A 576,716-nucleotide genomic window follows, 5' to 3' on the forward strand; every position below is an offset into this window, starting at 1 on the left:
CTGTGGATGCCTACACAGGTGGAGCATAGGTCCTCTGTAACCACACAGGCCTCACTTTCTTCAGCACTCTCCTCCTTTGGGGCAGGGCATGTACTCAAGGACAACAGAAGCTGATCAAACCAACCCTCAAGGCTTCTACTTCAACTGGGGAGCACACCCTGCCCCTGACAGGGCCATGACATGGAGCAGAGAGGGACCCCCACCTCACATCCAGCACAGGCTCTAGATACTACACTGCCATCCACACCCTGCTATCAAGGGGATAATGGCCAGCACACATTGAGAAAAGGTATGGCTGGCATTCATCCTGAAACTAGCCCTCACATCAAAAATAGACTCATGGAAGCTACACAGGGACACTCCCAAATAAACACAGCCATTCAAGATCACAGTAGATAACTGTTTCTCCTAAAATCATAGAGACAGAGAAATTTAAGTAAAATGAAAAGGAAGAGGATCTACTCCCAATTAAAAGAACAAGAGAATTGTCCTGAAAGAACAAATAATGAAACAGACCTCGCCAGTCTACTAGACCTGGAGTTCAAAAAGGAGGTAATAAATTCAAGATAAGAAAAGCTATTTATGACGAACCCACAGCCAATATAATAGTCAATGGTGAAAAGCTGAAAGCCTTCCCACTAAAATCTGGAACAAGACAAGGATGCCCACTAACCTCTTCTATTCAACATAGTATTAGAAGCCCTAGCCACAGCAATCAGACAAGAAAAAGAAATAAAAGGTATTCAAATTGGAAGGGAAGATGTAAAATTGTCATTATATGCAGATGATATGATACTATATATAGAAAACCCTAAAGACTCCACACAAAAACTACTAGAACTGATAAACATATTCATCAAGTTAGCAGGATACAAGATTAACATACAGAAATTGGTTGCATTTCTTTATACCAACAATGAAATATCAGAAAGGGAATACATAGAAAACTATACCTTTTAAAATCACAACACAAAAAACAAACTACTTAGGAATAAACCTCACCAAGGAGGTGAAAGACTTCTACTCTGAGAACTATAAAACATTAATAAAGTAAATTGAAGATGATTCAAAGAAATGGAAAGATATCCCATGCTCTCTGATTGGAAGAACTAATATTGTTAAAATGGCCATACTACCCAAGCAATCTACAGATTTAATGTGATCCCTATCAAATTACCCATGACATTTTTCACATAATTAGGACAAATAATCCTAATATTTACATGGGACCACAAAAGACCCAGAATTGCGAAAGCAACTCTGAGGAAAAAGAACAAAGCTAGAAGCATAACCCTCCCAGACTTCAGACAATACTACTAACTGACAGTAATCAAAACTGCATGGTATTGGCACAAAAACAGACACATGGATCAATGGAACAAAATAGAGAGCCCAGAAATAAACCCACACAACCATGGTCAATTAATCTTTGACAAAGGAGGCAGGGATATACAATGGGAAGAAGACAGTCTCTTCAGCAAGCTGTGCTGGGAAAGTTGGACAGCTGCATGTAAATCAATGAAGTTAGAACACACAAAAATAAACTCAAAATGCCTTAAAGACTTAAACATAACACCATAACACTCCTAGAATAGAACATAGGAAAAACATTCTGTGATATAAATCGTACCAATGTTTTCTTACGTCAGTCTCCCAATAGAACTAAAAACAAAAATAAACAAATGGGACCTAATCAAACTTACAAGCTTTTGCACAGTAAAGGAAACCATATACGAAATGAAAGGACAACCTACAGAATGGGAGAAAATATTTACAAACAATGCAACTGACATGGGCTTAATTTCCAAAATATACAAAGAGCTCCTATAATTCAATAATGAAAAAACAAATAACCCAATCAAAAAATGGGCATAAGACCTTAATAGACATTTCCCCTAAGAAGACATACAGATGGCCAATAAGCACATGAAAAAATACTCAAAATTGTTGATTAGAGAAATGCAAATCAAAACTACAATGTGGTACCACCTCACACCAATCAGAATGGCCATCATTAAAAAGTCTACCAATAACAAATGCTGGAGAGGGTGTGGAGAAAAGGAAACCCTCTTACACTGTTGGTGGAAATGTAAGTTGGTGCAGCCACTATGGAGAACAGTATGTAGGTTCCTTAGAAAACTAAAAATAGGATTACCATATGATCCAGCAATTCCACTCCTGGACATATATCTGGACAAAACTACAACTCAAAAAGATACAGGCACCCCTATGTTCATAGCAGCACTATTCTCAATAGCCAAGATATGGAAACAACCTAAATGTCCATTGACAGATGAATGGATAAAGATGTGATGTGTACACACACACACACACACACACACACACATACACACACACTGGAATACTACTCAGTCATAAAAAAGAACAAAATAATGTCATTTGCAGCAACATGGATGCAACTAGAGATGATCATACTAAGTGAAGTAAGTCAGGAAGAGAAAGACAAATACCATATGATACCACTTATATGTGGAATCTAAAATATGACACAAATGAACCTATCTATGGAACAGACTCACAGACATAGAGAACAGACTGGTGGTTGCCAAGGGGGAAGGGGTTGGTGGAGGTATGGAGTGGAAGGTTGAGGTTAGAGATGTAAGCTTTTACATGTAGAATGGATAAACAACAAAGTCCTACTGTATAGCCCAGAGAACTATATTCAATATCCTATTATAAACCATAATGGAAAAGAATATATAAAAAAGAATGTATATCTATGTTTAAAAATCACTTTGCTGAAGTGGGGGAGTGGCAGGGACATATATACACTATCAAATGTAAATTAGATAGCTGGTGGGAAGCTGCTGCATAGCACAGGGAGATCACCTCTGTGCTGTGTGACCGCCTGGGGGGGTGGGATAGGGAGGGTGGGAGAGAGGGTGATGCAAGAGGGAGGAGATGTGGGAGCATGTGTGTATGTATAACTGATTTAGTTTGTTGTAGAGGGAAAACTAACACACTATTGTAAAACAATTATACTCCAATAAAGATGTTAAAAAAATAAAAAAATAAAAAAAATAAAAAATAAATAAAATGCACTACAAAAATTTAAAAGAAATGACTTCTCTACAGCAAAAAGGTGAATGTTCACTGGTTTACAGACTGCGTTCTATTTTTGTTCTTCATCTTTCTGGGTAGAAATTTAGCTGGATTCAGGTGTCAATAAGAACCAAACACATAAAGCCACAAGTTTCATATAAGCTGATGAAAACACAAAGGTCAACAATTAGTGCCACACTCAATAAACTTGTTTAGATTAAGGTGTTCTCTTACATGGATCAGATGCCACTTAGAAGAACAAAAGAGAGATTTTCTTCAAGAATGAATTATTTTTTATACCACACAGCAGGGCCATTTATTACTTCTGAAAAAGGTGTTGCTTTACTGTTGTCCCCACCCTGTACCCCACTCTTGATCATTTTCCTGTACAAGCCATATAACCTCATCTCCTCCTTCCTAATGGAAAGAAGGATGATCTCAGATGGGAATCACTGGACCTTTGAGTAATCCTATTTTCTTAGAGATTTAGGATGGAAGGAAGTGGATAAGACTTTTATTCTTTTTTGTTGTTCTCCCCAAATTTCTTTGAATATTAGTATTTACCTCAACTTCCCCTTTTGAACAGTGAACCTTTATTCTTTGTTTATTTTAATGAACAAGAAAAATAGCACTGATGATGGAAACTTCATCATTAGGTGAACCTGGAATCTTAAGCATGAGCAGAGAAGAACTGGGGAAACAGAGGGTCATGGAATTTTTAAATTATGGAAATATTAGGAGTTTGAAAAATAAAGAAATAAAGGCCTATTTTGATTAATGGTCACACCTCCTCTACCAGACCACTATGTAGAGACAGAAATTCATGATGTGGGGAGGACAGGAATGTGGAACAGTTTTCAGGCCACCCTGTGCATCCCTGAAGACTTAAAGGCTCATTTAAAATTTTTCCTCAAACAAGCATGTTGTATGATCACAGACACTGAAGATGGAAAGCACTTAAAAACATCTTTCATGGCTATGCACACCGGCTCACTGGAAATTACACACAATTTTGCCTGGACCCACTTAGGTAGAGTGCAATGATCTCAGTAAACATTCTATCACCTACATCCCTTTTCTCAAATATAGCATCCGGGGATCTTTAATGGTCTTGTGTTTGAAGATATGAGCCGAAGCATGAGGTTTTAACTACTGAGAGAAAATTTCTCCTTGTTCTATAACATGATAGGCCAAAATTCCAGAACGCAAGGTTCTGGAATTAATATTAGTATGAAGGGCTTCTAATTTGTACTAAAGATGTGAAGCACTTATCTGAATTATAAATCTGCCTTATTGACTAAAACTGTACTTTTTTAAAGGAATATTTTGCCTGTGATATCCTCCATAATATTTTTGGTGTAAATTTATAAAATAATATTTAAGTAGATTCATTAAAACCATATCTAACATCAAAATAAAAAAAAAAATCACTTTGCTGTACAGCAGTAATTAACACAACATTGTAAATCAACTATACTTCAATAAAAAAGGAGGCAATAAAAATGCTAACTGAATTTTTAAAAATTATCACCAGAAATGCAGGTCACTGTAACAAGGACCTAGAAATTATAAAGATAAACCAATCAGAAACAGACAATTCAATTGCCGAGACAAAAATCCAATCTAGGAGCAATGAATAGCAGACTAAATGACACAGAAGAATGAATAAGTGATCTGGAAGATAGAGTAATGGAAATCAACCAATCAGAAGAGGAGACAGAGAGACAAAAAAAAAAAAAAGTGAAGGCAACATACAAGATCTATGGGACAATAGGAAACGTGCCAACCTTCACATAATAGGGATACCAGAAGGAGAAGAAAGAGAAAAGGGGATTGAAAATGTATCTGAAGAAATTATGGCTTAAAATTTTCCAAACCTAAGAAGGAAACAGAAATCCAGATACAGAAACACTGAGGATCCCAAACAAGATGAACCCAAACAGATTCACATCAAGACATATCATACTTAAAATGGCAAAAGTTAAAGAGAGGATTCTAAATGCAGCACAAGAGTAAAACAAAGAGTCAGTTACAAGGGAACCTCCATAAGGCTGTCAGATGATTTCTCTATAGAAACTTTGCAGGCCAGCATAATATATTCAAAGTCCAGAAAGGGAAAAACCTTCAACCTAGGATACTATACCCAGCAAAATTATCATTTAGTATAGACAGAGAGATAAAGAGTTTCTCAAGCAAGTAAAAACTAAAAGAATTCAGCAATATTGAACCTACCCCAAAAGGAATACTGAAGGGTCTTCTCTAAATAGAAAAGAAGTAAGAATCTATAGAAAAGGAAAATCACAATAGGAAAGGTATATATAAAAGGACTGAAGATCACTTAAATAAGCCAGTAGAGATTTAAATTTTTTTTAATTGTAAAAACAATTATAAATACAAATCACAGTAAGGAGATAAGCACAAAGATGTAAAATAGGACATCAAAGTCACAAAATATTGGGGAGGGGATTATAAAAATGTAGATCTTTTAGAATGTATTTGAACTAGTATGATTTCCAATTTAAAGCAAGTAGATATAGTTATGGGTCAACATACTTGAAAACCAGGGTAACCAACCACAAATAAAAAATATACAATAGATTCACAAAAATTAGTAAGAAAGGAACTCAAGCATACTATAAAAGAAAATCATCAAACCACAAAGGAAAAACCAAAAGAAGACTTTAATAAAGAACTACAAAACAAAGGAAAAACATGGATTATAATGGCAATAAGTACATAACTATTAATAATAACTGTCAATGGACTAAAAGCTCCAATGAAAAGACAGAGTGGCAGATTGGATATTTAAAAAAAAGAACTACAATATGCTGCCTATGAAAGACACTTGAGGGTGAAAGACACATAGACTAAAAGTAAGGGAATGGAAAAACATATTTCCATGCAAATAGAAACAACAAGAAAGTGGGGGTAGCAAAACTCACATGAGACACAATAAACTTTAAAACAACGTCCATAAAATATGACAAAGAAGGATACTATATGATGATAATGGGATCAATACTAGAAGATATTTCACTCGTTAACATATATGCACCCAATATAGGAGCACCTAAATACATAAATCAAATACTAACAGACATAAAGGGAGAAATTGACAGGAATACAATAACAGTAGAAACTTTTTACACTCCATTGACATCAATGGACAGATCTTCCAGACAAAATCAATCAGGCAACAGAGGTACTAAATGACACAATAGACAAGTTGGACTTAACTGATATCTACAGGACACTACATCCCAAAACCCCAGAATACACATTCTTTTCAATTGTGTGAGGAAGTTCTCTGGGATAGATCACATACTAGGTCACAAAACAAGTCTCAACAAATTTAAGAGGATAGAAATTATTTCAAGCATCTTTTCCGACCACAAGGGTATGAAACTAGAAATCAATCACAGAAAGAAAAATGAGAAAACGATAAACACATGGAGACTAAACAACACGCCACTAAAAACCCAATGGGTGAATGATGAAATCAAAAGAAGAAATCAAAAAATATCTTGAAACAAATGAAAATGAAAACAAAACCTTTCAAAAATCCACGGGATGCAGCAAAAGCAGTTCTAAGAGGGAAATTCATAATGATACAGGCCTCACTCAAGAAACATAAAAAATTATCAAACAACCTAACCTAAACTCCTAAAAGAATTAGAACAAGAAGAACAAAAAAAACCCAAAGTCAGCAGAAGGAAGGAAATAATAAAGGTCAGAGAGGAAATAGAGATTAAAAAGAAAATGAATAAAACCAAGAGCTGGTTCTTTGAAAAGATAAACAAAATCAACAAATCTCTAGTCAGGCTCACCAAGAAGAAAAGAGAAAGGACTTAAAAAATAAGAAATGAAAGAGGAGAAATAATAACTGATAACACATAAAAACAAAAAATCATAAGAGAATACTATGAACAGTTGTATGCTAAAACCTAAAAGAAATGGACAAGATTCTAGAAGTTCATGGCCTGCCAAAACTGAGTCAAGAACAAACATAATTTGAAGAGACAAATCACTAGAAGTGAAATGGAATCTGTAATTTTAAAAAATTCCCTGCAAACAGAAGTCCAAGACTGAACAGCTTTACTGGGAATTCTTCCAAACATACAAAGAAAAACTTATAACTATCCTTCTGAAATTATTCCAAAAGATTGAAGACGAGGGAACACTCCCAAATTCATTCTACAAAGGCACTATCACCCTGATACCAAAACCAGATAAAGACACTACAAAAAATAAAATTACTCAGAATTCCCTGGTTGTCCAGTGGTTAGAACTCCACGTTTTCATTGTCAATGGCATGAGTTCAATCCCTGGTTGGGGAACTAATATCCCAAAAGTCATGCAGCATGGCAAAAAGAAAAAAAAAAGATGAATATAGATGCAAAAATCCTCAACAAAATATAGCAAACTGAATCCAACAACACATGAAAAGGATCATACACCACAATCAATATGGATTCATTCCAGGGTTGCAAGGATGGATCAGCATATGCAAATCAATGTGACACACCACATAAACAAAACAGACAAAAACTCATAATCATCTCAATAGATTCAGAAAAATCATTTGACAAAATTCAGCATCCATTCATGAAAAAAACTCACCAAAGTGGGTATAGAGGGAGCATACCTCAACATAATAAAAAACCAGTTATGTCAAACTCATGGCCAGCATAACACCAAATGGGGAAAAACTGAAAGCCTTCCCACTAAATTCAGGAACAAGACAAAGAGGCCCACTCTCACCACTTCTATTCAACATAGTATTGGAAGTCCTAGCAACAGCAATCAGACAAGAAAAAGAAGTAAAATATATCCAAATTGGAAGGGAAGAGATAAAACTGTCAGTATTTGTAGATGTCTATATAGAGATCCCCAAAGACTCCACAAACTATAAGAACTGATAAATGAATTCAGCAAGGCGACAGGATACAGGATTAATATACAGAAATTTGTTGCATTTCTTTATACTAACAATGAAATATCAGAAAGAGAAATTTAAAAAAACAAACTCTTTTAAAATCCTGTCCAAATAAGAAAGAAAACCTAGGAATAAACTTAACCAAGGTGGTGAAAGACCTATACACTGAAAACTGTAAACACTGATTAAGGAAACTGAATATGATTCAAAGAAAAGGAGAGCTATCCCATGATCTTGTATTAGAAGAATTAATATCATCAAAATCACCATGCTACCCAAAGCAATTCTACAGATTTAATGCAATCCCTATCAAAATACCCATGACATTTTTAACAGAACTAGAACAAATAATCCTAAAATTTATGTGGAACCACAAAAGGCCCAGAATTGCCAAAACAATCCTGAAGAAAAAGAACAGAAGTGGCATAAACCTCCCAGAATTCAGACAATACTACAAAGCTACAGTAATCAAAACAGCATGATATTAGCACAAAAACAAACATAGAGATCAATGGAACAGAGTAGAGAACCGAGAAATAAACCCACACACCTACAGTCAATTAATCTTCAACAAAGGAGGCAAGAATATACAATGGAGAAAAGACAGTCTCTTCAACAAGGTTTGGGAAAGCTGGACAGCCTCATGTAAATCTGTGAAGTTAGAATGTTCCCTCACACTGTATACAAAAACAAACTCAAAATGGATTAAAGACCTAAATATAAGCCATGATATCATAAAACTCCTAGAAGAAACCATAGACAAAACATTCTCAGACATCTATAGTAGCAATATTTTTTTAGATCAGTCTCCCAAGGCAAAAGAAATAAAAGCAAAAATAAACCAATGAGACCTAGTTAAACTTAAATGCTTTTGCACAGCAAAGGAAACCATCAACAAAATGAAAGACAACTTATAGAATGGGAGAAAATATTTGCAAACAACGTGACTGACAAGGAGTTAATATCCAAAATATACAAACAGCTCATACAACTCAATATTGAAGGTCCCAATCAAAAAAATGGACAGGAGACTTAAATGGACATTTGTCTAAAGAAGAAATACAGATGGCCAATAAGCACATGAAAAGATGCTCAGCATTGCTAATTATTAGAGAAATGCAAATCAAAGCGCAAGAGGGAAGAGATATGGGAACATAGGTATATGTATAACTGATTCACTTTGTTGTAAAGCAGAAACTAACACACCATTGTAAAGCAATTATACTCCAATAAAGATGTTAAAAACTACAATGAGGTACCACCTCACACCAATAAGAATGACTATCATCAAAAAGTCTACAAATAATAAATATTGGAGTGGGTGTAGAGAAAGGGAACCCTCATAAACTGTTAGAGGGAATGTAAAATGATGCAGCCACTATGGAAAACAGTCTGGAGGTTCCTAAAAAAATAAAAATAGAGCTACCATATGATCCAGCAATCCCAATCCTGGGCATACATCTGGAGAAAAACATACTTTGAAAAGAAACATGTATTCCAATGTTCATTGCAACACCCTTTACAATAACCAAGACATGGAAACAACCCAAGTGCCCATCAACAAACGATTAGCTTAAGAAGATGCAGTATATATATATATACAGTGGAATACTATTCATCAATAAAAATAATGAAATATTGCCATTTGCAGGAATAAGGATGGACCTAGAGAATATTATACTTAGTGAAATAGGTCAAAGACATATTATATGATATCACTTATATGTGGAATCTAACAAATTATACAAATGAATCTATTTACAAAACAGAAACTGACTCACAGACATAGAAAAGAAACTTATGGTTACATAAAAGAAAAGGGAAGAGGGGAGATAAATAAGGAGTATAAGATTAATAGATATGGGCTTCCCTGGTGGTGCAGTGGTTGAGAGTCCGCCTGCCAATGCAGGGGACACGGGTTCGTGCCCCGGTCCGGGAAAATCCCACATGCCACAAAGTGGCTGGGCCCGTGAGCCATGGCCACTGAGCCTGCGCGTCCGGAGCCTGTGCTCCACAACACGAGAGGCCACAACAGTGAGATGCCCGCGTAACGCAAAAAAAAAAAAAAAAAAAGATTAACAGATACAAACTACTATACATAAAATAGATAAGCAAGAAGGATTTACACTACAGCACAGGTAAGTATATTAAATATAGTGTAATAATCTATAATGGAAAATAATCTGAAAAAAAATCTATATATAGCTGAATCACTTTGTTGTAAAACTAACAATATTGTAAATCAACTATACTTTTTTTCAAAAAAAAGCACTGCTGGGAGGAAAAAATGATATAACATACATAAAGAGACTGTCAGGATATCTAACATCCTGCAGCTATTAATATTAATATATATCTCTTGCCTTCTACTACAGGGGAACCGTGAAAAGAGTTACAGCATTGGAAATGGGCTCAGTGGGAAAATATAGGTGACATTTTGAGATCCAAGGCCAACCTAACATACATGTAGTCAGTCTCTGGGTTCCAACTCCACATGATGAAAGAAAGAAAGTGACAAGGGAAAACAAGTGCCAATCATGCACCTATTATGACTCAAGCACTCACTTGGACTCTAGGGAGTCAAGGATAGTGAATAATATCAATACATGGTCTTTGCATCCCTAGTTGCAAATAGCAAAGTATCTTGTAGCATACTAAATACCCAAGGTCTGGAAAATTTTATAAAACATTATTTAAAGACAGAATATTAGCTGGAGTAAATAATTACAAGCTAGTCAGCTTAGTACCATTTGTGGGAAAATAATAGGAACAACTTTGTCAAGGGAACAACTTGACAATTATCAGGTAATTGGATTAGGAACAGGCAATATGCTTCTAATGAGAATGATATTATAACAATTCACTGGTTGACTTTCTTTGAAGTCACTTACTACCATGGTGTCTGACTTCAGACCAATATTCTTCCTATAACTATAAAGGATTTGGAGCACTAATCATATGATAGCTAGTAGCTTAAGATTTTTTTTAAAGGTGGAAATAGAACAAAGAATTTTAAAATAGAATAAAAAAAGAAGCTCATGGTCTAATGCTTGAAGTCTAAGTTTAAAAGAATGTTTTTCCCTCTTTGTCATTTTGTAAGAACCACCAGTGTAAAGATATAAAAGAAGTGGCTTTTAAATTTAAGATGCCTTAGAATCAGCTGTGGAAATTGTAGAAACTACATCCTGGGCTCCAATCCCTAGAGACTAAATTGATGTGGGGCCCTAGATCTGCATGTTTCATATAAGCACCCCCAAGTAGTTCTGATGCAGGTGGGCTGCATACCATAGTTTAAAACATATAATTCTGTAACATTGAAACAAAACTATAAATAAATTTGTTTTCCTTTAATTAAGAAACTTTAACTGAAAAGTGTATAAGTCTCACTATAAATGTTGGCATAAAGATCTTAAAACATTCCTTGGGAAAAGTTTTCAGTTATGTTCTTTTGCCTTCCAGAATTAAAATAAAGCTATAACTCCACAATTATATCCTAGAGGGAGTAATAAATTAAAACAACAACATGAACAAAAACTCAACCACGATCCTCACAACCACCACCTCCAACAACAATAACCAAAAATCCATCAACAGACTCAGGCCTGAGGTAGAGACATGCCCCACCTTCATAGTAGATGAAGTGACCTTGACTTCTGATTTTAGACTCAGTTGTTTAAGTATTTTCCATGAGTGCTTTTAGCTAGCAGTACAGAGGAACTCAATGGCAGAATCAGCAGAATGGATGAACAGTTAGACAATCTATGAAGTGTTACTTAAAGACAAAGTAGTCAAATTTGAGGACCTCTTGCCCTGTGGTTATTCAAGCATCCCAGCAATTCTTCCTAAATCTCTGTGCTGCCAGGGCTGGAAGGCATTGATGGTATAATCAATAATCAATAGAAAACTCAAATATTGCTTCTAAGAACTTCATCTTATAGACACAATATTTATGAAAGCAACAACATATAAATCATATATATCTCAGATCTGGTCAGGATCCGGTCACAAATTATTTTGGGGGGAAAGTCTTAAAAGCTATTCTTGCATTTCACCCTTTGAAAAGTAATACTTCACCCTAATTTTTTAAAAGTTGCTAAAAATATATCTTTTAAATGGAGGATTCTCCAATATTTAACTTTTCATAAATTATATTCTTTCCTTCTATGTGTCAGAGAAAGAGCCCATTCTTAAAAACAAAATAAATCAACCTGAGTGACCACCAATGTCTTCAAATCTGCCATAATTCAAATAAGAACCATACTGGGTCCTGTGCAGGAAATAGGGTGAGAGTCCCCTAGAAAAAAAATGGAAAGGAAAGAAAGTGGCAGTTACCTAATATAATGCTTCAAACATGTGCAAATATCTCTTGACCTGTCAGCCTAAGAGAGACAAACAATCTGAAGAATTTATACAGGGTTTATTACTGCTAAAGTGAATGAACGAGACACTTGAATTGGTTTTCTATTGCTGCTGTAACAAGTGACCATAAGTTTAGTGGCTTAAAAGAATATACATTTATTATATTTCAGTGCTATAGTTTAAGAATCCAACAAAGATCTCACTGGACAAAAATCAAGTGATCAACAAGGCTTCCTTACCTTCTGGAGGCTCTAGGGAATAATGTTTCCTTGACTTTTCTAAAAAATTTTTTAGAGGCGACCCACATTCCTTGGCTTGTGGCCCCTTCCTCCATCTTCAAAACTAGCAACAGCAGTTTTTAGAATTCTTCTCATGACACATCATTCTAACTTTCTTTTCTACCTCCATCCTTTTAGGCCCCATGTAATTACATGGGGCCCACCTGAACAGTCCAGGAAAACTTCATCATCTCAAGGTCTTTATCCTAATCACATCTGCAAAGTTTCCTTTACTATGTGATGTAATATACACGAATTGCGTCAGGGACATCCTGGGGGGTCATTATTCTGCTGGTTACAATACTGTTAACTTAGGTGCCAACTATTATTGGAATGAAAAACAAAACAACAACAAAAAGCACCTTTTCTAATGTCAACAAAGTTTAGTAAAATTAAGACACTACAAAAAGGCACAATCTAGAACAGCAAATCAAGACAAAGCCAAATTAGAACCCTGGAAGTGTTCCCATGATGTCCATAAAATTGCACAGGTACTAGTCTTTTTAGATTAGGTTGTTTTCTTTCTTGTTTTTCAGTTGTGGCTTTTCCCCCCCTCCAAAGCCTGACTGTGTTGGCGGAAATCTCATCCAAGACAAAGAGCATGTGGTGGTGGATGTGAAGTTTGCGGTGGAGTCGGTGAACCTGGGACCCCACTAACTTCTGACTATGAACTTTCATTTGGTCTGAATGTGATAGATGGGAGGGTTTCTCAGACCTATCCTAGCATGAACAAAGTGATCCTTGTGTGGCTTCCCCAGGAGACCACAAGGGGGTAACTGTGGTTCTTCCCTTGGAACTTGCCTTGTAAAGAAGCAGGCACCAAGATATTGTGTCTGGGATCCTGTGGACCAGATGTTAGCCATCCATGTCCAGAAATTCCTGACTTATTTAAGTGCATTAAAGGGCCTCCTGTTTCTGTAGACCAAAGGAAGTGAGTTTCTCTCTCTTATTTGGTAGGTAGGGTCATCATTTGGTTCACTTGAGGAACCTGTCGCCTTTGCAAGTCATTAGATGCGCTAAATGCAGTAAATGTTCTCTCACTACATGACACTAAACCCCACCTATGCATTGTATTCCCTAAAACCTCACTTACTAAGTGGAATTTTAATTTTTTAGAGTCATTGCCCAACCACACGATTCATTTTTTTCAAGTCTATCCCTCTGCCTTTTCTCTTGAATTTGCTAAAATCTAAATAGAATCTATGAAATGAAACACAAGGCGGAAGCCCATACTAAGAATTCCTGACAGTCACAGATGACAGTTTGCAGCCGGGACACTTTCTGCAGGAGCCTCTCTAGATGCTTTTGACCTGACTCTTCAGGAGGCAGAAAGCCAGGCGCTGTCATTGCTCCTGCTCGTATCTTCCCTTTGACCAGGATGAGCCTATTGGTGTCTGTTACCGATGCTCTCACTACAGATATCCTGGCTGAGCTGGGAACCGTCACTTTAAACTCTTTTCAGTAAAGCTTTATACACCCGCCTTCTGTATCCCCCAGTGGAATTAGCAATGATTTACCCACAAGGGCTCAGTAAACATTTTCATGGAGCTCAACTAATTTAGAATCCAAGTTATCTAGATGAGCAGAAATGTTATATTTTATAGAACTTGATAGGACAAGTAGAGGAGGGAATTAGGAAGTGTTAGGTTATTCTTTTCAAGAGAACAAAAGTCACTGGGTTTTTCAAGCACTTGAATATCAAAAACCAGGATTTTAGTCCCAGACCATCCTACAGTCTCACTGCAAACTTGGAATTTGCTTTACTCCTTTTTTACTTTAGTTATTTGATCTAAAAATTGGGGTTAAAACACCATGTTCTTCAATTCTAGGAATATAGTCGATATTCAAATTATTTTTGATTTTGAGAGAATCTTGAAGTCTGGGAAGTGTCTAAATTCTCAGAGAGAAAACCATTAACCACGAATCATTATGACAAAGATGGTACTGTAGGACATATCAAACTTGCCTCGTTATCTCTCCAGCTGGCCAGGACATAGTCAGTAACTACTGATATTAGCACTTTTCTCTGGAGACCTTGGCAGTGTTGACTGCTTTGAGGCAACATGGAGCCCAGGTGTTAGTTGGATCCTGAGAGGCTCAAAGCTAACTGAGAGCCAGGGTTCTTGGACCAGAAGAGACCATGCAGCTGTTGGAAAAAAAACAGAAGGAAGACCAGGACCATCCAAGAGATCACGCCTAGCCAGCACTGACCACTTTGTCTGATGAACCCACCACCACTACACCTCTCATGATTTTGTTGTTACTAGATGGAGTACTCCATGAAATTTGGGATAATATTTTTTTCACCTCTGTGTGCATGACTCCTGGCGCTGAGTCAAGCACTGAGGAGGCTCTCGGCAACATTTGTTCACTGACTGAATAAACATGGCTGCAAATCTCCACTCATCTCAACTACATTCCTGCCCAACTGTCCTGTCAAGGATGCTCTGCTTTCTCCCGGGATGTAGCAAACCTCCTCCTTAAAGAGGAGCCTTCCCTACACTGTCCTTGTCCTAGGACACTCACCTGTGGTGACTCTGATGAAGACACAACTGTCCTCAGGGATTCCTCTCAATGCTTCACTCTGTCATTAGGAAGAGATGTCCTTGGCCTCCCCTCCCATCCTCTGGGCTGCCTCAACACCCCAACTGAGGAGGGCCACCACATTTTGTTGGCACTATTCACTTGTATTCTTTCTCTCACTGCTTTAATTTCCTCATGGAAATATTACTGATATCTGAACTCCAAGTTGTTAATACAGCACAAGGCAAATTAAGCATTCAACATACAGTTAAGAGATGTTGTGTATAAAGCTTTCCAAACTGTAAATGCAGAAGATTATTATTACTATCTCTGCTTTAGAAAGAAAGGTCCCCTTAGCCTAGTCCCTGGTAAGAATGAATAATTCTTCTCCAAACATTATTTATCCATCTTAGTGCACACTTACTTAGAGGGCATCCACTGTGTGGGCAGTTCCAAGTTTGAGGTTGGGGGGTCTAGGGCAGAGCATCAAGGTCCCATCCTCCTCCTCCTGGAATTGGTGCTCCCAGAAGTATAAACCAGCCCTGATCCATCCTGTGGATCTCCTTGGCAGGTGCACACGTTCACTGTGCAGTAAGTTACTCTCCCCGTCCTCCCTGCTCAGCTCAGCCTGCTCCTTGAGGACCTGGATGATGCTGTGTGCATTCCTCATTTTCTCTTGACTTTTCTGAACTCAACTGGTCCTTATTCTCACCTTCCTCGGCAACCACCTCCTCCATCATTACCTTGCTATTCTTTGGGTTTTTCTCATCCTCCAAACCTGATGATTTTCTTCCTTCCATCTCCTGCCTCAGTTCTGTGTTTTCAGTGTGTGGGCTCAGTTCAGGTCCCTGTAGGAGACACACAAACAAGGAACTGCCTGCAGTTCCCAGGGCACATGTAACACACATCTCAGTCCCTCATCCACTCAGAAAAAAACTGAACAGGAAGGGACTTTGGAAAATTTGAAAAACAACCTTATCTTACTGATGAGGAAAATAACACCCCGAGAGATACGGAGATTTTCCCAAGTTCCCACACCACTTGGTGGCAGCAGAGCCACCACACAAGTGAGTCTTGGCCACAATGTTTTCTATCCGTAAGCACCAGGAAGCAACGATGGCTGAGTTTCAGGGGACATTGGATCAAAATATGTATTTCCACCATTAAAACAAAAATATCTAAGGATCATTCCTAAAAATAATTTTTTTATCACTTTTCAGTAGTCCTATATTTATACTCAGTTTTCAATGCTGCTGACCCAATGGAACCAAGGAACACATGAATATTAAATACATCACAGTATATATATATATGTGATTCTCTGTAACACATCTGGCTCCTGTGCTAGAGGTCATCTTCATGAGAGCAGGTACTCTGTGTGCCGTGTTCATGCCTCCTCCCCACTGCCTCCTCAAGAGCCTGCCAGATAGAATATTCAGTAAGTATTTGTCAAGCACATAAATACCAGGTACCAAGAGTAACTAACTTTTACCAATGTCTTCTAGTCCCAACCATATTTCCATTCAGATTTAATCCTAGGTCAATGCTAAAGCAATACAAGCACAGTCCTAGGAAAAGCAGTCCAAGATGCAAATACCACATCCACCAAGTACTAAGTATGCTTCATATGATGATTTCATTACTCTTTTTGAACATAGTGATCTCATGTGTAATAGAGAAGAATATATAATGTAAAACAGAGAAGGCAGTATTACCCTTAGATGAGTAACTGTGATATCATACAGCAGACAGGGTTCCAATCCCTGGGCACTAGCTGCACAGTATAGAATGCCTACATTAGTCACTACAGGGCCTGTTAAAAACTTCTGGGGATAAGGCCCAAAAAATTGCATCTCAGACTAAAATTCCAGGGAGATTCTCATGTAAGGAAAAAGCCCAACCATTAAACAAAGTCTAGAATGTAGATCCCAAAAGCCTAGTGGAAACAGGAATGACTCAGCTAGATCAAAACAAGCCCCTTGTCATGGTGGCCTCTCAAGAGGAAATGTACCCTTTCCCAAGAAGGGTCCCCACCTGAGATGAAAAACAAAGAGGACCCTGCTTTCCCAGTCTGGGCTTTTAGTGCCTCCACTGTCTTTTAGGTTTTCTCCTCTGCTGTAATCGTTGGAGCATCTCAGCCCTCATATGGATCATTTCTTTATGAAGGCCTCTGTTTCTCTACTTCCTGAAGAAACAGATGACAGAGATCAGTTCTGGGGCTCCACAATTCTAGGCTTTCTCCTGAGCCACTTTCTTTCATGTGAGCTGAAATAAATCGTGGGGGATAGAATTCAGGCCAATAAAGAGGATCTCAGAGGAGCTTGAGACCATGAGGGCAGCCCCTCATGGGAGATGGTCAGAACCACAATGTGGTCAATATCAACCCTATTCGGGGTGGGGAGGATATACTGGCCAATTCTGTGAGCAGAGAACACAGCCACGTCATCCCAGACTTTTGATATATAGAAGATTGATAACAAATGTGTGTTGCTTTAAACCACTCTTTGTAATCTGTTAATATGCAGTGATAAGGAACAAATTTAGATGCTAATCTGTACTCTCCTGATTTTTAAATTTTTATAAATATGTATGCAAATCCCTGTAAAGAAAAACAAGGCAAAACAAAACCAAAAACAAACAAAAAAATCAAAGAATCACAGTAAAAAGCTTGTGCTCACCTTCATGTGACTATTTTCAAGACCTAGTAACATGTAGCACACTATGAAGAAAACTTCAGGTGCTGAAATAATGTCCCTTTATTGTTAACAACCAAACCTCTCAAAGACTACAGAGGTACAACACTTAACTTCATGTAACATTATCTGTGAATCCATCATCTATCTCTATTTCCTATGGCAGGTTTTTTTTTCCTTAGCTCTCTGTTCTCCTGAGTTCACCAGACAAGATTTTATAGCAAGTACCAGTTAGCAGCATAGAGATCCAACTCAAAGAGAACAATAGATCAGCCACTGTTATTAACTTCCCACGAAGTTCTTTGAATGCAATCTCACCTCTTATTTTGGCCATAAAAAAGAAAATATCTATTTCTTAAAAGCCTTATCCTAAGGAGAATTTAAACTTAAATATCTCTGTTTTCCGTTTTTATTCTACTCATGCCCAATCATGGAGACCTCATTCCTCAGAGTGAGTGAGCTCCCAATTTGATGTGGCCTGGGCTTTCTGTCAAAGGAAGTCAAGTCAACCCAACTATAAATCTCTCTGGTGAATCCATCCCTCACCCTCAAAATTCAGAATAAAGTGTGAATGCAGCAGGCAGCACCACCCAGAAACACTGATAGGTTTGTACTGCACTTGGCTCACATTATCTGAGAGACTGGTGCAGCATAAAATAGAAGAGAACAGAGAAAGATTATATTCATTTCAGCTTTTCCAGGATGCCACTTAAGGTAAACCAAAGAATGTAAACACATTTGAGGAAATCTCTCAATAAGAAGTTAATTGTTGGCCAAAATAAATTGTAGGTAAAAGCCATCGTGTTACCAAGAGGGGAGAAAAAGGATATTCTCATACATGGTTGGGAATATGACTAGGTAAACTTCTTTGTAAGGCAATAGGGCAGGAATTAGCAAAATTAGATATGTACTCACTGATACATTTCTAAATCAAACAATTTTCTTTAAAGGAACATATACTACAGAAATACACAGAAATGATGGACATAGATGGACCTCCGTATCTGTGGGTTCTGTATCCACAGATTCAACAAATCACCCATCTGAAATATTTTTTAAAGGATGGAATAAACAGCAGCCTAGGTGATACTGAAGAAGGCATAAGTGATCTGCAAGATAGAATAATGGAAGTCACTCAATCAAAACAGCATAAAGAAAAACAAATTTAAAAAATGAAAACAGCTTAAGAGATTTCTGGGATAATATTAAGTAAATGAATATTTACATTATAAGGTTCCCAGAAGGAGAAGAAAGAGAGAAGGGGAATGAAAATGTATTTGAGGAAATTATGGCTGAAAACTTCCCAAAGATGAAGGTGGAAACAGATATCCAGGAACAGAAAGCACAGAGGGTTTCCAAACTAAATGAATCCAAACAGACCCACACCAAAACATATCATAATTAAAATGGCAAAAGTTAAAGATAAAGAGTGAATTCTAAAGGCAACAAGAGAAAAACAAAGACTCATATATAAGGGAATCACCATAAGACTAACAGTTGATTTTTCTGAGGTCCAGAACTAACTGGCATGATACATTCCCTTTCCTTTTTGCTGAAAGGGAAAAACCTGCAACCTAGAATACTCTACCCAGAAATATTATCATTTAGAATAGAAGAGATAAAAACTTATCAGAGAAGCAAAGACTTAAAAAGTTCATCAATACTAAACCTACACTAAAAGAAATGTTGAAGAGATTTCTCTAAGTGGAAAAGGAATAAGACTCTATATAAAAGGGAAAATCCCACTAGGTAAGGGAAATATATAGTAAGGACTGAGGATCAACCACTTAAGTGAGTATGAATATTAAAAGAGAAAAGGTCTACTTTCATACCACCCTGAACATGCCCTATTTTGTCTGATTTGGAAGCTAAGCAGCGTCGGCCTCATTGGTACTTGGATGGGAGACCACCTGGGAATACTGGGTGCTGTAGGCTTAAAAGAAAAAAAAGAGAAGAATCGTAAAAGCAACTAAAACTACAATAAATGGGATAAACATGAATATGTAAAATACAACATCAAAAAATGAAATGCGGGGGAGAGGAGAAGAAAACATAGATCTTTTAGAGTGTGTTTAAACTTAAATGACTAGTAGTTTAAAACAAGTAGATATAGGTCAACATTTATGAACCCCATGGTAACCACAAATCAAAAGCCTACAATAGATATATGAAAACTAAAATGAAAGGGACAAAAGCACACTGCTAAAGAAAATCTTCAAAACACAAGTAAAGAAACAAAGAGAAGAGGAAATGAACACAGAAGGACTACAAAAACAAATGGAAAACAATAAAATGGCAATAAGTACATACCTGTCAATAATTACCTTAAATGTCAACAGACTAAGTGACCCATTCAAAAGACATAGTGCTAAGAGACACTCATTTCAGAGCTAAAGACACATAGAGACTGAAAGTGCATGGATAGAAAAAGATATTTCATGCAAACAGATACAAGAAGGAAGTGGGGGTAGCAATACTCACATCAGACAAAATAGACTTTGAACCAAGACTATAATAAAATAAAAAGAAGGGTATTATATAATGATAAAGGGGTTAATACAAGAAGAGGATATTATGCTCCTTAACATATGCACACCCAATACAGAAGCCACTAAATATAAAAGCAAATATTGATACTAACCAACATAAAGGGAGACATTTACAATAATACTAAGGGAATTTGACCCCCCACTTACATCAATGGACAGACCATCCAGACAGAAAATTAATAACTCAACGGTGCTTTTAAATGATACAACAGAGCAGCTGGACTTAACAGACAGTAGGACATTACATCCCAAAACAGCAGAATACACATTCTTGCCAAGTGAACATAGGACATTCTCCAGGATAGATTTCATGTTGACCACAAAACAAATCTCAACAAATTTAAGAGGACAGAAAGTAAATCAAGCAGTTTTTCCAACCATAACTGTAGGGAACTAGAAACCAGTTGCTGAAAGGAAAATAAGAAAAGAACAAACACATGGAGACTAAACAACATGCTACTAAAAAGCCAATGGCTCAGTGATGAAGTCAAAGAGGAAATCAGAAAACACCTTGGGACAAATGAAAACGGAAAAAACACACCAAAACCTATGGTATGCAGCAAAAGTAGTTCTAAGATGAAAATTTATACCATTACAGGCCTTCCTCAAGAAACAAGAAAAATCTCAAATAAACATACTAACCTATCACCTAAAGGAATTAGAAAAAAACAAACCAAGCCCAAAGTAGCAGGAGGAAAACAATAACAAAAATCTGAAAGATAATAGAGAGACTGGTTCAAGAGGGTGGAGTAGAAGGACATGCTCTCAATCCCTCTTGCAAGAGCACTGGAATCACAACTAACTGCTGAACAATCATCAACAGGAAGAAACTGGAACTCACCAAAAAAGATGTCCCACATCCAAAGACAAAGGAAAAGCCACAGTGAGATGGTAGGAGGGGTGCAATCACAATAAAATCAAATCCCATAACTGCTGGGTGGGTAACTCACAAAATGGAGGACACTTATACCACAGAAGTCCACCAACTGGAGTGAAGGTTCTGAGCCCCACGTCAGGCTTACCAACCTGGGGGTCTGGCAATGGGAGGAGGAATTCCTAAAGAATCAGACTGTGAAGGCTAGCGGGATTGGATTACAGGATCTTGACAGGACTGGGGGAAACAGAGACTCCACTCTTGGAGGACACACACAAAGTAGTGCATTGGGACCCAGGGGATGGAGCAGTGAGTGACCCCATAGGAGACTGAACCAGACATACCTGCTAGTGTTGGAGGGTCTCCTGCAGAGGTGGGGGGTGGCTGTGTCTCACTGCGAAGACAAGGACACTGGCAGTGGAAGTTCTGGGAAGTACTCCTTGGCATGAGCCCTCCCAGAGTCCATCATTAGCCCCACCAAAGAGCCCTGGTAGGCTCCAGTGTTGAGTTGCCTTAGGCCAAACAACCAACAGGAAGGGAACCCAGCCCCACTCATCAGCAGACAAGTGTATTAAAGTTCTACTGAGCTCTGCCCAACAGAGCAACAGCCAGCTCTACCCACCACCCATCCCCACCCCCAATCAGGAAACTTGTACAAGCCTCGTAGATAGCTTAATCCACCAGAGGGCAGACAGCAGAAGCAAGAAGAACTACAGTCCTGCAGCCTGTGGAACAAAAACCACATTCACAGAAAGATAGACAAGATGAAAGGGCAGAGGGCTTTGTTCCACAAGAAGGAACAAGATAAAACACCAGAAAAACAACTAAATGAAGTGGAGATAGGCAACCTTGCAGAAAAAGAATTCTGAATAATGATAGTGAAGATGATCCAGGACCATGGAAAAAGAATGGAGGCAAAGAATGAGAAGATTCAAGAAATGTTTAACAAAGACCTAGAAGAATTAAAGAACAAATAAACAGAGATGAACAATACAATAACTAAAATGAAAAATACACTAAAAGGAATCAATATCAGAATAACTGAGGCAGAAGGAATAAGTGACCTGGAAGACAGAATGGTGGAATTCACTGCTGCAGAACAGAATAAAGAAAAAAGAATGAAAAGAAATGAAGACAGCCTAGGAGAGCTCTGGGAAAACATTAAATGCAACAACATTCGCATTATAGGGGTCCCAGAAGGAGAAAGGAGAGAGAGAAATGACCCAAGAAAATATTTCAAGAGATTATAGTTGAAAGTGTCCCTAACATGGGAAAGGAAATAGCCACCCAAGTCCAGGAAGGAAAGACAGTCCCAGACAGGAAAAACCCAAGGAGAAACACGCCAAGACACACAGTAATCAAATTGACAAAAAATAAAGACAAAGAAAAATTATTGAAAGCAACAAGGGAAAAACAACAAATAACACACAAGGGAACTCCCATAAGGTTAGCAGCTGACTTCTCAGCAGAAACTCTACAAGCCAAAAGGAAGTGGCATGACATATTTAAAGTGATGAAAGGGAAGAACCTACAACCAAGATTACTCTACTCGGCAAGGATCTCATTCAGATTCAACAGAGAAATCAAAAGTTTTACAGACAAGCCAAAGCTAAGAGAATTCAGCACCACCAAACCAGCTCTACAACAAATGCTAAAGGAACTTTTCTAAGTGGGAACAACAAGAGAAGAAAAGGACCTATAAAAACAAACCCAAAACAGTTAAGAAAATGGTAATAGTAACATACATATCAATAATTACCTTAAACGTGAATGGATTAAATGCTCCAACCAAAAGACACAGGCTTCCTGAATGGATACAAAAACAAGACCCATATATATGCTATCTACAAGAGACCCACTTCAGACCTAGGGACACATAAAGAATGAAAGTGAGGGGATGGAAAAAGATATTCCATGCAAATGGAAATCAAAAGAAAGCTGGAGTAGAAATACGCATATCAGATAAAATAGACTTTAAAATAATGTTACAAGAGACAAGGAAGGACACAACATAATGATCAAGGGATCAAACCAAGAAAAAGATATAACAATTATAAATATATATGCACCCAACATAGGAGCACCTCAATACATAAGGCAACTGCTAACAGCTCTAAAGGAGGAAATTGACAGTAACACAATAATAGTGGGGGACTTTAACACCTCACTTACACCAAAGGACAGATCATCCAAACAGAAAATTAATAAGGAAACAGAAGCTTTAAATGACACAATAGACCAGATAGATTTAACTGATATTTATAGGACATTCCATCCAAAAACAGCAGATTACACTTTCTTCCCAAGTGCGCACAGAACATTCTCCAGGACTGACCATATCTTGGGCCACAAATCAAGCCTCAGTAAATTTAAGAAAATTGAAATCATATCAAGCATCTTTTATGACCACACTGCTATGAGATTAGAAATCAATTACAGGGAAAAAACAGTAAAAAACACAAACATATGGAGGGTAAACAAAATGTTACTAAATAACCAAGAGATCACTGAAGAAATCAAAGAGGAAATCAAAAAATACCTAGAAACAAATGACAATGAAAACACTATGATCCAAAACCTATGGGATGCAGCAAAAGCAGTTCTAAGAGGGAAGTTTATAGCAATACAATCCTACCTCAAGAAACAACAAACATCTCAAGTAAACAATTTAACCTTATACCTAAAAGAACTAGAGAAAGAAGAACAAACAAAACCCAAAGTTAGTAGAAGGAAGGAAATCATAAAGATCAGAGCAGAAATAAATGAAAAAAAAAAAGAAGGAAACGATAGAAAAGATCAATGAAACTAAAAGCTGGTTCTTTGGGAAGATAAACAAAATTGATAAACCATTAGCCAAACTCATCAAGAAAAAGAGGGAGAGGACTCAAATAATTAATATTAGAAATGAAAAAGGAGAAGTTACAACAGACACCATAGAAATACAAAGCATCCTAAGAGACTACTATAAGCAACTATGCCAATAAAATGGAACACCTGGAAGAAATGGACAAATTCTTAGGAAAGCACGAACTTCTGAGACTGAACAAGGAAGAAATAGAAGATATGAAGAGACCAATCACAAATGATGAAATTGAAACTGTGATTAAAAATCTTCCAACAAACAAAAGTCCAGGACCAGATGGCTTCACAGGTGAATTCTATCAAGCATTTAGAGAAGAGCTAACAGCCATCCTTCTCAAACTCTTCCAAAAAATTGCTGAGGAAGGAACACTCCCAAACTCATTCTATGAGGCCACCATCACCCTGATACCGAAACCAGACAAAGATACTACAAGAAAAGAAAATTACAGAGCAATATCACTGATGAATATAGATGCAAAAATCCTCAACAAAATACTAGCAAACAGAATCCAGCAACACATTAAAAGGATCATACACCATGATCAAGTGGGATTTACCTGAGGGATGCAAGAATTCTTCAATATATGCAAATCAATCAATGTGATACACCATATTAACAAATTGAAGAATAAAAACCATATGATCATCTCAATAGATGCAGAAAAAGCTTTTGACAAAAGTCAACACCGATTTATGATAAAAAAAAAAAACTCTTCAGAAAGTGGGCATAGAGAGAACCTACGTCAACAAAATAAAGGCCATATATGACAAACCCACAGCAAACATTATTCTCAATGGTGAAAAACTGAAAGCATTTCTTCTATAATCAAGAAAAAGACAAGTATGTCCACCCTCACCACTATTATTCAACATAGTTTTGAAAGTCCTAGCCACACCAATCAGAGAAGAAAAAGAAATAAAAAGAATACAAATTTGAAAAGAAGAAGTAAAACTGTCACTGCTTGTGGATGACATGATACTATACATAGAGAATCCTAAAGATGCCACCAGAAAACTAGTAGAGCTAGTCAATGAATCTGGTAAAGTTGCAGGATACAAAATTAATGCACAGAAATCTCTGGCATTCCTATACACTAATGATGAAAAATCTGAAAGAGAAATTAAGGAAACACTCCCATTTACCACTGCAACAAAAAGAATAAAATACCTAGGAATAAACCTACCTAGGGAGACAAAAGACCTGTATGCAGAAAACTATAAGACACTGATGAAAGAAATTAAAGATGATACAAACAGATGGAGAGATATACCATGTTCTTGGATTGGAAGAATCAATATTGTGAAAATGACTATACTACTCAAAGCAATCTACTGATTCAATGCAATCCCTATCAAATTACCAATGGCATTTCTTCCAGAACTAGAACAAAAAATCTTAAAATTTGTATGGAGACACAAAAGACCCTGAATAGCCAAAGCAATCTTCAGGGAAAAAAAACGGAGCTGGAGGAATCAGGCTCCCAGACTTTGGACTACACTACAAAGCTACAGTAATGAAGACAATATGGTAGTGGCACAAAAACAGAAATATAGATCAATGGAACAAGATTGAAAGCCCAGAGATAAACCCATGCACCTATGGTCAACTAACCTATGACAAAGGAGGCAAGGATATACAATGGAGAAAAGACAGTCCTCAATAAATGATGCTGGGAGGATTGGACAGCTACATGTAAAAGTATGAAATTAGAACACTCCCTTACCCCATACACAAAAATAAACTCAAAATGGATTAGAGACCTAGACATAAGACTGGACACTATAAAACTCTTAGTGCAAAACATAGGAAGAACACTCTTTGACATAAATCACGGCAAGATCTTTTTTGATTCACCTCCTAGAGTAATGGAAATAAAAACAAAAATAAACAAATGGGATCTAATGAAATTTAAAAGTTTTTTGCAAAGCAAAGGAAAGTACAAACAAGACGAAAAGACAACCCTCAGAGTGGGAGAAAATATTTGCAAATTAATCAACAAAGGATTAATCTCCAAAATATATAAACAGCTCATGCAGCTCAATATTAAAATAAACAACCCAATCCAAAAATGGACAGAAGACCTAAATAGACATTTCTCCAGAGAAGACATACAGATGGCCAAGAAGCACATGAAAAGCTGCTCAACATCACTAATTATTAGAGAAATGCAAATCAAAATTACAATGAGGTATCACCTCACACGAGTTAGAAGAGGCATCATCAGAAACTCTACAAACAATAAATGCCGGAGAGGGTGTGGAGAAAAGGGAACCCTACAAACAATAAATGCTGGAGAGGGTGTGGAGAAAAGGGAACCCTCTTGTACTGCTGGTGGGAATGTACATTGATACAGCCACTATGGAGAACAGTATGGAGGTTTTTATTAAACTAAAAATAGAATTACCATATGACCCAGCAATTCCACTACTGGGCATATACCCAGAGAAAACCATAATTCAAAAAGACACGTGTACCACAGTGTTCACTGCAGCACTCTTTACAATAGCCAGGACATGGAAGCAACCTAGATGCCCAGCGACAGATGAATGGATAAAGAAGATGTGATACATACATACAATGGAACATTACTCAGCCATAAAAAAGAACAAAATTGGGTCATTTGTAGAGACGTGGATGAACCTAGAGCCTGTCATACAGAGTGAAGTAAGTGAGAAAGAGAGAAACAAATACTTTATATTACACATACATGTGGAACCTAGGAAAATGGTACAGATGAACCAGTTTTCAGGGCAGAAACTGAGACACAGGTGCAGAGAACAAACGTATGGACACCAAGGGGGAAAAGTGCCAGGGGGTGGTGGTGTGATGAATTGGGAGATTGGGATTGACATATATATGTATATATAAAGCATTAACCTTAGCACTAATATGCATAAAATGGATAACTAATAAAAACCTTCTGTATAAAAATAAATTAATTAATTAAACAAATTTTTAAAGGGATCCTACATGCCCCATGGTGGGGCAAAAAAAAAAAGATAATAAATAAAATAGCAATTAAAAAATAGAAAAGTTAATGAAACCAAGAGCTGGTTTTTTGAAAAGAAAAACAAAATTGATAAACTTTTATCCAGGCTCACTAAGAAGAAAAGAAGACACAAACAACAGAATAATAAATGAAAGAGGAGAAATAACCACCAATACCACAAAGATACAAAAAATCATGAGATTAATATGAACAATTACATGCCAACAAATTGGACAATCTAGAAGGAATAGACAAATTTCTAGAAACACACAACCTGTCAAGACTGAATAAAGAATATCTAGACAATTTGAACAGACTGATCACTAATTTTGAAATTGAATTTATAATAAATAAATTCCCAGCAATCAAAAGTCCAGGACTGGACATCTTCACAGGGGAATTCTACCAAATATATAAAAATGAGGCAATACCCCTCCTTCTCAAACTATTCCAAATAACTGAAGAGGATGGAACACTCCCAAATTCATTGTACAAGGCCACCACTACCCTGATACCAAAACCAAAGACACTACAAAAAAGAAAATTACAGGCCAATATTTTTATTAATACAGATGAAAAAGCCTTAATAAAATATTAGCAAACAGAACCCAACAATACCTTAAAAGGATCATTTACCACAATCAAGTTGGATTTATTCCAGAAATGCAAGGATGGTTCAACATAGGCAAAAGTTGATCAATGTGATACATTACATTAACAAAAGAGAGGGAAAAAAACACGTGATCATCTCAAGAGATGCAGAAAAAGCATTGGACAAAATTTAACAATCATTTATGTTAAAAACTCTCATCAAAGTGGGTACAGGGCTTTCCTGGTGGCACAGTGGTTGGGAGTCTGCCTGCCAATGTGGGGGACAGGGGCTCATGCCCCAGTCCGGAAGGGACCCACGTTCTGTGGAGCGGCTGGGCCCGTGAGCCATGGCCACTGAGCCTGCATGTCCGGAGCCTGTGCTCCACAGTGGGAGAGGCCACAGCAGTGAGAGGCCTGCATACCACAAAAAAAAAAAAAAAAAAAGTGGGTACAGAGGGAACATATCTCAACATAATAAAGGCTATGACAAACTCACAGCTAACATCATACTCAGCAGTGAAAAGCTGAAAGCCTTTCTAAATTCTGGAATAAGTCAAGCATACCCACTCTAACCACTTCTATTTAACATAGTACTGGAAGTCCTAGCCATAGTAATTAAACAAGAAAAATAAATAAAAGGCATCCAGATTGGAAGGGAAGAAGTAAAATTGTCTCATTTGCAGATGACATATTTTATGTAGAAAACCCTAACATATCCACCAAAAAACTCTTAGAATAAATGAAATTAGTAAAGTTGAAGGATATAAGATTAATATATAGAAATTTGTTGCTTTTCTATACATCAATAATGACCTATCAGAAAGAGAAATTTAAAAACAATCCTATTTAAAATCACATCAAAAAGAATAAAAAACTTAGGAATAAACTTAACAAGGAGGTGAAAGATCTATGAGGTGAAAGATCTATATGCTGAAAACTATTAATGAAGGAAGTTGAAGATGACACAAGGAAATGGAAAGATATACCATGCTCTTGGATTGAAAGAATTAATGTTAATGGCCATACTACTCAAAGTAATCTAGAGATATAATGTAATCCCCATCAAAATACCTAGGACATTTTTCACATAACTAGAACAAATAATCCTAAAATGGTTATGGAACCACAAAAGACCTAAAATTGCCAATCAATCCTGAGAGTAAAAGAATAAAGGTGGAGATATAACACTCCCAGACTTCACTATACAGTAATCACAACAGCATGATGCTGGCCCAAAAACAGACACATAGATTAATGGAACAGAATGGAAAGCCCAGAAAAAAATCCACATGCCTATGATCAATTAATCTACAACATAAAAGGCAAGAATGGAGGAAACACAGTCTTTAATAAAGGGTGCTGGGGGGACTTCCCTGGTAGTGCAGTGGTTAAGAATCTGCCTGCCAGTGCAGGGGACACAGCTTCAAGCCCTGGTCCAGGAAGATCCCACATGCCATGGAGCAACAAAGACCATGCACCACAACTACTGAGCCAACGTGCCACAACCACTGAAGCCCGTGTGCTTAGAGCCTGTGCTCCACAACAAGAGAAGTCACTGCAATGAAAAGCCTGCACACTGCCATGAAGAGTAACCCCCACCTGCCACAACTAGAGAAAGCCTGCACGCATCAATGAAGACCCAACATATCCATTAATTAATTAATTAATTAATTGATTGATTTTAAAAATTTAAAAAAATTAAAGGGTGCTAGGAAAAGTTGACAACTACATGTAAACAATGAGATTAGAACATTTCCTCACACCATATACAAAATAAACCAAAAATTGATTAAAGACCTAAATGTAAGACTTGAAACCATAAAACTCTTAGAAGAGAACATACTCTTTGACATAAATCACAGCAATATTTCTTTGTAACTGTCTACTAATGCAAAAGAAATAAAAGCAAAAATTAAAAAGTTGGACATAATTAAACTTAAAATTTTTGCACATTGCTGTAGGAAACCATCTACAAAATGAAAACAAAACCTATGGAATGGGAAGAAACTTGCAAATATGACTAACAAGGTGTTAATATCCAAAATATACAAATAGCTCATATAACTCACTATCGAAAGAAACAACCCAATCTAATAATAGGCAGAAGACCTAAATAGATATTTTTCTAAAGACTACATATAGATTTTCAACAGGCAAATGAAAAGATGTTCAACATCACTAATAACAACTCTAAGATATGCAAATCAAAACCACAATGAGATATCATCTCATACATGTCAGAATGGTTATCATCAAAATGTCTACAAATAACAAAAGTTGGTGAAGATATGGAGAAAAAGGAAGCTCAGTACAATGCCAGTGGGAATGTAAATTCATGTAGCCACTATGGAAAACAGTATGGAGGTCCCCAAAAATCTAAAAATACAACTATCATATTATCTAGCATTTTCACTCTTGGGTGCATATTAAAAAATCACCAAAACACTAATTCAAAGAGATACATGCACCTCAATGTTCATAGCAGCACTATTTACAATAGCAAAAATATGGAAGCCACCCAAGTGTCTGTCAACAAAGCAATAAAGAAAATGTAGTGTGTGTGTGTATATATATATATATATATATATATATATATACACACAATGGAATATTAGTCAGCCATAAAAAGGATGAAATTCTGCCATTTGCAGTAATGTGGATGTACCTAGAGAATATTATGCTTAGTGAAATAAATCAGACAAAGAAAGACAAATACTGTGTGATATCACTTATGTGTGGAATCTAAGAAATAAAACGAATGTATATAGCAAAATAGAAATATAGTCACAGATACAGAAAACAAAATAGTGGGTTTTTTTTCTTCTGTTTATAATTATGATATAGTTGATTTACAATATTATATAAGTTTCTGGTGTACAACATAGTGATTCACAATTTTATACTCCATTTATAGTTATTATAAAATATTGGCTATATTCCCTGTGCTGTACAATATGTCCTTGTAGTTTATTTTGTACATAGTATTCTGTATCTCTTAATCCCCTACACCTGTCTTGTCCCTATCCCCTCCCCTCTCCCCACTGGTAACCCCTGTTTTGTTTTCCATATCATAATTTTATTATACACTCCTCACAAATCTGTGTATTAACCTGTAATCATATAGTATATATTCTCTTACACCTGGCTTTTTGGTTAAATATTATGGATTTAATAGTCATTAGTGATTCCTCCCTTTTCATTGCTCCTCCTTTTCATTGAAATATACCAGAATTTAGTTATTAAGTTATCCATCCCATTAATGATATACATTTGAGTTCTTTCCAATTTGGAGCTCTTTTACAGAGGAAGCTATGGTTCTACATGTGCAAGTGTCCTAGACACAGTGTATTACAAAACATGGAGAGGAATTCTGGGATGCTGTGTTATGCCTATCCAAGCTTTTATAGGGTTAAAAAAAACCCTATAAAGAGAAGTGTGCAGTTTATACCATTCATATGAACAACAAAACACACATTTTTTTAATTTTGAAAATTTATTTTATTGAAGTATAGTTGACTTACAATGTTGGGTTAATTTCTACTGTACAGCAAAGAGATTCAGATACATATATATATTCTTTTCCACTTGTGGTTGCCAAAAAACAAAATTGAATGTATGTGATGTGTTTGATATATAGATTCAAGGTTACATATTAAAGCTCTAGTCAATGTGTTTACTGTGTACATACTTCCCACTCCACTGAAGTTTGACATCTTCAGAAATCCACCTGAATGACCTGGGACTGCTTGTGTCAATTCAGCAGGGAGACGCTATGAGTCCATGAGGAGACCTGTCTGCACTTCCTTTTCTCTTGGGAGATATTTATGCTTTGGACTCTTCAGAACCATAAGACAAGGGTAGCAATGAAGGCCTGTGCAGGTGAGGGATTAGAGGGGACAAGTCTGCTATGGATGAGGGACTTGGGCCTGAGCTTGGGGAGATCTAGTGAAAAAGAAAAGAATCCCTCGAAGCAGGATATGGGAGGAAGGATGAGAGGCTGTTTATATGGGAAGAAAGGAGGCCAGAGGATGAGGGACCAGGACAGGATGTGTTTGTGCAGCATCAGGTAAGGCGGAGTTGCAGAGATGGGCTGCCATTCTGGGGCCAGGGAATAGAACCACCTTGGTATTCAGCTCTCCCTCCTCCTCTGCTCCTCTTACTCCTCCCAAATCATGCCTCTCCATCCACCTTCCCTTCCTCCTCCATCTCATGATGGCACACAGGGGGCCAGGAGGCACAGGAGAAGGTCTTAATTCATTTTAAGATAAGAAATTTTCTTTTAGGTCAACAAAATGTTTTAACATAATAATAATACTTTTTTTTTGAGTGTGGCAAAATGTACTTTAAAAATATTTTATGAATGAAGGGGCCCACAAAGTCAAAAGTGGCCAGGGCCCATGAAAGTCATTGTGTGAATTGTATACTGTAACTGTGTGCATTTGGAGAAGCAAGAAGAACTACAATCCTGCAACCTGCAGAACAAAATCCACAATCACAGAAAGTTAGATGAAATGAAAAGGCAAAGGATTATGTCCCAGATGAAGCAACAAGATTAAAACCCAGAAAAACAACTAAATGAAGAGGAGATAGGCAACATTCCAGAAAAAGAATTCAGAATAATGATAGTGAAGATGATCCAGGATCTCAGAAAAAGAATGGAGGCAAAGATTGAGAAGATACTTAAGAAATGCTTAAAAGAAATGCTTAACAAAGACCCAGAAGAACTAAAGAACAAACAAACAGAGATGAACAATACAGTAACTGAAATGAAAAAATACTCTAGAAGGAATCAATAGCAGAAAACTGAGGCAGAAAAAACGGTAAAGTGACCTGGAAGACAGACGGTGGAAATCACTGCCATAGAACAGAATAAAGAAAAAAGAATGAAAAGAAATAAAGACAGCCTAAGAGACCTCTGGAACATTAAATGCACCAATATTCTCATTATAGGGGGTACCAGAAGGAGAAGAGAGAGAGAAAGGACCTGAGAAAATATTTGAAGAGATAATAGCTAAAAACTTCCCTAACACGGGAAAGGAAACAGTCAACCAAGTCCAGGAAGCACAGAGAGTCCCAGGCAGGATAAACCCAAGGAGGAACATGCCAAGACACATGATAATCAAACTGACAAAAATTAAAGACAATGAAAAAATATTAAAAGCAACAAGGGAAAAATGACAAAGGATACCAAAACAAGACCCGTGTATATGCTGTCTGCAAGAGATCCACCTCAAACCTAGGGACCCATACAGACTGAAAGTGAGGGGATGGAAGAAGGTATTCCATGAAAACTGAAATCAAAGGAAAGCTGGAGGAGCAATACTCGTATCAGAAAAAGTAGACTTTAAAATAAAGCCTGTTATAAGAGACAAAGAAGTACACTACATAATGATCAAGGGAACAATTGAAGAAGATAAACACTAGTAAATATATATGTACCCAACATAGGAGCACCTCAATATATAAGGCAAGTACTAACAGCCATAAAGGAAGTAATCAACAGTAACACAATAATAGTGGGGGAGTTTAACATCCCACTTTCATTAATGGACAGATCATCAGACAGAAAATCAATAAGGAAACACAGACCTTAAATAACACATTAGACCAGTTGGACTTAATTGATATTTATAAAGCATTCCATCCAAAAGCAGCAGAATACATTCTTCCCAAGTGCACACAGAACATTCTCCAGGATTGACCACTTGCTGGTTCACAAGGTGAGCCTCAGTAAATTTAAGAAAATTGAAATCATATCAAGCATCTTTTCCAATCACAAAGCTATGAGATTAGAAATAAACTACAAGAAAAAAACTACAAAAAATACAAACATGTGGAAGCTAACCAATATGCTACTAAACAACCAGTGAATCACTGAAGAAATTAAAGAGGAAATCAAAAATACCTAGAGATGAATGAAAATGAAAGCACAATGATACAAAACCTATGGGATGCAACCAAAGCAGTTCTAAGAGGGAAGTATATAGCAATACAATCTTACCTCATGACACAAGAAAAATCTCAAATAAACAACCTAAACTTACACCTTTAGCAACTAGAGAAAGAAGAACAAACTAAACCTAAAGTTAGTAGAGAAAAGAAATCATAAATATGTGCAATTGTAGTGAATTTTATCTGAAAGTAAAGACCTATACATGACTCCAAACAAGGGAGGACTCAGCTGTTGTAGTAGCTTTGTCCCTGATGGCATTTCACAAGAAGCTCCCCCCCTTCAGGGAAGCAGAACTTACATCGAGGGCCCAGAGTAGATTCTTTAATCTGAGACTTTAGCTCTTTTAGTCCAGCTTCAGCTTATCTCTTCCCCTCCTACTGCTGGAGGTTGTCAGTATTCGGGGGAAGAATGTTTTCTTGAAAACCATGGTTACTGACTCTTCTATTGGGAGAGATGGGGAAGAGATACATTAGGCATCTTATCAGTGACCCAATTTTCTCCAAGCCCATGTGGATGAACTGAAATGAAATAATGGTTTAAAGAGGTCAGGTGAGGAGGAGTTCAAGATGGTGGAGTAGAACAACGTGGAGCTCACTTCCCCCCACAAACACATCAAAAATACATCTACATGTGGAACAATTCTCACATAATATCCACTGAAACCTGGCAGAAGATCTCTTATACAACCAAAGCTGCAATAAAGATCCCATGTAACTGGGTAGGAAAAAAGGAGGAAAAAAGAAAAAAAATGAATGGGGATGGGACTTGCACTCCTGGGAGGGAGCTGTGAAAGAGGAACAGTTCTCTAGCCTTGGGAACATTCTTTCCTGGTTGGAAAGTCCACTTCAACTGATAGGAAGCTGGCATGGTCTGGAATTTTCTTGAGAGAAGTGTGTGGGTGCTTGCTTGCTGCCAGGCAGAGTAGAGAGGGACTGGCACTGACAGCTGCCATGTTGCTGCACTTCCCAAACCAAGACACATGCCTGCTAGTGCATGGAGTGGCTGGGTGCTGAAACTCAAGCTTCAGCAGACAGACCTGGGAAGACGACTTGGTTTAGCTGCACAGAGACAGCCCAAAAGGCCTGGAGTGTGGTCCAGGTCACCATTAAATGTGTGCACAGAACAGAGCACAGGTCTGCCATAGGAGCTCCACTGTCAGTGTGCCCAAGGTTGGGGCATAACTCCAGCCCTAGTGGGCTTTGATAGCACAAACGTGGACCTGACATTTGAGCTGACTATTGGAGTTCCTGCATTGAGGGTGGGTCTAGGGGAGGCGTCAGCAGTAGCAGACTTTGAGGGTGCACACACTGGGTGGTGGGCAGCATCAGAGTCCAACTTCCTGGCAGACAGCCCCTGGGGAAGAATACACAGCAGCTCCTTTCCCATCAGGAGCACTCTGGTCCCACTTACCTCATACCACAGCTGAGAACTTGATCTGGAGACTTCTACTCCAACAACCAGAGAGAAGCCCCTGCCTCTGACAGGTCTGTGACAGCCACAGAGCAAAGAGGAGGCCTGCCCAACATCCAGTGCAGGCTCTGGTCACCACAGCATCAAACACACCCCCATCAAGGGGATAATGGCCAGCACACTCTGAGGAAAGACATGACTGGCATCCACACCAAAACAGCCTGTGCACCAAATATGCTGGACTCATCCAGTCTACACAGGAATACTCCCACGCAAAAATAGCCTTTCAAGACCACAGTAGATAACTGTTTCTCCTAAATTCATACAGTCAGAGAAATTTAACTAAAATGAAAAAGCAGAGGAACTACTCCCAATTAAAAGAACAAGAGAAATTCTCTGAAAGAACAAACAATGAAACAGACAGCTCCAGTCTACCAGACCCTGAGTTCAAAAAGTATGTCATAAAAATACTGAGTTAAGAAAGGCTATCTGTAGAAATGCAGATCTCTGCAACAAGGAACTAGAAACTCTAAAGAGGAACCAATCAAAATTAGACAACTCAATTGCTGAGATAAAAACTGAACTAAAGGCAATAAATAGCAGACTAAATAATGCAGAAGAACAAATAAGTGATCTGGAAGACAGAATAATGGAAATCACCAAAGCAGATCAGCAGACAAATGAAACAGCAAGGTTCCACTGTATAACACAGGGAACTATATTCAATATCCTGTAATAAACCATAATCTTATGTATTATATATAATATATACTATACTCTTTGCTGTACACCAGAAACTAACACAACATTGTAAATCAACTATACTTCAGTAAAAAAAAGACAAATAAAAAAATGAAAACTACATACAAGATCTATGGGATAATATAAAGCATGGCAACCTATATGTAATAGGGATTCCAGAAGGAGAAGAAAGAGAAAGAGGGATTAAAAGTGTACTTGAAAAAATTATGGCTCAAACAGACCCAACCAAGACATATCATAATTAAAATGGCAAAAGTTAAACATACAAAGAGGATTCTAAAGGTAACAAGAGAAAAACAAACAGTCAGTTACAAGGGAACACCATAAGGCTATTATCTGATTTCTCTACAGAAATGTGGCAGGCCAGAAGTGAGTGGTATGATATATTCAAAGTCCTGAAAGGGAAAAACCTGCAACCTAGAAGAGTCTAGTCAGCAAGATTATCATTTAGAATAGAGGGAGAAACTAAGAATATCTTAGAAAAGCAAAAACTAAGAGAACACAGTAATACTAAACCTAACTTAAAAGAAGTATTGAAAGGTCTTCTCTAAATAAAAAAGAAGCATTATTCTACAGAAAATGGAAAACACAATTGGAAAGGAAAATACATAAAAGGATTGAAGATTACTTAAATAAGCCAGTACATAGATTAAAAGTTTTTTTAATTTGTGAAAGTGATTATAACTACAATGAACAGCCGAAGGATAAATATGAGATGTAAATTATGACTGCAAAATCACAAAATGTGAGAAAGGGGAGTAAGAAAATGTAGATTTATTAGAAAGTGTTTGGACTTATATGATCATCAATCTAAAGCAAGTAGATATAATTATGTGTTAACATATTTGAAAATCAGAGTAACCACAAATCAAAAACATACAACAGAATTACAAAAAACAAAAAGAAAGGAACTAAAGCATAATGCAAAAGAAAACCATCAAACCACAAAAGGAAAAACAAAAAGAAGAAAGGCACTAAGAAGAACTACAAAATCAGCTGGAAAACAAGGTTTAAAGTGTCAATAAATACAAGTGAATCAATAATCACTTTAAAGGTCAATGGACTAAATGTTCCAATCAAAAGACACAGAGTGGCAGATTGGGTTTTAAAAAAAAGAACCTAAGGGGTGGTGGTGGTGTGGAGGTGGGATGAACTGGGAGATTGGGATTGACATATATACACCAATATGTATAAAATTGATAACTAATAAGAACCTGCTGTATAAAAAAATAAAATAAAATAAAATTCAAATTTAAAAAAAGAACCTACAACATGCTTCCTACAAGAGACCCACTTTAGGGCAAAAGACACACATAGATTGAAAGTGAGGGGATGGAAAAAGAGATTTCATAGAAATGGAAACAATAAGAAAGTGGGAGGGATCATTAAACATCTCACTCAAGACTTCCTGGACAAGATGGCAGAGGAGAAGGACCTTGAGCTCACCTCGTCTCATGAGCATCCCAAAAAACTAACTACTGAACAGCCATCAATAAAAAAGACTGGAACCTACCAAAAAAGATAGTCTATTTTCAAAGACATAAAGAAGAAACCACACAAGATGGTAGGAGGGGCACACTCATGATATAATTAAATCCTATACCTGGCAGGTGGGTGACCCACAAACTGGAGAAAAATTATATGGATGCAGTTCTCGCACAGGAGAATTCTGGGCCCCATATCAGGCTCTCCACTTGGGGGTCTGGCATCAGGAGGAGGAGACACCAGAGCATGTGGCTTTGAAGGCCATCAGGACTTGACTGCAGGACTGGAAGAAACAGACACTCTACTCTTGGAGGGTGCATACAAGTTCTTGTGCACACCAGGACCCAGGGCAAAAGCAGGGACTTCATAGAAGCCTGGGCCAGATCTACCTGTTGGTCTTGAAGGGTCTACTGAGGAGGCAGGGCATGGCTGTGGCTCACCTTGGGGACAAGGACACTGCTGGTGGAAGTACTGGGGGATATGCAGCAGTGTGAGCTCTCCTGGAGGCCAACATTTTTGCACCAAGACCCAGCCCCACCCAAGAGCCTATAGGCTCCACTGCTGGGACACCTCAGGCCAAATAATCAACAGGGTGGGGACACCACCACATCCATCAGCAGACAGGCTGACTAAAGGCTTCCTGAGCCCACAGCCACCTCTAGGCACATCTTTTGACATGGCCCTGCCCACCAGATGGTCAAGACCCAGCTTCATTCCTCATTGGGCAGGCACTGGCCTCTCCCATCAGGAAGCCTGCACATGCCTTTAGACCATCCTCACCCACCAGGAGGTAGACACCAGAAGCAAGAAAACTACAGGCCCACAGTCTGCAGAACTGAGTCTGCAAACACATGCCAGAGACTATCCTGGGACCAGCTGGCCCCTGGCCCTTGGGTGATGGGAAGGGAGTGTACTGCTCGGATACATAGGACATTCCCTACAGAGGGTCACTTCTCCAAGGCCAGAAACATAACTAACCTTCCACATACATAAAAGTACAAATAGAAATTTAGACAAAATGAGATGGCAGAGGAATATGTTCCAGATGAAAGAACATGATAAAACCCCAGAAGAACAACTAAGTGAAGTGGAGATAGACAATCAACCTGAGAAAGAGTTCAGAGTAATGATCTTAAAGATAACCCAAGAACTTATTAAAGAATGGATGCACAGAGTGAGAAGTTACAAGAATTTTGTAATGAAGAGTTAGAAAATATAAAGAACTAAACACAGTTGAAGAACAGAATAGCTGAAATGAAAAATACACTAGAAGGAATCAATAGCAGAATAAATGAGGCAGAAGAACCAATAAGCTGAAGGACAATACGGTGGAAATCACTGCCAAGGAACAGAATAAAGAACAAAGACTGAAATGAAATGAGGAGAGTTTAAGAGACTGCTGGGACAAAATCAAATGAACCAACATTTGCATTATAGGGGTCCCAGAAGGAGAAGAGAGAGAGAAAACGCCTCAGTAAATATTTGAAGAAGTGATAGCTTAAAACTTCCCTAACATGGGAAAGGAAAGAGTCACCCAAGTCCAGGAAGTGTGCACAGTCCCATACACGATTAACCCAAGGAGGAAAATGCTGAGACACATAGTAATCAAATTGAAAAAATTAAACATAATGAGAAAATATTAAAAGCAACAAGGGAAAAGAAACAAATAACATACAGGGGAATCCCCATAAGGTTACCCCCATAAGGTTAACAATGGATTTTTCAGCAGAAACTCTACAGGCCAGAAGGGAGTGCCATGATATATTTAAAGTGGTGAAAGGGAAAAAACTTACGACCAAGAATACTCTACCCAACAAGGCTCTCATTCAAATTTAATGAAGAAATCAAAAGCTTTACAGACGAGCAAAAGTTAAGAGAATTCAGGACCACCAAAACAGCTTTACAACAAATGATAAAGGAGGTTTTCAAGCAGAAAAGAAAAGGCCACAGCTAGAAATAAAAAAATTACAAAATGAGAAAGCTCACCGGTAAATGCAAACAACAACAACAAAAAACAGTAAAGGTAGGAAATCAACCACACACAAATATGACATCAAAACCAGTAATCATGAGAGGAGGGGAGTACAAATGCTAGATATTTGAAATGCATTTGAAAGTAAGAGATCAGCAACTTAAAACAATGTTGTATATATATATAGACTACTATATCAAAACCTCATGGTGGGGAGTTCCCTGATGGCATAGTGGTTAGGATTCTGGGCTTTCACTGCCTAGGCCCAGGATCAATCTCTGGTCAGGGAACAGATCCCACAGCCTGCATGCCATGGCAAAACAAACAAAAAGAACAAAAACAAACAAACAAACAACCTCTTTGTACCAAAACCCATAAATCTATAATAGATATACAGGCAGAAAAGAAAAAGGAATCCAAACAACACTAGAGATAGTATTCAAATCACAAGAGAGGAGAACAAAAGTGGAAAGGAAGAAAAAAGACCTACAAAAACAAATCCAAAACACTTAATAAAATGGCAAGAACATACATATTGATAATTACCTTAAATGTAAACAGATTAAATGCTCCAACCAAAACATATAGACTGGCTGAATGAATAAAAATGCAAGACCCATGTATAAACTGTCTACAAGAGACCCACATCAGTTCTAGAGAAACATACAGACTGAAGGTGATGGGATGGAAAATGGTATTCTATGCAAATGGAAATCAAAAGAAAGCTGGAGTAGCAATACTCATATAAGACAAAACAGACTTTAAAATAAAGACTATTACAGGAGACAAAGAAAAATACTACATAATGATCAAGGGATCAATCCAAGAAGACATAAAAATTGTAAATATATATTTACCCAACATAGAAGAACCTCAATATATAAGGCAAATGTTAATAGACATAAAAGGAGAAAATGACAGTAACACAATAGTGGGGGATTTTAATACCACTTACATCAATGGACAGTCATTCAGACAGACTATCAATAGGGAAACACAAGCCTCAAATGACAGATTAGAGCAGAGGGACTTAACTGGTATTTTTAGACCATTCTATCCAAAAGCAGAATACACATTCTTTTCAAGTGCACATGGAACATTCTCCAGGATAGATCACATGATGGGCCACAAAAGAAGCCTAGGTATATTTAAGAAAATTGGGGCTTCCCTGGTGGCACAGTGGTTGAGAGTCTGCCTGCTGATGCAGGGGACGCGGGTTTGTGCCCTGGTCTGGGAAGATCCCACATGCCGCAGAGTGGCTGGGCCCGTGGGCCATGGCCGCTGGGCCTGCGCATCTGGAGCCTGTGCTCTGCAATGGGAGAGGCCACAACAGTGAGAGACCTGTGTACTGCAAAGAACAAACAAACAAAAAAACTTTACAGACAAGCAAAAGCAGAGAGAGTTCAGCACCACCCTACCAGCTTTACAACAAATGCTAAAGGAACTTCTCTAGGCAAGAAACACAAGAGAAGGAAAAGACCTACAAGAACAAACTCAAAACAATTAAGTAAATGGTAATAGGAACATACATATCGATAATTACCTTAAATGTAAATGGATTAAATGCTCCCACCAAAAGACACAGACTGGCTGAATGGATACAAAACCAAGACTCATATATATGCTGTCTACAAGAGACCCACTTCAGACCTAGGGACACTTACAGGCTGAAAGTGAGGGGATGGAAAAAGATATTCCATGCAAATGGAAATCAAAATAAAGCTGGAGTAGCAATTCTCATATCAGACAAAATAGACTTTAAAATAAAGACTATTACAAGAAACAAAGAAGGACACTACATAATGATCAAGGAATCAATCCATGAAGAAGATATAACAATTGTAAATATTTATGCACCCAACACAGGAGCACCTCAATACATAAGGCAAATACTAACAGCCATAAAAGGGGAAATCAACAGTAACACAATCATAGTAGGGGACTTTAACACCCCACTGTCACCAATGGACAGATCTTCCAAAATGAAAATAAATAAGGAAACACAAGCTTTAAATGATACATTATACAAGATGGATTTACTTGATATTTATAGGACATTCCATCCAAAAACAACAGAATACACATTTTTCTCAAGTGCCCATGGAACATTCTCCAGGATAGATCATATACTGGGTCACAAATCTAGCCTTGGTAAATTTAAGAAAATTGAAATCATATCAAGTATCTTTTCTGACCACAACGCTATGAGACTAGATATCAATTACAGGAAAAGATCGTGAAAAATACAAACACATGGAGGCTAAACAATACACTACTTAATAACGAAGTGATCACTGAAGAAATCAAAGAGGAAATCAAAAAATATTTAGAAACAAATGACAATGGAGACACGATGACCCAAAACCTATGGGATGCAGCAAAAGCAGTTCTAAGAGGGCAGTTTATAGCAATACAATCCTACCATAAGAAACAGGAAACATCTCGAAGAAACAACCTAACCTTGTACCTAAAGCAATTAGAGAAAGAGGAACAAAACCCCCCCCAAATTTAGCAGAAGGAAAGAAATCGTAAAGATCAGATCAGAAATAAATGAAAAAGAAATGAAGGAAATGATAGCAAAGATCAATAAAAGTAAAAGCTGGTTCTTTGAGAAGATAAACAAAATTGATAAACCATTAGACAGACTCATCAAGAATAAAAGGGAGAAGACTCAAATCAGTAGAATTAGAAATGAAAAAGGAGAAGTAACAATGGACACTGCAGAAATACAAAAGATTATTAGACATTACTACAAGCAACTGTGTGCCAATAAAATGGAAGAAATGAACAAATTCTTAGAAATACACAACTTGCCGAGACTGAACCAGGAAGAAATAGAAAATATGAACAGACCAATCACAAGCACTGAAATTGAAACTGTGATTAAAAATCTTCCAAAAACAAAAGGACCAGGACCAGATGGCTTCACAGGCGAATTTTATCAAACATTTAGAGAAGAGCTAACACCTATCCTTCTCAAACTCTTCCAAAAGATAGCAGAGGGAGGAACACGCCCAAACTCATTCTATGAGGCCACCATCACCCCGATACCAAAACCAGACAAAGACGGTACAAAGAAAGAAAACTACAGGCCAATATCACTGATAAACATAGATGCAAAAATCCTCAACAAAATACTAGCAAACAGAATCCAACAGCACATTAAAAGGATCATAAATCATGATCAAGTGGGGTTTATCCCAGGAATGCAAGGATTCTTCAATATACGCAAATCAAGCAACGTGATACACCATATCAACAAACTGAAGGAGGAAAACCATATGATCATCTCAATACATGCAGAGAAAGCTTTTGACAAAATTCAACACCCATTTATGATAAAAGCCCTGCAGAAAGTAGGCATAGAGGGAACATTCCTCAACATACTAAAGGCCATATATGACAAACCCACAGCCAACATCATCCTCAATGGTGAAAAACTGAAAGCATTTCCACTAAGATCAGGAACAAGACAAAGTTGCCCACTCTCACCACTCTTATTCAACATAGTTTTGGAAGTTCTAGCCAGAGAAGAAATAAAAGGAATCCAAATCGGAAAAGAAGAAGTAAAGCTGTCACTGTTTGCAGATGACATGATACTATACATAGAGAATCCTAAAGATGCTACCAGAAAACTACTAGAGGTAATCAATGAATTTGGTAAAGTAGCAGGATATAAAATTAATGCACAGAAATCTCTGGAATTTTTATACACTGATGAGGAAAATCTGAGAGTGAAATTAAGAAAACACTCTCATTTACCATTGCAACAAAAAGAATAAAATATCTAGGAATAAATCTACCTAAGGAGACAAAAGACCTGTATGCGGGAAATTATAAGACACTGATGAAAGAAATTAAAGCTGATACAAACAGGTGGAGAAATATACCATGTTCTTGGATTGGAAGAATCAACATTGTGAAAATGATTCTATTACCCAAAGCAATCTACAGATTCAATGCAATCCCTATCAAATTACCACTGGCATTTTTTACAGAACTAGAACAAAAAATTTCACAATTTGTATGGAAACACAAAAGACCCCGAATAGCCAAAGCAATCTTGAGAACGAAAAATGGAGCTGGAGGAATCAGGCTCCCTGACTTCAGACTATACTACAAAGCCACAGTAATCACGACAGTATGGTACTGCCGCAAAAACAGAAATATAGATCAATGGAACAGGATAGAAAGCCCAGACATAAACCCACACACATATGGTCACCTTATCTTTGATAAACGAGGCAAGAATATATAGCGGAGAAAAGACAGCCTCTTCAATAAGTGGTGCTGGGAAAACTGGACAGGTGCATGTAAAAGTATGAAATTAGAACACTCCCTAACACCACACACAAAAATAAACTCAAAATGGGTTAAAGACCTACATGTAAGGCCAGACACTATCAAACTCTTAGAGGAAAACATAGGCAGAACACTCTATGATATAAATCACAGCAAGATCCTTTTTGACCCACCTCCTAGAGAAATGGAAATAAAAACAAAAATAAATAAATGGGACCTAATGAAACTTAAAAGCTTTTGCACCCCAAAGGATACCATAAACAAGACCAAAATACAACCCTCAGAATGGGAGAAAACAGTTGCAAATGAAGCAACTGACAAAGGATTAATCTCCAAAATTGATAAGCAACTCCTGCAACTCAATAACAAAAAAACACAAACAACCCAATCCAAAAATGGGCAGAAGACCTAAATAGACATTTCTCCAAAGAAGATATACAGATTGCCAACAAACACATTAAAGAATTCTGAACATCATTAATCATTAGAGAAATGCAAATCAAAACTGCAATGAGGGCTTCCCTGGTGGCGCAGTGGTTGAGAATCTGCCTGCTCATGTAGGGAACATGGTTTCGTGCCCTGGTCCAGGAAGATCCCACATGCCAGGGAGCGGCTGGGCCCATGAGCCATGGCTGCTGAGCCTGCGTGTCTGGAGCCTGTGCTCTGCAACGGGAGAGGCCGCAACAGTGAGAGGCCCGCGTACCGCAAAAAAAAAAAAAAAACAAACAAAACAAAAAAAACTACAATGAGATACCATCTCACACTGGTCAGAACGGCCATCATCAAAAAATCTAGAAACAATAAATGCTGGAGAGGGTGTGGAGAAAAGGGAACACTCTTGCACTGCTGGTGGGAATGTAATTGATACAGCCACTATGGAGAACAGTATGGAGGTTCCTTAAAAAACTACAAATAGAACTACCATATGACCCCACAATCCCACTACTAGGCATATATCCTGAGAAAACCATAATTCAAAAAGAGTCATGTACCAAAATGTTCATTGCAGCTCTATTTACGATAGCCAGGACATGGAAGCAACCTAAGTGTCCATCAACAGATGAATGTATAAAGAAGATGTGGCACATATATACAATGGAATATTACTCAGCCATAAGAAGAAATGAAACTGAGTTATTTGTAATGAGGCGGATAAACCTAGAGTCTGTCATACAGAGTGAAGTAAGTCAGAAGGAGAAAAACAAATACCGTATGCTAACACATATATATGGAATCTAAGAAAAAAATGTCATGAAGAGACTAGGGGTAGGACGGGAATAAAACACAGACTTACTAGAGCATGGACTTGCAGATATGGGGAGGGAGAAGGGTTAGCTGTGACGAGGTGAGAGAGTGGCATGGACATACATACACTACCAAACATAGGGTGGATAGCTATTGGGAAGCAGCTGCATGGCACAGGGAGATCAGCTAGGTGGTTTGTGACCACCTAGAGGGGTGGGATAGGGAGGGTGGGAGGGAGGGAGACAGAAGAGGGAAGAGATATGGGAATATATGTATATGTATAACTGATTCACTTTGTTGTAAAGCAGAAACTAACACACCATTGTAAAGCAATTATACTCCAATAAAGATGTTAAAAACATTATGAACAGTTTTAAGAAAAAAAAAGGCCATATATGACTAATCCATAGCTAACATCATACTCAATGTTGAAAAGCTGAAAGGATTTCCTCTAAAATCAGAAACAAGACAAAATGCCCACTCTCACCACTTTTATTTGACATAGCATTGGAATTCCTAGCCACAGCAATCAGAGAAGAAAAAGAAATTTTAAAATTCCAAATTGGAAAGAAGAAATAAAACTATTACTGTTTGTATATGACATGGTAATATACATAGAAAATCCTAAGGACACTACTAGAAAACTACTAGAGTTCATCAATGAATTTGGTAAAGTTTCAGGATACAAAATTAATACACAGGAATCTCTTGCATTTCTATTCATTAACAATGAAAAATCAGAAAGAGAAATTAAGAAACAATCCCATTTACCATCACACAAAAAAAGAATAAAATACCTAAGAATAAACCTACTTAAGGAGGCAAAAGACTTGTACTCCAAAAACTATAAGACGATGATGGAAGAAATCAAAGATGACACTGTTGGAAGGATATACCATGTTCTTGGATTGGCAGAGTCAATACTGTCAAAATTACTATACTACCCAAGACAATCTGCAGAGCAAATGCAATCCAATCAAATTACCAATGGCATTTCTCACAAAACTAGAACAAAAAATTTTTTAATTTGTATGGAAACACAAAAGACCCCAAATAGCCAAAGCAATCTTAAGAAAGAAAAATGGAGCTGGAGGATTCAGACTCTTTGACTTTAGACTATACTACAAAGCTACAGTAATCAAAACAGTTTGGTATTTGCAAAAAAAAAGAAATATAAATCAATGGAACAGGATAGAAACCACAGAAATAAATCCATACACCTATGGTCAATTAATCTATGACAAAGGAGGCAAGAATATGCATTGGAGAAAATACAGTCTCTTCAATAAGCAATGCTGGGAAAACTGGACAACTACATGTAAAAGAAAGACATTAAAACATTCTCTAACACCATACACACAAATAAACTCAAAATGGATTAAGGAACTAAATATAAGACTGGATACTATTAAACTTCTAGAGGAAAACACAGGCAGAACACTGTTTGACATAAATCACAACAGTTATATTTTGGATCAGTCTCCTAGAGTACTAGAAATAAAAATAAAAATAAACAAATGGGACCTTATTAAACTTAAAAGCTTTTGCACAGCAAAGTAAACCATAAACAAAACAAAAATAAGACCTACAGAATGGGAGAAAATATTTGCAAATGATGTGACTGATAAGGGATTGATTTCCAAAACATACAAACAGCTCATACAGCTCAAAAACAAAAACAAAAAAACAAACAATGGAAACATACCATTCAATCAAACAATGGGTAGAAGAAATAAATAGACATTTTTCCAAAGAAAATATACATATTTCCAACAGGCACATGAAAAGATGCTCAACATCGCTAATTAGTAGAGAAAGGCAAATCAAAACTACAATAAGGTACCATCTCACACCAGTCAGAATGGCCATCATGAAAAATTCTACAAATAATAAATGCTGGAGAAGGTATGGAGAAAAATGAGCCCTCCCACACTGTTGGTGGGAATGTAAATTGATACAGCCCCTATGGAGAACAGTATGGACGTTCCTTTAAAAACTAAAAATAGAAGGAGAGTCCAAAAAGCGGTGGAGTAGGAGGACGTGGAGTTCACCTCTCCCCACAAATGCATCAAGAATTCATCTACAAATGGAAAAATTGTCACAGAGCACCTGCTGAACACTAGCAGAGGACCTTGGACACATAAAAGGACAAAAAAAGGGGCTTCCCTGGTGGTGCAGTTGTTGAGAATCCGCCTGCCGATGCAGGGGACACGGGTTCGTGCCCCGGTCCGGGAAGATCCCACATGCCGTGGAGCGGCTGGGCCCGTGAGCCATGGCCACTGAGCCTGCACGTCCGGAGCCTGTGCTCCACAATGGGAGAGGCCACAACAGTGAGAGGCCTGCGTACCACACAAAAAAAAAAAAGGACAAGAAAGATCTCCGCATAACTGGGTAGGATGAAAGAATGAAGAAGGAAAAAAAGAAGAGGAGAGGAAGTGGGATGGGACCTGCAACCCTGGGTGGGGAGCTGAAGGAGAGGAGAGGATCCTGCATCTGGGGAAGACCCTTCACTGGTGGTGAGATCATTTGGGACAGGAGAGCTTCATGGGCTCAGAGGAGAGCACAGCAAATGATCTGCAGCAGGCATGAAAGAATGAGACCTACACAGATGGTCTGTGCCATAGCCCAGCATGCCCCGGCCTGAGATGTGTATCCACTGGTGTGGACGGGGGCCTGGTGCCAGAACGTGGGGTTTGGAGAGCAGACCCGGTGAGAGGACTGCTGTTTGCTATGAGGAGACAGCCTGAAGGGAGAGGACTCAGGATCTCTGCAACCAGGAATGCTTGTGGAGAAAGCCTGGACCACCACAGAAGTGAAGCATCATTGTTGAGTGACATGCAAAGGGCAGGGCTGCCACTGTAGGCTCTCTTCCCACGTGCCAGCCCCTGCCTCTCCAGTACTAAGAAGGGCTCTCACCAGGTTGGGCACTCGCACCCCAGGCTGCTGCCTCTTCTTCACCCCCTCCCCGCAGGAGCAAGCTCTTGTGCCCCCAGCTGCCACCTCCTCCATGCCCCCTCCCCACTGGGGTGGGCTTGTGTGCTCCAGGGCAGCCTCAGGAGCAGACGTCTGTGGGTGACCCACATGCAGAGGTGGGGCTGAAACCACAGCTGAGCCCCAGGGTCCATGCAACTAAGGAAAAAGTGCTGAAATCTCTCCTTACAGCTGCACAAACTGTGGATTTACACCCTTGCAACTGCCTTTGCAAACTCAGCATCTGCAGAACATCTGAACAGATGAGTGCTCCTGCAGCCAAGACAGGTCTAGCTTTAGCAGCTGTGGACATTGTGGGCACATACACATGAGAGTTGGGCCAGGCCAGAGTCTGAGCTGCCCCCATAGCACCCACAGTGGGTCCAGATCCATGATTACTACAATCCTGGGACCTGACTTCAGTAGATCTATGCTGGTGGCCTGATGAAAACAATGCCTGAGAAACACCACGGCCAATTCCCTGCATAACCACAGATAAGGTGGGTCTGAGACCAGTGCCAACAGTAGTGTCATCCAAGAGCTCACACAATGGATGAAAGGTGACACAATAGAGCACACCCATGGGTGAGCAGCTCCAGAGGAGGAACACTCAGTGGCTTCTCTCCCAGTGGGCGTGCTCCAATCTCACCTACTTCACACCACAGATCAAAAATACAGCTAAGAAACAGCTGGCCTCTACTCCAACAAATAGGGAGCAGACTCCACCCCTGACAAGGCAGTGACAACCACAGAGCAAAGGGGAGGCTCTGCTCAAGTCCAGTGTGGGCTCTGGTTACCACAGCATCAGTCACACCTCCTATCAAGGGGATAATGGCCAGCATAACTCAGGAAAGAGGTAGCAGATATCTCTACTAAAAACAACCCTTGCACCAAAAAATGTTAAACCCACACAGGCTACACAGGGAAGTTCCCACATAAAAGTAGCCCTCTCCAAGACAGTCTGAGTGTCTGGCATCATGAGGAAGAACCACCAGAACATTTAGCCTTGAAGGCCAGCAGGGCTTGGGTGTAAGAGCTCCACAGGGCTGGGGAAAACAGAGACTCCACTCTTGGAGGGCACACACAAGGTCTCATGTGCACTGGGACCCAGCACAAAGCAGTACCTCCATAGGAACCTGGGCTTGACCTACCTAGAGGTCTTAAAGGATCTCATGGGGAGGCAAAAGTGGGCTATAGCTCACTGTAGGGGCAAGGACACTGGTAGCAGAGGCCACAGGGAATACTGATCAGTGTGAGCTCTCCCAGAGGTCTGCCTTTTGGCACCAAGACCTGGCCCCACCCAACAATTGCAGGCTCCAGTGCTGGAAAGCCTCAGGCCAAACAACCAACAAGTTAGGAACACAGGCCCACCCATCAAAAGACAGGCTGTCTAAAGTCATACTGAACTCACAGCCTCCTCAAGACACACCCCTTGACACGGCCCTGCCTACCAGAGGGATAAGACTCAACTCCACCCACTAGAAGGCAGGCACCAGTCCCTCCCAACAGGACGCCTACACAAGCCCCTGGACCAACCTCACCCACGGGGCGCAGACACCAGAAGCAAGAGGAACTATGATCCTGCAACCTTTGGAAAAGAGACCACAAACACAGAAAGTCAGACAAAATGAGATGACAGAGAAATATGTTGCAGACAAAGGAGCAAGATAAAAACGCACAAGAACAACTAAATGTAGAGGAGATAGGCAATCTACTTGAAAAAGAATTCAGAGTAATGGTAGTAAATATGATTTAAAATCTCAGAAAATGAATGGAGGCACAGACTGGAAAGATAAAAGAAATGTTTAACAAAGAGACAGAAGATTTAAAGAACAAACAAACAGAGACAAACAACACAGTAACTGAAATGAAAAATACACTGGAAGGAATCAATAGCCAAATAACTGAGGCAGAAGAACAAATAAGTGAGCTGGCAGAGTGGTGGAAATCACTGCCACAGAACAGAATAAAGTAAAAAGAATGAAAAGGAATGAGGACAGCCTAAGAGACTTTGGGGACAACAGTAAATGCACCAACATTCACAATATAGGGGTCCAAGAAGAAGAAATGAAAGGGAAAGGACCTGAGAATATACTTGAAAAAATTATAGCCAAAAACTTCCCTAACATGGGAAAGGAAAAAGTCACTCAAGTCCAGGAAGTGCAGAAAGTCCCCTACAGGATAAACCCAAGGAGGAACATGCCAAGACACATATTAATCAAACTGACAAAAAATAAATACAAAGAAATATATAAAATGCAACAAGGGAAAAGCAAGAAATAACATACAACAGAATCCCCATAAAGTTATCAGCTGATTTATCAGCAGAAACTCTGCAAGCCAGAAAAGAGTGGCATGATATATTTAAATTGATGAAAGGGAAAAACTTACAACCAAGAATACTCTACACAGCAAGGCTCTTGTTCAGATTTGACAGTGAAATCAAAAGCTCTACAGACAAGCAAAAGCTAAGAGAATTCAGTACCACAAAACCAGGCTTACAACAAATGCTAAAGGAACTTCTCTAGGAGGGGAAAAAAAGAGGGCACAACTAGAAACAAGAAAATCACAAATGGGAAAGCTCACTAGTGGAGGCAAACATAAAGTAATAATAGAAAATCATCCAGGCTCAAAATGATATCAAAACCAGCAACCATGAGAAGAGGAGAGTACAAATGCAGGAAATGGGAATTGCATTTGGAATTAAGATACCAGCAACTTGAAACAACTTTGTACATATGTAGACTGCTATATCAAAACCTCATGGGAACTGCAAACCAAAAATCTACAATAGATACACACACAAAAAAGATAAAGCAACCCAAACACAACACTGAAGATAGTCCTCAAACCACAAGAGAAGAGAACAAAAGAAGAAGAGAAGAAAGAACACTGATAAAAACAAATCCAAAACAATTAAGAAAATGGCAATAGGAACATACATATCAACAATTACCTTAAATGTAAATGGATTAAATGCTCCAAAAGACATAGACTGGCTGAATGGATACAAAAACAAGACTGGTATGTATGCTGTCTAAAAGAGACTCACTTCAGACCTAGGGACACATGCAGACTGAAAGTGAGGGGATGGAAAAAGATATCCCATGGAAACGGAAATCAAAAGAAAGCCGGAGTACCAATACTCATATCAGACAAAATAGACTTTAATATAGGGAGGGTGGAAGGGAGACGCAAGAGGGAGGGGATATGGGGATATATGTATACATATAGCTGATTCACTTTGCTATACAGCAGAAACTAGAACACCATTGTAAAGCAATTATACTCCAATAAAGATGTTAAAAATAAAATAAAAGTGTGCAGAGGACTTGAATAGACATTTTTCAAAAGAAGACATCCAAATGGCCAATGGGTCCATGAAAAGATGTTCAACATTACTAATTATCAGGGAAATGCAAATCAAAACCACAATGAGGGCTTCCCTGGTGGTGCAGTGGTTGAGAATCTGCCTGCCAATGTAGAGGACACGGGTTTGAGCCCTGGTCGGGGAAGGTCCCACATGCCACGGAGCAACTAGGCCCGTGAGCCACACTACTGAGCCTGCGTGTCTGGAGCTTGTGCTCTGCAACAAGAGAGGATGCGACAGTGAGAGGACCGCGCACTGCGATGAAGAGTGGCCCCCGCTCACCGCAACTAGAGAAAGCCCTCACACAGAAATGAAGACCCAACACAGCCAAAAATAAATAAATAATTTTTTTTAAAAAAAAGAAAAAGAAAATAAACTTGTTAAAAAAAAACACAATGGGATATTCCCTCATAACTGTCAGAATGGCTATCATCAAAAAGATGACAAATAATAGATGTTGGAGAAAAGGGAACAATTGTGCACTGTTGGTGGGAATGTAAACTGATTCAGCCATTATGGAAAACAGTGTGGAGGTACCTCAAAAAATTAAAAACAACTATCATATGACCCAGCAATTCCACTTCTGGGTATGTAGCCCAAAGAAATGAAAACAAGGTATCAAAGAAATATATGCACTCTCATGTTAATTGCAGCATTATTCACAATAGCCAAGATATGGAAGTAATCTAAACCTAAACTTCCAGCTACACAATGAAAACGTTCTGGGAATCTAACGTATAGCATAGTGACTGTAGTCACTAATACTGTATTGTACATTGAAAGCTGCTAAGACAGTAAATCTTAAATATTCTCACCATAAGACCAATCAAAAAATTGTGATTATGAGAGGTGAAGGATGCATCAACATTATGTGCTAAAAATATCACAATATGTACATGTATCAAATCATCACATTATATACCTTAAACTTACACAATATTATATGTCAATTATATCTCAATAAAGCTGGGGGAGCAGAAAATTTTTTTAAATAAATAAAAAATAAAGACTCTTACAAGAGACAAGGAAGGGGGCTTCCCTGGTGGCACAGTGGTTGAGAATCCGTCTGCGATGCAGGGGACATGGGTTCGTGCCCCGGTCCGGGAAGATCCCACATGCCACGGAGCGGCTGGGCCCGTGAGCCATGGCCGCTGAGCCAGCGCGTCCAGAGCCTGTGCTCCGCAATGGGAGAGACCACAGCAGTGAGAGGCCCGCGTACCGCAAAAAAAAAAAAAAAAAAAAAAAAAAAAAAGAGACAAGGAAGGACACTACATAATGATCAAGGGTTCAGTCCAAGAAGACATAATAATTGTTGATATATATGCACCCAACATAGGAGCACCTCAATACATAAGGCAAGCGCTAATGCCATAAAAGGGGTAATCAACAGTAACACAATAATAGTGGGGGACTTTAACACCCAACTTACACCAGTGGACAGAGCATCTGGACAGAAAATTGAAAAGGAAAGAGACTAAAATGACAAGTTAGACCAAATGGAATTAATCGATATTTTAAGATCATTCCATACTAAAGTAAAGCATCAGAACACACTTTTTTTCTCAAGGGCACAAGTAACATTCTTCAGGATAGATTATATCTTGGGCCACAAATCAACCCTCGGTAAACTTAAGAAAACTGAAGTCATATCTTTTTCAACCACAACTCTATGAGATTAGAGGTAAATTACAGGAAAAAAAACTGTAAAAAACAAACACATGGAGGCTAAACAATATGTTACTAAACAACCAATGGATCACTGAAGAAATTAAAGAGTAAATTTAAAAATACCTAGAGAAAAATGACATGAAAACAGAATGATCTAAAACCTATGGGATGCAGCAAAAGCAGTTCTAAGAAGGAAGTTTACAGCAATACAATCTTACCTCAGGAAACAAGAAAAATCTCAGATAAACAATCTAGACTTACACCTAAAACAACTAGAGAAAGAAGAACAAACAAAACCCAAAGTTAAAAGAAAGAAAGAAATCATAAAGATCAAAGCAGAAATAAATGAAATAGAGACAAAGAAAACAATAGAAAAGATCAATGAAATGAAAGTCTGGTTCTTTGAAAAGATAAACAAAATTGATAAACCTTTAGCTAGACTTATCAAGAGAAAAAAAAGGAGAGGACTCAAATCAATAAAATTAGAAATGAAAAATATATAACAACTGACAGCATAGAAATACAAAGAATCACAAGAGAGTTCTACAAACAACTACATGCCAATAAAATGCACACCTAGAAGAAATGAACAAATTCTTAGAAAGGTACAATCTTCCAAGACTGAACCAGGAAGAAATAGAAAATATGAACAGACCAATAACAAGTACTGAAATGGAAACTGACTTAAAAACTTTCAACAAACAAAAGTCCTGGACCAGATGGCTTCACAGGAGAATTCTGTCAAATATTTAGAGAAGTGTTAACACCTATCCTTCTGAAACTATTCCAAAAAATTGCAGAAGAAGGAACACACCCAAGCTCAACTATGAGGCCATCATCACCCTGATACCAAAACCAGACAGAATACCACAAAAAAGATAATTACAGGCCAACATCACTGGTGAATATAGACCCCAAAACACTCAACAAAATACTAGCAAGCCAAATCCAACAACACATTTAAAGGATCAAACACCATGATCAAGCGGGATTTCTCCCAAGGATGCAAGGATTCTTCACTATATGCAAATCAATCAATGTGACACACCACATTAACAAACTGAAGAATAAAAACAATATGATCATCTCAATAGATGCAGAAAAAGCTTTGGACAAAATTCAATACCCATTTATACTAAAAACTCTCCAGAAAGTAGGCATAGAGGGAACCTACCTCAACATAACAAAGGGCATATATGACAAACCCGCAGCTATATTCATTCTCAATGGTGAAAAACAAATCATTTCCTCTTAGATCAGGAACAAGACAAGGATGTCCACTCTCACCACTATTATTCAACATAGTTTTGGAAGTCCTAGCCACAGCAATCAGAGAAGAAGAAATAAAAGGAATCCAAATTGGAAAAGAGGAAGTAAAAGTGTCATTGTTTGCAGACAACATGATACCATACATAGAAAATCCTAAAGATGCTACCAGAAAACTACTAGAGCTCATCAATGAATTCAGTAATTTTGTATTTCAGGATACAAAATTAATACACAGGAATCTCTTGCATTTCTATACACTAACAATGAAAGATCACAAAGAGAAATTTCCTTTTACCATCACATCAACAAGAATAAAATACCTAGGAATAAACTTACCTAAGGAGGCAAAAGACCTGTATTCTGAAATCTATAACACTGATGAAAGAAATCTAAGATGACACAAACAGATCGAAAGATATACCATGTTCTTGGACTGGAAGAATCAATATTGTCAAAATTACTATACTACCCAAAGCAATCTGTAGATTCAATGCAATTGCTATCAAATTAACAATGCCATTTTTCACAGAATTAGAACAAAAATTTTTGTAATTTGTATGGAAGCACAAAAGACCCCAAATAGCCAAAGCAATCTTGAAAAAGAAAAATGAAGCTGGAGGAATCAGGCTCCCCATCTTGAGATTATAATAATCAGTAATATTATTGATTAATATTATTGTAATAAGCTACAGCAATCAAAACAGTTTGGTACTGGCACAAAAACAGAAATATACATCAATGGAACAAGACAGAAAGTCCAGAGATACGGGCTTCCCTGGTGGCGCAGTGGTTGAGAATCCGCCTGCCAATGCAGGGGATACGGGTTCGTGCCCCGGTCCGGGAAGATCCCACATGCCGCAGAGCGGCTGGGCCCGTGAGCCATGGCCGCTGGGCCTGCGCATCCGGAGCCTGTGCCCCGCAACGGGAGAGGCCACAACAGTGAGAGGCCCGCATACCACAAAAAAAAAAAAAAAAAAAAAGTCCAGAGATAAACCCAAGCACCTATGGTCAACTAATTTATGATAAAGGAGGCAAGGATATACAATGGAGAAAAGACTGTCTCTTCATTAAGTGGTGCTGGGAAAACTGGACAGCTACATGTAGAAGGGTGATATTAAAACACTCTCTAACACCATTCACAAGAATAAACCCTAAATGGATTAACGATCTAAATGTAAGGCCAAATACTATAAAACTCTTAGAGGAAAACATAGGAAGAACACTCTTTGACATAAATTGCAGCAATATCTTTTGGATCCACCTCCTAGAGTAGTGAAAATAAAGACAAAAATTTAAAAATGGGACCTAATGAAACTTAAAAGCTTTTGCACAGCAAAGGAAATCATAAACAAAATGAAAAGACAACCTACGGACTGGGAGAAAATATTTGCAAACAATGTGACCGACAAGGGATTAATCTCCAAAATATACAAACAGCTCATGCATCTCAATATCAAAAAAACTAACAACCCAATGGAAAAATGGGCAGAACATCTAAATAGACATTTCTCCAAAGAAGACATACAGATAGCCAAAACGCACATGAAAAGATGTTCAACACTGCTAACTATTAGAGAAATGCAAATCAAAACTACAATGATGTATCACCTCACACTGGTCAGAATGGCCATCACCAAAAAGTCTACAAATATTAAATGCTAGAGAGGGTGTGAAGAAAAGGGACCCCTACACTGTTGGTGGGAATGAAAATTGGTGCAGCCACTATGAAAAACAATATGGGTTCCTTAAAAAAGTAAAATAGAGTTACCATATGATCCAGCAACCCCACTCCTTGGTGTATGTTCAGAAATGACAAAAACCCTATTTGAAAAGATACCTGCATCCTAATGTTCATGGAAGCACTGTTTACAATAGACAAGACACGGAAACAACCTAAGTGTCCATCGACAAATGAATGGATAAAGAAGATGTGGTACATATAATATATACACAATGGAAATTAGTCATAAAAAAGAATGAGGGGCTTCCCTGGTGGCGCAGTGGTTGGGAGTCCACCTGCCGATGCAGGGGACACGGGTTCGTGCCCCGGTCCGGGAAGATCCCACATGCCGCGGAGCGGCTGGGCCAGCGAGCCATGGCCGCTGAGCCTGTGTGTCTGGAGCCTGTGCTCCGCAGCCGGAGAGGCCACAGCAGTAAGAGGCCCGTGTACCACAAAAAAGAAAGAAAGAAAGAAAGAAAGAAATATTGCCATTTGCAGCAACAGATAAACCTAGAGATTATCATACTAAGTGAAGTCAGAGAAAGACAATTATATGATATCACTTATATGTGGAATCTAAAAAAAATACAAATGGATTTATTCACAAAACAGAAATAGACTCACATAGGAACAAACTTATGGTTACCAAAGGGGAAATAAGAGATAAATTTACCAAAGGGATAAATTAGGAGCTTGGGATTAACAGATATACACTACTATATATAAAATAAATGACAAGGTTTTACTGTATAGCACAGGGAACTATATTCAATAACTTGTAATAACCTATAATGGAAAAGAATGTAAAAATATATATGTATAACTGAATAACTTTGCTGTACACCTGAAACACAATATTATTTAAAAATATATACTAACATTTAAAATATATATAAAGAAGTCAGGTGACAAAGAGGTCATATCTGAACATGGCAGCACAAGCAGCTCCTAAGTGAAGAGTCAGCCCTAGAGAATGGTATACAGATAACTGCTTCCTCAGCCATGTGAGCTCTGGAGTCATTTGTGGGTGGGAGGACAAAGAGAGGTACAGCCATGAGGTGGAAGTGAAGGATCCAAAAGTGTGTGAGAAGAGAAAAAAGCAACAGTGAATAACTCTAATGAAAACAAAGGTGTTTTTGAATTATGCTGGAAATGAGAAGGCTGTGATTCTTCTGGTTTAAATGCAGCCCCCTGAGATACACCTTGTAAGTCAGGAAGCTTTAGCAAACCCCACATCACCTTAGAATGCTGGCCACAGAGAACAGGGCTCAATAAGTCAGAGTAAAGTCTCTTTAGCTCCTCTCTGAAGGTCTCCAATGAAGGAGACCATCCTTCCCTACAGCCCCTTGCAATTTCTGGCTTCCTGCAATTTCTGATCCTTGCAAACACTCTAAAATCTGAGAATTTCTCCTTGTTCAGTCTTGTATGTACAGAGAAAACCAACAAGGCAGCAATATTTCCCAGTAGCTTTCATTTATTGAGGGCTATATTCAGGTCATTCATCAGTCTGTTTCTATTTGAATTGTCCTTGGTGCTTTTCCTCAAAGAAAAATGTAAAATTTTACACATTCTTCTTTTAGTCTGTACCAATCTTTCATATACTTCTGAGCATGGAGACAATTTGAGAATAATACTCTACTTTGCTTAAGCTTATGACTAGTTAATTTAGCAAAGGTATATTTCTCCCAACTTTATTATTCTTGATATATCCCATTATGATGTTGATCCAAATTCCCTCCATGGCAGCATATTGGGTTTTATATAACTTGAAGTCAGTTTTGGCATGCCTATCCCCCTACTTCCTCTTCCGTTGACTGTAGGTTTCTTTTTTTAAAGTTTCTATGAGAATTAAACTCTATGTGTAACTTATGAATTTCATTACAATTCCATAGTATCTCTTTCCTACTTGTCAAAGGCATTTAAAAATTTCACATGTCTCCTTGAATACATGTAGTAAATCTGATGTTACTTTTATCTGCCTTTGGACAACTGGTATATTCAACAGGAGAAGATGCAAGGGCAGTTTCTATGCAACAGGTGCTGGATCTACCTGGATTGGCACATGCCAAGAACCTGTGGTTGTGTTTCAGATGTACATGGGGAAATATAAGCCATGATCAGGGGTGGAAAGGATATATTCCACAGTTACAATAATGTTTAGAGGCACAGCAGCTGGGGTCAGGAAGAGAGATGGGGGCAAGACAGAGAGTCATCTTCTAACGTACATCATCCCATGGTGTGTGAGCCTGACATGTGAGAAGTTCCCCTGATATGTGTGCACTATAACTCTGCTGGGATTGGCTAGGCTGGTGGTTTCACAAGGGTGACAACGTCCACAATTTCCAAGTGTTCCACTAAGCATTCATGACTAAGTGAAGGAAGGAGTGAGCAGATTGCTTTTCAAAGTTGGAGCCCCACCTCCATCACAACTCCCATATAAACTGAGGGATGACACTGCTGTGTGGGGAAACTCAAGTGTATCTGTAGCAGAAAAAAATAGTTAACCAAATTCTTCCTAAACTGAGATAATTGAAACCTAAGAAAAGTTAAGTGACTTGCCCAAAGTCCCATTGCACTGATCTATTTGAAGTGTTATTAAAAATAACCTTAATACCATATATTAAGCAATTATTACCAAGCTTATTAAAAACCTCTGAAATGTTGGCCAGAACTTGCTCAGTGGGGAAAAGCTAGTTGAGAGTGATGATTTATTTTGTACTACTTGTACAATGGGAACCATTTTCTCAATAAGACTCAACTAAGGTAGTATATGTTCTTTATAAAAATGTTACCATGAATAGAAAAATCATCATTGTCTAGAAAAAAAAAATCTGAGGTGACTTATTGAGAACAAAGGAGTTCTGCTTAACTCCACTGGTCCACAGAGAAACAGCAGTCTTTTCAGGTAAGCAAACTGTACATATATTTCTGTCTCTAAGATTATGTAATGATATAGAGACCTTCAATTTACAGGTTAAATTGACAGAAGATGATGACAAGGACCACAAGGCAACAGGGAACTATGGCTTTGGGCCTTTGGAGTTACAAATGACCAAATGCATAAGAATATATTATTTTGGAAGAAACCTTAGCAACATATTTGGCCATAAAAGCTACTGAACACTTAATCCATGACTTCACTCCTTACTCCTATTTCTTAGGTGGAGCTACCTGTTTACTCTGCTTCCCATATTGATAATCTCTGGAAGAAAGTAGTCTTCTGAATGTGAATATCCTAAACTATGGCCCTATTCACCTCTTTCCCTCTCTCCACCAAGCTGGGCTTCTTTTTACACAGAAGCAGAGATAATGGGAAGGCCCATGATTTCACAGGCTCTATGAAAGCATCAGCCTATGAAATGAAAGGTCCTCCCTCCCCCATGGAAGAGTGTTCATGACTCTTTAGACATGAATGATGACATATTTCAGTTCCTGGAATCATGTTAGGTAAGAATGAAATCACCTCTTGCCTTACCTAGAACCCCCCCAGCCTCAGCAAAGAAGTTCCCCACTCTGGAGTAACTGGGGCCACCACGTCTAACTGGATTTATACCCCCTTTCTCTTCTGACAACCCCAGAGGAAAACCGAAAAGCTGGCAGTTTAGCTTCTGGGTACAGCAAGTACTCATACGGACACAAATATTCCCGTTCACAGCTGTGCTCAATGCTATGGCCCATCACACTCTTAACCTCTGATTTTCCCAGTGAGTTCTACTTCTGGAACTTCCCTGGATTCTGTCATGAGGAATTATCACAGGAGCCAGGATTAGGGCCACTGGACTTCCCTTTTGTGTACACTGGTGACTTTCTGATACGTTATTCATCCCCTACCTCTTGGTGTCTCATGCTAGCAAATACAAGGGGTGAAAAGTTATAGTCTCTAGGATGGGAATCCTCATCTAATTGGTATTTCACAGCAGACTGGGACCTCTGATAGCCCACGTGTCCCCTTTAGTGTCTGTTCTTAGCAATCACGTGCTTCCTTGCTGATCCTTCTGTTCTGTTACAGCTTCTCATTCATGTTTCTTTCTGCCCAGGTGTCAGCAATGTTCATCCTGCTTCCCCAACCACATTGCCAACCAACCATTTAGAAGCCAGCTCTTCCCACTACCTCAACCCTACCCAGCCCCTCTCTCCTCTGAGGGCCACCATAGAACTGGGCAGAATCCTTGAGCCTGGGTACTGGGGCAGCAGAGGCCAGTGGGACATGATGAGGCCTCAGAAAGGAAGCATATCTGGGGACCTATCTTCAGGCTCCTCCACGTACCAGCTTTACTCCAAACCCACAGGTAAAGCACAAAGCCGAGCACGTCAGCCAGTGAAATGAAATCTCGGTTAGGATCCATGCCTTTCTTATCTGGGTAGTGTTTTCAATTTCTCCTCTAGTCTCTGGCTCACAGAGTGGGGATAAAAGGAAAGGGCCCTAGCAGTGGTCAGTCCTTCCTAAGTGCATCTGTTATCCTCTCTGCCCAGGGCCTTGGTGCTGAGCAAGGGTATGAGAAAGTCAGTGGCTACCTCTGTGCTGTCACATTCATTCTTCTCTGTCTCTGCATCCTGGTCCCCTCGCAGCCCACTCTCAGACCCTTCCAAAATGTCAGGCATGAACCATCACAGAACATTCTTCCATCAGTCAGGAATTCTTATAGAAAGGGGGGGGGTGGTGCTATTTCTACACAGATCCCTACCCCTTACATAAATCGGGTGTACAAAACCCAATCCAAACTCCCCCTCTCCCTCTAAACTCTCCTGGTCAGGTCTGAGAGACATCTTACCAGCTGGAAAGGTATAGCTGTACAGGTGAATGCTGGGATGCAGCCCAGTTCCAACAGCAAGAGAATTGTGATTTTCAGAAAAAGGCTGTGTCCAGAGCAAAATGAGGCAGTTGATGTAGTTGGTCATTAGCACCCCACCCACTGCTCTTTTCCGCATTTTTTTGTTTTCTTGAGGGTGTTTTCTCCAACTCTCTCATCAGCCTTCAGATCCCTGGATTAGCGCAGACTGTTTCTTTTTTCCAGATTAAAAGTAATTTGAGGGAAGCATTGGATACTAGTCATTAATCACATAGGATGAGTTGACATGAGGTACTAACTTTTACATTAGGCCTTCTCTCTAAGGGTGGAGGAAGGGCTTATGTCCCTTGCTAATGAATGTTCAGTCAAGGGTCAGTAAGAGGAAAGGTATTAGGGTAGAGTGAGGCCTTCCCTATTATACTCTAAGTCAACTCAGGAAATGGCCACACCTGTCTAGGTCCTAAACTGAGATCCAGTCTTCAGTGATTTTTCTAAACCATGTGAAACCCCTTACACTGACCAGTTACCCTGGTAGCTGTACATGTACACTTGCAACTCCCTTACACGTACCCCTGTATTGGAGGAGGCCCATGGGGCTTGGTTAGCACCAGCTGTCCTGTTTTTGAAGCCAATTTACTCTTTAAACAGTCACCTGAGCTCCTGGATGCCCGTGAGAGAGACCGGTAATGTTTAGGGATCTTGCTGAGAGGCCACTGGCCAAACCCCACACCTCCCATATGGGCCCCACTAGTGACCAGGATTCTCCATCTCCCACCTCCTCCTGTCCTGCTGGGTGACTGCAGGGACTGACCTGCTAGAGGAGCACCTCGGTGAAATCCGGAACCTGCGCCAGCGCCTGGAGGAGTCCATCTGCATTAACGAGCGCCTGCGGGAGCAGCTGGAACACAGGCTCAGCTCCACGGCCCCGCGGAAGCGGTAGGAGAGGCCCAGGGCTTCCAGTTTCTGGTTGTCATTAGGGAGCTGCTGAAGGTCAACCCCTAGGCAGAGCTTCGCAGATTTCAAAGCACCGAGGTCTGCTTTGCTGTATTTGCTCCTTACATCAGCGAGGCAGGGGGCAAGTACTAGGCTCCCGTTGCAGCTGTATCTGAGCTCAGAGAGTAACTTTCCTCACGGCAGATCTAACCAGGTCTGGTCCCCAGAATCCTCTGACTTCTCATCCATCCTAATCTGCTCGTATCTGCCTGCTGACTTCTGTGCCCTGGTCCTGAGATTGGCAAGTGGGAGAGCCAGGTCTGCAGGGCCTCCTCCAGCCACTTAACGAGGTGGCCTTCCTCCCCACCCTCTCCCCAGGCTGCTGACACTTGGAGGCCATCCCTTCCACACGCCCTTGTCCTGCCCACACCGCAGCAGCAGCTATTTAGGGGAAAGGGCCTCCTGAACAGCTACAGCCAGGGCACGTGGTAATGCACGCAAAGAACCCACTCAGAGGAGCCTCAGGAAAGCCAGGCATTCAGCCCATCAGGCTTTAGGCCCAGGATGCGAGTTCTCTGGGTTTTCTGCTGCGTTGGGATAGTATCTTTGGAGATACAGAATGAACAACACAGAGAGAGTCTGTTACCCAAATGTGTAACTTGCCTGCTTGCACTTCCTGGGACAGGACTCACCTCTAACTTCTACAGTCCGGGCCTGGAGTCCACACCTCAGCTCTGCAATGAGAACAGAGGCCTTAGGGAAGAAAACCAGAGGCTTCAGGCTCAGCTCAGTCATGCTTCCAGAGGTGGGTGGTCACTCCCAGGCCCCTTTCCTCCCTGGCCACACCAGTCACCAATGAGAGAAGCCAAGAGAGAAGGTGGAGAGAACAGAGCTACCCAGACCCAGCAATCCCAAACTCGCATAGCTATTCTCAGTCTAGAAAGGGCTACTTCCTGACAATTCCCAACCACCGGCCCTCAGACTCCTAGGCTCCAGAGACAAGGGCTCTAGGAAATCCACCACCTCTGTGCAACCTGCCGGCAGATACTGTCATTAGTTATCAAACTAGATTCCAGTTAGTGCCTGTTCTACCTGCCCACAGCTCACAGCTAGTTTGGACCTAGGAAAGGAAGGAACGTGAGGCTTACACCCTCTCTCGCGTTCCTCCAGACTTGGCTGCAGCCGTTCTGTGTGTCCCTCACAGTTGCTGATCTGCTGTCCCCCTATCTCCTCACCACCTCCTACTCATACGCTCAGGGCTCCTCTTTGGTTACTGATTCTCACGATTATTGTTGGGCTGCACCGTGCAGGTCTGCAAGCCTTGTAATTCCCCAGCTGCAACACCAAAGAAACAGCCCAAAGACAGTGACAGAAACAACAACGTTCAACGGATACAGGATCTTACAAGTCCTAAACAAAGGGTCCTGGAGCGACGCTCCACAGTGTTCGGTAAACGGCAGGCAGAACAAGGCAGCAATCTTCACTACTCGGGGGTGAGGGAGGCGATCATTTATAGGGAGAATTGATGTCAATTTGGCTCACCAGTCACCAGGGAAACCAGAGCCTGGGGGTGGGGGCAAGCATGTAGGTGGTTACTGATTAAGCTCTATAATTAAGCAGATTGGATAGTCATGTAGGTGAAGGAGGGGCTGGTCAGCAGAGAATGAACAGAGAGCAAGAGAACAGCCATCTTGAATGGTCTGACCATACAGTTGTGTCTGGAGGTGTCAGCAAAACATCCTCCAGAGCTTTCCCAACACTATTCAGTGGGCATCCACAGGTGGGCATCGTTTCCTCTTTGGGCTGAGGGGGGAATGGGGAGCTGACCTAAGTCTGACATTTAATCAAATCAATATATCATAATTAACAAATTATTTTTATTTATAAATATTTATTGAACAGTCATAAAAGACTAAGAGTATTGTCCAAAGGATTAAGCCCAGAATGAAAGAATGCTTGTGGAAAAGGAAAGAGACATCACGAGTTATTTCTAAATTAGCCTCCTCAGAGCAAGAGATGTGAGAGGAAAGGTCACTGCTTGGGAAGATAACAAAAGCCATAGATAAGGGAGAAGGCAGAACTTCTAAACTACCATTGCATGCCTGGAAAGATCAGAACAGACCTCACAGGTGAGAAGATAGTAAGATTTTAATGAGCTCAATCTGCCAGGCCCAGGTGATTCCACCCCAGACGACTGACAGCACCGGAGCCTTATTCTCAGAATCCCTGTCAATAGTCTTTGAGAAACCATGAAGACCAGCGAGATGCTGTAAGACCAGGAAAGAACAGTTGGCTCTATTTGCAATATGATGAAAACAATATATACTAAAAACTGTAGACAAGAAATTTTGATGTGGATCCTCGGCAAAATTCAGGAATGGATTACTGCTCAGAAAGTATGTGAGGATTTAGGAAAAGTGAGTGTCAGGAAGCAGTGTTTACCCTAAAACCAAGGTGGGACGTATTAAATCAGAGGATCAAGGGCATTGCACAGATAGAGGTTCCCATTCCCCAGAGCGTGTGCATGTGGTGAGCAGATACTCGCTTTTCCTCCCCTGGTAGCATAAGCTGGGCTTTCTTTTGCCTTGGTTCTTTGGTCAGGATGGATGCAGACCTTTCCTCCGCAGTGGCTGCTTTCAGTGCAGCTCTGACTCCATCACCTCTCCCCCCAGCCCTGACCCCCAGGATAAGTACTCAAAGAGCAGAAGGAAAGGACATGGAGGAGGCAGAGACACGAGAGCCCTGGTAACCCCTAAATGTGCCATTTCTTTAACTTTCTGAAGTCTGGCTGCGCTGAAGTTCAGGGCCGTGTTAAAACATCAACATCTCCTTTCCCATCCTAGCCCACCCCCACCTCCAGCTCCACATAGTCAGGCAGGATCACAGAATGTCACCAGGAGTCACCCAGCCTCTTGTAGCCACCTCCTGGAATCCCAGAAAATCACTTACATCTGCATCTCAGGGTCAGGCCTGGGGAGAATCAGCCTCCCCCAGGAGCTCTCAGATCTCAGACTGCTTTTTGGTTGTTGACCTTGGATAGGCAGGTTTCAGGATCCCTCCCAGGGGTTCCAACTCCAGACTAAGATCACTGACACTTTAGGGGCCCCAATTATGTTAATTCCAAGGAGGGAGCATTTTGCCATCTTGTGGTTGGCAGATATATTTACAAACTTACTGTCTCAGGCCAGCCCCATCTCCCCAGGCGTGATATCCAGGCATAAAATGCCTAACGACCAAGTCTTACTTGTGATGTCCAAGTGATATAACTATGTCAGCATGAAATCTGAGCTCTTGTTCACAGCTGGGAGTTTCAGTGTGGCCTGGAGTCAGGTTCTCTGCAGCAACAGGAGTGTAGCCTGTGCTAATCTGCACGGGGGCTTCCAGGTCCTCGGTGTTGCCACCTCATGGCCCATCCTGAGCCATCACCTGCTGGAGGGATTGAGAGGCTTTAATGAGGGAAATCGGCTCCAAAAATACTTGCGAAGATTGTAGAATCCTCTTTGGAGTTGGAAAGAGCCACAAAACACAGGGTGCTTTAGGCCTTCTGACCATTGACAGAGAGCCTGTTTTTCTTCCCAGGGAGAGTGCATGAAAAGGGAGCTTCTGGAACTGAGAACCAAACTGTCCAAACAGGAGAGTCTCCTTCGGAGCACAGCTGAGCATCTGAAGGCCGCCAACCAGCAGAAGGAGAGCATGGAACAGTTTATCTTCAGCCAGTGTGGGTGCCCCCAGCCCGGGAATGGGACAGAAAATGGGGATCCTTCTGGGTAGCCACCTGTGCTGTGAGTGCACAGACACCAGAGAGGTTAGGGGACGGGGAAGACTGATGTGACATCTCTAAACCTCCTGTGCCATCAGTAATCGTGGAGGCAGAGGAGGGGACACGGGGTCGGGGGGCAGCAGGAGACCCCGAGCTGAGTGTCCAGAAAGACAAGCTTTAGAACACAAACCCAATGCAAGCGTGGGCCCACTGGTAATTTCTGCCTTGGGGGCTGCTTTCTTGTTTCAGTGAGCAGGACACACGATGTTTTGAAGAAGGCAAGGACGAATTTGGAGGTAAGGAAACTACTGCACCACTCGGAGCCATAGAGCCCGCCCCAGACTTTTCACCATCTGTCGTCAGAGTGTGCAGGTGATCCTTGACCTGCTCTGACCTTCCAGGAGATGTCTGGTCCATCTGTGGGAGCTCAGGTCCTCAGGAACATCCCTCTAGATTCCATCCTCATCAGCCCTCCACCCCAATCAGCAACCTCCCCTGACCTCTCGGTCGACCCTTACTTTGTCATCATCTTCTCTCCTTACTCCAATTCTGTCTCCTCTATGCCAGGTCAGGAGTGGGGAGAAATGCAGTTCAGTTGATTCTCGAGGTCAGAGGACATATGGGGTCTGCCTCTGAAGGAGCTTTCAGTAAAGGGATCCTGAGGCCATTCAGGTGTTCTGGGGTTTCCTATACCACCTTTTGAAAAAAATAACAGCAAGATATAACTTTTTAAATGGATTTCACTGCATACTGCATCATGGTGAAGAAAGCAATTTGGTTTGGACATATCTTTTTCTGTTAGCAATAACACAAAAGAAAATTGTTGAGTCTTACTGATCTAAAAGAGAATATGGTAATAATAAAAACTAAAACTTAAAGGGAAAGATTTTATATATATGGCAGACATTCTCAATGTTTATTTAAAACAGTAACATATTTTCTAGCAAGCTCTTTGAAGAAAACTTGAGGTGTTAAAAATGGCTTAAAAATCAGAAGCTAGTGGGGCCGGGTCAAGATGGCAGAATAAAAGGGTGTGGAGCTCACGTCCAGCAGATACATCAAAAATACATCTACATGTGGAACAGTTCTCACAGAAAGCTTGCTGAATGCTGGTAGGAGATCTCATAAAACCAAAATCGCAAGAAAGATCACCACATAACTGGGTAGGACAAAAGGAATAAAAAAAAGGAATCGGGACAGGACTTGCGTCCCTGGGAAGGAGCTGTGAAAGAGGAAAGTTTCCCTCACCCTAGGAAGCCCCTTCATCGGCAGGGAGGTCACCCAGGACAGAAAGGAAGATTCGGAGGCTCAGAGAAGAGTGCAGCAGCCAGTTTGCAGCAGGCAAAACAGAGACAGACCAGCACAGAGGGGCCGTGCCACCTCCCTGCACTCCCCAGCCCAAGACACGCACTGGCTGGTATACGCAGGGGCAGAGGGCTGAAACTCGGGCTTCAGGGGACAGACCTAGAGAGAGGACTGGGGTTGGCTGTGTACAGACAGTCTGAAGGGGCTGGCGTGTGGTCCAAGCCACAACCAGCAGTATGGGCAGGAAGAAGCCCAGGGTCCGGCATTGCAGCCCCACTGTTAACACGCTCCCTAAGGGAGAGGCGGGGCCTTCCATGGCAGTCTCATTCTGGTGTGCTCACAGTGGGTGCAACTCCACCTCTAAGAGTTCTAGGAGCACACGAACACTGGTAGGGTGGCCCACACATGGAGTCAGGGCTGAAATCCAAGCTGATCCAAGTGGGAATTCTGAAGTAGGGCTGAAATCTGAGTCTTCTCCCTGTGGCTGTGCAATTCACAGATTGACCTGCTGCAGGTGGCTTTATAAACTCAGTGCCTGCAGGACATCTGAGCAGTTTACTGGTTATCCCATGGCTAGGGTGGGTGTTGTGATATGGGCTGGCTGCAGGCTCTTCTGGCACATATATGTGGAGATGGAGCCAGGATCTGGGCTGACTCAGTAGCTCCCACAGTGGGTCCAGGAACACAACTATGGTAGTCCTGGTGCCTGACTTCAGCGGTTCTGTGCCAAGGGATCTGTGCTAGTGGCTTTGTGAGCACAATGACTGACAGGCACCTGGGCCAATTGCCTGAATTCCCATGGTTGAGGCAAGGCCGAGGGCAGTGTCAAAAACAGTGTACTTTGTGATCCCACACAAGAGGTGACAGGCAATACCACAGAGTGCATCTTCCAGTGGAAAGCCTCTAAAGACGAATACTCAGTGGCTCCTCTCCCAGCAGGAGTACTCCAGTCCCACGTACCTCACACCACAGTTCAGAAATGGATCTTGGGATGTCTACTTCAACAACTGGGGAGGAGATCCTGTGTTGAACAGGGCTGCGACAACCACAGAGCAAAGAGGAGGCCTCACTAAACATCCAGTGCAAGCTCTGGTCACCACAACAATTACATTCCCTATCAAGGGGATAATGGCTAGCACACACTGAGGAAAGACAAGGCAGGAATCCATACTAAAAGTGGCCCTTGCAGCAAAAATATTAGACTCACAGAGGCTACACAGGGATGCTCCCACATAAAAACAGCCCTTCAAGACCACAGTAGATAGAACTGCCAGATGACCCAGCAATCCCACTATTGGGCATATACCCTGAGAAAACCATAATTCAAAAAGAGTCATGTACCACAATGTTCATTGCAGCACTATTTACAATAACCAGGACATGGAAGCAACCTAAGTGTCCATTGATAGGTGAATGGATAATGAAGATGTGGCACATATGTATAATGGAATGTTACTCAGCCATAAAAAGAAACAAAACTGAGTTATTTGTAGTGAGATGGATGGTCCTAGAGTCTGTCATACAGAGTGAAGTAAGTCAGAAAGAGAAATACAAATACCATATGCTAACACATATATATGGAATCTAGTTTTTAAAAAAAGTTTCTGACAAACCTACGGGCAGGACAGGAATAAAGACTCAGATGTAGAGAATGGACTTGAGGACCCAGGGAGGGGGAAGGGTAAGCTGAGATGAAGTGAGAGAGTGGCATGGACATATATACACTACCAAATATAAAATAGATAGCTAGTGGGAAGCAGCCATATTGTGCTTTGTGACCAGCTAGAGGGGTGGGATAGGGAGGGTGGGAGGGAGATGCAAGAGGGAGGGGATATGGGGATATACGTATACGTATAGCTGTTTCACTTTCTTATACAGAAGCAACTAACAAAACAATGTAAAGTAATTATACTCCAATAAAGTTGTTAAAAAAAAAAGACCACAGTAGATATCTGTTTCTCCTAAACTCATAGAGTCAGAGAAATATAAATTAAATGAAGAAACAGAGGATCCACTCCCAATTAAAAGATCAAGAGAATTGTCCTGAAAGAACAATGAAAGTGACCTCTCCAGTCTACTAGACCCCAAGTTCAAAAAGGAGGTAATGAAAATGCTGAAGGAATTAAGAAAGACTATTGACAAAAATGCAGATTACTGTAAGAAGGAACTAGAAACTATAAAGAGGAGCCAATTAAAATTAGAAAACTCATTTGCTGAGACAAAAGCTGAGCTAAAGGCAATAAATAGCAAGCTGGGTAAGAAGAACAAATAAGTGATCTGGAAGATAGAATAATGAAAATCAACCAATCAGAAAAGCAGACAGAAAGACAAATTTTAAAAAATGAAATCAGGGCTTCCCTGGTGGCGCAGTGGTTGAGAGTCCGTCTACCGATGCAGGGGACATGGGTTCGTGCCCTGGTCGGGGAAGATCCCACATGCCACGGAGTGCCTGGGCCCGTGAGCCATGGCCGCTGAGCCTGCGTGTCTGGAGCCTGTGCTCCGCAATGGGAGAGAGAGGCCTCAACAGTGAGAGGCCCGTGCACTGCAAAAAAAAAAAAAAGAAAGAAAAAGAAATCAATACACTAGACTGGTGGGATAATATAAAGTGTGCCAAGCTATGCGTAATTGTCATCCCAGAAGGAAAAGAAAGAGAAAAGGGGATCAAAAATGTAAGAAATTATGGCTGAAAATTTCCCAAACCTAAAGAAGGAAACAGATATCCAGTTACAGGAAGAACGGAGGGTCCCAAAGAGATGAACCCAAACAGACCTATGCCAAGGCATATTATAATTAAAATGGCAAAAGTTAAAGAGAGGATTCTAATCATAGCAAAGAAAAACAAAGAGTTAATTAAAAGGGAACCCCCATATAGAGCTACCATCTGATTTCTCTACAGAAATGTAGCAGGACAGAAGGGAGTGCAAGATATACTCAAAGTCCTGAAAGGGAAACCTGCAACTAGGATACTCTACACAGCAAGATTATCATTTAGAATAGAAGAAGAGATAACGAATTTCTCAGACAAGCAATAACTAAAAGAATTCAGCAATACTAAGCTTACTTCCCCCCAAAATATTAAAAGACCTTCTCTAAATAGAAAAAAAGCAGAAATCTATAGGAAAGAAAATCACAAATGGAAAGTAAATCACTTAAACAAGCTAGTACACAGATTTTTCAAAAATTTTTGTGAAAGTGATGGTAACTACAATGAACAGCAAAAGGGATAAACATGAAACTGTAAAAGAGGACATCAAAATCACAAAATATGGGGGAGGAGAGTAAGAAAATATAGATCTTTTTTTAGAATGAGTTCGAGCCTATATGACTACAGGTCTAAAGCAAGTAGATATAGTAATGGATTAATATACTTGAAAAACAGGGTAACCACAAATCAAAAACATACAATAGATTCACAAAAATCAAAGAGAAGACAAGCATAATACATAAGACAATCATCAGACAACAAACGGAAAAACAACAAAGAAGAAATACAAAATCAAATGGAAAACAAGGTTTAAAGTAGCAATAAATACCTATCTATCAATAATCACCTTAAATGTCAATGGACTAAATGCTCCAATCAAAAGACATAGAGTGGCACATTTGATAAAAAAAAACAATATGCTGCATACAATAGACCCACTTTAGGGTGAAGAACACACATAGATTGAATGTAAGGGGATGGAAAAAAATATTTCATGCAAATGGAAATGACAAGAAAGTGAGGATAAGAATACTATATCAAACAAAATAGACTTTAAAACAAAAGCCATAAAGAAAGATAAAGAAGGACACTGTATAATGATAAAAGGATCAATACAAAAAGAGGATATTACACTTGTTAACATATATGAACCTAATATGGGAGCACCTAAATACATTTAAAAATACTAACAAATATAAAGGGAGAAAATGATGGGAAGATGGCAGAGTAGAAGGACGTGTGCTCACTCCCTCTTGCAAGAGCACCAGAATCACAACTGCTGAACAATCATCAACAGGGGAACACTGGAACTCACCAAAAAAGAAACCCCACATCCAAGTACAGGAGAGAAGCCACAGTGAAATGGTAGGGGGGGTGCAATCACAATAAAATCAAATTCCATGGCTGCTGGGTGGTTGACTCTCAAACTGGAGAACTTATACCACAGATGTCCACTCACTGGAGTGAAGGTTCTGAGCCCCATGTCAGGCTTCCCAACCAGGGGGTCCAGCAACGGGAGGAGGAATTCCTAGAGAATCAGACTTTGAAGGCTGGTGGGATTTGATTGTGGGATTTCGACAGGACTGGGGGAAGAAGAGACTCCACTCTTGGAAGACATGTACAAAGTAGTGTGTGCATCAGGACCCAGAGAGGGAGTGGTAACCCCATGGGAGACTGAACTGGACCTACCAGCTGCTGTTGGAGGGTCTCCTGCAGAGGTGGGGGCTGGCGGTGGCTCACAGCAAGTACCAGGACACTGGCAGCAGAACTTCTGGGAAGTATTCGTTGGTGTGAGCCCTCCCGGAGTCTGCCATTAGCCCCACCAAAGAGCCTGTATCCTCCAGGGCTGGGTCACCTTAGGCCGAACAACCAACATGGAGGGAACCCAGCCCCACCCATCAGCAGACAAGCAGATTAAAGTTTTATTGAGCTCTGCCCACCAGAGCAACACCCAGCTCTACCCACCACCCATTCCCCCCCCCAACAGGAAGCTTGCACAAGCCTCTTAGATAGCCTCATCCACCAGAGGGCAGACAGCAGAAGCAAGAAGAACTACAGTCCTGCAGCCTGTGGAACAAAAACCACATTCAACGAAAGACAGATAAAATGAAAAGGCAAAAGACTATGTACCATATGAAGGGACAAGACAAAACACCAGAAAAACAACTAAATGAAGTTGTGGCCCCTCCCCCTCCTCATCAAGTAAACAGAACATAAACTTTAATAGGAGGACGTCCCTGCAAAATGTTCTCTCCTTCCTACAACAGGCTGCTTCTATATATGCCTGTTTCATACTAAGCACTTCTTTTCCTGGGAAATCACAAAAGCCATCCTTTTGCTCCACAGTGAATTGGAGAGTGAACTGGCCCCTGAAGAGGGAGTGGTAGGATCCAGCCACCTGGTGTGCAGTGGCTTTGAGCAGAGATATGACCACGGGAGGTGGTGGGAAGCTTTTCCTTGAACCTGGTGGCCCCAGTTGCTCCTCCAGACCTCAGCGCATCCCCTCAGCTCATCCTCGTGACAGGCTCTCAGCGTGCTCCTGGCTTCTGTCACCACTCAGCACTCTCTCCAGCCTCAGTTAGCCACCAGCAGGGCCTGATAATGGACTCTTACTTTGTTTGTGCTACTTTGGTCTCCAGGTGAAACCTCTAAGAGCTCTGCCATGCACTCCAGTCCTGTGACCCTTGCCTTCCAGGATCCATGCAAGAAGCGAAGCCACCAGAGGTCCTTAAAACTGCAGGGAGGATGGGCCTGCCCCCCTTCTTCATAGCTCCCTGTCTGCTGAGGAGGATCAGGGCCCCACTCCTCCACACCTGTTGGAGGGTCTGGGAGGAGTCAGAGATGTGGCCTGGTGGGGCAGGGCGAAAGGCAGAGGGCGTCTCCTGCAGTTGAGGAATAACCAGCCAAGGTCCACCGGGCCCAGCACTAAGCAAAACAGGCATAGTTGGTAGAGGACCTTGTGGCACTGCTTCTGAACGCCCCAGGGGCTTGGGAACCAACAACAGCACATTTCTCACCTCATCCTCCGAGGGTCAACTCAGGGGAAATAGGACCTGCTTCCTAGCAATGGAGCATGTGGTCCCCACGCTGGAGCTCCACGGCAGATCGAAAAGCTCAGGACTGAGCAGCGGTGCCCTGCAGGACAGTGTTGGCAGGGGCCCAACGACCTGACCTGGGGCCAGTGCAGTGGGTCACAGTCAGGCTGGGCGTTGGTCTACACTGCAACACCTGAGTTCTTTGAATCCACGTGGTGAGAGCAGTGATTCCCAGATGCCATCTTGTGTTTAACCTAGACCTCCTATTTCTATTCTTTTATGATCTCCAAACTGTGTGCTGACGTCTCTCTAAGTATGCTGTCTTGTTTTGTCATCCTAACTTCACTCTGTGATTTGGGGACTAATGGCCACACCAAGCTCATTGGAAGTCTTGTCTAAAGCAAACCAGTGATCATTTTTAAGTGACATGTGTGAGGTTCCCAGTTGTGCTAAAGCCTAATCTGTGTCTTCACAGTGCTTAGAATGTGCTTATGTGTGTATAAATGTATAATATATATTTATATGTGTTGCAATAGTGATATGTTAAAGGCCAACATAACTGACGGACAGGGTCAGTGTGAGGAAATGAAAGTCTTTCTGGTGGCTATTAAAGGGAAATGTGTATAAAGAAATAGAAAGTTTTCACTGCCTGTTTTGTTTCCCATTTCTGCACCAGTCCTTAAACTGAGCGGGTGAGAATAGGAAAGACAAATTGGCACTAAGAGCTCACCTCACTGTCTAGTGCTTGAAGTCTAAGTTTAAAAGAATGATTGGGGGCTTCCCTGGTGGCGCAGTGGTTGAGAATCCGCCTGCCGATGCAGGAGACACGGGTTCGTGCCCTGGTCCGGGAAGATCCCACATGCCGCGGAGCGACTAAGCCCGTGAGCCATGGCCGCTAGGCCTGTGCGTCCGGAGCCTGTGCCCCGCAACGGGAGAGGCCACAACAGTGAGAGGCCCGCATACCGCAAAAAAAAAAAAAAAAAAAAAAAAGAATGATTGGGCTTCCCTGGTGGCGCTGTGGTTGAGAATCTGCCTGCCGATGCAGGGGACACGGGTTCGTGCCCCGGTCCGGGAGGATCCCACATGCCGCGGAGCTGCTGGGCCCGTGAGCCATGGCCGCTGAGCCTGTGTGTCCGGACCCTGTGCTCCGCAGCAGCAGAGGCCACAACAGTGAGAGGCCCGCGTACCACAAAAAAAAAAAAAAAAAAAAGAATGATTTACTCTCTTGTCATTTTGTAAAAATCTCCAGTCTAAAAATATAAAAGGGTAGGGCATCCCTGGTGGCGCAGTGGTTGAGAGTCCGCCTGCCGATGCAGGGGATGAGGGTTCGTGCCCCGGTCCAGGAAGATCCCACGTGCCGCAGATCGGCTGGGCCCGTGAGCCACGACCGCTGAGCCTGCGCCTCTGGAGGGAAAGGCCACAGCAGTGAGAGGCCCGCGTACCGCAAAAAAAAAAAAAAAAAAAAAAAAAAAAAAAAAAAATATATATATATATAAAAGGGTAGTTCTTACATTTAGAGTGCCTTAGAATCAACTGTGGAGATTATAGAAGTTACTTCTTGGGCTCTAATCCCAAGAGATTTCATTAGGGTGGGGCCCTAGAGTCTACATATTGATAATTACCTTAAATGTCAATGGATTAAATGCTCCAACTAAAAGACACAGGCTTGCTGAATGGATATTAAAAACAGACCCGGGCTTCCTTGGTGGCACAGTGGTTGAGAATCCTCCTGCCGATGCAGGGGACACGGGTTTGTGCCCCGGTCCGGGAAGATCCCACATGCCGCGGAGCGGCTGGGCCCCGTGAGCCATGGCCGCTGAGCCTGCGCGTCCGGAGCCTGTGCTCCGCAACGGGAGAGGCCACAACAGTGAGAGGCCCACATACCACAAAAAAAACCAAACAAAAACAAACAAACAAACAAAAAAACAGACCCATGTATATGCTATCTACAAGAGACCCATTTCAGACCTAGGGACACGTACAGAATGAAAGTGAGGGGATGGAAAAAGATATTCCATGCAAATGGAAATCAGAAGAAAGCTGGAGTAGCAATACTCATATCAGGTAAAATAGACTTTGAAATAAAGAATGTTACAAGAGACAAGGAAGGACACTACATAATGATCAAGGAATCAATCCAAGAAGAAGATATAAGAATTATAAATATATATGCATGCAACATAGGAGCACCTCAATACATAAGGTAAATGTTAACAGCTATAAAAGAGGAAATTGACTGTAACATGATAGTAGTGGGGGACTTTAACACCTAACTTACACCAATGGACAGATCATCCAAACAGAAAATTAATAAGGAAACACAAGCTTAAAATGACAATAGAGCAGATAGATTTAATTGATATTTATAGAACATTCCATCCAAAAGCAGCAGATTACACTTTCTTCTCAAATGCACATGGAACATTCTCCAGAATAGATCACATCATGGGTCACAAATCAAGCCTCAGTAAATTTAAGAAAACTGAAATCATATCAAGAATCTTTTCTGACCACAATGTTATGAAATTAGAAGTCAATATGGGGGAGGGGAACGTAAAAAACACAAACACAAGAAGACTAAACAATAAGTTACTAAATGACCAAGAGAGCATTGAAGAAATCAAAGAAGGGGCCTCCCTGGTGGCACAGAGGTTAAGAATCCACCTGCCAATGCAGGGGACACAGGTTCGAGCCCTGGTCCAGGGAGATCCCACATGTCATGAAGCAACTAAGCAAATAAGATATCTAACCTTACACCTAAAGGAAGTAGAGAAAGAAGAACAAAGAAAACCCAAACCTAGTAGAAGGAAAGAAATCATAAAGATCAGAGTAGAAATAAATGAAATAGAAACAAAGACAACAATAGCAAAGATCAATAAAACTAAAAACTGGTTCTTTGAGAAGATAAGCAAAATTAATAAACCTTTAGCAGGACTCATCAAGAAAAAGAGGGAGAGGAATCAAATCAACAAAATTAGAAACAAAACGGAGAAGTTACAATGGACACCGCAGATAAACAAAGCATCCTAAGAGACAAGCAACTCTATGCCAATAAAATGGACAACATGGAAGAAATAGACAAATTCTTAGAAAGGTATAACCTTCCAAGACTGAACCAGGGAGAAATAGAAAATATGAACAGGGCTTCCCTGGTGGTGCAGTGGTTGAGAATCTGCCTGCCAATGCCGGGGACATGGGTTTGAGCCCTGGTCTGGGAAGATCCCACATGCCGTGAAGCAACTGGGCCCATGAGCCACAACTACTGACTTGCATGTCTGGAGCCTGTGCTCCACAAGAAGAGAGGACAAGACAGTGAGTAGGCCAGCACACCGCGATGAAGACTGGCCCCCGCTTGCTGCAACTAGAGGAAGCCCTTGCACAGAAACGAAGACCCATCACAGCCAAAAATAAATAAATTAATTAATTAATTAAAAATTTAAAAAAGAAAACATGAACAGACCAATCATAAGTAATGAAATTGAAACTGTGATTAAAAATCTTCCAACAAACTAAAGTCCAGGACCACATAGCTTCACAGGAGAATTCTATCAAACATTTAGAGAAGAGCTAACACCATCCTTCTCAAACTCTTCCAAAAAATTGCAGAGTAAGGAACACTCCCAAACTCATTCTAGGAGGTCACCATCACCCTGATACCAAAACCAGACAGAGATACTACAACAAAAGAAAATTACAGACCAATATCACTGATGAATATAGATGCAAAAATCTTCAACAAAATACTATCAAAAAGAATCCAATAATACATTAAAAGGGTCATACACCACTATCAAGTGGAATTTATCCCAGGGATGCAAGGATTCCTCAGTATATGCAAATCAAACAATGTGATACACCATATTAACAAATTGGAGAATAAAAACTATATGATCATCTCAATAGATGCAGAAAAAGCTTTTGACAAAATTCAACACCCATTTATGATAAAAACTCTCCAGAAAGTGGATATAGAGGGAATATACCTCAACATCATAAAGGCCATATATGACAAACCAACAGCCAACATCGTTCTCAATGGTGAAAATCTGAAAGCATTTCCTCTAAGATCAGGAACGAGACAAGGATGTCCACTCTTGCCACTGTTATTCAACATAGTTTTGGAAGTCCTTGCCATGGCAATCAGAGAAGAAAAAGCAATAAAATGAATCCAAATTGGAAAAGAAGTAAAACTGTCACTGTTTGCAGATGACATGATTCTACACATAGAAAATCCTAAAAATGCTGACAGAAAACTCCTAGAGCTCATCAATGAATTTGGTAAATCTTCAGGATATAAAATTAACACACAGAAATCTCTTGCATTTCTATATACTCACAACAAAAGATCAGAAAGAGAAATTAAGGAAGCAATCCCATCTACCATCACATCAAAAAGAATAAAATACCTAGTTATAAACCTACCTAAGGAGGCAAAAGACCTGTACTCTGAAATCTATGACTCTGATGAAAGAAATCAAAGATGACACAAACAGATCAAAAGATATTCCATGTTCTTGGACTGGAAGAATCAATATTGTCAAAATTACTATACTACCCAAAGCAATCTGCAGACTTAATGCAATTGCTATCAAATTACCAATGCCATTTTTCACAGAATTAGAACAAAAATTTTTGTAATTTGTATGGAAACACAAAAGACCCCAGATAGCCAGAGCAATCTTGAGAAAGAAAAACGAAGCTGGAGGAATCAGGCTCCCCATCTTGAAACTATAATACAAAGCTACAGTAATCAAAGCAGTATTGTACTGGCACAAAAACAGACTTATAGATCAATGGAACAGGGTAGAAATCCCACATGTAAACCTATGCACCTGTGGCCAATTAATCAACAACAAAGGAGGCAAGCCTATACAATGGATAAAATGTAGTTACTTCAATAAATGGTGCTAGGAAAACTGGACAGCTACATGTAAAAGAATGAAATTAGAACACTCCCTTACACCATACACAAAAATAAACTCAAGATAGATTAAAGACCTAAATGTAATACCAGACACTATAAAACCCTTAGAGGAAAACATAGGAAGAACACTCTTTGACATAAATCACAGCAAGATCTTTTTTGACCTGCCTCCTAGAGTAATGAAAATAAAAACAAAAAGAAACACATGTGACCTAATGAAACTTAAAAGTTTTGCACAGCAAAGGAAACCATAAACAAAAAGAAAAGACAACCTTCAGAATGGGAGAAAATATTTGCAAATGAAGAAATGGACAAGGGATTAATCTCCAAAATATAAAAATGCTCATGCAGCTCAATATCAAAAAAACAAACAACCCAATCAATCAAAAAATGGACAGAAGACCTAAATAGACATTTCTCTGAAGAAGACATACAGATGGCCAAAAAACACATGAAAGGCTGCTCAACATCACTAATTATTAGAGAAATGCAAATCAACACTACAATGAGGTATCACCTCACTCCCGTTAGAATGGGCATCATCAGAAAATCTACAAACAATTAATGCTGGAGGGGGTGTGGAGAAAAGGGAACCCTCTTGCACTGTTGGTGGGACTGTAAATTGATACATCCACTTCGGAAAAAGGTATGGAGGTTCCTTAAAAAACTAAAAACAAAATTACTGTGTGACCCAGCAATCCCATTACTGGGTATATACACAGAGAAAACCATAATTCAAAAAGACACATGCACCCCAATATTCACTGCAGCACTATTTACAATAGCCAGGTCAGGGAAGCAACCTAAATGCCCATCGACAGACGAATGGATTAAGAAGATATGGTACATATATACAATGGAGTATTACTCAGCCATAAAAAGGAACGAAATTAGGTCATTCGTAGACATGTGGATAGACCTAGAGATGTCATACAGAGTGAAGTAAGTCAGAAAGAGAAAAACAAATATTGTATATTAATGCATATATGTGGAATCCAGAAAAATGGTACAGATGAACAGGTTTGCAGGGCAGAAATAGAGACACAGATGTAGAGAACAAACGTATGGACACCAAGGCGGGAAAGTGGCAGGGTGCGTTGATGGTGGTGGGATGCATTGGGAGATCGGGACTGACATATATACACTAATATGTATAAAATAGATAACTAATAAGAACCTGCTGTATAAAAATAAATAAATAAAAGGAAAAGAAAAAGAAAAGATAATGATGGGAATACAATAAGAGACATTAACACCCTGCTGACATCAATGGACAGATCTTCCACACAGAAAAATCAATAAGGCAACAGAGATCCTAAATGACACAACAGAATACTTAGACTTAATTGATATTTTCAGAACATTACATTAAAAAAAATCCCAGAATACACATTCTTTTCAAGTGCATATGGGACATTCTCTATGATTGACCACATACTAGGATACAAAACAATCCTCAACAAATTTATTAGGATAGAAATTATTTCAAGCATATTTTCTGACCACAATGGGATGAAACTACAAATCAACCACAGAAAGAGAAATGAGAAAACGATTACATGGAGACTAAATAACATGGTGCTAAAAAAACCAATGGGTCAACGATGAAAGCAAAGAGGAAATTTTAAAAATACCTTGAGACAATTGACAATGAAAACACAACCATACAAAATCTATGGGATGCAGAAAAAGCAGTTCTTAGAGGAAAGTTCATAGCAATACAGGCCTTCCTCAAAAACAAGAAAAATCTGACATAAACAACCTAACCTACCATTTAAAGAATTAGAAAGAGAAGAACAAACAAAACCTAAAGTCAGCAGAAGGAAGGAAATAATAAAGATCAGAGAGGAAATAAATAAAATAGAGATTAAAAAGTAGAAAAAAAACAATAAAACCTAAACCTACTTCTTTGAAACCATAAACCAAATCAAGCTTCTGGCCAGGCTTACCAAGAAGAAAAAAGAGAAGACCAAAATAAACAAATAAGAAAATAAGAGAAGAAAAACAACTGATACTGTGAAATATTGTAAAAGAGTACTGTGAACAATGATATGCCAATAAATTGGACAACCTAGAAGAAATGGAAAAGTTTCCAAAAAACAGACAGCCCAGCAAAACCAAATCAGGAAGAACAGATGATCTGAACAGACCGATTACTAGAAGTGAAATAGAATCTGTAATAATAATAATAAACTCCCTGCCAACAAAAGTCCAGGACCAGATGGCTTCATTAAGGAATTCTTCCAAACATACAAAGAACTTATACTGATCCTTCTCAAACTCTTCAAAAAGACTGAAGAGGAGGGAACACTCCCAAAATCATTCCATGAAGCCACCATTATCCTGACCCCAAAACCAGACAAAGATAATACCAAAAAAGAAAGTTACAGGTCAATATCTTTGATGAATATAGATGAAAAAATTCTCAATAAAATATTAGCAAACAAAATCCAACAACACATGAAAAAGATCATACACCATGATCAAGTTGGATTTATCCCAGGGTCACAAGGATGGTTCAACATGTGCAATTCAATCAATGTGATACACCACATCAACAAAAGAAATGAAAAAAAACACATGATCATCTCAAAAGATTCAGAAAAAGCATTTGACAAAATTCAACATTCATTCATGATAAAAACTCACCAAAGTGGGTACAGAGAGAACATATCTCAACATAATAAAAGCCATTTATGAGAAACCCACAGCCAACATAATATTCAATGGTAAAAACCTGAAAGCCTTCCCACTAAATTCCAGAATAAGACAAGGATGGTCACTCTCACCATTTCTATTCAATATAGTATTGGAATCCTAGCCACAGCAATCAGACAAGAAAAAGAAATAAAGGATATCCAAATTGGAAGAGAAAGGTGAAATTATCATTATATGCAGATGACATAATACTGTATATAGAAAACCCTGAAGACTCCACAGAAAAACTACTAGAACTGATAAATGAATTCAGCAAGGTAGCAAGATACAAGATTAACATACAGATCTGTTGCATTTCTTTACACTAACAATGAAATATTGGAAAAGGAAAGTAAAAAAAAATCCCTTTTAAAATCACATTTTAAAAAACCTTAGGAATAAACCTGACCAAGGAAGTGAAAGACTCATATGCTGAGAACTATAGAACATTGATATAGGAAACTGAAGATAATTCAAAGAAATGGAAAGATATCCCATGCCCTGGGATTGGAATAATTAATATTGTTAAAATGGCCATACTACCCAAAGCAAACTACACATTTAATGCTTATTACCGCTAAAGTGAATATGCTAGACACTTGCTGAACTGGTTTTCTATTTTTGCTGTAACAAGTGACCATAACTTTAGCGTTTTAAAAGAACACACTTTTATTATATTACACTTCTGTAGGATAGGAGTCCAACAAAGATCTCACTGTACTAAAATCAAGGGGTCAAGAGAACTTCCTTACCTTCTGGAGGCTGTAAGGGATAATCGCTTTCCTTGCTTTCCTAAACAGTTTTTAGAGGCCTCCCACATTCCTTGGCTTTTGACCCCTTCCTACAACTTCAAAACCAGAACAGCAGGTAGAGTCCTTCTAATTTCACACCATTTTGACCTTTTCTGCCTCTCAATTCTAAGGCCCCATTTAATTTCATGGGGCCCACCTGAATGGTCCAAGATAATCTCATCACAAGGTCTTTACCCTAATCACATCTGCAAAGTTGCCTTTCCCATGTAGTATAATATATGAACAGGTGGGGGAATTACAGCAGGCACATCCTGGGGGAGACAGTATTATTCTGCTGGTCACAAAACTATTAACTCAGATGCCAACTAATATTGGAACTATGAAAAAAAGAACTTCTCTAATTTCAACAAAGTTTAGTTAAAATAAGACACACTTGAAGACACAATCTAGACCAGTGAATCAAGATAAAGTCAGCTTAGAACCCTAGAATTGCTTCACTGCTGTCCATAAAATTGCACAAGTACTAGTCTCTTTAGATCTTTTTTTTTCCCCAAATGCGCCCTTTCCCCCCCTCCAAGGCTGACTCTGATGGTAGAAATTTCATCCGAGACAAAGAGTGCGTGGTGGAGGAGGTGAAGGCCATGGTGGAGTCGGTGCACCTGGGACCCCCACTAAGTTCTAACTATGAACTTTCAGCTGGTCTCCGTGGAACAGACGGGAGGGTTTTCTCAGACCTACCCTTGTGTAAACAGAGGGTTTTCTCAGACCTACCCTTGTGTAAACAGAGGGATCCTTGTGCGCGTTCGCCAGGCGGCCAGGAAGGGGAGCCACAGTCCTTCCCTTGGAACTTGCCTTGTAAAGAAGGCAGGCACCAAGATATTAACTTGTCTGGAATCTTGTGGACCAGATGTCGGCAATCCAGGTCCAGAGCTTCCTGACTTTTGGTCACACATCCCTGGGGTCAGCCTAAGGCCCGCGCTGCCTGCGTTGGCCGTGGAGGATGAGCTCCTCAGGCAGAGCCATCTTGCTCTGTCTCCTCCAAACCAGGTTCTGACCAGAGAGAAATGTATTCAAGTTTTTCAGGCTGGTGGAGAATACTCCCTCATCGTCTTCTCAGACTGGGGCAGCCCCTTCCCATGTTGACTGTGGGGGGAAGGGATGGGGAGGCTGGAAGCAAGAGGAGCAGGGACGAGGAGGAGGAGTGGGAACAAAATAAGCCTGGGGAGAAGATAGGGGAGGATGGGAGGAAGGAGAAGGTGGAAGCTGAGGAAGAATAAGGAGGAAGATGACCAGAGCGTGAGTGCCATGCAGGTTCTAGCCTCTGGTCCCAGAATGGCAGCTGCCCTCTCTTGAGCTTCCCCTGACCTCATGCTGGACACACACACACCCCAGCCTCCTCTCTCATCCTCCAGACTCCTTTATTCCCATAAGAGCAGCCTCCCATGCCCTGATTCTGGGGATTCTTTCCTATTTCCCTAGGTTTCCCCAGAGCTAGGCACAGATTCCTCACCAGCAGCCAAACCTTGGTCTGTGATTCTGGAGAGTCCAAAGCATGGAAATCTCCCATGAGAAAAGGAAATGCAGGCCACATGGGGTCATGGGGGCACTCTGAATAATCTCAGTCCAGCTGTCCAAGTCATGCTAGGTTGAAATTTGGGAAGATGTCAAACTTATTCAAAAGAAACTCTAAGGAGAGCCTTGGTGCAGGTCATTGCTACATGTAGCAAATTATGCTATTGAAATCCTAAACCAGGTGATCAATCCTCATTCCAAAGTCATGGATCAGCCTTAAGAAGGGCAAAGCAGGTGGTGAGTGCTAATTACAGGAAATGAACAAAACTGGGGCAGATCCCAGAAATGACCACATAGGAGAAGCTGCTTAGGCCAATGGCTAAGTAACCATCTGTATTAGTAAGCTTGGGTTTCCAGAAAAAAAATACTATAGACCGGGTGGCTTAACCAGAAATCTGTTTTCACACATTCTGGAGGCTGGAAGTCCAAGATCAAGATTGGAAGTTCCTGCCAATTTAGTTTCCGATGCGAGCTGTCTTCATGGCATGCAGATAGCAGATGCCTCGCTGTGTCCTCACATGGCCTTTTCTCCTTGCTTGAGCTGGGATAGGGCAGGAGCCCAAGCTCTCTTCATTTAGGGACATTAATCCTGTCAGATCAGGGCTACAAGCTTATGACCTCATTTAATCTTAATTACTTCCTTAAAGGCCCCTTCTCCAAATACAGTCCCACAGGGATTAGGGTTCAAGATATGAATTTGGGGGGCAGGTGGTGGAACACATACATTCAGTTCCTAACACCCTCTCCAGCCTCTTCCTCCCATGAAGGCATTTGCAGTTCTCAGCTCTGGTCCCTGGGAACTTCCCAGGCACTGGGTCCTAAGATTCCTCTCCCCACAGACTTTCTCTTTCTCTCTCTCTGACTCAAATGCCTAACACGGGGCACAGCTGTTGACTGGCTGACACTCAAAGGCAGTGGACTGAGTTGCTTTCACCTGGCTGACTTTCAGAAGAGAGGGGCCACCACTGACTGATAGGTTTGCAGAAATGTGTTCACTGAGGAGACTGGCTGTGGTGGCAGAATAATGCTTCCCCAAAGATGTCCACATCCTGGTCCCTGGAATTTGTGAACATGTTACTTGACATGGCAAAAGAGACTTTGCAGGTGTGATTAAATTAAGGACCTTGAGATGGGGAGATTATCCTGGAGGGTCCAATGGAATCACAAGGGTCCATATAAGTGAAAGAGGGAGGAAGATTTGGTGTCAGAATAATGTGTTGTGAGAATAACCTGATCAGCCATGACTGGCTATGAAGATGGAAGAGGGCTATGAGAGTAGAATGTGGGCATTTTCAAGAGGCTGGAAAAGGCAAAGAAAGATTCTCCCCTAGAGCCTCCAGAAAGAACCTCACCTCCACTGTCAGATTGATTTTAGCCCAGTGAGTTGCATCTTGGACTTCTGATCTCCAGAACCATAAGATAATAAATGTGTGTAGTTTTAAGCCACTAAGTGTGTGGTAATGTGTTACAATAGCAACAGGAAACTCCTACAGTGGACACTGGTAGATAGAGAGGATTTAAAAACCAGTTCCAGTTGCTATTTGTTACCATGGCTTTAAAACAATTACTCTATCCCCAGAAACGTGAACTTTCAAACTTTTCAATTCTCCGTGTAGATAATGTAAATAATGCTGAGTGATATACCAACCATCACCATATAAGGAGTCAAAACCCTCACCCTGTGCTCAGGGTAAACATCTACCACCATCCAAAATTGGGTGTGCACAGGTGTATGTTTGGGACAGGGTAGCAGGGGCTTCAGAATTGGATTTATAATGCTCCCCACAGGGCTGGCTGCAGGGTGCTGGGTACGGGGGGGGGGTCTTTTGTCATATCGAGGCCATCTAGTATCTGAGCCCCCTTTGTTTGTATGAGAAATTTCCCACATTCTGAAACTTTTAAGGATCACGCACTTGCTGTCTTAGTTTTCCTAGGGGCTAAGATGTGGGTCTATTACCAAGAGCTGGCAAACCCCATCAGCAACAACTACTCCAGCACTTGACAGGAGTTGAGAGACACAAGGAGTAGGCCCCGGGAAAATTTTTTCTGTCCCCTGCAACAGAAGAATCTCCCCACATCAAGATCCTTAGTTTAGGGCTTCCCCGGTGGCGCAGTGGTTGCGAGTCCGCCTGCCAATGCAGGGGACACGGGTTCGTGCCCCGGTCTGGGAAGATCCCACATGCCGCGGAGCGGCTGGGCCCGTGAGCCATGGCTGCTGAGCCTGCACGTCCTGAGCCTGCGCCCCGCAACGGGAGAGGCCACAACAGTGAGAGGCCCGCGTAACGCAAAGAAAAAAAAAGAAGACCCTTATGGAGCCATTGGCAGTGTCTAGTGTCCAGGGCCAGTAGTGTCACCTGTGCAAAGCTACAGGGTCTGTGACTCAGCAGGAGGCACTAGTGTCCTTTCCATTTGGTCTGTGTGCTCCCTTCCATTGGCCTTCTTTATTCCTCCCTGTTTGTATAGCCTGGTTCTCCAGTTTGCTGGAGATTCTCAGCTATTACTATCCCTGGAATAAAGTATCTTTCAGATGAAACGAACCAGAGTTTATTTCTGATGGCTGCAGAGAGAGAAAGGAGGGAAAAGGGGGAAAGCAGGTGGGAAGAAAGGAAGCTTCTTCCTGGAAGTTGGCTGGGTGCTTAGTTCCTTTGCTGTCAGCTCCAGGATTCTCCAGAAGAGTCAGCTTCCGCCTTAAGCTAAAGGCACCCTCAAGGATCAAGTTACACCATTCCTTGCTCTCTGGTCTGAAAACACAAGTTGGCTGCTTTCGGCAGTCTCCCAGCTCCCCGCCCTCAGATCTAACCCAGTGTTACCCAGTAAGAGAAAACAAACAAACAAACCTCATCCTTCAAGCAAACACGTCATCTTTCTATCCCTTATCTTGGTCATCAGCTTCTTTTTCAGAATCGTCATTTCTTGTATTCTGTATGGTGGGGAAAGGAAAAACATGGTCCCTGGGATACCACGAGTTTGAAGTAGGAAGCACGTGCACAGAAAATACACCGAGTAGCACTCTGAGATGTAACCCTGAATGTATATGTCTACACACAAGACACATACATAAATATATACTTGTATCCATTGTCTTACAACTTCTTTATTTCTTACAAACATTTTGGATCAGCATAACACACGATCCCAGAATTCCTTTCCCCGGCGTGTAACGCAGGACGAACGGTAAGAATTCGAGGGTTGGCAAAATCCGCCGTTATCTCAGATAAAGGGTAAGAAGCGTGTTATCTCGGCTTGGTGGGCTCCCGAAGTGGGCTGATACGATGACGTTACTTCCCCCTTCAGCAGCCAGCCCGCCCATTGGTCATCTCGGCAGGGCGGGGACCGGGCAGGGGTTGGAGGAGAGGAGCCGCCTTAGAGGTCAGGAATGGGGCTTGGCTTATGTAAATCTTGCAGCGTCTGGGTACAATTGCCGGCGAACCCCTTCCCGGCCTGTGGAAGTTTTCCAGAGAAGTTGCTTGGATTTTATGAGCAGAGTCGTTTGGAGGGGCTGAGAGGCGTGGAAGAGGAGGGGGTGCGGAGGGTGGGTGGGGAGCGTGTGTGTACAGTGTAGGAGTCTAAGACTGTACGGGGGGGCGGGGAAAGCAGCTCATACTTACCTGGCAGGGGAGATACCATGATCATGAAGGTGGTTTTCCCAGGGCGAGGCTCACTCATTGCACTGCGAGTGTGCTGACCCTTGCGATTTCTTCAAATCGAAGAAACTCGACTGCATAATTTGTGGTAGTGGGGGACTGCGTGCGCGCTTTCCCCCGGCAATAGGTGTTTAATAATAGACATGTTCAGTAGTGTTTGGGGAAAAGTACCGGAAAACCTGCAGTTAAGTTTCCTGTAGTACGGCAGTTATAAGCAGCTTATTGGTTGATGAAAGAAACGCGGATTTGAACTGTGTGAGGATATTACATACTTGAAAAAGAACTGCGCCCACTACCTGTACGTACTGAGTTTGCGCATCTGCAGCATGTATTCTCTAATAAAAAACGCTACATACACACAGAAACGGAAACCCAACACAGTCAAAGTAAATTCCAAGAAGATTAAATTAAGCAACTTTACGATTAACTATTACAAAAGCAGCAGTCGCCTTGTTTTTAGTCTCTGCCTTGGAGTAGTGGTTTTCGCGGTTTTTGTTTTCCATACAGTTTTTAGTTCCCCAGTACGCGCCCCCGCTTCTTCTGTATGGTGGACTCCGGCGGTCTGAGCAAGAGCATTTCTTCGACCCTGGGTACGTCTTTTTCCTGCATGAAATTTGTTTTCAGTGCGTTTCTGATCCACGATCATAGCGGTGATGCTACCATGTAAGCATAGCTTCCTCGGTTCCGAGCCGATTGTCAACAGGAAAAGAATACTTTGTGCCCAAGCAAAGCCGGCAGCGGCCCGCGATCGGAAGGAAAGAACGTCCCACTAAGTCCGGAAGGCTGAGGATGCGCCGCGCTCCCAGGACAGCGGGAGGAGGGCAACTGCGAAAAAGAAGGAAAAAAGTTGTTTTCCCTGGCGCGGATTTTACCTCAGGAGAAAAAATTAGGATCGTTCAGAGCGCAGGTCGACTGTGGAGAAGCCCTAGAAACACTTCCTTATCGCTCGTCTAGAATGGATTTCGTGTCTTTCCACCAGGTAGAAACCTGAAGAGACGGCCGACGGCAGGAGAGTCAAGCGCCTCCTGGCGTCGCGGAGGAAGCGGGCTCGGGGCGGGGTAACGAGAGCGCCCGGCGGGAGGCCTCTCCTGGGCCCGCGGGGCTGTGCGCGGCCTGGCTTCGCGGTGGGAGCAGCGGAACGGCCTGCAGAAGGTTCCATGGTGTAATGGTGAGGACTCTGAATCCAGCGATCTGAGTTTAAATCTCGGTGGGATCTTTCTCTTAAGTTAGAAGAAGGAGATTTTTTACTCCTCAGATGGGACGTGCTTTCCCGCTCCAGCGTCCTGGAGAGGCGCGGTTCGCGCGCTCTACGCGAACTTGGCGGGCAGGTGGGGGGACGAGGCCGCGGCGTCCCCGCTGGACCCTGGCGACTCTGCCCGTCGCTGGCCATCGGCTGCCCCGGCCCCGCCGCCCAGGGGCGCAGCGACCGAGCCGGTGGCACCCCCTCGTCGGGTCACCCTGGGTCTCGGGGGCAAAAGGCAGAGGCTGCGCCCACTGAGTCCTGCCCCGCGAGGGGGCTTCGCACCGCACGTCTTGTAACTAACTGCGCGGTTGTCCCTGTGAGTAAAGGGTCGCGGTGCGGGGCTGTGACGTCGCTGAGCATCCAGGGTGACAGCGTCTTAGCTTTCGGGTCGAGGGTTCCAGACCTGGATGGGAAGTACTGTATCGTATTCAGGTGCTCTACTTTATTCCGAATTTTAATTGATTCTATTCCACTTAGTTCCAATTTTTTTTCAGAATTTCTCACTCCGAAGTCTAAATTGGATAAGAAAAGCCGCTGTTAGGCTAAGATTTGAACCTTGACTCCAGGAAATCTCGTCTTTTCATTCCAAGCTCAGCCAGAAGGAGGAGGAAGGCCAAGGATTCCGGCGTCTGGGGAGACCAGGGATCCCTGACCCACATCCACCCAGGCCTTTGAGACACGTGCAGATCTTAAGTCAAAGCTAGACTGTAGTGAATATGCCTTGTTTGGTTAGATTTGAGTTGGAAACCACATTCATTTTTTTTATCATTATCAAATTAAATTAATCTTTTAAAATGTCACCTCTAGACATTGAAAACACAATGTAACAAATGAACCTGTGTATGTCTTTTGTGGAACAACCATATTGGATAAGAACTCTCCAAAGAGACCATAAAACACAATATATATACCCCAGGACTATGACAAAATTTAAAAAACTGCTTTCCTCAATTGTGTTATTATTGGCATTGTTGGTATTTCTTTATTCTTTTGTCTGTATAATGCGGGAGAAAGCAAAGGAGACTGTAAAAGATATTGTATTTCTATTACGCCCAGTGTCCTTAAAAACAAAAATACTGGTATTAGAGAAAAGAGTTTCAGATGAAAGATAGACGTTCAATAAAAAGCCTGTAGTTCTGAATTTGAATTATGAATGTGAATATATGTGAATACATAAATACATACAAATATGAGTATGTATTTCCTAGCTCTGTCCACTGGAAAGGTCTAGAAAGAAACCATTTCCAATGAGAATCTTTAGGTTACACAATTTGATTTGGGAATAACGTTTTGCATAAAAAGAAACCAGAGATTCTTAGAGAAATGACTGAGTCCAGGTCAGGGGCAGAAAATATTCAGGATGAGACAGAAGCACCTTGTCATACTGATATCAAGAAAGGTCTCAAAGACTATTAGAATCTTATCAAAAGGATGAAGGAGCTAGCCTAAAGTCACTTTCACTGCCGAAAGAGAGGATAATTGGAGTATCAGTAAAGACTATATTGCAATGAATTGAAATACTTCAATGTGTTTGAAACTTTGAATTCATATTAGCACAGGGGGGAAAAAAAGAGAAATAAAAGAAACTAACTGGTGACCACAGAGGATGCTTGGGGAATTGCTCATTAAGCTGCAGTTTTCTTTACAGAGAGTACCACTAAGTAACTAAGCAGTATTTAGTATTTAAGGGAAGTTTCTTTTTATACAAGTGTTCCACTTAAATAATACATGACTATGGAATATCACCATTTTACTCCACATAATCAGTTAATGGATCTAGGCCTTGAACTCCGAGGGCTGCTAATATTAGAAGAGACACACAGAACTTGATGTGCCTCCTGATCAGAGAGCACACACCATTTCTGAGGTAGTCTTGCCAAGATAGCAAATGTGAATCTCATCAGTCTCTATATCAGCCAGGTCCAAAATAGGGGTCACTGGACACATATGGCTATTGAATACTTAGAATGTAGCTAGTAGGACTGAGGAAGTGGATTTTAATTATATTTAATTTATAATTCATGTGAATGTAAACTTAAAAGCTGAAGACATGCACTATATTTTTCTATTAAACACAACTTTAAAACTTTGGTAGAATTATATTTCTTTAATGTGTAGCATTAATTAGCTATGTAGAAGATTATATTTGTATTATTGTGTGCTTATACAATTTACTTTTCACTGTGGCTGCTAGAAAAATTTTAATTACATATGTGGCTTGCATTTTCATTACATTACAGCACTACTGTAGATTCTACCACCAAAAAGAAAGTATGGAGGACAGAAGAAATTATTAAAGTACACCCAGTTATACAATTTAGATTGTGGGAATGCTACAGAACAAACAACTCAGTTTCTTCAACAAATGAATGATTTAAAAAAAGAAAAAGAGGACCGCAAAAGACCAAGTAGCTACACAATGAACACAATGAAGTAGCTACACAATGGACACTGCCATACTGGTTACTGATATCCTACCAGATCCATAGTCCTTCTAATCCCTAGATGCATATTAGCAGAGCTTTTAAAAATACTGATACCCAAACCTCACTGCAGAAGTTTAAAATCAGAATTTCAATGGATTAGGTTAAGGCATTCATGTTAGATAAAAACTCACCCAGTTTTTATTTTATAATAGCATGATTTAGAACTACTCACTAGAGCTACACTATTTCACACCATTCTTTTTCTTCTCTCCATCTAGTCCAGCACAGACTTCTTTCCCACCGGCCCTAAGGATTTTTTGGTCTTTCTCTGACACTCTCATATAAATAACTTGCCTTCTCAATTACATTTGTCTGAAGCAATGATTATATTGGATTTTTGTGTATCTCCCTGGGTCTTCATAAATCTGGCCCAAAGTTAATTCACTACAATGCTCTCCTACATTCCTTGGCCTCAGATTCCAACTGAGTTCATTTTTCAGGATTATTACTGAACATGTAGAAGGAGTAATTTTAAGAAAGGGGAGAGGTCTGAATGCCTATGAGCTTCATGCTTTTATGCATTTTGAAAACCTGGCCTCTGGATCTCCTTTTGGCCAACGTCCCTTTAGGGTGCCATCTACTGTCCTCTACCTACTGCCAGCTTGTCAGTCCCTGGAAGCCCCATGCACATTAGCACAGAACTGCCCACCTGGGGCGGAGGGGAACCTGACTCCAGGCCAGTCCAGCACTCCCACCTATGACCAGGTTCTTACTTAGTTTTTGTAATCAGGGCTCTTTTTCCTGTTTCATTTCTTCTTATTCATGTGCAGAAGTTGAGGGTTAAGGGTTTTCCTAGATAAGGTTCTCCAAAAGCCAACCCACATGCACGTGATTCATTAACACATGATCCTGGTAGAAATAGGCAGTGGAGTTTGGGAGCGGGAAAGGGAGATTAAGGCAAAGAAACCAAGAAAGTGTGTGCTATCTGGCGAAGTACCATGTGTTCAGTGGCCTAAATGATGCTCTTCTGATGAGGAGGACCATGGATCTGGGCTTCCCTGTGGCTAAAAGGAAAGGTCAGAGTGAATATCAGGACAGCAGCTATAGGAACTCAACAGAGTTCAGAGTGCAAACAAGAGATAGAGATGGAAGGGCCTGGCAGGGTGGCAGCCTGCATGGAAAACAGAGGAAAGACCAGACGAGGTAGCATCAGCTATTGAGTGAACAAACGAGGAGTAGAAAAAACAGTGGGAGACTGAGCTATAATCTTAGGTAAAGAGAATAAGGAAGAAGTGCATGTAAGAGCCTCAGATGTGATTACCTCTGTACCCTAAGCCTGAAGGCCAGGAAATCGGCATGCTAGTCTCCTCTTGCTGAACAGCAGTTTTCTTCGGATAATCTTCTGTTTCAGGACACTTAGGCATTAATCTTGCTATACACCAGACACTCATGCTTGCTGGCAGCTAAGACCTCACCTTCCAGCTTGGGAGGGTTCTTCATTCCAATGGAAGCATCCAAACCGAGCTCTGAAGATAAAAACACAGCCAACAGGATCCATTGTTATTCATGATCTTACTATGACTTACTCCCTCACCCAAGAGGGACATCAAGTAAGGAAAGTGTCCAGAAACAAGAAAGGCCATCTGGAAGTCTATGGTAAGTTGAACCCAATGGAGACATTTTTATATTTGCTTTTTGTTGATCTTCCTAACACTACCCAGTATCGGGAAGACTGCCACAGGCAAACATGTCCCCAAATGCCAAAAAAAAAGAAAAGTCAAGAAAAATAAAACTGATTAAAAAAAAGAGTTCCTAGTTAGAAAAGACAAAGGCAAGAAAATCATGCCAGACATAGGTTGTACTGCTGGGAGGGAAGAGATTGTAGAGATCAAGCAAAGTCAAAATTGAAGGAAAACCTCATGATAGAAAAGAACTGGGGAAGTCTGAAACTGGAAAAATTTTCAAATGTGCATCAATATATATTTCACATATATATGTATCCATACTATGTGTAATAAGTATACATACTCAATCTAAATAAGGCATGGAAGATATGATAAAAATGCAACAACACAAGTGTGTGTGTGTGTGTGTGTGTGTGTGTGTGTAATGGAATAAATGCATGAGCGTGTTGAGATACTGAGTGGACCATTCTGATATCCTTCTGATGAGGTAAATTTGGAAAAGGAAAAAGAAAAACAAGAAGAATGAGAGAGAAGCTCTGGTGGGTGACAGGAGCTATTAGATATGGGGGGCAGGAATCACTGGGTGGAGGAGTGTGAAAATAAAGGGCATTAAAATTATCCTTTGCTGCAAAATCTGCTGTGAAGCCTGGATTCATCTCAGGCCTCCGTGGAAAGTGAGCGGGAGACAGAGTGACTGAGCCAGTGGGGTTAGGCCTTGGCTGGTAAGGCGGGAAGCCAAGGACAAGAAGAGGAGAGACTAGAGGGAAGAGAAGACAACTAAATACAAGACCTAATGGCTCTTGTCAGGGCTATGCAGCCCCTACATTCCGTGAGCACTTTCTATGAGACTCTCCATGGTGCCACAGGAGTGCTCCTTCTTATCTCACCTCCACCTGAGGACGTGGGTCTCTCCTCATTTCTCAGATGAGGTCATCGCCTGAGGGGTGAGCACCAGGCAGCCCCAGGCTCCAGTGCAGATGTGGAGAGAGGTGGAGGGTAAGGATGAACATGTCCCAGAAGAAAGGGATGTGAAGGTTTGAAAGCTCTTTTAAGAAAGTCTGAGCAGAGGTGGATCCCAAGGAGAAGAAAACTGAGGACATGGCCATGGAGGTGAGTGAAGATGATGAATTAAATGGAGTGGCACAAAATAGACAGATCAGTACACCTCATGGGTGAGGGTGGCCCTTTATTTTAAAAAGGGAAAAAAAGGAAAATAACCTGGATATGAAAACTAAACTCGATGCTGAGTTGTGTGGCCAGGGTCTACATTGCTGCAGAATGTTACTAATACACTGTTACTGAGAGCACCTAGCAGGGGAAAATGGACTTGAGGGTGGATGGTGAAAGGAGAGGAAAATACTGGCCAACCTGCCTTTCTGAGGAAGTAAGGGAAGATGGGTCCCAGAGAAAGTGGGGATCAAAAAAGTGCTCTACCTCAGAGGAAACAACGCATGTGCAATCATTTTGTAAGTGTTAAAGCACCAGAAAGACTCAATGGTTAGATGTTATATATTCACAGTTGTTATCGAACCATTTTTACTGATCAGGCATTCTGGACATCATGTTGCTTAATATTCCCAACAACCATGGAATGGGGATATAATTTTTCAAGAGTTCAGATGAGGGACGTGAGATGTGAATACCTAAGGAGATAAATAACTTGGCCCAGTTAAACAATCAGGAGTTTGCAAACCCGGGGCCTGAGGCAGAGCTGGTCCTAAATCCAGGCTCTTGCTCACCTCACTCTGTTAGAGCGTCACAGATTTCAACCGGACCTACAGCAGCCGTGGGAGAGGCCCCATTGCCCCCTCCACCCTCAACCCTGAGACAACTAGAGCTTCCTAATCCCCTTTTATCTTTTACCTACGAAGAGTGGTCCTTGGCTTCCAGAATCAGAGTTGGCAGTAAAGCCCCAGATGGTGGAGGAAAGACCAAGTGTGGCTTTGCTGTCCCACAATCGAAATGCTGGTCCAGCTGCAGTTGCAGATAATTGGTCATGTGGGTGCTTTTCTGCAGCTGTGCTTGTGAAGTGTGTACCCCTGGGCCTTGGAAACTCAAAGGCCTTTGGTGACAGTCCTCCCAGGTGTCACCTGAAAGGAAAGGAGGGTTCAGTAGGACCAATCCAAGTTTTCCTGTGCTAATCCCTCCCAGAACACCCATTTCTGATGTCCATGCCTATGAGTGAAACCACCCAATAACCCAGACAATAAAGGCAGACATCACGCATATGAAGGAGATGTCATTTTTATGGCTGTGCCTGGGCATGCTGAGATGGCAGGTGCTAGGCTGCAACATCCTTGAAATGAAAAATCACCCATTGAATCTAGAGGGCTTTGGATGGCATATGAGGTCATGCCTATTATCAGCTATTAGCCTTAGTCCTGTAGCCTAGACAGAAGGCTCTAAACAGTCCTCAAGGCATGGGGGAGAAAGAGTTGTTGATATCTACCCACAAGAATAAACGACCAGGGGAAGAAGTATGGCCTAAAGGCTTCAGGTACCACTAGAAAAAGGAATTGAGAATCTGCAGTATATGGACCAAGTTAACAGAATGTTTCACAGTTCTGGAACCTTTCAAACTTCCTTACGTTTAATTTTTGTCTACCTTTCAACTCACCCATACATGTGTATATTCTATTGTCACATGGGGCAGCGTGGGGATGGACGGTATTAGCAGATAGAAGTAGTGTAGTAGAGGCCTGAATCCCTCCTTGGAAGCTTAGGTACAGAAGTGCTACAGAATCAGAATTTGTGTCTCTTTAGATTGATGAAACAATGCACACTCCTTACATTACACACCCCGCCGGTGGGGTCTGGAAAGTGCTCCTAATCAAATATTTTGATATTTCTCCTATGAAATGAATACATATTCTCAGAATGTGGGCTAACCAAAGGTATCAAGTACCCTCATCCAGTCCAGGTCAGGCTCAGGTGGGGTCGTGGCCCACAGGACCTGCTCCACGTTGCTGTGGGCCCCCCCCCACACCTCCCCCCATACATCCTCATCCTCAGCGAGGTTTGTTTAACTGTTTCTTTAAAATGTCTCTCATATATCTGTTACCAATTTAGTCTTCCAGAGAGCATCCATGTCTGACTCTCATCAATGATTCATCCAATCTCCTTCTAACTGCTTTCTCTGATTCTGTCCTCTCCACACTACCAAAGGTCACCTGTCTTATTACCCCCAAATCCTGTTGCACCACATGCTCCTCGGCTTGTGGAAATTCATCCTCCCTCCTCTACTACACAGACTCTAAACTCCTCATCTGCCTTTGTAGTCCTCCTGACTTCTGGCCCCTTTTTCTTCTGCAACATCACTTCCCACAGCTCCCTTCTACAAATCCTCCTGGACTCGGCTGGCCCCTTCCTGACCCCAGCCCTGCACCAGGAGCCTCTTTGAGCTTCCAGGCCTTTTTCCACAAGCACTTCTCTCAGTCCAGCGCACCCTTCCTATTTCTTCCAGGCAGAGTTCATTAATCATTAATCATCAATTTTAGGACACTTAATCAGATTTTATGATAATTCACATTGGGCTGAAGGGTAAAACCTCTTAAATTAACAAATCTGGTGGGTGAAAGAACTGTCAAAACCTGGTATCCCCATTCTCCAATGTGATTTTGAATCAATGTCTAGGATTGTTTTTAATTATCACTGCGTAATTTCATCATGTAATTTTATTTGTCGACCTCTGCTTTGAACATTCTTTGCATTTGCATGGGAAAAGGACAAAACATTTTATCAAACATCGACAGTACTGACCAATATTATTACTGTGTGCGGAAGCCTCCAATACAAGGTCAAGTTGTAATTTAAAAATCAAGCATTTGTATGGTTTCTACAGGGTTTCTCCTTGTACAGAGAGGATGGGGCAGACCCGACAACCTGTGCCCATGCGGCTGCATCACAGCTAGCCACCCTGTCCTCAGGTTATCATCAGAACCCAGACACAGGTGGATCTGTGTAGTATTTACATGTCCCATTCATTCCTCTCAGCCCATCTGTGTGGGGGAATTTGGCCTTTCCTGGCCCATTCTGAATGATGGCCTGGCAGGGCTGTGCCATATCACACACATCTCACTTCTAAGATGTGTGTCTGAGAATTTCTTCTCCTCCTCATGGAAACTCAGACCTGGCTGTTGGTGTTTCTGAGATAGAGCTCTGCAGCTTTTGAAGGGCACCAGCACAGCCAAATTCAAGGCCTCCCTGGACCCTGAGTGAGAGCAGATAATTCTGGGTGCAGGAGGCGCCGAGAGACATGGACCTCTCACCCCTGGCTGATTTTCCACGGAGAGCCTCGTGGAGCTGTGGCTTCGCCTGGAGGGGCTGGATGAGCAGCCGGCTCTGCTCACAGGACAAAGTGCACTGATGGATTAGGAGCCGGCAGATCTGAGCGAGGGACCACAGGAGTTCTCTGCGCCAGTCTGGCCACTTTGTGTTTAAGATTCAGATAGTTTCAAATCATTTGGTTCAGGGCAAAAAGGAAAAGGTGAGAAACATCCTTTCTTAGTCGCTGATGGGTCCGACTGCTGAGAGGAGTGGACAGAGCCTGAGCCAGGGAATCAGGCCAAGGAGAGGCCAGTGTCCCACAGCCCAGTGGCCAGGAGTCTTGGACAAGTGAAGGGACCTTGCTGAGTCTCAGTGCCCTCAGTTCTACCATGAGATAACACACCTACCTGAGAGTGTCCCACGAGGACTGAATGGGTTATGGCTCACATGGAGCTTGCTTAGTAAGGTTCATGGTTATACAACACGTGCACAATAACCATGTGTTCCATTTCTGTTTTGTGAACTACTATAATCCTGAGAAAGCCATTGCTTCTTTGCACCTCAGGAGGAACGGGAAACAGGAAAGAGGATGGTCCCAATGTGAAAAGGTACACACTGAACAAAAACGATTTTTCATGGCCAATTTAATTATAAAAGAAGACGGATATAGTCCAATCCAAATGCTTCTCAAAGAAGAAAAGTCAAAAAAATAGCCCAAGAAGTAACGCAAACCAGGTTTTAATCTACACGCCCTATGAACTGCTGCCCAAGGGGATCTTACTCATAAATTAGGCTAATACCCTATCAGGTATACAGGTTGCAGATAGTTTCCGTGAGATTATACCACTGAGGCTACACACACGATTGAAACTATAACCCACACATGGAAGGCTCATTGTTGCTACACAAAGGAGAAGAACCATGGCTATTTCTGAAGGATGGGACACCAGAGACAGATCTTTGGCTTCCTGGAAATCACAGGGCATGGACAGAATTTTATATTCAGGATCTGGTATGTAAATGCTTCAGAGGGAGGTAGGCAGCCCAGGGAAAAAGCCTGGAGCTGGTGAACAATAACAGACACTGCAAATATGGAGCAGACTGCAAACCTGTGGAAAGCCAGAGACTTTGTAAGAAACTTCAAGAAATAAAATTAGCAACATAATTTCATGAGTATGAGGATCCTTATCTTGAAAAAAACAGGTCTGTTACACAAATTCCTGCAGGTGAAACTGTGGCAGCCGAGATCCTGCCCTTACCCCTCCAGTTCCCCTCTCTAGACTGACTGGATCCCGAATGCCTGCACTGGTGAGGGAGGTCCAGGTGACAGAGGGCGGCCTGAGACAAGAAGAATGAAAAGGCACATGATTGGTGCCTTTTAAAAATTAAATCCAAGAAAGTAATTCAAATCAACATGAGTCTGAGGGCCTGTTTACAGGGATGCCGCTTATAGCCTGTACTGGTTGTTGGATACAAAGAATACAGATGCTACCTCGTGACCTACTAGGATCTTAATGCTCTTTATAATGGGAGTACTCACCATTTACGTCTAGAATTGAGACCTCCCTTTTATCCGATTGGAATGAGGCACTTCTGTAAGGCATACAGGAGTCTGACAGATGATGACCAATAGAACCAGCCAAATCACATTCATCCAGTGAGTCCTGCTGGACTTCATTTTCTTCTACCACCAGAAGCTCCATACTGAGCTTTGTGGGGTCGGGAGGACTGATGATTAAACAGCAAATATTCGTGAACACGGTGTCCTGGCGGGTTTTGATGGGAGGGTTAAAGGACCGGTCATGTTATGGGTTTGGTGTGCATTGTGTTCAAGAGTTTCAACCAAGGAGGTCAATAGACGAATCTGAACCAGCCATCTCGGTCCTTGTCATAATAAGCTAAGAATTGCAGACTAACACTTTGGGTATAAGTTCAAAGCAAAGTTTACTTAAAGCATAGACACACTCTCGGAGAGAGAGCGGACTGTCTTCTATGAAGTGAAACCAGCCCAGCTATATGGGCGCGGGGTGTTAATAAGCGCTTTGAACCTAAGGGTAGGAGTTGGGTTAAGATCCAGTGACAAGGTCTCGTCACGTGAGTGACGAGTTATACTGCGCATGCTTTTACCCGTAATTCCATGTTTTTACCCAAAATTCGCTAAGAAAAGTCCTTGGAGGGGAGGAGGAGGTGAAGCCACATGTAAATTCTATTATAATGATGACATAATGAGGTTGGGGTTATCTCCGGTTATCGCTTGGCTCAAACTGCGCCTGCGTGCCTCGGGGAATTCCCCTTCGGCCACGTGCTTCCTGATGCTTCAGGATGTGCTGACCACAACCTGTCCCTCAGCCCCTCTTTGTTTGGCTCACATATCCTGAGTCTCCACCTCCGCCTTCCCCTGCTGCTCATCTGTAGCTAGCTGCCTAACTGTCACAGAAAACAAATGGGAAGTCCCCATAAAGGGAGGTATAACAATCCTTTCCTATCTGGGGCCGTCGGGTGCTTGCAAAGGAAAGGGAGACAGAGGGAGGGGGAGAAACTGAGCATGAGGTGCTCTGAGCACTGATCAGAAACGAGCCCAGGAGGAAGGAGACTGAACTACCCCAGTACACAGCAGTCACATCACACACGCCCTCAGAAACCATAAAGGCGGCTTCAACTATAGCATAAGTTTTTGGTGAAATTTACACGTAGCAGCTAACTGAACAGGCTCTGGCAGCATAATGGAAGTCCTAATAGAAGTCCTGTGTCTTCAAGGCCAATTTCCCTAATACTGAGATGTGACACAAATTTTTTTTTCTTGTTCCTTTCCTTGTCATCAAATACCTGCCAGTGTGGTAAGGCCAAACAGGCAGAGGCAGATATGCATCTCATGCTGTTTTTAATACAAAGGAGAGAACAGGAGACTGCAAGAAATCGGGTGGCTGATTAGTACCCCTGCATCAACTGGCTGTAGGTTACTATAATTGAGAGGGATTCATAAAGGGGCCTATACAAGTACCACAGTGAAAACAGACAACATTATTAAAAGGGATGCTTTGTGGTTGCCAGAATGGAAGAAGTAGGCATATTCAGCACTTTCTGATTTCCCTGCATCTGAGATGACCAGATGTCACCACTGAATTAAGACCCATGTTTCTTCATAGTCACCTAGAACAGATAAGGTCTTGGTTTTCCTCTTCCTCAAAAACAGTATGATTTCCTATGGATAAATTCAGACAGGGCCAGAAACACTAAGCAGATGATCCTGTGTATGATAATAATCCAGTATCCAATACTACCATGGGGACAAAAACATCACCAGTGGGACGATAGGATATTTTAAGAATATTCCAGGGGGCCTCAGGTTGTGTCCTATGTACCTGCCTTGGTTTGCTTTCCTGAGCCATCAGCCAAGATCTCCCTGACCTGGTAGGTCCTCACCACAGTATCCTCTTCCAAGTCTGAGTAAAAAGTTAAACACATCTTTTCCCCACAGATTCTGGGGAATAGCTCACCTGCATTCTAACAGAATACTGTAATATTCAGGCTTTTCTCATCATACGCTGGCTGGTTTAGCAGAATGATGGATGGAATCTACAAAACCTTGAATCAAAATGAATGTTTGGGGGCTTCCCTGGTGGCGCAGTGGTTGAGAATCCGCCTGCCGATGCAGGGGACACGGGTTCGTGCCCCGGTCCGGGAAGATCCCACATGCCGCGGAGCGGCTGGGCCCGTGAGCCATGGCCGCTGAGCCTGTGCGTCCGGAGCCTGTGCTCCGCAACGGGAGAGGCCACAACAGTGAGGCCCGCATACCACAAAAAAAAAAAAAAAAAGAATGTTTGTTGCTACACTGAATCTTTGGCCATTCATGGGGTAGGGAAATGCCAGGGCTCTGCCTTGGTTCATGGAAACATACAAACAAGGTGATGGTAGAGGTCTTCATGTCCTGGTGTTCAGATGACTGCTTCACTAAGGCAGCCAACTTAGAGGAGACAGACACTGGGGATGACAGCAGTGACACCAGGGAAACAACAAATGCAAAGATGGAGTTAAGGCTGTCAACATCTCTGGAAAGGCACAGAAATTCAAGGGACATTTTTTGGGCATGAAAATGGGAGGCTTGTATGTAAGAAGAGACATTTCATGGGAATCAGGAAAAAAGAGAGTCATCCCTGTGCACTTGCACACCTGCAAGTGAGTTTGTCACACCTGCCTTGGATCCATTATCTAACTTGGGGCCTGACCCATAGGCTTGGCCTGGATGAAGAAGAGAGCACAGCTCCCTGACCCACCTGATGTCTGTGCTTAAAACTCTATCATAGAACCTGATTCAAATCACTATGTCTACAGAGCTTGTACACAGGGATGACAAATCTCAGCACTGCCTGAGGGGTGGGATACAAAGAATACAGAGTCTACCTGGAAGTCCAGTTGGAGTTTTATCACATTGATAAAGAATACTCAATGGTTACATCCCGAGCATAAGAGACAACCACTTCCTCAAATGAGAACAAGGCAGCACTTATATAAGGCCAGAAAGAGTCTTACAGACCAGGAAGAACTGAGTAAATCAAATAGTATTCATCCAGTGAATCCCATGGGACACCATTCTCTACCATCTGTGGAAGCTCCCTGCTGAGCCTGGTGGGGAGGCAGGACTGAAGATTAACCCAAGAGGGACCAGCAATCTTAGAGTCCTATCTGGTTCTGATGGCATGTTTAAGGGAGTGGTGAAGCAAGCCAAGGGCCTGATCCTTTAAAGAGGGAAAAACTCCCTTTTGTGTGTGGGACAGAGCGTGCTTTTTCACAGGGGCAGGAGATAGAAAGGACACTAGGTGCTCAGTGCTCAGGCCAAATAACAAGCTGATAAAGAGACTGAATTATCTCTGGATGGTACAGTCATGACTCACAACATATAGAGTCACCTACCAGTGGCTTTCACCCTTTCGTTTACATTGCACTGAGTGTCACATGGAACGGGCAAGTTGCATACAGCTTTTGGGGTATTCTGGTGTCCCAGTAATCTCATGCCATCGAGGCCTCTCTAAATACTGTGGCATGGTATAATAATATTATGGTCTATTTACATTTCTTGCTATGACATACATGCTAACGCCAAACAGGCAGAAAACAGATATGCATCTCACTCTATAAACCACACTGGAGATAACAAGTGAGTGCAAAAAAATCACTCTGACTTAGTTCACCTGGGTCAACTGGCTTGGGTTACAAACTTGAGAAGTTAATAAGAAATGGGAAACAATATAAGTACCACAATGAAAGCAGAAAACATTACAAAAATGATAATTCGTGGTTGGGAAAATTGATGATACACTATATTCAGCACTTTCTGCTTTTCCCTGGGCCAGAGACCTGCAGATGTCATCACTGTATTAACGGCCCACAGATATTCAAAATTACCTGTAGCAATAGCCACTGGTCCTTTCAGGTCACTGTGATCAGTTTGGTTCTCTACAAATAAATTAACAGGACAGTTACATCAGGCAAATCCCCTTCACAAATGCCCAATCCTGTGCCAATCTTCACAGTGTGATAACAGGCTATTGGGAGAGAAATAGTCCAGGAGGCCCCAGACAGAGCCTCATAAGAAGGCACTGGATTTCCTTCTTGATCCACTGGACAAATTTCCTTGATATGATATGTCATCCTCAAAGTATCCTATGTCCCGAGTCTGTGCAAACAGCTAAACAAATCCTTTTCCCCACAGATCCTGGGGAAATACCCAACTACCATCCTAGAGCATTGCTGTAATAGTCAGGCTTTTCTATCTGAAATGCTGTTTGTTAATGGGTTAGATGAATTATACATTGAGATTAGATGGGAGTGGAATCTACACACCATCGAGTCAAAAGAATCTTCAGGGACTTCCCTGGTGGCACAGTGGTTAAGAATCCGCCTGCCAACGCAGGGGACATGGGTTCGAGCCCTGGTCTGGGAAGATCCCACATGCCACGGAGCAACTAAGCCTGTGCGCCGCACCTACTCAGCCTGAGCTCTAGAGCCCGCAAGCCACAACTACTGAAGCCTGTGCACCTAGAGCCTGTGCTCGTCAGCAACAGAAGCCACAGCAGTGAGAAGCCTGCGCACCACAACGAAGAGTAGACTAGAGAAAGCCCACGTGCAGCAACAAAGACCCAACGCAGCCAAAAAATAAATAAATTTATAAAAGCAAAAAAAAAAAAAAAGGACAAAACAAAAGAATCTTCAATGCTACAAAGAAACAATGGCCGTTCATCAGGTTGGGAAGTTTCGGTACCCTGCCTTTCTTCAGAGAAATGTACCAAGGATGACCGTGGGGCTTATGTTCTGGTTTCAGAAGACTCTGGACAAGATAACACCAATGAAAGGAAATAGACTGTGGGTTGACAGAAGTGAATCAATGTAGTGACATCTCCAAAGATAGAAACAAGACTGCCATCAGACTCGGACATGTAAGGGGACTCAGGGACGTTGCTCAGGAATGAAAATTAGAGCATTTCATTTAAGAAAAGACAAACATTCAAAATTAGGAGGCCTGAAAGTTACTTCCTGTGCCACAGTGTAGAGATACATGTGAGTCTGGCAGGTCCACATTGGGTCCAGTGATTTGCCACAGGGACAAACAAGACTAGGAACTGAGAAAAGTTCACTAACTTGTAGAATGTCTTAATTAATTAATTAATTAATTTTTTTGCGGTACGCGGGCCTCTCACTGCTGTGGCCTCTCCCGTTGCGGAGCATAGGCTCCGGACGCACAGGCTCAGCGGCCATGGCTCACGGGCCCAGCCGCTCCGCGGCATGTGGGATCTTCCCGGACCGGGGCACGAACCCACGTCCGCTGCATCGGCAGGCGGACTCTCAACCACTGTGCCACCACGGAAGCCCGAATGTCTTATTTTAAATGCAATTGTAGAGTCTGCTTCAAACCAGGCTTCAATATGTAAGCATACAGTCTATCTAAGTGGATTAATTCTCTCAGAGTAGACTAACAAAGATAATGCAGATTACCTGGAAGACCAGTTGAAATTTCATCCTCTTTAGCATGGGAGCAACCACAGGCTCCATCCAGAGCAGACCCCACTTTCTCTTCATCAAATGCAAATTTTTCATCACTGTAAGGGTGGTAGCAGTTAGAACCTTCCTGGGGAGTTGAAGGATCCAGAACACATTCATCTTGGGATTCCTGGAGCACTTCCTTCTTTTCAACATCCTGTAGGTTCACGCTGTGTCAGGTGGCAAAGGGATGACAGAAGATTAAACTAAGAGGAGCAGACACCATGCTGTCCTAGCTGGTGTTGATGGGAGGCATAAGGAGTGGACACAGAAAGCAAAGGGGAAGTCCTCTTAAAGAAGGAAATAATTATCCTCCTGTATGTGAAGTGGAGTGTGGCTTCCATGGGTTGGGAGAGGGAGAGACCAGCAGATGCTCTGGCCACACAACCAGCTGTTGAAGGAGGAGACTGAACTCTCCCTGCATGCTATAGTCATGAGCCCCAGCACACACACAGGACTAACATAGTGGTTCCAACATTTCTGCATACATTGTGTTGATCTGTATATGCAGTGCCCAAGTGAATACAGCTTTTGAGGAACTACAGACTCTAGATATTCTGCCTTCAGGAACTATTTTCTCAATAGTTTGTTATAATATGAATTTCTTCTAGTTTCTTCACTTGCAATCAAATATCTACCAACATGCTGATGCCAAACAGGCACAGGCGATATGAATCTCACCCTGCTGTTAACCACACAGGAGAGAACACTTGATTACAGGAACTCCCAAGTTTGGCTATTTCACCTGGGTCAACTCACTGTATGTTACTATACTTGAAGGATTAATAAATTGAAACCCACACAACTACCACAATGAAAATAGACAACATTGTTAAAAGGGATATTTGGCTGTTGACTGAATGGATGAAAGAGTTATATTTAGTAATTCTGTTTTTCCCTGGATTTGAGGTCTCCTGCTGTCACCATTGACATTCACAGCCCACAAATCTTCAGAATTACCTGGGGGACATTGGCTCTTGTCCATCCACTTGCTTATGATCATTTTGATTGTCTATAAAGAAATTCAGAGACAGTGGGTCACAATAAGCAAATCATGCCTCACGTATACCTACTCAGTGACACACCACAAGGACATTAACATTCTCAGTGCAAGAACATAATACATTAGCAGAGACATTCCAGGACACTTAAGTCTTAGAATTAGACTGGACCCCAGACCCATCAGGGAAATTCTCTTATTGATCTGGTAGAGCACTCTCCCAACATCCTTTGTTCTGAGCCTGTATAAATAGTTAATAATATATTTTCCCCAGTGATCCTAGAAAACGAGCTGAGTTATTTTCTAGAATCATTTCTACAATATTGGTTAGTCTCATCAGATTATGTGGTTGCTTATGGTTTAGAGGAATTTATACTTGAGACTAGAGTGATGGATGAATTGTATAAACCCTCAAACCAAAAAGAATCTTTGGTGTGACACAGAAACCATGCCCATTCAAGGCTGAAGGGACTGCCAGGGCCCAGTCTTGCTTCATGGAGACAACCAAACAAGGCAGTGGTACAGCTGTGTCTGTCCTGGTTTTCGGATGACTGCTTAGCTAACAGAAGCCAACATAGAGAAGATGGAGACTGGCACTGAGAGCAGGGAAACAACCTCTCCTAATATATATGCAAGTCTGCCATTATGTCTGGATAGGGATAGAAAGGGCAGGGACATTGTACAAAAGCCCCAAAACTTAGATCACTGCAGGTGACGAGACACATTTGATCCAAACTAGGTCTGACAAACACCTCCTGTGGATTTCCACCCAAGGTGGATGAGAGTTTGTCACACCTGATTTGGGTCCAAATGCCTGACACTGGTGCCAGGGTGACAAAGGCATGACTGGGGCCTAGAAAGGGATAAAGGCTCCCTGAGCCACCTGATGTCTGTGTTTCATAATAGATCCTTTTCCCTGATTTAAGCAAGATGTGTCTATAGGGACTATCTTCAGAGATGACCTTCCTCAGTCTACACAGGTGTGGGGAACAAATATGGAGGCTACCTGGGAGATCGGTCGGAATTTCATCCTCTTTAGCATGGGAGCAACCACAGGCTCCATCCGGAGCAGGGCCCACTTCTGGTTCATCAAATGCAAATTTGCCATCACTGTAAGGCTGGTTGCAGTCAGAACTTCCTTGGAGAATTGTAGGAGTCAAAACACATTCATCCTGGGATTCCTGAGGCACTTCCTTCTTTTCAACCTCCTGCAGCTCCACGCTGTGCCAGGTGGGAGAGGGATGACAGAAAATTGAACGAAGAGGATCCGACCCCAAGCTGCCCTGGCTGGTTTTGATGGGAGGCATCAGGAGTGTCAGAGAAACCAAAAGGGCAGTCCCCTTAAAGAGAGAAGGAACTATCCTCCCGTACGTGAAGTAGAGTGTGGCTGCCATGGGGCAGGAGAGGGAGACCAGCAGGTGCTCCGTGCACTGGCCACACAACGTCTGATGAGGAGTGAGACTCAACCATCCCAGTATGGTACCTTCAGGAACATGAAACACAAATGAACTTCCATACCAGATGCTACCCACGTGGTCCTAAGTCATGTTCAATTTAAGATAAAGTAGTCAAGTGAATAGACTCCCAGAGATATTATGCCTTCTTTTTAGGAATAGAAAGGCCTCCAAGGCCTCTTTCTCTTACTACTGTCACATGACAACCAATTTTTTTTCTACATAGTTGTCCTGATGCTTAATTTTTCTGGTTACTTCTCTACTAATTCCTTTGCTAGGTACCTTCCTCCCAAGGACCTAAAACAACTGTGTAGGAGTAGATATTTATCTCACCTTGGAGTTCCTTTAGGAGAGAATAGATATTCTCTGTGTGCAGGAAATCCTAAGGGTGGTGCATTCACCTTGGGTCGTACATACAAGTAGCACAGAGACAACAGACAACCAAGTTAACAGGGCCATTTCCATGTGGGTTGAGTGAAGTAAATCAATACAATCAGCAATTTTGCTTATCCTTGCATCTGGCATCTGTGACTCTCTTGACCTCACTTACTGTTCTTTCTGTGACCCTGTCCAAAATTTACCTACCCATTACCATCTCCTGATACTTCACTGTTACCTGGGCGTGAGTGTCTCTTGTGCTCATTCCTCCTCCTCATCTTCATGAATTTCTGCAGACATATTCAGAAATATCCAGTCAGCTTCTTGCCACTTCACTCACTACAAACACAGCAACTCACATGGTCATAGATTCATAAATACCTACGTATGAATTAGTACTGTACGGAAGTTCTAATGCATTGTCTTTAAACAATTGCCCTAGCATGGATTTCTGATCCATCAGGCAGTCTGACTAAACCAGAGGATCACCATCATGACACCTTCTGCCTGAAACTGGACAAACATTTAAAGTGTCCTTTCTCCCTTATATCACTGCATACTTGTCCACCTTCCATCTTGACTTCTACATCTGGATCATCCATCCTGCCACAAATTCTGCCAAAGACACAGGCTCTATAAATCTTCACAGCTCTCACAAGATTCCCTCCTTTCTCTAAGGAGAAGAACCATGTCCCACATCCCTCCACCTGGGAACATCCTGGGCTCTTCAAGGTGGCTTCTGTTGGTTATCAAGGGAAAGTCTCTCTATGGAAAGTGGTCCAGTCTAAGCAACTTTCCCAACACCGAGCCTGACTACATCAAGTACCTTATCTGGCACCACACAGTGAAGGGCTTTCTTTTTCCTGCAGTGCATTTGTACATATTTCTGCATTTCAGCACTACAGCTACCATCAACAGATTATTTGTTCCATTTTACAGAAGAGGAAACAGATACTGGGATAGGAAAAAATCAATCATTCACTCACTGCTACTAAAGACGGCCCTCAGGCTGGACCCTGGGAACTTTCATGCTTATGCTTAGTCCAGGGCTCTTTTCACGCTAACAAGCTGCCTCCTGTCACATCATCCTTTCTGTGCTTTAACACTGGGCGGATGCTGCCTCATGCCCCAAAGGCCATGGTTCATCAGGGAGGAATCAGACAGTTGGAATACTATGCCCTCCACCCTGTGCATTTCTCCTCTGTTCTCCCACTCAGCCAGTCCTGCTCCTATCATAGCCCCAAACAGGACATGAAACAGGAAAGCTGATAAAAAAACATTCCTAGTGCAGGTGTGGAGTCTCTTGTGAGCAGGGGACCTTGGAGCAGCTCAGTGTTATCAGGTACTGTGGCCCCCTCACCTGGGCTGAGCTTGTGGGCAAGGTGCTCTGCCAGCCTGTGTCTCTCAGACAGCAGCTCTTGGAAGCCCTGCCCCTGGTGGTTGTCAAGGTCGTTGTGGGTGAGCAGGTCCTTGAGGTGCTGCCGGAGTAGGACAGAGTCATCTTTCACTTCCCGTAGTGTCCGCCGTAACTGGGTCAGCTCTCGTGCCTGACTTCGAGTTAGGATGTCACATGTCCTAAGGTGGGACAGAAGACACAATTTTAAAATGCAAAGATGACACACTATTAGGGATTTCTGTGAGAACATCCCCAAGGAGTGTGGACAGATACAGCTGGTGTGAATTGGAAAAAACCATGAGAATGACAGGGTCAAGAATGGATGACAAGGTGTCGTCAGTCAGGAGGGGGTTGTGATTTAAAGGTAAATGAGGAATTGATTGCACAACGCTGTGAGGGTACCAAATGCCACTGAGTTGTTCACTTGAATTTGGTGAATTTCATGATATGTGATTTTAAGTCAATAGCGTTTTTAAAAGCAGAGTAAATGAGGCTCTGAATAACAATTGGAGTCCGTAACTCACCAATTGGTGTTCTCCTGCTGGTTTATAAATATTGTGCCATGTGCCTGCCATGAACATCTCTGCCCTCCTTACCTCACCTCTCAGCTTGCGTGGGCTTCTCTGCCAGCTTCTCTGCTAGCCTCAGCGCCTCAGACAGCAGCTTCTCCCCCAGCACAGATTCAATGATGTCCTTAAATGCTTCATACTCTGAGGAAAGAGAGATGCTGCCTCGGGGGAAAGCTGGACAGGCTGCTGTGGTAACTGCCTTCAAGGGAAGAGGCAGGGTCCATCCCAAGGACAGATGTCACCTCGGTACCAGGCTCTACGCAGGGATTTCCACATCTGATTCCTCAGCCTCCCACCTGCATGGCATTTGGTTACTCCCTGTTTTAGAGCTGAGGAAACAGAAGCTCCAGGGCACAGAAGGTAACTAGACAAGATGCACTGGTGTTTGGCAAACTGACACTGAATCCTGGGCCACTAATCAATACTTGCAGCCTCTTAGGTGAAACACTGAGCAGGGGCATTCCTGGTGATTCCTGTGTAGTTGGAAAGACCCCTAGGACTATAGGACTGATGGTTCCCTTGTGCTGGGATTTCAGTAATGAACAAGTATCTCAAAGGTAAAAAACTCACCTGGATACACTTGTGTGAAAGAGAATACATGAAACCATAAGGACCTGGAAAAAAATGTGCCCAAATATTATGAAAGTTTGTGTTATTAGACATAGTAGAACTTGAACTTACTGTGTTACACTGTGCCAGGGACTACTGTCAGAGCTCTGTCAGAATTTACTCATTACTACTCAAACAGGTAGCCCATGGTTTCAGTGGGCAGCAGACTCATCCTTAAGCTCCTTTTAAGCAGGTGCTATCCCCTGCTTCCCCCAGTGTGTAACCACCCTGTCACCCCAGTGTAACTAGCACAGGGCTTTGCCAATGGGACCTCAGGGAAACTTGAACTGATGGAGTTCATCAGTCCCAGTCATTTAGCCAACAGTGATGCAGGATCAGATACAGAACAGAAAAGGTTCCAGTTGACACAGTTTAGCTTGTTCCTGAGAGAAATAGGCAGTTCAGTGCCTGAACCAAGAATCAATATCTGGGATTTTAACTCTAATCTTACCCTACAACTCACCGCAAACCTGGAAAAGTGGCTCAACTCTTTGTGCCTGAGTTTTCCCATTATCAGGGAACTGAGGGTAAAATAGCCACTTCTACCTTTCCTGGATTGTGGTCAGAATGAAATTCAAAATGACAAAGGGAATAGGAGTCAAAGTCTGGAGAGTTTTTGTTTCTCAGAGGGGAGACAATGATCATTCATCACTTTGGTGATCATGTCCCCTAGGACTTAACAGTATTTCTGCAGCTGGTTGTCCAGGGAGTAGGCAGTAGCTTGGGATACAAGGAATTTCTCTGGGAGGTCTTGGAAGTCCTGCTTGTTCTTTGCCAGCTACAACTGAAGCTCCTGGTTGATTTCCGTGAGTGTAAGTTCTACCCTCGGATCAGATCAAGGGCCAAGAGATACTGCCATGGTGACATGTGGCAGAAAAGGTAGAGCCAGGGACTGGGGAGAAGAAACCCAAACATATGATGGATTAAAACCATGTGAAATCACATAAGTTTAACCAGGACTGAGGGATGACAGAAACTGGAATTCTTAACTTACTGTTGGGAGAAACTTGAGGGTCTGCAACCGCAAAAACAAGGTTCATTATGACAGTGCTCAGAGCCAAAGGCACCATCTGTAGCTCACACTCAGACAGGAGTGACAGACGGGGACCCAGCATGCTAGGTTACCGTCTGGAGTTGCAATAACAGAACTGGTAGGTGGGGGGGCAGTAATGGAATCTTGGGGGCACCTGCCTGCCAGTTGCCTAGGCCATGCTAATACACAAGGCTGCCTGGGGTCTTGTGAAGGTCACTACTGATAGCAACCAACCCCTTAGCAGTCACTCTTAAGTTGTCTACACATGTCCTAACACCACTTACCTATCTCATTCCAAAAAATATCTAAGCGGAGTTCTCATTGTTCCTTCTTTTGTGTATAAAAAAATTCACAGGAGAAATAGTTTGCCAACAGGTCTTAATTTCTGTAGGGCTGTCCTGAAGTGACCCCACCTTCTCTTTAAACAGATCTTAAGGCTTTCCCACAAGTGAGAGACCTGAAACTTTTACACTGTCATGAAGTTCTTCGACCCTGCTGGAAGGTCTGGGAGGAGTCAGAGATGTGGCCTGGTGGGGCAGGGCGAAAGGCAGAGGGCGTCTCCTGCAGTTGAGGAATAACCAGCCAAGGTCCACCGGGCCCAGCACTAAGCAAAACGGGCGTAGTTGGTAGAGGACCTTGTGGCACTGCTTCTGAACGCCCCAGGGGCTTGGGAACCAGCAACAGCACATTTCTCGCCTCATCCTCCGAGGGTCAACTCAGGGGAAATAGGACCTGCTTCCTAGCAATGGAGCATGTGGTCCCCACGCTGGAGCTCCACGGCAGATCGAAAAGCTCAGGACTGAGCAGCGGTGCCCTGCAGGACAGTGTTGGCAGGGGCCCGATGACCTGACCCGGGGCCAGCGCAGCTGGGGTCACAGTCAGGCTGGGCGTCGGTCTACACTGCGACACCTGACTTCTTTGAATCCACGTGGTGAGAGCGGTGACTCCCAGATGCCGTCTCGTGCTTAGCCTAGACCTCCTATTTCTATTCTTTTATGATCTCCAAGCAGTGTACTGACCTCACTCTAAATATACTGCCCGATTTTGTCATCCTAACTTCTCTCTGGGACTTGGGGGCTACTGGCCACACCAAGCCTGTTGAAAGTCTTGTGTAAATGAACCAGTGATCATTTTTAAGTGACATGTGAGCGGCCCCCAGTTGTGCTAAAGCCTAGTCTGTGTCTTCACAGTGCTCTCGAAGGTGTGTACGTGTGAATAAATGTATGATATGTATTTATACATGCTGCTATAGCGATACGTTAAAGGCCAACATAACTGGTGGACAGGGTCAGTGAGAGGAAATGAAGCAATCTTTTCGGTGGCTGGTAAAGCAAAATGTGTGTTAAGAAATAAGTTTTTCTCCCCCTACTTGGTTTCTAATTTCTGCACTAGGCTGAGTGGGGACGAATTGGAAAGACAAACTGTCAGGAAGAGCTCACCTCACTGTCTAATGCTTGAAGTCTAAGTTTAAAAGAATGATTTGCCCTCTTGTCATTTTGTAACAATCCCCTTATCTAAAAATACTAAAGGGCAGTTTTTACATTTAGAGTGCCTCAGAATCAGCTGTGGAGATTACGGAAGCTCCTTCCTGGGCTCCAATCCCCAGAGGTTTCGTTGGTGTGAGGCCCTAGAGTCTGCGTTTTTCACGGAAACACAAACAACGTGTTTCTGATGCGGGTGGGCTGCGGATCCCAGTTGAAAACCTATTGTTCTATAACACTGATTCAAACGTATAAATAAGCTTGTTTTCCTTTAATTAAGAATCCTTCATTGACAAGTGGGTAAGTCACACCACAAATTGACATAAAGATCTCAAAGCATTCCTTGGGAAAAGTCGTTAGTTACCGTTCTTTTGCTTTCCAGAATTAAAACCAAGCACTTGCTCCACAATTATTTCCTAGTAACAGTTGAAAAATTAAAACAAACAGCAACATGAACAAAAAACTCACGGAGTTCCCTGGCGGTCCAGTGTTTAGACTGTGAGCTTCCACTGCAGGGGGCACGGGTTCGATCCGTGGTCGGGGAACTAAGATCCCGCAGGCCCCGCCGGCGTGGCCAAATAAATAAATAAATAAAATAAAGATTAAAAATAAAATAAAAAATAAAACAACTCAAACATTGTCACCACCACCGCCACCAATTACCAAAAGACCCATCAAAAGACTCAGGCCTGAGGTAGACACATGCCCCACTTCCGTAGTAGATGAAGTAACCTCGACTTCTGCTTTTACACTTGGTTGTTTTAAGTATTTTCCGTAAGTGGCTTTGGCTGTCACTACAGAGGAACTCACTGGCAGAATCAGCAGAATGGATGAAAAGTCAGCCGAACTATGAAGTATTACTTAAAGATAAAGCAGTAAAATTTGAGGACCTCTTGCCCTGTGGTGATGCAAGCATCCCAGCAATTCTTCCTTCCTCCCTGTGCTGCCAGGGCTGGAAGGTATTGATGATATAATCAGTAATCAATGGAGAACTCAAATAATGCTTTTAAGAACTTCATTTTATGGACGTTAACATTTATGAAAACAACAGCATATGCATCGTGTAAATCTCAGACCTGGTCAGGATTGAAACCGTGTATGAGGCCCCGTGTCCTTGTCTTTTGAAGGAAAGTGCTGACTCAACAGTTAATGATTAGGGAATGTGAAGGTGTAGAAACAAAGAACAGCTGTTGGGCTGGGGAACGGGCAACAATTTAGACTATAAATCTGCCACATGGCAGAATCACCGAGCTCCCAGTTCACTGAAGCTACAGATAAAGGCCTGACACACACTCCTAAGTGGTTTTACAGGGAGCAGACCCCCTCCAGATGGAAAGTGCTGCCCACAAGCACATAGACCCTGGACTGGTTGAAACCAGAAGGTTGTTGACGCTTGAAACTTCGACCTTGATGCCAGCCAATCCGAGAACTGTCCGCGAGCTGATCACGCCCTGCTCCTCGAACACTGTAAGACTCCTCACTATGGCCTCCAGGGTGGGTCACACAGTCTTGAAGGCATTAGCCCGCTGTGGCCCCCTCTGCCTGGCAAAGCAATAAAAGCTACTCCTTTCTACTTCACCCAAAACTCTGTCTCCGCATTTCTCTTCGGCACCGGTGAACAGAGGCCAAGTTTTGGCAACAGGATCCAGTCACAAATTACTTCGGGGGAAAATTCCTAAAAGCCATTCTTGTGTTTCACCCTTTGAAAAGTAGTTCTTCACCCTAAAAAAAAAAAAAAAAAAAAAGTTGCCAAAAATGTATCTTTGGAATGGAAGATTCTATGGTATTTAACTTTCCATGAATTATATTCTTTCCCTCTACGTGTTAGAACCCATTCTTAAAAAGCAAATGAAATCAACCTGTGTCACCACCACTGTCTTCCAATTTGCTGTAATTCCAGTGAGAACCATGTTGGGTACACCTGTGCAGGAAATAGGGCGAGAGTCCTTTAGGGAAAAAAACGGAAAAGGGAAAAAGATACCTAATGTAATGCTTTAAACATGTACCAATATCTCTTGACCTGTCAACCTAGGACAGACAGACAACCTGCAGATTTGTATAGGGGTCATTATGTCCCCCATCTTACTACTGCTAAGGTGAATGTGCTAGACACTTATTGAATTGGTGTTCTATGTCTGCTGTAATAAGTGACCATGAGTTTAGTGGCTTAAAAGAACACACATTTATTATATTACAGTTCTGTATGTTAGGAGTCCAACAAAGGTCTCACTGGACTAAAATCAAGAGGTCAATAGGGCTGCCTTACCTTCTGGAGGCTCTAGGGGATAATCTGTTTCCTTGCCTTTTCTAGAGATCTTTTTCAGAGATTCTCTGAGATATTACTATCCCTGGAATAAAGCATATTTCAGATGAAATGAGCTAGAGTTTATTTCTGATGGCTGCAGAGAGAGAAAGGAGGGGAACGGGGGAAAGCAGGGGGAGGAAAGGAAGCTTCTTCCTGGAAGTTAGCTGGGTGCTGAGTTCCTTTGTTGTCGGCTCCAAGACTCTCCGGAGGAGTCAGCTTCCCCCTTAAGCCAAAGGCACCCTCAAGGATCAAGTTACTCCGCTCCTTGCTCTCTGGTCTGAAAACACAAGTTGGCTGCCTTCTTCAGCCTCCCCTCGCCCCGCCCTCAGGTCTAACCCAGTCTCACCCAGGAGGAGAAAACAAACGAACAAACCAACCTCGCTCTTCAAGCAAACAGGTCATCTTCCTATCCCTTTTTCTGGTCATCAGCTTCTTTTTCAGAATCGTCATTTCTTGTATTCTGTATGGTGGGGAAAGGAAAAACATGGTCCCTGGGATACCACGAGATTGAAGTAGGAAGGACGTGCACAGAAAATACACCGAGTAGCACTCTGAGATGTAACCCTGAATGTATATGTCTACACACAAGACACATACATAAATATATACTTGTATCCATTGTCTTACAACTTCTTTATTTCTTGCAAACATTTTGGATCAGCATAACACACGATCCCAGAATTCCTTTCCCCGGCGTGTAACGCAGGACGAACGGTAAGAATTCGAGGAGGCTGGCAAAATCCGCCGTTATCTCAGATAAAGGGTAAGAAGCGTGTTATCTCGGCTTGGTGGGCTCCCGAAGTGGGCGGACACGATGACGTCACTTCCCCCTTCAGCGGCCAGCCCGCCCATTGGTCATCTCGGCAGGGCGGGGACAGGGCAGGGGTTGGAGGAGAGGAGCCGCCTTAGAGGTCAGGAATGGGGCTTGGCTTATGTAAATCTTGCAGCGTCTGGGTACAATTGCCGGCGAACCCCTTCCCGGCCTGTGGAAGTTTTCCAGAGAAGTTGCTTGGATTTTATGAGCAGAGTCGTTTGGAGGGGCTGCGAGGCGTGGAAGAGGAGGGGGTGCGGAGGGTGGGTGGGGAGCGTGTGTGTACAGTGTAGGAGTCTGAGGCTGTACGGGGGGGCGGGGAAAGCGGCTCATACTTACCTGGCAGGGGAGATACCATGATCATGAAGGTGGTTTTCCCAGGGTGAGGCTTACTCATTGCACTTCGAGTGTGCTGACCTCTGCGATTTCTCCAAATCGGAGAAACTCGACTGCGTAATTTGTGGTAGTGGGGGACTGCGTGCGCGCTCTCCCCTGACAAAAAGCGTGCAAAGAACAGAGCAAAGGGTATCGATCGGGCGCCCCGCATCTACGGAGAAAGTTAGCTCAACACGATGGTCAGTTTTCTAGTTTCTGCGTTGGCTTGGTATTCTGTTGCTTTTCCGGCCGCGGGGGTATCGTCGCGTCACCGCGGCGTTGCGTGTAACGGTGCGCGTTAGCGAAGCTTCTATGTTGTTGGGTGTTTTTTTTTTTTTTTTTTTTTTTTTTTTTCTCGGAGCGCTCAGTAGTACCAACCAACACTCTGCGCGAGCGTCGACGGTGTGCGTTGCAACGCACGTACGCATTCGACTGTAGCTGGTAGGTACGTTGCAAGGTTCTTTCAAAGATCGCCGTAGATTGCTTTCTAGTTTTCAACTTTCGAGCTGGGGTGTCACCCCGCACCCGAGCGCGGGCACTTCGTTTGTTCTCCTACCTGAAACAACAGTGACAGTACCAGGCGAGGGACGTGTAAGAAAGCTTTCCCCGGCGCCTGGCCGTCGGGACCTCCCCGGTAATGCAATGGGTAAGAAATCCGCCTGCCAATGCAAGGAACACGGGTTCGAGCTCCGGTCGGCGAACCATCCCACACGCTACAGGGCAAGTGAGCCCTCGTGCGGCAGCCCCTGCCGCCTCAGCGTCTGGAGCTGGCGCTCCGCAACGAGCCGCGTCACTGCTCCCGCTTTCCGCAACCAAGAAGAAGCCCGGGCGCAGCAACGGCGCCACAATGCACCCAAACATGAATAGATTCAATTTACTTTAAAAAAAAAAAAAAAAAAATAGGGCGGAGACGAGCCCTCGGATGAAGGAAGGCAGTGAGGGGTGGTCCCTGAAGGAGAGGAAGCAATGGCTCCCATTTATACTGCCTGCCTGGAGAGTTTTCCAAGCAAAGCACACGAGGGCAAACGGAGTGGACCTTGTTGAGCTGAGAGTCGAAGGAGGACGAACGAGCTACTTTCCGCAGGACAGACTCCCCGGGAGGAGACAGCTACTGAAAGTAAATCAGCGAGGAATGCAGCAGCGCCCCCCTCCACCGTGCAGCACAGTCCTGACCCGTGCAGCTCTGGGAGGAAACTCCCCGAGGGCGGGGAAAATTTTTGACAGAATCAGTGACTCGCACAGAGTGCTCCTCCCAAGCGGACGGACTATATATAGAAGGAAAAAGAAAACAACCGCAACATCGTAATTCAGGAGGGCATGGGGTAGAGTACTCAAGAATGTCTTGCCTCAGTAGCGGAAGCCAGTTAGCCCAGACTGAGCGCTGCTCGGAACCACTCCGCAAATCATAAAAGCAAGACCGGAAACGATCAAACTGCAAGTAATTTCAGTGCGTCCATGAACAAAGTTCAGCATTTACAGGAACACACAACTCTCCAGGAAGACACCATTCACAATGCCTGGCGTTCCATCAGAGATTCTGAGGTATCCAAAGAGCCAGGGGAAATGACCCCCTCCATAAGGCAGAGAGAGACACATCATCGGCCATTTGCAAATGACCCCGAGCTGACACAGATGTTAGAATCACCAGAGAAGGACATTAAAACATTTATTCCAACTTGTACTCCGTAACGTCAAAGTTAAATGTACACACGGGGAACATTTTAAAAAGACCCACTCTAATAACGTAAAGAGGTGAAAACTACAATGTCTGAAAGGAAATGTACTGCAAGGGATTAACAGCGAGCAATTCGAAAACGCAGAAGAAAGAATTTTGAATAGGAATTGCATTGACTCGGCAGATCACTTTGAGTAGAAAGCGACAGTCCCAAATGAAAGGGCAGAGGCGTCCTGAGATGGGGCGGTGAATACTCCGCGCAGGTGGTGCCATGGAGCTTGATTTCTGACGTCGCAGCTGGAGTAAGGGATTGCCGCCACCTGTGTGCGTGTGCCTTCATCCTCTGGCAGTTGTCCTGGAACGTACAAGGCAGATGACTTAGTGAGAGCAGCCCTCCAGGTGGTGCAGAGAGACCGGGGCACCAGGTAAAAACCGGGAGCAGGCCGAGATCAGCTGGGTGGAGATTCCGGGGGAGGGGCGCTGGGGAGGAACTGAAAGGGCAGACGCATAAAAGCGACAGCTGAGGCCTCGCTCATCAGATTCTAGGCCGAAAGTTCGTCCCTGGGTGGGCTCGAACCACCAACCTTTCGGTTAACAGCCGAACGCGCTAACCGATTGCGCCACAGAGACGAGCCGTTGCGAAGCTTTCTTGTAACATCCTGGAATCAGGATGTATTCGCCGTCCCTTCCAACCCCAGCGGAAAAGAGACTCAGATGTCTCTATCCCGTGCAACCTCGCCGGCGCCAGAGACACTGAGTCTCGTGGACCGTGGACACCGAGCCCCAGTGAGCTGGGGGCTCCGACGAAACGAGGCCAGGCCCACGACCGTCCTCGCCTGCTCCTGGCCGCCTCGAAAGCGGCCCCTCTACACGAGATGACTGCCGCCTCTCTCGGGCTCAAGTCCTCCAGTTCCCACTCGTGATCGCCCTCACCCGTCGCGTTCACCGCAAGTCCCCCTCCAGGCCCGGGTGGTCGTACGAGGGGAGGAGAGCAACCGACTGTGTCCCCGCCGTTCTGCCCCCTCTGGTCGCCTCCAGAGAAGGGCTCCACGAGGCACGACCGGGAGTTTGCTCACCAGGCAGCCCCTCGCCCGGAGCAGGGCCTGGCATCCAGCAGGCGATCAATAAATGCCTCGCGGAGGATGCATTCCGCCGCCGGGGCCCGGGGTGGTGGGTAGACCGAGAATTCTTATGCCACCTGTAAGGTTTTAGTCCTCGAGGAACCTAGATTTTTCAGATCAGCTGTTCTTCAAAACCTTTCTTCTAGCAGCTGATTTAGAACCAGATAAAAGTCCTAGAAACACCAGGAGGGCACCACCCCGACCGGCTCTGAACTCCCCACCCAAGGCGGTGCTGCCGCCTCGGCCTGCGGGCACAGATGTCGGGTCTGAGAGGCGTGAAGGAGGAAAGCTGCAAAGGACAAAGACGGCTGGGCTAACGTGGATCCGACCACAGCTCCGTAGCTCCCCGGTGGAGAACAGCGGTCGTGGTGTGATTGGTGCGGTGATGGGAGCCTGCCTGCTTGGGTCTGAATTCGAATCCTAACAGAAAACGGGCTTCCCGTGCTTGATCACCCCCGCTAACACCGTATGGTTCTACCTTTTGGACGTGGTGCCTTGCCCCCTACTGGCCACAGAGCAGGCGGCCGAGGTGGCGAGGCGCACACCTCACCGGAGGACTCCACGTTCTGAGGACGGCCCGAGACCGCAAAGGCCTGGAGTCAGCATTCCCTCCAGCTGCGCCCTCGCTGACGCTCCCGGTGCCGCCCGCCCTGAGGAGAGCGCCTGCGGCTCCAAGAACAACCTTCTCTTCTGTCTGGGAGCATTTGGCTGGGTTGATCGGAATCTGCCCCTTTCGGGCCTCACACGTCCCGGAAAACACTAGGGCCTAGCGCAGGCCCTGCATGGGCCTGGAGGGGTCACTGTGTTCCTGCCGGTTGGAGCTTGGCTTGCAAAGACGCTCCCGCCGATTTCGATTTCCCTGGCCTAGGCTATGCATTCTGATCCAAGACTCGGGGGCTGCAGCGACCCAAAACAGGGAACCTCTCCTGTCGTTGTCTTTGCGAATGGCGTGCTCTTATACAAAGAAAAATCCTCAATAACCCACACAAAACTACCAGAGTCAACAAACGAATTCTGTATAATGGCAGGGTACAACATAGACAAAAATCAGTTGTGTTTCTAGACACTAGCAGCGAACAATCTGAAAAATAAATTAAGAAAACAATTCAATTTACGATAGCACCCAAAACGAATAAAATATCTACGAATTAACTTATCCAAGGAGGTGAAAGACTTCTAGACTGAAAACTACAAAACATAGCTGCAGGTGATTAAAGAATACCTAAGGCAATGGAAAGACAGCCTCTACGGATCTCTTTCTCTTTATCCCTCATATTCCCAGATTGCCTAGCTCAGCCGTCTTTGTCCTTTGCAGCTTTCCTCCTTCACGCCTCTCAGACCCGACACCTGTGCCCGCAGGCCGAGGCGGCAGCACCGCCTTGGGTGGGGAGTTCAGAGCCGGTCGGGGTGGTGCCCTCCTGGTGTTTCTAGGACTTTTATCTGGTTCTAAATCAGCTGCTAGAAGAAAGGTTTTGAAGAACAGCTGATCTGAAAAATCTAGGTTCCTCGAGGACTAAAACCTTACAGGTGGCATAAGAATTCTCGGTCTACCCACCACCCCGGGCCCCGGCGGCGGAATGCATCCTCCGCGAGGCATTTATTGGTCGCCTGCTGGATGCCAGGCCCTGCTCCGGGCGAGGGGCTGCCTGGTGAGCAAACTCCCGGTCGTGCCTCGTGGAGCCCTTCTCTGGAGGCGCCCAGAGCGGGCAGAACGGCGGGGACACAGTCGGTTGCTCTCCTCCCCCCGTACGACCACCCGGGCCTGGAGGGGGACTTGCGGTGAACGCGACGGGTGAGGCCGATCACGAGTGGGAACTGGAGGACTTGAGCCCGAGAGAGGCGGCAGTCATCTCGTGTAGAGGGGCCGCTTTCGAGGCGGCCAGGAGCAGGCGAGGACGGTCGTGGGCCTGGCCTCGTTTCGTCGGAGCCCCCAGCTCACTGGGGCTCGGTGTCCACGGTCCACGAGACTCAGTGTCTCTGGCGCCGGCGAGGTTGCACGGGATAGAGACATCTGAGTCTCTTTTCCGCTGGGGTTGGAAGGGACGGCGAATACATCCTGATTCCAGGATGTTACAAGAAAGCTTCGCAACGGCTCGTCTCTGTGGCGCAATCGGTTAGCGCGTTCGGCTGTTAACCGAAAGGTTGGTGGTTCGAGCCCACCCAGGGACGAACTTTCGGCCTAGAATCTGATGAGCGAGGCCTCAGCTGTCGCTTTTATGCGTCTGCCCTTTCAGTTCCTCCCCAGCGCCCCTCCCCCGGAATCTCCACCCAGCTGATCTCGGCCTGCTCCCGGTTTTTACCTGGTGCCCCGGTCTCTCTGCACCACCTGGAGGGCTGCTCTCACTAAGTCATCTGCCTTGTACGTTCCAGGACAACTGCCAGAGGATGAAGGCACACGCACACAGGTGGCGGCAATCCCTTACTCCAGCTGCGACGTCAGAAATCAAGCTCCATGGCACCACCTGCGCGGAGTATTCACCGCCCCATCTCAGGACGCCTCTGCCCTTTCATTTGGGACTGTCGCTTTCTACTCAAAGTGATCTGCCGAGTCAATGCAATTCCTATTCAAAATTCTTTCTTCTGCGTTTTCGAATTGCTCGCTGTTAATCCCTTGCAGTACATTTCCTTTCAGACATTGTAGTTTTCACCTCTTTACGTTATTAGAGTGGGTCTTTTTAAAATGTTCCCCGTGTGTACATTTAACTTTGACGTTACGGAGTACAAGTTGGAATAAATGTTTTAATGTCCTTCTCTGGTGATTCTAACATCTGTGTCAGCTCGGGGTCATTTGCAAATGGCCGATGATGTGTCTCTCTCTGCCTTATGGAGGGGGTCATTTCCCCTGGCTCTTTGGATACCTCAGAATCTCTGATGGAACGCCAGGCATTGTGAATGGTGTCTTCCTGGAGAGTTGTGTGTTCCTGTAAATGCTGAACTTTGTTCATGGACGCACTGAAATTACTTGCAGTTTGATCGTTTCCGGTCTTGCTTTTATGATTTGCGGAGTGGTTCCGAGCAGCGCTCAGTCTGGGCTAACTGGCTTCCGCTACTGAGGCAAGACATTCTTGAGTACTCTACCCCATGCCCTCCTGAATTACGATGTTGCGGTTGTTTTCTTTTTCCTTCTATATATAGTCCGTCCGCTTGGGAGGAGCACTCTGTGCGAGTCACTGATTCTGTCAAAAATTTTCCCCGCCCTCGGGGAGTTTCCTCCCAGAGCTGCACGGGTCAGGACTGTGCTGCACGGTGGAGGGGGGCGCTGCTGCATTCCTCGCTGATTTACTTTCAGTAGCTGTCTCCTCCCGGGGAGTCTGTCCTGCGGAAAGTAGCTCGTTCGTCCTCCTTCGACTCTCAGCTCAACAAGGTCCACTCCGTTTGCCCTCGTGTGCTTTGCTTGGAAAACTCTCCAGGCAGGCAGTATAAATGGGAGCCATTGCTTCCTCTCCTTCAGGGACCACCCCTCACTGCCTTCCTTCATCCGAGGGCTCGTCTCCGCCCTATTTTTTTTTTTTTTTTTTTAAAGTAAATTGAATCTATTCATGTTTGGGTGCATTGTGGCGCCGTTGCTGCGCCCGGGCTTCTTCTTGGTTGCGGAAAGCGGGAGCAGTGACGCGGCTCGTTGCGGAGCGCCAGCTCCAGACGCTGAGGCGGCAGGGGCTGCCGCACGAGGGCTCACTTGCCCTGTAGCGTGTGGGATGGTTCGCCGACCGGAGCTCGAACCCGTGTTCCTTGCATTGGCAGGCGGATTTCTTACCCATTGCATTACCGGGGAGGTCCCGACGGCCAGGCGCCGGGGAAAGCTTTCTTACACGTCCCTCGCCTGGTACTGTCACTGTTGTTTCAGGTAGGAGAACAAACGAAGTGCCCGCGCTCGGGTGCGGGGTGACACCCCAGCTCGAAAGTTGAAAACTAGAAAGCAATCTACGGCGATCTTTGAAAGAACCTTGCAACGTACCTACCAGCTACAGTCGAATGCGTACGTGCGTTGCAACGCACACCGTCGACGCTCGCGCAGAGTGTTGGTTGGTACTACTGAGCGCTCCGAGAAAAAAAAAAAAAAAAAAAAAAAAAAAAACACCCAACAACATAGAAGCTTCGCTAACGCGCACCGTTACACGCAACGCCGCGGTGACGCGACGATACCCCCGCGGCCGGAAAAGCAACAGAATACCAAGCCAACGCAGAAACTAGAAAACTGACCATCGTGTTGAGCTAACTTTCTCCGTAGATGCGGGGCGCCCGATCGATACCCTTTGCTCTGTTCTTTGCACGCTTTTTGTCAGGGGAGAGCGCGCACGCAGTCCCCCACTACCACAAATTACGCAGTCGAGTTTCTCCGATTTGGAGAAATCGCAGAGGTCAGCACACTCGAAGTGCAATGAGTAAGCCTCACCCTGGGAAAACCACCTTCATGATCATGGTATCTCCCCTGCCAGGTAAGTATGAGCCGCTTTCCCCGCCCCCCCGTACAGCCTCAGACTCCTACACTGTACACACACGCTCCCCACCCACCCTCCGCACCCCCTCCTCTTCCACGCCTCGCAGCCCCTCCAAACGACTCTGCTCATAAAATCCAAGCAACTTCTCTGGAAAACTTCCACAGGCCGGGAAGGGGTTCGCCGGCAATTGTACCCAGACGCTGCAAGATTTACATAAGCCAAGCCCCATTCCTGACCTCTAAGGCGGCTCCTCTCCTCCAACCCCTGCCCTGTCCCCGCCCTGCCGAGATGACCAATGGGCGGGCTGGCCGCTGAAGGGGGAAGTGACGTCATCGTGTCCGCCCACTTCGGGAGCCCACCAAGCCGAGATAACACGCTTCTTACCCTTTATCTGAGATAACGGCGGATTTTGCCAGCCTCCTCGAATTCTTACCGTTCGTCCTGCGTTACACGCCGGGGAAAGGAATTCTGGGATCGTGTGTTATGCTGATCCAAAATGTTTGCAAGAAATAAAGAAGTTGTAAGACAATGGATACAAGTATATATTTATGTATGTGTCTTGTGTGTAGACATATACATTCAGGGTTACATCTCAGAGTGCTACTCGGTGTATTTTCTGTGCACGTCCTTCCTACTTCAATCTCGTGGTATCCCAGGGACCATGTTTTTCCTTTCCCCACCATACAGAATACAAGAAATGACGATTCTGAAAAAGAAGCTGATGACCAGAAAAAGGGATAGGAAGATGACCTGTTTGCTTGAAGAGCGAGGTTGGTTTGTTCGTTTGTTTTCTCCTCCTGGGTGAGACTGGGTTAGACCTGAGGGCGGGGCGAGGGGAGGCTGAAGAAGGCAGCCAACTTGTGTTTTCAGACCAGAGAGCAAGGAGCGGAGTAACTTGATCCTTGAGGGTGCCTTTGGCTTAAGGGGGAAGCTGACTCCTCCGGAGAGTCTTGGAGCCGACAACAAAGGAACTCAGCACCCAGCTAACTTCCAGGAAGAAGCTTCCTTTCCTCCCCCTGCTTTCCCCCGTTCCCCTCCTTTCTCTCTCTGCAGCCATCAGAAATAAACTCTAGCTCATTTCATCTGAAATATGCTTTATTCCAGGGATAGTAATATCTCAGAGAATCTCTGAAAAAGATCTCTAGAAAAGGCAAGGAAACAGATTATCCCCTAGAGCCTCCAGAAGGTAAGGCAGCCCTATTGACCTCTTGATTTTAGTCCAGTGAGACCTTTGTTGGACTCCTAACATACAGAACTGTAATATAATAAATGTGTGTTCTTTTAAGCCACTAAACTCATGGTCACTTATTACAGCAGACATAGAACACCAATTCAATAAGTGTCTAGCACATTCACCTTAGCAGTAGTAAGATGGGGGACATAATGACCCCTATACAAATCTGCAGGTTGTCTGTCTGTCCTAGGTTGACAGGTCAAGAGATATTGGTACATGTTTAAAGCATTACATTAGGTATCTTTTTCCCTTTTCCGTTTTTTTCCCTAAAGGACTCTCGCCCTATTTCCTGCACAGGTGTACCCAACATGGTTCTCACTGGAATTACAGCAAATTGGAAGACAGTGGTGGTGACACAGGTTGATTTCATTTGCTTTTTAAGAATGGGTTCTAACACGTAGAGGGAAAGAATATAATTCATGGAAAGTTAAATACCATAGAATCTTCCATTCCAAAGATACATTTTTGGCAACTTTTTTTTTTTTTTTTTTTTTAGGGTGAAGAACTACTTTTCAAAGGGTGAAACACAAGAATGGCTTTTAGGAATTTTCCCCCGAAGTAATTTGTGACTGGATCCTGTTGCCAAAACTTGGCCTCTGTTCACCGGTGCCGAAGAGAAATGCGGAGACAGAGTTTTGGGTGAAGTAGAAAGGAGTAGCTTTTATTGCTTTGCCAGGCAGAGGGGGCCACAGCGGGCTAATGCCTTCAAGACTGTGTGACCCACCCTGGAGGCCATAGTGAGGAGTCTTACAGTGTTCGAGGAGCAGGGCGTGATCAGCTCGCGGACAGTTCTCGGATTGGCTGGCATCAAGGTCGAAGTTTCAAGCGTCAACAACCTTCTGGTTTCAACCAGTCCAGGGTCTATGTGCTTGTGGGCAGCACTTTCCATCTGGAGGGGGTCTGCTCCCTGTAAAACCACTTAGGAGTGTGTGTCAGGCCTTTATCTGTAGCTTCAGTGAACTGGGAGCTCGGTGATTCTGCCATGTGGCAGATTTATAGTCTAAATTGTTGCCCGTTCCCCAGCCCAACAGCTGTTCTTTGTTTCTACACCTTCACATTCCCTAATCATTAACTGTTGAGTCAGCACTTTCCTTCAAAAGACAAGGACACGGGGCCTCATACACGGTTTCAATCCTGACCAGGTCTGAGATTTACACGATGCATATGCTGTTGTTTTCATAAATGTTAACGTCCATAAAATGAAGTTCTTAAAAGCATTATTTGAGTTCTCCATTGATTACTGATTATATCATCAATACCTTCCAGCCCTGGCAGCACAGGGAGGAAGGAAGAATTGCTGGGATGCTTGCATCACCACAGGGCAAGAGGTCCTCAAATTTTACTGCTTTATCTTTAAGTAATACTTCATAGTTCGGCTGACTTTTCATCCATTCTGCTGATTCTGCCAGTGAGTTCCTCTGTAGTGACAGCCAAAGCCACTTACGGAAAATACTTAAAACAACCAAGTGTAAAAGCAGAAGTCGAGGTTACTTCATCTACTACGGAAGTGGGGCATGTGTCTACCTCAGGCCTGAGTCTTTTGATGGGTCTTTTGGTAATTGGTGGCGGTGGTGGTGACAATGTTTGAGTTGTTTTATTTTTTATTTTATTTTTAATCTTTATTTTATTTATTTATTTATTTGGCCACGCCGGCGGGGCCTGCGGGATCTTAGTTCCCCGACCACGGATCGAACCCGTGCCCCCTGCAGTGGAAGCTCACAGTCTAAACACTGGACCGCCAGGGAACTCCGTGAGTTTTTTGTTCATGTTGCTGTTTGTTTTAATTTTTCAACTGTTACTAGGAAATAATTGTGGAGCAAGTGCTTGGTTTTAATTCTGGAAAGCAAAAGAACGGTAACTAACGACTTTTCCCAAGGAATGCTTTGAGATCTTTATGTCAATTTGTGGTGTGACTTACCCACTTGTCAATGAAGGATTCTTAATTAAAGGAAAACAAGCTTATTTATACGTTTGAATCAGTGTTATAGAACAATAGGTTTTCAACTGGGATCCGCAGCCCACCCGCATCAGAAACACGTTGTTTGTGTTTCCGTGAAAAACGCAGACTCTAGGGCCTCACACCAACGAAACCTCTGGGGATTGGAGCCCAGGAAGGAGCTTCCGTAATCTCCACAGCTGATTCTGAGGCACTCTAAATGTAAAAACTGCCCTTTAGTATTTTTAGATAAGGGGATTGTTACAAAATGACAAGAGGGCAAATCATTCTTTTAAACTTAGACTTCAAGCATTAGACAGTGAGGTGAGCTCTTCCTGACAGTTTGTCTTTCCAATTCGTCCCCACTCAGCCTAGTGCAGAAATTAGAAACCAAGTAGGGGGAGAAAAACTTATTTCTTAACACACATTTTGCTTTACCAGCCACCGAAAAGATTGCTTCATTTCCTCTCACTGACCCTGTCCACCAGTTATGTTGGCCTTTAACGTATCGCTATAGCAGCATGTATAAATACATATCATACATTTATTCACACGTACACACCTTCGAGAGCACTGTGAAGACACAGACTAGGCTTTAGCACAACTGGGGGCCGCTCACATGTCACTTAAAAATGATCACTGGTTCATTTACACAAGACTTTCAACAGGCTTGGTGTGGCCAGTAGCCCCCAAGTCCCAGAGAGAAGTTAGGATGACAAAATCGGGCAGTATATTTAGAGTGAGGTCAGTACACTGCTTGGAGATCATAAAAGAATAGAAATAGGAGGTCTAGGCTAAGCACGAGACGGCATCTGGGAGTCACCGCTCTCACCACGTGGATTCAAAGAAGTCAGGTGTCGCAGTGTAGACCGACGCCCAGCCTGACTGTGACCCCAGCTGCGCTGGCCCCGGGTCAGGTCATCGGGCCCCTGCCAACACTGTCCTGCAGGGCACCGCTGCTCAGTCCTGAGCTTTTCGATCTGCCGTGGAGCTCCAGCGTGGGGACCACATGCTCCATTGCTAGGAAGCAGGTCCTATTTCCCCTGAGTTGACCCTCGGAGGATGAGGCGAGAAATGTGCTGTTGCTGGTTCCCAAGCCCCTGGGGCGTTCAGAAGCAGTGCCACAAGGTCCTCTACCAACTACGCCCGTTTTGCTTAGTGCTGGGCCCGGTGGACCTTGGCTGGTTATTCCTCAACTGCAGGAGACGCCCTCTGCCTTTCGCCCTGCCCCACCAGGCCACATCTCTGACTCCTCCCAGACCCTCCAACAGGTGTGGAGGAGTGGGGCCCTGATCCTCCTCAGCAGACAGGGAGCAATGAAGAAGGGGGGCAGGCCCATCCTCCCTGTAGTTTTAAGGACCTCTGGTGGCTTCGCTTCTTGCATGGCTCCTGGAAGGCAAGGGTCACAGGACTGGAGTGCATGGCAGAGCCCTTAGGGATTTCACCTGCAGATGAAAATAACACAAACAAAGTAAGAGTCCATTATCAGGCCCTGCTGGTGGCTAACTGAGGCTGGAGAGAGTGCTGAGTGGTGACAGAAGCCAGGAGCACGCTGAGAGCCTGTCAGGAGGATGAGCTGAAGGGATGCGCTGAGGTCTGGAGGAGCAACTGGGGCCACCAGGTTCGAGGAAAAGCTTCCCACCACCTCCCGTGGTCATATCTGCTCAAAGCCACTGCACACCAGGTGGCAGGATCCTACCACTCCCTCTTCAGGGGCCAGTTCACTCTCCAATTCACTGTGGAGCAAAAGGATGGCTTTTGTGATTTCCCAGGAAAAGAAGTGCTTAGTATGAAACGTGCATACAGACATTGTCTTTTGTAGGAAGGAAAGGACGTTTTCTAGAGTGAGAATAGCTATGGGAGTTTGGGGTTGCTGGGTCTGGGTAGCTCTGTTCTCTCCACCTTCTCTCTTTGCTTCTCCAATTGGTGACTGTTGTGGCCTGGGAGGAAAGGGGCCTGGGAGTGACCACCCACCTCTGGAAACATGACTGAGCTGAGCCTGAAGCCTCTGGCTTTTGTGACTTCCCAGGAAAAGAAGTGCTTAGTATGAAACATGCACACACAGACATGGTCTTTTGCAGGAAGGAGAGAACATTTTCTATAGTGAGAATAGTAATTGGAGTTTTGGGTTTATTTTGCTCAAGAGTTCATTTAGAGTCTTCATTCTGTGTGTTTAAACTTTTCCAAAAAGTTAGAAACTGTTGAGCCTTTATTTCTTCAAATATTTTTCTACCCCAGTCTCTCATCTCTTTTTGAGACAACAATTTTGGATATACTGTATTACTTAACATCGTCCCACAAGTCACTTAAACTTTTTTTAAGTCTTTTTTTCCTCTTTGATTCATTTTGGATAAATTCTTTTTCTATGTCTTCAAGTTTAATGAAAATTTCTTCTGCAGTCTCTAATCTGCTATTAATCATATCCAGTAATATTTCTATTTCTGATATTTTGTCATCTCGAGGAGTTCCATTTATATCTTCCATTTCTCTCCTTATGCTCATATTTCTTTTCATTTTTGAACATGTAAGCATAATTATAGTATATGTTTTAATATTTTTGCCTAACTCCATCATCTCTTTCATTTCTGAGTTTGTTTCTGTTGTCTGATTTTTCTCCTGGTTATAGGTCATATTTTCCTGTCCTATGTATAATACTTTTTATTAGAAGCTGGACATTGTGAATTATACATTGTTGGTTACTTAATTTTGTTTTTAAAGATTGTTGAACTTTATTTTCCCCAGAAGTTAAGTTACTTGTGTTCAGTATGATTCTTTTGAGGCTTGTTTTAAAATTCATTCAGGGCAAGTCTCTAGTAGTCTTTGCTTGAGGGCTGACTTGGACCCACTTCTAAGGCATGGCCTTTTTGATGTCTCTATTGGATACTCAGTGAGATTTCTCCATTTTTCCACTCTGGCTGTAATGATCTCCAGCACAGTATGATCTCTAGGAATTATTTGTCTTCTTCCTAGTCACTGTTCTTTGCCTGGAATCTGTTCTTTCCCAGCCTCATGGAGGTTTACCCTACCATACACAGATTTATATTCAGATATTGATTCATGGGGCACATTATGTATATTTCAGTAACTCTTCTCTGTGTGTCTCCCTCCTCAGTTACTCTGTGCAAAAATTCAAGAGTTCTTGAACTGTGTTTATTTTCTTTAACTCAGTAATTTTCCCACACTTTGTTGTTGTTGTTCCTACCCTGCGCCATATTCCAGAAACTGTCTGCAAGAAGAAAGCTTAGGTGTGGTAGGATTCACCTTGTTTGTTTTCTTTCAGGGGTCACAGTTCAGAGCTTCCTATTGTCCAATGTCTGAAAACTTTTTTCTATATTTTGTCCAGTTTTTTTTTTAAAGAGTCACAGATTTATTTATTTATTTATTTATGGCTGCGTTGGGTCTTTGTTGTTACGCGCGGGCTTCTTCGTTGAGGTGCGTGGGCTTCTCATTGCGGTGGCTTCTCTTTGTTGTAGAGCGTGGCCTCTAGGTGCGTGGGCTTCAGTAGTTGTGTCACACAGGCTCAGTAGTTGTGGCGCACGGGCTCTAGAGCACAGGCTCAGTAGTTGTGGCGCACAGGCTTATCTGCTCCGTGGCATGTGGGATCTTCCTGGACTAGGGCTCGGGACCTTGTCCCTTGCATTGGCAGGCGGATTTTTAACCACTGTGCCACCAGGGAAGCCCCTCTCTTGTCTCCTTAAACTAGCTTGTGTTTGTCTGCCTTAGGTGATGGAGGATTCACAAGTAGTAGAAAGCATGAGCCTCTGTTCCTGTGGCTCAGTGAGGCAGGGTGTTGTCTGGTTCCAGTGGAGTTACCATGAAGAAGCCTCTCTATCCTCCTTTCCATAAGCTTTCCCAGTCTTGGGTGTGGAAAGAACTCAGTTGCTCCAGTTCAGCAACCCCTCAGCTCATTCTGCTTCACTCGTTGAAGCAGCTTTTAAAAATTTTACAGCTGCATATTACTCCATTGTGTGGTTGTGCCATAATTTTCCAGCCCACATCCTAGGTATGAATATTTAGGTAGGTTCAGTATTTTGCAATTAAAAATAATGCTCAAATAGGTTATGTGTATTTATCTTTTCTTAGTAGACATAGATCTTCAGGGTAAATTTATATAAGTGGGATTAATGGGTCAAAGAGTAAATGAATATGTAGTTTTGTTAGCTATTCCCCTATAGGGGAATTTGTATTCCCACTAGCAATATAATAATAGTGCCTATTTAATTACATCTCTCTAAAAAAGCTTGTTGTCAAACATTTGAATTTTTGCCAATCTCATAAGTGAGAAATGACTTATAAGCGGAGTTTTGAGTTTCACTAATCATAAGTGAAGTATAATAAAATTCTGGTTAATTGTCTGCTCATATCTTTTGTCCATTTTTTGTCATATCTACCCTGAGTTTTTAAAATTTATTTATTTAACTTATTTATTTTTGACTGCACTGGGTCTTTGTTGCTGCACGCAGGCTTTCTCTAGTTGCAGTAAGTGAGGGCTACTCTTCTTTGCGGTGTGCGGGCTTCTCATTGCAGTGGCTTCTCTTGTTGCGGAGCATGGGCTCTAGGCACACATGCTTCAGTAGTTGTGGCATGTGAGCTCAGTAGTTGTGGCTCACAGGCTCTAGAGCGCAGGCTCAGTAGCTGTGGTGCACGAGCTTATTTGCTCTGCAGGATGTGGGATCTTCTCGGACCAGGGATTGAACCTGTGTCCCCTGCATTGGCAGGTAGATTCTTGACCACTGCACCACCAGGGAAGTCCCCAGGGGTATTTTAAAGTCTTCCTTGTATAGGTTTTACTCATTTCGTGTTGACTTTATTCTTGAATATTTTATTTTTATTGTTGCAATTTTATTTTATTTTTTATTAAAGTATAGTTGATTACAATATTATGTTAGTTTCAGGTGTAGAGCAAAGTGATTCAGTTATATATATATATATTTTTTTTCAGATAATTTTCCATCATAGGTTATTACAGCATATTGGATATAGTTCCCTGTGCTATACAATAAATCCTTGTTGCTTATCTACTTTATGTATAGTAGTTTTTATATGTTAATCCCATACTCCTAATTTATCTCTCCCCTCTCCCTTTCCCCTTTAGTAACCATAAGTTTGTTTTCTGTCTGTAACTCCACTTCTCTTTTTATTATTATTATTTTTGGTGGTACTCGGGCCTCTCACTGTTGTGGCCTCTCCCTTTGCAGAGCACAGGCTCTGGACATGCGGGCTCAGCGGCCATGGCTCACGGGCCCAGCTGCTCTGCGGCATGTGGGATCTTCCCAGACCAGGGCACAAACCCATGTCCCCTGCATCCGCAGGCGGATTCTCAACCACTGCGCCACCAGGGAAGCCCCTCCACTTCTCTTTTGTATATAGATTCATTTGTATTAGTTTTTACGTATAAATATTTTTCCACATATAAGTGACATCATAAAATATTTGTCTTTCTGTGTCTGACTTACTTCATTTAGTAGGATAGTCTCTAGGTCCATCTCTATTCCTGCAAATGGTAATATTTCATTCTTTTTTATGGCTGAGTAATATTATATTGTGTGATATATATATTATATCTTCCTGAACCACTCATCTGTTGATGGGCACTTGGGTTTTTTTCCATGTATTGGCTATTGTAAATAGTGCCTCAGTGAACAGTGGGGTGTGTGTATCTTTTCAAATTAGAATTTTCATCTTTTCTGGATCTATGCCCAGGAGTGGGATTGCTGGATCATATGGTAACTCTATTTTTAGTTTGTAAGGAATCTCCATGCTGTTTTCCATAGTGTCTGCATCAAGTTACATTCCCACCAGCACTGTAGGGGGGTTCTCTTTTCTCCACATCCTCTCCAGCATTTATTATTTGTAAACTTTTTGATGATGGCTATTCTGACTGGTGTGAGGAGATAATTCATTGTGGTTTTGATTTGCATTTCTCTAATTTAGTGATGTCGAGCATCTTTTCATGTTCCTGTTGGCCATCTGTTGTCTTCTTTGGAGAAATGTCTATTTAGGTCTTCTGCTCATTTTTTGATTGAATTGTTTGTTTTTGATATTGAGTTGTATGAGCTGTTTGTATACTTTGGAAATTAAACTCTTGTCAGTCACATCGTTTGCAAATATTTTCTCCCAGTCCATAGGTTATCCTTTTGTTTTGTTTATGGTTTCCTTTGCTGTGCAAAAGTTTTTAAGTTTGATTAGGTCCCACTTCTTTTTTTTTTTTTTTTTTTTTTGCGGTACACAGGCCTCTCACTGTTGTGGCCTCTCCCGTTGCGGAGCACAGGCTCCGGACATGCAGGCTCAGCGGCCATGGCTCACGGGCCCAGCTGCTCCGCGGCATGTGGGATCTTCCTGGACTGGGGCACGAACCTGTGTCCCCTGCATCGGCAGGCGGACTCTCAACCACTGTGCCACCAGGGAAGCCCCGGTCCCACTTCTTTATATTTGCTTTTATTTCTATTGCCTTGGTAGACTGACCTAAGAAAACTTTGGTACAATTTATGCCCTAGAGTGTTTTGCATGTGTTCTTTTCTAAGAGTGTTATGGTGTCATGTCTTATGTATAAGTCCTTAAGCCATTTTGAGTTTATTTTTGTGTGTTGCATGAGGGTGTATTCTAACTTCATTGATTTACATGAGGCTATCCAGCTTTCCCAACATCACATGCTGAAGAGATTGTCATTTCCCCATTGTATATTCTTGCCTCCTTTGTCAAAGATTAATTGACCGTAGGTGTGTGGGTTTATTTCTGGGCTGTCTGTTCTGTCCCATTGATTTATATGTCTGTTTTTGTGCCAAAACCATGCTCTTTTGATTACTGTAGCTTTGTGGTATGTCTGAAGTCTGCGTGGGTTATGCCTCTAGCTTTGTTCTTTTTCCTCAGGATTGCTTTGGCAATTTTGGGTCTTTTATGATTCCATATAAATTTTAGAATTATTTGTTCTAATTCTGCAAAAAATGTCATGGGTATTTTGATAGGGATTGCATTAAATCTGTAGATTGCTTTGGGTAGTATGGCCATTTTACAGTATTAGTTCTTCTAATCCAAGAGCATGGGATATGTTTCCATTTCTTTAAGTCATATTCAATTTCCTTTATCAATGTTTTGTAGTTTCCAGTGTATAGGGTTTTTTTTGTTGGAATTTTAAATGTGTTCTTCTTCCTTGATGTTTTCTAATCATATATCATTTGTATATATGAAGACTGTTGAATTTGTATGTTAAAATTTTATATATTGCTACTTTACTGAGGGTTTTTATTTTTTTAACTGCCTGAGTTTATAATTGATTAGTTAAACTCTCATATCACCTTTTAACATAGATAGTCTTACATCATCTTTCCAATTCTTGTGTCTCTGTTTTCTCTTTCTAGTTACATTGGCTAAAACCTCCAGGACAATGTTAAATAGTAGAGGAGATAATAGGTATCTTTCTTGGTTCTTGACCTTATGAGAAATGGCTTTAGTGTTTTCCCATTTAGTAAAATATTGGCTGTAGGAATAAGGTGTATATATTTTATCATGTTTAGGCTGTATCCATCAATTCCTAATTTGAGTATTTTAAAAAATCAGAATGATTAGTGAAGTTTGTTAAAGACTTTTGTGGCATCTATGGTGATAATCTCATCCTTTTTTTCCCCCCTTCAATATGTTAATACAGAGAAAATTACCTCAATTTATGCTATATTTATAATTTGGTATAGTTAATCTTATTTCATGTTACTTAAGTTTCTCTTTTCTTTTTTTAAATTTTGGCTTTATTGAAGTATAATTGACACATAAATCTGTGATATATATCTAGATAGATAGATATAGCAAGAGAAACCATTTAAAACTATAGTTGTAAGTACAAAACAGTTAATGACAGTTATATTTGTCTTATACCTTTTATCAATGTGATGTAATTTTCTTTGATGCTTTCTCTTGAATTTTATTTTGTTTAAAATTAACATTTGCCAATTCTGATTATTGCTCTTAGTATTTCCTTGGCAAATAATATTTCCATAGCAGATTTCTATATATTATTATTTTATTATAAAACGGAAGTAGTTTGCCATTTAATACAGTGTTGTTTGGCACCTGTGCAGTTCTTGCTGGGTGACAACCCAAATGTTAGTTGACTTATTTCCAAGTATGTGCAAACCATGTTATGATTCTGGGATCAAGTTTATGAGAGAGCTAGATATTTCATTTTCATCATACCTACTATATCAATTGTTAAAATGAAATGGCTGTTTTCTCATTGTTTGTATTAGTTAATTTTTGATATACAACAAACAACCACACACTCTAAGTGTTCTACAGCAATAAGCATTTATTTCACTCATGGATCTGCAAGTCCTGTGCTTTAGCTGAGGGAGCCCTGCTTCTCACTAAGTTCTGCAGGTCAGCCAGGGATAGCTTTGCTTCACATGTGTTCCACTAAGGTACAGGCTAACAGGATTACAGCTACTCATTGGAAAATCACATGGTGATAGCACAGGGCAAGTGGGCAACTATAAACAATTGAGGCCTCAAGACTGAGGCTCAGAATGGCAGACTATCACTTCTACCCACATTCCTTTGATTCAAGCATGTGATATAGCCACCCAAAGTCCAGGTGTGAGGATGTGGATACTGTAAAGGGTAAGTGTTAACACCAGTTATTTAGCCTACTACATTTACCATCTACCTTTGGTTCTATTTTTTGTCAGTGATTTTTTTTTCTTTGTTACATTTACTTATCTCTATATAGGACTACAAAAATAATTGTATATTCTATTTAACTCCCCATCACCCATCTATTGAGACAGCTAATATATTTAAGCTTATTCTAGGTGACTAACATTTATTCTTTTTTCTTTTAAATTTTGGCTTTATTGATGTATCATTAATATGTAAAACTGTATGATATTTTAAGTGTATATTGTGGTGATTTGATACATGCATACATTATGAAATGATTCCTTCCAAATTAACACAACCAATACCTCACATATTTATCTTTTTTTCTTCCTTTTAGTGAGAACATTTAAGTTCTACTCTCTTAGCAAATTTCAATTATATAATACAGCGTTATCAACTATAGTCACCATGTTTACATTAGATCTTCAGACCTTATTCATCTTGTAGCTGAAAGTTTGTACCCATTTACCAACCTCTCTCTATTTCTCCCAGCCTCCATCCCTGGCATCCATTTTTCTACTCTCTGAGTTTGACTTTTTTTTTTTTCTTTTAAGATTCCACATATAAGTGATACATGCAGTATTAGTTTTTCTCTGTCATGCTTATTTCACTTACCATAATGCCCTCACAGTCCATCCATGTGTTGCAAATGTCAAGATTCCCTTTTTTTCCTCTTTGATTTTTTTTTTTTTTTTTTTTTGTGGTACGCGGGCCTCTCACTGTTGTGGCCTCTCCCATTGCAGAGCGCAGGCTCCGGACGCACAGGCTCAGCGGCCATGGCTCACGGGCCCAGCCGCTCCGCGGCATGTGGGATCTTCTCGGACGGGGGCACGAACCCATGTCCCCTGCATCGGCAGGTGGATTCTCAACCACTGCACCACCAGGGAAGCCCCCTCTTTGATATTTTGTATTTGGAAATATAACCAGAAATGGATCACTGGGCCAAATGGTAATTTTATTTTTAATTTTTTGAGGAACCTCCATATTGTTTTCCACAGTGGCGGTACCAATTTACAGTCCCACTAGCAGTGTACAAGGGTTCCCTGTTCTCCACACTCTCCAACACTTGTTATCTCTTGTCTTCTTGATGGTAGCCATTCTAACAGATGTGAGGTGATATCTCATTGTGGTTTTGATTTGCATTTCCCTGATGATTAGTGACGTTGATCACTTTTGCATCAACCACTTAGCCATTTGTATGTCTTCTTTAGAAAACTGTCTATTCAGTTTCTCAGCCTGCTCTTTAATTGTAGTGTTTGTCATTCTTTGCTATTGAGTTGTATGAGTTTTTAAAATATTTTTTGGATATAAATCCCTCATCAGATATATGACTTGCAAAAACTTTCCCCTACTCTATAGGTTCCTTTTCATTTTGTTGATGATTTCCTGTACAGAGCTTTTTAATTTCATGTAGTCACACTTATTTATTTTTGCTTTTGTTGCCTTTGTTTTTTGTGCCAAATCAAAAAAAAAAAAAAAAAATCATTGCCGAGACTGATGTCAATGACCTTACCACCTATGTTTTCTTCTAGGAGATTTATGATTTTAGGTCTTATTCAAGTTGTTAATCGATTTTGAATCAATTTTAGTATATGGTGTAAGATAGGGGTCCAGTTTCATTCTTTTGCATGTGACTGCCCGGTTTTCTCAGCACCATTTACTGAAGAGATTCTCTCTTCCCTTTGTATATTTTGGGCTCCTTTGTTGTAAATTAATTGGCCATATATGTATTTCTGAGCTCTCTATTCTGTTCCATTGTCCTGTGCATCTGTTTTTATGTTAGTCCCATACTCTTTTGATTACTATAGATTTATAATATAGTTTGAAATCAGGAAGTGTGATGCTTCTAGCTTTGTTCTTATGATTGCTTTAGTTATTCAGTTATTTAGTTATTCGTGGTTCCATGCAAATTTAAGGATTATTTTTCTATTTCTGTGAAAAATGTCATTGGAATTTTCACACAGATTGCATTGAATCTGTAAATTGCTTTGGGTAATATAGTCATGGTAATAATATTAAATTTTCCAACCCATGAGCAGAGAATATCTTCCCATTTATTTGTGTCTTCCTCAATTTCTTTCATCAGTGTCTTATAGTTTTCACTCTACAGGTCTTTCACCTCCTTTCACCTTGGTTAAATTTATTCCCAGGTATCTTATTCTTTCTGATGCAATTGTAAATGGGTGTGTTTTATTTATTTCTCTTTTTTGAGAGTTATCAGTGTATAGAAATGCAATAGATTTTTGTATATTAATTTTTGTATCCTGCAACTTAATTTATTAGTTTTAACTGTGTTTTGGTGGAGTCGTTAGGGTTTTCTGTATATAAGATCATGTCATCTGCAAATAGACAGTTTTATTTTTTCTCTTCCAGTTTGGATGCCTTTTATTTCTTTTTCTTGCTTACACAGTCTGGCAAAGACTTCCGATATTATGCTGAATAAAAGTGGCAAATTGGGCATCCTTGTCTAGCTCCTTACCTTAGTGGAAAAGCTTTCAGCCTTTAAACACTGAAATTGATGTTAGCTGTGGACTTATCATATGTGGCTTTTTTATGTTGAGGTGTGTTCCCCCATGCCCACTTTGTTGAGAGTTCTTATCATGAATAGATTTGAATTTTGTCACATGAATTTTCTGCGTCTATTGAGATGATCGTATGGTTTTTACCCTTTATTTTGTTAATATGGTGTATCACATTGATTCAACATCTACAATTCAATTGTTCTTGCATTCCCTGGGATAAATCCCACTTGATCATTGTGTAAGATTCTTTTAATGTATTATTGAATTTGTTTTGCTAATATTTCATTGAGGATTTTTACTTCTATGTTAATCAGGGATATTGGCCTATAATTTTCTTTCTTTGTGGTGTCCTTGTCTGGTTTTGGTGTCAGGATACTGCTAGCCTCATAAAATGAGTTTGAAAGTGTTCCCTTGTCTTCTATTTTTGGAAGAGTTTGAGAAGGATTGATGTTAATTCTTCTTTAACTGTTTAGTAGAATTTGCCAATGAAGCTATCAGGTACTGGACTTTTGTTTGTTAGGAGGTTTTTAATTACTGATTCAATCCCCTTACCAGCAATTGGTCTTATTTCCTCATATTTCAGTCTCGGTAGGTTATATACATTTCTTAGGAATTTATCCATTTCTTCTAAGTTGTCCAATTTATTGACACATAATTTCTCATAGTATTCTCTTATGATCCTTTGTATTTATGTGATTATCATTTGTAATATATCCTTGTTCTTTGTAATTGCACTTGAGTTCTCTTTTTTTGGTGAGTCTAAGTTTTTCTCTTTTGTTTATTTTTTTTTTAAAGGCTCTTACTTTCATTCATCTTTTTAACTTTCTTTTTAGTCTCTCTTTATTTCCACTCCAGTCTTTAGTTCCTTCTTTCTACTAATGTGTTTAATTAGAAGATTGCCCCTAAGGCCACAGCTGTGAAGATAAGCTAACTGGCCCCTTTCACAGGAAGACTGTGGGTTCATCTTAGTGGCAGCTAGTTAAGAACTCTTTCTCCATTTGTTACAGTCCTATGGGACCCCTGAATGTAAGACCCACTGCCACAAGAGCCAGGTGATTGAGAGGTGTCCCCTCTGCCTGATAAATCAGCCCCAATCAGGGCCTTCTGGTGGGGGTCGCACTGGGAAAGTTTCTCTTCCTGCTTCCCTTGTGACCACACTCATACACAGTTGACTCAAACACGAGTTTCAACTATGTGGGTCCACTTACTTATATTACTTTTTTAATAGTAAATACAACAGTACTATATGATCCGAGGTCTGTTGAATCCATGGATGTGTAATTGTAGATACAGAGGAACCACGAGTGTATGGAGGGCTGACTATAAGTTCTACGCAGGTTTTCAACTGCACAGAGGGTGGGTGCCCCTAACCCCCACGTTGTTCAAAGGCCAATTGTATTTTTTTTCCTTTTTCTCCAGTGGTGTATTGTATTCTCCCTTCAGGGGGACTGGACTCTGCAAGTTCTCTCTTGTGGGTGAGTATCTGGCCACTTCAGCACTCACCTAATTCTTGATCAACAGTAGCAAGAGGCGTCCAGGAAGTCTCACTGGCTCTGCTGGTTCCACAGTTTGTATGGAGGTATGTCTGTCTGCTACTGGCTGAACTGGTGGGTGAGATTCCCCTTGGATCCCCTGGGGAAAGGTACAAGATCTGGAAACCCTCACTGAGGCGCCCTTGTTCGTTATGGATGTCCAATTTGTTGATTAAAGAGGGGGATTAAAAAGGAGGAATGTCTTATGCTGCCACATGCTGATGTCACTTCCCAACTTATATTTTAAGTAAGTAGAGAATTCCTCTTTACTAACTAGCGTGGAAGTTTTTCAATGTTAACAAGTAGTGCTCTTGTACAGTGAGTATTAGCTGAGAATCAGCACCTTTGTTCCCACCTGTTATATGCCAGAAGTGTCAGATAAACTGATAAAATGTGTAGAAAAAGTTGATGTTTTCGGAAGATTTACTAAAGATGAGTCACCAAAAAATTGATGTCAAATTACATTTGGACAAGATAATTGTAAAAAGTTGAAAAAATCATTTTAAAATATGTAGGACAATGCACTCAGTTGACAGATAAGTCTTAAGTTCTTTTACTTGCTAAGTTATGAGAATAGATTTTTAATACTAATCTGTTAGATACAAAGTCAGCTTAACTGAATTAGTCCATATACATTGCCAGATTTGATTTGTTTTTATGTTATTTAGAATTTTTATACTTATGTTCATGAGTAAGAATAGCCTACCATTTTCCTTGCTTGTATTGGCTTTGTTTTATTAAGGTTATACATGAAATGAATCAGAGACACCACCTCTTTATCTATCCTCTGGAAGAATGTATATATACGGAAAGGGAATGACCTTCTGGGTTATTTGGTAGAAATTTTTTGTAAAGTGTTGTGGGCCTGGTGTTTCGGTATTCATTTGCCTGAGAATGTCTATTTTGTTCTAATTTTTAAGTGATATTTTAACCAAGTAGACAATTCTAGGTTATTTTCTTTCAGCAATTTGAAGATATTATTCTACTTTTTTTGTGTGTGTGTGTGGTACACAGGCCTCTCACTGTTGTGGCCTCTCCCATTGTGGAGCACAGGCAGCAGATGTGCAGGCTCAGCAGCCATGGCTCACGGGCCTAGCCGCTCCGCAGCATGTGGGATCTTCCTGGACCAGGGCACGAACCCGTGTCCCCTGCATTGGCAGGCGGACTCTCAACTGCTGCGCCAACGGGGAAGCCCTGTTCTACTATTTTTACCCTTCCATTTGCTATTGAGAAATTTGTTCTCAGTATACATTTTATTCCTTGAAGTTTATCTGGTTCATTGGTTTTGTTTATTTTTGGTTTTTTGGTTTTTTATTTATATGTTTTTTCTGTATGTCTATTTTAAGATCTTCTCTTAGTCTTTGGTGCCCTGAAGTTTTACTATGATATGTTTAATGGGTATTTCTTTTCATTTATTTATTCCCTGTTTGGGAATCATTGCTTCCTGAAACTTACGTTTTAATATATTTCATAAATTTTAGAAAATTGCAGCCATTGAATTTCCAGCGAATTGACTATTACATCTCACCGATTGTCCCTATTCTCTTCTTTCATACAGTAAGTCCCCTACATACAAAGCTTCAAGTTGTGAACTTTCAAAGATGCGAATATGCCCTTGTATGCCAGCTATTATACTGTACTACTGTACTTTTCAAAGTAGTGTACTGTAAGATTAAAAATGTTTTCTCTATTTTTTGTGTTTGTTTTTTATGTATTATTTGTGTGAAAAGTATTGTAAACCTATTACAGTACAGTACTATATAACAGATTGTGTTAGTTGGGTACCTAGACTAACTTTGTTGGACTGATGAACAAATTGGACTTACAAATACACTCTCAGAATGGAACTTGTTCATATGTAGGGGACTTACTGTATTTTCCATCTTTGTCCTTCTTTACTGCATTCTTTAGATCTATGTTCCATTCCACTAATTCTCTTTTCATTGTGTCTAATCTGATTAATCCATTGTAGTAGTTTACTATTGCAGCAGTAACAAATTGCCACAAATTTAAACAATGTTTAAAACAATAGAAATTTATGACCTTACAGTTCTCTTGTTCAGAATTTCTAAATGGGTCTCCAGGTTAAAGTCAAAGGTTGTATTCCTTTCTGGAGGCTCTAGAGAAGAATCTGCTTCTTTGCCCTTTCCAGCTTCTAGAAATTGTTCACATTTGTTGGGTGATGGTTTGCTTCCTCCAGTTTGAAAATCACATCCATCATTCTGACACTGACTGTTTTGCCTCTGTCTTCAATTTTTAAGTACCCAAGTGATTGTATTGGGCCCACCCAGATAATCCAGTATTAGTCTTTTTATATTAAGGACATCTGATTAGCAAATTTAATTCCATCTGCAGCCTTAATTCCTGCTGTCATGTAAAATAACATATTCATAGGTTCCAGGGATTAGGACATGGACATCTTTGGGAGACCATTATCCTGCCTACCCTCCACTGAGTTAATTTCAATGATTTTATATCTCATTTCCAAAAGTTTATTTGGCTGTTTTTCTAGTCTGCCTGGTCATTTATTATAATCTCTCATTTCTTGTTCATATTTTTTTAAGACAAAGAAACTATAAATTGGACTTTATTATAATAAAAAAGTTCTGTTCATCAAAAGACACTTAAGGGGCTTCCCTGGTGGCGCAGTGGTTGAGAGTCCGCCTGCCGATGCGGGGGACGCGGGTTCGTGCCCCGGTCCGGGAAGATCCCACGTGCCGCGGAGCGGCTGGGCCCGTGAGCCATGGCCGCTGGGCCTGCGCGTCCGGAGCCTGTGCTCCGCGGCGGGAGAGGCCACAACAGTGAGAGGCCCGCATACCACAAAAAAAAAAAAAAAAAAAAAAAAAAAAAGATACTTAAGAAAACAGGTACACAACAGGCTAGAAGAAAATATTCATAATAAATACATTTGACAAAGGGCTTATAATACATATAGAATATGCATAGAGTTCCTAGAGCTCACTAATAATAAGTCATATAATTGTCTGCAAAATATTTAAGCAAACACATCACAAAAATGACATGAATTAGTAATAAGCATATTAAAAAGTGTTCAACATCACTGATTCTCAAGGAAATGCAAATTAAAACACAGATTGATAAAAAATTGACAATACCAAATGCTTTGGAGGATGTAGAGCATCTGGAAATCTCATACATAGCTGTAAAAATATAAAATAGTACAAACACTTTGGAAAATACCAAAAGCTAAACATACATATGTGCATCCATGACTCAGCAGTTACACTCCTAGGTATTTATCTAAGAGAACTAGAAACATCTATCCACAAAAGCCTTGTTCTAGAATGTTTAGAACTACTTTATTTGTAGTAGCCCCAAACTGGAAAAAAACCCAGGTGTCCATCAGCAGGAGAACAATGGTTAAATAATCTATGATATATTTATACAGTTGAACAACAATAAAAAGTGAGCTACTGATACACATAACAACATGGATAAACCTCAAAAACGTTGAGTAAAAGAAGCCAAAAACAAAACAGTATATAATTTATAATTCCTATAATTCCACTTATAAGAAGTTTAGAATAAGCAAAAGTAACCTATGGTAATAGAAATCAGATGAGCAGTTGCTTCTGGGGAACAAAGAAGAGGGATTGCTAGAAAGAGGTGATGATAGAGAAGATGAATAATTAAAGTAACTTGTATTTTTAATGGTGCCAAATGGGGACATGAATGAGATGAATGAAAAGATTCACTGGTTTTGAAATAGCTTGACGTTCTGGAATGAACAGACTAGATGATGCTTGATGTCTGTGGAATGGCTAAGCTAGAGCTATATTTCAGCAACTGGCTTGAACCTGGACTTCTGGTTAGGGAACAAAATGTGCCACACCCTGGGCCATTCACTGGGATATGAACATAAATAAAACAGTTCTGTACTTAAAGAATTCCCTTGGGCCTTCCCTGGTGGCACAGTGGTTGAGAGTCCGCCTGCCAATGCAGGGGACATGGGTTTGTGCCCCGGTTCAGGAAGATCCCACATGCCGCGGAGCGGCTAGGCCCATGAGCCATGGCCGCTGAGCCCACGCATCCGGAGCCTGCGCTCTGCAACAGGAGAGGCCACAACAGTGAGAGGCCCGCATACCGCAAAAAAAAAAAAAAAAAAAAAAAAAAAAAGAATTCCCTTGTTATTATAACAAAATTAATGTGGAATATTTATAGCCTGAATTAAGGTAACAAGCAGTGATGGACAAAATCTGGAAGGTATTTTCAAAATTTTTTCTCAAGTACTGTTTTATACTCAATGTAATGCACAGATCTTAAGTGGATAGGCTGTTCAGTTTGACAAATGAGTACACTTATGTAATCCACATCCTTATTGTCAAAATATTCCCATCACCTCAGAAAATTCCCTCCCACCTCTTGTTCATATTTTTACTTCACTCTTATTTCTACAAATTTTATAAATATACTTTTAATATTTTATGTCTGATAATTCCAATATAAAGCTTGTTGAGTCTAATTCTTCTGTTTGTTACTCCTGATCTTTTAAGGTAAGAAAAATGATGAGGGAATATACAAGGTGCCTTAAAAAACATAAAAGAAGGGGCTTCCCTGGTGGTGCAGTGTTTTAAGATTCTGCCTGCCAATGCAGGGGACATGGGTTCGAGCCCTGCACCTGGAAAATCCCACATGCCACGGAGCAGCTTGAGTCTGCGTGCTGCAACCAATGAAGCCCACGCGCCAAGAGCCTGTGCTCCGGAACAAGAGAGGCCACTGCAATGAGAAGCCCGTGTGCAGCAACGAAGACCCAACACAGCCAAAAATAATAAATAAATAATTTTTTTTTTTAAAAGCCATAAAATAAGGATATTTGGAATATTCTTGAAGGTTAGGGGCCAATTCCCAGAAGCAATGATAACTAAATTAAGTCCTTTTGGATGAATTAATACTCTTAAGAAGGGGTTAGGTGTGTCAAGAGAAAATCATATAAACAAAGATACAGAATCCTGAAACAAATGGTGAATGCAGTGAACTAGGAGTGTTCGATGTTACTGGAACAGATGAAAAAAAGGTAGCTGAAAGAAAATAAGGCTAGAGAGGTTGGTTGACTGACTCTAAGTCAGAGTGAATCAAGGTGATGCTGTGAACCCTATCAGTGATGAGAGTTACTGAAAATTTTAAGCAGGGAATGATACAGTAAGATTTGGTGTCTTGAATATGTAGCTCTACATGTTTTTTGTTTGTTTTGCTTTATGCAATCTGATAAACTTAGGCTTTTAACTGGCAATTTAGTCCATTTATACTTACTGATTAATTACATCCTGATTTGCTTCTACTGTTTTATTTTTTTGTATCAATCTTTGTCAGTTTTCTTCCTCCTTACCTGATTTCTTTGTTTGGGGTTGTTAAATTGGTATTTATATGTTCCCTCTGAAAACAGGAGACGACTTCTTGGTTTTATCCCTGCCATACCCTCTGCTTCTGAACTGCAACAGCGTATGCAAGAAGACAATGTGGTTCTATTTTTAAATACTGAAGGAAAGACCTTTGAAACAGTTCGTATTTAGCTAAAAGTCATTCAAATGTATATGAATAATAAAAGATTCTCAGACATACTAAGTTCCTCAAGCAGGATGAGGGAGTAAGACAAGTTAGCAAGGTAGTATGTTGTCCAGGGAGCATCTGCTGGCTTTATTCCTCTTATTTGAATAATTCCTCCCAACGTTTATTTATTTATTTATTTATTTATTTATTTATTTATTTATTTATTTATTTATAAAATTTATTTATTTATCCTTTGGCTGTGTTGGTATTTGTTGCTGCACGTGGGCTTTCTCTGGTTGTGGTGAGCAGGGGCTACTCTTCGTTGCAGTGCGGCAGGCTTCTCATTGCGGTGGCTTCTCTTGTTGTGAAGCAAGGGCTCTAGGTATGCGGGCTTCCATAGTTGTGGCATGCGGGCTTAGCTGCTCCATGGCATGTGGGATCTTCCCCGACCAGGGAACGAACCTGTGTCCCCTGCATTGGCAGGCAGATTCTTAACCACTGCACCACCGGGGAAGTCCCCCAAAGTATGTTTAAAATGGCTCTTTTTGTGGCAAAACTTCTGAGACTTTTAGAGATTATACCATAATGTGTCTAGGTGTACAGTTTCTTCTCTTTTAAGGTATGGGTTTTTCTTATTCCTTCTATTTAGTACTCTATGAACACTATTGATCTCAAGTTGTTAATCTTTTTATTACTTTTTAAAAATTAAAATGTAATTTTAATTTTTTAAAATTATTTTTATTTTTTTCTTTTCCATTATTATTTTTTTTACAGGATATTGAATATAGTTCCCTGTGCTACACAATAGGACCTTGTTGTTTATCCATTCTATATATAACATTTTGCATCTACTAGTCCCAAACACCCAATCCATCCCTCCCCATCCTGCCTCCCCCTTGGCAACCACATGTCTGTTTTCTATGTCTGTGAGTGTGTTTCTGTTTCATAAATAAGTTCATTTGTGTCATGTTTTAGATTCCACATATAGGTGATATCATATGGTATTGAGTTTCTCTTTCTGACTTTGCTTAGTATAATAATCTCTAGGTCCATCCATGTACAAATGGCATTATTTCATTTTTTATGGATGAGTAATATTCCACTGTATATATATATATATATATATATATATACCACATTTCTATCCATTTATCTGTTGATGGACATTTAGGTTGTTTCCATGTCCTGGCTATTGTAAATAGTGCTGTAATGAACACTGGGGTGCATGTATCTTTTTGAATTATGGTTTTGTCCAGATCTGTGCCAAGGAGTGAGATTGCTGGATCATATGGCAACTCTATTTTTAGTTTTTTGAGGAACCTCCATACTGTTCTCCATAGTGACTGCACCAATTTTCATTACCACCAACAGTATAGGAGGGTTCCCTTTTCTCCACACCCTCTCCAGCATTTATTATTTGTAGAATTTTTAATGATGGCCATTCTGACTGGTGTGAGGTGGTACCTCATGATAGTTTTTATTTGCATTTCTCTAATAATTAACGATGTTGAGCATCTTTTCATGTGCCTGTTGGCCATCTGTATGTCTTCTTTGGAGAAATGTCTATTTAGGTCATCTGCCCATTTTTTGATTGAGTTGTTTGGTTTTTTGTTATTGAGTTTTCTGATCTGTTTGTATATTTTGGAAATTAAACCCTTTTCAGTTGCATCATTTGCAAATATTTTCTCCCAGTCCATAGGTTGTCTTTTCATTTTGTTTATGGTTTCCTTTGCTGTGCAAAAGCTTATGTTTGATTAGATCCCATTTATTCATATTTGCTTTTATTTCTATTGCCTCGGTAGACTGACCTAAGAAAATATTGGTACAATTTATGTCCTAGGAGTTTTATGGTGCCATGTCTTATATTTAAGTTTTTAAGCTATTTTGAGTTTATTTTTGTGTATGGCGTGAGGGTATGTTCTAACTTCATTGATTTACATGTAGCTGTCCAGCTTTCCCAACACCACTTGCTGAAGAGATTTTCATTTCCCCATTGTATATTCTTGTCTCCTTTGTCAAAGATTAATTGACCGTAGGTGTGTGGGTTTATTTCTGGGCTCTCTATTCTGTCCCATTGATCCATATGTCTGTTTTTGTGCCAAAAATACTACGCTGTTTTGATTACTGTAGCTTTGTGGTATGTCTGAAATCTGGGAGGGTTATACCTTCTGCTTTGTTCTTTTTCTTCAGGATTGCTTTGGCAATTCTGGGTCTTTTATGGTTTCGTATAAATTTTAGGATTATTCTAGTTCTGTGAAAAATTTCATGGTATTTTGATAGGGGTCACATTAAATCTGTAGATTGCTTTGGGTAGTATGGCCATTTTAACAATATTAATTCTTCCAACCAAGAGCCTAGGATATCTTTCCATTTCTTTGAATCATATTAAATTTCCTTTACCAGTGTTTTATAGTTCTGAGCATATAAGACTTTCACCTCCTTGGTCAGGCTTATTCCTAAGTATTTTTTAATGTGATTTTATTTATTTATTTTTGGCTTTGTTAGGTCTTTGTTGCTGTGCATGGGCTTTCTCCAGTTACAGCGAGTGGGGGCTACTCTTTGTTGTGGTGCATGGGCTTCTCATTGTGGTGGCTTCTCTGGTTGCAGAGCATGGGCTCTAGGCGTGTGAGCTTCAGTAGTTGTGGTGCGTGGGCTTAGTAGTTGTGGCGCATGGGCTTAGTTGCTCCACGGCATGTGGGATCTTCCTGGACCAGGTATTGAATCCATGTCCCCTGCATTGGCAAGTGGATTCTTAACCACTGAGCCACCAGAGAAGTCCCTGATGTGATTTTAAAGGGGATTGTTTTTTTACTTTCTCTTTCTGATATTTCATTGTTAGTGTAAAGCAATGCAACAGATTTCTGTAGTTAATCTTGTATCCTGCTATCTTGTTGAATTCGTTCATCAGTTCTAGTAGTTTTTGTGTGGAGTCTTCAGGGTTTTCTATATATAGTATCATGTCATCTGCATATAATGACAAATTTTACCTCTTCCCTTCCATTTTGGATAACTTTTATTTCTTTTTCTTGTCTAATTGCTGTGGCTAGGACTTTCAGTCCTCTGTTGAATAGAAGTGGTAAAAATGGAAATCCTTCTCTCATTCCAGATTTTAGCAGGAAGGTTTTCAGTTTTTCACCAGTGCGTATTATGTTGGCTGTGAGTTTGTCATAAATATCTTTTATTATGTTGAGATATATCCCCTCTATACCTACCTTGGTAAGAGTTTTTATCTGGAATGGATGTTGAATTTTGTCAAATATTTTTTCTGCGTCTAGAGATGATCATGTGGTTTTTATCTTTTGTTTTGTTGATGTGGTGTATCACACTGATTGATTTGCATATGTTGAAACATCCTTGTGACCCTCTGATTCATCCAGCTTGGTCATGGTATATAATCTATTTTATGTGTTGTTTCATTTGTTTGCTAACGTTTTGTTGAGAATTTTTGCATCTATATTTATCAAAGATATTGGCCTGTAATTTTCTTCTTTGGTATTATTTTGTGTAGTTTTGGTATCAGGGTGATGGTAGCTTCATAGGATGACTTTGGGAGTGTTCCCTCCTCTTCAGTCTTTTGGAAGAGTTTGAGAAAGATTGCCTAAGTTCTTCCTTGTATGTTTGGTATAATTACCTAGTGAAGCCATCTCGTCCTGGACTTTTGTTTGCAGGGAGTTTTTTTTGTTTTTGTTTTTATTACAGGTTCCATTTCACTTCTATTGATCGGTCTGTTTAAATTGTCTATTTCTTCTTGATTCAGTTTTGGTGGGCTGCATGTTTCTAGAATCTTGTCCATTTCTTCTAGGTTGTCAAATTTGTTGGCATATAATTGTTCAGAGTTTTTTTTTTTTTTTTTTTGTATTTCTGTGGTATCAGTTGTTATTTCTCCTCTTTCTAAAGGTTTTTTAAAAAATATTTATTCATTTACTTATTTGGCTGCTCCAGGTCTTAGTTGTGGCACAAAGGATCTTTGTTGCCACATGCAAGATCTTCATTGTAGCATGTCGATCTTTAGTTGCGGCATGCGGGATCCTTTAGTTGTGTCATGCAAACACTTAGTTGCTGCGTTTGGGATCTAGTTCCCTGACCAGGGATCAAACCTGGGCTGCCTGCATTGGGAGTGCAGAGTTTTAGCCACTGGACTAGCAGGGAAGTACCAGTATTTCTCATCTTTAATTTCTCATTTTGTTTATTTGAGTTGTCTCTCTTTTCTTCTTGGTGAGCCTGGCCAGAAGTTTGTCAATTTTGTTTACCCTTTCAAAGAACCAACTCTTGGTTTTATTGATTATTTTTCTACTATTTTAAAAATCTCTATTTTATTTATTTCCTCTCTGATCTTCATTATTTCCTTCCTTCTGCTGACTTTAGTTTTTGTTTGTTCTTCTAATTCTTTTAGGTGGTAGCAAAGTATAACCCCAAGTCCTGTTTCATTCACTGCTCAGGTTATATAAGCGTGGCATTCATATTAATTCTTTGATTACACCACAGAGATGGTACACCCTCTGCCAACGGCAACCTGATAAGATCAATGGTATCCAAATCATGTCAGTGATGGGCTTTGGCATATGCCAACCCTACCAAAACATGCATGATCGAGCATAGGTTAGTGAACAAGTTCTGTTTGCTGTCTGTTATGTCTCTGCTCTGTTGGGTCACAGCAGGACACTAGCTGGCAGCATCTAGTGAGTCAGATATGGAGCTTAAGTAAAAGTTGTGACCATGGGTGAAAATTTGTACAGACTTCTTCTTGAGTACATGGACTTAGACCTTTGGGCTTATGTTAGGATTACGTCAGTGTCCTAGGATAGAAAATCACTGCACTAGGATGAAAGAGGCTACAATCTTAAGAACCCCCTTCTGCTGTGGTTGACAAGAGCCCAAAGCCAACTCATGCCCTAACCCCACAAAGCTGGGTCTTAGGTTTGAAAAATGAGCACACCTGTTGTAGACATGTATTCCTGAGACACTGTTATAACACTGATGCAAGGGAGTTCTCCCAACTCCATCCCTTCAAACTACTCAAAATTGGCATGCACAATAAATATTCATAATCAAAGAGTTTTAAGAATAAGAGAGTGCTTCTGGAAGGCCTATGATACACAGTAATTTATCACGAGGATAAAATAGCTACCCTATAATGGTGTTGTTAAAATTAAATGAAATAATTTTTTACAAGGAACTAAACACAAATTTGAATGTCCAGGATATTGTGAAGGAACAAAAAAGTTAAGTTGGGAATAAGCCTGGTGATCACCTAAGTATCTACATCTTACCAGTGGAGACACAAGAAATCAGGATTTATCTCTCATTGTTGAGGTCCCATTGTTACCTCATTTGCTCGGGGAATCCACAGGCAAATGTTCCATAGTGTTTTTCTCATATGTGTGGCCCACGGATATGGATTCTGAAGGTAAATAGAAAACACACACTCACACACAGAGTATGGGATGTCTACTCAATGGTGGGCTCATGGGGTCATGGATAGCCAGCTTTGATAGATTGTATTACTGTTCCCAGCTATTCACTTTCTCCCCTATAAGATGATTGTACATCCAGCCCTTAGCTAATAGACTTCAATGCTTCCTAATAGGCAGGGTCTGTATGGTTTGCTTTGGTCAATGGAATGCAAGTGGATGTGATGTACTCTATATGAGCTAAAGCTTTAAATGTGCTTGCTTAGATTGTTCCTACCCTTTGCCAAGAGAGTTATAGAAACCAAACAGGGGCTGTGCTGGTTAAACTCTTTCCTAATCTTTCCATGTCAGTACAATAAATTCATCTTATTCAAAATAAATTTTTAAAAATATACTTAACAAAATATGTATATATTAGTCCACGTGTCCCCAATCCTCTGGCCGCTGACTGGTAGTGGTCCATGACCTGTTAGGAACTGGGCTGCACAGGAGGAGATGAGCAGCAGGTGAACAAGTGAAGCTTCATCTGCTGCTTCTGATCACTCCCCATTGCTCCCCATCGCTCACATTATAGCCTGACCCATTCCCCCCATCTGTGGAAAAATTGTCTTCCACAAAACCGGTCCCTGGTGCCAAAAAGGTTGGGGACCACTGTATTAGTCTATAGTATGGTGTCCCATGATAGAGTCCTTGACCATCTTGATGAACATTTATGAAGTTATTTCAAAATTTTCAATATTAATGCCACCTGATACTTGAACTCGATGTGCCAGGCCATGTGCTGAGCACTTTACATGTATATTACTTTCTCTGTTCCTCACAACAATGTACAGGGTAGGTAATATTCTATTCCTCCTTTTACAGATGAGAAAACTGAGCCACAAAAATATTAAGTTGCCTGAGGTCAGAAAAGTAGTTAGTGGTAGAGTCCACATAGTCTGGCTCCAGCACCTAAACTATACCCCAAACAATGCTACAATAAACATCTTTGTTTATACACATGTGTAACTATTTCTGCAGGAAATCCTGGAAGGGAATTGGTGGTAAAAGGAACTCACAGTTTTGATAAACTTGTTCCACATGAAGGCTTAATCAATTTATCTTCCACCCACAGTAGATGAGCATGCGCACTTCACCACTTCTCCAGTTCTGAATATGACCAGTCTTTTTGTTTTGTTTTCCAATCTGATGAGGAAAACAGATATCACATTACCTAAAATTTCTTTGGTTACATGTCTGATTGAAAATCATTTTATAAACTAATTGGCTGTTTTTAGTTCCTTCTATTTGAATGGTCTGTTCATATCATTTGCTTATTTTTCTGTTGTCTTACTTGTCTTTTTTTAATACTTGTGTGAAGCTCTTCACACATTTTGAATTTTAATCTTATGTTGAATTCCTTATTTAGTATTATTTATATACAGAAGTTTTGAATTTGCATGTGTAAGACTTTTCCTTCACTGTTCTCGGATTTTTGTCTCTTACTTATAAATGCCTTCCTTTTCGCCCAGATTATACAAATATTCTCTTATATTTTCTCCTAGTAGTTCTCTAGTTTTGTTTTTTATATCTATCTCTGGAATTTGATACAATGCAGAGTCAGGACCTAACTTTAACCTTTTTCCCCAAATAGATAACAAACATTATTTATTGATAATTCATCCTTTCTTACAATGATGAAAAGTAACATCTTTTTACACAACTATACCTCACTGTTTCAATCACTATACTGCTAGTTTGTTTTGAAATATTTCTTTTCAATTTTTGTCTTTTAATTTTTTTCACACATTTTCTTTTCCAGTATTCAATATAAGTTTGAGAATCAACTCATCAAAGTCCATAAAAATTCAACTGAAATTTTGATTGGATTGCCTTGACATTACCAATTAATGTTGGGAGACTGGCAAACTTAATAATTTGTACAATACTAAGATTTCCTACCTGGGAACAAGATATTTATTCAAGTCATATTTTATGTCTTTTAGTCAGGTTTTATTGTTTTCTTCAAATAGGTCTTGCTTATTACTTTTTTGTTTACTCTTAGGAAATGTTTAGTTTTTCCTGCTATTGTTTTTTTATAATTTTTATTTGAGCTGCTACTTTTCCCATTGCACCTGCAAAGATAGGGACTCTTTTTTTTTTTTGGCTGCACTGCACAGCTTGTGGGATTTTAGTTCCCTAACCAGGGATCGAACCCAGGCCCTCAGCAGTGAGAGTGTGGAGTCCTAACCACCAGATCGTCAGGGAATTCCAGGGACTCTTTTTCATTTGTTTATTTATTTTTGGCTGCATTTGGTCTTCATTGCTGTGTGTCGGCTTTCTCTAGTTGCAGTGAGCGGGGGACTACTCTTTGTTGAGCTGCGCAGGCTCCTCATTGCAGTGGCTTCTCTTGTTGTGGAGCACGGGCTCTAGGCGCATGGGCTTCAGTACTTGCAGCTCGCTGGCTCAGTAGTTGTGGCTCGAGGTCTCTAGAGTGCAGACTCAGTAGTTGTGGCACATGGGCTTAGTTGCTCTGCAGCATATGGGGTCTTCCCAGACCAGGGATTGAACCTTGTCCCCTGCACTGGCAGGCGGATTCTTAACCACTGCACCACAGGGGAAGCCCCCTTTCCTGCTACTGTTAATGGTCTCTTTTATTCTCTTACTTTTTTAACTGGTATATAGGAAAAAACATTAATTTGTGTATGTTGATCTTATATTCTGCCCCTTTATTGAACTGTCATTTTAGTATAAATAGTTATTCAGTTGATTCTTCTAGATTTTTAAAAATTTCCACTTATAAAAAATGTTATTGCATGTTACTGTGACCTTTAGTAAATGGCTTAAAAGGTAAAATAAATGTGTTTTCAGAGTAAGAATGAGTCAGTAATGCCTAACAGAATGACAGATAACCATTAAAATATACTGGCATATATGGGGCCAGAGAGGATAAACAGCAACTATCTTATTTTGTTGCACTACCAGCCATAAAATTGTAGGCTATGTGGACTTTCAGTTTGACCCAAGATGATGAGTCTAAACTCTCATGTTACCGAACCCACGTCCAACTGCTTGCCGCTTGAAAGCCAATTCTTGAGAGACAAGTGTTGGTAGGAAAGGAAAGTTTGCTTTATTTCAGAGCCCGGCAACCAGGGGAGAGGGTGGGCTCCTGTTGGAGAACCAACTCCCAACTGCTGCTCAGGGGAAGGGGCTTTTAAAGGGGAGTTTCAGGGCTGTATAGGCAGAGGGAAGAAGCAGAACAGCACAGTCAGCTCTGACAGTCATCTTGAAACCGGTAATGTGGTGGTCTGATCAGTGTCACCTTGGTTGTTTTAAGTACAGTTAATCTTTAGTTCCAGAGTTTGTTCCCATTTCTTTGAGGCCAGTTCTTGGAACTGTGGCAGCTTATGTCATGGCTTCAATTTGGTCATAATGTAGTCATCCTCCTCCACCTGGTGGGGGCTTCAGTATCTGCAAAACAGCTCACAGGACATGGCTCGGAATATTGTCTATAGCCCTTAAGGAGGAACTAAAGGTCCTTGACTGCTTAATGATTAAACTATTATTATTTGGTCTCCTTTGACTGTTTTCCTTGGTTTCTGTATTTCCTCGCTTCTCTGATCAAACCTATCCTTTGGCTAAAGATTTTCCACAGACAAAAGGCAGGCTGAGGACAGGGGGTGGGGCAAGGACTATAGGGTCCTGCTCTGTTTCACTAAATATCTCAACTTATTTATCTATTAATTATTTTAAACTTTACACACAGCAAATTCACTCTTTTTTTTTGGTTTACTGCTTTATGAGTTTTAATAATGCAGATATCCTTATAACCACCACCACAAGCAAGAAAAAGAACAATTCTAACACTCCTTAATCAGTCTCTCAACCCACCCCTAATCCCCAGAAACCATTGATCTGTTTGCCATTACTACAGTTTTATCTTTTCCTGAATGTCATATAAATGTAAATATACATTATGTTACATTTTGAGACTGGCTTCTTTCACTTAGCATAATGCATTTCAGGTTCATCCATGTCCTTTGTGTATTAATAGCTTATTCCTTTTAACTGATGAGTAGCACTCCATTGTATGAATACACCACAGTTATTTATCTATTTGTCTGTTGAAGGCCATTTTGGGTTGTTTTCAGTTTTTGACAGTTATGAATAGTACTGCTATGAACCTTTATGTACAGGTTTTTGTGTGGACATGTGTTTTCATTTCTCTAGACTAAATACATAGAAGTAGGATTGCTGGGTCACATAGGTATTTGTTTAACTTTATTAGAAACTATCAACATGTTTTCCAAGATGATTATTCCATTTTGCATTCTTACAAGCAATGTAGGAGAGTTCCAGTTGCTATAGATCCTTACCAGCAGTGGGTATTGTCATTATTTTTTAATTTAGCCATTCTAATAGGTGTGCAAGAGTTTCCCATTTGGTTTTCATTTTCATTTCGTAATGACTAATGGGTTCATCATGTGTTTTTTGCCATCCTTCTATCTCCTCTGGTGAAGTGTCTGTTCAAATCTTTTGCCCCCTTTTTTTAAATTGTATTTTTTTTTCAAGTTTTAAGAGTTCTTTCTATATTCTAGGTAAACGTTCTTTGTCAAATGTATGATTAGTAAACTTTTCTCCCAGCCCATGACTTGTCTTTTCATTCTCTTAATGTCTTTTGAGGAGAAGAAGTTTTAAGCTTCAACAAAGTCTAATTTATAAATTTATTCTTCTATGGATTATGCTTTCGGTTTTGAATTAAGAAATTTTTGCCCCACCCAAAGTCATGAAAATTTTCTCCTCTAATTTATTCCAAGAGTTTTATAGTTTTACATCTTACACTTAGGTCTACTGTCCATTTAAAATTCATTTTCTATGTGGTGTGAGATATAGTTCAAGGTTCACTTCTTTTTGCATATGGATGTCTAATTTTCCAGGATCATTTGTGCAAAAGACTGTCCATTCTCCATTGAATTGCCTCTGTATCTTCATTAAAAATCAATAGACTGAATTTATGAAGGTTTATTTCTGGAGTCTGTTCTGTTCTACTGATCTACGTGTCTATCCTTTTACCAATACCACCATCTTCTTTACTGTAGCTTTATGATATATCTTAATGTGTAATGTGTCTTCCAACTGTGTTCTTGTTTTTCAAAATTGTTTTAGATACTTCAGTTTCTTCACATTTCCATATGAACTTTAGAATTATCCTTTCTATATTTGCAAAGAATTCTGCTGGGATTTTAATAGGGATTACATTAAATCTTTATATCATCTTAGGGAGAATTGACATCTTAACTATATTGAATCTTTCAATCAATGAAAAGGGTATGTCACACCATTCATTTAGGTCTTCTCTGTTTTATTTCATCAACATTTTTTGATTTTCAAAATAAAGATCCTGCATGTCCTATTATAATTATACCTAGTGCTTCAATTATGAAGAGCTCTTGGTACCGTTTTTAACTTTTAGATTCCAATTGTTTATTACAAATATATAGAAATGCAAGTTGATTTTTATATGTTGACCTTTTTTATACTGTGACCTTGCTAATCACTTGTAAGTTCTAGTAGCTTTTTGTGTAGATTCCTTGGAATCCTCTACAGGGACAAATGTGTTCTCTGCAAGTAGGGACATTTCTTCCTTTCCAGATTAAATACCTCTCATTTCTTTTCCTTTTTAAAAAATATTTATTTATTTATCTATCTATCTATTTCTTTATTTGGCTGTTCCAGGTCTCAGCCATGGCACACAGGATCCTTCTTGCCGCATGAGGGATCTTCAGTTGTGGCATGGGGGATCTTCATTGCCATGTGTGGGATCTTTAGTTGAGGCATGCGGGATCCAATACCCTGACCAGGGATTGAACCCAGGCCCCCTGCATTGGGAGTGCAGAACCACAAGCACTGGACCACCAGGGAGGTCCCAGTTCTTTTTCTTACTACACCCTCTAGGATTTTTAGTACATTTATGTGTATAAATTAGAATTCATATTTTGTAGAATATTAAGTAAGAATCAAGCTTTGTGGGGTTTTTTCCGCCTAACACCATTTATTGATAACCTATTTTTCCAAGTGCTTTGCAGTGACAACTTCATCATAAATGTCTTTGTGTGCATGAACCAGTTTCTGGATTCTCTGTGGTGCCCTACTCACCTACTTGACTATTCCTACACCAACACAACACAGTTGTAGCTTAGTACAGCAGGTCTTCCACCTTGTTTTTTTTAACAAAGAGAATTATTGAAAAAAAATTTTTGATTCCATTTTTTTAGACTTTTTAAATTTTAGAGCAGTTTTAGCTTCAAAGTTAAATTGATAGGAGGGTACAGAGACTTCCCATGTACTTCCAGCGCCACACAGGCATAGCCTACCACATCATTAGCATCCCCCACCAGAGTGTTACATTTGTTACAATCAAAGAACCTACACTGACACATCATTATCACCCAAAGTCCATAGTTTACATTAGGGCTCACCCTTGGTGTTGTATATTCTATGGGCTTGAACAATATAATATAATAACATAAATCCACCATTATATTGTCATACAGAGTATCTTCACTGCCCTAAAAATCCTCTGTGCTTCACCAATTCATCCCTCCCTCCCCTCAAACCCCTGGCAACCAGTGATCATTTTACTGTCTTCATAATTTTGCCCTTCCCAGAATGTTATATAGTCAGAATCATGTACTTTATAGCTGTATTAGTCAGGGTTCTCCAGAGAAACAGAACTAATAGGATATATATACACATAGATAGATAGATAGATAGATAGACAGACAGACAGATAGATAGATAGATAGATAGATAGATAGATAGATAGATAGATAGATATAGATAGATAGATAGTAAGAGACTTATTATGAGGGATTTGTTCACTAATTATGGAATCTGAGAAATCTCCTGATCTGCCATATGCAAGCTGGAGCACAGGAAAGCCAGTGGTGTAGTTCCAATCCCAATTTGAAAGCCTCAGAACCAGGGAAGCCAATGGTTTAAGTCATAGTCCAGTCCAAAAGCCCAAGAACCAGGAGCGACCATGTGTGAGGGCAAGAGAAGATGGATGTCCTAGCTCAAGTAGAGGGCAAATTTGTCCTTTCCTCACCTTTTGGTTTTATTCATGATGTTAATGGATTGGGTAATGCCCACCCACATGGGTAAAGACTGATCTTCTTTACTCAGTCTGCCAATTCAAATGCTAATCTCGTCTAGAAACACCCACACAGACACACTCAGAAATAATATTTTACCAGCTATCTGGGCATACCTTAGCCCAGTCAAGTTGACACTTAAAATTAACCATCACTGGGCTTCCCTGGTGGCGCAGTGGTTGAGAATCCGCCTGCCGATGCAGGAGACACGGGTTCGTGCCCTGGTCCGGGAAGATCCCACATGCCGCGGAGCAACTAAGCCCGTGAGCCATGGCCGCTAGGCCTGCGCGTCCGGAGCCTGTGCTCCGCAACGGGAGAGGCCACAACAGTGAGAGGCCCGCGTACCGCAAAAAAAAAAAAAAAAAATTAACCATCACAGTAGCCTTACCATTTTAGTTTCTTTCACTTAGTAACATGCATTTAAGTTTCCTCCATGTCTTTTTATGGTTTGGTAGTTCATTTCTTGTTAACACTGAATGATATTCTGCTGTCCAGATGTACCACAGTTTATTTATCCATTTGCCTACTGAAAGACATCCAAGTTGCTTCCAAGTTTTGGAAATTACAAATAAAGCTGCTATAGGGACTTCCCTAGTGGTCCAGTGATTAAGACTCTATGCTCCCAATGCAGGCGGCCTGGGTTCAATCCCTGGTCAGGGAACTAAGATCCACATACTGCAACTAAGCCCATGTACCACAACTACTGAGCCTGCGCACTCTGGAGCCTGTGCGCCGCAACTAGAGAAGCCCACATGCCACAACAAACAGCCCACGTGCTGCAACAAAGACTCAGTGCAGCCAAAATAAATAAATAATTTAAAAATGAAAAACAAACAAACAAATAAAGCTGGTATAAACATTCTGTATCGACAAAAGACTCCAAATAGCCAAAACTACCTTGAGAAAAAAGAACAAAGCTGGAGGCATTACACGTCCTGATTTTGAACTACATTAAAAACCTATAGTAATCAAAACAGTATGATACAAGCATAAAAAACAGACACATAGACCAATGGAAGAGAGTGGACAGCCCAGAAATAAATGCATACATATACAGTTAACATGTTCTTTGACATGTGTGCCAAGAATATAAAATGGGAAAAGGATTGTATCTTCAATAAATGGTGTTGGGAAAACTAGATATCCACATTGCAAAAGAATGAAATTAGACCCCTATCTTATACCACTCACAAAACTAACTTGAAATGGATTCAAGACTGAAATGTAAGAACAGAAACGATAAAACTCTTTGAAAAGGACGTACGGAAAAGCTCCTTGACATTGGTGGTGGCAATGATTTTTTTAGATCATCCAAAATCGCAAGCAACAAAAGCAAAAATAAACAACTTGGACTACATCCAACCAAAAAGCTTCTGTACAGCAGAGGAAACAAGGAAATGAGAAGAAAACCTACAGAATGGGAGAAAATATTTGCAAATCATATATCTGATTAGGGGTTGATATCTAAAATATATAAGAAACTCATGTAACTCAATAGGAAGAAAACAAATAATCCAATTAAAAAGTGGGCAAAGGAGGTGAATAGATATCTTTCCAAAGCAAATCTACAGATAAAAAGGTACTCAATGTCAATAATTATCAGGGAAATGCAAATCAAAACTATGATGAGATATCACCTCATCCCTGTTAGAATGGCTATTATCAAAAGCAATATATGTAAGAAATAACAAATGTTGGCAAGAATGTGGCAAAAAGGGAACTCTTGTACATTGTTGGTGGGAATGTAATTTTGCACCGCTATTATGGAAAACAGATTGGAGGTTCCTCAAGAAATTAAATATAGAACTACGATAAGATCCAGAAATCCCACTTCTGGGTATGTATCTGAAGGAAGCAAAAATCAGTATCTGGAAGAGTTATGTGCACCTCCATATTCATTACAGCATTATTCATGATAGTCAAAATTTGAAAACAGCCTAAATGTCCACCAAAAGATGAATGGATAATAAAACTATGTTATATACACATACAATAGAATATTATTTAGCCATAAAAAGGCAATCCTGTCATTTGTGACAACATAGATGAACCTAGAAGGCATTATGCTAGGTGAAGTAAACCAGAAGGGAAAGAGAAGTACTGTATGCTATCACAAATAGTAGGATGTGGAATTATTATATGTGAAATCTGAAAAAAGAAAAAAGCTGAACTCATGAAAGAGTAGATCGGTGGTTACCAAGGGCTAGAAGGTAGGGAAAATGAGGAGATGTTGGTCAAACAGTATAAAATTTCAGTTATAAGATGAATAAGTTCTGAGAATCTAATGTACAGCATGGTGACTATAGTTAATAATGCTGTATTGGATACTTGAAATTTACTAACTAAGTAAATGTTAAGCTTTCTCACCACACACACACAAAAGGTAACTATGTTAGGTGATGGGTGTGTTAATTAACTTGATTGTGGTAATCATTTCACAATGTAAAAATGTAGCAAATCATTGTGGTATACACTTTAAATATATATAATTTTATTTATCAATTATACCTCAGTTAAGCTGGGTGGTGGGGCATGGAAATCTGAGTGCAGGTTTATGTATGCACATAAGTTTTCAACTCCTTTGAGTAAATACCAAGACTCACGATTGCTGGATGGCTGGATGTATGGTAAGAGTATGTATAGTTCGTAAGAAACCTCCAAAGTGGCTATACCATTTTGCATTCCCACCAGCAATGAAAGAGTATCTGTTGCACCATAGCCTTGCCAGCATTTGATGTCATCAGTGTTCTTGGTTTGGGGCCATTCTTATAGGTGTATAGTGATATCTCATTGTCACTTTAATTTGCATTTGCCTGATGACATATGATGTGGAACATCTTTTCATATGCTTCTTTGCCATCTGTATATCTTCTTTGGTGAGCCTTGTTCTTCTTCAGGTGACTTGGCTAAGATTTTAAAATCAGCTACACACATATACATGTTCACACATGTCTACACATTGAGATTTTGATTTGCATTGCATTGAATCTGAACAGTAAACTTCAGTGACCTGACATCCTTGCAATATTGACTCATAATGCATAAACATGGTATCTCACTCCATTAATTTAGGTCTCTAATTTCTTCCATTATTTTTTCCCACTATCTGCATAGAGGACTTGTATATCTTTTGTTAGGTTTATTCCCAAGAATTTGATATCTTGATATGATATCAATGGTAAAATATTAAAATTTTCACTTCATACTCTTTTAAAAAGACTATTTGCTGTTTAAAACAATAATACTGTCAATGTAATATGGGTTTCATAACATTTGAAGTAACATATATGACAATGATAACACAAAATTCAGGAAAGATAAATAAAATTATAATTATACTGTTGTAAGGCTCTTACATTGTATGTGAAGCAATTAAGTACTAATTCAAGATAGATAGTAATAAATTAAAGATGTATATTGTAATCATTAGAGTAACTACTAAATATATAAGAAATATATGATAAAAGACAATAAAAGGAAAAATGGAGAACTAAAACATACTTGACTAACCTGAAAGAAACCTGGAAAGGAGGAACAAAGAAAGAAGTAACATATGGAACAAATTAAAAAACAAATATGGTATATAAAGCTAACTATATCAGTAATCACAAAAAATTAAATGGACTAATCACTCTTTTTTTTTTTTTTTTTTTTTTTTTTGCGGTACACGGGCCTCTCACTGTTGTGGCCTCTCCCATCGCGGAGCACAGGCTCTGGATGCGCAGGCTCAGCGACCATGGCTCACGGGCCCAGCGGCTCCGTGGCATGTGGGATCTTCCCGGACCGGGACACGAACCCGTGTCCTCTGCATCGGCAGGCGGACTCTCAACCACTGCGCCACCAGGGAAGCCCAACTAATCACTCTTTAAAAGAAAAAGATTGTCAGATTATTTTTTTAAAAAGAACCAACACTATCCTTCCTACAAGAGATACACTTAAACATAATTGATTTAAATATAAGTAACTGGAAATAAAACATGGGAAAAGATAGTCCATGAAAACAGCAACCATATGAAAAATGATATGGCTATATTATTAATGATCAAAGGAGGTGTTAAGGAAGAAGTAACAGAGAATAAAAGGAAATTCATAATAATTAGAAGATCAATTCCATAGGAGAAATACATCATCCTAAATGTATATGCACCTAATAATATAACTTCAAAATTTATGAAGCAAAAAACTGACAGAACTGTATGGGGAAAGACAAATATAGAATTAGAGTTAGAGATTTTAACATATCTCCTCAGTAATCAATAGACAAGCAGGCAAAATATTAGTAAGGATATAGAACATTTGACAAGCAGGCAAAATATTAGTAAGGATATAGAACATTTGAGCAACAGTACTAAGCAACTTAACTGACACTTGTAGAAAATTATACTCAACAGCTGTAGGTTGCTCCATCTTTTCAAGTGCTTATGGAACAATGAACAAAATATATCATATGTTGAACCATAAAACTAGTAATCAATTTCAAAGGATTAAAATTATACAAAATATGTTCTTTAACCAAAGAAAAATTAAACCAGAAATCAATAACAATAAGATACCTGTTACCAAACCAAAACGTGGGTCCACTCGCCTGTTGGGTTGTGGTGAGGGAAAGTGCAGCATTTATTGTAAGGCACCACATAAGGAACCCGGGACAACTAGTGCTCAAAAAGCCTGACCTCCCCAATGGGTTTCAGCAAGGCATTTTTAAAGGTAAGGTAAGGGAGGGGCATCCCAGTGTATGTGATGAGCTCCTGCCTAATTCTCTGACTGGTTGATGGTGAGGTAGCAGCGCAGTGTCACAGGGATTAACATTATCAATCCTCAGGCTCCAGTAGGTCTGCGGGCTAGTGCTCACAGTCATCAAGTAGTTAATTTCATCCATTTGGTGGGGGTTTTAGCATTTGTAAAACAACTCAGGAACTGTGTGTCAGATACAATCATCTAAGTAAAATACTTCAGAGGAGCTAAAGCAGAGGATATAGAGAAGAGGTCTGTTAGGGGAAGGACCCATAGGATCCTGTTTGATTACATACCTAGAAAATCCCAAATCATCTGGAAATTAAGTAGCTTACTTCTAAGTAACTGATTAATCAAGGATGAAATTAAAATAGAAATTAGAAAATATTTTGAAAGTAACAGTAATGAAAATACAGCATATCAAAATTTGTGAGATGCAGCTATAGCAGCTCTTAGATGGAAATTCAATTAATTATCTATCTCAACAAGGTACAAAAAAGAGAAGGTAGAAAGAAAGAAAGAAAATCAGAGATTAATGAAATAGAAAAGAGATATAAAACAAAGAAAGTCAGGGACTTCCCTGGTGGTGCAGTGGTTAAGAATCTGCCTGCCAGTGCCGGGGATACAGGTTGGATCCCTGGTCCGGGAAGATCCCACATGCTGTGGCGCAACTAAGCCAGTGTTCCACAACTATTGAACCTGCGCTCTAGAGCCCGCGAGCCACAACTACTGAAGCCCTCATGCCTAGAGCCCGTGCTCTGCAACACGAGAAGCCACCACAATGAGAAGCAAGTGCACCGCAATGAAGAGTAGCCCCCATTCTCCACAACTAGAGAAAGCCCGCACACAGCAAGAAAGACCCAATGCAGCCAAAAATAAATAATTTTTTTAAAAAAACAGAAAGTCAATGAAGCCAAAAGATGGTTCTTTGAAAAGATTAATAAAATTGACAGAATTGATCAAGGAAAAGAGTAAGAGAGAAAACAGATATACCTAATATCAAGGATGACAGAGGCAACATCCCTATAGATGCCACATACATTAAAAAAATGTAAGGATTCATGAACAACTTTATGTCAATAAAGTTGACAGCCTAGATGAAATGGGCAACTTTTTAGGAAAACACAACTTACAGAAATTTTGAATAATCCTGTATCTTTAATGAAATTAAATCCATAATTTATAACATTTCAACAACAAAAACACCAGATCCAGCTGGCTACCCTGGTAAATGCTACCAAACTTTTAAGGAAAAAGATGAACAATTCTACACAAAATCTTTCAGAGAGGCCAGCATAACCTTGATACCAAAATCTATCACGGACATTACAAGAAAAAAAAAATTACAGAGTAATATCCCTTAAGAATACAGGTGGGAAAAAAATCCAAATGAAATACCAACAAATCAGATACAGTATTATGTAAGAACCATATGCATCATGGTCTTGTGAGTTTATTCCAGAAAGACATAGCTGATTAACACTTAAAAAGTGATTCAATATAATTTTAACAATGTGATCATTTTAAAAGATACAGAAAAAGCATTTTATAAAATTAAAAACCCATTCATAATAAAAACTATTAGTTGACTAAGAATAGAGAGAAACTTCCTCAATTTGATAAGATTATTTACCTAAAGCATACAAATAATATCACACTTAATGGTGACATAGTGTATGCTTTGCCCTAACAAGACAAGGATATCTATTATAACCACTTCTATTCAACATTGTATTGGAGTTCCTGACAGTGCAATAAGGAGAGAAAAAAAAATTTTTTAATTGGAAAGGAAGTAGTAAAACTGTCTTTATTCATAAATGACAAGATTGTGTACATAGAATATCCAAGGAATGTACAAACTACTAGAAGTAATAAGTGAATTAAGCAAGGCCATGTGATACAAAGTCAATATACAAGTATCAGCTGTATTTCTTTATACTTGCAGCAAACAATTGAAATATGAAAATATAAAAATAATACCATTTACAATAGGCTTTAAAAAATAATAAGGTACACAGGACTAAATAAAATGCATAAGATTCTACAGTGAAAATCATAAAACAAGGAGAAATCAAAGAAGACCTAATGAAAGAAGAAAGAGCCTATTTCACAAAGGAAGATTTAATTGTTATGATGTCACTTCTCCCCAATTGGTCTATACTTCAATGCAATCCTAATCAAAATCCCAGCAAGCTATTTCAGTAGAAATTGATAGGCTAATTTTAAAATTTAAATGCAATTGCAAAAAAACCTAGAATCGTCAAAATCATCTTTAAAATAAGCATAAAGATGGAAGATTTATGCTACTAATTTTCAAAGTGATTTTACTATCAATATAAGTAATTAATACACTATGGTATACGCATAAGGATAAACAAATAGACCAATGGAACAGAATAGAGTCCAGATATAGGCTCACACATATGCTGTTACTTGACCAATGAAAAAGACAGCAATGCAATTCTAGGGGAAAGAAAGACCTTAGAATAAATGGTGTTGGAAGATCACAGCATCCAGATAGAAAAAAAATAAACCTTGACTCTTACACTCATACCACTCACAAAAATTAATTTCAAATGGATTGCAGGGGACTTCCCTGGTGGTCCAGTGGTAAAGAGTCTACCTTCCAATGCAGGGGATGCAGGTTTGATTCCTGGTCAGGGAACTAAGATCCCACATGCCGTGAAGCAACTACGCTCGAATGCCACAACTACTGCGCTCTCAGGCCTCAATGAGAGAGCCTGCGTGCCACAGACTACAGAGCCCACACACCCTGGAGCCCTAGCGCCACAACTAGAGAGAGAAAACCCACATGCCACAACTAAAGAGAAGCCCGCATGCCACAACAAACAGCCCGTGCCGCAAGGAAAAGATTCCACATGCATCGATTAAGAACCTGCATGCCACAACTAAGATCTGACACAGCCAAAAAATAAAGAAAATACATTTTGAAAAAATGGATTGCAGATCTAAATGTGAAATCTAAGTTATAAATCTTCTAGCTGGAAACACAGGAGACTATATGAGCTTGGAGTAGGCAAAGATTTCTTATAAAAGAGCAAAAAGTACTAACTATAAAAGTAGAAAAGATAAAATAGATTTCATCCAAATTTAAAACTTCTGCTCATCAAAAAACACAATTAAGAAAGTGAGGGACTTCCATGGTTGTGCAGTGGTTAAGAATCCGCCTGCCAATGCAGAGGACACAGGTTCCTGCCCTGGTCTGGGAAGATCCCACATGCTACAGAGCAACTAAGCCCATGCGCCACAACTACTGAGCCTGTGTTCTAGAGGCTGCAAGCCACAACCACTGAGCCCATGTGCCACAACTACGGAGGCTACATGCCAAGAGCCCATGCTCCTCAACAAGAGAAGCCACCGCAATAAGCCCACACAATGAAGAGTAGCCCCTGCTCGCCGCAACTAGAGAAAGCCCGCACACAGCAATGAAGATCCAACACAGCCAAAAATAAATAAATATTTTGAAATACATACATCTGCAAAGGATTTGTAACCAGATAGTACAAAGAACTCTTAAAACTCAATAATAAGACCACTCAGCTTTCAAAAACGGGCAAAACGTTTTCACAGACGCTTTGCAAAGAAGATATACAAATGGCCAAGAAATTAAATGGAAAGACGTTCAACATCATTAGTCATCAGGGCAATTCAAATCAAAAACACCATGAGATAATACCACACACCCACAAGAATGACTAACAGTACCAAGTGTTGAGAGGCTATGAAGCTACTGGAACTTTTATATATTGCAGGTGACTGTATAAAATGGCACCTCTTGAAAACTTTTTGGCAGTTTCAACTAAAGTTAAACATAAACCTACCCTATGACCCAGCAATTGCACTCTTAGGCACACAAGAAAAATGAGAGCAGATGTCCACAAAAAAGACTTGCTCAAGAAAAAAACACCTTCATTACACCAAAAAGTGGAAATAATCCAAATATTCAACAATAGGAGAATGGATAAACAAATTATATATTCATACAAATAAAAAGAGCAACCCACGGATACATGCAACTACCTGGATAAATCTTAAAATCACTACATTGTGTAATGATTCCAAGCACAGAGAGTGAGTACATATTATATAATTCTATTTATATGAAGTCTGAGAACTAATAAAAGCATCAGATGTTAACTTCACTTATTTTGTTTATCATTTCACAATATACAAATAGCATATGCAGATGTAAAAGTATTGTACACCTGAAACTAATATGTTACATGTCATTTATACCTCAGTAATAAAAAACAAACAAAAACAAAAGGAAACAATGCTTACCTCTGGAGGTGGATATTGGCTGGGAAAGTGCACAAGAAAACCCTCTACAGGACACCTCTGCTCCACATCCATCATTACAGTCATTCTACCTCTGAACCATACCTAGAATCATCTTCTCATGATCTCCACTGTCCCCACCCTAGGACAAGTCTCAACTGTCTTTGATGTGCAGGCCACAAGAAGGACCCTGTGCCTGAGGAGTGAATGGGAGGACAAGAGCCCCCAGAGACTCATCAGATATGAGTGTTGCTCTTCTTGATGTGAATGAGCCATTACCACAAAGCTTCCATTCCTACAGAATTTTAACTAATTTTCTTTTGAGCTTCAGTTGGTTTTTACAATATTTCCAGTGCCTTAACCATGGAAAATGACATTGTTTCTATGGGAAAATGTGTTCTGATTTTCAACAGTTGATTAAAATTGTTAAAATTGATTAACTTTTTAGAACCCAGTCATGTCTTCATTGGAGATTTTCCTTTTGTTTTTATGGTATTTTTAAGTATCTCTAAATCTTTTTAATGGGTTTATATTCTGTATTTCCAATCATCTCTGAAAATCACAAAGGGCAGGCTCTTCCATTACTTGTGTTTGTGTGTTAGAGCATGGCATGCAGCACTGGATGCACAGGAAGCACAGCTGAAATGGAGCAGGACCCTATGGTCCTCCCCCGACCCACCATGTCCTCTGCCTGCCTTTTGTCTGTAGAAAAACTTTAGTCAAAGTTGAGCCCGTATATACGCACTTGCAAATTTGCAGTTAGCCTAAACAGAGAGAAAATTTGACTCAAGGTTTAAAACATTTTACAAGTAATTCTAAAACAACATAAAAACATATTTGCCAAGTTTAAAAGTAATTAATTACAAAACACAATTAAAGTAGTGGAGCAGGGCTTCCCTGGTGGCACAGTGGATGAGAATCCACCTGCCAATGCAGTGGACACAGGTTCGATCCCTGGTCTCGGAAGATCCCACAGGCCATGGAGCAACTAAGCCCTGTGTGCAACAACTACTGATCCTGTGCTCTAGAGCCCGCAAGCCACAACTACTGAGCCAGCATGCTGCAACTACTGAAGCCCGCGTACCTAGAGCCAGTGCTCCACTACAAGGGAAGCCACTGTAGTGAGAACCCTGCGCACCGCAACTAAGCGTAGCCCCAACTCACGGCAACTAGAGAAAGCCCACGCGCAGCAACAAAGACCCAACACAACCAAAAATAAATAAATAAAATAAATAAGTTTATTTTTTTAAAAAGTAGTAGAGCATTAAAATTACATTTTAAAATACTAAGTTTTAAAAGTAATTCTTGTATTGTTCTGAAATTCTAAAACCGATTCAGTAGGGAGACATTAATATTCAGTTTATAAAAGTATTCATCAGTTTTCCTATACCTAGGCATCTCTAGTACATTCAGAATTATCCAATTTACAAGTAATTCATTTATAAGTTAAACCTCCAATATGTAAAATGGTTGCATTAAAACACTCTTTTCAGAATTTTATTTTTAAAAGTACTATTATAGTATAAGTTCACATTTATAACTGAAAACTTTTATGAAAGTTATCAGTCTAAAAAGTTACAGGTCCAAAGAATATTGATACTAATATTAATTAGGGTTGTCTAAACTGCTGAAAAAGCAAAATTAAAAATTTGATAGCATAAACAAAATAACAATTTACTTATCTCTCATGTAGGAGTCCAAGATTAATAGATCCAGATTAGAAGATCCAGTCATTTAGGGCCCCAGTCTGATGGTGGACCTATTTCAATACATAGTTCCCAAAGGTCTCTCTGCTTATCATTATTCTACACTACAGGAAAAAAAAGTGAGCAGCAGTCCAGGGCAAACCATTGCCTTTTAAATGGGTTAGACAGAACTCAGTGAGAACTTAGTCATATGGCCACGTGCAGCTGCAAGGGAAACTGGGAAATACTGTTGCTCTTTGGGCAGCCCCATCCCAGCTATAGTCTTATAATGCTGTAACAGGAGGAAAACAGATTTTAATGAAGAGTCAGCAGTGTCTGACACGCCTCTAGCCACTAGAATTCTGTGTTCATCCTTCTCCTGATATGCTCATCCCCACCCCAAAGGAGACAACTCCAAATTCCATCCAGGTGCTGCATCCAGCTCAAATTCTGGGATCTCTGGGTGACTTGCAATCATCTCCCTCAGACTCAGATTGGCTTTTTGTGGTCCAGCAACTCATTAATTCAAAGGAAGTCACTTACTTCTCCAACACCCAATAAACCATGGTCTAACAGAAACAGGATGATTATATGAGAACTTCTTGTTCTTTAGTATTCAGTGGTCCTTCTGCTGCCATAAATCTTGGGGAGGGATAAGACAAGAGGTTAATATTTTTGAAATCTCGAGATGCGTTTAGGCAACTGGAAAAAAAACACCCTGCTTTTACTTTCTGAGAGAAAGTAGCATTAGACAGAAGAAAAGATATTTGGTGACAAAAGACATTCTATTTCATGGTATTTGACAGTGAGGACACTAGTTAAATAAGGGATTTCTGGAGCAAAGTGAGAAGAGAATCCGGAACAAAAGTAAATAGTAGCTTTTTTTTAAAAGAAAAATAACTTTTTGATTAGCTTGTCTTAAGCTATTGAGAGATTAATGACATTTTGATAATAAGAACCCTATCAAAAAGACAGAACCACATCAAAACACAAAAACACTTTAATTACTGAGAAATATATATAACTCCATCCTTAAGCTTCTTTCCCTTTATTCTCCCATTAGGCTATGTTGATATCATGTGTTCCCCACTGTGTGTGTGTTTACGTGTGTGTGTGTGTGTGTGTGTGTGTGTGTGTGTGTGTGTGTGTGTATAATTCAGACCATATTTTGACCAGGAGACTTCCTGATGGAGCCAAATGATTTCTAAAACCAAAGATCTATTTTTAAACATATTTTAAAGTAGTTGAAATAAGGCAACAGCTAAAAGCAGTTCAACTGAAGTGTAAACTGTAAAGGCAGGAGTTAGGCAAAGAAAGGAAATGCAATAGAGAGCTGAGAAATGGACAAAGGACTTGTGGCTAAAAAAGACATAAAAATATCCTCATAAAGGAGCAGTATATATAGTGATTGAAGCCAGACTGCCAGGTGTACCTCCCTGCCTTTCCACTTACTTGCAAAAGAAGTAGTTGATAGTACGTTCTTGTGGTGGCTGAGAGAATTACATGTGTCCATTCCCATTGTATCTTTTGTACCATATAAGGTAAACGTTTGAGAAATAACGATTGGTCTGGGAAGGATAATTTTGGGGTGATGTTAGTAAGTCAAAACCCTGGGCTGGAATTATTGGCATCAAATCATCTTCAGCAAGGTTGACTCAGGGAGTACTATAAGGTGCACGAAGATGCATGGCATCAGTCACAACCCAGCTCTCCCAGAACCGCTTACACCTGTCAAAATAAACTCCTGGGTTGAATGAGCCCTGATCTGACCCAGCGTATGAAATCCTTTATCGATTACATTGGTCTTTTCCGAATAATTTGAAAAATTTGTTACATTTTAAAAGTGGATATTTTGTGTTTGTAATCACACAGCTGTGTGAGGAAAGCGCTTTTTTACAGTATTTTTATTTTTTGGAAATTATCTGTTTGTGTATCAGACTTCTCTACTAAACTATAAGCTCCTCTAAGTAGGAAACTTAATCCCCTCACTCCCCACTGTACCCCAGCACCCAGCTCAGTGCATGGGTATTTTAAAGTAAATTTCTTCCCGTGGCACAGAACCAAAGATCCGATTTGTGGGGTTGGGGGTTGGCTTGGAGAGGTGGATGAGGGGCCGGGATGTGTTCTGACAGATCTCCTGAAAGATAGGTGTTCTCCGCTTAAGCTTTTGGAGCAAGACTTGCTTCGGGGTTGTTGGTGACAGTTTCCCTTCACCAGCAGGAGTTTGTCACTGTAAGACAACACCAGGAAGTTAAAAGTGAATGGGAAGGGCGGGTGATGGAGATTCCGGCCACTTGAATCTCCCCTGATAGTAGCTGAGACTGCGGGCAACTGCAGGTGAAAAACAGAGAGGTCATAGGGTTACTTTTTTCTGCCCAGAGCAGGTTTGGCCCACGTTTTATCCCCTCTGTGGGGGTAATGGGTGCTGCTGAGTGGGCGGTGTGTTGGCTGAAAGGAGGTGGAGCTGAACAGCCCCTCCACATTGGCTATTGCTGCTGTTTGTACTTTGTTGCTTTACATTTCTTTGCAAAGAGCTGAAAGTGCAGTGCCCTGCAGATCGCAGCTGAAGGATCTGCCAGTGTTGCGGCAAAGGCAGCGAGGTCGGGTACCGCAGCAGAGCTCTCAGCTCTGGGTCTCAGCTCTGGGTCTTCCAGGCACAGGGCTCACCCATCCAAGGTGTAGTAGTTCCCGGTGGTCCACAAGGACACTGGAATCTGGGTTCCCCAAAGGCACCAGTTGTTGCAACATTTATCTAAATGCCACATTCAAGCTCTTCTTTGAAAGGTGTTAACTGATGTGTGCTTTCTGTCTTTTGTCATCCTTTCTTTAGGACAGGTTACTCTAACCCAGCCCAGTGAAGATCTCTGGAGACCATGACCAAGAAAAGAATTGCTGTGATTGGGGGAGGAGCGAGTGGGCTCACGTCTATCAAGTGCTGCCTGGAAGAAGGCTTGGAGCCCGTGTGCTTTGAAGGGACTGATGACATCGGAGGGCTGTGGAGGTTTCAGGTAAATCTCCTGGTTCCTTAATACTTGAAACTCTCGCCGTAACTAGGTGCATAAGATATTTTTCCTCATGTCAGGAAGTATGATGGGCTTCACAGTGTTTAAACCTGCCAGACTTCAACCTTGCGGACCTCTTCTCAGCAGTCATCACCTCAGGTTCTATGCAGGTTCCTCTTTCCCTATGTTGGCAGCAAAATGGGATGCAGGTATCACTCGTTTTTTTCCTTTACTGATGTCTGTGAAAATGGCACAGAGATCATTTTCATTTACAGATCTTCCTTGATTTACAATGAGGTTACATCTTGATAAGCCCATTGTAAATTGAAAATATCCTGTTACAAATGTATTTACTACACCTAATCTACCTAACACCATAGCTGAGCCTAGCCTACCTTAAACGTGCTCAAAACACTTACGTTAGCCTACAGTCAGGCAAAATCATCTCACACAAAGCCTATTTTATAATAAAGTGTCGAATAGCTCATGTAATTTATTGAATGCTGTATTGAACATGAAAAACAGAACGGTTGTTTGGGTACAGAATGGTTGTAAGTCTATCAGTTGTTTACCCTCGTGATCCTTCCAGCTGACTGGAAGCTGCCACTGCCCAGCATCACCAGAGTATGTTACAAAATATCGCTAACCTGGGAAAAGATCAAAATTCAAAATTCGAAGTGTGGTTTCTGTTGAATGTGTATTGCTTTTGAACCATTGTAAAGTCAAAAAAATCACAAGTTGGGCACTGTTTGTAATGAGTTTTGCTGCTATCCAGAAAAGAGTAACAATCTTGGTGGGGGGGTGTAACAAAATGACAGACATGTCAAGTGGTTGCTCTTGGTCTGCGTTCATCGGTAAGTGATCTAGAATACTGCCTAAAACTCCTTCCAGGAATCCCCCTTTTCAATCTCTTCTAACCTTACTGGTTTTTTTTCTTACCTTCCTTCCTTCGTTGCTTCCTTCCTTCTTTACTTTAAACAATTCTCTAATGATTCTAGTGCTTGAATAGGATGTAAAATCTGGCTGCCTTCTTTGCTTTGCACTTTTCCTTCACTTGAGAAATCAAAGCAGGAGTCCTGTCTTTAGGGAAAGGCAGAGGGCACCTGCAACTGGGTTTTCTTGTCCTTGCACAGACTCAGTTTTAAAGTTGAGTTGCTTTAATATGCACACCCAGCCCTGCAACTTGTTACTAACAGTTAAGGTATCTTCTTACTTAAATGATAGTTAAGCTTATTATATGTCAAAGAATATCACCATCCTTAACTGATCTCCAAAGCAACATCCATGGGGTTTGCTTTTCAACTCACTTTTTAAGCCAGTAAATGGTATTAAGGTGTCCAGATTTGTTTCATATTTCACAAAATGAACACGGTGTTGGCCAGCTACTTAAAAGTGGTTCATTCATTCATAGCATTCCTTAGTAGAACAGCAGTACAGTTGTTTTGCATCTTGGCTCAGTCTTGGGGACTAACTCTATTTGACAATCGTCATCCTCATTCAGATCTAGGGTGGATACTCCTTAGCACGCCACCCATGCCTAGGTCATAATCAGTCTTGGGCATGGGCTGAAAAGACTGTTAATTAATATTTTGTAATCAATAGGAAATTTTACTTTTGAAATCCAGCCACAACGTGGTGTAGAGGTTAAGAGCACGTCTGTGTTCAAATCCTACTGTGACCTTGGGGAAAACCATTAAACCTCTCTGTACCTCTGTGTTGTCATCTTTAAGAAGGAGATGATACTGGCATCCACTTCATAGAGCTATTGTGGGGATTAAGTGAATGAATAATTATGTCATCACTAATAACAGTGGCACAATAATTGCTAAACATCAGTTATTATTCAGTAGGCCTAGAGTGTGGCCCACACATTTGGTGACTGGTAAGCCTCCTAGCCAGGTTTGGCAACTACTGACCAGGCATGAAATTAGTGAAGGGTCCACTATCCTACCTGATTATCAGGTTTTATTTCCAAAGTGGCTTAAACTTCCTCTCTGTTAATGACCCAATTTGGAGGGTTTTTTTCTGATTATACTCTTGGCAAAATTTCAGCACTTTATAAACTGCTTTCTTGAAAATAAATAAGCTATATTTCATCATAATGCTCTGACTGCTGTTAAGACAGACCACATCTGTGTCTGTTATATTATATATAACATTTTACATATATTATAAATGCACACACTAACACCACTATATTTCTAGAGCCACGAGGGACGCCTGGCATATATTAGGCACCAAATATATTTACATTTTATAAATGAATCCTGGAGATGCAAAATATCTTGGGTGACTGCTTAGAATGCTTGTGGAAATAGAGACCTTCATTCTCACATATTCCACAGTTACACAGTTGTGGAGCCTGAGGTATTATAAACGTCCATTAATTGCAGATTAAACATGTTTTACATGCTGATGCTGCTTTCCTCAAGAATTGCCTCTGAGATCAGCTTTTCTATGACCCCCTTGCATGTTATTTGGAGTCTTCCTCTCCCCCATCCTACGCCCCCTAGATTTTCTGTAATTCATTGGGGGTTTCATATATAGGATCATCCCAAGCACTTTGCAATTCCACCATTGCTACTCGGTGTCCAGTAAGCCACTGGCAACTCAGGGCTTCCATTTTCTCTTTCTTGTGACAGGTCTCAGGGACTCAGTATAAATTTCTTTCTTCTTGATCTCCTTATTAATGTAAGACCAGACTGATGGTGAAAAGTCAGTAGTAATGTGAGACATATCACTTTAATTTTCATACTACAATATTACTTTATGAATGAAATAGCTTAAAATAATAAATCCCTTATGAAATGCTGAGGTTTTAATAAGCAAGTATTGCTGGAAAAGAATTTTTAATATTCTTTAGTCAATCTGAATTTTAAAAATCCTTAAAGCATACCAAAGCAGTGCTTCTCCAACTTTAATGTGCACATGAATCACTGGAGCTTTTGCTGAAGTGTACATTCCGATTCATTAATCTGGGGTGGTGCCAAGATTCTATATTTCAGGTAAAGCCCCAGGTGATGTGCATGCTGCTGATCTGATAACTACAGTTCACGTAGTGAGATTCTAAAGTGTATATGTGATACAAAGGCACCATATGGAAATAATATAATATAAAATGAGGCATATTTAATACATTTTAATTTAAAATATGAAATTAAGTAATAAACACCCTTAGATGAATAGGTATTTTTAATTCTTAAATATTAACCCCCCCCCCCAAAAAAAAGACAACTGAATGGATACAAAAATACTTAAAAGAAGGTAACTGTAGAGCAGTGGCTGTCAGCTTTGGCTGCAACACTGAACAATCACCTGGGGAACTTTAACAAACTTTAACAAATACTGATATCAGTCCATCCAGATTCTGGTTTTATTGGCCTGGGGTGTCAATAAAGCTCTCCGCTAGTTATTTCTGATGCGCAGCCAACATGGAAACCTTTGCCCTTCAGCTTTTACCCCAGCTTTCCCAGGTGATAAATGAGGATGACATTGCGTGTTGAAAACAAAATCAATAACAGTTCATTGAACAAACATTTCTGAAGCTCAGACTTTGTTAGATGGTGTGGAGATACAGAGTTATATAACCTCCTGCCTCTGCCCTCAGGCACTCTGCAGTTTAGCTAAGGATGTATGGAGAAAGGACTTCTGAGGTGGATGGGATAAAACTCTGGTGCCTGGAGCTTTCCGGGGCCAGCACACAACTTCTTACCAGCAGATCTCAACCTTGTCTACACATTAGAGAAGGAGCAATTAAAACAGGGTCTCTGGGAGTAAGGACCAGGCATTAGTATTTTAGAGTTCCCCCAGATGAGTCCAGTGTGAGGACAACACTGAGAACAGCAGTCCTAAAACAGCTCTGTCCCTCAGGATTCTGAGAATCTGTCAAAGGAACAGAAGATCCACACTGTTCCCACTCCTCCCACTGAAGGGGAGTCATTTTTCTCCTTTCTTCTGCCCTTACTATTGCCTCCAATCCCTTCAGTTCCAATTACACTACCCTATGTCCCCGGTTCTCTCTTTTCTCATATGAACTTCCTACTCAATGAGAGTCATGTGCTTAGGCAGGAAATACAATCAGGGTACATCTCTAGAGGGCAGGTTATTCGCCGATGGTAGGAAATACTAAAGTGCAGGAGCAGAAGCTTCTTTTTCCACTCACTGACCCAGTACTGCTCTGCCCTCACTCTCTTTTGTAAAGCAGTGAGTTGACATTGATGAACCCTACGTAGGGTCCAATCAGGTGTTTAGAAGGGCTTGAAGGTTTTTGTTGACACACAATAACACTTTGTTGTCTTAGTTACTTGAAAAAGAATACAAATATATGATTATTGTCATAGAGGTAGATCTGTGCTTCATTTAGCTCAGTGACCCCAACAGACCTGCTGTGGAAAGCATGGCTCCACTCCTTGTACTAAACTTTGAACCCTTGGAAAACAGGGATAGACTTGTATTTTTTAGCATTAATATAGTGTTTTTATTACAGAGGGACTTCAGAAATATCTACTGAATGAATGAATGAAGTCAAATTTGATAGTTAGGAATGTGTCTAGCCCTGCCCCCTCAAACATCTTGGTTCCAAAAGGACCCTACCACTCATTAATTTAATTTTTTTTTAAAAAAACATGCTATGTACAAACAACATATTTAAATAAATTTGAATTTTAGAACTGTGTTAGATTTACAGAATTATTAGGAAGATAGTACAGAGTTACCATATACCCCATGCCCAGATATTATTAACATCTTACATTAGTATGATACATTTGTCCTAATTAATGAACCAGTATTGATACATTATTATTAATTGAAGTCCATGCTTTATTCAGATTTACTTAGGATTCTTCCTAACGGCCTTTTCCTGTTCCAGGTGTTCCCATCCAGAACACCACATTGCATGTAGTTGTTATGTCTCCTTAGACTCCTCTTGGCTGTGACAATTTCTCAGACTTTCGTTGTTTTTGATGACCCTGACAGTTTTGAGGATTACTGGTTAGGTATTTTATAGAATGTCCCTCAACTGGGATTTGTCTGATGTTTTCATCATGGTTAGACTGGGGTTATGAATTTTGGGGAGGAAGGCCTTAGAGGTAGGTTGCTGTTCTCATCACATCGTATCAGTGGTGCACACTATCAAACTTATCACACCGATTGATGTTAACCTTGACGACCTGGCTCGAGATGGTGTTTATCAAGGTTTGCCACTGTAACGTTGCTCTTTTTTTTCTCCCTTGTTATACTATACTCTTTGCAAGAAAGTCACTAGGCACAATCCACACTTAAGGACAAAGTTGGCGGGCTTCCCTGGTGGCGCAGTGGTTGAGAGTCCACCTGCCAATGCAGGGGACATGGGTTCATGCCCTGGTCTGGGAAGATCCCACATGCTGCGGAGTGGCTAGGCCCGTGAGCCATGGCCACTGAGCCTGCGTGTCCAGAGCCTGTGCTCCCCAACGGGAGAGGCCACAGCAGTGAGAGGCCTGTGTACCACAAAAAAAAAAAAAAAAAAAAAAAGGCAACGTTGGCTATTCTAGGCCTTTTTTCTTTCCACATAAATCTTAGAATCAGTTTGTCAATATCTACAAAATAGCTAGCTGGGATGTTGATTGGAATTTTGTTGAATCTACAGATCAAGTTGGGAAAACTGACATCTTAACAATACTGAGTCTTCCAATCTATGAGCACAGCATATCTTTCCATCTATTTATATCTTTGATTTTCTTCTTCTCTGTTTTATGGTATCTGCATATAAGTCTCATACATATTTTGTTAGATTTTTACCTAAGCACTTAATTTTGGGGGAGTATTATTATAAATGGTACTTTTTTAAAATTTCAAAGTCCAATTTTTCATTTCTGGTATATAGGAAAGTAACTGCCTTTTGTGTATTAACCTTGTATCTTGCAACCCTGCTATAATTACTTGTTAGTTCCAGGAATTTTTTTTTTTAAATCTTTGAGATTTTCTACCTAGACAGTCATATCATCTGTGAATAAAAATCATTTTATTTATTCCTTCCCAATCTGTATACTTTTATTCCCATTTCTTTCTTTTTTTTTTTTTTTTTTTTTTTTTGCGGTACGCGGGCCTCTCACTGTTGTGGCCTCTCCCGTTGCGGAGCACAGGCTCTGGACGCGCAGGCTCAATGACCATGGCTCACGGGCCCAGCCGCTCCGCGGCATGTGGGATCTTCCCGGACCGGGGCACGAACCCGCGTCCCCTGCATCGGCAGGCGGACTCTCAACCACTGCGCCACCAGGGGGAAGCCCTATTCCCATTTCTTATCTTATTACATTAGTTAGGATTTCTAGTGCAGTGTTGAATAGAAGTTGTAAGAGAGGATATCTTTGCCTTGTTCTCAATTTTATGGGGGGAAATTGTCCATTTTCTCACTATTAAGTATGCTGTTAGCTGCAGGTATTTTGTAGATGTTCTTTATTAAATTGAAGATGTTTCCCTCTATTCCTAGTTTGTTGAAGGTTTTTAACATGAAGGTGTAGTATAAACAACATTTCTACAAAAATAAAAGAAAAAATCCTACCTCCTTAATAAATCAATTTGTTTTTCCTACTTTGAAGTTTTATTGATTTAAAATAAATAAAATATACTCATATAACAGAGGAGAGATTATATAATGTATAATTATATAAACATGGGTAGACATAGGTATACAATTGCCCTAGGCATACATAATATTATATATTTGGTGATTAGAATGTGACCTTAATTTTGTAATGTTACTTTCTGCACTTAAAGTTATATCATAGGCCATTTTCAGTGTTCCTATGCAGATTTCAAAATCATAGTTTTAAGTATCTCCAAATTCAACCTCTATTATTCACTCATTAATTCATTTCAAAACATTTATTAAGCATTCACTATATATGAGGTACTGTTCTGATGACAGAGATGCAAAAAATAAGACACAAATCCTACTTTCGGGTACCTCACAGTCATAGAAACAAATGCAGAATATTGTGTGTTCTAATTTGCCTTGATGGCAATCTGAGCAGAGAGTTTTGGCAGCTTAGAGGTTGAATGGGGCATTTAACTCTGTGGAGAGAACAAGAAATACTTCACCAAAGAACTGACATTTGATGTGACTCTTGAATTATAGATAGGAATTTTCCAAATGAAGAAGCAGTACTATACTGTTACAAAAGTTTAAGTTGTGAAAGAGTCTGGAATGTTTCAACAATTTAATGACTCAGAAGCTTGAAATTAACTGAGGAGAGCACTAAATGAAGAAAAAAAGATTGGGATAGATTGTGAAATATGCTGAGTTTCAAAATAAGAAATTTGGTTTTCCAAATGGAATCAGTTGAAGCCATTAAGCAGTGGGGTGACAAGATCTGCTTTGAGTTTAGCAGGATACTTAAGGAGTGGTGTAAAATGTAAATTCTGCATTATATTGAGATACCATAATTTACTAAACCCTTTTCCTATTGGGGGATGGAGGAATTTTAAGTGGTTTCTAATTAATAGCTATTTTAAATACTATAAAATGAATATATCTGTGCATTTGATTTTATATTATTTTGCAATTTTCCTTACAGCAAATTTTTGTGAATGAGATAAAAATATCTTATTCAACTGTTTTTGCAATGAATTTTGATGTATTTCATTAGTCTGTTATGCATTTTGTGAAATTTATTTCCTTTTTGTATATGTACCTTTCTCAGTATAATTCAATGTACATCTATTAAATATCTACTAAGTGCTATTTATAATTTTATATGCTGTGGGAAAGATCATGAATACAAGTCAAGGGGCTTACAATCTAGTTGGGGAGATAAAGAATAGAATCCAAGACATTATGGAGGTCTTTGAATCCTAAGCTTAAAAATATAAACTAGAGAAAATGGGGCAGCATCCAGAATTTTAATTAGGGCAGAGATACAAACATACCCTAGAAAGAACACTTTGGTTGAAATAGGTGGGATAGATTAGAAGAGACTTGTGGAAACATTATTAGCAGCCAAAGGGAATGAGATCTTGAAGTATGGGGCAGAGAAATGGGAATGATCTATTCAGGATTCTGAAACTGAAAAATTCTTCTCTAAAAATGGGAGGAAAATCATCTCTAATGTGGGCAAAACCAATGAACACTCTCCTGTGTGGCCATTTAATGTTCAGTAACATCCAAATATCTTTTTCTGGAATAAAAAGAGAAGAGGGGGTCCAAATTGGTTAAGGTAATTTTCCATAATCAAAACAATTTTTAAAAATTCTAGTAGAGTTGAAAAGTCATCATTTGTGATATCTCAGTGAGAAGGTAATATAACAATCTGGGTAGCTATGGCTTTATTTTATGTGATCACTACAACACTTTCATGAGGTAGTTATTAGAAGTTTTGAGGAAGCAAAGAAGATAACCTTGATGGGGAAAGAACAGTGAACTGGGGTTTAATGTCAGCTAGAGCAATGCTTCTCTGCTTTCAGAGGCATTTGAAACTCTTGAGGATTTTGTTAAAAGACAGGTTCCTCAGTAGGTCTGGGGTGGGGGCTGAGATTCTGCATTTCTACAAATCTCCCAACTGATGCCCCTGCTGCTAGTCCACAGATCCCACTTTAGATAGCAAGGATCTGGAGCAGTGGTTCTCAAAATTGCAGTGAATTTTGTTGGGCATTAAATGGTTCTGAGGCCAATTCCAGTGTGTATGTGGGTGGTAGATGGTCCCCAGACACCAGCAAACAATTCTCAAACGCTAGCAGGATGTCCAAGAATTCAACTCAATTCTGATCCCTATCTACCCAGAGACAGTGTCAGATTCCACAGATTGAGGGCTCAGTCCTACAAGACTGCACCCTCGACCCCACTTCAGACACCAGTCATAAGCCCTGGTTATTACCTGGGCTTCTGAACAACCAGCTACAGATTGGAGGTTCCAACGACCCCTCCTTGGATTTGGACTTCAGTTGCCATTCTCAAGTCCAGATTGTTACCTATACTTCTGACCAACTGACTATAAAACAGAAATTCCCACGAACCCCTCCCCCATTGGGTTTGATTAATTTGCTAGAGCAGCTCCAGAATACAGGAAACCCATTTACTCACTAGGTAACTGGTTTGTTATAAAAGAATATAATTTAGGAACAGGCAAATGAAAGAGATACATAGGGAAAAGGACACTGAGCCTCCATGCCCTCTCCAGGCACACCGTTCTCCCCTAGTATCTTCGGTTCACCATCCTGGGAGTTCCCTGAACCCCACTTTTTTGGGTTTTTATGGAGGCTTTATGAAATAGGCATGATTGATTAAATCACTGGGCATTGGCTATTGATTCAACGTCCAGCCCCTGCTGCCTCCCCAGAGGTCAGGGGATAGGCAACTGAAAGTTATAACCCTCTACTCACAGGGTTTGCTCCATTGGTAACCAGCCCACATCCTTAGTTGCTTTCTAAAGGTCACCATATTAACATAACAAAAGACACTTTGTAAAACTCTCAACAGTTAGGAAATTAGGAGAGTATTGGGAGCTCCAAGCCAGGAACTGTGGAGAAAGACCATATATGAGAAATATTTTTTGACCATCTGGATAACCAAATATATATTTCTTATAAATCACAATATTTCAGGCATTTAGCTTATTTCCTTTTTATGTTATAAATAATGCTATCATTAACATCCTTTAACATAAATCTTTGTCTACAATGATGAATCTTTATTTAAAAGGCTAAGTTGCAAGGGTTTCATATTCTTGCCACATTGCTGTCCAGAAAACATTGTACTAAGATCTCATTTCACCTCATTTTTGCTAACGCTGAGTAATTGTCTTTGTAGTTAGTAAAAACTAGGTAAAATGGGAACACATAGTGGACAGAAGTTAGTACAGAAGTTAGTACAGTGTTTCCTGGAGAACAATGTGGCAAGTGTATGAAACTCTTGAAACTTCCCTAGGCTTTGAAATATATATACTATTTAAAAGACTATTACTCAGATGGGCAGTTCTCACTTGGAGTCTTATGTTATGGCAATCAGGTGACAGCTGGGACTGGACGTGTGCTATGACCTCTCTGCTCACATATTTAGAACATCAGCTGGGATAACTAGAACTTCTGGGGGCTGGCTGCACATCTCTCTACCCCAAACATGCTCTTCATGTGGCTAGCTCAGGCTTCCTCACAGGATGGCAGTCTCAGGGTAGCAGGACTTTTTACGTAGCTGCTGACTTCCACCAGAGCAAGCTTTCTAAGAGACTCAAGTAGAAACTGTAAGACTACTTATCACTTAGTCTTGGAAGCCATTCAGTATCATCCCAACTGCATGCTGTTGGTCAAATGCAAGTCATAAAGACAGCTTAGATTCAGGGGGAAGAGAACGCACGAGGGCACAAATACTGGGAGATGTGAAGGGTTGTGGGGAGGGGACTTTTTTTAATTGGCATTTCTTTCAGAAAACATTTTCAAATGTTTGTTGGCTGTTTATAAACCATGACCTTAATTCTCAAGTTGCTATGAATGCTTTTTATTTACTGCAGGAAGAACCTGAAGAAGGAAGGGCCAGTATTTACAAGTCAGTTATCATCAACACTTCTAAGGAGATGATGTGCTTCAGTGACTATCCCATCCCAGATCACTATCCTAACTTCATGCACAACTCCCAGGTCCTGGAGTATTTCAGGATGTATGCCAATGAATTTGACCTTCTAAAGTACATTCGATTTAAGGTAGGGAATTTCATGGGTATCTCTGTGTTCTGAGTTGTTTGTCAAGTAAATGAATAACTGGTCTTATTTACCAGTGCTTAGATTGGTTTGTTATGCTCATGTATGTATCCTATCCAGACTCCACTCTGTGTCTTCTCTGTGTCTCAAAATATTCATGGAAAGGTCCCTCTTCTATGTATTTGACTGCAGATCCAGGAAGCCACCTTCATTTCATTGCCTTCATTCTATATCATTTGATTACAATAAACAATGAGGGGAACTGACAGGTATGGGAACTTTAAAACCTTCTGTTTCCACAACTTGCTGCTTAGCCCTTTTATACTTTTGAAGTACTTTCCAGTGCATTATTTATGTGATCACAGCAACCCAGTGAAGTAGGTATTGAAAAGTTATGAGGAAGCAAATAAGTTAACTCTGCCGTAGAGGGAGGAACACTGAATTGGGAAGCAAAAACTTGAGTTTTAGTCTTTGCTCTACCACTAATCAACTTGTGACTTCAGACAAGTCCGTTCCTCAACACCGATGTGTCTTAAGTTTATTTGTAAAACAAGATGATTGTACTAGATCACTTCATTGGTTCCTTCCTGCTGTAAAGTCTTCTGTGATATTCCTATCATTCTAAACCATGACCATAAAAGAAACAATACTTCTGACAGCTGGCAAAAAGCCCAAATATTCTACCTTCTGATCATTCTACTAAATCATGCCTTTTTCTGTTTAATGACAAAATTAAAATGGCAATATCCAGTGACGACTTCCAAAGTCAGTCATTTACAGCCTAGTGGTGCTTCTCTTCACTTCTTTAAACACTTATTGAACAGGTTTGTCACCATACTAAGCACTGAAGACACAAAAACAAAAAAGTGATTTCACAGTCTAGTTAAGGAGATAGAAAAATGAAATTTAATTGTAAACATAATTATTAAAAATAAAGAGTTACAGAGTGATAAATGCCACTGAAATCTATTCACTGCAGCTCAGAGGAGGGACACTTAACCCATCAGGGCATGAGGCATCAGGCACCAGGGAAATTTTCTTAGAGGAGATAATACCAAGCTAAATGTTGAAGGGTGAGTATCTCCAAATGAAGAAAGAATAAAAGGATTATTCAGGCAGAAGCACTAGCCTGTGTAAAAGTAAGAACATGATAGAGAAGAACAATAAATAGTATAGGATGGCTCAGGTATACAAGAGACGTATCTCTATTAGTCAACCAAGACATTATGGTGATAAACCCAGAAGCACATAGGAACACATTCTTAATGTTTCCTTAACCTAGGTAGAGTAACCCATATTTATTATTATTTTTAAAGCTAAAAATTGTGCCACTGACTATCCCACCTCACACATCCTTTCTTTATAGTTACTTGTAAAATGGGCATTTATGGGAGTCAAAAAGAGGTTCATTTACGTAAAAGATGAGCCACTGAGATGTTTTTCTACTCTATTAGGAAAGGGAGCCCTCTAGCTCAGTCACAAGTTTAAGGCCAGACAATGAGAACAGGACTTGAGGTAAGAAGGCATCAGAGGGTCTCAGAATATGAGACCTGGGGGCATGTCTGGGGGTATGGGGAGGAATAGGCATTTAGTGCATGGAGTGTCTCAGAAGCACAAGAGAAGCCCAAAGTTGATTCAAGTATCACATTGCCTTAGGGTATGGTCCAAGAGAACTAGTAATTTGCACTTTTCTAGAAGCAGAGTAGAGTGCAACATTAGTCTGCCAACTCTGTTTTATTTAGCTTGCCTCGTGGAAGTTTTCTCACTCTGACCACAGCCCCAAACAAACAAGTTCTGATTTGTGGAGTATGAAAATCAAATATCCCTGCATGAGGCCTGTTATGTGGTATCAGCCGTTTGTGTAACCCTCTGCAAGGAGAGTCCTGTCAGGGAAAATGTCCACTATATTGGCTGTGTTTATAGTCCCCTGTGGCTATCCCTTTTCTTTTTAGACCACGGTGTGCAGTGTGAAGAAGCAGCCTGATTTCTCCACTTCAGGCCAATGGGAGGTACTCACGGAATCTGAAGGGAAAAAGGAGGTGAATGTCTTTGATGGAGTTATGGTTTGCAGTGGCCATCACACCAATGCTCACTTACCCTTGGAAAGCTTCCCTGGTAAGTAGCCTACCAGGAAGGAAGACACTTGAACTATGCCTGTGACCTGATCCCTAAAGAATGGGAGGATTGTGTTCTGAGTGATTCCTACCTTGGGATGAAATAAGGCTTATCATAATTCTGCATATTCTCCTGAAAGGTGATGGAGTAACTTGTATTAATGCTATTTAGGAGGTAGAGATAACAGTAATTTGGGGGACTAGAGGAAAATTAGAAGGCTCTATATTTAGTTTCACAATAATTTTAGTTTTTTTAATATATAAAAGTTGATCTGCATTAGATTGAATGAGGGATTTTTTCTTTTTTAATTTTTATTGGATCATAGTTGATTTATAATGTGTTAGTTTCTGCTGTACAGCAAAGTGAATCAGTTATTCATATAAATATATCCACTCTTTTTTAGATTCTCTTTTCATATAGGTCATTGTAGAGTACTGAGAAGAGTTCTCTGTGCTATATAGTAGGTACTTATCAGTTACCTATTTTATATATAGTAGTGTGTATATGTCAATCCCAGTCTACCAGTTAATCCCTCCCCCACACCTTTCCCCCCTGGTAACCATAAGTTTGTTTTCTACATCTGTGAGTCTATTTCTGTTTTTCAATTAAGTTCATTTGGGGCTTCCCTGGTGGCGCAGTGGTTGAGAATCTGCCTGCAGATGCAGGGGACGCGGGTTCGTGCCCCAGTCCGGGAAGATCCCACATCCCGCAGAGTGGCTGGGCCCATGAGCCATGGTCGCTGAGCCTGCACGTCTGGAGCCTGTGCTCCGCAACGTGAGAGGCCACAACAGTGGGAGGCCCGCATACCACAAAAGAAATAAATAAATAAGTTCATTTGTACAATGTTTTTATAGATTCCACATATAAGCGATAACATATGATATTTGTCTTTCTCTGACTTACTTCACTCAGTATGACAATCTCTAGGTCCATCCATGTCGCTGCAAATGACATTATTACATTCATTTTTATGGCTGAGTAATATTCCATTGTATATATTTACCACATCTTCTTTAACCTGAATGAGGACTTTTTTAGCAATAGAGGAAATAAACAGAAATATTGAGTTTCTAAGGAAGAAAATAAAGCTTAAAGAAAGAGTTTAATTACAGTCTTTGGCCTGGATTTTCATTCTGAGAGGAAAAAAGCACTCTATGTATAGTTTAGAGTATATAAGAACATATATATTCCAATTGGAATGGAAGTAGGTATTTACAGATGATGAAAAGAGGGGGTGGGGGATGGGCAAAATAGGTGAAGGGGATTAAGAGATACAAGCTACCAGTTATAAAATAAATCAGTCAGTGTTGTAATATACAGCACAAGGAATATAATTAAAAGACTGTAATATTGTAATAACTTTGTATCTTGCATAATCTATATAAATATTAAGTTACTATGTTGTACATCAGAAACTGATATAATATTATGTCAACCACACTTCAATTAAAAAAAGAAATAAAGAGGATGAAAAGACAAAAGAGAATGGAGGTTTTTGGAAGCAGTTTGGATTTGTGAGTCCACAGGTCTAAAATACTAACAGATCCTGAGTTAAGCACACTACTTATAATAAGGAAATCACAAGGTTCCACTCTGAGTCTATGGGAAGAAAAACAGGCAAAAGTATTCAGAAAGGCAAGAATGCACCTGAGTAAAAGGAGAACATACAGAAAATATATGCATAAATTCTACACACTGCAAAAAAAATGATTTAACAAATGATATCAGATAAACCATCACCCAGTAATTATTTTCCCTTCTCTTGCAGGAATTGAGAAGTTCAAAGGACAGTACATCCATAGTCGAGATTATAAGAATCCAGAGAATTTCACTGGAAAGAGAGTCATTATAATCGGCATTGGGAATTCTGGAAGCGATCTGGCTGTGGAAATTAGCCACACAGCCAAGCAGGTTTGAATTAGTAAATTATTTACTTTGCTTCACCAAGGAAGCTGCAGGTGGACCCAACAGAGTGTATGGATACCTGCACACAGCCCATCAGTGCGAATGGCAAATGTGGGGCTTGGTTTCACTGCCTCAGTTGGCAACATTTTGATTGATGATGTGATGGAGCCAAGGTTACAAGTTAGATTCCCATCATTCATTTGGCCTCACACTAAGGTATTTGGTCATGACCACAAACTGTGCTCATAATCTCACTCAGCTGTCTCTTCAGAGTGTCCCTCTGGCTTTTAAGACCAGGTGATTGCTGGGAGAGCTTGTTAGCATGCAGCATTCAGAGTATGGATCACCTGTCGGCCAGCAGAAGTGCTATGCTCTTATCTGAAGGAAAGTGTACTCAGTCATTGAAAGCTTTTCACTCATAGGATGTTGGGGGAATTTTCCTCTTCACTCTTCTTCATTCCCCAAATGGAAAACAGAAGCAGTCTAATCCTTCTGAAGACAACATGGATATCAGTATGAAAATCATCCACATTGTAGCACATGCAGGCAGCTCTCCCCAGCCTTTGCATACAATTAGGTAACACAGAATAACATTTACTCTAAAACAATTTCTATGTCCTTGACTTTTATGGTTTGCTTCTTTTGTTTTTTGTATCATAGCTTTTTTAAAAAATAAATTTATTTATTTTAGTATTTATTTATTTTGGCTGCGTTGGGTCTTTGTTGCTGCACATGGGCTTTCTCTATAGTTGCGGTGAGCGGGGGCTACTCTTCGTTGCAGTGCAACGAAGGCTCCTCATTTCGGTGTCTTCTCTTGTTGCAGAGCACAGGCTCTAGGCGCCTGGGCTTCAGTACTTGTGGCACGTGGGCTCAGTAGTTGTGGCCCACGAGCTTAGTTGGTCCGTGACATGTGGGATCTTCCCAGACCAGGGCTTTAACCCGTGTCCCCTGCATTGGCAGGCAGATTCTTAAACACTGGGCCACCAAGGAAGCCCTGTATCATAGCTTTTGAACTGGGAAAAAAGTATCTTCATTATAAATTCCTAGAAAAAGACATCATTAATATATTTTGTTATTCATGTCTTTATTGAATCATAATTTTGTTGGCAATAGGTAAATGCCTGGTTGTTCTTCAGTAACTTTAATTAAGCTGTGCTTCTCCACAAATTGTTTTTAAATTATTTTTTAAAATAGAAGTTTAGGGCTTCCCTGGTGGTGCAGTGGTTGAGAGTCCGCCTGCCGATGCAGGGGACACGGGTTCGTGCCCTGGTCCAGGAAGTTCCCACATGCCGCGGAACGGCTGAGCCTGTGAGCCATGGCCGCTGAGCCTGCGAGTCCGGAGCCTGTGCTCCGCAACGGGAGAGGCCACAGCAGTGAGAGGCCCACGTACCGCAAAATAAATAAATAAATAAAAATAGAAGTTTAATGCCACAACTTTGTTAAATGAACTTTACCCACAAACTCCATTCAATAACACTTCTCAGGTCTATCCCCATCTATCCCCACAAAACTGATTTCATATATTACTCTGTGAATTAATTCAACAAGCATTTATTAGGAAATAGGTATATAAACAATAAAGGGTATGGGTGCTATGATAAAAGAATGTACAAGGTATGTGGTGGGGACCAAAGGCATGAGCTTTCTTTAATGCCATTGGCTTGTTAAATGGTCAGTTATAAAGGAGCTGGGCCTTACAAGCACTGAGAAATTGTAAATTGCCAAAGTACAATGCAGCAAGAGCGGATGGAGGTAAGGTGGTTGTGTCTGAGAAAGCTTTGTGACATATGTATTTTTGTCACTATTTTATACATAGAGAACTTTTTAACTGAAACTCTGGGCATTTACATTACTCATAACCTATATTTTAAAAGTTATATAGACTGCACACAAAACCATTTGATTTCTAACACCATGCAGGCTCTTTCAATTGTGATACGTAAAAGTGCTTACTTATGATAGCGGTTATGGTCACCATCGGTGAGAATATATGTATGAAGTACATGATTATCCCTCTATAGACAGGTCACCTTTTAACATGAAGTGTTAGACAAAACACCATAAAACAATGTACTTATATAGCTTACAACCAGGGAAACTATCTCCAGAGAGTTTTATAATATAGAGAAAGTGATGCTTTCGCCAGGTAGTTGAATACCAAACTTTTATCAGCTCTGAATGTGGACTTTAGCCAGCAGATAACAGAAAGATGGACCAGCTCCCTGTTGTGCTACTTGCAGTCTTCAGTTTTTCCCTTAAGTAATCGATGAAACATGACTTAAGCACAGGCTTTGGAGTCAGTCAGACTTAGGTCGGAAATTCAGCTCTACCACTTAATAGCTATGCGACCTCAGGCAAGTTATTCATCCTCTCCGTGCTTCTCATCCATAAAAAGGACATAACAATACCTACCTCAAGAGGTTGTTGTACTGATTAAATAAAAATATAGATAAAGGACCTAGTACGTGACTGACAGGTTACAATTCTCAATAAAAGGAAGTGATGCTGATGATAGGTTGGGGACTAAAGGATGTATATGCTCTACCTCCCACCTTGGAGAAAACACATTTGGAAAGATAAAAAATAAGAATATATAATGTTAAATATCAATATAAATAAGTTTTTTGTAATAATGTAAACAATGTCAAAGGCAAAATAAAGACTGAAGGTTTTGGATTAAATGATGTCCAGTTGCTTTCAGCTCTACTGTACCACGATTTTAAATGAGTTGGACAGGTGACAAGTGCTAGAGAAGTTCAGAAGATGGAGAGAAAATTATCAGCTAGAAAAGTCAGTGGTATCTTCATGGAGGAGGGAGGCTTGATCTGGGTCTTAAAAATGAATAGGCTTGGGCTTCCCTGGTGGCGCAGTGGTTGAGAATCCGCCTGCCGATGCAGGGGACACGGGTTCGTGCCCCGGTCCGGGAAGATCCCACATGCCGCGGAGCGGCTGGGCCCGTGAGCCATGGCCCCTGAGCCTGCGCATCCGGAGCCTGTGCTCCGCAACGGGAGAGGCCACAACAGTGAGGCCCACATACCACAAAAAAAAAAAAAAAAAAAAAAAAAAAGAATAGGCTTTGGAGAATTAAGCTTTTCAGGGAGGCATAATGACATTAAACAGAAATGCAGTGGTAGTTCAGAGCAAGACATAACCTTGGTCAGTGACTACACCAATTTCATTGTAAGCTTAGTGTTTGAGAAGAAAATGGCAGGAAATTTAAAAATATATATATTGCCAGGGAATAAAGAGCCAGACTAGTGAGTCTGAACTTCATCTTGAAGAAACTGGGTTCCCATTCCTTCAGAGAAATGAGTCAGAGAATGGCAAAAACAAACATTTTTTTCCCCATGCCTCAGGTTTTCCTCAGCACCAGAAGAGGGGCTTGGATCTTCAATCGTGTCGGAGACTATGGATATCCTTTTGATGTGTTGTTGACTTCTCGATTTCAATATTTTATGAAGAAGATTTGTGGTCAATCATTAGCAAATATATATTTGGAAAAAAAGATGAACCAAAGGTTTGATCATGAAATGTTTGGCCTGAAGCCTAAACACAGGTATGTTCCCAGGCTGGGAGGTGGGCGGTAACAGCCAAGGCAAAGAATAAGGACTGTTCACATAGGCTAATAATAGGGTTACCTCTATGTTTACGTTAAGCAGGTCCACAGAATCTGAGATTAGATTTCTACCTTTCCCCCACAGAAGTCCAAGATCTAGTGGTCTATAATTTTCAGGCTATAATTCTCCTTGGCATTAACCACTTTATCATTCCCCGAGGTATCAGTTCTTTTTACATGATGCCCAATAGCAACAACAAAATAGTAGTAGCAGGCAATGCATCATTCATTCATTCATCCAACAAACAACTGAGCATCTGTTAGGTGCCAAGCATTATACTGGCATGAGAATACTGAGACCAAAGACCTAATAGTAATACTAATAGTAATAATAACACCCTACCTTTTTGAGGACTTAATATAAGACAAGCACGGTGCTAAATGTTACATGTGTTATCTCATTTAATCCTCACAACAGCCCTACAGGTTGGTACTATTTTGATCTGCATTTTGCAAATATAAAAATGGACACTTAGGGCTTCCCTGGTGGCGCAGTGGTTGAGAGTCCGCCTGCCGATGCAGGGGACGCGGGTTCGTGCCCCAGTCCGGGAGGATCCCACATGCAGCAGAGCGGCTGGGCCCGTGGGCCATGGCCGCTGAGCCTGCGCATCCGGAGCCTGTGCTCCGCGACGGGAGAGGCCACAGCAGTGAGAGGCCCGCGTACCGCAAAAAAAAAAAAAAAAAAAAAAAAAAAAGAACACTTAGAGAACCTAATTTGCCCAAGATCACACAAGTAATAAATGACAGACTGGTGAAATGGATATTTCCTTTAATACTCTAACAAGAAGACAGACAGTAGAATATGATAAAGAAATGCATGGAGTCCTATGAGAGTATGAAGGATAGGAGTCCTCACACAGCCTACAAGGTAGACTGTGATAGCATTTCCAAAAGCTTATTTTAAATGCTGTTTTCCCTTCCGACTTTTATTTTATTTTATTTTTCATAAATTTATTTATTTATTTTTGGCTGCATTGGGTCTTTGTTGCTACACGTGGGCTTTCTCTACCTGTGGTGAACAGGTGCTACTCTTTGTTATGGTACTTGGGCTTAATGCGGTGGCTTCTCTTGTTGCGGATCATGGGTTCTAGGTGCTCAGGCTTCAGTAGTTGTGGAATGCAGGCCCAGCAGTTGTGGCTCACGGGCTCCAGAGCGCCGGCTCAGTAGTTGTGGTGCACGTGCTTAGTTGCTTTGCAGCATATGGGATCTTCCCAGACCTGGACTCGAACCCATGTCCCCTGTATTGGCAGGTGGATTCTTAACCACTGCGCCAACAGGGAGTCCAATGTTTAGGTTTAATTGCTATAAAATAGTAAGTACAATAAGCACCCATATACCCTTCACTTAGATTCACCTATTATTTACAGTTTACTATATTTGCTTTCTCTCTCTCCCTCTCTCTGGAGATAGATCCGTACACATATGGCATCCCTATATACATACATGTATTCATACATTTTATTTTCTGAACCATTTGAGAGTAAGCTGCAGTCAGTAAGACATTTTACCCTACATTCTTTAGCATATATTGCCTAAGAAAAAGGGCATTCTTCTACATAAACATAATTATCACACTTAGTAAATTTAACATTGATAAAAATACATTAATGTATGTAAAAACAGTTTATAACTGTAAGTCACTATACACATGTATTTTATTATACCTTTTGGAAAATGATGGTCCAAGTCTAGCTCTTGGGCCTTTGAAGCAGAAAAGAGACTCAACAGAATGCTGATAGTCCACTTCTGCAGATTTCTTGACATATGGGTAGACGCTACTAGACTGTGGCCTTATCATATCGCTGAGAGCATTATTAGTCCTTGAGAAACCATGCATGTACTCTTAAATAAAACAATCCTCCCCTCACTTCTCCAACAGCTTCTCTTTCAATGCCATCTAGGGTCCAACTTTACTCTGAGATCCTTACCTTTATCAAGCTGGTATATATTAGACCTTTCCCAAATTTCATGAATAAAGGGAGACTATTGGCATATTGATTAACCACCTCAATCAAAGTAGAATTTTACTTACATGGTAATGATCTCTCTCTCTTATGATCTCTCTCATTTTTCCTTCTTTATCATCTTTCACAGAGCTCTGAGTCAGCAACCAACCATAAATGATGATCTGCCAAACTGTATAATTTCTGGCTTGGTGAAGGTGAAAACAAATGTGAAGGAATTCACAGAGGCAGCAGTCATATTTGAGGATGGCTCCAGAGAGGATGACATTGATGCTGTTATCTTTGCTACAGGCTATAGCTTTGCCTTTCCTTTTGTTGAAGATTCTGTCAAAGTAGTAAAAAACAAGATATCTCTGTATAAAAAGGTCTTCCCTCCTAACCTAGAAAAGCCAACTCTTGCAATCATAGGCTTGATCCAGCCCTTGGGTGCCATTATGCCCATTTCAGAGCTCCAAGGACGCTGGGTCACTCAAGTATTTAAAGGTATGTGACCATGCAAGATGACTACCTAATTACTTAGTGGTTTGTTTAATTATGTTTATGTTCTTGCTTATAAATAGCTGAGACAGTATGTATGATTGTAACAGTGCCTGGCACAAAATTAGTGCTCAAAAATTAATTTTTTTTTTTTTTTTTTGGTATGCGGGCCTCTCACTGTTGTGGCCTCTCCAGTTGCGGAGTGCAGGCTCAGCGGCCATGGCTCACGGGCCCAGCCGCTCCGCAGCATGTGGGATCCTCCTGGACCGGGGCATGAACCCGTGTCCCCTGCATCGGCAGGCGGACTCTCAACCACTGTGCTACCAGGGAAGCCCCTCAAAAATTAATTTTTGAGGGAATATAAAATAGTAACTTATAATCATGGACATATAGCAGAATCTCCTAGGAAGTTTCCCCCAAACAGACATGCTTTTCCTGATGGTGTTTATTTAATTAGTCTGGTGTGGGACTGACATAAGATTGCTGAGAAAATAATGTTCCTCAGGTGATTCCAACGTGCACTCCAGATTAAAATCCACTCATCTAGATTGCAGACAACTGATACATATTTGTGAAGCAAAAGAATTTAATCTTCTTTCATTATAGTTAGAGAAAGTCAAATATAGAAGTGCAGTGATTTCATTTCAGACAAAAATTAAGAGCTGGTTAAAGACTAGTCCAGAATGAAGAAGATTCAGTCACTCAAAGTCTTACTTTCCCCCCTTTACATTCCCTCTTTCACAAAGTTTTGGCTAGGAAAACATGAGAAAAAACTTTGGGGTTTGGGATATTGGGCTCAGTATGAATCAGCAGAATGATGTGGCTTCCAAAAGACTTAACTATATCTGGCATCATTAAAAAACTATAATGTCCTGGAATTTACAACTGTTCTTCCCTGAACTGGTGAGACCATACCCACAGACATTTAAAAAATGAATCTGGAGTACCTTAAAAGGAAAGAGACAAGAGTGGTTAAGGGGTTTGAAAATGTGCCATTTGAAGTACAACTAAGGGAGCTGGAGAGGTTTGGCCTGGAGAGGATAAGATTTAGGGGAGATATGGAAATTCCCTTCAGATACCTGAAGAAATGCCCCATGGTAGAAGGTTTTATATATTGCTAAGTATCACTTCAAAGGGTTGAACCAGAACCAAGGAGTGAAATTTTGAGGGTTTGCACAATATCAGCTTAACATTAAAAATAAACTTTGGCCAGGCCAGTATGGAGTAGATTCAAGCCTCAGAATAGGGAGAAATCAAATGACTTTTAAGGTTCCTTCTAACAAAGAAGTTCTTTGATTCTATGGTTATTATAATAAAATTTGCTACCATTACTAATGTTTAATTAAAACTATTTAAAGTTCTTGTTGAGGGACTTCCCTGGTGGTCCAGTGGCTAAGACTCCACATCCTCAATGCTGGGGGCCGGGGTTTGATCCCTGGTCAGGGACTAGATCCCACATGCCTCAACTAAAGATCCAGCATGCTGCAAAGAGGATCCTGTGTGCCACAACTAAGACCCAGCACAGCCAAGTAAATAAATAAATGTTTTTAAAGAGTTCTTATTGAAATTACAGATTCTTCTTACCTATTGAAGATCCTCATGGTAGCAGAGAAAAAAGAAGGAATGATGTTAGAGTTGATAGATAAAAAACGTTTCCAAATTTCCCCAAAGTTCTTACATTTCTTTTTTTTTTTATTTAATGTTTTGGCTGTGCCATGGGGCATGTGGGAATCATAGGTCCCCAACCAGGGATCGAACCCACGCTCCCTGCAGTGGAAGCATGGAGTCTTAACCACTGGACTGCCAGGGAAGTCCCAAAGTTCTTTCATTTCTTAATTCCTTTTAATTCTATCCAGTAGATCATGTACTCCTTGAGCACTGGACCAGCAATCCAATGCAAGTAAACCATTAAGTTGGCTTAATTCCAGTCATATAAAGTGGATCTTTTAATTGGGTCAATTAAGTAAGAGGAAAACGTTGCATTAAAATAGGCCACAGCATCTTGTACACTTTGAACAACTGAGACTCTTTTCTAGGACCAAGTGAACCATTGAGAGGATTAGGGGAAATGAGTATTTGGAAGATTCCGCATCATGGCTATGGGATTAGGGGATTTTAGGGGAAATGCACAAAAAGCCCAGTTTCCTCTGCTAGCAAATCTTAGTGCTAATCCCTCTAGCTTTCTTCTAACACTTGAAAGGAAGGAATCATCAGAGAATCCCTATAACTTTATCAAGTTTCCAAAAGGAACCCTGAGTTTTTTGTTCTACTGTCTGCCTACCAAATCCTTGCTTTCTCACCTGTGAATTCTGCTTTCACTGTGCCAATTTTAAGACCTTAGAATCAGCTAGTTTCTCCCATTCTTTCACACCTGCCCAACTCAGCCTGTCCTCTTCCCTGGCCTGTCCCTTCCCTACCAAGCCCCATTTCCCTTCTTCCTTTGTTCTCTAGAATTACTATTCTTTTGTCAAGAAAATATTCCACCTTTTTCTAGAACACTGAACCCACTTGCTTGCCTTGACAGAAATCTAGTTTTCTTTTGTCTCATATGTAGTCCTCTCAAGAGCCCTTGCAAGTGTTCCACTTTCATTTAGTAACTTTCTTCCCTTGAAAACCATATGAAATGATACTAATTCTCTGGATCACAAGGAGGCATTATGTTATAGGATGGCATTCAAGTTCCTCCACAAATTGGATACAGGCTGCTTTCTCAGGCCCATCTTTCACTAGTCTTTACCATCCATCCTACAATCTTCTAGATGCACTGTATGACTTACCCACTATGCAGCAAACACAGCAGGTACTCTTGTACCTTATGCCTTTGCTTCTGTTGTTCTCTCTGCCTGATGTGCCTTCCCTTTACTCGTTATTTGTGTGGAAAAAGCCTGTTTATTTCCTTCCTTTCTTTGTAGTATATTGAAAGCTCTTTAAATAAAATAATCATGTTTATTTGCCTTTCTCTTCCAAGACTAGACCAGTGCCTAGCACATGGGAGGTAGCTAATACATCTCTATTCAGTGAATGCAAGATTAGTTTTGGAGGTTTTCTAAACTCTATAGTACAAAGTTTTTATCTGAGGATCTCATCTTATGAACTACCTTCTCAACTTCCAGTCATGGTAAAAGGCTGGTCTGGACTGAAGGAGCAAAATGGCAGCCACACCTCCTTTCTCTTGTAACATTATCTTTACATTGAACGTGCAGGGACTAGTCAGGATTGCATAAATACAATCTGCCATAGGCCTGAGAGATGACTGAAAGACTTAGTTCCACAGAGTTATAATTCAGGCTCACCCCATCTGAACCTTGTCTTGCAACCCTTAGGAAATCTCTGAACTTCAGTTCCATACTGTTCTTCAACAACATTCTTCAGTTAACATTTACTGGCCTCTTAGTATATGCCAGACCCTCTGCTAGGTGCTGGAGATGCAAATATGACCAAACAGAAAATTCCTATCTTTATGGAACTCAGAGTCAAGCAAGGGAGACAAGTAAACAGACATTTAATGTGTTCATTCATTCAGCAGGTATTTACTATATCCTAAACAAGTGTCCAATAACAATGTAGAGGAGCTGGCTATGGGAGCAGGAAGCAATAAGTACCCAATTCTCCCTACAACTGCAAATACACTGTAAAAAATAAGAGTTTAATAAAAGGACAAGGGCATCTTGACCATAACAGAGAAGAGAACAATTAGTAATATTTATGCAAAGTTAGAGAAAATGACAAACCATGTCCTGAGAACTACAAGGAGTTCAGAATTCTGGAGAATAAAGTGTTACAGGAATTAAAGAAAATGAAGCTGGAGATATTTATAGAGGCAAAACCAAGAAAAATCCTTTGGTGCCATGCAAGAAGTTCATGTTCAATGTAGGCAATAGAGAACAATTGAAGGATTAACTGGGAGAGGGAGAGTCAAATCAGATTTGTAATTCAGAAGATGTGTTAGAGGGAAATGAAATTGGAAATAGGTCAGTTGCGAGCCTGTGACAAAAGTCCAAGAAAGACGTAATGAGGGCTTTAAACTAAGGTAAAGGAATACAAGGAGACAAATTTGAATGAAATTTCATTGGTGAATTTGAAAAGATTTGGATGGAATGTATGTTGGAGATTAAAGCGAGAAAAAGAATCTGCTCAGGTGCTATGGTCATTGATGTAAACTGGTAATACAAGAGGAGGAGCAAGATAGGAAGGAGGGCGATACATATGGTAAACATGACATGTGCCTGAACGAGGAAACACTGCAACAACAGTATCAGTGAATTAAGAACTGCACCACCGGATACAGTACACATCTTTATATATTCCTATCTATCTACCTATCTAATTTATAGTGATTTTTTGTTTGGTTGGGTTTTTGTTTTGTTTTGTGTTTTGGATGAATTGGCTGTGTCACAGGTAAGAAATGAGCTCCTCCTCCATAATGTTTCTACTTAAGAGAAGTAAAAATTACGGTTGTTCTATGAGAAATAATTTGGAAATCAACTCTCAAACTGCGTTTCATAGCATCTTAAGACCTGTGATTAACTTCAAATGAAGCATTTCAGTGATTCCTCATTGAGTTATGAACATACATAATAATTCCCAAGGCTAAAATGAAAAGAACACATGGCAAAACACAAAAGGCTATTTCCTGAGTGTTGAATTTGGGTCTCATGTTTTAAGAGGGACACACCAGGATAGTTACTAGAGTGTGCACAGAGAAGGGTAACCAATGTGGCAGAGAATGTGAAACCTGTTATATGGGAAACTGTTAAGGCTTTAAGGCTGATAATGGAAAGACTTAAAGAAGTTATGACAGTTGTTCTCAAATGGTTCAAAGGCTGTCATTTGTTAATAGTAGACTCCTTGGCCCCAGAAGGCAGAACTAAGTCCACTGGTGCCAGTTGCATGGAGCCAGGTTTTGGGGTCAATGAAAAGAATAATGTTCCAGCAAGTAGAGCAGCCAAACAATTAAATCATCTCCTCAGGTGATGAGATCCCCATCACCAGAGATATTTAAGGAGGAATGAGATAACCACTTGAGAGTATTTGTAGAGAGAAAGATTGTATTAGGTAAGATACATTCCCATTCTAAAATTACACGTTCCAGAATTTTGTGGAGTAACACTTTAGAGTTGGGTGCGCCTAAAGTTTTCTACATGGCATAGTGGCTGTAAATCTGGGCATAAAGCTAATCATTTAAATTGACAGTTGTCTATGTCGACTTAAATACTTAATACTTCTACCTTTGTCTATGTCCTTGGTGTTAAATTCCTGCTACTGGAACTGTTCATTGGTGCTTAAATTTATGTGTTAAGACTGGGTATTATGAGTTGCCCTTGATCTTACCCCTCACTCTCAGTAAATAAAAAAATTTAGAAGGTAAGGCTTATCTTCCATGGAACTTTAGGCATAAAACAGGACTGAGAGTTTACTTTTACTTCCTTCTCCCTGTGGTATAAAGCCTCTTTGTTATTAAGAGTACAAGTACAGGTGTGTTTCCCATATTCCCCCGGCCCTTTTACTTTGTACCTCATTTTCCATATACTTTTAAGGCCATTTATCATTTCCTCATGTCCAGATTTCATTTCCCAATTGAAAGACTATGTTAGGGAGGAGGCAGGTATTGGTTGGAAAGCAGATTAAGAGAAATATCTTCCAAAGACAAAGCAGAAAAGAGTAAGCTACTGAGGTTAATATGATTATATTCTGGTGGTGGTAGGCTAAGGTGATCAAGTGAAGGTGTAACCTCCTTGCTACAGACAAGTAGCCTGTATTCCTTTGAATTTTCCATAGCATGGTAATTGTTAATAGGATTAGTGTTCATATAGAGGTAATTTTACACTTAAAATTTTGATTTTTCTCTTTAGGGTTAAAGACATTGCCTTCACAAAATGAAATGATAAAAGAAATAACTAAGGTTCAAGAGGATATGGCCAAAAGGTAAGAGTTCTCCCAAGAAGACAGGTGGTTAATTTTTCCCACTTAGTTCTTTTGGGGGCGGGGAGCTGCATTGGGTCTTTGTTGCTAGGCGTGGGCTTTCTCTAGTTGCAGAGAGCAGGGGGCTACTCGTCTTTGCAGTGCATGGGCTTCTCATTGCGGTGGCTTCTCTTGTTGCGGAGCATAGGCTCTAGGCACGTGGGCTTCAGTAGTTGCAGCAAGTGGGCCTTATAGCTCACGGGCTTGTAGTAGTGGTGCATGGGCTCAGTAGTTGTGGTGCGTGGGCTCTAGGGCACGCGGGCGTTAGTAGTTGTGGCACACAGGCTCAGTAGTTGTGGTGCACAGGCTTAGTTGCTCGGCAGCATGTGGGATCTTCCTGGACCAGGGATCAAACCCATGACCCCTGCATTGGCAGGCAGATTCTTAACCACTGCACCACCAGGGAAGTCCCCCCACTTAGTTCTTAATAAGAGCAATGTTGTACTGTATTTATTGTCCTCGTGTTCGTTTAAGGATTTAGATTATATTTTGAAGGAAAAGGAAATAATAGTTTGTGACAATAGAATAGAGAACTACCACCAAGTGGTTTGAATATGGATGGGAAAGGAGAGAAAAGCTTAAGCAAATTCTATGGTTAGGGCCTAAAAGAAAAGTCAAGTAGGAAAAAGCACATGGAGAGAAAACCAGGCATGTTATTTTGGCAAGGATTACTTGAAGGGCTGTTAGAGCTGCCAGAAGAAGGAAGGGCAGCAATGAATTAATGAGAGGTAGATATGGTTAAATTACAAATCTGTAGGTAGATTTACAAACCTGCAGAGGCCACTTTGCTGGCTGTCATGTGACAGCCTACTTGGGTCACCATGGCTCTCGGTATGAGTAATCTATAGGATCTGGGAAGGCGGTACCATCAGCCAGTATTTTAGTGCTTGGGTGGACACATTTCACAATCTGAATTTCAGAACTTGTGCTTATTCACTTGGTGATCTTTATTTGAACAAAGTTGATGTTGATGAAGTTCCTAAATATTTGTGGAGAAGTCAGAGGCACAATCATCCCATGCCCAAAGACGTGGTTTTCTTCAACTGATTATACCAGTATAACTCTCCCTTCTGCAAGGAGAAAGACATTTTTTATTTAACCCTGATACCCTTTCTAGGTGCTCTCCTATTTTCCTCCTTCCTTTCACTGCCAAACTTCTACAATATATAATCTACATTATATATATTGACTTGTAATACTTTCCTCTTTGTTCTCAGCTTATTTCTTCCACATCCTTCAAGGACTTATCATAGCTCGATTTTAACTACCCTCTTCTACATTTTTATTCAGGAGTCTAATACCACATGATTTACCAAAAGTCTTACATTCTTCTCTGTTTCATGTGTATCTATCTTATCTAGTCCAGTGGACTATAAGGCCCTTAAGGATAGAGACAGTGTCTTTCTTCTCTATTTTCTACAGCTCCTAGCCCAGTATTGAGCCAAGAACAGATAGAAAGCATTGATTAATTGATGGATTGACTGAATTGTTAATAGGTATGGCTTCTGTCTTCTCTGCTTCAGGTATGTGGACAGCCAACGCCATACCATTCAGGGAGACTATATAGATACCATGGATGAGCTTGCTGATCTGGTGGGCGTCAGGCCCAACCTGCTGTCCCTGGCCTTCACTGACCCCAAATTGGCATTACAGTTATTTTGGGGACCCTGTACTCCAATCCAGTATCGGCTACAGGGCCCTGGAAAGTGGGATGGAGCTCGAAAAGCTATCCTCACCACAGAAGATCGTATCAGGAAGCCGCTAATGACAAGAGTAATTGAAAGCAATAATTCTACAACTTCAGCAATAACAATGGCCAGGTTTATGCTGGCTGTGGCTTTCTTTGCTATAATTATTACCTATTTTTAGCTGTTCCATTGTCATTGTCCCAATTTTCTTTGAAAGCTGGATCTGGACATGCCTTTAGAACCTGACAAGATTGAACAACTCTCAGCTTCACATTGCCCAGAAGTCTACTTTTATTTCTCTTTCCAAAGCATCAATCCTTTTTCCTCTTTTCCCTACAGTGAAATCTCAGCTTTTCATTTGTACTGACTTACCACCCTTACTCTTATGACCCATCACTTTTTCCTTCCAGTAATTCCTGGACTGTGAGCTCAGGTACTCTTTTAGTCATCTTTGTTTTGCCCTTAGCAGAGTTCCTGGCATGTGGTAGGTGCTTTCTTTTCTTTTTTTTTTTACATGTTTATTGGAATATAAATGCTTTACAATATTGTGTTAGTTTCTGCTGTAAAACAAAGTGAGTCAGCTATATGTATACATATATCCCCATATCCCCTCCCTCTTTAGCTTCCCTCCCACCCTCCCTATCCCACCCCTCTAGGTCATCACAAAGCATCGAGCTGATCTCCCTGTGCTATGCAGCAGCTTTCCACTAGCCATCCATTTTACATTTGGTAGTGTATATACGTCAATGCTGTTCTTTCACTTCATCCCAGCTTCCCCTTCCCCCCCATGTCCTCAAGTCCATTCTCTAAGTCTGTATCTTTATTCCTGCCCTGCCCCTAGGTTCATCTGTACTGCTTTTTTAAATCGCATATATATGCATTAGCATACGGTATTTGTTTTTCTCTTTCTGACTTACTTCACCCTGTATGACAGATTCTAGGTCCATGCACCTCAGCACAAATAACTCAATTTCGTTCCTTTTATGGCTGAGTAATATTCCAATATATATATGTGCCATATCTTCTTTATCCATTCATCTGTTAATGGACACTTAGGTTGGTTCCATGTCCTGGCTATTGTAAATAGTGCTGCAATGAACATTGTGGTACATGACTCTTTTTTTTTTTTTTTTTTTTTGGTGGTACGTGGGCCTCTCACTGCTGTGGCCTCTCCCCTTGCGGAGCACAGGCTCCGGACACGCAGGCTCAGCGGCCATGGTTCATGGGCCCAGCCGCTCCACGGCATGTGGGATCTTCCCGGACCTGGGCACGAACCCGTGTCCCCTGCATCCGCAGGCAGATTCTCAACCACTGCGCCACCAGGGAAGCCCTCATGACTCTTTTTGAATTACGGTTTTCTCAGGATATATGCCCAGTAGTGGGATTGTTGGGTCGTATGGTAGTTCTATTTTTAGTTTTTTAAGGAACCTCCATACTGTTCTCCATAGTGGCTGTATCAATTTACATTCCCACCAACAGTGCAAGAGGGTTCCCTTTTCTCCACACGCTCTCCAGCATTTATTGTTAATAGATTTTTTTGCTGATGGCCATTCTGACCAGTGTGAGGTGATACCTCATTTTGGTTTTGATTTGCATTTCTCTAATGATTAGTAACATTGAGCATATTTTCATGTATTTGTTAGCTATCTGTATGTCTTCTTTGGAGAAATGTCTATTTAGGTCTTCTGCCCATCTTTGGATCGGGTTGTTTGTTTTTATGATATTGAGCTGCATGAGCTGATTGTACATTTTGGAGATTAATCCTTTGTCAGTTGCTTCGTTTGCAAATATTTTCTCCCATTCTGAGGGTTGTCTTTTCATCTTGTTTACAGTTTCCTTTGCTGTGCAAAAACTTTTAAGTTTCATTAGGTCCCATTTGTTTACTTTTGTTTTTATTTCCCTTATTCTAGGAGGTGGGTCAAAAAGGATCTTGCTGTGATTTATGTCATAGAGTGTTCTCCCTATGTTTTCCTCTAAGCATTTTATAGTGTCTGGACTTACATTTAGGTCTTTAATTCATTTTGAGTTTATTTTTGTATCTGGAGTTAAGGTGTGTTCTAATTTCATTCTTTTACATGTAGCTGTCCAGTTTTCCCAGCACCATTTATTGAAGAGGCTGTGTTTTCTCCATTGTATATTATTTTCTCCTTTATCAAAGACAAGGTGACCCTATGTGTGTGGGTTTATCTCTGGGCTTTCTATTCTGTTCTATTGATCTATATTTCTGTTTTTGTGCCAGTACCATACTATCTTAATTACTATAGCTTTGTAGTATAGTCTGAAGTCAGGGAGCCTGATTCCTCCAGTTCCATTTTTCTTTCTCAAGATTGCTTTGGCTATTTGGGGTCTTTTGTGTTTCTATACAAAATTGTGAAATTTTTTGTTCTAGTTCTGTGAAAAATGCCACTGGTAATTTGATAAGGATTGCATTGAATCTGTAGATTGCTTTGGGTAGTATAGTCATTTTCACAATGTTGATTCTTCCAATCCAGGAGCATGATATACCTCTCCATCTGTTTATGTTATCTTTGATTTCTTTCATCAGTGTTTTATAATTTTCTGAGTACAGGTCTTTTGCCTCCTGAGGTAGGTTTATTCCTAGGTATTTTGTTGTTGTTGTTGTGATGATAAACCGGATTGTTTCCTCAATTTCTCTTTCTGATCTTTTGTTGTTAGTGTATAGGAGTGTAAGAGATTTCTGTGCATTAATTTTGTATCCTGCAACCTTACCAATTTCATTGATTAGCTCTAGTAATTTTCTGGTGACATCTTTAGGATTTTCTATGTATAGTATCATGTGATCGGCAAACAGTCACAGTTTTACTTCTTTTCCAATTTGTATGCCTTTTATTTCTTTTTCTTCTCTGATTGCTGAGGCTAGGACTTCCAATACTATGTTGAATAATAGTGGCAAGAGTGGACATCCTTGTCTTGTTCCTGATCTTAGAGGAAATGCTTTCTGTTTTTCACCATTGAGAATGATGTTTGCTGTGGGTTTGTCATATATGGCCATTATTATGTTGAGGTAGGTTCCCTCTACCTGGAGGTTAGAGGAGTTTTTTTCTGGAGTTTTTATCATAAATGGGTGTTGAATTTTTCCAGAAGCTTTTTCTGCATTTATTGAGATAATCATATGGTTTTTATTCCTTAATTTGTTAATATGGTGTATCACATTGATTGTTTTGCATATATTGAAGAATCCTTGGATCCCTGGGATAAATCCCACTTGATCATGGTGTATGATACTTTTAATGTGTTGTTGGATTCTATTTGCTAGTATTTTGTTGAGGGTTTTTGCGTCATGTTCATCAGTGGTATTGGTCTCTAATTTTCTTTTTTTGTGATATGTTTGTTTGGTTTTGGTGTCAGGGTGATGGCGGCCCTCATACAATAATTTGGGAGTGTTCCTTCCTCCACAATTTTTTGGAAGAGTTTGAGAAGGATAGGTGTTAACTCTTCTCTAAGTGTTTGATAGAATTCACCTGTGAAGCCATCTGGTCCTAGACTTTTGTTTGATGGAAGATTTTAAATTACAGTTTCCATTTCATAACCTTTGATTGGTCTGTTTATGTTTTCTAATTCTTCCTGGTTCAATCTTGGAAAGTTGTTCTTTTCCAGGAATTTGTCCATTTCTTCCAGGTTGTCCATTTTATTGGCATAGAGTTGCTTGTAGTAGTCTCTTATAATCTTTTGTATTTCTGTGGTGTCAGTTGTAATCTCTCCTTTTTCATTTCTAATTTTATTGATTTGAGTCCTCTCCTTTTTTTTCTTGATAAGTCTGGGTAAAGGTTTATCAATTTTGTTTATCTTCTCAAAGAACCAGTTTTTAGTTTTATTGATCTTTGCTATTGTTTTCTTTGTTTCTATTTCATTTATTTTTGCTCTGATCTTATGATTTCTTTCCTTTTGCTAATTTTGGGTTTTCTTTGTTCTTTTTCTAGTTGCTTTAGTTGTAATGTTAGATTGTTTGAGATTTTTCTTGTTTCTTGAGGTGAGCTTGAATTGCTATGAACTTCCCTCTTACAACTGCTTAAGCTGTGTTCCATAAGTTTTGGATCATTGTGTTTTCTTTGTCATTTGTTTCTAGGTATTTTTTGATTTCTTCTTTGATTTCTTCATTGATCTCTTGGTTATTTAGCAGCACACTGTTTAGCCTCCATGTATTTGTGTTTAACTGTTCTTTTTCCTGTAATTGGTTTCTAATTTCGTAGCACTGTGGTTGGAAAACATGCTTGATACGATTTCAATTTTCTTAAATTTTCCAAGGCTTGATTTGTGATCTATTCTGGAGAGCATTCTATGTGGACCTCAGAAGAAAGTGTATTTTTCCACTTTCAGGTGGAATGTCCTAAAAATATCAATTAGGTCTCTTTGGTCTATTGTGTCTTTTAAAACTTGTGTTTCCTTATTTATTTTCTCTCTGGATGATCTGCCTATTGGTGTAAGTGGGTTGTTAAAGTCCCCCACTACTATTGTGTTACTGTTGATTTCCCCTTTTATGGCTGTTAATATTTGCCTTATGTATTGAGGTACTCCTATGTTGGGTGCATAAATATTTATAGTTGTTACGTTTTCTTCTTGGATTGATCCCTTGATCATTATGTAGTGTCCTTCCTTATCTCTTGTAACAGTCTTTATTTTAAAACTATTTTATCTTATATCAGTATTGCTAATCCAGCTTTCTTTTGATTTCCATTAGTGTGGAATATCTTTTTCCAACCCCTCACTTTCAGTCTATATGTGTCCCTAGATCTGAAGTGGGTTTCTTGTAGACAGCATATATAAGGGTCTTGTTTTTGTATCCATTCAGCCAGTCTGTGTCTTTTGGTTGGAGCATTTAATCCATTTACATTCAAGGTTATTATCAATATGTATGTTCCTATTACCATTTTCTTAATTGATTTGGGTTTGTTTTTGTGGGTCTTTTTCTTCTCTAGTGTTTCCCGCTTAGAGAAGTTCCTTTAGCATTTTGTTGTAAAGCTGGTTTGCTGGTGCTGAATTCCCCTAGCTTTTGTTTGTCTGTAAGGCTTTTGATTTCTCTGTCAAATCTGAATGAGATCCTTGCCAGGTAGACTAATCTTGGTTGTCAGTTTTTCTTTTTCATCACTTTAAATATGTCCTGCCACTCCCTTCTGGCTTGCAGATTTTCTGCTGTAAGAACAGTTTTTAATCTTATGGGGATTCCTTTGTATGTTATTTGTTGATTTTCCCATGTTGCTTCCAATAGTTTTTCTTTGTATTTAATTTTTAATAGTTTGATTAATATGTGTGTCAGCATGTTTCTCTTTGGGTTCATCCTGTATGGGACTCTCTGCACTTCCTGGAGTTGATTGACTATTTCCTTTCCCGTGTTATGGAAGTTTTTTACTATAATCTATTCAAATATTTTCTCAGACACTTTCTTTTTCTCTTCTTCTTCTGGGACCTCTCTAATTCAAATGTTGTTGTGTTTAATGTTGTCCCAGAGGTCTCTGAGACTGTCCTCAATTCTTTTCATTCTTTTTTCTGCTCCCTGCAGTTATTTCCACCACTTTATCTTCCAGCTCCCTTATACATTCTTCTGCCTCAGTTATTCTGCTATTGATTCCTTCTAGAGTATTTTTAATTTCAGTTATTGTATTGTTCATCACTGTTTGTTTGCTCTTTAGTTCTTCTAGATCCTTGTTAAATGTTTCTTGTATTTTCTCCATTCTGTTTCTGATATTTTGGATCATCTTTACTATCATTGCTCTGAATTCTTTTTCAGGTAGGTTACCTATTTCATCTTCATTTATTTGGTCTTGTAGGTTTTTACCTTGCTACTTTGTCTGCAACATATCTTTTGTCATATATTTTTTTATGGGTGGGGCTGTATTCCAGTCTCACTGGTTGTTTGGCCTGAGGCATCCAGCCCTGGAGTTTGCAGGCAGTTGGATAGAGCCAGGTCTTGGTGCCAAGATGAGGACCTTTGGGAGGCCTCACTCCAATTAATATTCCCTGGAGTCTGAGGATCCTTGTTAGTCCAGCAGTTTGGATTCAGAGCTCCCACAACAGGAGCTCAGGCCCAATCTCCGGGCTGGGAACCAAGATCCCGCAAGCCATGTGGCATGGTTTAAAAAAAAAAAAAAAAAAAAAAGAGAAAAGAAGGAACAGTACAATAACAATGAATAAAAAACAAAATAAAATTAGAAAGATAAAAAATGTATTAGGAAAAATAAAAATATAACTGAAACAACTGCAACAAGGTAAAACAAAACCACAACAGAAAAAAAAAGGGGGGGGGGGGAACAAGCCAAAAGGAGCAGAACAATAACAAAGTATAAAGAATAAAATAAAATAAGAAAAATAAAAGATTTATTTGAAAATATAAATGAATCAACAACAAGGTATAACAGAACCCCAATCTAAAAGAGGAAAAAGAAAAAAAAAAAAGCCTTGGCTAAGGGGGGCAGAGTTTAGGCAGAGGTGGAACTTAGGCAGTGGTGGGGGTGACTTTTGAGCATGGGGCAGGGCCTAGTCAGGGTGACGTTCAAGCGTGGGGCGGAGCCCTGCTTAGGGCCTGTCCGTGAAAGGGGAGAGGTAGCACCTCCAAAAGAGGGCCCTCGGAATGTGGAGTTCCGGAGTTTGGAGGTAAGGCCCTGGGTGAGGGCATGTGGATGGGGTTTAGGCCCAGTGTGGTTGGAGGGGCTCTCAGAGGGGCTCTCTGAGTTTAGAGGTAGGGCCCTGGGTGGGGTGTAGAGGCAGGGCTTGGGCTCTGTGCGGCAGGAGGGAGGCTCCAAGGGAAGAGGATTAGGCCGGGGAGCTCCCCGGTGCCCAAGCGCACAGGGAAAACACTGGCTGGGTTCCCTTCCATTTCTCCATGCCCCCTCTCCCCGGGTCTCCCCCAGGTTCTCCCCCATCCCCGCTGGACCCCTAACCATAGGTGGGTCCCACTGGGTGTAGGACTCCTCCCCTCCCCCAGCTGTCCCTCAGGAGTGCCAGTCCTGTCCCGCCTCCACTTCTCCTCCCCCCTCACACGCTGCATGCCCCACATCCTACCCAGTGGCTGGGGCTTCCTCCCATCCCCTTAGGTGTCCATGGTCCCCCACCAGTACCTGGTAGGTGCCTTAGTTGTGCAGAGACGCAAATTCTGCGTCCTCCTAGTCCGTCATCTTGACTCCACCCTTAGGTGTTTAATAAATGTTTGCTGTCATTTATCAAATATTATGGTGGGGAGCATTAGCCAATATCTACATAAGAAATGGGTGACTCCATGTAACTGTGCTTCTGACAGTATTTGGTTTTCTACTGGAAGTTTAATCTTTTATTTGTTTTTAATATTGTAACTAAATGTATTTTTCCTGAGAGATAAAGGAAATAATGGATTTATAACAGTTGTATATATCTAAGATAAGATATACTTTGTTTCACTAGCTGTTCACTAGGGTGTCTGATACCTTGTCATTTTCACTCTTTTCCTCTAAGCAAAACAGCTCTATTTTCTCAATGAAGAAACTACCTTCAACTTTCTAGGCTCATGGATCATTCTAACAATCTAGCAGCTGCCAACATGTTCAACTTAGCTGGAAAACTTGGGATTTAAAATGAGCTGTCCAGTCTTTTTTGATCTCTTAGTTCCTGTAGTAGGATACAAGACTTTATCTTAGGAACTATGATAAGTAGTCATCAACTGTTGTGGTGTGGCCTACAAATGTGATTGGATTTTCTCCTCCCAACTCCTACTTTCTCCCCTCCTCACCCTCCCACACAGAGAATCTAAGTAATAAGTATTCAAAGAGGTCAGTTATGTAATAAATTAGGATTGATAACAACTAAATATAGGGGTATTCTGCTTATAATAGTTCTTCTTATGTCACACACTATAGTTATGAAAAACAAAGCAAATGAAATGAAACCAAGGACTCCAGTTTATGTCCAAGTGCTGCTGTTGATTCTGTTTTCTCATCCCTAGAAGCTTTGCTCTGTTCTTGTCTGTCAGAGTAGTCAACTAAATGTTAGATGTCTGGCACACCTAATTTCATGAAGAAAGGAACTGGATGTACCAGCCAAGTGTGTTCATAAATAAGCTGTGGTGTAATACATTTGGGATTGCTACCTATTGCTTAACCAAAAAATAAATTTGAACAACTGGAAGAACGACATTAGAAATCATTATCTTTCCCAATGTACAATAAATAAGAGAACCAGAAATGTGAGAACTACAACTTCCTCCTAATTATGTAACTGTTTGTACAATTCCCTGCTATTTCACCTAATTTCACCTGTGGAAATGCTTTTTGAGAATTAGAAGGCCTTTTTTCTTCCATAATTCTTGTGATACTGGGGATTTATCCTCTATTGAAATGGGCCTAGTATCTTTTTTTTTTTTTTTTTTTTCCGGTACGCGGGCCTTTCACTGTTGTGGCCTCTCCCGTTGTGGAGCACAGGCTCCGGACGCTCAGGCTCAGCGGCCATGGCTCACGGGCCCAGCTGCTCCACGGCATGTGGGATCTTCCCGGACCGGGGCACGAACCCGTGTCCCCTGCATCGGCAGGTGGAATCTCAACCACTGCACCATCAGGGAAGCCCCTGGACCAGTATCTTTTAATCTGCAGACTCTTCTAATTCAAAAGTAAATTGAAAGATGCTTCTTTTTCATTTCCTTCTTTTAACAAATAAATTTGCCTCTTTCAGCATGTCTGTTGAATTAAAGTCCTTTGATAATGTAATTCCTAGTTATCAGCAATAAGTACCCCAGTTTCCTCTTTAAATAAAAAGCATGTAATTCTAACTTCATTGATTCTCTCATTTTACTTATAATGTTAAAGGTTACCAAAAAAAAAAAAAAGATCATTGGTTAAATTCTAATCCAAGCTAAAAGTAGGATGTGAATAGGAAAGTGAACTCAAAACAACTCAAGATACAAAGCCCTAGCTACTGGTGAATGTGTATTAATATTCATCAATTTACCACATCTTGCTTTTGTAATTATATTAAAAAGTTGTATCATTTTCCCAATTATATTATACAGAAAAATGCTTTCTTGTAGGGCCAGAAAGTAAGGAAGTCGTCAAAAAGCAAACTGATGGGGGGTATGTCACAGGGACACAGGAACCAACTGAAAGTGGTCCCAATGGCCAAAGCTGGAACAATTTGAACAACAATGTAAATAGCCAAGCATTGGATTATAATATAAAGTATAAAAAATACACATCAGTCCATAATGGTATAAATAAGTGATTGAATAATAAGTGGGGTAGAATAGAGAAAACTCCCATATGGAAGAATTTCAAACAATTTACCTAAATACTCTGCCCTCCAGGAGTTGGAGCATAACTCCCCATTCCTTAAGTGTAAGCTGCATAGAGTGACTTCCTTCCAAAGAGCAGTAAAGGGAGAAAAATAACTTTACAGTGGAGAAATCTGACAAACACTACCTCAGCTGGGTGATCAAGATTAACATCAATAGTAAAGTCATGTGGATAGTATGTACTCTTGATATGATGTGATGAGAAGGGTACTTTGCCTCTGTGGTCTTCCTCCCTAAAATCATAACCCAGTCTAACCATGAGGAAAACATCAGACAAACCCAGGTTCAGGATTATCTTACAAGATACCTGACCATCTCAAAACTGTGAAGCTCATCAAAAAAAAAAGGAAGGTCTGAGAAATTGTGATAGTATAGAGGAGCCTAAGGAGACCTGATGTGTAAATGTAATGTATCTTGGATGGGATCTTGGAACATAGAAAGACATTAAGTAAAAATTGAAGAAATATTAATAAAGTATGGATCTGGTTAATAACAATGTACTGATTGGATTATTGGTTGTGACAAATGTAGCACTGTAATGTAAGAGGTGAACAATAAAATAAATTGGGTGTGGGATATACAGGAACTCTGTACTATCTTCCCAATTTTTCTTAAATCTAAAACTATTCTAAAATTTTAAAATTATTTTTTTTAAAAAGTATTCTTTTGGTTCAGGATTTGACCCAGAGGCATAGTCTAGTGGAATTCTCTCAGAGAAGGAAGAATATTGGATAGTACCATTCATTTAAATTACTATCTTTTCCCTTGATTACTCTACAAATTAAGCTCTTGTAATAAAGCATACTATTACTTACTATAGCAATTTTGTTCCTGTGTTGAATAAGTATAGACTACAGTTGTAGAGAGGAGAAAATGGTAATATGAGGTCAAAAGCCACATTTTCTTAAAATACTTAGGTAAGTTCTTTCTTATAGCTGAGCACATTAAGCCAATAGTCTCCACTAGCAAAATGTTTGGTATATGAATAACAAGTACATTCATAAATGAGATAATTTTACTCAATACTGGATCTGTGCATGGTTACTTTTGTCAGTAGTAATATAATGTATAATACTATACAAACATCCTCCAGGCTGCCCACTTGGAATTTCCCAAAGTGCTGTGTTTTTCCATGCTTCTACACACATTCTCATGCTGTACCCTCCTCTTGTTATATTTTCCACTTGCCCAACTTATTTCACCTTCAAGATTCATGTAATATGTTACCTATTCCAGAAATCTCCAGGATGAAATAGGTGACCTATCTTTATGCTTCACACTGAACCTGGTATATTGCTCAATTATATTTGGTGACTATCATTGTCACACTATAGAATATCAATTGTTTCTCTCACTTAGTTCCTCCTTGAAACAGTAAATTCCTTTGAGGAAGATACTTTCTCATTAATCTGTATGTTCCTAGTGCCTAATATAGTACCTGAAACACAGTAAGACCTCAGTAAATCAATGATTAATTACATGAATATGTTAAACATGGCAGATAAAAATATGGATGAGTTTTAAAGGAGTAAATAAAATAGTGAATAATACTTCACTATTTTATTAAAAAGTGATTGAGATTATGGGGTGCTTAACATTTTGAAATGTCTGTGGGGCAAGCATGTTCTTCCAGAAAATATTCTGGGATAGATCATTGATCTGAGTCAGTATGTCACCTCTAATATTCTGTTTGGTTTGAAACACAAGTGACATGTCCTATCCATAACTTATTTCCTCAATTAAACACAGGATTTTAAAAGGCAATATCTTAGTGCAGGAACGAAGGTGGGGTGCGTGTCTTCCTTGATCCCCTTGCTGCCTTGGTCCTCACTGCTGTTTCTCCCTGATTTCTCAAATTCCCCAGCTTCTTTAAAGCACCCACTACCTCTCCTGTTTGAAATTATTTACGGACCTCCCGTTTACTCCTCTTCATTCAGTAAAGATTTTAGCACCAAGCTTTCCCCCTCTCTATATATATAACTACTCTTGTAGTTAATTTTTTCAGCAGTTCTTTTAACCTCAATTTTTTTATTGATATATAATTGACATATAACATTATATTAGTTTAAGGTGTAAAATATAATGATTTCTATATATATTATGAAATGATCACCACAGTAACTCTAGTTTACATCTATCGCCACAAATAGTTAACAAATTTTTTTCTTGTGATGAGAACTTTAAAGATCTACTCTCTTAGCAACTTTCAAATATACCGTACAGTATTGTTAACTGTAGTCACCATGCTGTACATCATATCCCCAGGACTTGTTTATCTTATAACTGGAAGTACTTACCTTTTGACCCCCTTCACCCATTTTGCCCACCCCCCTCCTCTGCCAACCACCAATCTGTTCTGTACATCTATGAGTTCAGGTGCTTTGTTCTGTTTTTTAGATTCCACATAGAAGTGAGATCATACAATATTTCTCTTTCTCTGTCTTACTTGTTTCACTTAGCATAATGCCTTCAAGGTCCATCCATGTTGTTGCAAACGCAGGACTTCCTTCATTTCTTTGCTGAATAATATACCATTGTATATATACACCACAGTTTTCTTTCTCTATTTCTCCACTGATGGACACTTAGGTTGTTTCCATGTTTTGGCTATTGTGAATAATGCTGCCATGAACATGGATGTGCAGCATTATTCTGTAGTTCACATCTGTGTAGGAAATACTTTCACGAATCCAATGTATTAGTTAGGATTAGATTCCACTGCATATAATAGAAAAACCCAAAGTAACAATGGATTAAACAAGGTTTAAGTTTATTTCCCTCTCATATGAAAAACTCTAGAGGAAGATAGTCCTGAAATGGCATAACAGCTCCACAGCATCTCTTTCTGCTCCACTAACAGCATATGGCTTCTACCTTATGGTCCAAGATGGCTCCTGGAGCTCCAGCCATTATATGGACATTCTACACAGAAGGAAAGAGAAATATAGAAGGCCACGCCCCTTTTCTTTGAAGGAAAATTACTAGAAGTTCCATATAACATTTCCACTTAGATCTCATTGGAAGTATTTAGTCACATATATCTAGCATATATCCAGGGAGGCTAGGAAATGTGTCTTTATACAGAGAGGCAATGTGTCCAGGTAAAATCAAGGTTCTGTTACTAAGGAGGACGGGAGAATGAGTATGAGTCTTGAGGTAGACCTTTACCACCTGGCCTCTCACTTCAGTAACCTTCTCATTCCAATGATTTTATAATCTGCCTATGTCATTACCACCAAAATCTCGATTTCAAGCAACCCACTCTCCAAAATCATCTCTTATCTTTTCAGCACATTCACTCCATTACTCTAACTCCACAGTTTTTTGACTCCACTTTATGCCCTCCATCAACCTGCTCTATCTTCACTTCCTAGCCCACCTGGTCTATAAGCCATGGTCCAACATTATAATCATACCCTACCATGCACTCTCAATTCCTTTGCCCTTTCCTCCATACTTGCTTGGCTAAACATTACCTTTGATTATGTGCCTACACTAAAACACTTAAATATGGCAAGAGAAAAATATCACTATGCTCACTTGATGTCTTAAATTCATGACCACTAAACCTTGTTTCTTTTTTCTCTAAGAAAGTAGAAGCAGTCAGAAGACTTTCACATCTTTCCACTCTGTGCCCAAGGTCTGTAATGAGAGCTAGTCACATAGGCACCCTCTGTCAGCACATATCAAAATTCCAGACTCCCAGAAGGAGAGCAGGTGTTCAGTATAAATCACACGGTTACACAGTGTAGGTACAGCGAGCCACTCTTATCAGTTAGGGTGGTAAAAACCCTCCCAAAATCCAAATTCCCAGACACCAGCCATCAGCCAAAGATGCAAGGTAGCCTTCCGAAGGATAAGCAATCTCAGGCCTGAAATTATGCTCCACCTCCTTGAGAAGGCAATATATACATAAATGTGGAATTTTTCTGTGTAGGAGATTTGTTCCCCATATTCTGGTTGGTGTTAATTCTTTATTTTTGGAGATATGTGAAGCACTATTATGGGTCCAAGAGTCAGCTAACTCTTTCCTCACACTGCCTTTTATTAGGGATCTCCAATACTGGTCTCCAGACTGTTGCCTGCCCCAGTGTTTCTCAGAATTTGGTTCTTGATCCAGAAATATCAGCATCATCTGGAACTTGATAGAAATTCTCAGACCCCATCCCAGACTTACTGAATCAGAAGTTCCGGTCACCAGTCATCTGTGTTTTAGTAAGCCCTCCAAGTAATTCTGATGCATGGTAAAGTTTGAGAAACATTGATTTAGCCAAAAGGTGAGGAAGACCCGTACCTGCTCTTTCTGTCAGCCCTCAAACTGATCCTGAGGTCTCCACTATCTGCCGGAACCAACGGATGTTGACTTACGAAAACTGAGTTGGGATGAGACTGGTGTGGAACTGGGGTGTATTCAAACTAGCATCTTCCCTTCCTTGAGATTTTTATTTTTATTTTAAAAAAATATTTCTTTATTTGGTTGCACTGGGTCTTAGTTGCGGCAGGCAGTCTCCTTATTTGCAGCCTGCAAACTCTTAGTTGTGGCATGCATGTGGGATCCAGCTGCCTGACCAGGGATTGAACCTGGGCCCCCTGCATTGGGAGCGCAGAGTCTTAACCACTGCACCACCAGGGAAGTCCCGAGGATTTTAAATAAATTTATTTTAAACTCTCTTTAGAGCATTCTTTTTCTCTATTTCTTTGGGTGAAAATTCTCTCATTTGAAGAGTCTTCTGACTAAAGATCATGGCATTGGACTTCCTCATGTGTTTTACTATTTGTTACTAGCCCTTACTGGCAAAGGTAAGGGCATAATTTCAGAGATTGTAAACTTGACCCATGCACCAAAATTTGCCCATAGATCTTTTGTTGACAGGACTGTGTTTGTTTTCCTTCTTAATTAAATGTTTTTTGACTGTCATGCCTTACCATCAAATTAGTCACATATAATTTCACTCTTTCTGTTCTCCACCCAGTAGTATAGTGTTTATGCAATCCACCTAGCTAATCTCCAAAGCCTTTTGAGTTTTCCAACTCTGGAATTTAACCTTCGTGACATATTTCCACAGAAGTAACAGGACATCTCAATAATAAAATCATGAAGCCAAATGTTTCTCATGACTCAGCCTATATTGAGATAAATTTAGACAATGTGAACTTGTTACCAGAGGCTACAATCCCAAGAACCCCCTTCTGCTGTGGTTGACAAGAGCCCAAAGCCATCTCATACCCTAACCCCACAAAGCTGGGTCTTAGGTTTGAAAAATGAGCACACCTGTTACAGATATGTATTCCTGAGACATCGTTATAACATTGATACAAGGGAATTCTCCCAACTCCATCCTCCCAAACTAATCAAAATTGGCATGCACAATTAATACTCATAATCAAAGAGTTTTAACAATAAGAGAGTGCTTCTGGAAGGCCTATGAAACACAATAATTTATAATAAGGATAAAATAGCTATACTATAATGGTGTTGTTAAAATTAAATGAAATAATTTTTTACAAGGAACTAAACACAAATTTGAATGTCCAGGATATTGTGAAGGAACAAAAAAGTTAAGTTGGGAATGAGCCTGGTGATCACCTAAGTATCTACATCTTACCAGTGGAGACACAAGAAATCAGGAATTATCTCTCACTGTTGAGGTCCCATTGTAACCTCATTTGCTCGGGGAATCCACAGGCAAATGTTCCATAGTGTTTTTCTCATATGTGTGGCCCATAGATATGGATTCTGAAGCAAAATAGAAAACATACACTCACACGTAGAGTGTGGCATCGATGTCTACTCAATGGTGGGGTCATGGCGTCATGGATAGCCAGTTTTGGTAGATGGTATTACTGTTCCCAACTATACACTTTCTCCCCTGTAAGATGATTGTACATCCATGCCCTTAACTAATATGACTTCAGTGCCTTCCAGTAGGCTGGGTCCATATGATTTGCTTTGGTCAGTGGAATGCAAGTGGATATGATGTACTCTATGTGAGCTAAAGCTTTAAACGTGCTTGCTTAGATTGTTCCTACCCTTTGCCATGAGAGCTATAGAAACCAAACAGGGCTGTGCTGGTTAAAATCTTTGCTAATCTTTCCATGTCAGTACAATAAATTCACCTCATTCAAAATAAATTTTAAAAATATATATATATAGGTCTATAGTATGGTGTCCCATAATAGAGTCCTTGCCCATCTTGATGAACATTTATGAAGTTATTTCAAATTTTTCACTATTAATGCCACCTGATAACTTGAACTCGTTGTGCCAGGCCATGTGCTGAGCACTTTACATGTATATTATTTTTTTCTGTTCCTCACAACAATGACACAGGGTAGGTAATATTCTATTCCTCATTTTACAGATGAGAAAACGGAGCCACAAAAACATTAAGTTGCCTGAGGTCAGAAAAGTAGTTAGTGGTAGAGTCCACATAGTCCGGCTCCAGCACCTAAGCTATACCCCAAACAATGCTACAATAAACATCTTTGTTTATATACATGTGTAACTATTACTGTAGGAAATCCTGAAAGGGAATTGGTGGTAAAAGGAACTCACAGTTTTTTGGGTTTTTTTTTGCGGTATGCGGGCCTCTCACTATTGTGGCCTCTCCCGTTGCGGAGCACAGGCTCAGTTGCCATGGCTCACGGGCCCAGCCGCTGCACGGCATGTGGGATCTTCCCGGACCGGGGCACGAACTCGTGTCCCCTGCATTGGCAGATGGATTCTCAACCACTGCGCCACCAGGGAAGCCCGGAACTCACCGTTTTGATAAACTTGTTCTACATGAAGTCTTAATCAATTTATCTTCCACCCACAGTAGATGAACATGCCCACTTCTACCACTTCTCTAGTTCTGAATATGACCAGTCTTTTTGTTTTGTTTTCCAATCTGATGAGAAAAACAGATATCACATTATCTAAAATTTATTTGGTTTATATGTCTGATTGAAGATCATTTTATAAACTAATTGGCCATTTTTAGGTCCTTCTTTTTTGAATGGCTTGTTCATATCTTTTGCTTATTTTTCTATTGTCTTGTATTTTTAAAATAGTTGTGTGAAGCTCTTCACACATTTTGAATGTTAATCTTTTGTTGAATTCCTTATTTAGTATTATTTATATACAAAAGTTTTGAATTTGCAGGTGTAAAACTTTTCCTTCACTGTTCTTGTATTTGTCTCTTACTTATAAACGCCTTCCTTTTCTCACAGATTATACAAATATTTTCTTATATTTTCTCCTAGTAGTTCTCTAGTTTTGTTTTTTATATCTATCTCTGGAATTTGATGCAGTACAAAGGCAGGACGTAACTTTAACTTTTTCCCCCCAAATAGATAATAGACATCATTTATTGATAATTCATCCTTTCTTACAATGATTTGAAATAGCATCTTTACAGCAAACTGAATTCTTTTATATAAATGAGGCTATCTTTTTACACAACAATACCACACTGTTTCAATCAATATAATGTTTGTTTTTAAATTTTTCTTTTCAACTTTTGTCTTCCTTTTAATTTTTTGACACATTTTCTTTTCCAGTATTCAATATAAATTTGAGAATCAACTTATCAAGGTCCATAAAAAATTCAACTGAAATTTTGATTGGATTGCCAATTAATGTTGGGAGGCTGGCAAACAATAATTTGTACAATACTAAGATTCCCTATCTGGGAACAAGATATTTATTCAAGTCATATTTTATGTCTTTTAGTCAGGTTTTATTGTTTTCTTCAAATAGGTCTTGCATATTACTTTTTTGTTTATTCTTAGGAACTGTTTAGCCTTTCCTGATATTGTTAATGGGATCTTTTATTCTATTACTTAAAAAAATTGGTATATGGGAAAAACATCAATTTTCATATGTTGATCTTATATTCTGCCCCTTCTTTGAACTCTGTTTTTAGTACAAATAGTTATTCTGTTGATTCTTCTAGATTTTTTAAATTTCCAACTGTAAAAATGTTACTGCATGTTACTGTGACCTTGTGACCTTTAGTATATAGTTTAAAAGGTAAAAAAAATGTGTTTTCAGAGTGAGAATGAGTCGGTTATGCATAACAGAAATATAGAAAACCATTAAAATTTACTGGCATATATGGGGTCAGAGAGGATAAATACCAACCACTTTATTTTTGCACTACCAGCCATAAAATTGTAGGCTATGTGGACTTTCAGTTTGCTCCAAAACAATGAGTTCAACTTCTAATATATCTCAACTTATTTATCTATTAATTATTTTAAAGTTTACATACAGCAAATTCACTCTGTTTTTGGTTTACTGTTTTATGAGTTTTAAGAATGCCTAGATTCCTATAACTACCACCACAGCAGGGTAAAGAACAATTTTAATACTCCTTAATCAGTCTCTCAACCCACCCCTAACTCCTAGAAACCATTGATCTCTTCACCATCACTTTAGTTTTATATTTTCCAGAATGTCACATAAATGGAAATATATGGTATGTAGCTTTTTGAGACTGGCTCCTTTCACTTAGCATAATGCATTTCAGATTCATCTATGTTGTTTGTGTATTAATAGTTTATTCCTTTTTACTGAGGAGTAGCACTCCATTGTGTGAATACACCACAGTTGTTTATCCATCTGTTTAAGGACCATTTTGGGTTGTCCTCAGTTTTTGACATTTTTGAATAGTACTGCTATGAACATTTATGTACAAGTTTTTGTGTGGACATATATTTTAATTTCTCTAGGCTAAATACATAGAAAGTAGAATTGCTGGGTCACATTGTAGGTATGCATTTAACTTTATTAGAAACTATCAAAATATTTTCCTGAATAATCATTCCATTTGCATTCTCACAAGCTATGTAGGAGAGTTCCAGTTGCTTTAGATCCTTACCAGCACTGGGTATTGTCATTATTTTTAATTTTAACCACTATAATAGGTGTCCAGGAGTTTCCTATTTGGTTTTCATTTTCATTTCCATAATGACTAATGGGTTTGTCATGTGTGTTGGCCATCCATATATCTCCTTTGGTGAAGTGTCTGTTCAAATCTTTTGCCCCCTTTTTTAAATTGTATTTTTTTTTCAAGTTTTAAGAGTTCTTTATATGTTCTAGGTAAACATGATGTATGTCATGTATGATTAGTAAACTTTGTCAGATGTATGATTAGTAAACTTTTCTCCCAGTCTATGGCTTGTCTTTTCATTCTCTTAATGTCTTTTGAGGACAAAAGTTTGAAGTTTTAACAAAGTCTAATTTATCAATTTGTTTTTCTATGGATTATGCTTTTGGTTTTGTATCCAAGAAATCTTTGCCCTACCCAAGGTCATGAAGATTTTCTCCTATATTTCCTTCTAAGAGTTTTATAGTTTTACATCTCACACTTAGGTTTATTATCCATTTTGAATTCATTTTCTATACAGTGTGAGATGTAGGTCAAGGTTCACTTTTTTTTTTTCATATGGATGTCTAATTTTTCCAGGATTATTTGTGCAAAAGACTGTCCTTTCTCCATTGAACTGCTTCTGTACCTTCATTAAAAATCAATAGACTGAATTTATGAAGGTCTATTTCTGGAGTCTATTCTGTTCCACTGATTTATGTGTCTATCCTTTCACCAATACCACCATCTTTACTGTAGCTTTATGATATATCTTAATGTGTAATGTGAGTCTTCGAACTGGTTCTTGCCCTTCAAAATTGTTTTGTTTACTTTAGCTTCTTCACATTTCCATATGAATTTTAGAATCATCTTTTCCATATTTGCAAAGAATTCTGCTGGGATTGTAATTGGGATTGCATTAAATCTTTATATCAACTTAGGGAGAATTGACATCTTAACTATAATGAATTTTTCCATCAATGAAAAGGATATGTCTCACCATTCATTTAGGTCTTCTCTGATTTCTTTCATCAACATTTTTTGATTTTCAAAATGAAGATCCTACATATCCTATTATAATTATACCTAGTGTTTCATTTATGACGAGCTATTGGTACTGCTTTTAACTTTTGGATTCCAACTGTTTATTACAAGTATACAAAAATGGAAGTTGATTTTTGTATGTTGACCTTTTTTATACTGTGACCTTGCTAATCACTTGTAAGTTCTAGTAGCTTTTGTGTAGATTCCAGTTTCTAGATTCTCTATGGTGTCCTATTAATTGATTTGACTATTCTTTTTTCTTTTATTACTTAAAAAAATTTATTTATTTACTTGGCTGCACAGGGTCTTAGTTGCAGCACACAGAATCTTCATTGAGGCATGTGGGATCTAGTTCCCTGACAAGGAATCGAACGCAGGCCCCCTGCATTGGGAGCACGGAGTCTTAATTGCTGGACCACCAGGAAAGTCCCCATTTGATTATTCTTATACCAGCACAACACAATTGTAGCTTAATACAGCTAGTCTTCCATCTTGTTTTTTTAATGAAGAGAATTTTGAAAAAAATGTTTTTTAAGATTCCATTTTTTTAGACTTTATTTTTTTAGAGCAGTTTTAGCTTCACAGCTAAATTGAGAGGTACAGAGATTTCTCATGTACTACCAGCCCCTACACATGCATAGCCTACCAAATCATCAACATCCCCCACCAGAGTGGTACATTTGTTACAATCAAAGAACCTACATTGAAACATCATTATCACCCAAAGTCCATAGTTTACATTAGGGCTCATTCTTGGTGTTGTATATTCTATGGGCTTGAACAAATATATAATGACATGAATCCACAATTATAGTATAATACAGAGTATTTTCACTGCCCTAAATATCCTCTGTGTTTCACCTATTCATCCCTCCCTCCCCTCAAACCCCTGGCAACCACTGATCATTTTACTATCTTCATAGTTTTGCATTTCCCAGAACGTTATATAGCTGGAATCATATAGTATGTAGCTGTATTAGTCAGGGTTCTCCAGAGAAATAGAACTAATAGGATATATAGATATATTAAGAGACTTATTATGAGGGATTGGTTCACTGATTATGGAATCTGAGAAATCCCATGATCTGCCATCTGCAAGCTGGAGCACAGGAAGGCCAGTGGCATAGTTCCAATGCAAAATTTGAAAGCCTGAGAACCAGGGAAGCCAATGGTTTAAGTCATAGTCCAGTCCAAAAGCCCAAGAACCAGGAGCAACCATGTGTGAGGGCAAGAGAAGATGGATGTCCCAGCTCAAGTAGAGACCAAATTTTCCCTTCCTTCACCTTTTTATTCTATTCAGGACCACAATGGATTGGATAATGCCCACCCACATTGGTGAAGGTGATCTTCTTTACTCAGTCTGCCAATTCAAATGCTAAATCTCATCTAGCAACACCCTCACAGACACACTCAGCTATCTGGGCATACCTTAATCCAGTCAAGTTGACACATAAAATTAACCATCACAGTAGCCTTTCCATTTTAGTTTCTATCACTTAGTAAGATGCATTTGAGTTTCCTCCATATCTTTTCATGGCTTGGTAGCTGATTTCTTCTTAACACTGAATAATACTTTGCTGTCCAGATGTACCATTCGCCTACTGAAAGACATCCAAGTAGCTTCCAAGTTCTGGCAAATACAAATAAAACTGCTATAAATGTCTGTGTCCACAAAAGACTGCAAAAACCCGAAACAACTTTGAGAAAAAAGAACAGAGCTGGAGGCATTACACATTCTGATTTCAAACTACATTAAAAACCTATAGTAATCAAAGCAGTATGATGTTAGCATAAAAACAGACACATAGACCAAAGGAAGAGGGTCGAGAGCCAGAAATAAACCCATACATATACAGTTAACTAATCTTTGACATGAGTGCCAAGAACATAACATGGGAAAAGGATAGAATCTTCAATAAATGGTGTTGGGAAAGTGAGATATCCACATTGCAAAAGAATGAAATTGGACCCCTATCTTATACCACTCACAAAACGAACTTGAAATGGATTCAAGACTGAAATGTAAGATCTGAAACCATAAAACTCTTAGAAGAGAAAACATAGGGAAAACTCCCTGACATTGGTATTGGCAATGATGTTTTTTAGATGATCCAAAAGCACAAGCAACAATAGCAAAAATAAACAAGAGGGACTACATCCAACCAAACAGCTTCTGTATAGAAAAGGAAACAATCAAGAAAATTAAAAGACAACCTACAGAATGGGAGAAAATATTTGCAAACCATATATCTGATAAGGGGTTAATATCTAAAATATATGAGAAACTCAGGCAGCTCAATAGCAAGACAACAAATAATCTGAGTTTTAAAATGGGCAAAGGACCCGAATAGACATCTTTCCAAATAAAATATACAAATGGCCAACAGGTACATAAAAAGGTGCTCAACATCAATAATCATCAGAGAAATGCAAATCAAAACCACAATGAGATATCACCTCACACCTGTTAGAATGGCTATTATCAAAAGAAATATATGTAAGAAATAACAAATGTTGGCAACGATATTGAAAAGGGGAACTCTTGTACATTGTTGGTGGGAATGTAAATTTGTACTGCTATTGTGGAAAACAGTATGAAGGTTCCTCAAGAAATTAAAAATAGAACTGTGATAAGATCCAGAAATCCCACTTCTGAGTATATATATGAAGGAAGCAAAATCAGTATCTGGAAGAGATATGTGCACTTTGATATTCATTACAGCATTATTCACAATAGTCAAGATATGAAAATAGCCTAAATGTCTGCCAACAGATGCATGGATAAAGAAACTGCGTTATACATACATACAATAGAATATTACTCAACCATAAAAAGGAAATCCTGTCATTTGTGACAACATAGATGAACCTAGAAGCCATTATGCAAGGTGAAATAAATCAGACGGGAAAGCCAAATACTGTATGCTATCACATATAGTATGATGTGGAATTATTTTATGTGGAATCTGGGAAAAAAAAGTTGAGCTCATATAAACAGAGTAGAAGGGTGGTTACCAGGGGCTAGAAGGTAGGGAAAATGAAAAGATGTTAGTCAAAGGGTATAAACTTTCAGTTATAAGATGAATAAGTTCTGAGGATCTAATGTACAACATGGTGACTATAGTTAATAACGCTGTATTGAATACCTGAAATTTGCTAAGGAAGTAAATGTTAAGCATTCTCACCACACACACACAAAAGGTAACTGTTAGGTGATGGATCTGTTAATTAACTTGATTGTGATAATCATTTCACAATGTATAAATGCAGCAAATCATCGTGGTATACACTTTAGATATATATAATTTTATTTGTCAATTATACCTCAATTAAGCTGTGGTGGGGGTATGGAAATCTGAGTGCAGGTTTATGTATGCACATAAGTTTTCAACTCCTTTGTGTAAATACCAAGACTCACGATTGCTGGAGGGTTGGATGCATGGTAAGAGTATGTATAGTTTGTAAGAAACCTCCAAAGTGGCTGTACCATTTTGCATTCCCACCAGCAATGAAAGAGTGGCTGTACCATTTTGCATTCCCACCAGCAATGAAAGAGTATCTGTTGCGCCATAGCCTTAACAGCATTTGGTGTCATCAGTGTTCTCGGTTTTTGACCATTCTCATAGGTGTGTAGTGTTACCTCATTGTCACTTTAATTTGCATTTATTTGCCTGATGACATATGATGTGGAACATCTTTTAATATGCTTATTTGCCATCTGTATATCTTCTTTGGTGAGCCTTATTCTTTTTCAGGTGTCTTGGTTAAGATTTTAAAATCAGCTATACACATACAGACACACACAAACACAGACACACCCACACAGTTCTACACATTGAGGTTTTTGATTGGCATTGCATTGAATCTGAAGACTAAATTGCAGTGACCTGACATCCTTGTAATATTGATTCATAACTCATAAACATGGTATCTTACTCCATTAATTTAGGTCTCTTTAATTTCTTCCAATATTTTTTCCCACTTTCTGCATAGAGGACTTGTATATTTTTGTTAGGTTTATTCCCAGGAGTTTAATATTTTGATATGGTGTAAATGGTATTTTTAAAATTTTCACTTCATATTCTGTTAAAAACACTATTTGCTCTCTAAAACAATAATGCTGTCAATGTATTATGGGGTTCATAACATGTTAAAGTAACATATATGACAATGATAACACAAAATTCAGAAAAGATAAATTAAATTATAATACTGTTGTAAGGCTCTTACGTTGTTTGTAGAGCTATTGAGTGCTAATTCAAGACAGATAGTAATAAATTAAAGATGTATATTGTAATCATTAGAGTAACTAGTAAATATAAGAAATATATGTAAAAAGACAATAAAAGAGGAAAAATGGAGAACTAAAACATGCTTGAATAAGCTAAAGAAAGCTGGAAAGGAGGAACAAAGAAACAAGTAACAGATGGTAAAAATTAAAAAACAAATATGGTATACTTAAAGCTAACCATATCAGTAATCACAATAAATTTAAAAAGACTAATCACTCTTTAAAAGAAAAAGATTGTCAGACTATTTTTTTTAAAAAAGACCAAACAGGGCTTCCCTGGTGGCTCAGTAGTTAAGAATCCGCCTGCCAATGCAGGGGACACGGGTTTGAGCCCTTGTCCAGGAAGATCCCACATGCCGTTGAGCAATGAAGCCCATGCTCCACAACTACTGAGCCTGTGCTCTAGAGCCCTCGAGCCACAACTACTGAAGCCCGCCTGCCTACAGCTCATGCTCCGCAACAAGAGAAGCCACCACAATGAGAAGCCCACACACCGCAACAAAGAATAGCCCCCGCTCACCGCAACTAGAGAAAGCCCGCGTACAGCAACGAAGACCCAACGCAGTAAAAAATTAATTAATTAATTTTTTAAAAAAGACCCAACAATATCTTGCCTACAAAAGACACACTTTAAATATAATTGACTTAAATATAAGTAATTGGAAATAAAACTTGGGAAAAGATAGTCCGTGAAAACAGTAACCATATGAAAACTAATGTGGCTATATTATTAATGGTCAAAGTAGATGTTAAGGAAGAAGTAACAGAGAAAAAAAGGAAATTAATAATAATTAGAAGATTAATTCCATAGAAGAAATACATAATCCTAAATGTGTATGCACCTAATACAAATACTAAATGTGTATGTACCTAATAATATAATAACGTCAAAATTTATGAAGTAAACAATTGACAGAACTGTATGGGAAAGACCAATCTAGAATCAGAGATTTTAACATACCTCCTCAGTAATCAATAGAACAGGCAGACAAAATATTAGTAAGGATATAGAACATTTGAGCAACAATACCAAGCAACTTAATTCATACTTGTAGAAAACTGAATTGGTCATTTTGTGTCAGAATATGCATGGACACAGCGGCTGCCATGACTGGACTGCTTTCTGGTTTCACTACTTGGGTCAAAGAGGTTGCTTCTGAATGTGAGTCTACGCACTGTGTCACCCATAGAGAAATGCTGACTAGCTGAAAAATGTCACCTGAATTTAATGTTTTGCAGGATATGATTAAAATTATCAACCACATTGAGTACATGCCCTTAACTCACGTCTGCTGGTGCAGCTCTGTGAGGAGATGGACGCAGAGCACACACGTCTTCTCTGATACACAGAGTGAGATGGCTTTCTAAAGGTAGATCACTGGCCAGGGTTTCTGAGTTAAAAGAGTCGCTCCAGAGATTTCTTTTAAAAAACAGTCACCACTGGAAGCACATTTCAGTGACACAGAATGGGTTGCAAAACTTGCTTCCTTGTGTGACATATTCAACCTGTTCAACGAACTCAATCTCAATCTGTCACTTCAGGGGAGAATGACAACTATGTTCAAGTTGGCAGATAAAGTGGCTGCATTCAAAGCCAAACTGGAATTATGGGGGTTGATGAGTGTACATAGGGATTTTTGACATGTTTCAAACATTAGCAGAGATTTTGAAAGACACTGAGCCAGGGCCTTCTTTCTCCCAGCTGGTACATGATCACCTATCTCAGCTTTCAAAAGAGTTTAAGCATTACTTCCCAACCACAAAAGACCCCTGAACTGGGAAGGAATGGACACGACCCATTTGTGAATAAGCCAGGTGAATCAACTTTGTCCGTGCTAGAAGAGGATCAACTGCTTGAGATAGCAAATGACGGTGGCCTTAAAAATATGTTAGAGACAACTTCAAATCTCCGTATGTTCTGGATTAAAGTCAAGGCTGAATGTCCTGAGATTGCCACAAAAGCACTGAAAAGCCTGCTTCCATTTCCAACATCCTATCTTTGTGAAGCAGGGTTTTCTGCAGTGACAGCGACCAAAACGAGATTACAGAGTAGACTGGACATAAGCAACACACTTCGGGTGTCACTGTCTCCCATCACCCCCAGATGCGACCATCTAGTTGCAGGAAAACAAGCTCAGGGCTCCCACTGATTCTGCTTTAGGGTGAGTTGTATAATTATTTCATTATATATTACAATGTAATAATAATAGAAATAAAGTGCACAATAAATATAATGCGCTCAAATCATCCCGAAAATCATCCCCCTGCCAACCACCCCCACCCTAGTCCGTGGAAAGACTGTCTTCCAGGAAACCAGTCCCTGGTGCCAAAAAGGTTGGGGACCGCTGCCTTAGAGCAAGGCATGCAGCACTGAATGCACAGGAGGCACAAATGAAATGGGATCAGGACCCTATGGTCCTCCCCCAAGCACCATGTCCTCTGACTGCCTTTTGTTTGTAGAAAAAATTAGTCAAAGTTGAGCCTGTCTATACTCACTTGCAAATTTGCAGTTAGAGAAAATTTGAGTAAATGTTTAAAACTCAAGTAATTTAACAACAACACAAAATATTTTGCCAAGTTTAAAAGTAATTAATTACAAAACATAAAGTAGTAGAGCATTAAAATAAAATTACATTTTAAAAAATTAAGTTTTAAAAGCAATTCTTGTATTGTTCTGAAATTGTAAAACTGATTCAGTAGAGAGAGATTAATATTCAGTTTATAAAAGTACTCATCAGTTTTCCTATAACTAGGTATCTCTAGTACATTCAAAATTATCCAATTTACAAATTAATTTATAAGTTAAACTTCCAATAGGTAAAATGGTTGCATTAAAACACTCTTTTCAGAATTTTATTTTTAAAAATACTATTATAGTATAAGTTCACATTTATAACTGAAAACTTTTATGAAGATATCAGTCTTTAAAAAGTTACAGGCCCAAAGAATATTGATACTAATATTAATTAGGGTTGTCTAAACAGCAAAATTAAAAATTCAACAACACAAACAAAATAACAATTTACTTATCTCTCATGTAAGAGTCCAAGATTAATAGATCCAGATTAGAAGATCCAGTCATTTAGGGCCCCAGTCTGATGGTGGACCTACTTCAATACATAGTTCCCAAAGGTCTCTTTGCTTATCATTATTGTACGCTACAGGAAAGAAGAGTGAGCAGAAGTCCAGGGCAAACCATTGCCTTTTAAATGGGTTAGACAGAACTCAGTGAGAACTTAGTCATATGGCCACGTGCAGCTGCAAGGGAAACTGGGAAATACTGTTGTTCTTTGGGCAGCCCCATCCCAGCTACAGTCCTATAATGCTGTAATAGGAGGAAAACAGATTTTAATGGAGTCAGCAGTGTCTGACACGCCTCTAGCCACTAGAATTCTGTGTTCATCCTTCTCCTGATATGCTCATCCCCACCCCAAAGGAGACAACTCCAAATTCCATCCAGGTGCTGCATCCAGCTCAAATTCTGGGATCTCTGGGTGACTTGCAATCATCTCCCTCAGACTCAGATTGGCTTTTTGTGGTCCAGCAACTCATTAACTCAAAGGAAGTCACTTACTTCTCCAACACCCAATAAACCATGGTCTAACAGAAACAGGATGATTATATGAGAACTTCTTGTTCTTTAGTATTCAGTGGCCCTTCTGCTGCCATAAATCTTGGGGAGGGATAAGACAAGAGGTTAATATTTTTGAAATCTCAAGGGAGATGCATTTAGGCAACTGGAAAAAAACAGCCTGCTTTTTCTTTCTGAGAGAAAATAGCATTAGACAGAAGAAAAGATATTTGGTGACAAAAGACATTCTATTTCATGGTATTTGACAGTGAGGACACTAGTTAAATAAGGGATTTCTGGAGCAAAGTGAGAAGAGAATCCAGAACAAAAGTAAATAGTAGCTTTTTTTTAAAAGAAAAATATGAACTTTTTGATTAGCTTGTCTTAAGCTGACTATTGAGAGATTAATGACATTTTGATAATAAGAATCATATCAAAAAGACAGAACCACATCAAAAAACAAAAACACTTTAATTACTGAGAAATATATATAACTCCATCCTTAAGCTTCTTTCCCTTTATTCTCCCATTAAGGTATGTTGATGTCCTGTGTTCCCCACTGTGTGTGTGCATGTGTGTGTGTGTTCATATAATTCATATTTTGAGCAGGAGTCTTCCTGATGGAGCCAAATGATTTCCAAAACCAAAGATCTATTTTTAAACATATTTTAAAGTAGCTGAAATAAGGAAAGCTATGCTCAGCTAAAAGCAGTTCAGCTACAGTGTAAACTGTAAAGGCAGGAGTTAAGCAAAGGATAAGGATGCAATAGAGAGATGAGAAATGGACAAAGGACTTGTGGCTAAATAAGACATAAAAATATCCTCATAAAGGAGCAGTATATATAGTGTTTGAAGCCAAGGCCTGAAGCCAGACTGCCAGGTGTACCTCCCTGCCTTTTCACTTACTTGCAGAAGTGCTTGATAGTACTTTCTTCATGGGGTTGCTGAGAGGAATTCCTGTGTCCCTTCCTATTCTGCCTTTTGCACCATTACAAGGTAAACCCTTGAGAAATAACCATTGGTCTGGGAAGGATACTTCTGGGGTGAAGTCAGTAAGTCAAACCCAGGGCTGGGGACTTCCCTGGTGGCACAGTGGTTAAGAATCTGCCTGCCAATGCAGGGGACACGGGCTCAAGCCCTGGTTCAGGAAGATCCCACATGCCACAGAGCAACTAAGCCCATGCACCACAACTACTGAGCCTGTGCTCTAGAAACCGTGAGCCACAACTACTGAGCCCACGTGCCCCAACTACTGAAGCCTGTGTGCCTAGAGTCCATGCTCTGCCACAAAGAGATGCCACCACAATGAGAAGCCCACACCACAACGAAGAGTAGCCCCTGCTCGCCACAACTAGAGAAAGCGCTCACGCAGCAACAAAGACCAAATGCAGCCAAAAATAAATAAATAATTTAAAAAACCCAGGGCTGGCATTATTGGCAACAAATCACCTTCAGCAAAGTTGACTTATGCATTAGTAAAAGTGAAACCAATAGGTGGCATTTTGGGGGGCTCCAAGGAGCTCCAGTTCTTTATGTCTCAACACAGAAAGAATTCAGTGAGAGGCAAAGTGATCGATAAGAAGTGATTTATTAGAATAGGATGTTTGTAAAGCTTATAAGCAGGCAGGCCAGAGGGTGCCATGCCCTGAGAATTTAGTAGGCTACAGTTTTATAATCAAAGGAAAAGTAGGGAGGGGGAAAAGACCATCTTGTTCCTCATTCTTTAGTAGACGTCACACTTACATCATCAACTCCTCCTCCAGGCTGGGCGGGGGAGTTTTCTTGTTACAAGGTCAAGCTACGACTGTCATGGCACTATGGAAAAATTATTTCAGGTCTCAGTACAATGAGAGTCTTTTACTTTGAAATGCCACCTTTCCATAAATTATTGGTTTTTAAGTGTACAGAGAGCATGTCCTAGGGGTCATTAACTTACTGAGCTCACTGGGCAGGATGTGGGTCTCATACCACCATTGTTTTATTGTTTTGGGACATGTTTTGTCTTATGCTTCTGCTGCATGGGTTTTGTTGCTAAACAGGCCTGCTTGGTTTTGTGGTTAAGCAAACCTGCTTTCTTGAATGATCATTAACTTACAGGGGTCACCCATACTTTTTTCTTTACTTACAATCCCCTAGTGGGGTTAACTATTTAATTACCTAATTTTTCCCTTTACTCTGTTCCTAACATAAGGGGCACAAAGATGCATAGAATCAGACACAAGGTACCTCTTCCAGAACTCCTTACACCTGTCAAAACAGACTACTGGGTTGAATGAGCCCCGATTCTGACCCAATGTGTGAAATCTTATAACCATTACATTGGTCTTTTGTGCATGATTTTGTATTTGAAGAATTTGTTACATTTTAAAAGTGGATATTTTGTGTTTGTAATCACACAGGTAGGTGTGTGAGGAAAGCGCTTTTTTACAGTATTTTTATTATTTTGAAATTATCTGTTTGTGTATCAGACTTCTCTACTAAACTATAAGCTCCTCTAAGTAGGAAACTTAATTCCCTCACTCCCCACTGTACCCCAGCACCCAGCTCAGTGCATGGGTATTTTATTTATTTATTTATTTATTTATTTTTTTTTTTGCGGTATGCGGGCCTCTCACTGTTGTGGCCTCTCCCGTTGCGCGGAGCACAGGCTCCGGACGCGCAGGCCTAGCAGCCATGGCTCACGGGCTTAGTTGCTCCGCGGCATGTGGGATCTTCCCGGACCAGGGCACGAACCCGTGTCTCCTACATCGGCAGGCGGATTCTCAACCACTGCGCCACCAGGGAAGCCCTGCATGGGTATTTTAAAGTAAATTTCTTCCCGTGGCACAGAACCAAAGATCCGATTTGTGGGGTTGGGGGTTGGCTTGGAGAGGTGGACAAGGGGCCGGGATGTGTTCTGACAGATCTCCTGAAAGATAGATGTTCTCCACTTAAGCTTTTGGAGCAAGACTTGCTTCGGGGTTGTTGGTGACAGTTTCCCTTCACCAGTAGGAGTTTGTCACTATAAGACAACACCAGGAAGTTAAAAGTGAATGGGAAGGGCGGGTGATAGAGATTCCGGCCACTTGAATCACCCCTGAGAGTAGCTGAGAGTGCGGGCAACTACAGGTGAAAAACAGAGAGATCATAGGGTTAATTTTTTCTTCCCAGAGCAGGTTTGGCCCACGTTTTATCCCCTCTGTCGGGGTAATGGGTGCTGCTGAGTGGGCGGTGTGTTGGCTGAAAGGAGGTGGAGCTGAACAGCCCCTCCACACTGGCTATTGCTGCTGTTTGTACTTTGTTGCTTTATATTTCTTTGAAAAGAATGGAGGGACTTCCCTGGTGGTACACTGGTAAAGAATCCGTCTGCTAGTGCAGGGGACACAGGTTCGAGCCCGAGAAGATCCCACATGCTGAAAAGCAACTGAGCCCGTGCGCCACAAGTATTGAGACTGTGCTCTAGAGCCCAAGAGCAACAACTACTGAAGCCAATGCGGCTAGAGGCTTTAGTTTACTTTCACGTAGTAAAGTTCTAAGGTGTATATGTGATATAATGTAAAATGAGGCACATTTAATACATTTTTATATAAAATATAAAATTAAGTAATAAACACCCTTAGATGAATAGGTGTTTTTAATTCTTAAATATATCAACCCTCCCTACCACTATCAAAAACACAACTGAATGGACACAAAAATATTTAAAAGAGGGTAACTGTAGAGCAGTGGCTGTCAGCTTTCCTGCAAAACTGAACAATCACCTGGGGAACTTTAACAAACTTCAACAAATAATGATATCAGTCCATCCAGATTCTGGTTTTATTGGCCTGGGTGCCAATAAAGCTCTCCACTAGTTATTTCTAATGCGTAGCCAACATGGAAACCTTTGCCCTTCACCTTTTACCCCAGCTTTCCCAGGTGATAAATGAGGATGACATTGCGTGTTGAAAACAAAATCGATAACAGTTCATTGAACAAACATTTCTGAAGCTCAGACTTTGTTAGATGGTGTGGAGATACAGAGTTATATAACCTCCTGCCACTGCCCTCAGGCACTCTGCAGTTTAGCTAAGGATGTATGGAGAAAAGACTTCTGAGGTGGATGGGATAAACTCTGGTGCCCGGAGCTTTCCGGGGCCAGCACACAACTTCTTACCAGCAGATCTCAACCTTGTCTACGCAATAGAGTAGGAGCAATTAAAACAGGGTCTCTGGGAGTAAGGACAAGGCATTAGTATTTTAGAGTTCCGCAGATGAGTCCAGTGTGAGGACAACACTGAGAACAGCAGTCCTAAAACAGCTCTGTCCCTCAGGATTCTGAGAATCTGTCAAAGGAACAGAAGATCCACACTGTTCCCACTCCTCCCACTGAAGGGGAGTCATTCTTCTCCTTTCTTCTGCCCTTACTATTGCCTCCAATCCCTTCAGTTCCAATTACACTACCCTACGTCCCCGGTTCTCTCTTTTCTCACATGAACTTCCTACTCAATGAGAGTCATGTGCTTAGGCAGGAAATACAATCAGGGTACATCTCTAGAGGGCAGGTTATTCGCCGATGGTAGGAAATACTAAAGTGCAGGAGCAGAAGCTTCTTTTTCCACTCACTGACCCAGTACTGCTCTGCCCTCACTCTCATTTGTAAAGCAGTGAGTTGACATTGATGAACCCTACGTAGGGTCCAATCAGGTGTTTAGAAGGGCTTGAAGGTTTTTGTTGACACACAATAACACTTTGTTGTCTTAGTTACTTGAAAAAGAATACAAATATATGATTTTTGTCACAGGGGTAAGATCTGTGAGTCATTTAGCTCAGTGACCTCAACAGACCTGCTGTGGAAAGCATGGCTCCACTCCTTGTACTAAACTTTGAACCCTTGGAAAACAGGGACAGACCTGTATTTTTTAGCATTAATATAGTGTTTTTATTTCAGAGGGACTTTAGAAATATCTACTGAATGAATGAATGAAGTCAAATTTGATAGTTAGGAATGTGTCTAGCCCTGCCCCCTCAAACATCTTGGTTTCAAAAGGACCCTACCACTCATTAATGTAATTTTAAAAAAACCTGCAAGGTACAAACAATATGTTTAAATAAATTTGAATTTTAGAACTGTGTTAGATTTACAGAACTACTAGGAAGATAGTACAGAGTTACCATATACCCCATGCCCAGATTTTTTTTGAATTTTATTTTATTTATTTTTTTATACAACAGTTTCTTATTAGTTATCCATTTTATACATATTAGTGTATATATGTGAGTCCCAATCTCTCAGTTCATCACACCAGCACCACCACCACCCCTGGCCACTTTCCCGCCTTGGTGTCCATACGTTTATTCTCTACATCTGTGTCTCTATTTCTGCCCTGCAAACCGGTTCATGTGTACCATTTTTCTAGGTTCCACATATATGCATTAACATATGATATTTGTTTTTCTCTTTCTGACTTACTTCACTCTGTATGACAGTCTCTAGATCCATCAACGTCTCGACAAATGACCCAATTGTTTCCTTTTTATGGCTAATATTCCATTGTATATATGTACCACATCGTCTTTATCCATTCGTCTGTTGATGGGCATTTAGGTTGCTTCCATGACCTGGCTATTGTAAATAGTGCTGCAATAAACATTGGGGTGCATGTGTCTTTTTGAATTATGTTTTTTTTCTGGGTATATGCCCAGTAGTGGAGTTGCTGGGTCATATGGTAATTCTATTTTTAGTTTTTAGGGAACCTCCATACTGTTCTCCATAGTGGCTGTATCAATATACATTCCCACCAGCAGTGCAAGAGGGTTCCCTTTTCTCTACACCCTCTCCAGCATTTATTGTTTGTAGATTTTCTGATGATGCCCATCTAATGGGTGTGAGGTGATACCTCATTGTAGTTTTGATTTGCACTTCCCTAATAATTCATGATGTTGAGCATCTTTTCATGGGCCTCTTGGCCATCTGTATGTCTTCTCTGGAGAAATGTCTATCTAGGACTTCTGCCCATTTTTGGATTGGGTTCCTTGCTTTTTTAATATTGAGCTGCATGAGCTGTTTATATATTTTGGAGATTAATCCTTTGTTCGCAGATTTGTTTGCAAATATTTTCTCCCATTCTGAGGGTTGTCTTTTTGTCTTGTCTGTAGTTTCCTTTGCTTTGCAAAAGCTTTTAAGTTTCATTAGGTCCCATTTGTTCATTTTTGGTTTTACTTCCATTACTCTAGGAGGTGGATCAAAAAAGATCTTACTGTAATTTATTTCAAAGAGTGTTCTTCCTATGTTTTCCTCTAAGAGTTCTATAGTGTCCAGTCTTACATTTAGGTCTCCAGTACATTTTGAGTTTATTTTTGTGTATGGTGTTAGGGAGTGTTCTAATTTCATTCTTTTACATGTAGCAGTTGAGTTTTCCCAGCACTGCTTATTGAAGAGACTGTCTTTTCTCCATTGTATATCCTTGCCTCCTTTGTCATAGATTAGTTGACCATAGGTGCATGGGTTTATCTCTGGGCTTTCTATCCTGTTCCATTGATCTATATATCTGCTTTTGTGCCAGTACCATATCAATTAGATTACTTTAGCTTTATCATATAGTCTGAAGTCAGGGAGTCTGATTCCTCCAGCTCCATTTTTTTCCCCTCAAGACTGCTTTGGCTATTTGGGGTCTTTTGAGTCTCCATACAAATTTTAAGATTTTTTTGTTCTAGTTCTTTAAAAAATGCCATTGGTAATTTGACACGGATTGCACTGAATCTGTAGATTGCTTTGGGTAGTATAGTCATTTTCACAATATTGATTCTTCCAATCCAAGAACACAGTATATCTCTCCATCTGCTTGTACCATCTTTAATTTCTTTCATCAGTGTCTAATAGTTTTCTGCATACAGGTCTTTTGTCTCCCGAGATAGGTTTATTATTATTATTCTGTAGATTGCTTTGGGTAGTATAGTCATTTTCACAATATTGATTCTTCCAATCCAAGAACACAGTATATCTCTCCATCTGCTTGTACCATCTTTAATTTCTTTCATCAGTGTCTAATAGTTTTCTGCATACAGGTCTTTTGTCTCCCGAGATAGGTTTATTCCTAGGTATTATATTCTTTTTGTTGCAGTGGTAAATGGGAGTGTTTCCTTAATTTCTCTTTCAGATTTTTCATCATTAGTGTACAGGAATGAAGAGATTTCTGTGCATCAATTTTGTATCCTGCTACTTTACCAATTCATTGATTAGCTCTAGTAGGTTTCTGGTGGCATCTTTAGGATTCTCTATGTATAGTATCCTGTCATCTGCAAACAGTGACAGTTTTACTTCTTCTTTTCCAATTTGTATTCTTTTTTTTTTTAATGGTACGCGGGCCTCTCACTGTTGTGGCCTCTCCCGCTGCGGAGCACAGGCTCCGGACGCGCAGGCTCAGCAGCCATGGCTCACGGGCCCAGCCGCTCCGCGGCATGTGGGATCTTCCCGGATCAGGGCACAAACCCGTGTCCCCTGCATTGGCAGGTGGACTCTCAACCACTGCGCCACCAGGGAAGCCTCCAATTTATATTCTTTTTATTTCTTTTTCTTCTCTGATTATAGTGGCTAAGACTTCCAAAACTATGTTGAATAATAGTGGCAAGAGTGGACATCCTTGTCTTTTTCCTGATATTAGAGGAAATGCTTTCAGTTTTTCACCATTAAGAATGATGTTTGCTGTGGGTTTGTTGCATATGGCCTTTATTATGTTGAGATAGGTTCCTTCTATGCCCACTTTCTGGAGAATTTTTATCATAAATGCATTTTGAATTTTGTCAAAAGCTTTTTCTGCATCTATTGAGATGATCATATGGTTTTTATTCTCCAATTTGTTAATATGGCATATCCCATCAATTTGCATATATTGAAGAATCCTTGGATCCCTGGGATAAATCCCACTTGATCATCATATATGATCCTTTTAATGTGTTGTTGGATTCTGTTTGCTAGTATTTTGTTGAGGATTTTTGCATCTATATTCATCAGTGATATTGGCCTGTAATTTTCTTTTTTTGTAGTATCTTTGTCTGGTTTTTGTGTCAGGGTGATGGTGGCCTCATAGAATGAATTTGGGAGTGTGCCTTGCCGTGCAATTTTTTGCAAGAGTTTGAGAAGGTTGGGTGTTAGCTCTTCTCTAAGTGTTTGATAGAATTGACCTGTGAAGCCATCTGGTCCTGGACTTCTGTTTGTTGGAAGATTTTAAATCACAGTTTCAATTTCATTACTTGTGATTGGTCTGTTCATATTTTCTATTTCTCCCTGGTTCAGTCTTGGAAGGTTATACCTTTCTAAGAATTCATCCATTTCTTCCAGGTTGTCCATTTTATTATCATAGAGTTGCCTGTAGTAGTCTCTTAGGATGCTTTGTATTTCTGCGGTGTCTGTCGTAACTTCTTTTTCGTTTCTAATTTTTATGATTTCATTCCTTCTACTAACTTTGGGTTTTGTTTGTTCTTCTTTCTCTAATTCCTTTAGGTGTAAGGTTAGATTGTGTATTTGAGATTTTCCTTGTTTCTTCAGGTAGGCTTGTATTGCTATAACTTCCCTCTTAGAACTGCTTTTGCTGAATCCCATAGGTTTTGGATTGTCGTGTTTTCATTGTAATTTGTCTCTAGGTATTTTTTGACATTCTCTTTGATTTCTTCAGTGATCTCTTGGTTATTTAGTATCGTTTTGTTTACCCTCCATGTGTTTGTGTTTTTTACGTTTTTTTTCCCTGTAATTGATTTCTAATCTCATAATGTTGTGGTGAGAAAAGATGCTTGATATGATTTCAATTTTCTTAAATTTACTGAGGTTTGATTTGTGACCCAAGATGTGATCTACCCTGGAGAATGTTGCATGTGCACCTGAGAAGAAAGTGTAATCTGCTGCTTTTGGATGGAATGTCCTATAAATATCAATTAAATCTAGCTGGTCTATTGTGTCATTTAAACCGTGTATTTCCTCATTAATTTTCTGTTTGGATGATCTGTCCATTGGTGTAGGTGAGGTGTTAAAGTCCCACTGTTATTGTGTTACTGTCAATTTCCTCTTTTATAACTGTTAGCAGTTGCCTTATGTATTGAGGTGCTCCTATGTTGGGTGAATATATATTTATAATTGTTATAATTTCTTCTTGGATTGATCCCTTGATCATTATGTAGTGTCCTTCCTTGTCTCTTGTAACATTCTTTATTTTAAAGTCTATTTTATCTGATATGAATATTGCTACTCCAGCTTTCTTTTGATCTCCATTTACATGGAATATCTCTTTCCATCCCTTCACTTTCAGTATGCATGTGTCCTTAGGTCTGAAGTGGGTCTTTTGTAGACAGCATATATATGGGTCTTGTTTTTTGTATCCATTCACTGAGCCTGTGTCTTTTGATTAGAGCATTTAATCCACTCACGTTTAAGGTAATTATCAATATGTATGTTCCTATTACCATGTTCTTAATTGTTATGGGTTTGTTTTTGTAGGTCCTTTTCTTCTCTTGTTTTACGCACTTGGAAAAGTTCCTTTAGCATTTGTTGTAGAGCTGCTTTGGTGGTGCTGAATTCTCTTAGCTTTTGCTTGTCTGTAAAGCTTTTGCTATCTCTGTGGAATCTGAATGAGATCCTTGCCGGGTAGAGTAATCTTAGTTGTAGGTTCTTCCCTTTCATCACTTTAAATATATCATGCCACTCCCTTCTGGCTTGTAGAGTTTCTGCTGAGAAATCAGCTGTTAACTTTATGGGAGTTCCCTTGTATGTTATTTGTCATTTTTCCCTTGTTGTTTTCAATAATTTTTCTTTGTCTAATTTTTGTCAATTTGATTACTATGTGTCTTGGCATGTTTCTCCTTGGGGTTTTCCTGTCTGGGACTTTCTGTCCTTCCTGGAATTGGGTGGCTATTTCCCTTCCCGTGTTAGGGAAGTTTTCAACTATAATCTCTTCAAACATTTTCTCGGGTCCTTTCTCTCTCTTCTCCTTCTGGAGCACCTATAATGAGAATGTTCTTGTATTTAATGTTTTCCCAGAGGTCTCTTAGGCTGTCTTCATTTCTTTTCATTCTTTTTTCTTTACTCTGTTCCATGGCAGTGAATTCATCATTCTATCTTCCTGGTCACTTATCAGTTCCTCTGCCTCAGTTTTTCTGCTATTGATTCCTTTTAGTGTATTTTTCATTTCAGTTATTGTATTGTTTATCTCTGTTTGTTTGTTCTTTAATTCTTCTAGGTGTTTGTTAAACATTTCTTGCATCTTCCCGATCTTTGCCTCCATTCTTTTTCTGAGGTCCTGGATCATCTTCACTATCATTATTCTGAATTCTTTTTCTGGAAGTTTGCCTATCTCCACTTCATTTAGTTGTTTTTCTGGGGTTTTATCTTGTCCCTTCATCTGGTACGTAGACCTCTGCATTTTTATCTTGTCTATCTTTCTGTGAATGTGGTTTTTGTTCCACAGGCTGCAGGACTGTAGTTCTTCTTGCTTCTGCTGTCTGCCCTCTGGTGGATGAGGCTATCTAAGAGGCTTGTGCAAGTTTCCTGATGGGAGGGAATGGTGGTGGATAGAGCTGGGTGTTGCTCTGGTGGGGAGAGATCAGTAAAACTTTAATCTGCTTGTCTGCTGATGGGTGGGGCTGGGTTCCCTCCCTGTTTGTTGTTTGGCCTGTGGCGACCCAACACTGGAGCCTACCCAGCTCTTTGGTGGGGCTGATGGCGGACTCTGGGAGGGCTCACTCCAAGGAATACTTCCCAGAACTTTTGCTGCCAGTGTCCTTGTCCACATGGTGAGCCACAGCCACCCCCGGCCTCTGCAGGAGACCCTCCACACTAGCAGGTAGGCCTGGTTCAGTCTCCTACGGGGTCACTGCTTCTTCCCCCGGATCCTATTGCACACACTACTTTGTGTGTGCAATGGGATCTTTCCTGTTCCAGGTGTCCCCATCCAGGACAACACATTACATGTAGTTGTCATGTCTCCTTAGGCTCCTCTTGGATATGACAATTTCTCAGACTTTCCTTGTTTTTGATGACCTTGACAGTTTTGAGGATTACTGGTTAGGTACTTTATAGAATGCCCCTTAACTGTGATTTTTCTGACGTTTTCATTATGGTTAGACTGGGGTTATGAATTCTGGGGAGGAACACCCTAGAGGCAAAGTGCTATTCTCATCACATCATATCAATGGTACATGCTATCAAACTGATCACATTGATTGACGTTAACCTTGAGGACCTGGCAAACAGGGTTTACCACTGTAAAGTTGCTTTTCTTTTTCTCCCATATCATTCTATACTCTTTGGAAGAAAGTTACTATGCACAGTCCACACTTAAGGACAAAGTTGGCTATTCTAGGCCTTTTTTCTTTCCACATAAATTTTAGAACCAGTTTGTCAATATCTACAAAATAGCTAGCTGCGATGTTGATTGGGATTGCGATGAATCTACAGATCAAGCTGGGAAAACTGACATCTTAACAATACTGAGTCTTCCAATCTATGAGCACAGCATATCTTTCTATTTATTTATGTCTTTGATGTTCTTCTTCTCTGTTTTATGGTATCTGCATATAAGTCTCATACATATTTTGTTAGATTTTTCCTAAGCACTTAATATGGGGGGCGTTATTATAAATGATACTGTATTTCAAAGTCCAATTTTTCATTTCTGGTATATAGGAAAGTAAGTGACTTTTGTATATTAACCTTGTATCCTGCAACACTGCTATAATTACTTATTAGTTTCAGGAATTTTTTTTTAATTCTTTGGGATTTTCTACCTAGACAGTCATATCATCTGTGAATAAAAATCATTTTATTTATTCCTTCTCAGGCTGTACAGTTTTATTTCCATTTCTTATCTTATTACATTAGTTAGGATTTCTAGTATAGTGTTGAATAGAAGTGGTAAGAGAGGCTGTCCTTAACTTGTTCTCAATTTTATGGGGAAATTGTCCATTTTCTCACTATTAAGTACGCTGTTAGCTGCAGGTATTTTGTAGATGTTCTTTATCAAATTGAAGATATTTCCCTCTATTCCTAGTTTGCTGAAGTTTTTTATCATGAAGGTGTTATATAAGCAACATTTCTGCAAAAATAAAGAAAAAATCCTACCTCCTTAATAAATTAATTTGTTTTTCCTATTTTCAAGTTTTATTGATTGAAAATAAATAAAATATACTCGTATAACAAGGGAGATATTATACAGTGTGTAATTATATAAACATGGGTAGACATAGGTATACAATTGCCCCAGACACACATAATATTATATATTTGGTGATTAGAATGTGACCTTAACTTTGTAATATTACTTTTTCCACTTAAAGTTATATCATAGGCCATTTTCAATATTTCTACACAGATTTCAAAATCATAGTTTTAGGTGTCTCCAAATTCAATCTCTTTAATTCACTCATTAATTCATTTCAAAGCATTTATTAACCATTCACTATACATCAGGTACTATGTTGATGATAGAGATACAAAAAATAAAACCCATTACTACTTTCGGGTACCTCACAGTCATAGAAACAAATTCAGAATATAGTGTGTTCTAAGTTGCCTTGATGGCAATATGAGCAGAAAGTTTTGGCAGCTTGGAGGTTGAATGGGGCATTTAACTCTGTGGAGAGAACAAGAAATACTTCACCAAAACAACAGAATACACATTTTTCTCAAGTGCTCATGGAACATTCTCCAGGATAGATCTTATCTTGGGTCACAAATCTAGCCTTGGCAAATTTAAGAAAATTCAAATCGTATCAAGTATCTTTTCTGACCACAATGTTATGAGACTAGATATCAATTACAGGAAAAGATCTGTAAAAAATACAAACACATGGAGGCTAAATACACTACTTAATAATGAAGTGATCACTGAAGAAATCAAAGAGGAAATCAAAAAGTACTTAGAAACAAATGACAATGGAGACACGACGACCCAAAACCTATGGGATACAGTAAAAGCAGTTCTAAGAGGGAAGTTTATAGCAATACAATCATACCTTAAGAAACAGGAAACATCTCGAATAAACAACCTAACTTTGCACCTAAAGCAATTAGAGAAGGAAGAACAAAAAAACCCCAAATTTAGCAGAAGGAAAGAAATCATAAAGATCAGATCAGAAATAAATGAAAAAGAAATGAAGGGAACAATAGCAAAGATCAATAAAAGTAAAAGCTGGTTCTTTGAGAAGATAAATAAAATTGATAAACCATTAGCCAGACTCATCAAGAAAAAAAGGGAGAAGACTCAAATCAATAGAATTAGAAATGAAAAAGGAGATGTAACAACTGACACTGCAGAAATACAAAAGATTATTAGAGATTACTACAAGCAACTCTACGCCAATAAAATGGACAACCTGCAAGAAATGGACAAATTCTTAGAAATGCACAAGCTGCCGAGACTGAACCAGGAAGAAAGAGAAAATATGAACAGACCAATCACAAGCACTGAAATTGAAACTGTGATTTAAAATCTTCCAACAAACAAAAGCCCAGGACCAGATGGCTTCACAGGTGAATTCTATCAAACATTTAGAGAAGAGCTAACACCTATCCTTCTCAAACTCTTCCAAAAGATAGCAGAGGGAGGAACACTCCCAAACTCATTCTATGAGGCCACCATCACCCTGATACCAAAACCAGACAAAGACATCACAAAGAAAGAAAACTACAGGCCAATATCACTGATGAACATAGATGCAAAAATCCTCAACAAAATACTAGCAAACAGAATCCAACAGCACATTAAAAGGATCATACACCATGATCAAGTGGGGTTTATCCCAGGAATGCAAGGATTCTTCAATATATGCAAATCAATCAACGTGATACACCATATCAACAAACTGAAGGAGAAAAACCATATGATCATCTCAATAGATGCAGAGAAAGCTTTTGACAAAATTCAACACCCATTTATGATAAAAACCCTGCAGAAAGTAGGCATAGAGGGAACTTTCCTCAACATAATAAAGGCCATATATGACAAACCCACAGCCAGCATTGTTCTCAATGGTGAAAAACTGAAACCATTTCCACTAAGATCAGGAACAAGACAAGGTTGCACACTCTCACCACTCTTATTCAACCTAGTTTTGGAAGTTCTAGCCACAGCAATCAGAGAAAATAAAGAAATAAAAGGAATCCAAATAGGAAAAGAAGATGTAAAGCTGTCACTTTTTGCAGATGACATGATACTATACATACAGAATACTAAGGATGCTACCAGAAAACTACTAGAACTAATCAATGAATTTGGTAAAGTAGCAGGATACAAAATTAATGCACAGAAATCTCTGGCATTCTTATACACTAATGATGAAAAATCTGAGAATGAAATTAAGAAAACACTCCCATTTACCATTGCAACAAAAAGAATAAAATACCTAAGAATAAACCTACCTAGGGAGACAAAAGACCTGTATGCAGAAAACTATAAGACACTGAGGAAAGAAATTAAAGATGATACCAACAGATGGAGAGATATACCATGTTCTTGGATTGGAAGAATCAATATTGTGAAAATGACTATACTACCCAAAGCAATATACAGATTCAGTGCAATCCGTATCAAATTACCAATGGCATTTTTTAAAGAACTAGAACAAAAAATTTCACAATTTGTATGGAAACACAAAAGACCCCGAATAGCCAAAGGAATATTGAGAACGAAAAATGGAGCTGGAGGAATCAGGCTCCCTGACTTCAGACTATACTACAAGGCCACAGTAATCAAGACAGTATGGTACTGGCATAAAAACAGAAATATAGATCAATGGAACAGGATAGAAAGCCCAGAGATAAACCCACACACATATGGTCACCTTATCTTTGATAAAGGAGGGAAGGATATACAGTGGAGAAAAGACAGCCTCTTCAATAAGTGGTGCTGGCAAAACTGGACAGCTACCTGTAGAAGTATGAAATTAGAACACTCCCTAACACCACACACAAAAATAAACTCAAAATGGATTAAAGACCTAAATGTAAGTCCAGACACTATCAAACTCTTAGAGGAAAACATAGGTAGAACACTCTATGACATAAATCACAGCAAGATCCTTTCTGACCCATCTCCTAGAGAAATGGAAATAAAAACAAAAATAAACAAATGGGATCTAATGAAACTTAAAAGCTTTTGCACAGCAAAGGATACCATAAACAAGACCAAAAGACAACCCTCAGAATGGGAGAAAATATTTGCAAATGAAGCAACTGACAAAGGATTAATATCCAAAATTTATAAGCAACTCAGGCAGCTCAATAACAGAAAAACAAACAACCCAATCCAAAAATGGGCAGAAGAACTAAATAGACATTTCTCCAAAGAAGATATACAGATTGCCAACAAACACACGAAAGAATGCTCAACATCATTAATCATTAGAGAGTTGCAAATCAAAACTACAATGAGATATCATCTCACACCAGTCAGAATGGCCATCATCAAAAACTCTAGAAACAATAAATGCTGGAGAGGGTGTGGAGAAAAGGGAACACTCTTGCACTGCTGGTGGGAATGTAAATTGATACAGCCACTATGGAGAACAGTATGGAAGTTCCTTTAAAAACTACAAATAGAACGACCATTTGACCCCACAATCCCTCTACTAGGCATATACCCTGAGAAAACCATAATTAAAAAAGAGTCAGGTACCAAAATGTTTATTACAGCTCTATTTACGATAGCCAGGACATGGAAGCAACCTAAGTGTCCATCAACAGATGAATGGATAAAGAAGATGTGGCACATATATACAATGGAATATTACTCAGCCATAAGAAGAAATGAAACTGAGTTATTTGTAATGAAGTGGATAGACCTGGAGTCTGTCATACAGAGTGAAGTAAGTCAGAAGGAGAAAAACAAATACCGTATGCTAACACATATATATGGAATCTAAGAAAAAAAATGTCATGAAGAGATTGGTGGTAGGACGGGAATAAAACACAGACCTACTAGAGCATGGACTTGAGGATATAGGGAGGGGGAAGAGTAAGCGGTGACGAAGTGAGAGAGTGGCAGGGACGTATACACACACTACCAAATGTAAATTAGATAGCTAGTGGGAAGCTGCCAAATAACACAGGGAGTTCATCTCTGTGCTTTGTGACCACATAGAGGGGAGGAATAGGGAGGGTGGGAGGGAGGGTGATGCAAGAGGGAAGAGATATGGGAACATATGTATATGTATAACTGATTCACTTTGTTGTAAAGGAGAAACTAACACACTATTGTAAAACAGTTATACTCAAATAAAGATGTTAAAAAATTTTTTTAAATAAATAAAACCTTGAAATATTTATAAAGAAAAAAAAAAAAGAAATACTTCACCAAAGAAGTGACATTTGATGTGACTCTTGAATGATAGATAGGAATTTTCCAAATGAAGATGCAGTGCTGTAGTGTTACAAAAGTTTAAAGTTGTGAAACAGTCTGGAAAGTTTCAACAACAATTTAATGACTCAGAAGCTTGAAATTAATTGAGGAGAGCACTAAGTGAAGATACAAAGGTGGATTGGGATAGATTGTGAAATATGGTGAAATTCAAAATAAGAAATTTGGTTTTCCAAATGGAATCAGTCGAAGCCATTAAGTAGTGGGGTGAAAGGATCAGCTTTGAATTTAGCAGGATACTTAAGGAGTGTCATGGAAGACAAATTCCACATCATATTGAGATACCATAACTTGGCTGTTGGGGGGAGGCATTTTACAATAAATGGTTTCTAACTCATTGCTATTTTAAATAATACAAAATGTATATATTTATGCATTTGTTTTTATATTATTTTTCAGTTTTCCTACAACAAATTCTTGTGAATAAGATTAAAAAAATCTCATTTGTTTTTGAAATGAATTTTTATGTATTTCATTAGTTTGTTATGCATTTTGTGAAATTTACTTCCTTTTTCTATACGTATCTTTCTCAATATAATTCAACATACATCTATTAAGTATCTACTAAGTGCTATTTATAATTTTATATGCTGTGGGGAAGATCGTGAATACAAGTCAAGGGGCTTACAATCTAGTTGGGGAGATAAAGAATAGACTCTAAGACATTATGGAGGTCTTTGAATCCTAAGCTGAAAAATATAAACTAAAGAAAATGGGTCAGCATCCAAAATTTTAATTAGGGCAGAGGTACAACCATACCCTAGAAAGAATACTTTGGTTGAAATAGATAGGTAGATTAGAAAAGACTTGTGAAAACATTATTAGTAGCCAAAGGGAACGAGATCTTGAAGTGAGGGGCAGAGAAATTGGAATGATCTAGTCAGGATTCTGAAATTGAAAAATTCTCTAAAAATGGAATGAAAATCATCTATAATGTGGGCAAAACCAATAAACACTCTCCTTTGTGGCCATTTAATGTTCAGTAACATCCAAATATCTTTTTCTGGAATAAAAAGAGAAGAGGGGGTCCAAATTGGTTAAGGTTATTTTCCATAATCAAATAATTTTTTAAAGCTTTTAATAGAGTTGACAAGTCATTGTTTATGATATCTCAGTGACAGACTAATATAACAATCTGAGTAGATATGGAGCCATTTTATGTGATCACTACAACACCCCCATGAGGTAGTTATAAGAAGTTTTTGAGGAAGCAAAGAAGATAACCTTGATGGGGAAAGAATAGTGAACTGGGGTTTAATGTCAGCTAGAGCGATGCTTCTCAGCTTTCTGATTCATCTGAATCACTTGAGGATTTTGGTAAAAGGCAGGCTCCGATTCAGTAGGTCTGGGATTGGGCCTGAGATTCTCCATTTCTAACAATCTCCCAAGTGATGCCCCTGATGCTAGTCCACAGATCATACTTTATGTAGCAAGGACCTGGAGCAGTGGTTCTCAAATTACAGTGTATTTTGTTGGGCATTAAATGGTTCTGAGACCAATGCCAATGTGTGTGTATGTGCGTGGGCAGGGGGTGGTCCCCAGATACCAGCAAACAATTCTCAAACACTAGCAGGATGTTCAAGAATTCAACTCAGTTCTGATGCTTACCTACCCAGATATAACATCAGATTCCACAAATTGAGGGCTCAGTCCTACAAGACTGCACCCTCGAACCCACTTCAGACATCAGTCATAAGCCCAGGGTATTACCTGGGCTTCTGAACAACCAGCTACAGAGTGGAGGTTCCAACGACCCCCTCCTTTGATTTGGACTTCAGATGCCATTCTCAAGGCCAGGTTGTTACCTATGCTTCTAACCAAATGATTTTAAAACAGAAATTACCACAACCCCTTCCTTGGGTTTGATTAATTTGCTAAAGCAGCTCACAGAACACAGGAAATCCATCTACTCACTAGATTACCGGTTTGTTATAAAAGAATATAACTCAGGAACAACCAAATGGAAGAGATGCACAGGGGAAAGCACACGGAGCTTCCATGCCCTGTCAGGCACACCGCTCTCCCCTAATCTCTTCAGTTCACCATTCCGGGAGCTCCCTGACCCCACACTTTTGGGTTTTTATGGAGGCTTTATGAAATAGGCATGATTGATTAAATCACTGGGCATTGGCTATTGATTCAACTTCCAGCCCCTGTCGCCTCCCCAGAGGTCAGGGGATAGGCAACTGAAAGTTACAACCCTCTAATCACAGGGTTTGCTTCATTGGTAACCAGCCCCCATCCTTAGTTGTTTTCTACAAGTCAGCATATTAACCTAACAAAGGGCACTTTTTATCACTCTAAACAATTAAGAAATTAGGAGAGTATTGGGAGCTCTAAGCCAGTAACTGTGGAGAAAGACCAAATATATATGAGAAATATATTTCGACCATCTGGATAACCAAATATATATTTCTTATAAATCACAATATTGCAGGCATTTAACTTATTTCCTTTTTATGTTATAAATAATGCTATCATTAACATCCTTTAACATAAATCTTTGTCTACAATGCCGAATCTTTCTTTAAAAGGGTAGGTTGCAAGGGTTTCATATTCTTGTCACATTGCTGTCCAGAAAACATTATACTGAGATCTCATTTCACCTCATTTTTGCTAACACTGAGTAATTGTCTTTTAAATTAGTAAAAACGAGGTAAAATGAGAGCACATAGTGGACAGAATGTAAGTTAGTTCAGTGTTTCCTGGAGAACAACGTGGCAAGTGTATGAAACCCTTGAAACTTCCCAAGGCTTTGAAATATATATACTATTTAAAAGACTATTACTCAAATGGGCAGTTCTCACTTGGAGTCTTATGTCATGGCAATCAGGTGACAGCTGAGACGACGTGTGCTATGAACTCTCTGCTCACATATTTAGAACGTCAGCTGGGATAACTAGAACTTCTGGGGGCTGGCTGCACATCTCTCTATCCCAAACATGCTCTTCATGTGGCTAGCTCAGGCTTCCTCACAGGATGATGATCTCGTACGTGGCTACTGACTTGCACCAGAGCAAGCTTTCTAAGAGACCCAGACAGAAGCTGCAAGACTACCTATCACTTAGTCTTGGAAGCCATTCAGTATCATTCCAACTGCATGCTGTTGGTCAAAAGCAAGCCATGAAGACAGCTTAGATTCAGGGGGAAGAGAACGCACGGGGGCACAAATACTGGGAGATGTGAAGGGTTGTGGGGAGGGGACTTTTTTAAATTGGAATTTGTGTCAGAAAACATTTTCAAATGTTTGTTGGCTGTTTATAAACCATGACCTTAATTCTCAAGTTGCTATGAATGCTTTTTATTTACTGCAGGAAGAACCTGAAGAAGGAAGGGTATTTACAAGTCAGTCAGTGATCATCAACAAGTATTGATTTACAAGTCAGTTATCATCTACACTTCTAAGCAGATGATGTGCTTCAGTGACTATCCCATCCCAGATCACTATCCTACTTCATGGACAACTCCCATGTCCTGGAGTATTTTAGGATGTATGCCAATGAATTTGACCTTCTAAACTACATTCGATTTAAGGTAGGGAATTTCATGGGTATCTCTGTGTTCTGAGTTGTTTGTCAAGTAAATGAATAACTGGTCTTATTTACCAGTGCTTAGATTGGTTTGATATGCTCATGTATCTATCCTATCCAGACTCCACTCTGTGGCTTCTCTGTTTCTCAAAATATTCATGGAAAGGTCCCTCTTCTATGTATTTGACTGCAGATGCAGGAAGCCACCTTCATTTCATTGCCTTCATTCTATATCATTTGATTACAATAAAACAATGAGGGGAACTTACAGGTTTGGGAACTTTAAAACCTTCTGTTTCCACAACTTGCTGCTTAGCCCTTTTATACTTTTGAAGTACTTTCCAGTGCATTATTTATGTGATCACAGCAACCCAGTGAAGTAGGTATTGAAAAGTTATGAAGAATCAAATAAGTTAACTCTGGTATAGAGGGAGGAACACTGAATTGGGAAGCAAAAACTTGAGTTTTTGCAAATTACTCTTTGCTCTACCACTAATCAACTTGTGACTTCAGACAACTAAGTTCCTCAACGCCAATGTATCTTAAGTTTATTTGTAAAACAAGATGATTGTACTAGATCACTCCATTGTTTCCTTCCTGCTGTAAAGTCTTCTGTGATATTCCTATCATTCTAAACCATGACCATAAAAGAATCAATACTTCTGACAGCTGGCAAAAAGCCCAAATATTCTACCTTCTGATCATTCTACTAAATCATGCCTTTTTCTGTTTAATGACAAAATTAAAATGGCAGTATCCAATGACAACTTCCAAAGTCAGTCATTTACAGCCTAGTGGTGCTTCTCTTCACTTCTTTAAACACTTATTGAACAGGTTTGTTACCATACTAAGCACTAAAGACACAAAACCAAAAATTTAGATTTCACAGTCTAGTTAATGAGATAGAAAAATGAAATTTAATTGTAAACATAATTATTAAAAATAAAGAGTTACAGAGTGATAAATGCCACTGAAATCTATTCATTGCAGCTCAGAGGAGGGACACTCAGAGGATGGGGACACCCATCAGGACATGAGGCATCAGGCACCAGGGAAGTTTTCTTAGAGGAGATAATACCAAGCTAAATGTTGAAGGGTGAGTATCTCCAAATGGAGAAAGAATAAAAGGATTATCCAGGCAGAATCACCAGCCTGTGTAAAAGTGAGAACATGATAGAGAAGAACAATAAATAGTATAGGATGGCTCGTTTATACAAGAGGGGTATCTCTATTAGTCAACCAAGACATTATGGTCATAAACCCTAGAAGCACACAGGAACACATTCTTAATGTTTCCTTAACCTGGGTAGAGTAACCCATATTTATTCTTATTATTTGCGGTATGCGGGCCTCTCACTGTTGTGGCCTCTCCCATTGCGGAGCACAGGCTCCAGATGCGCAGGCTCAGTGGCCATGGCTCACGGGCCCAGCCGCTCCGCGGCACGTGGGATCTTCCTGGACCGGGGCACGAACCCGTGTCCTCTGCATCGGAAGGCGGACTCTCAACCACTGCGCCACCAGGGAAGCCCTAATATTATGTTTTAAAGGTAAAAATTGTGCCAATGACTATCCCATCTCACACCTTCTTTCTTTATAGTTACTTGTAAAATGGGCATTTATGGGAGTCAAAAAGAGGTTCATTTACATAAAATATGAGCTACTGAGATGTTTTTCTACGCTATTAGGAAAGAGATCCCTCTAGCTCAGTCACAAGTTTAAGGTCAGACAGTGAGAACAGGACTTGGGGTAAGAAGGCATCAGAGGGTCTCAGGATATGAGACCTGGGGGCATGTCTGGGGGTATGGGGAGGAATAGGCATTTAGTGCATGGAGTGTCTCAGAGCACAAGAGAAGCCCAAAGTTGATTCAAGTATCACATTGCCTTAGGGTATGGTCCAAGAGAACTAGTAATTTGCACTTTTCTAGAAGCAGAGTAGAGTGCAACATTAGTCTGCCAACTCTGTTTTATTTAGCTTGCCTCGTGGAAGTTTTCTCACTCTGACCACAGCCCCAAACAAAAAAGTTCTGATTTGTGGAGTATGAAAATCAAATATCCCTGCATGAGGCCTGTTATGTGGTATCAGCCGTTTGTGTAACCCTCTGCAAGGAGAGTCCTGTCAGGGAAAATGTCCACTATATTGGCTGTGTTTATAGTCCCCTGTGGCTATCCCTTTTCTTTTTAGACCACGGTGTGCAGTGTGAAGAAGCAGCCTGATTTCTCCACTTCAGGCCAATGGGAGGTATTCACGGAATCTGAAGGGAAAAAGGAAGTGAATGTCTTCGATGGAGTTATGGTTTGCACTGGCCATCACACCAATGCTCACTTACCCTTGGAAAGCTTCCCTGGTAAGTAGCCTACAAGGAAGGAAGACACTTGAACTATGCCTGTGACCTGATCCCTAAAGAATGGGAGGATTGTGGTCTGAGTGATTCCTACCTCGGGATGAAATAAGGCTTTTCCTAATTCTGCATATTCTTCTGAAGGATGAAGGGGTAACTTGTATTAATGCTATTTAGGAGGTAGAGATAACAGTAATTTGGGGGACTAGAGGAAAATTAGAAGTCTCTATATTTAGTTTCACAATGATTTTAGTTTTCCTAAGGATAATAAGAGTTGATCTGCATTAGGTTGAATGAAGGTTTTTTAGCAATTGAAGTAACAAACAGAAATATTGAGTTTCTAAGGAAGAAAATAAATACAGCTTAAAGAAAGAGTTTAATTACAGACTTTGGCCTGGATTTTCATTTTGAGGGGAGAAAACCACTCTATGCATACTCTAGAGTATATAAAAACATATATACTCTCATTGGAATGGAAGTAGGTATTTAGAGAAGATGAAAAGAGGGAGTGGGGGATGGGCAAAATAGGTGAAGGGGATTAAGAGATACAAACTACCAGTTATAAAATAACAGTCACAGGGTTGTAATATATAGCACAAGGAATATAGTCAAAAGACTGTAATATTGTAATAACTTTGTATGTTGCATAATCTACAAAAATATCAAGTTCCTATGTTGTACATCTGAAACTGCTATAGTAAAGTCAACTACACTTCAATTAAAAAAATAGAGAGGATGAAAAGGCAAAAGAGAATGGAGATTTTCTGAAGCAGTTTGGATATGTGAGTCCACAGGTCCAAAATACTAACAGATCCTGAATTAAGCAGACTACTTATGGTAAGGAAATCACAAGGTTCCACTCTGAGTCTATAGGAAAAGAAAACAAGCAAAAATATACAGAAAGGCAAGAGTGCACCTGAGTTAAAGGAGAACATACAGAGAATATATGCATAAACTCTACACACTGCAAAAAAAGATGAATGATTTAACAAATGATATCAGATAAACCATCACCCAGTAATTATTTTCCCTTCTCTTGCAGGAATTGAGAAGTTCAAAAGACAATACTTTCATAGTTGAGATTATAAGAATCCAGAGAGTTTCACTGGAAAGAGAGTCATTATAATTGGCATTGGGAATTCTGGAGGCGATCTGGCTGTGGAAATTAGCCACACATCCAAGAAGGTTTGAATTAGTAAATTATTTACTTTGCTTCACCAAGGAAGCTGCAGGTGGACCCAACAGAGTGTATGGATACCTGCACACAGCCCATCAGTGCCAATAGCAAATGCGGGGCTTAGTTTCACTGCCTCAGTTGGCAACATTATGACTGATGATGTGATGGAGCCAAGGTTACAAGTTAGATTCCCATCATTCATTTGGCCTCACACTAAGGAATTTGGTCATGACCACAAACTGTGCTCACAATCTCACTCAGCTGTCTCTTCAGAGTGTGCCTCTGGCTTTTAAGAAGACCAAGTGATTGCTGGGAGAGCTTGTTAGCATGCAGCATTCAGAGTGTGGATCACCTGTTGGCCAGCAGAAGTGATATGCTCTTATCTGAAGGAAAGTGTACTCAGTCACTGAAAGCTTTTCACTCATAGGATGTTGGGGGAATTCTCTTCTTCACTCTTCTTTACTCCCCACATGGAAAAAAGAAGCAACCTAATCCTTCTAAAGACAACAATCCCACTACAGGGCATATACCCTGAGAAAACCATAGTTCAAAAAGAGTCATGTACCACAGTGTTCACTGCAGCACTATTTACAATAGCCAGGACATGGAAGCAACCTAGGTATCTATCGATAGATGAATGGATAAAGAAGATGTGGCACATATATACAATGGAATATTACTCACCATAAAGAAAAATGAAATTGAGTCATTTGTAGTGAGGTGGATGGACTTAGAGTCTGTCATACAGAGTGAAGTAAGTCAGAAAGAGAAAAACAAATACCATATGCTAACTCATATATATGGAATCTAAAAAAAAATGGTACTGATGAACCTAGTTTCAAGGCAGGAATAAAGATGTAGACATAGAGGATGTTGAGGACACAGGGTGGGAGGGGGAAACTGGGGCAAAGTGAGAGTAGCATCGACATATATACACTACTGAATGTAAAATAGTTAGCTAGTGGGGAGCTGCAGCATAGCACAGGGAGATCTGCTCAGTGCTTTGTGATGACCTAGAGGGGTGGGATAGGGAGGATGGGAGGGAGGCTCAAGAGGGAGGAGATATGGGGACATATGTATGCATATGGCTGATTCACTATGGTGTACAACAGAAACTAACACAGTATTGTGAAGCAATTATACTCCAATAAAGATCTATTTAAAAAAAAGAGAAGACATACCTGCTGCTGCTGTATGTCTTCACCACCAGTAATGTCTCCCACCACAGAATGGACACGTCCTCCTGTAGAAATAAATGCACAATCCAGTGAGCTACAGAGGTACACTTGGTTGAATGCAACCTTGAAAGAACTGACTAGTTTAGTAAAAGAAATCTACCCAGGAGCTAGAAAGGGTACATACATCAATTCTGTGATTGTTTTATGGCACTTAAAATATTCAGCTATCAAATAAGAAGACTGGCAGTACCATGTCTAGGAGAAAGAAGACTGATGATTCTGTAACCCTGCAGTCTCACGAGTTCCCTGTAGGAGATCACTTTGACATAATAATCACCCCTCTAAATGGGGCACTGCCTCCTTCTGGCTACATGAGACCCTATTAAATTTTATTTACAGTTTCTTGGGAAAAAAAGAAGCAATGTTTAATCTTTAGTTTATATTTTTATGGATATATGTTATTAATATGTTTCCAAAATTGTATGAAGTTCCTAGAAATTTGTCAATGTCTTTGGTGTCCATGATATGTCTTGTTATAATGTAATTAGTCATAATTCCAGTTATTATCTTAAAATGTTATGTCACTGAAACAATCAAATTTCCTAGTCAGTTGCATTAAAGTGAACTCTCATCAGGTCTTTAATCCTTAAAAAAAAAAAAAAAAAAAAAAAAAGACAACATGGATATCAGTATGAAAAGCAACCACCACATTGTAGCACATAAAAGCATCTCTCCCCAGCCTTTGCATACAATTAGGTAACACAGAATAACATTGACTCTAAAGCAGTTTCTATGTCCTTGCGGTTTTTGGTTTGTTGTTTTATTTTTTGTACGATAGATTTTGAACTGGGAAGAAAGTATCTTCATTATAAATTCCTAGAAAAAGACATTATTGATATATTTTGTTATTCATGTATTTATTGAATCACAACTTTATTGGCAATACGTAAATGCCTGGTTATTCTTCAGTAACTTTAATTAAGCTGTGCTTTTCCACAAATTGTTTTAAAATTATTTTTTAAAATAGAAGTTTAATGCCACATCTTTGTTAAATGAACTTTACCCACAAACTCCATTCAGTAACACTTCCTCTCCATCTATCCCCATTGATCACCACAAAACTGATTTCATATATTACTCTGTGAATTAATTCAACAAGCATTTATTAGGAAATAGGTATATAAACAATAAAGGGTATGGGTGCTATGACAAAAGAATGTACCAGGTATGTGGTGGGGACCAAAGGCATGAGCTTTCCTTAATACCATTGGCTTGTTAAATGGTCAGTTATAGAGGAGCTGGGCCTTACAAGCACTGAGCTATTGTAAATTGCCAAAGAACAAGGCAGCAAGAGTGGGTGGAGGTAAGGTGGTTGTGTCTGAAAAAGCTTTGTGATATATGTATTACTGTCACTGTTTTATACACAGAGAACTTTTTAATTAAAGCTCTGAGCATTTACATTACTCATAACTTATATTTTAAAAGTAATAGAGAGTGCACAAAAAGCCATTGATTCCTAAGACCACGCAGGCCCTTTCAATGGTGACATGTAAAAGTGCTTAATTATGGTAAACTTTAAGGTCACCATCGGTGAGAATGTACGTATAAAGTACATGATTATCCCTCTATAGACAGGTCACCTTTTAACATGAAGTGTTAGACAAAACACCATAAAACAATGTACTTATATAGCTTACAACCAGGGAAACTATCTCCAGAGAGTTTTATAATATAGAGAAAGTGATGCTTTCGCCAGGTAGTTGAATACCAAACTTTTATCAGCTCTGAATGTGGACTTTAGCCAGCAGATAACAGAAAGACGGACCAACTCCCTGTTGTGCTACTTGCAATCTTCAGTTTTTCCCTTAAGTAATCGATGAAACATGACTTAAGCACAGGCTTTGGAGTCAGTCAGATTTAGGTCGGAAATTCAGCTCTACCACTTAATAGCTATGCGACCTCAGGCAAGTTATTCATCCTCTCCATGCTTCTCATCCATAAAAAGGACATAACCTACCTCAGGAGGTTGTTGTACTGATTAAATAAAAATATAGATAAAGGACCTAGTACAGTGACTGACAGGTTACAATTCTCAATAAAAGGAAGTGATGCTGATGATAGGTTGGGGACTAAAGGATGTATATGCTCTACCTCCCACCTTGGAGAAAACACATTTGGAAAGATAAAAAATAAGAATATATAATGTTAAATATCAATATAAATAAGTTTTTTGTAATAATGTAAACAATGTCAAAGGCAAAATAAAGACTGAAGGTTTTGGATTAAATGATGTCCAGTTGCTTTCAGCTCTACTGTACCACGATTTTAAATGAGTTGGACAGGTGACAAGTGCTAGAGAAGTTCAGAAGATGGAGAGAAAATTATCAGCTAGAAAAGTCAGTGGTATCTTCATGGAGGAGGGAGACTTGATCTGGATCTTAAAAATGAATAGGCTTTGGAGAATTAAGCTTTTCAGGGAGGCATAATGACATTAAACAGAAATGCAGTGGTAGTTCAGAGCAAGACATAACCTTGGTCAGTGACTACACCAATTTCATTGTAAGCTTAGTGTTTGAGAAGAAAATGGCAGGAAATTTAAAAATATATATATTGCCAGGGAATAAAGAGCCAGACTAGTGAGTCTGAACTTCATCTTGAAGAAACTGGGTTCCCATTCCTTCAGAGAAATGAGTCAGAGAATGGCAAAAACAAACATTTGTTTTCCCATGCCTCAGGTTTTCCTCAGCACCAGAAGAGGGGCTTGGATCTTCATTCGTGTCAGAGATTATGGATATCCTTTTGATGTGTTGTTGACTTCTCGATTTCAATATTTTATGAAGAAGATTTGTGGTCAATCATTAGCAAATATATTTTTGGAAAAAAAGATGAACCAAAGGTTTGATCATGAAATGTTTGGCCTGAAGCCTAAACACAGGTATGTTCCCAGGCTGGGAGGTGGGTGGTAACAGCCAAGGCAAAGAATAAGGACTGTTCACATAGGCTAATAATAGGGTTACCTCTATGTTTACATTAAGCAGGTCCACAGAATCTGAGATTAGATTTCTACCTTTCCCCCACAGAAGTCCAAGATCTAGTGGTCTATAATTTTCAGGCTATAATTCTCCTTGGCCTTAATCATTTTATCATTCCCCGAGGTATCAGTTCTTTTTACATGATGCCCAATAGCAACAACAAAATGGTAGTAGCAGGCAATGCATCATTCATTCATCCAACAAACAACTGAGCATCTGTTAGGAGTCAAGCATTATACTGGCATGAGAATACTGTAAAGACCTAATAGTAATACTAATAGTAAAAATAACACCCTACCTTTTTGTGGACTTAATATAAGACAAGCACGGTGCTAAATGTTACATGTGTTATCTCATTTAATCCTCATAACAGCCCTACAGGTTGGTACTATTTTGATCTCCATTTTGCAAATATAAAAATGGACACTTAGAACCTAATTTGCCCAAGATCACACAAGTAATAAATGACAGACTGGAGAAATGGATATTTCCTTTAATACTCTAACAAGAAGACAGACAGTAGAATATGATAAAGAAATGCATGGAGTCCTATGAGAGTATGAAGGATAGGAGTCCTCACACAGCCTACAAGGTAGACTGTGATAGCATTTCCAGAGGCTGATTTTAAATGCTGTTTTCCCTTTCAACTTTTATTTTATATTATTTTTATTAAATTATGTATTTATTTATTTATTTTTGACTGTGTTGAGTCTTCGTTACTGCACATGGGCTTTCTCTAGCTGCGGCGAGCGGGAGCTACTTTTCGTTTCAGTGCGCGGGCTTCTCACTGCAGTGGCTTCTCGTTGTGGAGCACAGGTGTAGGCGCGCAGGCTTTGGTAGTTGCAGCACTTGGGCTCAGTAGTTGTGGCTGGAGGGCTCCAGAGTGCAGGCTCAGTAGCTGTGGTACACGGGCTTTGTTGCTCTGCGGCATGTGGGATCTTCCCAGGCTCGAACCCTGCGCCACCAGGGATGTCCAATGTTTAGATTTACTTCCTATAAAATAGTGAGTGCAATAAGCACCCATATAACCTTCATTTAGATTCACCTATTATTAACAGTTTACTATATTTGCTTTCTCTCTCTCCCTCTCTCTGGAGATAGATAGATCCATACATATATAGCATCCATATATATATATACATGTATTCATACATTTTGTTTAATGAACCAGTCGAGAGTAAGTTGCAGCCAATAAGACACTATACCCTACATTCTTTAGCATATATTGCCTAAGAAAAAGGACATTCTTTACATAAATATAATTATCACACTTAGTAAATTTAACATTGATAAAAATACCATTATCTAATATACTGCATATTCAAATTTCCCAAATTGTTTCAATAATATTTGTAGCTTTTCTTTATTTTTGGCCATGCCGTGTGGCTTAAAGTGTGGAGTCCTAACCACTGGACTGCCACAGAATTCCCTGTAGCTTTTTTATTTTTAAATCCAGGATTCTGTCAGGTATTACACCATTGCATTTAGTTGTTGTACCTCTTTAACCTCTCAGTCTGAAATGATTCTCTATTTTTTTGACACGGATTTTTGTTTATTTAAGAATTGAAGCCATTTATTTTGCAAAAAGTCTCTAAATTTGGACTTTCATAGCTGTTCTTCCTCTATTATATTTAGGTTAAACAGTTTTGGTGCAAATACTCATATGTTATGTTGGGCCTTCTTGGTGGATCACATCAGGAGCCATATGATAGCAGTTTATTGCATATTAATGATGTAAAATTTGATCGCTTGGATTAGGTGGTATCTACTAGGTTTCTTTATTGTAAAGATATTTTTTCCTTTGAAATTAATCAGTGGGGTGATATTTTGAGACTGTGTCTGCCAACAACCTTTCAGGCATTTATTTCACCCAATTATGGAAACTGTAGCATCCATAACTTTGGTGATCACAAAATATATTGAGGTTATATGGAATAATAGAAGAGAGTCAAACAAGTAGGGTAATGAAGTAGCATTCTAATTATAAATACAAGGTCTTGGAATAGCAAAAAATACATTATGCTCTGAGACCTGCACATAGTTTGGTTTGGCTGGACTATAGGCAAAGATGGAAGAGTGACTGAGTACAGCTCCTGGTTCACTGGGCAGATATATGAAAATGTTTGTATGCTCTGCTAAATAAAAAGTTTAGAATGAAGACAGCATAGAGCCACTGAAAGATTTTAAGCAAGTGAGTGACATAATAATAAATATATTTTGGAACAATCACTCCAAAAATGACGTAGAAGATAGATTGAAAGGGGATGGAGCAGGAGGCTCTAAAAGACAGCTGTAATGGCCCAGGTGAAACAGCATAAGTAAAACTATTCTGGGGCTGTTAAGAGGAGAAAGGGTGGCCTTGGTGACCAGATGTAAGACTCACAGTTTTGTGGCTTGGGCAACAATGTGGATGGTGGTACTGTTAGTGAACAGGAGTAAGTTTGGAGAGAAAGATGAAATGATGAGGTTGGAATGAGAACAGAATCTGTACCTAAAGGTTTGTGTCAAAGAATTACTAAATGCAGCAAACCAGTAATACTGTTTACACATATCTTGTTCCTAAGAAGAGGCCAGCTCTGTCTGAACATGATGGGCTGAGGATTCTCAGAGTCTGTTAACACAGGATCCAAGGATTCACACTGCTTTTAGAAAGGTCCAAGATTCTGCACCTTATCCTATGCTATTTCGAGGAAACACTACTTACCATGCCTAGAGTATCTCAAGGTAGTTCATAAAAAACCATTTGATATAAATCCCAAATAAATAAATCCTAGGCTGTGTGACCTTGGGCAAGCCACTTAACTTCTTTAGGCCTCAGTTTCCTCATCTGTAAAACCTGGATAATGACAACTGTCCTGTTTTCTTCGTTGGGTTTGCATGAGACTCAAATATGTTAATGTATGTAAAATCAATTTATAACTGTAAGTCAATATACACATTAATTTATTATACCACTTGGAAAATGATGGTCCAAGCCTAGCTCTTGGGCCTTTGAAGCAGAAAAGAGACTCAACAGAATGCTGATAGTCCACTTCTGCAGATGTCTTGATATATGGATAGAAGCTACTAGACTGGCCTTATCATATCACTGACAGCATTATTAGTCCTTGAGAAACCATGCATGTACTCTTAAATAAAACAATCCTCCCCTCACTTCTCCAACAGCTTCTCTTTCAATGCTATCCAGGATCCAACTTTTACTCTGAGATCCTTACCTTTATCAAGCTGGTATACATTAGACCTTTCCCAAATTTCATGAATAAAGGGAGACTATTGGCATATTCATTAACCACCTCAATCAAAGTAGAATTTTACTTACATGGTAATGATCTTTCCCTCTCATGATCTCTCTCATTTTTCCTTCTTTATCATCTTTCACAGAGCTCTGAGTCAGCAACCAACCATAAATGATGATCTGCCAAACTGTATAATTTCTGGCTTGGTGAAGGTGAAAACAAATGTGAAGGAATTCACAGAGAAAGTGGCCATATTTGAGGATGGCTCCAGAGAGGATGACATTGATGCTGTTATCTTTGCTACAGGCTATAGCTTTGCCTTTCCGTTTGTTTTTTTGTTTGTTTGTTTGATTTTTGTTTTGGTTGCATTGGGTTTCTGTTGCTGTGCAAGGGCTTTCTCTAGTTGCAACGAGTGGCGGCTACTCTTTGTAGCTGTACGCGGGCTTCTCATTGTAGTGGCTCCTCTAGTTGTGGAGCACGGGCTCTAGGCATGTGGGCTTCAGTAGCTGTGGCTCTTGGGCTCTAGATCACAGGCTCAGTAGTTGTGGTACACGGGGATAGTGTCTCTGCAGCATGTGGGATCTTCCCAGACCAGGGATTGAACCCGTGTGCTCTGCACTGCCAGGCAGATTCTTAACTGCTGTGCCACCAGGGAAGTCCTGCCTTTCCTATTCCTGAAGATTCTGTCAAAGTAGTCAAAAACAAGATATTCCTGTATATAAAGGTCTTCCCTCCTAACCTAGAAAAGCCAACTCTTGCAATCATAGGCTTGATCCAGCCCTTGGGTGCCATTATGCCCGTTTCAGAGCTCCACGGACACTGGGTCACTCAAGTATTTAAAGGTAAGTGACCATACAAGATGACTACCTAATTTCTTAGTGGTGTGTTTAATTATGTTTATGTTCTTGCTTATAAATAGCTGAGACAGTATGTATGATTGTAACAGTGCCTGGCACAAAATTAGTGCTCAATAATTAATTTTTGAGGGAATATAAAGTAGTAATTTATAACCATGGACATATAGCAGAATCTACTAGGATGTTTTCCCCAAATGGGCATGCTTTGCCTGATGCTGTTTATTTAATAAGTCTTGGGTGGAGCAGACATAAGAGCCCCACATTTGAGAAAATGTTCGCCAGGTGATTCCAATGTGCACTCCAGTTTAAAATCCACGCATCTAGTTTTGAGACAACTAATATATATTTGTGAAGCAAAAGAAATTAGTCTTCTTTCATTATAGCTAGAGAAAGTCAAATATAGAAGTGTGATTTGATTTAAGCCAAAAATTAAGACCTGGTTAAAGACTAGTCCAGAATGTAGAAAATTCAGCCATTCGAATTCTCATTTTCCTTCCTTTATATTCCCTCTTTCAGAAAGTTTTGGCTAGGAGAATGTGAGAAAAAATTTTGAGGTCTGAGATAGTAGGCTCAATATGAATCAAAAGAATGATGTGGCTTCCAAAAGACTTAACTATATTTGGCTTTTTTTTTTTTTTTTTTTTTTTTTGCGGTACAATGGCCTCCCACCCCTGTGGCCTCTCGCGTCCGGAGCACAGGCTCCGGATGCGCAGGCTCAGCGGCCATAGCTCACGGGCCCAACCGCTCTGCGGCATGTGGGATCTTCCTGGACTGGCGCACGAACCCGTGTCCCCTGCATCGGCAGGTGGACTCTCAAACACTGCGCCACCAGGGAAGCCCTGGCATTATTAAAAAACCATAATGTCCTGGAATTTACAACTGTTCTTCCTTGAACTGGTCAGACCACACCCAAAGATATTTTAAAAGTGAAACTGGAGTACATTAAAAGGAGAGAGACAAGAATGGTAAAGGGATTTGAAAATGTGCCCTTTGAATTACAACTAAAGGAGCTGGGAGGTGTGGCTGGAGAGGATAAGATTTAGGGGAGATATGAAAGTTCCCTTCAGATATCTGAAGAGATGCCCCAAGGCAGAAGGTTTTATTTCCTCAGTATCTTTTCAAAGGGTTGAACTAGAAACGAGGAGTGAAACTTTGAGGGTTTGCACAATATCAGCTTAACATTAAAAATAAACTTTTGCTAGGCCAATATGGAGTAGATTCAAGCCTCAGAATAGGGAGAAATCAGATGATTTTTAAGGTCCCTTCTAACAAAGAAGTTCTTTGATTCTATGATTGTTATAATAAAATTTGCTACCATTACTAATGTGTAATTAAAACCATTCAAAGTGCTTGTTGAAATTACAGCATCTTCTTCCCTAGTAAAGAACTTCATGGTAGCAGAGAAAAAATAAGCAATGGTGTTAGAGCTGATAGATAAAAAACTTTTCCAAATTTCTTCAAAGTTCTTAATTCCTTTTAATTCTATCCAATAGATCATGTATTCCTTGAGCACTGGACCAGCAATCCAATGCAAGTAAACCATTAAGTTGGCTTAATTCCAGTCATACAAATTGGATCTTTTAATTTGGTCAATTAAATAAGAGGAAAAAGTTGCATTAAAATAGCCCACAGCATCTTAGTACACTTTGAACAACTGAGACTCTTTTCCAGGACCAAGTGAACCATTGAGAGGATTAAGAAAAATGAGTATTGGGAAGATTCTGCATCATGGCCACAGGATTAGGGGATCTTAGGGGAAATACACAAAAAGCCCAGTTTCCTCGGCTGGCAAAGCTTAGTGCTAATTCCTCTAGCTTTATTCTAACACTTGGAAGGAAGGAATCATCAGAGAATCTGTATAACTTTATCAAACTTCCAACAGGAACCCTGAGTTTTCTGTTCTACCCATAGCCCTACTGTCTGCCTACCAAATCCTTGCCTTTCTCATCTCTGAATTCTACCTTCACTGTGCCAATTTTAAGACCTTACTTAGAATCAGCTAGTTTATCCCATTCTTTCACACCTGCCCAACTCAGCCTGTCCTCTTCCCTGGCCTGTCCCTTCCCTACCAAGCCCCATTTCCATTCTTCCTTTGTTCTCTAGAATTATTATTATCTTGTCAAGAAAATATTCCACCCTTTTCTAGAACACTGAACCCACTTGCTTGCCTTGACAGAAATCTCATTCTATGAGGCCACCATCACCCTGATACCAAAACCAGACAAAGACGTCACAAAGAAAGAAAACTACAGGCCAATATCACTGATGAACATAGATGCAAAAATCCTCAACAAAATACTAGCAAACAGAATCCAACAGCACATTAAAAGGATCATACACCATGATCAAGTGGGGTTTATTCCAGGAATGCAAGGATTCTTCAATATACGCAAATCAATCAACGTGATACACCATATCAACAAACCGAAGGAGAAAAACCATATGATCATCTCAATAGATGCAGAGAAAGCTTTTGACAAAATTCAACACCCATTTATGATAAAAACCCTGCAGAAAGTAGGCACAGAGGGAGCTTTCCTCAACATAATAAAGCCCACATATGACAAACCCACAGCCAACATCGTTCTCAATGGTGAAAAACTGAAACCATTTCCACTAAGATTAGGAACGAGACAAGGTTGCCCACTCTCACCACTCTTATTCAACCTAGTTTCGGAAGTTCTAGCCACAGCAATCAGAGAAAAAAAAGAAATAAAAGGAATCCAAATCGGAAAAGAAGAAGTAAAGCTGTCACTGTTTGCAGATGACATGATACTATACATACAGAATACTAAGGATGCTACCAGAAAACTACTAGAGCTAATCAATGAATTTGGTAAAGTAGCAGGATACAAAATTAATCCACAGAAATCTCTGGCATTCTTATACACTAATGATGAAAAATCTGAGAATGAAATTAAGAAAACACTCCCATTTACCATTGCAAGAAAAAGAATAAAATACCTAGGAATAAACCTACCTAGAGAGACAAAAGACCTGTATGCAGAAAACTATAAGACACTGATGAAAGAAATTAAAGATGATACCAACAGATGGTGAAATATACCATGTTCTTGGATTGGAAGAATCAACATTGTGAAAATGACTCTACTACCCAAAGCAATCTACAGATTCAATGCAATCCCTGTCAAACTACCACTGGCATTTTTTACAGAACTAGAACAAATGGGACCTAATGAAACTTAAAAGTTTTTGCACAGCAAAGGAAACTGTAAACAAGATGAAAAGACAACCCTCAGAATGGGAGAAAATATTTGCAAATGAAGCTACTGACAAAGGATTAATATCCAAAATTTATAAGCAACTCATGCAGCTCAATAACAAAAAACAAACAACCCAATCCAAAAATGGGCAGAAGAACTAAACAGACATTTCTCCAAAGAAGATATACAGATTACCAACAAACACATGAAAGAATGCTCAACATCATTAATCATTAGAGAAATGCAAATCAAAACTACAATGAGATATCATCTCACACCGGTCAGAATGGCCATCATCAAAAACTCTAGAAACAATAAATGCTGGAGAGGGTGTGGAGAAAAGGGAACACTCTTGCACTGTTGGTGGGAATGTAAAATGATACAGCCACTATGGAGAACAGTATGGAGGTTCCTTAAAAAACTACAAATAGAACTACCATATGACCCCGCAATCCCACTACTGTGCATATACCCTGAGAAAACCATAATTCAAAAAGAGTCATGTACCAAAATGTTTATTGCAGCTCTATTTACAATAGCCAGGACATGGAAGCAACCTAAGTGTCCATCAACAGATGAATGGATAAAGAAGATGTGGCACATATATACAATGGAATATTACTCAGCCATAAAAAGAAATGAAATTGAGTTATTTGCAGTGAGGTGAATGGACATGGAGTCTGTCATACAGAGTGAAGTAAGTCAGAAGGAGAAAAACAAATACCGTATGCTAACACATATATATGGAATCTAAGGGAAAAAAAAAGTCATGAAGAGCCTAGGGGTAGGACGGGAATAAAACACAGACCTACTAGAGCATGGACTTGAGGATATGTGGAGGGGAAGGGTAAGATGTGACAAAGTGAGAGAGTGGCATGGACATATATACACTACCAAACGTAGGGTGGATATCTAATGCAAAGCAGGTGCATGGCACAGGGAGATCAGCTAGGTGGTTTGTGACCACCTAGAGGGGTGGGATAGGGAGGGTGGGAGGGAGGGATATGCAAGAAGGAAGAGATATGGGAACATATGTATATGTATAACTGATTCACTTTGTTGTAAAGCAGAAACTAACACACCATTGTAAAGCAATTATACTCCAATAAAGATGTTAAAAAAAAAAAGAAAGAAAGGTTACCAAAAAAAATCATTGGTTAAATTCTAAACCAAGGTAAAAGTAGAATGTGAATAGGAAAGTGAACTCAAAACAACTCAAGATACAAAGCCCTAGTTACAAATGAATGTGTATTAATATTCACCAATTTACAACATCTTGCTTTTGTAATTATATTGAGAGGTTATATCATTTTCCCAGTTATATTATAGAAGGAAAAAAAATGCTTTCTTGTAGTGCCAGAAAGTAAGGAAGTGCTCAAAAAGCGAAATGATGAGGGTATGTCGCAGGGACACAGGAACCAACTGAAAGTGGTTCCAATGGCCAAAGCTGGAACAATTTGAACAACAATATAAATAACCTAGTATTGGACTATAATATAAACTATAAAAAATACCCATGAGTCCCTACTGATATAAATAAGTGATAGAATAATAAGAGGGGTAGAATAGACAAAACTCCCATAGGGAAGAATTTCAAACAATTTACATAAATAGTCTGCCCTTCAGGAGTTGGAGCATAACTTCCCATTCCTTAAGTGTAGGCTGCATAGAGTGACTTCCTTCCAAGATGTATGTGTGAAATATCGGCTTCTGTACCCCAGTGCTGAATAGAAATATGGAGACAGAATTTCAGAGGAAAGAGAAACAGTAGTTTTATTTCTTTGCCAGGCAAAGAGGGAACACAACAGGCTAGCACCTCAAAAACTGTGCCCCACCCACCCCACTCCCACCTCCGGAGAGGATGGTGAGAAGTTTTATAGCAATTGTTCAAAGAGGGAGTGATCAGCTTGGGGACATTCTTCTGATGGGTTGGTGGTGAGATAAGTAGGAGTCAGCATCATCAACCTTCAGGTTCCAACTAGTGTGAGGTCTCCGTGCTTGTGGGCAGCATACCATCATTAATCCTTAACTTCTCCCACATGGAGGGGGTTTCAAGTATCTGCAAAACAGCTCAATGATATCTTTGTGTGTATCTGTTGGATGGAAAACCAGGACCTTGCCCCAAGGCTTCACTATTGTTTCTGTTGACTGTTTCTCCCTGGTCTCACATAACCTCCCTTCCCTAATTATCAACTGCTTGAATCTGCCCGTTGGAAGTCCAGGAAGATAATAGAGCCTGAATGAAGGCTATTTCCTGTAATCAAAGAAATGGGGGACACAGATAGGATTTGTGCCCAGGAGTCCCACAGGGCCCTGTTCAGTATCAAACCCAGCAGGCAACAGCAGCCACCAAGCAACAGTGATATATTTGCACTGCCCTTGGCTCAGATTACCTGAGAATATAGAGTAGTCAGAAAATAGAAGAGAACAGAGAAAAATCATATGATTTAAGCGTTTCCAGGATGTCACTTAAGTCAGAGTGTGAACTCACTTGACGAAATCTCTCAGTAAGGGGTTGATTGTTGGCAAAAATAAATGGTAGGTACAGAAGCTGTTCCATGTGGCAAGAGTATGGAGAAAAAGAGTATTCTCATAAATGATTGGAAATATGAATTGGTAAAGCATATTTTTCAAGGAAATAGAGCAGGCATTAGCAAAATTAGATATGTAGGTACAAGTATATTTCTAAACGGAGCAACTGCCTTTACAGGAATAACTATTAGAGAAATACACAAGCAGTGATGGAAAATAGTTGGCCCTCAGTATCCATGGGTTGGGCATCCAGAAATTCAACAAACCATGGATTAAAATATTCAGAAAAAATTTTCCAGAAAGTTCCAAAAGCAAAACTTAAATTTGTTGGGCGTATTTGCTTTACCAAGTCCAAGCTCACTCTGCTCGCCTCATAACAGGCCAATAAATCAGAGACAAGGTGTTGAGGCAAGGAATATGACTTTATTTGGAAAGCGGCCGAATGAGAAAATGGCAGACTAGTGTCTCAAAATAACTATCTTATCGGGGTCTGGATGCCCATTTCTTTTATAGAATCAGAGAGGGAGAAGCAGTGAGGAAGTAAAAAGACCATCAGTCTTGCAAAACATCTCCTGGACTGGCCAGCCTTAGGGAGGGGATGTGTTAATTTCTTCTTTCTTTCAACCATTCACAGGTGGGTAGAGTTCCCTGAGTCAGGCTATTATGTATGGTTATAATAACAAAAGCAACAAAAAGCAAAGGCTAAAGTCAAAGAAACAGATCCAACATCGAGTCAAAATTGGCTCTTACCTGTTACATTTGCCTAGAATTTACATAGTATTAGGTGTTTAACTTAAGTAATTTAGAGATGATTTAAAGTATACAGAAAGATGTACATAGGTATATGCAAACACACCACTTTATATAACGAACTTGAGCATCTGTAGTATGAACAGGGGTCCTGGAACCAATCCCTGGAGTATACCAAGATATTACTGGATTAGATGTAGACATGTAGATGTCCCCTGCAGTTATTATGTGTATAAATAAACACTGGAGTCAATTTCATGTCCATCAACTGGAGAACATTTATTTATAATAGTCCATTCATATCCTGAAAGGGTCTGCAGTTATTTAAAAGAATAAGGCAGATGATAAAAATGCTGAGAGTGATGGACTGATAAAAGCTAACATGTATTGAGTATTTACTATGTGCCAGGCACTGGGCTTAATGCTTTACCTGCACTTCTCATTTAAAACCTAGGACAACCCATGTAGGAAGAACTCCTATTTGTCCCATTTTTAAGTGAGAAATTGAGCTACAGAAAATTCCAGAAACTTTGTTAAAGTCACTCTGATACCCAGTCAGGTTTGCACCTACAGCTTAAAAGACCAGAGTGCTCTCTTTTCTTGTTCTCTGTTATAGGGATTTCATAGCCTGACTGATTTGTTCTCATGTTGGAAATAAACAATCTCAGATACAGAATATCAACTTCAGACAGGCTACCTCAGAATTTTGTCCAGTCACAGAGAAAAACAAGGTCACTGTGCAACCTACAAAATTTTAAACATCTTCCTCTTTTCATAAGGAAATGACTGTTACTTTCTTATTCCAATCATAGAATTGCCCATGCTAACAGTATTCAATATGGAGCAAACCCTGCTTCCTCCCATCTTCCCACAAATCACCCAACTAAAGCCCAAATCCTATAATAGGATTACACCTGACCACACCTTGAAACCACATCTCTTAACAACAAGTTCCTCTGAGGAGTTTATTTTTAACCTCTCTATCAAAAATATTATTCCTTTTCTTGTCTAACACCTTTGTTCCTCTCAAGACTGAGGCGTATCAAAGAAAACGGGGCACTGAAATGGAGCAGGACCCTGTGGGGCTCTCCCATGTACAAAAGCCTTTCCATGTCTCCCATTTCTTGTTTGTAGGAAAAAGGTTTCAGCCTCCTCACTGAGTTCCCAAGGGCAGATTCAAATAGTTACTAATGAGAGGACGGAGGAAATGCAGAAACAAAGGAAAGGCAGTCAAGAAACAATAATGCAGCCATAGGGCAGGGTGCAGTTTCCTCCTCAAGGAATATACATAACTATCTGATACAGGTATCTTGAGGTCTTCTACAGGAACTAGGGACCCACCCAGGTCGGGAGGATGGTAAATTCACAGTGGGCACAAGAAGCTGGACCCCAGATTGGTTGGAACCAGAAGGTTGATTGAGATTCCTAGAACACCACCCTGTCACCTCACCACCAACCAGTCAGAGGAAGGTCACACACTCTGTAGCCACGCCCCCACCCCAAATTTTGCCTATAAAAACTCTTCCCTGAAACTGATCTCTGAGAGGCAGCAGTGAGTGGGGGGCGTGAAGCAAGATCTTAATTCCCTGCCTAGGAATTGAACCTGGGTAGCCTGGATGAAAACTAGGAATCTTAGCCACCACGCCCCCTGGCTCTTGCCCCCAGTGAAAAATGAATTTCTCATGGAGGTAAAACTGTAAAAACAGGTACAAAGTTTATTATTAGAGACATAGCACAACAGCAAGTGGAAGAGCACACAGATAAACTGTTTAGTGAAGATAGAAGCAAGGCAGAGATGCCCACCCGGAGAGGAAGGGTGTGGGCGTGGGCGTCCTCCCTAATGAGGAGGAGGGCAGTAAAGAGGCCGTTAAATCACGGCAGTTCTTCCGGGTCTTTGTTTACCTTTGGCCAATTATCTGGTTTCTTTTTCCACACCTGACCTGCCCTAGGATGCTCCCCAACACACGTGAGCAACTTTTTTTCCAAGATGGATTACAGCCCAGAGGCCTTAGCATCACATGGCTTTAGCATCACATATTATGGAGTGGTGCCCCCTCCCTTTTTAAGCCCCCAAGGTGCAATGTTTCCCTTGCCCCAAGGATGGGAAATGGATGACCACTTGATCTTTTAACAGGGTTTAGTCCCACTCTGCCCCTGCCATAAAAATGTCCCATGTCTGGTTATTTACCCCATTTCTGTTGCTGGTTTTTATACTGAGGTGCAGATCTCAAAATATAGACAGGAGTCCGGTCATAAATATGTAGTCCTAGAGCCCGTTTGTCTCTTGCTTCAGGAAATGTAAACAGGGGACTGTTAATGAATGTCGGGCCTGGAGCCCATCTTCTTCTCACCCCAGTTAAGTGTGAACAGCAGACCACTTTTAAACGTGTAGCCTGGAGCCCATCTATCTCCTGCCTCACAACCTATCAGGAAGTTTGGGTCTTTTGAGCAAGAGTCTCCTTTCTCCGTGTGTGGCCCTGCAATAAACCTTTCTCTGCTTCAAATTCCAGCAATTCCTTTTGTTTGGCCTCACCGCGCCTTCAGCAGAGGGCCTTGTGTTACATAACCTGACGGGCCATGAGCCGCCCTGGGTGCTTGCAGTGCGGCGTGTGCGGCCGGATCCGCCAGCAAAGCCCCCAGCACCCAGCGATTCTACCCTTGGACCTGGGGTCCCAGGGAGGGGACATCCCACGAAGTCCCAAGGGCTGTTCTAAGGGTCTTCAGAACTCCCAGGGCAGCGGGAAGAGGACATTTGGAAAGAAGAGGAGAGGAACCTTTTTTTTTCCTCGCGGGAATTTTACCTCAGGGTAGAGAACTCTAGAAATGCTGGCAGAGCAGGTGGCTTCGGGAGAGCCCTTCCCTGTCGCTCAACCCGAATGGATTTCATCTCATTCCACGACAGACAAACCTGAAGAGACGGCCGAGGGCAGGCGAGTCAGGCGCCTCCTGGCGTCGCGGAGGAAGCGGGCTCCCGGTGGGGAGAAGAGAGCGCCCGGCGGGAGGCCGCTCCTGGGCCCGCGGGGCTGTGCGCGGCCTGGCTCAGCGGCGGGAGCAGCACAGCGGCCGATAGAGGGTTCCATGGTGTAATGGTGAGCACTCTAGACTCTGAATTGAGCAAGCCGAGTTCGAATCTCGGTGGGACCTTTCCCTTGAGGCAGCGCCCAGCCGTCTTTTACTCGGTTTCCTCCCGAAAGCGAACTCGCGCCTCAGAGGCGAGGTGCGTGGGTGCGCTTTCCCGCCCCCACGTCCTCCTCAGTCCTGCTCTCGGACCCGACAGTCTGGGTCCCGAGAAGGAGGCTCTCCGGTCCCGCGAGCCTCCTGCTGCCGCCCACGCCTCGCAGCCGCGTCCCCGCGCTCTGCCGCCTATTCCTGAAGAAAACCTGCTGCCTCAAGCGGCGCGCTCCACGCGAACTTGGCGGGCAGGTGGGGGGAGGAGGCCACGGCGTCCCCGCTGGACCCTGGCGACTCTGCCCGTCGCTGGCCATCGGAGGCCCCGGCCCCGCCGCCCAGGGACGCAGCGACCGAGCGGGTGGCACCCCCTCGTCGGGTCACCCTGGGTCTCGGGGGCAAAAGGCAGGGGCTGCGCCCACTGAGTCCTGCCCCGCGAGGGGGCTTCGCACCGCACGTCTTGTAACTAACTGCGCAGCTGTCCCTGTGAGTAAAGGGTCGCGGTGCGGGGTTGTGACGTCGCTGAGCAGCCAGGGTGACAGCGTCTCAGCTTTCGGGTCGAGGGTTCCAGACCTGGATGGGAAGTACTGTATTGTATTCAGGTGCCCTATTATTCCGAATATTAATGGATCCTATCCCATTTTATTCAGAATTTCTTGCTTCTAAGTCTCCATTGGACACGGAAAGCCGCTGTTAGGCTAAGATTTGAACCTTCACTCCAGGAAACCTCGTCCTTTCGTCCCAAGCTCAGCCAAAAGGAGGACGAAGGCCAAGGATTCCGGCGTGTGAGGAGACCCCAAGTCCCTGACCCACATCCACCCAGGCCTTTGAGACAAGTGCAGATCTTATAGTCAAGGCTAGACCATAGTGAATATGCCTTGTGTGGTTTTATTTGAGTTGGGAACCACATTCATTTTTTTATCATTATAAAATTAATTTTTAAAATGTCACCTCTAGACATTGAAAATACAATTAACAAATGAACCTGTGTATGCCTTTTGTGGAACAATCATATGGATAAGAACTCTCCCAAGAGTCTATAAAACACAATAATTTATATGTACCCCAGGACAGTGACAGAATAAAAAACTGCTTTCCTCAATTGTGTTGTTATTGGCATTGTTAGTATTACTTTATTCTTTTGTCCATAAAATGTGGGAAAAAGCAAAGGAGACTGTATGAAATATCATATTTCTATTAGTCCCAGTGTCCTTAAAAACAAAAATACTGGTATTAGAGAAAAGAGATCCAGATGTACGATAGACAGTCAATAAAAAGCCTGTAGTTCTGAATTTGAATTGTGAATGTGGATATATGTGAATACATGAATACATACAAATAAGAGTATGTATTTCCTAGCTATGTCCACTGGAAAGACCTAGAAATAAACCAATTCCAATGAGTATCTTTAGGTTACACAATTTGACTTGAGAATAATGTTTTGCACAAAAAGAAGCCAGAGATTCTTAGAGAAAAGACTGAGTCCAAGTCACGGGCAGAAAATATTGAAGATGAGACAGAAGCACCTTGTCATACTGATATCAGGAAAGTTCTCAAAGACTATTAGGATCTTATCAAAAGGATGAAGGAGCCAGCTTAAAGTCACTTTCACTGCTGAAAGAGGATAATTGGAGTATCAGTAAAGACTATATTGCCATGAATTGAAATACTTCAATGTGTTTGAAACTTTGAATTCAAATTAGCACAGGGGGAAAAAAAAAAGAAATAAAAGAAACTAACTGGTGACCACAGAGGATGCTTGGGGAATTGCTCATTAAGCTGCAGTTTTCTTTACAGAGGGTACCACTAAATAAATAAACAGTATTTAGTATTTAGGGGAAGTTTCTTTTTATACAGGTGTTCCAGTTAAATAATAAATGATGATGGAACATCACCCTTTTGCTCCACATAATCAGTTAATGGATCTAGGCCTTGAACTCCAAGAGCTGCTAATATTATTTGAAGAAACACACAGGACTTGATGTTCCTCCTGATCAGAGAGCACACACCACTTCTTAGGTACTCTTGCCAATATATCAGACATGAATCTCATCAGTCTCTGTATCTGCCAGGTCCAAAATAGGGGCCACTAGACATATATGGCTGTTGAACACTTAGAATGTAGCTAGTAAGACTGAGGAACTGGATTTTAATTATATTTAATTTATAATTCATGTGAATGTAAACTTAAAAACTGAAGACATGCACAATATTTTTCTGTTCAACACAACTTTAAAACTTTGGTAGAATTATATTTCCTTTACTGTGTAGCATTAACTAGGAAGGAGGGAAGGAAGGAAGGAAGGAACTGAGGGTAAACATATATGTAAAGACTTAAACACATATCCTACTGATTACAATTTGTGGATTTTATTTGGCTCCCAAGAAAGGATACTAACTTAAAAACAATAACTGGGAATTTGAACACTATTTTATGATATTAAAGATTTTAAATTGATTTATGAATAATTGTAGTACTATGATAATACTTTCAGAAAGAGTCGTCATTAGGGAAACATACTGGCATAATTACAAATGAAATATGATGTCTGAGATTTGCTTTAAATAATATAGGAAAAGATAAGTGGGTGGAATTGTAGTAAAACAATTTCAGCCATAAGTTGATAAATGTTGAACGTGGCTGACAAAGGTGGGGATATTCTATTGTATTATTCTGTCAATTTTGTGTACTATTGAAATTCTACATTTGAAAAAGAATGATAGGAGACCACAGATCCACCTAGGATAATGGCAGCTGAATTGATCAACACATATTTCAGAGGGCTAGAGACTAACATAGACAGTCAAAGACACCACTCATAACCCTGCCCTAAACAACCAGAGGCCAGAGAACACTGTGGATTCCAACTGGTTTGTTTTTACCCAGGTCTTGGAGCCACACAGCAGTAGAGGGATCAGCAAAGACTCTGCATGTAAAGGAGAGGAGAGCAAGGAGGACATACTCAGGAGGGAACCCAGGTAAAATTACTCACAGAAAGAGCATGTGGATAAACTCAGAGGATGCCTGAGACCTGGTCGTATATAGCTCTGGTGTCTGGGGAATTGACAGGAAGGGGTTTGACAGTGCAGGACCAGAGGGTGACAATTTTGAGGAGGCACAATTACTGGGATCAAGTGTGAGACCTAGATGAAGGTAGTATCCTTTGGAAGCTTGTGGTGAAGAGAAAGAATGAAGTAACTGGTAGAAATTAAAGGTCCTACTGGAGGAAACAGAATCCCAGAATCAGGAGACACACCATGCCTTTCCCCAAAACCTTACATCTGCTAGAATAATTGCACAAGACAGATCTAGAACTAAGAAATCGACTAAGCCACTCAAAGCACTAATCTGTTCCTACCTAGAACTGCTGTTTCTCGTTCAAGTAAACCCAGTCATGTTAAAATGAAAATCATACAATAGACATTTATTCTAAGATGACAGGAAACAAAACATAAGTAGTCAAAAATTTCAGGTCAGGAAAAAATTCCCTTCAAAATCAATCACAAAATATAGGAAAAGTGTAAAACGGCATCTGTATCTCAATTAAGTGTTTGTGAACAAAGCATTTGTAGATACACACACACACACACACACACACATACACACACACACACGGGGAAAAGCCCCAAAACTTCACATAACAAATACACAACGCAAAATAGAAGTAGACAAGAAAGAAGAAATGAGAAATTAGAATTGACAGAGATTAGAAAAAACTGAAGGAAAAGAAAATTCTCTGAAAAAGAGGCTAAATGACAAGGTACATAAGGGATCATATTTGTCTGAAATTATAAGGGACATTGAACTAAAAAATGAAAGCATCAAACAGAATAGTAATGAATAAAAGATAATGAGAGGGCTTCCCTGGTGGCACAGTGGTTTAAGAGTCCGCCTGCCGATGCAGGGGACATGGGTTCGTGCCCCGGTCCGGGAAGATCCCACATGCCGCGGAGCGGCTGGGCCCGTGAGCCATGGCCACTGAGCCTGCGCATCCAGAGCCTGTGCTCCGCAACGGGAGAGGCCACAACAGTGAGAGGCCCGCGTACTGCAAAAAAAAAAAAAAGATAATGAGAAAGGATCAGAGAGAAAGTCATAGAGACCTGGGAGAAATAGAACTGGAATGGTCAACTCTAAGACCTATCCTATTAGAGCTGAAAGATTTTATTTTATTTTATTTATTTATTTATTTTTAAGATTAAAAAAAAAAATTTCCTATGAAGCTCCAGGCCTTCCTTTGCCCTCAACGGAGAGAAAGTTACATTCTACATGTCAATAGAACATACAAAGCAAGAAGATGGGGTTTTTTGGGGGGTTTTTTTTGTTTTAATTTTATTTTTTTTCTTTTTTTAACATCTTTGAGTATAACTGTTTTACAGTAGTGTGTTAGTTTCTCCTTTACAACAAAATGAATCAGTTATACATATACATATGTTCCCATATCTCTTCCCTCTTGCATCACCCTCCCTCCCACCCTCACTATCCCACCCCTCTAGGTGGTCACAAAGCACAGAGGTGAACTCCCTGTGCTATTCGGCAGCTTCCTGCTAGCTATCTAATTTACATTTGGTAGTGTGTGTATATGTCCCTGCCACTCTCTCACTTCATCACCGCTTACCCTTCCCCCTCCCCATATCCTCAAGTCCATGCTCTAGTAGGTCTGTGTTTTATTCCCGTCCTACCACTAATCTCTTCATGACATTTTTTTTCTTAGATTCCATATATATGTGTTAGCATACAGTGTTTGTTTTTCTCCTTCTGACTTACTTCACTCTGTATGACAGACTCCTGGTCTATCCACCTCATTACAAATAATTCAGTTTCATTTCTTTTTATGGCTGAGTAATATTCCATTGTATACATGTGCCACATCTTCCTTATCCATTCATCTGTTGATGGACACTTAGGTTGCTTCCATGTCCTGGCTATTGTAAATAGAGCTGCAATAAACATTTTGGTACATGACTCTTTTTGAATTATGGTTTTCTCAGAGTATATGCCCAGTAGTGGGATTGCGGGGTCGTATGGTAGTTCTATTTGTAGTTTTTAAAGGAACCTCCATACTGTTCTCCATAGTGGCTGTGTCAATTTACATTCCCACCAGCAGTGCAAGAGTCTTCCATTTTCTCCACACCCTCTCCAGCATTTATTGTTTCTAGATTTTTGATGATGGCCATTCTGACTAGTCTGAGATGATATCTCATTGTAGTTTTGATTTGCATTTCTCTAATGCTTAATGATGTTGAGCATTCTTTCATGTGTTTGTTGGCAATCTGTGTATCTTCTTTGGAGAAATGTCTATTTAGTTCTTCTGCCCATTTTTGGATTGGGTTGTTTGTTTTTCTGTTATTGAGCTGCCTGAGTTGCTTATAAATTTTGGATATTAATCCTTTGTCAGTTGCTTCATTTGCAAATATTTTCTCCCATTTTGAGGGTTGTCTTTTGGTCTTGTTTATGGTATCCTTTGCTGTGCAAAAGCTTTTAAGTTTCATTAGATCCCATTTGTTTATTTTTGTTTTTATTTCCATTTCTCTAGGAGATGGGTCAAAAAGGATCTTGCTGTGATTGATGTCATAGAGTGTTCTACCTATGTTTTCCTCTAAGAGTTTGATAGTGTCTGGACTTACATTTAGGTCTTTAACCCATTTTGAGTTTATTTTTGTATCTGGAGTTAAGGTGTGTTCTAATTTCATTCTTTTACATGTCACTGTCCAGTTTTCCCAGCACCACTTATTGAAGAGGCTGTCTTTTCTCCACTGTATATCCTTGTCTCCTTTATCAAAGATAAGGTGACCATATGTGTGTGGGTTTATCTCTGGGCTTTCTATCCTGTTCCATTGATCTATATTTCTGTTTTTGTGCCAGTACCATACTGTCTTGATTACTGTGGCTTTGTAGTATAGTCTGAAGTCAGAGAGCCTGATTCCTCCAGCTCCATTTTTCGTTCTCAAGATTGCTTTCGCTATTCGGGGTCTTTTGTGTTTCCATACAAATTGTGAAATTCTTTTTTCTAGTTCTGTAACAAATGCCATTGGTAATTTGATACGGATTGCACTGAATCTGTATATTGCTTTGGGTAATAGAGTCATTTTCACAATGTTGATTCTTCCAATCCAAGAACATGGTATATCTCTCCACCTATTTGTATCATCTTTAATTTCCTTCATCAGTGTTTTATAGTTTTCTGCATAGAAGTCTTTTGTCTCCTTAGGTAGGTTTATTCCTAGATAATTTATTCTTTTTGTTGCAGTGGTAAATGGGAGTGTTTTCTTAATTTCACTCTCAGATTTTTCATCATTAGTGTATAAGAATGCCAGAGATTTCTGTGCATTAATTTTGTATCCTGCTACTTTACCAAATTCATTGATTAGCTCTAGTAGTTTTCTGGTAGCATCCTTAGGATTCTCTATGTATAGTATCATGTCATCTGCAAACAGTGACAGCTTTACTTCTTCTTTTCCTATTTGGATTCCTTTTATTTCTTTTTTTTCTCTGATTGCTGTGGCTAGAACTTCCAAAACTACATCTCAATAGAACATACAAAGCAAGAAGATGTTTTTTAAAAAATTAATAAATTCATTATGGTCAAGTTATTTATATTCAGTCAAGCTGTCCATGTATCAAAGCAATAGAAAACAAGTATCAAATATGCCAAACTTAGAGAGTCCTTAATACATCATAAGGAATCTTTAAGGATGAACTCTACTCATCAAGAGCTGACTGAAGAAACTTTTGAGTTTTGTACAGCTGGTCATCATTGAATATATGTAATTGTAGATTTAAGCCAGTGTGTCATGGGCCCTGCTCTGGGGACAGCCTGGGCATACCCTCGGGCCTCTGCAGGGAGGCTGCTGGCACTCCCAGGGTGGGGCAGCCATCCTGTGCCACTAGGGGGTATAAAGGGCCCGGTGGGCCCCTCCAGCTCCTACCCCTACCTTGCTGGTTCCCGCATTAGAAAAAAAAAAAAAAAAGAGGTGGGGACAAGGTGGGAAAAATAGAATGTAAAGGGTATACATTTGATTGGGTTGAAATAATACTGTAAGAAGTGGTAGGTAAAGACAAGAAAAGAGAAAAGTAGAATATTGTCCTTGATCATCATAGTGGTAAAAGTTGAAGTTGAGAGATGTCATTTAAAACTTATACTCCAAATATTAGAAATGTGACAACATACTAAGGGACTATGGGGTCAAAACTTTTAGTGCACTAGCTAAAATTAGTGCGTTTAGCCAGTCCTTCCTAAATACCAAACACACACACACACACACACACACACACACACACACACACACAAACAAATATGCACACACAAATAAAATAAAATAACACAGAAAAGAAACACAGTAAATACAATTGACTACAAATGGTAAATATAGCTTTAAAAATGTGGCAGAGTTTAAGATATAAAGATGAATAGGAGAAACAAGAATTTATATTAATTTATATCTATACCCACTAAAATCAATCATGATAATAATGGATTGTAACACTGAATTTTAAAAACACATGAGTCCACAGTGAAACTCAAAAAATCTTTTAATAATATGTAAGGGGTATGGATTGTCTTTCCCACAGCACAAGGCCAGGAATACAAGTTTACAGAATGATTGAATTAGAAAATGTCCAGGGTACAAACACAAGTATGATAATTGACATACATGAGGGAAAAATAAGGGATGGTAAAGTAGTTAGAGAAACAGCATCACAGAACAAGATATTCATAAACTCTCAAAGTACCACTAATCAAGTTACTGATTATAGACAGAAAACATGTCTTTCTAGTGAACAGATCTCATGGCCCCTGCATAACAAAGTGTCCAATGCTAAAATGACAATAGTGGTGACAGGCAAAGTGGACACTCTTAGTCTCCAAAGGGACTGTGCTTGGAAGCACACAGCATGCAGTAGGTGGTGTTCTTCGCAAGAAGGGTTCAACTGAACCCTTGAAATGATCAGACAACTGCAAAATGTAGACCTTTGAGCCAGACAACTGACTTGTCCTCTGCAAGCAAGTCAATGTCACCACCATTGAAGACAACCACAAAAAACTGAGGAGAGGTTTTGGGTTCCAAGGACTAAAGAAATATACTGACACAATCTTTTTACTCCTTGGGAATCCAAAACACCTATTCTCCTTTTTGTTGTCTTATTTGTGGAGACGTTGACTGTTTGAAGAAAGACAGGCCACTTGTCTTGCTCAATGGCCTAAATTCTGCACTCATCTGATAACTACCTCATGATGAAACTCAGGCTAAACAGTTTCAGCAAGAACACTGCATAGTTAATGCTGTTAGATCCTAGTACAGTCCATCTAGTGGCAAAGAATGACCGGGTTGACACATTGCCTTCTTCCAGTTGCTCCTGATGCCGGTGTGTGGAGGATGAACATTGAGATGAGCAAGAGTTAAGGTCTCTCCAAACTGTGTCCATCAAAGCATTGGTCTCCTTATCGATTGATCACACTTGGAGGCTGATAACTGGGATTTCTTCCATCAGATCTATGTCTTGGAGTGTGGAGAGTAGTTGTTGGTTGTAAGGTTGATTCTCAGGAAAGGATCCCTCCAATGTTCTGTTTGGGCTTTAACTTGACTTGCTGCAGTAGATTTTTTTTTCATCAAATGGAAAAGGTACATTTTATAATGTGGTTTCTTCCAAATTGGCGATATCTTTTCTTAGTTCCTAAAGTAATTGGTATCTGTGTAAGACAGAGAGGGAGAGAGAGAGGGAGAGAGGGAGATGAAATGTGAGTTTTGTTAGGTACTGCTGTTAGCTGAGTCTGGAGGGACGGCTACATGGTGACAGAGGCCAGGGGCAGGCTGAGCTCCTGTTGGCAGGAGGAGCTGAAGGGGGAGCTACAGGCTGGCTGAAGTGGAGAGTGAGGTACATGAGTTAGAAGAAATACCTCCCTAAACTTTCATCCAGCCTGTGGTGCAGAACCTAGGGACCCCTGTCCTCACCCCACCAGTGCTTGGTGATATCCCAGCTCAAAGCTGCTGCAGAGCCTTAACCAAATCCCCACCACCCAATCCTCAGCAGCCACATACGTCCCTCTTGAATCCCCTTCATCTGGACCGAATGATGTCTTTCTCACATGTATTAGGGATGGATGTGCTTAGCATCCCTTGTACACTTTCAGAAACAGACTGCTATGGGAGCAGAGGATCCTTGGTAGAGAAACACACCCTCTTCTATCTCTACGTCCCTGCCTTCTGAGGAGGAGGGGCAGGCTACAGGGAACGCCCTGGAATGTGAGAGCCAACAGGAACCTCAGAATGTATCCAAGTCCAGTTCCACAATTTACAGATGAGGAGCTGCTGTGCCAAGGGGCTAAGGATTAACTAAAACCACATGGCCTGTTACTGACAACCCTGGCTCTAGAACCCAGGCCACAGGCCCTTTCCATACATTTGGGGGAAGGGAGAGGAAAGGCTCCAATCTGGAGGTGTCAACAGTTAATAGAGGCTGTTTGGTCATCCTCCTGGACAGGAATAAGGCTTTACAGAGAAATCCTACTCCAAAGGGGCTGAGGAACAAATAGAAAAAGGGGTAATTCAAAATGAAATTAGCAAAAAGAGAGCAGGGAGTGTAACTGTGGCCCAACCCATTTGCATCCCATGGACACCAACATTCTAGAAAGGTAATTTCATGCTGGATCCACCTTAGGGCATTTCTAGGAATATTCTCAACATACAGACAAACAAAACTCTGAAGTAAAGGTGAAAAAGCATTAGTTTTAGTTATACTAGATCCTTATCACTTTCTTCTCAAACTTTTCCCAAAGAAAGAGTCTCTCCTACTATTTTATGCTAGTGCATAGAAGGGCATGAAAAAGGATAAACATAAGAGAATAAGGCCTAAGATTCATTATGGGGTTTTTGCATAAGGAAAAAATTAAATGAAAAAAAAATTTGTTGAATCTGCAGTGCTGAACCTGTTAGGGAAATCCATTTAGTGAATAGGGAACTGCAAGTTGCATTAGAACAGTAGAAAAGGAAACACTAAATTTCATTATCGTGGGAAGGCAAGGTACTATTTTATACTCTGCGTTTTTATGTAATTCTTTTAACTCTATCTTGCACAATAAAAAATTTAAGAAATTTGGATCCAAACAAAGATATCATATATCTAACTTATCTATCTTTTTTCTCTTTTCTCTGAGTTGTACAAATAGTTCTGTTGAGAGAAAAATGCAAATTCCCTTAATGGCTGATATTCAGCTTTTCTATGAAGTAGCCACACAATGGACATTGCCATACTGTTTACTGATATCCTACCAGATCCACAGTCCTTCTAATCCCTAGATGCAAATTAACAGAGTTTTAAAAAATACTGATACCCAAACCACACTGCAGAACTTTTTTTTTTTAACATCTTTATTTGAGTATAACTGTTTTACAATAGTGTGTTGGTTTCTCCTTTACAACAAAGTGAATCAGTTATACATATACATATGTTCCCATAACTCTTCCCTCTTTTGTCACCCTCCCTCCCACCCTCCCTATCCCACCCCTCCAGGTGGTCACAAAGCACAGAGGTGAACTCCCTGTGTTATGCTGTAGCTTCCCACCAGCTATCTAATTTACATTTGGTAGTGTGTATATGTCCCTGCCACTCTCTCACATCGTCACAGCTTACCCTTCCCCCTCCCCATATCCTCAAGTCCATGCTCTAGTAGGTCTGTGTTTTATTCCCATCCTACCACTAATCTCTTCATGACATTTTTTTTAGATTCCATATATATGTGTTAGCATACGGTATTTGTTTTTATCCTTCTGACTTACTTCACTCTGTATGACAGATTCCAAGTCTATCCACCTCATTACAAATAACTCAGTTTCATTTCTTTTTATGGCTGAGTAATATTCCATTGTATATATGTGCCACATCTTCCTTATCCATTCATCTGTTGATGGACACTTAGGTTGCTTCCATGTTCTGGCTATCGTAAATAGAGCTGCAATAAACATTTTGGTACATGACTCTTTTTGAATTATGGTTTTCTCAGGGTATATGCCCAGTAGTGGGATTGCGGGGTCATATGGTAGTTCTATTTGTAGTTTTTTAAGGAACCTCCATACTGTTCTCCATAGTGGCTGTATCATTTTACATTCCCACCAACAGTGCAAGAGTGTTCCCTTTTCTCCACACCCTCTCCAGCATTTATTGTTTCTAGATTTTTTGATGATGGCCATTCTGACCGGTGTGAGATGATATCTCATTGTAGTTTTGATTTGCATTTCTCTAATGATTAATGATGTTGAGCATTCTTTCATGTGTTTGTTGGCGATCTGTATATCTTCTTTGGAGAAATGTCTATTTAGTTCTTCTGCCCATTTTTGGATTGGGTTGTTGTTTTTTTGTTATTGAGCTGCATGAGTTGCTTATAAATTTTGGATATTAATCCTTTGTCAGTTGCTTCATTTGCAAATATTTTCTCCCATTTTGAGGGTTGTCTTTTGGTCTTGTTTATGGTATCCTTTGCTGTGCAAAAGCTTTTAAGTTTCATTAGATCCCATTTGTTTATTTTTGTTTTTATTTCCATTTCTCTAGGAGATGGGTCAAAAAGGATCTTGCTGTGATTTATGTCATAGAGTGTTCTACCTATGTTTTCCTCTAAGAGTTTGATAGTGTCTGGACTTACATTTAGGTCTTTAACCCATTTTGAGTTTATTTTTGTGTGTGGTGTTAGGGAGTGTTCTAATTTCATACTTCTACAGGTAGCTGTCCAGTTTTCCCAGCACCACTTATTGAAGAGGCTGTCTTTTCTCCACTGTATATCCTTGTCTCCTTTATCAAAGATAAGGTGACCATATGTGTGTGGGTTTATCTCTGGGCTTTCTATCCTGTTCCATTGATCTATATTTCTGTTTTTGTGCTAGTACCATACTGTCTTGATTACTGTGGCTTTGTAGTATAGTCTGAAGTCAGAGAGCCTGATTCCTCCAGCTCCATTTTTCGTTCTCAAGATTGCTTTCGCTATTCGGGGTCTTTTGTGTTTCCATACAAATTGTGAAATTCTTTTTTCTAGTTCTGTAAAAAATGCCAGTGGTAATTTGATAGGGATTGCATTGAATCTGTAGATTGCTTTGGGTAATAGAGTCATTTTCACTATGTTGATTCTTCCAATCCAAGAACATGATATATTTCTCCACCTATTTGTATCATCTTTAATTTCTTTCATCAGTGTCTTATAGTTTTCTGCATACAAGTCTTTTGTCTCCTTAGGTAGGTTTATTCCTAGATATTTTATTCTTTTTGTTGCAATGGTAAATGGGAGTGTTTTCTTAATTTCATTCTCAGATTTTTCATCATTAGTGTATAAGAATGCCAGAGATTTCTGTGCATTAACTTTGTATCCTGCTACTTTACCAAATTCATTGATTAGTTCTAGTAGTTTTCTGGTAGCATCCTTAGGATTCTCTATGTATAGTATCATGTCATCTGCAAACAGTGACAGCTTTACTTCTTCTTTTCCTATTTGGATTCCTTTTATTTCTTTATTTTCTCTAATTGCTGTGGCTAGAACTTCCAAAACTAGGTTGAATAAGAGTGGTGAGAGTGTGCAACCTTGTCTTGTTCCTGATCTTAGTGGAAATGGTTTCAGTTTTTCACCATTGAGAACAATGCTGGCTGTGGGTTTGTCATATATTGCCTTTATTATATTGAGGAAAGTTCCCTCTATGCCTACTTTCTGCAGGGTTTTTATCATAAATGGGTGTTGAATTTTGTCAAAAGCTTTCTCTGCATCTATTGAGATGATCATATGGTTTTTCTCCTTCGGTTTGTTGATATGGTGTATCACGTTGCTTGATTTGCGTATATTGAAGAATCCTTGCATTCCTGGGATAAAACCCACTTGATCATGATTTATGATCCTTTTAATGTGCTGTTGGATTCTGTCTGCTAGTATTTTGTTGAGGATTTTTGCATCTATGTTCATCAGTGATATTGGCCTATAGTTTTCTTTCTTTGTGACGTCTTTGTCTGGTGTCAGGGTGATGGTGGCCTTGTAGAATGAGTTTGGGAGTGTTCCTACCTCTGCTATCTTTTGGAAGAGTTTGAGAAGGATAGGTGTTAGCTCTTCTCTAAATGTTTGGTAGAATTCGCCTGTGAAGCCATCTGGTCCTGGGCTTTTGTTTGTTGGAAGATTTTAAATCACAGTTTCAATTTCAGTGCTTGTGATTGGTCTGTTCATATTTTCTATTTCTTCCTGGTTCAGTCTTGGCAGCTTGTGCATTTCTATGAATTTATCCATTTCTTCCAGGGTGTCCATTTTATTGGCATAGAGTTGCTTGTAGTAATCTCTAATAATCTTTTGTATTTCTGCAGTCAGTTGTTACATCTCCTTTTTCATTTCTAATTCTATTGATTTGAGTCTTCTCCCTTTTTTTCTTGATGAGTCTGGCTAATGGTTTATCAATTTTATTTATCTTCTCAAAGAACCAGATTTTACTTTTATTGATCTTTGCTATTGTTTCCTTCATTTCTTTTTCATTTATTTCTGATCTAATCTTTATGATTTCTTTCCTTCTGCTAAATTTGGGGTTTTTTTGTTCTTCCTTCTCTAATTGCTTTAGGTGCAAAGTTAAGTTGTTTATTCGAGATGCTTCCTGTTTCTTAAGGTATGATTGTATTGCTATAAACTTCCCTCTTAGAACTGCTTTTGCTGTATCCCATAGGTTTTGGGTCATCGTGTCTCCATTGTCATTTGTTTCTAAGTACTTTTTGATTTCCTCTTTGATTTCTTCAGTGATCACTTCGTTATTAAGTAGTGTATTGTTTAGCCTCCATGTGTTTGTATTTTTTACAGATCTTTTCCTGTAATTGATATCTAGTCTCATAGCATTGTGGTCAGAAGAGATACTTGATACCATTTCAATTTTCTTAAATTTGCCATGGCTAGATTTGTGACCCAAGATATGATCCTGTAGAATGTTCCATGGGCACTTGAGAAAAATGTGTATTCTGTTGTTTTTGGATGGAATGTCCTATAAATATCAAGTAAATCCATCTTGTATAATGTATCATTTAAAGCTTGTGTTTCCTTATTTATTTTCATTTTGGATGATCTGTCCATTGGTGAAAGCGGGGTGTTAAAGTCCCCTACTATGATTGTGTTACTGTCGATTTCCCCTTTTATGGCTGTTAGTATTTGCCTTATGTATTGAGATGTGCCTATGTTGGGTGCATAAATATTTACAATTGTTATATCTTCTTCATGGATCAATCCCTTGATCATTATATAGTGTCCTTCTTTGTCTCTTGTAATAGTTTTTATTTTAAAGTCTATTTTGTCTGATATGAGAATTGCTACTCCAGCTTTCTTCTGATTTCCATTTGCATGGAATATCTTTTTCCATCCCCTCACTTTCAGCCTGTAAGTGTCCCTAGGTCTGAAGTGGGTCTCTTGTAGATAGCATGTCTATGGGTCTTGTTTTTGTATCCATTCAGCCAGTCTGTGTCTTTTGGTGGAAGCATTTAATCCATTTACATTTAAGGTAATTATTGATATGTGCATTCCTATTACCATTTACTTAATTGTTTTGGGTTGTTCTTGTAGGTCTTTTCCTTCTCTTATTTTTCTTACTTAGAGAAGTTCCTTTAGCATTTGTTGTAAAGCTGGTTTGGTGGTGCTGAACTCTCTCAGCTTTTGCTTGTCTGTAAAGGTTTTAATTTCTCCATCAAATCTGAATGAGATCCTTGCTGGGTAGAGTAATCTTGGTTGTAGGTTTTTTTCCTTCATCACTTTAAATATGTCCTGCCACTCCCTTCTGGCTTGTAGAGTTTCTGCTGAAAGATCAGATGTTAGCCTTATGGGGATTCCCTTGTGTGTTATTTGTTGTTTTTCCCTTGCTGCTTTTAATATGTTTTCTTTGTATTTAATTTTTGACAGTTTGATTATTATGTGTCTTGGCGTGTTTATCCTTGGGTTTATCCTATATGGGACTCTCTGTGCTTCCTGGACTTGGTTGACTATTTCCTTTCCTATATTAGGGAAGTTTTCAACTATAATCTCTTCAAATATTTTCTCAGTCCCTTTCTTTTTCTCTTCTTCTTCTGGGACCCCTATGATTCGAATGTTGGTGCGTTTAATGTTGTCCCAGAGATCTCTGAGACTGTCCTCAGTTCTTTTCATTCTTTTTTCTTTCTTCTGCTCTGCAGTAGTTATTTCCACTATTTTATCTTCCAGGTCACTTATCCGTCCTTCTGCCTCAGTTATTCTGCTACTGATCCCGTCTAGAGTATTTTTCATTTCATTTATTGTGTTGCTCATCGTTACTTGCTTCCTCTTTATTTCTTCTAGGTCCTTATTAACTGTTTCTTGCAATTTGTCTATTCTATTTCCAAGATTTTGCATCATCTTCACCATCATTATTCTAAATTCTCTTTCAGGTAGATTGGTTATTACCTCTTCATCTGTTAGGTCTGGTGTGTTTTTATCTTGTTCCTTCATCTGCTGTGTGTTTTTCTGTCTTCTCATTTTGCTTATCTTACTGTGTTTGGGGTCTCCCTTTTGCAGGCTGCAGGTTCGTATTTCTATCTATTTTTGGTGGCTGTCCCCAGTGGCTGAGGTTGGTTCAGTGGGTTGAGCAGGTTTCCTGGTTGGGGGGACCTGTTCCCCTGTTCTGGTGGATGAGGCTGGATCCCGTCTCCCTGGTGGGCAGGTCCACGTCTGGGGACGTGTATGGGGATGTCGGTAGCCTTACTGTGATTCTAGGCAGCCTCTCTGCTAATGGATGGGGCTGTAGACCTGTCTCGCTCTTTGTTGGGTATAGGGTGTCCAGTACTGTTCGTTGCTGGTCCTTGAGTGAATCTGGGTCTTGGTGTTGAGATGGAGATCTCTGGGAGATTTTCGCCGTTTGATATTACGTGGAGCTGAGAGGTCTCTTGTGGACCAGTGTCCTGAGGTTAGTTCTCCCACCTCAGAGACACAGCCTTGACACCTGGCTGGAGTGCCAAAAGCCTTTAATCCACACGGCTCAAAACAAAAGGGAGAAAAAAACCAGAAAGTCAAGAAAGGAAGGAAGAAAGGAGGAAGGGAGGGAAGGAAGGAAGAAAGGGAGGGAGGAAGAAAGGAAGGGAGGGAGGAAGAAAGGAAGGGAGGAAGGAAGGAGGGAATAAGGAAAGGAAGGGAGGGAGGAAGAAAGGAAGGGAGGAAGGAAGGAGGGAATAAAGAAAGGAAGGGAGGGAGGAAGAAAGGAAGGGAGGAAGGAAGGAGGGAATAAAGGAAGGAAGGGAGGAAGGAAGGAAGGAGGGAAATAGGAAAGAAAGGAGGGAAGAAAGGAAGAAAGAAAGGGGAGAAGACAAAATAAAGTAGGGTAAAATACAGTTATTAAAATAACAAAATAATTATTAAGAAGAAAAATTTCTATTAAAGAAAAAGAAAAAAAAATGGTCGGTCTAACCCCAGGACAAATGGTGAAAACAAAGCTACACAGACAAAATCTCACACAGCAGCACCCACATACACACTCACAAAAAGAAAAAAGGGGAAAATAATAGTATATCTTGCTCCCAAAGTCCACTTCCTCAACCTGGGATGTTTCGCTGTCTATTCAGGTTTTCCACAGATGCAGGGCACTTCAAGCTGACTGTGGAGCTTTAACCCGCTGCTTCTGAGGCTGCTGGGAGGGACTTCCCCCTCTCTTTGTTCGCACAGCTCCTGGGGCTCAGCCCTGGACCTGGCCCCGCCTCTGTGCGTAGGTCGTCCGAGGGCGTCTGCCCTTCGCTCAGAGAGGGCGGGGTCAAAGGAGCAGCGTTAACGGAGCAACTGATTCGTGGTCTCTGGCTCACTCAGGCGGGGGGGGGGGGGGGGGCACGGATGTGGGGCGAGACCGCGGCGGTAGAGGCCGGCGTGACGCTGCACCGGCCCGAGGCGCGCCGCGCGTTTTCCCGGGGAAGCAGTCCCAGGATCCCGGTACCCCGGGACCCCAGCGCTGGCGGGCTGCACAGGCTCCCGGGAGGGGCGCTGTGGAGAGTGACCTGTGCTCGCACACAGGCCTCTTGGTGGCGGCAGTAGCAACCCTAGCGTCCCACACCCGTCTCTGTTGTCCGTGCCGACAGCCGCAGCTCGCGCCCGTTTCTAGAGCTCCTTTATGTGGTGCCCTTAATTCCCTTTCCTCGCGCCCCAGGAAGCGAAGAGGCAAGAAAAAGTCTCTTGTCTCTTCAGCAGCTCCGCGCCCGTTTCTGGAGCTCCTTTAAGCGGCGCGCTTAAACCCCTCTCCTCGCACAGCAGGAGGTAAAGAGGGAAGAAAAGGTCTCTTGCCTCTTGGGCAGCTCCAGACTTCTCCCGAACTCCCTCCCGGCCAGCCGTTGTGCGCTAACCCCTTCAGGCTGTTATCACTCTGCCAACTCCAGACCTTTCCCGGGGATCCGCGCGAGGCTCAGTTCCCAGCCCCGCCCGCCGCGGCGGGTGAGCAGACAAGCCTCTCGGGCTGGTGAGTGCTGATCAGCACCGATCCTCCTTGCGGGAATCGGGAATCTCTCCGCTTTGCCCTCCGCACCCTGTTGCTGCGCTCTCCTCCGCGGCTCTGAAGCTTCCCCCTCCGCCACCCGCAGTCTCCGCCTGCGAAGGGGCTTCTAGTGTCTGGGAACCTTTCCTCCTTTACGGCTCCCTCCCACTGGTGCAGGTCCCGTCCCTATTCTTTTGTCTCTGTTTATTCTTTTTTCTTTTGCCCTACCCAGGTACGTGGGGAGTTTCTTGCCTTTTGGGAGGTCTGAGGTCTTCTGCCAGCGTTCGGTGGGTGTTCTATAGGAGAAGTTCCACGTGTAGATGTATTTCTGATGTATCTGTGAGGAGGAAGAGTGATCCCCGCGTCTTACTCTTCCGCCATCTTCTCCAGAGACTGCAGAACTTTAGAATCAGAATTTCAATGGATTGGGTTAAGGCATTCATGTTAGATCAAAACTCACCCAGTTTTTATTTTATAATAGCATGATTTAGAACTACTCATTAGACCTACACTATTCCACACCATTCTTTTTCTTCTCTCCATCTAGTCCAGCACAGACTTCTTTCCCACTGGCCCTAAGGAATTTTTGGTCTTTCTCTGACACTCTCATATAAATAACTTGCCTTCTCGATTAGATTTGTCTGAAGCAATGATCATCTTGTATTCTTGTGTATCTCCCTGGGTCTTCATAAATCTGGCCCAAAGTTAATTCACTACAATGCTCTCCTACACTCCCTGGCCTCAGATTCCAACTCAGTTCATTTCTTCTGGACTTTTACTGAACATGTAGAAGGAGTAATTTTAAGAAAGGGGAGAGGTCTGAATGCCTATGCACTTCATGCTCTTATGCATTTTGAAAACCTGGCCTCTGGATCTCCTTTTGGCCAACGTCCCTTTAGGGTGCCATCTACTGTCCTCCACCTACTGCCAACTCGTCAGTCCCTGGAAGCCCCATGCACATTAGCACAGAACTGCCCACCTGGGGCTGAGGGGAACCTGACTCCAGGCCAGTCCAGCACTCCCACCTATGACCAGGTTCTTACTTAGTTTTTGTAATCAGGGCTCTTTTTCCTGTTTCATTTCTTCTTATTCATGTGCAGAAGTTGAGGGTTAAGGGTTTTCCTAGATAAGGTTCTCCAAAAGCCAACCCACATGCAAGTGATTCATTAACACATGATCCTGGTAGAAATAGGCAGTGGAGTTTGGGAGTGGGGAAGGAAGATTAAGGCAAAGAAACCAAGAAAGTGTGTGCTATCTGGCGAAGTCCCATGTGTTCAGTGGCCTAAATGATGCTCTTCTGATGAGGAGGACCATGGATCTGGGCTTCCCTGTGGCTAAAAGGAAAGGTCAGAGTGAATATCAGGACAGCAGCTATAGGAACTCAACAGAGTTCAGAGTGCAAACAAGAGATAGAGATGGAAGGGCCTGGCAGGGTGGCAGCCCGCATGGAAAAGAGAGGAAAGACCAGACGAGGTAGCATCAGCTATTGAGTGAACAAACGAGGAGTAGAAAAAACAGTGGGAGACTGAGCTATAATCTTAGGTAAAGAGAATAAGGAAGAAGTGCATGTAAGAGCCTCAGATGTGATTACCTCTGTACCCTAAGCCTGAAGGCCAGGAAATCGGCATGCTAGTCTCCTCTTGCTGAACAGCAGTTTTCTTCAGATAATCTTCTGTTTCAGGACACTTAGGCATTAATCTTGCTATACACCAGACACTCATGCTTGCTGGCAGCTAAGACCTCACCTTCCAGCTTGGGAGGGTTCTTCATTCCAATGGAAGCATCCAAACCGAGCTCTGAAGATAAAAACACAGCCAACAGGATCCATTGTTATTCATGATCTTACTATGACTTACTCCCTCACCCAAGAGGGACATCAAGTAAGGAAAGTGTCCAGAAACAAGAAAGGCCATCTGGAAGTCTATGGTGAGTTGAACCCAATGGAGACATTTTTATATTTGCTTTTTGTTGATCTTCCTAACACTACCCAGTATCGGGAAGACTGCCACAGGGCAAACATGTCCCCAAATGCCAAAAAAAAAGAAAAGTCAAGAAAAATAAAACTGATTAAAAAAAAGAGTTCCTAGGTAGAAAAGACAAAGGCAAGAAAATCATGCCGGACATAGGTTGTACTGCTGGGAGGGAAGAGATTGTAGAGATCAAGCAAAGTCAAAATTGAAGGAAAACCTCATGATAGAAAAGAACTGGGGAAGTCTGAAACTGGAAAAACTTTCAAATGTGCATCAATATATATTTCACATATATATGTATCCATACTATGTATAATATGTATACATACTCAATCTAAACAAGGCATGGAAGATATGATAAAAATGCAACGTGTGTGTGTGTGTGTGTGTGTGTGTGTGTGTATGTGTAATGGAATAAATGCATGAGCGTGTTGAGATACTGAATGGACCATTCTTATATCCTTCTGATGAGTTGAATTTGGAAAAGGAAAAAGAAAAACAAGAAGAATGAGAGAGAAGCTCTGGTGGGTGACAGGAGCTATTAGATGTGCGGGGCAGGAATCACTGGGTGGAGGAGTGTGAAAATAAAGGGCATTAAAATTATCCTTTGCTGAAAAATCTGCTATGAAGCCTGGATTCATCTCAGGCTTCCGTGGAAAGTGAGCGGGAGACAGAGTGACTGAGCCAGTGGGCTTAGGTCTTGGCTGGTAATGCGGGAAGCCAAGGACAAGAAGAGGAGAGACTAGAGGGAAGAGAAGACAACTAAATACCACAAGACTTAATGGCTCTTGTCAGGGCTACGCAGCCCCTACATTCCGTGAGCACTTTCTATGAGACTCTCCATGGTGCCACAGGAGTGCTCCTTCTTATCTCACCTCCACCTGAGGACGTGGGTCTCTCATTTCTCAGATGAGGTCATCGCCTGAGGGATGAGCACCAGGCAGCCCCAGGCTCCAGTGCAGATGTGGAGAGAGGTGGAGGGTAAGGATGAACATGTCCCAGAAGAAATGGATGTGAAGGTTTGAAAGCTCTTTTAAGAAAATCTGAGCAGAGGTGGATCCCAAGGAGAAGAAAACTGAGGACATGGCCATGGAGGTGAGTGAAGATGATGAATTAAATGGAGTGGCACAAAATAGACAGATCAGTACACCTCATGGGTGAGGGTGGCCCTTTATTTTAAAAAGAGGGGAAAAAAGGAAAATAACCTGGATATGAAAACTAAACTGGAGGCTGAGTTGTATGGCCAGGGTTTACATTGCTGCAGAATGTTACTAATAACACTGTTACTGAGAGCACCTAGCAGGGGAAAATTGACTTGAGGGTGGATGGTGAAAGGAGAGGAAAATACTGGCCAACCTGCCTTTCTGAGGAAGTAAGGGAAGATGGGTCCCAGAGAAAGTGGGGATCAAAAAAGTGCTCTACCTCAGAGGAAACAACGCATGTGCAATCATTTTGTAAGTGTTAAAGCACCAGAAGGACTCAATGGTTAGATGTTATATATTCATAGTTGTTATCAAACCATTTTTACTGATCAGGCATTCTGGACATCATGTTGCTTAATATTCCCAACAACCATGGAATGGGGATATAATTTCTCAAGAGTTCAGATGAGGGACGTGAGATGTGAATACCTAAGGAGATAAATAACTTGGCCCAGTTAAACAATCAGGAGTTTGCAAACCCGGGGCCTGAGGCAGAGCTGGTCCTAAATCCAGGCTCTTGCTCGCCTCACTCTGTTAGAGCGTCACAGATTTCAACCGGACCTACAGCAGCCGTGGGAGAGGCCCCATTGCCCCCTCCACCCTCAACCCTGAGACAACTAGAGCTTCCTAATCCCCTTTTATCTTTTACCTACGAAGAGTGGTCCTTGGCTTCCAGAATCAGAGTTGGCAGTAAAGCCCCAGATGGTGGAGGAAAGACCAAGTGTGGCTTTGCTGTCCCACAATCGAAATGCTGGTCCAGCTGCAGTTGCAGATAATTGGTCATGTGGGTGCTTTTCTGCAGCTGTGCTTGTGAAGTGTGTACCCCTGGGCCTTGGAAACTCAAAGGCCTTTGGTGACGGTCCTCCCAGGTGTCACCTGAAAGGAAAAGAGGGTTCAGTAGGACCAATCCAAGTTTTCCTGTGCTAATCCCTCCCAGAACACCCATTTCTTATGTCCATGCCTATGAGTGAAACCACCCAATAACCCAGACAATAAAGGCACACATCATGCATATGAAGGAGATGTCATTTTTATGGCTGTGCCTGGGCATGCTGAGATGGCAGGTGCTAGGCTGCAACATCCTTGAAATGAAAAATCACCCATTGAATCTAGAGGGCTTTGGATGGCATATGAGGTCACGCCTATTATTCAGCTATTAGCCTTAGTCCTGTAGCCTAGACAGAAGGCTCTAAACAGGCCTCAAGGCATGGGGGAGAAAGAGTTGTTGATATCTACCCATAAGAATAAAAGAAAAGGGCTTCCCTGGTGGCGCAGTGGTTGAGAGTCCGCGTGCCAATGCACAGGACACAGGTTCGTGCCCCGATCCGGGAGGATCCCACATGCCGTGGAGCGACTAGGCCCGTGAGCCATGGCTGCTAAGCCTGCGTGTCCGGAGCCTGTGCTCTGCAACGGGAGAGGCCGCAACAGTGAGAGGTTCGCGTACCGCAAAAAATAAAATAAAATAAAATAAAAGAACAGGGGAAGAAGTATGGCCTAAAACCTTCAGGTACCAATAGAAAAAGGAATTGAGAATCTACAGTATATGGACCAAGTTAACAGAATGTTTCACAGTTCTGGAACCTTTCGAACTTCCTTACATTTAATTTTTGTCTACCTTTCAACTCACCCATACATGTGTATATTCTATTGTCACATGGGGCAGAGTGGGGATGGACGGTATTAGCAGATAGAAGTAGTGTAGTAGAGGCCTGAATCCCTCCTTGGAAGCTTAGGTACAGAAGTGCTACAGAGGGCTTCCCTGGTGGCGCAATGGTTGAGAATCCGCCTGCCGATGCAGGAGACACGGGTTCGTGCCCTGGTCCGGGAGGATCCCACATGCCGCGGAGCGGCTGGGCCCGTGAGCCATGGCCGCTGGGCCTGCGCGTCCGGAGCCTGTGCTCCGCAGCGGGAGAGGCCACAGCAGTGAGAGGCCCGCATACCACAAAAAAAAAAAAAAAAAAAAAAAAAAAAAAAAAAAAAAAAAAAAAAAGAAGTGCTACAGAATCAGAATTTGTGTCTCTTTAGACTGATGAAACAATTCACACTCCTTACATTACACACCCTGCCGGTGGGGTCTGGAAAGTACTCCTAATCAAATATTTTGATATTTCTCCTATGAAATGAATACATATTCTCAGAACGTGGGCTAACCAAAGGTATCAAGTACCCTTATCCAGTCCAGGTCAGGCTCAGGTGGGGTCGTGGCCCACAGGACCTGCTCCACGTTGCTGTGGGCCCCCTCTCACACCTCCTCCCATACATCCTCATCCTCAGCGAGGTTTGTTTAACTGTTTCTTTAAAGTGTCTCTCATATATCTGTTACCAACTTAGTCTTCCAGAGAGCATCCATGTCTGACTCTCATTAATGATTCATCCAATCTCCTTCTAACTGCTTTCTCTGATTCTGTCCTCTCCACGCTACCAAAGGTCACCTATCTTATTACCCCCAAATCCTATTGCACCACATGCTCCTCGGCTTGTGGAAATTCATCCTCCCTCCTCTACTACACAGACTCTAAACTCCTCATCTGCCTTTGTAGTCCTCCTGACTTCTGGCCCCTCTTTCTTCTGCAACATCACTTCCCACAGCTCCCTTCTACAAATCCTCCTGGACTCGGCTGGCCCCTTCCTGACCCCAGCCCTGCACCAGGAGCCTCTTTGAGCTTCCAGGGCTTTTTCCACAAGCACTTCTCTCAGTCCAGCACACCCTGCCTATTTCTTCCAGGCAGAGTTCATTAATCATTAATCATCAATTTTAGGACACTTAATCAGATTTTATGATAATTCACATTGGGCTGAAGAGTAAAACTTCTTAAATTAACAAATCTGGTGGGTGAAAGAACTGTCAAAACCTGGTATCCCCATTCTCCAATGTGATTTTGAATCAATGTCTAGGATTGTTTTTAATTATCACTGCGTAATTTCATCATGTAATTTTATTTGTCGACCTATGCTTTGAACATTCTTTGCATTTGCATGGGAAAAGGACAAAACATTTTATCAAACATCGACAGTACTGACCAATATTGTTACTGTGTGCGGAAGCCTCCAATACAAGGTCAAGTTGTAATTTAAAAATCAAGCGTTTGTATGGTTTCTACAGGGTTTCTCCTTGTACAGAGAGGATGGGGCAGACCCGACAACCTGTGCCCATGCTGCTGCATCACAGCTAGCCACCCTGTCCTCAGGTTATCATCAGAACCCAGACACAGGTGGATCTGTGTAGTATTTACATGTCCCATTCATTCCTCTCAGCCCATCTGTGTGGGGGAATTTGGCCTTTCCTGGCCCATTCTGAATGATGGCCTGGCAGGGCTGTGCCATATCACACACATCTCACTTCTAAGATGTGTGTCTGAGAATTTCTTCTCCTCCTCATGGAAACTCAGACCTGGCTGTTGGTGTTTCTGAGATAGAGCTCTGCAGCTTTTTAAGGGCACCAGCACAGCCAAATTCAAGGCCTCCCTGGACCCTGAGTGAGAGCAGATAATTCTGGGTGCAGGAGGCGCCGAGAGACATGGACCTCTCACCCCTGGCTGATTTTCCACGGAGAGCCTCGTGGAGCTGTGGCTTCGCCTGGAGGGGCTGGATGCTCACAGGACAAAGTGCACTGATGGATTAGGAGCTGGCAGATCTGAGCGAGGGACCACAGGAGTTCTCTGCGCCAGTCTGGCCACTTTGTGTTTAAGATTCAGATAGTTTCAAATCATTTGGTTCAGGGCAAAAAGGAAAAGGTGAGCAACATCCTATCTTAGTTTCTGACGGGTCCGACTGCTGAGAGGAGTGGACAGAGCCTGAGCCAGGGAGTCAGGCCAAGGAGAGGCCAGTGTCCCACAGCCCAGTGGCCAGGAGTCTTGGCCAAGTGAAGGGACCTTGCTGAGTCTCAGTGCCCTCGGCTCTACCATGAGATAACACACCTACCTGAGAGTGTCCCACGAGGACTGAATGGGTTATGGCTCACATGGAGCTTGCTTAGTAAGGTGCATGGTTATACAACACGTGCACAATAACCATGTGTTCCATTTCTGTTTTGTGAACTACTATAATCCTGAGAAAGCCATTGCTTCTTTGCACCTCAGGAGGAATGGGAAACAGGAAAGAGGATGGTCCCAATGTGAAAAGCACACACTGAACAAAAATGATTTTTCATGGCCAATTTAATTATAAAAGAAGACAGATATAGTCCGATACACAATGGGGTTTCTTCTACTTTTTCAAGATGATTTTATGAGTAAAGTTTCTAACAATCCAAATGCTTCTCATAGAAGAAAAGTCAAAAAAATAGCCTGAGAAGTAACGCAAATCAGGTTTTAATCTACACGCCCTATGAACTGCTGCCCAAGGGGATCTTGCTCATAAATTAGGCCAATAACCCCATCAGGTGTAGAGGTTGTGGATAGTTTCCATGAGATTATACCACTGAGACTACACACATGATTGAAACTATAATCCACACATGGAAGGTTCATTGTTGCTACACAAAGGAGGAACCATGGCTATTTCTGAAGGATGGGACACCAGAGACAGATCTTTGGCTTCCTGGAAATCACAGGGCATGGACAGGATTTTATATTCAGGATCTGGTATGTAAATGCTTCAGAGGGAGGTAGGCAGCCCAGGGAAAAAGCCTGGAGCTGGCGAACAGTATAACAGACACTGCAAATATGGAGCAGACTGCAAACGTGTGGAAAGCCAGAGACCTTGTAAGAAACTTCAAGAAATAAAATTAGCAACATAATTTCATGAGTATGAGGATCCTTATCTTGAAAAAAACAGGTCTGTTACAAATTCCTGCAGGTGAGACCGTGGCAGCCGAGATCCTGCCCTTACCCCTCCAGTTCCCCTCTCTAGACTGACTGGATCCCGAATGCCTGCACTGGTGAGGGGGGTCCAGGTGACAGAGGGCAGCCTGAGATAAGAAGAATGAAAGGCACATGATAGATGCCTTTAAAAAATTAAATCCAAGAAAGTAATTCAAATCAACATGAGTCTGAGGGCCTGTTTACAGGGATGCCGCTTATAGCCTGTACTGGTTGTTGGATACAAAGAATACATATACTACCTCATGACCTACTAGGATCTTAATGCTGTTTATAATGGGAGTACTCACCATTTACATCTAGAGCCGAGGAGACCTCTCGTTTATCTGACTGGAATGAGGCACTTCTGTAAGGCGTACAGGAGTCTGACAGATGATGACCAATAGAACCAGCCAAATCACATTCATCCAGTGAGTCCTGCTGGACTTCATTCTCTTCTACCACCAGAAGCTCCATACTGAGCTTTGTGGGGTCGGGAGGACTGATGATTAAACAGCAAATATTCGTGAACACGGTGTCCTGGCGGGTTTTGATGGGAGGGTTAAGGGACCGGTCATGTTATGGGTTTGGTGTGCGTTGTGTTGGAGAGTTTCAACCGAGGAGGTCAATAGACGAATCTGGACCAGCCATCTCGGTCCTTGTCATAATAAGCTAAGAATTGCAGACTAACACTTTGGGTATAAGTTCAAAGCAAAGTTTACTTAAAGCATAGACACACTCTCGGAGAGAGAGCGGACTGTCTTCTATGAAGTGAAACCAAACCAGCCCAGCTATATGGGCGCGGGGTGTTAATAAGCGCTTTGAACCTAAGGGTAGGAGTTGGGTTAAGATCCAGTGACAAGGTCTCGTCACGTGAGTGACGAGTTATACTGCGCATGCTTTTACCCATAATTCCATGTTTTTACCCAAAATTCGCTAAGAAAAGTCCTTGGAGGGGAGGAGGAGGTGAAGCCACATGTAAATTCTATTATAATGATGACATAATGAGGTTGGGGTTATCTCTGGTTATCGCTTGGCTCAAACTGCGCCTGCGTGCCTCGGGGAATTCCCCTTAGGCCACGTGCTTCCTGATGCTTCAGGATGTGCTGACCGCAACCTGTCCCTCAGCCCCTCTTTGTTTGGCTCACATATCCTGAGTCTCCACCTCCGCCTTCCCCTGCTGCTCATCTGTAGCTAGCTGCCTAACTGTCACAGAAAACAAATTCCTATCTGGGGCCGGCGGGTGCTTGCAAAGGAAAGGGAGACAGAGGGAGGGGGAGAAACTGAGCATGAGGTGCTCTGAGCACTGATCAGAAACGAGCCCAGGAGGAAGGAGACTGAACTACCCCAGTACACAGCAGTCACATCACACACGCCCTCAGAAACCATAAAGGCGGCTTCAACTATAGCATAAGTTTTTGGTGAAATTTACATGTAGCAGCTAACTGATCAGGCTCTGGCAGCATAATGGAAGTCCTAATAGAAGTCCTGTGTCTTCAAGGGCAATTTCCCTAATACACAAATTTGTGACACAAATTTTTTTTCTCGTTCCTTTCCTTGCCATCAAATACCTGCCAGTGTGGTAAGGCCAAACAGGCAGAGGCAGATATGCATCTCATGCTGGTTTTAATAAAAAGGAGAGAACAGGAGACTGCAAGAAATCGGGTGGCTGATTAGTACCCCTGCATCAACTGGCTGTAGGTTACTATAATTGAGAGGGATTCATAAAGGGGCCTATACAAGTACCACAGTGAAAACAGACAACATTATTAAAAGGGATGCTTTGTGGTTGCCAGAATGGAAGAAGTAGGCATATTCAGCACTTTCTGATTTCCCTGCATCTGAGATGACCAGATGTCACCACTGAATTAAGACCCATGTTTCTTCATAGTCACCTAGAACAGGTAAGGTCTTGGTCTTCCTCAAGAACAGTACGATTTCCTACAGATAAATTCAGACAGAGCCAGAAACACTAAGCAGATGATCCTGTGTATGATAATAATCCAGTATCCAATACTACCATGGGGACAAAAACATCACCAGTGGGACGATAGGATATTTTAAGAATATTCCAGGGGGCCTCAGGTTGTGTCCTATGTACCTGCCTTGGTTTGCTTTCCTGAGCCATCAGCCAAGATCTCCCTGACCTGGTAGGTCCTCACCACAGTATCCTCTTCCAAGTCTGAGTAAAAAGGTAAACACATCTTTTCCCCACAGATTCTGGGGAATAGCTCACCTGCATTCTAACAGAATACTGTAATATTCAGGCTTTTCTCATCATACGCTGGCTGGTTTAGCAGAATAATGGATGGAATCTACAAAACCTTGAATCAAAATGAATGTTTGTTGCTACACTGAATCTCTGGCCATTCATGGGGTAGGGAAATGCCAGGGCTCTGCCTTGGTTCATGGAAACATACAAACAAGGTGATGGTAGAGGTCTTCATGTCCTGGTGTTCAGATGACTGCTTCACTAAGGCAGCCAACTTAGAGGAGACAGACACTGGAGATGACAGCAGTGACACCAGGGAAACAACAAATGCAAAGATGGAGTTAAGGCTGTCAACATCTCTGGAAAGGCACAGAAATTCAAGGGACATTTTTGGGGCATGAAAATGGGAGGCTTGTATGTAAGAAGATACATTTCATGGGAATCAGGAAAAAAGACAGTCATCTCTGTGCACTTGTACAGCTGCAAGTGAGTGAGTTTGTCACACCTGCCTTGGATCCATTATCTAACTTGGGACCTGACCCATAGGCTTGGCCTGGATGAAGAAGAGAGCACAGCTCCCTGACCCACCCGATGTCTGTGCTTAAAATTCTATCATAGAGCCCAATTTAAATCACTATGTCTACAGAGCTTCTACAGAGGAATGATAAATCTCAGCACTACCTGAGGGGTGGGATACAAAGAATACAGAGTCTACCTGGGAGTCCAGTTGGAGTTTTATCACATTGATAAAGAATACTCACTGGTTACATCCCGAGCATAAGAGACATCCACTTCCTCAAATGAGAACAAGGCAGCACTTGTATAAGGCCAGAAAGAGTCTTACAGACCAGGAAGAACTGAGTAAATCAAATAGTATTCATCCAGTGAGTCCCGTGGGACACCATTCTCTATGATCTGTGGCAGCTCCCTGCTGAGCCTGGTGGGGAGGCAGGACTGAAGATTAACCCAAGAGGGACCAGCAATCTTAGAGTCCTATCTGGTTCTGATGGCATGTTTAAGGGAGTGGTGAAGCAAGCCAAGGGCCTGATCCTTTAAAGAGGGAAAAACTCCCTTTTGTGTGTGGGACAGAGTGTGCTTTTTCACAGGGGCAGGAGATAGAAAGGACACTAGGTGCTCAGTGCTCTGGCCAAATAACAAGCTGATGAGGAAAGAGACTGAATTATCTCTGGATGGTACAGTCATGACTCACACATATAGAGTCACGTGCCAGTGGCTTTCACCTTTTCGTTTACATTGCATTGAGTGTCACATGGAACGGGCAAGTGCATACAGCTTTTGGGGTATTCTGGTGTCCCAGAAATGTCATGCCATCGAGGCATCTCTAAATACTGTTGCATGGTATAATAATATTATGGTCTATTTACATTTCTTGCTATGACATACATGCCAACATGCTAACGCCAAACAGGCAGAAAACAGATATGCATCTCACTCTATAAACCACACTGGAGATAACAAGTGAGTGCAAAAAAATCACTCTGACTTAGTTCACCTGGGTCAACTGGCTTGGGTTATAAACTTGAGAAGTTAATAAGAAATGGGAAACAATATAAGTACCACAATGAAAGCAGAAAACATTACAAAAAACGATAATTCGTGGTTGGGAAAATTGATGATACACTATATTCAACACTTTCTACTTTTCCCTGGACCAGAGATCTACAGATGTCATCACTGTATTAATGGCCCACAAATATTAAAATTACCTTGTGGCAATAGCCTCTGGTCCTTTCAGGTCACTGTGATCAGTTTGGTTCTCTACAAATAAATTAACAGGACAGTTACATCAGGCAAATCCCCTTCACAAATGCCCAATCCTGTGCCAATCTTCACAGTGTGATAACAGGCTATTGTGAGAGAAATAGTCCAGGAGGCCCCAGAGAGAGCCTCATAAGAAGGCACTGGGTTTCCTTCTTGAGCCATTGGACAAATTTCCTTGATATGACAGATCATCCTCAGAGTATCCTATGTCCTGAGTCTGTGCAAACAGCTAAACAAATCATTTTTCCCACAGATCCTGGGGAAATACCCAGCTACCATCCTAGAGAGTTGCTATAATAGTCAGCCTTTTCCATCTGAAATGCTGTTTATTAATGGGTTAGATGAATTATACACTGAGATTAGATGGGAGTGGAATCTACACACCATCAAGTCAAAAGAATCTTCAGGGACTTTCCTCTTGGCACAGTGGTTAAGAATACGTCTACAACCAAGATAACTCTACCCAGCAAGGATCTCATTCAGATTCGACGGAGACAGCAAAAGCTTTACAGACAAGCAAAAGCTAAGAGAATTCAGCACCACCAAAGCAGGTCTACAACAAATGCTAAAGGAACTTTTCTAAGTGGGAAACACAAGAGAAGAAAAGGAAAGGAATTCTGGAGAAAGTGACTGGCAAGGAGGTGGGAAAAGAAAGAAAGAATTCCTGACATATCTATCTGTAGTAAATCTGATGTAACGAATCATGGTGTATTTGGTGTATAAAAGAGAGATAAAGACAAAGGCGCGCGGACACACACACACACACACACACACACACACACACACAGAGAATTCTATAAAATAATACTTCCTGGAAGGAAGTAAGGTCAAAAGCTGAAGTGAAAATTCTCAAGTTTTAACACCAGCGTACCTCACTACTAACTCGCCCAGGAAATTAATTTCATGTTGAGTTGTTCTATTAAAAAACCCTGATGGAAGTGTCTGTCACTGCCTTTCCCTCCACCAACACATACACACATATTTAGTAAATATATTAGGCTTTGCGGCCCATGTATTGTCTGTTGCATCCACTCATCTCAGCCCATGTAGCATGAAAGCAGCCATAGATCATACGCAAACAAATGGGCACAACTGTGTTCCAATAAAACATGGTAAGTTTTGTAATGACATAGATCACATAGCACGATGCATGTATGGAAGTGTCTCCACAAGGTAAACAAGAGAAGAAAAGGACCTACAAAAACAAACCCATAACAATTAAGAACATGGTAATAGGACAGTCTCACTGCAAACTTGGAATTTGCTTTACTCCTTTTTTACATTAGTTATTTGCTCTAAAATTAGGGATAAAGCACTAAGTTCTACAATTCTAGCAATATGATCGATAATCAAATTATTTTTTATATAGAGAGAGAATCTTGAAGTCTGGAAAGTAACTTATAAGAGAGAAAACCATTAATCACGAATCATTATGACAAGGATGAAACTATAGGACATATCAAACTTACCTCTTTATCTCTCCAGCTGGCCAGGACATAGTCAGTAGCTACTCATATTAGCAGTTTTCTCTGGAGACCATATTAGCAGTGTTGACTGCTTTGAGCCAAAATGGAGCGCAGGTGTTAGTTGTATCCTGAGAGGCTGAAATCTGGCTGAGAACCAGGGTTCTTGGGCCAGGAAAGACCTGGCAGCTATTGGAAAAAAAAAGGGGGACCAGGACCACCCATGAGGTCATGCCTATCCAGCACTGACCACTTCATCCAATGAACCCACCACCACTCCACTACACATCTCATGATTTTGTTGTTACTAGATGGAGAACTCCATGAAATTTGGGATAATATTTTAATTAATTAATTTATTTATTTTTAATACCTTTATTGGAGTATAATTGCTTTACAATGGTGTGTTAGTTTCTGCTTTATAACAAAGTGAATCAGCTATACATATACATATATCCCCATATCTCTTCCCTCTCTGTCTCCCTCCTTCCCACCCTCCCTAGCCCACCCTCTAGGTGGTCACAAAGCACCGAGCTGATCTCCCTGTGCTATGCAGCTGCTTCCCACTAGCTATCTATCTTACATTTGGTAGTATATATAAGTCCACGCCACTCTCTCAATTTGTCCCAGCTTACCCCTCCCACTCCCTGAGTCCTCAAGTCCATTCTCTAGTAGGTCGGCGTCTTTATTCCTGTCCTGCCCCTAGGTTCTTCATAACCATTTTTAAAAAATTTTAGATTCCATATATGTGTGTTAGCCTATGGTATTTATTTTTCTCTTTCTGACTTACTTCACTCTGTATGACAGACTCTAGGATGTCCATCCACCTCACTACAAATAACTCAATTTCATTTCTTATGGATGAGTAATATTCCATTGTATATATGTGCCACATCTTCTTTGAGATAATATTTTTTTCATCTCTGTGTGCATGACTCCTGGTGCTGAGTCAAGCACTGAGGAGGCTCTCGGCAACATTTGTTCACTGACTGAATAAACATGGCTGCAAATCTCCACTCATCTCAACTACATTCCTGCCCAACTGTCCTGTCAAGGATGCTCTGCTTTCTCTCAGGATGTAGCAAACCTCCTCCTTAGAGAGGAGCCTTCCCTACACTATCCTTGTCCTAGGACACTCATCTGTGGTGACTCTGATGAAGACACGACTGTCCTCAGTGATTCCTCTCAATGGTTCACTCTGTCATTAGGAAGAGATGTCCTTGGCCTCCCCTCCCATCCTCTGGGCTGTCACAAAACCCCAACTGAAGAGGGCCACCACATTTTGTTGACACTACGCACTTGTATTCTTCCTCTCACTGCTTTAATTTCCCCATGGAAATATTACTGATATCTGAACTCCAAGTTGTTAACACAGCACAAGGCAAATTAAGCATTCAACATACAGTTAAGAGATGTTGTGTGTAAAGCCTTCCAAACTGTAAATGCAGAAGAATATTATTATTATCTCTGCTTTAGAAACAAGGGTCCCCTTAGCCTGGTCCCTGGTAAGAATGAATATCTCTAATTCTTCTCCAAACATTATTTATCCATCTTAATGCACACTTACTTGGAGGGCATCCACTGTGTGGGCAGTTCCAAGTTTGAGGTTGGGGGGTCTAGGGCAGAGCATCAAGGTCCCATCCTCCTCCTCCTGGATTGGTGCTCCCAGTCATATAAACCATCCCTGATCCATCCTGTGGATCTCCTTGGCAGGTGCACAAGTTCACTGTGCAGTAAATTACTCTCTCAGTCCTCCCTGCTCAGCTCAGGCTGCTCCTTGAGGACCTAGATGATGCTGTGTGCATTCCTCACTTTCTCTTGACTTTTCTGAACTCAACTTATTCTCACCTTCCTTGGCAACCACCTCTTCCACTATTGCCTTGCTTTTCTTTGGGTTTTTCTTTTTTAAAATAAATTTATTTGTTTATTTAGTTTTGGCTGTGTTGGGTCTTCGTTGCAGCGTGCGGGCCCTCTCCAGTTGCAGCGAGCAGGGCCCGCTCTCCATTGTGGTGCGCGGGTCCCTCACCGCGGTGGCCCCTCCTGTAGAGCATGGGCTCCAGGCACGCGGGCCTCAGCAGCTGCGGCTCGTGGGTTCAGTAGCTGTGGCTCGTGGGTTCAGTAGTTGTGGCCCACGGGCTCCAGAGCGCAGGCTCAGCAGTTGCAGCGCACGGACCTCGCTGCTCCGTGGCATGTGGGATCCTCCCGAGCCAGGGCTCGAACCCGTGTCCCCTGCACTGCAGGCAGACCCCCAACCACCGCACCACCAGGGAAGACCCTCTTTGGGTTTTTCTCATCCTCCAAACCTGTTGATTTTCTTTCTTCCATCTCCTCTCTCAGTTCTGTGTTTTCGGTGTGTGGGCTCAGTTCAGGTCCCTGTAGGAGACACACAGAGAAGAGACCAAGATCAGGTCTTGGCTGCAGGTACCAGCACACATTTAACATGCATCTCAGTCTCATGCACTCAGAAAAAAAACTCAGCAGGAAGGGAATTTGGAGAATTTAAATAACCTAATCTTACTGATAAGGCCCAGAGAGATATGGAGATTTTCCCTAAATTCCCACACACTTGGTGGCAGCAGAGCCACCACACAAACCTTGGCCACAAGCCTTTCTGTCCAAAAGCACTAGGAACCCATGGCTGAATATCATAGGATATTAGATCAAACATACCTATTTCCACTCTTAAAACAAAAATACCTGAAGGACATTTCCCCCCCAAATTTTTTATCACTGTTCAGTAGTCCTATGTTTATACTCAGTTATCAATCCTGGCTGATACAATGGGACCAAGGAACAAAAGAGTATTAAACACAGTCGTTATTAACATATATATATGTGATTCTCTAAAACATCTGGCTCCTGTGCTAGAGGTCATCCTCCTGAGAGCAGGCACTCTGTGTGCCTTGCTCACCCCTCCTTCCCAGTGCCTCCTCGAGAGCCTGCCAGACAGAACATTCAGTAAATACTTGTCAAGCAGATAAATATTAGTTACCAGGAATCACTAACTTTTACTGATGTTGTCTACTCCCTACACTATTTCCAATCAGATTCTAGCCTAGGTCTGTGTGAAAACAATGAAAGCATAGTCCTAGGTAAAGCAGTTCAAGATGCAAATACCAACTCCACCATGTACCAAATTTGCTTTACACGATGATTTCATTACCCTCTTTGAGTGTACTGATCTCATGTGTAATACAGAAGAATGTTTAATGTAAAACAGAGAAAGCAGTGTTAACCTTTGATGAGTAACTGGGATATCATGCAGCAGACAGGCTCCAATCCCTGGGCACTAGCTGCACAACTAAAGAATGCCTACATCACAGTCACTACAGGCCTGTTAAAGACTTCTGGGGATACGGCCCAAGAAACTGCATTTTGGACAACATTTCGAAGGAGATTCTCATGCAAGGAAAGGCCCAACCATTAAAGAAACAGCCTAGAAATCCCCAGTGACAACCAGGATGACTCAGCTTAAGTAAAGCAGGCCCCTTGTCAAGGTGGCCTCTCAAGGGGAAATGTCTCCTTTTCCAGGATGAGTGACCAACCCGGCCCAGCCCCACTCTCCTCCAGAGGGCAGCACAGACCTGGGCAGCAGAGTCCAGTGGGACATGATAAGGCCTCAGAAAGGGAGCATATCTGGGGACCTATCTTCAGGCTCCTCCATGTACCAGCTTAACTCCAAACCCACAGGTAAAGCACAAAGCTGAGCAGGTCAATTATTTTTCTAAACCGTGTGAAACCCCTTACACTTACCAGTTACCCTGGTAGCTGTACATGTACATTTGCAACTCCCTTACACATACCCCTGTGTTAGAGGAGGCCCATGGGGCTTGGTTAGCACCAGCTGTCCTGTGTTTGAAGCCAATTTACTCTTTAAACAAAGTCATCTGAGCTCCTGGATGCCCGTGAGAGAGACTGGTGATGTTTAGGGATCTTGCTGAGAGGCCACTGGCCAAACTCCACACCTCCCATATGGGCCCCACTAGTGACCAGGATTCTCCATCTCCCACCTCCTCCTGTCCTACTGGGTGACTGCAGGTTCTGACCTGCTGGAGGAGCACCTCGGTGAAATCCAGAACCTGCGCCAGCGCCTGGAGGAGTCCATCTGCATTAACGAGCGCCTGCGGGAGCAGCTGGAACACAGGCTCAGCTCCACGGCCCGCAGAAGCAGTAGGAGAGGCCCAGGGCTTCCTCTTTCTGGTTGTCATTAGGGAGCTGCTGAAGGTCAACCCCTATGCAGAGCTTCGCAGATTTCAAAGCACCGAGGTCTGCTTTTCTGTATTTGCTCCTTACATCAGCGAGGCAGGGGGCAAGTACTAGGCTCCCGTTGCAGCTGTATCTGAGCTCAGAGAGTAACTTTCCTCATGGCAGATCTAACCAGGTCTGGTCCCCAGAATCCTCTGACTTCTCATCCATCCTAATCTGCTCATATCTGCCTGCTGACTTCTGTGCCCCGGTCCTGAGATTGGCAAGTGGGAGAGCCAGGTCTGCAGGGCCTCCTCCAGCCACTTAACGAGGTGGCCTTCCTCCCCACCCTCTCCCCAGGCTGCTGACACTTGGAGGCCATCCCTTCCAAACGCCCTTGTCCTGCCCACACCACAGCAGCAGCTATTTAGGGGAAAGGGCCTCCTGAACAGCTACAGCCAGGGCACGTGGTAATGCACGCAAAGAACCCACTCAGAGGAGCCACAGGAAAGCCAGGCATTCAGCCCATCAGGCTTTAGGCCCAGGATGCGAGTTCTCTGGGTTTTCTGCTGCACTGGGACAGTATCCTTGGAGATACAGAATGAACAACACAGAGAGCATCTGTTACCCAAATGTATAACTTGCCTGCTTGCACTTCCCAGGGCAGGACCCACCTCTAACTTCTACAGTCCAGGCCTGGGGTCCACACCTCAGCTCTGCAATGAGAACAGAGTCCTTAGGGAAGAAAACCAGAGGTTTCAGGCTCAGCTCAGTCATGTTTTCAGAGGTGGGTGGTCACTCCCAGGCCCCTTTCCTTCCTGGCCACACCAGTCACCAATGAGAGAAGCCAAGAGAGAAGGTAGAGAGAACAGAGCTACCCAGACCCAGCAACCCCAAACTCCCATAGCTATTCTCACTCTAGAAAACATCCTCTCCTTCCTACAAAAGACCATGTCTGTATGCACATTACATACTAAGCACTTCTTTTCCTGGGAAATCACAAAAGCCATCCTTTTGCTCCACAGTGAATTGGAGAGTGAACTGGCCCCTGAAGAGGGAGTGGTAGGATCCGGCCACCTGGTGTGCAGTGGCTTTGAGCAGAGATATGACCATGGAAGGTGGTGGGAAGCTTTTCCTCTAACCTGGTGGCCCCAGTTGCTGCTCCAGACCTCAGCTCATCCCCTCAGCTCATCCTCATGACAGGCTCTCAGCGTGCTCCTGGCTTGTGTCACCACTCAGCACTCTCTCCAGCCTCAGTTAGCCACCAGCAGGGCCTGATAATGGACTCTTACTTTGTTTGTGTTATTTTCATCTGCAGGTGAAATCCCTAAGGGCTCTGCCATGCACTCCAGTCCTGTGACCCTTGCCTTCCAGGAGCCATGCAAGAAGCGAAGCCACCAGAAGTCCTTAAAACTGCAGGGAGGATGGGCCTGTCCCCCTTCTTCATAGGTCCCTGTCTGCTGAGGAGGATCAGGGCCCCACTCCTCCACACCTGTTGGAGGGTCTGGGAGGAGTCAGAGATGTGGCCTGGTGGGGCAGGGCGAAAGGCAGAGGGCGTCTCCTGCAGTTGAGGAATAACCAGCCAAGGTCCACCGGGCCCAGCACTAAGCAAAACGGGCGTAGTTGGTAGAGGACCTTGTGGCACTGTTTCTGAATGCCCCAGGGGCTTGGGAACCAGCAACAGCACATTTCTCGCCTCATCCTCCGAGGGTCAACTCAGGGGAAATAGGACCTGCTTCCTAGCAATGGAGCATGTGGTCCCCATGCTGGAGTTCCATGGCAGATCTAAAAGCTCAGGACTGAGCAGCGGTGCCCTGCAGGACAGTGTTGGCAGGGGTCCGATGACCTGACCCGGGGCCAGCGCAGCTGGGTCACAGTCAGGCTGGGCATCGGTCTACACTGCAGCACCTGACTTCTTTGAATCCACGTGATAAGAGTGGTGACTCCCAGATGCCATCTTGTGCTTAGCCTAGACCTTCTATTTCTATTCTTTTATGACCCTCAAAAAGTGTACAGACTTCCTTCTAAATATGCTGTCCTGTTTTGTCATCCCAACTTCTCTCTGGGACGTGGGGACTAATGGCCATACCAAGCCCATTGAAAGTCTTCTGTAAACGAACCAGTGATCATTTTTAAGTGACATGGGAGCAGACCCCAGTTGTGCTAAAGCCTAGTCTGTGTCTTCACAGTGCTTTAGAATATGCATATGTGTGAAAAAATGTGTGATATATATTTATATGTTGCTATAATGATATGCTGAAGGGTTCCATAAATGGTGGACAGGGTCAGTGAGAGTAAATGAAACAACCTTTTTGGTGGCTATGAAAACAAAATGTGGAGATAGCCTAATCCACCAGAAGGCAGACAGCAGAAGCAAGAAGAACTACAATCCTGCAGCCTGTGGAACAAAAAACACATTCACAGAAAGATAAACAAGATGAAAAGGCAGAGGTCTATGTACCAGATGAAGGAACAAGATAAAACCCCAGAAAAACAACTAAATGAAGTGGAGAGAGGCAAGCTTCCAGAAAAAGAATTCAGAATAATGAGAGTGAAGATGATCCAGAACGTCGGAAAAAGAATGGAGGCAAAGATCAAGAAGATGCAAGAAATGTTTAACAAAGACCTAGAAGAATTAAAGAACAAACAGAGATGAACAATACAATAACTGAAATGAAAAATACACTAAAAGGAACCAATAGCAGAATAACTGAGGCAGAAGAACAGATAAGTGACCTGGAAGACAGATTGGTGGAATTCACTGCTGCGGAAAAAACTGAAGAAAAAGGAATGAAAAGAAATGAACCAGCCTAGGAGACCTCTTGGACAATATTAAATGCAACAACATTTGCATTATAGGGGTCCCAGAAGGAGAAGAGAGAGAGAAAAGGACCCGAGAAACTATTTGAAGAGATTATAGTTGAAAACTTCCCAAACATGGGAAGGGAAATAGCCACCCATGTTCAGGAAGGACAGAGAGTCCCTGGCAGTATAAACCCAAGGAGAAGCACACCGAGACACATAGTAATCAAACTGACAAAAATTAAAGACAAAGAAAAATTATTGAAAGCAACAAGGGAAAAATGACAAATAACATACAAGGGAACTCCCATAAGGTTAACAGCTGATTTCTCAGCAGAAACTCTACAAGCCAGAAGGGAGTGGCATGATATATTTAAAGTGATGAAAGGGAAGAACCTACAACCAAGATTACTCTACCCAGCAAGTATCACATTCAGATTTGATGGAGAAATCAAAAGCTTTACAGACAAGCAAAAGCTAAAAGAATTCAGCACCACCAAACCAGCTCTACAACAAATGCTAAAGGAACTTCTCTAAGTGGGAAACACAAGAGAAGAAAAGGACCTGCAAAAACAAACCCATAACAATTAAGAACATGGTAATAGAAACATACATATCGATAATTACCTTAAACGTGAATGGACTAAATGCTCCAGCCAAAAGACACAGGCTTGCTGAATGGATACAAAAACAAGACCCATATATATGCTGTCTACATGAGACCCACTTCAGACCTAGGGACACATACACACTGAAAGTGAGGGGATGGAAAAAGTTATTCCATGCAAATGGAAATCAAAAGAAAGCTGGAGTAGCAATACTCATATCAGATAAAATAGACTTTAAAATAAAGAATGTTATAAGAGACGAGGAAGGACACTACAGAATGATAAAGGGATCAATACAAGAAGAAGATATAACAATTGTAAATATATACGCACCCAACATAGGAGCACCTCAATACATAAGGCAACTGCTAACAGCTATGAAAGAGGAAATAGACAGTAACACAATAACAGTGGGGGACTTTAACACCTTGCTTACACCAATGGACAGATCATCCAAACAGAAAATTAAGAAGGAAACACAAGCTTTAAATGACACAATAGACCAGATAGATTTAATTGATATTTATAGGACATTCCATTCAAAAACAGCAGATTACACTTCCTTCTCAAGTGCACACGGAACATTCTCCAGGATAGATCACATTTTGGGTCACAAATCAAGCCTCAGTAAATTTAAGAAAATTGAAATAATATCAAGCATCTTTTCTGACTACAACACTATGAGATTAGAAATCAATTACATGGAAAAAAACGTAAAAAACACAAACACATGGAGGTGAAACAATACGTTACTAAATAACCAAGAGATCACTGAAGAAATCAAAGAGGAAATTAAAAAATAGCTAGAGACAAATGACAACGAAAACACGACAATCCAAAACCTATGGGATGCAGCGAAAGCAGTTCTACGAGAGAAGTATATAGCAATACAAGCCTACCTCAAGAAACAAGAAAAATCTCAAATAAGCAATCTAACCTTACACGTAAAGGAACCAGAGAAAGAAGAACAAACAAAACCCAAAGTAAGCAGAAGGAAAGAAATCATAAAGATCAGAGCAGAAATAAATGAAATTGAAACAAAGAAAACAATAGCAAAGATCAATAAAACTAAAAGCTGGTTCTTTGAGAAGATAAACAAAATTGATAAACCATTAGCCAGACTCATCAAGAAAAAGAGGGAGAGGACTCAAATCAATAAAATTAGAAACAAAAAAGGAGAAGTTACAGCAGATACCGCAGAAATATAAAGCATCCTAAGAGACAACTACAGGCAACTCTATGCCAATAAAATGGGCAACCTAAAAGAAAGAATTTGTTCTTAGAAAGATACAAGCTTCCAAGACTGAAGCAGGAAGAAATAGAAAATATGAACAGACCAATCACAAGTAATGAAATTGAAACAGTGATTAAAAATCTTCCAACAAACAAAAGTCCAGGACCAGATGGCTTCACGGGTGAATTCTATCAAACGTTTAGAGAAGAGCTAACACCCACCTTTCTCAAAATCTTCCAAAAAATTGCAGAGGAAGGAACACTCCCAAACTCATTGTATGAGGCCACCATCACCCTGATACCAAAACCAAACAAAGATACTATAAATAAAGAAAATTACAGACCAATACCACTGATGAGCATAGATGCAAAAATCCTCAACAAAATACTAGCAAACAGAATCCAACAACACATTAAAAGGATCATACACCATGATAAAGTGGGATTTATCCCAGTGATGAAAGGATTCTTCAACATACGCAAATCAATCAACGTGATACACCATATTAACAAATTGAAGAAGAAAAAGCATATGATCATCTCAATAGATGGAGAAAAAGCTTTTTCGAAAATTCAACACCAATTTATGATGAAAACTCTCCATAAAGTGGGCATAGAGGGAACCTACCTCAACATAATAATGGCCATATATGACAAACCTACAGCAAACATCATTCTCAATGGTGAAAAATAGAAAGCATTTCCTCTAAGATCAGGAACAAGACAAGGATGTCCACTCTCACTACAATTATTCAACATAGTTTTGGAAGTCCTAGCCATAGCAATCAGAGAAGAAAAAGAAATAAAAGGAATATAAATTGGAAAAGAAGTAAAACTGTCACTATTTGCAGATAACATGATACTATACATAGAGAATCCTAAAGATGCCACCAGAAAACTACTAGAGCTCATCAATGAATTTGGTAAAGTTGCAGGATACAAAATTAATGCACAGAAATCTCTTGCATTCCTATACACTAATGATGAAAAATCTGAAAGAGAAATTAAGGAAACACTCCCATTTACCACTGCAACAAAAAGAATAAAATACCTAGGAATAAACCTACCTAGGGAGACAAAAGACCTGTATGCAGAAAACTATAAGACACTGAGGAAAGAAATTAAAGATGATACCAACAGATGGTGAAATATACCATATTCTTGGATTGGAAGAATCAATATTGTGAAAATGACTATACTACCTAAAGCAATCTAAAGATTCAATGCAATCCCTATCAAGTCACCAATGGCATTTTTTACAGAACTAGAACAAAAAATCTTAAAATATGTATGGAGACACAGAAGACGCCAAATAGCCAAAGCAGTCTTGAGGGAAAAAAACGGAGCTGGAGGAATCAGACTCCCTGACTTCAGAATATACTGCAGAGCTACAGTAATCTAGACAGTATGGTACTGGCACAAAAACAGAAATATAGATCAATGAAACAGGATAGAAAGCCCAGAGATAAACCCACGCACCTATGGTCAACTAATCTACGACAAAGGAGGCAAGGATATACAATGGAGAAAGGACAGTCTCTTCAATAAGTGGTGCTGGGAAAACTGGACAGCTACATGTAAAAGAATGAAATTAGAACACTCCCTAACACCATACACAAAAATAAATTCAAAACGGATTAGAGACCTAAATGTAAGACTAGACACTATAAAACTCTTAGAAGAAAACATAGGAAGAACACTCTTTGACACAAATCACAGCAAAATCTTTTTAGATCCACCTCCTAGAGTAATGGAAATAAAAACAAAAATAAACAAATGGGACCTAATGAAACTTAAAAGCTTTTGCAAAGCAAAGGAAACCATAAACAAGACGAAAAGACAGCCCTCAGAATGGGAGAAAATATTTGCAAATGAATCAATGGACAAAAGATTAATCTCCAAAATATATAAACAGCTCATGTGGCTCAATATTAAAATAACAAACAACCCAATGCAAAAATGGGCAGAAGACCTAAATAGACATTTCTCCAAACAAGTCATGCAGATGGCCAAGATGCACATGAAAAGCTGCTCAACATCACTAATTATTAGAGAAATGCAAATCAAAACTACAATGAGGTATCACCTCTCACCAGTTAGAATGGGCAGCATCAGAATAACTACAAATAACAAATGCTGGAGAGGGTGTGGAGAAAAGGGAACCCTCTTGCACTGTTGATGGGAATGTAAATTGATACAGCCACTATGGAGAACAGTATGGAGGTTCCTTAGAAAACTAAAAATAGAATTACTGTATGACCCAGCAATCCCACTACCGGGCATATACCCTGAGAAAACCATAATTCAAAAAAACACATGAACCCCAATGTTCATTGCTGCACTAATTACAATAGCCAGGTCATGGAAGCAACCTAAATGCCCATCAACAGATGAATGGATTAAGAAGATGTGGTACATATATACAATGGAATATTGCTCAGCCATAAAAAGGAACGAAATTGGGTCATTTGTAGAGACGTGGATGAATCTAGAGACTGTTATACAGAGTGAAGTAAGTCAGAAAGAGAAAAACAAATATCTTATATTAACGCATATATGTGGAACCTAGAAAAATGGTACAGATGAACCGGCTTGCAGGGCAGAAATTGAGATGCAGATGTCGAGAACAAACGTATGGACACCAAGCGGGGAAGTGGCAGGGGGTGGGGGTGTGGGTGTGGTGAATTGGGCGATTGGGATTGACATGTATACACTGATGTGTGTAAAATGGATAACTAATAAGAACCTGCTGTATAAAAAATAAATTAAATAAAATTCAAAAAAAATGTGTACAAAGAAATAATTTTTCTTCCCCTACTTTGTTTCTAATTTCTGCACGAGTCCCTAGGCTGAGTGGGGAAGAATAGAAAAGACAAACTGTCATGAAGAGCTCACCTCACTGTCTAATGCTTGAAGTCTAAGTTTAAAAGAATGATTTACCCTCTTGTCATTTTGTAACAATCCCCTATCTAAAAATACTAAAGGGCAGTTTTTACATTTAGAGTGCCTCAGAATCAGCTGTGGAGATTATGGAAGCTCCTTCCTGGGCTCCAATCCCCAGAGGTTTCGTTGGTGTGAGGCCCTAGAGTCTGCGTTTTTCACATAAACACAAACGACATGTTTCTGATGCGGGTGGGCTGCGGATCCCAGTTGAAAACCTATTGTTCTATAACACTGATTCAAACCTATAAATATGCTTGTTTTCCTTTAAAAATCTTTAACTGAAAAGTGGATAAGTCATACCACAAATTGACATAAAGATCTCAAAGCATTCCTTGGGAAAAGTCCTTAGTTATGTTCTTTTGCCTGCCAGAATTAAAATCAAGCACTCACTCCACAATTATTTCCTAGTAATGGTTGAAAAATTAAGCAACAACATGAACAAAAATCTCAACCATTGTCACCATCACCACCACCATCAATCACAAAAAGATCCACCAAAAGACTCAGGCCCGAGCTAGACACATGCCCTCCTTTCGTAGTACATGAAGTGACCTCAACTTCTGCTTTTACACTTGGTTATTTAAGTATTTTCCATGAGTGCCTTTAGCTGTCACTACAGAGGAATTCACTGGCAGAATTAGCAGAATGGGTGAAAAGTCAGCCAAACTATGAAGTGCTACTTAAAGATAAAGTAGTAAAATTTGAGGACCTCTTGCCCTGTGGTTATTCAAGCATCCCAGCAATTCTTCCTTGATCCCTGTGCTGCCAGGGCTGGAAGGCATTGATGATGTAATCAGTAGTCTATTTAGAACTCAAATATTACTTCTAAGAACTTCATTTTATGGATGTAACATTTATGAAAACAATAGCATATGAATCCAGTAAATCTCAGACCTGGTCAGGATCAATTACTTTCAGGGAAAATTCCTAAAAGGCATTCTTATGTTTCACCTTTGAAAAGTAGTTCTTCACCCTAATAAAAAAAAAGTTTCAAAACATGTGTCTTTGGAATGGAGGATTCTACAGTATTTAACTTTCCATAAATTATATTGTTTCCCTCTACATGTTAGAACCCATTCTTAAAAGCAAATGTGTCACCACCGATGTTTTCAATTTGCTGTAATTCCAATGAGAACCATCTTGGGTACACCTGTGCAGGAAACAGTGGGAGAGTTCTTTAGGGGAAAAAATGGAAAGGAAAAAACATACCTAATGTAATGCTTCAAACATGTACCAATATCTCTTGACCTGTCAGCCAAAGACAGACAGACAACCTGCAGATGTATACAGGGTTCATTATGTCCCCCATCTTATTATTGCTAAGGTGAATGTGCTAGACACTTATGGAATTGGTGTTCTATGTCTGCTGTAATAAGTGACTATGAGTTTAGTGGCTTAAAAGAACACACATTTACTATATTACAGTTCTGTAGGTTAGGAGTCTAACAAAGGTCTCACTGGACTAAAATCAGGGGTCAATAGGGCTGCCTTACCTTCTTGAGGCTCTAGGGGATAATTTGTTTCCTTGTCTTTTCTGAAAAGGTTTTAGAGGCCACCCACATTCCTTGGCTTGTGCCCTCTTTATCCATATTCACAACCAGCAACAGCAGGTAGATTCTTTCTCACTTTGCATCATCCTGACCTTCTTTTCTGCTTCCCAATTTTAAGGTCCTGGGTAATTACAGGGGGCCCATCTGAATAGTCCAGGATAATCGCCTCATCTCAAGGTCTTTATCCTAATCACAGCTGCGAAGTTTCCTTTTCTATGTGATGTAATATATTCACAGGTTTGGGGAATTACAACAGGGACAATCTAGAAGGGGCATTATTCTGCTGCTGAGAACACTACTAACTAAGGTGCCAACTAATATTGGAATAAGAAAAAAAACCTCTACTTTCAACAAAGGTTAGTAAAATTAAGACAGTATATGAAAGTGCAATGTAGAACAGCAAAGCAAGACAAAGTCAAATCAGAACCCTAGAAATGCTCCATTGAGGACCATACTATTGCACAAGAACTAGTCAGTTTAGATAGCTTTCTTTTCCCAGATGTTGCTTCCCCACCCTCCCCCCACCCCCAGGTTGACTTTGATGGTGGAAATGTCATCTGAGACTAAGAGCCTGTGGTAGAGGAGTGAAGGTGGTGGTGGAGTTGGTGCATCTGGGACCCCACTAACTTCTGACTATGAACTTTCAGCTGGTCTCCGTGGAACAGATGGGTTTTCTCAGACCTACACTTGTGTAAACACCAGGCGGACTGGGGAGAGGCCATGCCGCTTTCCTTGGAACTTGGCCTTGTAAAGAAGCAGGCATCAAAAGGTTAACCTGTCTGGGACCTCCTGAACCAGATGTTCCGGGTCCCAGTAGAGAGCTTCCTGACTTTTGGTCACACATCCCCGGGGTTGGCCTAAGGCCCGCGCTGCCTGCGTTGGCCGTGGAGGATGAGCTCCTCAGGCAGAGCCAGCTTGCTCTGTCTCCTCCAAACCAGGTTCTGACCAGAGAGAAATGTATTCAAGTTTTTCAGGCTGGTGGAGAATACTCCCTCATCGTCCTCTCAGATGGGCAGCCCCTTCCCATGTTGACTGCTTTGTGGGGGGAAGGGATGGGGAGGCTGGAAGCAAGAGGAGCAGGGACGAGGAGGAGGAGTGGGAACAAAATAAGCCTGGGGAGAAGATAGGGGAAGATGGGAGGAAGGAGAAGGTGGAAGCTGAGGAAGAATAAAGAGGACGATGACTAGAGCGTGAGTGCCATGCAGGTTCTAGCCTCTGGTCCCAGAATGGCAGCTGCCCTCTCTTGAGCTTCCCCTGACCTCATGCTGGACACACACAGACCCCAGCCTCCTCTCTCATCCTCCAGACTCCTTTATTCCCACAAGAGCAGCCTCCCATGCCCTGATTCTGGGGATTCTTTCCTTTTTCCCTAAGTTTCCCCAGAGCTAGGCACAGATTCCTCACCAGCAGCCAAACCCTGCTCTGTGATTCTGGAGAGTCCAAAGCACGGAAATCTCCCATGAGAAAAGGAAATGCAGGCCACATGGGGTCATGGGGGCACTCTGAATAATCTCAGTCCAGCTGTCCAAGTCATGCTAGGTTGATATTTGGGAAGATGTCAAACTTGTTTAAGAAAAAAAAACTCTAAGAAGATCCTTGGTGCAGATCATTGTTACATGGAGTAAATTACACTATGAAATCCTAAACCAGGTGATCAATCTTCATTCTAAAGTCACTGATCAGCCCTAACAAGGACAAAACAGGTTGTGAGTACTAAGTACAGGGAATGAACAAAACTGGGGCAGATCCCACAAAGGCCCAGGTAGGAGAAGCTGCTTGGGCCAATGGCTAAGTAACCTCCTGTATTAGTCAGCTTGGGCTGCCATAAAAAATTACCATAGACTGGGTGGCTTAACCAGAAATCTGTTTTCACACATTCTGGAGGCTGGAAGTCCAAAATCAAGATTGGAAGTTCCTGCCAATTCAGTTTCCGATGCGAGCTGTCTTCATGGCATGCAGATAGCAGATGCCTCGCTGGGTCCTCACATGGCATTTTCTCCTTGCTTGAGCTGGGATAGGGCAGGAGCCCAAGCTCTCTTCATTTAAGGACATTAATCCTGTCAGATCAGGGCTACAAGCTTATGACCTCATTTAATCTTAATTACTTCCTTAAAGGCCCCTTCTCCAAATACAGTCCCACAGGGATTAGGGTTCAAGATATGAATTTGGGGGGCAGGTGGTGGAACACATACATTCAGTTCCTAACACCCTCTCCAGCCTCTTCCTCCCATGAAGGCATTTGCAGTTCTCAGCTCTGGTCCCTGGGAACTTCCCAGGCACTGGGTCCTAAGATTCCTCTCCCCACAGACTTTCTCTTTCTCTCTCTCTGACTCAAATGCCTAACACGGGGCACAGCTGTTGACTGGCTGACACTCAAAGGCAGTGGACTGAGTTGCTTTCACCTGGCTGACTTTCAGAAGAGAGGGGCCACCACTGACTGATAGGTTTGCAGAAATGTGTTCACTGAGGAGACTGGCTGTGGTGGCAGAATAATGCTTCCCCAAAGATGTCCACATCCTGGTCCCTGGAATTTGTGAACATGTTACTTGACATGGCAAAAGAGACTTTGCAGGTGTGATTAAATTAAGGACCTTGACATCGGGGTCAGGGCGTGATTACCCTGGTGGGTCCAATGGAATCACAAGGGTCCATATAAGTGAAAGAGGGAGGAAGGAGAGTTGCTGTCAGAATAACGTGCTGTGAGAACAACTTGATCAGCTGTGACTGGCTTTGAAGATGGAAGGGGGCTGTGAGAGTAGAATGTGAGCATCTTCTAGAGGCTGGAAAAGGCAAAGAAAGAGATCCTCCCTTAGAGCCTCCAGAAAGAACCTTAACTCCACTGTCACAATTTTAGCCCAGTGAGGTGCATCTTGGACTTCTGACCTCCAGAACCATAAGATAATAAATGCGTGTTTTTGCAAGCCACTAACTATGTGGTAATGTGTTATAGTAGCAACAGGAAACTCCTACATTGGATATTGGTGGATAGAGAGGATTTAGAACAAGTTTTGGTGGCTATTTCTTACCATGGCTTTAGACCAATTACCCCCAGAAATATGAACTTTCAAACTTTTCAACTCTCAGTTGAAATAATGTAAATAATACTGGATGATGTACCCACCAGCCCTGTATAAGAGGCTGAAACCCTCACCCTGTGCTCAGGGATAAACATCTAGTATGCTCCGAGGTGGCGTTGTGCACGCGTGTATATTTGAGGCAGGGTTGCAGTGGCTTGGGCACTGGATTTATAATGCTCCCCACAGGGCTGGCTGCAGGGTGTTGGGCACAGGAGGGTCTTTTGTCATATCTAGGCCATCTAGTATCTGAGCCCCCTTTGTTTGTATGAGAAACTTCCCACATTCTGAAACTTTTAAGGATCACGCACTTGCTGTCTTAGTTTTCCTAGGGGCTAAGATGTGGGTCTATTACCAAGAGCTGGCAAACCCCATCGGCAACAACTACTCAAGCATTTGACAGGAGTTGAGAGACACAAGGAGTAGGCCCCGGGAAAATTTTTTCTGTCCCCTGCAACAGAAGAATCTCCCCACCTCAAGATCCTTAGTTTAACACTTACCAGGTGCAGCAGAAGTCATGGAACCATTGGAGGTGTCTAGTGTCCAGGGCCAGTAGTGTTACCTGTGCAAAGCTACAGGGACTATCACTCAGCAGGGGGCACTAGTGTCCTTCCCATTTGGTCTGTGTGCTCCCTTCCATTGGCCTTTCTTATTCCTCCCTGTTTGTACAGTCTGGTTCTCCAGTTTGCTGGAGATTCTCTGAGCTATTACTATCCCTGGAATAAAGCATATTTCAGATGAAATGAGCTAGAGTTTATTTCTGATGGCTGCAGAGAGAGAAAGGAGGGGAAAGGGGGAAAGCAGGGGAGGAAAGGAAGTTTCTTCCTGGAAGTTAGCTGGGTGCTGAGTTCCTTTATTGTCGGCTCCAAGATTCTCCGGAAGAGTAAACTTCCCCCTTAAGCCAAAGGCACCCTCAAGGATCAAGTTACTCCACTCCTTGCTGTCTGGTCTGAAAACACAAGTTGGCTGCTTTCTGCAGTCTCCCCCCTCCCTGCCCTCAGGTCTAACCCAGTCTTACCCAGTAAGAGAAAACCAACCAACCAACCAACCTCACTCTTCAAGCAAACACGTCATCTTTCTATCCCTTTTTCTGGTCATCAGCTTCTTTTTCAGAATCGTCATTTCTTGTATTCTGTATGGTGGGGAAAGGAAAAACATGGTCCCTGGGATACCACGAGATTGAAGTAGGAAGGACGTGCACAGAAAATACACCGAGTAGCACTCTGAGATGTAACCCTGAATGTATATGTCTACACACAAGACACATACATAAATATATACTTGTATCCATTGTCTTACAACTTCTTTATTTCTTACAAACATTTTGGATCAGCATAACACACGATCCCAGAATTCCTTTCCCCGGCGTGTAACGCAGGACGAACGGTAAGAATTCGAGGAGGCTGGCAAAATCCGCCGTTATCTCAGATAAAGGGTAAGAAGCGTGTTATCTCGGCTTGGTGGGCTCCCGAAGTGGGCGGACACGATGACGTCACTTCCCCCTTCAGCGGCCAGCCCGCCCATTGGTCATCTCGGCAGGGCGGGGACAGGGCAGGGGTTGGAGGAGAGGAGCCGCCTTAGAGGTCAGGAATGGGGCTTGGCTTATGTAAATCTTGCAGCGTCTGGGTACAATTGCCGGCGAACCCCTTCCCGGCCTGTGGAAGTTTTCCAGAGAAGTTGCTTGGATTTTATGAGCAGAGTCGTTTGGAGGGGCTGCGAGGCGTGGAAGAGGAGGGGGTGCGGAGGGTGGGTGGGGAGCGTGTGTGTACAGTGTAGGAGTCTGAGGCTGTACGGGGGGGCGGGGAAAGCAGCTCATACTTACCTGGCAGGGGAGATACCATGATCATGAAGGTGGTTTTCCCAGGGTGAGGCTCACTCATTGCACTTCGAGTGTGCTGACCTCTGCGATTTCTCCAAATCGGAGAAACTCGACTGCGTAATTTGTGGTAGTGGGGGATTGCGTGCGCGCTCTTCCCCCATCGCTGTTCGTGTTTTTAAAGTGAGAAGTAACTTTGCGGGTTGTGCTATATTAGAAGCATTCGTTTCATATTTTAGTGTTTCTTGTTAAGCTTTTCAGGTTGTATCAGAAGTGCTTGTGCTATACAGGTTGTATGAAAAAAAGATACAGCTCTTATATACAGTTAGGGTAATTCTTTATAAATAAGAGCCTTGATAATGAAAGACTGCAGCAGTACTTACAGAATGCTGTTTTGGTTTATAGCTGGTACCCTACAAGAATTACTTTATTTCCACAGTTCTTTGTTTCAATGAGAAATTAAGGGTTTTTTGACCAGTAGAGTTACGCGGGTATTTCTGCCAGTGCAGTAGTTAAGAATTCGCTTCCGCGGAACACGGGTGCGAACCTACCAGCAGCAGATTGCAGTTTTTGCAATCTGCCAGCGTCAAAGCCCTGCTCTGCATAAATAACGCGATGACTAATAGTCACCTCTACCACTTGTCGCAGTAAGAGAAAATCCCGCGCGCGGCAACGTAGACCGTAAAGAGACTGGGCGTCTGATACAGGGTAATGAGTAATCCCTGAGGGATGGGGAACTATGGGTCTAATTAACTGCTTGGAGAGTTCACAAGCAACGCACACAAGGGCAAACTAAAAACGGAGCACAGTGGACTTTGTAGAGTTGAGAGCACAGAACCTACAGTACAGGAAGACTGAAAGAGCTAACCTCCACAGGACAGACTCACAGGGAGGAGAGAAATGCTAAAAGTAAATCAGAACTGCAAAGAAGATGTGTTCATCGTGCAGCACAGCACTGAGTACACAGTGCGGATTTAGGAGGAAACTAGCCGAAGTCGGGAGAAATCTTTGACAAGATTAGATTTTCCCAAGCAGGTAAAAGGGGAAAAAAACAAAAACAAAAAAAATCGTTAATTCATGAGGGCATGGGTTGGAGTACGCGGGAACATCTTACCTGAGTAGTGGAAGCTAGTTAGCCCCAGACTGAAGGCTGCTTGGAACCACTTCGCAAATCATAAAAGCAATACCCGAAACGATCAAACTGTTTACAAGTAACTTAACTGCCTCCCTGAACAAAGTTCAGCGTTTACTGGAACACACAACTGTCCAGCCTCCAACAAGGCCCCATTCACCATGCCTGGCGTTCCATCAGAGATGCTGAGGTATCCAAAGAAGGAGGAGGAATAACCCATAATGCAGAAACACATCGGTCCTTTGCAAATGACTGAGCTGTTACAGATTTTAGAATCACCGGAGAAGGACATTAAAACATTTATTCCACCTGTATTCCGTAACTTCAAACAGTTAAATGTACATACGGACATTTTTTTAAAAACACCCACTCTAACGTAAAGAGGTGAAAACTACAATGTCTGAAAGGAAATGTACTGCAAGGGATTAACAGCGAGCAATTCGAAAACGCAGAAGAAAGAATTTTGAATAGGAATTGCATTGACTCGGCAGATCACTTTGAGTAGAAAGCGACAGTCCCAAATGAAAGGGCAGAGGCGTCCTGAGATGGGGTGGTGAATACTCCGCGCAGGTGGTGCCATGGAGCTTGATTTCTGACGTCGCAGCTGGAGTAAGGGATTGCCGCCACCCGTGTGCGTGTGCCTTCATCCTCTGGCAGTTGTCCTGGAACGTACAAGGCAGATGACTTAGTGAGGGCAGCCCTCCAGGTGGTGCAGAGAGACCGGGGCACCAGGTAAAAACCGGGAGCAGGCCGAGATCAGCTGGGTGGAGATTCCGGGAGAGGGGCGCTGGGGAGGAACGGAAAGGGCGGACGCATAAAAGCGACAGCTGAAGCCTCGCTCATCAGATTCTAGGCCGAAAGTTCGTCCCTGGGTGGGCTCGAACCACCAACCTTTCGGTTAACAGCCGAACGCGCTAACCGATTGCGCCACAGAGACGAGCCGTTGCGAAGCTTTCTTGTAACATCCTGGAATCAGGATGTATTCGCCGTCCCTTCCAACTCCAGCGGAAAAGAGACTCAGATGTCTCTATCCCGTGCAACCTCGCCGGCGCCAGAGACACTGAGTCTCGTGGACCGTGGACACCGAGCCCCAGTGAGCTGGGGGCTCCGACGAAACGAGGCCAGGCCCACGACCGTCCTCGCCTGCTCCTGGCCGCCTCGAAAGCGGCCCCTCTACACGAGATGACTGCCGCCTCTCTCGGGCTCAAGTCCTCCAGTTCCCACTCGTGATCGGCCTCACCCGTCGCGTTCACCGCAAGTCCCCCTCCAGGCCCGGGTGGTCGTACGGGGGGAGGAGAGCAACCGACTGTGTCCCCGCCGTTCTGCCCGCTCTGGGCGCCTCCAGAGAAGGGCTCCACGAGGCACGACCGGGAGTTTGCTCACCAGGCAGCCCCTCGCCCGGAGCAGGGCCTGGCATCCAGCAGGCGACCAATAAATGCCTCGCGGAGGATGCATTCCGCCGCCGGGGCCCGGGGTGGTGGGTAGACCGAGAATTCTTATGCCACCTGTAAGGTTTTAGTCCTCGAGGAACCTAGATTTTTCAGATCAGCTGTTCTTCAAAACCTTTCTTCTAGCAGCTGATTTAGAACCAGATAAAAGTCCTAGAAACACCAGGAGGGCACCACCCCGACCGGCTCTGAACTCCCCACCCAAGGCGGTGCTGCCGCCTCGGCCTGCGGGCGCAGGTGTCGGGTCTGAGAGGCGTGAAGGAGGAAAGCTGCAAAGGAGAAAGACGGCTGGGCTAACGTGGATCCGACCACAGCTCCGTAGGTCCCCGGTGGAGCACAGCGGTCGTGGTGTGATTGGTGCGGTGATGGGAGCCTGCCTGCTTGGGTCTGAATTCGAATCCTAACAGAAAATGGGCTTCCCGTGCCTGATCACCCCCGGTAACACCGTATGGTTCTACCTTTTGGACGTGGTGCCTTGCCCCTACTGGCCACAGAGCAGGCGGCCGAGGTGGCGAGGCGCACACTTCACCGGAGGACTCCACGTTCTGAGGGAGGCCCGAGACCGCAAAGGCCTGGAGTCAGCATTCCCTCCAGCTGCGCCCTCGCTGACGCTCCCGGTGCCGCCCGCCCTGAGGAGAGCGTCTGCGGCTCCAAGAACAACCTTCTCCTCTGTTTGACTGAAGGCATTTGGCTGGTTCATTTGTTACATTGTGTTTTCAATGTCTAGAGGCGACATTTTAAAAATTAATTTTATAATGATTTTTAAAAATGAATGTGGTTCCCAACTGTAATCAAACCACACAAGGCATATTCACTATGGTCTAGCCTTGACTATAAGATCTGCACGTGTCTCAAAGGCCTGGGTGGAGGTGGGTCAGGGATCCCTGGTCTCCCCAGACGCTGGAATCCGCAGCCCGGACTCCCCTTTCTGGCTGAGCTTGGGATGAAAGGATGAGATTTCCTGGAGTCCAGGTTCAAATCTTAGCCTAATAGCGCCTTTTCCTGTCCAATGGAGACTTAAAAATTCTGAATAAAATGGGAATAAACTGGCTGAATAAAATAGGGCAACTGAATACAATACAGTACTTCCCATCCAGGTCTGGAACCTTCGACCCGAAAGCTAAGACGCTGTCACCCTGGATGCTCAGCGACGTCACAGCCCCGCACCACGACCCTTTACTCACAGGGACAACCGTGCAGTTAGTTACAAGACGTGCGGTGCGAAGCCCCCTCGCGGGGCAGGACTCAGTGGGCGCAGCCTCTGCCTTTTGCCCCCGAGACCCAGGGAGACCCGACGAGGGGTTGCCACCCGCTCGGTCGCTGCGCCCCTGGGCGGTGGGGCCGGGGCCTCCGATGGCCAGCGTCGCCAGGGTCCAGCGGGGACGCCGCGGCCTCGTCCCCCCACCTGCCTGCCACGTCCGCGTGGAGTGCGCGGACCGCGCCTTTCCGGGACGCGGGAGCGGGAAAGCACGTCCCATGTGAGGAGTAAAATATCCACTTCTTTCAACTAAATACTAAGGTCCCACCGAGATTTGAACTCGGATCGCTGGATTCAGAGTCCAGAGTGCTTACCATTACACCATGGAACCCTTTGCTAGCCGCTGTGCTGCTCCCGTCGCTAAGCCAGACCGCGCACAGCCCCGCGGGCCCAGGAGCAGCCTCCCGCCGGGCGCTCTCTTCTCCCCGCCGTGAGCCCGCTTCCTCCGCGACGCCAGGAGGCGCCTGACTCGCCTGCCCTCGGCCGTCTCTTCAGGTTTGTCTGTCGTGGAATGAGATGAAATCCATTCGGGGTGAGCGACAGGGATGGGCTTTTAGGGCTCCCCCAAATCCACCTGCTCTGCCGGCATTTCTAGAGTTTTCTACCCTGAGGTAAAATTCCCGAGAGGAAAAAAAAAAAGTTCCTTTCCTCTTCTTTCCAAGTGTCCTCTTCCCGCTGCCTTGGGAGCTCTGAAGACAGAACAGCCCTTGGGACTTCTTGGGATTGCCACATCCTCCTCCTCCACCTCAGATTCTACTCTCGAGAGCCCTCTCTCCTCCCTATGTTCCTTGCTGTCTTCCACCTCATCTTTCCCGCTTCCTGCATCTGCTTCGCTATCACTCGTCCTCACTTTCCCTGCGCCCGCCCCAGTACACAGCTTAGGCTATCAGAACATGGGGAAGAGCAGCCACAGTCTGACAGGAAGGTGAGGAACATTTTCCATCAACGCGAGAAGCCCGACTGCTTCTCGGGTCAGGACCCTTTAGAGGACTTTGCTTGAGGGAGTGGCTGAGCGTCCATAGCCAGTGCTCGAGGCCTGGGCAGCGCGGGCCTTTTGCCCTTCCGGGACCACCCTGGAGCCGGGGTGACGCCAAGATGAAGAACTTTGGGTTCGGCGCAGCTCCTGGGTGATTGGTCAAATGCCACGAAAGTGAACGGTCAGCACTCTTCTTTAGACCTTCAATTAGGAAAAACCAGTGGCTCATATTGCCCCCTCGTGGCTACATCCGGTACCGCGCACAATGATGGGGTGCGGTAGATACCAGAAAATTCAAAGAACGCGATACTCAGGACCTTGAAATTAAAAGTCCGACAGACTACCGACTAAAATAGATTCATGGAGGGAAAAAAAGCATGCTCCTCCCTTTTGGCTACAAGCGGGGCTTGAAAAAGCAACTTTCTAATGTTTTAGGATTCAGCCAGAAGAAAGATGAATGGGTCATAGAACCTCCCACCTTCCGCAGCCAGCCTTCTCGTTTTAAAATTTCCAGTGGCCCACAGACTCTGCCGCAGGTCACCCACCACCATCTGTGCACAACCCAACATCTGAGCGTCTGGACATTCATAACTCTTGAGTAGAGAGTGGGATCTTACACTCATTTCGTGGGAAGGGAGAGAAGAAGAGAAAAGGTTTTGCCCCTTAGACTGAAGTAAATTAGTCACATTCAGTGGGGAATTATAAATGAGCCGGAGCTGTGGTTTATGTCCTGTTAACAGCGGTTACTCTTAGGGAAGTTAGTGTGGAGGAGAAGAATTGAAATTTTTCCTTGTACATTCTTTTATCATGTAACTTACAAAGAATATATACAGGTGTAGCTTGGGTCTAAAAAAGAAAGGAAAAGGAAAAAAATGAAAGAAAGATGCTTCAGATGCCAGTGCAAAGGCAATTTAATTGGGAAGGGGCAAGGAGAGCCTCTTTGGGGAGAGAACTCTGAGAGGGTGCCAGAATTCTGAGAAGATCCCTGGGGATAAAGCTGGAGCTGCACTAGGACCAATTGGGGCAGACGAAGGAGGTTTGGCTGCTGGGCTGAGCAGCATTCTTCTACAGCTGGGTTCTTCTGGGATCTATCTCTGCCCTCATACTCTCCTCTAAATCAGATGGCTCTCAAAACCACACTCCCCCTACTAACGCTGTCTGTGCTTGTGAAATGAGTGTGATCACAAAGGTTGATGATTTCATAATGATTGGACCCCATTTCCCATATTTAAGAATGACCAGTTAATACATAACATACCTAGAGTACTTTGCAGCCATAAATGTGAGGAATATCTCTATGAATCAATATGGAGTTATTTCCAGAATGTGTTTTTATGTGGAAAAAAAAAGGCAAGGTACAAAAGAGCAGGTACACAGTGTTACCAATCCCGGTCTTTGGACTTTTCAATCAGCAGAAATTGATGAGGCCAGATGAGAATTTCAGGCAAAGCTTTACTGGGGCTTGTGCTGCAGCACAAGGGAGTGAAACCCAGAAACAGGTGCCCTTGCTTGCTCCCAGAGAGAAGCTGCTTGGGTCGTTAAAAGAAGTAACAACAGGGGCAGTCCATAGGTTGTTCAGGGGACCTAGTTTAGGTGGTCTGCCCAACCCCTTGGTGGTGTTGTGTGCAGGGATCAGGTGCAGTACCCTGCTTTTGCTCCAGGCACCTCAGAAATGGCAGTTGGTTTGTGGCCTTTTTGTAGCGTATTGTACATAATTGTCCCAACAGTGAAGGTGCGCAGTTGTTTTTAGTCTGTTATAGTTTCTTTGTATTCTGTTGCTCTAGGAGATGTTTGTCCAGGTGCAAGCACTCCAGTAAAGGGTCCTAGGTCCCAGCCTATCTCAACAGGATGCTATCTTTTATGTAAGGAAAGGGGGAAATAGATATACTTAGCTTGCAGGAAGGATAGGCCAGAAACTAATGAAAATGTTTTTATCTAGGGTTGCACAGGAATGGAGTCTAAGATATGGAGATGGGAGGGGATTTTTTCTAAGTGTATCTTACAGTTTTCATTTTTAAAATGATGTCTCTGTTTTACATATTCCAAAAGAAGATGAAAAAGCTAATCTTAAAATTTAAAAATAAAAGCAGAACCAAAGAATTTAATTATATATCAAATGATAATATAACCACATAGAATATAATTAATTCAAGTATATTTTGAAAGCAGTGCTTGTCTGTACACCCATAATGGGATATATCCTAAGGATATCTTGAACTTTACTTAATAGGTTTAAGGTTGGTCATAGAATTGGTATAATAATTCTGAAGCTGTCTTGTATGTATAGTAGGATAGAGCAAATAAGTAAAAATGTTGATATTGTCAGGAATCAAGGTTATCAACTTGGGAGATGGAGGACAAAATTATGAAATGGGAAGAGCTGAGGAAGAACCTTATAGTGTTGGATTGGAATTGGAGATAGCCATATCAACTAATTGTTACCGAGTCCAAGCTCTCCTACCATGTGCTGCACAACAGGCCAATAAATTGAGAGATGAGTTGTTAGGACAAGAAAAAGTGACTTGATTCAGAAAGCCAGCAGACAGAGAAGATGGCGGACTAATGTCCCAAAGAACCATCTTATGGAGTTAGAATTCAGGCTTCTTTTATACTGAAAGGGGAGGGAAAGTGATTGGTTATTGAAATTTTCTTGGTGCCAGAATCCTTTGTTCTTGCAGCTGTCTGAGTAGGTCTGATCACAGTGTTCCTATAAACCTCCAACAAGATATTATGCCTTTTAAAGGTCAGAGCCTTGAGAATGGGCTGTCTTGTATATTTCAGGCCATAGGTAACATTCTTTTAGTTATTAACTTGTAGCAAAAGCAATAGAATACAAAGCTTAAAGTAAAAGAACCAGATCCAATCTAGAGTCAAATTTGTTCTTCCCTATTACATAATGATACCCACTGATAAGGTCTAGAAGCAGTGATACCTCACAGCAATGAGCTCATCTAGTGGTCAGTTCTAAATACCATTTGTCTGGGATCCATTGTACAAATGCCTGATTTTGTGTTGAGGGAGAAAAGTATAAGTGAGCCTGCAACATTTTGTTGTGTCCAAAGACTAGTAGAGACATGTCAAAAGATTACAGAAGCCAGCCTAAAAAGTTCCCCTGTTTAAATTGGAGACCAAAGGAGCATCAAAAAGAATAATGATTATATTATTACATACTGAATGAGAGAGGAATCCATATAATATATATGTAGTATACACATAGTATAACCCATGTGCTATATTTAAAGAAAAGATGGAGGAGGGAAAGCTGTATTTTATAGAAGAATAGCAGTTAATAAGTGTGGAAGGAAAAATAAGGTTGTTTGTTAGAGTCCATGTTTACAAGAAATGATTAAGTTTTCATTTTTGGGGGGGGGACCAAAGCTAAACTGGGTGACCACAGGTTTTTTGTTTATCTCAGGTTTTAGATGTGTTTATTTTCTTGACTGCAGATGGTGTACGTGTTTATTCATAATGGTGAAAGGGCAAAATGTCAGTTTTACTACCCTCGTTCCTCTCTGTAGTCAAATTTCTACCTGTAAGGCATGGTTCCATTCACCTAAGTGTTGGCAATTTTCTGATTCAATACAATTATTTTGAATTTTTATTTTATTTGACAAGTTTTATTTGCATAGCTATAAAAAGAAATGTTGATTAATGCCCATAAACATCCTTGTTAACATATAGTTAATATAATTAGATACTAAGGCTATGAGTTAACTTCTTTCTGGAAGCCTTGTAAAGCCTCTGGGGTTGTAATTTATTTTGGAGGGAATGCAAGAAGTATTTTATTCTCTTACCAGCTTTACTGAGATCAAGAACTAATAATTATCCAGACTACCTCTACCAGGATTTATCTGCTGCACCTAAAACTGTATGGGTCCTCTTTCCCTAATATCCCCATACTTGTCAATGTTGTGGCCTATAGAAAGGGGCATCTTTTAGTATCTGTAAGCCTGGGATTCCATAAGCCGTATACCAGGTAATAGACCATTTTTCTGAAAGGACTTTGTAGGTATCATTTCTATAAGTGAAGTATGGCTCTTATGCCTTAAAGTGAGTTTGCACACCAAATTTAACAAGATCTGTTGCATGGTCATATATTACGATGTAATTACAATATAATATATTATTATGTTCTGGTAGGAAGAATAATGATTCTTACTGAATATTTGTAAGTAACTACAAGATTATGAAAAAATAAAGGAATTTAATAAAAGCATTTTCCATTATGTTTAACCATTGTTACATTATGCTGAATAGTTTTGTAAGCCAATCAACACATATGTTTTTTTTTTCTTGGCCATGCCATGTGGCATGTGGGATCCTAGTTCCCAGACCAGGGATCGAACCCGTGCCCCCTGCAGTGGAAGCATGGAGTCGCAACCACTGGACCACCAGGGAATTTCCCATATTATTTTCTATAGAGTCATTATTCTTAAAATTTCTTGATGTTTAATTGGCTTACAGTCTATAGTAAGACTTCTCCCCAGGATGTCTTTTCAGTATTCCAAAGACTCAGATATCATAAAATACCATTTAAACAATGTTTCATTTCAGTTTGTACAAATAGACCCTGTTAAATTGAGGAATCAAGGTATATTAAAAAGAAAAGGGGTTTTCTCATATGCACACTAAAGAGAGAATATTAACCACAATTTGATTAGTTCTTTTGGTACATTTAGACCCAGTAATTAATTCATGTTTTGTTGATCTTGGGTAAATAATCTACTTCCTTACAAAGTCATCTGCTTCTGGGTAAAAGAGTCCTGGAAATCCTTGCAGGAATCCTTGTACAAGTTGGAGTCACTTGCACAGTCTGACAAATGTCCGTCTGAGGTGATGATGTTAGCTTACACTGGAAGCTGTACCCATGAGTCTATTTCCTGTACAATTAACAGTTAAGAAGACTAGATACAGTCTTTTACTGATGCTCTTTTGATGTTTCTTTCAGAATCCTCAATTTCTAATCTGTAGTTTGTAGGAGGGACATTGCATAAGGGAAAAGCAAAAATCACTGTGTATGAAAAGACTGAATGGCTCTGGATAATTCTATATTATAACCAACAATCTCAGTATGGCTAAGAGTGCAGTTGTCTATAGAAATATACACAAAACAAATTAATTAGAATTTAATCAGTGATTACCCTGAGACTTGTACCAATTAAGCCATTAAGTTATATCTTCCTTGCTAACATAGGGAGTTTGAGAGCATTCATGATTGGAGGTATGCAGGTAAAATGGTGTTCAATCTCTCTCTCTCCCTCTTCCTCTCCCTCCCCCTCCCCCCTCTCCACCCACATACAACTGCCTTATTTGCACAGATTTACTATAAATAACTTTATGCATTTACTAAGTTACAGGCCAATAAATTCAACTGAGCCGTTGTGAAATCTAACATGCCAGAGCTTGACTTAACCTTAGACAGTAATTCACAATATTTCTGACATGTCTTCAGCTGGTGTAAGAGAATATTTGGTTTCCTTCTTATTTTCAACCTGTTATTTGACTGTCTTCCCAATGAACATATTTCATGTTCTTCTTTTCCATGCTTGTTTTTGCTTTTGGATCAGAAGCAATATGACTTGCATACACTTAAGCCCAAATAAAGCTCTTGTATTTCTGTTGAACAGTTTCAATGCCTGTCAACATATTTTGCTGAAAAGTCAAGATTTTCAAGTCTACCTTGGTTATATTTAACTTCAGCTTCCTGCTGACAGCATCCCTAGATCTGACAGGGTGTGTTGTGTGGATTTGTCACCATAAGCTCCTCTAAACTAAAGGCTTCTTTGCATAATTGTGTTCATTGATGTATAGTTCTACAAGTTTATGCTATGCTTCTTGGTCCCCAACCCAGATTCTTCTAAATATTCATTCATGTTAATTCTGAACAGCTTCCACATTTCCCCAGGGGCTTTTTGAATTTCAATTTTATGTTTTCTTATAAAAGTATCAGCTGGATCTTCTTGTAAAATTGGGTCACATAGCTATATAACATCATATCTTTCCATGGCATCAGATTTCACTTGACTCTGTGACTGCCAGGAAACTTCAACTCCTGAAGGCAAAACAATGCCAAGGCATACTGACCATAGCCTAGGGCTGCAATCATTACCTATTTACATATTATCCAACTACCATCTCCAACCATAGAAGCATATTCACTAATTAACTCTTAAACTTCTACCATTGGACCACTATTTCAGGAACTTTGTTCTTTCCTTTATCTCATTTTATTTCACATCTTCTTCCTGAAGCTCAAATCTTCTAAAAGATAAGACCTTTGTCATCTTTCCAGGATCTAGAGGCAGCTGTGCACCTTCCCTGGAGAATTTTAAAAATTATAACCTTGTGATCATTTTGTTTCTCATGTCATCATTCTTTTTTTTTGAATTTTATTTTTTTATACAACAGGTTCTTATTAGTTATCCATTTTATACATATTAGTGTATACATGTCAATCGCAATCTCCCAATTCATCACACCACCACCACCACCGCCACCCCCCCTGCCACTTTCCCGCGTTGGTGTCCATAGGTTTGTTCTCTACATCTGTGTTTCTATTTCTGCCCTGCAAACCGGTTCATCTGTACCATTTTTCTAGCTTCCACATATATGTGTTAATATACGATATTTTTTTTCTTTCTGACTTACTTCACTCTGTATGACAGTCTCTAGATCCATCCACGTCTCTACAAATGACCCAATTTCCTTCCTTTTTATGGCAGAGTAATATTCCATTGTATATATGTACCACATCTTTATCTATTTGTCTGTCGATGGGCATTTAGGTTGCTTCCATGACCTGGCTATTGTAAATAGTGCTGCAATGAACATTGGGGTTCATGTGTCTTTCTTTTTTTTTTTTTTTTGCAGTACACGGGCCTCTCACTGTTGTGGCCTCTCCCGTTGAAGAGCACAGGCTCCAGACGCACAGGCTCAGCGGCCATGGCTCATGGGCCTAGCTGCTCCGCGGCATGTGGGAATCTTCCTGGACCGGGGCACAAACCCACGTCCCCTGCATCGGCAGGCGGACTCTCAACCACTGTGCCACCAGGGAAGCCCCATGTGTCTTTTTCAGTTATGGTTTTCTCTGGGTATATGCCCAGTAATGGGATTGCTGGGTCATATGGTAATTCTATTTTTATTTTTTTTAAGGAACCTCCATGCTGTTATCCATAGTGGCTGTATCAATTTACATTCCCACCAACAGTGCAAGAGGGTTCCCTTTTCTCCACACCCTCTCCAACATTTGTTGTTTGTAGATATTCTGATGCTGCCCATTCTAACTGGTGAGAGGTGATACCTCATTGTAGTTTTGATTTGCATTTCTCTAATAATTAGTGATGTTGAACAGCTTTTCATGTGCTTCTTGACCATCTGTATGTCTTCTTTGGAGAAATCTCTATTTAGGTCTTCTGCCCATTTTTGGATTGGGTTCTTTGTTTTTTGAATATTGAGCTGCATGAGCTATTTATATATTTTGGATATTAATCCTTTGTCCGTTGATTCATTTGCAAATATTTTCTCCCATTCTGAGGGTTGTCTTTTCATCTTGTTTACAGTTTCCTTTGCTGTGCAAAAGCTTTTAGGTTTCATTAGGTCCCATTTGTTTATTTTTGTTTTTATTTCCATTACTCTAGGAGGTGGATCAAAAAAATCCTTGCTGTGATTTGTGTCAAAGAGTGTTGTTCTTCCTATGTTTTCTTCTAAGAGTTTTATAGTGTCTAGTCTTACATTTAGGTCTCTAATCCATTTTGAGTTTATTTTTGAGTATGGTGTTAGGGAGTGTTCTAATTTCATTCTTTTATATGTAGCTGTCCAATTTTCCCAGCACCACTTATTGAAGAGACTGTCCTTTCTCCATTGTATATCCTTGCCTCCTTTGTCATAGATTAGTTGACCATAGGTGCATGGGTTTCTATCTGAGCTTTCTATCTTGTTCCATTGATCTCTATTTCTGTTTTTGTGCCAGTACCATATTGATTAGATTACTGTAGCTTTGTAGTATAGTCTGAAATCAGGGAGTCTGATTCCTCCAGCTCCATTTTTTTCCCTCAAGACTGCTTTGGCTATTTGGGGTCTTTTGTGTCTCCATACAAATTTTAAGATTTTTTTTTGTTCTAGTTCTTTAAAAAATGCCATTGGTAATTTGATACGGATTGCACTGTATCTGTATATTGCTTTGGGTAGTATAGTCATTTTCACAATATTGATTCTTCCAATCCAAGAACATGGTATATCTCTCCATCTGTTGGTATCATCTTTAATTTCTTTCCTCAGTGTCTTATAGTTTTCTGCATACAGGTCTTTTGTCTCCCTAGGTAGGTTTATTCTTAGGTATTTTATTCTTTTTGTTGCAGTGGTAAATGGGAGTGTTTCCTTAATTTCTCTTTCAGATTTTTCATCATTAGCATATAGGAATGCAAGAGATTTCTGTGCATTAATTTTGTATCCTGCAACTTTACCAGATTCATTGATTAGCTCTAGTAGTTTTCTGATGGCATCTTTAGGATTCTCTATGTATAGTATCATGTTATCTGCAAATAGTGACAGTTTTACTTCTTTTCCAATTTGTACTGCTCTTATTTCTTTTTCTTCTTTAATTGCCATGGCTAGGACTTTCAAAACTATGTTGAATAATAGTAGCGAGAGTGGACATCCTTATATTTTTCCTGATCTTAGAGGAAATGCTTTCAGTTTTTCACCATTGAGAATGATGTTTGCTGTGGGTTTGTCTTATATGGCCTTTATTATGTTGAGGTAGGTTCCCTCTATGCCCCCTTTCTGGAGAGTTTTTATCATAAATGGGTATTGAATTTTGTCAGTTTGCTCTTCTTTCTCCAGTTCCTTTAGGTGTAAGTTTAGGTTGTTTATTTGAGATTTTTCTTGTTTCTTGAGGTAGGCTTGTATTGCTATAAGCTTCCCTCTTAGAACTGCTTTTTCTGCATCCCATAGGTTTTGGATTGTCATGTTTTCGTTGTAATTTGTCTCTTGGTATTTTTTGATTTCCTCTTTGATTTTTTCAATGATCTCTTTGTTATTTAGTAAGGTATTGTTTAGCCTCCATGTGTTTATGTTTTTTACATTTTTTCCCCTGTAATTGATTTCTAATCTCATAGAGCTGTGGTCAGAAAAGATGCTTGATATGATTTCAGTTTTCTTAAATTTATTGAGGTTTGATCTGTGACCCAAGATGTGATCTATCCTGGGGAATGTTCTGTGTGCACTTGAGAAGAAAGTGCAATCTGCTGTTTTTGGATGGAATATCCTATAAATATCAATTAAATCTAGCTGGTCTGCTGTGTCATTTAAAACTTGTGTTTCCTTATTAATTTTCTGTTTGGATGATCTGTCCATTGGTGTAAGTGAGGTGTTAAAGTCCTCCAGTATTATTGTGTTACTGTCTATTTCCTCTTTTATAGCTGTTAGCAGTTGCCATATGTATTGAGGTGCTCCTATGTTGGGTGCATATATATTTACAATTGTTATATCTTCTTCTTGTATTGATCCCTTGATCATTCTGTAGTGTCCTTCCTTGTCTCTTGTAACATTCTTTATTTTAAAGTCTATTTTATCTGATATGAGTATTGCTACTCCAGCTTTCTTTTGATTTCCATTTGCATGGAATATCATTTTTCATCCTCTCACTTTCAGTGTGTATGTGTCCCTAGGTCTGAAGTGGGTCTCATGTAGACAGCATATATATGGGTCTTGTTTTTGTATCCATTCATCGAGCCTGTGTCTTTGGTTGGAGCATTTAATCCGTTCACGTTTAAGGTAATTATGGATATGTGTGTTCCTACTACCATTTTCTTGATTGTTATGGATTTATTTTTTAGGTCCTTTTCTTCTCTTGTGTTTCCCACTTAGAGAAGTTCCGTTAGCATTTGTTGTAGAGCTGGTTTGGTGGTGCTGAATTCTTTTAGCTTTTGCTTGTCTGTAAAGCTTTTGATTTCTCCATCAAATCTGAATGTGATACTTGCTGGGTAGAGTAATCTTGGTTGTAGCTTCTTCCCTTTCATCACTTTAAATATATCATGCCACTCCCTTCTGGCTTGTAGAGTTTCTGCTGAGAAATCAGCTGTTAACCTTATGGGAGTTCCCTTGTATGTTATTTGTCATTTTTCCCTTGTTGCTTTCAATAATTTTTCTTTGTCTTTAATTTTTGTCAATTTGATTACTGTGTGTCTTGGCATGTTTCTCCTTGGGTTTATCCTGCCGGGGACTCTCTGTCCTTCCTGAACTTGGGTGGCTATTTCCCTTCCCATGTTAGGGAAGTTTTCAACTGTAATCTCTTCAAATATTTTCTTGGGTCCTTTCTCTCTCTCTTCTCCTTCTGGGACCCCTATAATGTGAATGTTGTTGTGTTTAATGTTGTCCCAGAGGTCTCTTAGGCTGTCTTCATTTCTTTTCATTCTTCTTTCTTTATTCTGTTCCATGGCAGTGAATGCCACCATTCTGTCTTCCTGGTCACTTACCCATTCTTCTGCCTCAGTTATTCTGCTATTGATTCCTTTTAGTGTATTTTTCATTTCAGTTATTGTATTGTTCATCTCTGTTTGTTTGTTCTTTAATTCTTCTAGGTCTTTGTTAAACATTTCTTGCATATTCTTGATCTTTGCCTCCATTCTTTTTCTGAGGTCCTGGATCATCTTCACTATCATTATTCTGAATTCTTTTTCTGGAAAGTTGCCTATCTCCACTTCATTTAGTTGTTTTTCTGGGTTTTTATCTTTTTCCTTCATCTGGTACATAGCCCTTTGCCTTTTCATCTTGTTTATCTTTCTGTGAATGTGGTTTTTGTTCCACAGGCTGCAGGACTGTAGTTCTTCTTGCTTCTGCTGTCTGCCCTCTGGTGGATGAGGCTATCTAAGAGGCTTGTGCAAGTTTCCTGATGGGAGGGACTGGTGCTGGATACAGCTGGGTATTGCTCTGGTGGGCAGAGCTCAGTAAAACTTTAATCTGCTTGTCTGCTGATGGGTGGGGCTGGGTTCCCTCCCTCTTGGTTGTTTGGCCTGAGACGACCCAATACTGGAGCCTACCCGGCTCTTTGGTGGGGCTAATGGTGGGAGGGTTCACGTCAAGGAGTACTTCCCAGAACTTCTGATGCCAGTGTCCTTGTCCTCATGGTGAGACACAACCAACCCCTGCCTCTGCAGGAGACCCTCTAACACTAGCAGGTAGGTCTGGTTCAGTCTCCCCTGGGGTCACTGCTCCTTCCCCTGGGTCCCGATGTGCCCACTACTTTGTGTGTGCCCTCCAAGAGTGGAGTCTCTGTTTCCCCCAGTCCTGTCGAAGTCCTGCAATCAAATCCCACTAGCCTTCAAAGTCTAATTCTCTAGGAATTCCTCCTCTTGTTGACGGACCACCAGGTTAGAAAGCCTGAGGTGGGGCTCAGCACCTTCCTCCAGTGGGTGGACTTCAGTGATGTAAGTGTTCTCTAGTTTGTGAGTCACCCACCCAGCAGTTATGGAATGTGATTTTATTGTGATTTTGCCCCTTGTACTGTCTCACTGTGGCTTCTCCTTTGTCTTTGGATGTGGGTATCTTTTTTGGTGAGTTCCAGTGTCTTCCTGTCAATGCTTGTTCAGGAGTTAGTTGTGCTTCCGGTGCTCTCGCAGGAGGGAGTGAGCGCACATCCTTCTACTCCACCCTATTGAACCAATCTCCCATGTCATCTTTCTTTTTTTTTTTTTTTATAATAAGAAGGATGGGGAAAACTCATTTTTTTTTTTTAGATATTGGGGTAGGAGTTTATTAGTTAATGTATTTATTTTTGCTGTGTTGGGTCTTCGTTTCTGTGCGAGTGCTTTCTCTAGTTGTGGCAAGCGGGGGCCACCCTTCATCACAGTGTGCAGGCCTTTCACTATCGCAGCCTCTCTTGTTGTGGAGCACAGGTTCCAGATGTGCAGGCTCAGTAGTTGTGGCTCATGGGCCTAGTTGCTCTGTGGCATGTGGGATCCTCCCAGACCAGGGCTCGAACCCCTGTCCCCTGCATTAGCAGGCAGATTCTCAACCACTGTGCCACCAGGGAAGCCCACGTGTCATCATTCCTAATGCCAGTCCTTTTATCCTGAATCATCACAAAATAGCTTGCCTGGCTTAAGTTCTAAACAAACTTAGGTGTGTGATATTTTGGACAAGTAAAATGCAGCTTTGTTCCCACATTCAAACTACAATTGAACCATAGGAAGATATTATGATGGATTATTTTCTTTATTTCCCAGAGTTACTGACCTAAAACACCAATTTGTTTAATTTTTCCCACAGTCTTGAGGATCTCTGATAATACAAAATATAGAATCTCCCTAATGCACAGCCTTACCTGTCAAGGAGTTATCATTGAGCTTTGCTTTTTATAGTCTATGTCTTGAAAATAGTGGGCTTTTTTCGAATATCTTTTCTCAAACAATACATGTGCCTCTTTCTCTCCCTCCTTCACCCTGATATTGTTTCAACACCTGTCATTTCTTCCTTCTTATTGAGAAACTCTGTCCTAGTTATTCTGTTCCCCATTCCCATGTTTCAAAGCATTTTTCCTTGATGTCACACCAGTCACTAAGCTCCCTGTTCTGAGACTGTAGAATCCTGAGAAACTTAATTTAGGGGCTGAGCTAATCACTAGGTAATCACTAGGTAATAAGAATTACCTAGAAAATTTGTGGAAGAAAGAAGGGTCCTGTGCCCTATCCCTATGCCCAGAGATTATTAACAAGTTCCTCATGTTATTTTGGTGTAAATGATCCCTAGGTCTGTGGCCAGTGCACCAAGGATTGGAGAATAAGGAATTCATATTAATTGAGTGACTTCTCAGACACTGAACTTAGTAGTTTGTCTGTTTGTCTGTCTAGCCACACACACACACACACACACACACACACACACACACATACATACACAAACACACACATTTAAAATCATCCAAAAGATCTATACATAATGTTATATTCTCTATTTTGTAAAATGGGATAATGAGGCTCAAAGAGATTAAAGAAATTGTCTACTGTTGCATATTTAGTTAGTGGTAGATCTGGTATTCAAATCCAATAATATCTTTTCCAAATCCATGGTTTTATTTCTTCATTCCAGCCCCAGTAAAGGATTTTGTGAGGAATACACTTGGAACTAAGGAATATTGGTAAAAATTAGCTGTTAATAAAAGTTTATAACGACTTTTATTCATTCATTCAACAAATATTTATTGACTATTCTATGTGGCAGGGACTTGTATAGTAAGGACACGGGGAGAACAAGACAGGTCCTACACACACAAAGATTGTCTTCTAACAGCCAAACATTATATAGATAATTACTAAATATATTGTAATTGTGATGAGTGTTAATTTTATTTACGTGTTCCTTCATCTAGTTTCATCAGCTAGGGATTGAAAGCTGACTGAGCATAAAAAATAGACCCATGGAATCCATGAGAATATATTTTTCCTGGGCAGGAATCTTCTGATTTTTTCATCTTAAAAGTGAGAAAATCACTGTTTATTCCACTCTGACATTCTAATATGAAGCTGTATGGCACAGTGCAAAGAGCACTAACCTGGAAGTCTTGAGGTTCCCAGATTTATAACGGTACCTCTGCCACCAACAAGCTGTGGGAGCTCTAGCAAGTTTCTTAATCTTTGTAAGTCTCAGTTTCTTCATCTATAAAATTAGGTTATTGTCCTTCATTTTTCCAGTTTTGCAAGTTTCCTATAGAGGAACAGTCCCGCCATGGTGCCCTGGAAACCTTCTTTGTATTCACATAGTTCACACAGGCTTAAATTGCAGCTAATCTGAGTTTTGGCAGAATGCGTTTTTATCCTCTGGAATGCAAGAGGATGGGAGGCTTGTGAGAAGTTGCCTTGAAGATCCCACTAGTCTCCATGTTTCCCCTGCTAGTCTCTCATGAGATAGGTTATCAACACCTACCAGACTGCGATAAGATATGATGCTTTCTGCCTGCTTTTCTCAAGGTACAACTGAGACTACAAAACCAATTCGTTCCAGTCTAGAATTGGCTCCTCAGCAGTGGGTGTCCTACAACTCACATTGCAGTCATCAGCCCCTTTTGTTTTGGTGTTGTAATTTTTGGTATGTAAGACAACGGCCCAGGGAGCTGGTATGTTTGACTACTCTTTTTTCACTGTCTATGTAAGTAATAAACTGCATCTAAAAGTGGCTCATTGTATTTTTGCCAGCTGAGTCATTCAGGCCTTGGTCTTATCTTGTGTTCTTGATAGTTTCTTCCTGCTCCAGTGTTCTCTTTGAGCTGTGATGAACACAGTGTGTATTAAACAGTCATTAGGAACTGCAACCAAGACCAGGCCATAGTCCTTGGTGTATGTATTTGCTGAATAAACATTATGCTTAGCCTATGCCCTGAGAACATATAACTGAGGAACTAGCTGGAAGAGTGTCTACATGTTTAGAGAATTATAAAAGCATGTTGAAGGATGAGCTGATGGTAGTCTCTTGGTAGCCAAAGGGGATGAGAATAAGGACAGTATTCAGGCTAGGTTAGGAAAGCTTGAGGGGAAAATAAGAAATGCCTACAACAATATCCAACTCCTTAAGGAGCAGCCCGAGCTGAGCAGTGTGGTCTGAGAGAGTAGCTTACCCTACAGTGAATTGTGCACCTAGCCAAGGAGGTCCACATAATGGACCCAGGGCTCATCTATACTGCTGGGGATCATCACCTCCAGGGGGAGGAGAATGTAATCTTGAGGCTCTGCTGCATACCTCAGAATTCAACCTTGGGGCTGTCTTTACAGTAGATGCCTACCAAATAACTTTTGGATTAGCAGAAATGAAAGATGCTTGAAGATGTATAATGACTTTTACCTTAATGGATCTTCTTCATAGGATCAGAAGGGGCTAAGGAAAAAGGATCATTGCATGTAAAGAAATATAGTAATAATCATTTTCTTCTGTACTTTCAGTTTACAAAGGTTTTTATATATATTGTTTCATGAATATTTATTGAGTAATTAATTTCCTGACTCCATGCTAGGCACTGGAGTCACAGAGTCACTCAAGTTCTCCTTGAGAACCTCAAATTTGTAGGAAATAAGTGCTAAAAAACAGATACTTTTATCAGAATGTGGCAACTGTCCTAACCTTTGGATATTATAGCAGCATAGAGGAGGGGCATGTAGTACAAGACAAGAACATGTCTTGCTAATGGGAAGGTGAAACAGTGAGAATTTTCAAGGACGATCCTATTCTCATCATAGTTCACCACAGGAGAATGTCCTCAAGAATGGATGGTATAAGGCAGGGTATTTCTAAGGAAGGGTCTTTGCTGCATCTTTGGAGAGTGCAGAGAATCCCTCAGAGGATTCTTGGGATAAAAATGCAGGGAGCTAAAAGCCATCTAAATTTTAAAAGGAGAAGTAAATTATCTCTGTTCACAGATGACATGATCTCATATGTAAGAAATGCTAAAGATTCCACACCAAAAAAAAGTTAGAAAAAATAAATGAATTCAGCAAAATAGCGGGATACAAAGTCAACACACAAAAATCAGTTGTGTTTCTATACCCTAACAATGAACTACTAAAAAAAGAAATTAATAAAACAATTCCATTTGCCTCAAAAAGAATTAAATACTTGGAAATTAACCAAGGAGATGAAAGACTTGTACAATGAAATTACAAAACATTGCTGAGAGAAATTTTAAAAGACAAAAATAAATGGAAAGTTGGCCAACGTTCATGGATTGGAAGACTTAATATTGCAAAGATGTCCATACTGCCCCAAATGATCTGCAGATCCAATGCATTCCCTATCAAAATCCCAACTTTTTTCACAAAAATAGAAAAATCCACCTTAAAATTCATATGGAATTTCAAGAGATCCTGAATATCCAAAACAATTTTGAAAATGAAGAACAAAGTTGGAAAACTCACATTTCCTGATTTCAAAACCTACTACAAAGTGACAGTAATCAAAAAGTGTGGTATTGGCATAAAGACAGACATATAGACCAATGGAATAGAATAGAGACCAGAAATAAACTCTTACATATATGGTCAAATGATTTTTGACAAGGGTGCCAAGACCTTTCAATGGATGAAAGGACAGTCTTTTCAACAAAGAGTTCTGGGGGAAATGGATATCTACCAGCACTAGAATAAAGCTGAACTCTTATTTAACACCATATCCAAAAATTAATTCAAAATTGATCAAAGACCTAAATGTAAGAGCTAAAACCGTAAAATTCTTAGAACAAAACAGGGGGAAAGCTTCATGACATTGGATTTGGCAATGATTTCTTGGCTATAACATCAAAGGCACAGGCAACAAAACAAAAAAATAGATAAATTGGACTTTATCAAAATGAAAAATTTTTGTGCATCAAAGGACTTCTATCATCAGAGTAAAAAGGCAACCCACAGAAAAGGAGAAAATATTTGCAAATCATATACCTGATATGGGATTAATATCCAGGAAATACAGAGAACTCTTAAAACTCAACAACAAAAAACATACAACCCAATTTAAAAATTGGCAAAGGACTTGAATGGACATTTCTTCAAAGAAGATACACAAATGGCCAATAAGCACTGAAAAGTTGTCAACATGACTGATCATTCGGGCAATGCAAATTAAAACCACAATGAGGTTTCACTTCACACTCATTAGGATGGCTATTATAACAATTTTAAAGATCTCTAAACAAGAAAACAAAACAAAACAATTTCTACTACAGAGGTTGAGAATGTTTCCAGGAAAATTATGTACTCTATACTACCCCCTCTGTCTCTTCCTGAGCACATATGTGAAGTTACTTTCTTACAAAGTAGGTTTAAAATTAAACAAAATTCTTTATGTTCTCAAGGACAGTGTTTTCTCTTACCTAGTCTGGCAATCTTAATCTTTTAGTTCACTGAAATTTAATATAATTACTGTTATAGCTGGGTATATGTCTACCACTTTATTACTTGGTTTCTATATTTACCATATGTTTTATGTTCCACTTTCCCCTCCTTCTTTGCTTTCTTTTTGATTAGACAAATATTTTGTTATTACATTTTCTCCTATTAACTTACTTTACCATTCTTTAAGAGTTTACTTTAGAAATATCAACATGCAACATTTTTCATTTAGTATATTTTTATACAAATGATTACTTTCACAATACTGCTAGAATTCCAACTAGGATTATTTTCATTCTTTCATAAAAAGTAGTTTTAGTATGTTTGTAATATCCTTTGCTGGTGAGTCTCCTCATTTTTTGTTTGTCTAAAAACATAGTTATTTCACCATCATTTAAAAATTCTTAACATTTTTTGATTTGAGGTATAATTAATATATAATTAACTACACATATTTAAAGTGCACACTTGATCTGTGAGGCATCACCACACTCATGATAATGAACATAACCATCATCCCCCAGTTTCCTCCTGCTCTTTCGTAATCTCTCCCTCTTTCCTATCCCTACCATTGATACCTCCATCCCTAGATAATCACTGATCTGATTTCTGGATCATATGATATATGCTCTTTTCTGTTGGCTTCTTTTGCTCAGCCTAATGTTTTTGAGATTTAACCATGTAATTATGTTGTGATGGTTTATTTTATGTGTCAACTTGACTTGCCCAAATAGGATGCTCAGATAAGTGGCAAAACATTATTTCTGTGTGTCTGTGAGGGTGTTTCTGGAAGAGATAGCATTTGGTCTATTAAGCTCTATCTCTCTGCAGCTTTCTCCTCCTTGGTACTCTACCCTGTGCATTCTGCATTGTTGGTCTTTGCAGACTTACCAGGCTGGAAATTCTCAAGGTATTCAGCCTGGGCAATTAAAGGGCTCACTTCATTTGTTTCCTGTATTTCAGGGATTACTGTCCTTCATTGCTTGTTTTTGAATGTCTAAAAACCATTATTTAATATATTTTGTCGGGATCTTTGGTTGTTTTAGACATGAGGATAAATCTAGTCCCTGTTATTCTATTTTGACCAGAAATAGAAGTCTCCTGGTAATTTTTGATTGGATGTCAAATATTGTGACTGTTTACATTGTTGAGTGCTGGATATTTTTGTACTCCTATAGGTATTCTTGAGTTTTGTCTTGGCATGCAATTATTTGGGAACCATTTGACCTTTCAAGAATTTTTAGTATAGTTCTTTTGTGTCCCATCCCACATTAGTCCAATACTTGACAAATGTCTTGGGACCATGTGCTTCAATCAAGCCCCTTTTCTCTAGTTAGTCTTTATTACCTCAGAACCAGGAGACTTTGGGAGATTTCACTCTGCTTTTTATAAGCTCTCATGCTAGCTCTTAAGCCTTCCATGCAGTACAGACTTCAGTAAGTGTCTTTTAGGGAAAACTAGCTGTGCATCTGATGCCCTTCAAGTTTTCAACTCATCCCTCTATCACCACATACCACTAAGAGCTTTGTTGGTTTCACTTTACTCCCATCAGATACCCTCTGCCTGGGCAAAGCTCAGTCCTCAGCCCATGCCCAGAATCAGCAAACAGCTACAGGGAATAAGATGGCTAGTGATCTCAGTCTGCCTTGGACAGTTCTGCTTTCCCTCATGAACGTTAGATCATTTAGTCCTGGCTGCAGCCACAGTTCTTTGTTACATCTAAAAATAAGATGCCACTCTCAGAATCCATTCTGTGCTCAGACTGGCTCTTGATCAGGTAGATCCCTGGGTTGTCAAATTCCTTTACTCTCCTCAGATATCCTAACTCTAGGTCACTCTCCCAGACAACCTACAGGAACCAGCTCTGCTAATTGGGGGAGAAAAAGAAACACCATCTTCAGGTTGCCACAAATGTTTCCATTTGTGGATACAACAAAAGACCCCGAACATTCAAAATATCTCCAGTCTGTCCCCTGACCCTCAGAAATATTTTCTGAGATCCTGTTGAATGTAACACCCATTCCACCACCCAATCCCAAAATATAACTTGTAACTGTGACCCAGACTATTGTAATCGATGACAAAGATCCCTGAAAACAAGAACTAAGTTAGGTCTGTAGTCTTGGTTTTGAGGATCAGTTGGCCTGGAGTTAAGACTTTTACCAATAAGATCCAGGTATACAGGTCTGCAGTAATCTTTGTGGCTCTTTCACGTGTTTAGACTTCTCACCTGATGTTCTCATCATAAGCTATCACTAGCAGGAGGGCTTTGGAAGTTGTAGTGAAGGGAAATTAGTTCTGGAGTAGTTGAGAATTTGGTGAAAAACTACTTTTGGTTTTAAAATATCATATAGCATATGGCCTTCTGACAAAGAACCTTGCCCTCCTCCCTAGAAAGTCAATGAAGAGAATACTCTGAAGACAGGAGTCTCTTTCAGCATATGACTGAGTGCCTGAAGAATTCTTACTGGTAAAAGAGCACAGAGAAGTTCATCTGTAAGTGTCCTGGAGCCAGGGAACGGGTTAGGGAAAGGGAGGTGGTACTCCAGATCTGCATATGTGCTGCTGGATGAATAGTGACCAAATAGGGCAGCGGAGAGTCTCACAATGTCTCCCAACCACCTGTGTCATGGGTAATTGTCGATGCAGGGGAGGAGTTTGGAAGGGATACAACAAAGGACCCATCAACTGGGCCAGAAGGAAGCACTTTGGAAAGCATATGTCAGTGCAAGTGTGGGTCTTGACAGAATTCTGGTGCCATTTTATTGTTTCAGTGACCAGGGTACATGATGTTTAGGAGACCATTCTGTTAGTGCCTGAGTCCATGTTACACCTACCACTCTCTACCTCTGGTCTGCAGGCAGTCTTTTGACCTGCTGTTGAGCTTTAAGGTTAACTGTTTTGGTCCATTTCTACTATCACATGTCTTCATTACCTGTCCTTCTACTTTACATCTCCACTTCTCTCTTCAACTCCCTCTATTCTTCTCACCCTCTAGTCACTCCCACAGTGTCATTCCCTTCTCTCCCTTGAGGAAATTTAACTCAGTTGAATCTTTACAGCAGCAAATACAGGGTAGCCTTGTTGTGTTATTTGAAGAAAAGTCCAGAGACCAGCTATGTAAAAACCCCATGAAATAAACGGATGGAAAATAAAAAGGACATTATAATCATGGCCCTGAACAAAGACATCTGAGGGAAGTGATTGCTGTCAGAATGAAGTATATAACCTGCTTTCAAGTACATATCTGACAGAGAAAGAATGAGTAGGGAAGTTCCAGGATAATGGATATATATCTCTGGATATATGTTAGAATCACCTAGGGAGCTTAAAAATATATAGATACCTGGATCCCATAGCAGAGATTTTCATTTAATTGGGGTGGATGTAGTAGACTGGGCATCAATATTTTTATAGAATCTGTATAGGTAGTATTAATGTCAGTCAAGGTTGAAAATCATTAGACGAGGATCTCAGCTAATCCAGCACAGGATGATAGCTAAGTGTGCAGTTTACAGAAAGTGCTAAAAATCAAATCAGAGTTTGCATTCCTCTAGTTAATGTTGGCATAGCCTGGAACAAAAAGAAGAGGAAAGGTGGCAGATGGAGGGATGACACCATGTGTCCCATATACCTATTACTTTTCTCTTTATTCAAAAGTATCTGTGTGGCAATTTATATTCTTTAGATCCTGAGGCTAACTGAGTGGATAGGTCTTGATAATATAATCAGTAATCAATGAAGAACTCAAATATTATTGCTGTATAATACTTTTATTCAACAGTTTTACGGAAAAAAACTCCTCACATTTCTGTATGTGTTATATCACATAATTTTTAGACATGTCAGAGTTCGGTGAAAAATTACATTTGGAGAAAAGCTTTAAAATTCATTCTTGTATGCCACTCCTTTGTGAAATACTGAAAAGCAGCTCTGTATCGCAGCACTAAAGGTTACAAAAAGCACCATTTAAAGGAGGACTCACATGTTTAATTCCCTTTATAGTCTTATTCCCCCTTTATAACAGAGCTGTACTCACTCAAAATGCTTCAGTGTAGTAACAACCAACATTCTCCAATTTACCAAAATTTAAACAGGTTTCACATATGGGGCCCAGTGTGGAGATTAGGACTAATCAACATTAGTGAGCTTTGGCTGTTCTAAAACCACAACCTGGGTAGGTGTTCTGTAGATGGGAATAGAAAAGAAATAAGATGATGAACACATATGTAGTACTTATAGTAGGTACCTCCTCGACCATTTTAACCTGACTATAAAATCCACATAGCATTTAGTTTTTCATATCAATCTTACTGCAAAAGCACTGTGCTACACAAAATTCGACTCCAACTAATGTTGGAACTAAACAAAATTTAATTTTTAACAAAACTTATTCAGTCAAAGCACAACTGAGTAAAGCAAATCAAGACAAAGCCCAAATTTGAATCCTAGAGAGATTCCACTGCGAAGAATTGGATTTTGTAAGTAACAGTCTCTTGGAGATTTTACCTTTTCTTTCTTTTTTCTTATAATTTTTAAAGATTTGGCCTTTTTACTCCAAAAGTTTGAGTTCATTGCAGAAATCACAGCCCTTCAACCTCCAGTTGTGACTGGTGCTTAAGGAGAGATAAACGCCTAGATCCAGAGTTTTAAAAGACCCTAACTCCTATCCCTCCCAGGTCCTCCATCCCATGGATAACTAGAGTCAGCAGTTCCTAGAAGACAGCAAAACAACTTGGCTTTAAGGATGAGTCACAATAATGCAGGAACCAACTGTGTATCTGCTCTTAAGCCTAGGCCCCAAATCACTAGAACGTGAGGATTTAGAAATCTCTGAGAATAGAATGCATTTCAAACATACACAAACATAGACTATTGCATATCATTTTTAGTTGAGGTCAAAAATTTAAAAGCTCTACTTCCCCAGTTAAAAGCAGGAGATTCTATCATTAATATGTCTCCTTCATTTATACCCAGATTAATATAAGCCCAGTCTAGAGGTAACACTTCTTTCTGCATTTAACTTCATTTTAGCAGCATATGTGGAGTACCAACACTTTCCAAAGATTTTATCTCAGATCCATTAGGTCTACGAGACTAGAAATAATTGGGGTGAAGTGAGTGGGCCTGGGTTTGTAGGATCCTGTCAGAAACTGCTCTTGGATTCTTCTTTTACAGAGCTTCTTTACCATATATAAGCCCTGTTTTTAAAGAAAGCGAACACTGTTGAGGCCAGGTATGACCTTCAGGGGTTTTGCCTACAGTGATTAAATCCCATTCAACTCTAAGCTTAAAACAAGCTAATAACCATGACACAGAAGTTCTCCTTACCAGCAAGATGACTAATATTTGTTTTAGGTAATGCTTTTTTTTTTTTTTGTGGTACGCGGGGCTCTCCCTGTTGTGGCCTCTCCCGTTGCGGAGCACAGGCTCCGGACGCACAGGGTCCGGACGCACAGGCTCAGTGGCCATGGCCTCACGGGCCCAGCTGCTCCGCAGCATGTGGGATCTTCCCGGACCGGGGCACGAACCCATGTCCCCTGCATCAGCAGGCGGGTTCTCAACCACTGCGCCACCAGGGAAGCCCCTTTAGGTAATGTTTGACTTTAAACCCTGGTAAAGTCTGTCTGACACGTGAAGTTAAAGCGCAACATAGGAGAAAGTGTAGAAAATAGAAACAAGAAAAAGATTTTCTATACCGTAAATTCTGTACAATGAGATCCAAAGACACTAGTATATGTTTGATTTAATTTAAAAGAGGATATTTTTAGTTCTGAGTTATTTAAGCCTTAACTTTCCTAGTACCACTCCTCAACTCAGTTACTCTTTCTTTTTCCCATAACTCCTAAACCATGGTACAATTCAAGAGTCAGCCCTCCCTAAGAATTACATTCTTACTCTTTGACTGTGAAATTCTTATAGGCAAAACAAATTTAAAAACCCTAAAAAAAATTTTTTTCCTTTATTCATTTTCAAAATCTGTCAAATTCTTCTGCAGAAAATAAACTATCCCTTTAACCAATATAAAAGAATGAGTGAGCTGTACTCTTGGGTACCTTCCTCCCTCCCTCTCAACCTTCTAGAACAGTTTCTAGGGGACAGACTGAGAGTATGATAGGCATTCTCAAGGCCATGGTATGTTAATCAGCAGTACAGAGAAGGGACAGGGCTGAATGAGTCATCATCCAATTCCTCTTACTGATCCCTTTCCATACCAGCTGGTAGGCTCCAGTTTCACATCTGGCTGAAAGATTACCTCAGAATTTGGAAAACTGACACTTTCTACACATTTCCAGATTAGAAAGATCTGAAGGTCACCAGCACCAAAACCTACTGTCACTGGAGACAGACCCATTTCACAGAAGCCTCTGGCCTGAGAGAAATTGAAGGAATCTCTTTTCCTGCCACACTCTAATGATCTATCTCTGCAGAATAGAGATTTTAATACAGGAACACAGAGACAATTACATGTCAATACTGCTGACAAGACATATGAGTACAACAAAATCCTCTAGGTTACAACCAAGATTTTAAATCCTCCCAAGTGGCCCACTTGTTTAATGGGTAACGGAAAAAACAAAATTCTAGTATAACTGAAGACAATGTAGTTCCTGAGAGTTGGTAGTAACAGAATTTGGCCTGGATTTATTAAATGGCACACCATTCTAAAAGTGATTGGAACCATAAAACGTTCTCCACAAAAGTGTTTTGAGGCAGATGGTGGCCTTGAGTGGCTAAAGCAGTATTTACTCTCAGCAGTTAACCACCAAAGCACTTAGCAATTTGCATTCCCAGCAAGACAACAATCCCATACCCTACTGCCTCACACACAGGATCTAAGAGTTCTACATACCCGAAGACAACCGTATCATCAGCTTTACATGGGAAAGACAGGAGGTAGCTAATTTACCTGTGGGTGCCCTTTCAGTGGGGCTGGGCTCATCTTAGCAGTCAAGGAGCCCTCCAGCAACAAGTTTAGCCTCCTTCAGTACTGAATGTTTGGCTTGCATTTATTTGTAATGGAAGAGCCACAGAAATTTGGGGAAAAATATCTTATCTCTGAATCTCAAGAGTGGATTGAACAGATACTTTTTACTCCACAAATGGAAATCACTGACCCCACTTCATCAACAAACACTTTCTGGAAGATACAGAAGAACAAGATAACTCTGTTAGCATTTAGTGCATGAAAGCCATACTTTTCATGGCTGGGAACACCAAGGGTAATTTCTTGCCTCTTGGCCTAATGAATCTTTAAGTTGAGGGACCCTTTTAGGTGCATGAAATGAGCCTGAATGGGTCTGTATCTAGAGCAATGTTTACTGTAATGATGTACACAGAGTCAGCCTCATTAATGTAAGACTGTAGGGGGCCAGACTAGAGAAGAAAATATTGGGAGCAATTTATCATAAGCCTGATGTTCTCCAAATGCAGTCTCTTAAGACCAATGAAAAGGCATTTTTTGATAAAAGAAAAATGTAGGCACATAAAAATCTTCCAAGGACGAAAGACATGAAAGTTTTCCCTGGTTTCACTCCCACCTTCAAAGCTATCTGCTCTGTAAAAGAAAACATGGACGCAGGGCCAAACCAGGTGGGAAAAAGTATGGAAATGTGCCAATACAGCCTAAACTGTGGCACCAAAACAAAACAAAAAAGTAGACCGGCATTCTGCCTTTCATATAATGCTGAGCCATATTTTCTTCAGTAGAAGTTAAAATAAGCGGTAACAAAGTGTTGTGGGCCTGTGCTGAGCTTAAAAAGGAGACTTTCTGGCAGCCCTAGTCTGTAAGGTGGGTCAGGTCTCACACAGCCTTTGAAAAGGGTCACTTACCCACTGAGTTTTGTGTTAGGCAAGGGTCAGATATAGGATCTGAAGGAGGTTAACAAAGCAAGAATGTGAAATGAGAGGAAAAAGGGTTCTTGTGGTGTACCTGGTATCATATAAAAAACACAGATTGTGCACATACTCTGGGAATACAGAGAACCCATGCAAGAAAAGCTGCTCCTTCAAGGAGGCAGCTGTAAGTAGGGTAGCGTCTGACACAAGTCCATCCCTTGGAGAGCCAAGGTAGCAGTGATAGAATCTCCATCCAACAAGGATCCTGAGAGTTTGCTCTTCATTCACTTTAGGAAAAAAGCTTCCTGTACTGGTTCTTCCTGCAGCTCTCCCCAACAGGTCTTGGTGAGTTCCCACAGGCAGAGAGAATACATCTAGCTAGGAGGCTTACACTAACTTTCCTCTCGTGTGTGTGTGTGTGTGTGTGTGTGTGTGTGTGTGTGTGTGTGTGTGTATGATTTTTTCTTAAAATAAATTCCATGAACTCCTAAAGCTCTCATTTGCAATCAAATGCAAAAGCAGAGCATCCTACTTAGAGGCTCTGAAACACACATATTAGCCTCAAAGCAAACCAGCCTTCCAGTCCCAGGTAAGACTGGTCTAGTCCAGAAAGGCAAGGGAGATGCTTCTCCTGAATCCTGGGAGGCAGGAAGGAATCCCTTCAGATGGGCTTGTACAGCAGAGTAGTGACATACTTCTTCTTGTAGCGATGGGTTGCGCTAAGGACCATCACACTGTCCTGCAAGGGAAATAAACATATATAGTTAATTCACTAGTTCAGGACATAGGCAGCTATTCCCAGCCATTAATCCTTCACAACTGCTCACTTTTAACAGAGTTAGTTTGATATTATAAAAAAAAAGGTTGGTTCTGGATTCAAATCAATTTAAGTTTTGATCCTGACTCCTACTGTTACTCTATTTGTGACCTTGAGTAATCTACTTAATGTCTCTAAGTCTTTTTTCGCATCATTACAAAGGATAACACCTACCATTAATATGGCTCGGATGATTACATGAAAATATCTGACAGAGAAAGTAGGTGCTGAAAAAATATTAGTCTCCTACCTCACTTCCTTCCCCACCTCACATTCAAATATTGGGCTTAAAACTAAGATGGAAAAAAAGAAATATCCTGATATCTATCTCTAGAAGGAAGTCTTAAAAGCAATGAGAAAAAAGGGCAGTGATCCTTTTGAAAAACCATTTCCAAGCCCCATTTAATACCAGAGATGAACTTTTAAAAAAGTCATCTCTGATCAAGAGGGGACTCAGGAATCATCTATCCTTGAACAAAGTGGACCCTAAAATCCTCCTTGGAAAGACACTCATTCCAATGGATCAATTCCAAACAGCTTAAACAATCTGAGAGAACCGGGGATAGGTCAAGGCCAAGCTGAACCACAACAATCAAGACCTTGACCTGGGTCAGAACCAGTGTGAAAAGTAAGAGGTACCATTTCCCAAGCAGTGTTGCAGACCCTGGGTGTACCATAGGAAGAGATGGCAGACCTGTGGACATCACCTGATAGCCAAAGAGCAGATACAGGAGGCAAAATTCAGTTAGATCACAAAGAACCCAAGCAAATCCAATTAAGAAACCAGTGCCTCTTCCTATTTTCCTCTATATTGTATCATCTACAATGAATACTTCTCAGATTGACATTCTGTGACCACAGTATGCAGATCACAGCCTAAAAATGACAGAAGCAAGGCAGGTAAAAAATTCAACTCCAGAAAGAGTTTGGTGGAAATGAGAAGTGGGTGAGAGAAAGATCTACTTGGAAGAACCAGCACAATGGTCTCTAGGAAAGAACATGGAATGAGAATGGGAGGACTGGACCTCAGTCCTCTCTCTGGTATTTATTGGCAATATGACCTTCTATGAGCCTTAGTTTCTTTATCTATAAAACAGGGTTAAAAAATAATACTTATCCCACAAGGTTATTATAAAAATTAAATTCAATAATATATATTTAATAAGTACCACGTAATCTGTTAAAGACAGCTGTATCAGTGATTTCCCTAATCTGGCTACACATCTAAGAAATATAAGCAGCTTAAAAAAATTACTTAGGCCCATCCTAGATGCACTTATTCAGAATCCCTGGGGATGGAGCCTTTGAATCTATATTTTCACAAACTTCCCCCAAGTGATTCTGATTGATGTTCAGCTTAGTTTGGTAACTACAGAACTATATAAAATATTATTCCAATAGCCAGACCATAAAGACATGACAAGACTGAACAGATATTTTCAATCCAGAATCTAAAGAAGCAGAGAAACCAAGAAGCATTCTAAGAGTTGGAACAGGGATGGGGGGGACAGGGCAAGTCTGGTCACATTTCTCCTTTAAGTAGTGTATAGGAAAGATGCAAGCACTTGGGTATATATGACTCAGGCACCTGAAAGCAGCTCATGTCCACCTTTAAAAAAGTGGAAGCCTTAATATCACATTCAAGCATTCTTTGAACTGGAAGGTAAACTTGCTTTTTCTGTAAATGAAATCCTAGTACTTTGAACTCAAACTTAATTAAGTAGGTGGTGCAAAGGTTATAGCCACCCAAAAAGAAACCAGGAAGCAAAAAAGTCCATTCAATCACAGCGCAATTCAGCTAGCCAGAACTCAGATATCGAGACTAAAATTTAAAGCAAACGAACTCACCCACTAGTTAAAAAAAGAAACTTCTCCTATAATTTGACCATTACTGCCAGCTTCAGCTTCAGTGAAGTAGCAGAACAGGTAGCCACTAGGGAACACATGTTCAACTCTTCCCCTCCCGTTTTGGGGAACTATGTGAAGAACCAGGCCCACCACTTACCTTAATGGACAATGCATAGAGATGGTTCAGCATAACATGATTGGGCTCGGGGAGCAAGGCTGGATCACACTAAGAGGGGTAAAAAAAAAAAAACAAACCAAAAAAACCCCCACTAAATGGGGTTAAATGCACAATCCTAAACCAAACAGTTTATTCTTCCTCAGAGATCTTTGGGACTGTTGAGAAGCTCAAAACTAGAATGTATTTTTTTTTTTTTTAAATAATGCACTCATCCTAGTATATATAAATAATATATTCTCATTACAGAAAATCAAGAAAATTCTGAGTCCAGGGCAGAAACCCTAAGCCTATCTATTCATTCTCTTTAATAGACCTTGCCCACAACACATATAGATTTGTGTAAGAGGCAAAAATAATCTTAGCGGGAATCAAGTGAATTGACTAGAAATGTAAATTATATACAAAATATACTTATTTTGGATATCCCCAAATGATAAATACGCCTTATCTTATGTTGGAATAGAAGTCTTAGAAACTGGTTCTAGCAATACATAGCTCTGAGCCTGATATATTAGGACCAGAAGACAACTATGAATTTTGGTAACAGTATTTGGAAAAGTCGCAACTCAGCCCTGGAAAAAGGAACTTGTAAAGCTACTGATACGTGTATGATTTATACTCAACACACCTTTGTCATAATCCTACGCTGTAGCTCAAATGGTCCTAGTAACCCCCAGATGCCCCAGCAATACTCTTAAGATACTCACAGATATATTAGTGTCCTTGTTAAGAATAACTTGGAGAAGGTGAGGAGGCAGGATGGGTGGGGATTTGAATCTCTCCTCTGATCGAAACACATACATTTCTTGACCATAAGGCCCTGGGGGTGAACTGGAAAGGTCTGGAAGATATTTATTCAAATATAAGGGAAAGTTGGAGACCTATTAAAGATGCATGAAAAAACTGTCAGTACATGGCAGCTAATATTAAATATGGTAGAAGTCAAGAATCATAAACTTGTGACTTGTTGGGTCTACAACTGTAAGGCAAACAAAGAAAAAGTCTGCATCATCCTGAACATAAACCATGAAGTTCCTCAACATGGTAACATGACGTGAAGGACAGGGGAGGAGATGAGAGGTAAAAGATGTAGGTTCAGGGAAGAGCTACTCCATTTATCAACTGTACGACTTGGGACAAATCCCTTTACTATAGTCAGTTTCCTCATTCATAAAATGAAAATAACAATCTCTGCCCTAATTCACAGTGCTTTTATAGGAATCAAATGAGACAACAGATATAATGCCTTATAAACTATCAAACAATATGAAAATATTAGATTTGTTCTTTTTTCCAGTCAAGCAACAAGGTTATAAACTCTAAGACTACTGATACTACGATGACTGCAACAAAAAGGAAAAATTAATAACAATGTAGTAGTCATTAGGGGAATGCAAATCAAAACCACAATAAGATACCAGTTCACACTCATTAAGATGGCTAGAATAAAAAAAGACAGACAATAATTATTGGTGATGATGTGGAGAAATTGGAACCTTTGTATTATTCCCATTGCTGGTTGGAATGTAAAATGGTGCACCACTTTGGAGAACAGTTTGGCAGTTCCTCCAGAAGTTAAGCACAAAGTTACCATATGACCCAGCAATTATACTCCTGGGTACATACCCAAGAGAAATGAAAACATATGTCCACACAAAAACTTGAACACCAATGTTCATAACACCATTATTTGTAACAGACAAAAAGTGGAAACAATCCAAATGTCTGTCAGCTAATGAATGGATAAATAAAATGGTATATCCATACAATGGAATTTTATTCAGCCATAAAAAGGAATGAAGTAATTATATATATTACAACATGGATGAACCCTGAAAACATTATGCTAAGTGAAAGAAGCCAGACACAAAAGACCACATAGTGTATGATCCCATTTATATGAAATGTCCAAAATAGGCAAATCCATAGAGACACAAAGTAGATTTGTGGTTGCCAGAGGTGGAGGGAAGGAGGCAATGGGAAGTGACTGCTAATAGGGATGGGGTTTCTTTTGGGGGTGATTAAAATACTCTGGAATTTAGACTTCCCTGGTGGTCCAGTGGTTAAGAATCTGCCTGCCAATGCAGGGGACATGGGTTTGATCCCTGGTCCGGGAAGATGCCACATGCTACGGAGCAACTAAGCCCATGCGCACCACAACTACTGAGCCTGTGCTCTAGAGCCCATGAGCCACAACTACTGAGCCTGTGTGCCTAGAGCCCATGCTCTGCAACTAGAGAAACCACTGCACTGAGAAGCCCACACACTGCAACAAAGAGTAGCCCCCGCTCGCCACAACAAGAGAAAGCCCGCGTGCAGCAGTGAAGACCCAGTGCAGCCAAAAAAAACCCAGAACAGAACAAAACTCTGGAATTATATAGCGATGATGGTTGTACAACTCTGTGAATATACTAAAACTTAGTGGATTGCATACCTTAACAGAGTGAATTTTATGGCATGTGAAATTATATCTTAAAAAAATGGAAAAAATATATGCAGACAAGAATAGAAATACACAAAATGAAGAGAACTATAATTTTTTGCTTAGAAATTTTTAATGTTTTTTTACAGTTTCTAGTAAAAAGGATTTTAATAACCAGTTCAGCATATGAACTCAGATTTCAATTAAATATATGTGGGACAAAAGAAAAGAGTAGCAAAAATATGGTTATATTAAACAATATCTTAAAAATGTATAGAACTTGAAACTTTTCAAAGTACTCTCAGTTATTTTGTCATGGATCCACAAAAACACTCTTTGCAAGTACATAGAACAGTTTTTTTTTCCCTTTCCATCAGAAAAAAAAATGGTTAAGTCATTTACCCAAAGTCACATACATGGCAAAGATGGTCACTGAGTGCAGATTAAAACCCATTATCTGAAGATTCCTAATAAAATGTATTCTAAACCCTACCTCAGTGGATCAGGAAATTGGGTGAAAGTGGGAAGAGAGAAATATCAAAAGTATGCTAGTCCTCTTTCTCTATAATTATGATTATATGTCTATTATTCATTGGTTGCTTTGCTAGAATCGTATAATGCAAAAATTTAGGAGTAACTAGTGGCCTCATCATTTAATTCAGTATTTTTAAACTCTTTTAAGTCTCTGTACCACCAGTTAAGAACAATGTCCAGCCTTACTTTCTGAGCTTATATAGTGAAAACAATATCTTTGTAATTTTCCTAAACAATTATTATACTATTGATTATTCTTTTAGAAGCTGCATAAGCCACTCTTGTGTCCTGAGATTCTAATATGTCTCACTTCAGGTATTGTGTCTCCTCAGCTGTGAATTGCTGAGAGTCTAAGCCTCTGATTTGACTGATAAGGAACCAAGAACCAAAAAGGTTGAAGGAGTTGTCCATGATGCAAAGCTAGTTAGTAGCAGAGGCAGGCTTTGAACTCACAAGGGAGAAGTGTGCTTACTGGAAACACAGTTCTTTAGACAGTCATAGCCTTTATTGTAAAACAACAAAATTGGTAACTGTGAGTATGGATAGCAAATCACTTTTCTGGTATTATAGCTAATGTAAGGAGAGATGAAAGCCTTGGAAAAAGCATTGGGAGAAACAAAAGGATACAGGTCTTTTCCTCTACGAAGGGATTTTTTTTTTAACCCAAAACTTACAAAACTTCAATTAACATATACACAAAAGAAATGTGAGGTTTTGGAACTTCCCTGGTGCTCCAATGGGTAAGACTCCATGCTCCCACTGCAGAGGGCCTGGGTTTGATCCCTGGTTGGGAACTAGATCCTGCATGCATGCCGCAACTAAGAAGTCCACCTGCTGTAACTAAAAGATCCCGCATGCTGCAACAAAGAGCCTGTGTGCCGCAACTAGGACATGGCACAGCCAAAATAAATAAATAAATAAATAAATTTTTTTAAAGAATTAAAAAAAAAAAAAGGAAATGTGAGGTTTTTATAACCCTTTCCCCCAAAAAAACTGCCATATATGTAGGTCCCCATAAAATTATAGAACTGCCAACTGAGCTATCAAACTGGCAGGATTAAGCTGAGGCAGCTAAACAAGGCATATGAGACACAGCTAGCCCCTGCTAGTTGATACTCTCAAAGGTCAATGAAAAACTTGAAATATTACTAGAAATAGCTTTTTAAACTATAGATCATAGCCCATTAGTGGTTTATAAAAAGAAGGATAAAATAGAAAATAGCGTGCTTTCCATGTAATAAAGGCAAACATTATACTGTAAGACTTGTGTTACTGTTGTGTGTGTGTGTGTGTGTGTGTGTGTGTGTGTGTGTGTATTGGGTTACACTGTAAACCTACTGGTTAAAAAGTTTGAAATCAAATACACTAGACAGATTTTTTTCTTGAAGACGGGGACCTAATGTTTATAGGAGAAACATATACATACAATTCATAAGATTCCTAAGGAGAAAATGAAAAAACAAACAAAAACCACTCTTGGGAAGAAACACACATTATAAGAAAAACAGATCAAGAAAGAGCAAATACTACAAAATTACCTCGACAAGATGTCTCTGAGCTTTCCATTGAATCTAGCTTTAGAGCATCAAACACCTCAAAATCAGATTTCTTGACATGGATCAAATTGTTAATTGTGCCAAGCTGACTGGTAACCACAGGCTGAAACAATGAATGGAAAAAAAAATTCATGAAACCCCATTTCAAATACATCTCTTCTATTCAACTCTCTTTTTAAAAGGGATCATACTTGGCACCACCATCTTTTATCAAGAAAGAAATCCAACAGTATAGGAGCCTATCAATCCTGATTGCAATGATGTTTGACACCAAGCAGAATGATAGTTTAAAGGAGACTGTTAAGTCAGTGGTTACCCTCGGAGATCAAGGCCTTACCTCTGATGGATCATGAACCCATTGTCCATCCACAAAGAACTTGTACTGGTGCTCTCCCTCAGGGAGGTCCAGGATGGCAACAAAGTCATTATGGCTATAGAAGAAAACAGAAAGTTAAATAGGCCAAATTTCTATTAGAAGACAGACTATAAATGTAAATATATTTACATTTACAGAATGTAAATGTAAATATATTACAGAATATAAATGTAAAAACCACGAGGCAATCACAATATCATGCCAATGATCTCCCGCGTTTTTAAGTGATTGCAACCCCTGTAGTAAAAAATAATTTATAAACCCATTCTCCTTTTTTATATCACCTTGAGCATGTATTTGCTAGCCCCTCCCAATAACTTTAGTTCTTAACTAATATCTGGAAAAGAACAATAAAGATGTTAATCCTCCCGAATGTTCCACCTTAGTACAACTATTTTGCTTCAGCAAAATGGATCCCTCATGAATGTAAATAAGATAGCAAGTAGGTTCAGGATAAGAAGTGCCTCAAGGTACCCTTTCCATATTTTGGTGAGCAGATTCTAGAAAATTACCTATATAAAAGGGCCATAACCAGTTACATAATTCACTGTTGCTCTGCAAGCAACAAACAACATTACTACCTAGAACTTTACAGTGTGTTTTGTCTTAGTGCAGAAGTCAGAGCAACTGGACTCAGGCAGTTATGGAAGACTTCCCAAAAGCATAGAAAGGACATATATTAACACAGTCCTAAAGAAAATGAAATTCGAAGTGGTAAAACATCTCTGACTCACTATGAGGTTAGAAAAAAATGTCACAGATATAGTTATTGGTCATAGAAAATGTTCTAGAGAGAGTCCCTAGCAGGTGGAGAGGAATAGTCCAGCCAGGTCTCTCTCCTGAGAAAGGAAATCAAGTCTCTACTCCTGGACCCTGTAGACTCAACCAAGACACTTGTCTTCACCTCTTAATCAGTGGAATCTTGGTGCTCCAATTGTTGAAGGACCCAGAGATGAAGACCTCCTTGCCTCCTTCAGACCAGCGGATAACAGTGGGCCGGGCCTGCTGTGTGGGCTTTACGGAGTCCTCCAAATCCTGCTGCCATGATACAAACTCTTTGTCCCCAGGGAGCTGTAAGAAGGATTAGGTCATCCCTAAATTGTGACCCAGAAATTCTGAAAAGGTCACTCTCCTCCCTAGGGCAGAGAGGGGTGCTACGTTTCTGCTAAGGATTAATAAGCCTTGAAATTAGCAACTAAATCAGATTTTGAACAAACTATAGAAAAAGAACTCATCTAGGACCAAAATGGTCAAATGGCTTATGCTCAAAGGCTACCCAAATCACAGCCTAACTTCTGAGTCTGCATATATCACTCATCCTTTCAGAGCCTTAGGATTTCCCTTAAGAAACAAACAAACAAAAAACCTTACTTCCTCTTACCAGATTAACTCATAGGCAGACAATTATGATATGCTTCTGAGTGTCTCTTAAGAGAAAAAAGATGAAAATAAAGTATGGTTCTACAAAAAATAATTAAGTTAACCATGTATTTTTCACATGCAAATATGAGCAGCTCTCAATTTATCAGTTGTAATAGAAATTAAGAGATGCTAAAATTCATAAGTAATTTATAATCTCCACTTTAGTTAATAGGTTACAAAAGGACATTAAAAATATAAAAATCAGATCATTGGTTTCATAAATTTTGAGAAATGGTTATGAAATCTTACTTGCTCACCTATGCCAGGTTTATACTAGTTATTTCAGGAGTAGGGATGAAAATTCTGGAGCTTCAAGAAGCGTCAGATCAAAAACACAGTTTCCTTTAAAAAAGTGGTTCCAATATCAAATGAAGTATGTAGGCTTCCGGAAAAAAATTTGACTCCTTAGTTTCTTTTCATTACCATCCTTCAGAACAGGAATTGGCAAACTATGGCCAGTGAGCCAGATGCTTTTACAAATAAGGTTTTATCAGAAAATAGCCACACTCATTCACTTACTCATTTTCTACAGCTGCTTTCATGCTACAGTGGCAGAAGTGAGTAGTTGTGACAGAGACTGTATGGTCCGCAAAGTCTAAAGTACTACCTATCTGGCCCTTTATAGAAAAAGTTTGCTCACCCCCACTTCAGATTGGCTTAAATGACTTTGGTAAATAAGACTAAATGGTACCAAGCCAAAATATTACCAAATAAAATAATGTGGGTTTAAAAAAAAAAGGACTAGTTTATTCATTTGGGCTTTACTTTCAAAATGGCTGAGGCAGACTACCTTCCATACAGTCTCTCAATATTCCTCAAAACTACACTAAGATACCAGTAGCAGCATAATCCAAAGCAAGCAGAGAAAGAGAACTGAAGGAACTTTCCCATTATATAAGGAAGTGGCTTAAGAGAAAAGTTTGATCTCCATTTTCTCAAAGCAATGAACTCTTATTTGACAGGCTGCATTAGAATTACAGAAATGTTTACATATGCCTAACAATTACATATGCCTCAGATTCTGATTCAGATATAAGGCCTGGGAATCTATTTTTAAAAAGCTTCCCAGACAATAATACTAAAATTATATTAAAAATAAAGAAAGAAACCTCATCTTTATAGATACATCCTAAAATATTTACAGATAAAGTAATATTTGATATGATGGTCTGGGATTTGCTTCAAAATAATTGGTGGGGGAAGAGTGGATTGGGGTATAGGTGACATAAATTCATTCATGATTTGATCATTGTTTAAACTGGATGACAGTTAATATAGGAGTTCATTACACTGTTCTCCTGACTTTGAAACATGGAAAATGTTTCAAATTTTCTATGCAGTGTTCAGACAAATCTCAGGTGAGTCTAATGTGCAAATAGGACTGAAAACCACTGAACTAGAAAACCGAAGAAGGCTGGCATTTGAAGCAATGTAGGCCCGCCTGCCACTGTTCCTATTATTTACTTGTATGATTTAATAGTTTCAGTTTAGAATTTGAAAGCTACAAACTATTAATATGCCTAGCTTTGGAAGAAAGCCCTTCCATGTATGACATGACATTTCTGTGGTATGCAAGAGTGCAGCTGACTAGCAAAAAGATTGTTTACTCCAAGTTAAATAGTCAGCAAAATCATCAGGAAAAGAGGCAAAACAATTAGAATTATAATTGAAAAATGTTTAAGTGAAACATTGAGGGAAGAAATAGAGTAGATAAGAACTATAAAATCTTAGATTTGGAAGTGACCTTGGGAATTATTTGAACCAATTTTCTTATTTCACAAATGTCAACACTTAGGTGAGGGAAAGAATGATCCAAAATAGGCTCCATTTCAGATAGAGCAACCTGGCTTTTATTCAGGACGCCGATTACTGCAGTCACAGTTTGACAAATACACTGTATTTAAATCCTGAGTCATCAATGTAGGAAATTGGTACAAATACAATCACCTTGAGAAAGCTTTGAAGAAGTAAATTCAGATGGCTGAGGAGAGGGCCCAAATGTTGAGGAAGAAGTCCTGAAGTGGGAGAAGGAAGAAAGGAACGAAGAAGAAACCCCAAGAAATCACCCTCACTTCTCTTTGTGATTATGTTCTCAATTGTGATCCAAGAAAATAAACAGTAGAATCCACATTTCATGTGTTATCAACCCGGGAAATTATTCTCTATTTACAAGAGTAAATAAAATAAAACTCCAGATGGATGGGACAGGATGAATGATAACATCAAACCTACCTCAATCTCCCCAACCTCTCCATTTTTCTACTTCATTCTAGTCAGACTACCAGGAGGAATTAATGTATTTAATGCCTACAACTCTAAAAGTGATTAGAAACATTCGAATGGTAATTACATTGCTGTCAGCTCCATCTATCCTTTCTGTAGGGTGAATACAAGTTGCCACTTTCCTGAAAGTCCTTGATTGAGAGCAAGGTCTTCAGGGCAACTGTGGGTTGTCCATTTTCAGCCACGGTAACATTATGAAGTACTACCGGAAATTAGAGAAATCCTGGAATTATTTGCTCTCCCACTTGAGAAGCAGCTGGACGTGAAAGAAGCAGCTCAGTCAAGACAACTGTAAAGTATGAGATGAAAACTAAGCAGTCAACCAAATAATGTCCTTTATTGATCCCCAAGACTAGAAGAAAGTGGTTGCTGCTCACAGCCATGCCAAAGGGGAAGAGGATCTGAAGTCATGAGCTCTCAGAAAGGCAAAAATGCTACTGATACACAACAGTTATCAGGAAAAAGAAATTCATTTACCTACCTCAAGGCAAATGTGAGGAAATGCCGCCTATGGTCAGCAACTCGGGTAACCTACCCTCTGAAGTTTTTCACCAGGGCTCACAACCTACAAATTCATCAGTACTCTAGAAGAGGGCACCCGTGCCTGTTAGGAGAACCAAGGGCGACCGGGAGGAGGTTTGTTGGCCTCCTCCTAAAAACGTGGCCAAAAGAGTAGTCGACTAACAAGAACTCCGCCTCTATCCTATTTTGGGACAGCACCGCGAAAGGAATTATCACTCAATATCTCCGTCTCCTAAAGAAGCCTTTAATTCTAAAAACCGTAACCCAGGTAAGTGTGATAAGAAAAAATCAAAATAGGGAGAAGGAGCCCTGACACCCAGACTACTGCAGCATCGCCACCAACTGGGGGCGTGGGGACACTCACCTTGGAATCCGGCAGGCTGAAGACGCTGGGGTCATCGGTGCTCCCCACCATGATCTTATGTTCCTTGCCCGGGGCATGGCCGCCGGCGCCCTCAGCGCGCGCAGCCTTGGCGCCGTGGCGCTCCCCGGCCACCCGGTCGCTGGTGGTGTTTCCCATGGCGGTGCAGCTCGAGTCGGGGGCCACCTGCCGTGGGGAAAAACACGGGGCTAGAGACACCCCGGCGGTCGCGTCTGGGGAGCCCCTGGCCCCGCCCCTGCGTCTGGGGACCCGGGCAAGGGAATCCCCGCCTCAGGAAAGCCGCGCGCAGGGGAGCCCTCCCTCCCTGGCCTCCAGGAACCCCCGGAACCCCCAATCCCCCTAGTTGCCCGCTGCTCAAGAAACCCGCTTTCGGAAACTCCCCCGCACCCTCCACGCTCACTGCCCAGGGGCGCTCCCACCCCAATCACCTCCCGCGATGCTCTGCCTCCTCCCGGGACCAATGGTGCGATGGCTGTTCTGCGGCTAAGGCCACCAATAAAGTTATTGAAATTGAAGCCACGCCCTGGGCTAGCGACCCGGGTTTCCTCCTAAAATGGCTACAAGGCCAGAGACGCGGGGTCGCCCCGCGCGCGCGTACCCTGCGGCCGCGCCGCGGCAGCGCCCGGGGCCCGCCGGCCTCTCTAGCCACCGTCGCCTCGATGGTGGGCAGCCGAGCGCAGCCTCCAGCGCCAGACGGGGGCGCCGGTTCCGCAATCCACCGCGTGCGGGGCCGGGACTGTTTCGCTGGCGAGACTGCGCCGAGATCTTTGGTTGCTTGAGCCTCAGGGATTGCCATCGGGTGGGGACGGTCACCGAAGGACACGGAGTCCCCTCACGGACTCTGGTGCTGCGCACCCGGTGGAGCGGCATTGCTCTTTTCCCCGCTCCCTTACCTGGCCTCAGGTTCGCCAAACATTTTCATTTTGTAGCGTCTTTTCGACAGGCATCCCAGAGAGGTGAGTTCCTATAGGGAATAAGAAAACGGACTTGCAACTGATAGCTAAGAAAGTAGTAGTGGTAATTGCTCGAGGTTAAAACTAAGTGCTATGGGTAGTCAGCCTGACTGGGTCCCCAGGGAAGGGGGAATAATTAGGAGATAAATCTTTTTAAAAAAAATTTATTTTCATTAATTTATTTTTGGCTGCATTGGGTCTTCGTTGCTGCTCACGGGCTTTCTCTAGTTTCGGTGAGTGGGGGCTACTCTTTGTTGTGGTGCGCGGGCTTATTGCGGTGGCTTCTCTTGTTGCGGAGCATAGGCTCTAGGCGCACAGGCTTCAGTAGTTGTGGCTCTCCGGCTCTAGAGCGCAGGCTTAGTAGTTGTGGTGCACGGGCTTAGTTGCTCCACGGCATGTGGGATCTTCCCAGACCAGGGATCGAACCCATGTTCCCTGCATTGGCAGGCAGATTCTTAACCACTGCGCCACCAGGGAAGTCCCAGGAGATAAATCTTGACAAATTGTTAAAATTAGTATAAGGAGAAGGAGAAAGCTATTCTAGGCTAAGAAACAGCACTTGGCAGTGAGCAACCCCAGAAGAAATGAAATTCAAGAAAGAGAGCAACAGGGCTTCCCTGGTGGCGCAGTTGTTGAGGGTCCGCCTGCCGATGCAGGGGACACGGGTTTGTGCCCCAGTCCGGGAAGATCCCACATGCCGCGGAGTGGCTGGGCCCGTGAGCCATGGCCGCTGAGCCTGCGCGTCCGGAGCCTGTGCTCCGCAACGGGAGAGGCCACAACAGTGAAAGGCCCGCGTACCGCAAAAAAAGAGAGAGAGCATCAGAAGGAATACTTAGGTAGAAAAGGGCAACGACAGTCTTGTTGGAGCAGGTTCAGGTTTCTACTGATAATTAATGGGACTTCTGGGGTATTTACTAATTCTTACTTTGTATTATGATGCATGTCTCATTACCTACTAGAAACCCTTGTCACTCAGCATGTGTTATAGTGACCAGCAGCATTGGCATCACCTGGGAGCTTGTTAGAAATGCTGAGTCTGAGGCCCTATCCTACAGAATCAGATTCTGCATTTTAACAAGATCCCCAAGGGAATGTGTATACACATTAAAGTGTAAGAACCACTGCATTGACAACTAGCAAAGAACAAATCTAGGTTTGATTCTTCATGTTCTTGCATGCACCTTGTACAGAGTAAACTTTTAATAAACATTTGCAGAATGAAGGGTACATGAATACTGTTTACTACATTTATAACAGGATAATTGCACTTAGTCTTAAACACAGCCAGTAATGGGGAACCCCGAGTCACACAAGGCCACCCTTTCTGAATGAGCAGCTCTATTTGTTGAAAAGTTTGTTTTATATTAAGTTGAAAAACCATCCACTTAAGTCCAGCAAATCCGCTGCTCCCCCTTTTGTTTTTGCTCTGCCCCTAATAAACTCAATTATTCTGTAGCTCTTAACCAAAGACAGTTTGCAGAAAAAAAGGTACATTTATTTTACTGCAACCTTTTGCTCACCCCTCCAAAATCATTACTGTCTAGTTACCTCCTTCTTGGATAATCTTACCCCCCCTTATTCCCCGAGTTCCTTTCAATCTTTCCACAGGACTCTGAAGCAAGGCCCTTGAAGGACTAATACAGTAAACATTAACTTGTGTACTGTTCAGCTTTCTAGCCCCAGGGTGGTTTCTCCATGCTAAGTAATATGTCCCTAGTATGTATTTCCTTACAAGGGTCAAATCAGCATAGGAGAGCAAATCTTCTTTGGGGGTTATTTATGACACTGTTCTGCTCTAGTAACATTTATAAATCGGTCAATAGTTAATAATAAAAGTCAACTTTGCATATTGTGTATTTTAGACATAAGACAAAAGTAATTTGACACTGTAGGAATGATTAATTGCTTCTCTTTAGTCCCATGTTTGTTTTTTCCTTATACTCAGGAAAGACTAGATAAAGAAACATGATCTCTTAACCAACACCAGTATAATTTCTCTCTTTAGACTTAATGCTGTTGCCCCAGTGTCCTATCCTTCCTTCTAGAGGGAAGGAAAAGAAGAAGGTAATAGGCAAAATAATTGGTGGGGGTTCTCTTGATGTTACTGTATCTCAGATGTCATTGCCACTCGTCTCCTCAGATAAGCCATTCTACCTGAAAAACTGAGGAGAATAATGGAGAGCATGGGAGGCTTCACAACACAGTATACTTTTCTGCATGCTGCTAAAGGTGTCCTACTTCCTCTGAGAGGTGAGGATGAGGGAATGGGGGAAGAATATATCGATTTTACAGAACTGGATGACAGGTTAGATTCTGCATCGAGCTTTACTTTCCTGTCTCTGCTCCCCAGTTTGCATTCCCACCTGTGATCAGGAATGAGTGTGACATCTCATCTTGGTGATTTCCATTTCAAAAACAATGTGATCTTTTTTATAAAGTTAAACATATACCTAACATGCAGTTTAGTAATCCCACTCTTAGGTACTTATTCAAGTGAAATAAAGACAGGTTCACACAAAAACCTGTACATAAATATTTATTTGTATAAAACATATGTGGCTTCACTCATTTTCACCCCGAAAGGTAAACAACACAAGTGTCTTTTGCCTGGTAGATCTATAAACAAAATGTGGTATAGCCATAAATGGAATACTGCTCAGCAATGAAAAGGATTAAACTCTTGATACACACAACGTGGATGAATATCAAATGCATTATGGGAAGTGAAAGAAGCCAGAGTCTATTTACATGACATTCTGGAAAAAGTAAGACTTAGTGTCAGAAAACAGATCAGTGCTTTCCAGGAGTTGAAGGTGGGAAGAGGGGTTGACTACAAAGGGGCCTGAGGAAATTTGGGGGAGTTATAGAATACTTCTGTATCTTGATTGTAATGCTGTTATGCATCTGTCAAAATTTACAGAACTGTACACTAAAAAGGGTGATTTATTGTATGAACATTATACCTCAATAAAAAATAAAAACAATTTAATACTATTTAAAATATCAGCTTTAGGGGCTTCCCTGGTGGCTCAGTGGTTGAGGGTCCACCTGCCGATGCAGGGGACATGGGTTCGTGCCCCAGTCCGGGAAGATCCCACGTGCCACAGAGCATCTGGGCCCATGAGCCATGGCCGCTGAGCCTGCGTGTCCGGAGCCTGTGCTCCTCAACAGGAGAGGCCACAGCAGTGAGAGGCCCGTGTAACACACACACACACACACACACATACACACACACACACACAAAAATCAGCTTTAGGAAGAGGAATGATACAAGTTTATACATAAAAGAGACTACTCGACCATTGTGGAAAGTAATTATTTTTAAAAACAAATTCCATTGATATTAATTTTTTCCAGCTTTATTGAGGTATAATGATAAAATTATATATATTTAAAGTATGCAGCATGATGACTTGATGTATGTGAACACTGTGAAATGATTCCCACAATCAAGGTAATTCACATCTATCACTTCACACCTCTGTGTGTTTGTGTGGGAAAATGCTTAAGATTTACTCTCTTAGCAAATTTCAGGTATATAGCACAGTATTATTAACTATAGTCACCATGCTGTGCTTATTCATCTTATAACTTAAAGTTTATACCCTTTGACCAACATCTTCCCATTTCCCCTAACTCCTGACCCCTGGCAACTATCATTCTACCCTGTGTTTCTCTGAGTTCAACTTTTTTTTAGATTCTAGGTACAAGTGATACAATATAGTATTTGTCTTTCTCTGACCTATTTCACTTAGCATAATGCCCTCAAGGCCCATCCATGATGTTGCACATGGCAGGATTTTCTTCTTATGGCTAAATAGTATTCCATTGTGTATGTATATGCTACATCTTCTTTATCCATTCATCTCTAGACAGATACTTAGGTTGTCTCCCTATCTTGGCTACTGTGAATAATACTGCAGTGAACATGGGAGTGCAGATATATCTTCAAGATCCTGGTTTCATTTCCTTTGGATATATACCCATAAGTGGGATTACTGGATCATATGGTAGTTCTATCTTTTAATTTTTGAGGAATCTCCATACTGTTTTCCACAGTGGCTATACCAGTTTACATTCCCACAAAAGCATGCAAGGTTTCCCTTTTTTCCAAGTCCTTGCCGACTCTTCTCTCTTGTCTTTTTGGTAATAACCATTCGAACAGATGAGGTGATATCTCATTGTAGTTCTGATTTACATTTCCCTGATGATTAGAAATGTTGAGTGCCTTTTCCTGTACCTGTTGGCCATTTGTATACCTTCTTTGGAGAAATACCTATTCAGGTCTGTGATATCATGGTTTATAATAGGAAACATATATTTGGTCTTTGTCCCTCTTTCTGAAATCCCCAAACCCTTGGCATTTCCTAAGCCATGAGAGCATTAAAGGTGTTTCTTGTTAGGTTAATGAAATGCCTTTTGGACTGAACCTAAGGATGGGGGCTGTTGTCAGGAAAACCAAACAGGTGATTAGAGGGTTGGAACTTTCAGTCCCACACCCCGACCTCTGGGGAAGGGAGAGGAGCTGGAGGTTGAAACAATTGCCAATGGACAATGATTTAATCAATCATGCCTGTGTACTGAAGCCTCCACAAACCCCCCAAAAGGACAGGAATTTGGAGAGCTTCCAGGTGGGTGAACACATGGAGATTCATGGAGAGTGGCTCGCTTGGAGAGGGCATGGAAACTCTGAGCCCTTTCCCCATACTCTGCCCTCAAGGAGATGGATCATAACTGTCTACCCCTTAAGTATGGGTGGAGCATATTAACTTCCTTCCAAAGAATACAATAGAGAAAAGAGGAAAAACGGATAACTTTACAGTGGAGAAATTTAATAAACACAACCTTAGCCAGTTTAACATCATTAGTGGGAAGTCAGTAGCAGTACCTTTGATATAAGGTGATGAGAATAGCACTTTACCTCTGTAGTTTTCCTCCTGACAGCCCAAACCCCTAGACTAATCATGAGGAAAAAATATCAGACAATCACAAATTAAGGGATAGTCTACAAAATACTTAACTAGTACTCCTCAAAACTGTCAAGATAATCAAAAACAAGGAAAGTGTAAGAAACTGTCACAGTCTAAAGCAGCCTAATGATAAGGAGTAATGTGATACCTAAGTGGAAGCCTGTGATAGAAAAAACATTAGGTATAAAGTAAATAAATCAGAATAAAGTATGGAACTTAGTTCTTTTCAAATTGTCAAGTTCCTGAAAGAAACAAAACACTGAAGACCTGAGGAAGATTAGAGGAGATTAATGATACATAACAACTAAACGCAATATAAGATCCTGGAACAAAAAAGGAAAATTAGTGGGAAAAGTGGTGAAAATTGAATAAGTGATTTAGTTAACAGTTTTATATCAATGTTAATTTTCTTGTTTTGATAATTGTTGTAATGCTATGTGAAGTCTTATCTTTAGGGAACCTGGGTAAAGCTTATACAAGAAGTCTTTGTATTTTTTTGCAACTTTTCTGAAAGAATGAAATCAGTTCAAAATAAAAAGTTTAAAAAATTGCTAAAGTAATCCAAATAGTAAAACACATGAGGAAGCCCAGTGACATGATCTTGAGTCAGAAGACTTTTTTTCTTTTTTTTTTACTTTTTGCCTGCGCTGCACAGCATGTGGGATCTTAGTTCCCCAACCAGGGATCAAACCCGCACCCCCTGCATTGGAAGCACAGAGTCTTAATCTCTGGACTGCCAGGGAAGTCCCAGAAGACTCTTCAAATGAGAGCATTTGGACCCAAAGAAATAGAGAAAAAGAATACTCTGAAGAGAGCTTTAAAATAAGTTTATTTAAAATTCTCAAGGAAGGGAAGATGCTAGTTTGAATACACCCCAGCTCCACACCACTCTCATCCCAACCAAATTTTCATAACTCAGCATCTGTTGGTTCTGGTAGATAGTAGAGACCTCAGAATCTGTTCAAGTCCTGACAGAAAGAGCAATTACAGGTCTTCCTCGCTTTTTGGCTAAATCAGTGGTTCTCAGATTTTACCATGCATCAGGAGGGCTTACTAAAACACAGATGACTGGTGACTGGAACTTCTGATTCAGTAAGTCTGGGATGGGGTCTGAGAATTTCTATCAAGTTCCAGATGATGCTGATATTTCTGGATCAAGAACCAAATTTTGAGAAACACTGGAGCAGGCAACAGTCTGGAGACCAGTATTGGAGATCCCTAATAAAAGGCAGTGTGAGGAAAGAGCTGACTGTTGGACCCATAATAGTGCTTCACATATCTCCAAAAATAAAGAATTAAAACCAACCAGAATATGGGGAACAAATCTACACAGAAAAATTCCACATTTATGAATATATTGCCTTCTCAAGGGAGTGGAGCATAATTCCAGGCCTGAGATTGCTTATCCTTTGGAAGGCCACGTTGCATCTTTGGATGATGGCTGGTGTCTGGGAATTTGGATTTTGGGAGGGTTTTTACCACCCTAACTGATAATAGTGGCTTGCTCTGCCTACACTGTGTAACCGTGTGGTTTATACTGAACACCTGCTCTCCTTCTGGGAGTCTGGAACTTTGATATGTGCTGGCAGAAGGTGCCTGTGTGACTAGCCCTATTACAGACCTTGGGCACAGAGTGGAAAGATGTGAAAGTCTTCTGATTGCTTCTATTTTCTTAGAGAAAAAAGAAACAAGGTTTAGTGGTCATGAATTTAAGATGCCAAATGAGCACAATGATATTTTTCTCTTGCCATATTTAAGTGTTTTAGTGCAGGAACATAACTAAAGGTAATGTTTAGCCAAGCAAGTATGGAGGAAAGGGCTAAGAAATTGAGAGTGCATGATAGGATATGATTATAATGTTGGACCATGGCTTATAGACCAGGTGGGCTAGGAAGTGAAGATAGAGCAGGTTGATGGAGGGCATGAAGTGGAGTCAAAAAAAACTGTGAAGTTAGAGTACTGGAGTGAATGTGCTGAAAAGGTAAGGAAGGTTTTGGACAGTGGTATGCTTGAAATTGAGATTTTGGTGGTAATGACATAGGTAGATTGTAAAATCATTGGAATGAGAAGGTCATTGAAGTGAGAGGTCAGGTGGTAAAGGTCTACCTCAACACTCATACTCATTCTCCCCTCCTCCTTAATAACAGAACCTTGATTTTACCTGGACACATTGCCTCTGTGTATAAAGACACATTTCCTAGCCTCCCTGGATATATGCTAGATATATGTGACTAAATACTTCCAATGAGATCTAAGTGGAAATGTTATATGGAACTTCTAGTAATTTTCCTTAAAAGGGGCGTGGCCTTCTATATTTCTCTTTCCTTCTATGTAGAATGTCCATATAATGGCTGGAGCTCCAGCAGCCATCTTGGACCATAAGGTAGAAGCCATATGCTGTTAGTGGAGCAGAAAGAGATGCTGTGGAGCATACCATTTCAGGACTATCTTCCTCCAGACTTTTTCATATGAGAGGGAAATAAACTTTAACCTTGTTTAATCCATTGTTACTTTGGGTTTTTCTATTATATGCAGTTAAATCTAATCCTAACTAATACATTGGATCGGTGAAAGTATTACCTATACAGATGTGAACTACAGAATAATGCTGCACATCCATGTTCATGTCAGCATTATTCACAACAGCCAAAACATGGAAACAACCTAAGTGTCCATCAGTGGAGAAATAGAGAAAGAAAACTGTGGTGTATATACACAATGGTATATTATTCAGCAAAGAAATGAAGGAAGTCCTGCCTTTGCAACAACATGGATGGACCTTGAAGGCATTATGCTAAGTGAAATAAGTAAGACAGAGAAAGAGAAGTATTGTATGGTCTCACTTCTATGTGGAGTCTAAAAAACAGAACAAAGCACCTGAACTCATAGATGCACAGAACAGATTGGTGGTTGGCAGAGGAGGGGGGTGGGCAAAGTGGGTGAAGGGGGTCAAAAGGTAAATACTTCCAGTTATAAGATAAACAAGTCCTGAGGATATAATGTACAGCATGGTGACTACAGTTAACAATACTGTACTGTATATTTGAAAGTTGCTAAGAGAGTAGATCTTTAAAGTTCTCATCACAAGAAAAAAATTTGTTAACTATTTGTGGCCATAGATGTAAACTAGAATTACTTTGGTGATCACTTCATAATATATATAGAAATTATTATATGGTACACCTGAAACTAATATAATGTTATATGTCAATTATATATCAATAAAAAATTAAGGTTAAAAAAACTGCTGCAAAAATTAACTACAGGAGTAGTTATATATAAAGAGAGGGGGGAAGCTTGGTGCTAAAATCTTCACTGAATGAAGAGGAGTAAATGGGAGGTCCGTAAATAATTCAAACAGGAGAGGTAGTGGGTGCTTTAAAGAAGCTGGGGAATTTGAGAAATCAGGGAGAAACAGCAGTGAGGACCAAGGCAGCAAGGAGGATCAAGGAAGACACGCACCCCACCTTCGTTCCTGCACTAAGATATTGCCTTTTAAAATCCTGTGTTTAATTGAGGAAATAAGTTATGGATAGGACATGTCACTTGTGTTTCAAACCAAACAGATCAATGATCTATCCCAGAATATTTTCTGGAAGAACATGCTTGCCCCACAGACATTTCAAAATGTTAAGCACCCCATAATCTCAATAACTTTTTAATAAAATAGTGAAGTATTATTCACTATTTTATTTACTCCTTTAAAAACTCATCCATATTTTTATCTCCCATGTTGAACTTAATTATTTAATTAATCATTGATTTACTGAGGTCTTACTGTGTTTCAGATATATTAGGCACTAGAACATACAGATTAATTACAAAGTATCTTCTTCAAAGGAATTTACTATTTCAAGGAGGAACTAGGTGACAGAAACAACTGACATTATATAATGTGACAAATGATAGTCACCACATATAATTGAGCAATATACCAGGTGCGGTGTGAAGCATAAAGATAGGTCACCTATTTCATCCTGGAGGTTTCTAGAACAGATAACAGATTACGTGAATCTTGAAGGTGAAATAGGTTGGGCAAGTGGAAACATAAGAATATATGTAGAAACATGGAAAAACACAGCACTTTGGGAAATTCCAAGTAGGCAGCTTGGAGGATGTTTGTACAGTATTATACATTATATTACTACTGACAAAAGTAACCATGCACAGATCCAGTATTGAGTAAAATTATCTCATTCATGAATGTACTTTTTATTAATATACTGTACATTTTGCTAGTGGAGACTATTGGCTTAATGTGCTCAGCTATAAGAACTTATCTAAGTATTTTAAGAAAATGTGTCTTTTGACCTCATATTACCATTTTCTCCTCTCTACAACTGTAGTCTATACTTATTCAACAAAGGAACAAAATTGCTATAGTAAGTAATAGTATGCTTTATTACAAGAACTTAATTTGTAGAGTAATCAAGGGAAAAGATAGTAATTTAAATGAATAATACTATCCAATATTCTTCCTCCTCTGAGAAAATTCCACTAGACTATGCCTCTGGGTTAAATCCTGAACCAAAAGAATACATTTCTTTTTTTAAAAAAATAATTTTAAAATTTTAGAATAGTTTTAGATTTAAGAAAAACTTGGGAAGATAGTACAGAGTTCCTGTATATCCCACACACAATTTATTTTATTGTTAACATCTTACGTTACAGTGCTACATGTGTCACAACCAATAAACAAATCAGTACATTGTTATTAACCAGAATCCATACTTCATTAATATTTCTTCAATTTTTACTTAATGTCTTTTTGTGTTCCAAGATCCCATCCAAGGTACATTGCATTTAGACATCAGGTCTTAGGCTCCTCTATACTATGACAGTTTCTCAGACATTCCTTTTTCTTTGATGAGCTTCACAGTTTTGAGATGGTCAGGTATTTTGTAAGATATTCCTGAACTTGGGTTTGTCTGATGTTTTCCTCATGGTTAGACTGGGTCATGGTTTTAGGGAAGAAGACAGAGGCAAAGTACCCTTCTCATCATATCAAGAGTACATACTATCCACATGACTTTACTGTTGATGTTAATCTTGATCACCCAGCTGAGGTAGTGTTTGTCAGATTTCTTCACTCTAAAGTTATTTTTCTCCCTTTACTGCTCTTTGGAAGGAAGTCACTCTATGCAGCCTACACTTAAGGAATGGGGAGTTATGCTCCAACTCCTGGAGGGCAGAGTATTTATATACATTTTTTGAAATTCTTCCATATGGGAATTTTCTCTATTCTACCCCACTTATTATTCAATCACTTATTTATACCATTATGGACTGATGTGTATTTTTTATACCTTATATTATAAACCAATACTAGGTTATTTATATTGTTCAAATTGTTCCAGCTTTGGCCATTGGGACCACTTTCAGTTGGTTCCCATGTCCCTGTGACATACCCCCCATCAGTTTGCTTTTTGAGCACTTCCTTACTTTCTGGCACTACAAGAAAGCATTTTTCTGTATAATATAATTGGGAAAGTGATACAACCTTTTAATATAATTACAAAAGCAAGATGTGATAAATTGATGATTAATACACATTCATCAGTAACTAGGGCTTTGTATCTTGAGTTGTTTTGAATTCATTTTCCTGTTCACATCTTACTTTTAGCTTGGTTTAGAATTTAACCAATGATTTTTTTTGGGGTGGGGGTAACCTTTCATATTATAAAGAAACAGAGAGTCAGTGAGCTTAGAATTACATGCTTTTTATTTAAAGAGGAAACTGGGGTACTTAACTAGGAATTACATTATCAAAGGACTTTAATTCAACAGACTTACATGCTGAAAGAGACAAATTTATATGTTGAGGGCTTCCCTGGTGGCGCAGTGGTTGAGAATCCGCCTGCCAATGCAGGGGACACGGGTTCATGCCCTGGTCTGGGAAGATCCCACATGCCGCGGAGCGGCTGGGCCGTGAGCCATGGCCGCTGAGCCTTGTGTCTGGAGCCTGTGCTCCGCAACGGGACAGGCCACACCAGTGAGAGGCCCGCGTACCACACACACACAAAAATTTATATGTTGAAAGAAGGAAATGGAAAAGAAGCAGCTTTCAATTTAATTTTGAACTAGAATAGTCTGCAGATTAAAAGACACTAGGTCCATTTTAATAGAGGATAAATCCCCAGTATCACAAAGATTCTGGAAGAAAAAAGACCTTCCATTTCTCAAAAAGCATTTCCACAGGCAAAATTAGGCAAAATAGCAGGGAATTGTTCAAATAGTTATATGATTAGGAGGAAGTTGTAGTCTCACGTTTCTGGTTCTCTTATTTATTGTACCTTGGGAAAGATAATGATTTCTAATGTTGTTCTTTCAGTTGTTTGAATTTATTCTTGGGTAAGCAATAGGTAGCAATCCCAAATGTATTACACCACAGCTTATTTATTAACACACTTGGCTGGTACATCCAGTTCCTTTCTTCATGAAATTAGGTGTGCTGGACATCTAACACTTAGTTAACTACTCTGACGACAAGAACAGAGCAAAACTTCTATGGATGAGAAAACAGAATCAACAGCAGCACTTGGACATAAACTGGAGGCCCTGGTTTTCATTTCATTTGCTTTGTTTTTCATAACTACAATGTGTGACATAAGAAGAACTGTTATAAGCAGAATACCCCTATATTTAGTTATTAATCCTAATTTATTATATAACTGACCTCTTTGAATGCTTACTACTTAGACTCTCTGTGTGAGAGGGTGTGGAGGGGAGATAGTAAGAGTTGGGGGGAGAAAAATCCAATCACATGTATAGGCCACACCACAGCAGTTGATGGCTACTTATCATAGTTCCTAAGTTAAAGTCTTGTATCCTAATATGGGTACTAAGAGATCAAAAAAGACTGGACAGCTCATTTAAAATCCCAATTTTTCCAGCCAAGTTGAACCTGCTGGTAGCTGCTAGATTGTTAAAATGATCCATGAACCTAGAAAGTTGATGGTAGTTTCTTCATTGAGAAAATAGAGATGTGTTGCTTAGCGGAAAAGAGTGAAAATGACCAGGTATCAGACACACTAGTGAACAGCTAGTGAAACAAAGTGTTTAAGTATCTATATATCTTATCTTAGATATATACAACTGTTATAAGACCATTATTTCTCTTATCTCTCAGGAAAAATACATTTAGTTACAATATTAAAAACAAATAAAAGATTAAAAGTCTAGTAGAAAACCAAATCCTGTCAGAAGCACAGTTACATGGAATCTCCCATTTCTTATGTAGATATTGGCTTATGCTCCCCACCATAATATTTGATAAATGACAGCAAACATTTATTAAACACCTACCACAAGGGCGGAGTCAAGATGGCAGACTAGGAGGAAGCAGAATTCGCATCTCCACATAACTAGGGCACCCACCAGACAGTGGTGGGGGACCATAGACAACTAAGGGGAATGGGAGGAACCCCCAGTAATGGGGTAGGATGTGGGGCTTGGCGAGGGAGTGAGGGAGGAGGAAAAGTGGAGGTGGGACAGGACTGGTGCCCCTGAGGGGCGGCTGTGGGAAGGGAAGGGATCCCGTGCCCGAAGGGGGAAATTGGAGGACCATTGGGAGGGCAGATGATCAAAAAGGAGCATGCCCAGGTTTCCCCTGCCCTCTTGGGCCCCTGGGAGCCTGCTGAGATCCTGGGCCTGATCCTCTGCCCACCGAGGCCCCCTCCAGCCACGCAGGTCCTGAGGGAGTGGGAGGGAGGTAAGGGGGAGCAAAAGTTAAGGCTGGACCTACAGGACCGGCAGCCTTGAGGGGTGGCTGGGGGATGGGAGGAGTTCCTACATCCAGTGGGACTGACCCACAGTTAGGGGGACGCAGTTGGGAGGACACCCTAGAGGGTGGCACAGAGGAATGGAAGGGAACGTGGCCAGCACTTTCCCTGTCCACTTAGGTACCAGGGAGCCTGTTGGGCTCCCAGGCCTAATCCTCTTACTTCGGAGCCTCCTTCCTGCCGTGCAGAGCCCAAGCCCGGCCCCTACACCCCACCCAGGGCCCTATCTCTACACTAGGAGACCCCCTCTGAGGGCCTCTCCAACCGCACTGGGCCTAAACCCCACCCACACACCCTCACCCAGGGCCTTACCTCCAAACTCCAGAACTCCACACTCCAGAGGCCCCCCTTTGCATGTGCTGCCTCTCCTCTTCTGCGCAGATCCTAAGCAGAGCCCCTGCCCCACGTTTGAATGGAACCCGCCTAGGCCCTGCCCCCAAGGCCTTTTCCGGCTGCATGGGTCCTGAACCTAGGCCATGCCCCATGCTCAATAGTCACCCATCTCTTGCCTAGGTTCACCCCCCACGCTAAAGCCCACCACTGCCTAATTTCCACCCGTGCCTAAGCTCTGTGCCCCATAGCCAAGGCTTTTTTTTTTTTTTCTTTTCTTTTTTCCTCTTTTAGATTGAGGTTCTGTTTTACCTTGATTCATTCTTGTTGATTCATGTATATTTTTATTTTTTCTAATAAATCTTTTATTTAGTTTAATTTTATTCTTTATACTTTGTTATTGTTCTGCTCCTTTCGGCTTGTTCCCCCCCTCCCTTTTTTCCCTTTCTTTTTTCTGTTGTGGTTTTGTTTTATCTTGTTGCAGTTGTTTCAATTATATTTTTACTTTTTCTAATATATTTTTTATCTTTCTAATTTTATTTTGTTTTTTATTCTTTGTTCTTGTACTGTTCCCTTTTTTTCTCTCTCTCTCTCTTTTTTTTTTTTTTCTGTGCCATTTGGCTTGCGGGATCTTGGTTCCCAGGCCTGAAGTCAGGCCTGACCTCCTGTGGTGGGAGCTCTGAGTCCAAACCACTGGACTAAGAGAGAACCTTAGACCCTAGAGAATATTAATTGGAGTGAGGCCTCCCGGAAGTCCTCGTCTCGGCACCAAGACCCGGCTCTATCCACCTGCCTGAAAACTCCAGTGTTGGATGCCTCAGGCCAAGCAACCAGTAACACAGGAATACAGCCCCACCCATCAAATTTTTAAAAAATGACCAAAAAAATGTGTTACATACGAAGGAGCAAGGTGCAAACTTACAGGACCAAATAAATGATGAAATAGGCAACCTACCTGAAAAAGAATTCAGAGTAGTGATAGTAAAGATGATCCAGAATCTCGGAAACAGAATGGAGAAAATACAAGAAACATTTAACAAGTATCTAGAACTACGCAGCAAACAAACCGTGATGAACAACACAGTAACTGAAATTAAAAATCCTCTAGAAGGAATCAGTAGCTGAATAACTGACGCAGAAGTATGGATAAGTGACCTGGAAGATAAAATAGTGGAAATAACTACTGCAGAGCAGAATAAAGAAAAAAGAATGAAAAGAATTGAGGACAGTCTCAGAGACCTCTGGGACAACATTAAACGCACGAACATTCAAATTATAGGGGTCGCAGAAGAAGAGAAAAAGAAATGGTCTGAGAAAATATTTGAAGAGATCATAGTTGAAAACATCCCTAACATGGGAAAGGAAATAGTCAATCAAGTACAGGAAGTGCACAGAGTCCCGTACAGGATAAACCCAAAGAGAAACATACTGAAACACATATTAATCAAACTATCAAAAATTAAATACAAATAAAAAATTTTAAAGCAGCAAGGGAAAAGCAACAAATAACATACAAGGGAATCCCCATAAGGTTAACAGTTGATCTTTCAGCAGAAACTGCAAGCCACAAGGGAGTGGCAGGACATATTTAGAGTGATGAAAGGGGAACACCAACAACCAAGATTACCTGGCAAGGATCTCATTCAGATTTGACGGAGAAATCGAAAACTTTACAGACAAGCAAAAGCTAAGAGAATTCAGCACCACCAAACCAGCTTTACAACAAAATGTTAAAGGAACTTCTCTAAGCGGGAAACACTAGAGAAGAAAAAGACCCACAAAAACAAACCCAAATCAATTAAGAAAATGGTAATAGGAACATACATATTGATAATAACCTTGAATGTAAATGGATTAAATGCTCCAACCAAAAGACACAGACTGGCTGAATGGATACAAAAACAAGACCCTTATATATGCTGTCCACAAGAAACCCAATTCAGACCTAGGGACACATATAGAGTGAAAGTGAGGGGATGGAAAAAGATATTCCACACCAATGGAAATCACAAGAAAGCTGGATTAGCAATACTCATATCAGATAAAATAGTCTTTAAAATAAAGACTGTTACAAGAGATAAGAAAGGACACTACATAATGATCAAGGGATTAATCCAAGAAGAAAACGTAACAACTATTAACAATTTCTGCACCCAACATAAGAACACCCCAGTACATAAGGCAAATGGTAACAGCCATAAAAGGAAAAATCAACAGTAACACAATAGTAGTGGGGGACTCTAACACCCCACTTACACCAATAGACAGATCATACAGAGAGTAAATAAGGAAACACAAGCTTTAAAAGACACAATAGACCAGATAGACCTAATTGATATTTTTAGGACATTCCACCTGAAAGCGGAAAAACACACTTTCTTCTGAAGTGCACATGGAACACTCTCCAGAATAGATCACATCCTGGGTCACAAATCAAGCCTTGGAAAATTTAAGAAAACTGAAATCGTATCAAGCATCTTTTCCAACCACAACGCTATGAGATTAGAAATCAATTACAGGAAAAATACAGTAAAAGACACAAACACATGGAGACTAAACAGTGTGCTGCTAAATAACCAAGAGATCACTGAAGAAATCAAAGAAGAAATAAAAATATACCTAGGAACAAATGACAACGAAAACACAATGATCCAAAACCTAAGGGACACAGCGAAAGCAGTTGTAAGAGGGAAGTTCATAGCAATTCGAGCTCACCTCAAGAAACAAGAAAAATCTCAAATAAACAATATAACCTTACACCTAAAGCAACTGGAAAAAGAACAAAGAAAACCCAAAGGTAGTAGGAGGAAAGAAATCATAATCAGAGCAGAAATAAATGAAATAGAAACAAAGAAAATAACAAAGATCAATAAAACTAAAAACTGGCTTCTTGAGAAGATAAACAGAATTGATAAACCTTTATCCAGACTCACCAAGAAAAGAGGGGAGAAGACTCAAATCAATAAAATTAGAAATGAAAAGATTACAAGTGACACTGCAAAAATACAAAAGATTATAAGAGACTGCTACAAGCAGCTCTATACCAATAAAATGGACAACCTGGAAGAAATGGACAAATTCTTGGAAAAGTACAACTTTACCAGATTGAATCAGGAAGAATTAGAAAATATAAACAGACCAATCACAGGTAATAAAATTGAAACTGTAATTAAAAATCTTCCAACAAACAAAATTCTAGGGCCAGATGGCTTCACAGGCAAATTCTATCAAACATTTAGAGAAGAGTTAACACCTATCCTTCTCAAACTCTTCCAAAAAATTGTGGAGGGAAGAACACTCCCAAACTTGTTCTCTGAGGGCCACCATCACCCTGTTACCAAAACCAAACAAAGATATTACAAAAAAAGAAAATTATAGACCAGTATCACTGATGAACATAGACACAAAAATCCTCAAGAAAACACTAGTAAACAGAATCCAACAACACATTAAAAGAATCATACACCATGATCAAGTGGGATTTATCCCAGGGATGCAAGGATTCTTCAATATACGCAAAACAATCAATGTGATACACCATATTAACAAAGAATAAAAGTCATGATCATCTCAATAGATGCAGAAAAAGCTTTTGGCAGAATTCAACACCCATTTATGATAAAAACTACAGAAAGTGGGCATAGAGGGAACCTAACTCAACATAATAAAAGCCATATATGACAAACCCACTGCAAATATCATTCTCAATGGTGAAAAGCTGAAAACATTTCCTCTAAGATCAGGAACAAGAGAAGGCTGTCCACTCTTGCCACTATTATTCAACACAGTATTGGAAGTCCTAGCTGCAGCAATCAGAGAAGAAAAAGAAATAAAAGGGATACAAACTGGAAAAGACCTAAAACTGACTTTGCCAATGATATGGTGCTATACATAGAAAATCCTAAAGATGCCACCAGAAAACTACCAGAACTAGTCAATGAATTTGGTACGGTTGCAGGATACAAAATTAATGCACAGAAATCTCTGGCATTCTTATACACTAATGATGAAAAATCTGAGAATGAAATTAAGAAAACACTCCCATTTACCATTGCAACAACAACAACAAAAAATACCTAGGAGTAAACCTACCTAAAGAGGCAAAAGACCTGTACTCAGAAAACTATAAAACACTAATGAAAGAGATCAAAGATAACATAAACAGTTGGGCAGGTATACCTTGGTTCTAGATTGGAAGTATCAATACTGTGAAAATGACTATACTACCCAAAGCGATCTACAGATTCAGTGCAATCCGTATCAAATTACCAGTGGCATTTTTCACAGAACTAGAACAAGAAATTTTACAATTTGTATGGAAACACAAAAGACCCCAAATAGCCAAAGCAATCTTGAGAAAGCAAAACGGTGCTGGAGGAATCAGGTTTCCTGACTTCAGACTATACTCCAAGGCTACAGTAATCAAGACAGTATGGTATTGGCACAAAAACAGAAATATAAATCAATGGAACAGGATAGAAAGCCCAGAAATAAACCCACACACATATGGTCACTTTATCTTTGACAAAGGAGGCAAGAACATACAGTGGGGAAAAGACAGCCTCTTCAATAAGTGGTGCTGGGAAAACTGGACAGCTACATGTGAAAGAATGAAATTAGAACACACCCTAACTACAGACACAAAAATAACCTCAAAATGGATTAAAAATCTAAATGTAAGGCTAGACACTATAAAACTCGTAGAGGAAAACATAGGCAGAACACTATGACATAAATCACAGCAAGATCCTTTTTGACCCACCTCCTAGAATAAGGGGATTAAAAACAGGAATAAACAATTGAGACGTAATGAAATGTAAAAGCTTTTGCACAGTGAAGGAAACCATAAACAAGACGAAAAGACAACCCTCAGAATGGAAGAAAATATTTGCAAACGAAGCAACTGACAAAGGATTAATCTCCAAAATATACAATCAGCTCATGCAGCTCAATAACACAAAAACAACCCAGTCCAAAAATGGGCAGAAAACCTAAATAGATATATCTCCAAAGAAGACATACAGATGGCCAAGAGGCACATGAAGAGATGCTCAACATCACTAATTATTAGAGACATGCAAATCAAAACTACAATGAGGTATTACCTCACACCCATTAGAATGGGCATCATCAAAAAATCTACAAACAATAAATGCTGGAGAGGGTGTGGAGAAAGGGGAACCCTCTTGCACTGTTGGTGGGAATGTAAATGGATACAACCACTATGGAGAACAGTATGGAGGTTCCTTAAAAAACCAAAAATAGGGCTTCCCTGGTGGCACAGTGGTTGAAGGTCCACCTGCCGATGCAGGGAACGCAGGTTTATGCCCCAGTCCGGGAGGGTCCCATGTGCTGCGGAGCGGCTGGGCCCGTGAGCCATGGCCGCTGGGCCTGTGCGTCCGGAGCCTGTGCTCTGCAAAAGGAGAGGCCATAACAGTGAGAAGCCTGTGTACCACGAAAACAAAAACAAAAACTAAAAATAGAACTACCATATGACCCAGCAATTCCACTACTGGGCATATACCCTGAGAAAACTGTAATTCAAATAGAGTCACGTACCACAATGTTCATTGCAGCACTATTTACAATAGCCAGGCAATGGAACCAACCTAAATGTCCATCAACAGGTGAATGGATAAAGAAGATGTGGCACATATATACAATGGAATATTACTCAGCCATAAAAAGGAATGAAATTGAGTTATTTGTGCTGAGGTGCATGGACCTAGAATCTGTCATACAGAATGAAGTAAGTTAGAAAGAGAAAAATACTGTATGCTAACGCATATATATGGGATTTAAAGAAGTGGTACTGATGAACCCAGTGGCAGAGCAGGAATAAAGATGCTGACATAGAGAACTGACTTGAGGACACGGTGGGGAATGGGAAGCTAGGATGAAGTGAGAGAGTAGCTTTGACATATATACACTACCAAATGTAAAATGGATGGCTAGTGGGAAGCTGCTGCATAGCATAGGGAGATCAGCTCAGAGCTTTGTGAAGACCTACAGGGATGAGATAGGGAGGGTGGGAGGGAGGCTCAAGAGGGAGGAGATATGGGGAGATATATATATATATATATGTATGTATATATATATATATATATACATATAGCTGACTCATTTTGTTGTACAGCAGAAACTGACAATATTGTAAAGCCTTTATACTCCAATAAAGATGTGAAAAAAAGAAAAGAAAGCGCCTACCACATGTCAGGAAATCTGCTAAGGACAAAACAAGACTAAAAGAGTATCTGAGTTCACAGTCCAGGAATAACTGAAAGGAAAAAGTGATGGATCATAAGAGTAAGGGCGGTAAGTCAGTACAAATGAAAAGGTGGGATTTCACTGTAGGGAAAAGAGGGAAAAGGATTAATGCTTTGGAAAGAGAAATAAAAGTAGATTTCTGGGCAGTGTGAAGCTGAGAGTTGTTCAATCTTGTCACGTTCTAAAGGCATGTCCAGATCCAGCTTTCAAAGAAAATTGGGACAATGACAATGGAACAGCTAAAAATAGGTCATCATTATAGCAAAGAAAGCCACAGCCAGCATAAACCTGGCTATTGTTATTGTTGAAGCTGTGGAATTGTTGCTTTCAATTACTCTTGTCATTAGCGGCTTCCTGATACGATCTTCTGTGGTGACGATAGCTTTTCGAGCTCCATCCCACTTGCCAGGGCCCTGTAGCCGATACTGTATTGGAGTACAGGGTCCCCAAATTAACTGTAATGCCAATTTGGGGTCAGTGAAGGCCAGGGACAGCAGATTGGGCCTGACACCCACCAGATCAGCAAGCTCATCCATGGTATCTATATAGTCTCCCTGAATGGTATGGCGTTGGCTGTCCACATACCTGAAGCAGAAAAGACAGAAGCCATGCCTATTAACAATTCAGTCACTCCATCAATTAATCAATGCTTTCTATCTGCTCGTGGCTCAATATTGGGCTAGGAGCTGTAGAAAATAGAGAAGAAAGAAAAGACACATCTCTATTCTTAAGGGCCTTATAAACTACTGAACTAGATAAGATAGATACACATGAAACAGAGAAGAATGTGAGACTTCACATGAAACAGACAAGAATATAAGACTTCTGGTAAATCGTGGTTTTAGACTGCTAAATAGAAATGTAGAAGAGGGTAGTAAAAATCGAGCTATGATAGTCGTTGAAGGATGTGGAAGAAATAGATAAGCTGAGAACAGAGGAAAGTATTACAAGTCAATATATATAATGTAGAATATAAATTGTAGAAGTTTGGCAGTGAAAGGAAGGAGGAAAATAGGAGAGCACCTAGAAAGGGTATCAGGGTTAAGTAAAACCTGGCTTTCTCCTTCTTGCAGAAGGGAGAGTTATGCTGGTATAATCAGTTGAAGAAAACCACGTCTTTGGGCATGGGATGATTGTGCCTCTGACTTCAGAAAAATCTAGGAACTTCATCGACATCAACTTTGTTCAAATAAAGATCACCAAGTGAATAAGCACAAGTTCTGAAATTCAGATTGCTAAATGTGTCCACCCAAGCACTAAAATACTGGCTGGTGATACCACCTTCCCAGATCCTACAGATTTCACATACTAAGAGCCACTGTGACCTAAGTATGCTGTCACATGACAGCCAGCAAAGTGGCCTCTGCAGATTTGTAAATCTACCTACAGATTTGTAATTTAACCATACCTACCTCTCATTAATTCATCGTTGCCCTTCCTTCCTCTGGCAGTTCTAATATCCCTTCATGTACTCCTTGCCAAAATAATATACCTGGTTTTCTCTCCATGTGCTTTTTCCTACTTGACTTTTCTTTTAGGCCCTAAACAGAATTTTCTTAAGCTTTTCTCTCCTTTCCCATCCATATTCAAACCACTTGGTAGTAATTCTCTATTGTCACAAACTATGGTTTCCTTTTCCTTCAAAATATAATCTAAATCCTTAAACGAACACGAGGACAATAAATACAGTACAACATTGCTCCTATTAAGAAGTAAGTGGGGGGACTTCCCTGGTGGTACAGTGGTTAAGAATCTGCTTGCCAATGCAGGGGTCATGGGTTCAATCCTTGGTCCAGAAAGATCCCACATGCTGTGGAGCAACTAAGTCTGTGTGCCACAACTACTGAGCGCGTGTACCACAACTACTAAACCCCGCACACCCTAGAGCCCATGCACCACAACTACTGAAGCCCACACGCTCTAGGGCCCACATGCTGCAACTACTGAAGCCCGCATGCCTAGATCCCATGCTCTGCAACAAGAGAAGCCACCACAATGAGAAACCCATGCACCGCAAAGAAGAGTAGCCCCCTGCTCTCCAGAACTAGAGAAAGCCCATGCACAGGGACGAAGACCCAATGCAGCCAAAAAAAAAAAAAAAAAAAAAAAAACTAAGTGGGAAAAATTAACCAACTATCTTCCTGGGAGAACTCTTACCTTTTGCCCATATCCTCTTGAACCTTAGCTATTTCTTTTATCATTTCATTTTGTGAGGGTAGTGTTTTTATCCCTAAAGAGAAAAATTAAAAAATTTTTAATCCTATTAACAATCACCATGCTATGGAAAATTCAAAGTAATACAGGCTAGTTGTCTGTAACAAGGAGGTTACACCTTCATTTGATCACCTTAGCCTACCACCACCAGAATATAATCATATTAACCTCAGTAGCTTACTCTTTTCTGCTTTGTCTTTGGAAGATATTTCTCCTAATTTGCTTTCCAACCAATACCTGCCTCCTCCCTAACATAGTCTTTCAATTGGGAAATGAAATTTGGACATGAAGAAATGATAAATGGCCTTAAAAGTATACGGAAAATGAGGTACAAAGTAAAAGGGCCGGGGGAATATGGGAAACACACCTGTACTTGTATTCTTAATAACAAAGAGGGTTTATACCACAGGGAGGAGGAAGTAAAAGTAAACTCTCAGTCCTGTTTTATGCCTAAAGTTCCATGGAAGATAAGCCTTACTTTCTAAATTTTTTATTTGGTGAGAGTAAGGGGGAAGGTCAAAGGCAACTCACAATACCCAATCTTAACAAATAAATTTAAGCACTAATGCACAAAGAGTTCCAGTAGCAGGAAATTAACACCAAGGATATGGCTAGACAAAGGTAGAATAGTATTTAAGTCAACATAGACAACTCTCAATTTAAATGATTAGCTTTATGCCCGGATTTACAATCACTATGCCAGGTAGAAAACTTTAGCCACACCCAACTCTAAAGTGTTACTCCACAAAATTCTGGAACGTGTAATTTTAGAATGGGAATAGATCTTACCTAATACAATCCTCTCTACAAGTACTCTCAAGTGGTTATCTCATTACTCCTTAAATATTTCTGGTGATGGGGATCTCATCACCTGATGAGACGATTTAATTGTTTGGCTGCTCTATTTGCTGGAATATTATTCTTTTCATTGACCCCAGAACCTGTTTTCATGCAACTGGCACCAGTGGACTTAGCTCTGCCTTCTGGAGCCGAGGAGTCTAGTATTAACAAATGACAGCCTTTGAACCACTTGAGAACAGCTGTCATAACTTCTTTAAGTCTTCCCATTATCAACCTTAAAGCTTTAACAGTCCCCAAATAGCAGGCTTCACGTTCTCTGCCCCACTGGTTGCCTTTCTCTGGGCACACTCTAGTAACTTTCCTGGTGTGTCCCTCTTAAAACATGAGACCCAAATTCAACACTCAAGAAATAGCCTTCTGTGTTTTGCCATGTGTTCTTTTTATTTTAGCCTTGGGAATTATTATGTATGTTCATAACTCAATGAGTGATCACTGAAGTGCTTCATCTGAAGTTAATCAGAGGTCTTAAGATGCTCCTGAACCACAGTTTGAGAGTTGATTTCCAAATTATTTCTCATAGTACAACCGTAATTTTTACTTCTCTTAACTAGAAACATTATGGAGGAGGAGGTCATTTCTTGCCTGTGAGGCAGCCAATTCATCCAAAACACAAAACAAAACAAAAAACAACAAAAACACAACCAAATAAGAAATCACTATAAATTAGATAGGTAGATAGATAGGAATATATAAAGATGTGAACTGTATCTGGTGGTGCAGTTCTTAATTCATTGATACTGTTGTTGCAATGTTTCCTCGTTCAGGCACATGTCATTTTTACCATATGTATCGCCCTCCTTCCTATCTTGCTCCTCCTCTTATATTACCAGTTTACATCAATAGCCATAGCCCCTGAGCAGATTCTTTTCTCTCTTTCATCTCCAACCTACATTCCATGCAAATCCTTTCAAATTCACCAATGAAATTTCATTCAAATATTTCTCCTTGTATTCCTTTACCTTAGTTTAAAGCCCTCATTATGTCTTTCTTGGACATTTGTCACACGCTCGAAACTGACCTATTGCCCATTTCATTTCCCTCTAATATGTCTTCTGAATTACAAATCTGATTTGACTCTCCCTCTAACAGTTAATCCTTCAATTGTTTTCTATTGCCTACATTGAATGTGAACTTCTTGCATGACACCTAAGGATTTTTCTTGGTTTTGCTTCTATAAATATCTCCAGCTTCATTTTCTTTAATTCCTGTAATACTTTATTCTTCAGAATTCTGAACTCCTTGTAGTTCTCAGGACTTGGTTTATTTTGTCATTTTCTCTAACTTTGCATAAATATTACTAATTTTTCTCTTCTCTGTTATGGTCAAGATGTCCATGTCCTTTTAGTAAACTCTTACTTTTTTACAGTGTATTTGCAGTTGTAGGGAGAATTGGGTACTTATTGCTTCCTGCTCCCATAGCCAGCTCCTCTACATTGTTATTGGACACTTGTTTAGGATATAGTAAATACCTGCTGAATGAATGAACACATTAAATGTCTGTTTACTTGTCTCCCTTGCTTGACTCTGAGTTCCATAAAGATAGGAATTTTCTGTTTGGTCATATTTGCATCTCCAGCACATAGCAGAGGGTCTGGCATAAACTAAGAGGCCAGTAGATGTTAGCTGAAGAATGTTGTTGAAGAACAGTGTGGAACTGAAGTTCAGAGATTTCCTAAGGGTTGCAAGACAAGGTTCAAAAGGAGCGAGCCTGAATTATAACTCTGTGGAACTAAGTCTTTCAGTCATCTCTCAGGCCTATGGCAGATTGTATTTATGCAATCCTGACTAGTCCCTGCACATTAAATGTAAAGATAATGTTACAAGAGAAAGGAGGTGTGGCTGCCATTTTGCTCTTTCAGTCCAGTCCAGCCTTTTACCATGACTGGAAATTGAGAAGGTAGTTCATAAGCTGAGATCCTCTGATAAGAACTTTCTACTGTAGAGTTTAGAAAACCTCCAAAGCTAAACTTGCAGTCATTGAATAGAGATGTAGTAGCTGCCTCCCATGTGCTAGGCACTGGTCTAGACTTGGAAGACAAATAAACATGATTCTTTTATTTAAAGAGATTTCAATATACTACAAAGAAAGGGAGGAAATAAACAGGATTTTTCCACACAAATAACGAGTAAAGGGAAGGCACACCAGGCAGAGAGAACAACAGAAGCAAAGGCATAAGGTACAAGAGTACCTGCTGTGTTTGCTGCACAGTGGGTAAGTTATACAGTGCATCTAGAAGATTGTAGGATGGATGGTAAAGACTAGTGAAAGATGGGCCTGAGAAATCAGCCTGTATCCAGTTTGTGGAGGAACTTGAATGCCATGCTATGACATAATGCTTCCTTGTGATCCAGAGAATTAGTATCATTTCATACGGTTTTCAAGGGAAGAAAGTTACTAAATGAAAGTGGAACACTTGCAAGGGCTCTTGAGAGGGCTACAAGAGAGACAAAAGAAAAGTAGATTTCTGCCAAGGCAAGCAAGTGGGTTCAGTGTTCTAGAAAAGGGTGGAATATTTTCTTGACAAGAGAATAGTAATTCTAGAGAACAAAGGAAGTAGGGAAATGAGGCTTGGTGATGAAAGGACAGGCCAGGGAAGAGGACAGGCTGAGTTGGGCAGGTGTGAAAGAATGGTATTAAAATTGGCACAGTGAAGGTAGAATTCTGGGATGAGAAAGGCAAAGATTTTGTAGGCAGACAGTAGAACAAAAAACTCAGGGTTCCTTTTGGAAATGTGATAAAGTTATAGGGATTCTCTGATGATTCCTTCCTTCCAAGTGTTAAGAAGAAAGCTAGAGGGATTAGCACTAAGATTTGCTAGCATAGGAAACTGAGGTTTTTGTGCATTTCACCTAAGATCCCTTAATCCCACAGTCATAATGCGGACTCTTCCAAATACTCATTTTCCCTAATCCTCTCAATGGTTCACTTGGTCCTGGAAAAGAGTCTTGTTTTTGTTCAAAGTGTACTAAGATGCTGTGGCCTATTTTAAAGCAACTTTTTCCTCTTACTTTATTGACCTAATTAAAAGATCCACTTTATATGACTGGAATTAAGCCAACTTAACTGGTTATTTGCATTGGATTGCTGGTCCAGTGCTCAAGGAGTACATGATCTACTGGATAGAATTAAAAGGAATTAAGAAATGAAAGAACTTTGGGAGTTCCCTGGCAGTCCAGTGGTTAAGATTCCATGCTTCCACTGCAGGGGGAGTGGGTTCAATCCCTGGTTGGGGAACTATGTTTCCCACATGCCACACTGCACAGCCAAAAAAATTAAAAAAAGAAAAGAAAAGAAATGAAAGAACTTTGGAGAAATTTGGAAAAGTTTTTTATCTATCAACTCTAACATCATTGCTTCTTTTTTCTCTGCTACCATGAGGATCTTCACTAGGGAAGAAGAATCTGTAATTTCAATAAGAACATTTTAAAAAAATATTTATTTATTTATTTGGCTGTACTGGGTCTTAGTTGTGGCATGCAAGATCCTTTTGCGGCAGGCATGATCTTTAGTTGAGGCACCTGGGATCTAGTTCCCTGACCAGAGAACAAACCCAGGCACCCTGCGTTGGGGATGCGGAGTCTTAGCCACTAGACCACCAGGGAAGTCCCTCAACAAGAACTTTGGATAGTTTTAATTAAACATTAGTAATGGTAGCAAATTTTATTATAGTAACCATAGAATCAAAGAACTTCTTTGTTAGAAGTAACCTTAAATGTCATCTGATCTCTCCCTATTCTGAGGCTTGAATCTACTTCATATTGGCCTGGACAAAGTTTATTTTTAATGTTAAGCTGATATTGTGCAAACCCTCAAAATTTCACTCCTTGGTTCTGGTTCAACCCTTTGAAGTGATACTTAGCAAATATATAAAACCTTCTGCCATGGGGCATCTCTTCAGGTATCTGAAGGGAACTTTCATATCTCCCCTAAATCTTATCCTCTCTAGGCCAAACCTCTCCAGCTCCTTTAGTTGTACTTCAAATGTACTTCAAACCCCTTAACCACTCTTGTCTCTCTCCTTTTAAGGTACTCCAGATTCATTTTTTAAATGTCTGTGGGTGTGGTCTCACCAGTTCAGGGAAGAACAGTTGTAAATTCCAGGACATTATAGTTTTTTAATGATGCCAGATATAGTTAAGTCTTTTGGAAGCCACATCATTCTGCTGATTCATATTAAGCCTGCTATCCCAACCCCCAAAGTTTTTTCTAATGTTTTCCTAGCCAAAACTTTGTGAAAGAGGGAACATAAAGGGGGAAAAGTAAGAATTTGAGTGGCTGAACCTTCTTCATTGTGCACTAGTCTTTAACCAGGTCTTAATTTTTGTCTGAAATGAAATCACAGCATTTCTATATGTGACTTTCTTTAACTATAATGAAAGAAGATTAAATTCTTTTCCTTCACAAATATGTATCAGTTGTTTGCAATCTAGATGAGTGGATTTTAATCTGGAGTGCACGTTAGAATCACCTGCGGAACATTTTCTCAACAATCTTATGTCAGCCCCACCCGAGACTTATTAAATAAACACCACCAGGCAAAGAATGCCTATTTTCGGAAAACTTCCTAGTAGATTCTGCTATATGTCCATGGTTATAAATTACTACTTTATATTCCCTCAAAAATTAATTTTTGAGCACTAATTTTGTGCCAGTCACTGTTACAATCATACGTACTGTCTCAGCTATTTATAAGCAAGAACATAAACATAATTAAACAAGCCACTAAGTAATTAGGTAGTCATCTTGTATGGTCACTTACCTTTAAATACTTGAGTGACCCAGCGTCCTTGGAGCTCTGAAATGGGCATAATGGCACCCAAGGGCTGGATCAAGCCTATGATTGCAAGAGTTGGCTTTTCTAGGTTAGGAGGGAAGACCTTTTTATACAGGGGTATCTTGTTTTTGACTACTTTGACAGAATCTTCAACAAAAGGAAAGGCAAAGCTATAGCCTGTAGCAAAGATAACAGCATCAATGTCATCTTCCCTGGAGCCATCCTCAAATATGGCAGCTGTCTCTGTGAATTCCTTCACGTTTGATTTCACCTTCACCAAGCCAGAAATTATACAATTTGGCAGAAAGTCATTTATCGTTGGATGCTGACTCAGAGCTCTGTGAATGATGATAAAGAAGAAGAAATCAAGAGAGATCATGAGAGGGAAAGATCATTACCATGTAAGTAAAATTCTATTTTGATTGAGGTGGTTAATCAATATGCCAATAGTCTCCCTTTATTCATGAAATTTGGGAAAGGTCTAATATATACCAGCTTGATAAAGATAAGGATCTCAGAGTATAAGTTGGACCCTGGATGGCATTGAAAAAGAAGATGTTGGAGAAGTGAGGGAAGAATTATTTTATTTGATGGGTACATGCATGGTTTCTCAAGGACTAATAATGCTCTCAGTGATATGATAAGTCCACAGTCTAGTAGCTTCTATCCATAAGTCAAGAAATCTGCAGAACTGGACTATCAGCATTCTGTTGAGTCTCTTTTCTTCTTCAAAGGCCTAAGAGCTAGGCTTGGACCATCATTTTCCAAACGGTATAATCAATTACATGTGTATAGTGACTTACAGTTTTAAACTGTTTTTACATACATTAACGTATTTGAGTCTCACGCAAACTCAATGAAGGAAACAGGACAGTTTTCATTATCCAGGTCTTATAGACGAGGAAACTGAGGCCTAAAGAAGTTAAGTGGCTTGCCCAAGGTCACACAGCCTAGGATTTATTTATTTGGGATTTATATCAAATGGTTTTTTATGAACTCCCTTGAGATACTCTAGGCATGGTAAGTAATGTTTCCTCGAAATAGCATAGGATAAGGTGCAGAATCTTGGACCTTTCTAAAAGCAGTGTGAATCCTTGGATCCTGTGTTAACAGACTCTGAGAATCCTCAGCCCATCATGTTCAGACAGAGCTGGCCTCTTCTTAGGAACAAGATATGTGTAAACAGTATTACTGGTTTGCTGCATTTAGTAATTCTTTGACGCAAACCTTTAGGTACAGATTCTGTTCTCATTCCAACCTCATCATTTCATCTTTCTCTCCAAACTTACTCCTGTTCACTAACAGTACCACCATCCACATTGTTGCCCAAGCCACAAAACTGTGAGTCTTACATCTGGTCACCAAGGCCACCCTTTCTCCTCTTAACAGCCCCAGAATAGTTTTACTTATGCTGTTTCACCTGCGCCATTACAGCTGTCTTTTAGGGCCTCCTGCTCCATCCCCTTTCAATCTATCTTCTACATCATTTTTGGAGTGATTGTTCCAAAATATATTTATTATTATGTCACTCACTTGATAAAATCTTTCAATGGCTCTGGGCTGTCTTCATTCTAAACTTTTTATTTAGCAGAGCATACAAACATTTTCATATATCTGCCCAGTGAACCAGGAGATGTACTCAGTCACTCTTCCATCTTTGCCTATAGTCCAGCCAAACCAAACTATGTGCAGTCTCAGAGCATAATGTATTTTTTGCTATTCCAACACCTGTATTTATAATTAGAATGCTACTTCTTTACCCTGTTTGTTTGACTATCTCTTATTATTCCATATAACCTCAATATATTTTGTGATCACCAAAGTTATGGATGCTACAGTTTCCATAATTGGGTGAAATAAATGGCTGAAAGTTTGGGGAACACAGTCTCAAAGTATCACCCCACTGGTTAGTTTCAAAGGAAAAAAAATCTTTACAAAAGAGAAACCTGGTAGACCACCTAATCCAAGTTGTCAAATTTTACATCATTAATATGCAATAAACTGCTATCATATGGCTCCTGATGTGATCCACCAAGAAGGCACAACATAACCTATGAATATTCACTATGAAAGTCCAAATTTAGAGGCTTTCTGCAAAACAAATGGCTTGAATTCTTAAAAAAAACCAAAAATCCATGTCAAGAAAATGGAGATTTAATTCAGATTAAGAGAGATTAAAGAGATATGACAACTGAATACAATGGTGTAATACCTGACAGGACCCTGGATTTAAAACTATAAAAGCTACAGGAAATCCCCTGGCATTCCAGTTGTTAGGACTCCAAACTTTAAGCAATGCGGTGTGGCCAAAAAAATAAATAAATAAGCTACAAATATTATTGAAACAATTTGGAAAATTTGAATATGCATTATATTAGATAATGGTATTTTATCAATGTTAAATTTACTAAGTGTGATAATTATGTTTATGTAGAAGAATGCCCTTTTTCTTAGGCAATATATGCTAAAGAATGTAGGGTAAAGTGTCGTATTGACTGCAGCTTACTCTCAAATGTTTCAGAAAAAATTTATGAATATATGTATGTATATATGGATGCTCTATATGTATGGATCTATCTCCAGAGAGAGGGAGAGGGAAAAAGCAAATATAGTAAACCGTTAATAATAGGTGAATCTAAGTGAAGGGTATATGGGTGCTCATTGTACTTACTATTTTATAGCAAGTAAATCAAAACATTAAAACAATTAAAAGCTGGAGGGGAAAATAGCATTTAAAATCAGCTTCTAAAAATGCTGTCACAGTCTACCTTCTAGGCTGTGTGAGAACGCCTATCCTTCATACTCTCAAAGCACTCCATGCATTTCTTTGTCATATTCTACTGTCTGTCTTCTTGTTAGAGTATTAAAGGAAATATCCATTTCTCCAGTCTGTCATTTATTACTTGTGTGATCTTGGGCTAATTAGTTTCTCTAAGTGTCCATTTATATTTGCATAATGCAGATTAAAATAGTACCAACCTGTAGGGCTGTTGTGAGGATAAATGAGATAATGCGTGTAACATTAAGCACCATGCTTGTCTTATATTAAGTCTTCAAAAAGGTAGGGTGTTATTATTACTATTAGTATTACTATTAGGTCTTTAGTCTCAGTATTCTCATGCCAGTATAATGCTTGACTCCTAACAGATGCTTAGTTGTTTGTTGGATGAATGAATGAATGATGCATTGCCTGCTACTACCATTTTGTTGTTGCTATTGGGCATCATGTAAAAAGAACTGGTACCTCGGGGAATGATAAAATGGTTAATGCCAAGGAGAATTATAGCCTGAAAATTATAGACCAGTAGATCTTGGACTTCTCTGGGGGAAACGTAGAAATCTAATCTCAGATTCTGTGGATTTGCTTAAAGTACAGGTAGAGATAGCTATACTATTAGCCTATGTGAACAGTCCTTATTCTTTGCCTTGGCTGTTACCGCCCACCTCCCAGCCTGGGAACATACCTGTGTTTAGGCTTCAGGCCAAACATTTCATGATCAAACCTTTGGTTCATCTTATTTTCCAAAAATATATTTGCTAATGATTGACCACAAATCTTCTTTATATAATATTTAAATCGAGAAGAGAATAACACATCAAAAGGATATCCACAGTCTCCAACACGATTGAAGATCCAAGCCCCTCTTCTGGTGCTGAGGAAAACCTGAGGCATGGGGAAAAAATGTTTGTTTTTGCCATTCACTGACTCATTTCTCTGAAGGAATGGGAACACATTTTCTTCAAGCTGAACTTCAAACTCATTAGTCTGGCTTTTTATTCCCTGCCAATATATATATTTTAAAATTTCCTGCCATTTTCTTCTCAAACACTAAGCTTACAATTGAATTGGTATAGTTGGGCTTCCCTGGTGGCACAGTGGTTGAGAGTCCGCCTGCCAATGCAGGGGACATGGGTTCGTGCCCCGGTCCGGGAAGATCCCACATGCAGCGGAGCGGCTGGGCCTGTGAGCCATGGCCGCTGAGCATGTGCATCCGGAGCCTGTGCTCCGCGACGGGAGAGGCCACAACAGTGGGAGGCCCGCGAACCACAAAAAACAAAACAAAAAATTGGTGTAGTCACTGACCAAGACTATGTCTTGCTCTCAACCACCAGTGCATTTCTGTTTAATGTCATTATGCCTCCCTGAAAAGCCCCTTATCCCCTTCATTCTCCAAAGTCTATTCATTTTTAAGATCCAGATCAAATTTCCCTCCTCCATGAAGACACTACTGACCATTCTGGCTGATAATTTTCTCTCCATCTTCTGAACTTCTCTAGCACTTGTCACCTGTCCAACTCATTTAAAATCATGGAACAGTAAAGCTGAAAGCAACTGGACATCATTTGATCTGAAATCTTCTTTTTTTTTTGCCTTTGACATTGTTTGCAGTATTAGAAAAAACTTATCATTTATATTGATATTTAATATTATCTTTTATCTTTCAAAATGTGTTTTCTCCAAGGTGAGAGGTAGAGCATATACACCCGTTAGTCCCCAACCTATCATCAGCATCACTTCCTTTTATTGAGAATTGTAACCTGTAAGTCACTGTACTAGGTCCTTTATCTATCTATCTGTCTATCTATATCTATCTATCTATATATATATATATATTTTTTTTTTTGCGGTACGCGGGCCTCTCACTGCTGTGGCCTCTCCCGCTGCGGAGCACAGGCTCCGGACGCACAGGCTCAGCGGCCATGGCTCACGGTCCCAGCCGCTCCGCGGCACGTGGGATCCTCCCAGACCCAGGCACGAACCCGCGTCCCCTGCATCGGCAGGCGGACTCTCAACCACTGCGCCACCAGGGAAGCCCTTTTATCTATATTTTTATTTGATCAATACAACGACCTCTTGAGGTAGGTATTGTTATGTCCTTTTTACGGATTAGAAGCATGGAGAGGATGAATAACTTGCCTGAGATCATATAGCTACTAAATGGTGGAGCTGAATTTCCAACCTAAGTCTAACTGATTCCGAAGCCTGTGCTTAAGTAGTTTCATCATTTATTTAAGGGAAAAAACTGAAGATTGCAAGTAGCACAACAGGGAACTGGTCCGTCTCTCTGTGTTATCTGCTGGCTAAAGTCCACGTAATAAAAGTTTGGTATTCAACTACCTGGCAAAAGCATCACTTTCTCTACACTATAAAACTCGCTGGAGATAGTTTCCAGGGTTGTAAGCTATATAAGTACATTGTTTTATGGTCTTTTGTCTAAGCCCTCATGTTAAAAGGTGACCTGTCTACAGAGGGATAGTCATGTACTTCATACATATATTCTCACTGATGGTGACCTTAACTGCTATCATAAATAAGCACTTTTATGTGTCACCATTGAAAGAGCCTGTGTGCAGTCTTAGAAATCAAATGGTTTTGTGTGCAGTGTGTATAACTTTTTAAATATAGGTTATGAGTAACATAAATGCTCAGAGCTTCAGTTAAAAAGTTCTCTATGTATAAAATAGTGGCAATAATACATAGGTCACAAAGCTTTCTCAGACACAACCACCTTACCTCCACCCGCTCTTCCTGCCTTGTACTTTGGCAATTTACAATTCCTCAGTGCTTGTAAGGCCCAGCTCCTCTATAACTGACCATTTAACAAGCCAATGGTACTAAAGAAAGCTCATGCCTTCAGTCTCCACCACATACCTTGTACATTCTTTTATCATAGCACCCACACACATTTTTACCCTTTATTGTTTATATGCCTATTTCCTAATAAATGCTTGTTGAATTAATTCATGGAATAATATATAAAATCAGTTTTGTGGTGATAGATAGGGATAGACCTGAGAAGAAGTGGTATTGAATGGAGTTTGTGGGTAAAGTTCATTTCACAAAGTTGTGGCATTAAACTTCTATTTGGGGTGGGATAGGGAAGGTGGGAGCGAGGGAGACACAAGAGGGAGGAGATATGGAGATATATGTATATGTATAGCTGATTCACTTTGTTATACAGCAGAAACTAACACACGATTGTAAAGCAATTATACTCCAATAAAGATGTTTAAAAAATAAATAAAAAAAAATAAATGCCAACCCTAAAAAAAATAATAATAATTTTAAAACAGTTTGTGTAGAAGCATAGCTTAATTAAAGTTACTGAAGAACAACCAGGCATTTAGTTATTGCCAACAAAGTTACGATTCAATAAAGACGTGAATAACAAAATATATCAATGATGTCTTTTTCTAGGAATTTATAATTAAGATACTTTTTTCCCAGTTCAAAAGCTATGATACAAAAAGCAGAACAAACAAACCAAAAAACCTCAAGGACATAGAAATTGCTTTAGTGTGAATGTTATTCTGTGTTACCTAATGGTATGCAAAGGTTGGGGAGAGCTGCTTGCATGTGCTACAATGTGGATGTTTTTCATACTGATACCCATGTTGTCTCTAGAAGGATTAGACTTCTTTTTTCCATTCAGGGAGTGATGAAGAGTGAAGAGGAAAATTCCTCCAACATCCTATGAGTGAAAAGCTTTCAATGACTGAGTACACTTTCCTTCAGATAAGAGCATATCACTTCTGCTGGCCAACAGGTGATCCACACTCTGAATGCTGCATGCTAACAAGCTCTCCCAGCAATCACTTGGTCTTCTTAAAACCCAGAGGCACACTCTGAAGAGACAGCTGAGTGAGATTATGAGCACAGTTTGTGGTCATGACCAAATACCTTAGTGTGAGGCCAAATGAATGATGGGAATCTAACTTGTAACCTTGGCTCCATCACATCATCAATCAAAATGTTGCCAACTGAGGCAGTGAAACCAAGCCCCACATTTGCCATTGGCACTGATGGGCTGTGTGCAGGTATCCATACACTCTGTTGGGTCCACCTGCAGCTTCCTTGGTGAAGCAAAGTAAATAATTTACTAATTCAAACCTGCTTGGCTGTGTGGCTAATTTCCACAGCCAGATCGCTTCCAGAATTCCCAATGCCAATTATAATGACTCTCTTTCCAGTGAAACTCTCTGAATTCTTATAATCTCGACTATGGAAGTATTGTCCTTTGAACTTCTCAATTCCTACAAGAGAAGGGAAAATAATTACTGGGTGATGGTTTATCTGATATCATTTGTTAAATCATTCATTTTTTTGCAGTGTGTGGTTTATGCATATATTCTCCATATGTTCTGCTTTTACTCAGGTGCACTGTTGCCTTTCTGAATATTTTGCCTGTTTCCTTTTCCCATAGCCTAAGAGTGGAACCTTGTGATTTCCTTATTATAAGTAGTGTACTTAACTCAGGAGCTGTTAGTATTTTGGACCTGTGGACTCACAAATCGAAACTGCTTCAGAAAACCTCCATTCTCTTCATCCTGTTTAATTTTTTTAAATTTAAGTATAGTTGACATAATATTATATCAGTTTCTGATGTACAGCATAGTAACTTGATATTTATATAGATTATGCAACATACAAAGTTATTACAATATTACAGTATTTTGACTATATTTCTTGTGCTGTATATTACAACCCTGTGACTGTTTTATTTTATAACTGGTAGCTTGTATCTCTTAATCCTCTTCACCTATTTTGCCCATCTCCCACCCCCTCTTTTCATCATCTGTAAATACCTACTTCCATTCCAATTGGAATATATATGTTCTTATATACTCTAAACTATACATAGAGTGCTTTTTTCCTCTCAGAATGAAAAACCAGGCCAAAGACTGTAATTAAACTCTTTCTTTAAGCTTTATTTTCTTCCTTAGAAACTCAATATTTCTGTTTGTTTCCTCGATTGCTAAAAGAACCCTCATTCAGGTTGAAGAAGATGTAGTAAATATATACAATAGAATATTACTCAGCGATAGAAAAGAACAAAATAATGTCATTTGCAGCAACATTGATGGACCTAGAGATTGTCATAATGAGTGAAGTAAGTCAGCGAAAGACAAATATATGATATCACTTATATGTGGAATCTAAAAAAATGGTACAAATGAACTTATTTACAAAACAGAAATAGACTCACAGAGGTAGAAAACAAACTTATGGTTACCAGGGGGAAAAGGTAGGGGGGACGCCTAAACTGGTAGACTTGGATTGACATATACACACACTACTATATATAAAATAGATAACTAATAAGTACCTACTGTATAGCACAGGGAACTCTTCTATTTCTTTGTAATGAGCTATATGCGAAAAGAATCTAAAAAAGAGTGGATATATGTATATGTATAACTAATTCACTTTGCTGTACAGCAGAAACTAACACAACATTTTAAATCAACTATTCTCCAATAAAAATTTAAAAAGAAAAAAGGCCTCATTCAATCTAATCTGGATGAACTTTTTATCCTTAAAAAAACTAAAATTATTGTAAAACTAAATATAGAGCCTTCTAATTTTCCTCTAGTCCCCGAAATTACTGTTAATTAATACAAGTTACCCCAACGTCTTTCAGGAGAATATGCAGAATTAGGATAAAGCTTATTTCATCCCAAGGGTGGAATCACTCAGAACACAATCCTCCCATTCTTTAGGGATCAGGTCACAGGCATAGTCCAAGTGTCTACCTTCCTGGTAGGCTACTTACCAGGGAAGCTTTCCAAGGGTAAGTGAGCATTGGTGTGATGGCCAGTGCAAACCATAACTCCATCGAAGACATTCACTTCCTTTTTCCCTTCAGATTCCGTGAGCACCTCCCATTGGCCTGAAGTGGAGAAATCAGGCTGCTTCTTCACACTGCACACCGTGGTCTGAAAAGAAAAGGGATAGCCACAGGGGACTATAACCACAGCCTAAATAGTGGACATCTTCCCTGACAGGACTCTCCTTGCAGAGGGTTACACAAAGGGCTGATACCACATAACAGGCCTCATGCAGGGGTATTTGATTTTCATACTCCACAAATCAGAACTTTTTTGTTTGGGGCTGTGGTCAGAGTGAGAAAACTTCCATGAGGCAAACTAAATAAAACAGAGTTGGCAAACTAATGTTGCACTCTACTCTGCTTCTAGTAAAGTGAAAATTACTAGTTCTCTTGGACTATACCCTAAGGCAATGTGATACTTGAATAAAGTTTGGGCTTCTCTTGTGCTTCTGAGACACTCCATGCACTAAATGCCTGTTCCTCCCCATATCCCCAGATGTCCTGAGACCCTCTGATGCCTTCTTACCTCAAGTCGTGTTCTCACAGGCCTTAAAATTGTGTCTGAGCTAGAGGGCTCCCTTTCCTAGTAGTAAAATATCTCAGTGGCTCATATTTTATGTAAATGAATCTCTCTTTGACTCCCATAAATGCCCATTTTACAAGTAACTATAAAGAAAGATGTGACATGGGATAGTCAGTGGTACAATTTTTAGCCTTAAAAAATAATAATATGGGTTACTCTACCCAACTTAAGGAAACATTAAAAATGTGTTCCTGTGCTTCTAGGGTTTATGACCATAATGTCTTGGTTGACTAATAGAGATACCCCTCTTGTATACCTGAGACATCCTATAATACTTATAGTTCCTCTCTATCATGTTCTTACTTTTACACAGGCTGGTGCTTCTGCCTGGATCATCCTTTTACTCTTTCTTCATTTGGAGATACTCACCCTTCAACATTTAGCTTGGTATTATCTCCTCTAAGAAAACTTCCCCGGTGCCTGATGCCTCATGCCCTGATGGGCTGTGTCCCTCCTCTGAGCTGCAATGTATAGATTTCAGTGGCATTTATCACTCTGTAACTCTTTATTTTTACAATTAGGTTTACAATGAAATTTCTCTTCATTATTCTATCTCCTTAACTAGACTGTGAAATCACTGGTTTTTTGTTTGTTTGTTTTGGTGTCTTCACTGCTTAGTATGGTAACAAATCTGTTCAATAAGTGCTTAAAGAAGTGAAGAGAAGGACCACTAGGCTGTAAATAACTGACTTTGGACGTCGTCACTGGATATTGTCATTTTAATTTTGTTGTTAAAGAGAAAGAGTCATGATTTAATAGAATGATCAGAAGGTAGATTTTGGCTTTTTGCCAGCTGTTAGAAATATCAATTATTTTATGGTCGTGGTTTAGAATGACAGAAATAACGTGGAAGATTTTATAGCAGGAAGGAATCACTGACATGATCTAGTACAATCATCTTGTTTTACAAGTAAACTAAAGACACATCGGTGTTAAGGAACTTACTTGTCTGAAGTCACACGTTGATTAGTGGTAGAGCAAAGACTAGAACTCAAGTTTTTGTTTCCCAATTCAATGTTCCTCCCTCTATACCAGAGTTAACTTATTTGTTCCCTCATAACTTTTCAATATCTACTTTACTGGGTTGTTGTGATCACATAAATAATGCACTGGGAAGTACTTCAGAAAGTATAAAGGGGCTAAGCAGCAAGTTGTGGAACAAGTTTTGGAACCAGAAGGTTTTAAAGTTCCCATGCCTGTCAGTTCCCTTCATTGTTTTATTGTAATCAAATGATATAGAATGAAGGCAATGAAATAAAGGTGGCTTACTGGATCTGCAGTCAAAATATACAGAAGAGGGACCTTTCCATGAATATTTTCAGACACAGAGAAGACATAGAGTAGAATCTGACTGGATAGGATAGATACATGAGCATATCCAACCAATCTATACATAAGCACTGGTGAATGAGAACAATTATTGATTTACTTGAAACTCTGAACACAGAGATACCCACAAAATTCCCTACCTTAAATCGAATGTACTTTAGAAGGTCAAATTCTTTGGCATACATCCTGAAATACTCCAGGACCTGGGAGTTGTGCATGAAGTTAGGATAGTGATCTGGGACAGGATAGTCACTGAAGCACATCATCTCCTTAGAAGTGTTGATGATCACTGACTTGTAAATACTGGCCCTTCCTTCTTCAGGTTCTTCCTGCAGTAAATAAAAAGCATTCATAGCAACTTGAGAATTAAGGTCATGGTTTATAAACAGCCAACAAACATTTGAAAATGTTTTCTGACACAAATGCCAATTTTAAAAAGTCCCCTCCCCACAACCCTTCACATCTCCCAGTATTTGTGCCCTCGTGCAGTCTCTTCCCCTTGAATCTAAGTTGTCTTCATGACTTGCATTTGACCAACAGCATGCAGTTGGAATGATACTGAATGGCTTCCAATACTAAGTGATAGGTAGTCTTGCAGCTTCTGTCTGGGTCTCTTAGAAAGCTTGCTCTGGTGCAAGTCAGCAGCCATGTAAGAAGTCCAGCTACCCTGAGACTACCATCCTGTTAGGAAGCCTGAGCTAGCCACATGAAGAGCATGTTTGGGATAGAGAGATGTGCAGCCAGCCCCCAGAAGTTCTAGATATCCCAGCTGACGTTCTAAATATGTGAGCAGAGAGGTCATAGCACATGTCCAGTCCCAGCTGTCACCTGATTGCCATGACATAAGACTCCAAGTGAGAACTGCCCATCTGAGTAATAGTCTTTTAAATAGTATATATATTTCAAAGCCTAGGGAAGTTTCAAGGGTTTCATACACTTGCCACATTGTTCTCCAGGAAACACTGTACTAACTTACATTCTTTCCACTATGTGTTCCCATTTTACCTCATTTTTACTAAATTAAAAGACAATTACTCAGTGTTAGCAAAAATGAGGTGAAATGAGATCTTAGTACAATGTTTTCTGGATAGCAATGTGACAAGAATCTGAAACCCTTGCAACCTACCCTTTTAAAGAAAGATTCAGCATTGTAGACAAAGATTTATGTTAAAGGATGTTAATGATAGCATTATTTATAACATAAAAATGAAATAAGCTAAATGCCTGCAATATTGTGATTTATAGGAAATATATATTTGGTCATCCAGATGGTAAAAATATATTTCTCATACATATTTGGTCTTTCTCCACAGTTCCTAGCTCAGAGTTCCCAAAACTCTCCTAATTTCCTAAGTGTTGAGAGTGATAAAAAGTGCCCTTTGTTATGTTAATATGCTGACTTTTAGAAAACAACTAAGGATGGGGGCTAGTTACCAATGGAGCAAACCCCATTAGAGGGTTGTAACTTTCAGTTGCCTATCCCCTGATCTCTGGGGAGGGGACAGAGGCTGGAAGTTGAATCAATAGCCAATGCCCAATGAATTAATCAATCATGCCTATGTCATGAAACCTCTATAATAACCTAAAAGAATGGGGTTCAGGGAGCTTCCAGGTTGGTGAACCAAAGAGATTAAGGGAGAGAGGTGTGCCTGGAGAGGGTATGGAAGCTCAGTGTCCTTTTCCCTATGTATCTCTTTCATTTGCCTGTTCCTAAATTATATTCTTTTATAACAAACCGGTAACCTAGTGAGTAAATGGATTTCCTGTGTTCTGTGAGCTGCCCTAGCAAATTAATCAAACCCAAGGGGCGGGGGGTCGTGGGAATTTCTGATTTATAGTCAGTTGGTCAGAAGTATAGGTAACAAACAACCTGGACTTGAGACTGGCATCTGAAGTCCAAATCCAAGGAGGGGGTCATTGGAACCTCCAATCTGTAGCTGGTTGGTCAGAAGCCCTGGTAATAACCAGGGCTTATGACTGGTGTCTGAAGTGGGGTTGAGGGACTGAGCCCTCAGTCTATGGAATCTGACGCTGTCTCGGGTTAGATAGGCATCAGAATTGAGTTGAATTCTTGGACATCCTGCTAGTGTTTGAGAATTGTTTGGTGGTGTCTGGGGACCACCTGCCACCCATACACACACACACACACACACACACACACACACACATTGGCATTGGTCTCAGAACCATTTAATTCCCAACAAAATACACTGTAATTTGAGAACCACTGCTCCAGATCCTTGCTATGTAAAGTAGGATCTGTGGACTAGCAGCAGGGGCATCACTTGGGAGATTGTTAGAAATGGAGAATCTCAGGCCCCATCCCAGACCTACTGAATAGGAGCCTGCCTTTTAGCAAAATCCTCAAGTGTTTCAGATGCATCTGAAAGCTGTGAAGCATTGCTCTAGCTGATATCAAACCCAAGTTCACTGTTCTTCCCCCATCAAGGTTAACTTCTTTGCTTCCTCAAAAACTTCTAATAACTACCTCATGGGGGTGTTGTAGTGATCACATAACATAAAGCAGTATCTACCCAGATTGTTATATTAGCCTGTCACTGAGATATCACAAACCATGACTTTTCAACTCTATTATATTTTTTAAAAATTGTATTGATTATGGAAAATTACCTTAACCAATTTGGACCCCCTCTTCTCTTTTTATTCCAGAAAAAGATATTTGGATGCTGGCTATTATTGAACATTAAATGGCCACAAAGGAGAGTGTTCACTGGCTTTGCCCACATTAGAGATGATTTTCCTCCCATTTTTAGAGAAGAATTTTTCAATTTCAGAATCCTGAATTGATCATTCCCATTTCTCTGCCCCATCCTTCAAGATCTCATTCCCTTTGGCTGCTAATGGTGTTTTTACAAGTCTCTTCCAATCTATCCTAACTATTTCAACCGAAGTGTTCTTTCTAGGGTATGGTTGTATCTCTGTCCTAATTAAAATTTTGGACACTGCCCCATTTTCTCTAGTGTATATTTTTCAGCTTAGGATTCAAAGACGTCCATAATGTCTTACAGTCTATTCCTTATCTCCCCAACTAGATTGTAAGCCCCTTTACTTGTATTCATGATCTTTCCTACAGCATATAAAATTATAAATAGCACTTAGTAGATATTTAATAGATGTGTTGAATTATATTGAGAAAGGTACCTATAGGAAAAAGAAGTAAATTTACATATTGCATAACAAACTAATGAAATACATCAAAGTTCATTTAAAAACAGTAGAATAAGATACTTTAATCTTATTTACAAAAATTTGTTGTAAGGAAAATTGCAAGATAATATAAAATCAAATGCATAGAGATATTCATTTTATAGTATTTAAAATACCTATTAATTAGAAACCACTTAAAATGCCCCCCTCCCCCAATAGGAAAAGGTTTTAGTAAATTATGGTATCTCAGTATGATTCATAATTTACCTTCCATACCACTCCTTAAGTATCCTGCTAAATTCAAAGCAGATCCTGTCACCCCACTGCTTAATGGGCTCTACTGATTCCATTTGGAAAAGCAAATTTCTTATTTTGAAACTCAGCATATTTCACAGTCTATCCCAATCTACCGTTTTATCTTCATTTAGTGCTCTTCTCAGTTAACTTCAAGCTTCTGAGTCATTAAATTGTTGTTGCAACATTCCAGACTCTTTCACAACTTTAAACTTTTGTAACACTACCGTACAGCTTCTTCATTTGGAAAATTCCTATCTATCATTCAAGAGTTACATCAAATGTCACTTCTTTGGAGAAGTATTTCTTGTCCTCTCCACTGAGTTAAATGCCCCCCATTCAACCTCCAAGCTGCCAAAACTCTCTGCTCATATTGCCATCAAGGCAACTTCGAACACACGATATTCTGCATTTGTTTCTATGACTGTGAGGTACCCAAAAGTAGGCTTTGTGTCTTATTTTTTGTAACTCTATCATCAAAACAGTACCTCATATATAGTGGATGCTTAATAAATGCTTTGAAATGAATTAATGACTGAATTATAGAGATTGAATTTGGAGATACTTAAAACTATGATTTTGAAATCTGTGTATAAACATTGAAAATGGCCTGTGATATAACTTTAAGTGGAAGAAGTAATATTACAAAATTAAGATCACATTCTAATCACCAAATATATAATATTATGTGTGCCTGGGGCAATTGTATACCTATGTCTACCCATATTTATATAATTACACATTGTATAATCTCTCCCCTGTTATATGAGTATATTATATTTATTTTATTTTTATTTATTTATTTATTTTTTAATTTATATTTTTTTGTGTGGTATGTGGGCCTCTCACTGTTGTGGCCTCTCCCATTGCAGAGCACAGGCTCCGGACGCGCAGGCTGAGCGGCCATGGCTCACGGGCCCAGTGTGGACTCTCAACCACTGCGCCACCACGGAAGCCCTATTTTATTTATTTTAAATCAATAAAACTTGAAAGTAGGAAAAACAAATTGATTTATTAAGGAGGTATGATTTTTTCTTTCATTTTTGTAGAATGTTGTTTATACTACACCTTCATGTTAAAAACCTTCAGCAAACTAGGAATAGAGGGAAATATCTTCAATTTGATAAAGAACATCTACAAAATACCTGCAGCTAACAGTGTACTTAACAGCGAGAAAATGGACAATTTCCCCATAAAATTGAGAACAAGTTAAGGACAGCCTCTCTTATCGCTTCTATTCAACACTGTACTAGAAATCCTAACTAATGTAATAAGACAAGAAATGGAAATAAAGTATACAGCCTGGGAAGGAATAAATAAAATGATTTTTATTCACAGATGATATGACTGTCTAGGTAGAAAATCCCAAAGAATTAAAATAAAAATTCCTGAAACTAATAAGCAATTATAGCAGTGTTGCAGGATACAAGGTTAACATACAAAAGTCACTTACTTTCCTATATACCAAAAATGAAAAATTGGACTTTGAAATACAGTACCATTTATAATAACACCCCCCAAATTAAGTGCTTAGGAAAAATCTAACAAAACATGTATGAGACTTATATGCAGACACCATAAAACACAGAAGAAGAAAATCAAAGATATAAATAAATGGAAAGATATGCTGTGCTCATAGATTGGAAGACTCAGTATCGTTAAGATGTCAGTTTTCCCAACTTGATTTGTAGATTCAACACAATCCCAATCAACATCCCAGCTAGCTATTTTGTAGATATTGACAAACTGATTATAAAATTTACGTGGAAAGAAAAGAGGCTTAGAATAGCCAACTTTGACCTTAAGTGTGGACTGTGCATAGTGACTTTCTTGCAAAGAGTATAGTATGACAAGGGAGAAAAAAAAGAACAAGTTTACAGTGGCAAACCCCAGTAAACACCATCTCAAGCCAGGTCAGCAAGGTTAACATCAATCAATTGTGATAAGTTTGATAGTATGTACCATTGATATGATGTGATAAGAATAGCACTTTACCTCTAAGGTCTCCTCCCCAAAATTCATAACTCCAGTCTAACCATGATGAAAACATCAGGCAAATCCCAGGTGAGGGACATTCTATAAAATACCTAACCAGTAATCCTCAAAACTGTCAGGGTCATCAAAAACAACGAAAGTCTGAGAAATTGTCACAGCCAAGAGGAGCCTAAGGAGACATGACAACTATGTGTAATGTGGTGTCCTGGATGGGAACACCTGGAACAGGAAAAGGCCATTAGGTAAAAAACCTAAGTAAATCTGAATAAAACATGGACTTCAATTAATAATAATGTATCAATACTGGTTCATTAATTAGGACAAATGCATCATACTAATGTAAGATGTTAATAATATCTGGGCATGGGTATATGGGAACTCTGTACTATCTTCCTAATACTTCTGTAAATCTAACACAGTTCTAAAATTCAAAATTTATTTAAACATGTTGTTTGTACATAGCACTTTTAAAAAAAAATTAAATTAATGAGTGGTAAGGTCCTTTTGGAACCAAGATTCTTGAGGAGGCAGGGTTAGACACATTACTAAGTATTAACTTTGACTTCATTCATTCATTCAGTAGATATTTCTAAAATCCCTCTGTAATAAAAACGCTATATTAATGCTAAAAAATACAGGTCTGTCCCTGTTTTCCAAGGGTTCAAAGTTTAGTACAAGGAGTAAAGCCATGCTTTCCACAGCAGGTGTGTTGGGGTCACTGAGCTAAATGAATCACAGATCTTACCCCTGTGACAATAATCATATATTTGTATTCTTTTTCAAGTAACTAAGACAACAAAGTGTTATTGTGTGTCAACAAAAACCTTCAAGCCCTTCTAAACACCTGATTGGACCCTACGTAGGGTTCATCACTGTCAACTCACTGCTTTACAAAAGAGAGTGAGGGCAGAGCAGTACTGGGTCAGTGAGTGGAAAAAGAAGCTTCTGCTCCTGCACTTTAGTATTTCCTACCATCGGCGAATAACCTGCCCTCTAGAGATGTACCCTGATTGTATTTCCTGCCTAAGCACATGACTCTCATTGAGTAGGAAGTTCATATGAGAAAAGAGAGAACCGGGGACGTAGGGTAGTGTAATTGGAACTGAAGGGATTGGAGGCAATAGTAAGGGCAGAAGAAAGGAGAAAAATGACTCCGCTTCAGTAGGAGGAGTGGGAACAGTGTGGATCTTCTGTTCCTTTGACAGACTCTCAGAATCCTGAGGGACAGAAGCTGTCTTAAGACTGTTGTTCTCAGTGTTGTCCTCACACTGGACTCATCTGGGGGAACTCTGAAATACTAATGCCTGGTCCTTACTCCCAGAGACCCTGTTTTAATTGCTCCTTCTCTAATGTGTAGACAAGGTTGAGATCTGCTGGTAAGAAGGTGTGTGCTGGCCCCGGAAAACTCCGGGCACCAGAGTTTATCCCATCCACCTCAGAAGTCCTTTCTCCATACATCCTTAGCTAAACTGCAGAGTGCCTGAGGGCAGAGGCAGGAGGTTATATAACTCTTTAACTCCACACCCTCTATCATAGTCTGAGCTTCAGAAATATTTGTTCAATGAACTGTTATCGATTTTGTTTTAAAGATGCAATGTCATCCTCATTAATCATCTGGGAAACCTGGGGTAAAAGCTGAAGGGCAAAGGTTTCCATGTTGGCTGCACATTAGAAATAACTAGTGGAGAGCTTTATTGGCACCCGGCCAATAAAACCAGAATCTGGATGGACTGATATCAGTATTTGTTAAAGTTTGTTAAAGTTCCCCAGGTGATTGTTCAGTGTTGCAGCCAAAGCTGACAGCCACTGCTCTACAGTTACCCTCTTTTAAATATTTTTGTATCCATTCAGTTGTCTTTTGTGTGTGGGGGGGTGGTATATTTAATAATTTAAAACACCAGTTCATCTAAGGGTGTTTATTACTTAATTTTATATTTTAAATTAAAATGTATTAAATATGCCTCATTTTATATTGTATTATAGCCATATGGTACCTTTGTATCACATATACACTTTAGAACTTCACTATGTGAACTGTAGTTATCAGATCAGCAGCATCAACATCACCTGGGGCTTTACCTGAAATATAGAATCTTGGCACCACCCCAGATTAATGAATCAGAGTGTACACTTCAGCAAAAGCTCCAGTGATTCATGTGCACATTAAAGTTGGAGAAGCACTGCTTTGGTATGCTTTAAGGATTTTTAAAATTCAGATTGACTAAAGAATATTAAAAATTCTTTTCCAGTATTATGTACTTCTTAAAACCTCAGCATTTTATAAGGGATTTTTCATTTTAAGCTATTTCGTTCATAAAGTAATATTATAGTATGAAAATTAAAGTGATATGTCTCACATTACTACCAACTTTTCACCATCAGTCTGGTCTAACATTAATGAGGAGATCAAGAAGAAAGAAATTTATACTAAGTCTCTGAGACCTGTTACAAGAAAGAGAAAATGGAAGCCTTGAGTTCCCAGTGGCTTACTGGACACCCGGTAGCAATGGTGGAATTCCAAATTGCTTGGGATGATCCTATATATGAAATCCCCAGAAAATGTAGGTGGGGTAGGATGGGGGAGAGGAAGACTCCAAATAACAAGCAAGGGGGTCATAGAAAAGCAGATCTCAGAGGCAATTCTTGAGGAAAGCAGCATCAGCATGTAAAACATGTTTAATCTGCAATTAATGGACATTTATAATACCTCAGGCTCCACAACTGTGTAACTGTGGAATATGTGAGAATGAAGGTCTCTATTTCCACAAGCATTCTAAGCAGCCACCCAAGATATTTTGCATCTCCAGGATTCATTTATAAAATGTAAATATATTTGGTGCCTAATATATGCCGGGCATCCCCCGTGGCTCTAGAAATATAGTGGTGTATGTGTGTGCATTTATAATATATGTAAAATATGTTATATATAATATAACAGACACAGATGTGGTCTGTCTTAACAGCAGTCAGAGCATTATGATGAAATATAGCTTATTTATTTTCAAGAAAGCAGTTTATAAAGTGCTGAAATTTTGCGAAGAGTATAATCAGAAAAAAACCCTCCAAATTGGGTCTTTAACAGAGAGGAAGTTTAAGCCACTTTGGAAATAAAACCTGATAATCAGGTAGGATAGTGGACCCTTCACTAATTTCATGCCTGGTCAGTAGTTGCCAAACCTGGCTAGGATGCTTACCAGTCACCAAATGTGTGGGCCACACTCTAGGCCTACTGAATAATAACTGATGTTTAGCAATTATTGTGCCACTGTTATTAGTGATGACATAATTATTCATTCACTTAATCCCCACAATAGCTCTATGAAGTGGGTGCCAGTATCATCTCCTTCTTAAAGATGACAACACAGAGGTACAGAGAGGTTTAATGGTTTTCCCCAAGGTCACAGTAGGATTTGAACACAGACGTGCTCTTAACCTCTACACCACGTTGTGGCTGGATTTCAAAAGTAAAATTTCCTATTGATTACAAAATATTAATTAACAGTCTTTTCAGCCCATGCCCAAGACTGATTATGACCTAGGCATGGGTGGCGTGCTAAGGAGTATCCACCCTAGATCTGAATGAGGATGACGATTGTCAAATAAAGTTAGTCCCCAAGACTGAGCCAAGATGCAAAACAACTGTACTGCTGTTCTACTAAGGAATGCTATGAATGAATGAATGAAACCACTTTTAAGTAGCTGGCCAACACCGTGTTCATTTTGTGAAATATGAAACAAATCTGGACACCTTAATACCATTCACTGGCTTAACAAGTGAGTTGAAAAGCAAACCTAATGGACGTTGCTTTGGAGATCAGTTAAGGAGGGTGATATTCTTTGACATATAATAAGCTTAACTATCATTTAAGTAAGAAGATACCTTAACTGTTAGTAACAAGTTGCAGGGCTGGGTGTGCATATTAAAGCAACTCAACTTTAAAACTGAGTCTGTGCAAGGACAAGAAAACCCAGTTGCAGGTGCCCTCTGCCTTTCCCTAAAGACAGGACTCCTGCTTTGATTTCTCAAGTGAAGGAAAAGTGCAAAGCAAAGAAGGCAGCCAGATTTTATATCCTATTCAAGCACTAGAATCATTAGAGAATTGTTTAAAGTAAAGAAGGAAGGAAGCAACGAAGGAAGGAAGGTAAGAAAAAAAACCAGTAAGGTTAGAAGAGATTGAAAAGGGGGATTCCTGGAAGGAGTTTTAGGCAGTATTCTAGATCACTTACCGATGAACGCAGACCAAGAGCAACCACTTGACATGTCTGTCATTTTGTTACACTCCCCCACCAAGATTGTTACCCTTTTCTGGATAGCAGCAAAACTCATTACAGACAGTGCCCAACTTGTGATTTTTTTTGACTTTGCAATGGTTCAAAAGCAATACACATTCAATAGAAACCACACTTCGAATTTTGAATTTTGATCTTTTCCCAGGTGAGCGATATTTTGTAACATACTCTGGTGATGCTGGGCAGTGGCAGCTTCCAGTCAGCTGGAAGGATCACGAGGGTAAACAACTGATAGACTTACAACCATTCTGTACCCAAACAACCGTTCTGTTTTTCATGTTCAATACAGCATTCAATAAATTACATGAGCTATTCGACACTTTATTATAAAATAGGCTTTGTGTGAGATGATTTTGCCTGACTGTAGGCTAACGTAAGTGTTTTGAGCACGTTTAAGGTAGGCTAGGCTCAGCTATGGTGTTAGGTAGATTAGGTGTAGTAAATACATTTGTAACAGGATATTTTCAATTTACAATGGGCTTATCAAGATGTAACCTCATTGTAAATCAAGGAAGATCTGTAAATGAAAATGATCTCTGTGCCATTTTCACAGACATCAGTAAAGGAAAAAAATGAGTGATATCTACATCCCATTTTGCTGCCAGCATAGGGAAAGAGGAACCTGCATAGAACCTGAGGTGATGACTGCTGAGAAGAGGTCAGCAGGTTGAAGTCTGGCAGGTTTAATCACTGTGAAGCCCATCATACTTCCTGACATGAGGAAAAATATCTTATGCACCTAGTTACGGCGAGAGTTTCAAGTATTAAGGAAACAGGAGATTTACCTGAAACCTCCACAGCCCTCCGATGTCATCAGTCCCTTCAAAGCACACGGGCTCCAAGCCTTCTTCCAGGCAGCACTTGATAGACGTGAGCCCACTCGCTCCTGCCCCAATCACAGCAATTCTTTTCTTGGTCATGGTCTCCAGAGATCTTCACCGGGCTGGGTCAGTGTAACCTGTCCTAAAGAAAGGATGACAAAAGACAGAAAGCACACATCAGTTAACACCTTTCAAAGAAGAGCTTGAACATGGCATTTAGATAAATTCTGCAACAGCAGTTGCCTTTGGGGAACCCAGATTCCAGTGTCCTCGTGGACCACCGGGAACTACTACACCTTGGATGGGTGAGCCCTGTGCCTGGAAGACCCAGAGCTGAGACCCAGAGCTGAGAGCTCTGCTGCGGTACCCGACCTCGCTGCCTTTGCCGCAACACTGGCAGATCCTTCAGCTGCGATCTGCAGGGCACTGCACTTTCAGCTCTTTGCAAAGAAATGTAATACAACAAAGAACAAACAGCAATAGCCAATGTGGAGGGTCTGTTCAGCTCCACCTCCTTTCAGCCAACACACCGCCCACTCAGCAGCACCCATTACCCCCACAGAGGGAATAAAACATGGGCCAAACCTGCTCTGGGCAGAAAAAAGTAACCCTATGACCTCTCTGTTTTTCACCTGCAGTTGCCCGCAGTCTCAGCTACTATCAGGGGAGATTCAAGTGGCCGGAATCTCCATCATCCGCCCTTCCCATTCACTTTTAACTTCCTGGTGTTGTCTTACAGTGACAAACTCCTGCTGGTGAAGGGAAACTGTCACCAACAACCCTGAAGCAAGTCTTGCTCCAAAAGCTTAAGCGGAGAACATCTATCTTTCAGGAGATCTGTCAGAACACATCCCGGCCCCTTGTCCACCTCTCCAAGCCAACCCCCAACCCCACAAATCGGATCTTTGGTTCTGTGCCACGGGAAGAAATTTACTTTAAAATACCCATGCACTGAGCTGGGTGCTGGGGTACAGTGGGGAGTGAGGGGGTTAAGTTTCCTACTTAGAGGAGCTTATAGTTTAGTAGAGAAGTCTGATACACAAACAGATAATTTCCAAAAAATAAAAATACTGTAAAAAAGTGCTTTCCTCACACAGCTAACTTTGTGAATACAAAGACAAAATATCCACTTTTAAAATGTAACAAATTTTTCAAATCATTCAGAAAAGACCAATGTAATAGATATAGGATTTCATACACTTGGTCAGAATCAGGGCTTATTCAACCCAGGAGTCTATTTTGACAGGTGTAAGCGGTTCTGGGAGAGCTGGGTTGTGACCGATGCCATGCATCTTCGTGCACCTTATAGTACTCCCTGAGTCAACCTTGCTGAAGATGATTTGATGCCAATAATTCCAGCACTGGGTTTTGACTTACTGACCTGGTTTTGACTTAGTGACCTCACCCTGAAAGTATCCTTCCCAGACCAGTGGGTTATTTCTCAAGGGTTTACCTTATATGGTGCAAAAGATACAATGGGAATGGATCGTATCTTTTGGGAATGCACACATGTAATCCTCTCAGCAACCCCATGAAGAAAGTACTATCAAGTACTTTCACTTACTATCAAGTAAGGAAAAGTACTTGTACTTTCAAGTAAGTACTATCAAGTTCTTACTTACTTACTTGCCAGTAAGTGAAAAGGCAGGTAGGTACACCTGGCAGTCTGACTTCAGGCCTGGGCTTCAATCACTACATATACTCTCCTTTATGAGAATATTTTTACATCTTATTTAGCCACAAGTGCTTTGTCCATTTCTCATCTCTCTAATGCATCCTTATCCTTTGCTTAACTCCTGCCATTACAGTTTACACTTTAGTTGAACTGATTTTAGCTGTTGCCTTATTTCAACTACTTTAAAGTATATTTAAAAATAGATCTTTGGTTTTGGAAATCATTTGGCTCCATCAGGAAGACTCCTGCTCAAAATATGATCTGAAAAATATGAACACACACACACACATAAACACAGGCACACAGTGGGAAACACAGGACATCAACATAGCCTAATGGGAGAATAAAGGGAAAGAAGCTTAAGGATGGAGTTATATATATTTCCCAGTAATTAAAAAAAGTGTTGTTGTTTTTTGATGTGGTTCTGTCTTTTTGATATGGGTCTTATTTATCAAAATGTCATTAATCTCTCAATAGTCATCTCAAGACAAGCTAATCAAAAAGTTCGTATTTTTCTTTTTTTAAAAAAGCTACTATTTATTTTTGTTCTATTTATTTTTGTTATTTTGTTTATTTTGCTCCAGAAATCCCTTATTTAACTAGTGTCCTCACTGTCAAATACCATGAAATAGAATGTCTTTTGTCACCAAATATCTTTTCTTCTGTCTAATGCTACTTTCTCTCAGAAAGAAAAAGCAGGGTTTTTTTTCCAGTTCCCTAAACGTATCTCCCTTGAGATTTCAAAAATATTAACCTTTTGTCTTATCCCTCCCCAAGATTTATGGCAGCAGAAGGGCCACTGAATACTAAAGAACAAGAAGTTCTCATATAATCATCCTGTTTCTATTAGACCATGGTTTATTGGGTGTTGGAGAAGTAAGTGACTTCCTTTGAGTTAATGAGTTGCTGGACCACAAAAAGCCAATCTGAGTCTGAGGGAGATGATTGCAAGTCACCCAGAGATCCCAGAATTTGAGCTGGATGCAGCACCTGGATGGAATTTGGAGTTGTCTCCTTTGGGGTGGGGATGAGCATATCAGGAGAAGGATGAACACAGAATTCTAGTGGCTAGAGGCGTGTCAGACACTGCTGACTCTTCATTAAAATCTGTTTTCCTCCTGTTACAGCATTATAGGACTGTAGCTAGGATGGGGCTGCCCAAAGAGCAACAGTATTTCCCAGTTTCCCTTGCAGCTGCACGTGGCCATATGACTAAGTTCTCACTGAGTTCTGTCTAACCCGTTTAAAAGGCAATGGTTTGCCCTGGACTTCTGCTCACTCTTCTTTCTTGTAGCCTAGAATAATGATAAGCAGAGAGACCTTTGGGAACTATGTATCGAAGTAGGTCCACCATCAGACTGGGGCCCTAAATGACTGGATCTTCTAATCTGGATCTATTAATCCTGGACTCTTACATGAAGATAAGTAAATTGCTATTTTATTTGTGCTATCGAGTTTTGAATTTTGCTTTTTACAGCAGTTTAGACAACCCTAATTAATATTAGTATCAATATTCTTTGGACCTGTAACTTTTTAAAGACTGATATCTTTCATAAAAGTTTTCAGTTATACGGCTTCCCTGGTGGCGCAGTGATTAAGAATCCACCTGCCAGTGCAGCGGACACAGGTTCGAGCCCTGGTCCGGGGAGATCCCACATGCCGCAGAGCAACTAAGCCTGTGCGCCACTAGTACAGAGTCTGCGATCTAGAGCCCTCAATCCACAACTACTGAGCCCACGTGCCACAACTACTGAAGCCCACGCGCCTACAGCCCGTGCTCCACAACAAGAGAAGCCACCGTAATGAAAAGCCCGCGCACCACAACGAAGAGTAGCCTCCACTCACCACACCTAACAAAAGCTCACGTGCAGCAATAAAGACCCAATGCAGCCAAAAATAAAGAAATTAATAAAAAAGATTTTCAATTATAAATGTGAACTTATACTATAATAATACCTTTAAAAATAAAATTCTGAAAAGAGTGTTTTAATGCAACCATTTTACATATTGGAATTTTAACTTATAAATGAATTACTTGGATAATTTTGAATGTATTAGAGATGCCTAGTTATAGGAAAACTGATGAATACTTTTATAAACTGAATATTAATCTCTCCCTACTGAATCAGTTTTACAATTTCAGAACAAGAATTACTTTTAAAACTTAATATTGTAAAATGTAATTTTAATGCTCTACTACTTTAATTGTGTTTTGTAATTACTTTTAAACTTGACAAATATGTGTTATGTTGTTTTTAAAATTACTTGTAAAATGTTTTAAATCTTGACTCACATTTTCTCTGTTTAGGCTAACTGCAAATTTGCAAGTGTGTATATACAGGTTCAACTTTGACTAAAGTTTTTCTACAGACAAAAGGCAGGCAGAGGACATGGTGGGTCGGGGGAGGACCATAGGGTCCTGCTCCATTTCAGCTGTGCTTCCTGTGCATCCAGTGCTGCATGCCATGCTCTAACACACAAACACAAGTAATGGAAGAGCCTGCCCTTTGTGATTTTCAGAGATGATTGGAAATACAGAATATAAACCCATTAGAAAGATTTAGAGATACTTAAAAATACCATAAAAACAAAAGGAAAATCTCCAATGCAGACATGACTGGGTTCTAAAAAGTTAATCAATTTTAACAATTTTAATCAACTGTTGAAAATCAGAACACATTTTCCCATAGAAACAATGTCATTTTCCATGGTTAAGGCACTGGAAATATTGTAAAAACCAACTGAAGCTCAAAAGAAAATTAGTTAAAATTCTGTAGGAATGGAAGCTTTGTGGTAATGGCTCATTCACATCGAGAAGAGCAACACTCATATCTGATGAGTCTCTGGGGGCTCTTGTCCTCCCATTCACTCCTCAGGCACAGGGTCCTTCTTGTGGCCTGCACATCAGAGACAGTTGAGACTTGTCCTAGGGTGGGGACAGTGGAGATCATGAGAAGATGATTCTAGGTATGGTTCAGAGGTAGAATGACTGTAATGATGGATGTGGAGCAGAGGTGTCCTGTAGAGGGTTTTCTTGTGCACTTTCCCAGCCAATATCCACCTCCAGAGGTAAGCATTGTTTCCTTTTGTTTTTGTTTGTTTTTTATTACTGAGGTATAAATGACATGTAACATATTAGTTTCAGGTGTACAACACGTGCATCTGAATGATATTTGTATATTGTGAAATGATAACCAAAATAAGTCTAGTTAACATCTGATGCTTTTATTTGTTCTCAGACTTCATATAAATAGAATTATATAGTGTGTACTCACTCTCTGTGCTTGGAATCATTACACAATGTAGTGATTTTAAGATTTATCCAGGTAGTTGCATGTATCCGTAGGTTGCTCTTTTTATTTGTATGAATATATAATTTGTTTATCCATTCTCCTATTGTTGAATATTTGGATTATTTCCACTTTTTGGTGTAATGAAGAAGGTGTTTTATTCTTGAACAAGTCCTTTTTGTGGATGTCTGCTCTCATTTCTTTTGTGTGCCTAAGAGTGCGATTGCTGGGTCATAGGGTAGGTTTATGTTTAACTTTAGTTGAAACTGCCAAAAAGTTTTCAAAAGAGGTTGTGCCATTTTATACACTCACCTGCAATATATAAAAGTTCCAGTAGCTTCATAGCCTCTCAACACTTGGTACTGTTAGTCATTCTTGTGGGTGTGTGGTATTATCTCATGGTGTTTTTGTTTTGAAGTTCCCTGATGACTTATGATGTTGAACCTCTTTCCATTTAATTTCTTGGTCATTTGTACATCTTCTTTGCAAAGGGTTTGTGAAAACGTTTTGCCTGTTTTTTAAAAGCTGAGTGGTCTTGTTATTGAGTTGTAAGAGTTCTTTGTACAAGCTGGTTACAAATTCTTTGCAGATATATTTATTTCAAAATATTTATTTATTTTTGGCTGTGTTGGGTCTTCACTGCTGTGCACGGGCTTTCTCTAATTGCGGCGAGTGGGGGTTACTCTTCGTTGCCGTGAGCAGGCTTCTCATTGTTGTGGCTTCTCTTGTTGCGGAGCACAGGCTCTAGGAGCGTGGGCTTCAGTAGTTGTGGCACACAGGCTCAGTGGTTGTGGCTTGCAGGCTCTAGAGTGCAGGCTCCGTAGTTGTGGCGCATGGGCTTAGTTGCTCTCAACATGTGGGATCTCCCCGGACCAGGGCATGAACCTGTGTCCCCTGAACTGGCAGATGGATTCTTAACCACTGTGCTACCAGGGAAATCCCTCACTTTCCTAGTTGTGTTTTTTGATGAGCAGAAGTTTTAAATTTGGATGAAATCTACTTTATCATTTTTTCCTTTATGGTTAGTAGTTTTTGCTCTTATTTAAGAAATCTTTGCCTACTCCAAGCTCATATAGTCTCCTGTGTTTCCAGCTAGATTTATATTTTAGATTTCACATTTAGATCTGCAATCCATTTTTTAAAAAATTTATTTTCTTTATTTTTTGGCTGTCAGGTCTTAGTTGCGGCATGCGAGATCTTCACTGAGGCATGTGGGCTTCTCTCTAGTTGTGGCGTGTGAGTTTCTCTCTAGTTGTGGTGTGTGGGTTTTCTCTCTCTAGTTGTGGCGCTTAAGCTCCAGGGTGCGTGGGCTCTGTAGCGTACGGCATGCAGGCTTTCTCCTTGAGGCACAAGCTCAGTAGTTGTGGCACTCGGGCTTAGTTGCCCCATGGCATGTGGGATCTTAGCTCCCTGACCAGGGATCAAACTTGCATCCACAGTATTGGAAGGTGGATTCTTTACCACTGGACCATCAGGGAAGTCCCCTGCAATCCATTTTAAATTAATTTTTTTGTGAATGGTATGAGTGTAAGAGTCAAGGTTTATTTTTTTCTATCTGGCTGCTGTATTCTTCCAACACCATTTATTCTAAGACCTTTCTTTCTCTTCGAAATACATTGGTGTCTTTTTCATTGGTCAAGTAACAATATATGTGTGAGCCTATATCTGGACTCTATTCTGTTCCATTGATCTATCTGTTTATCCTTATGCCTATACCATACTGTATTAATTACTTGCCTTGATAGTAAAATTTGAAAATTGGTAGCATAAATCCTCCATCTTTATTTTAAAGATGATTTGGACTTTCTAGGTTTTTTTGCAATTGCATTTAAATTTTAAAATTAGCCTATCAATTTCTACCAGAAAAGCCTCCTGGGATTCTGATTAGGATCGCATTGAATGTATAGACCAATTGGGGAGAAGTGACATCGTAACAATTAAACCTTACTCCATGAAATAGGCTATTTCTTCTTTCATTAGGTCTTCTTTGATTTCTCCTTGTTTTATAATTTTCACTGTAGAATCTTCTGCATTTTATTTAGTCCTGTGTACCTTATTATTTTTTAAAGCCTATTGTAAATGGTATTATTTTTACATTTTCATATTTCAATTGTTTGCTGCAAATATAAAGAAATATAGCTGATATTTGTATATTGACTTTGTATCACATGGCCTTGCTAAATTCACTTATTACTTCTAGTAGTTTGTACATTCCTTGGATATTCTATGTACACAATCATGTCATTTATGAATAAAGATAGTTTTACTATTTCCTTTGCAACTAAAAAAATTTTTTTCTCTCCTTATTGCACTGGCAGGAACTCCAATACAATGTTGAATATAAGTGGTGATAACAGACATCCTTATCTCGTAAGAGCGAAGCATTCACTATTTCACCAATTTCACCATTAAGTATGATATTATTTGTATGTTTTAGGTAAATCTTATCAAACTGAGGAAGTTTCTCCCTATTCTTAGTCAACTAATAGTTTTTATTATGAATGGGTTTTGAATTTTATAAAATGCTTTTTCTGTATCTTTTAAAATGATCACATTGTTAAATTATATTGAATGACTTTTTAAGTGTTAATCAGCTATGTCTTTTTAGAATAAACTCACAAGACCATGATGTGTATGGTTCTTACATAATACCGTATCTGATTTGTTAGTATTTCATTTGGATTTTTTTTTCCACCTGTATTCTTAAGGGATATTACTCTGTAATTTTTTTTTTTTCTTGTAATGTCCTTGATAGATTTTTGTATCAAGTTTATTCTGGCCTCTCTGAAAGACTTTGTGTAGAATTGTTCACCTTTTTCTTTTAAAGTTTGGTAGCATTTATCAGGGTAGCCATCTGGATCTGGTGTTTTTGTTGTTGGAATGTTATAAATTATGGACTTAATTTCATTAAAAGATACAGGATTACTCAAAATTTCTGTAAATTGTGTTTTTCTAAAAAGTTGCCCATTTCATCTAGGTTGTCAACTTTATTGACATAAAGTTGTTCATGAACCCTCATATTATTTTTTTAATGTATGTGGCATCTATAGTGATGTTGCCTCTGTCATTCTTTTTTTTTTTTTTTTTTTGGTACTCTTTTTTTTGCGGGCCTCTCACTGCTGTGGCCTCTCCCGTTGCGGAGCACAGACTCCGGACGCGCAAGCTCAGCGGCCATGGCTCACGGGCCCAGCCGCTCCGCGGCATGTGGGATCTTCCCGGACCGGGGCACAAACCCGTGTCCTCTGCATCGGCAGGCGGACTCCCAACCACTGTGTCACCAGGGAAGCCCCCGCCTCTGTCATTCTTGATATTAGGTATATCTGTTTTCTTACTCTTTTCCTTGATCAATTCTATCAATTTTATTAATCTTTTCAGAGAACCATCTTTTGGCTTCATTGATTTTCTCAGTTTTTTTAATTTTTATTTTAATTATTTATTTTTGGCTTCATTGGGTCTTCGTTGCTGTGTGCGGGCTTTCTCTAGTTGCGGCGAGCGGGGGCTACCCTTTGTTGCGGTGTGCATGATTCTCATTGTGGTGGCTTCTCGTGTTGCAGAGCATGGGCTCTAGTCGCGAGGGCTTCAGTAGTTGTGGTTCGCGGGCTCTAGAGCACAGGCTCAATAGTTGTGGCGCACGGGTTTAGTTGCTCCGGGGCATGTGGCATCTTTCCAGACCAGGTATCGAACCCGTGTCCCCTGCTTGGCGGGCAGATTCTTAACCACTGCACCACCAGGGAAGTCCCTGACTTTCTCTGTTTTATATCTCTTTTCTATTTCATTAATCTCTGATTTTATTTCTTTCTTTCTACCTTTTCTTTTTTGTACCTTGTTGAGATAGACACAATTCATCAGATTTCCATCTAAAAACTACTCTAGCTGTGTCCCACAAATTTTGATATGTTGTATTTTCATTACTGTTACTTTCAAAATATTTTCTAATTTCTATTGTAATTTCGTCTTGATGAATCAGTTACTTAGAAGTAAGTTACTTAATTTCCAGATGATTTGGGATTTTCTAGATATGTAACCAAACAGGATCCTATGGGTCCTTCCCCTGACAGACCTCTTCCCTATATCCTCTGCTTTAGCTTCTCTGAAGTATTGTACTCAGATGATTGTATCTGACACACATTTCCTGAGTTGTTTTATAGATGCTAAAACCGGCACCAAATGGAAGAAATTAACTACTTGATGACTGTGGGCACGTAGCCCGCAGACCTACTGGAGCCTGAGGATTGATAATGTTAACCCCTGTGACACTGCGCTGCTACCTCACCATCAACCAGTCAGAGAATTCGGCAGGAGCTCATCACATACACTGGGATGCCCCTCCCTTACCTTACCTTTAAAAATGCCTTACTGAAACCCATTGGGGAGGTCAGGCTTTTTGAGCACTAGTTGTCCCGGGTTCCTTATATGGTGCCTTACAATAAATGCTGCACTTTCCCTCACCACAACCCAACAGGCGAGTGGACCCACGTTTTGGTTTGGTAACAGATATCTTATTGTTATTGATTTCTGGTTTAATTTTTCTGTGGTTAAAGAACATATTTTGTATAATTTTAATCCTTTGAAATTGATTACTAGTTTTATGGTTCAGCATATGATATATTTTGTTCAGTGTTCCACATGCACTTGAAAAGATGGAGCAACCTACAGCTGTTGAGTATAATTTTCTACAAGTGTCAGTTAAATTGCTTAGTATTGTTGCTCAAATGTTCTATATCCTTACTAATATTTTGTCTGCTTGTCCTATTGATTATTGAGGAGGTATGTTAAAATCTCCAATTCTAATTCTATATTTGTCTTTCCCATACAGTTCTATCAATTTTTTGCTTCATAAATTTTGAAGTTATAATATTAGGTGCATATACATTTAGGATTATGTATTTCTCCTATGGAATTGATCTTCTAATTATTATGAATTTCCTTTTATTCTCTGTTACTTCTTCCTTAACACCTCCTTTGACCATTAATAATATAACCATATCATTTTTCATATGGTTACGGTTTTCACGGAGTATCTTTTCCCATGTTTTATTACCAATTACTTATATTTAAATCAATTACGTTTAAGGTGTATCTCTTGTAGTCAGGATATTGTTGGTTCTTTTTAAAAATAAAGTCTGACAATCGTTTTCTTTTAAATAGTGATCAGTCTCTTTAAATTTTTGTGATTACTGATATGGTTAGCTTTAAGTATATCATATTTGGGTTTTTAGTTTGTTCCATCTGTTACTTGTTTCTTTATTCCTCTTTTCCAGCTTTCTTTCAGGTTAGTCAAGTATGTTTTAGTTCTCCATTTTTCCTCTTTTGTTGTCTTTTTACATATAATTCTTATATATTTAGTAGTTACCCTAATGATTACAATATACATATTTAATTTTTTACTATCTTGAATTAGTATTTAATTGCTTCACAAACAACGTAAGAGCCTTACAACCATATAATTTTATTTATCTTTCCTGAATTTTGTGTTATCATTGTCATATATGTTACTTCAACATATTATGAACCCCATAATACATTGACAGTATTATTGTTTTAAACAGCAAATAGTCTTTTAAAAAGAGTATGAAGTGAAAATTTTTAAATGTTAAATTTCTACCATTTATACCATATCAAGATATCAAATTCCTGGGAATAAGCATAACCAAAGATATACAAGTCCTCTATGCAGAAAGTGGGAAAAAATATTGGAAGAAATTAAAGAGACCTAAATTAATGGAGTGAGATACCATGTTTATGCATTATGAGTCAATATTTCAAAGATGTCAGGTCACTGCAATTTAGTCTTCAGATTCAATGCAATGCCAATCAGAATCTCAATGTGTAGTGTGTGTACACGTGTGTCTGTGTGTGTGTAGCTGATTTTAAAATCTTAGCCAAGGCACCTGAAAAAGAACAAGGCTCAGCAAAGAAGATATATAGATGGCAAATTCTAAGACTCATGATTGAAAAGCATATGAAAAGATGTTCCACATCATATGTCATCAGGTAAATGCAAATTAAAGTGACAGTGAGATAACACTACACACCTATGAGAATGGCCAAAAACCAAGAACACTGATGACACCAAATGCTGGCAAGGTTATGGTGCAACAGACACTCTTTCTTTGCTGGCGGGAATGCAAAATGGTACAGACACTTTGAAGGTTTCTTACAAACTTTACATACGTCCAGCCATCAGCATTCGTGAGTCTTGGTATTTCCCAATGGAGTTCAAACTTATGTTCATATGTAAACCTGCACTCAGATTTCCACGTCCCACCACCCAGCTTAATTGACAAATAAAATTATATATATTTAAAGTGTACACCACGATGATTTGCTACATTTTTACATTGTGAAATGATTACCACAATCAAGCTAATTAACACATTCATCACCTAACATAGTTACCTTTTGTGTGTGTGTGGTGAGAAAGCTTAACATTTACTTCCTTAGCAAATTTCAAGTATCCAATACAGAATTATTAACTATAGTCACCATGCTGTACATTAGATCCTCAGAAATTATTCATCTTATAACTGAAATTTTATACCCTTTGACCAACATCTCATTTCCTCTACCTTCTAGCCCTTGGTAACCACCAATCTGCTCTGTTTTCATGAGTTCAACTTTTTTTTTTTTCAGATTCCACATATAATAATTCCACATCCTACTATTTGTGATAGCATACAGTACTTATCTTTCCCTTCTGGTTTATTTCACCTAGCATAATGCCTTCTAGGTTCACCTATGTTGTCACAAATGACAGGATTCCCTCTTTATGGCTGAATAATATTCTATTGTATATCTATATAACATAGTTTCTTTATCCATTCATCTTTTGGTGGACACTTAGGCTGTTTTCATATCTTGACTATCGTGAATAATGCTGTAATTAATATGGAAGTGCACATATCTCTTCCAGATACTGATTTTGCTTCCTTCAGGTACATACCCAAAAGTGGGATTTCTGGATCTTATCATAGTTCTATATTTAATTTATTGAGGAACCTCCAATCTGTTTTCCATAATAGCGGTACGAAATTACATTCCTACCAACAATGTACAAGAGTTCCCTTTTTGCCACATTCTTGCCAACATTTGTTATTTCTTACATGTATTTCTTTTGATAATAGCCATTCTAACAGGTATGAGGTGATATCTCATCATAGTTTTGATTTGCATTTCCCTGGTAATTATTGATGTTGAGCACCTTTTTATCTATCTGTTGGCCATTTGTATATTTTCTTTGGAAAGATATCTATTCACACACTTTGTACATTTTTAAATCAGATTATTTGTTTTCTTCCTATTGAGTTACATTAGTTTCTTATATATTTTAGATATCAACCCCTTATCAGATATATGATTTGCAAATATTTTCTCCCATTCTGTAAGTTGTCTTCTCATTTCCTTGATTGTTTCCTTTGCTGTAAAGAAGCTTTTTGGTTTGATGTAGTCCCAGTTGCTTATTTTTGCTTTTGTTGCTTGCAATTTTGGATGATCTAAAAAATCATTGCCACCACCAATGTCAAGGAGCTTTTCCCTATGTTTTTTTCAAAGAGTTTTATCGTTTCTGGTTTTACATTTCAGTCTTGAATCCATTTCAAGTTAGTTTTGTGAGTGGTATAAGATAGGGGTCTAATTTCATTCTTTTGTACTGTGGATATCTAGTTTTCCCAACACCATTTATTGAAGATACAATCCTTTTCCCATTTTATATTCTTGCACCAATGTCAAAGATTAGTTAATTGTATATGTATGCGTTCATTTCTGGGCTGTTCACTCTCTTCCATTGGTCTATGTGTCTGTTTTTTATGCTTTTATCATACTGCTTTGATTACTATAGACTTTTAATGTAGTTTGAAATCAGGACGTGTAATGCCTCCAGCTTTGTTCTTTTTTCTCAAGGTTGTTTTGGCTATTTGGAGTCTTCTGTTGATACAGATGTTTATACCAGCTTTATTTGTTTGTTTGTTTTTCATTTTTTAATTATTTATTTATTTTGGCTGCACTGAGTCCTCGTTGCAGCACGTGGGCTCTTTGTTGTAGCATGTGGGCTTCTCTAGCTGCAACGCGCAGGCTCCAGAGTGCGCAGGCTCAGTAGTTGTGGTGTGTGGGCTTAGTTGCAGTATGTGGGATCTTAGTTCCCTGACCAGGGATTGAACCCAGACCCCCTGCATTGGGAGCATGGAGTCTTAATCACTGGACCACCAGGGAAGTCCCTATAGCAGCTTTATTTGTAATTTCCAAAACTTGGAAGCAACTTGGATGTCTTTCAGTAGGCAAATGGATAAATAAACTGTGGTATATCTGGACAGCAGAATATCATTCAGTGTTAACAAGAAATGAACTACCAAACCATAAAAAGACTTGGAGGAAACTTAAATGCATGTTACTAAGTGAAAGAAACTAAAATGGTAAGGCTACTGTGATGGTTAATTTTAAGTGTCAATTTGACTGGGCTAAGGTATGCCCAGATAGCTGGTAAAACATTATTTCTGAGTGTGTCTGCGAGGGTGTTTATGGACGAGATTAACATTTGAATTGGCAGACTGAGTAAAGAAGATCACTCTTTACCCATGTGGGTGGGCATTACCCAATCCATTAACATCATGAATAAAACCAAAAGGTGAGGAAAGGACAAATTTGCTCTCTACTTGAGGTAGGACATCCATCTTCTCTTGCCCTCACACATGGTTGCTCCTGGTTCTTGGGCTTTTGGACTGGACTATGACTTAAACCATTGGCTTCCCTGGTTCTGAGGCTTTCAAATTGGGATTGGAACTACACCACTGGCTTTCCTGTGCTCCAGCTTGCATATGGCAGATCAGGAGATTTCTCAGATTCCATAATTAGTGAACAAATCCCTCATAATAAGTCTCTTACTATCTATCTACCTATCTATGTGTATATATATGTCCTATTAGTTCTGTTTCTCTGGAGAACCCTAATACAGCTACAAAATATATGATTCTGATTATACAACATTCTGGGAAAGGCAAAACTATGAAGACAGTAAAATGATCACTGGTTGCCGGGGGTTTGAGGGGAGGGAAGGATGAATCGGTGAAGCACAGAGTATTTTTAGGGCAGTGAAAATACTCTGTATGGTAATATAATGGTGGATTTATGTTATTATATTTGTTCAAGCCCATAGAATATACAACACCAAGAGTGAGCCCTGATGTAAATTATAGACTTTGGGTGATAATGATGTGTCAGTGTAGGTTATTTGATTGTAACAAATGTAACACTTGGTGGGGGATGCTGATGATGTTGTAGGCTATGCCTGTGTGGGGCTGGGAGTATATGGGAAGTCTCTGTACCTACTATCAATTTAACTTTGAAGGTAAAACTGCTCTAAAATTTAAAAAGTCTAAAAGAAATGGAATCAAAAATTTTTTTTCAATAATTCTCTTTGTTAAAAAAAACAAGGTGGAAGACCTGCTGTACTAATCTACAATTGTGTTGTGTTGGTGTTAGAATAGTCAAGTAGTTGAACAGGGCACCATAGAGAATCCAGAAACTTGTTCATGCACGCAAAGACATTTGATTTATGTTGAAGTTTTCACTGCAAAGCACTTGGAAAAATAGCTTATCAATAAATGGTGCTGGGTGGAAAAAAACCCACAAAGCTTGATTCTTACTTTATATTCTACAAAATACTAACTCCAATTTATAGACATAAATGTACTAGAAATCCTAGATGGTATAATAAGAAAAAGAACTGGGACTTCCCTGGTGGTCCAGTGCTTGTGGCTCTGCACTCCCAATGCAGGGGGCCTGGTTTCGATCCCTGGTCAGGGTACTGGATCCCACGTGCCTCAACTAAATATCCCACACGGGGCAACAAAGATCCCGCATGCCGCAAGTGAAGATGCCTCATGCTACAAGGATCCTGTGTGCCATGGCTGAGACCCGGAACAGCCAAATAAATAAATAGATAGACAGATAAATAAATAAATAAATATTTTTAAAAAAGAAAAAGAAATGAGAGGTATTTAATCTGGAAAGGAAAAAATGTCCCTACTTTCAGAGAACACCTTTGTCCATGTAGAGGATTCCAAGGAATCTACACAAAAAGCTACTAGAACTTACAAGTGATTAGCAAGGTCACAGTATAAAAAAGGTCAACATACAAAAATCAATTTGCATTTCTATATATTTGTAATAAACAATTGGAATCTAAAAGTTAAAAATGGTACAATACCTCTTCATAAATGAAGCACTAGGTATAACTATAATAGGACATGCAGGATCTTTATTTTGAAAATCAAAAAATGTTGATGAAATAAAGCAGAGAATACCTAAATGAATGGTGAGACATACCTTTTCATTGATTGAAAAATTCAGTATAGTTAAGATGTCAATTCTCCCTAAGTAGATATAAAGATTAGATGTAATCCGTATTAAAATCCCAGCAGAATTCTTTGCAAATATAGAAAAGATAATTCTAAAGTTCATATGGAAATGTGAAGAAACTGAAGTATCTAAAACAATTTTGAAAAACAAGAATACGGTTGGAAGACACATTACACATTAAGATATATCATAAAGCTACAGTAAAGAAGATGGTGGTATTGGTAAAAGGATAGACACGTAGATCAGTAGAACAGAATAGACTCCAGAAATAGACCTTCATAAATTCAGTCTATTGATTTTTAATGAAGATACAGAGGCAATTCAATGGAGAAAGGACAGTCTTTTGCACAAATGATCCTGGAAAAATTAGACATCCATACGCAAAGAAAAAGTGAACCTTGACCTATATCTCACACCACATAGAAAATGAATTTAAAATGGATGATATACCTCAGTGTAAGATGTACAACTATAAAACTCTTGGAAGAAATTATAGGAGAAAATTTTTGTGACTTTGGGTGGGGCAAAAATTTCTTAATACAAAACCGAAAGAATAATCCAGAGAAGAATAAATTTATAAATTAGACTTTGTTGAAACTTAAAACTTCTTCTCCTCAAAAGACATTAAGAGAATGAAAAGATAAGCCATGGGCTGGGAGAAAAGTTTACTAATCATACATCTGACAAAGAACGTTTACCTAGAATATATAAAGAACTCTTAAAACTTGAAACAAAAAAGGGCTTCCCTGGTAGCGCAGTGGTTGAGAGTCCGCCTGCCGATGCAAGGGACACGGGTTCGTGCCCCGGTCCGGGAAGATCCCACGTGCCGCAGAGCGGCTGGGCCCGTGAACCATAGCCGCTAAGCCTGCGCGTCCGAAAACTTGAAAAAAAATACAATTTTAAAAAAGTGGGCAAAAGATTTGAACAGACACTTCACCAGAGGAGATATATGGATGGCAAAAAACACATGATGAACCCATTAGTCATTACGGAAATGAAAATGAAAACCAAATGGGAAACTCTTGCATACCTATTAGAATGGCTAAAATAAAAAATAATGACAATACCCAGTGCTGGTAAGGATCTATAGCAACTGGAACTCTCCTACATTGCTTGTGAGAATGCAACATGGAATAATCATCCTGGAAAACATGTTGATAGTTTCTAATTAAGTTAAACAAATACCTATGTGACCCAGCAATCCTACGTCTACATATTTAGTCTAGAGAAATGAAAACACATGTCCACACAAAAACCTGTACATAAAGGTTCATAGCAGTACTATTCATAACTGTCAAAAACTGAAAACAACCCAAAATCACCTTTGACAGATGAATAGATAAACAACTGTTGTGTATTCATACAATGGAGTGCTACTCATCAGTAAAAAGGAATAAGCTATTAATACACAAACAACATGGATGAATCTGAAATGCATTATGCTAAGTGGAAGAAGGCAGTCTCAAAATGTAACATAATGTATATTTCCATTTATATGTCATTTGGGAAAAGATAAAACTGTAGTAATGGCAAACAGATCAGTGGTTTCTGGGGATTAGGGGTGGGTTGAGAGACTGATTAAGGAGTGTTAGAATTGTTCTTTTTCTTGCTTGTGGTGGTGGTTATAAGGACATCTGCATTATTAAAACTCATAAAGCAGTAAATCAAAAAAAAGAGTGAATTTGCTGTGTGTAAAGTTTAAAATAATTAATAGATAAATAAGTTGAGATATTTAGTGAAACAGAGCAGGACCCTATAGTCCTTGCCCCACCCCCTGTCCTCAGCCTGCCTTTTGTCTGTGGAAAATCTTTAGCCAAAGAATAGGTTTGATCAGAGAAGTGAGGAAATACAGAAACCAAGGAAAACAGTCAAAGGAGACCAAATAATAATAGTTTAATCATTAAGCAGTCAAGGGCCTTTAGTTCCTCCTTAAGGGCTATAGACAATATTCTGAGCCATGTCCTGTGAGCTGTTTTGCAGATACTGAAGCCCCCACCAGTTGGAGGAGGATGACTACATGATGACCAAACTGAAGCCATGACATAAGCTGCCACAGTTCCGAGAACTGGCCTCAAAGAAATGGGAACAAACCCTGGAACTGAAGATTAACTATACTTAAAACAACCAAGATGATGACAATCAGATCACCATATTACTGGTTTCAAGATGACTGTCAGAGCTGACTGTACTGTTCTGCTCTTCTCCTCTGCCTATACAGCCCTGAAACTCCCCTTTAAAAACCCCTTCCTCTGAGCAGCTGTTGGGAGTTCGTTCTCAGACAGGAGTCCACCCTCTCTCCCAGTTTCCGGCCTCGGAAATAGAGCAAACTTTCCTTCCTACCAACACTTGTCTCTCGAGAATTGGCTTTTGAGCAGTGAGCAGTCGGAAGTGGGTTTGGTAATGTTAGAGCTTGGACTCACATTTTGGCTCAAACTGAAAGTCCACATAGCCTACAATTTTATGGCTGGTAGTGCAATAAAATAAGATAGTTGCTATTTATCCTCCCTGGCTCCATATATGCCAGTATACTTTAATGGTTATCTATGGTTCTGTTAGGCATTACTGACTCATTCTTACTCTGAAAACACATTTATTTTACCTTTTAAGCCATTTACTAAAGGTCACAGTAACATTCAGTAATATTTTTATAAGAGGGAATTTTTAAAATCCAGAAGAATCAACTGAATAACTATTTGTACTACAAAGACAGTTCAATAAAGGGGCAGAATATAAGATCAACATACACAAATTGATGTTTTTTCCTATATATCAATTTAAAAAGTAAGAGAGTAAAAGATCCCATTAACAACAGCAGGAAAGGGGGCTTCCCTTGTGGCACAGTGGTTAAGAATCTGCCTGCCAATGCGGGGGACACGGGTTTGAGCCCTGGTCCAGGAAGATCCCACATGCTACGGAGCAACTAAGCCTGTGTGCCACAACTACTGAGCCTGCGCTCTAGACCCTTCGAGCCACAACTACTGAGCCTGCATGCCACAACTACTGAAGCCCGTGTGCCTAGAGCCCATGCTCTACAAAAAGGGAAGCCACCACAATGAGAAGTCCGTGCACCGCAACGAAGAGTAGCCCCCACTTGCCGCAAGTAGAAAAAGCCTGTGCACAGCAATGAGGACCCAACACAGCCAGGAAAAAAAAAAAAAAAAGATTCCCTGGAATTCCCTGGTGGTCCAGTGGTTAGGACTCCACACTCTCACTTCTGAGGGCCTGGGTTTGATCCCTGGCTGGGGAACAAAAATCCCACAAGCCATGCAGTACAGCCAAAAAAGAAAAAAAAAATGAGTCCCTATCTTTGCAGGTGCAATGGAAAAAGTAGCAGCTCAAATAAAAATTATAAAAACAAACAAACAAACAAAACCACCAGAAAAACAATAGCAGGAGAAACTAAACATTTCCTAAGAGTAAAGAAAAAGTAATAGCAAGACCTATTTGAAGAAAATAATAAAACTTGACTAAAAGACAGAATATGACTTCAATAAATATCTTGTTCCCAGTTAGGGAACCTTAGTATTGTACAAATTATTAAGTTTGCCAGTCTCCCAACATTAATTGGTAATGTCAAGGCAATCCAATCAAAATTTCAGTTGAATTTTTATGGATCTTGATGAGTTGATTCTCAAATTTATATTGAATACTGGAAAAAAAAATGTGTTTAAAAAAATTAAAAGAAAGACAAACATTGAAAAGAAATATTTAAAAACAAAGTAGCAGTATAGTGATTGAAACAGTGTGGCATAGTTGTGTAAAAAGATAGCCTTGTGTACATAAAGGAATTTAGTTTGTAATAAAGATGCTACTTTTAATCATTGTAAAAAATGATGAATTATCAATAAATAATGTTTGTTATCTATTTGGGGAAAAAGGTAAAGTTAAGTCCTGACTCTGCATTGTATCAAATTCCAGAGATAGATATAATAAACAAAACTAGAGAACTACCAGGAGAAAATATAAGAAAATATTTGTATAATCTGGGAGAAAAGGAAGGCATTTATAATGAGTAAGAGTCTAAAATCCAAGAACAGTGAAGGATAAGTCTTACACATGCAAATTCAAAACTTCTGTATATAAATAATAATAAATAAGGGGGGCTTCTCTGGTGGAGCAGTGGTTGAGCGTCTGCCTGCTGATGCAGGGGACGCGGGTTCGAGCCCTGGTCTGGGAGGATCCCACATGCCGCGGAGCAACTGGGCCCGTGAGCCACAACTACTGAGCCTGCGCGTCTGGAGCCTGTGCTCTGCAACAAGAGAGGCCGCGATAGTGTGAGGCCCGCGCATCGCGATGAAGAGTGGCCCCCACTTGCTGCAACTGGAGAAGGCCCTTGCACAGAAATGAAGCCCCAACACAGCCAAAAATAAATAAATAATAATTTACAAAAATAATAATAATAAATAAGGAATTCAACAAAATATTAAAATTCAAAATGCGTGAAGAGCTTCACACAACTATTTAAAAAAGGCAAGACAATAGAAAAATAAGCAAATGATAAGAACAGTCCATTCAAATAGAACGAACTAAAGACGGCCAATTAGTTTATAAAATGATCTTCAATCAGACGTGTAACCAAAGAAATTTTAGATAATATTATATCTGTTTTCCTCATCAGATTGGAAAACAAAACAAAAACATTGGTCATATTCAGAATTGGAAAAGTGATGGAAGTGGGCATGTTCATCTATTTTGGGTGGAAGATAAACTGATTAAGCCTTCATGTGGAACAAGTTTGTCAAAACTGTGAGCTACTTTTACCACCAATTCCCTTCCAGGATTTCCTGCAGAAATAGTTACACATGTGTATAAACAAAGATGTTTATTGTAGCATTGTTTGGGGTATAGCTTAGGTGCTGGAGCCAGACTATGTGGACTCTACAACTAACTACTTTTGACCTGAGGCAACTTAATATTTTTGTGGCTCAGTTTTCTCATCTGTAAAATGAGGAATAGAATATTACCTACCCTGTACATTGTTGTGAGGAACAGAGAAAGTAATATACATGTAAAGTGCTCAGCACATGGCCTGGCACATCGAGTTCAAGTATCAGGTGGCATTAATAGTGAAAAATTTGAAATAACTTCATAAATGTTCATCAAGATGGTCAAGGACTCTATTATGGGACACCATACTGTAGACTAATACAGCTGTCCCCCACCTTTTTGGCACCAGGGACTGGTTTCGTGGAAGACAGCTTTTCCACGGATGGGGGGAATGGGTCAGGTGATAATGGGAGCTACGGAGAGCGATCCGCAGAGGCAGATGAAGCTTTGCTCTCTTGCCCCGTCTCTCACCTCCTGCTGTGCGGCCCAGTTCCTAACAGGCTGTGGACTGCTACCAGTCAGCGACTAGGGGGTTGGGGACCCCTGGACTAATATATACACATATTTTTTTAAGTATATTTTTAAGAATTTATTTTGAATGAGATGAATTTATTGTACTGACATGGAAAGATTAGGAAAGAGTTTAACCGGCACAGCCCCTGTTTGGTTTCTATAGCTCTCATGGCAAAGGGTAGGAACAATCTAAGCAAGCACATTTAAAGCTTTAGCTCATATAGAGTACATCACATCCACTTGCATTCCATTGACCAAAGCAAATCATATGGACCCTTCCTATTGGGAGGCACTGAAATCTATTAGCCAAGGGCTGGATGTACAATCATCTTATAGAGGAGAAAGTGAATAGTTGGGAACAGTAATACCATCTATCAAAGCTGGGTATCCATGACCCCATGACCCCACCATTGAGTAGACATCCCACACTCTATGTGTGTGTGTTTTTATTTACCTTCAGAATCCGTATCTATGGGCCACACATATGAGAAAAACACTATGGAACATTTGCCTGTGGATTCCCCGAGCAAATTAGGTTACAATGGGACCTCAACAATGAGAGATAATTCCTGATTTCTTGTGTCTCCACTGGTAAGATGTAGATACTTAGGTGATCACCAGGCTCATTCCCAACTTAACTTTTTTGTTCCTTCACAATATCCTGGACATTCAAATTTGTGTTTAGTTCCTTGTAAAAAATTATTTCATTTAATTTTAACAACACCATTATAGGGTAGCTATTTTATCCTCATTATAAATTATTGTGTATCATAGGCGTTCCAGAAGCACTCTCTTATTGTTAAAACTCTATGATTATGAGGATTAATTGTGCATGACAATTTTGAGCTGTTTGGGGGGATGGAGTTGGGAGAACTCCCTTGCATTAGTGTTATAACAGTGTCTCAGGAATATATGTCTGCAACAGGTATGCTCATTTTTCAAACCTAAGACCCAGTTTTGTGGGGTTAAGGCATGAGATGGCTTTGGGCTCTTGTCAACCACAGCAGAAGGGGGTTCTTAAGATTGTAGCCTCTTTCATCCTAGTGCAGTCACTAGGCCACTGATATAGGGCACTGACGTAATCCTAACCTGAGCCCAAAGGTCTAAGTCCATGTACTCAAGAAGAACTCTGTACAAATTTTCACCCATGGTCACAACATTTACTTAAGTTCCATATCTGACTCACTAGATGCTGCCAGCTAGTGCCCTGCTGTGACCCAACAGAGCAAGGACATAACGGACAACAAACACAACTTGTTCACTAACCTGTGCTCGATCATGCATGTTTTGGTAGGGTTGGCATATGCCAAAGCCCATCGCTGACATGATTTGGATACCATTAATCTTATCAGGTTGCCATTGGCAGAGGGTATACTTTCTCTGTGGTGTAATCAAAGAATTAATATGAACACCATGCTTATATAACCTGAGCAATGAATGAAACAGGACTTGGGGTTATACTTTATTCTGGAAGTTAACACTGACTCACTAGAAAACATTGGACAAGTTGCCTAAACTCACTGCACCTTCATTTACCCATTTGTGAAATATCCTCTCTGTACCTCAAGGTTATAACCATAGGCCCTGGATTTTAGAATTGTTCTACAGATACCTCATTCAAACATTCAGCAATACTTATTATGTGCCAGGTAATCTTCTAGGTACAGCTGAATTTTCAACATATCTAAAGGTGAAATCATTATCTTCTCTTCCTCAACCCAGCTTTTATCTCCTATATTCTCTGTCTCAGTGGTGGCATCAACATCCATCCAGTTGCCTGAGGCAGAAACCCCTGGGTGTCAGTCTCAGTGTTTCTCTTTCCCTCAGCCCTACATTGGTCCTCTCAAGTGTACCCTCACCAATTAAAAGAATCTATTACCCCCTTGCTAACCCTGCCTCAGTGTTTTCACCCTTGTGATCTCTCTGCCTTGAACACGCTCTTTCCTGATTTCACATAGCTGGCTTCTCATCATTCAGATCTTAGCTCAAATGTCATTTTGTTAGTGACATGTTCTTCAACCCATCCAATACAGAGCTGCTCCCCAGCACTGCTCTTAATCTATTACCTTTTTTTTTTACCATCTTATTAGCACTAATACTACTTGATAACTCACTTGTACACTGCCTCCCCACCGCCACCACCATTTTTTCTGTCTCCAACACAGGATCTAAGCTCTGTAAGTGCAGGGACATTTTCTGACTTGTTCACCTCCATTCCAGACACTGGGGATGTGGCTAGCATAACCACTATTTATTGTATTCATCTGGAAAAATCCAACATGGTAAAATCTAGTTCTCTAACTATTCCTCACTTGCACCCAGCACACACTATGCGGACTGGTCTCACGACCATAAACCTCAAGTGTCCCTTGCTGCTGTTTGGCACGTTTCTCCAGTCAATTCATTCTCCCACTTCCCCAGACAATTATTTCACACATTTCCCTCCTCAAACCTCTAACCCCACTCCCCCTCCTCAAGTTCATCTGATGACTTTGTTTCTTACTTCACATAAACAACAAAAACAGACGAGATCTTCCACGTGCTCTCCCCACCACTTCTGTACATATACTGTGCCTCTGTGTGTTCCAATGCGTGGACTGTCCATGCTCCTGTCTGGACCAACCTCTCCACTCGTGCACTGGGTCCCACCCCGTCTCACTCAAGGACATCACTCCTGCAGCATCAGTTTTTCTCTCAATTGTTTTTCCCTGAGCTTTCAGTATGCTCTAATGTCACCCATCTGCAAAACAACCCTCCCCTTGACCCTATTTCCCCTTTCAGTTATTGCTCCCAGTTTTCTGCTCCCTTTTACAGCAAAACTCTTTGAAAGAGGCATGAGACATTTTGTCTCCACTTTCTTTCCTCCTATTCCATTTTAAAAACCCACTTCTGTATACAGAAATCATTCTTATCATGGTCAACAGTGACTACTGTATTGCCCAATCCAGTGGTTATTTCTCTATCCTACCTTTACTCCACCTCTTAGCTGCATTTGACACAATCACTCACTTCTTAAAGCGCCTCATTTGGCTCAGGGACACCATGTTCTTAGTTCTTGTATTATGTCACAGGTAGTTCTTCTTAGCCTCTTCTGCTGGTTCCGCCTCATCTTCTTGACTTCTAAATATTAGTTGTCCAAGGCTTAGTCTCTTTTATAGTTTCAGTCATCTCTTAGGGGGACCCGTCTAGTATCAAGGCTTAAGTTCTATCTTAAAATGAGGACTTCCATATTTATACATTCAGTTCCAATTTCTCCCCTGAATTCCAGACTAATCTGATTATCTATTCAAAATCTATACTTGAATATCTAGTAACCATTTCATGCTACTCCATCCAAAAATGAATTCTTCATGTTCCTCAAACCTCCTCATTCTCAGTCTTCCCCCCTCCATAAATGGAAACTCCATTCTACCATTTTCTTAGGCCAAATCCCTGAAATCACCCTTTATTCCTCTACTTCTCTCAGATACTTTGTCATTGTATATTTTTTTAACTTTAAAAAATTATTTATTTATCTTTGGCTGCGTTGGGTCTTTGTTGCTGCATGCGGGCTTTCTCTAGTTGCGGCGAGTGGGGTCTACTCTTCCTTGCGGTGCGTGGGCTTCTCACTGTGGTGGCTTCTCTTGTTGCGGAGCACGGGATCTAGGTGCGCAGGCTTCAGTAGTTGTGGCACACAGGCTCGGTAGTTGTGGCTCATGGGCTCTAGAGTTCAGGCTCAGTAGTTGTGGCTCGCGGGCTTAGCAGCTCCTTGGCATGTGGGATCTTCCTGGACCAGGGCTCGAACCTGTGTCCCCTGAATTGGCAGGTGGATTCTTAACCACTGCGCCACCAGGGAAGTCTAGTTAAAAATAATGAACACCCTTTTGTTTGAGCTGCAGGTGGTTGATATTGCTGCTTTAGTGGATAAGTCTACCTACAGAGCCTAGAGGGGAAGAAATAAGTCAAACACAGAGACCAGGATGCAAACGCCACTCAGGAACAGCCACATAAGACAGAAGCCCCTCCAGAGAAGCCAGCAAAGGGCACAAGTCTATGTTAAGGTTTGAGAAAATACCCAAGTAGGACATCAGTTTAGCCCCATTAAGTGACTTTCTCTTTCACCTTAACGTTGATCACTACTTGATTTTATTTGCTTATTACTTGTCTCCTCCTTTTGAAATATAAGCTTAAACTATAAACTTAATATAAGTATAATTTACTTAAATGTTCTACAGATGAGATCAGTGGCCTCTATCTTCAGTGCCAAAAGAGTGCTTGGCACATAGTAGATGTTCAATCAGTATTTACAGAATGACTCAAGACACAAAGCTAGCTTCACAAACAGTGCTTTGAGTTTTTATGAATAAACCAATCTGAAGACACCTCCTTTGTAGCTAAGTTCCCCCCTTTATTTAAAGGGGGTGAAAATGTGGGGAGTGCAACTTTAATCTGTGTTTACTGAAGGTGGAAGCACCAAGATGAACCTAAATGGGAATTCAGTATTGTTACATTACCCAGAGAATAACATGGTTCCTGTTTCAGCTTTGTCAATTACCATTCCAAGTCACAGTTTCTTCAACTGTGATGTAGGAACAATTATGGTACCCATTTATAGGGTTATCGGGAGGATTAAAAGAGACAGCAACTCTAACGCATCAATAAATGCAGGTATTTGGTTGTTATCATAATATTTGTATTAGTGGTACACGACTAATCATAAATCACTACATCTTAAATCCACTTACAGTTTATGTTGAGCCATGGTGACTCACAATCTAACACATAGCTTCAATTTGCTCCCCATAATTCACTTAAGAAACCCATTGTGGCAACGACATCTTTCATGATCTTAATTTTCTACCATTCAGAAGTTCCAGCCTACAGACAACAGGAAGTAAGTAAGAGGATTTCAGGGCCCAAGCCAATTTATTACTCGTGTAAACTGAACTTTACAATCTTGCTGTGAATTGCTGAGGGGCAGAGACGATGTCTTTTTGAATGCTATAACCCCAGAGCCCAGCAGAGCACCTGGCACATGACAGTCAATGTTGATTAAATAATAAGTGAGTGACGAGCGTTTCAGGTCATCAGTCGCCCAGAGAGGGCATGAGCACACCCAGAGGCACAGGTGTGAGAATTGAGCGGCCCCACGCGCACCCGGCTGCAAGCGCTCCTCAACGGAGGATAGGATACCTTCCGGCACTCTCCGCGCCCGGACCTCAGCGCAGGACGCGCCCTCTGGCGGCGGCGGCGCCCGGGGGTTAGGCCGCGAACGTCGGGAAGGAAGCGCGCGGGGCGGCGTAGGGCGGAGCCTCGCCGTGGCGGGATGGAGCGTGAGGGCGCTGCGACCGCCGAGGGCGACATGCCCGGCTTTCTACAGACTCTTCAGAGCGAGAGCCGAGTCGAGGCGGCGCGGGTGCGGGAGCAAGAGTTGCGGCAGTGGGGCCTGACAGGTCAGTGGCCACGGGGGAACTTCCGGCTACGCCGCCTGACTCTTCGGGACTCCTCTCCCGGCCCCAGGAACGGTCCGGCGGCGCCGCGGGTGGATAGTCTTGTGGGTTTTTAACCTGCGGACAACAGGGCCTTCCCTTCTCGCCCCTGCGGTGGGGCTGGGCGGAGAGGAACCCCGCCTGGGGCCAGGTAGCCGTTACCCCGCCCGCGCAGCGCGCGGGGCCCGCGGACGCGGGAGGAATGTGTTTCCCGGCAGGAAAGCGAGACCCGCCCGCAGCCCCCGCCACGCGGCAGTCTGGCCCTGGCGAGGGGGAACTTGGTGAGGCCCCTGTCCGGAAGGTAGGACCGTCCTCTCTGAAGAGGCGGAGGGCGTCCTGGCGCCCCAAGGGTGTGGGTTTAAAATTTATGTTCCGGTGGGTTTGGAGGCCTGGCTTGGGGGGTTTAACTAGTTGCTTGTGTAAAACTATCAGAACTCTTCTCCAAGCTTCACTTTTCTTCTTCGTTTACCGTGCGCGCGCAGTTCTTTGATAATACTCCACTGGTTAATTCTCCCTCAACGCTATAATTTGAAATATGCAGCTAAGCAAAGTTCATAAACTCATTACTGCATGTAGCTATTTTATTTATAGTAGCCTTTCCCTAGAAACTTCGAAGCGTGAAAACTTGCATCCCCCTGAGGTCTGCAGGCAGGGGGGCAGACCGCACCTCTGGATGGAGGTCATAGGATAGAGAGACCCAGGTCCTATTTCCTGGCCTGCTCTTGACTCACCACCTAACCTCTCCCATACTCGTTTTATTTATAAAATGGGGAACGCAGTGCTGTGCCTTTACTGTCTTACTCTTCAATCAATAATAATGATATAGTCGTTAACTCATTCTTTATTGAGTGCTACTGAGAGCCACATGCTACAAGATGTTAGGTGCAGAGATGAGGATACAAATGTGGGCCCTGCTTTCCTAGAGTTTGTAGACTGGAGTCTGTGAGTGATTTCAAAAATATAAACAAGTATTTATTGAACTCATACTGTGTGCCAAATACGAAGGAAGTGTGAGGTTTTGTTATGAATGAAACAAAAGGAGCGGTTCTGTGTCCAACTTAGAAGAGGGATGGGAAGAGAAATGGATAGAATGCAGACATGGAAGAGAAAGAACTCTCCCTTCTTGAGGCTCTGAGTCTATGAAAATGGTGTCTCTGTGTCTGTAAGGAGTATGTATCCAAATATGAATTTACAGACTGATGCTTTTAAGTTTGGTGTAAAGTTTATATGTTTATAGAGCCAAAGTTTATACGTGATTATTTGTGTGTTTGCCTATTTCCTTGCCTGTGTTTTTGGGTATGATACTATGTGTGAGAGAAGGCTACTTCTAATGTGCACATTGATACTGGACTGTCAGTAATACACTTGGAGAAATATACACATGGACCAGTGCTGTTACTGTAGTGAAACTGAGAAGATAGATAAGAGGTTGCAAGTTTGCCTGGATGAATTAGAGTGAGTGAATGAAGAAGTAAATAGACAAATGTGGAAGCTTGGTGGTGGGCATGGATAAGTGGATAGTGGGGGGAAAGAAAAAATTAGAAGATAGGTATACTCAGGAATAACCATTTAATCTTATAACTTGAAATTCCTATTTCTATTTGCCAGAATAAATTAATATTCTTAGACACTATTCTTTGTGAGTTGGTTAAACATGGTTACTGATTTTTTTTTCCTTCTGATTGACAGAAGTAGTACATGTTCTCTGTAAATCATTTTGGGTAATATTTTATACATAAAGAAAAAACAGTAATATACATAATCCTATATTGTTAACATCTTATTATCTATCCTGCCAGTCCTTGGTCTGTGCATGCATATGTGTGTATGTAATTTCTTTTTTTTCTTTCTTTTCCAGGGTGGAGCAGGGACTGAGGGAGAAGTGCAAAAATGGGGTTTCATGTACATATTTTTTGGAAACCATAATTTTTTTCCTTATTATCATTTAGTCTTCTTCAATATCATATTTATTAGGTACAGACTATTTCAGTGTATGGATTTGCTGTAATTTAGCCAGCCACTCTATTTAGGTTCTTTTTTTACTATTTTAAATAATACTAAAAAATATCCTTGGAATCAAATATTTATTATTGCTATGAATTTTTTTTAAATTGGGGTATAGTAGTTTTCCAATGTTGTGTTAGTTTCTACTGTACAGCGAAGTGGAGTACCCTGTGATATACAGCAGGTTCTCATTAGTTATCTATTTTATACATATTAGTATATATATGTTAATCCCAACCTCCCAATTCATCCAGCCCCTCCTTTCCCTCCGTGGTGTCCATACGTTTGTTCTCTAATCTGTGTCTCTGTTTCTGCCTTGCAAACCGGTTCATCTGTACCATTTTTCTAGATTCCACAAATATGCGTTAATGTATGATATTTGTTTTTCTCTTTCTTACTTCACTCTGTATGACAGTGTCTAGGTCCATCCACATCTCTACAAATGAACCAGTTTCGTTCCTTTTTATGACTAAATAATATTCCATTGTATATATGTACCACATCTTCTTTATCCATTCGTCTGTCGATGGACATTTAGGTTGCTTCCATGACTTGTAAATAGTGCTGCAATTAACATTGGGGTGCATATGTCTTTTTGAATTATCATTCTCTCAGTATATGCCCAGTAATGGGATTGCTGGGTCATATGATAATTCTATTGTTAGTTTTTTAAGGAACCTCCATACTGTTCTCCATAGTGGCTGTATCAGTTTACATTCCCACCAACAGTGGAAGAGGGTTCCCTTTTCTCCACACCCTCTCCAGCATTTATTGTTTGTAGATTTTCTGATGATGCCCATTCTAACCGGTGTAAGGTGATGCCTCATTGTAGTTTTGATTTGCCTTTCTCTAATAATTAGTGATGTTGAGCATGTTTTCATGTACCTCTTGGCCATCTGTATGTCTTCTTTGCAGAAATGTCTTTTCAGGTCTTAGGCTCATTTTTTCATTGGGTTATTTGTTTTTTTGATATTGAGCTGCATGAGCTGCTTGTATATTTTGGAGATTAATACTTTGTTGATTCATTTGCAAATGTTTTCTCCCATTCTGAGGGTTATCATTTTTGTTTATGGTTTCCTTTGCTATACAAAAGCTTTTAAGTTTCATTAGGTCCCATTTGTTTATTTTTGTTTTTATTTCCATTACTATAGTAGGTGGGTCAAAAAAGACCTTGCTGTGATTCACGTCCAAGAGTGTTCTTCCTATGTTTTCCTTTAAGAGTTTTGTAGTGTCCGGTCTTACATTTAGGTCTTTAACCCATTTGGAGTTTATTTTATTTTATTGATCCATTCATTCATTCATTCATTCATTCGTGGCTGTGCTGGGTCTCCATTGCTGCATGTGGGCTTTCTCTAGTTGTGGCGAGCAGGGGCTACACCTCGTTGCAATGCACAGGCTTCTCATTGCGGTGGCTTCTCTTGTTGCAGAGCACAGGCTGTAGGCGCACAGGCTTCAGTAGTTGTGGCATGCGGACTCAATAGTTGTGGCTTGCAGGCTTTAGAGCGCAGGCTCAGTAGTTGTGGCACACGTGCTTAGCTGCTCTGTGGCATGTGGGATTTTCCTTGACCAAGGCTTGAACCTGTGTCCCTGTATTGGCAGGTGGATTTTTTTTTTTTTTCTGTACGCAGGTCTCTCACTGTTGTGGCCTCTCCTGTTGCAGAGCACAGGCTCTAGACGCACAGGCTTAGCGGCCATGGCTCACAGGCCCAGGTACTCCACGGCATGTGGAATCTTCCCGGACCGGGGCACGAACCTGTGTCCCCTGCATCGGCAGGCAGACTCTCAACCACTGTGCCACCAGGGAAGCCCGGCAGGTGGATTCTTGACCACTGCGCCACCAGGGAAGTCCCACACTGAGTCTTAGTTGTGGCAGGTGGGCTCCTTAGTTGTGGCTTGTGGGCTCCTTCGTTGTGGCAGCCAGACTCTTTAGTTGTGACATGCATGTGGAATCTAGTGCCCTGACCAGGGATTGAACCTGGGCCCCCTGAAGTGTGAGCGCAGGGGCTTATCCACTGTGCCACCAGGGAAGTCCCTCAAATTTATTTCTTCCCCAACCCCCAACCCCCTTACTGCCTCCTAGAGGTTAGAAAGAAAAAGACTACATTTCCAAGACTTGCCTGGAGTTGTGTTGTGCATGTGACTCGACTTCCACCTAGCAGATGACTGTGGAAGATTTGGAAGAGGAAAGTGAGGGAGAAAGGCTGCATTCCCTGAGGGATTTAAATTTTCTACATTTCTCTTGGCTATGACTCTTAACCTCAGTGGGGTTGGGTAGGGTACTGAGCATCCACTTTGCTGGCCTGGATTGCAGCTGAGGCAGTAGGGTCCTGGAGCTGACAGTTGGGGTAATGTCCTCCTGGTTTTTCCCCTCTAGGTAACTTATATCATTTTTCTCTGGCTGCTTTCAAGATATTTTCTTTGTCTTTAGTTTTTAGGAAGTTAATTATGATGTGTCTTGGTGTATATTTCTTTGGATTTATTCATTTATTATGTTTGAAGTTCATTCACCTTGCATCTGTAGGCCTTTTGCCAAATGTGGGAAGTTTTCACCCATTTTTGTGAGTACTCTTTTTTAGCCCTGTCCTGTTTCTCATCTCTTTCTAGGATGCCAATGAATGAATGTAGTTCTTGTGTTAGAGACTTGCAGTTCCCTGAAGCTCTGTTCATTTGTTTTCAGTCTGTTTTCTCTCCATTGTTCAGGTTGAGTAATTTCTATGGTTCTGTCTTACAGTTCACTGATTCTTTCTTCTCTCCATTCTGCTTTCAAGTACATTCTCTGAGCTTTTTACTTTGGTTATTGTATTTTTAAATATTTTCTTTTTCTTTGCTGAGACTTTCTATTTCTTTACTGAGGCTTTCTATTTTTTCAGTTGTTTTAAGCATGTTCATAGTTGCTTGTTGAAGCATTTTTATCATTGCTGCTTTAAAATAAGTGTAATATCTGTGTCATCTGGGTGTTGGCATCTGTAGATTATCTTTTTTCATTCAGTTTCAAACCTTCCTGGTTCTTGGAATAATGTATGATCTTTTTTATTGAAACTTGGAAATTTTTGTCTTATGTTTTGAGACTCAGGATCTTATTTAAACCTTCTGTTCAATTGTCTGTTTCATGCTGCTCTGGCAGGGGAAGGGGGGTTGCTGCTTTGCTACTACCAGGTGGAAATAGAAGTTAGGCTCCCCCACTGAGCTTCTCTTTATACCTGGGGATAGGGAGGGGGTTCCTCCTTACTTCTGGGTGAGAATGAGAGTACTGACTCCCAACTTGGTCCCCACTGACACTGGTAGGGGTGGTCTTATTACCTCTAGGCAGTGATAAAAATCCTGAGTCTCCACTGGGCCTCCTTTGACACCATTTCTAGAGGTAGTTGGGGAGGGGCCTCATAAGATCTAGTAGGGGTAGAAGTCCAGGCTCACTATGTGGTCTCCATTGACCTGCATGGGAGGGAGAAGTGGAGTGGGGATGGCCTCATTATTGGTGAATGGGGATGAAAATCCTGGCTTCCTACCTAGCCCTCTCTGGTACCTTCCTGCTGGGGATGTTGAGGAACTTCATTACAGCCTCTTGAGGGTGGAGGTCTAGGCTCCCACTTGGCCTTTGCTGATGTGGGTGGGCCATGTTTTTTTCCCTATGGTGTTTGGCTTAACTGTAGTGGTTATTGTCTACAAGTTTACATTTTCTGTCTCTCTAGGCTGTCCCTTTCCTTTGGCTAGTGGGAGTAGGCTTTTGTGGGCTTTTTTTGTTCTTTCTATGTCCATTGGCATTTCTGGGTGGCCAATTTCTTCACCTCTAAGTCTGGATATATGAGGCAAAAAGAAACCCAGGGAACTCATCACTGTGTTGTTTGCTGGGTCCCTAGGTTACTAACCAGTATGCCTTCTTCACGCCACCTTTCCAGAATCATCTTATTATGTTCATTTTCTTTGTACTATTCAGGATTTTTAGTTATATTAGCAAGAGGAATGGGGAAAAGAACATCTCCATCTTCCCAAAAGCAGAAGTCTCCAGATTTCACATTTTAATTTTCTTTGATTTTCTGAATTTTCTGACATACAATATGTAGATAATACCTAGTGCATGGGATCATTATCGGCATTAAATGGGGTAACTTACGTACAGTGTTTACTACTCTCCATGGTATTTAGTAAGTGCTTAATAAAAATAATTCATTAATCTTTTTAATGTTCTACAATTATATATTGTTTAGTTCCTTTTTAAATGTCATGAGTTCAAACCAGAGTTTTACTTTTGTTAATAGTTTTTTTAATCTCTTTATTGGAGTATAACTGTTTTACAGTGGTGTGTTAGTTTCTGCTTTACAACAAACTGAATCAGTTATACATATACATATGTTCCCATATCTCTTCCCTCTTGCGTCTCCCTTCCTCCCACCCTCCCTATCCCACCCCTCTAGGTAGTCACAGAGCACTGAGCTGATCTCCCTGTGCTATGCAGCTGCTTCCCACTAGCTATCTATTTTACATTTGGTAGTGTATATATGTCCATGCCACTCTCTCACTTCGTCACAGCTTAACCATCCCCCTCCCCATATCCTCAAGTCCATACTGTAGTAGGTCTGTGTTTTATTCCCGTCCTACCCCTAGTCTCTTCATGACATTTTTTTTCTTAGATTCCATATATATGTGTTAGCATACAGTATTTGTTTTTCTCCTTCTGACTTCAGTCTGTATGACAGACTCCAGATCTATCCACCTCATTACAAATAACTCAGTTTCATTTCTTTTTATGGCTGAGTAATATTCCATTGTATATATGTGCCACATCTTCTTTATCCATTCATCTATTGATGGACACTTAGGTTGCTTCCATGTCCTGGCTATCGTAAATTGAGCTGCAATTAACATTTTGGTACATGACTCTTTTTGAATTATGGTTTTCTCAGGGTATATGCCCAGTAGTGGGATTGCGGGGTCGTATGGTAGTTCTATTTGTAGTTTTTTAAGGAACCTCCATACTGTTCTCCATAGTGGCTGTATCAATTTACATTCCCACCAGCAGTGCAAGAGTCTTCCCTTTTCTCCACACCCTCTTCAGCATTTATTGTTTCTACAGTTTTTGATGATGGCCATTCTGACCGGTGTGAGATGATATCTCATTGTAATTTTGATTTGCATTTCTCTAATGATTAATGATGTTGAGAATTCTTTCATGTGTTTGTTGGCAATCTGTATATCTTCTTTGGAGAAATGTCTATTTAATTCTTCTGCCCATTTTTGGATTGGGTTGTTTGTGTTTTTGTTATTGAGCTGCATGAGTTGCTTATAAATTTTGGATATTAATCCTTTGTCAGTTGCTTCATTTGTAAATATTTTCTCCCATTCTGAGGGTTGTCTTTTGGTCTTGTTTATGGTATCCTTTGCTGTGCAAAACCTTGTAAGTTTCATTAGGTCGCATTTGTTTATTTTTGTTTTTATTTCCATTTCTCTAGGAGGTGGGTCAAAAAGGTTCTTGCTGTGATTTATGTCATAGTGTTCTGCCTATGTTTTCCTCTAAGAGTTTGATGGTGTCTGGCCTTACATGTAGGTCTTTAACCCATTTTGAGTTTATTTTTGTGTATGGTGTTAGGGAGTGTTCTAATTGTGTACTTTTACATGTCGCTGTCCAGTTTTCCCAGCACCACTTATTGAAGAGGCTGTCTTTTCTCCACTGTATATCCTTTCTCCTTTATCAAAGATAAGGTGACCATATGTGTGTGGGTTTATCTCTGTGCGTTCTATCCTGTTCCATTGATCTATATTTCTGTTTTTGTGCCAGTACCATACTGTCGTGATTACTGTAGCCTTGTAGTGTAGTCTGAAGTCAGGGAGCCTGATTCCTCCAGCTCCATTTTTCATTCTCAAGATTGCTTTGGCTATTCGGGGTCTTTCGTGTTTCCATACAAATTGTGAAATTTTTTGTTCTAGTTCTGTACAAAATGCCAGTGGTAGTTTGATAGGGATTGCATTGAATCTGTAGATTGCTTTGGGTAGTAGAGTCATTTTCACAATGTTGATTCTTCCAATCCAAGAACATGGTATATCTCTCCACCTATTTGTATCATCTTTGATTTCTTTCATCAGTGTCTTGTAGTTTTCTGCATACAAGTCTTTTGTCTCATTAGGTAGGTTTATTCCTAGATATTTTATTCTTTTTGTTGCAATGGTAAATGGGAGTGTTTTCTTAATTTCACTCTCAGATTTTTCATCATTAGTGTATAAGAATGCCAGAGATTTCTGTGCATTAATTTTGTATCCTGCTACTTTACCAAATTCATTGATTAGCTCTAGTAGTTTTCTGGTAGCATCCTTAGGATTCTCTATGTATAGTATCATGTCATCTGCAAACAGTGACAGCTTTACTTCTTCTTTTCCTATTTGGATTCCTTTTATTTCTTTATTTTCTCTGATTGCTGTGGCTAGAACTTCCAAAACTATGTTGAATAAGAGTGGTGAGAGTGGGCAACATTGTCTTGTTCCTGATCTAGGTGGAAATGGTTTGTTTTTCACCATTGAGAACAATGCTGGCTGTGGGTTTGTCATATATGGCCTTTATTATATTGAGGAAAGTTCCCTCTATGCCTACTTTCTGCAGGGTTTTTATCATAAATGGGTGTTGAATTTTGTCAAAAGCTTTCTCTGCATCTATTGAGATGATCATATGGTTTTTCTCCTTCAGTTTGTTGATATGGTGTATCACGTTGATTGATTTGCGTATATTGAAGAATCCTTGCATTCCTGGAATAAACCCCACTTGATCATGGTGTATGATCCTTTTAATGTGCTGTTGGATTCTGTCTGCTAGTATTTTGTTGAGGATTTTTGCATCTATGTTCATCAGTGATATTGGCCTGTAGTTTTCTTTCTTTGTGACGTCTTTGTCTGGTTTTGGTATCAGGGTGATGGTGGCCTCATAGAATGAGTTTGGGAGTGTTCCTCCCTCTGCTATCTTTTGGAAGAGTTTGAGAAGGATAGGTGTTAGCTCTTCTCTAAATGTTTGATAGAATTTGCCTGTGAAGCCATCTGGTCCTCGGCTTTTGTTTGTTGGAAGATTTTTAATCACAGTTTCAATTTCAGTGCTTGTGATTGGTCTGTTCATATTTTCTATTTCTTCCTGGTTCAGTCTCGGCAGATTGTGCATTTCTAAGAATTTGTCCATTTCTTCCAGGTTGTCCATTTTATTGGCGTACAGTTGCTTGTAGTAATCTCTAATAATCTTGTATTTCTGCAGTGTCAGTTGTTATGTCTCCTTTTTCATTACTAATTCTATAGATTTGAGTCTTCTTTTTTTCTTGATGAGTTTGGCTAATGGTTTATCAATTTTATTTATCTTCTCAAAGAACCAGCTTTTACTTTTATTGATCTTTGCTATCATTTCCTTCATTTCTTTTTCATTTATTTATGATCTATTTTTTATGATTTCTTTCCTTCTGCTAAATTTGGGATTTTTTTTTTGTTGTTCTTTCTCTAATTGCTTTGGGTACAAAGTTAGGTTGTTTATTCTAGATGTTTCCTGTTTCTTAAGGTAGGATCGAATTGCTATAAACTTCCCTCTTAGAACTGCTTTTGCTGCATCCCATAGGTTTTGGGTCATCGTGTCTCCATTGTCATTTGTTTCTAAGTATTTTTTGATTTCCTCTTTGATTTCTTCAGTGATCACTTCGTTATTAAGTAGTGTATTGTTTAGCCTCCATGTGTTTGTATTTTTTACAGATCCTTTCCTGTAATTGATATCTAGTCTCATAGCGGTGTGGTCAGAAAAGATACTTGATACGATTTCAATTTTGTTAAATTTACCAAGGCTAGATTTGTGACCCAAGATATGATCTATCCTGGAGAATGTTCCATGAGCACTTGAGAAAAATGTATATTCTGTTTGTTTTGGATGGAATGTTCTGTAAATATCAATTAAGTCCATCTTGTGTAATGAATCATGTAAAGCTTGTGTTTCCTTATTTATTTTCATTTTGGATGATCTGTCCATTGGTGAAAGTGGGGTGTTAAAGTCCCCTACTATGATTGTGTTACTGTCGATTTCCCCTTTTATGGCTGTTAGTATTTGCCTTATGTATTGAGGTGCTCCTGTGTTGGGTGCATAAATATTTACAATTGTTATATCTTCTTCATGGATCGATCCCTTGATCATTATATAGTGTCCTTCTTTGTCTTTTGTAATAGTTTTTATTTTAAAGTCTATTTTGTCTGATATGAGAATTGCTACTCCAGCTTTCTTCTGATTTCCATTTGCATGGAATATCTTTTTCCATCTCCTCACTTTCAGTCTGTATGTGTCCCTAGGTCTGAAGTGGGTCTCTTGTAGACAGCATATATATGGGTCTTGTTTTTGTATCCATTCAGCCAGTCTGTGTCTTTTGGTGGGAGCATTTAATCCATTTACATTTAAGGAAATTATTGATATGTATTTTCCTATTACCATTTACTTAATTGTTTTGGGTTGTTCTTGGGGGTCTTTTCCTTCTCTTATGTTTCTTGCTTAGAGAAGTTCCTTTAGCATTTGCTGTAAAGCTGGTTTGGTGGTGCTGAACTCTCTCAGCTTTTGCTTGTCTGTAAAGGTTTTAATTTCTCCATCAAATCTGAATGAGATCCTTGCTGGGTAGAGTAATCTTGGTTGTAGGTTTTTTTCCTTCATCACTTTAAATATGTCCTGCCACTCCCTTCTGGCTTGTAGAGTTTCTGCTGAAAGATCAGATGTTAACCTTATGGGGATTCCCTTGTGTGTTATTTGTTGTTTTTCCCTTGCTGCTTTTAATATGTTTTCTTTGTATTTAATTTTTGACAGTTTGATTATCATGTGTCTTGGTGTGTTTCTCCTTGGGTTTATCCTGTATGGGACTCTCTGTGCTTCCTGGAGTTGATTGACTATTTCCTTTCCTATATTAGGGAAGTTTTCAACTATAATCTCTTCAAATATTTTCTCAGTCCCTTTCTTTTTCTCTTCTTCTTCTGGGACCCCTATAATTGGAATGTTGGTGCGTTTCATGTTGTCCCAGAGGTCTCTGAGACTGTCCTCAGTTCTTTTCATTCTTTTTTCTTTCTTCTGCTCTGCAGTAGTTATTTCCACTATTTTATCTTCCAGGTCACTTATCCGTCCTTCTGCCTCAGTTATTCTGCTATTGATCCCATCTAGAGTATTTTTCATTTCATTTGTTGTGTTGCTCATCATTATTTGCTTCCTCTTTATTTCTTCTAGGTCCTTGTTAACTGTTTCTTGCAATTTGTCTATTCTATTTCCAAGATTTTGAATCATCTTTACTATCATTATTCTGAATTCTCTTTCAGGTAGACTGGCTATTACCTCTTCATTTGTTAGGTCTGGTGTGTTTTTATCTTGCTCCTTCATCTGCTGTGTGTTTTTCTGTCTTCCCATTTTGCTTATCTTACTGTGTTTGGGGTCTCCTTTTTGCAGGCTGCAGGTTCGTAGTTCTATCTGTTTTTGGTGGCTGTCCCCAGTGGCTGAGGTTGGTTCAGTGGGTTTAGCAGGTTTCCTGGTTGGGGGGACTAGTGCCTCTGTTCTGGTCGATGAGGCTGGATCTTGTCTTTCTGGTGGGCAGGTCCACGTCTGGTGGTGTGTTTGGGGATGTCGGTAGCCTTATTATGATTTTAGGCAGCCTCTCTGCTAATGGATGGGCTGTAGACCTGTCTTGCTCTTTGTTGGGTATAGGGTGTCCAGCACTGTTCGTTGCTGGTCCTTGAGTGAAGCTGGGTCTTGGTGTTGAGATGGAGATCTCTGGGAGATTTTCGCCGTTTGATATTGCGTGGAGCTGGGAGGTCTCTTGTGGACCAGTGTCCTGAGGTTGGTTCTCCCGCCTCAGAGACACAGCCCTGATGCCTGGCTGGAGTGCCAAGAGCCTTTAATCCACATGGTTCAAAATAAAAGGGAGAAAATATAGAAAGGAAAGGAGAGGAAGGAAGGAAGGAAGAAAGGAAGGGAGGAAGGAAGAAAGGGAGAAAGGAAGGACGAAATGAATGAAGGAAGAAAGCAAGAAAGGAAGGAAGGAAGGAGGAGAGGAAGAAAGGGAGGAAGGAAGAGACAGGAAAGGAGGAAGGAAGGGAGGAAGAAAGGAAGGAAGGAGGGAAGAAAGGAAGAAAGAAAGACAAAATAAAGTAGGATAAAATATAGTTATTAAAATAAAAAATAATTATTAAGAAGAAAAATTTCGATTAAAAAAAAAACGGGTCAGTCTAACCCTAGGACAAATGGTGCAAACAAAGCTATACAGACAAAATCTCACACAGCAGCACACACATACACACTCACAAAAAGAAAAAAGGGGAAAATAATAGTATATCTTGCTCCCAAAGGCCACCTCCTCAGCTTGGGATATTTCGCTGTCTCTTCAGGTTTTCCACAGATGCAGGCACTTCAAGTTGATTGTGGAGCTTTAATCTGCTGCTTTGAGGCTGCTGGGAGAGACTGATTCGGGGGCTCTGGCACAGGCCCGGGGGAGGGAGGGGCACGGATGTGGGGCGAGTCCGCGGCGGCAGAGGCCGTCGTGACGCTGCACCGGCCCGAGGCGCGCTTCGCATTCTCCCGGGGAAGCTGTCCCTGGATCCTGGAACCCCGGCAGTGGCGTGCTGCACGGGCTCCCGGAACGGGTGGTGTGGAGATTGACCTGTGCTCGCACACAGGCCTCTTGGTGGCGGCAGCAGCAACCCTAGCGTCCCACACCCGCCTCTACTATCCGTGCCGACAGCCGCGGTTCGCGCCCGTTTCTGGAGGTCCTTTACGAGGTGCCCTTATCCCCGCTCCTCGCACCCCAGGAAGCAAAGTGCCAAGAAAAAGTCTCCTGTCCCTCCGGCAGCTCCACGCCCGTTTCCGGAGCTTGTTTACGCGGTGCGCTTAATCCCCTCTTCTCTCGCACCAGGAGACAAAGAGGCAAGAACAAGCAAGTCTCTTGTCTCCGGCAGCTCCGCTACCGTTTCTGGAGTTCCTTTAAGCGGCGCGCTTAAACCTCTCTCCTCGCGCACCAGGAAGCAAAGACCCTGTGCACTGTTAAAACACCTTCTTTTTAACATTGTTTCCATTCTTAACAGCACTGCTTCTTGATTGAAACATGATTTAATCTAGTCCTGTCTTGGATTTTTTTCCTTTAGCACCTGAGGGCAAATTTACATCGTTGCAATTAAGCAAGCAGACACATGTACAGTCCATGTGTTGTTTGCTGTTATATCGCATCAGTAAAGCCTAATTTCCTACAATGGACACTGGCCTGAGACTCAGGCAGTCTAGAGGCCAAATCCCAGGCTGACTTTCTCAACTGTCAAGTGGATCCTGTAACACTGACAGGCTGTCTTACGGCTTTGATTATAGTGGTGATTAAGTCTGCTCAAAAAGTAGTTTGGAAGTCAGCAAATATTTGCATATCTGTAACTTCTCAGCAAAGGATATGGCCAGTAAGGTTTGGGGTATGGGAATTTAGGCTGTGTTCTTTAGTCGAAGTCTTAAGCATAGCCTGTGTGTATGCTTAAATATCTGCTCTTTGGACTTGCTGATTTTTTTATTTCTAGGGATCCATCTACGCCCTTATCAGCTGGAGGGAGTCAACTGGCTAGCCCAACGCTTCCATTGTCAGAATGGCTGCATACTGGGAGATGAGATGGGCTTGGGTAAGACCTGCCAGGTATGTTTCTGTGGAATGAGTACTGTTCACCTCTACTGAAGTACCTCCTCTCGACTCATTACTATCTTTAGCTGCCAGCTGTTGGTATGTGTTTTTATACTAAGAGGTAAAATGCCTGAACCTTTGTTAAGAGATCGTGACCTTGGACTTGACTTTTCTCATCATGGGGATAGTTTTGAACTGTCACTACCTTTATTTTATCTATCCCTTGACATATAGAATTAAAATTAATGGGCAGGGTTTTTCTCTATATAAAGCAAATATACCTGTCCCAGGAATCAAATTGACTCTGCCCTCATTAGTAATATTTTATCTAGTTAAGATAACTGGATCATTTCTCATATTAGTCTCCTTTCCTCAGTGGGTGGTGGGGCTAATTCCCATTTCTCTGCCATGCTACAGAAGTACAGAGGAAATACTCTATGTTTTCCAAAATGCCTTGGCCATCTAATTGTAGGATATAGTCTAGACACCTGGAGAATTAGATGTGACTTCCTTGGGCATTGATTAGCAGGTTGCATGTTGAGATTGATGCTTCCAGTAGGATGATCACCAATACAGCTCATGTTGACAGATGTCAGTGGTTGGCTTGGATTGATGAAAAGTCCAGACACAGATACTCCTTGGGTTCATCACACAAGGTTTATTCATCTATAAGGTACCAAAGAAAGTCAGTGCAGTCAGGATACACAGCAGAGGCAACTTGAGCAGAAACCATGGAACTGTAGGTTTCTTGATTCCAAAAAGGTTTCATCAGTGAACCCACAGAGTGAGTAAAGTTCTCATTAATCCTTTTAGAAGCTTAACCTGCCCCCTCTAACCTCACATCCATAAACATCAAGCTGGAGCAGTTCTGCTCAGAGTCTAGGCTGACCATATGCCGGAGATGCCTTAATCTAATCCAGGTGTACCTCATCAATCTTGGGGTTATTCAGGATACAGTATGACCTCCGAGCATGGTAGCCCCAGGTACCTCATTTATTACCCTCAGGTGTCTCAGGCAATAATTCTGGTTCTAGTATATTCCTGAACTGAGAGCTATGGAACAAAGGTAAGTTTCCCAGTGTTTCTGGGAGGGAGGCTAACAGACTTTTGTACTCAGGTACAGAGCCCTCTTTGCAGTCTCCTGTGCCATGGACATTGAAATCACCCAGACTTCATTCAGAGCCAGCAAATTCCACTTGTCCTTTGCCTTTCCCAGGGTGTTCATACAGCTCTACTTTAAGTGCCCTAAAAATCACACCTCCAAATTCATCTAATTAAAATTTTGTTTAGAATTTTTGCATCTGTGTAATTTTGCATTGAGTAATGTCTTTGTATGGTTTTGGTATTGGGGTAAATCTGGCTTCGTAAAGGGAGTTGAGAAGTATCCCTTCCTTTTCAGATTTATTTAAGAGTTTGTGTAGAGTTGTTACTGTTTATTCCTTAAATGTTTGGAAGAATCCACTAGTGAATCCAAATTTGTTTTGTAGATAGCTGGTTTAAGATAATAAAAGATAAATTTTCTCTAAATAGCGTCTTCAGCAAAAACTAAACAGAATGGTTTTAATTCAGTAAATACTTACTGGGTGGTTGTCTGGGCACAGTCTGGGCTGGGAAGCCATGGGTAGTTAAAAAAGAAAAATATTTCCATTATGAAATTAATGTATTATCAGTTAAGACCCGTAACCATAGCACGCTAGCCATAATCATGAATAGTAATATGTGTTTTACATGGTTGAAATTATAGTGCACATATAGTTTGCATTTTATTAATCTAATAGTCATTGTTCCATTTTATATTCTTTATATATATATTTTTTTTATTATTATTATTTTTTGCGGTACACGGGCCTCTCACTGCTGTGGTCTCTCCTGCTGCGGAGCACAGGCTCCAGACACGCAGGCTCAGCGGCCATGGCTCACGGGCCCAGCCTCTCCACGGCACGTGGGATCTTCCCGGACCGGGGCATGAACCTGCGTCCCCTGCATCGGCAGGCGGACTCAACCACTGCGCCACCAGGGAAGCCCCATATTCTTTATATCTTATATTCTTCACAGTGATTATTTTTTATTGGCTGCATAATGGTCCATCAAGAGAATTGATTGTAATTTACTTGAATGTTCTACAGATAGGAATGGAGAGTTCCCCTCTTTGTGATATTTAAATTAACCTCTATGTGAACATCTCTGGGCTTGTATAGCTTTCTTAGGATTTTGTATTGTATCCTTAGGATAGATTTTTCTAAGAAACAGTTCAGCCATTGGGGATGGTGGGCCCTCAAACTTTTTGTTTTATAAAAGAGTGCTATTTTCTCTGTATATCACAGCAACCTTTTAAAGAAAATTTTCTGGTCAAAAGTGTGTACAGCCATATCCTAAAATAGGCTATTGGGCTTTACAAAGATTTTCAGTTTAGACCCTGACCTGAGTTTATGAGGCTATATTATTGTTTGTTTTCCTCACTGGAGTGTGTGCCGCAGGAGAACTAGTTTTGTTTGTTTTGTTCACTATTATATACCAGAGCTCAGAATAGTGCCTAGTAAATAGAAGGTGCACCATCAATGCACATGGAGGGAGGAAGGAAAATATCATCTCTTAGGAGATCCTGGCCAACAGCAAGAGGCCACCACATGGTTGGGCCTCTTTGCAGTCAAGTCTTGATACTTCTTACCTTATGTTTTTAGAGCATTCCTGACCTTGTGCATCATTTGCATTGTTTTCATTGATTTGTATTGTCTTTCCTGATGTTTTCCTTTGTATAAAAGGTTCAGTTACATGAATTTTGAGTACCATTGCTTGTTGACTATTGATGTAATTGAGTACCATAAATTTCTTTGGGAGTCATATTGAGGCTTACCTGATTTCACTCTAGGAATGGGTGACTCTCCTAATGTGTGGAGGATTGTACATTATTTTTGTTTTTTGTAAAGCAAATCTTCTACAACAATTTGTGTTTGTGTTTTATTATTTTTGATGCGATTATAAGTGTTCTCTACAAGGTTGTGGGAACTTTATCGTTGTTTCTCATGTGGAAATGTGGTCAAAACCTCCTTCCTTTTCTGTGTTCCAGACTATTGCTCTCTTCATTTACTTGGCAGGAAGATTAAATGATGAAGGACCATTTCTGATTCTTTGTCCCTTGTCTGTTTTGAGCAACTGGAAAGAAGAGATTGAGAGGTACAAGAGTAGATGTTGCTGAAATTTTATTTTTCACATTAAGGTTTTGTTTTCTAGGTGCTATGTGAAATATGATAAAACAACATATTGTCCTAAGCAGTGAGTTTATTTCTTCCAGAAAACTGACATGAGGCAGTGTAGATAGAGACTGAGGATCTGATGGGGGAGGGTCCAATGGATGTTATTGTTACCTTTTGTCAATTTGAAGGTCAGTACTCATTTTTAGTAAATTTTGCTGAACTAAGGAAGAAACCATCTTTTTCATAGTGATATAGTGACATTTCATAGGAAGTAACGAATGTGAAAAAATAGTTTTCTTTTTACAGTTAACACAAGGCCCTTTTAGATGTTTATATGACACGTCTCCCTCTTCACACGGGGACTTACCCTTAGGTTTACCCATTACTGTAGGTAAGATTTCAGGGTCCCAGGACTCATTCTGACTGCAGGGCATCCTGGGGTCTGCACATCTGCAATCCTTCCATGAAAAGTAATTTTCCAGATGTGCACCCCTTTTCCATGGCTCTATGTTTGTGTTCATCTACCTCTTTTCTTGGATTCAGATTTGCTCCAGGTCTTTCCTGTGTAACATATTCAGGTGACAAGGAGGAGAGAGCCCATCTACAGCAAGACCTAAGGCAGGAGTCACGTTTTCATGTGCTGCTAACTACCTATGAGGTATCTGGTTTTTTTTCTACAGCCAGAACTCTTAACCTGGGACCTTAGAAGTTGTAGAATCTACTGGAATTATATTTAATTTTTTTGAGGGTTCATATTGTTCTGAGAAGAAGGTCTACTTTTATTAGATTCTCACAGAGAGGCTGTGAGCAAAGGAAGCGAAAGACCATTGTGCTCCAAGTTAGTTAGCTATCTCTCCCTCTCTGTCCTGGTGGATCATGGGGGAAGGCTTCCCAGGTAGGTGCTACTTGAGCTGCCTCTTGGCCGATGAGTAGAGGGAGGCAGGCAGGCAGGGGAAAGGGTTTTTGGGCTGAGGCATCATCTCTTGTTACTGGAGGGTGGGAAAGGAGGACACTTAGTTCCAGACACTTAGTTCCAGTCCCTGTTTAAGTCCTTGTTCTTCAAGCTAAGACTGTCCAGGTCACTGTAAGCAGACCTTCCACTCATTCATGCCTCCCTTTGTTTGTCTGTAAGATGGTGCTACTTAAAAGTTATGCTCAGAATTTCTTACGTAGTGAGTGAATAAGACTTAGCTAAATCCTGTAGTTTAGGAGAGTTAATAAAAAGCTAGCTTATTAATATCAGAGTTATATCAATATCAGCCTTTGTAATGTGTCTTCCTTAATTTTTCAGATTTGCTTGAAAGATGCATTGTTTCTAAAGTCGTGAGTATGTTGCACTACTTCAGAAATTGTCTTAAATGTATTGTGAAAGTCATGTCTTTACTTCACATTTTAGCACTTTGTGGTTTTTCCTGATGTGTCATCCATGTCTTCTCTGGTGTGCGGCGTGGCAGGAGTCTTACAGTCTAACCCCCTACTCATTAAGTGTAAATCTGTGGGTTCATTACTTAACCTCTGTGAACCTCAGCTTCTTCATCTGTAAAATGGGGATAATGAAATTTTTACCTTGGATGTTTGTTGTAAGGATTAAATAAGGTAAGGCATACATGGTGGGTGGTTAATAGATACTAGATTCTTTACATCACAACTTGCACAGACACCTTTCAGGACTGCAGTGTGGAGATTTTACTACAATACAGCAGGTGAATTATTTGAGCCTTTTCCTGGAAGTATCCTAAAAGAGCAATGAGTGCTATAAAATTAGCTTTTTAGAAAGGGAGTTTTAAGTATACTTCTTCCCAGTGAATTGGCTTTCAGGCCTCTCCTCAGCTCGTGAAGTACAGGAAACGTAGATGTAACTCTTAGTACTACCTGGCAATAGGGATGAGGTGTTGCAGTATGTGGTTAAGACAACAGTCACCATGTAAATCAAACGAGAGCTAGATTTAGGTGAATAAGAAGTTATGTTAACAGAGTTTCATTCTCCATAGCATGTGTAGTTATGACATGATTAGGTGGGTTTTGCGTCTTTAATATTTGGAAACTTTTCAAGGTGCTTTATCAATATTTTGAATGTTATTTCCTATTTAGGTTCTTCTGAGTTGTATTTTTATTTTCATCTTATTTTGAAACACTAAAGGCTCAATCACAGATTACATGACTTCCATCTAGTGTTTTGTTTTACTTAAGTTTCATTTAAGTAAGCATATTACCTTACTTTTCTTAGGAAAAGGATATGCATTCCCTCTCACTTGTTTTTTATTATTAATATCCAACTTAATATTTATTGAAGATCTGTCCCCTGGAAAGACACTGTTCTGGGAGTTATCAGCAATACCAGGAAAGTAAACCATAGAGTGATGTTAAGAGGACATAAACTCCAGTAGAGGGGTAAGAAGGGTAGAGATATCCATAATACAAGGCAATATATCGGAAGTCTCAAAAGACAAGAAGATTGGGAGATAGATGTTATTGGGTACTTTACATAAATTATCCTATTTAATCTTCTTGAAAACCCTAAGGTGGGTATTATCATCCGTTTTATAGATGAGAAAGGTAAGAGATTAGGTGACCCATCCTAGGGCACATTGCTAGTAAATGGCAAAACAGACATCCAAACCCACCACTCAGTGGTGGGGAGCTTCTTTATAAGAGAGCTTTACAAAGTATCTAGGTGCACTGGAGTTTCACATTTTCAGCAGAAATACAGTCTTTCTGCCTTCAATCCATTCCAGGTGAATTTAAGAACCTAAATAATAACGAGACATCTTTAATGTTTACTTAGTATGAACTCTAAGAACACGGATTTATTCTTTTTTTTAATAGATCTTTATTGGAGTGTAGTTGTTTCACAATACTGTGTTTCTGTTGTACACCAAAGTGAATCAGCCATATGCATACACATGTCCCCATATCCCCTCCCTCTTGAGCCTCCCTCCCACCCTCTCTATCCGACCCCTCTAGGTGGTCACAAAGCACCCAGCTGATCTCCCTGTGCTATGCTGCTGCTTCCCACTAGCTAGCTATTTTACATTCAGTAGTGTATATTATGTCGATGCTACTCTCAGTTCACCCCAGCTTCCCCCTCCCACCCAGTGTCCTCAAGTCCATTCTCTATGTCTGCCTCTTTATTCCTGCCCTGCAACTAGGTTCATGTATTTGGCAAGGTTATACTTTGTATTACTGTACTGCACACTCTGAGAACAGCCAGGGAGTGTAATGTAATCTTTGCCCTAAAGAGGCTTATCATAGAGAGCTGAGACTATGCATGTAACAATATGAAAAATCAGAACATTTTTGACAGCAGACTTATAAAATCTTTGGATCAAGGGGACTAGAAGTTACTTTGTCCCACTTTCTGTTCAGTGCTGGAATTCCCTCTGCCTTATCCTCTCCAGGGAACATCCCTTGGCATGTCCTTTGATGAGTGACTTGACCTCCTTCTTTCACTGAGCCCAGATCCGCCTCCCTGAAGTCTGTTTCATTGAATACACTTTTTATTGGATGCTTGCAGTGTGTAAAAACCTGAATATCTAGTTCTTAGTACCTTAATAATACCATAATAATCTTAATAGATTAATACCTAATTTATTTTGAATGGTAATTCAAACAGGAGCCAGGCACTGTACTGCAGCTGCTTTCACACCTTATCTCGTGACCAGTGTCCAACATCAGTTGCACTCTTATTCTTTGTTATCCTTTAGTGCAGCCCCTGGTCCTGCTACCCAGCAGGAATGATCCCAATTCCTGCTGGATTTTTACCCATTTTTTTGATTTTCTTTGTGACCTCAGAGGAAGAAGGCTTCCTCCTTGTAAGGCCAACCTCTGCTCAAGATCTTCCTCTAATATTTGAGGGATTTTTATTTCTATACCTATTGTCTTCCCAATATTCTGCTTTACTTGTATATACATTTAGTTTTTTAAGTATAAAAATAATGTAATTGCAGTACAGAATGTTTACAGATGAAATAAAAAGTTAAAAACCTTATAACTTCCACTTTATTATTTTTTGCATGGTTTTCACATTTGTGAAAAAGATATATAATACCTTTTTTAGTTATATAGGCCTTTATATTATAACAATCATATTTATCATTTAAAATGCTGTATTTCATCACCCATTACTGGACCTATTATTATTTTCAATTTTTTTGCTGTTTTAAATTATGGAGCTTGGAACATATTCATACATACATATTTTTCCATCTTTTGAATTTTTTTGGTGGGAAAAACAGCTTCCCAGGAGTATATGCAGAAGATGTGCTTTTATGACTACCACCTCTTGAGAGTTTGTGGTCATAACTATTATGCTGCAGAAGTGCTCTGGCACAGCTACCAACAACTGCCACATTAACAGAGCCAATGATGTATCCTGCTGTCTGTAACATTTGATCCTGTTCACCACATCCCCATCTTAAAATCATACTTTTTTAGCTACTGTGACACCACTGTCTCTTGGCTTTTCTTCTGGGTCTGAATCTCAGTTCTGTCTCATACTAGCTTTGTGACCTTGAGCAAGTCATCTACCTTTCTGAGCTTTAGTCTCTGTGTTGGTAAAATGGGCACAGTCATGTCTGCTCACTTTATATTTTTGGTTTAAATAACATACCTCAAGCCCCAAGCTGAGTGTCTGGCACATAGTAGGTGGTCATAAGCGTTTTCTTTTTCTTTCCTTCTCTGAGTCCTTTCTTTCTGCCTTCAATGCATAGATCTTTCCCATAAATTTCCTTAATTTTACTACCTTATCCAGATTGTCTTATGTACATGATTAGCTCTCAGATAAGAAGGCAATTCGGGTGTGTTTCTAATAGAATGGACTTGCTATTAGTCTTCCCAGCAAGAGTCATGGTTTTGTAGTAAGACTTTTGGTTGTGAGATATATGTTTGAGTTAACATAAAACTGAAAGCTTGGATTTTTCCCTCGCAGCTTCCCTTGGAGCGTTCTTGTTGTGGATGAAGCTCACAGATTGAAAAACCAAAGCTCCTTGCTGCATAAGACACTTTCAGAGGTAAACTCCCAGGATACTCTTAGCTTTTATATAACTCCCTTTTAAAAAATATTAGTTTAGTCCTGTATAGAGCCAATTCAGTTGAAATATTTTTTTTCAGTGAGATTTCGGCAGGGCTCAGTAAACATTTATGGTGACAGAAGTAGTACTTAATATGGCTTAACTTAACTCTTGTCTTTTACACAGGAGGTGATGTTTACTAAAATCTGGTTATTAAATGAGTAAAAGACTACCCCAGGAAAATACATTGTATTTTTGGAAATGTTTCAACTGTCTTTTTGATCTTCTTCAAAGAGGCAGTTTCTTTAAAAATAATCTTACTGTAGTTTTTCTGTCTTCAGTAACAAACATATCTGACATATTGTACCCCTCCCCCATTTACCTGTTTAAAAAATTTGACAGTTCACAGAGTCGTGAAGAGACTGATTTCACACCGTTGAATAGTTCCTCCAGTCTGTCCTGTCTTTGTCATACTTTTGAGTATGACACCCTTGATCTTATTCCATTCTCTTAATCTCTGGCATCATTCCAGCAAAGTAGATGAGAAATGTCATTGTAGCTCTAGATATGCCCTCTTTTCTGAGGAGCCAGTGGAACAGCTTGTGAGTATGAAGTGCCCTTCTCCTTGTTGAACTAGTAAAGGCTTGTTTGTTCATGAGACCCCTACGTATGAATGTCTGGGGCCATCACTGAATTTTGGTCTCTGTCCTAAAATAGATCAATTAATAAATTTAGAGGTGCTTTGGAGAAGGTCTTAGATTTTAATTCTATATTTATTGGCTAAAAGTTGCAGTTTTTAGTGTTAATGCAGATATGGCCACTGTCTATTATTAGCACAATCTCAAAGATTGCTGTCCCTTAGTGGGGGCCCCTCTGCTCTGTAGTGTCCTTTACGTTCTTTTTAGGGACTCGTAACAGTATCTCTTTCCCAAGAGGTTGTCATATCCTGGCACCTAACCTTATAAGAGACTGCTTCATAAACTACCGTGCCAGTTTACTGATTTACAATGGGAGAAGAGAAGTGGGTGTAGTAAAATGACCCTGAGCTTGGAGTGGGGGAAGCTAAAGTCTGTTGCCAGCTCCAGAGCCTTTTCTTCTTACTCATAAGGAAACTAAGGCTCAGAGGGGCTAAGTGAGGAAATTGTTCTGCATCATCTAAGTATTCCTTTTTAGGTGAGGTTTGAATTGCAGACAACTAGTTGGTCAGAACAAAACACTGACTTCAACAATTTACATTTTTTTCTTTAACGTTATGGTTTATTACAGGATATTGAATAGAGTTCCCTGTTTTATGCAGTAGGAACTTGTTTATTGATTCTATGTGCAATAGTTTGTATCTGCTAATCCCAGACTCCCACTCTATCCCTCCCCCACCCCCCTTCCCCTTGGCAACCACAAGTCTGCTGTCTATATCTGAATACTGAATACTGAATAATAATACTGAATAATCTGAATACTCACATTTATTGATCAGTGGGGAGAAGCGTACTGCCTTTTCCTCCTTCCTACTGTTGTTTTTAGCTTGTTTGTAAAAGTTGGAAGCAACCTAAATGTGAATATAAGGAATTGGTTATACAATTTATGCTGTACGCATACAGTACACTTACAAAGTAAGGCTGCCATGAAAAATTGTGCAGAAGAATATTTAATAATGTAGAAAATATTTGCAAAATATTTTATACAAAAATGTTTACAAAATATTGTACACAGATTGTCTCCAGACTTTTTTTTTAATATATAAATTTATTTATTTATTTGTATTTGGCTGCGTTGGTTCTTCGTTGCTGCACACGGGCTTTCTCTAGTTGCTGCGAAGCGGGGGGTTACTCTTTGTTGCATCGCATGGGCTTCTCATTGCAGTGGCTTCTCTTGTTGCGGAGCAAGGGCTCTAGGCGTGTGGGCTTCAGTAGTTGTGGCATGTGGGCTCAGTAGTTGTGCCTCGCAGGCTCTAGAGCACAGCCTCAGTAGTTGTGGTGCATGGGCTTAGTTGTTCTGAGGCATGTGGGATCTTCTTGGACCAGGGCTTGAACCCGTGTCCCCTGCATTGGCAGGCAGATTCTTAACCACTGCGCCATCAGGGAAGCCCCATCTCTGGACTTCTTTTTTTTTTTTTTTTTTTTTTTTCCTGAGTATAAGTTTTGATGCCAAAATGGACACTGCTTTGAATAAAAATGTTAACTCATGTGATAGTGTAAGTTGATTTTAGTGACTGATAACCTTGATTATCTTTGTTGACCTCATTATTTTGGTCACTTTAGTTCTTTGTTTGGTGAGCACATATTTTAAAAATGTGATTTCGTTATTAGAAACCTTTATTGTTGAACTACTATGAAAACACTGTCCTACAAGTAGAGCAGGCATGAATGGGCATTGATTAGACAATTTAAAAAGAAATGAAAAAAGGGAGAGTGCCTCCCCCAAAAAAGGATTTTGAAATCAATTTTAATTGATTGTGTTGTTTCATTTATCACCTTTTCTTATTTCAAAAGCATTGTCTCCTTTTTTTAATTTAATTTAATTTTTTTTATATTTGGCCACACTGTGTGGCTTATGGGATCTTAGTTCCCTGACCAGGGATTGAACCTGCACCCTCGGCAGTGAAAGCACAGAGTCCTAACCACTGGACTGCCGGGGAATTCCCGAAAGCAGTTATCTTCTTATGACCCACTCACAAATCAAAATATAGAAACACAAGAAGAAAAGTAAAAGCTACCAAAAATCCTATTCCACCGCATATGTTAACATTTGGTGTATATGCTGCCACATCCTTTGCAGTGCTGTGTAATACCCAAACATAAATATGCATATATATTATTTAAAAAATAAAAATATATTACTTTAAATATCAAAGTGCAGTGTATATGTGTATCTATATAGATACATACACTTTTACATAATGTATTTTGACGTTTAACATATATACATAGGATATGGCTTTCTCTTTGTGCTGTATTATTTAACTCAGGTGGTCTAAGTCCTTGTTAATGTTAGTTCAGAGGTTGTCCTTTGCTTTACCTAATATCTATTCTTATTGTTTTTCCTAACCTTTTACTTCATTAGTCTGTTATTCTTGGTGTTCTCATCTTTTGCTCAAAATTTAAAGAGTTTGTTTCCATTTTGGACTCTGTATGGTCCAGAAATGTCCAGAAGTCTTGATGCTTTGCACTGGCTGCACCTGTAAAGTTTTACAAAAGGACATTCTTTTTTTTTTTTTTTTAAACATCTTTATTTGAGTATAACTGTTTTACAATAGTGTGTTAGTTTCTCCTTTACAACAAAGTGAATCAGTTATACATGTACATATGTTCCCATATCTCTTCCCTCTTGCGTCACCCTCCCTCCCACCCTCCCTATCCCACCCCTCTAGGTGGTCACAAAGCACAGAGGTGAACTCCCTGTGCTATGTGGCTGCTTCCCACTAGCTATCTAATTTACTTTTGGTATTTTTTTTTTTAACATCTTTATTTGAGTATAACTGTTTTACAATAGTGTGTTAGTTTCTCTTTTACAACAAAGTGAATCAGTTATACATATACATATGTTCCCATAACTCTTCCCTCTTTTGTCACCCTCCCTCCCACCCTCCCTATCCCACCCCTCTAGGTGGTCACTAAGTACAGAGGTGAACTCCCTGTGCTATGCTGTAGCTTCCCACTAGCTATCTAATTTACATTTGGTAGTGTGTATATGTCCCTGCCACTCTCTCACTTCGTCACAGCTTACCCTTCCCCCTCCCCATATCCTCAAGTCCATGCTCTAGTAGGTCTGTGTTTTATTCCAGTCCTACCACTAATCTCTTCATGACATTTTTTTTCTTAGATTCCATATATATGTGTTAGCATACGGTATTTGTTTTTGTCCTTCTGACTTACTTCACTCTGTATGACAGACTCCAGGTCTATCCACCTCATTACAAATAACTCAGTTTCATTTCTTTTTATGGCTGAGTAATATTCCATTGTATATATGTGCCACATCTTTATCCACTCATCTGTTGATGGGCACTTAGGTTGCTTCCATGTCCTGGCTATCGTAAATAGAGCTGCAATAAACATTTTGGTACATGACTCTTTTTGAATTATGGTTTTCTCAGGGTATATGCCTAGTAGTGGGATTGCGGGGTCATATGGTAGTTCTATTTGTAGTTTTTTAAGGAACCTCCATACTGTTCTCCATAGTGGCTGTGTCAATTTACATTCCCACCAGCAGTGCAAGAGAGTTCCCTTTTCTCCACACCCTCTCCAGCATTTATTGTTTCTAGAGTTTTTGATGATGGCCAATCTGACCAGTGTGAGATGATATCTCATTGTAGTTTTGATTTGCATTTCTCTAATGATTAATGATGTTGAGCATTCTTTCATGTGTTTGTTGGCAATCTGTATATCTTCTTTGGAGAAATGTCTATTTAGTTCTTCTGCCCATTTTTGGATTGGGTTGTTTGGTTTTTTGTTATTGAGCTGCATGAGTTGCTTATAAATTTTGGAGATTAATCCTTTGTCAGTTGCTTCATTTGTAAATATTTTCTCCCATTCTGAGGGTTGTCTTTTGGTCTTGTTTATGGTATCCTTTGCTGTGCAAAAGCTTGTAAGTTTCATTAGATCCCATTTGTTTATTTTTGTTTTTATTTCCATTTCTCTAGGAGATGGGTCAAAAAGGATCTTGCTGTGATTTATGTCATAGAGTGTTCTGCCTAGGTTTTCCTCTAAGAGTTTGATAGTGTCTGGCCTTACATGTAGGTCTTTAACCCATTTTGAGTTTATTTTTGTGTGTGGTGTTAGGGAGTGTTCTAATTGTGTACTTTTACATGTCGCTGTCCAGTTTTCCCAGCACCACTTATTGAAGAGGCTGTCTTTTCTCCACTGTATATCCTTCCCTCCTTTATCAAAGATAAGGTGACCATATGTGTGTGGGTTTATGTCTGGGCTTTCTATCCTGTTCCATTGATCTATATTTCTGTTTTTGTGCCAGTACCATACTGTCTTGATTACTGTGGCCTTGTAGTATAGTCTGAAGTCAGAGAGCCTGATTCCTCCAGCTCCGTTTTTCGTTCTCAATATTGCTTTGGCTATTTGGGGTCTTTCGTGTTTCCATACAAATTGTGAAATTTTTTGTTCTAGTTCTGTACAAAATGCCAGTGGTAATTTGATAGGGATTGCATTGAATCTGTAGATTGCTTTGGGTAGTAGAGTCATTTTCACAATGTTGATTCTTCCAATCCAAGAACATGGTATATTTCTCCACCTATTTGTATCAGCTTTAATTTCTTTCATCAGTGTCTTATAGGTTTCTGCATACAAGTCTTTTGTCTCCTTAGGTAGGTTTATTCCTAGATATTTTATTTTTTTTGTTGCAATGGTAAATGGGAGTGTTTTCTTAATTTCCCTCTCGGATTTTTCATTGTTAGTGTATAAGAATGCCAGAGATTTCTGTGCATTAATTTTGTATCCTGCTACTTTACCAAATTCATTGATTAGTTCTAGTAGGTTTCTGGTAGCATCCTTAGTATTCTCTAAGTATAGTATCATGTCATCTGCAAACAGTGACAGCTTTACTTCTTTTCCTATTTGGATTCCTTTTATTTCTTTATTTTCTCTGATTGCTGGGGCTAGAACTTCCAAAACTAGGTTGAATAAGAGTGGTGAGAGTGGGCAACCTTGTCTTGTTTCTGATCTTAGTGGAAATGGTTTCAGTTTTTCACCATTGAGAACAATGCTGGCTGTGGGTTTGTCATATATGGCCTTTATTATATTGAGGAAAGTTCCCTCTATGCCTACTTTCTGCAGGGTTTTTATCATAAATGGGTGTTGAATTTTGTCAAAAGCTTTCTCTGCATCTATTGAGATGATCATATGGTTTTTCTCCTTCAGTTTGTTGATATGGTGTATCATGTTGATTGATTTGCATATATTGAAGAATCCTTGCATTCTTGGAATAAACCCCACTTGATCGTGGTGTATGATCCTTTTAATGTGCTGTTGGATTCTGTTTGCTAGTAGTTTGTTGAGGATTTTTGCATCTATGTTCATCAGTGATATTGGCCTGTAGTTTTCTTTGTGACGTCTTTGTCTGGTTTTGGTATCAGGGTGATGGTGGCCTCATAGAATGAGTTTGGAAGTGTTCCTCCCTCTGCTATCTTTTGGAAGAGTTTGAGAAGGATAGGTGTTAGCTCTTCTCTAAATGTTAGATAGAATTCGCCCGTGAAGCCATCTGGTCCAGGGCTTTTGTTTGTTGGAAGATTTTTAATCACAGTTTCAATTTCAGTGCTTGTGATTGGTCTGTTCATATTTTCTATTTCTTCCTGGTTCAGTCTTGGCAGGTTGTGCATTTCTAAGAATTTGTCCATTTCTTCCAGGTTGTCCCATTTTATTCGCATAGAGTTGCTTGTAGTAATCTCTAATAATCTTTTGTATTTCTGCAGAGTCCGTTGTTACATCTCCTTTTTCATTTCTAATTCTATTGATTTGAGTCTTCTCCCTTTTTTTCTTGATGCGTCTGGCTAATGGTTTATCAATTTTATTTATCTTCTCAAAGAACCAGCTTTTACTTTTGTTGATCTTTGCTATTGTTTCCTTCATTTCTTTTTCATTTATTTCTGATCTGATCTTTATGATTTCTTTCCTTCTGCTAAATTTGGGTTTTTTTTGTTCTTCCTTCTCTAATTGCTTTAGGTGCAAATTTAGGTTGTTTATTCGAGATGCTTCCTGTTTCTTAAGGTATGATTGTATTGCTATAAACTTCCCTCTTAGAACTGCTTTTGGTGTATCCCATAGGTTTTGGGTCATAGTGTTTCCATTGTCATTTGTTTCTAAGTACTTTTTGATTTCCTCTTTGATTTCTTCAGTGATCACTTCGTTATTAAGTAGTGTATTGTTTAGCCTCCATGTGTTTGTATTTTTTACAGATCCTTTCCTGTAATTGATATCTAGTCTCATAGCAGTGTGGTCAGAAAAGATACTTGATATGATTTCAATTTTCTTAAATTTGCCATGGCTAGATTTGTGACCCAAGATATGATCTATCCTGGAGAATGTTCCATGAGCACTTGAGAAAAATGTGTATTCTGTTGTTTTTGGATGGAATGTTCTGTAAATATCAATTAAGTCCATCTTGTGTAATGAATCATGTAAAGCTTGTGTTTCCTTATTTATTTTCATTTTGGATGATCTGTCCATTGGTGACAGTGGGGTGTTAAAGTCCCCTACTATGATTGTGTTACTGTCGATTTCCCCTTTTATGGCTGTTAGTATTTGCCTTATGTATTGAGGTGCTCCTATGTTGGGTGCATAAATGTTTACAATTGTTATATCTTCTTCATGGATCGATCCCTTGATCATTATGTAGTGTCCTTCTTTGTCTCTTGTAATAGTTTTTATTTTAAAGTCTATTTTGTCTGATATGAGAATTGCTACTCCAGCTTTCTTCTGATTTCCATTTGCATGGAATATCTTTTTCCATCTCCTCACTTTCAGCCTGTAAGTGTCCCTAGGTGTGAAGTGGGTCTCTTGTAGACAGCATATATATGGGTCCTGTTTTTGTATCCATTCAGCCAGTCTGTGTCTTTTGGTGGGAGCATTTAATCCATTTACATTTAAGGTAATTATTGATATGTGCATTCCTATTACCATTTACTTAATTGTTTCGGGTTGTTCTTGTAGGTCTTTTCCTTCTCTTGTGTTTCTTGCTTAGAGAAGTTCCTTTAGCATTTGCTGTAAAGCTGGTTTGGTGGTGCTGAACTCTCTCAGCTTTTGCTTGTCTGTAAAGGTTTTAATTTCTCCATCAAATCTGAATGAAATCCTTGCTGGGTAGAGTAATCTTGGTTGTAGGTTTTTTTCCTTCATCACTTTAAATATGTCCTGCCACTCCCTTCTGGCTTGTAGAGTTTCTGCTGAAATATCAGATGTTAATCTTATGGGGATTCCCTTGTGTGTTACTTGTTGTTTTTCCCTTGCTGCTTTTAATATGTTTTCTTTGTATTTAATTTTTGACAGTTTGATTATTATGTGTCTTGGCGTGTTTATCCTTGGGTTTATCCTATATGGGACTCTCTGTGCTTCCTGGACTTGATTGACTATTTCCCTTCCTATATTAGGGAAGTTTTCAACTATAATCTCTTCAAATATTTTCTCAGTTCCTGTCTTTTTCTCTTCTTCTTCTGGGACCCCTATAATTCGAATGTTGGTGCATTTCATGTTGTCCCAGAGGTCTCTGAGACTGTCCTCAGTTCTTTTCATTCTTTTTTCTTTCTTCTGCTCTGCAGTAGTTATTTCCACTATTTTATCTTCCAGGTCACTTATCCGTCCTTCTGCCTCAGTTATTCTGCTATTGATCCCATCTAGAGTATTTTTCATTTCATTTGTTGTGTTGCTCATTGTTACTTGCTTCCTCTTTATTTCTTCTAGGTCCTTGTTAACTGTTTCTTGCAATTTGTCTATTCTATTTCCAAGATTTTGAATCATCTTTACTATCATTATTCTGAATTCTCTTTCAGGTAGACTGGCTATTACCTCTTCGTTTGTTAGGTCTGGTGTGTTTTTATCTTGCTCCTTCATCTGCTGTGTGTTTTTCTGTCTTCCCATTTTGCTTATCTTACTGTGTTTGGGGTCTCCTTTTTGTAGGCTGCAGGTTCGTAGTTCCCATTGTTTTTGGTGGCTGTCCCCAGTGGCTGAGGTTGGTTCAGTGGGTTTAGCAGGTTTCCTGGTTGGGGGGACTAGTGCCTCTGTTCTGGTCGATGAGGCTGGATCTTGTCTTTCTGGTGGTCAGGTCCACGTCTGGTGGTGTGTATGGGGATGTTGGTAGCCTTATTATGATTTTAGGCAGCCTCTCTGCTAATGGATGGGGCTGTAGACCTGTCTTGCTCTTTGTTGGGTATAGGGTGTCCAGTACTGTTCGTTGCTGGTCCTTGAGTGAAGCTGGGTCTTGGTGTTGAGATGGAGATCTCTGGGAGATTTTCGCCGTTTGATATTACGTGGAGCTGAGAGGTCTCTTGTGGACCAGTGTCCTAAGCTTGGTTCTTCCACCTCAGAGACATAGCCTTGACACCTGGCTGGAGTGCCAAGAGCCTTTAATCCACATGGCTCAAAATAAAAGGGAGAAAAAAATAGAAAGGCAAGAAAGGAAGGAAGGAAGGAGGGAGGGAGGGAAGGAAGGAAGAAAGGAAGGGAGGGAGGAAGAAAGGCAGGGAGGAAGGAAGGAGGGAATAAAGGAAGGAAGGAAGGAAGGAGGGAAATAGGAAAGAAAGGAGGGAAGAAAGGAAGAAAGAAAGGGGAGAAGACAAAATAAAGTAGGGTAAAATACAGTTATTAAAATAAAAAAATAATTATTAAGAAGAAAAATTTCTATTAAAGAAAAAAAAAATAACGGGTCGGTCTAACCCTAGGACAAATGGTGAAAATAAAGCTATACAGACAAAATCTCACACAGCAGCACTCACATACACACTCACAAAAAGAAAAAAGGGGAAAATAATAGTATATATATCTTGCTCCCAAAGTCCACCTCCTCAACTTGGGATATTTCGCTGTCTATTCAGGTTTTCCACAGATGCAGGGCACTTCAAGTTGATTGTGGAGCTTTAACCCGCTGCTTCTGAGGCTGCTGGGAGAGACCTCCCCCTCTCTTTGTTCGCACAGCTCCTGGGGTTCAGCTTTGGACTTGGCCCCGCCTCTGTGCGTAGGTCGTCCGGGGGCGTCTTCCCTTCGCTCAGACAGGGCGGGGTTAACGGAGCAGCTGATTCGTGGTCTCTGGCTCACTCTGGCGGGTTGGGGGGGGGGCACGTATGTGGGGCGAGTCCGCGGCGGCAGACGCCGGCGTGACGCTGCACCGGCCCGAGGCGCACCACGCGTTCTCCTGGGGAAGCTGTCCCTGGATCCCGGGACCCTGGCGGTGGCGGGCTGCACAGGCTCCCAGGAGGGGCGGTGTGGAGAGTGACCTGTGCTCGCACACAGGCCTCTTGGTGGCGGCAGTAGGAACCCTAGCGTCCCACACCCGTCTCTGCTGTCTGCGCCGACAGCCGCAGCTCGCGCCCGTTTCTGGAGCTCCTTTATTCGGTGCCCTTAAACCCCTGTCCTTGCGCAGCAGGAGGCAAAGAGGGAGGAAAAGGTCTCTTGCCTCTTCGGCAGCTCCAGACTTCTCCCGGACTCTTTCCCGGCCAGCCGTGGTGCACTAACCCCTTCAGGCTGTTTTCACTCTGCCAACTCCAGACCTTTCCCTGGGATCCGCCTGAGGCTCAGTTCCCAGCCCTGCCCGCCCCGGCGGGTGAGCAGACAAGCCTTTCTGGCTGGTGAGTGCTGATCGGCACCGATCCTCTGCGGAATCTCTCTGCTTTGCCCTCCGCACCCTGTTGCTGCGCTCTCCTCCGCGGCTCCGAAGCTTCCCCCTCCGCCACCCGCAGTCTCCGCCCGCGAAGGGGCTTCTAGTGTGTGGGAACCTTTCCTCCTTCATGGCTCCCTGCCACTGGTGCAGGTCCCGTCCCTATTCTTTTGTCTCTGTTTATTCTTTTTTCTTTTGCCCTACTCAGATATGTGGGGAGTTTCTTGCCTTTTTGGAGGTCTGAGGTCTTCTGCCAGCGTTCGGTGGGTGTTCTATAGGAGAAGTTCCACGTGTAGGTGTATTTCTGATGTATCTGTGAGGAGGAAGGTGATCCCCGCGTCTTACTCTTCCGCCATCTTCTCGCTCCCCCCCAAAAGGACATTCTTTTAAAAGAGATCTTCTTGCTTCTTGCTTGTAGTGGTGGGTCCTGCTGCTATTGCTTTGGGCTTCTCAAACTGCTTGGGTATATGCTGTGTGTTTGAATTCCCACATGGATTGAATAACAGTACCCATATTCAATACTCATGCAGTACTTTAGAGTTCAAAATGTGATTTTACTTACCTTATAATGGTATCTCCTTCACAGGATTATTACCCTTTCTTATAGTTGAAACTGAAGAGGTATTATTTCCTACATCAAACAGTTATATACATTTTGAACCTGAGCCTTCTGATTTCATGTCCCTTTAGTCATTTCATTAAGTCATGCCTCTCTTTGTAAAGGCTGTGATGGGTAACTCAGTCTTGCTTTCCAGGGTTATGGATTTTTCACTTTATTTATTTATATATTTGAGTTTTCAGTCATCTTCAATCTCCTGTTGACCGGAACTCCCATCCAGAACAGCCTTCGAGAACTCTACTCTCTCCTCAGTTTTGTGGAGCCTGATCTGTTTTCCAAGGAGCAGGTGGAAGATTTCATTCAGCGTTATCAGGATATTGAGAAAGAGTCTGAGTCAGGTAAGTTCCCTTCTACAAATCATGCCCAAGAGGTCTGGCCCAGAGACTTCCCTAGTGCATAAGGGTTATAGATAGAAAAGAAAGAGAATCGATAACCAAAGGACACCTTCCGGGGAGATACAGAGCTGCACAAAAATAATGTGATGTCAGAGCCTTCCTGCTGTTCCAGCTCCTGCTATTCATGACTCTCTTACTCATTTGTTACATGATTCTATAGTCGTGCTTATTTGGGTCATTTTCAGAAGAAATAATACCTGCTGATTTGCAGACCTTTTTTTTTTTCCAACATGTAATTTCTATAAGGACATTGTTAACTTCTCGTGCTACTCCCTGAGGCAGAAAAGTATGCAGGTGCTATAGTCTGAAACTGTCATTCAGCGTTCCACAGCACTGGTGTTTCTTTTAACACCGCACCAAAACCAAAAGTCTGGGATGGATGGTGGTGGAAGTACAGGGGAAAGCCTTCCTTGTTTCTACAGTCACCATTCATAGTCTTCTTCCTCTTGCACCTTTGCCCACCTGCCTCATAGGATTGTCTGTCTATCTCCGTGATATTATCCCAGGATGATTATTCAAAGCAAGTGGTAGGCATGCCAACTAGTGGATATGTATGTACTAGGTGAGTGTGAGTTGGAAAGGCTCCTCACAGCAGAGATCCCCACACCACAGGCTGAAATTTACCTGGGGAACCTGCTCTGATTGTTCCCATGTTTAGGGTTGCTAGATAAAATACATGACACCTAGTGAAATATTACACAGGATATACTGATATTAAAAAAAATTATTTGTTTATCAAATTCAAAGTTAACTGGGCACTTGTATTTTTATTTGCCATATCTGGCAATCCTACATGCAATGTAATTCCAATTTAGGCTAGTTTTCGAAGTTCATGACAGCTGGGGAAGGAACAAGGGCATTGAAGTCAAAGAACTAAGTTTGAATGCTAGCAACATTAGAGCTATGTGACTTTGGATAAGGGGTTTAATTCCTCTGAGCTTCACTTAACTTAGTTATACAAATAGAGACAATATTACCTATTGCCCTACATTTCTGAGCTGTTATGCTGATCAAATGCAAAAGTATCCTGGAAACAGACTAGCTCTATGCAAATGAGATTATTAATAAGAATCAGAAGGAGTTGGAAAGAAGAACCCAATGAAGGAAGAAATACTATGAAAAATTACCGTGCTGGCCTAGAACCCAGAATTGGCATGAAAATGAGAAACAAAAATAAACTGTTGTATGTTCTCTAGTAATTCATTGCCTTGGTCTTGCTTTTGTCCCACACTACTTGTGTGTGTGTGTTTTTCCCTCATACAGCAAGTGAACTCTACAAACTCTTGCAGCCATTTCTGCTGAGGCGAGTGAAAGCTGAGGTAGCCACAGAGCTTCCCAAGAAGACGGAGGTAGTGATATACCATGGCATGTCAGCACTGCAGAAAAAATACTACAAGGCAATTTTGATGAAAGACCTAGGTAATCAGAGGGCACGTCCATTTAGAAACTAAATGAGGATGTGATTTGCATGCAAGGAAATATTTTATAATCACACTCACCTTGTATAGCAAGAATATGGGATGGAATTTTGTATTCTGAATAATTTTCGGGTCAGCTGCAGAGTATCTTTAATATAACTCAGACTTTATTGGTTGTTGCATTTGTGAAATTTCCTCCCCATCCCCCTGCTCCTGGTTTTCCTTATTGCCTTTAGTTAAGCAAACTCTGCTAGGTGTCCCAGTCATGCCTTTCATTTTCCTATACTGACACATATTTAACACATTGCAAAACGTTTCCGTTAGATCATATTGGGTTGGCCAAAAAGTTCGTTTGGGTTTTTCTGTAAGAGGTTACCCGAATGAACTTTTTGGCTGACCCAAAACTATCTGGAAGGAATTGGGACTGGGAAGGGAGAGATAGGAATAGACAGAACTCTCAATTTGCACTTTTTTGTCCCTTGGCTCCAGAATAGCAGTTGAAGAAGGAAATTTAGAATTCTGCAAAAGAGTAACAAAGTACCCCCTGAGTTTGTTTTATAGTTAGGCTTCTTTCTTGAACAAGGTGATGGTTAAGAAAACGTTATATCGATGTGCTATTAATTCTTAATGCGATTCAGTGAAATTTGGGAAGTTAATGTAGGTTTGAAAGATACATTATTGAAATGAGTAAGATTATATATGGAAACTTACAGAGTTTTTTCTGTTGTTGTCCAGTAGTCCATCTCTCTCTCTCTTTTTTAAATTTCAGACGCGTTTGAAAATGAGATGGCAAAGAAAGTTAAACTTCAGAATGTCTTGTCCCAGCTTCGAAAGTGTGTGGATCACCCATATTTATTTGATGGTGAGGCAGTGCGCTTTTTTCTCACATTACTTTTTGTTGTCATTTCTGTGGCCAACTTCACAGCAAAATTCTTCAAAAGATTTGCCTATACTTACTATTTTCCCCCATTTTCTCTTGTTAATTTTTTATGTTGATGTTATCTAATGTATTGTTCATATTCAGATTTCTTCAGATGTCTCCTAAACATCCCTTATGACTTTGTTTTTCTTTTTTCTTTTCTTTTTTAAAGTAATTTTATTTTTATTTTAGATACAATGGGAAAACACAGGAGAATTTTAATCAGAGGAGTGACACTATCTGATTTACATTTTTTGATTGTTTTGAGCTAAGGACACTTAAAAAAGAAACAACAGCAAAAACGAAACAAACAGTCCAACCTCCAAAACATCAGGTGCAGAAAGGATAACATATCCATCCCCCCATCCCCTCCACCATGAAGACCTCCACCCCTTGCTGGGAGGAGAGTGACATGGTTATACTCAAGGGCAGAAATTGGAGAATGAGAGAATTCTGTACAAATAGGCCTTGTTAAACACAATTCTCATTCTCCTTAGCCTTTCCCACATAGTGTGGTTCCTTTTTCACAATTGCCTCTCTTTGTTCAGCACAATAGAAAAGCATTTAAATTTTGCCACTTTTCTGGGTCTTTCTTCATTTCCTTAGGAGAGCTCCCTGTGTCATGTAAAAGCTTATGGGAAATAATATGTCTGCTTCTCTCCTGTGAATCTGTCTCATGTCTGTCTTTTTTTAAAATTCAAGATCTAGTCATAGATCCTGCATTGCATTTGTCATTTTTTTACATTTAATTCACTTATATTGGTAGCGTTTGGGACAATTCCAGGCCTTTTGTGGCTGTGAGGGCTCTCTTTACTCTCCTATAATCTAGAAATGTTCCTCAGCTTTTTTTTTTTTTTGTCTTTCATGAAATTGACAGTTTTAAAGAATCAGGGCAGGTTGTTTTATGGGATGCCTCATAATCTGAATTTATCTGATCATTTCTTTTTTTCTTTTAACATCTTTATTGGAGTATAATTGCTTTACAATGTTGTGTTAGTTTCTGCTCTATAACAAAGTGAATCATTATCTCATAATTTCTTTATGGTTGGATGCCCCTTGGTCTTGAACCCACTTGTTGAGCCTTTTATCACTACCATTCCTAGTTCACCAGTGGTCTCCGAGTGGCTCAACCAATAGTTGTCAATTCACATTTTAATTAACCTCTCAAAACCTTGACGTAGTTGATTGCGTCTTGAGACACCTTTATCCTTTGGCTTCTGGGACAATACTTTCTCTCGCTTTTCCACCTGCCTTATGTCTGCTCCTTCTCAGCTTTCTTTGCTGCTTCCCTTTCATCTTATGGATGTCTGTAAATTTCCCTCTTAAGTGCTACTTTAGTTGCATTCTATACATTTTGATATGTAGTGTTTTTATTTTCATTCAAAAAAAATTTTTTTAATTCACTCTGATTGGTAGCCTTTGGGACCATTCCAGACTTTTTGTGGCTGTGAGGGCTCTGTTATTAATAGGATCAGTGTGGAGGGTTTGCCAAGTCATCTTAAGGAAGTCCTTGCCAAGTAGCAGTATGAATTGTTTTAAAATGTCACAGTCCGGTGCGGAGAGCCCTTCGTCCTGGGACACGGGGTGCGGCCGGAAAGGCGGCCGCCCCCTCGCCCGTCACGCACCGCACGTTCGTGGGGAACCTGGTGCTAAACCATTCGTAGACGACCTGCTTCTGGGTCGGGGTTTCGTACGTAGCAGAGCAGCTCCCTCGCTGCGATCTATTGAAAGTCAGCCCTCGACACAAGGGTTTGTAAAACAAAAAAAAAAAAAAAAAAAAAAAAATGTCACAGAATCTTAATTAGGTGCATATCAGAGCTTTTTTTTTTTTTTTTTTTTAAGAGATGGGGCATTGGGAACATGTAGATTTTGAAGGAAGCCCTCCAGGTTATTCTGCTCTCCCCACCTTGAGAATGACTCATTTATACATCTAAGCCCATTTCTTGATTTGTTTTCTAGAGAGCCTGAAGATTTCAATTTTGGGTCTCTTTGGTCTTTAGCATCTCCCTGGTGCCTCAGCTTCCTAAAGAGTGGGTTTCTTCCTTGGGTAAACATTTCTTAGGCATATTGGGTGTGCCAGGCTCTGTGATTGATGTTAGGCAGTGCTGAGATCATCATGTAAAAAATAATTATGAAACGCCTCAAAGAGATATGAGACTTGGGCCCTTTATCAGTTAGAAGGAGCTTGGTCTCTGTAGCCTCGGCTATTGGCTTTTCTGTTCAGTCTGCCCTGACAGGGGACACATTTATGGGGAGTGGGTTCTTTCTTTTCCAGGTGTGGAACCAGAGCCTTTTGAAATTGGAGATCACCTGATCGAGGCCAGTGGGAAACTTCACCTGCTGGATAAGCTGCTGGCATTCCTGTATTCCAAGTAGGTGGTAGGTTCATATTTTCTTCTCTGAGCTGGTGTCTGTTAAAACCAGAATAAGGAGCAACTCACTGGTTTCTTGAGACTAATCCCAGTTCTCCTTTTTTCAAGACCCTGATTCAGGTTCCATCTTCTCTGCAATTACAAACCCCCCCGCCCCATTCCATTCCATCCCACACCATCCCCTCCATAATCATCCTTTCCTTTCCCAATTTCATACAGCTCTTAGGATCCTAATCCAGTGCTTGGCAATGTGCTGCCTTACTCTGCTGTCTGGTTAATTGCTGTATATTAACCATCTCACTCCAGCTATATTGTTTAGTTCCACAAGGACAGAGATAACTTCAAGCATTTCTTGTTTCATTTCCTGCTGGTACCTTGCATTGAATTGGCACATAATAAGTTCTTAGTAAATATTTACTTTTGTTAACTTGTGGGGTTTGGTTTGAACCCAGGGAGAACTTGGGGACTCTTTTCCTGAGACATGAATCGGACATCGGATGACCGAGTCACTTCTGGAGCCTCTAAAGGTTCTGCTAAGTGTTCAGTGGCCTGGTGTCCAGCCTGTATCTGATCTTCCTGATCTCCAGAGGGACAGAGGAATCTAGAAAAATCCTAGTTTCCCAAGGATTTCAAAGTTATCCCTTAGGGACAACTGACCCAAGTAGGCCTGAACCAACCTAAAACCTCAGATTTGGCAAAACTGCCCAGCATTAGGAATGTGCAAGTCAAATAACTGCATGTATTACTATATTTTATTATCTATGATGTGTCTACCCTAAGTGTCTTAGTGTTGGAGAAGGACCTATAAATATCTTCTCTCCAACCTTTGCCTTTCACAGGTGATGAAACAGGCCCAGAGAAGTTGTGTGGCTTGTCTGAGGCCACTACGGCTAGCAAATGACAGAGATGGGATTAGAACTGAGGTCCTCGATTTTAAGTTCAGTGCGTTTTCTACCAATCTGAGGCTAGAGTCTTGAAGGAGTTGTTCATAATTGTTCATCTACACCCATTGCAAAATCAGATTAAATTAGTTTTCCTAATGAGAATGTTTTGACAGTGCTGTGCTTCTTTGTTTACACAAACTTTTTTTTCTATTTTATTTTTCATTAGTTATTTACTTTATACATAATATCAATAGTGTATATATATCAATCCCAACCTTCCAATTCACTCCACCCCTCCCTTTCCCCCCTTGGTGTCCATATGTTTGTTCTCTACGCCTGTGTCTCTATTTCTGCTTTGCCAATAAGATCATCTATACCATATTTCTAGATTCCACATATATGTGTTAATATACGATACTTGTTTTTCTCTTTTTGACTTACTTCATTCTCTGTGACGGTCAAATAATGGCTGATAGCATGGGGCTCTAAGCTTGACTTTGTTTTTTGTTTGTTTTGGTCGCACTGCGCAGCTTGTGGGGTCTTAGTTCCTCAACCAGGGATTGAACCCTGGTCCCCAGCAGTGAAAGCACAGAGTTCTAACCACTGGACCACCAGGGAATTCCCTTGAATTTGTTCTTGACTTAATTCATTTTACCTCCTCCTTTCCTCTCTCCTCTCCCTACATAAATTTTCTCATGTATCACGTGGGATATGAGATGCCACCTGCCCTTTGCTTCTCTAAAGTGATGTTTCTCAGAATTTTTAACCAATAATGCTATACATTGAAAGGATAGAAACTTTCACCCCCAAGTAGAGAATAGCTATAGATTGCCAACCACAAGCTCTAATTTTGTTTTGTTTTTTGTACATTTGAATTTTGCATTTTTCTCTTCACAAATCTTTTTTATTTTGCTGTTAAAAGTGTATATTTCTTTCCATTTAGTATTTGACATCCTAGAAAGAGGTGTTTTGGCTATCCAGTCTTCCTACACCCTCTGGTGCATTGACATATGCTCCTGGGAGTATCCCCACTCTAGTTTGAGAACTGCTCTAAGGATACAGCTACATGTGCAGTTATATCTTTACATAAAGCATTTTGCATTACTGAAGAAGTCTCTGTAAATGATTATGGCATTTATATTTCTGCTTCAGTATTTCATTTCTTTATAAACTTGCATTCTTTGGTAAGTGTCACCTGAGCGAAACCCACCTTAAATACTATCAGAGTTGGCAGTTTTCCTTTTCTTTTTCTTGACAGGGGCCATCGAGTTTTACTTTTCTCCCAAATGACCCAGATGTTGGATATTCTCCAAGACTACATGGATTATAGAGGTGACATCCCTTGACCACTACATTACTCAAGACTTTTAGACTTTTAACAGTCCAGATAGGCCCCTGAAGAGTTACCTGGGGTGTGGGGCTGTTACAGAGGAAAGCAGTGTAAGAACATTATTCAGAACCAAAGGAAGATTGCTTACAGTAGGGGCATGCCTGTATATGAGAAGGGACAAATTAGCATTTGGTTTTGAGCTGACAGTGTTTAATTACACAGAGAATACTTGGAAATGGTTAATGTTTCTCTGTTTTCTCCCTCTGTGTGAAGGCTACAGCTATGAGCGTGTGGATGGCTCCGTGAGAGGAGAAGAGAGACACCTGGCCATCAGGAACTTTGGACAGCAGCCCATCTTTATTTTTCTCCTGAGTACCAGGGCAGGTAGGCTGCATAGACACTGACCAAAGCAGACAAATAAGGGGTGACATGGTACATTTACATCCTAACCATTAGTATGTTTTTCCTTAATTCTCTGAAAGGTGAGGTTATTACTGAGGAGTGTAAAAAAGGGGGAATTGAGGCAGATGACATAAGTTTATCAAGGTGCTGGACTTCTAGCATGGTGTTCTTTTCTATCCAACCGATCTAAGCTTTCATCTCATCAAAGAAGTAAGGCTAAAGCCTGGGGTTTTTGGAAAGTAATTATAATCTGCTTTGCCTGTTGACCTAGGATCATCCTGAAAGATTAATATGATTTTCTGAAAAATTTTAGTCACATTTGATAGAGACAGCTTACCTTCCCATCCATGGAATGAGATAGCAACCTGTCTACTAGTTGTCCTTCCTACAAGTAGCTCTGGAATAGTGTTGTAAAAGCTTAATAAAAATCTAGTATTAAAAAACGTGATAATGAAATTACCAGCTTGTTAGAATTATTTATAACATTGCCTATATAAACTTGTTAAAAATATTATATATGACATTTATAGTGTTTTACCAGTTACAGAATGTTTTCATTTCTTTAAATAATATGACATCAGCTCTTGGAGATGAAATTATTCTCATGTCATGGAACAAGCAGACCTTAAGTTAGTTTGAAACTCATAGAATCTTAAGTTTCATTATTTTATTTTTTGTAGACCTAAATCTTGATGGAATAGATGCAGGATCTCTGAAGGGATATGTGTCCTCTATTAATAAAGAGAGATCAATATCTTTATGAGAAGAGAGTTCAGGCTTACTTAGTTAGTATTTATTAAAGCGCCTAGTACTATAGGGTATAAAAAAGAAGTGTTAGATATACTCCTTGACTGCAAGGAGATTGTTCCACCTGTGTATGGCTCACCTCTGTATTGTGAAGATCTGGTCAGATTCATTTGACCCCACTCGCTTCCAAGATCATTGACTGCACCCTGGATCTCAGCCGTTTGTTCCTGTCATTAGTTGTCTCAGGGGTAGACTTAGGAGAGACCGAAAGGATCAGGGCAAACATCATCACTGTTGGGAAAACAGCCCTATTTATGCTTTACTGATTTCATCATCTTCATATTCAGAGAGCAGCATTGTTTGAAACGTCTAAAATTAGGAAGAAAGAGATCTCTGCTTTTCAACTAATCTCCTTGGAGTACTCAGAATTAGTTGAAACTGATCTTTTAGAAGCCAAAGCAGTTCTGGACATGAGTCTTTCCCAAACACTGTCCTGTTTGCTCTTGCTTTTTAGCTGCAGATTTGCATCATTATCATTTATTCAGCAGTTTCCCTCCAACTTTCAAATATTTCTGATTGAGTCATATCGCCACCAGGTGGCAGTGATAGCTCATGAATATGTCCCAAAGAAGTCTGGCTACAACTTATTTATAAAATATCACCCCTTCATGAAGAAGAGTTGAACTTAGACAACATTAACCCAAGAAGAAGAAGAAAATTTTTAGGGAGCACACTTTAATGAAAGAAGTGCCTGGGAGGTATTGTGGAATAGTGGGTAAAAAGCATAGGCTCTGGAGCCAGACCATGTGGCACTGAATCTGGTACTTTCTCTTTCCAGCTGTGCAACTTCCAATAAATCCCTTAACCTCTCTGTGCTTCCATTTCAACATCTATACAATGAGCATAATAACAGTAACTGCTCATAGGATTGTTGCGAGGATTAAAGGAGTTAATATATGTAAAGTGCTTATTAAAACAGTGCCTGGCAAGGAGTAAAGCACAGCACCAGGGTAGCCATCATCATTACTAAGTATAATTTAGCATCTCTCAGTAATCAGTCTTTATTATCTCTTTATTCCAACTTTAATTTTATATGAAGGCTTTAATTAGAATTTTCCTGCCTGGCTTATCTTGAGATCCAGCTTAGAGACAGTAGCCTGTCTCAAAAGTTAGTCCTTAATTTTGGCTCTTGGAACAAGCCGTTTCAGACTTGCTTGTTTCAGCAACAAGCTGTAATGACCCTGCAAAGAGGGAGTCAGTTTTGTACTTGTTTCCATATTAATCAAAGAGAAGGCTATAATTTGCCTTCATGATTCTCTTAATTAATTCCTGTAGTCCAAGGAGCCTCCCCAGCCCTTTTCTTACAGTGCAGAAGAAAGACCAGAAAGTTGTCCCAGCGAGTGTTCTTGTCCTTCGGTTGGTTTTGTTACCTTGTCTTTGATTAATGTGGAAACACATACAGAAGAGACTTAACTGAAGTTTTCTCCTGTTAGAGGGAGGTAGCTTCCCCGCTCCTCTTGGGAGTGTAATAAATGGCATCCCCTCTTCTCATTAACTTGTATCAGGGGCCTTACTGCTTAGTTGTACCTTGCAGTGGATGGTAAGAGCTCTTCTCTTAATGTTGCCCATAGCAGACCTCACTTATATTTAAAACTGGTTCTGAAAGAGCATGTGGCTTTTTCTATAGACGATTCTAAACAAATTGCAATGAAGATTTTTAAACAGAAGAGATTTAAGATGGCTTCAGGGCATGAACTTAAGTACCCACTTTTACTCCTTACCCCTGCTGCCCTCATTCTGTTACTTTCAGTTGTTAAACTTTCCCAGGTCAGGCGATAGGAGCCCAGGTAGGACTTTTAACCACTACAAGGCTCTGTCTAGAGTTGGGGATGGGGATGTCAGTTTGAAGGATGAAGCCTATTGTTTTGGCTGCTCTCAATTTATCAATCTGGCCACTGTAGCCTTGTGTCTTTATTTTCTGGTCCCTAGCCCAGTGCTGCTGATAACATTCTTTTTTGCATTGTTTTCAGGTGGAGTTGGCATGAACTTAACGGCAGCAGATACCGTTATTTTTGTTGACAGTGATTTCAATCCTCAGAATGACTTGCAAGCAGCTGCCAGGGCTCACCGAATTGGCCAGAACAAGTGAGAGATTTAAGCATAGCACGGTTCCACTTCCTTGGCTCCTGAGCAGTTCTGGGTTGGGGAGGAAGGTGATGAGTGTGGGCCGGTGACAGTCCTAGACTGGAGGGCGAGAGACCACTAGGTTTTAGCCCAGCTCTGTTGCTCACTCACGGGTAGTACTGGGATGGGCATGTTATTATTTCATGCTTGCTTTGTTAAAAAGAGCAAAGTCAAATTGTGAAAGGACTGGAAGGAAGCTTTAGAAGTTATTTATCTCATCCTTCCTGAGTTAAGGTCTAATTCAGTTAAAAAATAAAGTTATGGCTTTATGGAGCTAAGCTAAAAAGATAAGTCTTACCCTTTGGCCTGAGGATGATTTAAATCTCCCAGGAGTTTTCTTCCACCACAGATAAGGAACCCCAGTTATGGCCATCTCATCATCCCTGCTTTGACTTTTTTGGAAAGGTTCAATGAGAATTAGAGGCCAGATCTGTCTAAAAAATGCTCAAGTTCACATACAACCACTTCTCTTCCGTTGTACCCTGGACATGGCATTTTGGGTTTGTTTTCTTTTAGATGTATTGACCTTGCATGCTTGTGCCCTTCTTTGCAGACCCTTCTATGTTAGCACATTGCTTTCCTTTGACTTCTGTACAGGTCCGTTAAAGTCATTCGGCTGATAGGCCGAGACACTGTGGAAGAAATAGTCTGTAGGAAAGCAGCCTCCAAGCTGCAGCTCACCAACACGATCATAGAAGGGGGCCATTTTACTCTGGGAGCCCAGAAACCTGCTGCGGATGCTGACCTCCAGGTAAAACATATTCTTCACTTTAGAATATGTCCTGGTTTTAGTCAGTGCTCCTGTGGATGAGAAAGTAAATGAATTAACTACCCACTCTCCCAACCACACATTTGTTCTCTGGCCAGATTCCTACCGGCCATCGTATCTACTGCATGCAAGCTGCTGTGGGAGCTAAAATGAATCTGATATATAAAGGCAGAAAAATACAGAATGAGGACGGGCTTTGGATCCCTCTGCTTGAATTCAAATCCAAGCCTTGCCACTTACTAGCTGAGTGGCTTTGAGCAGATCTCTTAACCTTTGTTTTTCTAAAAGTGAGGATACCACAAGTTACCTCAGGGGGCCTTAAGAGAATTAGATAAAATAACTCAGCATAATAAATAATGATTAATCTCATACCTCCATCTTAACCCCAGACCCTTTGATCAGGGCTCTACATCACCTTCATACTCAGAGGAAGGTGGACAAGATCAGGAATTCAAAATTATGCCATAGGAAAAATAGACGAAAGAACTAGAGTTAATTGCTTGAAGAAGGGGATGCAGGATAGGAAGCAAGTGCTGGCTTGGAAGACTTTAGAGAAAGCTGTCTTCTGGAAGAGGGCTTAGAGATATTCTGTAGCAGCCCTTGGGTTAAAATTAGAACCCATATTACGATATATCCCAGGTTCTCCCATTTTGACTCAGGGGTGAGGGGCTGGAAGAGGAGAGACCAACTCCTAGGATACTGGAAAGATCCAGGCGTGAAGTGAGTGATAGACCTCTGACGGGGCAGTAGCAGCGGGAGGGTCTGGAGTGAGCAACATTACAAACGAAGAAATGACAGGAGTCGGCTGCTGAGAGGTGGGAAGCTAGGGAGATGGGAAATTCAAAGATGTCTGTAAGGTCTTAAGCCTGGATGATGAGGATAGAAATCAGGAAGATAGAGGTAGGCAGAGTTTTAGGAAGGGAAGATAATTTATGCTTTAGTCAACAGAGTTTGCAGTAAAAAATAAAATATAAACAAAAGTATTATTAGAGGAAAACTCAGACAAAAATTTCATTTGCAAAAGTTTGTAAGAAAGTAGGCTTTAAAAGGACTAGTTTATCAAACAAAATATCAATACAACAAGTATTTAAAGGAAAATAAAGTTAAACACTATTATAAGCAGAATTACCTAGTTTACAGTTAGTCTGGTTAAAAAAACATTTTCTCACATGGCTATCATATCCACAAAGACCAGTGCGTATCTTTACACATCAGCTTTGCAAAAGACAGGGCTCGCATTGGTTTTGTTAGTGAGTCGGTAACTTCCATGAAAGGCTCAAGTTTTTTCTATTTTAGGTCTAGAACTAGAAAGTATCCCTGGGTTTTATGCATTTACTTGTTTGATTTTTTGTTTATCTCAAGGTGCAAAGTGTTTTTTTTTTCTTTCTCTGTTCTTCCTTTGGTTCCCAATTGATGTGTGCATGCTTATCCATGCTGGTGGCAGGGCCGGCTGTACATATTTTTTTCACATTATCCAAAAGGCAATTACAAATGTAAGATGAAAGCTTGAGAGAGAGGTAGGGACAGACTGCAGAGACACTTAAATATAGTTCTCCATGCACGAGTTCTCACATAGAACCTTGAGAGTGACAAGGGTCTGGTGGTGGGAATAGATGGCAGAGCCTTGGAGTCCCCACATTCTGGGTGTGGGAGGAGAAAGGGTTGTCAGTGAGAAGTTAGAACTCTCTCCCAGTGCGGGAGGGGCTCAGGGGATTCAGTTGGGGTGTCTCTGTGATGCAGGCTGCTGGGCATGTCCATGTGATTGAGTAGACATGCCTCTGTGCTGTGGGCCAAATACTAGTGGGAACATAGACCCCTGGCTGTTTGAGAGGGGCTCTGTCAGAATCTTGCCCAGCTCGTGGTTATCGGAAGGTTACGTTCGGGCTCTAACGTCTGATTTCTCTCTTCCCTACCAAGACTCTGCAAGTTATCTCTTTGGTTGCCAAAAGCAAAGGTAACAACCCAATGCCCTTGTCTCAGAAGAAAGCAGGGTTTGTTTGTAAAATAAAAAGAATCCAATAGTAAAAGATGTAACTGTTGTTTAGTAAATTTAAGAAGTATAGGATCCTGAAGTCCTCAAGGAAGGAAGAAGGTTTGTTATCCTGCAGGAGGAACATAATAGAAACAGAGAGAGGTAGATGCAGATATAGTGAACATTCATTGAACACTTACTGTGTGCTAAGTATCATATGAAGTGCTTCTTTCCATGAATATGAATAACAAGAGAATGAGGTAGGCACTCTCTTTATTCCTATTTTAAATAATTTGCCCTAGGACATTCATTTATTAGGACGCCAATCCAAGTACTCTCTAACTTCCAAGCACATGCCCTTGCCGTTAATTACTGTAATATATTGCTTCTCTGAAAACACATGTAGTCCCTTGGTGACTGAGACACATCACAAGTGAAAGCATAAATATAAGGTAGACTGAAGGGAGTGTCCCAGGACAGACCAGTCTTTTTCATAAATAGTTGGCTTTCTTCTATTTTTGGTGCCAGTCGCCTTGTTATATATATCCAGGTTAAAGATCAGTGTATCCAGGTTTGTTTGATGCTTACGTGAGCTGTCTAAATTTTTTTCAAGCTGATACAGAATACATTAAGATTTCCAAGTTACTCACAAAATACACCATCTGGAGATAACTGACCCAGTCTAAAGGACAAGATGCAAATGAGCCAAGATGTGAATGCAGCTTGGTTCAGAGTCTCAGAGTTATCACTTAGGGAAGTACAGAGTTGGAAGTAGAAAGCTAAAGCCAGGAAAGATGATCTGAACTTTTTAGGTGGTTCCTGCAGCCCTAGGGATAGGCTGAGGGTACATTAGAGAGAAGGAAAGAGAAGCAGGGTAGTGCAATGCTGGAGGAATGTCCAGCAACATTAGAATTGAGAAAGGGCTTCCAGGTCTAGTGGTTGGGAGTTGTTACTGGTCTTTGTGAAGGTGGTTTCCATAGAGCAGTGCTGCAGGAACAAAATTGCCAAAGGAAAGAAGTCACTTAAGAAGTACGCCATGTAGCCTTCTCGTTCCAAGAAGTTTGGCAGTGGAAGGGGGGATGGGAGAGTAGCTAACAGGGTCTGTGACTTCTCATGTGGCTGCTGGGATTGCCTGTGAAAAAGACTCCATGAGAAGTGCTAAGATAATGCAGGAAATGGCTGTTATTCAAAAAAAAAATTGGAGGCTTAGATTTTTTTGTTTATTAAGAATTGTTAAAGTCAGCATTTCTGACTATCATTTATTACTCTCTGCTTACCAATCATGCAACTACAAAACAGCCCCATTGGTGTCATCTGTCATGGGGAGAGAAAGAAGGCTGACCATCAGAGAAGGAATGTGCCTGGTGTCATTAAGCCACTTTGCAAATCACTGATATCCAATGTTTGTTTTCATGAGGGCCAACTGAACTTTTTGTTTTCTTCATTCAAGTTGAGTGAGATACTCAAATTCGGTTTGGATAAACTGCTGTCCTCTGAGGGGAGCACCATAGATGAAATAGACCTGGAGTCTATCCTGGGAGAAACAAAAGATGGCCAGTGGATCTCTGGTGCCCTGCCGACAGCAGAAGAAAGAAGCAGAGAACAAGAGGAAGGAAGTAAGTGGGGGGTGAGAGCAGAGTCAATGGCACAGCCATCCCAGGTTAGAACATAAGTGAGATGGGTCCCCAGGGAAAGTCCTGGATACTGCTCCTGGGACATCCTTTTCCTGTCCAGCCCTATTCTCATCCTGGGCACACTGTTTAAGACTTAACATGGTTCAAGAACTCTTCCTAGGCTGATTGGAAATTGTCTGGCTGTTCCCTTGTATCTGAACTTTGAACCAAATTGATGATACTAATGCTTATGGTGGTATCAATCTCAAGGATTTTAATTTGTGTTTTTTCCTCCCTTGATTGCAAGCATCTTCTCCTTTGTTTATTAGTAAATCCTTCTGTCCTTAGTATGGTGCTGCACATAGTGATCCCTTTTCTGAATAGTAGAATGAGTTATTTTTTAAATTATAGTTAACACCAGTTGAGCATTAAGTGTGAACTTATGTGCCTTATATCTATGTTTTCATTTCACTGCTCTGTGAAGTGAGGTACCGTTAATTTTAATTTTTTTAGTGAAGCAATATATATGATCATGAGATGATCTTGTCTTTTTTTTTCTGATTTGGGTCAACATTTGTCTTTTGTCCATTTCTGTGTCTATAGTATTTTAATTTCTTATTTGAAATTTTTTTTTCACATAGTAGCTTTGTAAGGATGTTTCCTGTTGTCTTAGGGTTATTTTGAAATGACTTTATTTTCCTGTGCCAGTGGCAACAGAGATTCAGTGTGGACTGGGGTGAGAGGTCTGATAGTCTTACTTCTTAATTCAAGAGTACCTTATTCCATTCATACAGAGAAGGGCAGTTTCTTAACCCGACACTGCTTCCTTCTATTGGGTGGAGAGTGGGCTGGCATGACTTCTGGTTTTGTGATTCTCTTTTGTTTCTGTAGGACCCTGAATTTCCATCACTTGCTTCCTTCTTTCCCTTTGCCACCAAACTGTCAAAGCATGTCTTCCCCTTCTAAGTTGTCTCTTTCCCCCAGAAGCAGTGCCTTCCCAAATTGTAAGCTGCACCTACTTTCTAGTTCCTTCCTTTCAATTCCTTAGTAGCTGCTGCTCTGATCTGCCAGGTCTCAGACCTTTCCTCATTATTTTCCCATTTGGGGTGTGTCCTTCTCGTGTGGGATAAATTTGATCTGTGTCTGACGTTGCTAGAACCCGGTTGCCCCTTTTCTATGCCGTCTCTGCCTGACTCTCTACTCTGGTGTGGGCTTGGGAGCCGACTCAGCTGGTTTGAGATGTTCATTTCTCTACCTACCTGCAAATTGAAGTTTGTAATACTCTCTGCCTCCTAGTTTTGTAGTAGGCATGGGTTCAGGGTGGTTTTGTTATCCTTATTGTTCTGTATGGTTTTTATAGGATGTTTGGGGAGATTGGAATGTCAGCAGCTGGCGTGATTCTACAAGACAGTGCTCTTTGACTTTCCTCGTAGTTTAGCTTTTAAATTTTTTAATATTAGCATCCCATTTTTATTCTTCAAGAACTCTTTCTTATTCTCTGCTTGTTGTTGTTTTAAATGTATCTTGTTCTCATTCCAGGGATATAACATTCTCTCTGAGGACATTTATTATAACTTTTAAAGAGTATTACAGGGAGAATATTTATTGTATCTTTTAACAAAGTATTCCTCTACTCCCTGTGTTGTCTCTCTTTTCTCTGATTGCTTCTCCTTCTTTTTTAAAAATTTGTCTTGTCCTTGTTGGTAGTTTTCCTGAAATACCTGGTGTGCTCTGGCTGTCTGTTCAGTTGTGCTGGTGAAATGCCAAAGCTGATGGGCAGCTCTGGCCTGAGCAGGTGTTTGGGCTCCCGGGGCTTATTCCAGCATCACTGGTTGGTGAGCTGTCTTTCACACTGAAGGGGACCTTCCCAGATGTCTGCATTGGAAGTCTTTTCTCTGGGCAACTCTGTTTCTCCAGAGACGAATCCTTTAATATCTTTCTTGGAAGAGGTGGGTAAGGGTTGGAATAACCTGTTTGCTCAGATTGAGGAGACAACGTGAGTAAAGGGGTTCAGGGCACTCTTGTATTTGGTGTGCAGATTTTCTCTCAGTTCCCCCACCATGCAGTTCCTCGTCCATGGTAAGTTCTAAGCTTTTGGGGGATTGAAAGGGTCTGTGTTCTTAAAATCACCCCTTGACTAGGCACCTGTGTTTTGCTTCCACTGTTCTTTTCACTCTGTTATCGTCCCTCCAGCCACTTCTATTTTCTAAAGAGTTATTGACCTTTTCATCCACTGTCGTCTCATATATCTTTCTAAAATCCCTTTACTGCCATGTAGTTATTTTAGGTGGGAGAAGAAATAGATGTATGTGGTCCTATTTTTAAGTTGCATTTTGATTACATTAAGTACTGAAGCTTGCACCCATTTCTGCACTCATCTAGATTAATTTCAGCCTATTTTCCTAACGTTTAGTAGAACAAAATAAAATTTCACTGTTTTCCAGAAAGATAATTACAATTTTTTTGGCAGTTGGACTGAGAAACATATTTTTTTCAGGCAGTCCAGCTGCCAGAAAAGATTTCCCAGTTGTATTAAAATTTGGAATTTTGTCTTTGATCAATGAGTATAGAGTTCACTCTGTGGTAGATGGTTCCATTGGCAGGCTATAGATAAGTGTCTAAGCCTGTGGTCTCCAAACTTCTCTGGGCTGCAAACTGAAGACAGATAGCATGGTTAAAAGAATACAAATAAATATGAAAGACTAGTAATTACAGCATCCCCTATCAAAATTAAATAGAAAACAGGGTGGCTTTATCTTGAATGCCAGGCTTTTTTTTTTTTAAAATCACGTTCGTAAGTTGAGAATTGCATGAAGATACATATGTTGATATTTTACACTTCTTGGCTCTTTATTTTTTTTTTTCCACTTGTTGATAGAGCACCTCATTGAAAGCCCCCTGCTGATTTAATTAACAAATGCCAATTAGAATTACAGCTGGTTGGATTTGGGTACAAGTGTGAAGCAGTTGATCTCTTGAGAATGAAAATGTTTTGCTTTCATACTCTCTGGGGAAAGCATACTTACAGCTGATTTTATAATGCTGTGAAAATACATTTTTGGTAACATGTGCTATTAAATATGTTTCACTTTAGAATCATTGTCTCACCTCTCTCTGGTTGCTAGTCTTGGCTTGTTATGACTTTCTTTATCATGTGATTCATGATCTTGGCACATCACCCAACCTCTTTGAGCCTTTGTGTCCTCATCTGTAAAACGGTGCTATTAGTATCTGCTTTACTCTTTTACACAGTTGCAAAACACATAGCATAAAATACTATTCAAGTTTACACTGTCACCGTTATTGTTATTGTAATTGTTATTTGCTGGCCTGTTACCTTTCCATCCTTCTATAGAGAACAGTAATGTACTGAAAAGAGCACATTGGCCTTAGAGTCAGAAAATCCTGCCTCTTCACTTATTAGCAATGAGAACTGGGGAGTCTCTTGATCACTGTCTGAGCCTCAGTTTTCCCTTTCTTAAGTGGGGTTAGTTATATCAGAACTGTGGAGAGGCTCATGAAGATGCTTCATGAGATCTACAAAGAATATTGTAAATATTGTAAATTGTTTTTGTGCTTCTTTATTCCCTTCTAGATTTTCTATTTGTTCCTTTTAATATTACAGCAAAGGGGGGAAAATTGAGTGTTAAAGGTGTGTTTGGAATTTTAAAAATATGCTCTTGGTTACCTTTATTAGATAGCCTTAATGTCGGTGAGATTTATGCTGGGGAGTAGTGTGGAATGAATGAGTGATGAGTGTTCCAGAACTCAGCAGGGTGGAGGCATCCAGCAGAGACTCACAGACCATCTAGAGATGGACCAAAAGGGCTTTAGCCGTGCTCTCTCCTTTGAAAAGTAAATACAGGAGATCCCCATGTGGATCCCACACCCATCAGCATTAGTGCGATCAGAAATCCAGTACCTTCATCACAAGCTAGTCTTAGCCCATTTAGAATACAGGCTCCTCTTTTGTTCACCCTGGTTATTGCTTTGACTAGAATCAATCTATTTTTCTTTAGTATCTAACATTTCTCTCTTTGTGTTTTATGTTTTTAGAAAACCACATGTACTTATTTGAAGGTAAAGATTATTCTAAGGAGCCTAGTAAAGAAGACAGAAAATCATTTGAGCAACTGGTGAATGTTCAGAAAACCCTTTTGGAGAAGACTAGTCAAGAGGGCCGGTTACTCCGAAATAAAAGCAGTGTAAGAACTATTAATTTATGTAAGAATAAATTCTTTCAAACGTTCATCCTAAGAGAACAAAAAATGATGCTGGGAGTGATTGGTTAAGAAATAAGTGTGTAAGTGTTTGTTTAAATATAAGTATCATTGACTGTACCCTCGTATAAAAACTGTGTAAGAAGTTGGCATCAAAATAATAACAAGGAGGGTATATTTTACCATTTAATGCAGGTGATAGCAGCCTTGTCTATCTAAGCCACCCCTGAAGGGATCACTGTATTACACCAAAATACCATACCCTGCTGCTGACAGTCATGACCCTATGTCATTAAGAGAGGATGGCAATCATAAGTGTTGTATGTAATGTCCACAGTATTTGGCACTTAATCTGTGCTCATTAAATGCTAGTTGTCATTAAGATAATCATGATGTTGAAATATTCTGTTTAAGACAGAATAATATAATACATTGAGGAAGATTTCCATTAAAAATGGTTAAACCTAAAATAACATCCTGCAGGGTATGCCTTCAATTTTTTAAAAAAGTTATTTTCTGAAGTACCTTATTCCTAATGAAATTAATCAAAATGATGTATTGCTATACTAACCATGGCAGTGCTTTTGAGTTTAGAGCACAGTATACCATGCCTACAAGATGTATTAATTGAAGTGTCTTGCTACCACTTCCCACCACCCAAGGTGGCATGGAGATGCAATGTCTTGTGAAATATTAAGCATGTTGCTTCTGTTCAGAGTGTGTTTTAGGGATGAATGAAACTCGTGAAGGAACAGGTAGCCCCCTGCTTTCCTGGTTATGGAGCTTGTTCTTCCTACAGGTTCTCATCCCAGGCCTTGTGGAGGGGTCTACGAAAAGGAAGCGGATTCTGAGCCCAGAAGAGCTGGAGGACAGGAGGAAGAAAAGACAAGAAGCAGCAGCCAAGAGAAAGAAACTATTAGAGGAGAAGAAGAGGAAAAAGGAAGAAGCAGAACATAAGAAAAAGTATGTATGTGTTATTTGATTGTATTATTAATAAAGCTGAGGGTCCCAGTTGGTAAAGGAATCACTATTGCATAGTGAGTCCACAGTTGAACATCACTTTACAATTGCAGAAAATGCTGTAAAGCTAGTAGTTCCTACTGGTAATAGAATACTGTTTTTTTTTTTTTTTTTGCGGTACGCAGCCCTCTCACTGTTGTGGCCTCTCCTGTTGCGGAGCACAGGCTCCGGACGCACAGCCTCAGCGGCCATGGCTCACGGGCCCAGCCGCTGCGCGGCATGTGGGATCTTCCCGGACCAGGGCACGAACCCGTGTCCCCTGCATCGGCAGGCGGACTCTCAACCACTGCGCCACCAGGGAAGCCCTAGAATACATTTTTGAAGATTAAACTTTAACCTTAACAATTAGTCTACTTAAGAGGACAGTCCTGAGTGCCTAAGGCAGAGAAGATGCATTCAGTTGAAGCTAGAAAATTTTAAGATTTTATTTCAGCTGCCTAACGAGAGTAGTTTACTTGAACATTCCCTTTTAGTCACATGTTCTTAAAAATAGTGACATCCGGTGGCTGCTCAGTTTTGAAGAGTAGTCAGGAGGCAGTTAGGCTAATCAGTAAGGCTTCTTGTTTATTTACAAATAGGCAGAAAACAGGGTGAGTTTCTAATTGCATCTCCACTTGGTACTTACTGTTTGTGAATAGCAGTATAAGATGTGCTCGAAGAGAAATTGTGATAAGCCCAGTTAATTTCCTTTCCTCTCTGGCCTGTTGAAGGATGGCCTGGTGGGAGTCCAACGATTACCAGTCCTTCTGCCTGCCTTCTGAGGAGAGCGAACCAGAGGACCTGGAGGACTGTGAAGATGAACGCTCTGCCCAACTGGGTTATGAGGACCCAGACTCGACCTCTATCAAGTATGTAAGCGGTGATGTCACCCACCCACAGGCTGGGGCAGAGGATGCTGTCATCGTGCACTGCATAGGTAGGAGAAGTGGTGGGGCCTGAGTCTTTATGGTACCAAGGTCTGGGGAAAATGAGGCAGAACCCTGATTTAGGGGTGATTAATGGGCCCAGTGTAGTCTTGTGTGGTCAAAAGAGTGAATTTTAGAACCAGGAGACTGGGATTTGACTCCTTTCCCTCTTGTTTATCTGGTTGAGCAGCCCAGCCTCTCTGGGCCTCAACTTCCTTATCTGTATAATGGTATAAGATCTGCCCTGTTCTCTGCACAAGGTTTTTAAGAGAGTACAAAGAGGTAACATCTATAAGACAAATGAATCCTTTCAAAACTCCAAGCATGTTCTTTCCTCATGACCTTTGTACTTTTTACTTCCTCTGTCTGGAGCCCTCTTTCCCCACTTCTCCACATCAAGCATTGTTCAAATGTCTGCATCTCAGAGAGGTCTCTCTTGATTGCCCAGACCCCATCCTCACCCCTCTTTTCTCCTCTATCCACTTTCTTACCTTATTTTACTTGATGATACATCACCACCTGACGTATTGCCTATGTATTTCCTTATTTGTTTCATTGAACTAGGAAATAGCTTCATGGGAGTAGGGATTTTTTTTTTGTCCACTGCTAACCCTAGTAACTAAAACAGTTCTTGATATGTAATACTAACAAATATTTATAGTATGATTGAATGAATGAACGACTGTAAATACCAGGTACTAACTAGCTGTGTTAGTACCAGCTTGAATAAGTCATTTAACCTTTCCATTTTCTTACCTGTAAAATGGGAGTTGTGTGCTGTTGTACTACGTCTGCTCTGCATCTTTCCTCAGCCATTTCCCAGGAATTACAGAAGTACCGCATAGATTCTGCTCTTTCAGAACACTAATTTTTTTGATGCTTTTCTTTTATGATGGCCAAGTATATTCCAGAAAACCTAAACATATTTGAGAAGTCCAGTGTATAATATGTGCAGAAGATTAGTTTCTTCTGCTCTTTGAAAGATCATTCTTCTACAAGTCTCTTTGGTGTACCTTTGTTTTTTTAAATTGTGGACTGGATTTTGCCTCCTATAGTAGAAAATTTTCTCTTTCTTCTGTCAGATGACTCTGGCCGCTGGGGCAGAGGTGGTTTATTCACAGCTCTGGAAAAAAGATCTGCTGAGCCAAGAAAAATATATGAGCTGGCTGGGAAAATGAAAGGTAAGAAGCAAAACAGAGAGAAGGGTTAGGGATGGGAGAAGAGGGGAGAGGACACTTAGGACAAGTATTGGGTGCGTTAAAAAGCACTAGATGAGGAGTGGGAAGAGCCGGTTGGAGTCTGCATTCTGTCATCAGTCAACTAGTTGATATGTGACTTTGAGGCAATCCCTTCCCCTCCCTGTGTCTGTTTTCTCATTTGTAATTTGTGAATAATACTTATTCCACCCACTGCATGGGACTATAATGAGGATAATGAATGAATCTGCAAGTACTTTGATAAATGTCAATCCCTGCATGCATGTTCAAGTGTTGGCTTGAAGATCATTTCATTGTTTACCCAATTCACTCCATCTTCTTTAGGGAATATCTCCTGAAAATGTCAGACTCCTGTGGGAGAGAACTGAGACATACCATTGAAGTGCTAACAAGACCTGGGTGCTGAAGGGAAGGAGGTTGTATTATGAAGTAACACTCCCTGGAGGCAGAAGTAGAGCTGTGCGGGGCAGGGGAACTTGCAAGCTGGACAGTATTCCCCCTTGGCATAGGGAGGGGCCAGGGCACCTCCTGCCACAAAGTGGCAAGAGGAGCAAAACGATTATTGTGATTAGCCTCTCAAGTTCCGTAGGAAATGAAGGATCTTGTCCAATAGAGGAGGGCTCTTCATATTTCTTAGAGATTGTTTTTTTTCCTAATTCTTCTGCTCACTTCTCCAGGGTAGAAGGGGATGTAAGGACTTAGAGTGAATACTCTTTCTACCAAAACAGATTACATATTACAGGGTTTAATATGTGTGAAATAATTAACCCAGATCTAGATATTGATTGGGCAGCTGGAAAAGGAGAGGATTCAGGAGGAGGTTGGAGTTAGAGATGCAGGCTGAGAAGTTCCCATTTGGATGAGGAACAGGAGGGCAGAGAATAAAGCATGGAAAACACCTCCATTTAGGAGCAGAGGCAAGAAGGGGAGAAAGAAGGAATTGTCAGAAAAATAAGAGAACCTTGAGAATGGAGTGTTTTGAGGTACAAGGGAGGAGAGGTGTCAAGAAGTGATCTGTAGTATCAGACACTGAAGTGAAGATGAGCATTGGTAAAAGGCCATTGGGTTTGTCCCAAGGGCAGTCACATGACCTTGGAGCACTTGGAAGAGAGTGTGAAAAGTAAAACTTGGTTGCACAGTGTTAAGGCATAAGTGGTCAGTAAGGAAACAGAGATGGGAGTGTGCACTGTTTTCTGAAGAAAGATTGAAATAAGGTAGAGCAGGGTAGATGAAAAGTGGGCTTGAATTATCAGGGAGGGCTTCATGGAAAGTGGTGCAAGTTCTCTTAGGCCTGGAAGGGTGCGTTGGGTTGAATTTAAATAGGTGGAGAGAAAGGGCAGGAGAGCCCATAACCATGTCTCATTGTTTTTGGTATCCTTGTAAGTCCACCATTCCCAGTATGGGGTATTGAATGATGCCTGCAGCTACACAGCAAATGTTTTTGTGGAATGTTGTGTAGGTCAGATAGGCTGGAATAGAGGGTTTAGACTGAGGAATAGAGGAGAGTTAGATTTTAAAGAAGAGAGATTTGGGCTACATTATAGAAGACCGTACATGACTTGTCCAGGGAGATGCCATTCTAGGCAGGACCTTATCCAATGGCTAGTGGCTAGATATAGATTTGAGTAGAAGAATGGCATAGCAGAACAAATATTTTAGAATGATTTGAACAATTGGGGTATGCAGGATGGATTGAGAGGACAAAAGGTTCAAACTGGAGTAGGCCAAAAAAAAAAAATTGGAGTATGCAAAGCCATAGAATTAAATTAGCACATTTCTCTAGAGAATCTGATTTGATTTGGATGAGGTAGGAAAATATACAAATACAAATATGTAAGTATGGTAGAATACAATATTTGAATAGTTTACGACAAACATAACATAAGACTCTTCTAAAGGAATTTTACGTTCATAGTGCCCCACCCCCTCCCAGCCCGGATGCCTCTGGGTTTTGCATTCACTCTCCAGTGCCTACAAGAGTACTTTGTAGGCATTACTCTGGCACACCATTGGAGAAAAAGAAAAATATGAGTTTGCTTGCAGCAGAGGTGGTAAGAGAAACTTTCCCAGCATCAACCCTCCCCCCAAAGAAACACTTTGAGGGGCTGATTTTTCTGGCAGAGGCACCCAGCTACCCTCGCCAGGTGGAACACAGCTGAAAAACCTGTTTCTCTCCACCAGCATCTGGAGTACTAAAGTGGGAGCTCCACAACTGTGGGAAGGAAAGCTATTGGGAAAGAGGCAGATAAGAATTTCAAATGGTGTCAAAGACATATGCTCAGTAGGAAGTTCACTCAAGGACCCCCCGGGGTACCACCCTGGGGATCTCCCTACCAGGTGTGTGGGCACTCCCAATGCACCAAGTGTTAAACCCACACCTCCCCCCAACTCTGCTGCTGGCTCCCTGTGCTTGCTCCGCAGTGTGTCCATGAGAGCGAGCTCTGCTAGATCAGGAGCCCACTCAAAACAGGTCCTATTGATGGGCAGGGAAGAAACCACAAACTTGAGTTATAGCGCCACCTTCTGGGGGAAAAAGGTGTGCAGCCAACCTGGTGAATTGTAGGAATCAGAGAAGACACAAAAGCTTAAAAATTTGGCCACGAGACAGAGCAAGAAGAGTGGAGCACAAACACATAGGAAAAACTGATATAATACCAAAACCATAGAACATAATACCCCATCTGCTGAAGGTAATGAGCACAGAGTTTAGGACGTATCTGCTACTTCAAATTCAAAAGCACCAGCATGTACAAGGAATATGAAAAATCAAGGAAATATGGCATCACAAAAAGAAAATGACAGTTCTCTAGCAACCATGCTCAAAGGCACAGAATATTATGATCTGACAGAGAATTCAGAATAGCAGTTATAAAGAAACTCAATGAATTTTACAAGAAGGCTCAGGCAACTCAGTAAAATCAGGAATAAAATATGTTAACATAATGACTTCTTTTCAAAGAGATTGAAATTTTAAAAAACCAAACAAATCGTAGAGCTGAAGAAGTCAGTGGATGAGATGAAGAATGCAATAGAGAGCAGCTATAGCAGGGGAGACCATATGGAAGAAAGAATAAGTGACTTTGGGAGATAGGAATTTTGAAATAACACAGAAGACAAGAAAGAACAAATTTTAAAAGAGTGAAGCAAGCCTATGTGAGTTATGAGATTGAAACAAGAAAACACAAATAGAATAATTGGGCTTCTAGAAGGAGAAGGGGACAAAGAGTTTATTTTAAGAAATAATAGCTGAGAACTTTCCAAACCTGGGGAAAGTCTTGGACATACATGTCCATGAAGCTAATAGATCACCCTATAATCTCAATGCAAAAAGACCTTCTCCAAGACACATTATAATGAAACTGTCAAAAATCAATGATAAAGAATCTTAAAAGCAGCCAGGGAAAACAAGAATGTAACCTACAAAGGAACCCCTATTAGGCTATCAGCAGATTTCCTAGCAGAAACTCTACAGGTTGTGAGAGTGGAATGACATATTCAAAGTGTTGAAAGATCAAAATTTCCAGCCAAGAATACTTTACCAGCAAAGTTATCTATTGGGTATGAAGGAGAAATAAAGGCTTTCCTAAGCAAACAAAAGCTGAAGGAATTCACCACCACTAGACCTGCCTTGCAAGAAATGCTGAAAGGAGTTCTTCAACCCAAAATGAAAAGACACTAATCAGTGACATGAACACATATGAAAGTACACAACACACTGGTAAAGGTAAAATATATAGAGTCAGATTTAGAAAACTGACTCAGTGTTAGGATGGTGTGTTAACCACTCAACTATAATGTAATGGTTAAAGGAAAGGAGTAGTAAAAATAACTATAGCTACTATAAATTGCTAATGAATAATATAAAAAGAGGTAAATTGTGACATGTATAATATAAAAGGGAGGAGTAAAAGAGTGGAGCTTTTATAGGCAATTGAACACTGTTCTGTCTATAAGATGTTTCATGTAAGTGCCATAGTAACCACAAAGCAAAAACCTAGAGCAGATCCACAAAAGACAGAGAAAGGGGAACCAGAGTATACCACCACAAAAAATAACCGGGCTTCTCTGGTGGCGCAGTGGTTGAGAATCCGCCTGCCGATGCAGGAGACATGGGTTCGTGCCCTGGTCCAGGAAGATCCCACATTCCGCAGAGCAACTAAGCCCGTGAGCCATGGCCGCTGAGCCTGTGCGTCCGGAGCCTGTGCTCCGCAACGGGAGAGGCCACAACAGTGAGAGGCCCGCATACCGCAAAAAAAAAAAAAAAAAAAAAAAAAAAAAACCAATTTACAAAGGTAGGCAGAAAACAGAGGGAAAGAGAAACAGTGGAAATACAAAACCACTGGAAAGCACAAGATGACATTAGTAAGTCCTTACATATAATTACTGTAAATGTAAATGGATTGGGGACTTCCCTGGTGGTGCAGTGGTTAAGAATCCACCTGCCAATTCAGGGGACATGGGTTCGAGCCCTGGTCCGGGAAGATCCCACATGCTGCGGAGCAACTAAGCCCCTGTGCCACAACTACTGAGCCCGCGTGCCTAGAGCCCCATGCTTCACAACAAGAGAAGCCACCGCAATGAGAAACCCACGCACAACAGTGAAGAGTAGCCCCCACTGGCCACAACTAGAGAAAGCCCACGTGCAGCAGTGAAGACCCAGCACAGCCAAAAATAAATAAATGAATAAAATGTAAATGGATTGAATTCATCAATCAAAAGGCACAGAGTGCTAGATGGATAAAAATAACAAGACCCAACTATATACTGCCTATAAGAGACCCACTTGGGCCTTAAAGACACATGTAGACTCAAAGTGAAGAGATAGAAAAATATATTCCATGCAAGTGGAAACTAAAAGAAAGTGGAAGTAGCTATATTTATATCACACGAAATAGACTCTAAGCCAAAAGTGGTAATAAGAAACAAAGGGGTCATTATATAATGATACAGGGATCAATTCATCAAGAAGATGTAACAGTTGTAAACATTTATGCACGTAACATCTGAGTACCTAAATACATTAAGCAAATATTAATAGATATTAATATTAATAGATGAGGGAGAAATAGACAATACAGTAATAATAGGGGACTTCGATACTCCACTCTCAGTGATACGTAAATCATCCAGACAAAATCAACAAGGAAATGATGGGCTTGAACCAAACATTTGACCAAGTGGACCTAACAGGCATCTATAGAACATTCCATCCAACAGCAGCAGAATACACATTCTTCTTAAGTGCACGTGGAACATTTTCAACGAGACATATGATAGAGCAAAAAAACAAGTCTTAGCAAAATAAGACAATTGAAATCATACCAAGTATCTTTTCTGTTCACAATGGTATGAAACTAGAAATAAAACGAGGAAAGCTGGAAAATCTGCAAGTGTGTGGAAACTAAACAACACACTCCTGAACAACCAATGGGTCAAAGAAGAAACCAACAGGGAAATCAAAGAATATTTCAAAAAAATTAAAATGGAAACACAACATACCAAAAACTATGGGGTGCTGCAAAAACAGTTCTGAGAGGGAAGCTTATAGTAATAAATGCAAATATTAAGAAATTAGAAAGATCACAAATAGTCAACCTAACTTTACCCCTCAAGGAATTAGAAAAGAGGAGTAAATTTAGCCCAAAGTTAGAAGAATAAAGGACGTAAAATTCAGAGCAGAAATAAATGAAATAGAGACCAGAAAAACAAAAGGTCAATGAAACTAAGAGCTAGTTTTTCAAAAAGATAAACAAAATTGATAAACCTTTAGCAAGACTAAGAAAAAGAGGGAAGACTCAAATAAAACCAGAAAAGAAATTATAACTGACCCTACAGAAATACATAGAATCATAAGAGACTACTATGAATAATTGTACACCAACAAATTAGATAACCTAGAAGAAATGGATAAGTTCATAGAATCTACAACCTACCAAGACTGAGCCAGTACGAACTAGAAAGTCTGAACAAATCAATGATGAGTAGAGAGATTGACTCAGTAATTAAAAACCTCCCAACACAGGAAACTCCAGGACCAGATGGCTTCACTGGCAAGTTCTACCAAACATTCAAAGGAGAATTAACATCAGTCCTCTCAAACTCTTCCAAAAAATTGAAGAGGAGGGAATACTTCCAAACTCATTCTATGAGGCCAGTATTACCAATATCAAAGCCAGATAAGGACACTACAAGAAAACAAAACTACAGACCAATATCTCTGGTAAACATTGATGCAAAAATTCTCAATGAAATATTAGCAAACCTAATTCAGGAACTCATTAAAAGGATTACATACCATGACCAAGCAGGAATTTTCCCTGGGATGTAGGGATGGTTCAACATACTCAATAAATGTTATACACCACATTAATAGAATGAAAGATAAAAGTGATCATCTCAGTAGATGCAAAGAAATCATTTGACAAAATACAACATCCTTTTGTGATAACATACCCTCTGCATATTGGGTATAGAAGGAATGTACCTCAGTATAATATAAAAGGCCGTATACAACAAACTCACAGCTAACATTATATTCCACAAGAATTGAAAGCTTTTCCTCTAATATCAGGAACAAGACAGGGGTGCCACTCTTACCCATAGCTGAGTGGATTTGGAAAAGGCAAGACATAAGGATGATTCAGAATAGTCCTTCCCCAGGGATCTCATTCTGTAATGAACTTTGTGTTCTTTCTGTTGCTCCCTTTTGTTTTACCTCAGATTTGAGTTTGGGAGGTGTCCTTTTATTTCCTATTGATGATAAAGAGTCAAGAAACAAAGGGCAAGATTTGGTAAGTAAAAAACCACATCAGTTTATCAGAGCTGAACTTTGACTCCCATTACCTCCCCTTGAAACTACTCCTGCTCCCACCCAGTTAATGATTGTTCCTCCTAGTTGGCCTTGATTGTGGCCCAGCACCGTGATCGCGCCAATGTCCTGTCTGGCATTAAGATGGCAGCCCTAGACGAGGGCCTGAAGAAGATATTTTTAGCAGCAAAGAAAAAGAAAGGTAAGCTCTTCCACTTGGGCTCAGGGATAGATGAATTTCTGTTCCCAAGCATATGATGTGATTTTTAAAGGGAGGTAAGAAATGTCAAGACCCCATTCAACGTACATGGTAAAGGTAAGCCCCAGTATGAGAGATCACAGAGGTAACAACCTCCCCATCTTGTATTTGCAAAGCCCTTTTCCTTTCTACATCACTTTTGTATCTGTTATCTCTGTGGACTGCCTGCATCCACTTGGGTATTTGTATCATTTTACAGATGAGGAAGTAAAGGACCAGAGATGAAGTAAACAGGTCATAATGCAGTTGTGAAACGCCTCTTAGAGAGTCCCAGTCCGCATTGGCAGACAGTTCTCTGCCAAAAACCTGAGTTCAATTTTGTTTCTAAGCCCAGTGTGTCTCAGAGTTTCTTGAACTGATTGACTTTTTTAAAAATAAATTTATTTTATTATTTTTGGCTGCATTGGGTCTTCGTTGCTGCGCATGGGATTTCTCTAGTTGCAGCGAGCGGGGGCTCTGCCTTCGTTGCAGTGCATGGGCTTCTCATTGCGGTGGCTTCTCTTGTTGCGGAGCACAGGCTCTAGGTGTGGGGGCATGGGGGCTCAGTAGTTGAGGCTCAGGGGCTCTAGAACACAGGCTCAGTAGTTGTGGCACACAGGCTTAGTTGCTCCGCACCATATGGGATCTTCCTGAACCAGGTATCAAACCCATGTCCCCTGCACTGGCAGGCGGATTCTTAACCACTGCACCACCAGGGAAGTCCCCTTGACTTGTTAAAGAATCTTTGCTTATTTTAATTACATCTTGATCATTGATCATATTTTATTTCCATAGTACCTACTTATTTCCAGAGCCTGTAGGTCCTTGTGTTCAATAGAATTAATTTAATTTTCCCCTATTACAACCCCTCCCCAGAATATTTTTGACATTATAATCACATGCTTTGAGTGGGACACACCAAGATTATATACATTTTGTTCTTTGGAAACCACAAGGTGACTCAGAATATGTTATCTCCTATGTATATTTTATACACATTAATCAATTTGATGAATGAAGACATCATGATCTTTTTTTTTTTTTTTTTTTAACAGCAAGTGTCCATCTTCCACGCATTGGACATGCCACGAAAGGTTTTAACTGGTATGGTACTGAGCGACTTATTCGGAAACACTTGGCCTCAAGAGGCATCCCAACTTACATGTATCCTTTTGTTATCCTGATGGTGTGCACTTCCAGCTCAAAAGGGGAAAATGTCTTGCATTTTTCTGGTGTCATTATTTAATCCAAGGCCAAGTCTTCTTCTGCCATGTTTTTCAGTCTACCCCTCTTCAATGAGAAAAAACTAAGAAGCATTTTCTAACTTGTGTATATCCAAGGAGGTAAATATACCCAAGCATTTCTGGGTTCCAACAGCTAAATTAAAAGATACATGACCCTGCAGAAAGTAGGCATAGAGGGAACTTTCCTCAACATAATAAAGGCCATATATGACAAACCCACAGCCAGCATTGTTCTCAATGGTGAAAAACTGAAACCATTTCCACTAAGATCAGGAACAAGACAAGGTTGCCTACTCTCACCACTCTTATTCAACATAGTTTTGGAAGTTCTAGCCACAGCAATCAGAGAAAAAAATAAAAGGAATCCAAATAGGAAAAGAAGAAGTAAAGCTGTCACTGTTCGCAGATGACATGATACTATACATAGAGAATCCTAACGATGCTACCAGAAACCTACTAGAGCTAATCAATAAATTTGGTAAAGTAGCAGGATACAAAATGAATGCACAGAAATCTCTGGCATTCTTATACACTAATGATGAAAAATCTGAGAGTGAAATTAAGAAAACACTCCCATTTACCATTGCAACAAAAAGAATAAAATATCTAGGAATAAACCTACCTAAGGAGACAAAAGACTGGTATGCAGAAAACTATAAGACACTGATGAAAGAAATTAAAGCTGATACAAATAGGTGGAGAAATATACCATGTTCTTGGATTGGAAGAATCAACATTGTGAAAATGACTCTACTACCCAAAGCAATCTACAGATTCAATGCAATCCCTGTCAAATTACCACTGGCATTTTGTACAGAACTAGAACAAAAAATTTCACAATTTGTATGGAAACACGAAAGACCCCGAATAGCCAAAGCAATCTTGAGAATGAAAAATGGAGCTGGAGGAATCAGGCTCCCTGACTTCAGACTACACTACAAGGCTACAGTAATCAAGACAGTATGGTACTGGCACAAAAACAGAAATATAGATCAATGGGACAGGATAGAAAGCCCAGAGATAAACCCACACACATATGGTCACCTTATCTTTGATAAAGGAGGGAAGGATATACAGTGGAGAAAAGACAGCCTCTTCAATAAGTGGTGCTGGGAAAACTGGACAGCGACATGTAAAAGTATGAAATTAGAACACTCCCTAACACCACACACAAAAATAAACTCAAAATGGGTTAAAGACCTACATGTAAGGCCAGACACTATCAAACTCTTAGAGGAAAACATAGGCAGAACACTCTGACATAAATCACAGCAAGATCCTTTTTGACCCATCTCCTAGAGAAATGGAAATAAAAACAAAAATAAACAAATGGGATCTAATGAAACTTACAAGCTTTTGCACAGCAAAGGATACCATAAACAAGACCAAAAGACAACCCTCAGATTGGGAGAAAATATTTACAAATGAAGCAACTGACAAAGGATTAATCTCCAAAATTTATAAGCAACTCATGCAGCTCAATAACAAAAACACAAACAACCCAATCCAAAAATGGGCAGAAGAACTAAATAGACATTTCTCCAAAGAAGATATACAGATTGCCAACAAACACATGAAAGAATGCTCAACATCATTAATCATTAGAGAAATGCAAATCAAAACTACAATGAGATATCATCTCACACCGGTCAGATTGGCCATCATCAAAAACTCTAGAAACAATAAATGCTGGAGAGGGTGTGGAGAAAAGGGAACACTTACACTGCTGGTGGGAATGTAAATTGATACAGCTACTATGGAGAACAGTATGGAGGTTCCTTAAAAAACTACAAATAGAACTACCATACGACCCCGCAATCCCACTACTAGGCATATACCCTGAGAAAACCATAATTCAGAAAGAGTCATGTACCAAAATGTTTATTGCAGCTCTGTTTACGATAGCCAGGACATGGAAGCAACCTAAGTGTCCATCAACAGATGAATGGATAAGGAAGATGTGGCACATATATACAATGGAATATTACTCAGCCATAAAAAGAAATGAAACTGAGTTATTTGTAATGAGGTGGATAGACCTGGAATCTGTCATACAGAGTGAAGTAAGTCAGAAGGATAAAAACAAATACCGTATGCTAACACATATATATGGAATCTAAAAAAAAAAAAATGTCATGAAGAGATTAGTGGTAGGATGGGAATAAAACACAGACCTACTAGAGCATGGACCTGAGGATATGGGGAGGGGGAAGGGTAAGCTGTGACGATGTTAGAGAGTGGCAGAGACATATACACACTACCAAATGTAAATTAGATAGCTAGTGGGAAGCTGCCGCATAGCACAGGGAGATCACCTCTGTGCTTTGTGACCACCTAGAGGGGTGGGATAGGGAGGGTGGGAGGGAGGGTGACACAAGAGGGAAGAGATATGGGAACATATGTATATGTATAACTGATTCACTTTGTTGTAAAGGAGAAACTAACACACTATTGTAAAACAGTTATACTCAAATAAAGATGTTAAAAAAAAAAAAAAAAAGAAATGAAACTGAGTTATTTGTAATGAGGTGGATAGACCTGGAGTCTGTCATACAGAGTGAAGTAAGTCAGAAGGACAAAAACAAATACCGTATGCTAACACATATATATGGAATCTAAGAAAAAAAAATGTCATGAAGAGATTAGTGGTAGGATGGGAATAAAACACAGACCTACTAGAGCATGGACTTGAGGATATGGGGAGGGGTAAGGGTGGGGTGTGACGAAGTGAGAGAGTGGCAGGGACATATACACACTAGCAAATGTAAATTAGATAGCTAGTGGGAAGCTGCAGCATAGCACAGGGAGATCACCTCTGTGCTTTGTGACCACCTAGAGGGGTAGGATAGGGAGGGTGGGAGGGAGGGTGACGCAAGAGAGAAGAGATATGGAAACATATGTATATGTATAACTGATTCACTTTGTTGTAAAGGAGAAACTAACACACTATTGCAAAACAGTTATACTCAAAGATGTTAATAAAAAATAAATAAATAAATACATAAAAAATTTTTTAAAAAGATACATGAAGAAGGGAATTAATTGAAGAATTGCCATTTGCTAACATACTAAATCTTTTTCACATCAATTCTCTGGAGAGCCTTCAGGCCCATAGACCAAGTCCTGATTCTAAGGACTTCACTCTGTTCACTAAAATAAACAAACAAGCAAACAAACAAGTGAACTGTTTTATTTCTGAACCCATTCAATGTATTCTTAAGGAGCCAGTGTGAAATTCATTTTGACCATGAGGATATAATCTAGTTCCGCTCAACTAGTATTTTCTTCTAATGACCTGCTTGCTGTATAAGTTAGCATTGTTTGCACTGTACTGAGTCCAGAATTACTAGAAGAAGCTGAATTGGCCCCCAAGTGCTATAATTATACAGAAACTTCATCTTTTTACTTACTTACTGAAATTAATTCACTCAGTGGTGGTTTATTTAAACCTCTGTAAAAACTTAGCAGAGAAGTTATGTTTTATACACTTGCACAATTCAAGCAGTATCAAAAGAGTTTTAGTATATCAGATAATAATTCTACAGTAATAAGTACTAACAATATTGGAAAGATTTATGATATGGTAAAAAACTAAGGTATGCTACTTCTGGAGTGGTTATTTCAATAATTACTAAAGAACTAGTAGTTTTAGTAAAGTTGATTTTAGTAGATTTAGTAAAGTTGATTTTTAAAACTTCTAAAGTTTTTTAAAGTGATGAAATATATATTCCTTGACCATCCTGATCAGCTACTACTTTCCTAGAAGCAAGGCTGCCATCCTTCATCCACAGGCCTCATCTTCCTCCTTAGGACAGCTGGTGCCTTAACAATCGGCTCAGCATCAGATCCAGCCTTCAGCAACCAGCCAAGATGTTTGCTCAAAGCTACTGTAATAGAGTATGTCAAAAAGGAATCAGGATCTGGTGGGCCTCTGAGGTGCTCTGTTTTCTGAATTCTAATTTTGTTCTCCTGGATGTGGTATTGATGTGGTACGTGTAATACAGGGATGCACACGATATTTGGGAAAATCCTTTGGCAGCTTGCCAGGGCCCCAGATTGCACAGCTATTTGCATAATAATAAATACATTTTCTATCTCTAATGGTTTCTTTGCTTTCTTTCCCCTCAATCTAGTTTTCGTCCCCTCCATCAGACTGATTTCTTTATAGTGAGAAAGGTGAATGGATTAAGGAGAAAGGAAAGGTAATAGGAGAACAGGGTGGCTCTAGGGGAAGGAAGCACCTTCAGCCAATTCATGCTTTGGAAAGATAGGTCTCCGAGGGGAAAGGCTGAGAAATGAGATTCCTGATCCAGACATGTGGAGCCCCTCCTGCCCTTCTCTTCATCCTGCTCAGCATTCAGAGCTAGAAGAACACACATTGGCCCAGAGGCCTGTCAAATGTGACTTCAGAGAAACCAGAAGATCACTCCCCCTCCCACCGAATCAGTTCAGCTTCAAGAAATAAGGGAATTGTGGAAATGGCACAAAGCTGACAGTGAATGTCAGACTGGGGAGGGCAGGGGCCAGAGAACCACAGGAGAAGGAGTCTTAGGAGGAGACACCCATGTAAGCTATGGCTTTTCACACTTTGTACATGAAGTCTCAGTCTTGGCTGACTATCCTCAGCCAACCTGATTTCTGCTGCTTTGAGGACATAAATCTCAGAGCTGGGACCGTGACCTTCTAAGGAGAGGAGTGCTGTTGGCACCTGGGTTGTACTGTTCTATTTGACTCCGTCTCGGCTCCTTCACCCTTCAACAATTTAGCATCTGTTTTGAAGAACTATTAGACCCTAAATTCACAATTCCTTAATTTGTTTTTCCTAAAATTTCTTACTTTCATTTCTATTGCCTCCTGTCTATTACTCTTAACCACAAGCCCTTGACACATGGGTGATTATAATAACTTTAACCTCTTGACTGGCATCTTAAGTCAGAAGCAGAATTGGAACTCCAAAAAGGGAGAATGTAGAGAAATCTAAGCTAATGCATAAGTAAGCTGCCAGGCCTTCAAAAGCAGCCAGAGTCCAAACAAACAGGTGAGGTGTAAGCAGATGCAAAGAAAACTTGATTGTCCAAAAGCTGTATACTCTCCTGAAAAGCTGTACTTCCTTTGGATATCAGAGTGCATAGGGCTACCTGTAGATGTTTCTGAACATCTGAGAGGGGCATCAGAGCGGGGAACTCACCCCCAAAGGGAGCATAACTGACATTTTTAGGGGCACAGGTATTTGTTTTGAAAAGAAAGGGGCTTCTTTTCACCCTATACTGTCCCACTTGCTCCAACCGTATGGGCCTTTTCTCTGGATGAAGGCCCTGGGCCATGACTGTCTGCCCCCTGGTAAACTGGGCAAAACAACACGGAAAGAGAAAACTCACGTAGCACTTTCTTCCTTAAACATGAGGTCACCTGTTAGTGGCAGCCCCCTGCTTTCCTTTCTGACCTCTCCTAGCTCATCAGTCAAAAATGCTGCTCTGGGCTTCCCTGGTGGCACAGTGGTTGAGAGTCTGCCTGCTAATGCAGGGGACACAGGTTCGAGCCCTGGTCTGGGAAGATCCCACATGCTGCGGAGCAACTAGGCCCATGAGCCACAACTACTGAGCCTGCACGTCTGGAGCCTGTGCTCCACAACAAGAGAGGCCACGATAGTGAGAGGCCTGCGCAGTGCGATGAAGAGTGGCCCCCGCTTGCCGCAACTAGAGAAAGCCCACACACAGAAACGAAGACCCAACACAGCAAAAATAAATAAATTAATTAATAAACTCCTACCCCCAACATCTTAAAAAAAATAAAAAAATGCTGCTCTGCTTTATCTCCATATGTCTTTTCTGTCTCATAACCCCTTCACTCTTCCCATCAAAGTGTGTCACTGTCTGGGAAGGAAGAATGAGAGAAGCTACCTACTTTGTTTATCCCAAGGGTTCTGTCCCATTTCTTCCACAGCATCTTTGATGCCATCTGGCCCTCCCCTCTGAGGAGGCCAAGATAGGCCCAAGAGGACAATATAAGATTTTGTTCACTTATGAGCTTTTGTGGAGAAGTTTGTACCATAAATATCAATTTTAAAAAGCCCTGCTTATTGAGATAGTGAGGAACTTAACTTAAACTTGAAATTTTCTTTATGTACAATCTTACATATTTTCTTGATTTTTAATAAACTTTCCTTCACTTTGTAACATGCATATTGTTTATTTTTTTGTCCCATCAATCTAAACTACATTCTAAGTTAATTAATCCTCTTCAAGTATAGCTTGAATTACCCATTTTAGAGGCCCGAACCATTTCTAGGCCAATGTGTTTTCTTTTGTTGTCTACTAAGTGAAGAATAAGCTTGTTCGAGCATTACTTGTCTTCCACCATAATTTAACCTTATTTCCCAAAGACATCCTACAGTTTCTTGCTTGGGCCTTTGCTCATTCTGGTCCCTCCCTGGACACACTGCACCCTCTAAATCCCCTCCTGTATCTCCAACCCACTGTTGTCACCTATCAAATCTGATTCTTTAGGAATCCAGAAAAATCTAACCTCCCTGTGGTTGAACTACAAATGATAATTGGGTTTATGGCACTTAATTTGTTGACATATTATACTCATTGGTATATTTATTTAATTACTGCCTAAATACTAAGGCCTTTGAGAAAGGTGACTTCTCATTTATTTTCCCTATCACACAAATAAATTAATAGGTACTCAAATATTGAATTGAAAATGGTATGTGGATAACTGGCTAGCAAGTTGGGAAAAGTATTAGACTTCCTGAATATATCATAAACACCAGATGGCTTAAGTACTTAAATGTAAAACTTGAGAATATACAAACTTGTCGTTTTTATGGTGTCTGACTAGCAACCGGCCTTTGAAGCTTCTCCCAACTTCTCACTCAAATACTAGTGGTAATAAGGTGAAGACTCACAACCACACTGAAAATAAGACAACCAACCAACTAAATGCCAGAACATGAGAGGAAATGACACTAGTTATAAGGCAAAGTTGAACTGAGATTTCATTTTAGGAAGCAAAGATTGCTTAAAAACCTAGGACCTTCACCAGCCAGAAAATGAACAATCCTTCTACCCTTTCCTTCCCTTATGTTAACAAAAAGGTCAACTGCCCCCTTCCCCCATGTCTGCTATGAACTCTGTCCCCTCCAGCCTTCTCAAGAATGTTACTCTACCAATTACTTTCTCTTATTTATTCAGTTTGTTCTTTAAATTAGAATCTTTCCATTGACTTATAAACAAGGTCAAGTCACTCTCATTAAAAAGAATTCCCTAGGGACTTCCCTGGTGGTCCAGTGGTTAAGAATCCGTTTTGCAATGCAGGGAACACTGGTTCAATCCCTGGTCAGGGAATTAAGACCCCACATGCCACAGAGCAACTAAGCTCACGGGCTGCAACAACTGATTCCACGCGCTCTGGAGCCCGCGCGCCACAGCTAGAGAGAAGTCTGCACACCACAGCTAGAGAGAAGCCCACACACTGCAACAAAAGATCCCATGTGCCACAACTTAGACCTGGCGCAGCCAAAAACTTTTTACATAATAAAAAAATATATTTTTTAAAGAACTCCCTAAATCCCCCATCATAGCCCAACCTCCAAAGAGTTGTCCCATCTACACTGCTTTTATTTCTTCACCTCCCACTGACTGTAACCCACACCATTCTGACTTTCTGCACTTTCACTCCACCAAGAGAGTCTGTGTTAAGAATACCAATGACCTCCAAGTCACTAAATCCAAAGAACATTTTTCAGTTCTCATCTTGACATCTGAGCAGAGTTCAACACTGTCCACTGCTTCCCTCTTTTTGAAACACTATTGCCTTGGCTTCTGCGACAAGATACTCTTCTGTGACACAATAATCCAGGAACTTATCTTTTATCATCTTTGCACAGTTTTCCGCCATGGTCTTCTTTTTACCTAGTGTATTAGTTTGTTAAGGATGCCATAACAAAATACCACAGACTGGGTGACAACAAGAAATGTATTTTCTCACAGTTCAGGAAGCTTGAAGTCCAAAATCAAGATGTCAGAAGGGTTGGCTTTTTCTGAGACCCCCTCCCCTTGGCTTGCAAATGGCCACCCTCTTGTTGTATCCTCACAAGTTGTTTCCTCTGTGCGTGCATACCCTGGTATCTGTATTTCCAAGTTTCCTCTTCTTAAAAGGACACCAGTCAGATTGAATTAGGCCCCATCCTAATGGCCTGACTTTAACTTAATGCCTCTCTAAAGGCACTATCTACAAATACAGTCACATTCAGAGGTACTGGGGATTAAGGCTTCAACACATGAATTTTGGAAGACACAATTCAGCCCCAAACCCATCCATTAAATGTTGGAGTTCCTCACCATAAAAGACCCTGAACTGTCAAAACAATCCTGAAGAAAAAGAACAAAGCAGGAGGCATAACCCTTCAAGACTTCAGACAATACTACAAACTGACAGTAATCAAAATAGTATGGTTTTATGGAGAACAGTATGGAGGTTCCTTAAAAAACTACAAATGGAACTACCACACGACCCCGCAATCCCACTACTAGGCATATACCCTGAGAAAACCATAATTCAGAAAGAGTCATGTACCAAAATGTTTATTGCAGCTCTGTTTATGATAGCCAGGACATGGAAGCAACCTAAGTGTCCATCAACAGATGAATGGATAAAGAAGATGTGGCACATATATACAATGGAATATTACTCAGCCATAAAAAGAAATGAAACTGAGTTATTTGTAATGAGGTGGATAGACCTGGAGTCTGTCATACAGAGTGAAGTAAGTCAGAAGGACAAAAACAAATACCGTATGCTAACACATATATATGGAATCTAAGAAAAAAAATGTCATGAAGAGATTAGTGGTAGGATGGGAATAAAACACAGACCTACTAGAGCATGGACTTGAGGATATGGGGAGGGGTAAGGGTGGGGTGTGACGAAGTGAGAGAGTGGCAGGGACATATACACACTACCAAATGTAAATTAGATAGCTAGTGGGAAGCTGCCGCATAGCACAGGGAGATCAGCTCGGTGCTCTGTGACCACCTAGAGGGGTGGGATAGGGAGGGTGGGAGGGAGGGTGATGCAAGAGGGAAGAGATATGGAAACATATGTATATGTATACTGATTCACTTTGTTGTAAAGGAGAAACTAACACACTATTGTAAAACAGTTATACTCAAATAAAGATGTTAAAAAAAAAAAAGTATGGTTTGGGCACAGAAACAGACATATGGATCAATGAAACAGAATAGAGAGCCCAGAAATAAACCCTCACACCTATGGACAATTAATCTTTGACAAAGGAGGCAAGAATATACAATGGCAAAAAGACAGTCTCTTCAGCAAATAGTGTTGAGAAAGTTGGACAGCCACATGTAAATCAATGAAGTTAGAACACTCCCTCTCACCATACACAAAAATAAACTCAAAATGACTTAAAGACATAAATATGACATGACATCATAAAACTCCTAGAAGAGAACATAGGCAAAACATTCTCTGACGTAAATTGTACCAATATTTTCTTAGCTCAGTCTCCCAAGGCAATAGAAATAAAAACAAAAATAAACAAATGGGACCTAATCAAACTTACAAGCCTTTGCACAGCAAAGGAAACCATAATCAAAACAAAAGGCAAACTACAGAATGGGAGAAAATATTTGCAAATGATGCAACTGACAAGGACTTAATCTCCAAAATATACAAACAGTTCATACAACTCAACAACAACAAAAACAAAAAACCCAATCGAAAAATGGGCAGAAGAACTAAAAAGACATTTCTCCAAAGAAGCAATACAGATGACCAATAGGCACATGAAAAGATGCTCAACATCACTAATTATCAGCGAAATACAAATCAAAACTAAAATGAGGTACCACCTCACACTGGTCAGAATGACCATCATTAAAAAGTCTACAAATAACAAATGCTGGAGAGGGTGTGGAGAAAAGGGAACCCTCCTACACTTTTGGTGGGAATGAAAATTGGTGCAGCCACTATGGAAAACAGTATGGAGGTTCCTCAGAAACCTAAAAATAGAATTACCATATGATCTAGCAATCCAACTCCTGGGCATATACCCAGACAAAACTATCATTTAAAAAGACACATGCACCACTATGTTCATAGGAGTACTATTCACAATAACCAAGACATGGAAACAACTTAAATGTCCATCAACAGATGAACAGATAAAGAAGATGTGATACATATATACAATGGAATACTACTCAGCCATTAAAAAGAACAAAATAATGCCAATTGGAGCAAGATGGATACAAATAGAGATTATCATAATAAGTGAAGTATGTCAGAGAAAGACAAATACCATGTGATATCACTTGGTATTTGTTTTTATTTTTGGCTGTGTTGGGTCTTCATTGCTGAGTGCGGGCTTTCTCTAGTTGCAGCGAGTGGGGCCTGCTCTTCATTGTGGTGTGTGGGCTTCTCATTTTTGTGGCTTCTGCTGTTGCAGAGCACAGGCTCTAGGCACGCAGGCTTCAGTAGTTGAGGCACGCGGGCTCTAGAGCACAGGCTCAGTAGTTGTGGTGCATGGGCTTAGTTGCTCTGCAAATGTGGGATCTTCCCAGGCCAGGGATTGAACCCATGTCCCCTGCATTGGCAGGTGGATTCTTAACCACTGCACCACCAGGGAAGCCCCCAAAAGGTCCTATTGTATAGCACAGGGAACTATATTCAATAGCCTGTAATAAACCATAATGGAAAAGAAAAAAAATAAAATTAAAAAAATTACATTTAATAAGAAATAATAATAAAATGAGAGATTAACAACTTGAGATTTATAGTGTTCATAGAGTACTAAATAGAAGGGATAAGAAGAACCCATACCTTAAAAGAGAAGAACCTGTACACCTAGGCACACTATTGTATAATTTCCAAAAGTCTCAGAAGGTTTGTCGCAAAAAGACACATCTTAAATATACTTTTGGAGGAATTATTCAAATAAGAGGAATAAAACCAGCAGATGCTCCCTGGACAACATACTACCTCACTAACTTATCTTACTCCTTCATCGTGCTTGAGGAACTTAGTATATTTGAGGATCTTTTATTATTCATATACATTTGAATGACTTTTTGGCTAAATCTGAAATTTGTTTCAAAGGTCTTTTCTTCAATATTAAAAAAATAGTACCACATTTTCTTCTTGCATATTCTGTTGCAGTTGAGAAGTAGAGGGTATGGCAGGGATAAAACCAAGAAGTGGTCTCCCTTTTTTAGAGGGAACATATAAATACCAATTTAACAATCCAAAACAAACAAACAAAGAAATCAGGTAAGGAGGAAGAAAACTGACAGAGATTGATACAAAATATAACACAGTAGAAGCAAATCAGTATGTATTTAATTAGTAAGTGTAAATGAACTACATTGCCAGTTAAAAGACTAAGCTTATCATATTGCATAAAGCAAAACAAAAGAAGCAAACAAAACAAAATATGTAGAGTTACATATTCAAGACACCAAATCTGACTGTATCATTCCCTGCTTAAAATTTTCAGTAACTCTCATCACTGACAGGGTTCACAGCATCACCTCGATTCACTCTGACTTAGAGTCAGTCAACCAACCTCTCTAGCCTTATTTTCTTTCAGCTACCTTTTTTCATTTGTTCCAATAACACCAAACACTCCTAGTTCACTGCATTCACCATTTGTTTCAGGATTCTGTGTTTTTGTTTATACTGTTTTCTCTTGACACACCTAACCCCTTCTTAAGAGTATTAATTCATGCAAAAGGACTTACTTTAGTTATCATTGCTTCTGGGAACTGTCCCCTAACCTACAAGAATATTCCAAATACCTTTCTTTTATGTTTCCCAAGGCACCTTGTACATTCCCCCAATCACTCTTTTTACCTTAAAAGATCAGGAGTAACAAATAGCAGAATTAGACCCAATAGGCCTCATATTGGAATTATCAGATGTAAAATATTAAAAGTATATTTATAACATTTGTAGAAATAAGATTGAATTGAAAATATGAACAAAAATGAGACAGTATAGTAAATTAGCAGGCAGACTAGAAAAACAGCCAAATAAACTTGTAGAAATGAGATATAAAATCATTGAAATTAACTCAGTGGATGGGTAGGCAGAATAATGGTCCCCCAAAGATGTCCGTGTCCTAATCCCTGGAGCCTATGAATATGTTATGTTACATGAAAACAGGAATTAAGGTTGCAGATGGAATTAAATTTGCTAATCAGATTTCCTTAATGTAAAGAGACTAATACTAGATTATCTAAGTGGGCCCAATATAATAACTTGGGTACTTAAAAATGGAAGAGGGAGACAAAACAGTCAGTGTCAGAGTGATGGATGTGATTTTCAAACCGGAGGAAGCAAACCATCAGCCAACAACTGTGAACAATTTCTAGAAGCTGGAAAGGGTGAAGAAGCAGATTCTTCTCTAGAGCCCCCAGAAAGGAATACAACCTTTGACTTTAGCCTGGAGACCCATTTAGAAATTCTGAACTAGAGAACTGTAAGGTCATAAATTTCTATTGTTTTAAACATTGTTTAAATTTGTAGCAATTCGTTATGGCTGCAATAGGAAACTACAATGGGTTAATCAGATTAGACACAATAAAAAGAGAATTGGTGGAATGGAACATAGGTCTAAGAATGTAGTAAAGAAGGACAAAGATGGAAAATATGAAATAAGAGAATAGGGATAATGGGTGAGCTGTAATAATCAATTTGCTGAAAATTCAGTGGCTGAAATATTCTAAAATTTATGAAATATATTAATACTTAAGTTTCATGAAGTAATGATTCCCAAACAGGGAATGAATAAATAAAAAGAAATCCCCATGTAAACGTATCATAGTAAAACTTCAGGGCACCAAAGACTAAGAGAAGATCTTAAAATAGACATAGAGAAAAAACCAAAACCAAAACAACCAACCAAACAGATAACCTTCATGGAATAAAATTTATACTATGAGCAAATTTCTCAACAGCAAATGGAAGGTTAAAAATAGTAGATTAATATCTTCAAATTGCTGAAAGGAAATAACCTAGAATTGTTTACTTGGTTAAAATATTCATTTAAGAATTAAAGCAAAATTGATATTTTCAGGCAAATGAATATTGCAACACCAGGCCCAAAATACTTTACAGAAAAGTTCTACTAAATAACCCAGAAGGTCATTCCCTTTTTGTATATACTCCCTTTTGTATAGAGGATAGATAAAGAGGTGGTATCCCTGATTCATTTCATGGGGCCAGTATAACCTTAATAAAACAAAGCCAATATAAGCAAGGAAAATGATAGGCTATTCTTACTTATGAATATAAGTACAAAAATTCTAAATAACATAAAAACAAATCAAACCTAGCAACGTGTATGAACTAATTTGGTTAAACTGACTTTGTATTTAACAGATTAGTATTAAAAATCTATTCTCATAACTTAGCAAGTAAAAGAACTTAAGACTTATCTGCCAACTGAGTGCATTGTCCTACACATTTTTTAATGATTTTTTCCTCAACCTTTTACAATTATGTTGTCCAAATGTAATATGATATCGATTTTTTGGTGACTCATCTTTAGTAAATCTTTCCAAAGGCACCAAATTTTTCTACACATTTTTTCAGTTTACATGACATTTCTGGCATATAACAGGTGGGAGCAAAGGTGCTGATTCTCAGCTAATATTCAATGTTCCAGATCTTGTACCTTTCCCCAAGGGATCCAAGGGGAATCCTGCCCACCAGTTCAGCCAGTAGCAGACAGACATATCTCCATATAAACTGTGGAACCAGTAGAGCCAGTGAGACTTCCTGGACGCCTCTTGCTACTGTTGAGCAAGAATTAGGTGAGTGCTGAAGTGGCCAGATACTCACCCACAAGAGAGAACTTGCAGTGTCCAGCCCTCCTGAAGGGAGAATACAATACACCACTGGGGAAAAAGGAATAAAATACAATTGGCCTTTGAACAATGTGGGGGTTAGGGGCACCCACCCTCTGTGCAATTGAAAACCTGTGTAGAACTTATAGTTAGCCCTCCATACACTTGTGGTTCCTCCGTATCTGCAGTTCCACATCCATGGATTCAACAGATCTCAGATCATGTAGTACTGTTGTATTTATTATTTTAAAAATCCACATATAAGTAAGTGGACCCACATTGTTGAAACTTGTGTTTGAGTCAACTGTGTATGAACGTGGTCACAAGGGAAGCAGGAAGAAAAACTTTCCCAGTGCTACCCACCACCCCCCCAGAAGGCCCTGACTGGGGCTGATTTATCAGGCAGAGGGGACACTTCTCAATTACCTGGGTCTTGTGGCAGTGGGTCTTAAATTCAGGGGTCCCATAGAACTGTAACAAATGGAGAAAGAGTTCTTAACCAGCTGCCAGTAAGATGAACCCACAGTCTTCCTGTGAAAGGAGCCAATTAGCTTATCTTCACAGCCGTGGCCTTAGGGATAATCTAATTAAACACATTAGTGGAAAGAAGGAACTAAAGACTGGAGTGGAAATAGATAAAATAGAGACTAAAAAGAAAATAAAAAAGATGAATGAAACTAAGAGATTTAAAAAAAAAAAAACCAAAGAAACAAACCTTTAGTTAGATACACCAAGAAAGAGAACTCAAGTGAAATTACAAAGAAAGAGGATATATTACAACTGATAATCACATAAATACAAAGAATAAGAGAATACTATGAAGAATACATGTCAAAAAATTGGACAACTTAGAAAAAATAGTAAATTCTTAGAAGTGTATAACCTACCAAGACTGAATCATGAGGAAACAGAAAATCTGAACAGACCAATTGTTAGTAAGAAGATTAAACAGTAATTAAAAACCTCCTAACAAAGAAAAGTCCAGGACCTGATAGCTTCACTGGCAAATTCTACCAAACATATAAAGAAGAATTAACAACAATCCTCAAACTTTTCCAAAAATAGAAGACGAGGGAACACTTTCAAACTCATTTTATGAGGCCAGTACTATCTTGATACAAAAACCAGACAAGGACACCACAAGGAAAGAAAATTACAGGTCAATATCCCTGATTAACATAGATGCAAAAATCCTCAACAAAATATTATCAAAACAAATTCAAAAATACATTAAAAGAATCTTACACAATGATGAAGTGAGATTTATTCCAGGGAATGCAAGAATAATTGAATGGTAGATGTTGAATCAATGTGATACACTGTATTAACAAAATGAAGGGTAAAAACTGTATGATCATCTCAATAGATGCAGAAAAAGCATTTGCCAAAATTCAAATCTATTCATGATAAAAACTCTCAGGGACTTCCCTGGCGGTCCAGTGGTTAAGACTTTACCCTCCAATGCAGGGGTTGCAGGTTCAATCTCTGTTTAGGGAGCTAAGATCCCACATGCCTCAGGGCCAAAAAACCAAAACATAAAACAGAAGCAATACTGTAACAAATTCAATAAAGACTTTAAAAAAAAAAAACTCTCAACAAAGTGGGTATGGGGGAACATACCACAGCATAAAAAGTCACATATCTCGTAGTTTTGATTTGCATTTCTCCAATAATTATTTCATAATTATTTCTCTAATTGTTAGAGAAATGCAAATCAAAACTACAGTGAGATATCACCTCACACCAGTCAAAATGGCTATCATCAAAAAATCCACAAACAGTAAATGCTGAGAACCCTCCTACACTGGTAAGAATGTAAATTTGTACAGCCACTATAGAGAACAGTATGGAGGTTCCTTAAAAAACGAAAAATAGAACTATGATATGATCCTGCAATCCTGTTCCTGGGCATATATCTGGAGAAAAACATGGTCTGAAAGGATACATGCACACCGAAGTTCATTGCAACACTGTTTACAATAGCCAAGACATGGAAGCAACCTAAATGTCCACTGACAGAGGGATGGATAAAGAAGATGTGGTACATATATACAATGGAATATTACTCAGCCATTGAATAGAATGAAATAAAGCCATTTGCAGCAACATGGATGGACCTAGAGACTGTCATAGTGAGTGAAGTAAGCCAGACAGAGAAAGAAATATCATATGATATCACTTATATGTGGAATCTAAAAAGAAATGATACAAATGAACTTATTTATAAAAGAGAAACAGACTCACAGACTTAGAGAAGGAACTTATGGTTACCAGGGGGAAGGGTGGGGGAAAGGGATAGTTAGAGAGTTTGGGATTGACATGTATATACTGCTATATTTTAAATGGACCTACTGTATAGCATAAGGAACTCTGCTCAATATTATGTAACAACCTAAATGGGAAAAGAGTTTGAAAAAGAATATATACATGTATATGTATAACTGAATCACTTTGCTGTACACCTTAAACTAACACAACATTGTTAATCAACTATACTCCAATATAAAATAAAAAGTTTAAAAAAAAGCCACACATGATAAGCCCACAGCTAACATCAATCTCAATGTTTAAAAGCTGAAAGCTTTTCCACTAAGATAAGGAGCTGGACAAGGATGCCCAATTTGCCACTTTTATTCAACATAGTATTGGAAGTCCTTGCCAGAGTGTGTAAGCAAGAAAAAGAAATAAAAACCATCCAAATTGGAAAGGAAAAAGTAAAACTGTCTCTATTTGCAGATGACATGATCTTATATACAGAAAACCCTAAAGACTCCACCAAAACACAGAACTAATAAACAAATTCAGTAAAGTTGCAGGATACAAAATCAATATACAAAAATCTATTGCATTTCTATACACTGATAAATGCTCAGAAAGAGAAGTAAAGAAAACACACCCATTTACAATTGCATCAAAAAGAGTAAAATACCTGGGAATAAATTTAACCAAGGAGGTGAAAGACCTTTACACTGAAAACTATAAGACATTGATGAAAGAAATTGAAGAAGACACAAATAAATGGGAAGATATTCTGTGCTCTTGGGTTGGAAAATTTAACATTATTACAATGATTATATAGCCCAAAGCAATTTACAGTTTTGATGCAATCTGTGTGAAAATTCCAATGACATTTTTTCACAGAAATAGACAAAATAATCCTTAAATTTGCATGGAACCACAAATAACTAAATAAGTGAATAACTAAAGCAATCTTAAGAAGAACAAAGCTGGAAGCATCACACTTCCTGATTTCAAACTATATTACAAATCTATAGTAATCAAAAGAGTATGATATTGACATGAAAACAGATGCATAGGACGATGGAAGAGAATAGAGACTGTTGGCACCAAAAACAAAGGCAACAAAAGCAAAAGTAAATAAGTGGGACTACATCAAACTAAAAAGCTTCTGTACAGGAAATCATCAACAAAATGATAAAGGAACGTAGAGAGTAGGGGAAAGTTTTTGTAAATCATATATCTGATGAGGGGTTAATATCCAAAAAATATTTTTAAAATTCATACAACTCCATACAAAAAACCACAAACAATATGATTAAAAAGTAGGCAGTGAAGCTGAATAGACAGTTTTCCAAAGAATACATACAAATGGCTAAGTGCTTGATGCAAAAGTGATCAAAATCACTAATCATCAGGGAAACACAAATCAAAACCACAGTGAGATATCACCTACATCTGTTAGAATGGCTACCATCAAGAAGACAAGAGATAACAAGTGTTGGAGAGTGTGGAGAACAGGGAATCCTTGTGCACTGTTGGTGGGAATGTAAACTGGTACAGCTACTGTGGAAAACAATATGGAGGTTCCTCAAAAAATTAAAAATAAAATTACCACATGGCCTAGCGATCCATTTCTGGTTATATTTTTAAATACAAAATATCAAAGAGGAAAATAGGGAATCTTGACATTTGCAACAACATGGATGGACTGTGAGGGCATTATAGTAAGTGAAATAAGCCCGACAGAGAAAAACTAATACTTCATGTATCATTTATATGTGGAATCTTAAAAGAAAAACACCCTCAAATTCAGAGAGTAGAAAAATGGATGCCAGGGATGGAGGCTGGGAGAAACAGGGAGAGGTTGGTAAATGGGTACAAACTTTCAGCTACAAGATGAACAAGGTCTGAAGATCTAATGTAAACATGGTGACTATTGTTGATAACACTGTATTATATAATCAAAATTTGCTAAGAGAGTAGGACTTAAATGTTCTTACCAAAAGGAAAAAAAGGATAAATATGTGAGATATTGGTTGTGTTAATTAACTAGTTGGAGGGAATCCTTTCATAATGTATGCATATATCAAATCACCACAATATACACTTAAAATTTCTTACAGTTTTATATATCAATTATACCTCAATAAAGCCAAAATTTAAAAGAAAATAAAAGGATAAACGTTATTCACCTGGAATAAGATTAAATATATTAGCTGTCTCAATAGATGGGTGATGGGGAGTTAAATAGAATATATGATTTATTTTTGTAGTCCTATATAGAGATACGTAAATGTAACAAAGAAAAAAAAATCCCTGACAAAAAAATAGAACCAAAAGTAGATGGGTAAATGTAGTAGGTTAAATTACTGGTGTCAATGCTTACCCTTCACAGTATCCACATCCTCACCCCTGGACTTTGGGTTGGCTATATCACCTGCTTTGATAAATGGAATGTGAGTAGAGGTGACAGTCTGCCATTCTGAGCCTCAGTCTTGAGACCTCAATTCTTTCTAGTTGCCCTCTTTCCCTGTGCTATCACCATGTGATCTTCCAATGAGTAGCTGTAATCCTGTTAGCCTATACCTTAGTGGAACACATGTGAAGCAAAGCTATACCTGGCTGACCTGCAGAACTTAATGAGAAGCAGGGCTCCCTCAGCTAAAGCAGAGGACTTGCAGATCCATGAGTGAAATAAATGCTTATTGCTGTAGACCACTTAAGAGTTTGTGGTTATTTGTTATACATCAAAAATTAACTAATACAGGACTGCCCTGGTGACACAGTGGTTAAGAATCCACCTGCCAATGGACACGGGTTCGATCCCTGGTCTGGGAAGATCCCACATGCTGCAGAGCAACTAATCCTGTGTGGCACAACTACTGAGCCTGCACTCTAGAGCCATGCAAGCCACAACTACTGAGCCCATGCACCACAACTACTGAAGCCCACGTGCCTAGAGCCCGTGCTCTGCAACAAGAGAAGCCACCACAATGAGAAGCTGCCTACCACAATGAAGAGTAGACCCTGCTCACTGCAACTAGAGAAAGCCTGCATGCAACAACGAAGACCCAACGCAATGAAAATAAATAAATAAATTAATTAATTAAAAATAATTAATTAATACAAACAATGAGAAAACAGCCATTTCATTTTAACAATTGAGTTATGATGAAAATGAAATATCTAGCTCACTCATAAATTTGATCCCAGAGTCATAATATGGTTTGCACTTACTTGGAAATAAGTCAACTAACATTTGGGTTGTCACCCAGCAAGAATCGCATAGGTGCTGAACAACACTGTATTAAATGGCAAACTACTTCCCTTATTATAATAAAATAATAATACATGGAAAATACATGCCAAAGAAATACTAACATCAAGAAGCAGGATTGGCAAATGTTAATTTTAAACAAAATAGAATTCAAGAGAAAGCATCAAAGAAAATTACCTCACAGTGATAAAAGGTATAAGACAAATATAACTGTCATTAACTGTTTTGTACTTACACTACAGTTTTAAATTGTTTCTCATGCTATACCTATCTAGATATATATCATAGTTTTATATGTCAATTATGCTTCATTAAAGCCAAACTTTAAAAAAAAAGAGAAACTTAAGTCACATGAAATAAAGTTCACTATACCAAATTACATATATATGGCATAAATTGAGGTAATTTTCTCTGTATTAACATATCAAAAGGGATAAAAAGCATAAGATTATCACCATAGATGCCACAAAAGTCTTTAACAAACTTCACTAATCATTTTTATTTTTTAAAATACTCAAATTATGAATTGATGGATACAGCCTAAACATGATAAAATATATACACCTTACTCCTACAGCCAATATTTTACTAAATGGGAAAACACTAAAGCCATTTTTACTAAGGTCAAGAACCAGGAAAGGTACCTATTATCTCCTCTACTATTTAACATTGTCCTAGAGGTTTTAGCCAATGTAACTAGAAACAGAAAACAGTTAGAGACATAAGAATTGGAAAGATGATGTTAGACTATCTATGTTAAAAGGTGATATAAGAGTTTAACAAAACAATCAATTATAAACTCAGGCAATTAAAAAGTAAAAACCCTCAGTAAAGTAGCAATATATAAAAATTTAACATACAAATTCAATAATCTTCATATATACAAATTATATATGATTAAAAATCATCAAGGAAGAACACATTTAAAATTCTAACAAAAAATACCTATACACTGGAAAGTATAAAACACTGATAAAGGAAAGTGAATATCACTCAAAGAAATGGAAAGATATCCCATGCTCTTATATTGGAAGAATTAATATCATTAAAATGGCCATACTACCCAAAGTAGTCTACAGATTTAATGTGATCCTTATCAAAATCCTCATGACATTTTTCACAGAAATAGAACAAATAATCCTAAAATTTATATGGAACGATAAAAGACCCAGAATTGCCAAAGCAATTGTGAAGAAAATGAACAAAGTTGGAGGCATAACCTTTCAGACTTCAGACAGTACTACAAAGATACAGTTATCAAAACAGTGTGGTTTTGGCACAAAAACTGACATACAGATCAATGGGACAGGATAGAGAGCCCAGATATAAATCCACACACCTACAGTCAAGTAATCTTTGACAAAGGAGACAAGAATATACAACAGGGAAATGACAATCTCTTTAGCAAGTGGTGTTGGTAAAGCTGGACAGCCACATGTAAATCAATGAAGTTAGAACACCCTCACACCATACAGAAAAATTAACTCAAAATGGCTTAAAGACTTATATATAGACATGATACCATAAAACTCCTAGAAGAGAACATAGGCAAAGCATTCTAGGACATGAATTGTACCCAAGTTTTCTTAGGTCAGTCTACCAAAGCAATAGAAATAAAAGTAAATAGAAATAAATGGGACCTAATCAAACTTAAAACTTTGACAGACACAGCAAAGGAAACCATAAACAAAATGAAAAGACAGCCTATGGACTGGGAGAAAATATTTGCAAATGATGCGACCAACAAGGGCTTAATTTCCAAAATATACAAACATCTCATACAACTCAATATCAAAAAATAAATGACTCAATCAAAAAATAAGCAGAAAACCTAAACAGATATTTCTCCAAAGATGCCATATGGATGGCCAGCAGGCACATGAAAAATGCACAACATCGCTAATTATTAGAGAAATGCAAATCAAAATCACAGTGAGGTATCTCCTCACACCACTCAGAATGGCTATCATCAGAAAGTCTACAAATAATAAATGCTGGAGAGGGTGTGGAGAAAACAGAACCCCACTACACTGCTGGTGGGAATGTAAATTGGTACAGCCACTATGGAAAACAGTATGGAGCTTCCTTACAAAACTAATAATAGAATTACCATATGATCCAGTGATCCCACTCCTGGGCATAGATCCAGAAAAGATGAAAACTTTAATTTTAAAAGATACACTCACCCCAATGTTCATAGCAGCACTATTTACAATAGTCAATACATGGGGAAGAAACCCAAGTGCCCATCAACAGATGATTGGTTTAAGAAGATGTAATATATATATCACATGATGTAATATTACTCAGCCATAAAAAAGAATGAAATATTACCATTTGCTGCAACGTGGATGGACATAGAGAATATCATACTTAATGAAGTAAGTCAGACACAGAAAGACAAATATGAAATCACTTATATGTGGAATGTAAAAACTAATACAAATGAATCCATATAGAAAACAGAAACAGACTTACAGACATAGAAAACAAACTTATGGTTACCAAAAGGGAAATGGAGAGAGGGGAGAGATAAATTAGGAGTATGGGATTAACATAAAAACTACTATACATAAGGTACATAAGAGACAAGGATTTACTGTACAGCATAGGGAACTATATCCAATATTTTGTAATAACCTATAATGGAAAATAATCTGAAAAAATATATAGCTGAATCACTTTACACCTGAAACTAACACAATATTGTAAACCAACTATACTTTAATAAAAAAGAAATAAAATTGTGACAATAAAATTAAAATACTTAGAATAAAATCAACACGAAATGAACAAAACCTTTACAATGAAAACTTTAAAATACCCCTAAAAGATACAAAAGCATATTTGAACCAATGTAAACACATTGAATAAGATACTTGAATAAGTCAATATTACAATGACCTTAGTTTCTGCTTATTTATATATTTAATGCAATCCAAATAAAAATACCACATTGTTTCCCAAGAGTTTCGTACTAAATTTCACAGTATTTAGTATTTAGTGAAGAAAGCCTAAATAAGAAAAGGAGGTTTAAAAGTAGAGTATAAAGTACCTTGAATAAATGTGTCCTACTGTTACATTAATTGTCAGACAGAATAGAATTGAAAGTCCAAAACAAAGTCCTAAAAATGTAATGAAAATTAGTATGATTACAGTGGAATCTCAACTTACTGGAAATGATGGAATTTATAATAAATAGTATTGGGACAACCAGATAACCATTTGGAGGAAGATAAAATTGGAACATACCTCACAGAATACACAGGAAAAAATAACAAAATGAATGAGATCTAGATGAGAAAAACAAATACTGTATGATTTCACTTACATGTGGAATCTAAAATACAAACCAAACATAAAAAAACAGAAACAGTTATAGATACAGAGAACAAACAGCAGTTTGCCAGAGGTGGGGTGGGGTGTGGTGACGGAAGGAAAGAAATAGTTGAGGGAGGTTAAGAGGTACAAAGTCCCAGTTTCAAAATAAATGAGTCACGAGTACGAAATGTACAGTGTGCAGAATATAGTCAATAAATGTGTAATATCTTTGTATGGTGACAAATCATTGTGATCATTTTGAAATGTATAGAAATATAGAATCACTATATTGTGCAACAGTAACTAATATAGTGGTGTAGGTCACTTATACTTCAAAAACAAACAAACAAACTCATAGTTGATCTCCCTGTGCTATGCGGCTGCTTCCCACTAGCTATCTATTTTAGGTTTGGTAGTGTATATATATCCATGCCACTCTCTCACTTTGTCACAGCTTGCCCTTCCCCCTCCCCATATCCTCAAGTCCATTCTCTAGTAGGTCTGCATCTTTATTCCCATCTTGCCCCTAGGTTCTTCATGACCTTTTTTTTTTTTAGATTCCATGTATATGTGTTAGCATATGATATTTGTTTTTCTCATTCTGACTTACTGCACTCTGTATGACAGACTCTAGGTCCATCCACCTCACTACAAATAACTCAATTTCGTTTCATTTCATGGCTGAGAAATATTCCATTGTATATATTTGACACATCTTCTTTATCCATTCATCTGTTGATGGACACTTAGGTTGCTTCCATGTCCTGGCTATTGTAAATAGAAGTGCAATGAACATTGTGGTATATGACTCTTTTTGAATTATGGTTTTCTCAGGGTATATGCCTAGTAGTGGGATTGCAGGGTCGTATGGTAGTTCTATTTGTAGTTTTTTAAAGAACTTCCATACTGTTCTTCATAGTGGCTGTATCAATTTGCATGCCCACCAACAGCGCAAGAGGGTTCCCTTTTCTCCACACCCTCTCCAGCATTTATTGTTTCTAGATTTTTTTGATGATGGCCATTCTGACGGGTGTGAGATGATATCTTATTGCAGTTTTGACTTGCATTTCTCTAATCATTAATGATGTTGAGCATTCTTTCATGTATTTGCTGGCAATCTGTATATCTTCTTTGGAGAAATGTCTGTTTAGGTCTTCTGCTCATTTTTTAAATGGGTTGTTTGTTTTTTTGATATTGAGCTGCCTGTAAATATTGGAGATTAATCCTTTGTCAATTGCTTCATTTGCAAATATTTTCTCCAATTCGGAGGTGTGTCTTTTCATCTTGTGTATGGTTTCCTTTGCTGTGCAAAGGCTTCTAAGTTTCATTAGGTCCCATTTGTTTATTTTTGTTTTTATTTCCATTTCTCTAGGAGGTGGGTCAAAAAGGATCTTGCTGTGATTTATGTCATAGAGTGTTCTGCCTATGTTTTCCTCTAAGAGTTTGATAGTGCTTGGCCTTATATTTAGGTCTTTAATCCATTTTGAGCTTATTTTTGTGTATGGTGTTAGGGAGTGTTCTAATTTCATTCTTTTTTTTTTTTTTTTTTTTTTTTCCAGTACGCAGGCCTCTCACTGTTGTGGCCTCTCCCATTGCAGAGCACAGGCTCAGGACACGCAGGCTCAGCGGCCATTGCTCACGGGCCCAGCCACTCCATGGAATGTGGGATCCTCCTGGACCGGGGCATGAACCCATGTCACCTGCATTGGCAGGCGGACTCTCAACCACTGCACCACCAGGGAAGCCCCCTAATTTCATTCTTTCACATGTAGCTGTCCAGTTTTGCCAGCACCACTTATTGAAGAGGCTGTCTTTTCTCCACTGTATATTCTTGCCTCCTTTATCAAAGATAAGGTGACCATATGTGTGTGGGTTTATCTCTGGGCTTTCTATCCTATTCCATTGATCTATATTTCTGTTTTTGTGCCAGTACCATACTGCCTTCATTACTGTAGCTTTGTAGTATATTCTGAAGTCAAGGAGCCTGATTCCTTCAGCTCTGTTTTTCTTTCTCAATATTGCTTTGGTTGTTCAGGGTCTTTTCTGTTTCCATACAAATTGTGAAATTTTTTGTTCTAGTTCTGTGAAAAATGCCAGTGGTAATTTGATAGGGATTGCATTGAATCTGTAGATTGCTTTGGGTAGTAGAGTCATTTTCACAATGTTGATTTTTCCAATCCAAGGACATGCTATATCTCTCCATCTATTTGTATCATCTTTAATTTCTTTCATCAGTGTCTTATAAGTTTCTGCCTACAGGCCGTTTGTCTCCTTAGGTAGGTTTATTCCCAGATATATTATTCTTTTTATTGCAATGGTAAATGGGAGTGTTTTCTTAATTTCACTTTCAGATTTTGCATCATTAGTGTTTAGGAATGCAAGAGATTTCTGTGCATTAATTTTGTATCCTGCTACTTTACCAAATTCATTGATTAGCTCTAGTAGTTTTCTGGTAGCATCCTTAGGATTCTCTATGTATAGTATCATGTCATCTGCAAACAGTGACAGCTTTACTTCTTCTTTTCCTATTTGGATTCCTTTTATTTCTTTATTTTCTCTGATTGCTGTGGCTAGAACTTCCAAAATTATGTTGAATAAGAGTGGTGGGAGTGGGCAACCTTGTCTTGTTCCTGAGCTTAGTGGAAATGGTTTCAGTTTTTCACCATTGAGAATGATGCTGGCTGTGGGTTTGTCATATATGGCCTTTATTATGTTGAGGAAAGTTCCCTCTATGCCTACTTTCTGCAGGGTTTTCATCATAAATGAGTGTTGAATTTTGTCAGAAGCTTTCTCTGCATCTATTGAGATGATCATATGGTTTTTCTCCTTCAGTTTGTTGATATGGTGTATCACGTTGATTGATTTGTGTATATTGAAGAATCCTTGCATTCCTGGAATAAACCCCACTTGATCATGGTGTATGATCCTTTTAATGTGCTGTTGGATTCTGTTTGCTAATATTTTGTTGAGGATTTTTGCATCTATGTTCATCAGTGATATTGGCCTGTAGTTTTCTTTCTTTGTGACGTCTTTGTCTGGTTTTGGTATCAGGGTGATGGTGGCCTCATAGAATGAGTTTGGGAGTGTTCCTCCCTCTGCTATCTTTTGGAAGAGTTTGAGAAGGATAGGTGTTAGCTCTTCTCTAAATGTTTGATAGAATTCGCCTGAGAAGCCATCTGGTCCTGGGCTTTTGTTTGTTGGAAGATTTTTAATCACAGTTTCAATTTCAGTGCTTGTGATTGGTCTGTTCATATTTTCTATTTCTTCCTGGTTCAGTCTCGGCAGGTTGTGCACTTCTAAGAATTTGTCCATTTCTTCCAGGTTGTCCATTTTATTGGCATACAGTTGCTTGTAGTAATCTCTAATAATCTTTTGTATTTCTGCAGTGTCTGTTGTTACTGCTCCTTTTTCATTTCTAATTCTATTGATTTGAGTCTTCTCCCTTTTATTCTTGATGAGTCTGGCTATTGGTTTATCAATTTTATTTATCTTCTCAAAGAACCAGCTTTTAGTTTTATTGATCTTTGCTATTGTTTCCTTCACTTCTTTTTCATTTATTTCTGATCTGATCTTTATGATTTCTTTCCTTCTGCTAAATTTGGGATTTTTTTGTTCTTCTTTCTCTAATTGCTTTAAGTGCAAATATAGGTTGTTTATTCGAGATATTTCCTGTTTCTTAAGGTATGATTGTATTGCTATAAACTTGCCTCTTAGAACTGCTTTTGCTGTATCCCATAGGTTTTGGGTCATCGTGTCTCCATTGTCATTTGTTTCTAAGTATTTTTGATTTCCTCTTTGATTTCTTCAGTGATCACTTCGTTATTAAGTAGTGTATTGTTTAGCCTCCATGTGTTTGTATTTTTTACAGATCTTTTCCTGTAATTGATATCTAGTCTCATAGCGTTGTGGTCGGAAAAGATACTTGATACGATTTCAATTTTCTTAAATTTGCCAAGGCTAGATTTGTGACCCAATATATGATCTATCCTGGAGAATGTTCCATGAGCACTTGAGAAAAATGTGTATTCTGTTGTTTTTGGATGGAATGTCCTATAAATATCAATTAAGTCCATCTTGTGTAATGTATCATTTAAAGCTTGTGTTTCCTTATTTATTTTCATTTTGGATGATCTGTCCATTGGTGAAAGTGGGGTGTTAAAGTCCCCTACTTTGATTGTGTTACTGTCGATTTCCCCTTTTAAGGCTATTAGTATTTGCCTTATGTATTGAGGTGCTCCTATGTTGGGTACATGTATATTTATAATTGTTATATCTTCTTCTTGGATTGATCCCTTGATCATTATGTAGTGGCCTTCTTTGTCTCTTGTAATAGTCTTTATTTTAAAGTCTATTTTGTCTGGTATGAGAATTGCTACTGCAGCTTTCTTTTGATTTCCATTTGCATGGAATATCTTTTTCCATCCCCTCACTTTCAGTCTCTATGTGTCTCTAGGACTGAAGTGGGTCTCCTGTAGACAGCATATATACGGGTCTTGTTTTTGTATTCATTCAACCAATCTGTCTTTTGGTTGGAGCATGTAATCTATTTACATTTAAGGTAATTATCGATATGTATGTTCCTATTCCCATTTTCTTAATTGTTTTGGGTTTGTTATTGTAGGTGTTTCCTTCTCTTTTGTTTCCTGCCTAGAGAAGTTCCTTTAGCATTTGCTGTAAAGCTGGTTTGGTGGTGCTGAATTCTCTCAGCTTTTGTTTGTTTGTAAATGTTTTAATTTGTCTGTCAAATCTGGATGAGATCCTTTCTGGGTAGACTAATCTTGGTTGTAGGTTTTTCTCTTTCATCACTTTAAATATGTCCTGCCACTCCCTTCTGGCTTGCAGAGTTTCTGCTGAAAGATCAGCTGTTAATGTTATGGGGATTCCCTTGTGTGTTATTTGTTGTTTTTCCCTTGCTGCTTTTAATATGTTTTCTTTGTATTTAATTTTTGATAGTTTGATTAATATGTGTCTTGGCGTGTTTCTCCTTGGATTTATCCTGTATGGGACTCTCTGTGCTTCCTGGACTTAAATAACTATTTCCTTTCCCATATTGGGGAAGTTTTCAACTATAATCTCTTCAAATATTTTCTCAGTCCCTTTCTTTTTATCTTCTTCTTCTGGGACCCCTATAATTCGAATGTTGGTGCGTTTAATGTTGTCCCAGAGGTCTCTGAGACTGTCCTCAATTCTTTTCATTCTTTTTTCTTTATTCTGCTCTGCAGTAGTTACTTCCACTATTTTATCTTCCAGGTCACTTATCCATTCTTCTGCCTCAGTTATTCTGCTATTGAACCCTTCTACAGAATTTTAAATTTCATTTATTGTATTGTTCATCACTGTTTGCTTTTCAGTTCTTCTAAGTCCTTGTTAAACCTTTTTAATATTTTCTCCATTCTATTTCCAAGATTTTGGATCATTTTTACTATCATTATTCTGAATTCTTTTTCAGGTAGACTGCCTATTTCCTCTTCATTTGTTAGGTCTGGTGGGTTTTTTCCTTACTCCTTCATCTGCTGTGTGTTTCTTTGTCTTCTCATTTTGCTTAACTTACTGTGTTTGGGGTCTCCTTTTTGCAGGCTGCAGGTTCGTAGTTCCCGTTGTTTTTGGTGTCTGTCCCTAGTGTCTAAGGTTGGTTCAGTGGGTTGTGTAGACTTCCTGGTGGAGGGGACTAGTGCCTGTGTTCTGGTGGATGAGGCTGGATCTTGTCTTTCTGGTGGGCAGGTCCACGTCTGGTGTTGTGTTTGGGGGTGTCTGTGGCCTTATTATGATTTTAGGCAGCCTCTCTCCTAATGGATGAGGTTGTGTTCCTGTCTTGCTAGTTCTTTGGCATAGAGTGCCCAGCACTGTAGCTTGCTGGTTGTTGAGTGGAGCTGGGTGTTGGTGTTGAGATGGAGATCTCTGAGAGATTTTCACCATTTGATATTACATGGAGCTGGGAGGTCTGTTGTGGACTAGTGTCCTAAACTTGACTCTCCCACCTCAGAGGCACAGCCCTGATGCCTGGCTGGACCACCAAGAGCCTGTCATCCACACAGCTCAGAATAAAAGGGAGGAAAAAAAAAGAAAGAAAGAAGAGAAAATAAAAGAAAATAAAGTTATTAAAAATTTTAAAAATATTCAGAAAACAATTTTTAAAGTTAAAAAAAAAAAAGGAAAGACAGAACCCTAGGACAATTGGTAAAAGCAAAGCTATACAGATAAAACCACACACAGAAGTATATACACACACACTCACAAAAAGAGAAAAAAGGAGAAAAATATATATATCATTGCTCCCAAAGTCCACCTCCTCAATTTGGGATGATTTGTTGTCTCTTCAGGTATTCCACAGATGCAGGGTACATGAAGTTGATCGTGGAGATTTAATCTGCTGCTCCTGGGAGAGATCTCCCTTTCTCTTCTTTTTTCGCACAGCTCCCAGGGTTCAACTTTGGATTTGGACCTGCCTCTGTGTGTAGGTCACCTGGGGGCGTCTGTTCTTCGCTCAGACAGGATAGGGTTAAAGGAGCAGCTGATTCGGGGGCGCTGGCTCACTCAGGCCATGGGGAGGGAGGGGTACCGGGTGCAAGGCGAGCCTGCGGCGGCAGAGGCCAGCATGACGTTGCAACAGCCTGAGGTGCACCATGTGTTCTCCTGGGTAAGTTGTTCCTGGTTCACTGGACCTTGGCAGTGGCGGGCTGCACAGGTTCTCGGGAGGGGAGGTGTGGATAGTGACCTGTGCTTGCACACAGGCTTCTTGGTGGCTGCAGCAGCAGCCGTAGCGTCTCATGCCCATCTGTGGGGTCCGCTGATAGCTGTCGCTCATGCCCATCTCTGGAACTCCTTTAAGTGGAACTCTTAATCCCGTCTCCTCATGCACCAGGAAACAAACAGGCAAGAAAAAGTCTCTTGCCTCTTCGACAGCTACAGACTTTTTCCCTGATTCCCTACCCACTAGCTGTGGCGCACTAACCCCCTTCAGGCTGTGTTCATGCAGTCAACCCCAGTCCTCTCCCTGGGATCCGACCTCCGAAGCCCGAGCCTCAGCTCCCAGTCCCCGCCCACCCCGGCAGGGGAGCAGACAAGCCTCACGGGCTGGTGAGTGCTGGTTGGCACTGATCCTCTGTGCGGGAATCTCTCTGCTTTGCCCTCTGCACCCCTGTTGCAGCACTCTCCTCCATGTCCCCAAACCTTCCCCCCTCTGCCATCCACAGTCTCTGCCCACAAAGGGGCTTCCTAGTGTGTGGAAACCTTTCCTCCTTCACAGCTCCCTCCCACTGGTGCAGGTCCCGTCCCTATTCTTTTGTCTCTGTTTTTTTCTTTTGCCCTACCCAGGTACGTGGGGGAGTTTCTTGCCTTTGGGGAGGTCTGAGGTCTTCTGCCAGCATTCAGTAGGTGTTCTGTATGAGTAGTTCCACATGTAGCTGTATTTCTGATGTATTTGTGGGGAGGAAGGTGATCTCCACGTCTTCCGCCATCTTGAAGCTCCTCCTGTGCGTTTTTTTTTTTTTAGTAATTTCTTTTCGTTTTTCAAAAAATTTTTTAATTAATTAATTTATTTATTTATTTTTGGCTGTGTTGGGTCTTCGTTGCTGCTCATGGGCTTTCTCTTGTTGTGGCAAGTGGGGGCTACTCTTCACTGCAGTGGGCAGGCTTCTCATTGCAGTGGCTTCTCTTGTTGTGAAGCATGGGCCCTAGAGCACGAAGACTTCAGTAGTTGTGGTGCATGGGCTCAGTAGTTGCAACATGCAGGCTTAGTTGCTCTGTGGCATGTGGGATCTTCCTGGACTAGGGCTTGAACCCTTGTTCCCTGCATTGGCAGGCGTATTCTTAACCACTGTGCCACCAGGGAAGTCCCTAAGCTGGGTTTTGAGAAAGGCTTTCTAACTATAACTCAAAATCCAAATAAGATCAAATATTGATAACTTCAAATATTTAAAACCCCCCTGACAAATAAAAAATGCTGTAAGCAAAATCAGAACACAAGTGATAAAGTGGAAGAAAATATTTATAACATATCTTAAATAGAGGACTGACATCATTAATATACAAAGAACTCTTAAAAATCAGGGTAGAAATGACAAAAAATGGACAAAAGTTATGAGCAAACAATTTACCAGAATTTTATTACAATGGCCCTAAAAATTACTCAACTCCACTCATGATTAGTGAAACTTAAAACTCTTCTTATAAGCCATTTCTCATTTATCGGATTGGCAAAAACTCAAACCTTTGACCACAAGCTTTTTTAGAGAGAGATAAGCAAATAGGCACTATCATTATATTGCTAGTAGGAATACAAATTCCCCTATAGGGGAATGTCTAACAAAGCTATGTATTCATTTACTCTTTGATCTATTAATCCCACTTCTAGAAATTTACTCTGAAGATATATGTCTACTAAGAAAGGATAAATACACATGATTTATTTGAGCATTATTTTTAATTGCAAAATACTGAAGTTACCTAAATATTCATACCTAGGATATGGGCTGGAAAATTATGCCACAACCACACAATGGAGTAATATGCAGCTGTAAAATTTTTAAAAGCTGGTTCAACTAGTGAAGCAGAATGAGCTGAGGGGTTGCTGAACTGGAGCAACTGAGTTCTTTCCACACCCAAGACTGGGAAAGCTTAAGGAAAGGAGTATAGAGAGGCTTCTTCATTGTAACTCCACTGGAACCAGACAACACCCTGCCTCACTGAGCCACAGGAACAGAGGCTCTTGTTTTCTACTACTTGTGAATCTTCCATCACCTAAGGCAGACGAACACAAGCTAGTTTAAGGAGACAAGAGAAGTAACAGCACACCTATGAGGGACCAGCAGCAAGAGAGAAGGAAGGATAAGCAAACACTCAAATAAGCCCTTTACTAACTACAATAGCTGGAAGAGATAGACAACAATTTGAACACACAAAAAAAATTTGAACATCCCCAAAATATTTCCTGGAACTATGAACATTGTGTTTTTTGTTGTTGTTGTTTGTTTTTAAAATTTATTTATTTATTTATTCATGGCTGTGTTGGGTCTTCGTTTCTGTGTGAGGACTTTCTCTAGTTGTGGCAAGTGGGGGCCACTCTTCATCACGGTGCACGGGCCTCTCACTATCGCGGCCTCTCTTGTTGCAGAGCACAGGCTCCAGACGCGCAGCCTCAGTAATTGTGGCTCATGGGCCCAGTTGCTCTGCGGGATGTGGGAACTTCCCAGACTTGGGCTTGAAGCCCAAGAACATGGTTTTTTTGAACTACAATTTTATAATAAATACATTTTAGGATAGGATGAGACTAAATGATAGTATGGCCTGGAAGATCAAGTGAAAGAAATATCCCCCAACTCAGAGGTATTATATTAAAAGATGGCATAAATTCTAGTAAAATTCTTGAACTCCAGGCATAAAGGTAAATCTTATAAATTACCAAAGAGAAAAAATCAAATTGTCCTCAAAGGTAAAAGAATGAGACTTGTGACAGACTTCTTATCTGTACACATATCCAACATACTGCATCTTCCCAATCCTTGAAATCTATTACATAGATATAAGAGCACATATGTAAGGATATGTATGCACAGTTGATTTTCATCACGGAACACTAGAATGATCATACCATCTGTGTACAGCTGTCATCTATTCTTTAGAGTTAACAAAACTTCTGATGGTTGGGTTTCGGGTCATACTGATTGCTATTATTTCTAATATCACTCTAGTGTATATATATATACATATATATACATATATATATATTTATAGCCTCACCAGAAATTAGAGTGATAATGTCTACTGCCAGCAGTTTATGTATCTCTCTCTCTCTCTCTCTCTCTCTCTCTCTCTCACACACACACACACACACACACACACACACAGTGCCAGCAGTAGACATTATCACTCTAATATCTGGCAGTATATAGAATGAGAAGTAATATTGTTACTTTAATTTGTATCCTTAACTCCAGTGAAGTACAGAGACATTTTATATATTTACTAAACACTTAGACTTGCTCTGTTTTCTATTGGTCTATTCTTGTTTATTCTAGCTTTCTACTTCTTTCTTTTCAGGTCAAGGTTTTGGTAATTAGTATTTTCATGAGAATCATCCATTTCCTTCGTTGCTATAAGGTTGGACACTAATATCTCATATATATGTATATATGAGAGAGAGTATGTATGTATATATAGGTTTGTAGTGGCAAAAAACAAAACAAAACAAAAACCCCTAACTACAGACAAGTGTCCACTAACAGAGGAGGAATGGACATATAAACGATAACATTCATATTGTAAAACATTTTGTAGCCATTTAAAAGTTATATATTATTGATAAAAACAAAATGAAGAGTTGTAGCAGAAACTGCTAGTTGCCAAAATGATATTCATTCTTCCTGTCCTCTATTTCCTCCGTGTAACAGAATAGTGTTTTATTGGTGTGTATGTGTGTGTGTGTGTGTGTGTGTGTGTGTGTAATGTATCCAATTAAACAACTACACATTCCAGCTGCCTTCACAGTTAGAAATGGTCATGTAGTGACATGTTCTGGCTAGTGATAATATAGGTGGAAGTTGTTGGATGGGGCTCTATGAGAAATAGCTCCAGAAACTGTGAGGCGTCTTCTGCTTCTAGTCTTGAGCAAGTCCAGAATTATGCTACCAGTAAAGACAATTAGAAGACTGGACAAAATATAGAAAGAAACCTTATCAGACATTGGACAACAGGAAGCTCTGAACTGTGATCCCTGAGAGAAAACAAGGTGAATCCTACCACACCTAAGCTTTCTTCTTGGAGACAATTTCTGGAATATGGCACAGGGAAGGAATGACAAAAAAAAAAAAAAAAAAAAAAAAAAATTCAGGAAAATTGCTGTTAAAGAAAAAAAGAAACACAGTTCAAGAAATCTTGAATTTTTGCATAGAGTAACTGAGAGGAGGGAGACACACAAAGAAGAGTTACTGAAATATACATAATGGGCCCCATGAATCAATAGCTGAATAGAAGTCTGTGTATGGTAAAGTAAACCTCCATGAGGCTGGGAAAGAACAGATTCTGGGCAAAGAACAGTGACTAGGAAGAAGACATATAATTCCTAGAGATCACACTGAGCTGGAGATCATTACAGCCAGGGTGGAAAAATGGAGAAATCTCACTGAGTATACAGGGCATCCAGTAGAGACATCAAAAAGGCCATGCCTTAGAAGTGGGTCCAAGTCAGCCCTCAAGCAAAGACTACTATAGACTTGCCCTGAATGAATTTTAAAACAAGCCTCAAAAGAATCAAACTGAACACAAGTAACTTAGCTTCTGGGAAGAACAAAGTTCAACAATCCTTAAAAACAAAATTCAGTAACCAACGATGGATAATTCACAATGTTCAGCATCTAATAAAAAGTATTATACATAGGACAGGAAAATATGACCCATAACCAGGAGAAAAATCATATAACAGAAACAAACTCAGAAATGATGGAGTTAGGCAAAAATATTAAAACATATAATTATGCTTATATGTTCAAAAATGAAAAGAAGTGAACATAGAAGGAGAGAAATGGAAGATATAAGTATAAATGGAACTCCTAGAGATGAAAAAACATCAGAAATAGAAATATATATTCCTGGATATGGTTAATAGCAGATTAGAGACTGCAGAAGAAATTTTCATTAAACTTGAAGACATAGAAAAAGAATTTATCCAAAATGAATCAAAGAGGAAAAAAAGACTTAAAAAAAGTTTAAGTGACTTTAAAAAAAGTTTAAGTGACTTGTGGGACAATGTTAAGTAATATAGTATATCCAAAATTGTTGTCTCAAAAATAGATAAGACAGAGACTGGGGCAGAAAAATACATGAAAAAATAAAGGCTCAACATTTTCTAACTTTTTGGAAAAGTATAAACACATAGAATGAAGACTCTTAATGAACTCTTAAGCAAAATGCACACACACCAAACTACCATAAGGCATACAACAATCAAATTATTGAAAACTAGAAAACTGATCAACTAGAAAAAGACACCATACATATATAGGAACAACTAGAAAAATACATTGTACATACATAGAGAAAAGATAAGAAGGTTTAAAGACTTCTCATCAGAAACGATGTAAGTCCACAACAATGGAATGGTAACTTTAAGTGCTGAAAGGAAAAAAAAAATCTTTCTACCTAGAATTTTCTATACAGTGATAAAAGCTTTCTTTCCCAGATAAACAAAAGCTGAGAGAATTCAGCAGCAGATCTTCACTACAAAAAATGTTAAAGTTCTCAAGTCAAAAAGAAAATGATGTTACTTGTAAACATGTGTCTACACAAAGAAATGAAGAATTCTGGAAAAAAATAAACATGTGGGTATACAAAAAAGACTTCCTCCTTTCATTTTTAATGTCTTTAATAGATAATTGACTAAGAGCAAAGCAATTTAGTGTGTAGTCCATAACACGTAAAAGTAAAATGTATGACAGCAAGTAATACAAAGGACAAGAGATTAAAAATAGAAATATATTACTTTAAGGGTTTCCAAATTATATGTGCAGTGTTATAATGTTATTTAAAGGTAGACTGTAATGAGTAACAGATGAGTTTTTTTAAACTATAGAGCAGTGCTAGCAAATGGAAGTACGTGAACCACATATATAAATAGCTATTTTCTAGTCGATACATTAAAAACCTTAAAAGAACCAAATTAATGAATTTTAATGATATATTTTATTTAACTTTTATTCAAAAATATTATCATTTCAACATGTAATCAACAAATAATTATGAGTGAAATATTTTACATTCTTTTTTTATACCAAGACCTTGAAATCTGGTGTGTACATTCTCAGCACATCTCAATTTGAATGGCATATCTCCATTGGAAACACATTATCTGTTTTTAAATTTAATGAAATGTACAATTGAAAAATAAATTCCCATACCCAAATTGTTCCAAACATATGTAAAATTTTCCAATAACTGAATCAAGTATCAGTTTTTAAATTACATTGCACTTGCAGGTTTGGATCTGAAAAAAGATTCAGAGCTAATTGTCACTCCTCTTCTTACAATAAAGTAGAAGCTAAACAAATCAGTGTAATCAGTGACTTATCTTAGACCCATGAAAGAACTGAGGTTGTAGGGCAAACTGCCACACTGAAATCTGGAGAGACAGGCAAAAATAGAGAATCACAGCTGAGATCTGCTTACCTGGAGCACAAGCTTCTGCAGCCAGCACCTGGTAGGAACAACTAATTGGTAATTTTTATGAATTGATGGAGGCTGAGTGTGATCTAGTGTGAGAACGAGAAACTCCTGGGGTATACAGTCTTAGCGGTGCCTCCACATTTCCATGGGTGTTCCCTCTAGAAACCCCACCAGGTCTTCGTGATGAAGAGCCAAGAAAAAAATATCCTCAGGCACTGGCAGGGGGAGGGAAAAAGTAACCTTTTTGGAATATGCCCCAAGTATTCTTCATAACAAAAGTCTACTCACCAAGGACAAAGACTTTATCAGAGCTTTATCCCACCTAGAGAAAAGGACATTCCCCCAACTTCAGCCACCTTTTGCCTACCTGTGCCACCTGAGGGTAAGCTGAAAAAACACTTGTGGAGGTCACAGCCTAGAAACACCAGCCCAATAAAACACTGAGATTAATCACAAGATTAGTATGCTTTTTCTCCCCATGCCTTACCACCATAGCAATAGGACTTCAGAGTAACAACAACAGATTACAGTTGAAAGAGCTGCAAGACATAGTTAATATTTAAGGAGGAGGCCATAAGAAGGACAGAGGAATTTGAAGGATCTGGCACTGATAACTATAGCAAACATTAAGCAGCCCAACTCCTAGCTAGATTAACATAAAAGCTCACACTGAAGACCTTTTACCTCAGTTCCCATTACCCAGTACATATGTCTTGCTTTCAACAAAAATTACAAGGCACACTAAAAGAAAAAAAAAAATTAAAAAGTTTGAAGAGACAAAGCATGCATCATAACCAGACTCAGATATGATACATATTTTGGAATTATTGAAGAGAAGACTTAAAATAACTATGATTAATAGGTTAAGGACTCTAGTGGAAAAAGTAGAAAACATGCAAGAACAGATGGGTAATGTAAGAAGGGAGAAAGAAACTCTAAGAAAGAATCAAAAGGAAATGTTAGAAATCAAAAACACTGTAACAGAAATGAAGAATGCCTTTGATGGGCTTATCAACACTAAACTGGGTATTGCTGAGGGGAGAATCAACAAGCTTGAAGAGAAGCCAGTGTACTACTTTAAAGTTCTGCCATTTAAGAAAGCTGTAGTATGCACTCATTGTAAGTATAATCAAATTTCTAGGCAATTTTTATATCTCTAGGGCCCTTGATTTATAAGGATATTATACACTTATAAAGTAAATAACTGATTCATAAGAGCTACTAGGAAAATGTTCACAGCAGCATGTATATTTTGTTCCTTTTAAATATGTTATCACCAAGTTCTTCCTTCAGAAAATGGATGGATGAGATGTCACATATTTTGCCTATTTAAGTGGTTCACAAATGAAAAGTTTTAAATCCTATTGATGTAAAGGTTATTCTAGATCAGACCCATATACCAATTTACTTCTAGAAATTTCTCACCTGCCTTTGCTAACTCTATGCACATTGGGCCCTGCCAGTTTCTCTTCTTTTGTGCATGTCAGGCAGAGAGAACTGTAAAGGGTTAAACAAAAAGCAACATATATTAATTTAGTAAATAAAAAAATAAAGTAAAACACAAGAGAAAAATGTAATAAGAGATGGGAGGGAGGAATTGAGAATACTCTGTTGTAAGATACCTGCACTAAACATGACAAAGTTGGCAAATTAATTGTAAATGTGTATTGCAAACTATAGAGCAACCACTAAAAAATTGACAAAGTAAGTGTAATTGGTATACTAACAGAAAAGATAAAATAGAATCATGTAAAATGCTCAATTAAAACCAAAGAAGACAGAAAAAGAGGGGAAGATAAAAAAGACCTACTTCAATAAATAAACAATTACAAATATAGTAGATATTAATCCCATGATATCAATAATCATTTTAAATATGAGTGCTCTAAATGCATCAATTAAAAGAGAGATTGTCGGGACTTCCCTGGTGGCAGAGTGGTTAAGAATCTGCCTGCCAATGCAGGGGACACGAGTTCAAGCCCTGGTCCAGGAAGATCCCACATGCCATGGAGCAACTAAGCCCATGTTCCACAACTACTGAGCCTGCGTTCTGGAGTCCACATGCCATACCTACTGAAGCCCTCATGCCTAGAGCCCATGCTCCACAACAAGGGAAACCCTCACACTGCAACAAAGAGTAGCTCCCACTTGCCACAAGTAGAGACAGCCCGCACACAGCAACGAAGACCCAACACAACGAAAAATAAATAAATTAATTAAACTTTTTTTTTTTAAAAGAGAGATTGTCAGAGTGGATAAAAAACAAGATTCAATTGCCATATTTGAATATATTTAGATGTTATTCCCAGATCGCCTTAAGACAACTAGTTACTGCTTTTTGTCATCTGGTTTCCTGTTATTTTATTTTATTTTTTAGAATTAATAATACTCATTAATCTTATTTATTAGCTTCATTATACTGTGATTTACTAATTAACATAGAGATAATAGTTGACATTTTCTAAATTCTCATTCCTTGAAGAATTAGCTGACTAATTATTATTTCTATTTTACCTTTCATGCCTTTGTGAAAAGATTCTTTATGTGAAGACTATTATTTTCCACTTATCTGTTCTTTTTCGGTTTAGGCAATTTATATTTGACATGCATAAAGAGTTTTCAAGTTCACCTAAGCATCACGTCCTCCAAATTATAAAAGACAACTTAAACATTCTACCATATACAATTTGGAGAGAAGCACAAAAGAGATACTTCGGTAAATGTTTCTAAGAACACAGTAGGTAATTTTCTCCATGTTTTTATGGTACCAGTAGTTGACCAATGAGTCTGGAATTTCTTTCTTTGATTAAGGCAGCAATAATGGTGGCACCTTGCCTTAAACTTTCCTGTGGCTTCTGTTCATCCCAAAGTTTAATTGTGACTTGTGCCAAGTTTTTCTTCTCCTTACCCTTTCAAACTTCCTCAGCCAACCCTATGTCCCTCCACTTTCAAGACACTGCTCTACCTTAAGTCAAAAAATTCAAGATGAAAAAGGGTCCAATGACCCATCTTCCCCCTTGTTAAGTGTACACTTCCGTCCTGTGCCAGTGACACTGAGTTGACAAAGTCTGGTTTCCTGTTATTAAAACAAGCTAATTAACTTTCCTTATGACTGGTATATCCAAATAGTGCGAGCTTAATGGACAGGGACTTTTAGCAGAATGGTGGCAGACTGAGTATAAAGGAGTAATAGTGGTGAACCAGTCAAGTAACTTCACCTCCTGAATCCAAGTGCCTTTAAGGAACTGAACTTATTTAACTATTCTCTGTCATCCTTGGGAAGCAGGGATTACTTCTACTTTACATTTTGTGAAAATTGTTAAAATAAGGGCCTCTGGTGCACTCTAGACAGGAAACCCAACTTTCTCCTACATGGCCCGCCCTTAATTCCACAGATCCCTTCTACTCTGCCCCCATGGATTTGTTCGCACCCAATCCCTTGTCCCCTGCCAGTCCCTTTGTGGTTTTGTAGGAAAATGGGTCATCATTCCCTAAAACTGTGAATTATGCATTTTTCTTTGGCTTTAAAATATCAGGCACGCGGGCTTCCCTGGTGGCGCACTGGTTAAGAGTCCGCCTGCCGATGCAGGGGAGGCGGGTTCGTGCCCCGGTCCGGGAAGATCCCACATGCCGCGGAGCGGCTGGGCCCGTGAGCCATGGCCGCTGAGCCTGCGCGTCCGGAGCCTGTGCTCCGCAACGGGAGAGACCACAGCAGTGAGAGGCCCGCGTACCACACACAAAAAAATATATATATATATCAGGCACGCAATAATAAAGATCCAGCAAACCACTAAAAGGAAGTGGCACCTACAGAAATCTCTGGCGACTCTTTCTTTTCCTCTTTCTTTCTTGGTCCTGCTCAGAGTTGTCTCACTGGCAGGCAGCCGCCTGTGAAATGTGCACATTTCAAAGCAAATGGTTCCAGGAGCTCATAATTGCTGCCAAACGTGTGCGGATTTTAATAGCCCATTTTCATTAGCCCTGTGTGAAATCACCTGTCTCTGTGTTGTTACCCAACTTAATTGTCAATTATGGTGATTAAGCTTGGCTTTCACTACCATCACAGGTAATCATTAGTATTATCTCTGAGGCTGAACGAAGGAAAAAAATCATGCCAGAAAGAAAATCATTTTGTAGGTGAAGGCGAATATTTTGGTGTCAGTGAATGAGGTAGAATTTTTCTTTATTCAGGCTGAACCAAACCTGAGTCTAGCTCTCATTTCCAATTTACCTTTAGATATCTTGGGACAAATCACCTCTTTTGTCACGTGGTTTCCTGTCATCAAGGAAGCATTCCTGACACCCATCCCCTTTCAGTTCTCTAGGGATGTGCCCCATAACTAATTAGGAAAGTAAGTAAGATAATTAATACCTTTAAAGTGCTTTCAGCAATGTTGATGATTCTAAGTATAATAGGTGAAGCCCTAGAAACATTTTGGGGGTAGAACAGAAAGTGCTGCCAATGGGAAATGAGATTTTGATGGCTGATTCTTTTCTACTTTCATCAACCCTGTTAAATTTTGAACTTCTAGCCTTGGCTTCCTATATAGAATCATTGAACTGTGAATCTTGACTGATAGTTTACTTTTTCCTGGAATTTGGCATGAACAATAATGAAAATCAAGGAAACCATAATTTCTTTCCCTCCTCCTTTACAAATTTTAATTTAGTAAAATTCCCAAGCTCATTTCTCTTATGCTTTTATGGGATTTCAGGACATGACAAAATAATGAAAGACTTTTAAAAAATGATATCATTAGACATCACCTAGAGTATCTGAATGCCATGTGTGTCCCCAATGTTTCCAATACTCTTAAGACTTGATGGTTTCCTTGATCTTTCCAAAACACTTTGAGGAAAAAAATAAGAGATTTTTTCCTAATTTAATGGGAAGAAAGAAATTAAGTAATGCAAGCTTAAGGGATATGGAGAGTGAATCAGTAACTGTTTACTGCCTTCTGGGGTATAGAGGGAATAAGGCTCTATCCTACACAATCCTTAATAACAACACCTAAGTCCATAACCTAGCAAAGACTCTGGCAAGTCTAGACTGAGGCTGGGAAGAATTATAAAGGACTTAGCTTTATTTCCCCTTCTCTTCTGACTTTTTTTATTTCTAATTTCCCCCAAAGGAGAAAATGATTTAAAATATCACCTAGGAATAAAGGAGGAGGACAAAGTACAGCTCCAATATTTTCTCTTTTATGAAGCTTTCGCCAGCTCTTCCTCTCCCAAGTCCCCAGGACAAAATAAATTGCCACCTTTCTTGTGTTGCCATTGTACTTTGTCCTTAATATAGGTACAGTGTGACCACATTTTATTATAGTTTTTTGTTGTGTAGCCTAAACTTGTCCTCAAATTTTAGCCAAGAGAGCTTCTTTTTCAGCTGCTATAGAAGTAAGGATAAGGGTGGAAGGAAAGAGAAAATGCAAACACCCAAGAATTGTGAATGATGAGTCCATTATAGGGGAGCTACTGCCTCATGGTGAACTAATTCAAAAGAGAATGAACTGCCTTGGTAACTTGGATGTGCTATGAAGGCCGAGTGCCTTCTTTATTGGAAAACGTTCCCCAAATTCATGGAGATTCCATGTAGGTTTACTAATACTTGTGCTTTGTGATAGAAATGCCTCTGCAAGAGCTAACTTAAGTCTAATTGGAAGCTTTTTTTTTCCCCCTAGTGTGTATGTATCTCCCATTAGGACAGATTCTATATTGTATTCATTCTTTTCCATCACCTAAGTCAGTGTCTGGCATAAAGAGAATGGCAACAAATGTTTGCTAAATAGGCTTAAACTATCACTCCACCCCTTAACTCCATAAGTCTGCTTTGAAATTATAGTTAAGGGATAAACAATGTCAGATATTCATTTTCTTTCTTTAAAGTTCACACTTTTAATGTATTCAAAACTACGAATGAAACAATGCATAATTCTTTTGATATTAGGATCTCAAATTCCACCTCTACTTGTATTTTTTCATAGAAACTATGATTTCCCTCAAGAAGCTGGTAGGACAAGAGATGGCTGTTTCTAGACCCCCTTTTGCTTTTCCTTTGTGGTTATGGATCTGTTTCTTTCTGGTTAGTTAAATTTAGAGCTGCCTTTGAGATTTCAGCCCCCAGTATCAAGGGCTCCCAGTATTTCCTTGCAAAACTTCCCTGATTCAGCCATCTCTGCCAGTTGAGGCTTCTGAGGAAATGAACCAAAGCCAGCAGTGGTTGCTATGGTGATCAAGTCTCTATGGAGTGAAGTCAGGGGAGCATCCATTTGAAAGAATGGGGGAGCCATATTATAGTAGAATGGCCATCTGCTAAGAATGAAGTGGTCTTGGAGAAGGAGTGGTGTCAATGGGGGAAGGTTTAGGGAGTATGGAAAAATATAGAATAGATACTAAAAGGGATGTATCTGGGAGTCAACAGTAATAAGTAAAGTGATTGCCTGAATAGCAGTAAGAGTCCAGCCCAGGAGAGTTTGCATATATCAGAGTGGACCCTGGGAGTATGGCTTTGTGGTTACTCACAGAAATTCTCAGTAGCCTGGGGGTGGCAGCAGAGAGAACAGACATGAGGAATTACCCAGGGCTGGGTACTGGTAACAAAGATACAAGGTTGCCAACAAACATGTGAAAGAATGCTCAACATCATTAATCATTAGAGAAATGCAAATCAAAACTACAATGAGATATCATCTCACACCGGTCAGAATGGCCATCATCAAAAAAAATCTAGAAACAATAAATGCTGGAGAGGGTGTGGAGAAAAGGGAACACTCTTGCACTGTTGGTGGGAATGTAAAATGATACAGCCACTATGGAGGACAGTATGGAGGTTCCTTAAAAAACTACAAATAGAACTACCATACGACCCCGCAATCCCACTACTAGGCATATACCCTGAGAAAAACATAATTCAAAAAGAGTCATGTACCACAATGTTCACTGCAGCTCTATTTACAATAGCCAGGACATTGAAGCAACCTAAGTGTCCATCAACAGATGAATGGAAAAAGAAGATGTGGCACATATATGCAATATTGGCCATATTACTCAGCCATAAAAAGAAATGAAACTGAGTTATTTGTAGTGAGGTGGATGGACCTGGAGTCTGTCATACAGAGTGAAGTAAATCAGAAAGAGAAAAACAAATACGTATGCTAACACATATATATGGAATCTAAGAAAAAAAAAATGTCATGAAGAGACTAGGGGTAGGATGGGAATAAAACACAGACCTACTAGAGCATGGACTTGAGGATATGGGGAGGGGGAAGGGTAAGCTGTGACGAAGTGAGAGAGTGGCATGGACATATATATACACTACCAAACGTAGGGTGGATAGCTAGTGGGAAGCAGCCGCATGGCACAGGGAGATCAGCTAGGTGGTTTGTGACCACCTAGAGGCGTGGGATAGGGAGGGTGGGAGGGAGGGAGACGCAAGAGGGAAGAGATATGGGAACATATGTATATGTATAACTGATTCACTTTGTTGTAAAGCAGAAACTAACACACCATTGTAAAGCAATTATACTCCAATAAAGATGTTGAATAAATAAATAAATAAATAAATGAAGCTACAAAGATGTTGACTTTAACCTCAGTTGTAAAAGGGGGAGTTTGAACTAGGCATTATCACATTTATTTTTCAACCTGTCTTTTTATCCATTAGTTGGCAAGTAATTTGAATGCAAGAATCATGCCTTATTTTTGTGCTTCAAAGCACTGATTCAGTGTCTCTTTTATAGTAGCTTTCTATTACCTGTTTGTTGTATCAGAATAATAAATTCTCAAAGTTGGGAAGGATCTGAGAGGTCATAGGACACAATCCCATATCCTGGGATGAATCTCCTTCCAAACTTCCAGGACAAGTGGTATTCATCATTTTCATGGATGCTTCCAGGTGTGGGGAGCCTGCTGCCTGACACAGGGGTTCATGCTGTTGATGGACAGTCCTCATTATTGGAAAGTGCTTCCTTACCTTGTGTTGAAATTTGTCTCCCTGTGAGACCTACTCATTGTGCCTCTTGCTGTTCTCAGAGCCCCACGTAGTGCTTTCCCTAATGCATATCATGGCTCTTCAAGTATTCAAAGCAGCTTTCATGTTATTGGGGTTTAAATATCCTCCATTCCTTTATATGTTCTTCAGAGGAAATGTCTTTCAAGACCCTGTATCTCTCCTTTGGGGGTCTGGTTGATCAAAATTTCTTATATATTGTGGGGCCTGGAATCAACTCCACAGAACAATGAGCAGAGAATAGAGTGGACAAAGCTTCCGTTCATGTACTTAGGAAAACTTAGGTTTTCTGGCGGTGGTTCTATTGCCTCCCATTTAACTTACAGCCAGTGAAAATACACATATCATTTCATACAAAATTCTGTGGAGTTCAATCTTACCCATCCCAAACTTGTGCAGTCAGGTTTGGAGACCAGGTAAATGGCTTTATATTAATTCCTATTAATTGTCCTCACTGATCAAGCCTATTGAGATGCTTTTAAAACCCTGGCTCCATTAGGAATAATGATCCCTTACTCAAGTGTTATTGTAAAGATTAGATGAAATAATGCATACAAAGCACTTAGAATACCCCTCACATAGTAGTTCCTTAATAAATAGTTCATATTATTACAGCCAACCTAATGATGGATTGAACTGGATAAACTCTAAGTTCTCTACCAGTTCTGGCATCCTGGGATTTTATTATTTTTTAGGATAAACTGGTAATTTGGAACTCCTGGTTCTCAGTTTCATACTTAACCTAACATTTTTGTTTGTTGCATGTTTTACACCCTGCCTTTGACCTAAAAGTAGTAGAAGTAACAGGTTAAAAGGCAAAACATTCCTTTTCCCACTTCTACAACTGTGTTAGATAAGTGATACAAGCAGTAAGATCATCAGACTGTCACCAGCAATAAATTATTTACTAAAGGAAAAGAGTTTGCTGAGAAGATAGAGTCAGAAGCATTCGTCAAGAATTATTAAGAAGCAGCAAGTTCAATGCTGGGAGTGAAATTGGGAAATAGAAATAAAACATGATGCCAAAAAAGACATTTTTGTATTTAATGCAAATTTAAGTCAACAAAGAAAATAATTTGATGTATATAAACATATAAAATGAGCTAAATATAGCTTTAAGGAGTGACTTTTAGCTGGTTGCATTATTAGGGCCATGAAAGTTGCCATCAAGCTGGTAGTACCAAATTTCTCAAAGTGTGATTCAAGGACTTCATGCACCAGAATCACCTGAGGTACCTGTTTAAAAATGAAGATTCCTATATATACACACAACTATATATAAAATAGATAATCAACAAGGAGCTATTGTAGAACACAGGAAACTACATTCAATACTTTGTGATAACCTATATGGGAAAAGAATCTGAAAAAGAATAGATATATGAATAACTAAATCACTTTGCTGTACACCTGAAACTAACACAAATTGTAAATCAACTATCCTCCAATATAAAGTAAAAAAATTTAAAAAAAAAAGAGGATTCCTAGATATTGCCCTGACTCACTGAATTGGAATTACTAGGATTGTACCTGGGAATCTGAATTTTAACAAGCTCTCCAGTTAATTCTGGTGTCCACAATAAACTGAGAACCCCTGCAGGGTAGTGGGTACCTGGAAGGCAAAGGGCAGCCACTGCATGGAGGAAAGAGAGGGAACGTCATCACATGTACATTCACACACACCTGTAGGCCTCAAGTCACCCCCTTCCTTAGAAGCTGTGTAGTTTGGAAGTCTCATTCATTTTCGATGACAGGGGACACCATACAGAGAAACTGAGGTCTTCACAGCCCTCAGACCTCTGATATGCCTCAGAGAGGTAACTTACCCAGGAGTTAGCTAATCCCTGAGAGGCCAGAGAGCTCCCCACTACTGCCAATCCCATATAACCAGAAAAGCACTTGTAAGGATAAATTGTCTTGAGTGCATTAGAGTCAACTTCCTGAATCACAGTTTGGGGCAGCGCTCCCGACCCACTGGAGTTCAGGGCTAACTGTCATGTTTATCCCATGTGACTCTGCTCTCCTGGCCAATAGGAATAGGGATGGACACCTACACAGGCTGTGACAATCAGATCTTCTCTCCTGGGATTTTGGAACTGGGTCTGAAGTTGGTTACAATTTGCTAGCTCATTTGGTTGGAAACAGAATGTGTAAATTTGAGATCTGCATCCACTCTTTGGACAAAGAAGCAGCGAAAATTAATTAGTTGTATATAGAGATAAGAAGAAAGAAAATAGGCAAAGAGAAGCAAAGACATAATAGTTCTTGCTTCCAGCTTCTTCCTCAGGTCCAGCTGCATTCTTACTGTTGGTTCCATGAAAGACTTCTGTAACCTTATGCCAAATTCCCCTGCACTTCTTTTTTTCAAAAAAAATACCAATTCAGGCTTCCCTAGTGGCGCAGTGATTAAGAATCTGCCTGCCAATGCAGGTGACAAGGGTTTGAGCCCTGGTCTGGGAAGATCCCACATGCTGCGGAGCAACTAAGCCCGTATCCCACAACTACTGAGCCTGCACTCTAGAGCCCATGCGCCACAACTACTGAGCCTGCATGCCACAACTACTGAAGCCCACGCGCCTAGAGCCCGTGCTCTGCAACAAGAGAAGCCACCACAATGAGAAGCCCGTGCACTGCAACAAAGAGTAGCCCCCGCTCGCCACAACTAGAGAAAGCCCGCACGCAGCAACAAAGACCCAACGCAGCCAAAAATAAATAAAATTAATTAATTAAAAAAATAAAACATACCAATTCAAGGGACTTTCTATTGTTTTCAACTAAAAGGATCCTAATTAGCTAAGCCCATTTTACCATGTAACCATTTATCTTTTCTCACCACCTAGTATGCAATCTCTTCCTGTTATCTACCCCTGCACTCACATCTCTGTGTTCTGTGCTTTTGATTCAATTACCCACTGTTGCTCTGCTATGCAGTTTCCATGAAATCTTTCCTATGATTGATAAACTCCCCTCCATCTTTAACTGTTTATTCCTACTTCTTCAGGCTTTAATTGAAGTCCAGTTCTTCCCAGAGGCTAACCGTTCCCTGTGGCCCTCTCAAGGGGAGGCTCCTCTTTTCATATGTGCCTGCTAGTAGACCAATCACTGGTCAAGAGAGAAATGAAACTAGGCCAATCATGATTTATTCTGCACGCTGAGGTAGAGGTTTTCTTCCCTATGATTAAGGAATGTCCACTGGGGTTTATCTAGAAAGAAGTGGCAGATTGGTTACTGGGTAGGCGTCTTATGTCTGAGATGCCTCCCATTACCCTACCTCTCCCCAAGTCATGTGTACACACACACACAGACACACACACACACACACACACACACACACACACACTCCATTCTCTAGCCATACTGGGGTTCTGTCATCTTTGGGCTTTTCCGTGTGCTGTTCCCACTGTCTGATAATCTTTTTACCTTCTTCTTCACCAGACTAACTTCTACTCACACTTTAGGTCTTACTAAAATGTCCCTAGCTTTGGAAGTTTTCCCTGATACCCTTTCCTGAGGGTCAATCCCCCTTGCTCTGTTCTCTCATTATAGTGTGCTTCCCCTATCTTCATGTTTATCCACCTTCCAATACTATTGGGTTAATCATCAGTCTTTCCTACAGACTTTAAGCCCCACAAAACTGGGGCTTTGTATTTCTTGTTTACTCTTTCCCAGGACACACAATAGAGAGAGGGGATTTTGCCTTATTTGTACTCCCAGTTGCTAGATCTCTCATGGCAGGAATTCCATATACATTTGTTGAATAAATGAACAGTCTTTCTCTGAGCTAAGAATATTGACCTGCAGATTTCCATAATATGATGACACATTTGGGATCCTGAGAGATAAAGGGGACTTAGATAGCTGCCAAAAAATATATGAGGGAGTTTTGCAACTACAAAATAACAAGACATTTTGCAATGAGTTGATTGTAGTACTTGGGACATTCCCTGGGTGAAAATCTTCCTGACCTGAATGTATGGGACAGACCCAGCAAACAACCAGGCAGTATGACAGGAACTAACATAGCTGTGCTTATCTGTGCCATCCCGATGGATGTGTCCCCTCTTTGCCTCTCCTTCTCTTCCTCCTGTGTGGATCTTCATATCTGGCCAAGGGAATACAGAAAGCATGGCTCTTGTCTTTTAAATTTGTCTCCTAGCCTTGAAAATCCTTTTTCCTTCTCTCCTCATTTCTCACTACTTACCCCAGGACAAACACCGGTGGCTTTTCTTCTGTGTACATTAGATAAGAAATTGAATTTAGTCAAGGCAGGGAGCTTTAGACTAGATTTCTACCTGGGACTGCTGTGAAATATGGAACAAGATAATAAGGGGCAAATAAGGGACAAGTAAGATGATAATAAGGGACAACCATCTAATATCTAGAGAGTGTTATTAATCAAGATTGATCCTTTTCAGAGAGAAGGCAATGTAGCCCATTGCTTTCTGAAAGACTTCATAATTATCTATCTCATGGTCCAGATAGCCAGGTAACCCTGAGTACAGGTAACAGAAAGAGAATGCTTGGTTAAGATTCCTGTGATATTATTCTTCATTTTTTTAGAAAGCAAAGTTTATTATTTAAATAGCCAACATTAAACACAACCATTTAAAATATTATAAGTATATGAAAAGTATAAGATTCAAATAAACACTTAGAAAAGAATGTCTATACGTGGATAACTGAGTCACTTTGCTGTACAGCAGAAATTGGCACCACATTGTAAATCAACTATACTTCAATAAAAAATAAAAATAAAATTTAAAAAATTGAATAAACACTTAGGTAAAAATCAGAAATCTTTCTCACATTGTATATCACTGCTCAATCTAATCCTGATTCATATTCTCAGGCTTTGGTAAAGGTTTCCTTCTAACTCACCTGCGTTCTTATATTGCTTTCATTCCTGGAGTATCTTATTAGGATAAAGCAGGGATTTAATGTGATCTTTGTATCAAAAATTTACCACAACTTCCCTCAGTCACAGCCATGAGTGATTTCTTTACCCTGCTTGACTATTAGGACTGAATATAGAACTCCACTGCCTTCCCCTCTGGCTCATCTTATCCTTCTTCTTTTACTCCTTCTCTTATAAGCAGCATAAGTGGAAAGAGAACAATTAGTCATGTTGGTTGTATCTGTAGCATGAACCTCTGTGACTATCTTTTTCATGATAAGGGAATAATATTTTATTCTCCTCAGAACAATAATAGGAGCTATTCCTCTTTGAAATAGTTTTTCCTCACTAGGAAGCCCTTAAGTTTGCATAAAATGATTTCTCACAGCAGTTGCTCTACAAAGTTGTTGCAGAAACAAAGTGCTTCCAGTTAAAGGAACCAGGTGCCTTTTCATATAAGACAAGTTTTAAGAAAACACACACAGAAATTGAAAAGTTAGCAACACTTTACAACAAATAGTCTCAGTAATTCTATCTTACCACAATCCTCTGTGAAGAAGTTCAGACGAACACATGCTATGGTCACACTATGGCATTTCTTTTGGTTTCTAAGGTCATTTTTTTCCCCAATTCTAAAAATGCAGAAATAGCAAAGGCTGCCAGCAAAATGTCTAGTTGAGCCATTGAGTCAATGAATCCTGGCTTTACCCTTGGGAAGCTGTGATTTATCCTCCTCTGCAACCAGGATCACTAATGTGAGCAGAGTGGCCATGTGAGGAGCTTTCTTCTTCCTGCTTTCCTACATTCAATGTTCTTCCCTTGGAGAAGACCTGACGCAGCCAATAAATAAATAAATAAAAATGTAAAACTACAAAACTCCTTGAAGATAATATAGGAGAAAAACTAGATTATCTTGGATATGACAATGAGTTTAAATACAACATCAAAGGCACAATTCTTGAAAGAATTAATTGATGTTGGACTTCATTAAAATTAATAGCTTCTACTCTGTGAAAGACAATGTCAAGAGAATGAGGAGATAACCACAAACTGGGAGAAAATATTTGCAAAAGACACAGCTGATAAAGGACTTACCCAAAATATACAAATAACTCTTAAAACTCAACAATAAGAAGACAAACAACCCAATTTAAAAGTGGGCCAAAGACTTTAACAGACACTTCACCAAAGAATAGATACCAATGGTAAATATGAAAAGATGCTCCACATCATATGTCACCAGGAAAATGCAAATAAAAACAACAATACACTACACACCTATTAGAATGGTTAAAATCCCAAACACTGACAACACCAAATGCTGGTGAGGATTGTGGAGCAATGGAAACTCATACATTGCTGGTGGGAATGTAAAACGGTATAGCCACTTTGGAAGACAGTTTGGCAATTTCTTACAAAGCGAAACACACTCTTACCATGTTATCCAGCATTCATGCTTCTTGGTATTTACCCAAAGGAGCTGAAAACTTATTACCACACAAAAACCTGCATATGGATATTTATAGCAGCTTTATTCATAATTGACAAAAGTTAGAAGCAACCAAGATGTCCTTCAGTAGGTGAATGGATAAGCAGTGGTACATCTAGACAATGGAATATTATTTAGTGCTAAAAATAAATGAACTATCAAGCCATGAAAAGACATGGAGGAACTTAAATGCATATTACTAAGTGAAAGAAGCCAATCTGAAAGGCTACATACTGTATGATTCCAACTGTATGACATTCTGGAAAAGGCAAAACTATGGAAATGGTAAAAAGATCTATGGTTGCCAGGAGTTGAGGGTCAGTGCATATACTCTATATGATACTATAATAATGCATAAATGTCACTATACATTTGTTCAAACCCATAGAATGTACAACACCAAGAGTGAATTCTAATGTAAACTATGGACTTTGGGTGATTATGATGTGTCATCATAGATTCTTCCATTTTAACAGATGTACCACTCTGGTGGAGGATGTTGATAATGGAGGAGGCTAAGAATGTGTGGGGGCAGAGGGTATATGGGAAATCTCTATCCTTCCTCTCAATTTTGCTGTGAACCTAAAACGGCTCTAAAAAATAAAGTAATAACAATAAAAAAGGATTGAAGTACTAAATATGCTACAACATGGGTGAACCTTGAAAATAATATGCCTATTGAAAGAAGACACACACAAAAGTCCACATATTATTCCATTATATAAAATGTCCAGAATAAGCAAATCCATAGACATAGAAAGTAAATTTATAGTTGCCAGGAGCTGGCTGGGGAGGAGAGTGGCTGCTGTTGGGTAGGGGATTCTTCTGGGGGGGGGATGAAAATGTTCTGGAATTAGACGGTGGTTATGGCTACACAACTTTGTGAATATAGTAAAAACCACTGAATTGTACACTGTAAAGGGGTGAATTTTATGGTATGTGAATTTTACGTCAATAATTTTTAAAAAGAACAATTTAACAACCCTTGAATTTGAATTGGTTGGGGGAAAAATCAAGGAAACCACATACCTGGTTGCATTATCTGGATCATACTGCCTTAGCTAGTCAGTTTGGTCAGTCAACCCAACAGCCCCACATAGTTTCAGTCAGAGGTAGAATACAGAGGGATCATTTTATGTCTTTGCCTATTAGACTCTAAGCTATAATGGCTGAGGCTGTCTCTTTTTATTGCACTTGTAAATATGCACTAAGGTCCTCAAATAATGGACAGAGCCAATAAACATAATGAATAGATTAATAATAAAACCAAATTATGAAAAGAAAAGAGCAAATGACTGGCATGCACTGTTATCAGAACAAATTCACTGAAGTGAGAAAAACAGCCTGTTGGATTCAGCTGCTAAGGAATAGCAATTTATTTAGAAAGCAGCTGCCTTTCCAGAATGGATTATCTTCTGATAAAAGTGATGAATATGTATGTATGAGCAGGAACGGGGGCTGGTTAAAGATTGCACTCAGGATAACTCAATTGATTTTTTCAGAATTGGTCAACTTGGCAATGAATCAGCATCACTGGCAGGGCATTTGCTTTTCTGTAGCAGTGTGTAGTTGAAACACACTTTTCTCTCTTATCCTCCATGTTATACTAGCTAACCCAAGCCTATGAAGTGAGAGAAAAGACTGTTACCATAAGGATTTAGGTTTGGGTCATTTTCATAATGCTCCCATCACTTAAATGTGAAAAAATCATCATACTCCTTTTTTTGGTTTTTTTTTTGGTTGTGCCAGGTCTTAGTTGTGGCTCACCAGCTCCTTAGTTGTGGCATGTGAACTCTTAGTTGTGGCATGCATGTGGGCTCTAGTTCCCTGAAGAAGGATTGAACCCAGGCCCCCTGCACTGGGAGTGTGGAGTCTTAACCACTGTGCAAACAGGGAAGTCCCCATCATACTCCTTTGTAACTCTCAATTGAAAAGGGGGATTCAAGAGCAGGTCAGGCATAAGATCTCTGCAAAAAATCAAGACAAAACCTGCCCCAGAACCACAAAACTAACAATAACCTTTAAACATCCACTCCCCGCCAAGGATTGAGTGAAGTGGAGAGGTATGCCAAAACTGGTAAGTAGTTAAGAAGCCCCTTCTATCTTCCAGGTTTCTTTCATTTACCTTACTACCCTTAGATAAAAGGACAAAGCTCTCAGCTTCACCTAGTGGCCAAAGAAGCCTCCTCCCCTGTCAGCAGAGCCTGAATGTTGTGGATCAGAACCAGAGCTCCGCCCCCCTCCCCCGCCACCTCTGGTCATATCCCTTGGAGTCCTTACCTCCTATGTGTACCACAGGATGAGTTAGTGGAGGACATGCCTCAGTCACCTGTACCTGCCTTGTGAGTTACTAAACTGAGCCGAATGATGCCAGAGGAGGTGAATTCCAGAAAGAAAACCTTTTCTTTTCATCATCAGAAAATAGTCAAAAGTTACTGGTAGAGATTCATTCTTTTTCTAGTGATTTATATTTATCCTTTGATATTCTAAACTAGTAACTCGGTCTTTTTCACCTTACATTTATGTAGGAGGGATACTTAGGTAAGGAGAAATAGTAATATTAACAATAATAGCTAATGTTTACTGAGTACTCTATGTCCAAATTTCCATGCATTACCTCATTTACTCCCCTAGTAAACCTGTGGGTTAAATACTATTATTATCTCTATTACACAGATGAGGAACCTGAGGCCTAAAAAGTGAGTAACCTGCCCAAAGTTATTAGAACTGGTATATATACCTGGGATAAGACCCTTACTCTATCCCTGCTCAGCTCTTTTATAGTTCCCATTAGGTCTTCGTTGCGGCGTGCGGGCTTCTCTCTAGTTATGGTGCGTGGGTTTTCTCTCTCTAATTGCGGCACATGGGCTCCAGGGTGTGTGGACTCTGTAGTTGTGGTGCACGGGCTTAGTTGCCCCACAGCATGTGGGATCTTAGTTCCCCGACCAGGGGTCGAACCCACGTCCCCTGCATTGGAAGGTGAATTCTTTACCACTGGACCATGGGGGAAGTCCCTATAGTTTTACATTTTTAATTTAGATCTTTGATCCATTTTCAGTTATTTTTTGTGAAGGGTGTATAAGGTTTGTGTCTAGATTAATTTCTTTACATTTTGATGTCCAGTTGTTCAGCACCATTTGTTTATTTATTTTTAATAGAAGTATAGTTGATTTACAATGTTATATTAGTTTCAGGTGTATAGCATAATGATTCAGTATTTTTATAGATCACACTCCACTAAAGTTATAACAAGATAATGGCTATAATTCCATGTGCTGTGGAATATATTCCTGTTGCTTATCTATTTTATACATGGTAGTTTGTATGTGTTAATCTCATACCCCTAATTTGCCCCTCCCCCTTCCCTATTCCCTATGATAACCACTAGTTTGTTTTCTATACCTGTGAGTTTTTGTTTTGCCTATACATTTGTTTATATTATTTTTTAGATTCCATTGACTTTATTGGCAAATGATGTCTAATATATGGAAAATCCTAAAGACTCAACCAAAAAACTGTTAGAACTAATCAACAAATTTAGTAAAGTTGCAGGATATAAAATCAACATAGAGGAATTAATTGCATTTCTGTACATTAAGAACAGAATAGTTGGGGGAAAATATCACATTCATAACAGCATCAAAACAATGAAATAATCCAGAATAAATTTAACCAAGGTGGTGACAGATATGTATATTGAAAACTAAAAGGTTTTGATGAAAGAAATTAAAGAAGAGACAAACAAATGGAAAGATATCCTGTGTTCATGGATTGGAAGAATTACTATTGCTAAACTGTTCATACTACCCAAAGCCATTTATAAATTCAATGCAATCTCTATCAAAATTTCAATGGCATTTTTTCACAGAAACATAGCAACTGATCCTAAAATTCACATGAAAAAAAAAAAAAAAAAGACCTTGAATAGTCAAAGTAATCCTGAGAAAGAAGAACAAAACTGGAGGCATCACACTTGCTGATTTCAAAATATACTGCAAAGTATAGTAATTGAAACAGTATGATATTGGGATAATAACAGATACATAGATCACTGGAACAGAATAGAGAGCCCAGAAATAAACCCATACATATATGGTCAACTAATATTTGACAAGGGAGCCAAGAATGCTCAATGGGGAAAGGACAGTCTCTTCAATAAATGGTGCTCGGATAACTGGATAACCACACGCAGAAAATAAAATTGGACACCTAGCTTACAGCACTGACAATGATGAACTCAAAAAGGATTAAAGAGTTGAACACAAGACCTGAAACTGTAAAACTCATAGAAGAAAACATAGGGGGAAAATGTCCTTGACATTGGTCTTGGCAATGATTTTTTGGTAATGACACCTTAAGGACAAGGGACATAACAACAATAAATAAGTGGGACTACACTGAACTAAAAAGTTTCTGTGCAGCAAAAGAAATAATCAACAAAATGAAAAGAAAATGTATGGAATGGGAGAAAATATTTGCAGACCATATATCTGATAATGGTTTAATATCCAAAATATAGAAAGAACTCGTAGAACTCAGCAGAAAAATAACAAACATTCCAATTAAAAAATGAGTAGAGGATCTGAATAGATATTTTTCCAAAGAAGACAAATAAATGACCAACTGGTACACAAAACGGTGCTCAACATCTTTAATCATCGGGGAAATGCAAACCAAAACCCCAATGAGATATTACCTCACACATGTTAGAATAGCAAACAGGACAGAAGATGAGACAAAAAAATTAGAGATAATAAGTGCTGACGAGGATGTGGAGAAAGGGGAGCATTTAGGCACTGCTGGTGGGAATGTAAATTAGGGCAGCTACTATGTAAAAATAGTATGAAGTTTCCTCAAAATATTAAAAATATAACTACCATATAGTTCAGCAATCCACTTCTTGGTAATTATTCAAAGGAAATAAAAATAGTAACTCAAAAAGATATATGCAGCCTCATATTTATTGCAGCATTATTTATAATAGCCAAGACATAGAAGCAACCTAAGTGTCCATTGATAGATGAATGGATAAAGAAAATGTGCAATATATATATATAATATTATTTGCCCATGAAAGAGAAGGAAATCTTCCTGTTAACGACAACATGGATAGACCTTGAGGACATTATACTAAGTGAAATAAGTTAGACAAAGAAAGACAAATACCATATGATCTTACATATATGGAATCTAAAAAAGCCAAACTGGTAAAAACAGAGAGTAGAATGGTGATTATCAGGATCTGGGGAGTGGGGGAACTTGGAAATATTGGTCAAAGTTATAAACTTTCCATTAGCAGATGAATAAGTTGTGGGGATCTAGTGCAAAGAATTGTGACTACAGTTAACAGAACTATATTGTATACTTGAAAATTGCCAAGAAACTAGATCATAAATGTTTGCACCACAAAAAGAATTGGTAATTATGTGATGTGATGGAAGTTACAGCAAATGCTACAGTGATAATCATACTGCAATATATAGTGTATCAAATCACATTGTACACTTTAAACGTATACAATGTTATATGTCAATAAAGCTGACAAAATAAAATAAAGCTGACTATTCAGCCAAAAACTAAAATAAAATAGAAAACTCCTTAAAAAAAAGATGATCACAGCAGATACACATGCATTCAGGAAAGGGGCAAGAAATATTTTTTCTCATATAACCCCTTGATTAATTTTGAAAAATGATATCTTACCATCCACATTATTAAGTAATACCAAAAGGTTTTCATCATAACTTTTAAAAGATACAAAGGATATAATTTTCAGTGTATCATACATATTAGCATGTTTAATTAAAATGGATGCATCACTCCTGTGGAATATAAATAACAATTTGATTGCTACCATCACCCTTTTTTAAAAAACATCTTTATTGGAGTGTAATTGCTTTACAATGGTGTGTTAGTTTCTGCTGTATAACAAAGTGAATCAGCTATACATATACATATAACCCCGTATCCCCTCCTTCTTGCGTCTCCCTCCCACCCTCCCTATCCCACCCCTCTAGGTGGTCACAAAGCACTGAGCTGATCTCCCTGTGCTATGTGGCTGCTTCCCACTAGCTATCTATTTTACATTTGGTAGTGTATATTTGTCCATGCCACTATCTCACTTAATCCCAGCCCACCCTTTCCCTTCCCCATATCCTCAAGTCCATTCTCTACATCTGCATCTTTATTCCTGTGCTGTTCCTAGGTTCTCCAGAACCCTTTTTTTAAGATTCCATATATATGTGATAGCATACAGTATTTGTTTTTCTCTTTCTGACTTGCTTCACTCTGTATGACAGACACTAGGTCCATCCACCTCACTACAAATAACTCAGTTTCATTTCTTTTTATGGCTGAGTAATATGGCCAATATTGTATATATGTGCCACATCTTCTTTGTCCATTCTTCTGTTGATGGACGCTTAGGTTGCTTCCATGTCCTGGCTATTGTAAATAGAGCTGCCATGAACATTGTGGTACATGACTCTTTTTGAATTATGGTTTTCTCAGGGTATATGCCCAGTAGTGGGATTGCTGGGTCATATGGTAGTTCAATTTGTAGTTTTTTAAGGAACCTCCATACTGTTCTCCATAGTGGCTGTATCAATTTACATTCCCACCAACAGGGCAAGAGTGTTCTCTTTTCTCCACACCCTCTCCAGCATTTGTTGTTTGTAGATTTTTTGATGATGGCCACTCTGACTGGTGTGAGGTGATACCTCATTGTAGTTTTGATTTGCATATCTCTAATGATTAGCGATGTTGAGCATCCTTTCATATGTTTGTTGGCAATCTGTATATCTTCTTTGGAGAAATGTTTATTTAGGTCTTCTGTCCATTTTTGGATTGGGTTGTCTGTTTTTTAATATTGAGCTGCACGAGCTGCTTGTATATTTTGGAGATTAATCCTTTGTGAGTTGCTTCATTTGTAAATATTTTCTCCCATTCTGAGGGTTGTCTTTTGGTCTTGTTTATGGTATCCTTTGCTGTGCAAAAGCTTTTAAGTTTCATTAGGTCCCATTTGTTTATTTTTGTTTTTATTTCAATTTCTCTAGGAGGTGGGTCAAAAAGGATCTTGATGTGATTTATGTGATAGAGTTTTCTGCCTATGTTTTCCTCTAAGAGTTTTATAGTGTTTGACCTTACATTTAGGTCTTTAATCCATTTTGAATTTATTTTTGTGTATGGTGTTAGGGAGTGTTCTAATTTCATTCTTTTACATGTAGCTGTCCAGTTTTCCCAGCACCACTATTGAAGAGGCTGTCTTTTCTCCATTGTATATTCTTGCCTCCTTTATCAAAGATAAGGTGACCATATGTGCATGGGTTTATCTCTGGGCTCTCTATCTTGTTCCATTGATCTATATTTCTGATTTTGACCATCATCCATTTTTGAAAATGCATAAACATGCTCCTCTTTAAGAGTTGGAAATTTACATTATTTAATTTTCTTATTGAACTTGCATTTTACAAGAATTTTATCTAAATGTATTATAGTTTATGCTCTCAAGTATATAAATTAAAATTAAATTTAAAAATTTCTCATGACCATAAAGCTCTAAGTATTAAAAACATACTTCTGGATTGAATTATTATTGTAAATAATAGTAGTACACACTTGGTCAAAATAACACGACATCATTTCAAATTGAAATGTTATTAAACATAAAGGAGTAAAATCTCATTGGAAATGGTACTTTTTGTGGTATGCGGGCCTCTCACTGCTGTGGCCTCTCGCGTTGTGGAGCACAGGCTCCGGACACGCAGGCTTAGCGGCCATGGCTCACGGGCCCAGCCACTCCGTGGCATGTGGGATCTTCCCGGACCAGGGCACAAACCCGTGTCCCCTGCATTGGCAGGTGGACTCTCAACCACTGTGCCACCAGGGAAGCCGGAAATGGTACTTTTTAAAACAGTTAATTCATATGTCCAACATTGCTTATTGGTAGAAATAGGATTTACTGTCAATTCTACTTCTACTTTTTAAAAATAACTTTTAGTGCTAAGCAATTAAGCTCAAGTAAATAAGTGGCTGGATATGGAAATAGTTTTGCTGTACCACTGTCACTCAATTATTTTAATATCTTCTGAGCTATAGGCCAAAATCTCAGAACATTGTTTAATCAATTCTATCAAAGTATATTAGCTAATACCTAACTTTAGTTGAAAGCAAAGAATTGGAAATCACTTAACTTACAAAATGATTAATTACCCATTCATTATAGTCATTCACTTTCTCATATTCTGGGAAGGATCCCAAAAAGGCTTTACGAAGACGTGTCAAATTACTATTAATTATGCCTTTTCCTCTCCCACTTGGAGATATGTTTTACTCCATAAACTCAGAAAGAATTCAGAAATCAAATTACTGTTCATCTTAATACATCTTTGCAAAATTTTTTTATGTTTTTATTTTATCATGTGTTTTTGTCAAAGCCTTGGATTTGCTATTTGATACCCATCTCATTCAATATATGGTAAATATCCACCACATAATCTAAGTGACAAAACCAGTTCTCATCAAATCAATCAGCCAATCAGAAAAAAAACTGTGTATTCATTTTTTATTCAAATAAACATATTGTTATGCATTCCTATCAGAGCCATCCACCTGCTGACTTTTCATAAGATAGCTAATATATAAATACAAAATATACAGACTTTCCAAGATTGAAACAAGGCTTTGCTGCCTTCACTATTCTTTACGATGCTCTCCTTGTTCTATGCTTACAGGACCAGCCCTCAGGAAAGATGTATTATTGGTCAGGGAATGGAAGAGGTGAGGTCATATCAAAGAACATCACTTTGGCTGCAATCTATAATATAGACATTATATTACCCCTTAATCACGTTGCTAATGAGGGATCAAGCCAAGATTTAAAATCACCTCTCCCATTGATAATGGACTTGAGGACATGGGGTTGGGAGGGGAGGTGGGGAAAGGTAAGCTGGGATGAAGTGAGTAGCACTGACTTATATACACTACCAAATGTAAAATGGATAGCTAGTGGGAAGTAGCCGCATAGCACAGGGAGACCAGCTCGGTGCTTTGTGACCACCTAAAGGGGTGGGATAGGGAGGGTGGGAGGGAGGCTCAAGAGGGAGGGGATATGGGGATATATGTACACATATAGCTGATTCACTTTTGTACAGCAGAAACTAACACAACATTGTAAAGCAATTATACTCCAGTAAAGATGTATAAAAAAAATTAAAAAGAAAAGAAAAAAAATAAAGGCTTCATTCTGGGGAAAAAAAATAAAAAGAATGAGGACAAGCTATATAAACTGCAACAAATAACTTCCAAGATATATATAAAAGGGGGAAAAATGTACAAAAGAATGCTTTTGGTATGATATCCTTCATATAAGAAATAAAGGGGTATAAGAAAACACAACAAACAAACAAAATAAAATCCCCTCTCCTGACTCAGTGATACAGTAGAGCATTCTCATTAGAATTACTTAAAATTTTAGTTAAAATAATTTCATTTCAGCTAGAGATGATCAAGACAGTTATAGATCTGAATCTTTAACACCTAACATAGGTCAAAATGACACTGTTTCTGAGGTCACAGATAGATGGGCCCCTGGGCCAGACAGCTGGTGTTTGTCAAGTGGAGTAAAATTGAAGCTTTGTTCTCATCCAGACACTCCAAGGACAAAGCTAGTGGCAGAAGCTGAGCTCTGCTAAAGTAAAGAGATAAGGTGCCCACTCCTGAAGTCAAGGAAAACTTCCCTTTCTGCACATGCATAGGAAGGCTCCTTGTGGGTCAAAAAGGTAGAGGGCACCACACCATAATGTGTGTGGACATGTATGCACAGGCCTCTATGGTGGGATCCATCTTAGCAAAAAGTTGTGCATGAATCTTGGGGAGGGTTCTAGGACTAGTCAGGTGTGAAAAAAGAAACAAGATAATTGGCCAGGGGGATGGCTTAAAGATGGCGGAAGAGTAAGACGTGGAGATCTCCTTCCTCCTCACAGAGACATGAGAAATACATCTACACGTGGAACTTCTCCTATAGAACACCCACCGAATGCTGGCAGAAGACCTCAGACCTCCCAAAAGGCAAGAAACTCCCCACGTACCTGGGTAGGGCAAAAGAAAAAAGAATAAACAGAGACAAAAGAATAGGGACGGGACCTGCACCCGTGGGAGGGAGCCGTGAAGGAGGAAAGGTTCCCACACACTAGAAGCCCCTTCGCGGGCGGAGACTGCGGGTGGCGGAGGGGGAAGCTTCGGAGCCACGGAGGAGAGCGCAGCAACAGGGTGCGGAGGGAAAAGCAGAGAGATTCCTGCAGAGGATCGGTGCTGACCGGCACTCACCAGCCCGAGAGGCTTGTCTGCTCACCCGCCGGGGCGGGCGGGGCTGGGAGCTGAGGCTCGGGCTTCAGTCGGATCCCAGGGAAAGGTCTGGAGTTGGCAGAGTGAAAACAGCCTGAAGGTGGAGTGCACCACGACTAGCCGGGAGGGAGTCCGGGAGAAGTCTGGAGCTGCCGAAGAGGCAAGAGACCTTTTCTTCTCTCTTTGCTTCCTCGGGCGTGAGGTGAGGGGATTAAGAGCACTGAAGAGGAGCTCCAGAAACAGGCGCAAGCCGCGGCTGTCGGCACGGACAGTAGAGACGGGTGTGGGATGCTAAGGTTGCTGCTTCCACCACCAAGAGGCCTGTGTGCGAGCACAGGTCACTCTCCACACCGCCCCTCCCAGGAGCCCGGGCAGCCCGCCACTGCCGGGGTCCCGGGATTCAGGGACAGCTTCCCTGGGAAAACGCGCAGGGCACCTCGGGCTGGTGCATCGTCACATCGGCCTCTGCCGCCGCGGACTCACCCCGCACCCATGCCCCTCCCTCCCACCAGTCTGAGTGAGCCGGAGCCCCTGAATCAACTGCTCCTTTAACATCATCCTGTCTGAGCGAAGGACAGACGCCCTCGGACGACCTACACGCAGAGGCAGGGCCAGTCCAAAGCTGAACCCGAAGAGCTGTGCCAACAAAGAGGAGAGGGGGAGGTCTCTCCCAGCAGCCTCAGAAACGGCGGATTAAAGATCCACAATCAACTTGAAGTGCCCTGCATCTGTGGAAAACCTGAATAGACAACGAATCATCCCAAGTTGAGGAGGTGGACTTTGGGAGCAAGATATACTATTATTTTCCCCTTTTTTTCTTTTTGTGAGTGTGTATGTGTGTGCTGCTGTGTGAGATTTTGTCTGTATAGTTTTGCTTTCACTATTTGTCCTAGGGTTACACCGACCCATTTTTCTGTTTTTTTTTTTAATAGAAATTTTTCTTCTTAATTAATTATTTTTTATTTTAATAACTATACTTTATCCTACTTTGTCTTCTCCCTTTCTTTCTTCCTTTCTTCCTTCCTTTCTTCCCTCCTTCCCTCCTTTCTTCCTTCCTTCCCCCTTCTTTCCTCCCTTCCTCTCTTCCCTCCTTCCCTCCTTTCTTCCTTCCTTCCCCCTTCTTTCCTCCCTTCCTCTCTTCCTTCCTCCCTTTCTTCCTCTCCACCTTCCTTCCTTCCTTTCTTGCTTTCTTCCTTCCTTCATTTCTTCCTTCCTTTCTTCCTTCCTTCCCTCCCTCCCTCCTTCCTTCCTTCCTTTTCTTTCCTTTCTATTTTTTCTCCCTTTTATTTTGAGCCGTGTGGGTTAAAGGTTCTTGGTGCCCCAGCCAGGCACCAGGGCTGTGTCTCTGAGGTGGGAGAACCAACCTCAAGACACTAGTCCACAAGAGACCTCCGAGCTCCACGTAATATCAGACGGCGAAAATCTCCCAGAGATCTCCATCTCAACACCAAGACCTAGCTTCACTCAAGGACAAACAGTGCTGGACACCCTATCCCCAACAAAGAGCAAGACAGGTCTACAGCCCCATCCATTAGCAGAGAGGCTGCCTAAAATCATAATAAGGCTACCAACATCCCCAAACACACCACAAGATGTGGACCTGCCCACCAGAAAGACAAGATCCAGCCTCATCCACCAGAACAGAGGCACTAGTCCCCCCACCCAGGGAACATACTCAACCCATTGAACCGACCTTAGCCACTGGGGACAGCCACCAAAAACAACAGGAACTACGAACCTGCAGTGTGCAAAAAGGAGACCCCAAACACAGTAAGATAAGCGAAATGAGAAGACAGAAAAACACACAGCAGATGAAGGAGCAAGATAAAAACACACCAGACCTAACAAACGAAGAGGTAATAGCCAGTCTACCTGAAAAAGAATTCAGAATAATGATAGTAAAGATGATTCAAAATCTTGGAAATAGAATAGACAAATTGCAAGAAACAGTTAACAAGGACCTAGAAGAAATAAAGAGGAAGCAAGCAACGATGAGCAACACAATAAATGAAATGAAAAATACTCTAGATGGGATCAATAGCAGAATAACTGAGGCAGAAGGACGGATAAGTGACCTGGAAGATAAAATAGTGGAAATAACTACTGCAGAGCAGAAGAAAGAAAAAAGAATGAAAAGAACTGAAGACAGTCTCAGAGACCTCTGGGACAACATGAAACGGACCAACATTCGAATTATAGGGGTCCCAGAAGAAGAAGAGAAAAAGAAAGGGACTGAGAAAATATTTGAAGAGATTATAGTTGAAAACTTCCCTAATATAGGAAAGGAAATAGTCAATCAAGTCCAGGAAGCACAAAGAGTCCCATACAGGATAAACCCAAAGAGAAACACGCCAAGACACATAATAATCAAACTGTCAAAAATTAAATACAAAGAAAACATATTAAAAGCAGCAAGGGAAAAACAACAAATAACACACAAGGGAATCCCAATAAGGTTAACATCTGGTCTTTCAGCAGAAACTCTACAAGCCAGAAGGGAGTGGCAGGACATATTTAAAGTGATGAAGGAAAAAAACCTACAACCAAGATTACTCTACCCAGCAAGGATCTCATTCAGATTTCATGGAGAAATTAAAACCTTTACAGACAAGCAAAAGCTGAGAGAATTCAGCAGCACCAAACCAGCTCTGCAACAAATCCTAAAGGAACTTCTCTAGGCAAGAAACACAAGAGAAGGAAAAGACCTACAAGAACAACCTGAAACAATTAAGTAAATGGTAATAGGAACATACATATCGATAATTACCTTAAATATAAATGGATTAAATGCTCCCACCAAAAGACAAAGACTGGCTGAATGAATACAAAAACAAGACCCATATATATGCTGTCTACAAGAGACCCACTTCAGACCTAGGGACACATACAGACTGAAAGTAAGGGGATGGAAAAAGATATTCCATGCAAATGGAAATCAGAAGAAAGCTGGAGTAGCAATTCTCATATCAGACAAAATAGACTTTAAAATAAAGACTATTACAAGAGACAAAGAAGGACACTACATAATAATCAAGGGATCAATCCAAGAAGAAGATATAACAATTGTAAATATTTATGCAACCAACATAGGAGCACCTCAATACATAAGGCAAATACTAATAGCCATAAAAGGGGAAATCGACAGTAACACAATCATAGTAGGGGACTTTAACACCCCACTTTCACCAATGGACAGATCATCCAAAATGAAAATAAATAAGGAAACACAAGCTTTAAATGATACATTACACAAGATGGACTTAATTGATATTTATAGGACATTCCATCCAAAAACAACAGAATACACATTTTTCTCAAGTGCTCATGGAACATTCTCCAGGATAGATCATATATTGGGTCACAAATCTAGCCTTGGCAAATTTAAGAAAATTGAAATCGTATCAAGTATCTTTTCCGACCACAACGCTATGAGACTAGATATCAATTACAGGAAAAGATCTGTAAAAAATACAAACACATGGAGGCTAAACAATACACTACTTAATAACCAAGTGATCACTGAAGAAATCAAAGAGGAAATCAAAAAATACTTAGAAACAAATGACAATGGAGACACGATGACCCAAAACCTATGGGATACAGCAAAAGCAGTTCTAAGAGGCAAGTTTATAGCAATACAATCATACCTTAAGAAACAGGAAATATCTCAAATAAACAACCTAACTTTGCACTTAAAGCAATTAGAGAAAGAAGAACAAAAAACCCCCAAATTTAGCAGAAGGAAAGAAATCATAAAGATCAGATCAGAAATAAATGAAAAAGAAGTGAAGGAAACAATAGCAAAGGTCAATAAAACTAAAAGCTGGTTCTTTGAGAAGATAAATAAAATTGATAAACCAATAGCCAGACTCATCAAGAATAAAAGGGAGAAGACTCAAATCAATAGAATTAGAAATGAAAAAGGAGCAGTAACAACAGACACTGCAGAAATACAAAAGATTATTAGAGATTACTACAAGCAACTGTATGCCAATAAAATGGACAACCTGGAAGAAATGGACAAATTCTTAGAAGTGCACAACCTGCCGAGACTGAACCAGGAAGAAATAGAAAATATGAACAGACCAATCACAAGCACTGAAATTGAAACTGTGATTAAAAATCTTCCAACAAACAAAAGCCCAGGACCAGATGGCTTCTCAGGCGAATTCTATCAAACATTTAGAGAAGAGCTAACACCTATCCTTCTCAAACTCTTCCAAAAGATAGCAGAGGGAGGAACACTCCCAAACTCATTCTATGAGGCCACCATCACCCTGATACCAAAACCAGACAAAGACGTCACAAAGAAAGAAAACTACAGGCCAATATCACTGATGAACATAGATGCAAAAATCCTCAACAAAATATTAGCAAACAGAATCCAACAGCACATTAAAAGGATCATACACCATGATCAAGTGGGGTTTATTCCAGGAATGCAAGGATTCTTCAATATACGCAAATCAATCAACGTGATACACCATATCAACAAACTGAAGGAGAAAAACCATATGATCATCTCAATAGATGCAGAGAAAGCTTCTGACAAAATTCAACACTCATTTATGATAAAAACCCTGCAGAAAGTAGGCATAGAGGGAACTTTCCTCAACATAATAAAGGCCATATATGACAAACCCACAGCCAGCATCATTCTCAATGGTGAAAAACTGAAACCATTTCCACTAAGCTCAGGAACAAGACAAGGTTGCCCACTCCCACCACTCTTATTCAACCTAGTTTTGGAAGTGCTAGCCACAGCAATCAGAGAAAATAAAGAAATAAAAGGAATCCAAATAGGAAAAGAAGAAGTAAAGCTGTCACTGTTTGCAGATGACATGATACTATACATAGAGAATCCCAAGGATGCTACCAGAAAACTACTAGAGCTAATCAATGAATTTGGTAAAGTAGCAGGATACAAAATTAATGCACAGAAATCTCTGGCATTCTTATACACTAATGATGAAAAATCTGAGAATGAAATTAAGAAAACACTCCCATTTACCATTGCAACAAAAAGAATAAAATATCTAGGAATAAACCTACCTAAGGAGACAAAAGACTTGTATGCAGAAAACTATAAGACACTGATGAAAGAAATTAAAGATGATACAAATAGGTGGAGAAATATACCATGTTCTTGGATTGGAAGAATCAACATTGTGAAAATAACTCTACTACCCAAAGCAATCTACAGATTCAATGCAATCCATATCAAATTACCACTGGCATTTTTTACAGAACTAGAGCAAAAAATTTCACAATTTGTATGGAAATACAAAAGACCCCGAAGAGCCAAAGCAATCTTGAGAACGAAAAATGGAGCTGGAGGAATCAGGCTCCCTGACTTCAGACTCTACTACAAGGCTACAGTAATCAAGACAGTATGGTACTGGCACAAAAACAGAAATATAGATCAATGGAACAGGATAGAAAGCCCAGAGATAAACCCACACACATATGGTCACCTTATCTTTGATAAAGGAGACAAGGATATACAGTAGAGAAAAGACAGCCTCTTCAATAAGTGGTGCTTGGAAAACTGGACAGCTTCATGTAAAAGTATGAAATTAGAACACTCCCTAACACTATACACAAAAATAAACTCAAAATGGGTTAAAGATCTAAATGTAAGGCCAGACACTATCAAACTCTTAGAGGAAAAAATAGGCAGAACACTCTATGACATAAATCACAGCAAGATCCTTTTTGACCCATCTCCTAGAGAAATGGAAATAAAAACAAAAATAAACAAATGGGACCTAATGAAACTTAAAAGGTTTTGCACAGCAAAGGATACCATAAACAAGACCAAAAGACAACCCTCAGAATGGGAGAAAATAGTTGCAAATGAAGCAACTGACAAAGGATTAATCTCCAAAATTTATAAGCAACTCAGGCAGCTCAATAACAAAAAACAAACAACCCAATCCAAAAATGGGCAGAAGAACTAAATAGACATTTCTCCAAAGAAGATATACAGATTGCCAACAAACACATGAAAGAATGCTCAACATCATTAATCATTAGAGAAATGCAAATCAAAACTACAATGAGATATCATCTCACACTGGTCAGATTGGCCATCATCGAAAACTCTAGAAACAATAAATGCTGGAGAGGGTGTGGAGAAAACGGAACCCTCTTGCACTGCTGGTAGGAATGTAAATTGATACAGCCACCATGGAGAACAGTATGGAGTTTCCTTAAAAAACTACAAATAGAACTACCATACGACCCAGCAATCCCACTACTGGGCATATACCCTGAGAAAACCACAATTCAAAAAGACTCATGTACCAAAATGTTCATTGCAGCTCTATTTACAATAGCCAGGACATGGAAGCAACCTAAGTGTCCATCAACAGATGAATGGATAAAGAAGATGTGGCACATATATACAATGGAATATTACTCAGCCATAGAAAGAAATGAAACTGAGTTATTTATAATGAGGTGGATGGACCTGGAGTCTGTCATACATAGTGAAGTAAGTCAGAAGGAGAAAAACAAATATCGTATGCTAACACATATATATGGACTCTAAGGAAAAAAAAAATGTCATGAAGAGATTAGTGGTAGGATGGGAATAAAACACAGACTTACTAGAGCATGGACTTGAGGATATGGGGAGGGGGAAGGGTAAGCTGTGACGAAGTGAGAGAGTGGCAGGGACATATATACACTATTAAATGTAAATTAGATAGCTAGTGGGAAGCTGCTGCATAGATCACCTCTGTGCTTTGTGATCACCTAGAGGGGCAGGATAGGGAGGGTGGGAGAGAGGGTGATGCAAGAGGGAAGAGATATGGGAACATATGTATATGTATAACTGACTCACTTTGTTGTAAAGGAAAAACTAGCACACTATTGTAAAACAGTTATACTCCAATAAAGATGTTAAAAAAAAAAAAATAACCACAATGAAAACACATTAAATTGACCTGTTCTCTGGCCTGGTTTTAACTAGATGCAGGGTTTTGGTAACATGTTATCTTCAGAGTTTGGTTTCTGATCACACATCTTCTCAGGCTTAGCCTACATTTTGATTTTTGGCTATTGGGCACCTCTGTGGTTTGAGGCTTCAAAGCTGACTCTAATGGTGTGTTACACTCTTCTAAAGATTTAAATCTTTTTTTTGCTTTGGATAGATTAGGACTAAATATTAAATAAATCTTTAAGCATTTGTGGGTACAAATTCTCCTAAATTTTAGAGGGTTTAAGTTTTGATGTGTATCTTGATTTAAAAAAAAAAAAAAAAAAAGATAATTGGCCAAGTGTAAACAAAGACCCGGAAGGACTGTCCTATATAAGTGATTTAAATCACCTCTTTACTAAGCTCCTCATTCAAGAGGCCTGCACTCCTCTCCTGGTGCGCATCTCTGTCTAGTTTCTGACTTACTGCACTCCTCCTCATTAGAGAGGATGCCCATACCCTTTATCTCTGGCTGTGTATCTCTGCCTTGCTTCTGTCTTAAATAAACAAACTGTTTCTCTGTGTGCTCTCCCACATGTTATGCTGTGTCTCCAGTAATAAACTTTGTACCTGTTTTTACAGTTTTTGCCTCCGTGAGAAATGCATTTTTCACTGGGGGAAAGAGCCAGAGAAAACTAGCTTCTAACCTCTAGCCCCTGGGGGTCTGGTGGCTAGGATTCCTCGTTTTCATCTAGGCTACCCAGGTTCAATTTCTGGGCAGGGAACTAAGATCTCTCTTCAGGACTGCTTACTGCTGTCCCTCTGAGATAATTTCTAATGTGAAACTTCTCCCTTAACAGAATCTGTGAAAGACAGATAGTCACAATAAGGTGCCTTGAATTAAGAGGGTTTGCCTAAGTCAATATTGTAAATTGTCCCTTTGTTTGGTACCCTGAGACAATGAGCTCATTATGGATTTGGGATGGGTGAGAAGTATGTCCATTCTTGTAAAGTAGAAGAAAGGCAAATGGAAAAGTGGAGATGAGAAAGGAGAAACAACAGGGGCCCTTCAGCCCAGAAAAATTGACCTACCACGGTGAAAATCATTTCATGAACTACATGGGTTTTGGCCTTAAAAGAAAAAAGTACATATGGTATATGACAGGCTAGAGGCAAACTGATTTGTAAAGGCCACTACTATTAATTGCAAAAAATTGATAGACCAAGTTCTGAAATACTGAAAAAGATTTGTTCTAAATAGTACCCTTAAGTGTTACCATTAAGCAGATGGTTTCCATGTTCAGCAAATGCACAACCAGTGATTCCCTAAACGTTCATCGAAATTAACTAATGAAGCAACTAAAAGACAAATGAAAAAATTGTAGATAAATTTTTTGATTCATAGTGTCAGATGAACATGCTGGACTTCCCCAAAATGTTTTAATTAAATCACTTCCAGTTATTTTAAAGGACAAAGGAGAATAAATGCAGAGCAAAGCTAATTAATTATTCAGAAAAACATGATAAAAACGGTATCACCATAAAAATTTGAAAGAATCACCAAAATGATCAGTGCGGTGGTCAAACCTACACTCAGTCAAGCTCTCTATAAACGAGTAAGAACTTAACTCTTTTTACCACTTCCCTGTATCCACAGATCCTGCCTAAATTTATTTTTGACATGCTCATCTTTCTAGTTTCTTCAGTCTCCTTTCCTTGATGCTAAGAAATTTGCTGAATCTGGAGCTTCATCAGCGTAAGGAAAACACCACCCTTTCCCCAATTTATTTCCTGCTCCATTTACAGTGCCTATGATTTTTCTAAAATCCATTCTAATTTTTAGTCTCTTACCCACAGTTATTCCAAATCAAATATAGATTACATAAGATTTTGATAAGGGGGATGCAGTGACTTTCCTATTCTGATATAAACTGCTGAACCCATTGAAGGTCTGGCTCTGAAATAGATGAGAGGTAAATCAGGACAAGTGAAACTGGGGTACAATGAAGTAGAAGTTAATGTTTTTAAACTATAAAGATAGTGTCATAATTTAGGTTGAAATTATTATATTCTGTGCTTTTCTGCTTTAGTTTATGGATTTCTAACAGGCCTCTGAGATGAGAATAAATAAAAACCAAAAATAAATAAGGCAGATGTTCAAAAATAGTTATTGAGCCCTTCATGACAAATAAGGTAGGGGGGAGACAGAGATGAGGGAACTACTTGTTCTTCATATGATCTTCATCTAAGACCTCTGCAGTCAAATCTTTGCATAGCCTGGCTATATCCCCTAACACCCTGCCTCAGGAAGCCTAAATGATAATCAGTGGCAATTAAAAGTTTCATTGGGCACTATTAAAACTTTCAAAGTCAATGAATTGGAGGAGCAGTGGCAAATGAGTGGCAATGGGGATTGTTAAATAGCCACTGTTTGCAAGATATATCAGTGATAGGAGTGTGCAAATTAAAAGATTTCTCCTGTGACACCAAGTCACTGGGAAACTCATTTAATCACATCCCTAAATAATTAGAAGCTCCATGCCTTCATTAAGAACCAAAAATAAGTGCTTGCACCACGTGCAGGTAAATGACAGCAGGGACGTGCAAAAATTGTTTTCTAGTTCAGACTCAGAAAAATGTGTCAGTTTTATTGGTTGAAGAAAAAAATTCCCTATAATAATTTTGTGATTATGCTCTCATTAGGAGCCATGAGAGAGCTCAAGAAGCCCAGAGCTCACATAAAGTATCCTGTTATTTCCATCTCCTCCTCAATAACAGTTTTATGGTAAAACTAACATAATGAGACTTACTGCTCTTTAGTCCTTATCTGGGGATTGTCAGTGACATTAAACACATTAAGGTTAAGATGAGACTCATACAAAAAATATCAGGTGGGCAGAGATCTACACAGCTTGCATTGGATAGATTTTTTCAAAGAAATTATGCCTAAATTTCTTTGGAGGCTGGTTTACAAAGGAGTGAAGAAGGAATTAGGAAAAGATATCATCTTTTAGCCAATTTTTAATGGGAAGTAATATGTCCACTCAGTCACTGGTGATGGTCTCTTATACCAAGGTGTCATCTCTACTGGGATGAGTCTCTGATACAGATGCTAAGTTCCTTACAAACTTGCTAAGAGTTTCAGTTTGAGTTAGAAGTAGAAAGAGAGGACTCATTCCTTTTACAAATATTCTACCAGGAATAAAGTTCTGGGATAATTACTGAGGGGATACAGTGTTGAATCACTCACAAATCTTGACTTTAAGAGCATTGTTAGCGAAGATAAAAATTCCTCAACATTGATAACACAAGATATATAGAGAAAGGTACTTGTAAGTGCTTAAAATATTTCCAGAAGACTATAGAAGTTGTTAAAGTTGTCTGGGAAAGGTAGCTGGGATCCAGGAGAGAGAGAGTGTATCATCTAACAATAGCAGATGCACATTCTTGGTGAAAACATTCACCAAGATAGACCACATTCTGGGCCATAAAACACCTTAACATTTTAAAAATATTTAAATGTCTGCTTTAAGACCACAAAGGAATTAACTAGAAATCTATAACTGGAAATTCAGAAAATATGCAGAGATTAAACAAAATACCTTTAAATAACACATGGTCCAAAAAGAAATCTCAAGAGAAATTTTAAAATACTTTGAATTATATGAAAATGAAAACCAACTTATTAAAATTTGTGGAATGCAGTGAAAATAATGCTTTGAGGGAAATTTACAGCATTGAGTGCATTATTAGAAATGAATAAAAATCTGAAATCAATAATCCAAGTTTACACCTTAGGAAACTTGAAAAAGAAGAGAAAATTAAATCCAAAGTGGGCAGAAGAAAAGAAGTAATATGAATTAGAGCAGAAATCAATGAAATTGAAAGCAGGAAATCAATAGACAAAATCAACAAAACCAAAAGCTGGTTCTTTGAAAAGATCAGTAAAATAAATAAGCCTCTAGCCAAGCTAACTAAGAAAAAGAAAGGGGGGACATAAGTTACTAATATCAGAAGTGAAAGAGGGCAGATCACTATAGATTTTATGGACATTATTAGTACAATAAAGGAATACTCTGAGCAATTCTTTGCCCACTTTTTTTTGTGTGTGTGTGGTATGCGGGCCTCTCACTGTTTTGGCCTCTCCCGTTGTGGAGCACAGGTTCCGGATGCGCAGGCTCAGCAGCCATGGCTCATGGGCCCAGCCGCTCCACGGCATGTGGGATCTTCCCGGACTGGAGCATGAACCCGTGTCCCCTGCATCGGCAGGCGGACTCTCAACCACTGAACCACTAGGGAAGCCCTGCCCACATATTTGATAACCTTGATGAAACAGATCAATTCCTTGAAAGACAGAAGCTGTCAAAACTCACACAAGAAAGAATAAACAATCTGAATAGATCTATATTGAATGAAAATTTTAATCAATAATTAATAATTTTCCAAAACAGAAAGCAACAGGCCCAGATGGGTTCACTGGTGGTTTCTACCAAACATTTAATGAAAAAATTATACAAATTCTTAAAAATCTCTTTCAGAGGATAGAAGCAAAGGGTTTTCTTCCTAGCTCATTCTATGAGGCCAACATTACCCTAATGCCAAAACCAAAGACATTATAAGAAAGGAAAACCTCAGACCAATATCTCTCATGAACATAGTGAACATAGATGCAAGAATCCTCAATAAAATATTAGCAAATCAACTCCAACAATGTATAAAAAGAATTGCATAGCATGACTAAATGGGATTTGTCCAAGGTATGCAAAACTGAATCAACATTTGAAAATCAATTTACTTAATCCATCACATCAACAGACTAAAAAAGAAAAATTACATGATCATATCAATGGATGCAGAAAAAGCATTTGACAAAATTCAACACCCATTCATGATTTAACAAAACACTCTCAGTAAACTAGAAACAGAGGAGAACTTCCCTCACTTGACAGAGAACATATACAAACAACAACAACAAAACAAAACAAAAAACAGAAAAACTATAGCTAACATCATACTTAATGGTGAGAAACTTGAAGCTTTTCCACTAAGATCAAGAACAAGGCAAGTATGTCCTTTCTCATCACACCTTTTCATTATCGTACTGGAAATACTAGCTAATGCAACAAGACAAGAAAAAAATAAAATGTACACAGATGGGAAGAAAGAACTAGAATGGTCTTTGTAGATGACATGATCATCCATACAGGCATACCTCATTTTATTGTACTTCACAGATATTGTGTTTTTTTACAAATGGAAGGTTTGTGGCAACCCTGCACTGAGCAAGCCTGTAGGTGCCATTTTTCCAACAGCACTTGCTCACTTTGTGTGTCTATAACCTTTTTATAATTCTTGCATTATTTCAAATATTTTTATTATTATTATACTTGTTATGGTGATCTGTAATTGGTGATCTTTGATGTTATTAATATGTATTTCTGCAAGTCCAGGTGATATTTAGTGTTTTTTAGCAATAAAAATTTAAAAATTAAGGTATGTATATTGGATTTTTTAGACATAATGTTATTGCACACTTAATAGAGTACCTTACAGTATAAACATAATTTATATGCACTGGGAAACCAAAAAAATTGTGTACCTCACTGTATTGAGATATTCTCTTTATTGGGCTGGTCTGGAACTGAACCTGCAATATGTCTGAGGTATGCCTGTACTGAAACTTCAAAAGAATTGACAAAAAAACTCCTGGAACTAATAAGTGATTATAGCAAGGTTGCAGGATCCAAAAGTCAACTGCTTTCCTATATACCAGCAACTAACAAGTACAATTTGAAATTTATAACACAATATCATTTACATTAACAATCCCCCAAATGAAATACTTAGGTATAAATCTAACAGGATACATATAAGATCTGTATAAGGAAAACTACAAAACTCTGATAAACAAAATCAAAGTTCTAAATAAATGGAGAGATATTCCATGTTCACTAATAGGAAGACTCAGTATTGTCAATAGCTATATTGACAATAGTTGCTCTTCCCAACTTGACCTATAAATTCAATCCAATCTCAACTCATGTTATTCTGTGGATAGTGACAAACTAATTCTAAAGATTATATGGAGAGGCAAAAGACCCAGAATAGCCAACACAATATTGAAGAAGAAAAACAAAATAGGAAGACTGACATTACCTGACTTCATGACTCACTATTAAGCTACAGTAATTAAGACAATGTGGTATTGGTGAATGAATAGACAAATAGATCAATGGAACAGAATAGAAAGTCCATAAAATAGATCCATATAATATAGTCAATTGATCTTCAATAAAGGAGCAAAGGCAATGCAATGAAGAAAAGACATTCTCTTTAACAAATGGTGCTGGAACTGGACAGCTACATGTAAACCATTTTCTCATACCATATACAAAAATAAACTCACAAGGGATTAAAGACCTAAATGTAAGACCTGAAGCCATAAAACTTCTAGAAGAGAACATAAGCAAAACCCTCTTTAACATAAATCGTAACAATAGTTTTTTGGATCTGTCTTCTAAGGCAAAAGAAATAAAAACAAAATGGCTTGTTGCCACTGCCCAGCATCATGAGAGAATATTGTAACACATATTGCTGGCCTGGGAAAAGTTCAAAATTCAAAGTATGGTTTCTACTGAATTTATATCACATTCACACCATCACAAAGTCAAAAAAATTGTAAGTCAAAGCATTTTAAGTTGGGAACCATCTGTATTTTGTTGAGAATTTTTGCATCTATAGTCATCACGTATACTAGTCCATAGTTTTTTTTTCTTGTAGTGTCATTATTGGGCTTTGGTATCAGGGTAATGCTGGTCTCAAAGAATGAATTTGGGAGTGTCTTCTCCTCCCCAATTTTTCAGAACAGTTTGAGAAGTATTGGTGTTAATTCTTCTTTAAATGTTTCGTATATAGAATTCACCAGTAAAACCATCTGGTCCTGTGCATTTCTTTAGGAGATTTTGCATTACTGATTCAATCTCCTTACTCATTATTTGTCTGTTCATATTCTCTATTTCTGCATGATTCAATCTCAGTAAGCTGTATGTTTCTATGAATTTTTCCATTTCCCTTAGGTTATCCTTTTTTTTGGCATATAGTTGTTCATAGTAGTTTCTTATGAACTTATGTATTTCTGTGATATAAGTTGTGATGTCTTTCATTTCTGATTTTATTTACTTGAGTCATACCTCTTTTTTACTCAGTCTAGCTAAAGGTTTGTCAATTTTGTTTATCTTTTAAAATGCAGCACTTAGTTTTATTGATCATTTCTATTGTTTTTCTGGTCTCTAATTTATTTCAGCTCTGATTTTTGTTATTTCCTTCGTTCTTCTAACTTTGTCCTTAGTTTGTTTGTCTCTTTATAATTTTTTGAGGTGAAACATTAGATTGTTTGAGATCTTTCTTCTTCTCTTAATCTATGCATTTATCACTATAAACTTCCCTCTCAGAACTGCTTTCATAGTGTCCCATAGGTTTTGGTATGTTGTGTTTCCATTTTCTTTTTTTTGAGATTTTTTTATATTTCCCCTTTGATTTCTTCTTTGATCCATTGATTATTCAATAGTGTGTTGTTTAATTTCCACACATTTGTAAATTTTCCACCATTCCTCTTGTTGATTTCTAGCTTCAGACCATCATTGTTGGAGAAGATACTTGGTATGATTTCAATCTTCCTTATGCTCACTTGAGAAGAATATGTATTCTGCTGCTGTTGTGTGGAATGTTCTAAGTATATTTTTAGGTTCATTTGGTCTAAAGTATGGGTCAAGTCCAACATTTCCTGGTTGATTTTATGTCTAGATGATCCATCCATTGTTGAAAGTCGGGTACTAAATCCCCTACTACTAATGTATTGTCTCTTTCTCCCTTCATATCTGTTAATATTTGCTTAAGTATTTAGGTGCTCTGCTGTTGAGTGCATATACATTTACAACTGTTATATCCTCTTGATGAGCTGATGCTTTTATCTTAATGAACTTCTTTGCCTCTTGTTACAATTTTTGACTTAAAATTTATTTTGACTGACTTAAATATACCTAACCCAGCTTTCTTTCTGTGTCCACTCACATGGAATATCTTTCTCTATCCCTTCACTTTGAGTCTATGTGTGTCTTTAAAACTGAAGTGAGTCTCTTATAGGCAGCAGTATGGTTGAGTTTTGTTGTTGCTGTTTTATCCATCCAGCCACTCTGTGCCTTTTGATTGGATAATTCAACCATTTATATTTAGAATAATTATTAATATATAAGGACTTACTAATGTCATATTAGTAACTGCTTTCTGGCTGTTTTATAGTTACCTTGCTCCTTAATTCCTCTCTTGCTGCCTTCCTTTGAGAATTGGTGATTTTTCATAGTGATATGCTCTGATTTCCTTCTCTCTATCTTTTGTGGATATACTTTAAATTTTTGCTTTCTGGTTACCATTAAGCTTACATAAAATATCTTATGGATATAACAATCTATTTTACATTGATAACAACTTTACTTGTATTCTAAAACTATTATTTTATTCCCTTCTTTTATGTTTTTAGTGTCATAAATTACTTTATGTTGTGTATTTGTTAAATTATAGTAGCTATAGTTATTTTTAATACTCTTGTCCTTTAACCTTTATAGTATAAATTGTTAATACACAATCATACTACAATATTAGAGTTCTGAATTTGATTATATATTTACCTTTACAAGCGTGTTATATACTTTATATGTTTTCATATCATTGTTTAGTGTTTTTCATTTCATTTATATTTCTAAATTGAAGTATAGTTGATTTACAATATTGTGTTAGTTACAGGTGTACAGCAAAATCATTCAATGATACATATTTTTTCACATATTTTCCATTATAGGTTATTACAGATATTGAATATAATTCCCTGTGCTATACAGTAAATCCTTGTTGTTTATCTATTTAATATATAGTGGTTTGTATCTCTTAATCCCATACTCCTTCCCCTGGCCCCTTCCCCTTTGGCAACTGTAAGTTTATTTTCTAAGTTTGTGAGTCTGTTTCTGTTTTGTAAGTAAATTCATTTGCATTATTTTTTAGATCCCACATGTAAATGATATCACATATTTGTCTTTGACTTACTTCACTCAGTATGATAATCTCTGGGTCCATCCATTTTACTACAAATAGCAATATTTAATTCTCTTTTTATGGCTGAGTAATATTCCATTGTATATATATATACACCACATCTTCTTTATCTGTTCATCTGTTGATCAACCCTTAGGTTGCTTCCATGTCTTGGCTGTTGCGAATACTGCTGCTATGAACATTGGGTTGCATGTATCCTTGCAAATTAGAGTTTTTTCTTTTCCAGGTATATGCCCAGCAGTGGGATTACAGGACCATATGGTAATCATATTTTCAGGATTTTTTTTAAAGGAAACTCCATATTGTTCTCCATAGTGGATGTATCAATTTACATTCCCACCAACAGTGCAAGAGGGTTCCCTTTTCTCCACACCTTCTCCAGCATTTACTGTTTGTAGATTTTTTGATGATGACCATTCTGACTGGTGTGAGGTGATACCTCATTGTAGTTTTGATTTGCATTTCTCTAATGATTAGCGATGTTGAGCATCCTTTCATGTGTTTGTTGGCAATCTGTATATCTTCTTCGGAGAAATGTCTATTTAGGTCTTCTGCTCATTTTTGGATTGGGTCGTTTGTTTTGTTTTGATACTGAGCTGCATGAACTGCTTGTATATTTTGGAGAATAATCCTTTGTCAGTTGCTTCATTTGCAAATATTTTCTCCAATTTTGATGGTTGTCTTTTCATCTTGTTTCTGTTTTCCTTTGCTGTGCAAAAGCTTTTAAGTTTCATTAGCTCCCATTTGTTTATTTTTGTTTTTATTTCAATTTCTCTAGGAGGTGGGTCAAAAAGGAACTTGCTTTGATTTATGTGATAGAGTGTTCCACCTATGTTTTCCTCTAAGAGTTTTATAGTGTCTGGCCTTAAATTTAGGTTTTTAATCCATTTTGAATTTAATTTTGTGTATGGTGATAGGGAGTGTCCTAATTTCATTCTTTTACATGCAGCTGTCCAGTTTTCCCAGCACCAATATTGAAGAGGCTGTCTTTTCTCCATTGTATACTCTTGCCTCCTTTATCAAAGATAACGTGACCATATGTGCATGGGTTTATCTCTGGGCTTTGTATCCTGTTCCATTGATCTATATTTCTTTTTTTTGTGTGCCAGTACCATACTGCCTTCATTCCTGTAGCTTTGTAGTATAGTCTGAAGTTAGGGAGACTGATTCCTCCAGCTCCATTTTGCTTTCTTAATATTGCTTTGGCTATTCAGGGTCTTTTGTGTTTCCATACAAATTGTGCAACTTTTTGTTCCAGTTCTGTGAAAAATGCATTCATAGTTTGACACGGATTGCACTGAATCTGTAGATTGCTTTGGGTAGTAGAGTCATTTTCACAGTGTTGATTCTTCCAATCCAAAAACATGGTATATCTCTCCATCTGTTTGTATCATTTTAGATTTCTTTCATCAGTGTCTTATAGTTTTCTGCATACAGATCTATTGTCTCCTTAGATAGGTTTATTCCTAGATATTTTATTCTGTTTGTTGCAATGGTAAATGAGAGTGTTTCCTTAATTTCTCTTTCAGATTTTTCATCATGAGTGTATAGGAAAGCAAGAGATTTCTGTGCATTAATTTTGTATCCTGTTACTCTACCAAATTCATTGATTAGCTCTAGTAGTTTTCTGGTAGCATCTTTAGGATTTCTATGTATAGAATCATGTCATCTGCAAACAATGGTAGCTTTGCTTCTCCTTTTCTGATTTGGATTCCTTTTATTTATTTTTCTTCTCTGATTGCTGTGGCTAAAACTTCAATACTATGCAGAATAATAGTTCTGAGAGTGGACAACCTTGTCTTGTTCCTGATCTTAGTGGAAATGGTTTCAGTTCCTAACCATTGAGAATGATGTTGGTGGTAGGTTTTTCATATATGGTCTTTATTACATTGAGGTAGCTTTCCTCTATGCCTACTGTCTGCAGAGTTTTTATCATAAATGCGTGTTGAATATTGTTGAAAGATTTCTCTGCATCTATTGAGTTGATCGTATGGTTTTTATCCTTCAATTTGTTAATATGATGTATCACATTGATTGATTTGCGTATATTGAAGAATCCTTGCATTCCTGGGATAAACCTCACTTGAACATGGTGTATGATCCTTTTAATGTGCTGTTGGATTCTGTTTGCTAGTATTTTGTTGAGGATTTTTGCATCTATGTTCATCAGTGATATTGGCCTGTAGTTTTCTCTGTGACATCTTTGTCTGTTTTTGGTATCAGGGTGATGGTGGACTCATAGAATGAGTATTTTGAAAAAGTTTGAGAAGCACAGGTGTTACCTTTTCTCTAAATGTTTGATAGAATTCGCCTGTGAAGCCATCTGGTCCTGGGCTTTTGTTTTTTGGAAGATTTTTAATCACAGTTTCAATTTCAGTGCTTGTGATTGGTCTGTTTATGTTTTCTATTTCTTCCTGGTTTAGTCTCAGAAGGTTGTGCTTTTGTAAGCATTTATCCTTTTCTTGCAGGTTGTCCATTTTATTGGCACAGAATTGCTTGTAGTAATCTCTCATGATCCTTTGTATTTCTGCAGTGTCAGTTGTTACTTCTCCTTTTTCATTTCTAATTCTGTTGATTTTAGTCTTCTCCCTTTTTTCTTGATGAGTCTGGCTAATGGTTTATCAATTTTGTTTATCTTCTCAAGAATCAGCTTTTAGTTTCATTGATCTTTGCTATTGTTTCCTTCATTTCTTTTTCATTTATTTTTGATCTGATCTTTATGATTTCTTTCCTTCTGCTAATTTTGGGATTTTTTGTTCCTTTTTCTCTAATTGCTTTAGGTGTAAGGTTAGGTTGTTTATTTGAGATGTTTCTTGTTTCTTGAGGTAGGATTGTATTGCTATAAATTTCCCTCTTAGAACTGCTTTTGCTGCATCCCGTAGGTTTCAGTTCATTGTGTTTTCATTGTCATTTGTTTCTAGGTATTTTTTAATTTCATCTTTGATTTCTTCAATGATATCTTGATTATTTAGTACTGTATTGTTTAGCCTTCATGTGTTTGTATTTTTCACAGATTTATTCCTGTAATTGATATCTAGTCTCATAGTGTTGTGATCAGAAAAGATACTTGATACAATTTCAATTTTCTTAAATTTACCAAGGCTTGATTTGTGAACCAAGATACGATTTATCCTGGAGAATGATCCATGAGCACTTGAGAAGGGTATTCTGCTGTTCTGGATGGAATGTTCTATAAATATCAATTAAGTCTATCTTGTTTAGTGTGTAATTTAATGCTTGTGTTTCCTTATGTATTATCAATTTGGATGATCTATCCATTGGTGAAAGTGGGGTGTTAAAGTCCTCTACTATTATTTTGTTACTGTTAATTTCCCATTTTATGGCTGTTAGCATTTGCCTTATGTGTTGAGGTGATTTTGTGTTGGGTGCATAAATATTTACAATTGTTATATCTTCTCATTGGATTGATCCCTTGATAATTATGTAGTGTCCTTCTTTGTCTCTTCTAATAGTCTTTATAAAGTCTATTTTGTCTGATATGAGAATTGCTACTCCAGCTTTCTTCTGATTTCCATTTGCATTGAATATCTTTTTCCATCCCCTCACTTTCAGTCTGTATGTGTGCCTAGGTTTGATGTGGGTCTCTTGTTGACACTATATATGTGGGTCTTGTTTTTGTATCCATTCAGCCAGTCTGTGTCTTTTGGTGGGAGCATTTAATCCATTTACATTTAAGGTAATTATCGACATGTATGTTCCTATTACCATTTTCTTAATTGTTTTGGGTTGTTTTTTTAGGTCTTTTCCTTCTCTTGTGTTTACTGCCTAGAGAAGTTCCTTTATCATTCATTGTAAAGCTGGTTTGGTGGTGCTGAGTTCTCAAGTTTTGCTTGTCTGTAAGGTTTGAACTTCTCCATCAAACCTGAATGAGATTCTTGCTAGGTAGAGTAATCTTGGTTGTAGTTTTTCCCTTTTCATCCCTTTAAATATGTCCTGCTACTCCCTTGTGGCCTGCAGAGTTTCTGCTGAAAGTCAGCTGTTAACCTTATGGGGATTCCCTTGTATGTTATTTGTTGCTTTTCCCTTGCTCCTTTTAATATTTTTTCTTTGTATTTAATTTTTGATAGTTTCATTATTATGTGTCTCAGCATGTTTCTCTTTGGGTTTATCCTGTATGGTACTCTCTGCACTTCCTGGACTTGACTATTTCCTTTCCCATGTTAGGGAAATTTTTGACTATAATCTCTTCAAATATTTTCTCAGACCCTTTCTTTTTCTCTTCTTCTTCTGGGATCCCTATAATTCGAATGTTGGTGCACATTTAGTGTTTTCTCAGAGGTCTCTGAGTCTGTCCTCAATTCTTTTTATTCTTTTTTCTTTATTCTGCTCCCTGGCAGTTATTTCCACCATTTTGTCTTCCAGCTCACGTATCCGTTCTTCTGCCTCAATTTTTCTGCTATTGATTCCTTCTAGACTATTTTTAATTTCAGTTATTGTGATGTTTAGCACTGTTTGCTCTTTAGTTCTTCTACATCCCTGTTAAATGTTTCTTGTATTTTCTCCATTCTTTTTCTGAAATTTTGGATCATCTTTATTAACATTACTCTGAATTCTTTTTCAGGTAGTTTGCCTATTTTGTCTTCTTCTATTTGGTCTTGTAGGTTTTTACCTTGCTCCTTCATCT

At 39.9% G+C, this 576,716-nt stretch overlaps 6 protein-coding genes, 4 long non-coding RNA genes, 8 other non-coding genes and 1 pseudogene across 33 annotated transcripts; 8 read left to right on the forward strand and 11 right to left on the reverse strand.

Moving 5' to 3' along the window:
- The first annotated feature begins 65,124 nt into the window (after nucleotides 1–65,124).
- On the forward strand, nucleotides 65,125–302,178 carry LOC131761225 (myomegalin-like). Of its 2 annotated transcripts, none has more exons than XR_010840785.1 (3): nucleotides 65,125–65,285; nucleotides 65,577–65,623; nucleotides 302,086–302,178. XR_010840785.1 is itself a non-coding variant. In XM_067034636.1 (3 exons), exons 1-3 carry the CDS (start codon nucleotides 65,156–65,158, stop codon nucleotides 65,961–65,963), a joined length of 246 nt encoding a protein of 81 aa, XP_066890737.1. In that variant the 5' UTR covers nucleotides 65,125–65,155; the 3' UTR covers nucleotides 65,964–65,985. The 2 variants fall into 2 exon arrangements, 1 of the variants encoding a protein (XP_066890737.1); XM_067034636.1 differs by lacking the exon at nucleotides 302,086–302,178 and adding an exon at nucleotides 65,895–65,985.
- On the reverse strand, nucleotides 84,879–85,783 carry LOC136794253 (uncharacterized). The gene is made up of 3 exons (XR_010840720.1): nucleotides 85,374–85,783; nucleotides 85,154–85,236; nucleotides 84,879–85,057 (listed from the first exon to the last, which is right to left on the reverse strand). It is a non-coding gene; the product is annotated as an uncharacterized lncRNA (long non-coding RNA).
- Nucleotides 85,917–86,080, forward strand: LOC131746859 (U1 spliceosomal RNA). Its single transcript, XR_009332682.1, has one exon. It is a non-coding gene; the product is annotated as a U1 spliceosomal RNA (small nuclear RNA).
- Nucleotides 86,340–108,880, reverse strand: LOC131757139 (neuroblastoma breakpoint family member 4-like). Its single transcript, XM_067025032.1, is given in 13 exon segments — nucleotides 86,340–87,715; nucleotides 93,178–93,258; nucleotides 93,261–93,404; nucleotides 97,121–97,363; nucleotides 98,943–99,023; nucleotides 100,115–100,203; nucleotides 100,968–101,034; nucleotides 102,571–102,785; nucleotides 103,576–103,627; nucleotides 104,622–105,098; nucleotides 106,808–107,022; nucleotides 107,445–107,649; nucleotides 108,703–108,880. Coding segments are annotated over 13 exon segments (2,349 nt in total). The 3' UTR covers nucleotides 86,340–87,413.
- Nucleotides 111,537–113,847, reverse strand: LOC131761233 (uncharacterized). Its single transcript, XR_010840719.1, has 5 exons — nucleotides 113,438–113,847; nucleotides 113,218–113,300; nucleotides 112,802–112,883; nucleotides 112,395–112,456; nucleotides 111,537–112,257 (listed from the first exon to the last, which is right to left on the reverse strand). It is a non-coding gene; the product is annotated as an uncharacterized lncRNA (long non-coding RNA).
- LOC131746903 (U1 spliceosomal RNA) lies at nucleotides 113,983–114,146 on the forward strand. The gene has a single exon (XR_009332700.1). It is a non-coding gene; the product is annotated as a U1 spliceosomal RNA (small nuclear RNA).
- Nucleotides 116,258–116,331, reverse strand: TRNAN-GUU (transfer RNA asparagine (anticodon GUU)). Its single transcript has one exon. It is a non-coding gene; the product is annotated as a tRNA-Asn (tRNA).
- On the forward strand, nucleotides 118,918–118,991 carry TRNAN-GUU (transfer RNA asparagine (anticodon GUU)). The gene has a single exon. It is a non-coding gene; the product is annotated as a tRNA-Asn (tRNA).
- On the reverse strand, nucleotides 121,103–121,266 carry LOC131746947 (U1 spliceosomal RNA). The gene has a single exon (XR_009332715.1). It is a non-coding gene; the product is annotated as a U1 spliceosomal RNA (small nuclear RNA).
- Nucleotides 121,240–205,560, forward strand: LOC131761176 (flavin-containing monooxygenase 5). 13 transcript variants are annotated; one of them, XM_067034548.1, is made up of 16 exons: nucleotides 121,240–121,258; nucleotides 121,368–121,811; nucleotides 121,949–122,031; nucleotides 122,366–122,447; nucleotides 122,793–122,854; nucleotides 122,992–124,245; nucleotides 133,824–134,029; nucleotides 137,022–137,181; nucleotides 168,735–168,912; nucleotides 179,385–179,573; nucleotides 181,523–181,685; nucleotides 183,454–183,596; nucleotides 186,947–187,146; nucleotides 189,301–189,653; nucleotides 195,500–195,572; nucleotides 197,132–197,624. In XM_067034548.1, exons 9-16 carry the CDS (start codon nucleotides 168,778–168,780, stop codon nucleotides 197,475–197,477), a joined length of 1,602 nt encoding a protein of 533 aa, XP_066890649.1. In that variant the 5' UTR covers nucleotides 121,240–121,258; nucleotides 121,368–121,811; nucleotides 121,949–122,031; nucleotides 122,366–122,447; nucleotides 122,793–122,854; nucleotides 122,992–124,245; nucleotides 133,824–134,029; nucleotides 137,022–137,181; nucleotides 168,735–168,777; the 3' UTR covers nucleotides 197,478–197,624. The 13 variants fall into 13 exon arrangements, with proteins under 13 accessions (XP_066890649.1, XP_066890639.1, XP_066890727.1 ...); XM_067034538.1 differs by lacking the exon at nucleotides 133,824–134,029 and adding an exon at nucleotides 138,616–138,691; XM_067034626.1 differs by lacking the exons at nucleotides 133,824–134,029; nucleotides 197,132–197,624 and adding an exon at nucleotides 204,740–205,560.
- LOC136793983 (uncharacterized) lies at nucleotides 283,971–287,202 on the reverse strand. The gene is made up of 3 exons (XR_010840105.1): nucleotides 286,976–287,202; nucleotides 284,746–284,950; nucleotides 283,971–284,488 (listed from the first exon to the last, which is right to left on the reverse strand). It is a non-coding gene; the product is annotated as an uncharacterized lncRNA (long non-coding RNA).
- A 12,613-nt stretch (nucleotides 302,179–314,791) lies between the features above and the next one.
- Nucleotides 314,792–314,955, forward strand: LOC131746999 (U1 spliceosomal RNA). Its single transcript, XR_009332734.1, has one exon. It is a non-coding gene; the product is annotated as a U1 spliceosomal RNA (small nuclear RNA).
- Nucleotides 314,956–316,788: 1,833 nt separating this feature from the next.
- On the reverse strand, nucleotides 316,789–316,862 carry TRNAN-GUU (transfer RNA asparagine (anticodon GUU)). Its single transcript has one exon. It is a non-coding gene; the product is annotated as a tRNA-Asn (tRNA).
- A 2,028-nt stretch (nucleotides 316,863–318,890) lies between these two features.
- On the reverse strand, nucleotides 318,891–318,962 carry TRNAQ-CUG (transfer RNA glutamine (anticodon CUG)). The gene has a single exon. It is a non-coding gene; the product is annotated as a tRNA-Gln (tRNA).
- A 6,132-nt stretch (nucleotides 318,963–325,094) lies between these two features.
- On the reverse strand, nucleotides 325,095–339,407 carry LOC131757344 (ER membrane protein complex subunit 2 pseudogene; annotated as a pseudogene).
- An 822-nt stretch (nucleotides 339,408–340,229) lies between these two features.
- On the reverse strand, nucleotides 340,230–357,591 carry PRKAB2 (protein kinase AMP-activated non-catalytic subunit beta 2). Of its 3 annotated transcripts, none has more exons than XM_059071650.2 (8): nucleotides 357,083–357,317; nucleotides 356,637–356,819; nucleotides 352,950–353,116; nucleotides 352,007–352,100; nucleotides 351,652–351,772; nucleotides 347,865–347,998; nucleotides 347,137–347,205; nucleotides 340,230–345,053 (listed from the first exon to the last, which is right to left on the reverse strand). In XM_059071650.2, the coding sequence occupies exons 2-8, from the start codon at nucleotides 356,790–356,792 to the stop codon at nucleotides 344,976–344,978; spliced, it is 819 nt and encodes a 272-aa protein (XP_058927633.1). In that variant the 5' UTR covers nucleotides 356,793–356,819; nucleotides 357,083–357,317; the 3' UTR covers nucleotides 340,230–344,975. The 3 variants fall into 3 exon arrangements, with proteins under 3 accessions (XP_058927633.1, XP_066890757.1, XP_066890767.1); XM_067034656.1 differs by having other exon boundaries at nucleotides 357,042–357,097; XM_067034666.1 differs by lacking the exons at nucleotides 352,950–353,116; nucleotides 357,083–357,317 and adding an exon at nucleotides 357,548–357,591.
- LOC131761231 (uncharacterized) lies at nucleotides 357,161–393,074 on the forward strand. Its single transcript, XR_010840786.1, has 3 exons — nucleotides 357,161–357,610; nucleotides 384,950–385,206; nucleotides 391,240–393,074. It is a non-coding gene; the product is annotated as an uncharacterized lncRNA (long non-coding RNA).
- Nucleotides 377,195–405,996, reverse strand: LOC131761184 (flavin-containing monooxygenase 5-like). The gene is made up of 8 exons (XM_059071637.2): nucleotides 405,862–405,996; nucleotides 395,470–395,658; nucleotides 393,361–393,523; nucleotides 391,698–391,840; nucleotides 388,270–388,469; nucleotides 384,791–385,143; nucleotides 379,113–379,185; nucleotides 377,195–377,540 (listed from the first exon to the last, which is right to left on the reverse strand). Exons 1-8 carry the CDS (start codon nucleotides 405,994–405,996, stop codon nucleotides 377,195–377,197), a joined length of 1,602 nt encoding a protein of 533 aa, XP_058927620.1.
- Nucleotides 405,997–431,786: 25,790 nt separating this feature from the next.
- CHD1L (chromodomain helicase DNA binding protein 1 like) lies at nucleotides 431,787–499,536 on the forward strand. Its single transcript, XM_059071601.2, has 23 exons — nucleotides 431,787–431,987; nucleotides 445,551–445,663; nucleotides 448,716–448,822; nucleotides 449,386–449,500; nucleotides 450,134–450,165; nucleotides 453,770–453,851; nucleotides 464,954–465,116; nucleotides 466,437–466,592; nucleotides 467,361–467,453; nucleotides 469,786–469,882; nucleotides 472,025–472,098; nucleotides 472,370–472,480; nucleotides 475,276–475,390; nucleotides 476,027–476,180; nucleotides 479,621–479,786; nucleotides 483,840–483,988; nucleotides 484,803–484,966; nucleotides 485,734–485,939; nucleotides 487,011–487,109; nucleotides 493,866–493,936; nucleotides 494,041–494,155; nucleotides 495,247–495,355; nucleotides 499,184–499,536. Exons 1-23 carry the CDS (start codon nucleotides 431,861–431,863, stop codon nucleotides 499,260–499,262), a joined length of 2,697 nt encoding a protein of 898 aa, XP_058927584.1. The 5' UTR covers nucleotides 431,787–431,860; the 3' UTR covers nucleotides 499,263–499,536.
- Nucleotides 499,537–576,716: the final 77,180 nt, after the last annotated feature.

This window comes from Kogia breviceps, chromosome 1 (assembly GCF_026419965.1).
Source record: "Kogia breviceps isolate mKogBre1 chromosome 1, mKogBre1 haplotype 1, whole genome shotgun sequence".
Lineage (NCBI taxonomy): Eukaryota > Metazoa > Chordata > Mammalia > Artiodactyla > Physeteridae > Kogia > Kogia breviceps.

What these genes read in the sequence shown, in the direction of transcription:
- LOC131761184 (XM_059071637.2), bottom strand. Translation starts at nt 405,996, where the DNA reads ATGACCAAGAAAAGAATTGCTGTGATTGGGGCAGGAGCGAGTGGGCTC. An exon ending in TAAAGTACATTCGATTTAAG is followed by an intron (nt 393,524 to 395,469) that starts GTAGGGAATTTT and finishes TTTTCTTTTCAG; the next exon opens with ACCACGGTGTGCAGTGTGAA. An exon ending in GGTCACTCAAGTATTTAAAG is followed by an intron (nt 379,186 to 384,790) that starts GTAAGTGACCAT and finishes TTTTCTCTTTAG; the next exon opens with GGATAAAAACACTACCCTCA.
- LOC131761176 (XM_067034561.1), top strand. Translation starts at nt 168,778, where the DNA reads ATGACCAAGAAAAGAATTGCTGTGATTGGGGGAGGAGCGAGTGGGCTC. An exon ending in TTAGCCACACAGCCAAGCAG is followed by an intron (nt 183,597 to 186,946) that starts GTTTGAATTAGT and finishes CCCATGCCTCAG; the next exon opens with GTTTTCCTCAGCACCAGAAG. An exon ending in GGTCACTCAAGTATTTAAAG is followed by an intron (nt 189,654 to 195,499) that starts GTATGTGACCAT and finishes TTTTCTCTTTAG; the next exon opens with GGTTAAAGACATTGCCTTCA.
- CHD1L (XM_059071601.2), top strand. Translation starts at nt 431,861, where the DNA reads ATGGAGCGTGAGGGCGCTGCGACCGCCGAGGGCGACATGCCCGGCTTT. An exon ending in CACCGAATTGGCCAGAACAA is followed by an intron (nt 475,391 to 476,026) that starts GTGAGAGATTTA and finishes ACTTCTGTACAG; the next exon opens with GTCCGTTAAAGTCATTCGGC. An exon ending in GAAACAAAGGGCAAGATTTG is followed by an intron (nt 493,937 to 494,040) that starts GTAAGTAAAAAA and finishes TGTTCCTCCTAG; the next exon opens with TTGGCCTTGATTGTGGCCCA.
- PRKAB2 (XM_059071650.2), bottom strand. Translation starts at nt 356,792, where the DNA reads ATGGGAAACACCACCAGCGACCGGGTGGCCGGGGAGCGCCACGGCGCC. An exon ending in ACAAGGACACTAATATATCT is followed by an intron (nt 347,206 to 347,864) that starts GTGAGTATCTTA and finishes TACCCCTCTTAG; the next exon opens with TGTGATCCAGCCTTGCTCCC. An exon ending in TCTATGCATTGTCCATTAAG is followed by an intron (nt 345,054 to 347,136) that starts GTAAGTGGTGGG and finishes TTTCCCTTGCAG; the next exon opens with GACAGTGTGATGGTCCTTAG.
- LOC131761225 (XM_067034636.1), top strand. Translation starts at nt 65,156, where the DNA reads ATGAAAAGGGAGCTTCTGGAACTGAGAACCAAACTGTCCAAACAGGAG. An exon ending in ACAGTTTATCTTCAGCCAGT is followed by an intron (nt 65,286 to 65,576) that starts GTGGGTGCCCCC and finishes TTCTTGTTTCAG; the next exon opens with TGAGCAGGACACACGATGTT. An exon ending in AGGCAAGGACGAATTTGGAG is followed by an intron (nt 65,624 to 65,894) that starts GTAAGGAAACTA and finishes CCTCTATGCCAG; the next exon opens with GTCAGGAGTGGGGAGAAATG.